We start from the raw sequence: 575,156 nt of genomic DNA on the forward strand, positions 1-575,156 counted from the left end.
AAGTGTGAGCTGCGCACGACATCTGACAGACTTTTCAGCGACTAAGGAATCGATATTGAGATTATAGCTCGTGTCTCCACGGTACTTACTGGAAAACAATGTCCTCGTAAAACTTGATTTTGTGGGAAACCCGAAGTCGTTTTCTAAGCCTCTATGTCTTGGCATTGTCTGGGACATTGCACGTCAAGGCAATATGCACATCCATATTGGCTACTTCTTCCTCCACCACCGAATGCTATTACCATCGCCGAAGCTGCGTTGAGCACAGAAGATACCTATTTTGAACGACTACATCAACATTTTTATACTGAATTCAACTTCAGCATAAGCTTTTAAAGATATAAAATCGTGTCGCGGGCCGCAAAATATGAGCTCATGGACCGCATTTGACCCGTGGGCCGCGTATTGGTGACACCTCGCTATTGGTGACTGCGCATATTTCAGCTAAAATTATGCTGCATATATATACAGAGGTGGTCAGTAACGAATTACTTCTACTTTTTGGAAGTACTCAAGTAGTTTTTCTCTACTTCTGGTACTTACTCAAGTAGATCTGATTTTCTCTACTTCTACTTCTACTTCGTAATATTTTAAGGTCTACTTACTTACTTTTTGCTATTTTCAGTTTGTCAAGAAGTAGTCTAATCCCCCAATACGAAAGATAGCCTGAGGAATTTTGGGGCTGTTTTCACGGAGTTAACAACATTTAATATTCATAAAAGTCAAGTAAAGCGCAGAAATTTTGTTGCTCTTCGCGCGCAGTAGTTATCGAGTGACGAATATATTTTCAGGAAAGTATCAGTGAATATAATTTAGGTACCGGATTGCATGGTTCCCCTCGCACCGCATTGTCACCCATATCAAATATTTCATCACAGTAAATATGGGCCACCATATCGTTTGAAACTACCGTTTCGTAATCTAGCAATTACCAATCATATCGTAACCTAGCAGCCCATTACGTGTCTCGCTAATCTGGAAAATCCAGCTTTTTTGAACGTTGCACCTGTTTTAGCAGATCACCTTTAAAGCTTTATGGACAAAAGACATGAAATATAGTTTCCGCTTTTAGAAGTGGTATTTGTACTTCACTTTCAATTGCGAGTATCTTACTTTCAGTTCTAATTACTTTCAGTTCTTTTGTCTGCAGAACATACATGCTGACGCATAAAAGCAAGTGTAGTAATGCCTATATTTTCCGAAAATAAAGCTACACTAAATATAGCTTTTACGATCCACAATATTTGTTATTAACGTATAATAATCGCGCAAAGTGATGAAACCGTATCCGATAAAACTTCTACGTATTGCTCTTCGCCTAAACGTGGGGCCTTATAATATGGGGTAGGGTACCATGCCATGATATTCCCTAAAACGGAGTCTTCTAGCAAACAAGGGTTAGTATCGCATTTTCATATCAATATTATAATTGGCGTCCCATGATACGAAAAAATGCTTATTCTGACGAAAATTGATACCTCATGGGATACATCAATACGAATCAAGCTCTCTGCACCTTTCGCATAGCTCATTTCGCAGCTTTCGACAGTCCATGGGAACGAACTAAGACTGTTTTCAAAACTACTTACTTACTTGAGTAGATTTAAAGTCAGTCAATTCTACTTCTACTTCAAGTAGTTTTAGGTGGCTTGTTGAAGAAGTACTTCTACTCGTACTTGAGTAGATTTTTCGTGGCTACTTCTACTTTTAGTTGAGTAGCTTTCTTGAATACTTTGACCACCTCTGTATATATATATTTATCGCCCTTCCAGCTATTTGTCATACGCGTTCGACGGAAAACAGTTGACATACTGGGGGGCGGGGTGCTGGACTGTTCGGCGACTGAAGATTCGCTCCCCATCTCGAGACATGCGAAGCGGTAAAGTGCACTGCCAAAGAAACGGGGCTGAAAAGGCCGACCTCGTAAAATCTTGGCTCAATAGTTCCATCCCATATATATCGAGACCTTCTTGAATCCTGCTTCATGCTTGATTCTTTCCAACAACGCGAAAGGAGTGTTACAAAATTCTTGCTCATGGGTTTGTAGCCTATATATGTGTAAATCAAACAGCTCTCACAGGAAACGACAGCGAGCCGTTCTGGTAAGAAAGGCTTTATTCACTGGGTTATTAAAAGTTCCATCCCTCGTCCGTTGAATTTGTTCTGCTGCTCATTTTGATTAACTACTATATAGCGCTTACCGTAAACATTTAATAGATTCTGTAGCAGGCCTAAATGAAAATGCATAGCGTTTTATGTCACTTTACGACACAGCATACTGTCGAACCGTACCCAGGGATATGTGGAAGTTCGGATCAGGGCCTCAATGTCGAGAAAAGGATCTGCTTGTTGCATAAGAATGAGGACGTGTCTTTTTATCACATTTATTAGAGAATAACGTGGTGGGACATAGTATAGAACAGATCAAATATATCCGTTTGTGATCAATCATACACCGTATTTGACATTTGAGTTTGCGTGTTGCGATGAATGACCTTGGTTTGCATTTTGAAATTAGGTCGTTTGGCCTCAAACAAGGGTAAACGTAGATTCGCGAGTAGACTTCAAAATAATTATATTGGGAGAAGATAAATTTAAAATAATCATCCCATTACTGGACGTGCTCGGCTTGCAAGGACATGACATGGTATGAAACAGAAGATACGTTCGGGATAGGCCTCGGATTTGGAGCTTCAGTCTGGAATAAGATTTCGATTTGACATGATCGAACACCATCATCTCTCCTTCACGCTGGAAAAACCATACCTTTTAGAGCAAATTTTCAACCCTATTCAAGGAATTTATCCTTCAATTTCCTCAGCCAGAGTATACGCGCTGTTCGGCGGATATCGGTCTGTGAGGCGACAAGTTCCTGGATATGCTCCACCCGATTTCACATCGGCAGATGTGCTCTCTCCTGTAGACACAGGAGTTGACGAATTGAAAATTACCAGGTGTAACACTATATCATAGAGCTCCTTCGAATATGAGATGTAGTTCGTGGTCGAAGTCGCAAACGTTGAGAAAATACTGCATACGCTATAGCAGTGGTGCCGGATTATTGGCCAGCCTAGTCGTTTTTATGCGGTCAGTTGAAGTCTTGATGGTTCGACAATAAATGGATCAAAAACATGATGGGATGAAAAGCTGCACTGTTCATTATATCAGCTTGTAAATCAGAGTTTGACAACTCCACAATTTTCAGTATTTCCAAATTAGATTGGAATTAGAATGCCTGAATTCGCAAAAAACTTGGAAATTGAATTCAATTCCTAATTGGAAATAAAGACAACAAAACTTTAGTTCAGTTCGTGTCAAATCAGTCAAATGTCAAATGTCTGTACACATCGCGTGGTTCGTTTCCCGCTTAGCAGTTGTCTGTAGAAATTTCATGAACATGTTAGATTATAATTATAATTAGAGAACTACAATGATCCAATTATCAAGTTATCTGTAAGAACGTACCAGAGCTGTAAGGACTTGAGTCACGACTCGACTCGAGTCGCGATTTTCTGAAGACTCGACTCGACTCGAGTCATTTTCTCGAAATACGGAAATGACTCGGCTCGAAACGTGTCAGTCTGTGTATTGACTCGACTCGGACTCGAGTCATTGTGCATGACTTGAGTCTCAGACGACCAAGACCGACATTTCATTGTAATTTCGAAGAATAGTAAAGTAACCACACTGTTGGTATTTCGCCTATTGATACAGGTACTTGAAAATGCCACCAGAAACTGTTAAACGTGAGGAAAATTAGTATATTTTGAATGCGAACCATTCGATATCACCAAACAGAGTTATAAAAAGTGGTTTTAACAAGACTTTAACTCAAAATGAGCAGTCAACGCAATGTCTTGGACTCGGACTCGAGTTATAATATTATGACTCGGACTCGACCCTCTGCTCGCTGACTTGGACTCCAACTTTACTCGGTGGTGAATTAGAAACTATAAAAATGAGATTGACGTGTGAATCGGAGCCTAGTAACAAGGTTACAACCCTGGTACGAAATCTCAAAGCAAAACAAAAATGTTGTGCGCATATGCGCATAGGCATCGCATCAATCGATCGTATCATAGGATCGGATGTTTCTAATCCGCGCCAATAGCGACAAAATAAAATTATCCCAAAGTGGTCACTTGGCATGATCAGAAACGAAGTTCCTTTACATTACTTTACCCCAGGTATGCTTTGCCTATATACTTGAACTACGTTCTGAAATGGTTATTTTGTTAGACTACTTTCACTGCTACTTAACAGTTTTTTTTTATCAAAACTACTTACTTTTCACACTTTTAATTTCGTAAGTAGAAAGCAGTTTTTGGGTATGCTTACGTCACATTTTTTAGTTAAATTGTCACGACAACCGGGTGATACTGTGAAAAACATTTTGTCAGCATCCATTCTAGCCACCTTAGTCGAACTGCAGCTAAATGTTTTCCAAGAAAAGTACTATTCCATTAGTATATAGCAGCAATCGATCTCTGCGATATTGAGGTTACGCGTCATCGCTTCTTAACTCTTTGCTATATTAGTGGCACTATGGGTTGCATTTAAAACAAATTGCCTTTTTCAAACGTTGTATAATCATGCCATAGTTGTGTAAATACTTTGGAAATACATGTAGTCTGAGCCTACGGACGATTTGCAGCCAATAGAGTCGGCGCGTACGATATGGAATGGCTGGAACCCTCGAAATCTCGTCGGTTCGACAGTTATACCAAGTAGATATAGATCAGGGGTGGGCAAACTGTGGCTCGCGAGCGGCATGCGGTTCTTTGACACTTTGATTGCGGCTCTTTAATGATGATCATTTTGCTAGAGAGGTTTAACCTGATTATAAAGTGATGCATTCTATCACTTATTAACGATATGCGTATTGTTTTCGTGTTGCTTCTTTCTTTATGGCTTACGTTTGTAAATTTAGGGGTGGTGGCACTATCATGGTTAGAGCTTGGCAATTGAACTCTCGATTCGAGTTCACATAAAACCATTCCACCCGCAACGGTGGTGCGTGGTCGCCAATCAATTAGAAATCATTGTGTTCGACAATTAGCTTGATAAATTGATCAAGGTAGCGCAGGTTACGATCATTTCCGGACTAACAATGGTGAATACGACTCTTCCATTTGTATAGTAGAAGCTATAACAATAGCTGCGTAGTTTGGTCAAGAAAATGTCATTGAGAGATAATTTGAAGAAAGGAAATTATGATCAGGAAAACAGAACGCTTAAAACAGAGTGGGGGGAGTTTACATTCAGTGATAAACGTCATTACGAAACCAAACACCAACATTTTGCCACGAGTTATACGTAACGAAGACAGATTTCCGGAGTAGTAAAGACTACCAAGCTTCCTTAAGTGCTCAGCAGCACTTGAGGGAACTGGTCCACATTGCTTTGACGTCATATCAGCCTGATTTCAAACACCTCGTAGCCCAGCTGGAGACGCACGTTTTCACATCGCAATAATAAACTTCATTCGATAGCCTATACATTTCGTTGTGACGTAATAAATTCGTTTTTTTTACTTTTGTGATGTGGCTCATTTACAACTAAGATTTTTGATATGTGGCTCGCGCATGAAGCAGACCTGCCCACCCCTGATATAGATCTTTGGTTAGGAATGACTGTGGTAAAAATGCTGCTCAACGATGTAGTCCTGGTTGAAGACATTTTGGTCGGTTTACGATAGTGGTCTTTTCGTCGAAGGAGCCATTTTTACCCTATATTTTCAATTGTCAGTACTAATCCACTGTGGCGTCACAATTAAATATTCGTGACGTCAGGGCTAAAAACAACAGAAAACAACAACAAAGACACGTTTTAAACATGTTTGTTTTAAATTGTTTATTTTTGTTTTACATGTAACCCTGTGGCCCCTATTTCTTCAATGTCGCACTTTCTCGACAAGATCAAGGCAGATAATTAATTTTATATAGTTTTAGACCTATATTATGGAGAAACTGTGTCTTGCGAACCACGGCGGTTTAGTTACTTCAAGTATATGCGCAGTGCTTCTTCAGGGAATTTACAAGAATATAATAACTTATTATCATCACCTTCGTTTACAATCTTGGCGGCCATCATCATTCCCCTGTCTTCGTGTTGGAGAATGTGACAGTGAATTATGACATCGCCAACGTAATCCCTAGGGATGAAGCGTACCTAAAATATAAAAATTCGGTAAACAAAATACCTATCCATTGGTGTGTATCTGTAAGGACCGTAAAGTTGTTCAAACTACGGATAAGGACCTGCTGTGCATTATGTATGTGTACTTTTAAACGTTCATCTCCCTCTGAAATGGGAAATAATATTCTCGTGACCCTGGCACATCGAACACCGTGGCTGGGGAGATAGCGTAGTGCCACGTTGCACCGCTGCAGCCTGCAACACCCACGGGTTGCGAGTACGAATTTGCTACATGTCGACCTTGTTTCCCACTTTCCCTCGCGGCGCCCCTTAGCAGTCTAATTGCCACACTTATGTGCATCGGCACACCGAATGAGAACCACTGTTGTGGATTAGCGTTTCTGCGATCTAAGAATGGTCAGCTAAATGATGACATATTTCCTCTGTTACATTCCAGGGATTGCTGAATATTGAGTCATCAATCTTCAGCATGGAAATGTATGAATTTAAATATAATGTCAATAATCCATACATTTATTTGTCTTCATTAATTATCTGGCACCTGTTTGACGATTTATAACCAGAGGTGGTCGGTATAACGAAGTACTTGCACTGCTTACCCAAGCGGTTACGTTTTTGGAGTATTTCCCCTTTTACTTTAGTTTTTTGGACAAGTTGTATCACTTTTTTGAGCGAAATTGTCATAAAAACTGCGTGAAATAGTTCCTGTATCACGGTAACGGAATATATTTTGTAATGGCATTAGCTATTGTGCGTTAGACCAGTGCTCCGGTGATCTCGAGCGCTGATTAGTATTTAGTATGAGCATTGTCTCTATAGTTTATATACCTTGCCACTTCACTTTTCCTTTTTCCGATCAGCATTACTGCGGATTCTGTGTATCATGTGAACTTTGAGGTACATGTTTTGATAAAACGTTAAATGGATGTAACATGTCGAAAAAGGTTGAAGAGCACTGCGTTAGACTATACTGATATATCTTATTTTAGTTTAGTATTACATTAAAACTATTTTTTTATACAATAATAATGGAAACAGTATAATAATAATATGCTATATGTAAAAATATACATAGTATCAGTGTACTGTATATACCGTGACGTTCGTTAATGGCGGTATAAGAAGCGTATCCCGATAGTCACCGATTTGGGAGAGCCCAAGCTCGCCATCGATGACGGGGGGATATCTTTCCTCGCGTTCGACATTTATTTCTGCAAAATAAGACATTGCGTAATTTTGTACACGTATGATATTACATCCCTGATACCACCCCTGATATACGCGAGTGAATATACACCCATGCCAGCTAAGCGTATAGTACAAGTATCACCTGGATCAAATCCCGCATGTTGGTAGTAGCACTTGTCCGTCTGATCTTTCATGTCAACTAAGTACCAATTGCTTTCGTCATCTGTGGACAAGCCTATTCCGCCCGTGTAGTTGTTGTAGCTTATTACCTGGTATTGGGGGGAAATGTGACTTTGCGTTGCTGTATAACTATAAGGGCTGGACAAAATCTACCTATGAGTGATTTCATTTCGAATCAGCTACGAGACTTGGTCTAGTATAATTCTAGTTGCGTAATGAGAGCGGAATGTCAGCAATCTAATTTGTGAGATGGTTTCTAATTTAATGACTCTTATTTATTTAATTATACTTATTGCCTATATATTAGTAAATCACCGAACGGGGGTGCTGTTGTATGTATTATTGTTTTCAATCCATCAAAAATCCCTGTTGAATATAGTCAATGGCCATTTACATAGGGCACACAAGATATTGTAGTTATATCGATTTATAGGCTACCCGCTAATAGCACGGCTCACGTTAGGATCTTGTAAGGCACTGCTTGCGAACCTACAGCATCCGACAGCGGATTATTGCTGTTCTTGGAGTATATAATATACAGTATAATACTTATAATATGCAACTCGAAAGAGACGGTGTTCACATGGAATTGAGCTTGTATAGAAATGTTATTATTAACGCGAATACGAACCTTGAATTCCAACCACACGGTGTAGATATCGATACCAAATACCCTTAAAACCAGTGGTACCCCGCGTGGACGATTTTAAGAAACAAGGGGGTGATATTACCAGAGGGGTGATCGGGGGGGGTACAGGGGCGAATATGACACAACGTCGAGTGAGATATATTTAAATATAATTAAAACGGCCACAAAATGCACGGGTATATGGCTTATTCTTCATATTACGCGAAAGTTGACCCTAAAACAGGCCAACTCAACGGAAAGTAGATGCGTAAACCGGCTTTTCGAGCATCTACCCGGAAAATGACCTTCTTTAGTCAATTCACCAGCGATCGGAGTGAATAAATTTCCCGTTTATTTGTCCTCTAGTCCGGATCCGTAAATATGGGGGGAGGGTAAAAATGTGTGTCGAGCTTGATATGGGGGGAGGGGGGGATAAGTTGAAAAGGGTTGGGATGGGAACAAATGCTTTAAACTCACCTGAAAATGATTGACGTGCATATGTAACGGATGCGACCTGTTATCCGAATTCAGGAAACTCCATTCCTGCAGTTCGTTGAGTCTCATTCCGTACCTGAATTCGTCAAATAACAAACACTTTATTCAAAGCTATTTCGGTATCACCAGGGTTGTAATGACTCGAGTCAGACTCGAGTCACGATTTTTTGATGACTCGACTTGACTCGAGTCATTTTCTCAAAATACGGAAATGACTCGACTCGTCTCGAGTCAATTTGTGTATTGACTCGACTTGGACTCGAGTCATTGCGCATGACTCGAACCAAGTCATATGACTCGAGATTCAGCCGGCCAAGACCGACATTTCATTGTAATTTCGAAGAACAGTAAAGTAACCAATCTATTTGGATTACGTCTTTTGGTGCTGGTACTTGAAAATGCGACCAGAAACTGTTAGAAGTGAGGAAAATTAGTATATTATAAATGCGAACCATTTGATATCACCAAACAGAGCTATAAGAGTGGCTTTAACAAGACTTTAACTGGAAACTGAGCAGTCAACACAATGACATGGACTCGGACTCGAGTTATAATACCATGACTCGGACTCGAACCTCTGCTCGATGACTTGGACTCGGACTTGACTCGGTGGCGAATAGAAAATGACTCGACTTGACTCGAGTCAAAACCGTAAAAGTGAGAATGACTTGTGACTCGGAGCTTTGTGACTTGGTTACAACCCTGGGTATCACTTTACTTTAAAATTGACAGCATTGATATTTGAAAGAATTTAACCACCGCCCAGACTTCTGGCGCATGAAACACGAGTTAAGACAATAGCTGTCATAGCTATAAGACAAACAAACAGGTAAAATAATACCAAAGTAAAATACCAATATTACAGCAATGGATAAAGCTGAACTTTGGGTATACGAAAGTACTATTTATCCGATTTGCAGTCCACAGTACGGTGGAAATCAGATCAAGGCATCAAGTTCATTAGTCTGCAAACAGGATTGGTATCTCCCAATATACAGGCAGCATTGTTACAGCCAATCGCATCGCTTGAGAAGCCTAGCTACGAGTCAAATTTGATAGTCGATGTGTCATCCATTGGGCATACCCTAATTCACTAATAACTGCTTCACGTTTCAAGTTTCGCAGTATATTTTGGGCACGAAAACATCAAATGTTGGTTTAATAACGTGGTATTTTGAACAAAATATATACGATATAGACCTGAGGCAATTATTTTCAGGTTGTCTCATACATTCAAACTTGGACGTCTGGATAATTAATGTAGTGTAATTGGGATAATTGGAGAAGTGGTTCCCAACGTGGCGATATCGCCTCACAGTAGACGATTTTGGCAAGCAAGGGGGTGAAAATACCAAAGGAGGCTATTGGAGGGCAACGGGGGGCGAAAATGTTGGAACGTCTAGTGGGATATAATTAATTAACGCGGCCAAATAATGCACGCGAAGACGGCCTATTCTGCATATGACAAGCAAATTGACTGAAAAAAGGGTCAACTGCCCCGGAAAGTAGACGCGGAAAATGGTTTTCCGAAAACCTACTCCGAAAAATGACCTTTCTTTTTTAGTCAATTCGCCAGTGATCAGAGTTTAGTGAATACATTTGCAGTTTACATGCCCCGCTTTTCGGATCCGTAAATATGGGAGGGGCGAAAATTTGCTGCGGGCGTGATAAGGAGGGCGATGAGTCGAAAAAGGTTGAGAACCACTGAATTACAGTGAAATGCTACTAATCTAATTCTAATCTAATTGGTGGAATGTTTCTCTGCTGTAGTTCTAATTCTAACAAAAGAACCGTATAGTGTGAGCCGCGGGAGACTTGCTGTACAGGCGTCTGCCGTTCTCACGCCTACGAGATTGAACTCCGATTTGCTATGAACTGAGCTTGTCCAAGTTTTCGCGAATTCAGTGATGCGAGTTGTGATATAATATGGATAAAATGTGTAGCTATAAGTCTAATTCTAGTCTAATTAAAACAATACTAACCGGTATTTCACGGGATGGCTCCACTTTTCCCTGTTCAGTGTCTGAGACGGACCGAGTTCGACTGTAAAGCGAGCTTTTACTTCGGTTTCGTCTGCATTTTGCAAGTCCCTAAGGTACGGCGCCAGGGACGGCAGACTGGACGGAAATTTCTTTACAGATTCGGCGCCCGAAACTACCAACGTAGCGAGAACGTCATCGTATCGCTTGATAAGTCCGATGGAGGCGGCATTCGACTTGCGCGGATAGGAAGCGAGCTAGACGCGATAGAAATGTTCATTAGTCGCGGCCAGACTTGGACAACTAGATAATTCTAGTTGCCCAATTTGACTAATCAGAGAGAAATGCCGATAACGTAATTCTAATTTAATTTGTGAAATGGTTCCATGCTTTAATTTTAATTCTAATCGCAGTTCCGGTTTTCCTAAAAATGCTGCAAGGGAACTGTATAGTGCGAAACGTGCCGAGTTTGCTGTAGAGACATTTTCTATTTTCTTGCTTATGAGAATGGACTCTGCTTCGATACGAACCGAACTTGATTCAATGTCCAAGTGTTCGCGAAATCAGTGGTTCTAATTATAGTCTAATTTGGAAAAAACTGTGAAGCTATAATCCCAATTCTAGTTCAATACGGAAAAGCTTTTTAGGGCAGCCTATCAAGCATAATTCGAAGTCCAAAAGAAGACAAAAATTGTTCCGTAAATCAACATAAAGTAGAGTCTTTCGAGATTCACTCAACTCCCTATTATTATTATTATCTTCTTTATTCACACTAATTATTATCTTCTTTTTTCACAGTAAAACCGGTAAATGCACACATAATCCGGGGAGCAACCTGCCCCCTAAGGAAAATGGCTAGATTGGAGTAATATTTTTAAATTTTAGTAATACAGTCAAATTGTTATTCCTATATGCAATACATGAAGAGGTCGGATCACAGAATTGCGGTAGATAAAGAATTGGCAATGGCTGCAGAACAGAGGTAGAAGAGATGGTTGAAAATAAACAATCGAAAGTGTAATTTTAGTCCAGTGGTGCATTCAAGGCCTTCCGAAGAATATGCACAGTATAAAAAGTTTTCAGCGGCACTTATCACCTGTTGAGGTCTTGTGTGCCACTTACAACAACGCAAACAAATTCAGGAAAATTCAAGAAAAAGGCACTCAAGTGAAGCTACTACTAGAGAGAACAAATTCAACTACAACAGGCGATAGGGCGGGGTTAGATAACACATCAAATAGCGTGAAATGAATGTTGAGCTCGTCGCTCAGAAATCTGTGATGAAATTGATATTCCGGACATATAACAATGAAATGATACACCGTTTCTCCCTACAGATTAGTGTGTCGTCGCGGTGGAGTCAGAGTAATTTATATCCATTTTACACATTTTTAGAGAATTATATGTTTGCACATTTTAATTTTCTTTCAGACATATTTTGGAGATGGTTAGGCTTGAAACAATGAGACAAATATAATCAAGGCGAAGATATGATCGAAAACAATGAAAATTGTATACAAAAACCAGATTTCATTAGAATTTGAGAAATGGAACTTAAGATTTGAAAAATGGACACATGGTACTATAATTCAGCAGCGATGATGCATGGACAATGGACATCGAAAAATTGTGGGCCTCACCTTGTACGTGCCCGGAGTGTCACATTTCACGAGCCAGTCGGCCTTTGCACCAGCCACCAATAAAGTTTGCCCGCCGCGCAATATACGAGGCTTGGGCAGGTAAATGCCGTCAAGCGCTATCTCTCGGATCTCACATTTAGAAGTTGGGTTGCCAGCTCCATCGGCAATGTAGAGCTCGAGAGTGTGTTGGCCGCCAGCGTTAACCATTCTGAAAATTAGCAGTAAGCCAAATCAATGAAATAATACGAATTGTTGTCACCTTAAGCGTTGAAACTTCATCGAAATATCATCAAGACATTTCAAGTCATCGATAAGTGTCAGATGTGGAATTGTATACCATACGTTAGTACAGGCTATGTAAGCAACTATTCGAGTTACAGCGAGACTCAAAAACGCAACATATGTTTGCAGTTCATTCTATGTTAGTATGTAACGCGGCGAGTTGATGATACATTACTTGAAGTCAAGTGAATAGGGCAGTGGCGATGCGTCCTGCCGGTCAGCGATTAAACAATAGCCTAAATTACAAAATGCTTATTAATAAAATTACTTTTTCCATCCCAGACGCTCACTATATCCATGACGATCGCGTATGATTCAAGTGTTGTTTGAAGCCTTACAATCCCACGCGGTCATCAAAGAGCTACTACTATTTTTTCAAAGCACAGTATATATAATCCACATGCCTTAGTTATTCAAGTGGTCCAGATTTGTGAATTCTTTTGACTACTATTTCAAGAGTTTTCGAAGCAAAACTGCTGAGAATTTAGACTTTAGATAACATCAGCCAAAACGTTGAATTTAGATAAATTTTAACGAATTTTAGAAATTAAAACTTTAAAACTACCAGACGATGTGGCTCCTTATTATCGGTAAAAAAATTTAATCGCAGCATATATTTGTGATACCTGACACCATTAGTCACTTTGCGTTACCCAGGAATATGTATCATGGAATTTTGAACGCGGCCACGAGTTAATGACTATAATGAAAGCCTCCGTCTCCACACTCTAAACTACTTCGCCAATCTATTTCTCTGGGTAATTATCGGATCGTCTGCTTCCTACTTCTACTGCTAGAAATTTTCACATATCACAAAAACAGCTTATTCTACTTGTTATGGATCTTCTTCCTGCTTATACTCGTCAAAAAGTATTTCTGTCAACCGAAGTACCATGCGTAGAGCTTCATTTTATGCGGTCATAGTTAATAGTGCTGATGCGCTAAATCGATAAATATATCTACAGTCATTAGAAATCGCAAACGTCCGACAAAACTTAGCAACACGTGCACCTTTCCCACAGACTATGCGTAAACTGTATTACCGGAATCTGTATATTTGCGAAGTTGTCATTCCCAAACTCGGTTGCAGCTGTCCGTTGGTGATGAAGTAGTTAACATTGCGTGAAAGCCAGTCCACTAATGTTGTGTTGCCTGATGAAATCTTCTCGAAATTCCTGAATATGGCATTTATGGGCTTGTTTAATCGAAATATGTAGACTCTTGATTATTCATATTGAAATAAACCCGAATATTGGAGTTAAGCCGGGTTTATATCAATGTGAATAATCAATATGTAGCCTATAGAGCAGTGGTCGGGAACCTTTTTGGGCCGAAGAGCCATATTGACCCAATATTTTCAAATTTAAATCCCAAAGAGCCATAAATGTCAATCAACTATTACGCCACAATTACGATGACGTGACGTAGGCTATTGGCAGCACTAATGCATGGAGCATAGAATTCGTAGTGTGTGCCATATTTTCTCTGCTCGCATGCGTATGGAGGCAAACATGGTCACTACAGCAGTACACACATTGAAACCTTCAATGATTATTGGTATTTTCTTTGATGTTCATGAATGACCAGATTTTAAACATTTTTACTCCCAACATCAAGCAAATTTCAAAATTTATTGTTCGAAAATAAAGCGCGAAAGGCGAAGTAATGCATAGGTGAGGCACAGACCAGCCAAGTCTCACCTGCGAAAGCGCAACTCATCTTAAATAGCTTCGAATTTATAATTACTGATATTAATCGAATGTAATTGTCGCACTGCTTCCGAATATCTGAATATTGATAAACTTCTCCAGTATTCGGCTAATAAAACTTCACATTTAAACGCTGTATACCAGAAAACTATTTACCAATCAAGAACATGGATAGCTACGGCGTTGTTCTTTATTTTAATTTCTAATTTTGAATGTCACTTCCAAGGCAGTTCAATTTCTCGGCGTAGATCACGAAATAAATTTAAATTTGAAAACCGCATTAGCATTCAAGCGTCGCCATGTCTGCTATTCTCTTTGATCAACCCAAAATTTCGAGGCGCGCGATGTCGGGTAAATCGAATGTGCGAGTGATGTTAGTCGTCGCCACGGCAGCAACTTGAAAATTTGAGGATTTTGAAAAGGGGGAAACGAGACGCTAACCCTGTCTACCCACCCCACTGTCTTGAGCTCTCAAAGACATGTTTAGGCTGCCACGAAAACAATTATTCTGGACGTATTGAAAATTTACTAACAAGTTGATAAATTTACTAACATATTGATAAATTTATTAAAAAATTTAAAATTTGTTGAAGAGCCATATCTTATACCCAAAAGAGCCATATATGGCTCGCGAGCCATGGGTTCCCGACCACTGCTATAGAGGCTTAGAATTGCGATGATAGTTGACACGCGACGAATTGGTTTCCGTGGCTTCAGAACCTTCAATGGTATATGCTGGCATGCGAACAAATGTTCCTGCATACCATTTCCATTTCAAGTCTTAATTCGACCATGCTCGATTAAACATTAATATTTAGTACGCCGTGACTCGATTAATTCTGATATTATATTTGACTTGACACGCACATTTTTCAAATTAAGTGTGTTCAGAACAGACTTGGAAAACTACATAATTCTGGTTGTAGGCATTAGGGATGGTGTGAACGTGAGGTTCAAGTTCGCGTTCTGTGTGTGAACCTCGGAAATTGAGAGGTTCACGTTCACAAACGAACCTTGGTAGGTTCTGTGAACCTTTTACACATTTCTTGAAATTTATTGCATTTCTACTGCGGGCCACTGTATGCATGGCGGTGACAGTATAAAAAAAATCAACACTAAACGAGCATGCACCTTGACAATCTCAAAAATATTACTTGCTTTGTTAGTTTGTTCGAAATATCCAGCTTTCCGTTTGTGAATATGTAGTGACTCTCTGCTGTGAGCTTGACCCGCAATCACACAACATCATGAGTGAAATACACTGCATGTAGGTAGTCAGCGAATGATGCTCATTCAACCAATCAATGAACTTGATATAGTTGCCTGATGTATAAAATCTAGCAGGCGTACGGGGTCAATATTGATTTTATATGTTTGTTGTATCATAAAAACAAAATCCGTGTGATAGGGGTGTCGGCTAATGCTGTAAAACTTGTTTAAGGGGTGATATGGGTAACAAGTACAGAAATCCGTTTTACACTCTGCTTGATATCAACGTATAGCAATTAGCAACACTCAGACGCCGAATCATTCTCCGGTCTGGCCTAGGCCGTTAAGGCGTAAGCTTATGTTCCCTTGCTTATATTCCCTTCCTCGTCGAAGTTGTTGGCAAAGCGACGACAGATAGTGATTTCGTGGGATTATTATATCATTTGATTGCCCCAGTTGATACATTTGGCGACGTTCAAAACGTCAATATGTACTTCAGCATTGTGGCATTATGTGGCCCGAGCTGTCGCCTGGTATCGTGTACATTATTATAGGTAGGGCTGGGCAAAATCGAGTACCTGAGTGATTCGATTCTGAATCACGTAATATGCTTCGAGTCGAGTCGAGTAATCGAGCATCTTTCCTTATGACGTCATAACAGAATGTAATACTTCAAAGATCAAATATGTACCGTTTATGCCACAACCAACAATATAATGCCTGTTAACCATCTCATAAATAAAAGATACTTTGCTATTTTTTCGACCATACCGAATTCATTCCACTTTGTAATAATGTTGAGGGATAATCATGACTTCGGAAATGTGCTACATCCAGTAACCTTCGTAATTTTGTAATAATGTTTCGTATGCTACGATACCGCCAATCAAGGTTTCAAGGCTTCAACAGTGAAAGTTAGTATCGAAACTATAATTCTCGTTGATAAATTAACTGTCAGTGGTGAGAAGCGTACAATTTCAGTACTCGTAAAAATCGGCTTATGCTACTACTCGACTCGAATCATTAAAATTAATACTCGATTCAGATTCGAGTACTCGAATCATTGTGCCCAGCCCTAATTATAGGCTATCCCTTCACTGAAATGTAGGGTTGGAATTAGCAATATGACGTCACGTGACGTCATGAGGTTCACGTTCGCGTTCACACAGAACCCTTCAAAAAGGTTCGCGTTCACACGAACCTGAACCTTTCAGAGGTTCACACCATCCTACTAGGCATATAATTAGTCTAGTTGGAGCGAAATGCCGGTAATCTAATTCCAATCGAATGCCTGTTTTCCCTGAAAATGCTACATTAGAACTCTATAGTTCGAAACGAGTCAAGGTTGGTGTACAGACATTTGGCATTCTCGTGAGAATGAACTCTCGTTTGATATGAACTTAACTTGATTTTTGTTGTAATTCTAATTTGGAATTTATTTCAATTTCCAAGTTTCTGCGAATTAAGGGATTGTAATTCTAATCTGTGTAGCTATATTTCTAATTCTAAACTAATTTGGAAAAACTTCAGAGTTGTCATTCACCAAACAATCATTTAATTACAGAATACAACCTACCTGAATCCCACGTAATCGTGCATGGTTCTTTGTAATTCCCAAAACGCCATTTCATCGTCGACGTACATTAATGAATCTTGGAAAAAGAGCTGAATATCATTCTCGCAGTGGCTTGGACAGGACGCAGCGTTCAGCTCGGGTGGCATGTCGCTTGGATCGTCCTCAACGATTATCATCCCTGCCAAGCCGCTTTGGACCTGAGGTGTTCAGAATATGGACTTAATAAACGGACGCCATCTTTGACCAGACTTGTACAAACTACCAATTTAGTTATAGTTGACTGTGAACCAACTGGTGTTTTTCTGAGTAGCTCTACTTCTAGTTCGGTAGATGCGCATTTTAAAATGAATGTAGTTGCCGAACTAGAAAACTGCTCTCGTCGTTTGGCGTGAATAGTCACAATGCCCCGGTAATCACATAATTCGGTCATTGACATTTTTGCATGCTTGGCTGGTGATATCGGCTGTGACGGCTTGCTAACTTATGGGGGATCAGTAATATTCCGTCGGTTAGTAATCTACCCGGAGATCATAAAGTTAGCTGATTTAGCAGAATGGTCATCATGTGATTACAAACTGCTAATCGCAACACATAAAGTTGCAAAAGGTTACGCGAGATGATTACTTTAGGTGTCCCGAGTTTTTAATCAAGTGGTGTTTTCTGTTGCATCACAATGCAAAAACGCGTTACTGGTTGTCAGTTGTTAATTTGTTGAATGAAACGGCAGCCTGCTGATAAAGATACTGCAACTGTAACGGGTAGAAATAATTATTATTATCATCATCGCGAAATGAAAGTGGTGTGTAATCAGTACGGTACAACGAAGAAACGGATTTTAGAATATTGATATCCCTCTGCAATGGTGGGTACATAATTCGTTGATTGCTTAGTGAAGCCATTACCTAGGCTAAGAGGCAATCGTCACGGTCGTTATCGGAAATATTTGCGCGTATGAACGGTACGCAGTGTGCGCAATTTATCTATAGTTTGTTCCGGTTTGTTAAATCATGAGATTAAAAATATATTTATGCGCTGCGATCAACAGGTTTCCTTAATCCTTGGTTGTTAAATTCTGATGAACACGATAATCGACTTCATTGATAATCCAACTTCAAGATCCCCGCCCTTGGAGTGGGTTTTGATCGGAGATAGTCTGGCTGGGAGCGTCACTGGAGATGGTCGTACATGAGAATGTCCAGCAGTTTGAGATGGAGTAGTACGTAGTAGTATGAACCAGAGCATAGTACAGTAGGGAGTGGTCAGGAAATGATAAGGCTACTGGGTTGTGTGCAATAGGTTAAATAATTTTATGTGGGTTACTGTTTGTGTAATTATGTTATATGACTATATCAATATACGCATAAAACCATACGGAATTGTGTTACTGATGTGGGCAATCACGAAAATACGGGATCTTGAACCCAGAAATAAAACGACGTTTCTGTTAGTTTTTGGTATCCCGCATCATGGATACCGGTCGTTGTTGTTGAATGATGTTCTGGGAGCCATTGCTAGCTCGGAGTCATCACAACTAATAGTGGCATACCCCTCACATTTCAAACTCGAAACCCAGTCATTTTATAATACGGATTCCATCTCCTATTTTCCTTTATAACTCATTTGCAATTCAGTAAACTAATGTAGCTATCGTGTTCGCACCTGTGGGTTTTTAAAGGTCGTTAGTTATAGCTGTAGTTGCGAATGTTGAACAGTGAGTCAAGCTCTAGAGCTGCGCATTTTGAAATCCAGTAGTTTGTACAAGTCTGCCGTTGGCGCATGAACTGATATAATGATAATGAAACGCACCTGAAATCCCGCGGCTTCATGGTGGTGGGCATGATAGTACAGAGTACCGGCCGCGTGATGCGGGTGAATCTGGTATACGTACTGATACTTCGAACCAGGCTCAACGGATACAAGGACGTTGTCTTGCGGGTCCTGCGTTTCGGAAATCGACAGAGGTGATTATTGGTTAAGGTGGTCGGCGTTGCTGCATACACACACATGCTACGTCCTGGTCTTCGTGTAGAGGCGATAAATCCGATAATAATTATCTACTCACAGGGTGGTATATTGATTAAACCAATGCAAACAAGAAATTAAAACTCAAAGAGCAAACCCAACCCTTATCTGAAGTAATTATGCCAACTTGGGCTTTATTTCCATGAATGTTTCACCTTTATTATTGATTCGAGAGTGGAAGAGGGTAAGGCTGTCATATTATTAGTAAAAAGTACCGATCCGACTCCGGCCATATCAGAAAAAGTACTGATCCAGGTCCGAACCGGCTCCGTCCAAAAATGAGAATATCCGGCCCGATATCCAATCCGGCTCCGCTCCATGCTCCGCCATATAAGACAGGCGATCACTATCCAGAGTGCAGTTAATCAAAGACCAGTGTATATGTAGATAATAGAACACGGGTAATATACCAATAAGATACAAACAGCACCAACGTAACTGCACGAACATAACACTCAAGTAGAAGTAGTGATTTCCAAGACATGTCAAATCTATTTCAAGGGGTAGTAAAAAAATGGAAGGTCGGAAGCTTTTAGATTTCCAAAAAAGTAGATTTGGTCAAGGGATCGCACACTTTTAGAGGGTAATCGGAGGGGGTTACCTCCGGAATTGAAATACTTGTCTTCGCGACAACCGCATACTGATTGACCACAGTATTAAATACAGGTACAATGTTCGAAAATATATTCAGTTACCCTGGCACGGTCCAAACTGAGGCTATTTAAGGATTTTTTTACGCCAGGGGTCACCAACGAGGTGCCCGCGGGCTTCCGGTAGCCCTCGAGAACCATGAGTCGCGGTCGCAGTAACAAATAGTTAAATGACAGATTTTTAAGTCGAAGCGGAGAAGGGTTTCATATGAGCAGCAATTGAACATGGGTTAGTCGACCCTAACGAATATATGAACGCAGTTTTCGATCGAGCCGTTGCTCGTCTTCGCTCACGCGGAGGCTTAACGCGAATTTAGTTAATATTCACGAGATTCGACGCGGAGATTGGCGCGCATTGCGGCAACGCTGCTGAGCCATGAGACGCTGGTGTGAGTCCCGGTGAGTGATACGTTTCTGTTCTTGGTAAGGGGCGAAAACCCAGCCCAGTGCTTTGAAGTGAAGAAATCCAACTGAGCCCGGATAAACGACGGGAGTAACTGGTAGCCCGTCGCATTAATCAGTACCCAAGAAGTAACTCTCGGTTTCAAAAAGGTTGGGGACCCCTGTTTACACAAACTGTAAAAATTATGTAGTTTTGGCTAAACCTGTTCGAGTAGTAGCGGAATTAGATTAAAAGTGAGTAAGTATATAGCGCATGCAGGCAAGACCTGATTGATCACAGATCTATCGGCAGCTCATAAACTATGATAATTTGGAGATTATTAGTATCGCGTCCTATAATCTATACTATATTATCTTGTGTAATTTCAATTTCGAATTATGTATACTGCACAGGATGTATTTATCTAATTGAACTGAATTGACATCAACGAATCAGCAGCATTCTCTGGATAACGAATAACTTGGCGTGTTTTTAATATATCCGAGTAAAATAATGATATGTTTGGTTTATAGCGATAGTCATTATACGACTAAGAATACATTGCTATACCTGTGCACTGATGTGAAGGCCGTGCGTGTGAATATTGGTCGTGTTCGGGTGGTTTCTTTGATTCAACCCCACCCCGAGTTCATTCCCAACCGGTGAGAGATTGTTTTTCTGAATTCAAATACCCATTTCACGTCGAGGAATTCCAGACAGATTCGTGAAAGCCAATACCAAGTTCAACGTTAACACATCTCCTCTCCTTACTGTGATTGTAGGACCAGGTATGCCACCGTTGTATAGTCGCCTCTTCAATTGAAGCCAGTCGAAGGTAATGGTGCCGATGTCAACAGTCAGATTCACTGTCCAGGGCCGGCCCGGGCTTGTCAGTTGCACAGGCTTCGCGTATGCCGCTCCCTCTGATGGACAATGATTTTATTTAACACATAAATACAATTACGGTTGCACTTAAAACAAAAATCAATTTAAAACAAACTTGTTCAAAACATTCTTTTGTAGGCCATGACGCCAGGAATATTCAATTGTGACGTCATAGTGGAGTGGCATTGACTATTGAAAATTTAGGGTAAATATAGCTCCTGTGATGAAATATCAACGTACTATAGCAGTTGAACCGACTATTTTAAGGTTTCCAACAATCCCATATCGTATACGTCGGCAATACCGGGTGATAATCGTCCGTAGGCTCATACAACATATCATGTTTTTGGAAAGTATTTACACCCGGGGTCACCAACCTTTTTGCCACCAAGACCTACTTCTTGGGTACTGATTGAAGAGAGGGCTACCATTTACTCCCGTCGTTTACCCGTACCAGACTGAATTTCCGCTTTGATATTGATAGCACTGGGCAGGAATCACATTGCGGTAAGACTTCTTCTAAGAGAGTCTTTTAAATCAAAACATCTCATTTTAACTATAGCTAGCCACTAAGATTTTTTAAAGAAATCATGAATTACTTCGCACCATGTTGATATTAATTATACAACAACAGTCAACTCAAATTTTAAAATAAATCATGTCAGACTTAAGACTGGACATCATGTTATTTGTTTCTATATCAGTCAGTGAGAAGTATAGGGTTGCATTTAAAACAAATTGTTGTTCAAAACACTGTTTAAAACATGTTTTTTTTCAAGTTGTATAATTGTGCTGCAATTGTGTTAATACTTTCCAAAAAAGATCTTGTATGAGCCTACGGACAATTGCCACATGATAAAGCCAACGTATACGATATGGGATGGTTGGAACCCTCAAAATAGTCCGTTCAACAGCTATAGTACGTAGATATTTCGTCGAAGGAGCTATAATTAGCCTATATTTTCAATTGTCCATGTCAATCCACAATGACTTCACAATTGAATATTCGTGACGTCATGCCTTTAAAAAATACAAAAAATAGAACATGTTTTAAACAAGGGCCTTGTTTTAAACATGTTTGTTTTAAATTGGTTTTTGTTTTAAATGCATAACCCTGGTGGGAAGCCTGGCATTGCAAGCAATCAACTAGTGCGCTGTACTCTGGTATGTAACTTGACGCTGCAACTCTGAGTGAGTGTTCCAGATGTGCATTAGTGAGGCGTGTTCTGTGTTTTGTTTTTGATGAAGTTCACAACGATTAGTTGAACCAAACACGCTAGCAACCTTCATAGCTGCTGCGCATTCACCAATGTATTTTTCCGTGTCAACAAGGCACCAAAAGTTTGCTGCAGCCTGTGGGGCTTCAAGGTGGAGGTCATTTTGCAGTGTTACAATTTCAATCACCAACTGTTCAGCACCCAGACATGACAGATTTCATTATACCGGACAGCAGCAACGGTTACAGAAAGTTATAAACATGGTACTAAACTGCGTTGAGTGTAAAATAAACAAGCTGTGTCAAAAGATGCAATACGTAATGGGCATACAGATTTTGAAAGTCTGCTAGTACTTCACGGTTTTCTGCTACCGAATAGTAATGTTGTTTAATACTTTGGCACTGTCCTGGACTTCGAGCTACCATAACGCAACCCCCTGCCATTTCAAGAAGACCGTGGATGGCATTCCGTCATGTCGCCTGTATATAGGCAGTGCTCAGTATCCTACGTCTTCGATATCTTGTGATTCTATTACCTGTTGATATATTATTAATTGTAATTGAGGTTATTTGATATCATCATTTTAAGAGTTTATAGATCTGTATTGTTATTTGTAAGTTACATGTTAGTGTGATTTAAGCAGGAATAGCTAAATCAATCAATCTATATATTTAAAATCTCACTGGTAATAATCTGACGAATATTGGTAAATGCTGCTATTCAATCTATTTTTAGAACAGGCTCGCGGATTACTCACCTGGTCCTCGCGGGCTATCTGGGGCCCACGGGCACCGCATTGGTGACCCCTGATTTACATAATTATGGCATAATTATACAACTACAAAAAACTTTTTTTTAAAGGCCTTTGTTCAAAACATCGCTTAAAACATGTTTTAACAAAGTGTTTTAAACAACAATTTGTTTTAAATGCAACCATAAATACAATGCGAAATGGAATAATTCTGTGATTTGCATAAATCTAGCTAATGACCGCCGAGCACAAATGGTTACAAAGGTCGAGTGAAGAGTGATTCTTGGTAACAAACCTGAATATACTACAAAATTGCGTTCATAATGAGGTCTACAGTGTGTTCATGCCGGCGCTATGCAAATTTTTCGTGACACTCGATAGGATGTGCTCTATCTAAGCTTAAGTTTCATCGAATTAGTGTAATACTAGCGCCAAAAAGTCACAGAGAAGGTCGTTAATCAACGCAGCAGCATGCAAATCGCTACGTTAGCTGAAATAAAACTAACACGACGCAATTGCAGTGACTTCGATGGGGCACTGTTTCTGCATATTGCGCTCGTGTGTACAAGAGAATTTCAAGAGATCGCATACAATGCTTTCACCGTATAAAGTTCTGTTACAGCACGCAACTGTTCGATTGCTCTGTACTTGTTCAATACACCCACTTCGGTCAAAATGAAAACGCCGATATTTTACCTATTTCATTTAACTGAGTTGCAATCAACGTAAATTCAATCAACGAATGTATTTATTCGCACTTGCAACGACTTGGGTGCTTGTCTTAGCGCACTGGGCTGCTAATTTGATGAGTCCTCAAATTACAGTTTATTTGAAAGCGTGGAACGCATTTTGACAGCATTCATTTCCTTCGGAAATCCATCTTATCAGAAAGCAGCCAAAAGATTCATACGAAAAGTACTAGTCCAATAATGGATCTCTGTGATAACGCAATGACGCGTCGTCGCTACTTAACCCTTAGCAAAATTTCTGACATTTTAGATCTTTATTAGCCGATATGATGAAGGTACGACGTCTTACGATGCCACCACGATTTAGTTACGGACGACGCAAAACCGACGACATAAAAGGGTTGATCCCGGTACCGATAATAAGCTTATTACGTTAAAAACTAAATTGTTATAATGATTGGTCATCATATACTTTCGAGAATGTGATGGTTGCGAATCGCTGCTTACTGGAGGCAAACACAATACAATCAAACAAAAACAAATCATCATCCAAGCCAATACTATGTATGTATAATTGTATATTGTATATTCCCGCCCTCTGTAGTTTGCAGGTTTGTGATGCGCCGCAGCGGGCAAAGCAAAATAGACCGGGGAAACATATTGTAACGCATTTGCCCGTCGGCTCTTGTATTTATACCGGCTGCGCTGGAGCATAGTCGGACAACCAGAAAAACTTCAGTATTTCCAAATTAGATCGGGAGTAGAATCATAGCTACACAGTTCATTTCAAATTATATTCGAATTAGAATTACTGAATTCGTACAAACTTTGGAATTGAAATTTATTCTGAATTAGTAGGAAATACAACAGTTTAGAATTAATATTAGAGCATGCAAACATTTCACATATTAGATTAGAATTAGATTACAGGCATTTCGCTATGGCCTAGTTCAGTGGTTCCCAACCGGGGGGGAATTCCCCACTTTGGGGGAATTTTGAAATTTTTAGGGGGGAGTCTGGCTTAATTTGATACACTGGGTTCAAAAGGTTTTTTAGATTTTTATGGTATAGAACTGTTAAGTAGAAATTAGTTCTTTACATTTGTCTGTTTCTTTGGCGGATTTCAAGCTAGGTTTATGTTTAAATGCTGTCCGTAGCCATTACACCCCCTGATAAAGTGAGGCTCACGAGACGATTTCGATGGGTCCGCGAGAGCCTCTCGACCAAATTGCTACTAAGCAGGAAAACGTCAAGCCGAATTCAGCACAAGGCCGCTAGTGAAATTGTTTAACTTTTTAAGCCAACGTATGAGCTAACGTGAAAAACACACCGCACCAAATTCATCGATTCAACTCAAGTCCATAGCAAGCGGACTGAGTGATTTATTTTTCGTCAGCGGCTACCCGATCGGTCAAAAACAGGTCATATTTGACTGTACTTTACCAAAGTTTAGTACGGTCCGCATTCGCATATCTGAATATGTTTAGCCATTAATTGCTCAGTCAACACATGGTTGCGCGTTAAAAAGCACATTTTTTTAGTCACAGGCAACTTTTTCATAGGGGGGGGGGGGTTAGCTCAAATGCCGGCCAAGGGGGGCACGAGACGAAGAAGGTTGGGAACCACTGGCCTAGTTAGACAATTAGAATTATCTAGTTGAATCACCAGTAGTAGAAGTGAATTGTCTTTGTCCAAAGCTGCAATGGAGTGTGTGCCGTAGGGTACTTCCTGGCCTAGACGGGAACCTGGATTCAATTCTGTACCAAAATGCTGTTGGCATAATTTGCAATGCCACAAATACCCAACACGAATTTGGATTATTGATTAGGTTGCATATTGTTGGGGGATATCGTGCGTAGTGAGCGCCGTTCCGCGATCACGAGAATATAACCAGAAGAGAGGGTCACTTTATCACTGTGACTTAAGCGGGAAATACCCTGAAGCCTGCATGCCAAGATCATCCTCTTTGCCATTTATCAACATTGATACAAGTTGTTCGGACTAATTTGATCCTATCGGTGCAGACCTATCCATATCCATGTAATAATCAACATCGGCAAAGCTACTCATACTCACGTCCAAGTTTGTCTGCGCAAGGATACGTCATGCTACATTCCGGGCTCATTTCAGCGTCCACAAATGTTAACATCAACATCACAACCCACAAACTATGCTTGCCAGTCTTCTTGTCGCACCTTGGCGCACTACTTGCTAAATTCATCCCGTCCTATATATTCCGAATTGGTCGCGACTCGGAAAGATTCGAGTATTTTAATCTGAATCGAGTACTAATAGTAATGATTCGAGTCGAACAGTGAGTGATGAAGTTTCCTAGAAATGGAATTGTTCACCAAGTGTTATATTAGCACAACGAGATTGGTAGTTTCGGATTCTTCCCAGCGTGGAAGCATTGAATCCACAATCCGACGTATTCCTGCACACAAAACATTTAGTACAAAGCTATGCATGCTGGCGGAATTTAATACCAATATCAAATTATAATTATCTGATGTAGAACTGGTAGCGTATGCACAGCCCTAGTCGCGATTCACCTACCAAAACGAACCATCATTTATATATACCGTTTTCCGAGGCTATTTGACACATCAATTGAAAGGAGTGAACGACCACAGTAATAAGAAATGAAATCCGTATATATGCTGTTTATGCAAAGTAACCCTGACCAGAATACATTTCTTGCGAACTGCCAGTGGCGGCTCGTCACATATGGTAACTATGGCACTACCCCACCTATCATTCTGTGCTGTGGCAACAGTGACAACAAGTTATAGACAATTTCGTGCAATGGATGTATAGCGAAATTGCGGCGGAAATCGCGGTATTTACTGTGTTTACGCTTATATCAGCCTAGCCGAGGCGTACATCTTCTATTCTTCTTGCCCCGATAGTTCTCATAAGTAGCTACGCTTATCTAATCTTCCAAAGCCGCTCACAATCAAGAAAGTACGCTTTAGTTTCTTTATTCATCTTACTCGGCGAAGCTGGTGGGAATTTAGTTCAACTCTCGTTTTTCTCTCGGAAATGATACATCAATTATGTCCGTCTCTGAACTCTAAATTGTCCAGACTTGGAAAACTAGATAATTCACGTTGCATAATTACACTAATTATAGTGGAAAAGCCGGTAATGTAATTCTAATCTAAATTGTGAAATGTGTCGTTGCTCTACTTCCAATTATAGCATAATTTGGAAATGATTCTACGTTCCAATTCTGATTCTAATCTAATTTCTGGTTTTCCGAAAACGCTAGTGCGAAACGATCCAAGATTGCTGTACAGACATTTGCTATTCTCATTTAATGCATTTAGTTGCATTAATTTAGTTGCATTTAAAACAAATGGTGTTTTAAAACACTTTGTTTAAAACATGTTTGAAACAGGGTTTTAATCGAAGGCCTTTGTAAAAAAATGTGTGTTTTTTTTAGTTGTAAAATTATGCCATAATTGTGCAAATACTTTCCAAAATACATGTTGTATGAGCGTACGGACAAATACCACCTGATTTAGCCGACGTATATCGATATGGGATGGTTGGAGCCCTCAAAATAGTCGGTTCAATAGTTATAGTGCAGATATTTCGTGAAAGGAGCTATATTTACCCTGTATTTTCAATTGTCAATGTCAATCCATTACGACGTCACAGTTGAATATTCGTGACGTCTTGACTTCAAAAATAGCAAACAAAAAAAACAATTTAAAAAAATGTTTTAAATTAGGGCCTTGTTTTAAACATGTTTGTTTTTATTTGATTTTTGTTTTAAATGCAACGCTAATTCTCATACTTGTGAGAATGAGCTACTGTTTGATATGAACTGAACTCGATTCAGTTTCCAATTGGACGCGAATTCAGTAATTCTAATTCTAATCTAATCCCGAAAAGAATTGTGTCTAATTCTAATACTAGTCTCATTTGGAAAATAAATGTGTAGCTCTACATAACTAACTATAAACTTCTGTACAGCAAGCTTTAATTGGCTTGTTTCGCACGACAGCCAACAGCTCTCCTGCAGCCTTTTCATAAAAACCAGAAATAAGATTAGAATTATATTATCGGCATTTGGCTATAATTATAGACGAATTAGATAACAAAAATTATCTATGTTGTCCAAGACTGCTTAATGGTGCGTTCCCCGGCTGCGACACCAATGGGTTGCGGGTTCGAGTCCGACGGAGGCCGACTCCGAAATTACTATACCTAAGCGTTGGGTCTGTACGCTCCTAGTCGTCGGTGATGTCTTACAGAGGCCTAGAACAGTGGTTCTCAAACTGGTGGCGCGAAGTCGCGTGAGAGAAATGAAGTTTCTTGGAGTCGCTTGTGAAGACAATTCCCAGTTTCAAAAACGGCAATAAAATCCTAATTATACTACGATTTTAAATGTCATAGTTGCGTCGTAGGCTACTATTCATACGCTGATACCAGATTGCGACTGATACCGGACCCTGCATCGATCAGATGATGTCTCTGAATTAGGAGTAACTATGGCGTCTGCGTGTAGGTGTTAGCTGGTGCTTTCATGGTCCGTCTGTAAAGCATCTGTGCACAAAGTGATGGGGAAATAGGATATTTCTTTATAAGGTCATGTCATATGCCATGTATCATATGCCTTTTGAGTCTAAGAAAAAAGGATTTAAATAGAAGAGAGAGTCTTTATTTTCATCGAACCAAAATACATAACAAACGGCAGTGATGGTGGTACAGAAAATATGCGTGCACAGTATTCGGTATTAGATAGGAATGATCGATAAGACCGTGAAGGTCATCTAGTCTGATCACATCAGCATCAAACATGTACACTTGACTCTGAACAGTCTGGCTGTAAAAAAATGTTTAGTTAAGAAAGGAAAATAGAAAAAAATCAAACAATGGTAGCAAATGATCAATGAAGCAATGTCTGGGCGAGGTATAGGGCAACAGTGTTAGTGTAACGACAAGAGGTGGTCAAGTAGGGCTTTTTTGAATCTATTGTAAGGCAATTCACGGATATGTGGTGGTAATGCATTCCAGATGATAGGTCCCGAGTAGTCGATAGATCTCTTAGTTACGATCTCTTACTTACGACGTCGAAGTCTAGCCACTCCGAGTATACTCAATAATTAGAACACATTTTGTAGAATGCCACTCTTAAGAAACGCATTTTATAACAGCACAAAATATTCAACTGAAAAATGTTTCGCGCTCTTGCACGACCTCAAGCTTATAACTATTGCTTTGTATATAGTCCTAATTTCATATTTGAGAGGTCTCACAATCACCAGAGTTGGATCAAATGTAATTTGTAATTGAGCTGAATGTATTTAATTACATTTTTTCATGTAATTGTAATTGTAATTGTAATTGAAGCGTTTCTATTTTGTGTAATTGTAATTGTAATTGTAATTTTATAAAAAAAAAATGACAATTACAATTTCAATTACATTGTTATGGAAACCTGGCAATCACAACATAAAATAATTAATCAATCAATCATTTATTCGTCACACCAGTGAAAATCCGGTACGGATCAGGATGACGACGAGGGGCCGCAAGGCCTTGGTACACAGTCGTCACCTGTAATAATTAGTATATTTACATCGGTGTTCTATGCGTGCAGCGTTATAATTAGATAATTCAGCCATGCTAAGCTGTTTCCCATACTTCAGTAGCATCAGAAAACTTTGTGAATTACAATATAGGCTAACTCAAACTGGGGGGCGATCACCCCTTGGGTGGCGTGAAAGCATCTGAAGGGAAGGCGAACCTCCGGTAAACTGAATTTTATTCGCGCTTGGCGCGATTCACCTCCATTTCATAGTTATTGCTCCGTGTATCGTCCGAATTTCATATTGGAGAATTCTCTCATCAACAGTCATAACCTTCCATACCATCAAACTATCTGTAAGGATTGCTAACATTCTGGTTTCATTGTGTGATATGACGACAAGGGGGGCACGAAATATTTCATTGTCATAAAGGGGGGCGTGTCTAAAAAAGTTAGAGAACCAGTGGGCTAAACTAAATCCTAATATTTCTAAAACGCAAGAACAGCAAATAAACTCCTCTGAAACCCGTGCTGAACCATTTCGTACACCACGGTCAGGGTTTCAATTTTAAATCTCTGACCAGTAACAAGGCTTTCTGCAACAATTGCAAAAAGAAAATTTCCAACCAAGGCTTCATCAAACTTGATCACACGTTTGTTGAGATGTTATCCCAATCTTACCTCTTATCTTGGCCAAATTTACTGGGGCCAGAAATTTTCGCACCAATGCGAACCAAAATGTTGTAATTCGTAGTTATCAGGAGGTTCTTTCCTTCTGCATTTATTTTAATTTTACACATCTTATCGGTATCATCCTTATCGCTGACGCCTTACCAATTATATTTCATTATCCTTACTCAGCTCGGAGTAGCCTAATAGCTTCATCTCATTTCATTGACTGTCCTATACCCTATTCGCTGTTAGTCGCTCAAACTTCTGGTTGTTAACAGTCGCTCGAAACATTTTTCTGTATTTGTAGTTTTCAGTACTCATGATTAGGAATGGTTCGAATACGTTCCAGTTTTTTTTAATTAAAGGGTATTCTACGTATCATAAATGAAACATGAATAGTTTGGGATTGGTGCAAATTACGTCGCTACGGTTGTCAAAGAACACCTCTTTACCGAATCAATTACGTGTTTAACAGTAATTGTAATTGTAATTGTATTTAGTTACATGTTCAACAGCAATTGTAATTGTAATTTGATATTTTTAGCATTGAGTAATTGTAATTGTGATGTAATTGAAACATGCTAGGGAGTAATTATAATTGAACTGAATTAATGTAATGGATCCAACTCTGCTCACAACTGTCGTAATCTTCCATGCCACCAAACTATGCGTTGGGATTACTAACATTTGATATGACGACAAGGGGATGAATATGCTAAGACTGTCAAAAATAAAATCTGAAAAATACCAAAAATAAACCTGCCTGAATATCTGCCAACTAGGTTTTGCCGACTTTACACATTCTGATTTCCTGTGCCCTGAAGTCTCATACGGAAATCTATGACTGATAGTTAGCAACTTTTCCAATCTTTACAGTGCAGTGCAACTATGGTTGTGCTTGGCATTTATATGTCTGCGTATGTCCACGTGGAACGCCAGGAATGTCTAGATATCTGCTAGATGTAATTCATACATTTCGTTACGTCTCTTTAAATGTTTAATGCCAGCAAACAAAATCAATTGCGAAGATGTAAAACTATGGGTATTGTTGAAAACGAACGAAATGTAAATGATTAGTACGCATGTGCACGAAACACGATTAGAGATATCAATGAGAGCGATACACGACACTAACGGAAGAGAGTATTTCGTTTAAATCGACCAGGGGCGGGACGATAGAGATTCGATGTAGCCTCATTGCATAACTTGCCTTCCTTCGTCAAGTGCCTTTCTTGTGGCACAGAGTAGTGTCGTTGTTGAAAGGGTACCTGTCGCACTCGCCACAGGTTCCTGGATAGGCTCCACCCGATTGCACGTCCGCAGCTGTGCTCTCGCCTGCGAAATTGTCGAATATTCATCCGTCACTAGGGATTTAGCCGCCTTAATCGTAGTCTGCGGTTCTAGTATTTTCATCCGATCTCAAGACACACATTGTGTGATTTGATGACCAGATAAGAGAAAATTTGGATGACTAGATAATTCTAGCTGTCTATAATTAAGGTAAGTAGAGCAAAATGACGATAATCTAAGTCTAATTTCTTGCTATCTTGACAAAAGTGAAAATGCTACAGGAGAACTGTATAGTGCGAAACGAGCCAGGTTTTTGTACAGACAGTTGCCATTCTCATGCTTATGAGAATGGATTCTGGTTTGATATGAACCGAACTTGACTTTTGTTGTATTTTTTTCTAATTAGGAATTTAATTCAGTTGACAAGTTTTCTAATTCTCATTCTACTCTAATTTGGAAAAGTTGAGAATTTTTCAGTTGCCCAAGTCTGGATAGGAAGATGTCGAAACGGCCAATGACGTTCACTCAATCAAACATGATCCTCAGCCTCCCGATGTTAGCCACGCACGAACTTATCATTGGTTTATCATGCCCCGGATGTAGAGATGCATTTTAAACAAAAATCGTCAATTTAAAACAAACATGTTCAAAACATGGCCCGTGTTTAAAACACAAATTTTAATGGCCTTTTTCAAAACACTGTTTATTTAAATTTTAAAACATGCTTTAGACAAAGTGGTTTAAAACACCTTTTGTTTTCAATGTAGCCACACCTGGATGATTTCCCGTGATCTGTGAGAGAATTTCACTATTTTTCGCTTCATAGTTTCCCGCATACTACGACGGGCGTGGGTCAGTAATTTCTGTCAGGCTTCAATTATTTTATCTTTGAATAGTAGGCTATATTCTAATATTCATACTGAAATGAAAACGAATATTTTCGGCTGACACTCGTCAGGGGTAATCGTCAGCAACTAATAGAGAATTGGAAAGAACATTGTACATCAACAATCGTATCCCAAAATATGACGTCACCGGTATGAAATTTCGGTTAATCGGGGTGAAGAGATGTAGCCTACTCTCCTTCGGTAGGCACAGATTTGGTTCGCGTAATTGGATAAATTCTCTACTAGTTGCTGGCGATTACCACTGACGAGTGTCAGCCGAAAATAATCGGGTTTATTTCAATATGAATATACTATTCAATGGTATATTGAAGTTCTGTACATCCAAGAAGCACTTGATAGCAGTAAATAACTTTTGTGTGGCTAGTTTATTACGTCCTTCTTTAGGAGGATCTGACCTCCTTTCTCGAGATATCGAAAATGTCCTGCTATATTTTTCAAACCGACCTCCTTTTTAGTTCTGACAGCCCAGTGACTGTACAGCACACGGACAACTAATAAATTCCATAAATATCGATCAGCGAATATTTGACATGATTTTACCCTCTTTAACAATTTTCAGGACCATCATCATTCCGGTGTCTTCGTGAGCGAGAATATGGCAATGCACGATGACATAGCAATCAAAATCGGCAGGAACGAAACGTATCTATAAAAAATATCATCAGCAATCATGTATTAGTCCAGTACGCAAGTCTATAGTCACACGCACAGTGATATTCGCCAAAGGAGGCACCAACAGTACATCCATCCAGTCTCCCAATCGCGCATAACCCAGTGTGCCGCCTTTGTCTTCGGCGAATCGGATGTTATGTCCCAAATAGTGTAATTCTGCGAAAATACATTGGTTCCGGAATCTATCTAAATTTGCCGATTTCTAAATTTTTCTCATCTCTACACCACATAGAGAACCACTGCATCAATAGTTTACATCGTATAGTGTCATACATAGTAGTTGAACATCGATTTGATAGCAACTAGAAATAAGGGCAAGCCGACTACATACAAGATTGAATAATGTATTATATATAATGATATCGATTTAGTTGATGTTTACTTGATGCAAAGAGTTGCGCCCTTGTCTCTCGGAAACCCGCATCAAATGCTTGGGGAGTGGGACCTGCAAAACGAGGATGACGCATTTAGACGCAAAATAAATAACGTGTATAGCGCTGTCGCGGTCGTTTGGATTCACGGAAAATACACCCAAGACAGTCGAATCATAAAATTACCATTCTTACCGCGAATCCACGAGACGGATGTTAGTGAGTTACCGGTTTCAGACAGGGAATTGCACTTTTAATGGGGGCCTACATCGGATTGAACTATCAGATTCCCCAACGTACAACAGATGCCCGAAGTGGTCAAAGTAGTGGTCGCTGGCATACCAATAGATGTAGCGTTGAAGCGTAGAAGTAGCGTTGAAAATGTTCACTCAAGCAGTACCATCGATTTCCAAGTAAGTATTCAAGAGCTAGTTCTTCCTAAAAACTGTTTAGTAGTAGTGGAAGTGGTATGAAATCATAACCACATGAGGAAGTAGTGAAGCTACGCAAAAAGACTCCAATATAGGGTTCTGGTCAAAATCATTTTGCCCTGGATTAAAATCGATTTTAATCAAATAAATAATTCAAATCGTGTTTTTTTTAATTTTTTTTTTTTATGCTCATAATAACAACAACACGGACAAAAGAAAATGAGATGAATGGCGTCCATGTCAATCATGTTGATGAAGGATAACGCATATACGTTAATAATGTGGAGTTGTGAATCAACATCCAGATAGCTGAAAACGTTTAACCTATGTGGCAATGATAGCTGGAAACGTTTAACCTATATGATAATGATGAGTCGTCGGGATCATTACTGATCTGACTGAATCATAGTAGCGAGGAAACATGTTGAGTCAAATCAGGACCATCCATAATAATTGCATCTTCGTCTTAATCGATGGAGTGGTTTCTGCCAGCAAACTGGATCAGAGATGAGGGGATCTTTCGAATTCGATAGAGACTCCGGATTCCGCTTCGTTTGCGGTATCCCACCAGTGCCTAGGAAATAGCAGCAGCATGTCGCAGACAACTAACTATAGTATCCACAGCAAAACGCTAACATATTGATTGACTATCGCTCTTTGCTCTTTTCCCGTCTGTCTGTCAAATGGATGAACTATACCAGTGCCGGTGACGAGATGCTATCTCCGGTTTATATAAAATGCACATGATTGTCCGGTAATAAACCACATTCACGCATCTCGTCCGAAAATTTGAAAAAACAAAAATAGTCAATAAAATCGAAATGGTAAAATTAAAATCAAAAATCAACGTAAAAAACCTGATTTAAACCAGAACCCTACTTGAGTACGTACAGACGTAGAACCATTTCGTTACTGACCACCTTTGACTAGCAATGGCAGCACCAGTACCACAAAACAAAAATCCGCGCAAGCCAGCTTTTAATCGGCCCCATATTGACCCACACCGGGTCTGTAACTAACATTGAATTCTCCAATGAAATGTCAACTCAGGCGAACATCCGAAAACTGATCCACGGTAATATCGATAGTATGACTGCCAGCGATGCTTATAATTCAAATGCAGCATTACCTAAATCGGATTTCTCGTACTGGAAATAGCATTTTCCGGCCATGTCGCTAACGCTGGCCAAGTACCAGTCTCCGCTGACATTCATCGCCACTGAACCGGTGTAGTTGTTGTAGCTAATCACCTGTATTGAGGCGAATAGCTAGCTAGTCACCAAATTTCGACACTTTGGGAGGTAACATTCATCACTATAATTGATTATTTCGACGAGTATGTCGTTATGATCTGTTATCCTTGACATGGTATACAAATACAACGCACCTGTATATTCAGCATCATCCATTCGCAGAAGTATAGACACATAGGCCTATACCATCGGGTCCGATGCATTAAATTTAGTTGCCATCAACTTATAAAGATATATACAGTGCAAGACGTCATCTGTTGTATAGTTATTTTTATATAGCCCCTAATGACCTATAATACCCACACACTGTTATTTCGAGCTATAGCAATGGGATTACATACGTACTTGGAAGTGGTTGACGTGTATGTGCAGAGTGTGCGAGAGCATGTTATCTGTATTCAGAATGTGCCACTCTTGTACTTTCCCGAGCGTCATTTTGTACCTGCGGTAGTTGTGAGATGAAGATCATAGGTTATTGTGATATGCAGGGCAGGACAAAATCAAGTAGGCTACCTGGGCGACTATTTGGCTTCGAAAATTCGCGTATTTTTCATTATGCTGTCGGAACAGTATGAATGACGCGGAAATTTAAACTTCTGTCGGTTACGCGACTACAAAGAATACAATACCAGCTCTATATCACAGTAATGATTATTTTGGTATTTTTTCGACCACACATATTTCGATGCGCATTTTGTGACAATGCTCTGGGCTGATCACGGATGAGTCAATTCCACTAACGTGCGTAGCTTTGTATTACATGTTTATTATTTTGTGATACGACCAACTGAGGTGTCAGGTAGGGTTTCATTTAAAACAAACCGTTGTTTAAACACATGTGTTTTCAACTAAGGCCTTTATAATTTTTTGAACCCTGTATAGTCGACGTATACGATATGGAATGGTTGGAACCCTCGAAATAGTCGGCTCAACAGCTATAGTAGATATAGATCATTGGTACGTAATGAATGTTTTGATGATGATGACCGCCGACCGTAAAAACGCTACATGACTATGTAGTCCTGGTTAAGAATATTTTAGGTCCGTATATGACAGGGGTTGGAAGCCTATTTCGTCAAAGGAGCTATATTTACCGTGTATTTTCTATTGTCAATGTCAATGGACTATGATGTCACAGTTGAATAATCGTGACGTCATAGCTTTAAAAATAAAACATGTTTTAAACGAGGGCCTTGTTTTAAAAATGTTTGTTTTATATGCAACCCTAGTTTCGGGGCTTCCGCAGTGGAAAATAGTATCGAAACTATAATTCTCGTTGATACATTAACTTTTAGTGGCAATGAGCTTATAATTTCAGCGCTCGAAAAAGTCAGCTCTCGCTACCCGCCTCAAATCACTAGAGCCGATTCAGATTGCCCAGACCTAGATGTCATTTTTCAAGCTCCTTCGAGACATGAATATCCATTTCGTAGTGACGCTGAGTGAGTAACACAAATATCTGATTATTACAAACCTATAGTTAGTAGGGCCCATCCAGAGCTGTCGGTTGATATAGGAATCGGGGTCGAATTCCACCACAAACCGGCCTTCAATGTCTGCTTCGGGCACGTTCCTCAGATCACGTAGATTCGAAGGGCGACTCGGGAGAGTGGTTGGAAACGCAGACTCTGCAGCGGGTCCAGAAACATCCAACGTCATCAGGTCCCCAGTATAGCGATAAATGACGCCCATGGAAAGATCATTGGATGCGTTGGCAAACGACCGTAGCTTCAAGGAAAAGTGACGATTAATTCAGCACAATGATTCCCAGCCGCGATCCGTGGTAAAGTTACAGGGGTCGTCGAGGACACTTGCAATTACTACGTTCAGTCAGACACTGGATGTGCTCTCGGGTCGCCTGGATGTTATGTTGGATGTCGTCATATTCGATTGAATAATATATTAATGATGTGATACGATTGTTGATATACAATATTCCTTGCAATTCTCTACCATGGTTGCTAGCGTTTACCCCTCACGAGTGACTGCCGAAAATATACGGGTTTACTTCAATATGAATATAGTATTTAATTGACCGACAAGATAGCTTAATGGTGAAGCGTCCAGCTTCTTGATCGGTAGGTCGTGGGTTCGATCCCCGGCCGGGTCAGACCAAAGACCTGATTAGTAACACTGGTATCCATAACTTCCGTGCTTGCCGCTCATGCATTACTGGGATAGCATACTGGGATAGGGGGTCCGCGAAGCCTCAAAATAGTCGATAACCTAATTTTTGTATTTTTTTATTTCAGAAAATCGCGAGTCAATTTCGCTTCATTACTAGTAAAACTACAGAATTCACATCAACCGAATAGCCGTCTGAGAGGAAATATCCTACTGTGCAGACTCATTTTAATTGTTAAATTGCCCACTTGATACATTTTGCTGTTTAGAGATGTTTTGCTGGGGATTGTGGGAAAGAAAAGTTGGATGAGTAAGGTCAATCACGTTGACTTCGCAATGTTTACAAAAATCCATCTTCTCCTGTGATACATAACCATTTTTCCATAATAACTTCAAGAAAAGCTGCTAGATAAAAATTACCAGGCTTGACGTTATATGTTTATTCAAAAAATGTTTGTCAATTTTGGTGCCATATTTGTTGCGATTATACCTAAATGTGTCGTCGAAAGCGTTCCGCGTTATTAATACATTCGTTACATCTATATTTGCGGAAATAGATTTTCGGCACTCGTTCATATCAAATGGAAGACGCGGATTTTCAAGACAGGACCACTTATTTCAAGAAGTGCAGTTGCAGAATTCGCTTTAAAATAATAAAAGTCAATCCAATTTCTACATGAATAGTATGATTTTATTTTCAAGAAATGTCACTTTGTTGGCGTTTATCACTAGGCTACTACTTAAGGCGACAGTTATCATTTGTACAAGACAGATGACGATTGCGCGATAACTGGGGTCCGTGGGGGTCCGTGACGGTCCGAAAGGGGTCCGCGAAGACAAAAAGGTTGAGAACCACTGCCGTAAAGGCTATATCTGCACTTCCTTGTCCACTGTCCAGCGGCATATGCACAGCATGCACTCATTGTATGCATAATGCATATGCATAGATCGTGTGTATGTGTATCATGAGTCGGAGTATATGCCGCAAAAACATCAAGGACAAAAATAAACAACGTCCTTTCCTTTCCATTCATTTCCTTCCCTTGTATTACAGGCCTACTGAAGTTCTATATATCCCAGAAACGCTTCATATTTGATTGTATGCAACGCTGTTGCACTCAAGTTTGAAAATCTCTCATTTGTTGACGATTCCCCTGTTCTAGAAACTCGGTTTTTAGTATATTATTTTGATTATGAATGTATTATTATAAATTTAGTCATTTTTAGGTTGATGTATGAGGGCCACGTTATGGTAAACCTCAATAACGCAGTGTAATCAATCCCACGTCCAAAGACATAGGCCTACACATAACACGGAGGTACGTATTTAAACCTAGGAAGTCATTCATTCAGCTATCACGCCATAATAAGTGATGCTCAAATACTCGACTTGAAGTTTATTTCTCGAAGAGGCAGATAATCACCGAGCTACTCGCTTCTGCCCGGCTCGAAATTTGTCAGTACATGCGACAGTAATCAGTCAACCAAATGTTTGTTTATTAGTTCATGATCGAAAACGTACACTTCATACTATAGATAGCTAACAAACGTACTGATGCGAAACACGTGACTGCATGGTTGGGACCGCAAACAATTTCTTGTAGCTTTGTAAACAAATACGGAAATCTTTATCGTGAGACCGTAGCGCAAAATCTACGAAAACTGATATTGTACAAAATATACTGAATTGCCCCAAAAAGTTGAAAATCGCAACTGTTCGGAACAATTGGAGCGCCGCAATGCAATGACCATAACAGCTGCGGTTGTATAGTACATAACAATGTCGATGTCTAGATAGATATGGTTGCCAGAGATGAGTGGATTTGGAATTTCTATGTCCTAATCCAATCCAAATCCGAACCTTCAAATCCAAATCCAAATCCTAATCCATAACTTTTTCATATTCAAGTCCATGTCCAATCCTAATCCGATTCCAACTGAAAATTCAGAAAAAATACTAATTTATGCAATGGAGGGATTCGAAAATTTTCTTTTACAACCAACGATTCACTTGATTCAAGATAACTTAGTATAGGGTTGCCATATTTTTGTTTTACAAATTCCGGACGCTTTTCAGCGCCCACTAGCGGATTTCAAAATGAGGTGTGAGAACATTGTCGATCAATATGACGTCACACCAGCAACGCTTTGTCTATCGACTAGAGGTGGTCACGATCCGGTTCAGGAGTATGTGGTTGTGTATTGTAAGTGGTAACCAGAGCCGAAGCCACATTTTTGAGCCCCCTCCCTGCCGAAATAAACACTGATCTTGGGCCCGCCGTAGGGTATTCGATACAACTTCTTGGGGCTTACTATATGCATCTGGTCGTTAAATGATTTGAATGAATCGTGTCAATATTATTGGTTCTTCCATATATAACTGTATAATTTTGATCCTCTCTCCGCCCACAGGATCAGAGTTAGCGGTAGAGCTGGTGGAGGATGATGCAAGGAGCGTAATTGTACATCGTTAAGTCATGTTCATGTCACGCCGATAAGATTATTTATCAGCCTAATGCTGGTGCGCACTGCACCACTGAGCTATATAGACACTGCACATCTGGTGGTTTCCAACCTTTTTTGGTCGCGACTCCATTTCCAATTTGAAAATGTGCCGTATGGCCCAGCTAAAAATTTGATGAGCTGATTACTAATTAAATGTTGGTACATTTGCCCAGACTTACTCACGGCCTATATTGGAAGCTAATTACGTTCAACATCTTCGCGATCCCCAGAAAAAAAGGCAAACTAGTAACTTCCCCCAGGACTAGAACCACCATCTTTGAATATATCATCCAAACGGCCTGTCCTAAACATATTCTATGAATATACCGTTATCTTGTAATTGCCAGTACATGATTACAATCACACTTATTTTTGTAAATGAATGGTATTTTTTATTTATTTTTGATCGCCGTTTTTGCGAGGATGATATAGTCCCCATATTAAAGCCAACATATATGATGCTAAATCGCGCGAAGCGCGGAGAAAAATTTCATGTAGCATATATCTGCTCAAAAATAATCTTGTTTATGTTGATTTATGAAAATATTATGAGCTTACTTCAAGCCTTCAAAATCCCGGACATTTAGGCATATTTTACAAATTCCTCCCGGACGCAGTTTTTACAGTGAAATTCCGGACATGTCCGGGAAATTCCGGACGTATGGCAACCCTAACTTAGTAACCATAAGCACATTAATCACTGATCTGAATAAAGTTTGTCGCCATTCGCCACACGACATTTCAATCTCCCAGAAAATAGGTAAATCCAATCCAAATCCTAATCCGTTCCGAAAAAAATGTCTAATCCAATTCCAATCCAAATCCGAAAAAATTTCACAAATCCTGTTTTTTCAAAACCTAATCCTAATCCATGCTCATCTCTGATGGTTGCCCGACAGTGCAGTCACGTGACACGCATCTACACTTAGGTTAGTTATCTATGGTCTTACATTCCTATAGTAGTATAGATAACTAAACTACCGCAGGTCAGTTATCTATAGTAATACCGGTAGTAGTCCACTAGTACAGTACCTTATATACTCCGGGAACGTTACATTTCACGAGCCAGTCGACTCTGCCAGCTGGATTTACCATGGTTTGTCCGTCGTGCATTTTATGCGGTTTGGAAAGATACACTCCGTCGATTGCGATTTCTCTCGTGTCGCAGTCCAGAGTTGGGTTACCCGCGGAGTCTGTTACGTATAACTCAAGTGGAGTCTCACCTCCTGCGTTGACCAGTCTACGAAAACACAAGGTGGAATTAAATATCTATTTTATGCTAGAGGAAATAACACTAGTAAATGGCAACCTCGTTTCGTTGGTTATTAGGGCTGGAGTACCTGATTGATTTCATTCCGACCCGAAAATTAGGCTTGAGCCAAGTTGAGTATTCGGGTATAGGCCTATCACTCGTTATGACGTAATAAGAGTATGAAGGATGCGGAATTGGAGTATCGATACTTTCTTTATGGCCTTGAGCCTTGAAACTTCAATTATTCGCATCTAAAACACAAATAAAGCAACGCACGCAAGTGACAATGACATTTCCGTGAAGTGGTAATCAACCCACAGCATTGCCCCAAAGTGAAATGAAATAGAAATTATCGAAAAATATACCAACTTCTGCTAAATGTAGGCTAATGAATCTAGAATTATTTCGTTTGTGGTCGCAAAAAAGTATGGTTACCCTATGTCCTCTTTTAGAGGATTTGTCCTCTTTTTTCAAGAAATTGAAGTGTCATTCAAGTCGAAACACGATTTCCACAGAGTGAATACTAGTTAGATTTCAAAATGACCACTTTTCGTGTTCGATACTACAGCTTTCATAATTTTTGAAAACTGTACTCTTTATCGGATCTCAAAATATGGTAACCCAACATTGAAGTTATTTTTCGAACTTTACAAGTCATCCATACTGTAATGTCATCATAACGAGTGACTAGAATATACTCGACTCTTCTCGAAGCCCAACATTCAATTTAGAATCGAATCACTCAGGTACACTAGCTTTTGACCTATGCCCAGCCCTATCAAGTCGACGTACTCGCGACAAACTATTGAGCCACTATATATTTACATATAATATGCATTACACTGCATTATATAGGCTATAGGCTACATTACATATACACGATGTATAATATCATAATACGCTATACATAAATATACACGATGTACTACAGACAGCACTGTACCTAAACCTGTACATTTCGCCGGTTGACATGACCAAGGTTGGTTGAAATAGCCCATTCGTCGTATAGTAGTTTACGTTATCGGACAGCCATTCTGTTAATGTTCCGCCGCCAGCTACTACGTAACCGTCAGTTCTGAAAGTGTAAGCAAGTTGTCATATAGGATAGGAATATATTGACACTTATTGATACAACTTCCGTATAATTACAGGTTTGGCCTACTGCATGGCACCATACTGACTAATGATTGTGTTTTTAGGACTACGTCCACTTCTAGCAGAGCAGTTTTCTACTCAAAGCGACTTAACGTTAAGACTTCGGTTTTTGTGATGCAAAGAGTAGCATATGCATAAGCTATAGGGTTGTTTAAAAATAACTTTTTTATCGTATTCCTAGGATTCACTGATTGAATTGTTAGGCTGCCTATAAAAACGCTGCACGCCAAATTTGGCTCGATTCCACCCGCTAGATGCGAACGCTAATTTGTGAAAGTTTTACTGTCAACACCATGGAATTGTTAAGTTGTCTAAAAGAACGTTGCCGAACAATTTTTGCTCACTTTCAACCTGTAGAAGCGAAGTTATTGCAGTTGAAGATTTTGGATTCGCAAAAATAGCCTGGACTGCGGGTGATCCCATAATTATTAATGAAAAACTCAAATAACTTCGATTCTACGGGTGGACTTGCGTAAAATTTGTTTTGCATCGTTTTTGTAAACAACTCGGCAATTTCATGGGGTTGACGGTAAAACCTTACCTGAAACCGCGATAATCATGAGTTTCTTCCTGTAATTTCCCGAACCCTCTACTGTTCTGATCGAACATCAGTATCGGCTGAAACAGCAGTTGGATGTCTTTGTCACAATTCTCCGGGCATGAAGCCACTGATAGCTCCGCCGGCATGTCAGATGCTTTGTCTTCCACGATAAGTATCCCGGACATGCCTCCTGCTACCTACGGATAGAGTGGTATATGCAGCCCACTCAGTTATAATCTTCCCAATAGAAACCACATTACTTGGAAGCAGCTAGATCCGTGCCAGTGTGCGTGGTACCAATAAGTTCCGGGCGAGTTGTCCTTGTGTATCTGATAGACGTATTGGTGTTGTTTCAATGGTTCGATCGGCGTCAGTACGTCGTCTTGAGGAGGCTGTGCATTAAATGAAGAATAGCTTATTATTATCAGCTAACTAATTTAGTAGGATTGTGATGTTTAATATTCATGGCGTTTCGACATCTCATATCGTCAGTTTAAGCAACTCGATATTCCTAATAGAGGTCAGTGTTGGGTTGACTCGAGTCACCATTTTCGTATGACTTGACTTGACTCGAGTCACTTTGCTAAAATGTCTTGACTTGACTTGACTCGGCGTGCCAGAAATATCGATTGACTCGTGACTCGGAGCAAAATTCACGAGTCAATTTCAAGTCATCAAGGAATTGGTGTCGATAAAAATCACTGTATCTTGCAGATGTTTGGATTAGTCGCGAAACGATGGTGTAACCCGTGAGAGCGACCAATTATTCAATGATCGTGCATTTTACTGAGCCGATATTGTTCTCTCACAATTAAATGAAGAATAGCCTATTATTATCAGCTAACTAATTTAGTAGGATAGTGATGTTTAATATTCATGGCGTTTCGAAATCTCCTATCGTCAGTTTAAGCAAGTCGATATTCCTAATCTAGGCACTACTCATCTTACTCATAGAACGGCCCGCATTCGTTCTATGCTCTTGTGCACTTACGTGGATTGTGGATATGGCTGAATCATAGAAGGCTTAAAATATATCACAACTACCATGTTGGTTTGATTAGAGACACAATGACTATATGTAGGCTACTAAGAATGTACAATAATTTGCGGCTTTGTCGGTGTACAGTCGTCTTTGCACCAATCAGCACAGAGATGTTTCAGCCTGTTTCCAGAAGGTAAAAATATGTTCAAGCTCTCTTGCTCGACCCCAATGATAATTGACTGATTGAACACCGGTGTGCCATTAGTTCGAAATATTGCTTCTAACCATCGTTGCTGTGATGAATATGTAATTGGTATTTTCAAATCAAAATACTGTGCCGGATTTGGGAAAATAGATTTTTGTCGCGGCGGAAAATCGCGCGACATCGAAGGCAACTCTTCTGGTCTGGTTGAAAATATCTGACAGAGAAGACTCTAACCAAGGTTGCGTAGTAAAAATGGGCTATCTCCTTGGCTCAAAATTGGAGGGCTTGGGCGAGGCAGGTAAATCCATCCCGATCTGCAACTTTACCGAATGACGCCCGCTGGTTAGCAATAAGTTACATGTTGCACCTTAGTGTATGAAGGTAGCCAAGCTTTTGGCGTGACGTAAGACGTTCCAAAGATAGCCTATGTCATGATATTATGATACGAAAGTTTGACATAGTCATGCAGATTTCGGTACAACATCTGACTTCTTTGGTCAGCATGCTTTACCAACCTTTGAACTGATGTGCAGGCCATGAGTATGAAAATTTGTCGTGTTCGGGTGATTAAGCATGTCCAACGGTCGACCAAGATCATTGCCGTCCGGACTAAGATTATTGATCTGAAAAAATATCAACGATTACAGTTTCATCCTAGCCTAAATGCATATACCGACATACAAGGAGGTGACCTGCGACTATACCTAACAGGTCAAGTTTTTGCCACTTTTTACACTTCTTTTACAATTTTACGGCCACTTTTGACCGGCTTGCTGAGCGCTAAATTTGATAAAACGGGTATCAATGGAAAGCTGCTGCTGTACTGATCACAAAAATATACATATTTTGCTCGTGGTGGCCCAGGAACCCCCAAAATCAGCCTCGAATTTTGCATTGTGATGGAGCGGGGCCTACGATACTTATCGTAGGCCCCGGATGGAGTTTGGCATTTTGACGCAAAAATACTGAGCTGCAGTCTCGTTTTGCCAGAAACCATTGTTACGTCACAATCCCAAACTCCATCACGATGTAAAATTCGAGGCTCATTTTTGGGGGGCTCCAGGGCTACGAGCGGAATAAAATTTATATTTACGGAAATTTAGCGCTCGGCAAGCGTGTAAAAATGGCCGTAAAATAGCCTTTGATCAAATGGAAAGTATAACGTATCCAAATGCAGTGAGCCGTTCAATCTCGCACCACACCATTTAGGACACTATGGTTCTATTCTATTTCATTTGCATAATAAAGAACTATGGGAAAAGCTTCTTGGAGTTGTATACAGAACTCCAATTAATTAGACAGTATAGTCGTATTTCACGTTCACGTTCACGCTTTCATTTGGGTGCCTCGAGGTCGACTTTTATCAAAATACGCCAACCAAGACTGTGCCTTCAGAAGGAGTTCGTGTACCATCTGAAACAGTACATTGAGCTCAAGCACTCTCTTCGCTCCGATTATTCGAAGTTTCATGCCGGTGACGTCATATGTGGCGATACGATTGTAGGTATGCAATGCTCTTTCCAATTCTCTACTATATGGTTGCCGACGATTACCCCGAAAATTTTCGGGTTCATTTCAATATAAATATACTATTCAACGAGCTAGGTGCTGAATTAGCTGCATCTCAATATTACTTGTGATGCAACAGTTGGCTTGCAACCTAGAAGCTCAACAACCCCATGTAGCCAAGAACGACTTTGCAGAACTAAATTAGAAGCGGACGTACCGTAAGACTTGGCTTTTGGTCAAGTCCGCAACAACGGATACAGGTTGTCTCTAGTCTCCGAGTTCCAGTTAAAATGAGTGTTTATAAATGTGGATTCGTTATTTTCAAGTCGAAGGTTGGGCTTACCATCATGAGACCCGTCTGAGATTCCTCGCGGGCCGCTAGTCATTTTCACTTCAAATATTATTTAGAACTTTGAATCTTCCCCTAATTAAAAGGTACCACTCAGCTTTTAGAGACGTAGTAATAGTATAGTATAGGTCTATAGTAGGGTTGTCATACGTCCGGAATTTCCTGGACATGTCCGGAATTTCATGGTTCAAGCTTGCGTCCGGGGGAAATTTCTAAAATGTGCCTGAATGTCCGGAATTTTGGAGGCTTGACGTAGGCTCATAATATTTGAGAATATTTATGCTACATTATATTTTTATTCGCGCCGCGCGCGATTTACTACCACATTTATTGATTTTGATATGGGAACTACCACCCTCGCAAAAATTGCCATGAAATATAAATATAAACAACCTTCATTTACTGAAATAAGACAAATTGTAATCGCAAATATAGCAGAACGGTGTATTCCTAAAGATTGTTGAGGCCGTTTAAATGCTTTATTCAAAGACAGTGTTGCAAGACGTGGATATCGTTTGCTTTTATTCTGGGGTTCGCGAAGATGATGAACGTAATCAGTCTCTAAAATAGCCGTGTGTAAGTCTGGGTAAAGATGCTGACTTCTTTTAGTTATCAGCTCGTCCAATTTTGATCTGGGCCGCGGAACATTTTCAAATTGGACATGGAGTCGCGACCATAACAGGTTGAAAACCACTGGATGTGGGGTGTTTATAAAGCTCCGTGGTGCGCACCGTCATAAGGCTGATAAACAATCTTATCGGTGTGGTGACATGAACATGACTTAACGATCTACAATTACGCTCCCTGTATTTTCGAAGTCGTCATCCTCCACCACTCCATCGCTAACTCTGATCACGTGCGCAGAGAGAGGATCAAACTATATAGTAATATATGAAAGAACCAATATTATTGACAGAATTCATTCAAAAGAATTAATGACCGGATGCATATAGCAAGCCCCCCCCCCCCCCCCCACACACACAAGTTGCATCGATTACCCTATTGTGGGCCCAAAATCATTGTTTATTTGGGCGGGAATAGGCTCACAAATGTAGTTTCGGTCCCGGTTACACAACGCACCACCACATACTCCTGAACCGGATCGTGACCACCTCTGGTCTATAAGCAAAGTTTTGCTAATGTGACGTCATATTGACAAACAATGTGCTCATAACTCATTTTGAAATCCACTAGTGGGCGCTAAAGAGTGTCCGGAATTTGGGTCACAGAAATATGGTAATCCTAGTCTATAGGAGCTGTTCGGTTATACATTGGAATATGTCGAGTATCTCATGTCCTCATAATTTAAAAAAAACTTGGACATAAATACAAGTTTTGTTAAAATTAACTGCAATTTACTCAGGATTTGGTGCAACAAAAACTTACCTTACTAATTAGTTAATTAGTCATAACTCATAAGGTGCCCGACATCAAGGCCAGACAGATCAACCTCGAGCCACCGGGGCGATTATGCACCTGATTGGTATAAAACCTGGCTGTATGCAGTAGGCTACCTACCAAATTCAGGGTGAGTTGATCTCCTCTTTTTACTGATATTGTCGGGCCGGCAACCGCTCCGTTATAAAGTCTTCTCTTCAATTCCAACCAGTTGTAACTGACAGTGCTGATATCTACATTCAGTGTCATTGACCACGAAGACTCTTTACTGCTCAGCTGTGTCGGCTCTTGGAACACCTTCGCTTCTGAGACAGATTGATGTCCGATTACGAAAGGAATGATTTTGGCACAGGCTCGTGTTATGATGTCTTGAATGATATGATACGGACCACCGATATTTCAAGACCCGCACTATATATGGAGATTCCGCGTGTGCGTAAGCTTACGCTGCTCAAAAACATCGGCTCATACTACTCCACTGGAATCACGACAACGCAGCTTTTCGCTGATTTAAATTAGTTTGTTGCAGTGTAAGGATGATGCGAGGCACTTGTTTCGAATAACTTGACTTCAAGATTGCCGGTTTATGATTTGACATGTTGATCTCGCCTACTGAAACATGCCACACCCATTTTCACAGTTAGTCCTTTTATCTTATCATTTATTTATTCTCATACAGTGGCCTTGCGTTTTATTTACGTGCTCCCGCCAGGCCAAGGTGGTTGTCTGATTTAAAGACAACTTCAAGTCGTTTCGACACCCACCTATGTTTCCATTATATCGCGATCTTGCAGTGTCGCAGACTGCAAAATGCATCATAATTGGCAGTCCTATTGCTGGCGACTCGAATGCTCAAATTTGACAATACCGGTCTTAATCGATAGCTAGTGTCGCACTGATTCCCGAAATACAAAATTAAATCTTCTTCAGTCCGATTTGCAGATTTTGACGGCTATGTCGGGTTGGTTTCATTGCTCTGATCAAATTTAAATCTGGTCAGAGCAATGAAACCAACCCGACATAGCCGTCAAAATCTGCAAATCGGACTCGCCCGACGCAATAGGCCATTGTGTTGCAGCGCTCCGATGGCTCGGAACAATCGGCTTTTACGGCTTTTTCGGAGTGGCTCCATTGTCCTGACTTGATTTTATATAGTGTTTCAGGGGTTGGGGAACCTTTTTGTCTGAAGAGCCATATTGGCCATATTTTTTCTATTTCAACTCCCAAAGAGCCATACATATCAATCAATTGTTACGTCACAATTGAAAATTCGTGACGTCGTGGTAGCACTCATTCGAGCTCACTACATGGGATTCATCGTATACGCCACATTTTCTCTGTAAAAACTCATACTAATCATGTGAAACTTGATTTATACGATAAGGTAGGTTCGTCGTAAAGCCCCTTTTAAATGAACCCATGATCACATGTGTAGGTGGAGCCAAAAGTACAGCAGGTACCCCCCCCCCCACTTTAAGCTGTGATATATCAGTGACGTCGGGTCAGGGTAGGAAAGTGAGGCGGTATAGCCTACCTCGCTTGTCGTCAGGATGAGTGACCAAAAAATTGAAACCTATTACTATTGGTATTTTCTATCGGGGTTCATGAATGACAAGATGTGGAACATTTTTCTCCCAAAATCACACAATTTGCATATTTATTGTCCGGAAATAAAGCGCGAAATGAGAAAAGAGACACAGGCGGGCAACGCCTGGCCATTGATAACGCAAATAGCATAGAATTTATAATAACTGATATTGAACGAATCGAGCTGTAAAATATCGAAATACTGATCGAGCCCGTAAACCTGAAGACGGCATTGTCTTTACCTTTCAAAGACACGTTTATACTGTCACGAGAATAACTATTCTGACCATGATGAAAATTTACTAGCATGTTGCTGCAATATTGATTAATTCAATACAAAAAATAAATAGTTGGCAAAGAGCCATATCTTATACCCAAAAGAGCCATATATTGCTCGCGAGCCATATAGGTTCCAAACCACTGTATACATGATGCCTTCGATTGCCGTCATGGGCTTGACCGGCAATATAATATAATTACACTTATACACATAAATAATAACTAAATTTTGTCATTTCTCAGCGATTTCGGATACCTCCCGCGCACTGACAAGTGAATATTTATTTGCAGAAATATGCGTTCGACGCTGGCTTTATGGAATCCATACAGAAAACTTCGCTTACTTTGCACTATCCATATTACTTTGAAAGTAGGGCAGGTTATCTTGTAGACAGCATTGTCATTAATTTTCATAATTATCACTTTAGTAGTGATGAATTAGGCGTGCAGCACTCTTAGTTAACCAAAATATGAATTCACACCTTTGCACTCCCTGGTACCAACCGCGATCTACGGGTGTGAATATACACCCGTGATACACGAAAGCAGATAATACATCGGACTTGCACGACGGTACAAATCAAACACTCCAAATGATGCTTGCACGTAGGGACATATTGCCGTGACTTGACCTGAGTCGAAATTCGCAGCGACTAGTAGGTTGCTGCGACTGACTTAATCCCAACACTGACTGAGAGAGGACGTTCAACCAGCGCACATTTCACTTACGGCCAAGTTGATCCGCACATGGATCCGTCATGCTGCATTCGCTAGAACCTTTTTGAACTGTAGCTGTCAGTAGTACCGCGACAATCCAAGTGTGATATCTTCTCATTGGTGACGCCATTCTATCTCGTAACTGGATATTCAGAGCGACTCAGTCAGAACTAGACCGCGCAATAGTCCTCTGTGATCGCCTTGGTCTGCCTGCAGTAGCGTATTCCTCGAATCCCCTTTTGCGAACATGGATAGTTTTGTTACAGTTATAAATGTCATCTGCCGTAATTTTCTTGGTCTTTATGCAATATAGCCTACATAACACTGGTTGCGGCTTTGCTTATTGGCAGAATACGCACATCAGTGAAATCATGCGACTGGCAAATGCCGCCAATTATGTACAAGCTGGTATAGGCTACTGACAATAACTTGACTAATATGCCAGTTAATTAACGTAGGTTTCGTAATACTCAGCATATACGCATGTTTTTCCGATAGAATTACGATATATAGTCGCGCCAATGACAACATCCTCAATTCTTTAAAGGAAATCGGTAGGATATATACTAGTTAAGGCGTCTAAATATCCAAGAGGGTGTTTCTACAGCTACACAATGTAATATATCGATCACTTACTAACACAAGTGAGGCATTATTTTCAACAGTCTACGATCATTTTTCATGACGTTACACTTGCAATCGCGCTATGTATCTATGTACTTGAGCACGCGAATATTTAAGTAGTTGTAAGACATTCCCTTCCATAATGCTAAAGGAGCTATGTCAATTTGGAAGGCCCTCCAGCATCGCCATACCAGGGATGCAATGTAAGGGCTGAAATAACAGCCGGTAGCGTGTGAATATATTCGTTTCTTGGGTGAATTTGATTAATTTCTCGGTGAGAATTTTCAAACATTTTCGATATCTGTATATTGATGTTCTGTAAGAAGCTCTTCAAATATTTGAAAGATCATATCATCAGATAGTATCCACTATCGTTCCTTGATATCTAGTCTCGCGATTGCAGATTCCCAGATATTACCCAACATAACCACGTTCCACGTACGATATAACTTGTAACAATTCGGGAGCACCACTCAGGCTACAGTATAATTAAGAAATTCGACTGCTGGATGTAAAAAGTTATCTTGGTGCCGAAATATCTTCAATGATCTTTCAGCTCTCTCACATGAATCAACACGATATTAGGAACTGAAGATAAGACGTGTGCTATACGCGTTATTGCATTGAAACATTGGATACATTCCACAGAATTCAATAGACATTATAGGTAATAGGTCCGCATCACAGCATAACGCATTAAAACGCCGTTTTCAGTACTCGGGTAACGGAATATTGCTAGATGGTCATGTCGGTGATTAATACTTCTACCTGAGCGCATGGGACAATCTTTACGTCAGTTTTCACACGAGGCATAATTTAAAGTCTCTCTTAAAGTGACAGTTTCCACAGCATTCACTAGATCGGGAGCTCGAACTCGAACAACGGAATCCCTGACGCGCGGTGACGGGTTGCAAAGTGGAATGTCTAATTAGTCGAATAATAGGCAGACGGAGCGTAGAAACCGGACGCGGCACGGAAATCATTGACAGTTATAGCAGTGGTCGTTGGAAATGAGGTCTCTACGACGTCCGGAATAGCACGCATTACGTATGCACGTCTATTCGCGCGTACTTATTCCTGTCTTGACACTCTGCCGAGACTGTGGTGATGAGCGACTACATTTTAACGAATCACTCCCCCTGCGTATTCCGACAGGGTTTCAGCATCCCATCATATACTATTAATACCGAACTTTTAAAAAGTTAGTCACTGGTAGCACATAAGAAGGCACGCATGTAAACAAAATAGTGATACGGCATTCACGAATACGACACGTAGAGAAGGGCGACAATATAGCTACAAATATCTACGAATGAACATTAAATGCTGATCAGTAGAGATGCGACTATATACTGATCCGAACAAGTGACCTGTACACATAAACGACTCTCAACCGCAAGTCGTGCAATATTACCATATATACGCATCAGCCGGTAACACATCCAATAACACAACCCCAAATATCGACATTTGACAAGGATGATTGTACAGAGGTTATTGCTTTTCACAGTTGAGGACGCATTCAAAATAACAGCGCACTGGGAGACACGTCAGGTACAAAATGAAAGAGTTGTAAGCATACATATTCCGGCTATAAAATAAAATACATGAATCTGTATTCCTCAGACATTAGCGAACATAAATGTAACTCAAGATTAGCGAAAACGACTCTATATGAAAAGTAGATTCCGATTTACAACGCAAACTGGTAAGAAAATAGGCAAATAAAACACGCAATAAATTATGCTGTACAGAGGCAACTTTCTTAAATTGTGTTACTTTGAGAGCGTATGATATAAGATTTATTTGAAACCGTCAAGCTTAAAACGATACGAAGCGCTTGAATAAAAACGTAAGCGATATGTAAAAGGTAACGTAATTTCGTCGATAATATATGAATACTAGCAACCGTATGGTGATGAAAACAAGGAGATAACTTGATAGCACCCATACAATTACAAGAATGTGATGTATATAAGTTCAGGGCTATTTCGTATTGGCGAATCAACAGAATAGCCAGACCAGTGTCGGTCTACCGTACGCAAGTACGTGGGTATCATACCGGACCTGATGCCATCCGTCCGCTGTCCACCAAAATCTTTATATCATCATGCAATCCGATGTGATATTTAAGCTTTTAGCAATCCGAGTTCAATAAGGTCCGCTTGAGGTCATTTCAGAATAGTATCTGTACCCGAAGTTCGACGTTGAGTGGATGGTGGTTTAACCGTTGTCAGAATCGGATGCATTATAGTCACTAGGTTTGGCGTGCCAACAGCGCTGGCGACAGTCAGATTTCACGCGAAATATCCCCGCTCATCCCTTGCATTGTCCTTATCCAAACGCCGGACCCTTATTAGGCGGCCCTTTGAAATTAGTCACAGCGTTAGGTATTGAGTTTACAGCTGCGTCCTGCGCCACTGCGTAACATTCCATGGTGTTACATAAGCCTTCGGCCCCCTTTTGACCGGCTGGTCCAGGAATACCGGCCGCCCCTCTTTCGCCAGGTCTGCCAGCCGGACCGGGTGGGCCGGTGTAGCTTCGGCCGGGTGCTCCGGGCGTACCTGAAGTCAATAGTATTTGTTTTCGGGAGGTAATTCAAGATATTTCAAGTTTATGTTCTTACAAACAGAACCGATAGTGGGGTTGTCTTGGGAAGAGCAGGATTGTAACCAAGTCACAAGTCAATTATACTTTTATCGTTATGACTCGAGTCAAGTCGAGTCATTTTAAATTCAAAACCGAGTCAAGCCCTAGTCTAAGTCAGGGTGCAAAGGGTCGAGTCCAAGTAATAGTGTTCAGACTCGACTCCGAGTACAAGTCATAGATTTCACTGTTCAGTTTCGAGTTCCAGTCAGGTTGAACGCACTTCTGTGAAACTCTTCGGTGATATCAATGGCCCAGTACTCATAAATATCGATTTTCCCACTCTTAACATGTTTATTCACACAGAAGAGGGTTTCTGGGCTTTCAAGTATCGGTCCTGATACACGAGACTTGAATCAAGTCATGTTGAATGTCTCGACTCATAGGACGTGGCGAGTACCATCCTGGACTACTTCGAACAACTCTATATATGTCCGAAAAAGACAGGCATGAGGAAGACAAATTTCCCATGGTACAGTATACAATACGTATTCTCATACCTGGATGACCACGGGGTCCTTCAGGGCCTGTTTTGCCAATCCCTTGTGGGCCACGCTCTCCCCGACTGCCTGGTTTACCTGAATTGATTTCACATTCAAAAGTAGGATGGCTATAGAGTCAATGAGCTTCTCTGAATTCTACCTGGCGGGCCTCTGTAACCTTGTGGTCCGGATTGGCCTGGAATGCCCGGGGCGCCGTCACGTCCTGGCCGTCCAGGTGGTCCGGCGCTGCCTTCAAGTCCGGCGGGTCCGGGCGGGCCGGGAGGTCCTGGTTCTGGACTTACCTGTTTCAAAATGTGAAAACAATAAAGTCAGATTTTGAGGGGGCAGAAACTTGCATTATTTACTCATGTGGTTATGCTGTTAGACTACTTCCAATGCTACTTAACAGATTTACTATTTGAATTGAAGTAAAAATTCATTTTTCTGAAGTTGGACCAGAGGTGGTCAGCAGGGTTGCTCAAAAATCCATTTTGTCATCTAATTTTACTGGCTATTTGACAAAATTTTAGGGTTGCCTAAAAGGTGCAACACGCCAAATTTGACTCAATTCCAGCCAGTAGAAGCGAAGCTATTGCAGTTAGAAAATTTTGAATTCATGAGAAAAAAATTAAGATTTATTTTTTAAATTTTACTGGCTAATCCACGAAATTGTTAAGTTGTGTAAAAATCGATTCGAAATCGAATTTTAGCCTAATTCCGACCAGTAGAAGTGAATTTGGTGTATAGAATTTTAGATTTGAAATAGTAGTGTGTACGGTGGGTAGTTCTATAGTAGATAATCAAAGAAATACTCTAAATCCATAATTTTGTACTCTAACAACTACACTTCTACGGAATAGAATTGCACCTCTGGTCCTGTTTTGAAACAATATTACCGAGCAGCTTACCAATTGTCCCGGCGTTGGAACTGGAATGTTTTGCACGACCCTGTCTATGATTTCGGGAAGTCTCTTCTCCAACTCTTTCCGCAGCAGGTCCTGAATGAGCTTTTTCAATTCGGCAGTATCTGGTGTTTTGCCGTCCGCACCCGGTTTACCCGGATTTCCGTCCGCACCGTCTTTGCCCGCAGCACCTCTGGCTCCCCTCGATCCCGGTGGTCCGTCGAGCCCACGCACGCCTTTTTGACAAAGATGGTAGATGGGTAAAACTGGGTGCAAACTAGTGGATTTTCAAAACGCAGGGCTAGAACTAGAGCTTCTGACTTTTCAAAATGTGCAACTAGAACTAGAATGACTAACTTTTCAAAATATGAAACTAAAACCAAACTAGAACCAAAAGTACAATTACTCACTTTTCCATATCCGTAACTAGATTAGAACAATAACTACTCAAGAAACGGTAACCAGATTGGTGGTGTGTATCAGGTTAAGTACAAGAACCTTCACCCTATATTCAAAAGATGATATAGCATCTAGCTTATGACGCATTTCCAAAACTTCATAGCATATATTTAAACATCTTTACATCTATTGCTACCTTGGACGTGAAATGAACCATGAAAGCTGCATCTGGACAGCTGCAGCATTAAAAATTATATCAATATTCCCAGTCCAGCAGTCGTAGCTTATAGTTCTCCGAACCCCTGTTACCTTGATGTGACATCATGGGGAAATAGCCGATATATTTCTACCTCTAATGGCCGATAGCAGTACTTCTTTCAAAGTGTGCTAACGAATCAAACCGACAATCGATCGGACTCTAGTTATGATACAATCTACAAGAAATATGTCAGATCCAAGTGATGCTACCTTGATAACCACGCGGTCCGGTTGGTCCCGGCGACCCCTTCGGCCCCATGTCGCCACTGACTCCTTGCGATCCTTTTGACCCAGCCGAGCCTTTCACGCCTTTCGCGCCGTCATCTCCGGGCAGCCCCGGCACACCCGGTAGACCACGTCGACCGTCAGAGCCCTGTTCGGATACACAGAAGTGGTCAAGACATTGAGGGTTGCTGCTCAATTACAGGTAGAAGTGACCCGGAAACTTATACTCGAGATCAAGTAGTAGTAGCAATTCTCAAGACAACTCAAAACCATTTCAAGTAGAAGTAGAAAATGCAGTCAAGTAAGTAGTTCACAAAAGTAGACGCGGTCTAGGCTTCGCATGCTTTTACGAGTTAATCGGGGACTGCTACTCTCAAAATTGTAATATTCATCTTCGTGACTAATGCAAAGCGACTAATGAGTAATGACACCGCTAATTTGTAGAATCTTCAATATATATTCAATATATATATTTAATATATATATTTAATATATATATTTTTCGGTGAATAGACTTGACTCAGATCATCTTCTTAAAATACGGAAAACGACTCGACTTGAGTCAATTGACTCGGTTTGCACTCGAGTCATTGCGCCTGACGCAAGACTCGAACGGCCAAGACAAGCATTTCATTTTAACTTCCAAGAACAGTAAAGTTACCAAATCACTGGTGTTTGGTCTGTCAGTATTTGAAAAATAGGGCCAGACGAGTGAGTAAAATTAGTATATTATGAATGCGCGGCATTCGATATGACCCAGGTGTAGTTGTGAAAAGCGGGCTGAACATGACTTGAGCTCGAAACTTAACAGTGAACACAATGACTTGGACTCGAGTCTCAGCACTACGGTTACCATACGTCCTCCTTTTTTAAAAAATGTCCTCCATTTTGGCAATTTTTTGTCATTTTAATTTAACGTACCGAAAAAGACCACAAATTACACAAAATGTTGGCCGAATTGACGGGAGATGGCTCTACTCGCCTCTCTCGCCTAATATAAGCTATAAACGGGTATTTTGGGAGTCGAGTCGGGAAAATGACCTTTTTTGATTTTAGTCAACCCAATGACATTTGGTTTTATTATTTTGAAAATAAGCAGTTTTCTCGTCCGCTATAGCAACTTTTGCAGCCTGTGAAAAGCGTCTTTCTTTTACGAATCTCAAAATATGGCAACCCTACTCGATCCTCTGCTCCCTGACTTATACTCCGACTTGACTCGGTAATGAATTGAAAATGACACGACTTGATTTGAGTGACAACTGTAAAAGTGGGATTGACTTGTGACTTGGTTACAACCCTGGAATGTAGCATAAGACGTAGTTGGTAGTGAAGGTAATACTTTGAAACAGGAAAAGTACTTCATAGTGTTTGTTCCAATTTGAATTTATCTGGATTTGAATAGACTTACGGGTGCTCCTGGCTTTCCGGTGACTCCGGTTGGACCTATGTCTCCGGTTTCGCCCTTTCCTCCTTTTCGACCATCGCGTCCGGTTCCGCCTTTTTCGCCATCAAGTCCAGGCTCTCCACGGTTGCCCTATAATCAGATATGGTCAAAGTACTCTACTACTCAGGTAGAAGCCGAAGAGAGCTTCAAGAAACCCAAAAACTACTTCAAGTAGAAGTAGAAAATGAATGGTCTGAGATGTAATCGAGTAAGAGAGAGAGAGAGAGAGAGTCTTTATTTTCATCCAACCAAAATACATAACAAACGGCAGTGATGGTGGTACAGAAAATATGCATGCACAGTATTCGGTATTAGATAGGAATGATCGATAAGACCGTGGAGGTCATCTAGTCTGATCACACCAGCATCAAACAGGTACACTTGACTCTAAACAGTCTGGCTGTAAAAAATGTTTAGTTGAGAAAGGAGAATAGAAGAAAAATTAAACGATGGTGGCAAATGATCAATGAAGCAACGTCTGGGCGAGGTAGGGCAACAGCTGCATAAAGTAGATTAGGTCGAGGGGTCGCATACCAGGGTTGTAATGACTCGAGGCACTATTTTTCTGAGACTTGTCTAGACTCGAGTCATTTTTCAAATGCCTAAAATGACTCGACTCGACTCAAGTCAATTTGTGTATTGACTCGACTAGTACTCGGGTCATATGGCTCAAGACTAGGAATGCCAAGACATACATTTCATTGTAATTTCGAAGAACAGTAAAGTCCCCACATGATTGTCATTTCGTCTATCGATCTCGATACTTGGAAAATAGGGCACGAAACTGTTAAGACTTGAGAAAATTGCGATATTATGAATGAGAGGCATTCTATATCACTCGAGCAGAGTTGAAAAAAGTGGGTTGCGCCGGATTGAACTCTATACTGACTCGGACTCGCCCCTCAACTCGCTGACTTGGACTCGGACTTGACTCGGAGGTGAATTGAAAATGATTCGACTTGACTCGAGGCAAAACTATAAAAATGAGATTGACGTGTGACTCGGAACAATGTGACTTGGTTACGACCCTGTCGCATACATTTTGCAAACTGATCACAAAACCACATTCTCTGTACAAGTATTTTTGCCTACAAAATGTAGGTGAACAGAACATAACCACATGGCAACTCCGAAAAAGTAGTACTTCGCTACTGACCTGTTACCATATCTGTCTATGCAAAACACGACATGTGTCACATTAGGAATTGCACCGCAAATGAAAATAAATCAGACACTCAATGCATAGGCAAGGCCAAGCTTATATATATAAAAAGGGAGAGTCTTTATTCTCATCCAACTGAAATATATAACTAACAGACAGCAAGAATGGTGGTTCAGAAAATACGTCCGGACAGTATTCGGCATCAGATAGGAATGATCGATACGACCTTGGAGGTCAACTAGTCTGATGACACCTGCATCAAACAGGTATACTTGTCACTACACAGTCTGGCTGTAACAAATAATAGATAAAAAAGGAAATGAAAAAAAAATAAAAAAATTAAAAGATGGTAGCCAATCAATGAAGCAATGTCTGGACGAGATAGGGCAACACAACAATGTTCGTATGACGTGACAAGAGGTAATTAGGTAGCTCTTTTTTAAATCTATTACAGGGCAATTCATGGATATATTGTGGTGTGGTGATGCATTCCAGACGATAGGTGCTGAGTAGCCTATGGATCTCTTAATTAGGTTGCTATTGGGTGGGGTAGGTAGATATTTCCCTTTGATATGGATCTCGTGTGATGGTTGTGGACATTTTCAGAAGTAATGAAAATGTCTTCAATCACATGAGGCAAACTATTGGAACAACATGAAATCTAAGTGCTACCTTTTCTCCTTGTGTTCCGGGCGGTCCAGTCGCGCCAAGAGAGCCTTTTGGGCCAGGGTACCCAGTCTCACCACGCGGGCCATATGGGCCAGGTGGACCAGTGGATCCCTGTACAAAATATCCAGTCATGAATTCATATAGATGTTCATATGGAAGCAGGGGTCAACATGAGCTCTAGGAGTTCGCTGGAGGTCAAGACACATACATGTGACTCTCACAGCGGAAGTCAAATTGATATGCAGCACATATTCATTGTGATCATTTGGTTTAGTTTGGGAAATATTTTTTAATGGTTTTGTTCTTTTAACACTGTTCCTGATGGGCAGTTCATTTTGTGTGCCAGTAGATGTGTTATGTGGTAGATCTTTTGTGGCTGGGCGAAAATCTGGGGTACACCAAAAGCCTTCAGATTAGCGTAAGGGCTCGTCAGGTTAGTAAAGGTCAAGAACCAATGTATTAAAGTCATCTTACCCTTGCACCCACAGATCCTTTGGCACCGGTAGCTCCTATCGGGCCCTTCAGCAAGAAAATGTAAGTCAAGGTAGCTAAAAATTTAATTACCCGATATTGATACATACCCTAGGTCCTGGCTGTCCTGTTAAACCGTCTACGCCTTGGTCGCCCATCAAACCCCGTTCTCCCTTATCCCCTTTTTCACCATCTGATCCGTCCAAACCATCTTTACCCTGGAGATACGGAGGCATGCGTTTTACCAACATTCCCAAGATAGTCTCGGCCTATATCTAGGGTTGCATTGTGTCGAGTCGCTATTTCCCGGTGTGTCGACATGGAAAATAACTCGACTCGTCTGGTACTCGAGTGATTTCGCTCGACCAAGTCATATGAATTGAGACAAATCGTAATAGAAACTGTCTTTTATCTGTTTGTAAGTAAAAAGTAAGTATTCTATAGGCATAGTGCCACATACAAAACCGCAAACTGTGACGTAAAGGTAGTGTCAAATCATAACTGCTTTAAGAAAATAGTACAATTAGGCAAAACCTACTTGAGTAAGTTGACAAATTATAAATGATTCCTTACTGACAAGCGAGTATATTAAGAATGCGAGACATTCGATATCATTAAAATTGAGTTGTAAAAATTAGTTGAACATGACCTAAACTCGAGACTGAACAGTACTAAACAGTGCGACTTGGACTCGGTTTCGAGTCTCAACACTACGACTCGGACTCGACCCTCGCACCACGAATTTGGACTCGAACTTGACTCGGTGGTAATTCAAAATGATCCGACGCGAAACATGACTGGTTACGACCCTGACGATATCGAATACACTACCGGAAGTCCATTGGCCCCTTTCGTCCCTTTCTGTCCATCGTCGCCTGCCGGACCTCTGGGCCCAGGCGACCCGGGCTTGCCAACAGCACCATCTTTACCAGAAGCACCCTGCAACAAGAACTCATCACTTTGATGTCCAAGCAGCGTTTTATCACCAACCAAACCTTATTTCCCTGACGGCCAGGCGACCCGTCGATACCAGCGAATCCACGAGGTCCCTAAAATGGTAAGTGTGTTTGATAACGTTTTTTGATGCGAAGAGTTTCTTGAAGGTACAATACAAGGTACAATATTAAAATGAATATACCATTCCAGTGATTTTTGATATGTGGTTACCATCTTACCTGATCGCCTGGTTGGCCTTTTGATCCCAATGATCCTTTGATACCGGGTTCACCCTTGGCACCGACGCGACCATCTTTGCCTGGGACACCGTCCTCACCCGAGTCACCCTGGAAATGGATACGAAATGATTGTCTTGTGAAACAACGAACTAATAAGCAAAGGTAATCAGTGATGAAGTATTTCTCCCTTTTATGAGTACTCAAGTAGGTTTCGCTTGTACTACTCACTAACTGGTACTATCGTACACAAACTACTTACAAAGTACCTCTACTTTCTGAGCACTCGTATGTGTATTATTTGCCATGCCAAAGTGGTACTAGTGGTTAGGCAAACGACCCCATTGTGGTTGCGACCCCTAGTTAGGGAACCTTTATTTAAACCGTTACTTCTACATCTATTTGATTAGCAACTTTGATCACCTCTGCTGGTAACAGCAAAGCTGACAGTTAACTTCATTGCTTATAGTTAACAGACGCCCGACTTTTGATTACGCGATCCCTACCTTTTCCCCTTGTATACCAGCTCTGCCCGTCGAGCCAGGCCTTCCGTCAATCCCCTGGAAACAGAGAAATTCGGGTTGCATTATCATTGAAAGGCCTTAATTTCAAGCAGTACTCACTGGTTTACCAGGACTGCCATCTGCCCCTGGTGGGCCGGCTGGACATTCCTCGCAAGTCCTCTGAAATGCATAACACAAGTTAAACGATGTACTGATTAACATGGTGCACTATCGACACCATACCTCATCTTCCTGTATGATAGTACGACCCTGTAAATAATGAAGATTGAGTAAAGCAGACTTTTAAACATTGAAAATGCTGATAGCAACAAGATAGCGTAATGGTGAAGCGCCCGGCTTCTTCATTGGTAGGTCGTAGGTTCAATTCCCAGCTGGGTCGGACCAAAGACCTGATTAGTAACACTGGTATCCATGGCTTCCCCGCCAGGTGCTCAGCATTACCAGGGTATCAAGGATGGGTGGTGAAGACTCAGAAATCCGTAGAAGGCTATTTCTGCACTCTCCTTGTCCAGTGGCATATGTACTGTACATCATGTACTCACGGTGTGCACAAAATATACCACGCCGTTTTACTTGAACAGTATTTGTCAGTCGAAAATATTCGGGTGTATTTCAATGTGAATATATTATTCAATTGTATACCAGGAGTACATTGATGAGTTCTTGTTATTATAGATTGCCTATACTTATTACATATTATTAAACATATTATATATAATATTGTATTGACGAGTTTTTGTTATTATATATCTACTTCTTATTACATGTTACACGATTACCCCTGACGAGCGTCAGTCAAAATATTCGGGTTCATTTCAATATGAACATACTATTCAATTGTATATTGAAGTTCTGTACCTCCAAGAAGCTCTTTACTAATTACATTATATGCTTTTTTACTATTTGAATTTAGAAAAGTATAAAGAAGTTTGGGATAAGTTTGTATCACTTATACGAGTTTAATAGTCGTAAGAACCGCATGAAATAGTCATGGCAACTGAACATATTTCCATAATTGCACCTCCTTGTAATATAATTGCAAAAGTGACCACCCCGAATAACTGCTTAAAGTATCCGAATCCTTGATTAATTCTATTTTTGAAACTACTTACTTTGCGCATATCAGCCCTTTTATTTGACAAGTGTACTGTAAGTATTTTTGACATGTTTTACAAATCGCTACTTCTATACTTGTAATTTAGTAGAAAGTCATGGCGTTACTTCTACGTCCACTCGAGCAGCGATGCTGACTACCCTGGTCAAATCTGTAATGGGTATAATGTTATCTATACATACACATTCCAACTTGACCGAATACATAATTACAGAGTGCACAGCATACGTACCGGTGGGCCTGGTGTACCAGGAGTCCCAGGAGTGCCGTCTTTTCCAGTAAGACCCTAATTGATAGAACACCGCTTAGTTTATCGCGAAATTTGTAAGTAACACTCTGCAAGTCATCCACATCCATGTGCGGATTAGAGAAATGAGATTATAGCAAAATTTTCCAACCATATTAATTATGTGCCTAAGCGGTAGACATGTAAAAATATGGTCCTACCCTTGGGCCAGGAATTCCTTGCGATCCGGGGCTGCCGGGAGGGCCAGGTACTCTCGACGGGAGTCCGTCTAGTCCCGGAGGGCCCTCGACACCTTGGATACCTTGCGGGCCTTGGCTTCCCTGTGATGTGGAATCAAATATTAAAACCACACATTACTAGGGCTCCACTGTGGAAGCCTCGAAGCATACGACATCTGTAGCGCAACATTACATATGTTAGTAGAAATGAAATTTCTGTGAATTCGTGATCAACCCATACCACGTCATTGTCACAAAGTGCAATGAAACAGGCTTGGTCGAAATGAAACCAAATCTTCAATGAGATGTAGAACTGGCATTCTTTGTGGTACCAAAGAGTTTACATATTTGAATTTGTTTATAAAATAATCCACACTGTTATGCGTCATAGTGAATGATGCTCGAAGACTAATACTCGATTCAGAACCGAACCACTTAGGTGCTCAGTTTCACCCATTTTACTGATTTTATGTTATGACGTCACAGTTTACTCACCGGTGGGCCAACAGGCCCCATAAGACCCCGGTCCCCTTCTCGACCTTGCAGACCGCGTGATCCTTTTAGACCCTGGGGTCCAGGCTGACCGATCGCACCCTATTCAATTCAGAAATGTGAATTTGTGGACCCCATGAGAAGGCTCATGATATTCTTACTGTCGTTCCTTTTGGTCCCACCAGCCCGGTGTCACCTTTTTGGCCGTTTTCACCTTTTGAACCTTGGTCACCTTCTGGCCCAGGGTTACCAGGCTCACCTTTAAGACCGGCCAGACCAGGTTTACCTACTTCTCCACGCTGGCCTTTCTCGCCCTATAAAATTTCAGATGTCCATATAGCAGCGTAACAATGAAAAGACATAATTCAGAACCAACCTATTTACTAAACCTATTGGATCAGACTGGGACCAGTAGATAATTCTAGATAATTCTAGATGTATAATTAGACCGGTGGTGGTTCTCAACCTTTTTGCCTTCGCGGACCCCTTTTGGACTGTCACGGACCCCCACAGACCCCCACAAGTTTTTGGTCAAAATTAGCCAAATCATCGTGGAACCGCCTTCTAACTTGTGCATATATTAACTGTAGGCTACTGTGAAACAAACCACAAAATGACTTGTCGTGAAAATAGCATCATACTATATGTAGAAATTGGGTATAGATTTATATTATCTCGAAGCGATTTTTGCAGCTGTATATTGTCTTGAGAATCCGCGTCTTCGATTAGATATGAACGATCATGAGTGCCGAAAATATTTCTACAAAAATAGGCGCTGAGGAATGTAATATTACCGCGTGACGCTTCCAAAGACACCTTTTGCTGTGATCGCAACATATATGGCACCATAATCGAGAAACAGGGTTTATATGAACATATAACGTCCAGCCTAGTCATTTCTATCATGCTTCTCATCTCGAAGTTATTCTGGAATAGTCGTTATGTATATCATAGTAGAAAATGGATTTTGTGGCGAGGTTTCAATCTCTTCATTGGGATAGATTGGGAAAAAATTCAGGAATTTCCATTTTAAACGTCCCCAACGAGTCACCGAAACATCTCTAAACAGCAAAATGTTTGTATCAAATAGGCTACTGGCAATTTGCCAATTAAAATGAGTTTGAACTATATGATATTTTATCTCCGACAACCTTTAATGATGCGAGTCCTGAAGTTTTAGCAATCATGAAACGAAACTGCATCATGCTTTCGCGAATTCAATTATATTACAAATTAGGTTATCAATCATTTTACGATAAGGTTTCGCGGACCCCTGAAAATGCTTCGCGGACCACCAGGGGTCCGCGTACCCCCCGTTGAGAACCAATGAATTGGACCAATTAGACCGAACTGCCGGTAGTGTAATGTATAATCTAATTTGTGAAATGTTTTTATTCTCCAATTGTAATTGTAATCCAATTTACGGTTTTCCTGCAAATGCTACAGGAAAACTGTATAGTGCGAAACAGACTTTGACATACCTAGACAATTTTAGTTGTCTAATTGGACTAATTGGAGCCAAATGCTGGTGATTTTGATTTTTTGAAATCTTTCTTTGCTCTAATTCTAATTCTAATCAAATTTGTGAAATGTTTCTGCGCTCTAATTTTAGTTCTAATCTAAATTTTGACTTTCCTGTAAATGCCACAGGGGAACTGTATAGCGCAAAACGAGCCAAGACAAATGTACACACATTTGCTCTCCTCATTCTTCATGCTCATAAGAATGTGCTATGACTTGATGTTAACGGAGCATGATTCAATGTCCAAGTCATTGGAAATCCAGTAATTCTAATTTTAATCTATTTAGAAAAAAGTGTGTTGCTATTATTCCAATGTTGATACAATTTGGAAATAACTGTGCAGTTATAATGCTAGTTCTACACTAATTTGGAAAAAAATGTAGCTGTAATTCCAATTCTAGTCCAATTTGTGACAGCTTAAAATTGTCTAGATGTCCAGGTCTGGTGCGAAACGAGCGAATTGCCATTGTCATGTTTTCAAGAACGAACCGATTTAACATGAACTGGGCTTACTTTTTGTTACATTTTTTTCCAATAGGGAATTTATTTCAATTTCCAAGTTTTTGCAAGTTCAGTAATTCCAATTTTATTCTAATTGGGGAAAGCTGAAAATTTTCCCAGTTGTCCAACTCTACATTCGGTAGCTGCAAAAATATTAAGTGGATTACCTCCTGTCCCCTTGGACCCCTGGGCCCTTCTGGTCCGATCGGCCCGATATCGCCCTAAATCACAAAACTCAAATCACAATTTGCGGCCAATTGCATCAAATTCACTTCATACTTGGTCGCCTTGTGGCCCGGTATCTCCAGGGGTACCCGGTTCTCCTTGCTCTCCCTTCAAGCCCCGTTCTCCTTCATCCCCGTCTTGACCGGGGTTGCCGTCATCACCCGGCTCACCCTTTTGACCAGGTATGGGGTCCTTTATTTAACGGAATCGCTCATGTGATGAAACTGTTTTTGTGTTGTAATATTACACCATCTCACCAAATATATTGTTTCTACTTTACCCGCCTTGCCTGGTTCTCCGACATCGCCCTTGAAAGTATTAAACAGTTAAAAAAGATACATACTAAAAGATACAGGTATTTTAATATTACTTTCTGGCCTTGATCACCCGATTCACCCTTAGCACCGTCTACTCCTGGTTCCCCCTGAAAAAAGGGAATATTAGTTTTAAAATTGATCATTCTCACAAAGTTAAGTTCTGAAACATCACACGAAATTCATACTTATCAAGTATTTTAAATACACAATTGAATGGTATCTTCATATTGAAATAAACCCGAATATTTCCGGCTGACACTAGGCAGGGGTAATCGAGGGTAATCAAGGATAATCCGAGAAATATCAACGAAAAACTCCAATAACTCCGCTTCTACTAGTTGGAATTGAGTCAAATTTGTTTTGCATCGTCTCTGAAGACAGCTCAACAATTTCATGGGGTTGACTGAAAAATTTGAATTTTTTTTTTTAATTTTCCTGTTTAAATTAGAAAATTTAATTGGATCTGCGGAGCCCTATACTTGTTAGAATTGAACCAAATTTGGTGTGCAGCGTTTTTTAGGGTAACCTGACAATTTGATAACTGAACGACTGGAATCCAGAATAATAAGTCATCTACAGTGTACAAGTACACTCATGCAGTAATTATCTCACTTACTTTGGTACCAGGCACCCCATCCACCCCCGCTTGACCCGGAATTCCATCTTCACCATTCAATCCTGGTTTTCCACGAGCCCCCTCATCCCCAGGCGGACCCTAAGTACAGTAGTAACAGTAGTATAGCAGTGAAGCAGTATCGGTAGAAGTATAGTAGTGTAGATAGCAGTATTGATAGCAGTATATCAATATAGAAGTAAAGTAGTAAATTATTGAATCTGAAGAGTGCAAATTGAAGGTGGCACAAGAAGAAACTTACCGGCGGGCCCGGGTCTCCATCATCACCCTGGGGTCCACGAACCCCAATCTGTCCAGGCGGGCCCACGGGGCCGACGGGACCGATATTCCCTGGGATACCACTTTCTCCCTGAAATATCAACATGCTGGCTTCTTTACAAGTTATTCAAACAGTCGACTTACCTTTGACCCATCGAGTCCAGGGGGTCCGATATCACCAAGTTCACCTTTTCCTCCCTACCAAAGTCAGCGTTGAAGATTAAGCATTATTCGTAAACGAAGCGTTATTCTTACTCCTAGGATCGACTGACCTTTTCTCCCTTAGGTCCGATGTCACCTGGGATACCGTCGACACCGGCCAGTCCATCGTTTCCTTTCATTCCAATCGGTCCTTTTTCGCCTTTATCACCCAAGTTCCCCTATAATATTATTCATATGTTGTAATTCTTGGACCTACTTTACAAGAAGTAGCAAAAATTAGGCTAAATGGTTTAGAATACAAAACTGATAGGTAGAAGTCTAAAAACATGGCCACTTGAGTGAGTAGTACAAATAAGGAAAAACAACATCAGCACTGTACTTCGTTACTGACCCCAGCCCTATGCAAGGTACTGTAATCATATTGAGAAATAGCTCACCTTCTGTCCAGTTTCACCTTTCATACCACGAGGCCCTTCGGGTCCTTCAAGACCCGCCACACCGGGCAGACCTACTGCACCTTTCGGGCCAGATTCACCAGATTCGCCTTTCTGTCCGGGCGGTCCAGGAACATCGGAATCCAAGCCAGGCGTGCCAGGCGTACCATCAATCCCAGGAGTGCCCTGAGTAATAATGTTACGGCTCAGAGACAGACTTGGGCAACTGTAATATTTTCCGCTTTTCTAGATTAGAATTACAATTATAGCTATAAAGTTTTTGTCCGAATTAAACTAGAATTATAAATACAACTATGCAGCCTTTTCCAAATTAGATCAGAATTAGATTATAGCTACACAGGTTTTTCCGAATTAGATTAGAATTAACATTACAGTTTTTTTTCGAATTCAACTAGAATTAGAATTAGGCCTACAGCTACACAGTATTTTCCAAATTAGATTGGAAGTAGAATTATTGCAACGCAAATTAGATTAGAATTATATCTAAACAGTTTTTCCAAATTATACCAGAATTAGAATTACAGCTACAGAGGGTTTTTTTCAAATTAGATTAGAATTAGATTATGGCTATACAGTTTTTTCTGAATTAAACTAGAACTAGAGTTACAGGTACATAGTATTTTTCCAAATTATGTTACAATTAGAATTATAGCTTTATAGCTTTTTCCAAATAAACTAGAAATTAGAATTACAGCTACAGTTTTTTTTCCAAATTAGATTAGAACAATAATTACAGCTATACCAGTATACATTTTTCCTCCAAATGGCACTAGCATTGGAAATACAGCTACCTCCTCTCCTTTGTCTCCAATCTCTCCCTTACTGCCGTTCTCTCCTTTCTCTCCTCTGGAACCTTCAGGTCCCGGTAGGCCGATGTCTCCTTGAGCGCCAGCAGCACCCTATAAAATATAGCTGGCATAGTTTCAGAGTAACTATATCTACTCATCTGTCCTTACCTTCTTGCCTCTTTTCCCCCGATCTCCGGTGTCTCCAGTAGCACCCTTAAAATGATCGGAAGGTTTAGTTTTATGCAGTGCGGAATGCCAGGATTCATTAGCCATGGTTGTAATGACTCGAGTCATGACTCGACTCGAGTCACAATTTTTTGGTGAATCGTCTCGACTCGAGTCATTTTTGCTAATGCGTAAAATGATTCGACTCGAGTCAATGTGTATTGTCCCGACTTGTACTCGAGTCATTGTGCACGACGCGAACCAAGTCATATGACACGAGATTGGACGGCCAAGACAGACATTTCATTGCAATTTTGAAGAATAGTAAAGTCACCACATGATTGGTATTTCGTCTATCAGTCCTGATACTTGGAAAATAGGGCCAGAAACCGTCAGGAATGAGAAAATTACGTTATTATGAATGCGATCCATTCTATATCACTCGAGCAGAGTTGAAAACAGAGGTAAGATTGAACACAAAACTGAACAGTGAACACAATGACTTGGACTCGGACTCAAGTCACAAGACCATGACTCGGACTCGACCCCCTCCTTACTGACTTGGACTTGACTCGGTGGTGAATTGAAAATGACTCGACTTGACTCGAGTCATAACTATAAACATGATATTGGCTTGCGACTCGGAACCTTGTGACTTGGTTACAACCCTGCCTGCCAGTAACTAGTACGAGCAGGCAAAACCTAGATGAGTACTCCGACAAAGTAGAAGTACTTCATTACTGACCACCTCTGATTAGTACACATGAACTCACCTTTAAACCAGGATTTCCAGAGTCTCCCTTTTCCCCAACTTCACCCCTGAGACCCTGTGCGCCATCAACACCTTGTTCGCCTTTCTGGCCTTCAGCTCCGGCATCGCCCTGTAAGAAACAAAGTGCAATAAACCCCATAATTAAGACGAGATTGTTCGTTTCATACCTTGGTTCCGTTGACACCATCGATACCGTCTGAACCAGGAAGTCCCTAGATTTCGTTGATAAATGTGAGGCTTCACGATAGAATTACACGCAAACGTTGCTCAACTTACCGGTTCACCGCGCTGGCCTGGAACACCCGGAGGTCCTATTGGGCCCTAGAATAGAATTAAATCAAGATTTTCATTAGGAATTATTAATTTAAAGTTATGACTGGATTATATAGGTAGAAAAAATAGCATAACTGTTCGCAAACTGCTTGAAAAAGTAGCGATGTTGGTTAACAATTCTAGGGACATAGCACACATTCAATCAGTTTCAAGAAGCTTGTAGGTACATAACAATTGAATAATATACTCATGTTGAGATGAACCCGAATATTTTCGGCTGACTCTCGTCAAGGATAATACGATAGCGATCCCTTCGTCTCGATTATTCGTAATTTCATGCAGGACATCATATTTTTGATGCTCTTGTTGATATAAAATGTTATTTACAATTCTCTACCGTGAACAAGCAAATTGATAATAGATTAGGATCACGAATTATAGCTACACAGGTTTTTTCCAAATTGGATTAGAAATACTGAATTCGCGAAAACTTGGAAATGGAATCCTGGTCAATTCATATCAAATCTCCGAGTTCTTTGTCATAACCATGAGAATGACAAATGTCTGTAAGGCAAACTTGCCTTGTTTTGCACAATACAATTCTCCTGTAGCATTTTCAGGAAAACCAGAAATTAGATTGGAATTAAAATGAGAGTGTAGAAACTTTTCACAAATTAGAATTAGAGCAGAGAAACATTGAACAAATTAGATTACAATTAGATTACCGGCATGTCGCTCTCATTAGACCAATTAGACTGCACTTCATTTAGGACCATATCATAATTCCCGTAACACAAACCTGAGACCCGACTAAGCCATCCGTGCCATTTCTTCCTGGTAATCCTGCTGTACCCGGCATGCCAATCTCTCCTTTCAGTCCGGGTTTTCCGTCTTTCCCGTCCATACCCTTCATTGAAAAAGTATGATGATATCATTTACAGAAATATCAAAATTCGTATGCGAGATTCTTCAAAATTCTTATTCATTCCAGTTGAGCCTTGCACACAACCGGTGTATCTGACAACATGCCACGAGTACTATTACATAATGTGAGCCCAGAGGAGGTTGCTAAGCTGAATACTTCGACCAGTTCTGTGAAAATGTTCAGGCTTGTGAGATCAAATATCATAATATAATGTGTTCTGTAGTTTTTATTCTGATTTTCACGTATATTTAAGATGCTTAAATATGTATGACCTGTTTTTGCGTGAAGCAAAGAAATAGGAATTGGACGTTATGTATTTTTGTCCTTGATGTTTTTGCGGCATATACATCGACCAGTGATACACATACACTTGATCTGTGCATATGCATAGTATGATGTGCATATGCTGCCGGACATGGAAGGTTCAGAAATAACCTGGTTTAGGTTTTCTAAGTCTTACACCACCCCTTCATGCTACCGCAGAAATGCTGAGCGCCAAGTGGGGGAAGACTCGGATACCAGTTATACTGCAGGTCTTTGGTCTGACCATGCTGGGGATCAAACCCACCACGGGCAGACTTAGGCTGAAATCCAATCCTTCTATGTGAGTATCTTAATTTATAAGGGGTACTTACTTTCTCGCCTGTATCCCCTTTTTCCCCACTCTTGCCTGGCAGTCCAATTTCACCCTGATCAATAAATGAATCGTAATCATATCAAAGACGAAAATATTTCATTTTCAAAGCATCAGTTCATACCTGAGGTCCCGTAGGACCAGCGGGGCAAACACATTCTTCCAACTTGGCGATTCCAGTCGGGCGGCCCTCGTTTATTGGTACGTCAAAGTCGTTGGATTTATTCGGCTTTGCCTCGTAGATCAGCTTCACAGTAGGAATTACTAGAAATTAGCGAACAATTATTTCCCGGAACGTGAATTTGCTTTATATCATAGGCAGTTAATCACTAATCTAAAACCGCATATGCAGGATTGCAAAGCAGTCACGTGATTCAACAATACTAGAAATTGTCAAGGTCCAACTAAACATCTTGCTAACATACTTAAGAATTGATTATGTGCAGTTGTGCATACTTAATAGCTTGCAAATTCATACCAGCAAAATTCGTCTTGATCATATTCAACCAGATATATAGAGAATTTGTCCAAAATATTCGCATTCAAACTACATAATACTGCGGAAATGTGGTTTTTGATGCCATTGAAACATGGCCAGCATAAAATCCACATTTGTATACAAATTTACACAGGAAACCAAGAGCACCAACACCAGTGATAGCACGAAAAAAGAAGAAATTTGATCATCTTACCGAAATCATCATCCAAATACTTGTCTGTGCATGCAAGAAGAAAAGACATATTTCAAATGTATGACATGCGACTATGATTACAGTATAGCAGTATATTCATATTATTTTTCAAGTCGTGCTAAATCAGCAATAATCAACTATTTTTTTTCTTATCCATGACACCAAAGAGAGGGCATTTGTGAAAGGTGATGGTGTAAGAATAATCTCGACCAGTGGTTGGCAACCTGCGACACTTTCAAGTTGGTGACTGTGGAGTGAGGATACTGTGTTTCATAAAGCAATAGTTCTTACATTATACATCAGGCTCAAGTTATTATGAATGCGATTGATAAAAAATTATGGCTTACTTTGTAGAGTTGATAGCCGTATAAAAGATTGACTAACCCTGTTCTGAAAAAAAAACTTAAAACACCTCTAAGAATGAGTGAGCAATGAGCATGCAGTGAAACTCTCATTCGGAATCCACCACACTGTGTTCCAGTACCAAATCAGACATATCCAACCATGCCTGGTACAACATGGGAACAAAATTCCAACTATACAAGCACGACAGCCCACGGTCCTCGCTAAAATTACACTAAAAATCAGGTTATCATAATGCCAGGGCATGAATTAGTTAATATGAGAAAATTCGCTATAGCACATATAAATAAACTATTTCTACTCCCATCATGTCCTGGTATGGTTGGATTGGAATTATCTCTGCACAATTTGAGAAGGCAGCCGATTCTTATAAGATATATAGCACATTAATAAAGTTGGGGTCAAGTGACACCTCAGTACACCAATTGAACTTGCATATTGATTCGCTGATACATCATTAATACCGGTATACTAACCAACTTCGGTTGATCTATTTCAACAGCATGCATATGATTTATAAGAAGTATACCATACCTGTTGCGTTTGCGTTTGTTTTATCTGTATCGTAGTCAAACTGAAATTAGATAGACACAAATTTAATATTTATGCAAGACGCCTAATTTAACATAGAGAACATACCGGCAAATCTTTAAACTCCCCGGGGCCGATTGGACGAGCTACAGAAGTCTGCGGGGCCTTAGTAGTGGCAGGTAAAGTTGGAGCTGTTGTCTCAGCGGCAGTTGTTGTCACAGTTGTAGGTACTGCTGTTGTCTCTGCTACAGTAGTTGTAATAGTTGTAGGTGCGGCTGTTGTCTCTGCTACAGTAGTTGTGACAGTTGTAGGTGCGGCTGTTGTCTCTGTTACAGTAGTTGTGACAGTTGTAGGTGCGGCTGTTGTCTCTTCCACAGTGGTTGTAATAGGTTCAGTCATAGCTGTTGTGAAGGGTGCCGTAGTGTTCACTGGCATAGTTGTAGCGGGCGTTGTTGTGCTATGGAAAATAAAAACGGACAGTTCGACAACAGATCCCATAGATGAGGGTGAACAAATGATTTTGGACAGTTGTTCTCAACCTTTTTACCCCCCGCGGACCGGTAAAACTCCAAAACCCAAAATTAACCTGGAATGTATAAATCTAATGTAATACTGGAAACTTCATTTTATGATTTCTTTTTGATATTAGATACTTATACATGGCTGTATTGAAGTTAACGCAAGGCGAAGCTAACGACGTTCTGTTAAAGACCACCAACTCTATTATGATTGTTCGGTGTCCTTCGAAAGAAATGCGACTTTGCTGTCTGTTATAGCCTTTATTATGCTGACATGTGTCGCTTAAGTGCGGAATTTCACGAATTTGTTTAAGAAGTCTCCGTATCCTTCCCAAATATCTTGTCCGCAACGGGTGTAGATTACTTTACGCAGTTTCATACGACACTTGCCAGAAAGTATAGACCATAAACTCTATTATACTACGACACAATGCAGAAAAATATGTTCCAAAGTTCTGAATCAATTTGAAATTTAAGGTTTTATTCCCCCCATTAATGGAAAAGCGTCCAACTTTTTGCATTTTGGAATTGACATATAAAATTATAATATATTTGAGGCAGGAAACTTGTTACGGACCGGCGGTTGAGAACCACTGATTTAGAACATTCAAGATTAAAGAACTTGTGAGCACAGAGCGGAGATAAGCGCCACCATTTGACCCGATCGTAATAATCAATAATCGTCAGATTATATTTTCATCTGATCAAGACACACACAATGCACAATGCGATAAGACAAAATGTGATGTAATGAACAGATAGAAGGATGCCGAACGACCAGTTGCAGTCTCTTAAACTGGCATCCACCTCGACCTACTGGACGATGTCACAGTTCTTTTTCAATGTTAATCTCTATTCCGCGGCTTTTTCTTGCTCTTTCCATTCCTTGTGAGTGCGTTCTTTCGTCGGGTCTTTTATAGCCGTGAGAACAGAGATGCGGGGGAAGAGGAGCACAAATAAACCTCTGTGGAATCGAACAATGGCCGACCGGGTAGCAGGCGCCCATCTTCACCACTATGCTTACTCCCTCACTACACAATGTATATGTTTCGGAGTAATGCCACGAGACTGCTAGTGACACTCCGGCAAAATGGATCAGTTTCACTTTAACGATTTGCAGATCATCTTCATCCATATGACGTTGTTGTATTCGGGGTTAATGGTGCTTAACTACAGTACTATTGCCTTGTACACCAGACCAGATCCAACTTAACTATCTGCTAAATTTGATAGGTAGGACGTTGGATTACTATTCATACGAGTGGACGGGAACGAATGTCAAGGAAAAGCAACTGTAACAGTGCCAAGAAAGTAGCTCAAGTTGTACATACTATCAGCTTTGCTGCCGACATTATTTCAAGGCATAGTTTCAGCACTTATATCAAATATTCAAGTAATCACTGAACAATAGCTTCCAGTCCTAGTCATAGGCCTATGCGATAACACGGGATATAGATATAGCTAAGCATCACAAAGAAAGACTCACGCGGTGGTGGCAGGGGTGGTGGTCTTGGTGAAGTCGATATCCAGTACTTCGAAAAACTCGCACTGAATAGAACAGAAGTTCATGAAAATATTGCAACTAAAATCGAACTATCCTGGAAGGTGGTAATGAGAAAACTAGAGTCACACCTTCACCAATCCGTTAGTCCTCCTGTTTACGGGTCAATTTGGCTGTAGTAGTTTTGTTATTATGCTTCTTCCACTTACCAGTATTTAAGCAAAGCTATATTCCCTTTTTACAGTTTTGAGATATGTTTGCATCACACATATTCATAGCAGCTGGGCAAAATAGCTCCTGCATCACCGTAGCTGAATATATTTTCCAAAATATAACCTATTCGTGGTGTTATTATTCATTTTTAATATAGATTTTCCAATTTCCAAAGTAACCAAATCCGATTAACTGCTAAAAGTGTGAGACTTAAACTAAAATCGAGCTCACTTCATCTGATTTGTAGTCTGGAATCTCGCAACATCCGCCTTCGGCAAGCTTCGCAGATTGAGTTTCGCAGTATATCCTCATCGATTGCAAGTCGAACTGAAACAACACAAAAAGTTGCCGACCTCGGCCAACACCATCAACCATAAATCAGTACACACAGTTTTTCAGGTAGTAAATGACATAAATATAACTGATTAGTGTGAAGAATGCACCACACACTGTAATTATATTAGGGAAAACAGGTGTTTGAACCAAATTACAACCAGAGCGTAATTTATGTTTCTTTCGCATCATTTTCAGCGGTATAATCCACAGCTAAAACACCAATAGGTTGTGGGTTCAAGTCCGACCGAGGTCGACTACAGAATTCCTACTCAAGTGTTAGAGGTTTATCTAGGCTCTTCCTTTCCATCTCATCCGCGTAAGCGGTGTCTTACAAAAAGCCAAGAAGGGGGCCGTGCTACAAGTCGGCAGATATGGAATAAAAAATATGGATTACGGGCCTGGTGTCAATGATCATAGTAGTCGACAAACACCATGTATACAACAACAACAACATCATTTTCGATAGTGTGATGAGATGTGCCGGGTAGAGTTGGAGAACTAAATTGTGCACAGGGTTGTAATAACTCGAGTCATGAATCGATTCGAGTCGCGATTTTTCGTTGACTCGACATGACTTGAGTCATTTTCTGAAAAATAGAAAATGACTCGACTCGAGACAATTTCCATATTGACTCGACTTGTATTTGAGCCATTCCGCATGACTCGACCCAGTCAGACAACTCGACACATTCTAAATGACTTGAAAAAAATAACTTGAATCAGGACCAATATTAATTGAAAAAATTCTTGTATCTGTTTGAATAAACATGTTTGGAGTGAGGAAAAATGAACATATTATGAATCCAAGGCCTTCGATATCACCCATAAGTTTCACAGTAATGAGTTGAACCTGACTTGAGCTCGATACTGAACAGTAAACACCATGACCAAGACTCGAACTCGAGTCATAATATTATGACTGAACTCAATCAACGGTCATTTACACCAGCCCAATTCTCTCCATTGCTATTCTGTAGCTGCCAACTTGTAGCACGGCTCACTTTTAGGCTCCTATAATACACCGCTTACACGGAGGAGTCTAGATAAACCTCCATAACACTTACTCGGAGCCTTGCGACTTGGTTACAACTCTGGTTGTATAATGTAGTTTGGTACCTCCAATAATCTCTGTATATATTAGAGGAAGATGAGCTAAGTTTCAAACCACAAATAGTACCGTATTTTGCTCTCGATTTTTCCTCGTTCTCCCGAGATATGTCTCGCCGCCAATTCCAATTTCGTTTTCCTTGGGTCTCATCAAAATAGTCCCGACTTTGTCGCAATCAACAGACAGAGAAACAGAAGCGCTAAAAATGTCAGCCACATATTATAGAGAGTGTGTGTTAATAACTATGCATTACGCTGGTTCAAAAATAACATTTTTTCCGGATTCAGGGGATTCATTGAATAAATTGTGAGCTTACGTTCACATCCACCAGTTGGAATCGAGCCAAATTGGGTGTGCTGCGTTTATTAGGCAACGTAACAATTGAATCAGTGCATCGCCGGAGTCCGGAAAGAAGTTATTTTCGAACAACCCTACTGTACACCAGGGTTCGAGTCATGACTCGACTCCAGTCCGACTCGAATCACGATTTTTTGGTGACGAGGCATGATCCAAGTCATTTTTTCAAATGCATAAAATGACTTTGTGTATTGACTCAAATTGTACTCGAGTCATTGCGCATAACTCGAACCAAGTCATATGACTCGAGACTAGGCCGGCCAAGACAAACATATCATTGCAACTTCGAAGAATAGCAAAGTCACCAAATTATTTGGTATTTCGTCATCAGTCCTGATACTTGGAAAACTGGGCCAGAAACTGTTTGGACTGAGGAAAATTTCGGTATTACGAGTCCGTATCATTCTATATCACTCGAGCAGAGTTGATAAAAGTGGGTTGAACCGGATTGAACTCAAAACTGAACAATGAACACAATGACCTGGACTCGGACTCGAGTCAACATACCATGACTCGGACTCGACCGTCTACTCACTGACTTGGACTTGGCTTGGTGGTGAACTGAAACTTACTCGACCTGACTCGAGTCAAAACTATAAAAATGAGATTTATTTGTGACTAGGAACCTTGTGACTTGGTTACAACCTTGCTGTACACCTAGATCGGTCGTAACGCAGCATATGAAACATGTACCGTAGTACAAATGACATAAGTGAAATTATCGTGATCACACACAGTATTGTCACAAAGTGCAATCAAATAGGTATGGTCGGAATAACACAAAACAATCTTTAATGTGATGCATTATATTCCTTAAAGTCACGTAAAAAATACATATTTCAATTTCTCATATCATCCATACACTCTTCTGACGCCAGAATTGAATCACTCAGGTACTCGATTTTTCATATCACACAGCCCTTGTGTTAATTAGTAGCTATTGGTAAGTGATGATTGCGATTCCATACCCAGCTATTGCCTCGACCATTAACAAGATCAATTGAATAACCGCACGAGACAGAGTTCAATGGAAGTGCTACCTTGTAATTTGCATGAATACTTTGTGAAATTTCCGATTGAACATTTTTGCGATCTGCCGATATTTGCGTCCTTTGAACACTCCAACAGATTGACTCCCGTCGGCGGCCAACGCGAGGAATTCGAGGGATCTCTAAAATCGCACAAAATCCGATGTTGTTCGTTTCAGGACTATTCATTAGAGCCAGACAATTAATTAGATAGCTCTAGTTACATAATTCGACTGATTAGAGTGAAATGCCGGTAACCTAATTCTAATCTAATTGGTGAAATGTTTCTAGCTAGACATTCAATTCTAATCTAATTTTTGGTGTTCGTGAAAATGCTACAGGAAAACCGTATAGTGCGAAACGAGTCAATGTTCGTATATAGACATTTGCCATTATCTATGAAGTGAACCTTGTTTTTGGTGTATTTCTTTCGGAATGCAATTCGGAATTTAATTCACAAGTTTTTTTCAAATCCAGTAATACTAACTTCAATCTTATTCGGAAAACACTGTGTAGCTTTAATTCAAAGTCCAATCTAAATATCAAAAGCTGAAAATTTACTGTAGTTATCCAATTCTGGTTACAGCCACGAATCCCAGCTTACCTTTCGGGGGTTTATTCTGATTCGTAACTGTGTTTTTCCCGATGCGTCCACGATATGTAGCAAACTCCAAGAGCGCTTCGACGAGTGCTTCGTTAAACGGAATGTGGACGCGAACACGTATTGGTTGGGCAAACCTTTCTCGAAGATTCTCCTAAAATAATCGACGGTATTTCATTAGAGTTGTCACGTTTGCGTAGGCCTTAGGTTTGGCGATAACTTCAAAATTGCTTTTACATCCAAATGGGATAACTTTAAAAGAAATGGCGAAGTTTCTAAATGCAAGAGTGACCTACTAAATTGCACCATATCACACGCTGAGGTATCAGGTTTGAAGAAGGCGAATCAGGTTAAATAAGCAAAAAACAATTTCCATGACCGATGCAGATACAAAGGTTGAGCCTGGGTTGTAACAACTCGAGTCATGACTCGACTATAGTGTCCGAATCGAGACTCAAATGGTCCAGACAGGCATTTCAATGTAACTTATAAGAAGAATAAAGCCATGTCAGTCAATGGATGCCGCATATATACATAGTCAATAATATTAATCATTATAATTATAACTAAAAGAGCTTCTCGGAGGTACATACCTTCAATATATCATTGAATAGCATATCGATATTGAAATGAACTCGAATCTTTGCGGCTGACACTCGTCAGGGGTAATCGTCACCAACTAGTAGATAATTGGAAAGAACATTGCGTATCAACAATCGCGTCACCAAATGTGACTAACCCTGATGAGTGTCACCAGAAATTATTTGGGGTCATTTCATATCAATATACTATTCCAATGTACACGTGATTTCTTGCACATATATGTAGGACGAATGCAGGGGTCGGTGATAAAACCTATAGTATTTTTCTAAACATGTATTACCTCGTCTCTATGACAGGGCTCTTCATAAGTCTGTAAGCGGTGTGGTTCCCCAACACGCCAGTACCGTGTATGACGTCAGGACTCGATTCGGAAAGGCCCAGCAGGTTGAAGCTTTTTATCAAATCAAAACCTACAGATCGATAGCGATTAGTCTTAAAGGGAGAAAAATAACGTGTATCGAGTCAATTCAGTCGCAGAATCATGCATATAGCAGCAGACTTTGGCAATTAGATAATTCTAATTAGAGCGGAATGCCGGAAATCTAATTCTAATCCAATTTGTTAGGGTTTCTTTACTAGAATTGTAATTCGAATCTGATTACTCGTGTTCTTTAAAATGCTACAGAAGAACAGTATAGTGCGAAACGAGCCAAGCTTGCTGTAGAGATATTTGCCATCATAGTCCTTAAGAGAATGAAATCTTATTTGATATGAACTGAAAAGATACAAAATCAAAGTTTTGGTGAATTCAAAAATTTAATTATAATCTAATGGGCAAAAAAAAACTACGTGGCTATAATTCTAATTGTAATATAATTTTATAAAACTGTAGTTATAATTCTAATTGTGGTCTCTTTTTTTTAAATTAACGCTATAATTGTAATTCCAATCTAATTCAGAAACCTGACAATTTTCTAGTTGCCCAAGTCTGTACATCAGTGCAAGTTAAGAATATCCATGCAATTTACCCTTCCATGCCCATTGCCCACGAATTTCCATCATTATGAATATTAGTCTAATATATAATCCTCTATTGCGATTATGATAGGAGAATGATAACGAGCATACCATACGATTGATGCCAATATTCGCATATAAACTACCGATAGCAAACAGATGCAAGGATAAAAAAGCTTTGAGAGAATAGACATCAGTCCTCGGAGGCTAAACATGCATTTTGTAGCTGATATCCTACAAGAGACGCATCAATGCAAGTGGAGAATGCATGCATTTTATATTATGCTCATTCCAAGTCCCATTTGCGGATGGCCCGGGATAATTGCTGTATTAGCGTGAGGATTAGTATTTGGATAAGTTTGCCGGTATTAGATTTGAATGTAAGCGACCCTCAAGTAAGATAGGAATTCATTGTCCTACTTGTTGGAGTCTGATTTCAATTTCCTTGTACCACTGGCTACTGCGTATTGACTCCTCAACCAGACTATAGAACTACAGTAAAAAAGGTCGATTGACCGTAGACACAGGGTGGTGCTGTTGCGTGTTGCAGAAAATGGATGTTACATACCAGTGTGTAAGTCTATATCTATATGTAATCACTAGGGCAAGTTTTTGCAATTGTTGCAACTTTTTTTTACGGCTTCCGGCAGCTTCCTAAATACTCGTAAGATATGTAGAATGCTGTTTTAAGCTGTTTGAAGGAATCTTATAGTGCAACTTTTGTCCATATTTTTCATGCAACTTTTTCGATTTTTCATGAAAGTATTTTCGATTTTGGTGAAATACACGGCGAAATTAGACTGAAACACCGTAAATCATCACCGAAGTAACGCTTTTACGGGTATTTCGGGAGCTGAGCCGGAAAATTGACGTTTTTTTTAGTCAACCGAGCAAAATGTGGTCAAAATGCAACTTCTGCAACTTTTTTCGAAAATAAATGAATAAATGCCACTTTCCACGGATTTAACTGCAACAAAAACTTGCCCTAGTAATCACGTAATGACTGAAGGTTCAGACCATATGCAATATGCATACATTGAGACTTTGTTAAAGAAAATATAATGGGTACTGATGCACAGTGTGCAAACCAACGGGTTGATATCGGTCTTAATAATACATATTATTGACAAAAGTTAGAAATATGCATCAGAATATCTGTTATAAGAGCCTCTGTATTGAATTGAGATAGATGATGCACCGTTGTTGCGTGATTTTGTCTTGCAAAATCTATCAGGTTTTGCATAAACGGTCTTCGATTGAAATTTTCCGAATGGAAATTCACACCATTTTAGGAAAAGTTACACATTTGAACCAGGAGAGATCGTCGTTTAATCAAGCAATTCGGCGCAATTCTGATGTGCTTGAGCAAAGTCACAAAAATTTCCGCTCTACAGAGATAAGCGACAATTGCATCATACGGATGTCAATATGAATGCAATGTGTAGTGTGTCATGATTATCCATCCCGAAAATCTGAGGAAATCTGAGGAAAATCCAAGTTACGAATCAAATTGATATTGATTTGCGCTATTTCGGTTTGAAATAGTGCGTGTACGCTTATCGCTTTACTGGCGATCCATACCGAAGAAGCTTGTCTGTGAGACCTCCCCTGAAAAGCGTACAAGTAAATTTTTGATATGTTTCAACAAATGCACATTGGTTCACATTTGCCTGGATGTAAGGTGGTGTATCCATTGGCACATGAAATACATCTCAGACTCAAAAGATTTGTTCAAAAATATTTTTTCAAGTTTTACTGGCTGTTTGATAATATTTCATCTGTTGGTCAAAATTACGCCGCACATCAAATTTGTCTCAATTCCAACCTGTAGAAGCGAAGCTATAGAGATAAAAATATTCCAATTTATTTAAAAAAAATGAATTTTCTTTATCAGATTATATTGGGTACGCCATAAAAGAGTATTTTAAGAAAAATCTTTAATTATCAATTTTAGAACTACCCGCTGTAAATTAAATACTATTATTTCAAATCCAAAATTTCCTACTCCGATAATATCGCTTCAGCCGGTTGGAATTGAGCGAAATTTGCTATGCACCGTTTTTTTTTACATAACTCGAAAATTTTACGGCACAATCAGTGAAATTTAAAAAAGAAATTCGACTTTATAATAAATTCATTTTTGTTACAACTGTAAGAACTTCGCTCAACAGGTTGGAATCGAGCCAAATTTGGTGTGCAGGTTTTTTTTTAAACTAACTTAACAATCTTATCAAATAGCCATTTAGATTTGAAGAAAAAAGTTAAGTTTAAACAACACTATCGTGCATAGATGTCATGTAAAATCATAGAGGTCGAGTCTACTAAATCGTATCGTACAAACACTATGATTTGGCACTAAGTGGTCGACTGTAGCTAATCTAGGATTCCAAGATGCCGTTAGTAGGTGTTAATGGCTTGCCTTGAGCTTCACGTAAGCTCGAAGATTGATCACCTTTCGCCGATGGCGAGCCGCTCCCAAGCTTGATATCGGGGCAAATCGCATCTGAAAAAGCATGGATTTAGTTTGGATTCACGGTGAGGTACGCTGCAGTTTCAAGCGTATCTATAGTGCGTAAGTGAAATCGCTATCCCCTATAATCCCGCATAGCATTAGGTGCGATATTCTCTTATACATTATTCTCCTATTTATATATATTCTCTCATATCTAGCACTACTGCATAATCTACATGTATAACCATAGGTATAGTCAGCAACGGAGTAGGTTTAGCCTAATTACATTACTTGGCTACTCTCGAGTGGATATGCTTTTTTACTACTTTTACGTCTATACTTCAGTTTTTATGCCAAAACTACTTACATTTTTAGACTTTGGATTTTACACATAATACGTAATATTGTGGAACGTATACGTTTCAAGAACTGATTCCATCACGTTTACGATTGGAATTTTCGTAAGGACTGCGGGAAATAGAACTTATATCACGGCAACTGAACATATTTTCGAAAATTGCGGTGGAATTACCCATTTTGCATTAGTCGATAAGATGCACCCACTCGTCATCGGTAATCGTCAGCAACTAGTAGAGAATTGAAAATAGCATTGTGAATCGAACGATTGCCCTTGACGAATGTCGGCCGAAAATATGTGTGTTTATTTCAATATGAATATTTTATTAGATTACACCGATGTTCCCGAGTCACATACCAACGCAAATGAGCTGCCTCAGCTCTTCGCGGATTCTCTCAATGGAGTGAAAATCGTTGACTTGAAACACATGCCTAACGTCCGGGTCAGACGCGATTTCGTTCAGCTCTTCAACCACTGCAAGAGATACCTGTATAGGACAAGAAGAAAATTGTGCTGTCATATAATAATCGCAGATTATTGGCTTGACCTAATGCGACATACATCAATGCCGATACTGCTACTCTCGAGATTAGACTGCACTTCGGGTGGGAGAGCGCATTGGGATAAGGTGTGTCCTGTTGTGAGCTTGTGATTGCACTTCAAAGCCGTGAATATGCCGAAATTAGGGTAAATGAATAAGAAATATTTACATATGTCACAGGGTTGTAATGACTCGAGACGATCTCGAAACGCATTTTGGTGGCTTGACTTGACTCAAGTCATCTTCTTAAAATACGGCAAATGACTCGACTCGACTTGTACTCGAGTCATACGACTCCACACTCGGACAGGGACTTCATTGTAATTTCGAAGAATATTTAGATTATCAGACTATTGGAATTTCAGCTATTAGTACAGGTACTTGAAAATGCGACCAGAAACTGTTAAGATTGAGGAAAAGTAGTATATTATGAATGTTAATAATTCGATATCTCCGGTAAACCCGATAGCACTTTACATAAACGAAGTTCTATCAATGACCTCCAAAGTATTATCAGTTTTCACATACGTATATAGCCTACAGTAGATGTTCAGAGAAAACGAGCTTCCACAATTCACCACTCACCCCAACCGCGTACAGCTTGATTCCGGCGTTTTGCGCCGCGTCCGACGGCCGATAAACGTTGTCCTGCGCTCTGCCGTCCGTCAGCACGATGGCCAGTCGGTTGTACCCTTGCTCAATCGGCCTGGCGCCGTGTGATTCGGAAAACGCGTGCGTTCGCATGAACGTGATCGCCTTTCCCGTTCTGGTGTTGCCTAAAACAATATGCAATGGAACCGAATATATACGGCTGAAACTCGTCAGTGGCAATCGTCAGCAACTAGTAGAGAATTGGAAGTAATGTTGTATATCAAAATTGTATCACCAAATATGACATCACCGGAAGGATATTTCGATTATAATCGAGGCGAAATGCTCAATGTACTATTTTATGTGGTAAACGAACTGTCCTGTTGCCACAAACTCCGTTGGATTATTTTGATAAAAGTCGACTCCAATGCATACAAATGAAAGTGTGAACTGTCTCTTCCGTCAACGCGAAATCTGTCGTCTCGATAATTATTCGCACAAACATCAATCAAACGTATACCAACGGCAGAATGCATGGCTCTTTCCCGTTCCGATTCAAGCTCAGGTAATCAATCAAGGGCGACGTTTATCCGAACGTGATGCACGTGTCCTAATTAATCTAGGGACGCTGTTTTATGTGTTCCTGTAAATGCTGTGTAGTTCTTCTCATACGTAGCCAAATTGGCACGTTATTTATAGACTACGTTATTTTTGTTGGAGTGCAGGAAGAACCTCGATTGCTCATATCGCAATTCGCAACTTGCGAGACAGATAGTGCAAAGCTACGCGATGGATTTTAGTCAAAACTCGCAACGTGTGATGAAATAGGTATAGTCGAAAAAGTCAGATTATAGGTAATGTGATGCAATGCAATGCAACCCTACCCACACCCTTTCGTTTCCGCATTGCATTTCAAAATTTGATGGACTTCATTTTCCGGCGATATCATTTTACCGATAACAAACAACAGAATTCGATTATCGCATTTACTGGAGTATAGACATATGCTACTAAGCGAGACCGTTATCCGTTTACCTGTGAGATATTCGATGCCTTGGATTGCCTCCAGTAAATCCTCTTTGGTGGAATGATCGTTCAGGGCTATCGCGAGCCGCGGTTGATCAGAGTATACCACGACACCGACCCTCGTCCTGTCCGCGCCGATGTCGAACGACGATATCAGATTAGACACCCATCTGAATGAGAATAGTATTTGATTGAACAGTGGGATCAAAACCAGCATAAACTGGATGGATCCCAATTCCTACAGCAAAACATCTGGTGTAGGATTGCATTTTAAACAAATGCTGTTAAACACTCCGTTTAAAACAGTGGTTCTCCAACCGGACACCCCACTTGAGGGGCGTGAAAGCATCTGAAGGGGGGCGCGAAGCTGAGGTCAATTGAAAATAATTTTCGCGCCCCGCGCGATTTTCCTCCAATCCATAGTTATTGCTCTTTGTATAGTCCGGATTTCACATTTGAGAATTATCTCATCAACAGTCATAACCTCCATGCTATCTAACTATCCGTTGGGATTGCTAGCATTCTGGCTGCATTTTGTCACATGGCGATTATGATAGTGAAAAAAGGGGGCGTGTCTAAAAAAGTTTGAGAACCACTCGCTTTAAACCATCGGGTTTTCACAATATGCCTTTTAAAAAATCGTGTTTTTTTATCAAACGTTGTGTAATTCATGCCATAATTGTGCAAATACTTTCGACAAAACATGTACTGTGAGCCTATCACGGACGATTTGCACTCGAAATTGTCGACTTACACGATAATGATTGGAACCTTCAAAATCGTCGCCGGTTCAACAGTTAGATATAGTTATAGATATCATTGGTATGGAAATGGGTATTCTGATTATGATGACCGCCGAACGTAAAAATGCTACATAACGGTGTAATCCGGGTTAAAGATCGTTTTGGTTCGTTTAATACAGGGGTCGGAAGCGATTTTCGTCAAACAAGTGATTTTACTCCATATTTCCAATTGACAATGTCAATCCACAGTGACGTTACAATCAAAGATTCGTGACGTCCTTACTAATAAAACACAAAAAAAGAAGAATGTTCTAAACAAGGGCCCTATGTTACACATGCTTGTTTTAATGTGATTTTTGTTTTAAATGCAACCCGAAGTCTGATGTATGTGAAATGTGCGGATGGAAAACGTATTGAAAACCTGGCAATTGGCAATTTCTGCCGTCGCGTGGTTATCAACGTCCAGCAACGTGCCTTTTGCGTTACTAGTGTATCAAATCACGAATTCATTTAATAGCAGTTATGTTATGCGATACTGTTTCTGTTATAACAAAAAACTGCGATATAATACATTGATCTCACGTTCTAATCCTCGTGAAATTTTCGCCTCCGACGCTGCTTGACGCGTCAAGAACAAAGACCAAGTCGTAATACACGGTCCTGCATCCTGAACAAACAATTATACAATTACGAGGCGTAATGGTAACATGATCTTCGGAAAGTAATTAATTTCCGAATGTGCTGGAAAGGGAAGTGAGGTGTTTTATAGCGAGCCGTGTGGAATCTGATTATATAATACAAATCTTAAACGCCTCTGATGTTGATCCGTACTCAAAATACAAAGTTGAACCGAACATTGTCTTTGATTACAGCATGATTGTGAATTGTGATGTAAGGTCTCTACTGAATGAGTCGGAAAATGCTACTAGCTTTTGGATTATCGTGAAGATGTTTCAAGGCGTGAAGTGAAGCCACGAAGTCGAAAAGCCATCACTCGTATATTCTTAATGATTGACACTATGCTTCAATATTGCGTGGAATTCGAGATGTAATAACGGTTGCGTACCAAGTAGCTTATTATGTATGACCAATGGCGCCACGGGTTGTTCAAAAATTACTTTTTCCGGATTCCGGGGATTCACTGATAAAATTTTCAGGGTACCAGAAAACGCTGCACACCAAATTTGGCCCGATTCCAACTGGTGGATTCGAACGCCCACAAGTTTGAAAATTTTACCTTTATTAAAAAAATTATTTACGAACTTTACTGTCAACCCCATGAAATTGTTGAGTTGTCTTCAAGAACGATATGCTTAACGATTTTTGTTCACTTCCAACCGGTAGAAGCCAAGTTACTGCAGTTGAAAATTCTGGATTCGCAAAAACAGCCTGGAAGGTGGGTAATCCTTGAATTATTGATGAAAAACTCATACAACTTCGCATCTACGAGTTGTAATTGCGTCAAATTTGTTTTCTAACGTATTTGTAGACAACTGTACAATATCATGGGGTTGACAGTGAAAATGTAAATTTTTTTATAATAATTTCAAAATTTTCAAAATCCTGTGCGTTCACATCTACTGGTTGAAATCGAGCCAAATCTGGTGTGCAGCGTTTCTTTAAGCAACGTAACAATTTAATCAGTGAATCCCCGTAATGCGGAAAAAAATCCGGAACAACCCTATCCCACGTTATACAATGTAAAATGTTACATACGATAATATTGTGCGCCTGTATTACCGCTACGGTGCGTTACGTACGCTACATGACACAGCTACGCACTACATTCTACCTACGACGCATGCAATGAACATTAAATGACCGTACGTTATCATAATAATGATGGAGGATGAATTACTCCCGAACTGAAATGCAAAACACCAATTGATGTCTTGTGACACCTCAAGGCTCATACTAGAAATGGAGGGCATCCATCTTTCCGAAATAAATTCATGCACTAAAGATTGGCTCGCTGTCTCTATAGACATGATAGTTTTTAAGATGTTTGAATCATGATTCTGTTCATTTTAGAATTTCCGAGTATTATTTGTCCATACATTGTACAGTATGGTAGTTCAAAAATAACTTTTTTTCCAGATTTTAATGCCTACCCCTCATGGAATAGTCAAGTTGCGCAATAAAACGTTGCACTTCAATTTTGGATCAATTCTAACGAGTAGAAGGAAGTGAAGGTTTTAGAGTTGGAAAATTTCGAATTCACCATGAAAAATTTTGAACATTTTTTCCAAATTTCACTGGCTAACCCATGAAATTGCCAAGTTGTCCACAAAAACAATGCCAAACAAATCTGACTCAATTCCAGCCCGCAGAAGTGAAGTTATTCGGGTTTTCCATAAATAATTCTTGGATTGCCCACACTCCACAGTAAATACTATTTTTTCAAACCCAAGATTTTGAACTCAAATAGCTTCGCTTCTACCGGCTGTAATTGGAAAAAAATTGCCGTGTATAGGTTTTATTGGATAACTTCACAATTCCATGGGGTAGATACTAATATTTTGAAGAAAAAATATTATAATAAATTAAAAATTTTCCGACTATATATAGTTTCACTTCTACTAAGCTGAAATTGAGCCAAATTTGCTGTGCAACGTTATTTTAGCCAACCTAACAATTTCAGCTCATAGCCGCTAAAATTTGATCAAAATGTTGTTTTTGAACAACGCTAATGTACAGTTGGATGAAAATAATGGTGTCCAAGGTAATTTGCTAAAACACACTGCTATGTTCACAAACACTGACCACATTTATCTAATTAAGTTAGTACTGTACTACGCGTGCAACACACACTGTATTTCAAGGCGTGTTAAGCGAAGAGACATTGTTTGCCCTTCTCCGTTTGATAACAAAGATTAATGGGTCATCGCAAATAATTCAACGATAACAAAACTCGAGTTGGTGCTGATGTGATTCATATGTAACGACGCTATCAATCGTAATTCTATTAACTTTTGCTGACACTCCTTGAAATTTAGGTCGAATACACGATATCTAAGGTATACTCTGGTCATATTTGCACAGATACAGACATGATTGCTGTTATTGCCAACTGCTAATGATTCATAATCTGATATTTCCGTGCGTACCCTGAAGACATACTAATAGCATCATCATATTATATTTATAGGTTCTCTACTAGTTGCTGACGATTACCCCTGACGAGTGTCAGCCGAAAACATTCGGGTTCATTCCAATATCAATATACTATTCAATTGTATATTGAAGTTCTGTACCTCCAAGAAGCTTTCCAAACATTCACAGGTTTACAAAATTTAGGTTGGATTTGCATTATGTAGGCCTACGTAGCGATCCAGCGAGTGGTATATAATTGAGAACCAACCGTTCTCAGAAACCAATAGTTGAACTTGGATCTGCGGCTCAAATACGGTAACGGAAGACGGAACCCACTCGTCTCCGGTTAAAAGGTCCGACAATATATCATCATCGACCTTACACTCTGAGCGAAAGGAGTGTGTAGGTCCTATCCACACCCAAAAGATGGCATACGAAAGTAGAACCTACCTCATAATTCAGAAACCCCATATTGCGGGGTGCCGGTCGAATGTTTCACCCGACTTGCTAGCGACTGAACATCATTTCCTTATTTGTGTGTCTCAATTTAATTATTCAAGGTTTGAGCCAACCGTCATTATCAATCGATATTTTTCTTTCTCTGTATATATTCAATCACGCTAGCTTATATCTTTTGGTTACTTTGAGGAAGAAGCGGTTCTCATTGATTCATCGTGTAAATTGTGAAGCAATGTCAAATGCTATGTGCCTACACGTGCATGCCCTCCCATGCCTTCATATGTGCCGACGTTCATTCGTATTCCATTTGTGCTTACTGCATATTCTAATTTGCTAAGCATCATATTATATGTGGTGTTTGATTTATACGCTGTGAAAGTCTGAGATAGGTTGTGTTTTCGCGTATCGCTCTGGTTACTAATTTTATGGGATAAATCCAAATTACAACGCACACATACTCGATTGCAACGTGATTAGAGACATTACTAGTTTCGCCATGCAAGTCATGAAAGGGTGCATGATTTCGATTGTTTAATACACAACCATCAATACCTTCATTAGAATATGATTTCTCCTTCATAACAATACATGACACACTACGAGTAATCGAGTCAGTCAAAAATCACAGGTATGAAAAAAATCACGAAGAACATAGACCCGATGCCGGGTCCGGGTCCGCGATGATCATTGATTTCGTTTAGACTTTAGAGCAAAACACACTCCATAAAACACTTCATGCACGTGGTCGGTGTCACGTGACAACTCACGCTCGTCACAATCATGCCACGTCACCTCCGTTCTCATCTTGTCCTATAAAATCCGTGGTGGTCAGGTCCAGGACATCTCCGCCGCGACGCCCTCGCATTCTTCTGCCTTCGGTACATCGAAAAGTGCGTTCGACAATCATTTTGGCGCCAAGAAATCAACCAAGCGTGGCGCGAGGTGAACTACCGGTACTCTTGATCAAGGTCAGTACAGTACCGGTAGGCTGTGTGATTAGATTGGCTTTCGCAAACCGCAGGCCAGTAGCGGTTTTCTGCTTCTTTGTAGCAGATTTAAAGAATGTACAGCTTCATTGCTGGGATTCAGTAATCGCGTGAGCATTCTGCATTGTAGCTGCGATCGTGTGACTGTGATGTGGACCGTGACAGTGGATTATAAAGAATGCATTACCTGCTCTGATGTCTTTGCTTTTCCCTCGCTGAGCGTGTGCTTGAGTTACCAAGATGAGCGGTAAAATTACAAGGAATAAAACGCATGTCTTGTTCATGCTTCCGGGGCGGTAGTGCTCCTGGAAGATGAAAATGAATTTGTTGTTGTAGAGCCTATAGCAGTGTTTTCTAAACATTTTTTACACAACGCCCCCTTGACCAATAATCCGGGTACCGAACGCCCCCTGAAACCTAGCATCGACAAAAGTTGCTTTGCTTATTGCTTACACAAATGACGTTGGCGCGTAAAAATCTCAGGAATAAAGGAATAAAATCATGCAAGCCCATTTCCATTAAAATGACTCTGTACTTCATTGTGGTGCAGCAAGTTCTTGACAATTCATCGTACCCGTTGAACAGGCATTTATAAATGTGTTAGCCTCGTTGGCTAGGGATTCTGGCGCCCACTTCCGGAACCGCTGTTCTAAAGCTTAACAGTACTATCGAACGACATAACCAAGCGGTGGCCCTTGTGCACCAACACTGTCAACGCGCTAGAACTCGATATCTGGGAGATCCTGACAATGGAAATCTGCGGTGAATCACAGTAAAAATGTCATTTTTGAACATACTATCGTTTCCGATCAGCATACTATTACAAAAGGCAAAAGTATCTTTCGCGCTAAGAGACGTGCACAATATCACCATGTTCAAGTTGAAATAATAAACTACCGTCAACGAAGTAGCTGATGGGCTGCAAACGGGCTGTATAAAGTGTATATTGACTGCATAGATCAGGCGTACCGCTGGCTAATCAGGTGATAGCATACACTAACACCAGGACTACGGACTGCCGAACGTAAATGAACATCAGATGTTTGGTGCTTCAAGGGTAACGTGAATGTTGTGATTTAATTGTTGATGTGTTATTATTGCTGATTCGAAGTAAGGCGTCCGTGTCGCAGAGGTCAATAAGTTACACAGCGTATCAATAAATGAGCTATTGTGAATGAGATTCAAACCTTTACATTTTGATATGAATCATCAATAAATTGAACCTAGCAGCTTGAACGATGCATATTATGATAAATTGTATTTGTACACAAAAAATACCAGAAATCCATTTCCGGTCGATCTGATTGTTTCTGAGTTTCTATCCCCAATATCTATACGCGCAATTTCAATTAAGCAATTGGTATCAGGCTGTTGCGAACAATGATGACACTTTCCAAGGTGAAGCCTCGCATTTTCGAAATGGTATCTAAACGCGAACGGCAGAATTCACACTTATTTACAATAAATATTAGGGTTACCATATTTTGGGAATCTGAAAAGAGGACACTTTTTCAAAATTTAAAATCCTGAAAATGGTAAATCTTTCCCGACTTCGTGGTCGAAAAAAAGGTTATTTTTCTGACTCAAGTCCCGCAAACCCAGTCGGACCGTTACTTGGCCGCTGATTTCCTATATCTTAGCCAAAAATTTTCAAGAAAGAGGACATTAAGGCGTCCTCCGAGGACACTTTCATAAAAGTCAAAAAAGATAGCAAATCCACTTAAAAAAGGACGTATGGTAACCCTAATAAAAATTGAATATTATGTTTTCGCTTTGTGTGAAATCATATTCAATGTTTGTTTTCTTTTTATACTCAGTTGGCACGCATTTTGTGCATCAGTAAACTACAATAATTAGGGCGATTTTTTGACATGTCAAAATAAGTCGAAATTTTGTCAATATTGTAGCGTTAGTTCAAAAAATTGTCAAGATTGTTTACAAAGTCAATTTATTTTGCACCTGCATTTGCACTGTTGGAGTGTCGGTGAACATATCATTTGACATTTTACAGCTTGTAGTCTACTTTATAGGCCTACGATTGTAGACGTCCCATTGTCTGCTCATTGTGAATCAAATAATCGGTCAAATAAAACAAATAGGTTGACATGGTGTTATGCTCAACGTACCGAAATATTCGTTGTGCTGCAACGAATTTGAATTATTTCTGCCATATTGCGTGATGTAGCCTAACTACTGGAATTCTTCATGGTTCAGATTTTGTTAAAATAAAGTTCATGTAAAATTTTGGCAGTATTCAAGTCCCAAAAGTTTTTTCAGGCCAGACTACTCGTAAGGACAGACGATTACAACCAGAAATGAAGATAATTAGTACAATTGTGACATTATGTGCGAGAACACCTAATTAACATACATGATTTTTTAGGTCAAATCTTACGATTTTATGTAAATCTCGTAACGTTAGTTCCGTCGACAGTTTACTCGCGGAAACAGCTCGAACCCTGCACAGGGTTACATCGACAGACATTGGACATATACCTTAAGCCAGATGTCTCAAACACGCGGTCTCAAACACATTGTCTATTCATGATGATCCGAAATCACATTACTCGTAGATGACTGAAAATTGTAACTAGGACTTGGATACACATTTTTGTAGAAATTCTCGCACTCACTGACTGACTCGGTGACAAATGAAAATGACTCGAGTTGGCTCGCGTCAAACTGTAAAATTAGAAAAGTTCTTGTGACTCGGAATGCCGTGAGTCGGTTACAGCTATGGACGCAACGAGCTATTCTACAATATTGTGCTATGGCACGTCACATGTCCGCTAGGTGCCAAATTATAACGCAGCAGCTTTTATGACGACATGGTGCATTTCTTCTCTCGTATGGTGTCTGTATCTACCAATGTTAATAATTTATTTATTAAATTATGCTGACTATAGTAAATATGTTTTATTCGTGTTAGGCATAAATTGCTACAATAGTAAATCACATTTTCACGAGGTGAGCGGAATGTCAGTCGACTCACTTTCAATCCGAAAATTTCATATCGTCAAATAAGGCCTACTTGGAAAGACATTGAATATCCGTATTGATACTGCGGTTCGCGGCGTCATCAAAAACTAGGAAACTGGACCGAGAGCACATTTGAGTTTGAGACCCCTATGCCTTAAGCTAAGCTACAACTATTCTAAATTTAGAATAGGACATCTCTCGATACATAACCGCGTGATAACATGTTTCAACCGCATTCGCGAAGACCGCGGAATTGAAATCGCGGCGGGAGCCTGTCAGTCCGTCACGTTGTACAAATCGATGTAATTATTCTATTTTTGTTTCGGCACTCGGCGACGTGCCACCTCATTGACTACGCCGGCCGCGATCAATCAATCTTCGGGTTTAAGCCGCTCGTTATGGAGATGTTGGAAAAGCTCTCGAGACGAGAACGAAAAATCAGCTGTCTTTCGATCCTGGTTGCCGAACAAGTCCCATTAGGTTGCGAGTGTTACTAATGGAGATAAGTCAAATATTTGAATCTCTAACTCAATCGCTATGAGCAATGATTCGTGAATTTCACGCGTTTCCTTTGCAAAATCACAGATACGGAGCCTTAGGAAGCCTTGGCGAGCTATGGGTAATTCATAGCAAATGAAATAATGTTTGCCGAATCGGATAAGCAGGTATGAAGTTTCGATAAATCATGATAAATGAGCACCGAACAATGAGCACTTGAGCAGTATGCCAGTTGGCTCTCGAGAATGCTCCACCTCCAGGTAGATGCAATCCGAACTGGAGAAATGAAAAATTTGTATCTTTTCCAAATTAGATCAGAATTAGAACTATTCAATTCGCAAAAAGTCCGAATTAGAAAGAAATACAACAAAATCAAGTCCATTTCATATCATATCAGAGTTCCTACTCATAAACATGAGAACAGCATATGTCTGCACACCAAGCTTGGCTCACTTTGCGCGATACAGTTTTTCCGTAGCATTTTCAGAAACAATGAAGAAAAAATGGAGTTTGGCGTATCGGATAAGCAGCTATTAAGTTCCGATAGATCATGATAAATAGGAGCTAAACAATTTTGCCAGTATAGAGTATAGGCTCCCCAAGGATGCTTCAGATCTAGGTAGTAACAATATCTCACTCAACACAACACTCGCTCGGTACGAATGTTAACTGAACTGCTGAACTAAAGTTCCTGATTATAATTTACCATAACCACGCTAAAACTTATTCCTCATAAAACCACCAGGAAACATACCGTCACACACGACATCTGCCGGCTTACATCTGTACAGCACGTAGGTCCACCGGAAGCCTGCTTCTAATCAGAGATAAGCTCAACTGCTGTACGGTCCCAACGCGATATAGCTCGGCCACAATTTAAACACCTTTATCTCACTGTATGTACAGTTTCTGAGTCACGTATTTTACAGAGTATTGAAATTCCATTGGAGCATAAATAGCATTGGATTAAGGCCTTTGAAGTTGGCGAACCAAATCACTCTGCTATGGCGATGCAAAAAGCACTGCCCGTTGTTGATACAGAAAACCACCGAGTAGACCCTTACCTATACGATTCTTGGTTTCCAATATTGTTCCTCAACGCTGTGGATGTAATCCCAGTAATCGTAGATCAACGGCGTCGTAATCTTTTTCATAGAAATTCCTGGACAGGCATAGTTTGTCTATATAGGTCTACAACATACAAAGACACCTCTATAACCTGTAAAACATAGATTACATAGATTCCTGAATGCTGTTACAATGAAGGAAGGGAAGCGCGTGTGGATCGCTTCCACGTGTTTTGTTTAGTGAGATATTTCAAAGGCTTGTCCGCAGTAAGGTAAAACAATGGCAATGGTATGTGATCTATGGGTTTTTATTCCGATAGGCGGGCGCATATGACCACAGTCTGCGTTAGATTACAAGCAAAACATAATTCAAGATTAAATGTCTTGTAAATTACGTAATAGGTATCATCGACTATGTGCATCGCTTGTCGATAACATTCGCCCGTAATGATTTAATATAATTCGGCGTTTGATGATAATTCCGTACGCATCTTCAAAGCAGGTGGAATTACAAACCCGCGTACGTTATGGTATTTTTAGCATTACCCTTAATTCGAATACGTGGCGAAAAAATGCTGATCAATGAACAATGAATATATATATGGCCTGTCGAATATCAAGAGTGATGCTAGGCCCGTAGACTTGCGCAAACTACCGGATTTTCAAAATGCTAGATCTAGAACTAGACCTAGAACTAATCACATTTAAAAACTCGCTTCTACAACTAGAACTAGACCTAGAACTACTGACCTTTCAGTCTGCAACTAGAACTAGAACTACTCACTCTTCAATATCAGCAACGTTGCACCTATAGAGTACATTTTGACTGGAGCAGGTCAAGTATAAGAACTGAAACTATGTAAACGCTCACATATCTGACACCTTGTCTTCTTTTAGCGAATAATAGCCAACTTGCAGCACATTAACTGAAGAGTTTTCACGTTGGACAAAACTAACCGTTAAGAGACCTACGGTCAGACAGGTAGAGTACGGACATTTGTTAAGGCCGGGTATCTGTTTGCAAGGCATTGTTGTTAATTCTAGTATGATGATAAATTAAGACTGTTTTGCGCGCTGGAGAAGTAGTGTTTTATCATTCTATTCACTGCCGACAAGGCCAGCTGCCCAGACATCACGTTTTACTATGTGACTCAGTTCAACCCGTGTCATTGATGGGGGCCGCTCGAATTCCGACCCCCTGACTAATACGATTCAGAGTCGAGAATTAGCCTTCCGAGACGAACAGTCGAGTACAGCCCATACATCACGTCATTATGCAGGGAAGAAGAAATTAAACCATCATTAGACCATTCCTAATTGGACATATGACTGATATTATTACAGATAACTGATAGACCACTATATACACAAACACATACATGAAAAATTGAACATCGAGAACATAGAAAAAATTAAATTCTATTACACTCAAATCAGACAATGACACTGGCTTATAATACCGTTCAGAATTTACGATCTCCGAGTATTTATAATAGCAATAGCTACACCACTGAAATTACACTATTGTCAGATTATGATTATCTAATCACGAGAACGCAGATACGATAAAGGAGATGCTAAAAGTCAAAAGTTAAGATGTATTTAAAGATGATCGTGAAACTGTTTTGAATACAATGAAAAATATCCAGATCATGCAGTAATATGTAGTTCACGATTGTAACTACATATATATAGATTGTAAAGCTACGTGACATAGATTTGAGTGTTCCGTAAGATCCCATGCGTATTTTGCGCAAGCAAGAGTGATGTGCCAGAGTAATCAGACAAGTGGACGGATGTTTAGCGTAAACAACACCCACCATCGCTCTGTGGGTGAATTGAAATTAATATTTCCACAGGGTTTCATTTCCATTGAAATTCAAACCGCGCCTGTTACGTCACCGATCGGATTTCCGGTTTCAAGTGCCACTTCCCATGGTCAGGAATCCTACTTCTACCTCGATTCATGCATCGTCGCGGGCTTACTTATTTCATCATTGCTAGTACACTAGATCTGTTTTTTGAGTCATTCGCGGAGCATGATTTATATACGCGGTCCCGCTACATTTTCAGCGGCTTAACTAGCATAAAAACGCTAATCGACTTACAGGGTATCGCGGTGGAATCTGTCATTGTCGTAACGGTTGACTTCCGCTGATAAATACCTAGTCGACTATACGTATAGGGGTAAATATTCGCGTTATTCAAAAACAGGAAGCATCTTCTTTACGAGATGTCAATCCTTTATCACGGGACTAAACTTGATAAATACACTTCTTGGCTTCAAGTGACACAGATGTATTCGTTAGTTATGGTTTGAACCTGACAAACTCGAGCACCTGAGCACCTGATAACCTGATAACCAAGTAACAAGGTTCCGAGTCGCAAGTCAATTTGACTTTTATTGTTATGACTCGAGTCAGGTCGGGTCATTTTCAATTCACCACCGAGTCAAGTAAAAGACGGGGAGCAATGGGTCGAGTCCGAGTCAGTGTTAAGGCAGTGTTAAGGCTGGAGTCCGAGTCCAACTCGTAGTGTTTACTGCTCAATATCTAGTCCAACTAACTAATGGGAAAATCTTGGGTGATATCGAAGGCCGCGGATTCATAATATATTCATTTTTTTCACTCCAAACATGTTCATGTTCATTCAAACACATAAAATCATTACTAACGGTCCAGATATACGAGACTTATTAAGTCATATAGAACGTGTCGACTCATATGAATTGGTCGGGTCATGAGCAATGACTCGAGTACAAGTCGAGTTAATAAACAAATGACTCGAGTCAAGTCATGACTCAAGTCATTACAGCCCTGCCTGATAACCGAACTATTCTCGAATGATATTCGTTACGTATTAATGCTATCATAAACACTTGAACTTTTATACTATATTACACTGTACTTTTACACGATCACGCGGCGGGTACAGTCAGACTCGAGTACCGCCATAATGTTCAATTCATGCCTCTTGGGTCTCATCATAAAGGCGCAAAGGGATCTTTGTATTGTCGCAATTGAGCGTGACTTATTTATTTCTCTTCAGCGGTTGATAAGCTAGATTTAAGCGGCGGCTTGAATTGATATACCGCTGCTAAAAGCGCCACGCACCGTGCCTCCGGTTTATTTTGTCTTCCAACGTGAGATACCGGGCGCCTCGTTTGTGTACATATACACCTATACACAAATAATTGCAGTAAAAAGACAATTTTACTTAGTAACCATATAAGGTAGCGAAGAGAGATACAACACAGAAAATCTCTAACTTCACAACATACACTTATTTGAAGAGCTTCTTGAGGGTACAAAGCGCGCTCAATGAACTAGTTTCAGATGATACATTATTATTGATCAATTAATTATAACATTCCCTGCCAACTCCACGAGAGCAGACTTGGACAACTAGTTAATTGAAAATTGAAAATGCTGGTAATCCAATTCTAACCAATTTTTTTTAAATGCTTCTACGCTCTCATTTTAATTTTAATCTAATTTCTGGTATTCATCAAAATGCTACACGAGAACTGTATAGTGGAGAAACGAGCCAAGTTTGCTGTACAGACATTTACCATTCTTGAACTTATGAGTGGGGCAATGTTTTTGCTACTTTTTACGGCTTTCGGCAGCTTTCTAGTTACTCAGAATCAGAATTTTATGTCGTATGATGACTTAAGCTGTTTGCAGTAATTCTATATTGCAACTTTGTGCAACTTTTTTATATTTTTCATGCAAATTTTTACTTAAACTTATATCAAATATTGCGCAAAATGCGAAGGAGTGATCTAAGAAAAATGTTACAAACAATTTCTAGTATAATTCTATTCTCTTTGATTTATATAACAAAGAGTTATATGGTGGATTGGCTGCCTCTCAATGTTATCTATGGCGCAATGGCTTGCAAGCTAGCAGTTCGACTACTCCATCCCAGCACGACCATGTCAGAACTCTATAAGTAAATAGTCGTATGATCAATAATTGTCTTAAGCTTCAATTTGAGGTAGTTTCTCATTTCACCGACGCATTTCACGGATGCAAATCTTGAACTGTGAGGTTATACAACGGAACCTTTCGAGTATACCCTACCCTATTAAGCAAAATTATAAATGCAACTTTCACCGCAACTTTTGTTGAAATTAAGTACTGGCTGCCTCTCAATGTTATCTATGGCGCAATGGCTTGCAAGCTAGCAGTTCGACTACTCCATCCCAGCACGACCATGTCAGAACTCTATAAGTAAATAGTCGTATGATCAATAATTGTCTTAAGCTTCAATTTGAGGTAGTTTCTCATTTCACCGACGCATTTCACGGATGCAAATCTTGAACTGTGAGGTTATACAACGGAACCTTTCGAGTATACCCTACCCTATTAAGCAAAATTATAAATGCAACTTTCACCGCAACTTTTGTTGAAATTAAGTACAACTTTCTCGTGATTCTAGTGCAACAAAAACTTGACCTACTTTGAGCGATCACGATCAGTTCTTCAATTTATATCTTCAATCCAACCAAGCTAATACATAAAATACGGATTATATACGTGTATCTAATGACATCTTAATGTTGTTACAACAATCGTATCAAAATAAATCAAGTAACCAATCTACCAATTTCGAGAGCTGAAGCGCGAATACGTAATCACGATGGAATTCGAAGCGCCAAATGGAGGATGAGCTTAAATGCAATAATATCCTACCGTTGAAGGCTACTTGTTGCGACAACACGTGCTTCAAAGACTGCTGCTAACCCCGCAAGCTAAATATTGCCAGGTATGTTTGATCAGTGCATGATGACAAAACTAAATGCCTGACCTTCTGACACCGTTGTACGACAACATCTTGACCATTAGTCGCTATTCCGGCCACACTCGGACATCTAGAAAATATTCGTTTTTTTCCAAATTAGATTAGAATTAGAATTATAGCTACTCAGTTTTTATTGTCAAATTAGACTGGAATTAGAATTGTAGACACACAGTTTTTTTTTCGAATAGACTAGAATTGGAATTATAGCTATATAGCTAGTTTTATTTTTTCAAATTAGATTAATATTAAAATTATAGCTACACATTTTTTTTCCAACTTAGATTTAAATTAGAATTATATCTATACACTTTTTTAAATAGAATAAAATCAGAATTACTGAATTCGCGGCAACTTGGATATGATTCTATGAGCATGAGAATAGCAAACGTGTGTACAACAGCAAGCCTGGTTCCTTTTGCACTGTACAGTTCTCCTGAAGCATTTACAAAAAAATACGAAATTATAATTAAAATTAGAGCATAAAAACATTTCAAAAATTACATTGCAATTAGTATTAGAGCAAACAAACATTTTACAAATTGGATTAGAATTAGATTACAAGTGTTTCACTCAAATTACTCTAATTAGACAATAACCTAGTCGGCGTATTGGACTCGTTTTCGCCCAATCGAATGGGTATGAAAGCAAGGTTTTCCATCTGGATATGTCAGTTGCCAGTTGTTTTTAGTCTACGGCTACGCTATGGTGGAAATCTGTGAAACGCACCATTTCATTTACAGTGTACTGCGCTCCCGCGACTGTGAAAGCACAAACAGACTAGGCCTACGGTTCATTCCCTAAATAAGGCAAGATCAGTATTTTATCCTGATTATTATCTTCCCAGGGAATCCACATTTCTCCTTACATACGACGTTTATGACACGCGAGCGCAGATCTCGTAGATGACTTCCGTACAAGGAGAGTTCAATTTAGAGTTAGACTTTCTGTTAGTTTCTCGGGAATATTTCAAATGCCTCGCATAGTAGACAAGCGCATTCATAACTCGGTATTTGTTAATTACAATGTCGCGACGTTTTCAAAATAAGTTTTTGCTACGGCTTAAGTGCCTCCACTGCAAACAACGCGAGTTTCCCGAGCAGTATTCTACCTTGCTTGCACTAAGATTAGTCCTTATACACTTTCAGTAGACTAGACAACTTAAATAATCCTATAATGTAGCTTCCGGCGGGAACATACGCAATAGATTGCGACATAGCTTGCAGTTTTCACTCGCCGTAAACCTACGAACGCCTTACTAACATACAGCCAAGTATAGTATTAACGTTATTAAAATCACCCTATCATTTTGTAAACGCAACCCCAACAAAGGCAGTTAAAAAGGATCGCTATGTATTCAGAGGTGGTCAATAGGGATGTTCAAAAATAACTTTTTTTAATTGTACTGGCTACTTGACAAAATTGTTAGGTTACGATGCACATGAATTTTGGCTGAATTCCAACCAATAGAAGCATTGCTATATAACAAATAAGTTTGGATTTATTTATTAAAAAAATATTATAAAATTTCTCAATTCCACTGACTACCACATGAAATTGTTATGTTTTTTAAAAAAACGACGCACGAAATATTTCGGTGAATTCCAACCTGTAAAAGCGAAGTTATTTAGAGTACAAAATTTTGGATTTAAATTAAATAGTATTTACGGCGGCAAATTCTTACATTATTTATTATGGATCCACCCACCGTAGATAGGCTACTATGGTTTCAAATCAAAATTTTAGACATGATTAACTTCGCTTCTACTGGTTGGAATTGAGCCAAATCTGTTGTGCATCGTTTTTTCCAGACAGCCTAACAATTTATGAAATAAATATAAACTTATTTCTTATATAGCAATGCTTCTATAGGTTGGAATTGAACCAAATTTGGTGTTCAGCGTTTAGGCATAACCTAATAATTTCATCAAGTTGCCAGTTTCTAATACAGTCGACGTGTCTTGTAAAGCAGCCACTGGATTCAATATTTCACACAATACTTCCCTAAAAAGAGTGGGGTTTGTGAAGAATATTTCCTGAAAATTCTACAGGAGAATTGTATGGTGCGAAACGGGTCAAGATCTGTGTACAAACATTTGCCACCCTCGTCTTTATAAGAATGAACTCAAATTTGATATGAACTGAATTTGACTCAATTTCAAAATTTTCGTTAATTCATTAATATTTATTTTTATCTAATTTAGCCCCGACTGTATCCATAAGCATAATTCTAGTGTTATTTGGAAACAATGTTCAGCTCTAATTATAATGTTTAGCTCTAATTCTAATTCTAATTTAATTTGGAAAAGTTGAAAACTTTCTAGTACTTCAAATCTGCCTTCAATCCCGTCACCATAATTGTACACGACTATGACAATGAAGCGCAGTCTTTCACAAACATGTCGGTTTTCACGGCGACAATGAATAGGCTAGTAACAGCTGTTACAATCGGATCTGTTCTTTGCCTCGGCCGCGGTGTTTTGCCACATAAGCAGCCCAAAATAACGGGATTACGTGACAACGTGCGGCCGAACGCTCGATTCTTACAATCACATTGCTGACCGGTCATCTAATGTTCTGTTACAACATACAAGCCAACCCTGACCAACATGAAGTCAACGACAACTCAATATACTACATTATTACGACGGAAAGGGATTAACAAATACAGAATAGCCTGCAACAAAAGTTATCCAACCTCGAGTAGTGGTATGATTCACAGCTGCCGCACCAATGGGTTGCTGGTTCACGTCCGACCGAGGTCGACAGAAATCCTACACGAGTGTTTCAGGCTTTTCTAGGCTCCTCGTCATTTGATCCGCGTAAGCGGTGTCTTAAAAGCCTATCAGTGCTACAATTCGGAAGTTACGGAATCATAATCAAGAATGTCATCCTGGTGTAAATGACCATTGAAATCGAAAAACACCATGAATACCTCAAACAAACAACAACCCTCGCTACTCATCACTAGGGCAATTTTTTTTTACCTAAACAACGGAAGATTTTGACCTAAAAAATCTAAATTTTGACCTTTTTTGACCTAAAAAAACTGAAATTTGACCAAATTTTGACCTCACGTATGCAAATTAGGTGTTTTCGCATATAATGTTAAAATTGTACTACTTATCTTCATTTCTGGTTGGAACTGTCTGTCCTTGCAAAGTAGATTGGCCTGAAAAAACGTTTTTGGCTCAAAAACTGACAGATTTTTACATGAAAAACTAGTATTTTAACGAAATCTGGCCCTATGAAGAATTCCAGTAGTTACATTACGTATTCTGGTGGAAATAATTAAAATTTGTTGTAGTACAACGAAAGATCCTTTCCTACATTCTCGGGTAGAAAGTGTCTGTCCTTACTACGTAGCTTGCCAAGAACGGAGAAAGAACGTTCAACAGCAGCATTTGTTGGCTGACAACACTGAAGTTGTGTGCACACTGCTGGTGACAAACCGTGTTGCTTCATTCTGACAATGTTGTCTATATCACAATTTTTCAGCTTGCGCTTCTTGATATAAGAACCATGCAATGTCCAAGCAGTCTTGCTTCAGCTAGGATATTGCGGTACGCTGACCATAAAACCATGTCACTATTTGTTTCATTTGACCATTTATGATTCACAATGAGCAGACGATGGTCCGTTTACAACGGTAGACCTATAAAGTAGGCTACAAGCTGTAAAATATCAAATGATAAGTTCACCGACAGCGCAAAATCTACGATACAAACGAAATGCAGAGGTCAAAAAATGTTTGACTTTGTAAACAATTTTGACAAATTTTGACCTAATGCTACAATTTTGACCTAATTTTGACTTTTTTTGACATGTCAAAAAAAAATTGCCCTACTCATCACATTTCACCAGCAAGAGCTAAAGGTCATTGAACGAGCTTCTCACACAAGCTGTACCCCGTGCTGACGTCAAATCGAAAATTCAGGTATCACACTTTCAAATCAATCGAAGTCTCGCGTATTCCCGTTCCGTTCAAACGATGTCGCTATAACTGTCTCATAAGCAGCAAGCCGCGACCATTGCCCGCGATTCCTGGTGAAATTGCCAATGACAATCTCGCTGCGAATTTTCCTTGTACCGGTAATGGAATTTCCTTCTTGCAACGGAAGCGGCGTCAAATTTGTTTCAAATATATGGCAACCTCACTTGATTCCAAGCAATTACGAAGATCAAGACATGAAAATAAGCATTACTTCTCGTTCACAAAATATTGGAAAACAATTTTGTCGGTGTACCGTAGCTAAATGACAGAATTTCCCACCGTAAATACTATTTATTTCACATCCAAAATATCCATAGCTACAGTTCTACAGGTCGGAATTGAGCCCGATTTGGTGTGCATCGTTTTTTATTGGCAATCTAACAATTTCTTGGAGTACCCAGTTCGAAAACGCAAGTTATTTTTGAACTAATCCGTGACCAGTCATTCTATCTTTTCAGTGACGCTGGGTCGAAAACCCACACATATCTATCCGCTCTGGAGGAACAGAATTTCAATATGCAATTGAATGGTTGATTAATTGGTATTGTTGATATCCAATGTTCTTTCCAATTCTCTACTAGTTGCTGACGATTACCGCTGACGAATGTCAGTCGGAAATATTCGATTTATTTCAATACGAATATACTATTCAACGTTAGCTCTCCTTCATTCGATTCCTAAAATAACAGCGACCTTGTCGTTATCAGTTCCGCGAGACACAAAGCTCAAATTACCCCGCAGATGTTCCTCTAATCCGGTACTACAGTTCGTGTCCTCGCGGCTCGGTCACAAATCAACGGCGATTAATTCCTTGCGGATAGCCGTTTTCCCATGAAGTACATCCCGGGTAATCCACGGTAATGCCTGGTGTCTGACCTCGCCAATGCTCGAGTGTCTCTTGAGAAAGCTTAACTTTCTGTTGCTAATCAACAATACCAAAAGCGAAGCGGATGCTGTTGCCACTTGATCCATCAGTGTTAGGCCAAAGTTACGTAGGCCTACATATTATAGAAGGAAAATCTTGGACCAGATGTGCTTGTTGTGGAAAACCGCATTCAACCGTCTCAATCAACTATCACTAAATAATTCAATAGTTCTCTAATTCGACTAATTATAACGAAATGCCGGTAATCTAATTCTAGATTAATTTGTGAAATGCGTCTTTGCTCTAATTCTAAATCTAGTCTTGATTTGTGAAATGTTTCGATGATATAATTTTAATTCTAGTCTAATTTCTCGTTCTCCTGGAAATCCTACATGAGAGCTGTATAGTGCGAAATCAACCAATCGCGATGTACAGACATCTGCTATTCTCATGCTTATAATGATGAACTCTGATTTGATACGAACTGATCTTCATTCAATGTACAGATTCTCGCGAATTCAGTAATTTTAATTCTAATCTAATTTTAGAATTATAGCCCAACCGATTTTTTCCAAATTAGAATAAAGACTTGGACAACTAGAAAATTTTCGGATTTCAGATTTTCGAAATTAGATTAGAATTAGAATACTAGCTACACCGTTTTTCCCCAAGTGTAATCTAATTTGGAAAAAAAGAACTGCCTAGTTCTTATTTTAATTCTAGTCTAATTTGGAAAAAATGCATAGCTATAATTCCAATTCTAATCTGATTTGGATCTAATCTGTTCTCAAGCTTGCCCAACACGACTCGAATATCTGAAGAAACGTTCGCACTATATCTAGCAAAGCAACATATATATACCTCAGACACAAAGTATACAATTTTAGTAAAACGAAACACTCAAGAATACAAAGCGGTTGTTTTAGACTGGTATACGTTGCGCCCGATCACTTCGAAGCATTGTCAACAGACCACCACTTGTCTTTCGAAACAATTCGATGCCGGAACGCACTCGCAAATCTCGACTTTGTCTGAACCCGTGAATAAAAAACAGCTACGGAATGCCATATCCCGATATATGCACCAATGCTGTATTTTAAACGAGGGTGTGATATTTCGATATGTGTATCGTGGTGTAACGCGACCAAAATATCATCATTCCGTTCTTTTTCTATTGCTTATCAGTTCTGATAAGGATTATCGAAACATGATGATTCACGAGTCAAAGAAACCATAATATGGGAAAAACATATCCCAGACAATTGAGTAGTATATTCATTATTCATATTGAAACGAACCCGAATATTTTCGGTTGACACTCGCCAGGGGTAATCGTCAGCAACCACAGTATAGAATTAGATCAACATTGTATATCAACATAATACTATCACAAAATATAAACCCAGACAATTTATCGCGGATATCAAATAGAAGTCGTCCTCTCTCAAACGATACCACGATGTCTGCGTCACTAAGAATATCGAGTGAAGCAACGCCGCTACCTCTATCCGTGATTGATAAACATGTACGGTGTTTGAGGAAATAAACGCATTGTTTCGCAACAGTAAAAAATCTTACTAATAAAAAGTTTACTTTATCAAGTACAAGATGAGATTTCGCTAATTCTGTATTTGTTACGCACTTTTAGGTCTCCTGACAAGATTAAAAACTTGCTAGCAGAGGTGTGTTGACTAATCACGGTGTATTTTGGTACATACAATCGACGTAATTTCCTCCGTTGTCATGGCGACGAATGGCTACACAGACATCGCGGTTCGCCACTGTTTCGAGTCTAGTCTACAAAGCAAAGATATTAGACCACCATATATAGCCGAAAGTTATTATGTGATAACTTATGCATTACCAATATTTCGAGGTACAAAGTTACAGAGGACGGTTTCGCAATGACGATTTATAAATCCTGCTTTGAAGAAATCTACCCACGATAATATCGAGCTAGGTGGATCGACTGTGTGCGTTTACCGGCATGGAGATGCGATGGTACCTCACGTTTCATCCCTATATAGAAGTATGTACCGAACTTAAAATACTAACGAATCGACTAGTTCACAGCAGTGACGCAGCTGCGCATTGAGCCGAAAATCACTTGCACATTACACTTTGTACGGCGTCTAAAACATTACAAATTTCTCGCACCTGTTCAAATACATAATGAAACGAGATTTTCTGGATTCCAACGCGATGATAGTCGCTATTTAAGAGGGCAGTAACGGACACAGTTTGCACTAGGGATGGAGTGAACCTCTGAAAGGTTCAGGTTCGTGTGAACGCGAACCTTTTTGAAAGGTTCTGTGTGAACGCGAACGTGAACCTCGTGACGTCACGTGACGTCATATTGCTAATTCCAACACTATCTTTCAATCAAGTGATAGCCTGTATTAATGTACACGATACCTAGCGACGACTCGGGCCACATAATGCCACAATGCTGAAGTACATTTTGGCGTTTTAAACGTCGCTAAATGTATCAAATGAGGCAATCAAATGATATAATACTCCCATAAAATCAATATCATCCGTCGCTTTGCCAATAATTTCGACGAGGAGTTGCCAGGGAATATAAGCTTACGCCTAAACGGTCTTGACCAGACCGGGCATGCAATGTATTCGGTGTATGAGTATTGCTACATTGATATTGGGCAGAGTGTAAAACAGGTTTTCACACTTGCTACCGATATTAGGCTATACCCCAAAAGTTATACAGCTGTAGCCAACACCTTAATCACACGGGTTTGGTTTTAATGATACAGTAAACATATGAAGTGAAGATTGACCCCGTACGCTAGCTAGATTTGTTACATCAAAAAACGATATCAATCTCATTGATTGGTTGAATAAGCATCAGCCGCTCTCCACATGTTATGTATGTCGCTCGTGATGTTGTGTGATTGCGGGTCAAGCTCACAGCAGAGAGTCACTAAATTTTCACAAATGGAAAGTTGGATATTTCGAGCAAACTTTTGTAGCAAAGCAAGTAAAATCTTTGAGATTGTCAAAGTGCATGCTCGTTTTGAGTTGGTTTTTTATGCTGCCGGCGTCATTCATAGAGTGGCCCGCAGTTGAAATGCAATAAATTCGAACCAAGGATGTCATTATGAAGTGAAAATTGTAATATATGAAAGAGGTTCACAGTGTAGAACCTACCAAGGTTCTGTTGTGAACGCGAACCGCTAAATTCCCGAGGTTCACACACAGAACGCGAACGTGAACCTCGCGTTCACACCATCCCTAGTTTGCACCGAACACAAGTTTTCAGGTACATGCGAAGAAACAAATCAAAACTGTTTGTTTATAGAATTCCCATTTCAAAACAGACCTATACCATGTAACGTTAAGTATTAGTTATACTTAAGTCTCGGACTAGTAATACAAGCAAGAGTTCTTAACTCAATGCGTCTTGTCGCATTAGCATATAGTTAAATTGATACCTGACTATCAAAGCTAACACCTTTATCAAGTCAGGAGGTTCTCATTTCCAGTTTGCTGACTAATCAAAGTACAAAACGACTGTACAATATCATAAACATAAAATATATACACCCATTAGGGGCAGCTTGAAACGCAAAAACTCAGCACTCACACTCCGCAAGTCAAACCCACGTTAGACCAATGAGTTTGGAAAATGTCGCATTGACAGACGCCCGACTTTTGACCAGTTATAGGCACGACGCCGCGTATCATGTACTGTGTAGTTTAATTTGCCATAGCACGCGATACATTACCGGGGTCATCAACGTGGGATCTGTGATGAAAGCAGGCGGTTCCGATTACCTGCCTAGCAGCGCATTATGACGAATTAAAATAACCATTTACAAACTACCGTATCGAGAACGCGAGTAAACTATGTTGACAAAGTTGATAAGATCAAAGCCGCTGATAAAAAGAACTATACTTGTTCCGTGGCAGTTCATTGGATTCCAAGTTTCGGAAGAGGCAATTCATGATGAGATTGGAACCTTGAAAGTTCTTATAGTACCATAAGTCTCGTTGGCATAACACCGTACCCCTCTAATATATCTCCATATCAATAAGTGTATCAGACTCGTTTTCAGTGACTGTAATTGGTGGAGAAGCTGACGATTGTACAGGAAAATGTAGTTTACCTGATCTGTATTTTAGTCTATCGTGGACATCGGTAAGATGCAAGCTTTCCGTTTACAGTGTAGGTAACGTATTCAGTTTTATTGAGAAAGTGGCTGTGTATTTTGGTCGTGTTAATAAGGTCCGAACCCGAAAACTGCTAATCGTCAACAAGTCAAGTGACCAACGAAACACCCATCTGCGGCACACTAGAACGGACAATCGTATTTTCAAAGATGGGGTCAGCTGTAGCCAGACATGGGGTAATCGTGATTAGTAATCGTAATCGATTACGACGATTACAGCATTTCCAAGTAATCGTAATCGCAATCGATTACATTCGAAAAAAATCTGAAGTAATCGTAATCGTAATCGACTACTTCACATATCTAATCGATTTCTTTGTTAAAGAACGATTACTTTTCATTTGTGCAATGCCCATGACATAAACTGAACTATGAACATTCATGTGCAACGAAGAGTGTGATTTAAATCAGGATTTGGATAGCAGAAATGTCGGGTTTTCGAACGCCTCTATACTCATTATTGCGTCACAAGTATTAGCTTGGTTCTTGATTGCGTAACGAATTATCCGCACGTAGTAAATAGATATTCGATGTAAATAATGTAGTACTGCAGTGGTTCCCAACCAGGGAGGAATTCCCCCCTTGGGGGGAATTTTGCTATTTTTAGGGGGGAATTCGACTTTGGAATTGTAACGGATTTCACAAATTTTTCCATATTCGAACAGTCACTTAGTCAACCAGCTATATCCGAACGTATACTCCTTATGGCTGTTTTTTGTTTGCCGAAAGTATGTTCAAATGATATTTGAAATTTCTTTTTCACATACAAATCCCCCCACCCCTTTTTCAATTAGTTCAGATGTGCTGCAGTTCGCAAGACAATTTTGTAGGCCAGCGACGGCCTCTCAATCAAATATATCCTACGCGTGCCGAATCCATCACAACAAGGCCCCTAGTGAAAGTATTTATCTTATATTTTCAAGTCAACATTTTCAGACTGTGACTAAATATTCCAACGTCATCGATTCAAGTCAGAGAGATCGCTAGCCTTGCTTTATTTTTAGTGAACAGCTACCCGATCGAAAAAAGACATGGTATAAACTTGATGCCGAAACGTAATGGGTGTCCTAAATTTCAATGAGCCCCAGCAGGGAATCTGATCACGTGTATGTTATATATCAGGGCTGTAACCCAGTCAAGAGGCTCCGAGTCACAAGTCAATCTCACTTTCATAGTTCTGACTCGAGTCAAGTCGAGTCATTTTCAATTCACCATTGAGTCAAGTCCAAGTTCAAGTCACCGAGCAGACGGTCGAGTCCGAGTCATGGTATTATGACTCGAGTACGAGTCCAAGTCACACTCAAGTCAACACTGTTTGGTGATATTTAATGATTTGGATTTATGATATACTAATTTTCTTCACTTTGAGCAGTTTCTTGTCGCATTGTTAAGTACCAGGATCAATAGACGAACTTCCAACAGGGTGGTCACTTTACTGTTCTTCGAAATTACGATGACCAGTCGGTCTTGGCCGTTTTATAGTCTTGAGTCATATGACTTGGTTTGAGTCATGCACAATGACTAGAGTCCAAGTCGAGTCAATACCCAGATTGTCTCGAGTCGAGTCGAGTCGTTTCGTTTCCGTATTTTGAGAAAATGGTGACCCGAGTCAAACTCGACTCTGGTCAACCCTGCTATATATCAACGTACCACTATTGTTGGCCGAATGCATGCGCAAACTTGAGAAAAAAAATCGCGAGACCAGTAAATTTATGGACACTGATTTTTCACAGCAGTTATATTAGCGATTGGTGCATGGTAAGCCGAAAACACAAATGGAAGTGTGGGGATCTGTTGAGTCAAGCCTTCCAGAATTAGTGTGATTGGGACCAAGACCATGGTTTTTGGAGGTCTACAAAGTGTTATTACAGCACTGCTAGAAACAAACACTCGGTACCGCCCGTCTTATTCTCTTAGTCAACAGGTGTTTGCGCGGTAAAAATGACCATTTTTAATCATCGCGCAGATTTATCCTAAGGGGGGAATTTTGGCTAAAATTTCGGCCAAGGGAGGCACGAGATGAAAAAGGTTGGGAACCACTGTAGTACTGTGATTGTAAGAACACCCGCTGTGGATTATGTCACTGCACCGATCATTACACTGCACACACCACTACCTCGCAGCAGGATAATAATCACCACACGGCCTAGTTTCGAATAGTAACATATATGTACAAATTGTACATTGTACAATGTACAGTATAGATGTTTTGTTATGCTTAGGTAAACGCAATCTGACCGTAGCTGATTGGCGAGCAGTAGGCCTATTTGCGTATACAATGGACAACGATTTGAAATTTTGTACCGTCAAATTAAACATGACAATTTCTACATCGAACCATTAAAAACCAGGCTGCTGATAAAAAAATCATAACCGAGCCGTTATTTTCCGTTACTCGTATAACGGCAGATCGAAATATATGTATTAAGTGGATTGCAGTCAGAAGTTGATGTTTACCTTATCATATTCTCATACGGTCCTACTTAAACGGGCAACAATTGTTCTTTCGCAATTTCGGTTCGCCACTAGCCATCTGCTTACACACCATGTTAGCGTGGATTTCAGCTAGAATCAGTACCGAAACAGCACTTCGCCACCGCCATTCTCACAAATGGTGATCTTGTGCTCCCCATAAGGAGATCAATAAAGCTTGTGGCGGGCGAAGTCCCCCAGAACCCCCTTAAAGGCCGGGCTTTTCACAAGAACTGGAAAACACGATTTGATGCAATGGATCCGCTGTGAATTTGCTGTCAAGTCGTGTCAGGCGCGAATATTTAGGCACATAATTTAGGACTATAACTTTATTGTATGTTGTTAACTCGTGACCTCCTGTCTGCTATATAGTCAGCAGATATTGGAGTCGCCCAAACGTAGCGGACGAAAAGAAAACTAAACAAAAAACTTTTGTGAGACGCACCAAAAATTGTCATTTATGCACATGGTTCATCATTTTCCTCGGTGTGTGCCCCCGGTGGCATTTGTATTGTGGGGCTGAGATTGAGAAGACTATTATTCGCGACCATCCAGCGCGGCTATGGACAATGGACAAATACACAATGTTTCGGCCAATGTAGCATGTCTTGTTGTGTTGCGGCGCGGTATTATGGCTGGCACCGAAATGCCTATTTCTGTGTGAATCATACCATGGTATATTATATCATACACAGGAAATGACGTCATTATATCTCATTTAAAAATAAAGACCTTCTCTCATGAGGCCTTTTCATCGCATTGTTGTCTCCCAAAGATAACTTCTGAGAAGCAAAATGAATGTAATCGTGAGTAATCGTGATTACTTTTCCAAAGTAATCGTAATCGTAATCGACTACTCGCGGATTTTGCTGTAATCGTAATCGTAATCGTAATCGCGTGATTCATATGTAATCGTAATCGCAATCGATTACATTCATAAAGTAATCACCCCATGTCTGGCTGTAGCTGTAAATCGAACAGAACAGACGGCAGCGAACTGAAACTGTCAAAACTAGATTTCAGATAATACGTCAATTTCCAGTATACAGAACTTTTAAAATCCTGTCAATCATCAAAGGCAAATGGGCTAATGGACAGAAACATCATCTTTGGAATGCATAGCCCATATATGGTATTCCAGTAACGGTTGTTGTTTTTCATAATGATACTGTGCTACTGCGTACCGGCACAAAATTTGACCCATCTCAGACCTCAGCCCATTAATTTCATAAATCTACACTTCGGAAGTGGCGATGCATTCTTTTGTAGTACAACCAGCGCGCTAAGAATGCATCTGCAACCACTAATCCCGTTACGATTCGCAGCCTGTTTCGAGTCCGAATAGCTGAGCGGTGCGTTTTCGGTAAGTAGTGTGGTGGCCGGCGTCGGAAACCAGAGCGCGCCGCGCAAATGCCTTCAAGTCGCTAGAAACTGTCCGTTTCCGGATCGAAATGTCGTCCGTGTGCTCTCGCATGGTAAAATAACTTGTATCATATATTGAGCAGGATTTTCTAACTAAAAATGACTTCTATATGCGGTTGGTGATTGCCGTCACAAATTCTAAACGTTGACCTTAATCTAACCTTTTAGCATTGTCAACACGCATGCGAATTGCGACTATCCAAACTATACGTGCACGCACAGTGCACACCTTGCATTGACGCTCTTCTCGCCATGTCCCTACTTCTGCTCACTCGCAAGCATATTGCTAGGCCTCTAAATTAACTTAGATCTTAAGGTTTTGGCCACTTATAGTTATTTCAACAGTTAACGAGCATTCGTGGGAATGGTCACTTAGCGGAGGTGCAACCACAATAAGTTGGAATAATATTCCGTACGTGTTTCATGATACGCCACACATTCGTCCGAGAAGCTTTAACTTGGAGCTGGCTACATAAATCGAAGAAAAATCGAGCGCAAAGCACCTAGCAATTGAATACAGTAGGGATTCCCGCGGTCCTTAATGTAAAACTAATCTATAACCATACACAGAGTTCACATATAACCAAAATTCCAGTTTGCCCAGAATGCCCACTGCACACTGAACAGTGCACACTGCACACTGCACAAAGTGGACACACCATCTATCGGAGCAACGGCTCTGGACACAGCATAACGCTCTTACTATAAAAAGCGACTGACTAGTTAGCGATGAAAGATCTGCGAATACCACAGCTTGTATCTAGCAATAACTGGTAACAATATGATGGTTGATAACATATCAGGCGCGTTTGAACCAGCAATATCACGGCCTTGGCCTCAGACTAAGCCTGCGTCCACGAACTTGAACATGAACATTGAACACTGAACAGTTGAACACTTCACCCTGGCCGACTTCTCTAACCTCGAGAGTTGTAATATACCTTCAAGAACAAGAACCCACCACAACCCACGGTCGTATTTCAGATAGAACACATGGAATATTCTGGTTTAAATTGGTGTGCGAAGCTTCGAATATAAACGTGAAGTTATGATTAGATTAAACTCGATTTAGGCCCCGAAGGAAATAGTTTGTCGCGGTCTTGAAATAACTCCGCAGCAGATCAGCTGAGCCAGACTGAGCTTCCGGCAAAGTGAATAAGTCTAGCGGCGGAGGAATGTCAATCAACCGAAAAGCTATCAATGTTTGAGATAATCAAATCCACTTGTAAACATTGGACGAAACGCAGGGAACACAGTGTACAAAATAGCATTGTTAGCGCCGCTAATGGCTTGTAAATAAATCATATCAATCGTCGTATAAACTGACATGGGCTTATGGTTTCAACACGAGCGCTGAGGCTATTTTCTCCTTCGCAACGCGCGGGAAACATAATTCACGAAAATTTGAATGGTGTTGACAAGATTAACAATTGCTATAACGAAATAGTCGACGTGTGCGGTCAAGACCGGTAAAAATGAATAATGTTAGATCACAGTTCACAGGAATAGCAATCAGCTAGTTGTGAAATAAAAAATGACCAATTTCTACATAAACTGTTAACACAAATTGTGTATTCCAACGATTTCAATTATACGGTAGGATGCAAGCAAGATAAATGGCACTTATATGGTACGAAATACCAGCTCACGCCATCAGAGATCGTCAAAGTCCTCGTGTACCATGGGTGGTGAATGGTGATTGGTGATACTCACTTTTTAACGCTACAGTGAACGGCAATTATACTGGCCGAAATGTTGTATCCAATGCGCCGAGAATGACATATTATCACAATACAAAGATATAATACTTTGAAATTTAACACTCCGCGATCCGTGTGGCTGGACAATGTAGTACGTGAAGCACGTAGGCCTTCTAGAATGCAAGTGCACGTGCAATGTGCGTATCAGGATCGTACGCAATGCAAAACCAATGCGATAAGTTCATTTCGCGGCTCAGCGAATTCCTCTACCGCAGAATATTCAATTAGTATCGACAAATTCCAAATTTTCATCTCGTAGTATACCTTCATTTGATTTAAACTTGATGGAAATTGCACATAATATACGTATTGGTTATCCATGCAACTCGACCAACATAAATCAATAAGTCATGTACAATGCTATGTAAAGTTCTTGACTGCCCCATTTATTCCATGTCGATCACTTGATTCCCACACTGAATTTCGCAAAACACGCCCTATCGCACGAAACTCATATTTCATCCTCATTAGAGGCCACGGTGTAGTCGCTGTAGTATGTATCATATGACAGGTCACGGGGTCGTCGATAATTTTTCAACATCGCGACCGGCATGTCCAAACTCTTCAAGCTCACGGCAACCGGTGTCAGTCAAGCAGCAAACGCTGTTTCTAATATGAATCAAGTGTTGGATATGCTGTAGTGTTTGCCTTGTTGCACTCATGAGCAAATTGAGCATTCATGACCTCAGTGCGTTTCGGTATACAGACTTTAGTACATCTTTGCAGGAATTTAGTCCTCCCATCTAATCAAGACTGCTGAAAAATTGTATATAGGCCGACTGAGCACTGAGCAGTTGGAGCTTTACCATACCGCTTGATTTGATTACGTAAATGCACCAGTTAGGAGTGAAGCCGTTTCGTATTTCTCTATGCACTGAAACAAATAGTCCGGGGTCTCGCATAACGCTCAGCGCCGAGGATATATTGAATATCGGGAACAAAACGCGTAGCCTGCCACGCCGAAATGGCGATCCTAGCGAATTTAGCTCTGCAATAGGTTCATTTCGTGTTAGTACTGTTGAAGTGTTCAATGATGCCGCGTTTCTGTCGAAACGAATCTTCCTCGACGGTACTAATCCCGCCTTTCTTAGCACAATAGTGCAATTGAGATCCCACCTATCATTACTCATATAAACCGTAATAACCCGGCACCTCGCGTGTGATGATAATGGTGTTTGAATTGGTTTAATAGGTGGTTTGGAAATTGCTTGAATAAGTGTGCGTTTGTCAATGCGGAAAGCCACCCGACAGCTGACTATACCGGGACTTGTGACATTGTCCACTACACCTGTTGTAGCGAAATTGAGCAGTGTCATGAAACAGCTACCGGGAAAACTTGTCTTCGACTGTGGAAGCCGTCTCCGGTACAATAAATATACGCTTTGTTCGCAAATCTGATAGCTCCTCGCTAATAACGTTGCTGGCGTGCTTGCGAAGTATAATTTTCCGTGCGGTCGCGCGTTAAGCTGTCACGATGTCAGCTGATCACGAACCCAATGTAATAGGAACGGGTGCCGATATATTTCCTGGTCGTTGCACTTGAAATATGCGGCCTCTGAGGAAATAAACATTGAGATACACGTGGGAATATCAGCCTTGGTTATTTCGGCGTCGCGAGCCGATCCTGCCAACCTGACGAGCCCAAAATAGTTTTCTGACATCGTGCGAGCTACAATGCTACGTCATACACGTACGCATGTCGCGCTGGTCTCTATTATTTGACAAATCCCTGGCATGTTTATTATAGGTCTGTTGTAGTATTGCTTTCTGTACGATTTTGTGCGCGTGGTAGTTAGTAACATCTCGCAATGTTATACAATTGATTGAATTCTTTCTTATCATCGCTATTTTGGATCCTACGGATCTACATATTGTTGAAATATCTCGGAGAGTTGTTCTACTAGGAAATTGTCAGTTTTTCCGAATTATATTAGAAATAGGATTACTGAATTCTTTAAAAAAATTGAAATTGAACTAATTCCGAATTGGAAGGAAGTACAACAAAATTGAAGTTCGATTCATATCAAATCAGGGTTCTTTATCATAATAAGATAATGTCAACTGTCCGTACACCAAGCTTGGTTCGTTTCGCACTATACAGTTCTCATGAAAGGTAGGAATTAGATTAGAATTAACATCAGTGCACAGAAACATTTCACAAATTACATTAGAACTAGATTACAGACATTCCGCTCTAATTATTCTAATTGGACAACTGGATAATTCTCGCAAAATTCAATTCTATTCGACAAGAAACGCTTTGTTTTGGGAGTTCAAAGAAGATTTGAGACATGGGACCACCTGAGGATTTTTCTTCGTAATATGGCTTCAAATAGAGCTTTATTTAACGGGGCTAGTTGAATTGACATCACGTTTCAGTGTTGTTGTTGTGAAGTTACACTGGTTCAATACGGCTAAGAAACTCCATTTTTCGTCGCTGTTATCATCTTAGCGGCGGGACGCCAATATCGCGTTTCAACACACCAAAATTACAGCCACCGTAACTGCAATGGGTAGCTTTAGGAGCTATAATTCAAGTATGAATTTGAAGCGAAGGCGACAGGGTTCAAAGTCATTATTGAACTTTAGACCAACTCGAAGTAGCTGTTACAGACACACCTTTCCGCCAAATTTATCATTTTTGACATCTGATACTCAGCGCAACCCCGAAGAACTTATCCACAGGTCGTCATTCGTATATATCCAATCGCAATTGCATTGAGCAGTCATTAAATCAATAGATTAAAATTTGATCGTTTATATATATAATCACCGGGGTTGGGCTTGAGGGTAGCGTAAACTTTTCTATTTCCGCTTAGGATTTAATCTCTTTTAATTCGTGAGGTGCTCAATCCCGATAATACTGGCCCGACTGAGTCATCAAATTATGCCGTACTTCACTTCATAAAAATGACTTGCCAAATCCTACCCAATAACCCAAGTGTAATTTATACTAAGCAACAGGCTTGGCCTCCGGTTCTGATTAATGACGCTGGGCTATGCGTCATTAATGGCGCATATACTTAATTTTGTGAGCAGTGACAGACCAATGACCATATTAATTATCTATTAAGCTGTACAATACACGGATACGTCGCGAATATCAGCGATAAAAGCTGTCTGGACTCCACAGTAACATGAAACTGACTAGGTATGCCTCAATCCCCGTCGACAACATGTACCGATACCCTCACACTACGACTATCTAGAAAACGACCAAGATATACGACCAATTATTATCACCAATTATTATATATCACTATTGTTACATGTTTAATAGAACATATTAGATTCAATAAACAGATTGCTACAAACCAGACCTGGACAAAGTGCGGCCCGCGACGCATGTCTGACTGGCCCGCGAGAAGTATCCTGTATTTTAGAACATAGAACCTACTTTTGAATACTCATGTGTGAAGTGAACTAAGCTAGTCAAACGCTCTACGGCTAGGTTGCTAGAACCATACGACCGTGACCAGAAGCTGTTCTCAAATCAAATCGCAGCAATAAATTCCATTCCGAATCAGACATATGCAAAAGCAGCTTAAAATTTGCTTAATAGGAATAATTTAATTAATAGGATAATCGCTATCTTCAGCACTAGAATTATCACACCAGCGACACTCCACAAGTATTTCCAGTATTACCAGCTGTGGTGTGACACGAGAGCCACCCGAATTGTTTCGACAAGCGGCACTGAAGATTTTCGCCCAGGAAATGAAGATGAAATATTTGTCTCAAGCACCGGCTCATCCAATCTACTTACGGTCGCACACAATGGATTCGAAAGCGAACTGGTACGAAAGATAATATTTCACGCTTTCCCGCTGTCACAGAACGACTTCATCTGGATTTTGAGACACAACCGACAATCCCTTGGTCGAAAAAAATGTAGCTATCTAATTTGGAAACATGTGTAGCTATAATTCTAATCTGACTTGAAAAAAAAAGTTTTGCTATAGTTCCAATTCTTGTCTTTCTGGTCAGTTCTGGTATAATGCGGAACGAGCCAACACCGCCATTATCATGCTCATTGCTCATGAACTCTAGTTTGAGATGAATTCATCTTGATTATTGTTGTAATTCTTTCAAAATAGGCCTTTAATTCACATTTTCAAGTTTCTGTAATTCCAAATCTAACCGGAGTCTGATCCGAAAAAACTGTAGCTATAATTCTAATATAATTTGCCACTCCTACTTCAAGGCGGGGACCCGCTACTGATGGAGATGTGCAAGACAGAAATATATGATATCATTCGATTTTCAGCAGCAACGTTATCATATCTTATGCACGCTACAGTGTCATCAGGCATCGCCGATCTCCATTCAGGCATCGATAGGAGCGTCAACACTTTCCTGGTCAGTGGAAGGAAGTTGGCCATAGCTTTTCCAGGCACAGAAATGTACGTTCGCCAAACTCGTCAAGGCTAATTCACCCTCTACACAATACGAAGGATCACAATCATGCTCGTCCACCTCTGTAGGAAGCCTGCTTGGATAACGTCGTCCTGTGGCAGAACACATACATATTACGTATCGAGTAAATTCGAAGAATCTGAGATAGAGGCATAATCGATATCCATTCGGGCGGCGGTTATAGTCGGTACCGTGCATCAATTATAGATTATTTGAGCGCCAGGTGATGGGACGACTAACTTCGTATAATTTTGAACTACCAGATTATCGCGGCTGGGAAATAGAAATATAGCCATCGTCGAAGTTCGTGAAATTCGGGGTCGTAGGTTCAATATACGAATCTTCTATTCCTTTCTCCCTCTATCGTTAATTTGAAGAGATACATACGAGGTAAATCGCTAAATCATAATCATCTTTACTAGCTTATAGATCGAATACGGTTTTTAAGCTAGTTTTGACTGATGACAAAGGCGGTTAAACGCACTATGTTAACACAATTCATAATTGATCAATCATATAGCCTCATTTCGATACATGTCACAAGACGAACTATTTCAGATTACCCACGCCAGAAACATTTATCTTCCCTTATTTACAACGTAAGCCTACCAGGCTGCAGTAGATTTGCGAAGCGTGGCTCGTGAGATATGACAAAACGATCAGATGGATAACGACGGATTGTACATAACGCGGTGTTGGTGCGGCAAGAACATACCGCACTTATCTGTAACGGATAGTTTCTCCATCGGAATGTCGATATTGTCTTTACCAGATTCCACGCACGACCTATACCACATTTAAGCCCATATGACGTATCTAATGCGCTGATAGGCAGTGCTAAATAGCTTGCAGAAAGCGTCTTCAGTACAGTGTATAGATTAGTATCGCACGCGCTTAGCGGTAATCTCCGAAGATTAGTCGGGGATTCATCCTTCACGTTTGCCACTCATAACGCAAACAAAACAAATGGAAAGTGATTCCTTCGACGTTGTGATTCACATTTAATGACCCAAACAAGAAAGCTATCACAACTAACGTTTTTGAACCCGCGTAAACCGCAAACGATGCTGCAAATATACTACCATTGCTATTTGTATTAAAACTGTCTGTTGACATGTAAGAAATCTTGAAGTAATGATTTCAATTACAACCTTCCGACCTGCAGACTTCACTTCAATTCTGCTAATGAGAAGCGCGTATACTCAACGGACTCTTCCCCGGATAACACTTCATCTGTTGAAATGCTCTCAAATCTTACGCCGAAGACACGACCTGCTAACGAAACGCATCATAGGCCTACGCCGACGACTAGGCCGACGACTAGAACCCGATCCCGCGATGAGATCGCGTAGAAATTCAGGCGAAGCCAACTCTAAATTCCCGACGACATACGACTTTATCCTAAACTGATCAGTGCCGGCTTAGCAAATAACAGTCGCCGCATAAACTGATTGAGACGACGCGTTACATTCCGCTATTCCGATGAGAGAAATCATTAGAAAAAATTGATCGCATAGAACAGTGGTTCCCAACCGGGGAGGAATTCCCCCCTAGGGGGAATTTTGCAATTTTTAGGGAGGAATTCCACTTTAGAATTGGATTTCCTAAATTGTTCATGTCCGAACTGTCATGTAGTCAACCAGTTATATCCGAACGTATGCTCCTTATGATTTGTTTTGTTTGCTGAAAGTATGTTCAAATGCTATTTCAAATCTCTTTTCACATACAAATCTCCCCACCCATTTTTTTATAAATTAGATCAGATGTGCTGCAGTTCGCAAGACAATTTTGTAGGCCAGCGACGGCCTCTCAATCAAATATATCCTAAGCGAGCAGATGTCGTGCCGTGTCTATCACAAGGCCTCTAGTGAAAGTATTTATCTTATATTTTCAAGTCAACATTTTCAGACAGTGACAAAATATTCCAACGTCATCGATTCAAGTGAAAGAGATCGTTAGCCTTGCTTTATTTTCAGTGAACAGCTACTCGATCGAAAAAGACATGGTGCAATGTTGCCAAAACGTAATGGGTGTCCTAAATTTCAATGAGCTCCAGCAGGGAATCTGATCACTTGTATGTTATATATCAAGGCTGTAACCAAATCACGAGGCTTTCATAGTTTTGACCCGAGTCAAGTCGAGTCATTTTCAAGTCATCATTGAATCAAGTCCGAGTCCAAGTCATCGAGCAGAGGGTCGAGTCCGAGTCATGGTACTATGTCTCGAGTCCGAGTTCAAGTCACACTCCAATCAACACTGTTTGCTGATATTGAATGATTTGGATTCATGATATACTAATTTTCCTCACTTTTAGCAGTTTCTTGTCGCATTGTCAAATACCAGGATCAATAGACGAAATTCCAATAGGGTGGTCACTTTACTGTTCTTCGAAATTACAATGAAATGTCGGTCTTGGCCGTCTTATAGTCTCGAATCATATGCCTTGGTTCGAGTCATGCGCAATGACTCGAGTACAAGTCGAGTCAATACTCAGATTGTCTCGAGTCGAGTCGAGTCGCTTCCGTATTTTGAGAAAATGACTTGAGTCAAGTCTAGTCATCAGAAAATGGTGACTCGAGTCAGGCTCTAGTCTGGTCAACCATCCTATACGTGAAAGTACCAATATTGTTGGTAAATGCATACGCAAACTTCAGAAACAAATCGCGAGACCAGTAAATGTATGCATGCATAGTGATTTTTCACAACAGTTATATTAGCCATTGGTGCATGGTAAGCCGAAAACATAAATGGAAGTGTGGGGGTCTATTGAGTCAAGCCTTCAAGAATTTGTTTGATTGGGACAAATACCATTGTTTTTGGAGGTTTACAAAGTGTTATTACAGCACTGCTCGAAACACTCGGTACCGCTCGTCTTATTCTCTCAGTCAACAGGTGTTTGCGCGGTAAAAATGACCTTTTTTTATCATTGGGCAGATTCATTGTAAGGGGGGAATTTTGGCTTAAATTTCGTCCAAGGGAGGCACGAGATGAAAAAGGTTGGGAACCACTGGCATAGAAGATGTAGAATTCGTATCAATTAAACTACTCCTGTGCTTCTTAACTTTAACCTGGCGAAACCATACGTTAATATTTAAGTCTAAGCCTTCGGTGGACCCCAACTTTTCGCCTAGTCCCGAAATCAGACACCTACCATATTGAACATCTAATACGGTGGTTCTCAACGGGGGTCCACGAATCCCCCAAATTCGAAAAATGGTTGATAACCTAATTTGTATTATTTTAATTAGAGAAATCACGAGACAGTTTCTCTTCATACCTGCTAATACTTCATAACTCACAGAAACAGAATCAGCGTCTGAGATCAAGGATTCTACTGTGTAATCTCATTTCAACTGCCAAATTGCCAATTGCCAACTGATACAAACATATTGCTGTTCAAAGATGTTTTGTTGGGGTTATGGAAAAAATTTGGTTATAAAAATCCATTTTCTCTTGTGGTATACATAACCGCAATTCCAGAATAACTTCAAGGTGAGCTCGGGGCCTACGATACGGGCCCCAATGAGCTGCTGGATAGAAAGGACTATACTGAACGTTGCATGTCACTAAAAATCTGTTCTCAAGTTTGACGTCATATATGATGCGATCATGCCCGAAGGTGGCGTCAGAATCGTTGCGCATATCTTTGTGGAAATGGATTTTCAGCACTCGGACATATCAAATAGACGCCGTGGATTTTCAAGACACGGCCGCGTATTTGAAGAAATTTAGCTACAGGATTCGCTTTGAAAAAGTCTTCCCAATTTCTACGAAATAGTAGGTTATGATGTTATTTTCGAGAATGGTCGTTTTGTTGCTGTTTATCACTAGCCTATACAGTTAATATTTGCACGGGACAGATGATGGGTGCACGCACGATAATATAGCTAAATTTGAAGTAACGCTTTGGGGGTCCCGGGGGTCCGTGGCCGTCCAAAAGGGGCAGCGAAGACAAAAGGTTGAGAACAACTGCTCTGCATCCATTGCTATGGAATGTTGACGCATAAAATGAACTGTGATCAACAACAGTGTTAAAAAAACAAAGCCATTAAAACACGGTTTTCAAACAAAACAAAAAGATTATAATTAATATTTACTGTAAATCAGGGTGAATACTGCTATATGCGTGGCGGTCTGTCTTGAACTCCGACAGACCCGTGAGACTGGCTCAGCGAACCCCGGTTAAGAACCGCTGATATGCACTAATATTAATTTAGATAATTGGGTAATGGTTAGTTTCTTACGATTATCTTCAAATCCAGTCTGCGGACGAGAGAAAATAGCTTTTTGAATACATCACATCAATATGTGTGATAGACAAAACGTTCATAATTTTATCGATTCATATATCATATTCATCACTCATCGAGTCATCGGATACCAGCATTTCAGTTTACGTAATGTGATTTGTGGTTAGGCCGATCGCCATAGTGACGCGACAAACTATTCGCATGTAGTTCCGTATTTCGCTGTAGAATCAATTCGCTCCCGATCATTCAAATTATGAGGCCCCCTTGAAGTCATGTATTTTGTCCATTTTTTCGAGCTTTCAAGCGTAGAGAGAGTGCCATCAGTAAGCCTTAAAATCTAAAATCCAATTAAGTTTTCAGTAATACAGAATAGTCGACACGTCGATGGTCCGGCATCGCCTCTGCAAACACAATGTATTGTCAGAATTACACGACATCACTGCTGATAAGGCGTCTTGGCCAATTACGGGGCCGCGGACACCCATATTTAAACGATGTATTTGTGAAGCACCAACTCAGATTTGTAGCACAGGTATGCCTACAAAGAAAACCACTTTTCTCGCAATCCTCACTGTTACATTAAGTTCACTAGGCTAATTCCTCATTTACAACACTTACGAATACTTTTTACAATTGGCTACTCAGGTCGAGATCCACTGAGCTAGATTGTGGACTATGGGTTACTCCCCGCAGTGTCGGTTGGATTCGATACTATGATACGCTCGGCGTATTGTGGCTAAATCATCATCTCTGCAATGTGGCGGCTTATCTCGACAGTCAAATCTAAACTATGAGCCTATATACCGTATTTAACTTCATAACAATCCGCACTTACCGACTAGCGATTTCACTGTTAGGATTATGGGATCTGTCCTACGTAACTAATGGAATAAGCTCTACAAGGAACCAGCTGTTTACAGCTATTCGTAGTGTTGTCAGGCGTGCATGATATCCCAATTCAATCTCTACTTTTCTTGCAAAGTTTATAGGCTAATTCAGACTGACAGCGTATTGCCAAACGATATTTCATCGACGTAACTCCCTTCATACTTCGTAATAATTGAAGACGGGGCTGTTCAATTGAACAGTGAACAATTGACCGCACGTTGTTGTTGTTTGTTTAGTGTTCCTTGTGATGCGACACCTATCGTCAATTTTAGTCATTCTACAACAGGCCGATATTTCTTATTGCAATTACAGAGGAGCTCGTTTCATGCTTTTATAAGACACCACTTATGTGTATTGGATGGCGAGGAGGACCTCAGCTCTTACGAAGAAATTCTGCAGTTGGCTTCGGTGTTCTCCGCCGGAGAAGGGGTGTGCTGTTTCTATGACCATATGCAAATAGGCCGGATAGATGGCTGAACCATTCATTCATAAACCATCATTCAAAGCCGTTATATTCGCTTGTGTTATGATGCGTAGGACTGTTTCTCAGTCGGCACTTAGCAGTTACCACGGTCAAAGACAAATACCGGTACTTTATGAAGGTTAGGCGAAGACAGATATTCAACCCCGGGGGAGTTTGTACGATCTACACGAGGTAAATTGTGACAGCACGCCTCTGAACTTATGCGGGCAACCTTGTCTAAGCTCGAACGGATGCCAGCCCTCCCGAGGGCATCATTGGTGGTTGGTATGCAGCACCACAACGTAAAACTGCTTGTACTTCGTATTTTATAGTGGTTTGAGACACTTGCTTGGCTTATGCATGGTTTATATTCACACCTGATGATGGACACAGGCACGAATGGTGGTCAATATGAAAAATGCGTTCCATGACTTTCGCGGATCCCCACAAAGTACTGACGTCACTGTCACTACAATTTTCGGAATTCAGAAGCGCCGGTAGGGAGTCCAAGTTATGGTGAACAAAAAGATTCAGACATAACTTTCCCAGCTGACATTTGTACCAAATTTTCAAGGTCAATTTGCCCACGCTCTAAGTATCTGAACCATGCAATAAAGTGTAATTTCAGTGTCCTGTAAAGTACAAGCACAATGACAATGACCCAGAATGAATTTTCGTACGGAATGCATAGGCCTACTCTCCGATGCCCTGCAGCTGCATTCGATAATTGGAATATTCTAATTCAAAAGTAAGATTCAACAATTAATATATATCTCGACCGATTCTGCCTTTTGACAGCCATGGAAGCAACATCGCATCGTTGAAGTATAGTATTAATTTTCAAATCAAACTCTCTGATTAAACAGTTAACACAAATGCGTGGGTAACACGATATTCTCCTATCGTTTCCAGGCTTCGCATCTAAAGTCATACGGCTTTTCCCCGTGTATTCACTACGCAATTTCATTACGGGTGGTCAAATTTTCACATAATGTCGCAGCCTTTGAAAAAGGTTGATACTGTAATCGTGCTCTATTTACACAGCAACACTCATCGAAGTATCCAAGTCATGTTTACGCCTCTCTAACTACTAATTATTTGGTGTGACGTTGACGACAGTACAACATAGTCGACGCGACTTCGGAATTGAAGCAACAAAAACGCATTGTAATTAGAGCCCGACCGATTATCGACCGATTATCGTTATCGGCCATTGGAGCTGAAAAAATATCGGCTATTTTCGTGACGTCACAGCATGATGGTAGGAAGTTAGTGAACTGTAATTCTTAACCGCTAGACTAGGAATATTGCAATTTTTCATAATAGCTTACATTTTTAAGGTGCCCAGATGCAGCCTTTCTAGTCTATTTCATGTTCAAGTATGACAATGGCTGTAAAGCTGTTGGAATAAATGCTCTGAAGTTTTTAAAATGCGCTTTCTGCGGTAGATTCCCCCTTATTTGAATATCGGCTGAATATATCGGTGTTATCGGTGAAGATGTTAGATATCGGTTTTATCAGTATCGGCCCAAAAATCCAATATCGGTCCGGCTCTAATTGTAATAATTCAGTATCGAGTAATCGATGGTCTCATGCCTCGCCTATCCTCCTGGCTTTGTATCGGGAACCTGACATTTGATTACTAGGTTAGGCCTCTCAGACACATTTAGAAATGTTCAATATTATACATGCATCTGCAACTGCGTGAAACTAATCGAATGCTTTCTGATTGATATCACCAGAAACCAAATCAACATACCAATAGTCAGACATGGGATATTTTGAATGTTATCCCACGAATGCCGCACAGGCGTACGCCGTACATACATGTCTGACCGCGAATAATTTAGAGCTACTTCAGTTGAGGCTAAGGCGTGCATTTGAAAGGAGCGAGGTTCAGTTCAGTTTATCATTAAAATGTCATCATTTCAAAACACCACAAGAATGCGATACAGTGAAAAGTAGGGTTGTAACCAAGTCACATGGTTCCGAGTCACGAGTCAATCATACTTTTGTGGTTTTGACTCGAGTCGAGTCGAGTCATTTTCAATTCATCAAAGACTCGAGTCCGAGTCCAAGTCACCGTTTAAAGGGTCAAGTCCGAGTCATGGTGTTATGACTCGAGTCGAGTCCAAGTCACAGTATTGAAGTCATGTTCAACTCATGTTTTCAATCCTGCTTGGGTAATCTCGACTTCCTTGTTTGCGAAACATGCTCATTTTGTCCCTATCAGAGTCTTGGCACGTGTTTATTTAGGCAGATAACGGACAGGTCCTGGCCCCATTTACCGATGCTAAAGATAACTTTACTAATCTTAGAACTTAAAATCAAATATCTCTCTTGTCAGTCTGATACATCACCAATACAAGCATTCAGTTTTTATTATGAACATATCGACGATAGCTCACGAATAGCTGACAGAGAACCAACGAATTCACGTCTACATACTATCTGATAGAGAACCAACAAATTCACGTCAAGATACTAGTTGATAGAGAATGAATAGATGCATGTTTATGTAGAGGTATTTACAACAGGCCAGCATGCTGTTAAAGCGTGCATGCAACTATGTGCATTGTGCAGTGACAACAGAACAGATACCTTTTGATTATACTTAAGGTTTTCCCAATTGCATTACAGACTACATCGCAGTTACAGCATTGGAGAAATAAATGTACGATGGGGCTGTTCAAAAACATTTTTTTTAATTTTCCGGCTACTTCTTAAAATTGCTAGATTGCCTAAAAAATCAAATTTGGCTCAATTCCAACCAGTAGAAAGCAATGCTATGAAAGAAAAATTTAGACTAATTACAAATAGAGATTTTCGAATTTTACCGGCTATCTCATGATATTGTTACATTGTGTAAAAATATGATTCATAGCAAATTTGACTCAATTCCAACTAGAAAAAGTGAAGTTATTAGAGTAGAATGTTTTGGATATGAAAAAATAGTCGGCTTACTACTATGTAATTATATTATATGAAAGAATTTCTCACTAAAATACTCCATTTATTTTCAAATCCAAAATATTCTCCTCTCACATCATTGATTCCACTTTTTTTTCAAATTAAGCCAGATTCCTTTTGTGCAACATAACAATTTTATCAAGTAACCACCCAGTAAAATAAAAAAGTTATTTTAGAACAGCCATATTGTACAAACATCACACAACATTAGCCATTCATTATTACTCACGTGCACAATGCACATACCTAACAAAACGTCAAATGGACGAGGGGCATTGTGTGTTTTCACAAACAGCAGATCAAATCAATGAGTTACACCTCAACAATACCAATGTGGAAAGGAGATCCTCAAATATGTTAAAGCGGCATGGCCGTAGAATGAATTCACATCTACTGAATACACGTTCCACTAGTGCACTAGATGCAGGAATTGACAAGCATTTTGGAACCACACTGAAGAGCATTGAATACTCATTCTTTCTAGTCGCCCAAAAATGCAAAGAATCATCGCCTTCCAAATCTACACATGAGGTTATCAGTCTCTTCACCATCTTGTTTGTTTGTTTTTGGGGTATTCATGGTGTTTGTCGACTACTATGGTCATTTACACCAGGCCGATATTCTTTTTATTTTCCGTAACTGCCGACTTATAGCACGGCCCACCTCTAGGCTTTTGTAAGACACCGCATACACGGATAAGGTGACGAGGAGGAGCCTAGGTAAACCTCCAACACTTAGGTATCGGAATTCGGAAGTCGACCTCGGTCGGACTCGAACCCGCACCCATTGGTGTTGCAGCCGCGGATTATACCACTGCGCTATCTCGCCACTCTCTCTTCACCATCTGAGTTGGCTCTAATTGAACTTTGATTCAATTGTTTTCTTGTATAATTGAAAAGTCTTGAGTACTGTAATTGCGGAGGATTTATTACCTCTTCATCACTGGACGATTATGTACAATGCATTGCTACTATGTATCATTTTCTGTTGTTTTTACGGCGGCATATCTGATATCAGACAAGTGCAACGAAAGCAGTGGTGACAAATATCATTGCCGGCAGAATTCGTCGGATGCGTTGATCTAGCCATTATGATTCGCGAATTTCTTCATCTTCAAGTCATATAAAATAAGCCGAGTCAATGACTTGGGTCGAGTCATGCGTAATGACTCGAGTACGAGTCGAGTCAATCCAAATATTGACTCGAGTCGAGTCGAGTCATTTTCCCATTTCAAGAAAATGACTCGAGTCAAGTCGAGTCATAAAAAAATCGTGACTCGAGTCTGACTCGAGTCGAGTCATGACTCGAGTCATTACAACCCTGGTGAAAAGATAGAAAGGTGTCGAAACGGTCTTGGAGTAGTCGTTGAGATCAGACACCCACCTGGGGCCTAGGCGACGCAAAGAGGAGGCATGCACTTACACACTGAATGAAAAGCAAAATAAGTTAATATAAAAGGACAAGCGACAAAATGAGGTGACATGTGACGGTAGGCGAGATCGATATATGTCAGGTCGTGGTCCGGTGAAGTAGAGGGCTGACCAAGTATTCATTCAGTAGAAATTGCTTGTATTTCGACTTGAATGTGGACACTGGACAACGGACATGCTCGACGACTGACGGATAGCCGGCGAGATATAACGTAATTATAATCCAAAAGAGAGTTGTTTAGTGATTGAGTCTCTTAGATGATACGCAATTTGCCTAAGAACGCGAATTTATGTGTGGTTGATTTATTGTATAATGCAGGGGTGGGCAAACTACGGCCCGCGGGCCGCATGCGGCCCGCAACACCGTTCTGTGCGGCCCGCGAGAGTTGAACGAAACTTAATAAAAATATTGATAAAAAGCGTAGGCCTACTAAAATTCGAATTAATGCTGGGACGTGACTAAACTTTTACTTAGCATATTTCACCATGATAATTCTAACGCAGTGGTTCTCAAACTGGGGCGCGCGTTCCCATCTGAAAAGCAGCTGAAATTTTTTTTCGCGCTTCGCGCGATTTAAAGCCAATTCTTTATTATTGCTCTGCATTTAGTGTTAATTTCATATTTAAAAATCTCTCATCCGCAGTAGTAACCTTCCATGCCATCAAACTATCCCGTTATGTTTGCCAGCATCCTGGTATCGTTTTGTGATATGACGATAAGGGGGGGTGCGAAATCTTTCACCGTCATAAGGGGGGGGGGGAGTGTCTTGAACAGAACCACTGTTCTAGAGTAATCTTACTATATTTTTTATATGTAATTTCTGGCGCGACAGCCCGATCTCAAGGCCCACGCAGTTCGCAAGGTTTCAACTGCTAAACATCACAGAAATCCTGAACGAGATTGACATCATTCTGATCACGAATGTGATTTCAGATTGGCCACTCCAGTTTTAATTATTTCAGTGATGTGCTAATAAAAAACGACTCGCGCGTGTCTTAGGTAGATTATTCGATATGTATGCGTAGAATTGGGGTATTCATATTTTATCTGCACATAGTAGAAGCGTGTTGGAAGCTAAAATGGCTATGATGCTGTCAGCATTGTGTGTCCTGGAACTGAACCAATAGCGGAATTAGTAAATCTATGAACAGATCGCTCTTCACAGATTTAAATTACAATCCTGTTTTAAGAATCGAGGCAGCCGACTTTCATCTCTATAGTTTTGACAAATTGGTTATTGAGGTCGACCAGCCTATGAAATCTCGCCACTGTTTCTGACGTGTGTACGATATCATCAAAGCAATCATTGGTTTGTTTTAAATAAGCATATACATTATCTCCATGTCCTCACTATATAATCAAACACCAACATTGCGTTTTGGTTTATAATCTCAATTTTATGTAGTGCGGCCCGCGAATGGATTCAGACGTTGAATGCGGCCCGCGAGCTCAAAAGTTTGCCCACCTCTGGTATAATGTATACCGTCTATCCAGTGTTCAGTATCCAGGGCCGATGTAACACTAATCTAAACGTAGCCCTACAACCAATGAAAGTTTAGACTAGACTGTAAAAATGTCCAAACCTACCTCATCCCGATAATGTCGGTAGACCACAGTGTTGGGATCAAGTCACTACCTTCGACTCACGAGTCATTTCGAGTCATTGCACATTTTGACTCGAGTCAAGTCAAGTCAAGTCAATCGGTTTTCGAAGGTGACTCGAGTCAAGTCAAGTCACTCGATTTTTGGAGGTGACTCGAGTCAAGTCGAGTCAAGTCAAGTCACGATTCAAGTCCAAATTCAAGTCAAGTTGCCTTTTCGTAGTATGAGGCATGCTTACTAGCTGTCTGAAATACAGATTGAGTGGTCATTGATTCTGAACCGATGAACGAATATAGAGTTGAATATGCACAGAAGGCGCTCACATATACGTAGCCTCAGTTTATAGTTACCAGCAGAAATAGAGAATAGAGAAACAAATTGATAAGATGCAATACATCACCCTTTACCTATTTACATATTGATCTGATGCAATTCGAGCCTGTGCCAATGGTTGAGGAGTAGCCTATATAAACTATATTTGAATTCAAAATTAATAAAACAAGAGGTTTGGTTAAGGTAAGAACAGAAATAGATAATTTTCTATTATAATACTTCACTACTAGTTTACAACAACGTAAGCTGTAAGCTTCGCTCACTTCGTTTGTGGCCAATTTATCTGTGAGAGAGCAATTGAGGCTGAGTAAAATGCACGATCATTGAATGATTGGTTGCTCTTACGGGTTACACCACCGTTTCGCGAACAATCCGAACATATGCAACATACAGAGATTTTTATCGACACCGATTAATTGATGACTTGATATTGACTCGTTAATTTTGCTTCGAGTCACGAATCAATCCATATTTCTGATACGCCGAGTCAATTCAAGTCAAGTCATACGAAAAAGGTGACCTGAGTCATCCAAACACTGGTAGACCAATAATAGCGTGAGCACCTATTTTAGAATAGAGACGTATTACGCGGTATTCGGATGCATATATCGGATACCAATGTCACCAGAGATTGATTGCTCATGTTGACCGCATTTGTGCCATTCGATGCGACGTTTCGTTGAACTGCTATGGTCAATGGACATGTGTAGCTGTGCTCACTGCTCACACATAGCAATGGCCTGAAATATGTGAGTAAGCGCATGCGAATTTTCACCGGCTATGTACCGGAGTAAACTTCCAACATCAGTACAACAAGCGCTGTCAGTGATTCAAAAATATCATATGGTTGAAACTTAGTTCAGAAAATATTCAAATGCTAGTAATTAAAACGATATAAATAAGGTTTGTTTGGTATGTTTGACACGCGTGGGTCTGTCCATGTCAACCTAACCACTAACGAGATTCCAAGTACCTTATCGCTATTGTGAGTAATGAAAGTTGTTGCAAGAGATGATCTGATATCCGAAATCTTATCGTATAGTGACAATGCTCGATCTGTGTCGTACTATAGTACTCATCGATACATTGGTATGTGATAAGATCAACTAGAAGCAAAGGATTGCTTCGTAGACGTAGCGTCGTAGGTATAGGTGGGTGTCAAACCAGTTTACCCAAACGCTATCGATGCACTATCGCTAATATGAGCAATAAAATATGTTATTAACTGATGACATATATATCAGTGAGAATGACATGAAATTATAGTTTTGTGATAAGGGGGTGTTAAAAGAACAACAACACGGTCTGACATTGAATCCTATACCATTACACCAGGGTAACAATATTAGATGTATCCTTAGTTTTGCTTTAATACCGTGGCAGCTACTTCAGTAGCTCCTTGTTGCGATATGCGAATTGACGACACGATAACTGCTGTGTTTTGAAATTTTAAGTGTACCGTACTTGAACATCAGCCACTTGCGGAAGGCGTTCGGATAAACAATGTTTCTTGCGGTAGGAAAACCATATTTGGACACTGGCTTAACTTATATTTAGAAACCAAATAAGATAAAATGACATGCCACGACACATTCAACAGTTAATTTTCTCATTAGAAAACCTAGAATATTGAAAAGTGTGAAGCTGTAAACTATAAAGTCTTCCATTCACCAGGTTCAACAATTCAGAAAACTACACGGTGATATCTTTAGTCAGTCACGCGTTGAGGTATATTGTTGTACACTGTACAGTATATGCTTCTGTAACTATGTCGATCAATTTTCCTTGATTACCGCGGAGATTTACCATTTCCAAAAAATACTTCTTGCATCAATCTCATGCTATGAGTGAAGATAGATTGCGTATACCAAATGGATTTTTAGACTCAATTACTTATGAGGCGTGTAAAAATATATCGGATAGCCGGAACTGACGCGATACATGGGGAATGGGGGTGGGTGATGAAAGATGATCCGTATTCACAGTGGAAGATGTGCACTGTGGAGTTGTGTTGATCCAGCCCTCCGCGATAGTCCTACTTCTCACCTGGCCACACTAATGAAACAATGGTCCACCCCTGGCCTAACTATACTATAAACTGCATCATAAAGATTCCTGTATCGATATTACCATTCCCCCTTACAACTATGTTGTCAAAAAACGTTTGCCATTCAACGTTTACCGGCTGCGAATTTGCTAATTCAAAGCTTACGTTGAAAAATATACACTTGACGCGTTACCGATATGGTTATTAATTCCACCCGAGATCTATAATTGCATGGTGCATCTTTCATCTCTCGGCGTTTACAATTATCAAACTACACATTATATGACATTTGGTTTTCGTTTGACAAAATCCGATTGAATCTCCTGCATTTTACGCCTACATTCAAATCCGGTTTCAAGTAATAAGATAAATGTAACTAATGTATTTGCAAATAGTCAAACACAAGATTACAATTGAAAGGCAAGAATCGAAATGGTATTAGTATGCCTCGTTAATTCGGTGTAAGGGAACGTTTCGTAATTTTACTCGGTATTAGGTATTAATAGATTGGCTTATCGTATTTCTGCCCAACAGAGCAGACGGGCTTCTCGGATGTTCAAGTGAAACACGACAAGGAACCTTCATACTTTACTAAGCCTGTCTCATAGGGTTCGAATGGACACTGGACAGTTTCATTTTCTGGGCCGCAACCATATAGGCTACTTCCTCGGAATGTAAAGGAATCAAAACTATAACTTGGTCATACTGGTGATGGTAATTTGTATGCAGGGTTTTATTGATTCGAGTCATGACTCGACTTGAGTCGCGATTTTTTGATGAATCGACTTGACTCGCGTTGTTTTCTCAAAATACGGAAATGACTCGACTCTAGTCTCAAACTGCCAAGACCAACATTTCATTGTAATTTCGAACAATAGTAAAATAACCACAATATTGGGATTTCGTCTATTGGTACTGGTACTTGAAAATGCGACCAGAAAGTGTTAAAAGAGCGGAAAAGTATATATAAAAGTATATCATAAATGCGAACCATTCGATATCACCGCAGAGAGTTATAAAAAGTGGTTTTAACAAGACTTTAACTGGAAACTGAGTAGTCAACACAATGACTTTGACCTCTGCTCGCTGACTTGGACTCGGATTTGATTCGGCATTGAATTAAAAAGGACTCGATTCGACTCGAGTCAAAACTATAAAAGTGAGATTGACTTGTGACGCGGAGCCTTGTGACTTGGTTACAACCCTGTACTTCAGATCACAGATAAGTTGCCCACATTCCATTGAAATAGCAGCTAACTGTAATCGTAATTTGTTGAACGTTAATGAATGATAATGCCACAGCTGGGTGAGTACATGCAAAAGGTATAACGTATTGGATGTAGTTAGGCGCTGTGTTGCTAATCCATATTCTACACGTATCGTTCCTGTTCCTACATCCGATGAGATAATAACGATTTATAGGAGGATTATTCAGCAGGCAAATGTTGTTTTTGGCCATGCCACCTACGAAGTTAATGACATCTGTTCTTTGATCAAATTTCAAGCCATCTTTTGTGCACACTTCTTGTGGTCTGATTGTCAGTATCGACACAGTTGTTTCGAAAGCAGTCATCTTCAGAGAGACAGGGAACACGTGATACCCGTCCGCATGACATCTGACCGTAACTCAAGTCAGAACAGTCGCCGAGTGCCAATTCTCAACGGCGGCAACTCTGTACTGTGTACCTTACTGTAGCCGCGTGCTTTGTGCATTCCTAAAGACGTGAGTCGTGACATTTGGACTTGGCAACTGTGATGTCCTTAGACGGGGGTAATAGGCCTGCATCCGCATTCCGAAGGGTTGTATGTTTGCAAATAGGCATGTGGAAAATGCACCATTATTCCTGTTGGAGCCAAAGCAAGCTCAAAAAGACAACATTACTTCGAAAGACGTGTACTGGTATGGTCATGACGTCAATTATTCAGATGTCACTGTAGCAATGGATTTATCAATAGGATTGTACACACACTGGAATCAGAGACGGAAGTAGTTCCCTCGACTAAATATCTAAAACCAGTAACTTCACTCTCCATTTACTGATTTTCACAATATGTCTCTTTGGTTTGTCTTTCCGTAACAAAAAGCAGCCTGTTCGTGTTTAGACAGTGCTGGGCATTTAATATCTCAGTCGAGTTCAACAAGAACAATGTGCTATTGTAGATTCTTCAGCTGTCTGCGGTAAAATTTTACCGACATTTATGCGCCAGCATCAAATAAACTGAATATTGAAAGATTGGTGGCTTGTATTGAGTGGAACCAGTCTGCTCGGAATGGATTTAAACAAACGGCTCCTTCATTCATAACGATAGGTTTGCTGCAGTTGTTCGATGTTGTAGCTTGCAAGGCTCTTTCCTAATTAATATCGAAAAGTGGATTTACTCAACCGGAACAAAACACGATACCAAATTGCAGTATTGATAATATTAATGACGGCAAAAAAGCGCATAGTCTCGTCAAGAAATAAATGCTTGTGCGGTAGTTTACGTACGCTAAATAACGGGAGTTCTTTCTTCAAGACCACCCATGTATACCTGCATACCGCAGCAGGTTTCTCCATTCTCCCCGAATATACAATGTCAAGTTAGAGTGTTGCGAAGCATTCCAGCAGGAATTTGACGTTGTGTGGTTGAGTGGCTCGGTAAATACAAAAGCCACCGACTACTCGACCCTGGAATATTTCCATGACAATAAAACATTCTTTTGGGCAGAGACGGCGACGTCTTTGATGCAGAACTACCGCGTAACCGTAAGGCCATGTTGCGATATTACCGTTACTGACATCGTATTGTGTCTTGTTTATCGCATTGTACAATTGTGTCTTGGGACGTGGGAGGATGAAAATGCTATAACCGCTGCAGGTAGGACATTGTATATTTTGCTCCCTGATGTTTTTCGGCATATACACCGACTCATGTCATGATTTCCATACACACGATCTGTGCATGATTGCATATGCATAGCACCATGTAACAAAAATTTACTTGAGCCGATTTTTTGATATTTCCTATACCATATTCCTTTATAAAACATGTTTCCGGCATTTTTTTGCCCCAAGTGTCGTTTAAAAATGTCATTTTAAGCTTTTAAACTTTCCGCATCATGTTTTTCAAGCTCCTTTATTGAAGTTCCTATTAACTGTGACGTCACATTCATCCATCATTCAATTCATAATAGTTGGTTGTTAGTAACAATCATCTTCTCAGTCTCAGTTAGTCAGTATTGGCACTCTAAAATTCCTTTTTGTTTTGTTCTGTTATTGCACTGATTGTGGATCTAGTGAGTAAAATCTCATCATTAATGTCAACATCACATATGTAATCTGTCTGCTGGCTGTTTTTGCTATATCTGTGGTCTGTATATCAGTTTCAAACAGGTTAAGTATAAAATATAGATAGAAGTAAGGTTTTTATACTTATTAACTTTACTCTGGCATGAAAATTGGAGAAAAAGATGAAAACTGGGCATTTCATGTAATCTCTAAAAGATGTCGATGAAATATGGAGGGATGGCTGACGGGAGATCGGCATTTAATGTCATTTGCTATTAAAGAATCCGAAGGGAAATTCGAAACCTTATAGATGACTGTTATTTCTTTATGGGTGACATTCCAGGGTTCAGAATAACTAAAAAATGACTTGATATTGCATATCCTTCTATGCCATCTCCTCTCTTAAGCACCTCTACCGTATTGCGGTAAGTTGTCACTACCCAAACTATCAGGCAAGCAAAAGAGCTCCACAAGACTAGAGAGGGCTTAAAGATACAGAAAATTACTCCGATGACGGCTTCAGCATCTCTCACATACATATAAGTCCAGTACCACACATTACGAACCAACACGAACTTGATGATTAAGTTGGGACTCACTAAATCAAGTGCAGAAATTATGACTCCAAAGTTGAAACTAGGGAACTTGTTGCATTTATGGTGTCGATGTCCTTTGTCGAGTAAAGGATCGTCGAGAAAAGGTCCATAATACCAGCAGATTTCTCAATTCATGGACCCAAATCATGCAAACAAAACCACTTCGGAAATTTTATGAAGCGTTTCCACCTTTATATAATCTATGGTAGCCAACATTTGTGCATATTCCTTCTTTTTGTTAGTGTGTTTGTAAGTCCAATAAGGAATTATGTGGATTATTACAGGGCAATTTTGCGTAAAACAAGAAATTAGAAAAAGTGACATTTCTCAAAGACTAGGGACACTTCAGAAGAAATTTTTGTATTTTAGTGATTGGTTTGGAATAGCAAAACACAATACATAAAAAATTTTACTCAACTGAAATTTGCAGAATTTTTTTACATGGTGTTATTTTTAGATTAGATTTTAGATTTCTCATTTCACAGATGCAAGTCAAGCAAACAAAACCACTTCTGACGATTTTTAAAGTGTTGCATTGTTGTATGATGCATGGGTAAGCTATATTTGTTCATATTATCCTTTTCATTGGCGTTTTCTTACGTCCAATAAAGAATTATTGTGACTAATACGGAGAAATTATGAGTAAAATCAAACATTAGAGAAATTGTCATTTCTTCAAAATTTGGGACACTCCAAGAAAAATTTTGGTATTTTGGTAATTAGTTTGGAATACTAAAACACAATACATAAAAATTTTTAGCCAACTAGAACTTTTGCAAAATTTTGTTACATGGTTTAGTCTACCTTGGAATAACTGACTTCTCTCAAGCTAGCACCAAATGTTTGTTTGTGATAGAGATTAGTGACGAACTCTATTTTAAGTTCATCTGCTGTATACCAATTACTTTCGATTGTATATTTCGGATATAGAGGAAACCTATGCCGATAATATTCACCCAGCGAAACCACAACCTTAGCATGAGTGATAGTTTAGGGTTACCATATTTCTGTGACCCAAATTCCGGACACTCTTTAGCGCCCACTAGTGGATTTCAAAATGATTTATCACCACATTGTCTGTCACACTAGCAAAGCTTTGCTTATAGCCCTGAAATGGTCACGACCCGGTTCAGGAGTATGTGGATGTGTGTTATGTAACCGGGACCGAAGTCACATTTTTTCAGACCCTTCCCGCACAAATAAACAATGATTTTGTGGACCCACCATAGGGTAATCGATGCAACTTCTGGGGGACTAGCTATATGCATCTGGTTGCTGTATGCATCTGGTCGTTAAATTTTTTGAATGAATTCTGTCAATAATATTGGTTCTTCCATAGATTAATATATAGTTTGATCCTCTCTCCGCCCACATGATCAGAGTTAGCGGTAGAGCTGGTGGAGGATGATGACTTCGAAAATACAGGGAGCGTAATTGTACATCGTCAAGTCATATTCATGTTACACCTCAAAGATTGTTTATCAGCCCTATGCCGGTGCGCTCCACCGAGCTTTATAAACACCCCAGATCCAACCTCTTATGGTCGTGACTTCATCTCCAATTTGAAAATTTTCCGTAGCGCAGATCATAATTTGACGAGCTGATTACTAAAAGAAATCAGCACCTTTTCCCAGACTTACAGGTTATTTTGGGTTACGCACAACATCTTCGCGAACGCCAGAATAAAGGCAAACGACCCCAACGCTTGCAACCACTATCTTTGAATAAATCATTTTAACGGCCCTAACAGTGTCTAGGAATATACTGATCTCCTATAATTGCGGTTACAATTCGGCTTACTTCAGTAAATGAAGGTTATTTTTATTTACATTTTATTGCAGTTTTTGCGAGGGTGGTATTCTCCATATTAAAATCAATAAATGTGATAGTTAATAGCGCGCAGCTCGGGGAAAAACATCGTGGAGCATAAATATCCCCAAAATTAATGTTGTTATGTTGATTTACGAAAAAATTATAAGCCTACGTCAAGCCTTCAAAATTCCGGACATTTAGGCACATTTTAGAAATTCCTCCCGGACGGTAGTTTGAACAGTAAAATTCCGGAAATTTCCGGACGTATGGCAACCCTAGGATAGTTGCAACTTCTGCTTCGGATATTATTGAATAGTTATGACCAGACGTGACTTCATGCCAAAAGAAAAACTCGTCAACTTGACAACCAAACACCAACAGTAAACACGTTCTGATAAGACAGGTGACACTCTAAAGTTGTTCTGTCAGAAGTTCAAACAAATATATATCAGCTAACCCTAACCTAAAAACTACTCTCAGCTGAGCAGAATCCTTCAGAAAAGTTATTCGATTCGGATTTTTCGGACACTGGACGGCATTATTCGGATTCGCATGGATTTTTTATTGAGATTGTTAGGATTCGGACGGATGGTTCCTCAGACTCGAGCTGTCGGACGGATTCGGATTCTCAGAAAGTAATATCTACTCATCACAGCTCAGTAGTCAGTACCGTGGTTCTCTGAATTTTGCTGCTAAATTTAACCCGTACGTACGTACAGTCGTACATCAGCCGCTCACTTCTGGCGTACTCACAAGTTTAAGGAACATACACAAACTCTATTTATTCCTACTATATGAATTTGCATCATTAATCATATCGCGTAATAATCGACAGTTAGGTCTACCTGTGTTATGTTCGTGCATTAACGTTTGGTGTCGATCAGCTCTTGATTTCTGTCGGACTGGTAATTATACAGCCAATCATTATTTCCTCGTGTGCCGTGCTTGTGTTACCCAGGGATATATAGAACTCTATATATCCCTGGTGTTACCCTTGTGTTCTGTTCTCTATCGTCTTCCGTTCAACTGCACTCTGTACCGTGTCGCCTGTCTCCAGTTATTCTGCTGATAATATACTGATTTAATAATTGAAACCTCGTCGTATGAGTTGTTGTTCGATTAAGATCAAGAACATAACAATGTTTTGTAAGCAATGCCGACGCCGCGCTGTGAGAAATGCGAGGTCTGTCGAGTCGCTTTAATATTATATTTAGTAGTAGCCTACATCTTACAGTTCAGTTGAATAACAATTTTATCAGAATTTCATCAATGTACGCAGCATAGAATAAAATGCTAATAGCTGCAGTAAACTATGTGATCATCCGATCACGTCGCGGCAGCTTTTTTTTCTTGTGCCACGCGCATACATCGCCTTACTAATATTTATATTATATTTCAGTCCTTTGTTTCCCGCACCCTATCAAACGTTTCTGTTCCGTAATTGATTTGCGATGAAATAATAGGCTATATTGCCTCGCTACAACCGCAGAATCAAAGTCGGTGCTCACGCAGAAATTTCAAGTTATCTAGGTCATGTTTTATTTTAAAAAAACGGCCAAGTAGTAGTCTACAATCATAACCACTTGAGGGTGTCTGATTTCGAAGACTACTCCAAGTCATTTTGACACCTCCCTGTCTTCCGTTGTATCGCAGTTTTTTAGTGTATTGAAATGATGAGATTTGTAGCAATAACTTGAAAGGAGACAGGCAAATTATACGTGAAGTAGGCCTATTTCATTACTGACAACCTCCTGGTAGAATTGCCTCACAACTGGCCGTAAATTCGAAACGCCTTCATCAGTCAAGACTACTTCATATACGTACCGGAACGAAAAAACGACCAGATTAGAGCTGCAAAAACTACTTTTTCTTCAATCCAACACGAATAGTATCACGTTATAGCGGGCCATCCACGAGTCGAACAAGTATTTCCTGTATGATTTACTAATTATAAACATTGTGAGTTGTAAAAATATAACCCAAACGTTTCCAGGAATAAATTTCATTAACTGCAGCTTCGTGAGCGGCCACATCCACTCTCCTACCAAGATCCTCACTGGGAATTACTACTATCACAGCACTGCTTTTCCTATCGATATAAGCATTTGGTGTCGATGATATAATCCTTCATCCTGTTCATAAAAACACGCCCCTATCCCCTCACCTGACTCAATATAACCCAAACGTTTCCAGGAATAAATTTAATTAACTGCAGCTTCGTGAGCGGCCACATCCACTCTCCTACCAAGATCCTCACTGGGAATTACTACTATCACAGCACTGCTTTTCCTATCGATATAAGCATTTGGTGTCGATGATATAATCCTTCATCCTGTTCATAAAAACACGCCCCTATCCCCTCACCTGACTCTATCTACAAGATAGTTTGACCACTAATCCCCAAACACACACAGTAAATTTGAAAACGCCGTGGAAACCGGCATTTATTTCAGCAAGGCAAAAACGATTCTGGCCACGAATACCTGCAACACAAAATACAAGAATGTCGGCCAATCTCGACCAGCACATAGAAGTCAGGGCTCGTGAACGCAGAAAAGAAATCACGCTTGTTGCCTCAGACCAGTTGAGCTTTAATATTCATATCATCATCATTTAATATGATGGGGAAAGAAGATTTTCATCACTGGCAAGCATGATAAAGAAGGCGCACTATACAGCAGAACTTGAGTGTGGGGCATGACCTACACTAATTTCCAGGATTGTTTCGGGAGTCGGAACCATCGATCAGAGGAAACGACTCTGGCCTTCTCTCAGTTGTGCATAAAGCGACAAGTTCATACCTGATGATAAATGCAGCTCCCGTCATTCAAAACCCCTGTAAAACAATCAGATCTGTCTCATACGTGGGATTAACCACAATATTACACCGCAAATGTAAGTGCTGCCTCAGATCTGTTGAGCTTTAATATTCCTATCATCATCATTTAATATGACGGGGAAAGAAGATTTATCATCACTGGCAAGCATGTTAGAGATGGTGCACTCTTGAGCAGTTTCGTGTTCAATCTTCCTAGTCTACAAACACGGAAAATTGAAAAATTAATTTTGCAGACCTGCGAACCGTACATCAAAATGACCCCAGTATGTAATTAGAACGAATGAATTCAACTGAAACGAAAATATCAACACTGCACTTTTGTAGGCAGAATTAATTACTATCATCACTTTGGATCTAGCACGTAGAAAATAGTTTTGGCTGTTCGCATCACTTTACGAGTGAAATTGTCAAAACAATTGGGCAAAATAGCCCCTGTAACGCGATTTTCGAAAATTACACAAATATGTAGTAATATCGGCCATTTTCCAGTAGCCGGCGCGTAGGTTGAAAAAACTGCTCAAATGTACAATCAAGTGTAACAAATATCACAGCTTGTTCCATATGCACAAGTCAGGACCGGTTTATCAGAGAAATGACACCATACCTGATGATTCTAGCAGCTCCCGTCGTTCAAAACTCCCCTGCAAAACAAACAGATTGTGTGAGTTCTATGCTGGGTCAAACACAATATTGCATCGTCAATGTTAAGAGTGCTGCCTCAGATCTGTTGAGCTTTAATATTCGTATCATCATCATTTAATATGACGGGGAAAGAAGATTTTTCATCAAAGGCAAGCATGTATATGGCGCCACGCTCGGAGACAAGACATAAAACTGAACACTCACTTGGTAGCAACACCGTCACGACTGCACAACCGGTTCAAGCATTCATCGGACTCTCCCTGAAATAATGTGCAGAAAAAAGGAGTCAAATACAAATTTGAATAAGTGTTTCACATTAGCTTGATCCAGTCTTCTCAGTCGTAAGCAAACGAGGACTAAGTAATCATCGTTGATACTCAAGTAAAAGTAGCAACTTTCAAATAACTTAAAACTGAGTATTCTAGGAATAGTTTTCCAAGTAGAAGCAGTAATGTAAAACAACCACTTCAGGAAGCAGTGCTAAAATTCAAAACGTACTATAACTACCCCCTGCTTCTGCGGAGTTTCACACACACAGTCAGACGAGAGCGAATAATGAACACATCGGCTCTGTTCATGTCATAGAAGATTCGACAACCGATATTGAAGCTAGGCAAGTACGGAATCTGCTGTCACCTCAGACTTGTTGAGCTTTTATAATGGATCATCATCATGAATATGACGGGGAAAGAAGTTTTATCATCACCGGTGACAACCTGTAACCGTATCTCATCCACCATGTCACTACCATGAACAAGACAAGACTAACACAGAACTCCGCACACGAAAAATCCAATTCCAATTTTAGCATTTATTGGTAAACACCGACTTCAGAAGTCTCGTCATATAAACACACTATGACTGGAAGTGCAACAACCAGTAGTTTGGACACTTCCACATGTGCATTAGAGACAGACTTGGCTTACTAAACCATTATCTGCTTTTCTAAATCCGATCAGAATTAGAGCTATACATTTAACCCTCGCTACGCGGTAGACTCATGCATGAGCCCGGATTGTATTTTCACGAACACGCTTCACTTACTCCCAAATATCTTGCGTTGTACTGGTCGTAGAAAGTTACATCTAATCCAGATAGATAGCTAGTATCAATACGCATACGTCGAGCCATAAATAACCTATTAGACTATCAAATAACCTCATCAAAATGCCGATTGAATACACAAAAACGTTTTGCGCAAAATACAACTTGCGGCGGCGCTCGAGTGAATGTGCGCGCGCAAGATAAACCAGCGCCCGTGACCAGCGCATCTCCGTTACAGACGTCATATTCAGATGCAACTCTTTTCTCCAGACAGCTGTTGGCTATGTCATCGCCCATCTATTGGAATGCTTATATCTAACATTGGGCGCAGGACAGATTATTCGAATTGGAAGTAAACATATTTTACGAAATACCATGCGTGGGTTTTAGCAAAATATTCGATGTTGTGATTAGCGCGGATTTTCTGTTGCAGATTACGCATATGGATTATTCGTGCTTTTCATACCAATACACCAACACTACCATCTTCAGTGAGCTACATGATCTTCGCTATTGATATGACAGCAAATTTACGACATTTTCTGGTGAAAATGCTGCGCATCTTTCCCCTGGTAGCGTACGAAACGCACCGCTCCATAATATGTGATAAATTGATTTGAAACGCCCATAAAATATCAGTGAAGCACTGTATTCATATTGCAGGATTGACTCTGTCAATTCAACCAATTTAGTCCTAGTTGTTTTACAACGGCAAAGCTCGTTTCATCACATAACACTATCTCGTACAAAGAATGGACAAAAGCTAGTACATATACCGACGTTGTGAATCATTTCAACGTCAGGGATCCTATGTTATTACCCAAACAATAACACGCCGCTGTTGTGATTAGCGCAGATTTCCTGTTGCATATTACGCATAACAAGGTATATCTTTATAATAAGTTGAGTCGCCAATGCTATATAGGCTACTACCGTACTACGTCATCTGCATTGTTTCATACCAAGCCATCATTGTACCCGTGAAATGGTTTTCCATTTGTTGGAGTTAGATGTGGTTTGTCACTATTTCAATTTGCTGTTGCATTACACGCGTGATGCATTATTTCATATGTTGTATCATGCAATATACTATATTCTTTTACCAAAATATGGCTGAATGTCGATTGTCAAGTTAGCGTATAGATGTATTGTATAGATATGTAGAGTCTGATTGCTGCGATGCGCGTGTGGCGTGTCGTACAGAAACCATTATTCTTCTGCGGTAGCTGAGGTGGTTGTGGATGCCTATTATCTGTTCAATAGATAGGCCTTGTCTCAAAGCGTTTGTCTACACCCCCAACGTCGATGGCTAGCATAATATTTGATAAACTGATTTGAAATGCCAACTAAAATATCAGTGAGACAGTATATTCATATTGCAGGTATGACTACCTGTCAATTCAACCAATTCAGTTATAGTTGTTTTACAATGACAAAGTTCGTTTCAACACATAACACTATCTCGTGCAAAGAATTGATAAGCGATTACCATATAACGGCGTTGTGAAATGAATAATTTCAACGTCCGCGATACTACGTCATTTTCGAACGATAACACGCGCCGCGTGTATGTGCGCTGAATGCGAGACGCCTGGCGTCAAACACACTGTAGCCATCGGTATATCAGCACTAGTTACAATCGATTGTATTATCGTAGGAACCTCACTCAGGTCGTTTTGGAATCCAGATATTGCTGTGAAATCAGTCAGGCGATGACTCTATCCCGAGCAGCTCCGTGTATGACGTAGCAGCAAATTCAAAAACCAAATTCTCTATTATTTTCAGAAAGTTGAGAACACTTCCCGGCATAGGGGCAACACTTGTTACTCCCTCGCTTTTAGAGTAGCTCAGTTGGTTAGGCGCCTGTTTCCTGATTACAGCGATATATTGGGTGTCGGTTCAAGTCCCGTTGTTCGGATTTTATGAATCTTTTTCTAAATGCATTAAAATTCGGCCCTGAGGCCGACCGCGGGAGGTGGGTTAAAAAAAAAATTATATCAGAATTAGTGAATTCGCAAAACCTTGGAAATTGAATCAGGTCCAGTTCATATTAACGAAGAAGGTCCTGTTCATATCAACCAAGAAAGAGTTGATTCTTATAACTACGAGTGGCAAATACGTCTGTGCGACAAGCTTGGCTCGTTTCGCACTATGCAGTTTTCCTGTAGCATTTTCAGAAAAATAGAAATTTCATCAGAATAAGAACCATATAACAAATTAGATTACAAGCATTTTTCTCAAATTAGGTCACTAGAATCATTCAGTTGCTAAGTGAGGAGAGAGACAAAACACATCCCAGGCCGCTCACCATGTTTCTCAGCCAGCCGCTGATGGCGTAGATCTTGGATGTGCCGGTGTAACGACCGTTTTCGTCTACGTCGCCGAAATTGATCTGAATCGAGCTATGATCTTTAGCCGAGATGATACGGTTCGAAAAGGAGCATTTGCGGGGGATGTACAAATCCACGATTTCACCTGCGATAACAGATACCATGAACATAATGCAGCTAATATGTATTTTTCACATTCTGGAAATCAAGTTTTTTTCTTTGGGTCTTATCTTGTTGATGGGTATGTTTCAGACAATGTGACAAACATAACTATGGCCGAAAAGAAATTATGGACTCAAGCTACTTGGATTCTGAAGTAAACGTTTCAAGCGATAATTAACTGTGTTCTGTTAAAATCAATTTATACACGTTCATGGGTACATTTGGGTGTAGATAGGGTATCTTAAGATTTGTCAAGGCCAAGTTGGGGAATCTCAAGTTCATGGTTGGGATACGGGTAATAACTGCTGATACCAATTACAAAACCATGGATTTACAACGTATATACATAGACTTTCGGTGAACAGTTGATGTTAAAGCCACGAATTATGACATGTTAACAGTTAATGATTGGCGACGGTCATCGTGTGGTGGATGAGAACAACGTAGCGTAGACCCCATGATAGTATTATCGACAGTCACCCCCATGTGAAATGAACTAACATTGTTTGATAATAGCAAACATTCGAATACAGGCCATACAGCATTTTCGTCACCTCAGATCTGTTGAGCTTGAATCTTTTTCTCATCATGTATGAATATGACGGGGAAAGAAGTTTTATCATCACCGGTGACATTATCAGACCAGACACATTGACGGTCCAGACCCCATTGATAGCGTTAGCGGGTCGTTATCCCACCTAAACCAGTGTGGAGTGTGTATTCACAACGGATATCCTAATTGGAAAACTTTTGCCAAGGCTTTATGTTAATATCAGCAGATACTCTTTTAACTGCTAATTGTCTGTACTTACCGTTGTCGTTTTGCATCTTTCTGTTGAAAATTGATCACGTTACGGAATTCACTGCAAAAAACAGACATTTACAATCCACATGTTAACATAAACATCAGGGTATCAGAATACAGCTCCTAATCTGACGGAAATGTCAGACTGATGAAAAGGCATCAGGGTTGATCAGAAACCAAGTTCAGAGGCGACATGACCATATATGTTAAATGGCATACAAATATCAGATTAGTAGTACATCAAGTGTGGGATGGCATATTCTGGAGTCAAATCCTTCATTGCCCGACTCAACATCTTTAGCATAATAATGCAAGGCTATAATTATTTTCATTGATTGAGTGATAATCAGCTACCCTATCCGAATCTCGATACGTTTTGCCTATTATAACAGGTGAGCAGCGATGATTTTCCTTTTCCAGGTTAGTAATTCAATACCGGTAAAGAATGAAAAAACAAAACATATTGTGAGCACAGGACACAGATTCCATACAGGATCATCTCACAAAATCATGGCATTTGTCACCCAACATTCACGACCGACATCTAGTATGACCCAAGATAATATTTCAGCACTAATGTACGAGTTGATTCTCGAATCGCACAATTTTCAAGTAATACTCGCATCTTCAGAGACATTGCCATGAAGTCAAGTTTCTCTCAGCGGTGACGCACCCCATGAAGCTGCAACATTACTATCCCAGTTGGCAGTTGGAGAATTTATTTTATGTAAATAGAAATAACAATCATTTTGATCGATACTGGTAACGGTAGGATATGTAATTGCACCATGTTTTCACAATTGACAGCAGAAATTAATAGCACTCACCAGAAACACGTCCACACGACAATCCTTGCGGTGAGTAAAAGGTGGCGCACGAGTCGGCTGGCGTGTTGTGGCCGTTCAAGCGTGTCGAGTTCGTTTGTATCCGGGAAATAGATGAGGGGTTCAGCGTTTAAATCTATTCTTCTATGGCTAACGCGATTTTGAATTCGAGTCTGAACGATCGATCCCAGCAAAAATTGTAAGTTCTGCTGCGACAGAAATTTAGAAATCCGGATCCGAATTCAGTTTATTTGATATCTCGCTCAGGGGGCAACAATCGCATCTATTATAAACTTTTTTGTCTAATCGCCACCACAAGATTGCGAAGATGGACTATAATTTAGCAGTCGGCAGAATCCCTATAAAGCAGTCGCCAACTCAAAACGGGTCGCGGGCCACTTTTCAAATTTCGTAGCGGCCGCGGGCCGCATATATCCCATTCAATATTCAATATCCCATTCAATATATTCAATAACCCTAGCAAACACGTTAAAAACTTCATGTCAGTACAACGCTGTGCTAAATAACATAGGCAATGGGCATAGTTGTGACAAAAGAAGTAATATTTGATCAAAGGAATACAAATGCAACAAAAATCATGATAATCAATTTCATTTTATTCTGGACTCAGAGTTGTGCACGATACCTGGCAACGCTTTTCAGCGGAATCGATACATGGGATCTCATCGGAATCGATATTGGGACGAGCGAGAGGCGTAACTAGCTGAAAGACCACCTCCACGTAAAGCTTGATTTTATGGCGTAGCCATAAGCCGTTTTCTAAGCGTCTATCGGTCTTGGCAGTGTTTGGGCCAATGCCCGTCAAGGCAATATGCCCTTTGCCCATTCATATCAGCTGATTTTCCCTCGATGGAATGCTGTTGCCATCGCCAAAGCCGTTTTAGTTAGTGAGGAATCTTCCTGTCTTTTCATTGTATCGCATTTTTTGTGGTGTATTGAACTGATAAAATTGCTAATAAACCAATGATGATGATGATGATGAAAACTGTAATCAATTTCAGCATTTCAAAATGCTTTTCTTAGCATTCTTCCGAAATCTGACATCAAGTCGTGGGCCGCAAAATATGACGTCGCGGGCCGCATGCGGCCCGCGAAACGCGTGTTGGTGACCCCTTCTATAAAGCGTGGTTCATTGTGTGCTGTGAGAACTACAAAAGTATTTGAGCTGTTATTGCTCACGACAAGGTGTGATGGTTTTTGAGAGAAAATGCCTTGTGTGATTTTAATCTCTGCTTAAAACGATTGTGGATTACCCACAGTGCTGCGATCGAGGCCTTCGACACGACGTTCTGTTTGCGAGAAGCGATATCCCTTCTAGGCCTACTTGACTCTAGGCCTATTCTCCAACGATTATGAGTAGAATATTTCCGTTCTTAGTATGAAACCTGAGAAAGACGAAAACGGCACTGTCTGGATTCAGTGATAATAAGCCCGTGATATTTCACCGAAATTTTGCGAGACGTGAACTGTTCCAATTATTATCAAGCTTGCATGAGCTACCGGCCGAGCTCGAACACCCGATTTTGACGGGGAAGCATAATTAATCAATCATCTAGGAAAACTGCACAAGGATATGGTGCTTTGATTCCGAGATATATTCCAATTAGAAATTCCTTACTGGATTATTAATGCATTCTGTAAAGTCTCCGAGCATGAAATGATTGAGGAGCTGATTACATTGTAGTGTAGGTAGAACAATTTTAGAGTTCAAATTGAAGTTCAATATCTCGGATCAATCGTCCTGGATACACAATTAAATCAAGTAAAAATACTCTCACTACAGTCGGGTTGACTTTTTTGTCGTTGCCCTTCCCCGCTCATATTTGCTAGAACGAGTCTTCAGTACCGCGACATGGTTTCTGACTCACAGCAGAAACGTTGACAGTACGGGACGTGGAGACTGGAGATTGCAGAATGAGATTGCTCTTATCAAAACTCAAACCCAATATGACGAGGATGATGATTATAATAATAATAATACACCAGCTTAATTCGTCTCTTTATTAGCTGTATTAAATGCAAAACAACATTTATTTGTTTGAGGCGTGGTGAGGGAGTTGGGGGCGCTGGCACCTTATTCGTTGTCCAGGGCGGCGTTAACTCAAAAATGTCTGGGAGACACTGAGACACTGAGACACGAACACGATTACAAATTGACATTTGTTCACGGGGTGCGTCATGTTCCTCGGCTGGTGCCCGGGTGACATTTGTACTATGGGGCTCACATTGCAAGCATATATGACGATCCGCGGGGGTCATTTCCGGCCGAGGTTTTATTTGGTAACACACTTCGCGAAGTCGCATGTTGGCCGAAACTTCGTACGTTTTGATGTGTCATGGAGGGGTAATTGGGATTAGCATACATCCTCCTTTAGGAGGATTTGTCCTCCTCTGTCAGGAAATCGAAAATGCCCTCTGATGACGCCCAAATGTCCGCCTTTTTGGGAATTCGTCCTCCTGTAGTGCTTTGACGGCCAGGTTAATGGGCAACTAAAAAACTGCATAAATGACGTAAAATCTGTAATATGGACGCTCGAGCGGGTCATTCGGGAGTAGGGCTGGAAAGGTGATCCTTTTTTTAGTCAACACCAAGCACTACACTACAGTATAATGTTGGTAATTCGGGAGTCGAGCCGGAAAGTTCCCCTTTTTTAGTCAACACAACGAGATTTTCCATTAAAATTAGAATCAGCAGTTTTCTAGTCCAGTAATCAACTTTTTTTGACTTTTAGACAGTGTCCTCCTTTCCGCATCCCAAAAGCCTAGCGGTACTGGAAGGCACCGAAATGCATATTTTTAGGGCCCAGCTGCTACTAGCCTATCCTGCTCATGCACAGCTCATTGATTCAAGCTCGTTCTCGCTTATAATCGTATCTACAACTATTTAGTAGGCTACATCGTAACTATAATAAAGGCCCAACCTATATGCATTGGTATAACTATGACCCTCAATTTTGAACGGGTTCGATTGAGAGCAACCCTACATCCATATTAAGATAATCAACTTCACCGTAATACAGGCTGTTCAGTGCTCAGGTTACAAATGACGTCGACGAATAAATACATAGGATTGTAAACCAAAATGAAAATTGGCATATTTTTCATATCCAATGCATAGTCAAGTTTGGGTGGCATAAACTACCGCAATATTCTGGAAAAATAGCATAATACCCATTTCATAACACAAGACACATTTCGTCTTCATTCAGTTTTCTTATTGTAAGCAACAGATTCTTCATTAGCCGTGACAAAGGCCATCACACAAGCAAGAATAATTTGCATATTAATAATTACGTGATGAAATCGAGCTTGATTCGTCATGTGAAAGGTTCCCAAAGATGTAGCAACGACAGAACCCTCCAAAAAAGTCAAAACAATAGTCAATAATGCCAGCATCAAAGCGGCAAGCTTTCTTCTCATCGGAGCTCCAATCCACAAAGTCAATCCCCCGAAAAAATATACAAAACCGACTACCCAAACATGCAGGGTTGGATTTCCACCGAGTAGTTTAATTTGAGTAGTACGCAATTGGTTTTGGTAAAGACGAAAATATGCGCTTTCCATTGCGAATTGAATTCCAACCGTGGCCTGCAAGATAGAAGTAGACTTGAATCTTTGAAGAGGCCCGAAAATATGATTCAAACTTACTCTCGACAGAACTAGGGCGTATGATTGTGTTCCTTCCATTATTCTGCCTCGTGCTTTGAAGTCGCTGTATCCGGCCAATGCGAAGACTGCCCCTATGACTCCGCAATATTTGAGGATGCTCAGTAGGTTGACTTCGCGGTTAATGTTTCGAGGATATTCACCTATTCGATTAATGATCACATGAGAAACGAATATGCTGTATGATATTTTAAAAGAGAACTGGTAATTTACGGCGTCTAATGTCCACACACATCGGCAAAGGTAATATAAGTAGTCATAATTGCAATTTTAGTAATGGTGCAACAGTCTTCAAAGTATATACATTATGAGCAAGAAATAGCGTCTAAAACGGACCGACGAAGAAAGATAAACATCGAACAAGAATGTGACATCGGGTACTTGGGCCGAGGATAGATACCTGATTACATCGCATTGCATCTTTGTGTATATCGAATTGCACATTGCGTGTGTGACTGTGTGTGTGTCTTGGGATGATGAAAATATAATCAGACGATATTATTATCACAACGTTCAAGATTAAAAAGTGATAGTAGTATGATGAGCTGTTGGATATTCTCGTTGAAACCACTATATTCAATTGCACGAAATGTCAAAAATTTGACTGTATGTTCAGTTTTTCACTTATATGTAGAGATGGTCGGAGTAGTCATTGTTGATAGTAGTCCGTGATACTGTGTCTTATTTTTCCTATCGTTCGTTGGTTTATTTTAATTTAATTTTATTTTATATTTTTTTCATTAGTTATCGACTGTGAAAATTGCTCCTGTCCCGGGTGGCTCGGCTCTGAAGACTATGTCATATCGAGCCTCCCGTCTACCTTGCATGTTGCATTTCACTGTTACATTTTTGTAGTGTTATGTTGATATGTAATGTATACGAATAAAGATTCTATCTCTCTCTCTCTCTCTCTCTGATACTTGAGTGGGCTACAGGTAGGTCTACGACCACAAATTTCTACACAATTGAAACTAGAATACGTGATTTTCAAATCACGCCAAAATTACTTCAATTAGAAGCAGAAAATGCAAGGTGCATCTTAACGACTAACACTTAACTACTAATCACAATATCAATAGGGGGTCTGTGACATGGTCTGTATCAGTATCGTCCAGTTTTATGGAAATTTCACTCATACACGGGCTAAGAATCCATCCCTGTGCCAGTAAAAAGAATATATGACCGACTTTAAAAACCATTTTAAAGTAGAAGTGAAAGTGGTCTAAAACGTAACTACTTGATAATTCAGTGAATGTAGACTGAATCCATCTGAATACTTCCAAAAAATTATGTATTTATTTAAATTACTTATGTAGAGACGGCCTTTACTTATATGAAATGCGGAATTTATTTCTATCGAAATTTAGTAACGGATCGGCAATCATGTGCGATATGTGTTATGTAGTATATCCTTACCTATTCCTCCTTCGCCAACAGGGTGATGAATCACAAGCATGACGATTCCGTAAGCAATTATCATGGCCGTTGTAGACATCTTCATATTGTAATTGAATAGCATCCTTTGCGTATATAAAATATTTCACATTTTCAGGTATTTAAAGTCGTTACATTTGGCATGTCAAGCTGCTGTGCGTTCCACACACAGTATTGACTGACAGGTAATACCTGCTAAAAGTCTTCGTGGTTTGGCCCAGGTGTGCAGTGCAACTAATTGCTCATGGACAGACTTACAAATACCACCGATCTGGTTATAGTTAACTGCCAACTGACTACTGTTTTTTATCGCAAGTTTTGCAAAGTGAGTATAGTTCTAGCTCTAGTTCTAGTCGCGTGTTTTTAAAATAAGTAGTCACAGTCCTAGCCTTCTGGCTGTGAGTTTTGAAAATTGAGCATACTTCTAGTTCCAGTTACGAGTTTTGAAAAGTGAGTATAGTTGTAGTTGCGGGTTTTGAAAATACAGTGCTTTGTACAGGGCCTAGGCGTCGCTCGACTTGGGATCACGGATAAAAGTTATGCGGTCCGCGAATTTTGAATGGCGTGCGGCCCGCAAGACCGATTTCTAATTTAGTCTGCTACATTTAATCCAATCTCCGGTGTGTTGAAGAAAGGGCCCAAAACGATAAATGTATATTGTATAGTATATGCTGACTTTGCACATGAATATGTTCAACAAGATCTATTCAATATCCCGGGAAAAGTTTCCGCTCTTTGCGCAGTTTTTCATGCTTGTTACGCGCAATCCAATTTTGAACTTTTGTGATAGGCCTATACCTGTCCAAGTGTCCATCGATCGTAGTTTCCACTTACCAGCCGCTGAACAGAAAGGTTGCACACCACTGATTAAGCTCGTCGACCTACCTTGTCCCGAAATATACGTAAACAACCAAAATTAGGTAAGTAATTTGAGTCGGTAAACCAAGTTCCTTCATGTAGGCTTTTCGCGTTTCGTGAGTCCAGAGCCACCACCAACCATCGGCGATGATACAAGCGGCGGTAGCCAACCTGTAGACGTGAAAGACCATCGTTATTAAGCAATATGCCGAAGCAGAATTAGTGTAAGATCGTCACATATTATCTGAGAAAGAATCCGACTGGAGACTATAGAGAGGTGATTTAAAGCTGTGCAATGCTACAGACAAATCGACATCCTGTTACGTACCTGCACAGTTCCATCACTATCTTTTGACCTTTTGTTAGGGTCATTGCTACAATTCTTCGGAAGGAAGTTGGGTGAATAGGCTAGCGCTAGAAATGTGTAGGCGTTGTCAGTACGCTGTAGATAAGCATGGGGGATGGGCACAATGAATCGAGAAGTATAGTGAGATATGATTTTTGCGAGTCCTGAAACTTTACGCTTATTGCCACTGAGAGCAAATTTATCTACAAGAATTATAGTTTCGATACTGTTTTGAAGTTGTAATGATTGATACTCGAATGCCCGATTCGATTTGAAGCGTAATACTTGATTCAGAATCAAATCGCTAGGATAATAGAGTTTGCTCAGCCCCAATTAGAATATGTTTCTTTAGTTTAGATCAGTGGTTCCCAACGTGGGCGATATCGCCCCCAGTGGGCGATTTTGAGAAACAAGGGGGCGAAGATACCAAAGGGCGACTGGGGGCGAAAATGTTAGAACGTCCAGTGAGATATATTTACTTTAGTTAAGACGGTAAAAAAAATGCACGCGAAGACGGCTTATTCTGGATATGAGACGACAAATGTTAACTCAAACGAAAAGTAGACGGAAAGTAGACCCAAAAATGGGGTTTCCTTGCCCCTACCACCTCAGAAAATGGCCATTTTTTAAAGTAAATTCACCAGCGATTAGAGTTAGGTAAAAAAAATTCCAGATTATTTGTCCTGTTTTTTTTTTTCGGATCCGTAAATATGGGGGGGGGGATGGGCCGAATTTTTTTGTCGGGTTGTCAAGGGGGAGATGAGTCGAAAAAGGTTGTTACCCACTGGTTCAGATAAAAGATTGACTGTATGCTGACAATCGAATCCCGCACATCCAGCGATTTTGGAGTTTCAAAATAAAATGCTACGATTAGTTTCATTAATTGCTTTTACTTACTAATCACATCGCTGGTGAGGCATACATACTGCTTGTGGGGCGCGTTGTAGTACAGTAGTCAGGGCAGAGATGATAAAGTTGGATGAACAACAAAGGCGATTATCGCGTTCATCAGGATTTAACAAACCCGATTAAGCAAACCGGTTGATTGCGACGCATAAAGTTAGTTTTATTCCCAGGATTAAACAAACCGGAACAAATTATAGATAACTAGTTATCTATCAAAACTTCGTGGACTGCGTAGTGAGTACCATTCCTACGTGCAAATATTTCCGATAATGACCCTGACGATTGTCTCCTAGGTCAACGAATTATTTACCCACCATTGGAGAGCGATATCGACATTCTATAACCTGTTTCTTCGCAGTACCGTACTGATTACATGCGACTTTCATTTCGCGATGATAATTCTACCTATTACCGTCGCAGTATCTTTATCAGCAGGCTGCCATTTCAATCAACCGATTGACAACTGACAGCCGATAACCAATTTTCGCATTATGATACAACAGATAACTCCACTTGATTGAAACCTCGAGTACTATAGTCATCGCGCGTAACCTTTTCCGACGTTATGTGTCACGCTAGGCAGTTTTACTCACACGATTAGCATTCTTCCGAATCAGCTAACTTTATGATTTACCCCTAAAATGCGACCCGATTAGCAGTATTTAATCACATGATTGGCATTCTCCAGGATCAGCGAACTTTATGATCTCCGACCACAGTCACATAGTGTTGCTAACTTGGGTGATGGGCGGTCTATCTACACGCATTTTGCGTGAATCGTAAAGCCCCGGTACCCACTGCTAACTGTGTAACTAATCTCGAAGTCACCCGATAACTAGATTCCTCACAAATGTCATATTAGTCCAAAAAGCCTTGCCCGCTCCGCCACTCTCTGCTACTATATTCCGCAAATTCGATATCTAACTTTATTGGTGTATCTCAGATACATTCTACACCAGATAGCTTCCTAGTAACTGATTTAACATCAGCTGATTCTATGACCGATATCCCGCTAGGCATCTCTTATAACGGAACTAATCACAGGAAAACTTGTGGCTATAGCGTAACACAATCGCAAATACAGTGCGAACTACTTTATCATGAACTACTTCATAAGTGATTACTGATTATACTTTAGTCGTAATATATTCCAAAAGTTACATGATTATACTGCTTGCTATTAGCATTGTGTGCGAAGATATTGCGTGCGGACGAGCAATGCCTCAGCATTACAGGCGTATGCCATATCTATCTAATCAAGTCGTATACTTAATCATTTGTCACGCATTCTCACTGCACAATAGTATCAACACTGGCTACTATTTTAAATAAACGACATACGTTATAAACGTCTAGATGCCTTGATAGATCGGTTTGAACTCGTGCACCATATCCGTAATGTTTAGCATAAGTGACTGGGGTCTTAACGCTTGAGTAACTTCTCGCAAATATTTGACGATGCAGCCTGTGGAGAAGTTTCAGTATTTGAACGACAGACCATGTAATGCAAACAGACACTGTCGGCCTGTGTGACCGAAAGATACGATGCAAATGACCATGACCAAGCAGAAAGTTACGAAATAGCACATCGCCAATGAATAGATAAAGTCATTACACTAGTTCTTCTAACCAAGAGATCTATTGCTAGTCCAAGTCACTAGGCCTGCCAAGCGTGGTCAGAAACGAAGTAGTTATATTTTTATCGGTGTACTCAAGTAGGGTTTTCCCACTGATACTATACTTACTCAAGAGGTTAGCTTTTCAGATAACTTCCAATTCTACACAGCGGTTTTCCTTTATTAGGCAAATGCAACACTGTTTTATTTACTTGGAAATCAATATAAGACTGATTGAAATGTTTGATTCTTTGGATGTTGCTCATCGTGGTTTAGTAGGCATATATTTCTGCTATAACGTATAATAGCCTATATATCGATATATCGGTATAATCTCTAACACAACAGCATCTTGTAAATTTTGTCCAGGTTTTGTATTGCCGCTCTTGTATCACCACTGTCAATGCATTTAACTGCCCTTTTTCGTGTTGGTAAATACCGGAAATATAACAGAATGTACATCACGGAATACACAAGAATTTATGTTGAAGATGCTTCATTGCAACTGCATCCCGTCAATAGATGTGTAATCGGTGCCAAACATGAGATAAATCTCAGGCGTTCCAGAGGCGTTAGCAATAGGGTAATTTCGAGCTCAGTTAGATATATGTTGAATATATTGCCATATAGCATGCCTGTGCTGTGAACTTTTACTTCGTCCACAGAAACTAGAATGCATATAATTTGGGACTGCTTGAGTGTGCTATTTATTTATCTGACAGATATTTCTTACGGGTATGCTATTGGGTATAATGAAGCGTCTCAAACAAATCATTAATCCTGAATTGCTAATGCTGGTATTGAATTTTCTGACTGCCGGTCATGGCGCAGAGAATGTCGATGAGATAAATCATTCACAGCCCGGATGTACGTCTACGATTCCAGAATCGGAAAGGATCGATTGTGCAGCGGACGCGTCTCCGGCAACCGAAGGACTTTGCAGGTACTGGTACATATTTATATGATGAATGATATAATATATGCAACGTGTTTAATTAAATTCTAAAACACTTTCGTTTATTGGAGACTCCGTGTGCAAAATATATTCATGTTTTCAACATGTTTCAAAGGTCATCGCTTGCATATTTCTTGTTCAGTAATGGAAATTGCGTTGTGTGGTTTTGCAGATCTCGAAATTGCAGTTGGTGCCCGTCGACTACGCCGACCATACCATTTTGTTTTTATGACAATTCAACCGCAGCTGCACATATAGGTGGGGTTATTTTACAAAGAGAATATTTTCCGCAAACTGAAATAGAAACGTGGTTGGGGCAGGATGAAAATACTATCATAGAGAAAGACATAAATTTCAGACCAAGAGCGCGTTTTGCGCCTCACGATATAAGCCTGTGCACTCGTTCTGTATACGCAAGGTAGACCGTGATGGTATGTGTGGTCATATAGGCTTGAAGTTGATCCCCACGCAGAAAGAAAGTTCATACTGAAAGTAATCATAAATGTGCCGGAGAGTACTGTCTAGCTATCAATCCCAATTTATCCGTCAGTGAATGTTTCAATTGATTTACGATGCATAGTAAACACGCAGACTGCACACTGCACAGTTATTCAAAGAAATCATCGTTTGTACAAAGTACAAAGACGTACATTTCTACTCAAATACAAGTATACGTAATGATTCCCGAGTAGCTAAAGAAGTAGGTATTCTATATAGGCCTAGTTTTGCATTAAAAATGAAAACTGGGAAGTACATAAGCAGGCTACAAATCACAACCATTTGGAAATGTAGTGCAAGTGGTCAAAATATAGATGTAACTGATGCTCCTTACTTGAGGACATTTATTGATCCCACTCTTTAAATTGAACTCAATTTCACGATTAATCCACTGATCCGTCGATGAGTGTTGTAATTATCTCTATTCAATGGAGAGGTCACCGAGGAATGTCCAAATTAGGGGAAATTAAAAAGTCATGCAATAAGAATGTGCCTGTGATTACGGAGAAAAGCCTTATATAGAAGGAACATAAATTAACATCTAGCAACAACACATAACACAATGCCACTAATGACGTATACGAGCAAATGAACTGAAGTAAGGAAACGACGCCCAATCTACGTTTATAAGAGAACAATCATTGCGGCGCCTAATCAATTGATAACACTGGTCAGCACATATTTTTAGGAAGACAACTAAAAAGTGGTTTTGGGGGTATCAATTTACAAGTAAAAAGAAATGAGACGCATATGATTATTGTAGATGAGCTTTCCAAGGACAAATTTCATGGCTTTATACTTCTCTTTAATCTTGGTAGAATGACTAATTGATACAGGAGAACATGTGTTTCTGTTGTGCAGAAGTACAATTGTAATAGGCTTGACAAACTGCTTTTTTCACAAACAAATATTTCGCATCAGGTCATGTTAGTATTGATAGAATGTCTGAGAACGACATTAGGATTTTTCATAGTCAATTATCTATTTATGCGCAGTATAGTATAAAATTAGAAAAAAAATACAATTTTGTTCCTACCAAGTGAAATATTCAAGGGTAAATACAGTAATTTTGGTTTTTTCAGGGTTATAAGATCATCTGAACAATAAGAGCCAATCTGGCAAAACTAATGTGATATTTGTAATCAACAACCTCAAAAAACCCCAAAACGGCTCTCAGGTGTTCTGCCAAATTTTTCTTCTTCATTTTGTTGACCAGTGTAATGATCACTATATACTGCAGATTACTACAGTAGGCTACCAATAATATAACTAAGTACTTCGAAAACTTAGAAGCACATCTTTACCGGCCATCCTCTATAATAAGTGGTCGAATTCAATTCTTTGTCAGCCGGTACTGCCGATGTAACATTTGCAGCAGTTCTGTTTGACAGTTAACAGGCACTGATCTCACGAAATTCAGTGAGACTCTTGTATAGAACCGGTGCAATTCATCGAATAATGTGAAATAGTCTCTGATGACTACCCCTAACTAGTGTCAGTCGAAAATATTCGGGATATTTCAATATGAATAATGAATATAATATTCAATTGCATACCGAAGTTCTGTACCTTCGAGAGTCTCTCTAAATAGTGTTGTGAATATATTAGTGATACTGTATCGATCAATTACGGGAAACGATTATATTTCGCAGACTTTCTGCAGCGCCAATGTCCATCCTGCAGTTACTGTCCGTACGCAAAAGACTGTCACCCGGAGCCAGGAGCAAACGCATCGGCATGCGCAGCGCGTGGATGTCTATGGTGCCAGTCATCATGCGGTCCAAGTTGTGTCTTCAGCAAGTCGGCACATCGTAAGTCCATTCTTAGCGAAATATGTGTGTATTGACACCCTTGTACCACCCGTAAGCTACGGGTGTGAATAAACACCCCACACCCGTAGTAAACGAAACCAGAGCCTGTCTCGAAAATTACACCACGGTATAAATCAAACACAACATTTTAATCGAAATGGTGCTTGCACGTAGGACCGTAGGAACATATGCACGTGCGCACGTAGGATTTACAACCTAGATAGAATTCTATCTTCGCTAATACAACATATTGGTCATCTTGGAGCATACGAAACATATAAAACAAAGCTATAAAGCACGTTACTGGAATAACACTTCTATCGAGTCGTGATTAACACGCTGCATTATCACAAGAATGCTATGAAATAGTTATTGGCGAAAGACTTCATACTATCTTTAATGTGACGTAGAACTGGCTTCTTATTCTTTGTGATCGCATAAAAGGTAGAAATTTGAACTTTCCACATCTTTATGCTGCTATGAAGTCAAAATAAGTGATTCCAAAAGCTCGATTTTTTCCCCATAATTGTAAGTGTTAGTATCTGACCGATTATAGGAGTAAGGTAAAATTCCTTGTTTCATTTCAGTGACGATGACCCGTTTAAGATGTCTCAGTTGCACTAACTGTACGCAGCGCGTGGATTGTCACCCGCAAACGGGGGTCGATCGGGGGAAATGTCTGTCCCGAGGTTGTATGTGGTGCCCGGTGATTGGGAAGCCGGCTGAGCCGCCATGCATATTTGGAAATGTCAAGAATCGTGAGTTGGCCGACTGCTATATTTGTACAGTTTTTGAGACATCGTCACTTCTCAAAATAGGCTAGGACGAATTATATAGTCGAGAGTTAAAAGGAATTACTGAGACACTGAATCGTGAAATTTCGGAACGCCGCGCTATATCGAGGCTTACCTCGCATCAGTATGTTATTAAGGCATTGTTAAAATTGAGATACCTTATCTGTTTTTGACTCGAAGGATCTACGTTGACGTGATCGATTTATTATTTCATTTCAGTTGTCGCAGAAGCTAGGTCAAAGTGCAATTCATGCAACAATTGTCAAGTCCGAGTGGACTGTCATCCGGAGCCAGGACCGACTAGCGACAAATGTTTGAGTCGCAATTGTATATGGTGTCCAACAACTGTGCCGGGTCAACCGTACTGTCTGTATGGTGGAATTACATCTTGTACGTATGTAATAAAGATTCAGATGTGAAACAACAAGTTGAGAAATGCTCTCACCAAACTCAGAGTTAATGTAATGCATGGCAACTCCCTTTCAATCTGTAATGATTTATCAACTGTGGAAAGTATTTTGCTATGGCTACTCTTCATTAGTTAAAACCTATATAGAAGGCATATTAATTTTGTGGTCACTGAAGGGGGTTATAGTGTACTCGATTATGTGACTGAGCTGGAGCTTACAATCAATCTAATGTCGGTTCGACCACCTCAGAGAATATATGTATCAAATGATGAAGTTGTATTTACAGTGACACAGAATTATTGCCGGAGCTGCAGTTCATGCAATACCAAGATCCAATGCATGCACGACGTCAAAAATCCGTCCCAGCTGCAATGCGAAGTCTATGGGTGCATGTGGTGTCCGTTGAAGAGTTTCGGAAAGACAAGATGTGTACAATATGTACGTACGACACACTATATTTGACCACGGCCTCCCTGAATCAGGACCTAGAAAAGTCTATATTGGGATTTTGACGCATTTAACTTTGGATTTACCTAATCCAGATACCAATTTATATGTTTCAGCTATTGTAAAGTTTGGCCAACATTGGGCCGCGGAGACAGGATTCTTGGATCCTGGAGAATTGGTGACGGAGCTTTGAGTTTTCATTCAAAATATACGGGCCGGATACAACAATATCGCAATCAGCTGAATGGCCGCAGCAGTAGCGGCATGTGTTATGAAGTGCATATTAAAACAACACAGCCCGATTTCTTCAACTATTGCGTCACCAATTGATCACGAGAGAATTCATGCTTGATTGCTTGTATTATGCTCCTTTGCAAACAATATATCGCTACCAATAAGCTGGAATTCACTTCGTTCGTTTCCGTATTCATGAACTGAATAAGCAAATACGCAATGCATACTTGTCGACAGGGTCATCATTAGCTTTAGTAGGTGTTAAGAGATATTACTACTTGCAATTCTCTGGTAGTTTAATTCAAGGGAATAATCTTAAGTGTAACACTTAACGGTTGGTGACTATGAATAGCAATCAACCAGCGAAGCATGGAGTACATAGTTTTGTAGATATAAGCTGGTAGGAAGTCGTGTAGATCGGAGGCCGGCCGAATAGGAGTTGCATTCAGCCTATTGTTGGCCACGTAAGGGCGTGGGATATGGACGATTCTTCGCAACCTCACACTCCAGCGCAGAAGGAGAGGAGCTTCTCGAAAGCTTACGTTTTGGAAGACGCGACGCAGAATGCAGACAACTTGTACGAACCGACCGATACCTCAGCTGGGACGTACCAGAATTCTCCAGTTATAGCCGCGTCCAACCACGAACCGGTCGCTACGTACTTAAGCAGCCAAGTCGATCGTACCTTGCATCACGAGTTAACTGTATTTCTCAGTAAGTAATCCTACTCTGGTGTTAATAGTCGTAGCGTGTTCAAAAGTGTGGTCGTACCTCACTACCAGTTTTGGACAACTAGAAAATTGTCAGCTTTTGCAAATCGAATTAAAATTAGAATTATACCTACCCAGTTCTTCCCAAATTGATTAGAACTAGAATGAATTTGCAATATCTGAAAATTGAATTAAATTCAGAATTAGCAAGAAATACTACAAAAATCGTGTTCAGTTCGTATCAAATCACAGCTCATCCTCATGAGAATCTAGTTTACCGGACCACGACCTGACATATCGATCTCGCCTCCCACACATGCCACTTTTTATCACCTGTCCTTTTGTATTATCTTCTTTTGCTTTACATTTAGTGTGCATAAGCCTCCTTTTTTACATCGCCTAGGCCAGGTGGGTGTCTGGTTTTGAAGACTACTCCAAGTCGTTTCGACACCTTCCTGACTTTCATTGTATCGCAGTCTTGTGATGCATTGAAATGATGAAATTGTTAGCTATAAATTGAATTGAATAGAATGGAAAATATATGTGCAACAAGCGTTTTACAATTTACATTACTGTGCCATTTTAAAGACAACCAGAAATTAAACTACAATTAAAATAATAGCATGGAACATATCACTAATTAGATTATAAATCGATTGGGCAAATTACGTGTAACTTGTGTAATTGAACAATTAGAATTATATGGTTAGGTTATCCTCACGACTACGCGTAAAAGTCATAGTTATGACTGGAAATTAATTTCAGCAAAGCAATAACGCTTTCTCTATCAACATGTTGTAACGTGCTTTGCCAATACCTTGAATTGAAACTTATATTATGTCGTTTTCTATTTTAATTCCTCTATCGAATTGCAGTATTTATGATTCCACTACTGAATCAATTAACACATAATTTCTCTTACAGGGCGACAACTCAAGTTCCAAGCAATTCTACTTGTTGTTTTATTAGTCTCAATTATAGTCAACATCATACTCACCGCCATCGTTATAAGTAAGGGAAGTACGTCTTCATAACGAAAGGCCCCACACCCTTCAACGCAGGCATTATTCGGATATGGAATGTCGGATAGGGAGTTTCCAATGAATTAATTCAGACGGAACGCTGGTTCGTTTAGCGCACGCACCAATATTGCGTCTCAGAGTATGGCCTACGAACAGATATGTTGCAGTTACGGCGATATCCGATAGTCCGTGTGTGCACTTAACCTTCAGATGAGTACAACTGATTGTTTGCACGTCACTCGTATAACGACCAGAGTTTCAATAGATCGAATATGAAAATAAGGTTCTCTAACTTTCTCTAATGTAACATACAAAGCCTGTATGTGTGTTTCGAAATGGCGACACTGCTAATTGTATTTATTACTGTTTAATTATGCGATGGAATATGCAAATAAATTCATTTGTACAGTATGATTATATTGTGGTAAGCAATCGTGAAAAAGTGTGTAAGTAATTGGGGCAGTTTTAGGAAACGGATGCCAGATTTTTCGGACTAGTCGTCTGGGACATCAGCGACGCTGGCTCTAGATCTATTTTGCTGAGTAGAGTCAATATATTATAGACACAGAGAGCGATTTGCCGCATCGTGCCTGATCGGTGTTCTGGGATGCTGAAACTGGAGCGCCATGAGAAAATCTTTCACGGTGAACTAATTCATTGTGTTATTTGTTTGTTATGCGTATCCCCATTTACCACAGTTCTCCTCACTCTGAAAATCGATTGGTTACTCCGATATCATGAGTATGTATAGTTCTGTTGTCTCCTCTGATATTGGTACTCACTTTGCGTTCCTCCTTTTTCGCACGATGTATACCGATATAAGTGAAGCGCAGTGATAACATTGCGAACTCAGCAATAAGTGCATGTGTGATTGTATGTATATAGTGCAATGATAACAATTGTATCTGCAGCATGAACTCGCTCTCACAATCTTTCTCTGTCCGTCGTACATTAGTAACCGTCACCAATCCACCATATATTTGCGCACACCGTGACACGAAGCAGCTGCGTCGTTACTGATTACGAAACATAAGATGAATTGCTCAACTGAGCAACTGCCGCACATGCTGATCTACACAGAGATTCTTTGGTATGAGTCGCTACAACTGCCAATAATTACTGAAAAGATTTCGAGACCCGACCTGAAAGAATGCCGCATTGCCGCCTCCACCAACAATATAGCGATGTCGGAATTTCACATTTGTTTAATTGATATTCGAACGTCGATTGCCACACCCAATATGCATATATGCATTAGTCTAGAAATATATTTGACAGATATATATCTTCCTCGTGAAACTAGACTCGATCCACAAATCAAATTATAGCAGAGTTAGCAGCAGCACGGTAGAGTCGCTACTCAAAACCAACTTCGATTGCCACACTTCGGTGGGGCTATTTTCTTCCCGAGCTGATTGGCCAGAACCATGTAGGTGCTTTTCATATCATCGAGGTTGATATAGTTTCCCTGAAACGCGATTTACCGTATTAGATGTCTGATTAATAGCCATATGTAGTCTACCCTACATGAGATGAAATACACCATGGGTTACCTACCTTATTTACTGGTTATACAGTAACCCAGGGGTGGGCAATTATTTGTCTCCGCGGGCCAAATGAAGAACTGAAAATACGTTGGTGGGCCGAAACAAATGTTTAGAAATATTATCCAGCGTATTAATTATAAATTATTTCTAAATTGAACGCAGTGAACTGCACTGTTAATAAACGCTGCTCAGAGGATGCGCTGATATTTTAGATAATGAGAAAATGACGGTTAATTAATAAAAAAAAAACAATGATCTCTTTATTTTTCGTCATAATTCGACACAATGTTTAACATGATAAATTTTGAATTCTCTTCGCCCCACCTTTTTATAATAAGTCATTAAAAGGTATTTGGGACACCACAAAGCTTATCGTCTCGATTGCTGCCTTCCGAACAGTTGCGTTAATCGAAAAGTCATTGTCAACGTCTTGGTGTGTCGTGACGCGACAACGGCCGACGTCGAAATGATGATCACAATAAATTTGAAAGCATTTTTTCGGAGAGAGGGGTACCGTACCCATAATAATATCAATACTTCTACCCACGATAAATCGCGCAAAGCGCGAAAAAAATTCGAATAAAGTTTTAGAAATATCTGAAAAATACTCAATGAGTTACGTTAATTTACGAAATAATTTTGGGACCCCCTTCAATTGAGGGGTTTGGGATGAGGCAGTGATGGTCCTGTGTTTAGTGCTCCATACCGTCTTTGAATTTCAGCTTTCGGCTTCCGTTTTTAGACATGCCCGTTTATCCTTTATATGATGTCTCACAGTACAAACGAGCACTGATTGACTTGTTTTACGAAATAAGTATTTCAAAACGGAGCCTATAGCCTATCGCGAAACAATTTGCAGCTCAGACCGTGTAGCGCGTAATGTGACAATGGCAAAAAAGGTTTGAACTAAACCAGGGGTGGCCAACCTGCGGTCGCCGGAGAGAATTTGTGCTGTCGTGAACACGTAGTTCAATAAGTATGTGATGGCGGCCGACGACATGCAAATTGAATATACGAATTGACCCCCAAATTCAACGTGACTTCATTTGTTGATTTCAATAAAATGGCGGCCTTTGTAATCTCAGCCCCCCCAGTAGAAATGTTAATGGCAGAGGAAAATGATGCGCCCTATATATAGAAATATCAACTTCGAGTCGTGTGTTTCTCACGAAAGAAAGTTGTTTCTGGTGATTTCAATATCTTTCCACTATATACTGACAATCTTTATGGGATGTCAAGAATTAACAGCATGCAACAAAGTGAGTAACAACAATTGGCCACCCGAAAATCCATCATAATTTATAACTTGCCCTAAATTTTCGAAAACACCCCCTCCATCAACTCTACCCGTGAGCTGATCACATGGGTTGAGAAAAAAAATAAATGCTTGGTAGGAATATGTACAGAGTACAGTACAACTACTTATATTAATGACGAAATTCATCCGACCATAACAAATTCCAGAAATTATTCATAATATCCCTCGCGATTTGGGTGCGTATAGTAAGCCGATCTGAATGAATAAATAAATCAGTCCAAAGCTCATGAAACGGACACTGGGCAGTTTAGCATATGCATTTGGCCTCCAGTTAGTTCATTACGACTATGCCCTGGAATGCGGCTGTAGGCTACATGATAGTAATCCAAATGCGGCCGTGAATAGCAAAAAGGTTGGCCACCCCTTAACTGAACTCTATGGAAAGAGTGACTTCTTGTGACTTTATCTGTTTCGGCATACATTGCTGCATTGGCTTTATTTTGAATCTGGATTACGCACGCGAGCCTCCGGGGGACGTAATATGCTGCGCAATCGCGGCATATTAATGAACATGAACAGAACAGGCATATTAGTAAACCAATTTCTGTCCCGGTTCAGTTTATGCAGCCTATGGTTTTGTTTCACGCAGCAATATTCAAAAGTAGGTTTTATGTTTTGAATTCCATGCAAAGTGCCCGCGGGCCGCACTTTGCCCAGGTCTGCAGTAACCGGTAGTCGGAATGATAAAAGGATAAATAAAACACAACATGTTAGTATATATAATAACTAGTTGAACTTGTTTCTGCTTTGACAATGTCTCAGTTGTCTCCGGTGGCGGAAAGAACCAGTCGCATGTCATATTGAATATCTGAGTTACTGCGCTACATTATCTTCAAGAGTAACAGTGATGAAACTCACACTCACAATGATATATTGATGGGAAAGTCACCAGCCAATGCATATCAATTTCGTTTTGCTTAGTTTGAACATAATGAACACACAGGGAAGTCATGTATACCAGTGTTACTAATCAGGTCTTTGGTCTGACCCGGCCGGGGATCGAATGCACGCGACCTACCGATCAAGAAAGCCGGGCGCTTCACCATTACGCTTTCTTCTCGGCGAAGACATAAAGCGCGGGAAATCATCGAGTCGCGACAAAGCTTTAATACTTCAGTGACCAGATCACCGCTCATTCAGTTTGATTGAATTGAGAATTGAGTATTGAGTATTCATGAAGACATGGATCTGTTATTGTCAGCAAAACGACATTTTGTCTGCTTGATACTACTTCACTATGTACAAGCCAGCACTGCAGCCTGCTGCTCATTGTACAAAGCATTACAGATTGCAATAGCATGTACCGAGAACGAGCAACAGCAACAGTGCTGACTAAGCAGCATTTTTCGGATTTTATGCCTTCTTTTTTATGGTGGTGAAGACTTTTTTCAAATTTCTCCATACCCCCTACTGACAAAATCTCATGGCCCCGAGGTCGGGAGCCCCTGACATATCAAAACATAGTTACGTCATCAAATAAGCATGAATACCACATATCCCTGAATATCTCAAGGCGGAATCAATATAAGTTACTTGGAGATGTCTGACACCGCTTGATTGCGTGAATCCTTTTCTTGCGTGTGACATGCGCCTGTTGTTGAAAATAATCAAGTCCCCGGGCTTCAAGCGGAATAAATACTGTAAATGAAGAAGAACGGGGTTTCCTAAGTGCAAGGAGCGATATAGACTGTGACATCGAGTCCTCAGTTTACCTCAAGCTCTGTCCTTTTCACAATCTTCATAAAATTGACATACGCCTTGTAATAGGCTCCTTCATCCTCCGGTCGTATACGCAGCTGCCCCTCCAGGCCGGGATGCCACAGGATCGACACCACCTAATGTATGAAGTTATATTCGAAGACATTATGATGATTAAACGTATAGAAGCTTATCATTGTTAAAATCCATTTTAATGCTTGCGGTGCAGTCATATTTCAAGACAAATTCGATGAGATATCTCTAGGCTATCGACGGTTGTGATGTCAAACTCACATAAATTCCTTGAGAGTGGTGATAAGTATAATTATGGGCAAATCCGAGTACCTGACCTGGGCAATTGGATTGCAAGTCGAGTGTTACGCTTGAGTCTTTCAGTATCACTAAATAGGAGGATGTCATGCACATCGGGAAAATTTGAAAAGCTGAAATATTCACCTTCCAATGCTTCCCAACCGGTGGGTCGCGAAAGGATTTCTAAATATTACAGTTTCCTGTTCAATATGCCAAGTACCGCATCTTCTCCGGATCAGACAAGCAAATACGCGTTCTCATCCTCTAAAATAATTTGTTTTTGCGCCCATAAGCGCCACGTTCTCGTGCTCACAAAAATTCGTAAGCCAGTTTTCCTTCACAGTCATTTTGATTGGAGCCCGAAATTGGACAGTGTGTTATAGTTATAGTGTATGCCTAAGAATTGGAATTCCTTCCTCCAAAGGCTTTGCTTACGTTGATCGAGAAATGCAGCTATCCAGCCAGATTTGAAGGTTTGAAGGTGTTGTAATTATAATAAGCAAATTGCCGCAACGCAAGCTACTCAGAACTCCATTGTGTTCAACGTAAAAGATACGCGATTTCTCGTTTGTAATTATTAACCATATGTTACTGTTATGTGTACTAATTCTCGTCTGCTTCGTACACCCGTATTTCTGAATTATCGCGCAACTTGTCGGCAATCAGTTTAACTCGTCGCTCATATGACGCATCGTGCGACGTGCGTGGCGAGACAGCGATATGATTCACAGATGCAACACCAATAGGTTGCGGCTTTGAGTCCGACCCAGATCGACTCCATAATCATATTACAAGTTTTGGAGGCATATCTATACAAAGGCTCCTACTCTTCATCGCGTAAGTGGTGTCTTAAAATGGCTAAGAAGACGGTCACGCTGCAAGTCGGCAGCTACGGAATCATACTAAAGAATTCCGGCCCTGCGTAAATGACCATCGCAGTCGAAAATTACCATGAATACAGAAAAACAACAACAACTTCGTATTGTGCGCGAGTCACGCTTTCAATCGTTTTGTCATATCTCATTGTGGGTCGCACAATGAACTTTGGATGAAAAGTGGGTCGTGAACAAAAAACAGGTTGGGAAGCACTGCGACCGCAAATTAAGTATTGTAAGTAGTATCAGAAATAATTTCTCATGTGTATCAGTGTATTCCATATATGTGAGATAATACATTATGACTAGGGCGATTTTTTTACCTAAAACAGAAGATTTCGACCTAAAAAATCAAAATTTTGTGACATTTTTTTACCTTAAAAATCTTAATTTTGACCAAATTTAATCTATCGTATGCAAGTTAGGTGTTTTCCCACATAATGTTAAAATTGTACTACTCATTTTCATTTATGGTTGGAACTGTCTGTCGTTACGAAGTAGTTTGGCCTGAAAAAACTTTTTCGCCTCAAAATCTGACAAATTTTTACATGAAAAAACTTAATTTTAACGAAATCCGGCCCTGAAGAATTTCAGTAGTGACATTACGCATTATGGTAGAAATACCTGAAATTTCTTGTAATACAACGAAAGATACTTTTCAGCATTTTCGGGTAGAAAGTGTCTGTCCTTACTAAGTAGGTTGCCAAGAATGGAGAAAGAACGTTCAACAGCAGCAGTTGCCGGCTGACAACACTGAAGTTGTGCGTACACTGCTGGTGAAAAACCGTTTTGCTTCATTCTGGCAATGGTGTCTACATGAAAAATTTTTCGCTATGTTCTTCTTGATATAAGAACCATGCAATGCACACGCAGTCTTGCTTCAATTAGGAAATTGCGGTACGTTGAGCATAACACCATGTCAACCTATTTGTTTCATTGGAATGTTTATGATTCACAATCAGCAGACGATGGGCCGTATACAACGGTAGGCCTCTAAAGTAGTCTACAAGCTGTAAAATGCCAGATGATAAGTTCACCGACAGTGCAAAATCTACGATACAGACGAATTGCAGGTTGCAAAAAAAAATTGACTTCGTAAACAATTTTAACATTTTTTGACCTAACGCTCTAATTCTGACAAAATTTTGACAAATGACAACACCTCGGGTTTACACTACTTCAAAAGAATTGTCGTAAATTTCGTTTTTATGAATGTCACACGCATTGCGTGCTTTGGTGGAAAAATAGTATCGAAGCGATATCTCCCCTTAAAAATTATTCTTTGTCGTCAGAGGCAAAAATATTGAGTATTCAAAAGACGTGACTCTATAGCTATTCTACTTGAATATTTGTGCCTGTGTAGCCATTGTGGCAACTGGCAATGACATGATCTGATGAAATACACATCTGGGTTTAGTAGCAGAGCAGTGCCACGGCATGAGGTATGCTACGATACTCGCGATTAAATGCCAAATGTATTTGTGAATATAATATATATTAGCAAGTATACTATTATAGACTATAGTCTACTTACATTTCCAAAATAGTCGACCTCAATATGAGTTTTGGCGGACTCATACCAGCAGGGTTCCGGCCTGATCAGGTCAATGGTTTGGAAGGTAACAGGAACTCTGCACAAGACCTTGAAATCTTCAGGAGACTCCCTACGCAGGATATCAGCAGCGTGATACAAATCCACCAGCTGTGACTCTCCGCCCTGGACGGAGCTGTCGAATCTACAGAGTAAAACAGTCATCAGAGCGATGTCAGGAGATTTAAGTTTACCTTGCCTATTATCTCCAAACATTCTTATATGATTGTAGCAGGCTATAGCCTATTTTTTCAGAATGGGGATAATCGGGGTAATCGCAATTGATCGTAACTGCGCGCCAAACCTCTCGATAATAGCACGAATGCACTTATGTCGGTGGCCTTCGGAAATGTAGTAGGGCTATACAGACAGCCACAGTGTAGCCATGGGGCGACAAAAAGTTGTGTTGGTAATTTAGCTTATACGCAGAGGTGGTCACTAACGAGATGATTCTACTTTTCCCGTGTATTCAACAAGTAGATTTCGCCTACTTGAACTACTTGTATACTGTTGCTATTGTGTATTTAGACTACTTCTACCTCTACTTAACATACTTTTAGGCAAAACGATTACCTCGCTGTTGATCGCTTGTATGAGTGAAATTGTCATGACTACTGGGTGAAATGACCTTTGTACAACACCAACTGAATACGCATACTTGAACTAGTTTTGAATTGTCTTGCAATCGCTACTTCTACTTTTGCTCCAGTACCGACGTTAGCTGCTTCATCACCTCCGCTTATGGGTGACATCAGGTTTCTTTCGTTTATGACCAGGATAGACACGCGCGCGAAAATTATGAAATCTTACTCCATGGCATGAAGAAGTTGCACTCCTGGCATGGCTTCATAGAACGGCAGGTCCATGTGAAATGGCAGACCGAACACGGTGTATGCAGCGTTGCGAGGATCGACTTCGTTCTTGACATCCCAGACCTATAAAATACATCGTGGTTTCAAATCGCATGAAATGCTTGCACCCGGTCTTGGGCAACTATACATATCTTTCAACTTTTGCACATTAGATTAGAATTAGAATTTCAGCTATACAGTGCTTTCCAAATTTGACTACAGACTTAGAATTTTACTACACAGTTTTTTTTTTAAATCAGATTAAAATTAGAATTCTAGCTACATGGTTTCTTTCAAATTAGATCAGAATTAGATTCATAGCTGTACAGTGTTTTCCAAATTTCACCAGAATTATAATTATACTACACAGTAGGGATGGTGTGAACGTGAGGTTCACGTTCGCGTTCGGTGTGTGAACCTCGGAAATTTAGAGGTTCGCGTTCACAACAGAACCTTGGTAGGTTCTGCACTGTGAACCTTTTTCATGTATTACAATTTTTATTTCATTATAACATCTTTGGTTCATATTAATTGCATTTCAACTGCGGGCCACTCTATGCATGGCGCTGGCAGCATTAAAAATTAACACTATAAACGAGCATGCACCTTGACAATCTCAAAAGTTTTACTTGCTTTGTAACAAATGTTTACTCGAAATATTCAGCTTTCCGTTTGTGAATATTTAGTGTCTCTCTGCAGTGAGTTTGACCTGCGATCACACAACATCACGAGCGAGATACGTAGTCAGCGAATGATGCTCATATTCAACCAATCAATGAGATTGATATCGTTTTCTGATGCAAAAAAGCTAGCAGGGGTACGGGGCAATCTTGACTTCATATCTTAACTGCGTCACGAGAACCAAATCCTTGTGATTGAGGTGTTGTCTACTGCTGTAAAACTAGTTAATGGGGTAATATCGGTAGCAAGTATAGAAACCACTTTTACACTCAGCTCAATATCAATGTAGCGATATGCTACTCAGACGCCAAATACATTGTCCGGTCTGGCCTAGACCGTTAAGGCGTAAGCTTATATTCCCTGGTAAGTCCTCGTCGAAATTGTTGGCAAAGCGACGGAAGATATTGATTTTATAGGAGTATTATATTCTTTGATTGCCTCAGTTGAAACATTTAGTGACGTTTAAAACGCCAACATGTACTTCTGCATTGTGACATGATGTGGCCCGAGTCGTCGCTAGGTATCGTGTACGCTAATATAGGCTATCACTTCATTGAAAGATAGGGTTGGAATTAGCAATATGACGTCACGTGACGTCATGAGGTTCACGTTCGTGTTCACACAGAACCTTTCAAAAAGGTTCGCGTTCACACGAACCTGAACCTTTCAGAGGTTCACACCATCCCTACTACACAGGTATTTCCTAATTAGGTTAACATTCGAATTAAAGCTTCATGGTTTCTGACTAATTAGATCAAAATTAGTATTATTGAATTCGCGAAAACTTGGACATTGAATTAAGTTCAGTTCATATCCAATCATAGTTCATTCTGATAAGCATGAGAATAGAAAAAAGCCAGTAGCCTACAGCAAAGTTGGCTCATTTCTTACTGGACAGTTCTCCCGTATAGCAGTTACAGGAAAACCAGAAATTAGACATAAAATGAGAGCATATAAACATTTCACAATTTATATTAGAATTATAGTTTGATCAAAGCGACATTTCACAAATTATATTAATTGGATTACCGCCATTTCGCTCTAATTATTCTAGACTTATTGCTCGCACCACAAAAGCAAGATGCTCATTACTCACCTCGCCGTACAATGTCGACCTTATACATCCAAACATCCTGCTGACCTGTAGAATTGAACGTGTAACACAATGTATGAAGTTGGTGCAGCTGGTATAGGTCCTGGCAGTGTTGCGCCGTCGAGACGGGCTATAATGTACTGCGTGGAAGCTAAATTTTACAGAGATTTTTCTATTTGTAGATATCAGAAGTGGTCAAACTAGCAGGCAATGCAGCTCTGTATAGTGAAGTAGAATTAAAGCTGCAATTTCATGCATAATTACAAGCAGAAGTAGCAAATTCAAAGACATATTTAACTACTGGCGGTGAAAATACAAATTAAAGATTGATTCGGTTCACGGGTTGGATGCAATTAGCAGGTAATCGGAGACAGCTATTTTCGAAAATTGCAAGGTGCAACTTCGCTATCAACACGACATGACCAATGACACTAAAAATAGCTGCGAGTTTAGAAAATACGTTCAATATGTTCAGTTACCGCACCGTGACGCATGGCCTATTCCACCTGGTCGCCATTGATATTTCTCCTACAAAACTGATGCATGCATTGCATATTCACAAACTACCTTTTACTGTACAAAATCTGCAGCGTAAAAAGTGTGTAGCTTTTCCTAAAACTGTCGAGTAGAATTGAAAGTAGGCCTATCTAAAATCATAGTCACTTGCGTAAGCAGTGAAAGTTGTACGTAACTATACTTGATTACTCTGAAATAGTAGAAGTACTACGTTAAAGACCACCTCTGTCAGACAGTGTTGGGATCAAGTCACTGCTTTCGAGTCACAATTCAATTTGATTCATTGCACATTTTGACTCGAGTCAAGTCTGCACATTTTGACTCGATTCAAGTCAAGTCAAGTTGTTCTAGTTCTAGTTCGAGTTGCAGATTATGAAAAAGTGAGTTGCGAGTTTTAAAATTCGAGTAGTTCTTGTTCTAGTTTTAGATGCTATTCTTGAAATCCAGTAGTTTGTACAAGTCTGACAGGCACAGCGACTTAGTTGACAGCGATTACTTGATGACGTGAAATTGACTCGACAATTTTACTTCGAGTCACTCCACATTTTTGAGACTCCGAGTCCAGTCAAGTCTAGTAATTTTTGCAACGTAACTCGTGTGAAGTCAAATCATCTGAAAAAGTTGACTCGAGTCGTCCCGACACTGCTGTCAAGTATGATGTAAGCTCTCACTGACCTTCGCAGCCGCACGGTGCTCTTTCGGTACGTTTTCTACGATGCAAAATCCATCGTCGAAAAACTTTCTCAAGAACCTAAAATCGACCTATTTTTTAAGCTCGGTTCGATATATTTCCTAATATCCGAACCAACTCACTCGAACTTTCCTTGCTTCGATTCCAGAGATTCGTTCGAAACTCGGGGGATTTCCTTCGGATTACCGAATTTGATATCGCTCTGCGTGATAGCGGTCGTCATACATGTTTCACAATGACAGTTATCTCGTAACCAGCCCATCGGAATCGTGGTGACGTGATTCTCCATCGCTTCTTGATTGATTTCCATGTGTAGGATTTCGTCTGCGGCAAGCAGAAAATAGAAACCCAAGAATCTTTGGTAATCGTCATTTAATCATATTAATAGTTTTTGAATAATCATTTTTTTCAATCTTAATTAATATACAGTACTCGATAACAGGGTGGTAACCGAGGCACTACGTTCCGAGTCACAAGTCAATCACACTTTTATAGTTTTGACTCGAGTCAAGTCGCGTCATTTTCAATTCACCACCGAGTCAAGTCCGGGTCCAAGTCAGTGAGTAGAGGATCGAGTCCGAGTTCAAGTAACTGTATTCACTGTTCACTTTTGAGTTTAATCCGGTTCAACACAGTTATTTCAACTCTGCCCGAATTCCTAGTTTCGCAATTTTCCTCAGCCCTAACAGTTGCCGGCCCTATTTTCCAAGTATCAGGATTGATAGACAAAATACCAATCATGTGGTAACTTTACTATTCTTCGAAGTTACAATAATATGTCTGTCTTGGCCGTCCTTATAGTCTCGAGTCATATGACTTGGTCCGAGCCATTCTCAATAAATCGAGTACAAGTCGAGTCAATACACAAATTGACTGGGGTCGAGTCGAGTCATTGTACGCAGCTGAAAAAATGACTCTCGAGTCAAGTCCAGTCACCAAAATATCGTGACTCGAGTCGGATTCGAGTCAATACAACTCTGCTGGATAACTAAACTCCGATTCACACCTCGTAGGATTTATAACCGCGATATAATTCTGAGTTATGTTCTGCTGTCGTGTAACACCTTTTGTGTGTGAGTACACAGTCTTTTTTGCTCATAGTGTACATCATATTTAGAGCGCAATGCAGCAATAATGGATGACACTCTTCACACACAGAGAACTTTAATTCGCCATACTTACCGACAACGACGTCATTGTGGTTGAAATTGAACGCGTGTTAGAGGCTCAATTTACCCAAAAGATGTACCAAACATCCCCACACAACAGGAATCTCACTGCGTAGGCCTACGGGTATGCCACTGAATAGTGATTACCCTCGATGAAGGCTTTCACGATGATCATATCTTCTGGAAATGCGTCTCTATCCACGGGCATCATCCCGGAGAAGGATGGAAGGCATCTTTCACAGCGGCAGTGGAACCTTAATCTTTTCACGTGAGATCTTGAAACAATGCGAGATCTTATATTTCAGTAGGCATCTGGCTTTACATACAATAGGATTCTTACTGCACTAAGGTGTATAATATACATCGGTATATTTCATCTAAGATGGGTAGTCTGTTCATTCGAAATATTGATAAACAAATCGATATCGCACATTAGAAAGCTATAAGAGGATGGAACAAAATGCAAGTTTTGATTTGCAAATAGGGATTCCCGCGCTGCTTTCTGGTAACACCTATGCATACTTTACTATATATCTTTCTGTATCAAGGGTTTCGCTTCATTTCGAATAGGAAGATATGTGCCTACATTGAGTTGAAGATATATAACGCATTATTCCGGCACGCCCGTCTGTTGAAAACTGTCCTATATTCTTAGGAAAAATGGTGTGGATTTCCACCCGTACACCACCCCTGACACACGCGTGTGAATATACACCCATAACACACGAAACCAGCACTTACGTCAGACCTATGCCGCGGTATAAATCGAGCACAGCATTTTAATCCAAATTATACAATATACAATATACATGCACGTTGTAACGTATGCAGCTATGCACGTATGCACGTAGGATTTATGACCGCGATATAATTCTGAGTTAGGTTCTGTTTCGAGTATACCACCTTTATTGGCCCTTTGGGTGTGAATACACACTCTTTTCGCTAAGTGTGTACCAAAATTGAATGGTTGGCGATTCCTTGCACCATCGCCCGGAACCAATATACTATAGGTGCATGCTAATATATGCTCAAAGGATATGATCTACTCACTGCGTTACATGGCCGTCTTCCCAGCATATGAAAAGGTTACACTTATCATCACTCACTCGGAGTTGCGCTTTTGGAGCCATCCGTGCGGACCGCTTTACTTGGTTTGAATGGCTTTGGCCAATGCACGATCAGGTCTGGAGTATCATCGGTTGTTACACGTAGATGTGCACATTGCAGTTTCACATGGTATTGACTCGACTAAAAGCCAATCGATAAGCAGACTATTTTTATTATCTTAGAGAAGGAGTGCTGTATGATGAGAAAATGATGTCAAATTGAAAGATATCATCAGATTATAATAATTCGGACTGTTCTCATGCATGACATCAAACAAATCCCTCAACCCCTCCTCATATATTGGTCGTCGTAGCGGTACATAATAGGTGTCAAAGTATAGGATTCAACGACGGGGGTTCAATTGATTAATTACAAAACAGAATGAGATGTTAAGTGGGGTTAGGCTAATCGCATGCACCCCGATATGCCATCCGTTACCATGGATTCGTCTCATGTGAATCTGAAATGATACAAAGTCAGTGGAACGGAGCTAATCAAGAATTAAAACACAGGAAAGGACTGACTCGTACAGTCACCAGTGTGTTGTCCACACACTTACACCTACTATATTGAGGTTATCTCTGGAAATTTAATCATCGGAAGTGGACTTGAGCAATACAAATATCTTAGAAAGACGTTCGAGTAAATTGCGTCCGAGCGGGGCCTACGATACTTACGCAAATTTTCAAGGGCATCGCCGGATTTCGGAAGTGACAATAATTACGCAAGGTTATATAAAAGAAAGCTGTGATCGGTCACTTGCGGCCATCAATTGTCCATTACGCGACAATTGAATTATGCACTTTTGACCATTATAAAACAATGAATACCATTTCGTACGACGTTTTATTATAGCCTTTACAAAGGCTAAGCTTTCATCAACGCGATTGCTCAATAAAGCAATTGACTCGTTGAGTAGCTAAGCCTTCGTAGCATTAAATTTCAAGTTGTGATAGAGGGGGTTGTTGTAGTCTATATGCCAAAATCTTACCGAAAATGAATTGACTTCGCAGTGTTCGCACACAAAGTTATCGTTCGTATTTGAATCAAGGCAATTAATGAGGCAGGCGTGACCCAATTCGCCGCTTATCTTGTGTCAATATCAATTCTCATGTATATAGCAAGTTTAACGAGATTGAGGACCCCGGCCACAAGTAGAGATTGATAGAGATATTTACACATATAAGCAATATGCATGCACAGGTCGAGCTTTATTGGTATGTTGCAATAGGAAAATCGTGAGGAATTACATATTTACTGCTATGTACATTTCGTTATGATAGACGTGTGAAATAATGTGATACTCAGTAGAGAGAGCGAGAGAGAGTCTTTATTTTCATTCAACCAAAATAAAATACATAACAAACAGACGGCAACAATGATGACACAGAGAATAATCGCATAAGCACTATTCGGTATCGGATGGGAGAGAGATAGAGAGAGAGAGAGAGAGAGAGAGAGAGAGGGAAAGAGAGAGAAAGAGGGGGATTTTATTGCTTAGTCAACCGTAACGTTAACAACAAACAAATTGAGTATGTGAAAAATACCCCTCCACACAACACATACACAACAATATTTGTGTGTATACTGCGTAGCTATCTGTAGGTATAATCGATGTCAATGTCAGCGGACAATTAGACACGCGATTACATCTCAAGTATACACGCACATTTTACTGTACTGTAGAGGCAATACTTTCTTATAGGAGTTGTGTTGTTGTGTGGCAATGAGATCGTTACGCAAGATCACTGTGATTACAAACAATGAAGAACTTCACCTATTGCATACCAATTTCAATTTCAGCTCTGCAGCCGCGAACCTTGCCCGAGATCAAAATCCATACGTTTTGTATCGACCTTGCGCATGGTTGGCTAGATGAAATACCGTATGCTGGTAGTGGTGCCTGTTTTTCCACAAATGAAGTGACGTATCAGGTTGATATTCCAGCAAACAGCAAGCCAATATCGGCATTCGCTGCACAAATACGGCGTGCATTCGTCAGAACAAGTGATAGGTGATAGGTCACGTACTCGGCAGACAGCTATATGTTTGTGTGCTACGAATAGCTTGCAACTCGGCAGACTGATAGCACTGTCGCGCTATCTGCGACCACATAACAAGAGTAAATAGGCTGTGAAAGCGAAATGTGCTCCTTCACGAATCGCTCATTTTATTTCTCCGCCTTCATTCATTCTAAGAACTATCTATTCCTACTGGGGTGGCGTTAGCAAGACCCGTTGCAAAATGGCACCAAACGCCGAACTTGAGCTGAACAACGAAAGATCAGCGGTCATTATTAATTGGGATGACGGCCACGTTTCGAAGTGAGTAACTATATAGTCTCCGTTTATTGCTTTCATATATTATTGTCCTGAAAGCAGAGTTAGACCACTAGAAAATTGTCTGCTTTTCCGAATTAGATTAGAATTATAGCTACACGTTTTTTGCTTAATTGGATTAGAATTAGAATTTCTGAATTCTCAAAAAGTTGGAGATTGAATTAACTTCCTAATTAGAAAAAATAATACAATATTCAAGTACAGTTGATATCAAATCAGTGTGCATTCTGATGACCACGAGAATGGAAAATGGCTGTACACTAGGGCTCTTCAAAAATGACTTTTTTGTCAAATCGTACTGGCTACTTGGTAAAATTGTTAAATTGCCTAATTTAAGCCTACACACCAAATTTGGTTCAATTCCAGCCAGTAACCGCTTTGCTACAGGAGCAGAAAGTTTCTATTTATCACATAAAAAGAAATAATAAAAAAATTGAAAATTTTCTGTTCATCCCATGAAAGTGCTAGGCTGTCTATAGAAACGATGCTCACCAAATTTGGTTCAATTCCAACCTCTGGAGGCGGAGTTAATGCCGTCGAAATTTTTGGATTTGAATAAAATAGTGTTTACGGTGACCGATTCTTTGTTTATATATTATAGTTGTGCTCACCGTAAATACTATTTTATTCAAATCCAAAATTCTCGACGGCAATACCACCTTTCACTGGTTGGAATTCCAAATTTGGTGAGGATCGTTTCTATAGACAGCCTAACACTTTCATGAGGTGAACAGAAAATTTTCAATTTTTTTATTGTTTATTTTATATAATAAATAGAAACTTACTTCTCCTGTAGCAAAGCGGTTACTGGCTGGAATTGAGCCAAATTTTGTGTGTAGGCTTAAATTAGGTAACCTAACAATTTTATCAAGTAGCCAGTACGATTCGAGAAAAAAAGTCATTTTTGAAGAGCCCTACTATACACCAATCTTGGCTCGTATCGCGTTATACAGTCGTCCTATAGCATTTTCAGGAAAACCAGAAGTTAAGTAGATTTAAAATAAAACCATAAAAACAGTACACAATCAGATCAGAATTAGATTACCGGCATTACACTCTTTGTAGTCCAAGTTACAAAACTATCATTACCCAGTTGTCCACGTCTGCCTCAAACCGAGATAAGTGCGCTACCTACCAGGACGTTCAATGCTATTTTCAGATCGCACGTGACGCGATTAAGGTTCCACTGCCGGTGCAAGACATGCGTGCCATCCTTCTCCGGAATGATGCCGGTAGACAAGGACGCTTTCTCCGATGACATGAAGATCACCAAAGCTGAGATTATCGGTATTCTCTCTGGCCTATGGCGTTTTCATAAATATTGGCGAAATACATCGGGGTTATCCGCGAAGGAGCTAGTGGCCGGTATCGGCTGAAAAACATGATATCGGTCACGTTATAGTTACAACACAGTTACAACAGTTTAAAATGTGCTACGCCCGTTGAAACTCTCATGAAATGATTTACAGTCATACAATTATAATACGGTATAACTACTGTATCTACAAAATCCCGTCATGAATTTTTAGCAAAGGCAATGAGCGAAATATGCAATTGAATAGTATATTCATATTGAAATGAACCTGAACATTTTCGGCTGATACTCGTCAGGGGTAATCGTCTTCAGCTAGTAGAGAATTGGAAAGAAAATTGTATGTCAACATCTGTATCCCAAAGTCTGACGCCACCGGCATGAAATTTTTAATAATCGATTGATAATCCGATTGTTGATATACTATATTGTTTCTTGGGGAAGCGAGTGGCGTAGTTGTTTAAACCCTGCAGTCACGACACCAATGGTTGGTTTATCTGCGGGCTCCTCATCGCCGATCTCGCTGTGTACACAGCTCCTTGAAAAGCCCAGAAGAAGAGAGAGCCGAACTCTGGAAATATGGCCAGAAAAAGACCGCAAAGACAGTGATCTTAATGCAATGTCCGTGCTGGGTGCAAATGACCTGAGTTGTTAAAAGCGCCCAATTACGTGCGAATCAAACAAACAAACAATACTATGTTGTTTCTAATTCTCTACTAGTTGCTGGAGATTATCCCCGACGAGTGTCAGCGGAAGATATTCGGATTCATTTCAATATGAAAATACTATTCAATTGTATACCGAAGTTCTGTACCTCCAACAAGCTCGTCAAATCAGCGGAGTGTATTTATTGTTCTGTTGGTCAAATCAACGATATAATAGATTTTGTTTTGTCAAGAAAATAAGTAGATATTTAGACAGATGAAGTCCGGATTCAACACTGAACATCTCCCCATGTATATATGTTTACTGTTTGGCCGTCCGCATTCAGACGGAATCTTCAACATGGAGATCAGTGGCGAAGCAATGGATGGCCACGTGACAACCATTCCGATGACTTGGTTACGAGAAAATTGCCGCTGTAACACGTGCATTGACTCGGCAATCGGAAGGAGCAATGTAAAGTTTGGGAACCCTAAAAATCTTCCAAGTGCCTCTTACGAATCGCTGACAACGAAGGAGGGAAAATTCGAGTACGCTAATTGAAATACACAGTATATGAACTTGACAAAATTGGCAGCGAGTTAACATATACTTGGGCATAGGCAGACTTGGAGTAGATATAATTCTATAGTTGTCCGAATAGACTGATTAGAGAAAATACCGGTAGTATAATTCTAATTTAAAATATGAAATGTTTCTATGCTCTGATTTCAATTCGACTATAATTTCCCGTTTTCCTGAAAATGCCGGTATGGTTGACGTAGTTTGGAACTCACACGGTGGTGGCGGGTACATATAGATATATCCCTTTACAGCAGGGCCGGCCAACCTTTTCAGCCAAAGGGCCACATTCGATTGACGAAATATTGCGCGGGCCACTTACCGCGCGAAGCGCGAAAATTTTTTGAAGTTCATAGGTCAATAATATTGTCTCTTGACTATATTGCGAGCCTGCCGTATATCGCTGGGCTAAGTTTGCGAGTAATGGACTATTCGGCGCATGGACATATCGATATCGAAAGCTGCGACCAGCATGCGTCAATCTTTCCGTGCCTAGGTTTCATAGTCAACGGTCTTACTGCGAGTGCAAACGCAAGGTCGCATATGTTGAACGACACTCTGTCCCGTAATCGCGAATATAGTTAGACTCAATCTGATACATCGGGCGTTCTTCCATTTTCACGAAAAGGGCAACAATATTAAAAACAAGGAATCGAGTGACAACATGTTACGCTAAGCATGCAGAAAATTTTTACTTTTGATAAATCCATCGCAAATTATTCTGCTTTATTGTAGTGTACGAAGATATACCAATATGCGACTGGCTGATGGATCTGTCAATGCGTCGGAACTGATATTTTAGTCATCACATCTCAAGTGTTGCGGCCAAACTAATCAAATTTTTGGTTGGCCTTGCAAGTTCACAATCTGTGCAATCCATTTTTGATATTAGAAATTTCGGAAATTACCTCGCGGGCCACTCAAAACCTTCTCGCGGGCAACATGTGGCCCGCGGGCCACGGGTTGGCCGGCCCTGCTTTACAGTATATTTTGATAGACGCCTTTCTCTTTAGATGCCTGAAAAAAGTATTTGACGATGGCTTTTGTGTCATTAAAAATGTACCGAGAGAACATCTCAATGTGATCGAGGTGAGTAATGTCTTCGTCAGGCCTCTTAAACAGGCAGTCTCAAACGCGATACTGAATTACTCAAGGAAAACATAGAACTATGCTTAATGACCCGCGGGTGAAGAGCAGACTATTTAGCGGTTTATAACTCTATTCAATCGGTCAATCATTGTATTTTTAACAACACATTTGTTTGCGAATAATGGTGTCGATAGAATAGAGCCCTAATAATCAGTAATATTATATATCATGTATACATTCTATAATCTTTAGGCTTGATAATAGAGTAGCTCACCGAAAAACAAAGGTATTGAATTGGAGGTAACAATTTGTAATCGATTCTCTTGTCTGGCCCGTCAGAGATCAAAATAAATGAATCCAACCTGCGACCCGATTTGAGTTCACATGCCTGAAAAAGCGTTTGAGCAAATATCTTCTATTATACCGCATGAATGAAGATAGTATAGCCTCGAATGTTGCATTTTAACGAAGTTTAGTATTGTGACCCAACCATGCTGTCTGAGCAGCTCAGGAGCAAGTACTCAAGAGAGTGAGAACATAGTGTTCACACTACGGTATGATACGAATGCTCAATCGGTTGCGCAACGATGGCCAATGTGCTTGCCGTTTGCGCTGCTCCTCGCCTGCTCCCAAACGGCATGTTTGCGTCACAATACCCAACTACGTTAAAATGCAACATTCGAGGCAGATTTTTTTTTTTTGGGGGGGGGGGGGGGTCCAGGACCACGAGCAGAATAAAATTTATATTTTCGCAATCAGTACCACGGTAGCTTTCGATTGATACCCGGTCAAAAATTACCGCCAAATTGCCTTTGATCAAATGGAAAGTGTGACGTGGAACAATCTTATACTGCGCCGTGAGATTTGCTTGCGTCCAAACCATATAGGACATTATGCTCTCACTCACTCAAAATCGCATTAGATATATGGCGAGTGCGAATTCTCATAGTTCCGGACATCAAGTTTTACCCTTTACCGATGCGCACACTTTCTGCGATCAAATATTTATCACGTTTGCTTGGCGGACTATATCTTGCCAAATCTCTATCGACAAATAGTTTACAAGCTGTACATTAGAAATGCTTTCCGACATATTAATATTACTATAATGGGTCGTGATTTGAATACTTGATAACTCCGACTTATCTTTAGGTCGGAAAGATGTTTGGATATATCCGGTCAACCCTATATGATACGGTGAGTAATTTAGGGTTCATAAGTTTTCGGAATTCAAAATTGAACGCTATTGTCAGCACTTTGATGTCAAATACGAGCCGGATCCTTACAACTCCGCTTACACTTCGTTAGGACTTCCGTACCATCAGGATTTGCCATATTATGAAGCGATGCCGGGGGTGCAACTTCTACACGCCATGGCGTAAGATTTCGCTATTGACTACTGGGGATTCTAACAATCCTCGACTGCGCCTCACGCTTGGTGGGTTCAGCTGGGTACAGCCAACCGCGGTATACCAATATTCAAGAGCGATATTGATGTGTAATCATACTGAGTTCTAGTGCCAGTACAAGCATAAGCATCTCTGCATGGATATCAGAATCAAATACCATGTGAATCACCATCGCAATCAAGTGGGATCGAACCACTTTTGTTGCACACATATGCATAATGATTCCATTCTTGCAATCCGACGACCGCAGGTTGTAAATCGCATAGCTCAGTAAACTCAAGATAATGTAGTAAATTACATACTTAATATTGCACTAATATTATTATTATTAAATTTCAACTTATTTTTGTGTGTGGTGTGTTAGACCATAGTGTCCTATATGGTGTCGACGCAGGCAAATCTCACGCCTCAATGAAATTGTATCACGTCACAATTTCCATTTGGCTACAGGCAATTTGACGGTCATTTTTGACCGGCTTGCCGAGCATTAAATTTGGTAAAACGGGTATCAATCGAAAGCTGACTCTGCACTGATTACGAAAATATAAATTTTATCCAGCTTGCGGCCCTGGAACTCCCACAATCAGCCTCGAATTTTTCATTGTTATGGGGATTGGCATTGGGACGCAACAATGGTGTCTGGGTCTTTTTCTCTTGAGCTACTCTCTCGCTTCGCCAGACAGCATTGTTACGTCCTGAGCTACTCTCTCGTTTCGCCAGACAGCATTGTTGCGTCTCAATGCCAATCTCCATAACAATGAACAATTCGAGACTGATTATGGGAGTTCCAGGGCCATGAGCGGAATAAAATTTATATTTTCGTAATCAGTGCAGAGTCAGCTTTCGATTGATACCCGTTTTACCAAATTTAATGCTCGGCAAGCCGGTCAAAAATGACCGTCAAATTGCCTGTAGCCAAATGGAAATTGTGACGTGATACACTCTCATTGAGGCGTGAGATTTGCCTGTGTCGACACCATATAGGACACTATGGTTAGACTTAGAGGTGATAAGTATTACTTTTTTCATGCCTCTTGAAAAAGGCTCATGGCCCCCAGGTTGGGAACCTATGTTGTACAGTATGCAGGCGTCGTTGAAATCAAATCCGCCACTACAATAATGCTCTGTCGCAATTCAATTATGACTTTCCACTGTGCAGTTTCGACGAATCCATCCAAGGAGGGGAGTCCCAGTTAGTCGATTTGTTCCGCGTCGCGGATATACTCCGCAAGGAATCCCCGGAAAATTTCGAGGCGCTATGCAGGATTCCAGGCACTTTCCAAACCAAAGACCTCGCCAGACCTCAGCCCGCCTGGTATCAGAACTCCAAAACGCACATCGAAGTGGACTATTTCGGAAATGTGGGTATACTGACATACATCGAGATGTGGTCAAAGTAGTCATTGTTGGTACACCACCAGTAGTAGTAGATATAACTTCGGTAATTTTTACTACAGTACAAGTTAAAGTAGACATTTACAATAAAAGTAAGTATTCTAGGCCTACCGTTACCGTAGAGATCGAAAACTGTCAAGTAGAAGTGGAAGTTGTCAAAAATCAAATCACTCAAGTAGTTGTGAAAGTAACGCCGTGAATGTCTACTCAAATACAAGTAAAAGAAGCGACTTCCAGGCTTGGCAAAACCGGAAAGTAGTTTTACCGCCTCTGCATACATATCTCCGCAGACAACTACCTACGCTGTCCGACGAGCGTACTGTTACATCATAGTGACAGTGAGTCTAGTCAGTGGTCACGAATATGTTTTCCGTAACTATGAATTCTAAGAGCTCTGCCAGATTATTTTATTGAAACTTAAGGCGTTACTCAACTCCTCCGATTCGCATGTTTATATCGCGAAATGCATGTAGGTGGTATCCATACATTGGAATCCTGGAGTGGAAGGTGCCCTATGCGTGCGACAGGAAGATGAAGCAGCCTATTATATGGCATATGTGCATTTTCTGAGGATTTTGAAACGCCCAGAGTTGGAGGTGAGCATGAGCAACCGCTATTGATCTATCAACGGTTGTTTGTTGTTTGTGGTAGGCCTATTCATGGTGTTTTTCGATAGCAACGGTCTTTTACGCCTATATGGAATCTCTGTCCATTTTTTGAAATAAATCCTGCGTGATGAGAGATTTTCTATATAGAATAATTAAGGAATTAAACAGAAAATCCTGCGTGACGTTGCCACAAATTCCACTCCGGCTTTTACGCGGGCCGATAGTCTTTACCACGATTATACCCTTGCTGCTGATACTGCTGCTACTGATACTGATGCGAGCGAGATAGTGTAATGGTTATGCGTCCGGCTTCTCGAGCGGCAGGTCGTGGGTTCGATCCCCGGCCGGGTCATACCAAAGACTCGAAAATTGGTATCCGCAGCTATCCTGCTAGGCGCTCAGCAATCACGGATAGCATGGAGGAGAAAAAAAACGGGGGCGCAGCGGGGCCTACGATATTCACGGCCTTATCTGGCACATTACACCGGCAAGAGCTAACAGGCCGACGCTCACATAACAGAAATTTGCTATTATGCCCGGGGTAACAATGGGCGATCATTTTGATTCGACGATACCTCTTGACGTAACAATCGGCGATTGTTTTGATTTCGCTTCTTACACCAGCGGTACTGGCGTTATGAAGAGAGTTTTCGAGTTGAAGGTAGGTTGAGATGTTTTAAGCTGTCGTTTTCACCATCTTATAGTATTAGGCAGGCTATAGTAATGCGATTGAACTACTCTTTAGCAGACCTCTCACGTTTGAGGTGAAGTTTTTGAGCTAGTCACCGCGTTGGAAATGTTGTAGAATGATTCCGTAGTTGGCTAGTGCTACAGGGACGATATTTTTATTGTAGTGAAAATCTGTTCAGCTGTCACTTCCACCTGCTTATAGCATGAGGTAGGATACCGTTATGCTGTGGTTAAATGATTCATGTGGCCATTCTTACAGTGAATTTTGACTGATTGTATACTTGGTGACACAGGTTGGACTTGATGAAAAATAATCAATAATGGTCAATAAATGCTGTGTTTATGGTTGTAAGTCTGGATATTTGACAACAAACAATAAAGTTTCGTCGTTTCAATTTCCTTCGGATGATTTGGAGTTACAAGAAAATGGATATCATTGGTCAATAGACGTGATCGGAAGCCGACGAAGAATTCTGTCATTTGTGCCTTGCACTTCGAATCCAAGTACATCAAAGACTGTGGCTTGCGAAAAAAACTGCTTTTGGATAAAAAACCAGTTCCGTCCATCCGATCTGAGCAGGAGCTGCAACGGCCTTCAATGATCCCGACTGTGAGTCCGTGCAGAAAGCCACCAAAGACCAGGATATTTCAGAAGGATCAGCTGAATGATTTTGAGCTAGCTGATAGAATAAGCAGCTTATCCGATCTGACTGAGTCCCATGCTCCAGAAGGCTATACCACGTACAAAAGAGACAATGAATATGTAATATATTATCGTATGGAATTCCATGATTTCCCCAAGGTGTCAGAATGCATAAGGATTGATGACAAGTTGCATGTCAAACTGCAGTGTGGTGGGAAAAAAATGTACAACCCCCAGAATTATTGCCTGTCAAAGCAAACATTCAAAGCTCTGATTGAAACCCTCCAGTCACAGTCGCTGCGTATGGCAGACTTGTTCGCAGAGGGGTATGAATACATTATTTTAAGAAAATTACAAAGTGATCCGATTGAACGAAGATTCTCACGGTATAGGCAAATGAGTGGGGGGAGGTTTCTGGTTGGATTAACAGAAGTTACCAATTCTGAAAAGATAATACTGCTCCGTTCCATCCTAAAAATTGACTTAAATTTCTGGGAGCATGATATTTTTGTTTCCAGATCCACTCATTTTGACGATTTCAAACAAGTCATTGAAGATGTGGCCATTGAAATTACTGGATCAGCTTTATCTCCTGACACTGAGGATGTGTCGTATGTTGTTGCGGGGTGCATTGGTAAAAAAGTCCTCGATAAATTGGCTTGTCAGACTTGTTCCAAGATATTTTTTGATGAGTCCTGTGGCGCAAGTTCACGTTATTTCGACTTACTTGATCGCGGGGGACTGCTTGCTCCTTCAGAACCACTCGCCAAGTTTGTTTCATCCAGTTTTTCAGTCCTAGATGGTTGTGATAAAATCATCTGCTGTCACCCCCCAAGTCGCAGTCAGGGAAGCTGGTGAATATGTTTTGCATCGTTTTGGGGGGCCTTTACGCTTCGCATGTTATGATCATCAAGATCGAGCTTTGAAATTTGCGAGCAAAATCATAGTGAATATATTTTACAATAATAAGCAGAAGCTGGTAAATGCCTCTGTCAGAAAAGATGCTGTGAAGGACTTTAAAAAACGACAGTTGAACAAGATGCAGTTTGCATATTTCAGTGATGCATTTCCTTTCTCATCACTTGTAGTCGAAGCTTGTATACTACAAGTTTGTTTTTGTAATTAGTTTCTAATATGTCATGTGTACATGTACTGTACAGTGTAGGCCTACTAGTTCTTTTTCACATGCTTCAATTGATTTATCATGCAATAAAATACTTCAAATGAGCAGGTCGGTGTTTCACTATAGCTGTATACTATACAGTGTATAGTGTTATACAGCCTACCCTACCTCAGCGATTGGTTGATATCTGCGACGCTGTCTCTTGTCACTTTCTCAAGGTAAGGTACTGATTCGAATACATCAGCTTATCTCAGGCGAGGCGTCAGGTAGCAAGAAGCGAAATCGTCCATTATCTCGTATTTCTGCTTTGGGAGCGTCGGCCTGTTAGCTCTTGCCAGTGTAATGTGCCAGATAAGGCCGTGAATATCGTAGGCCCCGGGCGCAGACTAGATGACCTCATGGGGCCGTATCGCAACTCCGTCGTCAAAGCATCTCGACGGTGCAGGCGAAAAACAATACCATATCTCTCTCTCTCTCTCTTGCTCGTCACAACCCCCTTTTAGGATTATTTAAGACACCGTTACGCGGATCAACGGTGGAAGCAGGCACGAACTGGTTGGTGGATCCGAATTTGTCCGCGGAATATTAGTCATTTCACACCTACTCATGGATATATCACCTTTCCATTCTATTCTGGTTGAATATCGACATTCGTACCGGGGGGCTGCTGACAGAATTTCAGCATCCTCACACCCTAAAATGTGCTATCACGCCATGGATATTGCGACAGTAAGCGACCATGAGCAGTGGACCCCTTTCCGACCAGTCTTTGACTGCGACTTCGAATATCGCTTTCCAGAAATCCACTCATTATGGGACCGTGGCACAATCTCCAAACGACTGCGTCCCAGTATCGCCATAATTAAATGAAAGTAGTTATCGTATTTTACCAGAGGTGGTCAGTAACGAAGTACTTCTACTTTTTCGAAGTACTCAAGTGGTTTTCCTCTACTTCTGCTACTTACTCAAGTAGATCTGTTTTTCGCTACTTCTACTTCTACTTAGTAATATTTTGTGAACTACTTACTTACTTACGCTATTTTCAGTTTGTCAAGTAGAAGTAGTTTATTCCCCAATAGGAAAGATAGCCCAAGGAATTTTGGGGCTGCTGTTCTCAAGTGTACCAACATTTAATTATCATAAAAGTCATGTAATACCCAGAATTTTCGTTGCGCTTCGTGCACAGTAGATATGGTGTGACACATATATGTGTTAACGAAAGCATCGCTGAATATAATTTAGATAGCGGTTTGCGTGGTTCCTTTCACACCGCATTGTCACCTAGACCAAATATTTCATCACAGTAAGTATTGCTTCCCATAATATTTGAAACTATCGTTTCGCAATCTAGCATTAACCTATTATACCTAGCAGCCTATGACGCGTCCAAATCTGGAAAAGTGGACTTTGACTTTTTGCAACGTTAGACCTGTTTTAGCAGACCACCGTTTTTAAACTTTCTGGACAATAGACATGAATTATACTTTCCGCTTTTTTTTTTTAAATTACGAGTATTATACGTTGAGTTCTAATCACAGTTTCAGTTCTTTTGTATGCAAAACATACATGTTGAAATATAAAAGCAAGTGTACCTATGCCTCATATTTTCCGAAAGTAAAGCTACACGCTATATCTATATGGCATTTTTTCGATCTGCCATATTTTTCATTACCGTTTACTAATCGCGCAAAATGTTACAGCCGTATCCGACACAACTAGTCAGTATTGCTCTGCGACTTAACTAGGGGCCCTATAATGTGGGGGAGGGCGCCTTGCCATGATATTCTCTAAAACGGGGTGTTCGAGTAAACAAAGAATTAGTATCGCATTCCATATCTACACCATCATTTACATCCCATGATATGGAAGACTGCTTATTCTGTCAAAAATTAACACCTCCTGGGATGCATCAATATGAATCAAGCTCTCTACACCTTCCTCATAGCTCAATTTGCAGCTTTTGACAGTCCATGCGAACGAATTACGATTGTTTTCACAATTACTTACTTACTCGAGTAGATGATTTAAAGTCAGTCAATTCTTCTTCTACTTCAAATAGTTTTAGATTGCTTATGAAATAAGTACTTCTACTCGTACTTGAGTAGATTTTTCCGTCATTACTTCTACTTGAGTAGCTTTCTTGACTACTTTGACCACCTTTGTATTTTACACCAGAGTAGGCCTACATGGTAATGTGCCAAACTATAATCATCATTGGTTTATTAGCAATTTATTAGCAATTATAAGGATACATTCTGTCGCAGTACCTGTTTCGCATGCAACCGGGAGATCTGATTCTCTTCAACAACAGACGCATGGCCCATGCCAGGATGGAATACAAAACATCGGAAGGGCGAAGACACTTGCAAGTTAGTTTTAGTTTATTCGAAAGTTAAAGTGATCGTATTCTGGTCTGGTTTTCTATCTTAATCGATGTCATACACTCACAACCGCTTTATTACACGGATTAACGACTTTCAAGCATATCGACTCGAGGATAAATCAATGTAGATCCACAGGCATGGTTATGACCTGTAGTCATTGACGCTGCAGACATGCCCGAGCAGCAGCACACGTATAGGCCAGCCCTATATAATACTTTCCAAGACTCTTCAAACTGATGCAAAACTTTTCAGGGATGCTACATCAACCTGGACGATATGAAGAGCACGTATATGGTGCTCGCGCATCAACTGGGGAAAGATGTGGTCTCGCCGAAGTGTGGTAATCGCAGCTGGTACTGAATCGCATACGGACGCGGAGATGGATACAATTCGATGCCTCGACAATTTAATTTTGTCTAATGTCGCCAACGATTGGAAGTGAATATTACCTCATTCTATGTTTATCAGGTATATCAATTGCCGTAATAATATTACCAATGATTAATAATAAAATTTATATCAGAGAATTTCTGGCTGGCAGTTTGGATTCCATCATATGGATACATTGGATAGTGCATGCGAGTGTTCTGTTAGGTAGGATTCTGGTTGAAATCATTTTGCCCTTGATTAAAATCGATTTTAATCAATTAAATAATTCAACCTGTGATGATAGCTGAACAGTGAACACGTTTAATCTATATGATAATGATGGGTCGCCAGAATCATAACTGATCTGTTCTAGTATAACGAGGATACATGTTCAGTCAAATCGGGACCATCCATAATAGTTACATCTTCATCTTGATCGATGGAGTGGTTCCTGCCAGCAAACTGGATCACAGATGAGGGAACCTTTCAAATTCCATAGAGAGTCCGGATTGCGCTTGGTTTGCGGTATCCCACCAGTGCCTCGGAAATAGCAGCAGCACGTCGCAGACAACTAACTAGCATCCACAGCAAAACGCTAACATATTGATTGACCATCGCTCTTTGCTCGTTTCCCGTCTGTCTGCCAAATAGCTAAACTATGCCGGTGACGAGATGCTATCTCCGGTTCATATGAAATACACATGATTGTCCGACAATGAGCCACATTCACGCATCTCGTCCGAAAATTTGAAAAAATCAACATAATAATCAATAAAATCAAAATGGTAAAATTAAAAACAAAAAGAAAACCTGATTCAAACCAGAATCCTACTGTAAGGCATGTAAACCTAGATATTAGACTACTTGTTGACAAGCTGGCCAGATGTAAATAATATGGTAAACCGCGGGTTGCATATAGGCTTCTACTAGTTGGCGATGGTAAGATGAATCTAAACAATACGACATCCAACTAGACATCTTCAAGTCTTGAGGCAAATCGAAAATATTCCTACGCGAAGTCTGCATACGCATATTTTTGTGTTTTTATACTTGAGAACTTTTCTCTAAGGACCAGATTAAGGCAAATATGAAGCTCATTTGGCCGGCTGCACGCTATTAAGACGCGGCAGTTTTGCTGGCCGCAGGTTGCGCACCTCAGCATTAATGAATAGACGTAACAGAAATACGCAATACCTCAAAAGCGATGAAACCTTATTTCCTCCGTGACAAAAGCAGTCCAATTCTGAGTGATAGAAAATTCTATTCCATCTTGCGATATACCGGAATAAAGCCGCACAAATCACGATAGAGGCGTAGATATTGCCCAGAGCCAGCATAAAAGCAAGTCAGCAGTAACAAAGCGGCTGTAAAATACAGCAGTGGTGGCGAGTAACGAAGTACTTCTATTCCGAATAGATCGTGACTTTGCACTATGAAAGTGGTTATGATCAGACTACTTCTTGACTGTCTCTAGATTTTAGTCAAGAGTTGGCCTAGAATATATATATTTTACACATCAATCGACAAGTCTATATGTAGCCAGCTACCTGAACAGAAATTTAATGATGACTATTGGAATACAGCTCAGGTTTGGATTACCGAAGCAGGTCTTCATTGATTATAGACTGCATCGGATTTTAGTTAGGACAAGGCCTAGAATACTTGACGGTTTATTTACTTTGAAATCAGTACTGCCACTTTTACTCAAGTATAAGGTTACATTACCTTCCTTCACCTTGAGTATCAACAACAACCTTGACCACCTATGAAATACCGTAGCACTGGCAATTCGACACAGAAGAATCGCGTTTCCACCAATAATCGCAAGGGCCTTGTATATCACACACCACGCCATTATCAGCATACTACGTGAACACGGTGGCTCGCAATGTTTCCGCTTTGAATTTCTCATACTCTCCACTCGCGACCGCCAGCCTGACACGCTCAAAAAACGCTAGATAGTGTTGTAAGTTATGAAGAGTCAGCAGAATCGGTGCCAGCAACTCGTTAACCGCTATCAAATGATACAAGTACGCCCTCGTGTGGTTCTGACACGCGTAGCAAGTGCATCCAGCCAGCAGAGGCTCAAACGCCAACCGGTTAGCGTCGTCGCTTAAATCCAGCACGTCAGGACCGGGATTACCCGAGTTTGAAGTGCCTGGAATGGGGAAGACTATTGCTTTGTTGTTCTGTGCGAGAATTATCGGGTACGAAGTGTCGAAGATGTCGATACCAGCTTCCAAGAGTTCGAATACTCTCCTTGGGCTTTGAGGTCCGGGAACAAACCTGGCGACAGAATTTCGATTGTAGCAGCCACCATTGGACAACTGGAAAATTTTCAACTTTTCCTAATTTGACTATAGAGTTAGAATGATAGGTGCTAGCTACACAGTTTCTTCCCAAATTTGTTAAGAATTAGAAACTGAATTGCCATCAACTCGGAAATTGGATTGAGCTGTTCTTCTGCAAAACGATTGCTTGGTTTACGGCTTCCAAATGGATCGACTACCCGCCTATATTTGTTTACTGCAAATCTTGAGAGGTATCGTTGAAGTGTACGGTAAGTTATATTATAGACAATGTGCTAATGATTACTAGTTCATGAGTTGATGTTGATTTGAAACGAATGAACAAATTTCATCTTGACATAACCGCCAAGTTATGATGTGGACATTACCCTATTCATCGTCAATCCTCAATGCCATGATTGGTTTCATGGACAATTGGACATGGTCAGTTGTGCCTATGCTCATCAGCCTGCTGAAGCAGTTGGACAGATTTTTAGTCTGCATACCTTATGTTCAATACCATACAACGTTTTTCCAGAACCCCAGAGAGACTCGCGGCAGACCTGAGAATCACAGCTTGTGAATCACTGATTACTGATCACTGTCGAGTTTTCAGAAACACCGCAGATCAAATTAGAATTCAAATTACACCATAGAAACGTGTCAGAAACTAGAGTAGAATTATATTACTGGCATTTCTCTTCAACTCGACAAAAGAGTCTAGTTTTTCAAGTTTACTTAGTAGCTAGCCTCGTGTATGGGTGTTGATCATTTGTACCTTTGACTGAATCGGTTCTACATCACAGCACATCCGTAATCACCAAATCCTACCTCAATTTATTCTTCGGTAAATCGGCAACCGACGCTTTTACAAGGTCGATATAATCGCTGTGTTCACAGTCGATGCCTTCCACCGAGAATCCAATGGTTTTATCCACTGAAGCAACATAGGAAGGGGTTAAACTGGGGAATGTTTCAAACTTGTACAAATACTGACGATGGTCTCCCAGCAGTTTCAGCGCCGACGTCGTATACCGTTTTCGCAGCTCCGTGCTGTTGCCGCCTTGCAGAGGTGGAATTAGGAGAGAGTCTTTCAATCTAGAAATGCGACACAAGGTTGATACGGTGATACGCTACACGGAATTAGGCGAGTTCTCTATAGAACTTCGATGCATACAAAATGAATAGTAGGCTATATTCATATTGAAATAATTTTTTTCCAAATTACACTAGAATTAGAATTACAGCTACACATTTTACAAATCAGAATGGAATTAGAACCAGGCCTATGGCTACACGTTTTTCCAAATTACACTAGAATTAGAATAATAGCTACAAAATATTATAGCTACACATTTTTCCAAATCCCACTAGAATTATAGCTACAAATTCTTTCCAAATTGCACTAGAATTAAAATTATAGCTACACGTTTCACAAATCAGAATAGAATAGAATTAGAACTATAACTACACATTTTTTAAAATTACACTAGAATTAAAATTATAGCTACACATTTCACAAATCAGAATAGAATTAGATCTATAGCTACACATTTTTCAAAATTACACTAGAATTAGAATAATAGCTCCAAATTTTTCCAAATCACACTAGAATTAGAATTATAGCTCCAAATTTTTACCAAATTACACTAGAATTAGAGTTATAGCTACACATTTCACAAATCAGTATAGAATTAGAACTATAGCTACACATTTTTTAAATTACACTTGAATTAGAATTATAGCTATAAAATTTTTCCAAATTACACTAGTATTAGAATAATTGCTACAAAATATTTCAAAATTACACTAGAATTGGCATAATAGCTACTAACCATCTTCAAATTACACTAGAATTGAATTATAGCTTCACATTTCTCCAAATCACAGTAGAATTATAGCTACAAATTCTTTCCAAATTACACTAGAGTTAGAATTATAGCTACACATTTCACAAATCAGAATAGAATTAGAACTATAGCTACACATTTTTCAAAATTACACTAGAATTAGAGCTATAGCTAAACAGTTCTTGAAAATTAGATTAGAATTATTGAATTCATCCAAACTTGGACAAAAATCAAGTTCAGGTCATATCAAATCATAGCTCATCCTCATAAGCATGCGAATGGCAAATGTCTGTACACCGTGGTAGGCTCGTTTCGCACTATACAGTTTTCCCCTTGTAGAATTTCTTTCTTTGGATAATCAGAAATTATATTAGAATTAGAGCATGCAGCAACATTTGACAAATCACTTGAGAATTAGATTGCCGGCATTTCATTCTAATTAGACAACTAGAACGATGTAATTGTCCAAGTCGGAATCGGAGGTGGCCAATGATACCACAAATAGCTATAATGTTCAGAAATACACACGGTAGCTATTTCACGTGGTTAGTCCGCCCACTTTGCCCGAAAAGCGACGCAAACTCATCCTAACACAAATTCTACTTTTCAGAATCTAAATCGACAAAAGTAGTTCTGCCGAAAAAACGGTAGGCTACATGTAGAAGCGGAAGTTGTCTAAAACACAACCACTTGAGTAAGTAGTGTAGGTAGGCAAAACCTACTTGAGTACGTACTCTGAAAAGTACAAATACTTCATTACTGACCGACTCTGCTACATACACGCCCACTCACTCCGAACGCTTTTTCAATATCGACAAGCTGTCCTCCAAAAATTTAACGGAATTGGCGAAAGATTTTGAAATCCTCTTTTTCGACGCGTTTTCCATCGCCGTGTCGCTGTCGCCGAGAATTTCGAACACGTCAGGCTCCAGTTTCGACATCAGTTCTATATGCCGCGCGGGGTCGACCATGATACGACCGCTATTTCCCCAGACTGAAACCGCCTGCAATCGTAAAAAAGCGACAAGTTGTTAATGCATGTTTAATGTATGTACTGTAGCAGTGGTTCTCAAACTTTTTTAGACACGCCCTCTTTATGATAGTGAAAAATTTCGCGACCCTGTTATCGTCATATCAAAAAATGCAACCGATATGCTAGCGAGCCCAACGCATGGTTTGATGGCATGGAAGGGTATGACTGTTGATGGGAGGATTCTTAAATATGAAATTTGGACTATACACAGAGTAATAACTAGAGCCATGTAAAGTCATTAATTAAAGTCATATTTTTTCCTATGCATCAGTAAGTCGTGAAATGAATTTTAACACAAAACGCATCCCCACGAGGTATATTAGGGAAGTTATGAAGTCACATCTTGTCAACCTATATCAGTGTCTGTGGAGCGCTCATTTTCCTTAAACTTAAGTCATTTTACGACCAAATTGTAACTTCAAAGACTCTAACATTCCACACTACATGAAACTGTACTACAACAATGGTTTAAAATAAAAAATGGATGTGTATTACTGTTATGTTGTGTCTGTTTTACTCTTTAGTTCCGTGAGTGACGTTGTTCGCATGTAACAATTAACGAACACATATTTTCCCAAAAATAAAGTCGTATTATTGCTTATTAAGGTCGTGTAAAAATAGCCATAGTAATAACAATGAATTGTAGGTAAATTTTCAGTTGATCGCAGCTTCGCGCCCCCCTTGAAATGCTTTCACACGCCCCAATTTGAGAACCACTGTACTATAGGGTTGTTTAAATATGTGTTTTTTTCCCCCGGATTCCGGCGATTCACTGATTATATCGTTAGGTTGCTTAAAAAACACGCTGTGCACCAAATCTGGCTAGATTCCAACTGGTAGACGTAAACGCGCAGAAGGTTGAAAATTTTATGGTTAACCGGCCATTAAATTATTGAGTGGTCTACAAAAACCATATAGAACAAATTTGACGCAACTCGAGCCCGTAGGTGCGGAGTTATTTGAGCTTTTCATAAATAATTTTGGGATTACCCACCATACAGGTTACTTTTGCGAACCCAAAATTTCCAACTGCAATAACTTCGCTTCTGCAGGTTGAAAGTGAGCAAAAATTGTAAAGCATCTTTCTTTTAGACAACTCAACAATTTCATGAGGTTGACACTAAAATTCGAATCTTTTTCAAATTTTTGTTAATTCAAAATTTTCAAACTCCTGTGCTTAACCGTTCACATCTACCAGTTGGATTCGAGCCAAATGGTGTGGTCCGAAAAAAAGAAGATATTTTTAAACAACCCTAACATGCCTGCACCTACATAGTAATGTGTCATCTGTATTAGAGGTATAGGCCTACCTACAGTCCTACACGGGCAGTATAAGTTTGCAAAGGCATTGATAGTGTCAATCAGGATAAGTTTCAACCACCATTTCACAGTATCAAGATGAATCTACGGAACTTACCTTAATTGTGTTCAATGTGGGACATGGCTTTCCCCTGGTTCTCGGCAACGAATCTTTTGTTGTCACCATTGTTACAGACGGGGAACCGAGATTGAAAAGCTCAGACATAGAACCGGGATATTCCGATATCGTCTCTTCATGATCGATAACGGACAGCAGTGGAATCTGCGATGAACATTCACACTCGAGCAGATTTTAATAAATGGGAAAATTTCCACCTTTTTCAAATTTGTTGCAAATTAGAATTGCTGATTTCACAAAAACTTGGAAATTTAGTTAAATTACGCATTGTACAAAGATACAACAATATTCGACTTTAGTTAATATCAAATCATTAGTGATTCCGTACCGCATTAGAAACCTACCTTGGCTACATTTGGGCGAAATTGTTTCGGAATGTATGAATAGGTCTCCGTAGTTAGATGTGGCACGCTTCCGGCATTCGTCGACAATATACATCCCGGAAAACAGATTTCTTTCTTCAACTGCAAACAGACGTCACATGCTTGAAAGTTGAAATTGATGAAGATGCGACAGTAAATCAACAGTAAATTTTTGCGTGTGTGCGACATAATGCATGGTGAGAGAGAGTCTTTTATTCACCGATCAATGACACATTACAAAAATGCAGCTGAAGGAATTGTTTTTAAAACATGGTAGCCTGTTACTAGCATAAGCTGTTACAGTATCAGTATCAGTCTATTATTATTTTCATCATTTCAAAACACGACAAAACTGTGATACAATGAAAAGATGGTCTCTCGAAGTCGTAACGACTTGGAGAGAGTCTTTGACACCTTCCTATCTTTTCATTGTATCGCAGTCTTGTGATATTTTGAAACGATGAAAATACTAATAAACCTGATTGATTGATTGGCAAGTGACAAAATTAATAACCGACAAAATGGATATAATTCAGGTAATCTTACAGAGACAGTAGTAATCAACACCCAATTCCATAATATGACATGGCCGGGTTCCTTCAAGTGAAAGGTATAAACCCCTCCTTACTGGAAAAACATAGAGACCTAGTCCACCATTACAATAATTCAGACACCGGTACCCTTGGTGCGATATTTGAATTGGTAGCCTATAACTGAGATTCAGCCTACTGTGAGACTGATTCAGAGAGTGTAAATTTTATAATTTTTCACCGCACTACTGTGAATCATTAGCAATAATTCCATCCAGCTGTATCATACCTATGCATATACTGTATCCTATATTTTGTTCGATTTTCAGCCCAGGCTACACTACTGCGCGATGTAATCGACGAAATCTGAATGATTGGTGTTGAATTTTCAAATTACCTCCCCTTTAGACCAGACAGTTCTTCCGAATCGCAAAGCTCCAACATCTCGCACTTCGAAATCCATAACGAGTCGCGGTTGGATCCGGGTCCAACTCTCGTTCTCTTGTCACTAGTACCAGCACGCCCAACCTTATCACTAACGGCACAAACGCCCAAATAATAACAATTTTGCTTATTGAATATTTTTATGTCCTTACTCCTTACGTTCACGTGTGCCGATTGTAGTGGCAGTAAGTAGACCGTAAAGGTAAACACGGCAGTCGGTCGTCGGTATAGTTCATACAGCGGTTATACTTTCAACTTTACATAGGTCGGATGATGGCAGTGTGCAATTAATTTTTCTTTCTTAAATTATCATCATCATTGCGTTTATAAGACACCGCTTACCGCTGACATTTATGTCGGGTGTCGGTTCAGAAATAATATGAGCAACAAAACGTTGATCGATTTTACATTTTGTACAGATATAAAATCCAACATATATTAAATTATCTGATGTGCAACACAGCGGGAAATAGATAAACTTCGCTCCACGCTATACGCAATCCGAATCAAGTCACGGCGCCACGGTTACTACTTATTGTGATGCGGAGAAGAAGCGCACTTTATAATCAACGACAGAAGCAGCAGTAATGAGAATCGGGCGGACTCAGATAGGGCCAGGACAGGATTTTGCACAATTTTGAGACAGTCGGATCGAATTCGGACTCTATCACAGATTTTGTTTCGGATGTTTTCGGATAGTTGTAACTTTTGCTTAGGATAATCTTGGATAATTCTGACCAGACGTGACTTTTGCTTTCAAGTCAAAAGAAGAAATCGTCCGTCCGACAGCCAAAAACGGATAAGCCGATAAAGATATTTTTTTCAATTTTATTTTAAATTATTTCTTCAAATTTGTCAAATTTAACAACTTTTTGTCTGGGTTTCCCACAAGAGTTGAACTTCAACATTTTAACAGATGTTATAAGAGGCCTTGACATATGGGTGAAGAAATTGTTTGGTAACAATATAGTTCACAGATTTGCGAAATATTTCATAAAATGCCCTTACTAATTCTAGTTGTCTAATTTCACTAAATTAGACCAAAATGCCAGTAATCTAATTCTAATCCCGTTTGTGGAATGTTTCTATGCTCTAATTCTAATTCTAATCTAATCTGTGAAATGTTTTTATCCTCTAATTCTAATTCTAATCTAAATTGTTAAATGTTTCTAAACTCTAATTTTAATTCTAATCTAATTTATAGTTTTCCGGGAAATGCCTTTTTTTCCGCGGCATTTTGCAACGAGGCATCAAGAATATCCCCCACGCGCAGGAAAATCCAGTCTCAAGTCGCCATCGCAATACTTATACCCAAGGTTCCCTCTTATTTCTGACGAGTCTGCGCACTGCGCTCACCAACTCACTGCGCAGACCCTTGGACAACGGTGCGTAACGACTAAAAAAAAGTTCATCACTTCGGATTTTTTGTGCGCAACTTTAATTTTCTGTGCGCAGAAACCATGTCAGCACTGCGCATTTGCGCACGTGCGCAGCTTAGAGGAAGCATTGCTTATACCGTTTATTCATAGTAGTTATTGTGACGAACATGCTAGCATAGTAAATTGTAGTCTGCGAACAACCTTCTAGTCTCGATCACAAACAGAACAGAAGTAAGGAAATAGATAGTTAGCAGAGGCTTGTTCACTTTCATGCCCACAACTACATCAAGAAAAAAGACGATATTTGCTTCAGATCCAACAAAAGAAAATATATCAGACCATTAAGTGGAAAAATAATTCGCTGCGGAGAGTCAGAGGATAAACTGTGATGTTTCGAGTTACTGGAAAAGAGAAAATAGTTTTCCTCGTCTCAAGGCTGCTGTTTGAGATCTCGTAAGCATGAATGCAACATCGGCTCCACTGGAAGGGGTTTTCAGCCATGACGGAGAACCGTATATAGTGCAGGGATCGCCAACTCAAAACGCGTCGCGGACCACTTTTCAAATTTCGTAGAGGCCGCGGGCCGCAAGAATGCAATATCGAGACAAAATAGGCCACACGCAGTTGAGCAACCACGTTTTAAAAACTTTACGTTAGTACAACATCATGCTCACTGATATGGGCGATGGGCATAGTTACCACAAAAGAAGAAGTATTTTATTAAATAAGTACAAATACAACAACAAATATCATGATCATAAACGGGCCGCGTGTCGGTGACCCCGGTATAGTGCAAAACGAGTCAAGCTTGGTGTACAGACGTTGACCATTCTAATGCTCATCGGAAAGCACTGTGATTTGATATAAGCCGTACTTGATTTTGCTGTATTTCTTTCAAATTCACAATTTCATTTAATTCCCACGTTTTTGCTAATTCAGTAATTCTAATTCGAATCTAATTTGGAAAAACTTGTGCAGCTTCAATTCTAATTCTAATCTAATTTAGAAAAACTTGTGTAGCTCTAATTCTAATTCTAATCTAATTTGGAGAAATGTGTAGCTCTAATTCTAATTCTAATCTAATTTGGAAAAATCTGCGTTGCTCTAATTCTAATTCTAATCTAATTTAGCATAGCTGAAAATTTTCTAGTTGTCCAAGTCTGACTATGAACGTATAACTCTTGTACGCTGCATGCAACCAGCGCAGTGCCAATTACTGCAAGTATGGCCCAGCTGCAATTCATTTAATACGCGACAGTGGAGGATTTTTACAGCATTGCCAGCCTTTATTTTTGACCAAAATTGACCATGAAACGAACAATTGATTTGCACATAATTCGGCCAACAGCGAGCGGAATTACAGTGTCGCTTAGGTGGATCGGATGCAGATGAGGAGCCTAGATCAGTGGTTCCTAACCTTTTTCCTCTCGTGGACCCCTTGGCCGATGTTTGAGATAAAATTCCCCCTATGAAAAAGTTGCCTGTGACTAAGAAAAGGTGCTTTTTAACGCACAACCATTTGTTGACTGAGCAATATATGGCCAAACATATTCAGATATGTTCGAACTATGTCGAATGCGGATCGCACTGCACTTCGGTAAGGTGCAGCTAAATTTGACCCGTTTTTTTACCGGTCGGGTATAGCCGCTGACGAAAAATAAATCACCGAGTTCGCTTGCTATGGCCTTGAGTTGAATCGATTGATTTGGTATGTTTTTCACGTTAGCTCATATGTTGACTTAAAAAGCTAAATATTTTAATCAGGGGCCTTGTGCTGAATTCGGCTTGGCTTTTTCCTGCTTAATAGCAATTTGGTCGAGAGGCTGTCACGGGCCCTTGTCGCTTGCTTTTTTCTATAATATCTTCTACATTTCATTCAGTGTGCATGCCTCCTCTTTACATCGCCTAGGCCAAGGTGAGTGTCTGATTCCGGAGACTACTCCAAGTCGAGTCGACACCTTCCTATTTCATTGAGTCGCACTTTTGTGGTATATTGAACTGATAAAAATTGCCAATAAACCAATGATGAGGATGATGACGAAATCGTCTCGCGAGCCTCACTTTATCAGGGGGTGTAATATCTACAGAAGGAATTTAAACATACATACCTAGCTTAAAATCCGCCAAAGAAACGTATACAATTGTAAAGAACGAGCTTCATACGCAACACTTCTACCATAAAAATCTAAAAACCTTGCGAACCCAGTGTATCTTCGGATACAACCCTAAAACCAGATTCCCCCTGAAAACTTCAAAATTCCCCCCTGGTTGGGAACCACTGATAGACCTCCACCTCGATCACTTGGAGGTATTTTGGAGTCGCCCTTGATCGGGCTTGAACGTGCAACCTATTGGTGTTCTATCATGGAAATGTGCCACTACAATAGCCGACACCTCCGTCATAGCAGCGACAACACATCTATTATATTATATTAAAACCTTGGACAAGTCCTGCCCAGTACCTCAATACTTACTAACATAAACAATATGAAAATGCACGTTGATACATTTCATGTCCAAATTCTGATATGACTCGTGCATAATTCTTGGCTACAATTGCAAAGTGTAAGAAATTATTTTTCTACGTGGGATTTATATTATGTTCTTATTGAGTAACCAATTGAATATATTTATCCCTCAAAAATGGTTATGAGTGGTTATTATATTGTGCGACGGGGACGCTGTGTACTGTCATAAAATACAACGTGCCGGCAGTGCAAGTTTGACACAAATCGGAGACTGTGTTGGATCCAGTAAATGCATATAAGATGCTTGTTGCAAGCAGAGGTCTTCAAAGTATCCAGTGTTAGTAAAGTAGACGTAATCATGCAGTTGATTCAGGTCTGAACCCACAACCAGTTCAAGTTTATTCGTAAAATTTCATCACTTCAAAACATCACAAGACTGCAATACAATGAATGATAGGAAGATCCCGAAACGACTAGGAATAGTCTTGAGATCAGACACCCACCAGGGCCTAAGCGATGTTAAGAGGAGGCATGCACACTGAATGAAAGTAAAAGAAGCTGTAATTTCAAGTGGCAAATGCAGGAAGGCGAGATCGACATGTCAGGTCGTGGTCCGGTAAATGGTGAGGGCTGACTAGTGTTCACTCAACACTCACACAACAATAAGTATAGGCCTATTGCTATTTTCAAGGCGTGCCACCAATACTTCAAGGGAACGTAGCAATGATGGTAGTTTCGAATTAAATTTGTTTGTGAGATAACACGCTTTGACTAGTAACTATACAGCTAAAATCAAGGTTGATTCCTTTTGGAATTGACAGAAGCATCTTCAGCCTCCTACCAAAGAATAAAGGACCCTAGAAATAGCTAATAGCTATCATTGTCGAAGATGAATTCTGTTCCCGTGGTGATACAGAGAAGCTTCGAGCATTCGTCAACCAGTTCTCCGAATTTTCATAAGGTACCAATCAACAGCAAAAGACAAGGGTTGCCGATACTTTCATGACGTATATCACAAATGAGAATTAGCCCAGCACCGGCTGTTCAATTTCTTATTTTCAGTGATATCCGTACTGCAAATCCTGTTTTCGATTCTTGACAGCGCTATGGGCGTTAAGAGGAAGGGAACCCCCAAAATATATTGAAACTATTTTTCTACTATGCATACTGCGGCATGTACAAAAATGAGTCCAACAGTATTAGCAATTATGAAAGAACGCCAACCTAGTATCGCATGAAATCGTTTGGCTACTTTAATCTAGGAGTGTGCTCTGTGCAACCTGCGAGAGCGCGACTATTATGTGAACGGACATTTCGACGCTGGACATTTTCAAGCTAGGGTCGCGACCTAGATATTATATTTCGGGCCACATACGATTCCGCACGGTATGTGCGCTGCCAAAATGGCTGGCGGCGATAAAACCTTGAAATTAAATAACTGCCGCATGTTGGCCAGAGCGTTGAACACTGTCCAGTCGCCGAAATGACCAGCGCTGGCCGCTTGAGGAATGAGACCCGCCGGGGAAAATACTGAGCACTGTGTCAAAATGCGAATTTGAAATTATGTTTAGCTCTTTTAGTTCGTCTGGCAGCCTACGTGTAAGCGATTTCAATATATCTGGAGCAACGACCACCTTTGCCGCTTTACCACGAGCTTTGCAGCTTTCTAGTCAAATCTAGTGACAGACGAACCTTAATGTGACATCAAACCGACTTGTATGATACAGGGGTGGCCTCATTATTTCATCAACAGGCCATGTCATCGTACCAACATTGATGGTCCTGTCACTTATTGGCTATGGCTCCGACTGGAAAGGACCTAAAGACCAGAAGATAGATAATAGCGCGACTAAATGATGCAAATATGACCAGAGGTGGTCAGTAACGAAGTACTTCTACTTTTTCGAAGTACTCAAGTAGTTTTCCGCTACTTGCGGTACTTACTCAAGTAAATCAAATTTCGGGTACTTCTACTTCTACTTCGTAATATTTTGTGATCTAGTTACTTAATTTTCGCTCTTTTAAGTTTGTCACGTAGAAATAGTTTAATCCTCCAATCAGAAAGATAGCCTAAGGAATTTCGGGGCTGTTTATGACGTAGTACCAACATTTAATTTTCATAAAACTTAAGTAACGCCCAGAATTTTAGCCGGTCTTCGCGCAAAGTAGCTATGGAGTGACAATTATGTTTTCACGAAAGTATCGGTGAATGTAATTTAGGTATATCGGGTTGTGTGGTTCCTTTCACACCGCATTGTCGCCCATATGAAATCACTCTAAATATGTCCCATCATAACGTTTGAAGCTACCGTTTCGCAATCTAGCAATAACCTATCATATCGTAATCTAGCAGCCCATGGCGTGTCCTAATCTGGAGGAGTGGACTCTGACTTTTTTGAGCATTAGACCTGTTTTTAGCAGACCAACGCTGAAAATTTCTGGACAAAAGACATGAAATATATTTTCCGTTTTTTACCATCAAACAATCCATTGGGATTGCCAGCATTCTGGCTGCATTTTGTGATATGACGATAGGGGGACATGAATTTTTTCATCATCATGAAAGGGGTGGGGGTGGGCATGAGAACCACTGATCTGCTTTGACCATCTTCGTATATATACTGTTGATCCTATGCGTTGTCATACATATAGAGCATTACTTCTGTTAAATTCATAGCATGTTAAAACATAGGTGTATCCTGGTACGGATGTATTCCTAGCGCACAGCGCTGGATCCACACCACACACGCAAATGTGAATCCGTTTGAGTATTGTCGGTATAGTTCACGTCAGTAATCCACAATTTTTAGTTCCCTCCTTTCATAGCTCCCTTCTTGGGATGCGTTTTCCGTAATTTTGCGGTAAAGTATTAGAATGTAAACTTTCCGAGATAGCCTATGCTGCAGTGATTATCCTATGTCTGTAGTTTTTAGGCGTTAATGATATCCACTTCGCAGTCAAAACTGATTTATTGATTTTTCAGTAATAAAAAAATCCATACCTGTGTATCTTAACCTTTTCTTGTCGCGATCTCAGATTGCACCAGCGCGGGCGTGGAGACCTCACATCCCGGCTACTCAACTATTTGTAGCAAAGGTGCATTTACGAAAGTTTTCTTAGGTCCGTTATATCTGTCATGAAATAATTTACGGTCATACAAATGTCATATACGGTATAACAATATGCAAAATCCGATGTAGCGTTGTTAGCAAAAACAATAAGTGAAATGCATGTATTATATTGTTAGTCACCGCTAGTGGGAGTTCAATATAGGCAGTTCAACCATAGTGTCCCACAATGGTGAGAACACCAACGAAATCAAACGGCTCACTGCATTTGGTTTATATCATTCTCCCCATTCTGTCAAAGGCAATTTCGGCAATATTTCTACTGACTTTCTGAAGTCGAAATTTGCGATAAAACGGATGCCAATTGAAAGCTGCCTGGCCTGGTAGCAGATTACGGACATTTTATTCTGCACATGGACCTGAAACACCCTAAAAACAGTCTCGAATTGTGCATTGTGACGGAGTTTGGCATTGTAAAGCAATAGTGCCGCCTGGAAGAGCGATACCGCAGGTCAGGAGCAAGAGAGCAGGAACGCACACCACAAAAGTAATGCCCATTGTTCGCGAAACTCGCAAATTATATTACAGATTACGCTGGTCAACTCGTTGCGATCGCATAAATTGCTATGCCGAATTGTCATGCTATGTATTTTGAATCATAAAATGCAATGCTAATTTCCAAAACGAATGTGATCCCGGTGGCAGATATAGCAGCCCAGCTGAAAATGTTATGTAAGCTAAAATATTTGGTGCAGTCAGTAAATTTTATGTCTGGAGGCGAAGCGATGAACACACGATAAGGTCGAATGAAAACCATGAAAACTTAGGGTCGATCTGATACTTTTGTGTAAGTATAAACGTGCTATATATACGAGGATAAGTTGCGATAAGTAATTATCATTTTTGAAGCAGTGACATGCTTAGAGTGTGCGTGGTAGTACGAATAGAACTATTCTCAGGAGATTTTATAAGCGACCTTGCTGCATATATATACACAGTAGCCTACCAGACTGCTGCTATCGCCTCCTATACCTATAGACCTCGTTTTCGCCACTGCAGTAATTCTAATTCTAATCGATTTTTGAAAAAACTGCACCTATAATTCTAATTCTAATCTAATTTGAAAAAATATAACTATTACTATACTTTAAATTCTAGTCTAATTCGGAAAAGCTGAAAATTTTCAATTTGTTTGTCCAAGTCTGGTATACAGTGTACATGAATGTGTAATATAGGGAGGAGGAATGGTAAGAAAATACGTATTGCACATATTCGACTTGGCGTATAACCTAATCCCCCCAAAAGTATTTCTGGTTAAAAGATCAGGTCAGCGCGAGTGCTCACGTTTACGAACATTAAACTATACCGTCAGTAAGCGCAAAACATCTCATCCATGTAGGTTGTTGCACAAACTCCACATTAGGGTTGCATTTAAAACAAATGGTTGTTTAAACCGCTTTGTTCAAAACAAAGATCTTTTTGAAAAAAAAAACGAGATTGGTTTTTTTTAAAAGTTGTATAATTATGCCATAATTGTGTAAATACTTTCCAAAGAACATGTAGTATGAGCCTACGGACGATTTACACCCAACATAGCCGACGTATACGATACGGAATGGTTAATACCCTTGAAATAGTCTGCTCAACGGTTTTCGTACGGAGATATAGATGATTGGTACGGAATGAATGTTCAGATGATGATGACCGCCGACCGTGAAAATGCTGCAAGACGATGTAGTCTCAGTTGAAGATATTTTGGTCCGTATATGACAGGGGTTTATGGGCCTATTTCGTCAAAGGAGCTATATATCTTCAATTGTCAATACCAATGCATTATGACGTCATAATTGAATATTTGTGACGTCATGGCTTAAAAAACATGTTTATACAAGGATCTTGTTTTGAACATGTTTGCTTTAAATATATTTTTGTTATAAATGCCATCCTACTTCACATATACCAATGAAACTTGTTCATCCGACGATTCACGCATAACTACTGTCAAGCCTAGGTGCTGAAATAATCCCAAGTGTTGCTCAAATGAACCCTACGATATGGAAAACAAGCCTTGTAACTCATCTGCTGTCTGTGACTCTGGGAACAAGCCCCATTGCTGCAGTTCAACTGCAAGGCTCTGTAGTGTACAAGCAATGATTACTAATCGGAGCACTGCTATCCTGATTTGGATTGTAAAGCAACGGAAAGCCCATGGTGCTGCACATCGAGTCGAAAATGCTGCCCACCTGCATCTGAGAGGATACAATTCGACGGAACTAAAGCAAAGTATTTTCACTCGAGTGAATATACAGTATACACCAGTGGTACAAAAAACCACAACCTACGTCAGACTTGCACCACATTATAAATTATACGAAACATTTTGATCCAAATAACGCTTGCACGTAGGGATGCAGGATTTATAACCGCGATACAATTATGAGTTAAGTTCTATTCTCGTGTACACTCAAGGGACCGAAAAGGGTGCTACGCGAAAACGGAACCTAGCTCATAATCATATCGTGGTCATAAATCCTATGTGTCTACCTACCTACAATGCATACATTCCTACGTTCCTATTCGCATGCATAATTTGTGTTTAAATGTTGTACTCCATTTATACCGCGATGTATATCTGAGATAGGTTCTGGCTTCATGTGCCACGGGCGTATATTCACATTCGTATATCAGGGGTGGTACACGGGTGGAAATACACATTCTATTCGCTATGAGTGTATGACGTATCACGTCTGAGAATTAGCAGAGCACCAACTCTTCAATTTGTCATATTCAGTGATATCTGTATGCAAATCCTGTTTTTGATTCTTGACAGCGCTGGGCGTTAAGAGGAAATTCGCTAGAAATAGAATCATGAACGCAGTTCATCGCCAGGAACATAAACCTACCATGCCATCAGCCACCAACCAACCAACCTCCACCCACGTCACGTTTCCTATTCTGGCGACTCGTATATAGTACATGATATGACTGTGCGATTCATTTCCTCGGGTAGCTCTGTCTCGTTGAAGCGTTCAGGGAAGCTGGTGGCGCTGGAACCGCTATAATGTATGTGCGTGATCAGCGCCACAGAATAAGTGCGAACTTACAATCGAAGTACATACTGCAGTCTATATTAGTTCAGATCATTTAATGACTATTTTGTTATCGAACTAATAGTCTAGCTTACAATGTCGCCGGATGCTACCTCCCAGGACAGTAGCGAAGCACTGGTAACGGTTTTGTTAGCATATCGAAGGGAATCGTTGCGAGTTTCTAGTAGGGATGGTGTGAACGCGAGGTTCACGTTCGCGTTCTGTGTGTGAACCTCAGAAATTTAGAGGTTCACCTTCAAAAACGAACCTTGGTAGGTTCTGCTCTGTAAACCCTTTTCATCTATTAACATTTGCCACGTCAATATAACATCTTTCGTTGAAATTCTTTGCATTTCAAATGTGGACCAGTCTATGCATGGCGCTGACAGCATAAAAAAATCAACACTAAACGAGCATGCACCTTGCCAATCTCAAAAATTTTACTTGCTTTGTTACAGAAGTTTGCTCGAAATGTCCAGCATTCCGTTTGTGAATATTTAGTGACTCTCAGCTATGAACTTGACCCCCACACAACATCAAGAGCGAAATATGCTACATGTAGGTCAGTGGTTCTTAACCTTTTTTCGTCTAGCGCCCCCTTTCAAAAATTACCGTGCCCCAGCGCCCCCCCCACCTCATATTGTAAGGACTGTAATAAAGACAATGGGTAAATGGGAGGGCTGTAACAGCACTTCGTCAGCCCCCCCCCCAAAAAGGATTGTCTTGCGCAGTGCGCACCCATAGCGTGATAAACCAAACTTCTGAGGGCTTCGCCGCCAAGAACCCCGTTGCGTGATTTCGATGATCAGCAAAGTTTGTATGGCCTGGTCACCCTAGGCGCCAAAATTTGCTATAATGCATGAATGAATAGGTGATAATTCCATACATATGTCGCTATACACTTTTTATCCTCTCAGCCCAAGTAATCAGATTGACCAGTAGCGCTGAGTGAGCATTTGTATTGGAAAATAAAGGCCACGTAATTAATAATTGAACATATTCGGGGGTGGCCGTTGGTACAATTAATTCGTTACATGTTGTTATTTTGTTACCTCTTGTCCGCTACATCGTCAAAATATCATGAACGCATAAACGTATTAAACTGAAGTAAGTACACCATTCAAAATTGGTATTTCTTCTCTGGAAATAAATTTTCTCTGATGGATGTTATTTGTCCTGTGGGGTTGGCAATACGGAGAAATTAATGGTATTGGATATTGGGTTTTGTTTTAGTGCTTTGTGTGACTATAAGCAAGTCAACTGAGAATGGGATGCATATATCTGCTCACATTGAATTTCGCACTGCACCCAGTTATTAATTCCAACATGAATGTATTCCAAACAAAGAAACTCATATTATATAACGTTCATGTGAGGTTGTGAACTACAACACTAAATAGTATCATCTTTTATGATACGACGACGATGAAGAAATATTCTGACGATTTCATTTTGTAGATCTCAAATACAAATATATTTAGTTATTCATTTCGTGAACAAAGCTTCAAAGCTTGTTTCATGTACAAGGGGCTCTCACGCTCAAAAGTAATATACAGTGCCTCCTTCTTCGATTTTCACGCGCTGTGTGCTGCGGGATATAATACCTAATTCGAAACATGTTGTTGAAAATAACCCTATAGGGTTACTTACCTTACTATAGTAAGCGTGACGGCAGTGTTTTGTCGAGAAATTGGCGATCTAAAAGTACGCGCAATTCGTTTTACATGAATCATAATAACCCACTACATTTATGAAAACATAGCAAACATCATCGCGTAGCGCGACCAAAAATTTCGGGATTTGAAATGTTTTGTGGAATGTTAATTTGCTCTGAATACTCAATTAAGGATATGTCCTACTGCTACATCATCTACTGCAGTGGTTCTCAACCGGGGGTCCGCGGACCCCTAGGGGTCCGCCAAGCAATTTCAGGGGGTCCGCGAGACCTCAAAAATTTTAAAATGGTTGATAACGTAATTTTTATTAATTTTTTTAATTTGAAAAAGCATGAGGCAGTTTCGCACCACAACTGCTAAAACCTCATGACTCATCATCATAATAATCGTCTGACATAAACTGTCGTAGTGTGGAAATTCATTTTCATTGCCAATTTTCCAATAACCTGCTGATACAAACATATTGCTGTTTAGAGAAGTTTTGTTGGGGTTTGTTGACAAAATAGAAATATGGAGATAGTAACGTCAACCAGGGTGGCTTCGTAATGTCTTCTTGACTTGAAGTTGTCAGTCTCATCAAATTAGTGAACAGTCGTTTGAAATAAAAAGTTCCGAAGTATTTCCCTAATTTGTCACAATGCAGGGATTGAAACCTCGCCATGAAATCCATTTTATCCTGTGACATACATAACCACTCATTGAACAGCTTCTTGGAGGTACAGAACTTCGATATACAATTGAATAGTATATTCATATTGAAATGAACCCGAATATTTTCGGCTGACACTCGTCATAAATCGGACGATGGTATACCTGCTCTTAAATCTCGGCTATCAGATTTAGCGCATTCCTATTGTAGATGCCCTATCGACAATGCTGATTTTTTGATGAACAATGATTGTTTCGTTGCTATCAAAGCGTTACGCTCCAGCCCTGAAATTGATATCACCAGTTATATTGGTATGCAGCCTTGTCTTGTTATTGTTCAATTGTTCATGGTCGAAAATGTTTGCTCGTCAATATATATGTGAACCCGAACAGAACAAGACGTTTCATGACAGTCTTTCTCAGGTTGGAAAACTTGGTTCCATTATTTGGCGCATAAAATTTGTCTATAGGCTACTATTAGAATAGGGTTCCACTTTGACGGTAGAAACTCTCTGCGGGCCGAATGCGGCCCGTGGTCCGTATGTTGCCCGTCCCTGCGCTAGATGCTGGACGTGATATGTTTATAAAATATATGTTTCTTCATTTTGGTGCCATAAATGTTGCGATCACACCAAAAGTATCGTCGGAAGCGTTATGCGTTATTACTGCCTTAGCCTCCATCTATCTTTGCGGAAATGGTTTCCGTCACTCCTCGTTCATATCAAAACGAAGACGCGGATTTCCAAGTCACGACCACGTAGGCTACTTCAAGAAATACAGCAGCAAAATTAGCTTTGAAATAATAAAAGTCTACAAATTTCTACATGAATAGTATGATTTTATTTTCAAGACAAATCATGATTTTGCTGTTTATCACGAGCCTACAGCTCATATTTGCACAAGACAGACGAAGGTTGCACCACAATAGAGCTAAAATTGAACTAAAACTTGAGGGGGTCCGCGAGGGTCCGTGACGGTAAAAAGGGGTCCGCGAAGCCAAAAAGGTTGAGAACCACTGATCTACTGCGAAGTCATTTTTCTTCAGCGCCCTCCATATCGCCCCCTGAGCGTTTCCGCCCCCTTCAAAATCGCCGGCGCCCCATGGGGGGCGCTGGAGGCAAGGTTAGGAACCACTGATGTAGGTACTAGGTAGTCAGTTATAGGTAGATGCTTATTCAACCAATCGATGAAAATGATGTAGAGAATACATCGTTGTCTGATGTAAAGGATCTATCTAGCAGGCTTAGCCTACGGAATCCATCTTGATCTGATATGTTAATTGTGTCATAAAAACGAAATCCCTGCGATTGGGGTGTAGGCTACTGTTAATGGGGTAGTAGAGTATATAGAAAGTATAGAAACCGTTTTACACTCTGCTCAATATCAATGCAGCAACAATAAATATTCAGACGCCGAATACATTGTCTGGTCTCGCCTAGACCGTTAAGACGTAATCTTATATTCCCCTGCAAGTCAGCATTTACTTCAGCATTGTGGCATATAATGTGGCCCGAGTCGTCGCTAGCGTGTACCTGTACATTAATATAGGCATATCACTTCACTGAAATGTAGGGTTGGAATTAGCAATATGACGTCACCGGACGTCATAAGTTGACGTTCGCGTTCACACAGAACCTTTCAAAAAGGTTCGCGTTCCCACGAACCTGAACGTTTCAGACGTTCACACCATAGTGTCCTATATGGTGTCAAGCAAATCACACGGCTCAATGAAATTGGTTCACGTCATACTTTACATTTAATCAAAGGCAAATTGACAGTGAATTTTGACCGGCTTGCCGAGCATTGAATTTGATGAACCGGGTATCAATCGAAAGATGACGATGTACTGCTTGCGAAAATATAAATTTTATTTCGCCCATAATCAGCCCCAAATTATTCATTGTTGAGGAGATTGGCAGTGTGACGCAACAATGCTGTCTGGCTAAATGAGAGAGTAGCTCAAGAGCAAGGAGCCCAGAAATTTGGTTGCGCTTCGCGAACAGTATAGTTATATGGAGTGGGAAATATGTTTTCACGAAAGTATCAAAAAATATTATTTAGGTACCGGATTGGTTGATTCCGCTCACACCGCTGTCGCCCATATCAAATATTTCACCACGACAGTAAATATGGCCCAACATAAAATTTGAAACTACCCTTTCGCAATCTAGCAATTACCTATCACATCGGAATCTAGCAGCCCATGACGTGTCCTGCTAATCTGGAAATGCGGCTTTTTCTTAACGTTATACCTGTTTTAGCAGATCACTTTTGAAGCTTTATGGACAAAAGACATGGAATATATTTTCCGCTTTTTAGAAGTGGTATTTATATTTCACTTTCTATTCGGAGTATCATACTTGAGTTCTAATTACTTTCAGTTCTTTTGTCTGCAGAACATACATGTTGAAACATAAAAGCAAGTGTTAGTGCCTCTATTTTACGAAAATAAGGCTGTACTAAATATAAATTTTACGATCCACAATATTTGTAATTAATGTATACTAATCGCGCAAAGTGTTGAAACCGCATCCGATACAACATCTCCGTATTGCTCTTCGCCTAAACTTGAGACCTTATAATATGGGGTAGGGCGCCATATCATGATATTCTCTAAGACGGGGTTTTCTAGTAAACAAGGGTTAGTTTCGCATTTTCATATCAATACTATAATTTGCATCCCATGATGCGAATATATTGATACCTCCTGGGATATGCATCAATACGAATCAAGCTCTCTGCATTTTCCGCATAGCTCAATTTGCAGCTTTTGACAGTCCGTGCGAACGAATTAAGACTATTTTCAAAACTACTTACTTACTTCAGTAGATTTAAAGTCAGTCAATTCTACTTCTACTTCGAGTAGTTTTAGGTGGCTTACGGGAGAAGTACTTCTACTCGTACTTGAGTAGATTTTTTCGCCGCTACTTCTACTTCTACTTGAGTAGCTTTCTTGACTACTTTAACCACCTCTGGTAAAGACACAGTCGGGCTTTGACTGCTCCCTTAATAGCAAATACATGTGAGACTGCGTGGTGGCATCCCAGCCTCCTGGGGCTTGATTATTCCTTGAACTATGAAGTGTACAAGGGTACATACAAGATATGCTTGGCGTACGACGTAACGAGGTGTGCGGGCGGTGACGTGCGCAAAATCGATAAAATGGCAAAATAACATCCATGCTCTTCATAAATGTATGGCGGGTACCGGGTAGCCGTCAGTGGGCCGGGGAGTTTCGCTAACGACGCCCAATCGGTTGATCATGAATACTGTTGCGGAATGCCCAAGCGGGCGACGTCTCCATGAGAAAGGAGAAGAGGCAAGTCCTGCATTGACTGTGGCCTCAGTAGCAAATATATCCTACCATGTGAGCAATGGCCTCCGAGCCTCTTCTGAGGATGGGTCTAAAGGAAAATCCGAGAGGAGAAGCAATTGGGGGGGGGGGCATGGGGTGCGACAGTTACGGTGCTGCCTATTCCATCAAAAAGGCCGATAGTTCATTACAATTCTGCTATTTCTGAATCTCTTCCACGGGGTGGTTATCGTGAAAACGCGAACAGATGAATTATGACCAAGGTTATCATAATAGCACCACCCGGGCTACCTCTAGGTGTTATATAGGCCTACATAATCGATTCCAGACACCTTTGTTTATGTTTCAGTTGTAAATAAATTTAGTACCACCTTCCTCCGGGCTAGAAGAATAGGTTATCAAATGATGGCAACTTCGGCAGCTTTTCAACAACCAACATTTGTTCAAATGGCACCTCAGCCTACGACTGGCTGTAATAACTGTCAACCAGCGACCAGCATGATAGTGTCAGCAACGCCGGCTCCACAAGGACAAGGATTGGTAACAGCCCCACGCCCGCGGAGCGATCCCCACCAAACAAACAAGACCGCCATATTTGGATTTGGCATCGCGGAGATAGTGATGGGTGGATTGTCGATTCTATTGTCCATAATACCTCTAGCTACCAGCTCGCAGGCAGCTACAACGTATCGGAATCAATATAGTTACAACCACTATGGTTACTGGTATTATGGACCATACATCTTCACAGGTTATACGGACTCATCACCAGGGATATGGGGAGGCATATTCATTGTTGTAACGGGAATTTTGGCAGTACGCATCAAATCCAATCCTTCCAGATGCATGTACATCGCAAATATGATCATGCACTGTAAAAAATAAAGGTGGGTTTTTGGCTAAAATTGAGGTGGAAACGATAATTCCTCCTTTCACGAGTGGTAGGAACATGCTATACACCTCTGAAGAAGGTGAAGTACGTTTCCCACCTCCGACAATAGATCTTCCACCTCCCAAAACCCTCCTATAAAGTGATATACGATAGATCACTTTATAAGGAGGGTTTTGGGAGGTGGAAGATGTATTTTCGCGCGAGATCATATACTGCGTCGTCATCAACAAATATAGAAAAGCTGTCGTAACGTTGTGTTTGGTAAACCCGTGATATATTACAAATGCTGCGGAACGAGCCCCCTATGACTTGGAACGGCAGTCCGAACACATGGCGTCAGATGACGTACGCGTAAGTTGATGAGTTCTGCTTGACTGATTGGTCATGCAACGGAAATTTATTAATGTTTGGGTTGCTACATACGTCCGTAAATGTCCGGAATTTCAGTGTAATTAAATTCAATTTCCAGGTTTTTCGAAATCAGTAATTTTTTATAATTTATGAATATCTGCACAGCTCCGACAATCATCAAACATGTCCACATTCAAATCAATATACACAAAATTTATACTGAATCAATACCATAGTCAGATCAAGATTACAGGACTACAGCCTGACCAATGATATATATACAATGATTGGAAACTCCAGTGAGCTCTGCGTTTGAGCGCGTCGCGAGTCATGCTTCACTACAGGAATGAAATCGATGTAAACAAACGGTTCGCCAGCAATCTTTCTTCTGGAACTGGCGTTAATGTAGTGAAAAGTTTTTTAACGAGACCTATTTTGCACGTGAAATGTGTGCATACTGTACAGGTTTTGGCCAATACCAGTAGCATGACTTAATATTCAGACGAAACTGATGTACCAGTGTGCCTACGTGATGAACACTATGATCGGAGGTGGTCTCGCAGTATCAAATAAAGGTGGATACTTCATAGTACGAGCTAGAGTTGGGATCAGGTCACTATCTTCAAGTCAAATTTTTAATCAAGTCACGAAGTCATTTCTAATTTTTTCAAGTCAATTCAGGCAGGTTCTAAAACTGACTCTGAAGTCAGGCCTTCTGAAGTTGTGAAAGTAGGCAAAACCTACTTGAGGATATCGCAAAAAGCAACACGTTTTTGAAGTAATAATAGTCATTATTCCTTTGTTACGGAGATTCATCTTGTGATCCGAATGCTCATATATACAATTGAATAAAAATAAAAATATTTTTGTTTGATACATATCAGGAGTAATCGTCAGCAGCTTGTAGATACAGTATACAATTGACTAACAGATGTATACAAAGTAAAGTCTAACTCATTTCTTCATACTACTCGAGTACTTTTCAGACCGTTCATTTTCTGCTTCAACAAATAGATTTCAATATCCAATTGACTAAGAAACGTCTGCAAAACCTGGTCTTAACCTACTTTTTCAAACTACGGTACAATTTACCATGATATGATGGTATATCTTATAAGTGTATGTGTGCGCAAGAGCGACCCACAATAGGTAGAAAGCAGTGTTGGGATGACTCGAGTCATGACTTGACTCGAGTCTGACTCGAGTCAACTTTTTCGCATGACTTGACTTGACTCGAGTCACTTTAGAAAAATGACTTGACTTGACTTGACTCGGAGCTTCAAAAATGTGCATTGACTTGTGACTCGGAGCAAAATTTACGAGTCAATTTCAAGTCATTAAGTAAGTGGTGTCAAATAAATCACTGTATCTTGTGTCTGTTCGGATTGTTCGAGATACGCCGGTCTCACTTGTGAGAACAACCAGTCATTCACTGATTGTACATTACAAGGTTCCTCCATCCTTAGATCTCAAATAAATTGACCGCAAAGTAGAAAATTATTCTAAATAGCAATGTGTCTCTGTTTCTTAGACGGCTCAATGCTTACGTTGCCCATTGCTCAGATTTACCAATCCTCTTGTGTGATTTAAATCGAACGAATGTATTGGGTGCGTTTATATTCTCACGGATGTGTAGATGGGTAGTGCAGGCTATTGTACCATATCAATTTGTTTCAACTTCTCGAAGATTCGTATTAGGTCCTATATTTTGGCTGATAAGAACTGACTGTAATATGTAGCTGTACAGTTACTCACATACTTTGCTAGCAGTTCTACGTGTGCGTGACGGATACACCGTCTTTTGCATGTATATTTAACTGATATTCGTTATTTGATCAGGATAAATGATTAATTAATCTGTCTTTCACCAAAATGTAATGACTTTGAATCATCACTCATACTTCGAAAATTCAATTTGACTTGAATTATGACTTGACTCGTGACTTGACTTGACTTGACTCGACTTGACTCGAGTCACCTCCAAAAAATGAGTGACTTGACTTGACTCGAGTCACCGTTGAAAATCGATTGACTTGACTTGACTCGAGTCAAAATATGCAATGACTCGAGATGACTCGTGACTCGAAGGTAGTGACTTGATCCCAACACTGGTAGAAAGTTCCTGCCACTGTCCATGTCAGGTTTGATAGACTTGTGCACAGCCAATGATCTATAAATGATTGTTCACAGCATATACTTTGTATAGTCATTAAATTGTGATGTTGTCCATGTCCAGTCCAGTTTGTCAACTCTTACAGTCATAGTTGACTTGCAAGATGGTGACTTCGAAGAATGGGACGGGATAGAGACTATCCAACAATCCCCTTCACTCAACAAATCTCCATCTCCACATCACCATCTATGCCCTCAACGGTCGAGGTGATCATGGAAGAAGTTGATCGAATCCGAGCATCATAACAATGTGTCATCGCATGGGTATTACAGAAGCAGGATTTTGAACAGCTTAAATACCTCACCTCTTCATGGACTCCTAAATGCTCTGATACTAGTCGTGTCTAAATTTCAATGAGGATACCAACACCATAATATCATTGAAAATTTTATACAGGGTATGGATATTTCATTTACTATAACACTTAAAAACTGCATAAACAACTTTTGTTATCATGTCAGACTTGTTGTCATCTAAATTCAGAATAACAAGAACCAAAATCCTAGTCAACGGAAAGCATTTAAGTCAAGTGAATATGTAGCAAAAAGGGATTTTCTTGTTTATGCAAATTACAATATCAGATATACCTATGTTTAAGCCAGGGCCGGCCAACCCGTGGCCCGCGGGCCACATGTGGCCCGCGAGAAGGTTTTGAGTGGCCCGCGAGGTAATTTCCGAAATTTCTAATATAATGGATTGCACAGATTTTAAGCTTGCAAGGCCAACCAAAATTTGATTAGTCTGGCCGCAATACTTGAGATGTGATGACTAGAATATCAGTTCCGACGCATTGACAGATTCATCAGTCATTCACATATTGGTATATCTTCGTACACTACAATAAAGCAGAATAATTTGCGATAGATTTATCAAAGGTAAAAATTTCTACAAGCTTAGCGCAATATGTTGCCACTCGATTTCTTGTTTTCAATATTGTTGCCCTTCTGTGAAAATGGAAGAACACCTAATGTATCAGCTTGAGTCTAACTATATTCGCGATTACGAGACAAAGTGTCGTTCAACATATGCGACCTTGCGTTTGCGCTCGCAGTAAGACCGTCGACCATGTAACCTAGGCAGGACATGATTGGCGCATGTTGGTCACAGCTTTCGATATCGATATGTCCATGCGCCGAATAGCCCAGTCCTTGCAAACTTAGCCCAGCGATATACAGCAGGCCCGCAATACAGTCAAGTGAAAATATTATTGATCTACGAACTTCAAAAAATTTTCGCGCTTGGCGCGGTTAGTGGCCTGCACAAAAGTTCGTCAATCAAATGTGGCCCTTAGGCCAAAAAGGTTGGCCAGCACTGGTTTAAGCCATTCGATAAATGTACTGTCTGCATCTATTTTTGTTGTAATTTGTGAAACTGTGCTGTGCTATTATGAACAATCGAATAACTGTGCCTAGTAGTTGATAACGTCAATGTTTCTTGTCACGTAACAAAAATATATATTCTCAAATGTTATTTTTTCGAGCTTTCTTATCCTCTCTTAATGACAATAACAGGACAGCAGTTGGATGGTAGAGCAGCGATCTCACATGACGTTGAACATCGGAGGGCATTCAAGCATCAAGTACCATGGCATTTGAACACTAGTATGTTTCAAGCCTCTTTAGAAATCAATTATTCTTTGAAAATTACCATATCGCAGGTGCGGCCAGATTTCCTGATCAGGATAAAAATGATTCCAATAACGGATCAAGACTCAATCTCTTGGTGATAATGAGGTAGTCTGCTCGATGGTTGTCAAAAATGTCCGTATCAAATTTATCATTGTTGTTGTTTTCTTGTCTCTTTGATAAGCTTCCCTGCTCACGAATTTCGTTGCTGTTTCTGCGGCATAAGAATATCTTCAGTTTTGCAGTAGCGGCATATCTTTTTCCAGCTAGTACAAGTGAAGCAATATTATCTGGAATGCAATATGGCTTTAAATGGCAGTTGTAGCTGAACTTGGTTGTCATATTCACAAGGCACACGAAATTATCCACAGGTTGCATTGTAGTGTCCATCTCTTCACCTCTCGTACTCGAATAATATGTATTTTCTTTCAGCAAGACTATTTTTCTCTGCATCAATCGATCCAATGAGTATCAATCCAATCCGGCACCATTCGTCAAAGTATTATTCATTTTGACTACAATCTTTGGAAATATCTCAATGTCTGAAGCAAAGTGGAACATGACATGGTTGCTTCTCATGGACGGCCTGGCGTGCCGAAATCCCACAAGATAATGATTTGCACTTTTATTAAGATCCCTGAATCCTTTTCAATTTCCTCGCGGCGTTGGGTTGCTTTGCGGCTGTTTCAATACACGAACAATCTTTTCTTGAAAGTTAGAATGGACTATAATTTATAAAAAAATGTTAACGATCCTGTAAAAAATTTATGCATTAGACATTTACAGAATGGGAATTTGTTATGTCACAGTTTTGCCAGTCAACTACAATTGAAATCAAGTTATTTATTCAATCCGTCAAGTATTTTCCGTACTGCCGCATATGCAATATATATGAGCAATGTGCATATTCAAGAGAGATTTTGCATTGGATGATTGTGGAGTTACATTGCTGGAAAAATAACCTGGGTAGCAGCACATACAATGCAAGTTGATGCTCATGCTCAGGTCATAAAGCGTGATGCAAATGGCGAAAAGATATGAAGGTTATACATAAAAAACCATAGACGTACACACTATACAATGACGAAGGTTACAAAATCATTTCCTAACCTTTCAATGAATAAGACACCATAGAATGTTGCTCGCAAATGCATAAATCATCTATTTTGTACAATCCTTCCAGCTATCAATCTTAACGAGTACTCCATGTTAATTTTCAAGGTTTACAGGCAATTCATGGGGAACACCTCACAACAGGTAGTTCATATCAAAGAAGTGCCAAAACGTTTACCAGGTATATTTTGAATAAATGGGCATTGGTAGATGTTTTCGGACACCCCGGTGTGAAAGATTCAACTATTGAGAGAAGTACGACATATCACGCCAGGTCGATGTGAACAATACTAACTATGGAGTGATTATCCTAAATGTCATTCTAGTGCAGTGGTTCCCAACCTTTTTCGACTCATCGCCCACTTTTCAAGCTCAACGCCGATCATCGCCCCCCAAATTTTGTGAACCGAAAAACCGGTATACAAACAGTAATCACCGGCGGGTTGACTAAAAAAAAAAAAAGGTCAACTTTTCCGTTCCATGTCGAATTTTCCACTTTTGCAACTGAATTTTCGTGGGATGACTAAAAATAAAAAAAAAAGGTTATTTCTCTGACTTGACTCCAACATAGCCGTCTTAACTCGTCATTGCCCCCCTATCGCCCCCTTCGCTATTTTCGCCCCCCCCCCCATCGCCTCCTTTGTCCATTTTCCCCCCTTCGCCATTTTCGCCCCCCCTAGACCGCCAAATCGCCCACGTTGGGAACCACTGTTCTAGTGCATTGTTTTGCCGATGGTATATTCTTTGGAACAATGCCGATTCTCATCATTGATGTGGATTCAACGGCCTGATCAAGTAAAAAGTTATATATGTTAGCATTTTAGCAATCAGTACAATGATAGTTTTCGGTTAGTTCCGATTTTATATTATGAAGGTACAATCGCTATATTGGTACAATAGTTGCCAGTTAACTCGGCCCTTGGTGAATTCGGCCTCACAATATTACAATATATACTATCTAAAACAACTTAGTTGCTCACACAATTATCGTAATCAACCCTTCTCTTTTAAAAAATCAGGTGACGTAAATGCTGCCAGAAAAATTTCAAATCCTCTTTCAACAATCCTTCCAGGTTCTGCACATCTATATTGACGCTCACCCACAGTATCTATAAATTCTTTAGGCTGTGTCGTACATGCATGGTTGCAACTGATGCTAAAATGCCTCGCAGCTAGTCTGTACTTTGATAAATGTGCATTGTTAAAAGTTGTACTACATCCTATTATGCAGCACTGCCTCACTATGCTCAAGAAACCAACAAAAACTAAACCGATTGGGGAAAATCAGTGAATTAGTATGCCAGCAAGGCCGATCGCAGCACCCCACCACAGTCGACATACGCAATCCCGTTTCTGTACTCAAGCATATCCCGCGACGGACTGATTTCGCCGGGAAACTATCTTATAGCGTTAAGGGGCGTGGCAGTTTCCAATCATTGTATATATATCATTGGCCTGACTTATCGATCTCGCCTTCAACCACATTTTTTATCACCTGATAATGAATCTGAATGCGAATGCATAATTGTAAAAGACCTCCATCTGTAGTTTATCATGATCACGCACGATTCAACAATGCTGAAGAGACTTTATTACACGTCCGTCCGCCGAGGCGGTCAGTAGCAAAAGCGGAAGTGAAAGCACGATGCGATGATACTACAACTGACGTAAGGTTGGCAGTATAAGAATCAATGTCTGACGAACAACTGAATTCGAAAACCAACAATTCCGCAGCTCACTTGCAGGAACCTGCCGTCGTCATCGTTCAGCATTCATATCATAATCACGCGCTGGACTGCACACAGTGCACAGAAACTTCAATATGTTGCTTACGCATTTCAAAGACGTGACTGGTATCAGCGGTTTCAACGTTGTCATATATTCCCGGAACCAGCCTGGGCTTGATTCATAGCAATGAATGCATTTAACTACGAAAATAATATCAAATAATATATACTAAGTTAATGCAACGCATCAGTTACTTGCGCGGCGATTCCGTGAAGTCAGCTGAGTTTCCGCGGGAACCACGTTCTCAAGGGAAACCCCGTTCAACCATCGAGTTTCACAAACACCGATTTGCTTATGGTTCGACTTACATCTTACTATCCTATTCAGTCAATTTCTAGTCTGTACTTGATAATGATAGTTATAATATTTATTTAGTGTACTAAGTAGTAAGTCGAACACAAAAAGCGAAGATTCTAATATCTCATGCTGACTGATCATGATCAGCCATGTCGGTTACGCTTTAATTAATCCGCGGTCGAACCTCGAAGCAGACAGATCGAAGAGACCGCGTTGGCGGCGGATGTCTTCTCCTCTTGAAGTTCATTATGAAGCGAATTCTTATGAGTTGTGCTTATTCTTACTACACAGGCAATAGTTGTACGTTTTTAAATATGAACCGCTTCCTCCTGTTGAGGAATGCCGTATGAACGCATTCTTTTCTCGCTAGCATAAACCCGTATATAGTTGCTCAACTGTTCCTGTCGTTGTCGACTGTCTGACGATCGGCCGCCATATTGGAGAATGGAGATTACATTACGCCACGTGAAGAAATGGAAGGTGAGACGATAATGGACCAATGAATGAATTTTCATGCTTCAAACTTGCCTTTTCAAATTTACATGCTTAAGTCAGAGTGAGCTTTGTTTCAGTTCAGTTGAAATAATTGTTTGAAAATTTTAAAAGTAACTGCAATTTATGGTCATTTTCTAATATGAAACCATGCTATATAGTAGATCCAGTAGGGAATTGGTGTACGCAGCACAATTAGGCGACTGGCAGGGTGACTATCACTTGTAGCTGGGGCTGGGCACAATGATTCGAGTACCCAAACCTCTGAATCTAGTATATTAATTCTTATGATTCGAGTCGAGTAGTAAAATACGATATTTTCGAGTACCGGTAGTGATATTACGCTTCTCTCCACTGAAAGTTGATTTATACCCGAGAATTATAGTTTCGATACTAATTTTCACAGTTGAAGCCTTAAACCTTGATTGGCGGTATCGTAGCATACGAAACCTATAGTACCAAAGCTACCAAGGTTACTGGACGTAGCATATTTCCGAAGTCATGATCATCCAACAGCATTGTCACCAAGTCGAATGAAATTGGTGAAGTCGAAAAATACCAAAGCATTTTATATGTGATGGGTAAAAGGCATTAAATTCTTGGTGGTGGCATGAACGGTACATATTTTAACTTTGACATCTCACATTCTGATATGACGCCATAATGAGTGATACTTGATTACTTGACCCGACTCGAAGCATATTACGTGATTCAGAATTGAATCACTCAGGTGCTCGATTTTGCCCAGCCCTACTAGTAGCATGAAAAGTTCGACTGGCTCACCAAGGCAAAGTAAAGCCTATAAATTTAAATCTGCTCATTTTTGCTGCTTCACCTGTTGAAAAAATGATTTGAGGTTCGGTTTCACAAATTTATTCTCCTAATGAAATTTTATTCTGTTTCACTGCATATTTCAAATTTCAACTGCTTTGCAGAAAACGGTTTCGTCTTCTGTCCCTGAAGACGAGATGAGCATGATTTCCCCTCAACGCAGAATTGGTTTAAAATATGATTGATAGGATGACGCGCAGTAGCTGACATCGATGTCACGAAGACAAAATGATGGATTGTGATTGGTATGTTTTTCTCTTTCTGCTATTATGTCTATTACCTTTGGTGTAATAAAGCTGTTGATTTTGACATAAGCATTGATCTCTTCAAATATTTGTATTGAGTAGGTAATTTCCATCTATTAATTGCCTCACATGATATAGGCCTATAAAGCGTTCTTCAGTCATGTTGCAATTGCACGGCATCAATTTTCGCACTGTTTTTAATCTATACTAATCCGTCATTACGACGTGACGCGTTGACGCACTCCACTCTGCTGTATTGTAATGAGTTGATGTTGACCTGTATGTATTCAGTGGTCAACTTGGACTTAAAATATATTTTGTTTTACAGCATGTCAAAATCTAGACCGGATTGTTTCTATACCTACAATTTTTCATGAAGGATGTGGCAATTTCTTCCAGGTTCAACAGGTACGGATTTGTATAAATATTATAAGTACCTGTTTGCTTAACATTTGGGATGGGAAAAACTATTCCACTACTGGCACAAAATTGAGCTTCAACTGTAGTCGAGTCGTGGAGATTCGGAGACGATTTTAAATACTGAAAATTACGTTTTATAATATCAATTATTGAATTATAGTATCAATACATTTTTGTCAATGTGGTGTATTCAACCTTTTTTAGTGAGGAAAAAACCTAAAACCAGTGTTACAAGATCATGCTCCCTTTTCAGCTCGGTCCCACAACCCGCAGTTCTAACTCTGTGTCCGTGAAGCACATCTTTATGGTGTTTGCAGACCTCTTAAATTTTTAACCTGAATGGTAATATAATCTGTGATTTTCTTAGCTCGGGTAAAGCATCACTTCTGATATTTCAAGGTTAGTACAGTGTAAAAGTAGTGATTTCAAATCCACGTCAAAGCTACTTCAAGTGGAAGTAGGAAATGAAGGGCTGCAAAGTACTCGAGTAGTTTCAAAAAGTAGATGTCAGCAGTTATCCGAGGTAGCTACTTCAAACTCGCCAAGATGTACCTTTGCAACTTGCAAAAAAAGGACTATTGACAAAAGGTGGATGGCGGTTGCACTATTATTGAGCATGATTTGAACTAAAACTTTAGGGGTGTCTGCACGGTTGCCTTGCCTTGATGGTTAAGAAGAGGAGTCCGCACCGACAAAAAATTGAGAGCCACTCTACTGAAGGTTACTGTTCACACTAGCTGATGACTCAAAATGGTCATCACGTCCACCTGGTCAAGTCCGCATATACCTTGGCCTATTTGCTATTTGATATCATATGTTGACTGAAAATGGGATCCGCAGTGCCCTGCTGCCGGTATATTTCATAAGCTGATTACTGAAATAACATCAATGTGTGTTAGTGTGTGTGTGTGTAGTGTGTGTGTGTGTTAAGTGTATGTTTGACCTGATGCTTCTTTCACATAATAATATATTTCTTCAAGACACCCACATCCGCGTGTCCTACAATTTGCTACGATACAATGCAGAAAGAGTGGACCGTCTGGTTTGATGTTGAAAAGGTGAAGAATATCGAGAGCTTCCATGAGGCATTTGCAGTGATGCTAGAAATTCATTGGATCTATGAAATGCAGTTTCTGACTGTCATGTCAGTTTTTCTGGCGCGTTTGCCAGGTGTAAAAGACATCAGTACTGGAGCTTATGCCAAATGGGATCACATTCGTGACTAATTTGCAAATAAAGACATTGGAATGAAGGTGATTTAGTGTTTTGTGGAGGCCTAAAGTGTGGATATATGCTGTACCTCGAGGATATCCGGGTAGGATGAAGCGGAATCCGGATAGGGCAAGGCGGAAAGTTGCCCACCTTGTGATGAGGTGGGAAAGTTGCCCACCTTGTGATGAGGTGGGAAAGAAACCACCAGGTGGAATAAGGTGGGAAAATTTACCTCCTCTTTTGAAGGTTTTTTTTTGAAACACCTTAAAAGGTGGGCCCAGTTTTTAGAGTGTGGCGATTGTCACCGCTTGTGTCACATTTTCGTCCATCATCGTATCTGGCTTTGCAGCCGGACTGTCTTATTATTCGTCTGCATTAATCGCCATACATGTTCTCATAACGCTGCTGAATTTCGTCTCATGGATCATAACAATCATTCACGCCGCGTTCTGTTGCCGAGGAGTTTGCTGCAAGAAAGATTCAAGATCGACACATTCGGTTATGTACGTTCCCACTCAACCCAACACAGTGTACCCACAACAGCCGCAGTATGTGCAAGCTCCGAACAGTCAAGTCATGCTGGCGTACATGCAACAGGTACCAGCACAGGGATATCCGCAAAGCAACAATCCGCTTCTTACGGAGAATTCGCCACAGCAGGTCAACAGTTCGCCTCCACAAACGATGCAACCACCGTCATATTCGAATGCGAATACCGAAGGAATGGAGGCAAAATCGCCTGGTCCACCTAATGTTTAGAACCGAATAAGGTTTACATACTCTCACGTATAGTCAATAACGAATTACTACCAAGTTTTCGGAGTGCTCAATAACGTTCTGCCCACTTGCGCTTAATACTCAAGTGGTTATGATTTTATATTAATCATACTTTCACTTTTCAGCTGTTAATGTAAAAGTGCTGACTTTGTAAGCTTCAAGTTTCGTCAAGTAGAAATTAGCTTGATAATAGATGCTGGCATCACTTCTATCCCTGAAATTATCATGACACCCGGGTGCAATATCCCTCATCACTAACTGAATATATTGTCGAACAATACAGGCACAATGAACATCGGTCGGTACATATAGCTACATTTGTTATTTTGCATCAGCTGCGAAGATGCACCCAGAAATTTCGACACTACCCACCTTCAATTAACTTGTGACGATTCGACCAGCCTATTTTGAAAGGATCATTTGATGTCGGGTGGACCCTTGAGTTCTACTTCCACTGGAAGAACTTTTGATGCCTTTGAAATTACTTTATCGACTTGGGTCACTTCCTCATCTACTTGAACCATCTCTGTATATATCCTCATGAACCTCTACGAGGTGATGAAAGAGAGCATCATTTTCGGTACATTTCTACCATATCCCGACAAAACATTGGTCTTCTCATACGGATATATTCCTTGTGCACAGCGCAGGATCTATACGGGCAAATGCGTATACGTTGGATATCATGACGTTTGAGTATTGTCGGCAGTTCAGGACATTAATCTACAATTTTCAGTTCCCACCTTTCATTGCTCCCTTCTTGGGATGCATTTTACGGTGAAGCATTTGAATAATAACTTTCCGCGATATGCAGCGCTGATCATCCTATTTTTGTAATTTTCAGGAGTCATTATTATCCGCTACCCAGTCACGACTGATTTATTGATTTTTCAGTAATAAAAAATCCATACCAGTGTTTCTTAACATTTTGTTTGCGGCGACCTGAAATCTAACCAGCGCGGTTGGCTAGACCCTGCATCTCAACTATATGAAGCGAAGGTTCAATTGCGAAACTTTAAAATTTTCTACGTTTCCGTTATAACTCTCATGAAATAATTCAAGCATGCACCTAAATTCAATAATTTAAACTTAGATTTATAATGAGACATCTTTTCGACATTACTCCTGTTACGAGTGGTTCCATTGAATTTTCTGCAACGTAATCTGCTGTTAAAACCGTCATGTCAATTTTGACAGTTATGGTTGTTCTGAAAGGAATGCGACTTCGCTATATGTTAGATATGTGGTTCTCAAACTTTTTGTCTTCGCGGACCCCTTTTGGACCGTCACGGACCCATCGCCATCTGTCTCGTGCAAATATCAAATGTAGACTAGTGATGAAGAAGCATCAAAATGACTTTTCTTGAAAATAACATCATATACTGTTTACGTTGAAATTGGGTGGACTTTAAAAGTGACCTCTGAAACTGCATTTTTTTTAAAACGTTGTGTCTTGAAAATTCGCGCCTTCGATTTTGATATGAACGAGTGAGCGCCTTCAATCCATTTCCACAACGAAATTGGTGGTGGTGAATGTGATAATAACGCGTAATGCTTCCGACGACACATTTGGGTATAATAGCCACAAATATGGCACCAAAATTGAGAAACAGATTTTTTAATGAGCACATAACGTCCAGTTGGGTCATTTTTATCTAGCAGCCCATCTTGAATAGGCTATATTATGGAATAGCGGTTTATCATAGGATTTCTGCAAACATTTTCAAGTCATCGGGATTGACCTTACTACTACAACGTTTTGTTTTTCTCTAATCCCCAACAAAACTGTAGTAACGTGACTGACGGTCTGTCTAATATACAAGACGTGAGTTCTCAAGCAGCCATGTATTCAGTGACGACCAAGCACCGAAGCACCTGCGATGTCGTCACACCCTAGTGGCGCCATAGAGCTACCACTACATCTCCCTTCTTGGGACAAGCACAAATGCTTATATGCAGCACAAACATATACAACGCAAGCACAGGATGAAGACAATAAACAATCCGAATTGAGGCAGTTAGCGGTACAAAGGTATGAAGCAATTGGCAGGCAAGAGGTGAATGAAGAACACAACATATTTACACACACTACTCCTATAACTACATCAGTACTCCTCGATGTATCTGCGAGGTGCGGTTCTGTTCCGATGCGACCGTCGGACTATCGCCGCCTCATGATGGTCATCACGATCGACACTAGTAGCGCTCGAACTGCTATCTCCTCCCTGACGGTCTGTCTAATATACGAGACGTGAGTTCTCAAGCAGCCATGTATTCAGTGACGACCAAGCACCGAAGCACCTGCGATGTCGTCACACCCTAGTGGCGCCATAGAGCTACCACTACAAAAACATTTCTCAATGGCAATATGTTTGTATCAGGATGCTATTGGCAATTTAGCAATTAAAATGATATTGCACAGTAGGATATTTCATCTCAGACGGACATTCTGTTGATGTGAGTCCTGCGGTTTTACCAGTACTGAAGCAAAACTGCGTCGTGATTTCCCTAATTTACAAAAAAAAAATACAAATTAGACTATCAATCATTCTGTAAAATTTAGAGGTTTCGCGGACCCCCTGAAAATGCTTCGTTGACCCTCAGGGGGGGGGTCTGCGGAACCCCGGATGAGAACCGATGTGCTAGATTCTACTAATATGTTAAATATCGCTTAATTGTACTGTCGACCTTGAATTCTCCTCGTCTACAAATAGTAAATGATTGTCATCGCACAGAACGACAAGCGGGACAATGTTCCAGTTTCCTGGTGGGACGAGCCGCCACTGCGATATCTTGGTGTTATAGATTTATGCCGTATACATACAATACACACACCTCTCTTATAACGGGTTGATGTAAGCTGCAAATTAAAGCACTTAGAGCACTAGTCAAATATATTACAACATTTGAACAAGGTAAAAGATTGATACCATCTTCGAGCTTCAAAGCTCGAACGTGTGTTCTGAAAGCTTTGCGCCTCGAGTTAAAGCGAAACCGTACTCTCAATTATGTCTCAATAATAAAATGGATGTATTCGTATTCAAGGCGTGCGTTATAACTTGGAACGGAGGCAGACAATGATCGTATGATCGTATCGATATCGTCCCTCGCAGCAGAAGGACTCGGACGCGGCGTGAACATTATTAGACGTTGGTTTATGAGGGTTGGTAGTATTTGTGTAGTATTTGGATCACGTTAAATCGATACTATCAACAAGTCTATATAGTCGCTGTGTATAAAGGTACGTTTCAAAAGATATCGTGTCACGGCGACCGAATGTAACGATCGTTCGCTAAGCCCATACCTGTCTAAGTGTCTATAAGTCGTAAGTCAGTCACAGGGGTTCGCCGAAGGTCAAGACACACACCGGACACAAAAAGCTTTGTGATGAAATGTCCGTCTTGGCCATCATTGACTGCAGGGAATTCGGTGAAATGACTTTGAATTGTCACTGTTTTGGTAGTACGTCGGCGCACGTAGTCTCGCAGCGCACGTCTTGTATCTGATGCTTTCCGAAGAAGATATATTGCATACAAATTTATACAGCGGCGCCAATGCCGCCTCCATTATTTCGATTTTGACACTGGGAAGTCATTCGTTTTTTTGCTACGTCACAACATGTATTCGTTACGTCGCATCGTTGTCAAAATATCGCACTGACAAATCTTCACCCTGGCCGTATACACCTAAAAGAGTCTCTGGTGGTGGAGAATGTTAGGTTCGCATTCCTATTACTGATCCTAACGATAAATCAGTGGTTCTTAAACTCTTTTAAACACGCCTGCCTGGATGATAGTGAAAAAGTTCGAACCCCTCTTATCGTCATGTCAAAAAATAAATACTAAAAAGAACAACCATGTCATCAATCCCGGCCCATAGTTTGCTGACATGAATGGTTATGGCCAGGTTATGGCTTCTCAAATATGAAATTCGTACTACACACAGAGCAATATAGGTATGAACAGTTGGAGGTAAATCGAAAAATAAATTCAGTTAAATATATTGTCAAAAATAATCATATGCGGTGGTATAGGTATTCTAGCGATTTTGGTGTCTAATCCCTTCTATTATTCCAGCACTTGAGCTTAGCTCAAACGCACCAAGGTCGCATGTGCGAGCACTCGAGATTAGTTCTATTCGTTATACTATGCGAACATTTAGCTTCGAGAATGTTAATAACACTGATAACCCGCGTTAAGAGCCCTTCTCTGCTCGGATCGACCACATCAGCTATCGTGCTTGTTATTCGATCTTATCACTTTGCCCTGGGTCATAAAATAGACTAAATATACTGTACCAAATTCCAGCTTACATAACTTACGAAGGTCGTATATAGTACAAAACGTTGCGTGGCTATGCTGCAGTGCAATTATAATACAATATTTTTGCGTCGCCTCTTCTATAACTTCTACGTGAGTAGTTTTCCTAGCCGCTTCGACCACCTCTGCTTATATAAGGCCCTACCAGCTTCATATAGCCCAGTGTTTTTCAAACTTTTTTGGGCACGCCCCCTTTATGACGGTGAGAAATTTCGCGCCCCCCTTATCGTCGTATCGAAAAATGCTACCAGAATGTTAGCAATCCCGGCGGATAGTTAGATGGCGTGGAATGTTATGTCTGTTGATTATTTAATTCTCAAATATGAAATTCGGACTATACGCAGAGTAATAACAAAAATTTCCAGTTGACCGCAGCTCCGCGCCACAGAGCATCGACTTTTCAATTTATCACTTTCAGAGATATCCGTACTGCAAATCCTTTTTTGATTCTAGACTGATCTGGGCGTTAAAAGGTGGGTCGCTAGAAATATTATCATGTACGCAGTACATTGACAGGAACCACCAATCAACAAACCTCTACTCACGTCACATTTCATATTCTGGCAACTCGTATATAGTACATGATACGACTGTGCGATTCATTTCCTCAGGCAGTTCTCTATTGTTGAAGCATGCAGAGAAGCTGGTGGCTCAGGAACCGCTATATAATGTATGTGCGTGATCAACGGCAGAGAATAAGTGCGAACTTACAAGCCAAGTACATACATACATACTGTAGTCTATATTAGTACAGATCATTTAATGAATATTTTGTAATTGAACTAAGAGTATTGCCGGGAGCAACCTCCCATGGCAGGAGCGAAGCACTGATAATGGTTTTGTCAGCATATCGAATGGAATCGTTGCGAGTTGCTAGTAGGGATGGTGTGAACGTGAGGTTCACGTTCGCGTTCTGTGTGTGAACCTCAAAAATATAGAGGCTCACGTTCACAAACGAACCTTGGTAGGTTCTGTACTGTGAATATTTTTCATCTATTACAATTTGACACGTCATTATAGCATCTTTGGTTGAAATTCTTTGCATTTCAACTTTGGACCAGTCTATGCATGGCGCAGGCAGCACAAAAAATGAACACTAAACGAGTATGCAGCTTGACAGTCTCAAAAATATTACTTGCTTTGTTACAAAAGTTTGCTCTAAATGTCCAGTATTCCGTTTGTGAATATTTAGTGACTCTCTGCTGTTAGCTTGACCCGCAATCACACAACATCAAGAGCGAAATAGGCCTATACGCTACATGCAGGTAATCAAATGATGCTTATTCAACCAATCGATGAAATTGATGTTAAGAATACATCGTCGTCTAACGTAAAAGATCTAACTGGCTCAGCCAGCCTACGGGATCAATCTTGATTTGATATGTTTATTATATCCTAAAAATGTAATCCCTTCGATTGGGGTGTTGGCTACTGTATAACTTGTTAATGGGGTAATAGAGTATATAGGAAGTATGGAAACCCGTTTTACACTCTGCTCAATATCAATGTAGTAATATTAGTCGAACGCCTAATACATTGCCTGGTCTGGCCTAGGCCGTTAAGACGTAAGCTTACCCTCCCATGCAAGTCAACCTGTACTTCAGCATTGTGGCATATAACTGGCCTGAGTCGTCGCTAGCGTGTAGTGTACCTGTACATTAATTAATCACTGCACTGAAATGTAGGGTTGGAATTAGCAATATCACGTCACGTGTTGACGCCGTAATGCAGCGAGGGATGTGAAGGAAGTTCAATGAATTTTATTCAACGTCTAGGACAAAAACATACAACGCTCTACTCCATCAAAAAGGTCAAGAGCTCTATACAAGTTCTGATATTTCACAATCACGTTCACAGGATGGTTGCCCTGTGATCGAGAATATATGAATTATCATCAATGTTAACATAACAGCGCCATCCGGGTTACCTCTAGCTGTTATATGCATAATGATCGATACGAGGCATCTTTGCCATGTTTCAGCTGTAAATTCATTTAGTAACACCTTCCTCCGGCCTCTAAGAATAGGCTCTCAAATGATGGCGACTTCGGCAACTTTTCAACAACCAAAATTCGTTCAAATTGCCCCTCAGCCTACGACTGGCGGTCACAACTGTCAACCAGCGACCAGCATGATAGTGTCGACAATGCCGGCTCCACATGGACAAGGATTGATAGCAGCCCCACGCCCGCGGAGCGTTCCTCACCAAACTAACAAGGCCGCCATATTTGGATTTGGCATCGCGGAGATAGTGATGGGTGGATTGTCGATTCCATTGACCATAATACCTCTAGCTACCAGCTGGACGTATCGGAATCAATATCGTCGCTTTGCTTATTACAGGAATTATGTACCATATATCAATACAGGTTATACGGACTCATCACCGGGGATATGGGGAGGCATATTCATAATTATAACAGGGATTTTGGCAGTGCGCATCAAATCCAATCCTTCCAGATGCATGTACATCGCAAATATGATGATGGCGTTTGTCACCGCTTGCGTCACATTTTCGTCGACCATCGTATCTGGCTTTGCAGCCAGTGCGTCTTTTTATTCGTCTGCAATAATCACCGTACATGTCGTCATAACGCTGCTGAATTTCGTCTCATGGATCACAACAAACATTCACGCCGCGTTCTGTTGCCGAGGAGTTTGCTGCAAGAAAGATTCAAGATCTACACAGTCGGTTATATACGTGCCTACTCAACCCATCGTAGTGTACCCACCACAACCTCAGTATGTGCTAGCTGCGAACGGTCAAGTCATGCTGGTATACGTGCAACATGTACCAGTGCAGGGATATCCGCAAAGCAACACTCCGGTTCAGGCGGTGAATTCGCAACAGCGGGCCAACAGTTCACCTCCACAAATGATGGAACCACCGTCTTATTCGAATGCGAATTCGGAGGGAATGGAAGCAAAATCGCATGGTCAACCTAATGTTTAGAACCGAAGAAGGTTTACATACTCGCAGGGGGTCACTATCGAGAAGTACTAGGCCACTGGGTTTTCGGAGTGCTCACTGCTCACCCACTTATTACTCGAGTGGTTTGTATATTAATCCTACTTTCAATTAACATCTGTGTAAGTAAAAGTGCTGACTTTGTAAACTTCGAGTTTCGTCAAGTACAAATTTGCTCGTTGTCATATGTTGGCATCACTTCTATCACGCCCGGGTGTATAATAGCATCTAATCACAAACTGGATATATTGTCGAACATTAAAATTACAATGTACACCCTCAAAAATGTATCCACGTTTGTGAATTTGCATCAGCAGCTCCTCCGATTAACTTGTGACCCCTTGACAAGCCTACAGTTTTTGTAATAATTATTTGATGTCGGACGAACCCTTGAGTTTTACTCACGCTTGAAGAACTTTTGAAGCCTTTCAAATGACTATTTCGACTTGAGTCACTTCCCCATAGCTACTTTGACCGTCTCTGTATGTATTCTGATGATCCTCTGCGAGGTGATGCATAGAGAGCATTATTTGCAATAAATTTCCATCATAACATGTTGTAGTACACATCAACGCTTGATCCATACGCGTAAATGTGTAATGTGTATACTGTATATATACGTTGAATATATCCTGACGTTTGAGTAGCGCAGGTATAGTATACGTCATTAATCTACAATTTTCAGTTCCCTTTCATTACTCACTTCTTGGGATAGATTTCAGTAATTTTACAATAAAGTGTCATAATGTTCAGTTTCCGTGATGTGTAGCACTGAATATCGTAATTTTGCAATATTTTATGAGTTAAGGTTTCCGCTAAGCAGTCACAACTGTTTTATTGATTTTCAGTAATAAAATATCCATACCAGTGTTTCTTGACCTTTTGTTGCTGCGATCTGAAATCGCACCAGCGCGGCTGGGGTGAGATCTAACATCAGGGCTACTCAAGTATCTGCAGCAAAGGCCCAATTGCAAAAGTTAAGAATTATCTTAGGTCCGTTATAACTGTCATGAAATAATTTACACTCATACAAATGTAATATACGATATAACAATATACAAAATCCGGTGAAGCGTTGTTAGCAAAAGCAATAAGCGAAATGCATTTATTGTTTTGTCATGGTCACCGCATGTGGGAGTTCAATACAAGCATTTCAAACGTAGTGCCTATACAATGCTGTGGCACGCGACGCGATTCTCACTGGACCGTGACAAGTAGCCTGGAATTTAGAACATAAAACCTACTTTTGAACACTAATGTGTGAACTAAAACCACAGGCTGTATGAGCCGAACCGGAAATGCGTTTACTCTGAAGCCTGTTTCTTGTTAATCTGGGTACACTGTAAAGTGTACATTTATTATGATCTGGATTCCAAATAATGCAGACGGAGCAAAGTATGCCGTAACAATTAAGGTCAAAATTACCGGTTTCAAGGCAGATAGTTCAAAACTTGTTTGTTAGCATTGTTACAATGCTAATTAATCGGTTTGTGTGCTTCAAGTTGTCATGTCACGCGTTTCCAATCCATAATCCGTAAATCAAGTCAATCGGTGCACGTGAGTAGTGGTCACTCAAAAACGATGAACATGCATATGTTAAAGACAGAGGCGGAGGCTGAAGGCAAACATATAAAGTAGATTTGGAGCACTGAATATTCGTTTAATTGGGTCAGTGGGAAAACGTAATTTTAGTTTGTGGTGAGCAGGTTGCCGTGTTTCGATAGATTTTGAACCCAAGTGCGATACAGACACCCGTCGGCACGCACCCTCGGCTGATGCCGAGAACTTGCGAATTTCAGGGTTTCTGTCAGCGAAGCTTTGGAAACACCGAGTCTAAACAGCAAACTAGACACAGGTTGGGAACAAGACCAGTTTTGTGATATCCTGAATACATTTTAATGTCTCTATAGAAAAGGGCCTGGGGTCTATGTGATTTAAATGAGTTATGAATGTCTCATGTTTGTTTTTGCAAATTTACCCTCATTTTCTCATAGCTTAATTTTATTACTTCCACTTAGTAGATTGTGATAACGATTTAATTCACTGCTGTATATTTAGAAATAAAATACGCCATGGAATAATGTTTTTTGCTTAACATTTGGCCCACCTGGAAAAATAATTGCCCGCTCCTGTACTACGCCGTCAGTTTGCGAAGTCGATGCTGCATTGTTTCACTGCTCTGCGATTGTCGGATTATTAGCTAACAGTGAGTGAGGCAAATCCATCAGTGTCTCACCTGATTATTGTACGTAACAAAGCCGAAAATCGGATGAATTGGCGATTTTACGGGTTCTGGGCTGTGGCGCTATTAATGTGTAGACTTTCGGAATAAGTGCAGCTATAGCATTCGATGAATACCAGTTATTATAAATTCTGTTTTCGGGGTATGACTATGCTACAGTAATATTGAGCAGAGTGTAAAACTCGTTTCTATGCTTGCTACCGACGTTATCCCATTTAACAAGTTGCACACTGTATACAGTATAGCCAACATTCCAATCGCACGGAGTTGGTTTTTATGATACAATAGCAAGAAGGATCCGTTAGGGCAACTAGATTTTTAACGTTGGACAGCGATGTCTTTATATCAATTTCATTGATTGGTTGAATACACATCATTCGTGACTACCAATCAAGTAATGTATATCGTTCTTGATGTTGTATGATTGCAAGTCAAGCTCACGTCAGAAAGTCACTTAATATTCACAAGCGAAAAGCTGAATATTTCGAGCAAACGTCTGTAACAACGCATGTTAAGAGATCGGCAAGGTGCATTCTCGTCTAGTGTGGATTTTTATGCTGCCAGCTCCATTCATAGAGTAGTCGGAAGTTGAAATGCAAAGAATTTCAACCAAAGATGTTATGATGACGTTATATTTATAATATATGAAAAAGGTTCACATTGCAGAACCTATTACCAAGGTTCGTTTGTGAACGCGAATCTATAAGTTTATGAGGTTCACACCAGAGTTGGATCAATTGTAATTTGTAATTGAGCTGAATGTAATAATTACATATTTTCATGTAATTGTAGTTGCAATTGTAATTGAAGCATTTCTATTTTGTGTAATTGTAATTGTAATTTGATAAAAATCTTGCTCAATTACAATTTCAATTACATTGTTATGGAAACCTGACAATCACAACATAAAATAATCAATCAATCATTTATTCGCCACACCATAGTGAAAATCCGGTACGGACTAGGATGACGACGAGGGGCCGCAAGGCCCTAGGCCTTAGTCGTTAGTACACAGTCGCCACCTATAATAATTAGCCTATTCACATCGGTGTTATATGCGTGCCGCGTTATAACTAGATAATTCAGCCATGTTAAACTGTTTCCCATACTTTAGTAGTAACGCCGAAAACGTTGTGAATTACAGTATAGGCTAAACCAGTGGCGGTCAAAATGGCGGGCGTGCCTCCTTGGGCGGCGTGAAAGCATCTGAAGGGGACGCGAAGCTCCGATAAACTGAAATTTTTCCGCTCTTGGCGCGATTCACCTCCATTTTATAGTTATTGCTCTGTGTATAGTCGAAATTTCATATTGGAGAATTCTCTCATCAACATTAATAACATTCCATACCATCAGACGATGATTGCTAACATTCTTGTTGCATTGTGTGATATGACGATAAGGGGGACACGAAATATTTCACTGTCATAAAGGGAGGCGTGTCTAAAAAAGTTAGAGAACCAGTGGGCTAAACTAAATCGTGATATTTCAAAAATGGATCAACAGCAAATAAACTCTTCTGAAACCTGTGCTGAACCATTTCCTACACCACGGTCATCGTTTTATTTTTAAATCTCTGACCAGTACCGCGGCTTGCTGCAACAATTGCAAAAAGAAACTCACGTTTCCAACCAAGGCTTCATCAAACTTGATCACGCAGTTGGTGAGATGGCATCCTAATCTTACCTCCAATCTTGGCCAAATTTACTGGAGCCAGAAATTTTTGCACTCTAATGTTCATCAAATGCAATCTAATAGTTTCCGAGCAAGTGAAAATGTAAATGCGAACCAAAATGTTTTAATTCGTAGTTAGCAAGAGGTTCTTTCCTTTTGCATTTATTGTAATTTTACACATCTTATCGGTATCATCCTTATCGCTGACGCCTTACCAATTACATTTCATTATCCTCACTCAACTCAGAATAGCCTAATCGTTTGATTACATTTCATTGACTGTCCTGTAGCCTATTCGCTGGTAGTCGCTCAAACTTTTGGTTGCTAACAGTAGCTTGAAACATTTTTCTGTGTTTGTAGTTTTCAGTACTCATGATTAGGAATAGTTCGAATACGTTGGAGTTTTTTCAATTAAAGGGTATTCTACGTATCATGAATGAAACATGAATACTGAATAGCTTGAGATTGTTGCTAATTACGTCGCTACGGCTGTCAAAGAACACCTCTTTACCGAATCAAGTACATGTTAAACACTGCAGTCACGACACCAATGGTTACTGGTTCGAGTCTCGGCTCTGCAATGTTTCTATGTGCCCGTCAGAACTCTCATGAAATAATTATAGTATATACCCCTAAAACCAATAATTTAAACTATGATTTATAATGAGACATTTTCTGATATCTTCTTGACATTACTCCTGTTACGCGTTGTTCTATTGAATTTTCTGCAACGCAATCTGCTGTTAAAACTGGCATGTCGATTTTGACAGATGTGGTTGTTTCGAAAGGAATGCGTTGCGCAATATGCTAAATCAGTGGTTCTCAACCTTTTCGTCTGCGCGGGCCCCTTTTGGACCGTCACGGACGCCCGCGGACCCCTTCACCGTTCAGTTCAAATTTATCTCAATTATCGTGCAATCGCCATCTGTTTTGTGCAAATATTAACTGTAGGCTAGTGATGAATAGCAACAAAATGACTTTACTTGAAACTAACAGCATATACTATTTAAATAGAAATTGGGTGAACTTTGAAAGTGACTTCTGAAACTGCATTTTTTTAAATACGTGGTTTCTTGAAAATTCACGCCTTCGATTTTGATATGAACGACTGAGTTACTTAAATCCATTTCCATAAAGAAACGTGGTGGTGCATGTGAAGATAACGCGCAATGCGTCCGACGACACATCTGGGTATGATCGCAACAAATATGGCACCAAAATTGAGAAACAGATTTTTTAATTAACATATAACTTCCATTTAGGTCATATTTATCGAAGAGCCGAACTTGAATATATTATGGAATAGCGGTTATGTATATCACAGGAGAAAATGGATTTCTGCAAATATTTTGAAGTCATCGTGATTGACGTTACTACTAAAACTTTTTTTTTCCTTAATCCCTAACATAACATCTCTCAACAGCAACGTGTTTGTATCAGGATGCTGTTGCCAATTTAGCTACCAGACGGACATTCTGTCGATGTGAGTCCTGGAGTTTTACCAGTAATGAGCCGAAATTGCGTCGTGATTTCCCTTATTCAAAAATAAAATACAATTTAGAATTAGATTATCAATCATCTTGTAAATTTAGGGGTTTCGCGGTCCCCTAGAGGTCTACGGAACCCCGATTGAGAGCCGCTGCGCTAGATGCTACTAATATGTGAAATATCACCTAATGGTACTGCCGACTGCGATATGTTGGTATCATAGATTTATTACATATTTATATACAATACACACACCCCTCTCTATACTACAAATACGGGTTGATGGTTGGTAATATATTACTAAATGTTTACAAGTTAAAAGATTGATACCATCTTCGAGCTTCAAAGCCCGAACGTGTGTTTTGAAAGCTTTGCGCCTCGAGGTAAAGCGAAACCTTATTGTCGATTATGTCTTAATAACAAAATTGATGTATTCGTATTCGAGGCGGGCGTTAACTTGGAACGGAGGCAGACAAAGATCGCAATACCGTTCCTCGCAGCAGTACGACGCGTTAGCATCAATCACATAGCAAGAACATAAACATACCAATTATTAGACGTTGATTTTTGAGGTGTGATAGTATTTGTGTAGTATTTGTAGCACGTCAAATCGGCACTATCAACAGGTCTATATAGTCGCTGCGTATAAAGCGACGTTTTAAAAGATATATATCGATCTTGCACTACGCCCATACCTGTGTATAAGTCTCAAGTCAGTTACAGGGATTAGCCGGAGGACAAGGCACACACCGGACACAAAAAGATTTGTGATGACATGCCAATCTTGGCTATCATTGGCTGCGGAGAAATCGGTGCAATCACTTTAAACTGTGACTGCTTTGGTGGTACTTCGGCGTACGCAGTCTCACAGCACACGTCTTGCATTGTATGCTTCCTGAAGAAGATATACCTAAAATAGTCGCTTGTGGTGGCGAATGTAGGATTCGCAGTCCTATTACCGATCCTTATTATAAATAAGAGGTTCTCAAACGATTTTAGGCACGGCTGCCTTGATGACAGTGAAACATTTCGAGCCCCCTTTATCGTCATATCAATAAAAGATATTAAAAAGAAAGGCCAGAATATTTTCAATCCCAGCCCATAGTTTGCTGGCATGGGTGGTAATGATTGTTGAGAAGCTTCTCAAATATGAAACTTGTACTATACACAGACCAACGATTATGAGCTAGAGGTAAATCAAAACAAATAAAAATCAGTTTTTTTATATTGCCAAAAATAATAATGTGTAATGATAGGCAGTTAAGCGATTTTGGGGTCTAATCCCTTCAATGAGCTTATCTCAAACGCGCCAAGGTCGCATTTACGAGCACTCGAGATTAGTTCTATTCGTATTACTTATATGTGAACATTTCGCTTCGAGAATGGTAATAATTAATCCTAACCCTAGTTAATAGCCCGTCTCTGATGCCTATACACAAGACTCGGATCGGCCACATCCTCTATCATGCATTTCATTCGACGTTATCTTGTGTTAATTTCTTTGCCTCCGGTTATAAAATACACTAAACACTGCACCGAATAATTACGCCCACATAACTTAAGAATGCCATGTATAATACAAAACGTTGCGTGTCGATGATGCACTGTAAGTATAAGACAATGCATGTCAGATTTGTCTAATTTTATTCGTACTTGAGTATATTTATGCGTCGCTACTTCTACTACTTCTTCTTGAGTAGCTTTCTTGACTGCATTGGCCATCTTATCTAACATAAGGCCTTGTCAGCTTCATATAATCGCTTTCAATTCAGCACAATTGGATACATGAGCATGTAGAACCGAGTAGTACAGAAAGGCAGATTTTTGGCTACTGCTGTTGAAACAAATCTGGCATAAAAAGTGGGTTTAACTAGACTTTAACTGGAAACTGAGCAGTCAACACAATATCATCTGTTCTTGCTTTCAATGTAGCCGGGTACCATCTCCCATGACAGTGACGAAGCACTAGTAATGGTTTTGTAAGCATTTGTCGAAGGGACTCGTTGCGAGCTGCTAGTATACTTTCAACCAACATTGTCGAGTTGAATGTAGATGAGAGAATTAATCATATACTCACTCAGAGTCTCTTGTGGAATTATAAATTCTGTCAGCGCGCAATTGCATTTTCCGGATACGCTTTCTATGTTGATGTATTAGGAATGAAGCTATCGTTGAGCTTTATTTAGTATTTACAAAAGGCGGGGAAAAATTGAGTATAACATTTTAATCAAAATTATGCAAAAATTAGCGAGACATCGCTGCTTCGCGTCGGAAGGCGTGCATCGAGCTATGGAATAACCGCTATTTACAATCGGATAAGTCACAACAATATAAGGAATGTTTTCCAACCGTATACCACAGAGCAGACGTGAATGGCCTACCGAAAAGGTATCAAGCGATTATGTTCCGACTACAAACCGGACATTGTGGACTTAAAGCACATCTATTCAAATTGGGAATAGCAGATTCAGCCAATTGCTCGACGTGCCGCCAAGAAGAGAGTGTCGCCCATTATTTATTGACGTGTAGAAATTATAGACACCAGAGAAGAGTTCTCGAGGACACGTGTCGGAGGAGGAATATCGCTCCCACCGTAACAAACTTTTTGACTGACACGCATATTTTTCCATACGTTGTGGAGTTCGTTCTCGCAACGAAGCCATATATTTGAGTTTATATTTTGTAATGCAATACCCACCCCTAGATGATAAATGACTTTTTGGATATGGCGAACAAAACCACTTGCGTTATAATTAGGCTTACCATACGTCCCGTTTTAGGCGGGACAGTCCCGCTTTTTAACGTCTTGTCCCGGCGTCCCGACCAGTCAGCCAAACGTCCCGCTTTTTAAGGCTGGCGGGTATTTCGGTGTGAAAAACGGTGATTTTAGCTCTGAGCGGAAAGATAACCTTTTTTTTAGTCATCCACCTAGCAATGCGGAGAAAAAAACGGTATTTTGAGCTCTGCAGCGGAAAGAAGACCGTTTTTTTTAGTCAACCGATCACAAAGTGGGATAAATTCACCGATTTTTAAGAATTCTTGTCCGGTTTTGCAAGCCTCAGATTTCTGAAAAAGTGTCCCCCTTTTAGATTTCCAAAATATGGTAAGACTAGTTATAATCGCCAATCAAATAATAATCAACAACAATATACTCACTCAGAGTCTCTTGTGGAATTGTGTAATACTGTCAGCGCGCAACTGCATTTTCCGGATACGCTTTCTATATTAATGTACTAGGAATGAAGCTATCGTGAAGTTAGTATTTACGAAAGGCAGGGAAAAATCGAGTACAACATTTTAATCAAAATTATGCATGAGCACGTTAGCCCTCTAGTTTACCGGACCATGACCTGACATATCGATCTCGCCTTCCGACACATGCCACCTGTCCTTTTGTTTTCTTCTTTTATTTTTTATTCAGTGTGCTTGCCTCCTTTTTTACATCGCCTAGGACACGTGGAGGTCTGATTTCGAAGAATCCGCCCAAGTCGTTTCGAAACCTTCCTATCTTTCATTGTATCCAAGTTTTGTGGTGTTTTGAAGTACATGATGGAATTTTTAGCAATACATTGAATTGAAAAACAAAATACACACTCTTTTAGCTAAGGGTGTGGTTTTCGACGGGTAAGCGGATCTAATTTGCGCTCAGTTTTGTTGGACCGTTCGAAAATGTTCGTAGCCCAGGGGCGATTGCGCAAAACATTTGCGGTTGCACCAAAATAGAACCAGATTTCTCGATGTTTCTTGAAAAAGCATCGAGAATCAGAATGATATTGGCGATGCACAGTCTAACTTCTTTGCTGTTAAATTTCCTACGAGGGATAGGAAGGAAATTCAAGGAATTTTAATCAAAATCTATTGATGTCCTATAGAACAAAAATATACAACGTCCTATTCCCAGGACCGTAACAGCACTTCGTCAGCTCCCCGAAAAACGTTGGTCTCCCCCCCCATAGGGTGATGAACCAAACTTCTGGGGTTAGTCGTGTTTGATGCGACTTATATATACGATACTTATTGTGCCGTTTAGTGTGGTGCATTACTTCCCCTAAACGCGAAAAGTTTCATCATTACATGGTTGAACGGTCAATGTGATCGGGAGTTGCATATATGTTGCTATCAATTTTTCATCTTCACTGCTCAGTGCTCACGTAATCAGATTTCCCGTTACAGCTGAATGAGGTGTCTTGTAATCTGTAGGGCCAGTAAATAATAATTCAAGATATTCGGGCAGTATAGTGACGTCAATACATGGTGTTGTTTCGTGACCTCCTGTCTGATATGTCAAAGTTATTGAAATCACCCAAACGTACAAAACTATGAGACGCACACAATTTCAAATTGATATTTCTTCACTGACAATGTAATTTTCCTTGCGTGTAGACATTTGTCTTGTGTGGTTCAGATTGCCAGGACAGGAACATTCGGCGCCAGCCATTTAGGCACCTATGGACAATTAAACATATAGGCTTATGTACATATTTAGAAGTTTTCGGTCAGCATAAGGGCAGTCCTTTTCGGCCCCGGTTTTCTCGCCGCCTATCGTTCTGGCACACTTCTTTGAGTCGCAAGGCACATGGCCTGAAACTGTATGTCTTGGTGAGTCGTGGCGCGATAATGACCGACGTCGAAATGTCCATTTGAATAAATCATGCGTGGTTTCTCTTTGTGGGAGGGGTAGAGTACCCAATAACCCGGATAATTGGTAAGATTAAATTGCGTTGCCCAATTTTCTATAAAAAAAACTCTATTATTTATGCTAATTTAGGAAAAAAACTTTGGGCCCACTTCAAGCTCGCCCCACCCCCTACCCCCACCCACCCAATTGGTTTTTTTGGGTGCGGCAATTACGGTGCTGCCTATTCCATCAAAAAGGTCGAGAGTTCTGTACAATTCTGATATTTCTAAATCTCGTCCACAGGGTGGTTATCCTGTGAACACGGACAGATGAATTATGAGCAAGGTTAACATAACAGCGCCACCCGGGTTACCTCTAAGTATACATAGTCGATTTCAGACACCTTTTCTTCTGTTTCAGTTGTAAATACATTAAGTAACACCTACGTCGGGACTAGAAGAATGGATTCTCAAATGATGGCAACTTCGGCAACTTTCCAACAACCAGCATTTGTTCAAATGTCCCCTCAGCCTACGACTAGCGGTAGCAACTGTCAACCAGCGACCAGCATGATAGTGTCAACAATGCCGGTTCTACAAGGATTGGTAACAGCACCACGCCCGCGGAGCGATCCGCGCCAAACAAACAAGGCTGCCATATTTGGATTTGGCATCGGGGAGATAGTGATGGGTGGATTGTCCGTTCTATTGACCATAATACCACTAGCTACCAGCTCGCAGGCAGCTTTTGCGTACCGGAATCAATATCGTTTCAACCTCTATGGTTACGGGTATAGCGGACGATATACCTATACAGGTTTCACGGACTCATCACCTGGGATATGGGGAGGCATATTCATTATTGTAACAGGGATTCTGGCAGTGCGCATCAAATCCAATCCTTCCAGATGCATGTACATCGCTAATATGATCATGGCGATTGTTACCGCTTGTGTCACATTTTCGTCGACCATCGTATCTGGCTTTGCAGCAAGTGCATCTTTTTATTCGTCTGAATTAATCGCCGTACATATCCTCATAACGCTGCTGAATTTCGTCTCATGGATCATAACAATCATTCACGCCGCGTTCTGTTGCCGAGGAGTTTGCTGCAAGAAAGATTCAAGATCTACACAGTCGGTTATGTACGTACCTACTCAACCCAACGTAGTGTACCCACCACAACCTCAGTATGTGCAAGCTGCGAACGGTCAAGTCATGCTGGCATACGTGCAACAGGTACCAGCGCAGGGATATCCGCAAAGCAACACTCCGGTTCAGGCGGTGAATTCGCAACAGCAGGCCAGCAGTCCACCGCCACAAATGATGGAACCACCGTCTTATTCGAACGCGAATTCGGAGGGAATGGAAGTAAAATCGCATTGTCAACCCAATGTTTAGAACCGAATAAGGTTTACATACTCGTATAGGCTGTTACTAACGAGGTACAACTAGGTTTCGGAGCGCTCACCCACTTATTACTCAAGTGGTTAAGTTTTATAATAATTCTACTTTCACTTTACATCTGTCTATGTAAAAGTGCTGACTTTGTAAACTTCGAGTTCCGTCAAGTAGAAATTTGCTTGTTGACATATGTTGGCATCACTTCTATCACGCCCGGGTGTAATAGCCTCTAATCACTAACTGGATATATTGTCGAACATTAAAATTACAATGTTCACGCTCACAAATGTATCCACGTTAGTCAATTTGCATCAGCAGCTCTTCCAATTAACTTGTGACCCCTTGACAAGCCTAAACTTTTTGTAATAAATATTTGATGTCGGACGAACCCTTGCGTTTTACTTCCTCTTGAAAAACTTTTGAAGCCTTTCAAATGACTATTTCGACTTGAGTCACTTCCTCATACCTACTTTGACCGTCTTTGTATATATCCTGATGATCCCCTGCGGGGTCATGCAGAGAGCCTTATTTTCTCTAAATTTCTATCATAACATGTTAAAACTTGGCTCTACCCTCATGCGGATCTATACCTAGTACGCAGCAGCGCTCCGTCCCTACGCGTAAATGTGTATACTGTATATACGTTGGATAGATCGATACGTTTGAGTAGCGTAAGTATAGTACATCATTAATCTACAATTTTCAGTTCCCTGATGCTGTCATTACTCCCTTCTTGGGATGCATTTCTGTAATTTTATGGTAAAGTGTCATAATGTTCACTTTCCGTGATGTGTAGCACTGAATATCGTAATTTTGCAACATTTTATGAGTTAAGGTTGCCGCTAAGCAGTCACAACTGTTTTATTGATTTTCAGTAATAAAACATCCATACCAGTGTTTCTTGACCTTTTGTTGCTGCGATCTGAAATCGCACCAGCGCGGCTGGGGTGAGATCTAACATCAGGGCTACTCAATTATCTGCAGCAAAGGCCCAATTGCAAAAGTTAAAAATTATCTTAGGTCCGTTTTAACTCTCATAAAATAATTTAAACTCATACAAATGTGATATACGATATAACAATATACACCATCCGGTGAAGCGTTGTTTGCAAAAGCAATAAGCGAAATGTATTTATGATTTTTTCATGGTCACCGCTTGTGGGAGTTCAATAAAAGCATTTCAAACATAGTGCCTCTGCAATGCTGCGGCATGCGACGCGATTCTCACTGGACCGTGACAAGTAGCCTGGAATTTAGAACATAAAACCTACTTTTGAACACTAACGTGTGAACTAAAACCACAGGCTGTATGAGCCCAACCGGAAATGAGTTCACACTTAAGCCTATTTCTTGTTCATCTGTGTGCACTGCAAATTTTACATTGATTATTATGATCTGGTTTCCAAATAATGCAGATGATGCAAAGTATGCCGTAACAATTAGGGTCAAAATTAACTGTTTCCAGCCAGATAGTTCAAAACTTGTTTGTTGGCATTGTTACAATACTAATTAATCGGTTTGTGTGCTTTTAATTGTCATGTCATGCGTTTCCAATCCATAATCCGTAAATCAAGTCAATCGGTGCACGTGAGTAGTGGTCACTCAAAAATGGTGAACATGCATATGTTAAAAACAGAGGCGGAGGCTGAAGGCAAACATATAAAGTAAATTTGGAGCACTAAATATTTGTTTAATTGGGTCAGTGGGAAACCGTAATTTTAGTCTGTGGTGATCAGGTTGCCGGGTTAGGGTTAGCCGTGCCGTGTCGGAACGCACCCTCGGCTGATGCCGAGAACGTGCGGATTTCAGGGTTTCTGTCAGCGATGCTTTGGAAACACCGAGTCTAAACAGCAAACTAGACACAGGTTGGGAACAAGACCAGTTTTGTGATATCCTGAATACATTGTAATGTCTCCATGGAAAAAGGCCTGTGGTCTATGTGATTTAAATGAGTTAAGAATGTTTCATGTTTCGCATTGTTTTAAATATTGACATTGAATGATGAAATAGCTCTTTTTGCAAATATCCCTCATTTTCTCATAACCCAGTTTTCACATATCCCCTTATCAGATTGTGTTAACAATGTAATTCACTGTTGTCTATTTATAAATAAAATACGCCACGGAATATTGTTTTTTGCTTCACATTTTGCCCGCCTGGAAAAATAATTGCCCTCTCCTGTACCACACCGTCAGTTTGCGAAGTCGATACTGCATTGTTTCACTGCTCTGCGATTGTCGGATTGTTAGCTAACAGTGAGTGAGGCAAATCCATCAGTGTTTCACCTGATCATTGTACGTGACAAAGCCGAATCTCGCATTAATTTTAGGGGTTCTGAAGCTGTGGCGTTATTAATGTTTAGACTTTAGGAATCAGTGCAGCAATAGCATTCTATGAATACCAGTTATTGTAAATGCTGTTTATGATGAATTGCGAAATCACAGGTGAGGATTGGCCCGTGTGTAGCGTACCTTTGCCTCACCTCTCCTTTCGCGCTATATTTTCGAACAATAAATCGCCAAATTTAATTATTTTTGAAGTTAAAATTTTTAATATTTATTGATCCATGAATATCGATAAAAGTATTTTCAACTGCAGTGGAAATTGCTTATTAATAATCGTCAGATTACATATTTTCATCCGATCAAGACACACACAACTTACAATGCGATACACAAGACATAATGCGATGTAATGAATGGATAGGATAAGTATCAGTTTATTAATAATCATTGCAATAATCATTCTTGACTGTTTAGTGGTTGGCATTTGACACGTGTGGGTTCCAGAATGGTCGTGCCGTGTTACCTGCCAGCGCGTAGCATTGTAAGGAAGTGTTTGAGCGTATTGTCCTATCGGTCCTATATGGTGTGGACAGAAGCAAATTTCACGACTCACTGCGATTGTTCTACGTCACACATTCCACTTGACTATAGGAAATTTGACGATAATTCTTGACCGAGCATTAAATTTGATAAAACGAGTATCAATTGCAAGCTGCCGATGTACTGATTAAGAAGATAGAAATTATATTCCACTCATGGCCCTGGAACCCCCACAATTAGCCTCGAATTTTTCATCGTTATGTAGATTGGTATTGTGACGGAACAATGTTGTCTGGCTAAACGAGACCGCAACTCAGGAGATGAACGACCGCGCGGCGAGAGTGAGAGTGTTCAGATAGCGTCGCGGCAATTGGCATTGAGCTTGTGTTTCGAAGTGAAATCGAGTCGCAGAGAAACGTTGCGCTGTTGATACTTTCTATAGGCTCTTCGGTAGAAGCGAGCACGCAGTCACCAGCCTTTCCTTGACTGGTAAGGGTAGAACTGGGTCCACAGAATGCATTAGATCCCTACAAATTTTCGCGCATTCTCCTTCAAATTACATCTTTCTTTCCGTTTAGGTAGCTCTATACTTTAGATATATCAGATTATTATTATGTCGATTGGCTGAGCCCGCTTGTTGTATAGGGCTCCAGAGACACGTTGCGCTGCTGATGACGGGAGTCTGACTGTCGGTACCTTCCATAGTCGGTTTTGTTAAGTGTGAGCACATAAGTCAAGGAAGGCTGGTAATGTGTGCTCTTGATTTTTGCTCTAAAGAAATATAAAATATCTAACCCAATCAGAAAGTATGACATCTCTAACGACAAATGGATTATCGTGAAACCAAAAGTACATCGAGATTTCATAATATACAAATTCACATTTGTGAAGATCTCTTTGCTACCGTGTCTCGTATAGCAACGTTTTGTACTAAACTACATATATGTTATGTAAGTTTAAATATTTGGTGCAGTTTATTTCATGTCTGGAGGCGACGAGATGAACGCACGACAAGGTCGAATCAAAAACACGATAACTTATGTGGTCGATCTGGTACTTGAGTGTAGGCAGAGAAGGGCCATTAATGAGGGTTAAGGTATTATCATACTTTAAGCAGTAAGATGCTCAAACTTCGTGTAGTAGTACAAATATAACTATTCTCAGGAGCTGGTATGCGACCTTGGTGCTCTACGGACACCAACGAAGTGTTGAACAGATCTCAGTAGAATACTGGTATATAGCCTCCTACCTGGAAAACACCACGTTACCAAGCACGGTGACTAAAGGCAGTTTTGGGATCAAGTCCACCTTCGAGTCACGAGTCATCTCGAGTCATTGCAGATTTTGACTCGAGTCAAGTCAAGTCACTCGATTTTCAAAGATGACTCGAGTCATGTCAAGTCACCCGATTTTCGGAGGTGACTCGAGTCAAGACGAGTCAAGTCAATTCAAGTCACGAGTCAAGTCACCAGTCGACTCAAGTTGAAATTTCAAAGTACGATACATGATTCAAGGTCATTGCATTTTGCTAATTGTTTTAAATACAGATGGAGTACCCATTTATTCTGAATCAAGGAACGAATAAAGAGTTGATTTTGCACGCAAGGAGGCACGTAGAACTCTCAAACTACGCAAGTATAGCGGTATAGCCTCAGCCTATAACAGGGGTGAGAAAACTGCGACTTGCGAGCCTCATGCTTCTCTTTGAGTCTTTGATTGCGGCTCTACAATGAGTATGCATTGTGCATTCGGTGATAATGAACGTAAGCCACTGTGCCTTTTCCGTCAAGATTCGCCCAATAATCACAAAGCTAGACTTGAAACGTCATTACGAAACCAAACACCAAAACCTTTATAACCAAGAATTACCCAAAATATACATATTTACGAAGTATTATGATCACCGAGCTCCGCGCTGTTGACGTCATATCAGTCGGATTTCAAACACCCTGCAGCCTAGGGGGAGACGCATCGTCTTATACCACACAAGAATAACCTTCATTCGATACCCTACATTTCCTTCTGGCGAAATAAATTAGTATATGTAAATTTTTGTCTTGTGACTCTTCTAAATGCAACGAATTTTGATATGCGGCATATGAAGCATATGAAGCATATGAAGCATCAGAAAATTCAATAAAATGATATGGAGCAATACGCTACCCACATGTAAATCCATGATATACAATTCCAAACGTATGGACGATATTCGTTCGATTTAAAAGCACGCAAGAGGGCTGATTGAGGTGAGCAAGTTGACGACAACGTAAGCTATAAGCTCAGATCACTGTGTTAACGATCAATTCATTAGTGATGTAACAATGGAGGCTCGGTAAAACTCGAAATCATTGAGTGATCGGTTAACAATCCGAACTTATACAAGATACGGCGATTAAGTCGACATCGATTACTTGTTGACTTGAAATTGACTCGTAAATTTTGCATCGAGTCACGAGTCAATCTGCATTTTTGAAGCGTCGAGTCAAGTCAAGTCAAGTCATTTTTACAAAGTGACTCGAGTCAAGTCGAGTCATACGACAAAGGTGACTCGAGTCTGACTCAAGTCAAGTCATGACTCGAGTCATCCCAACACTGACTAAAGGTACAGACCAGCATCTGTCCGGTGTCCATGTATTTTATTTACAACAGTCGATGATCACGCCAGGAAATTATTATTACATACCTGCGCATCAGTTGACTGTTAATAATTAGATCAGTAGTAGGACTACAAATTACAATCCTATCCTTTGCCATCACTCACGATTATACAATATATATACACAGGCGTGTACGTACAGCCAGGATGAAGGTTTGGAATAATAACTACGTCATCATGAATGCACGCTATGACGCAGTGTCAATGTCAAAATCGAAACATTAGAGGGGGGTATTGGGCTTCCCTTAGTTTGGTCACTGTATTTCTAGTTTCAATACATATTTAGTCATGAGTCATTGTCATATACACCAGGTATTCACTACAGAAGGAATATTATGATTTTTCTCAAAATTTAACCCATTTGTTTGTATTGTAGATAGGCTTGCATCGCACCAACTTCAACTCTCGACCCACTTTGAATGCTGGTTTCATTGTGCGACCCACCACGACATATGACTGAACGAATGGGGACGTAATTCGTCGTACAATGAGTCGTTTGAGTAACAAGTTCAACCAGACAAGTGGAATTGCGTGAAAATTCGAGAATGTATCATATAGACGAGATTGCATGTGCTAGTCAGAGGTCTCACATGTGCTCGCGGGCTAATTTCCAAGTTTTTGATGGCGTCACGGGCCGTATCACCAATAATAGGGGTATTCAATGTATTTTCAAGTAGGCCTTATTTTACGGTAACGTGCAGACTGGCATTCCAAACACATCTTGAAAATGTGATTACGATTGTGAATTCACGCTTGGGACGAAAAGAATTGTTGTTCGAGGCATAGTTCGTCAAAATAATTAGTTATAGACACCATGCGAGAGTGCTAATGCATCATAGCAGTCAAAATAATTAGTTATAGACACCATGCGAGAGTGCTAATGCATCATAGCATCTTATAAACTGCCGCGTTATAATTCTGCAGCTGGGGGATATTTGACGTGCCATAATATTAGGTAGAATATTTTAGAATTTAACAAAGATTGATCTCATATCTGAGCATTGGAGCAGGACAGCCTAATCCTGATATCTATGATATCAATCATGTCATTACCAAATTCAAATTAAATCAGCGATAGATTTACCTTCGAACATTGGAATAGATCAATAACAACTTGAATATAATGATTAATGTGCCATAGCAATATGCCAAATCGCCGAAGAATCCATTGGTGATACATCTGGGAAGCGTACCACACTGCCACTACTTTACTCGCCACCTTTGATTATAGCGATGGATAAAGAGAACCAAGATTACGCGAGATACAATCATCTATACAGAATACCGCCCTGCTTAGATATCTAAATACGATACGCAACGCAAGCTATGACCTTGTGATATATTACTATTTCCCGTAACAGTCTGATAGTTTGTTGCGTCTCTGGTTGTGCTAAGTCACGGCATTTCGAGTCACAAGTCCTTCTCTGATTGTAACGTTTGACCCGACTTAATTCGAGTAATTTTCATTTTATCACTCCTTCAGTCCGAGTTCGAGTAATTCTGCAAAAGTTCGCATACAAGTCAAAATCACAATTTTCAGTCACGAATCATCAATGGGTCAAGATTTACTATCATAAACAGGTAATGTGACGTAAGACTGATCTTTCACCGCATGGTAATTTTTGAAAATGAAGTTTGATGAGCATAGTTTCAGATTTTTGGAGTAGTTTTAAAACGATTTTTCAGTTTTCAAATCTAAAAAAAGATATGTAGCAGTTGAATATTGTCGAAAATTTCAAAATCCAAAATGCCCAGCACGCGGGCCGCACAAAATGATCTCGCGAGCCGCGTGTTTGAGACCTCAGTGCTAGATGGTTGCAAACGTGAAAGTGCGTACTCCAGTATAGCTTAAACATCGTGGCAATTGTTTGCAAATTATAATCGAGCTGGAGTGCATTTTCCAATCAACGTTCGTAAAGTCATTGGAGAAAAGAATGATTTCCAATTCAAATAAAATTTTCATAAAACGACATGTTTTAAATAGGCGTGCTTTAAACTGAATTTTGGTTCAAATGCAAACCTGATCGTAAAAACATATTTAGTACGACTGTACATTATAGGGTTGTTCAAAAAATACTTTTTTTACCAAATCTCACTCGCCTAGTGACTAAATCGTCAGGTTGTCCAAGAAAACGATGCACACCAAATTTGACTCAATTCCAACCTGTAAAGGCCGTGCAATCTTGAATTGAAATTTTTAATTTATTATTAAAAATTAAAAAAAAAAAATTCTCAAATTTTTCTGTCAACCCCATGAAATTGTTGAGCTGTTTTCAAAGACGATGCAAAACCAATTTGAGTCAATTCCGACTAGTAGAAGCGGAACTATTTGAGTTTTTCGTTGATAATCCCCGGATCAAGAATAATCCGAGAATTATCAACAAAAAACTCGAATAACTCCGCTTCTACAAGTCGGAATTGACTCAAATTTGTTTTGCATCGTCTTTGAAGACAGCTCAACAATTTCATGGAGTTGACAGAAAAATTTGAGAATTTTTTTAAAATTTTTATTAATAAATTAAAAATTTCAATTCAAGATTGCACGGCCTTTACTGGTTGGAATTGAGTCAAATTTGGTGTGCATCGTTTTCTTGGAAAACCTGACGATTTAGTCACTAGGCGAGTGAGATTTGGAAAAAAAAGTTTTTTTTGAACAACCCTACTGTACAATACTTGCGCTGTGAGACTGCGATTTCGGGACGTCCGCAGATGAATGGTCCGATGCCGTGCTATCTTACCAATGAACATAACTCGGCGGACCGGATACTCGCCCTATACTTCGAAGTTGCGATCGGCCTGCTTTTCTTACTGGATGCAGTAAAAGGTCAGTCATGGATCTAATGAGTCTTGCGTTATCCTATATTGACGCAATCAGTTTGTGATATCATGCACAGTCCAGATTATTCGCCAATGATATAACCGTCTCCGATCAAAACAACTAGAAGTAGAATCTATCTTACGTTGACAGTTTTCTCTTATCCACGTTTCCTAGTAAGTAGTGTCACTATAGTTCCCTCACGGTAAAATATGCAAAAGATTCTCAAGGTTAGTGAAAGAAGGTCAACAGCAAGTACTTCTACTTTTTACGAGTACTCAAGTAGGTTTTACCTATTGGTAGCCTACTACTTACTCACGTGCCTATGTTTTTGACTCCATCCAATCTGCTTATACGGTTATACTTTATACAGTTTTTAGTTTTTATGCGAAACTATTGCTTCTTTACACTTTAGATTTTAGAGTTCGTAAAGTATACAGTGAAGTATATTCTGGCATCACTGTATGACTGAAATCGCCATGACAACTGTGCGAACCATGTATCACAGTAACCGAATATATACGTTCAGGAAATAGCACCTGTTTGTAGTGTTATTGGTCATTTTGCGTTAGTTGCATCTTACTATATCGAAAGTCGATACCTCCGATTAAACAATAAAGTATGTGACCCATCGATGAGATACTCTTTGTGCAATCACACATTGCAGTTCGGGTTGCATTTAAAACAAATTGTTGTTTAAAATATCTTGTTTAAAACATGTTTTAAACAGTGTTTCAAACAAAAGCCTTTAAATTTTTTTTCAAGTTATAAAAGTATGCCATAATTGTGTAAATACTTTCCAAAAAACATGTTGTATAAGCCTGTTGACAATTACCACCCGATATAGCATATGTATACGGTATGGGATGGTTGTAATCCTCAAAATAATCGCTTCAACAGCTATACTACTATGACATTTCAATTGAATATTCGTGACGTCATGGCTTTTAAACAAGGGCGTTGTTCTAAACAGGTTTGTTTTAAATTGATTTTTGTTTTAAATGCAACCCAAATTGCAGTTAGGGTTGCATTTAACACAAACGGTGTTTTAAAACACTTTTTTAAAAACATGTTTTAAACAGTGTTTTACTCAAAGGTCTTTTAAAAAAAAGTTGTGTTTTTTTAAGTTGTAAAATTATGTCGGTTCAACATTAATAATACAGATACTTCGTCAAAGTAGCTATATTTACCCTATATTTTCAATTCTCAATGTGAATCCACTATGACGTCACAATTGAATGCCCGTGACGTCATGGCTTTAACAAAACAAAATAAAGAACCAAAAAAACATGTTTTAAATTAGGACCTTGTCTTAAACATGTTGGTTTTAAATTGATTTTTCTTTTAAATGCAGCCCTAATTGCAGTACTTCTCGAAACGTCATGTTCGCCTTCTACTTGAGCAGCAAGGCAGACTATAATGTGACCACGTCTGGTTAGTGATTAGCATAATCGAGTCGTATTTATCGATCTCTCTGCTTCACTACGATGTCTATAACTGGCCCGCTTTTCATGGAGGTTCTCACGGTGCGTTTCAAGACACTCCCATGAACAAGGATGTATTTGCTGCGTAGTGCACATATGTTTACAAAAAAGATACCGCCTGTTATACTCTCATAATGATTTCATATACAGGATCTTACTACAACGGATCGCGAGACGATTGTCACTGCAATACGCAATTATATAGGAATAAGTGCTGCCGATCGCCGCCTTATTCCAGCTATTGTTGCACCCGAATCGAAGAGAAATATCGAGGCTCGTACTGTCGGAGTTCTATTGACTGTGGCAGCTCAGCTAACCCCGTATGCTGTAGCTTGAGTAAAAAATGCTGCACGGCGCAAGAATACGATATTGAAACGCCGCCATGTAGGGGAGATGTGGTACCGATGGATCAAAAATTGGAAAATGATCGCTGGCCCCAAAATGTTCAGCCGAAAACAGCAGGTCTTTTGCTGGCTCAGCACTTTGATACAAGCTCTACCTATCGCGCACATATACATGAGTATCCGTCTTTTCAAAAAATATTTATGGACGTTCAAAATTTCTTGCTCGAACGTGTCATCGGTCCCCACCCGGTGGGTCCAATGGCACACGACCTTGGGACCTATGACACATATACCCTAAATACCTCAGATGAGACAACTTTTCTTGCTCAGTATTATAATCTAAGCTACAGTAAGCCAAAGAAGAATGTTTGATCGCAACCGTCAAGAAATAGAATAAATATTAACTCAAATGTTGTCATAAAATCACGTTTCGATTTAGGCTCGGACTTATAAATTTGAGGGTACATACATATTGCCCGAAAATCGACAGTGTGACTTCCAAGCACCTCGTTTTAGCGATAAAACATCATATGCAATTATTACATAAAGATTTTCTGTACGTAGGCATGTTTCATTTGTTTTATGATTAGTATGCTTGATTATTTTGCTTGATTTGGCTGTTGTATCTTCGGTCCCCACCCTACGAATTTTATACATGAATCGAAAAAAATTCCACTCAAGGAAAGTACTGAAAAAAATAATAGGTGCCATTATATAGCCTGATACAAGCCCTGCACTTCACAATAAAAATGATTGCTGGTTTGTTCGTGTTGAAGGTTACAGCAAAAAATGTATATGTCGATATAAATTTACTTTACACCCCCAAAAACAAAAAACATCTGTGAGAGACCCCATAGCTCGCGCACGTCGATTTTTTTTGTATGTGAGGAAAGATTTTGCCAGCAAGCAATTGTGGACAAATTCACGGAGTGTAATCATGGAATTATCATAGAGAATTTTCAAAGTATTTTCGGTCCCATTGATCCATCGGTACCACATCTCCCCTAACTCTAACACTGACTGCGCGAAAATTACGGGGGCGCCGTATTACTGTGACGCTAAACCCAGAATCTTCACGTCTTCAGCGCAATACTGCCGGTCCCACGCACATTGTCGGACTACTACCAAGCCACTCTGCTGCGATAATTTCAAGTGTTGTTCCAGCCAGGAATACTATTTCGATGATATGTCTTGAAGATCATCTGCGTTGTGCCACTCCGAGTACAAGCCCCGTTGTTGCAGTTCAACTGGGCGATGCTGCACAATCCGAAATCACAATTCTGAGTACTGCTATTCTGACTTTGACTGCGAAGCAACGGCCAACTCATCGTGCTGTAGGACGAGACATAGATGCTGTCCACACCTGCATCCGAGACCTTGTGGCACCACAGTGCTGCAGTTAGGTATGTATGTGGTCAAATTTCGATAATTTCCACGGGGTTCGAAGTACCTGATAGATTTACGACTTCATTTCTGTACGTGTTGGCCTCAAAGGAGCCCCTCAGGCTGGATGAGGGAGCCCCCGGGGGTCCCGGGAACACCGGTTACTAAACAATAGGTTTTTGTGCCGGGTTGTAATCAAGTCACAAGGTTCCCAGTCAGTAAATTTTACTCTTTCTCGCTGGACTGTTCTCTCTGTCGGTAATATGCCTGGGGTGTGTCTACGCGTGTGGAGCCAAACCGGAGCAGGGTCGTGAAACGGCCCAGAGCGTCGCCCGTTCCACGCAGCCACCAGCAACATCCATTTCAATGATGAGGCTATCTTCAAGCCAACAGCTAGCTACACTACCGGGAAACAGGCCACTGGGCAACGCATGGCACCAAGACAGATCCATACCGTATCAAGTGCTAAACGTCGCTAACAATCCAACATATACTGATCTACCTCCGGAATATGACGATATACCTCTACCGTCATACGAGCAAGCAACTACATGCGAAATTTTCAAAGCTGCTACATTGCCCAGAGAAGGAAGCTGAAGTGCTTAACGCATAGACACGATATTCCTACAGATATACATGATGCGGGTGAGCGACCAGACAGAGCGGGTATATCATTGGGCTGGGCAATTGTTACACTCGTCAACACATATTTTTAGGCAGACAAAGTAAGAGTGGTTTGGGGGTTCTGAAGGGGACTGATTCAGAATATGACCTTAGTTTTTTGAAATTGGCTCAGGTTTTGGAGATAACCGATAGGGCTATTTTTGACTACAATCTCATATTTCGCTGTATGGGCTGATGAAAAAAGAGCTCAATCGTATTATAAAGTTCAGAAATGCAGCCTCTTTGTTATTTTTATACACTGACGACAGTATTGAAACAAAATACAACAACATCATTATTATATTTTTGGTTATTAGATTTATCCGAGTTGAAGACTTTCACGGATATCATGTACATAAATAAAGTTCAATTATATATGTACGACTGTACGTATCTACCTGAATAATCAATTAAAATTGCAGAAATTCAATCAGTTTTATGTCAACCACCTATTGCAAATTCAAAATAATGAGTTGCAATATAATATTATTAATTTATCTAAAAATAAAATTGTTTATTGAATTACTGCATGTATACTGAGCTCTTATCTTAGTATGAAATTAGAATCTTTCATTCGTATTCGAATATCTGAGGTCCATTAAAGATACCAGCTTTACGATTCCCGTTTGATAGGTTTACCAGGTAGGCTATGCCCACTTTGTCGGCTCAGCAGGAATTTGTCCACTTACAAGTCAAAAGAGATGGGACGCATATGAGTATTGTAGCTAATCTCTCTAACTACAAATTTGATTGCGTTATACTCTTTCATCTTGGTGGAATGAACAACTGGTACAGCTAAAATACATTTCTGTTGTGCAAAAGTACAATTTTAAGGCTTGACAAACTGCGTTTTAGACAAACAAAGATCTCGAGTCAGGCCATGTTCACATTGATTGAATAACGGAGGATGACATGAGGGTTATTTATATAGTCAATTACACCATGTAACAAGATTTTGGAAAAGTTTTTGTTGGCCAAAATTTTTTATGTATTGTGTTTTAGTATTCCAAACTAATCACCAAACTACCAAAATTTTTCCTGAAGTGTCCCAAATTTTAAAGAAATGTCAAATTCTCTAATTTCTTATTTTACGCATAAATGCTCAGTATTAATCACAATAATTCGTTACTGGACGTAAGAAAACGAATGGAAAGGATAATATGAACAAATATAGCTAACTCATGCATCAAGTAATAATGCAACACTTTGAAAAATCGTCAGAAGTGGTTTTGTTTGCGTGACTTGCTTCTGTGAAATGAGAAATCTTTTCCGACTATGGACTACAAATGACACCTTGTAACAAAATTTTGCAAAATTTTAGTTGAGTAAAATTTTTGTGTATCGTGTTTTGCTATTCCAAACCAATCACTAAAATACAAAAATTTCTTCCAAAGTGTCCCTAGTCTTTTGGAAATGTCACTTTTCCTTACTTAAAATTGCCCTGTAATAATCCGCATAGTTCCTTATTGGACCTACAAACACACTAAAAAATAGAAGGAATATGCACAAATGTTGGATTATAAAAGGATGAAAACACTTCGAAAATTTTCGAAGTGGTTTTGTTTGCATGATTTTGGTCAATAAACTGAGAAATCTGCTGGTATTATGGACCGCAAATAATCCCCAATCATGATGCAACCCTTGGTATCTCCTTTCCAAATCATACATATCCTGCTGAAACACGTCACTATGTTCCTCGCTTACATCACCCATATTTGAACTAATAAGATCAAGGTGAAAGTGCAGATAATGCGGTTTTAAGGACATGCCCCACTATATTTTTTTCATTTATCTTGATCATATTGCTTACCAGTGGTTTATATTTATGGCTTCGTTTACTTCCAAGAAATTTTTTAAATACATCTCGTAATGCTATGAATGCTCTTGCTTCTCTCGCAGTCATTTTATTGTCAAGTGCTTTACAAAAGATTGCCAATATTCCCGCATAAGCAAAGAGAACCTGCCACAGACAAATACAGTGACAATCGCTCATGCCTCTGTAACAGTCATCTATAAGGTTTCGAACTTCCCTTCAGATTCTTTAATAGCAACTGACATTAAATGCCGATCTCCCCATAGCCATCCGTCCATATTTCATCGGCAAGGTACACAGATTGCAAGAAATGCCCAGTTTTAATCTTTGTCTCCAATTTTCATGCCAAAGTAAAGTTAACAAGTATAAAAAACCTTACTGCTATCTATATTTTGTACTTCGTACTACTATGCAGTATAATAGGTAAAATTCTCTTCATATACTACAACTTCGATGAGTCTACATCTGTCTTTTCAAGTGTTTACATCAAGTATTCTTCTATTTCTGATGTGATATCGGTAAAGACGCAATCGTTAACAAAGAGAGCCTTCTATAGGGAATCCTGTTTCATGTGGAAATCAAGCAAAAATTTTAAAAGTTAGGCGATATTAGCAGTAGAAAACAGATTTTGCAATGTAAAAACAGGTGACGTCAAAGCACAAACACTACTTTTAGTAACGCTCAAAGTTCACTTTCACAAATTATTTCATTAAACCAAGTTTTATGTGCGGTGGTGGAATGATGATTTTCTACCCAGCAATCAAAGGCTCATTTATGATGTTAGCTTCATCTACTCTCCTGGAATCTCTAGGTGTCCAGCCTTTCTTCACCCAGTGATCAGTGCACGCTCAGCTATTCCACAAGCAGATGAAACATGGCTATTTTGTATAGTCACTGTGCTGGTCAGGCAACACATTTACCATTTTCAAGTCTACATAGATTAACCATTGGTAGGGTTGCATTTAAAACAAACGGTGTTTTGAAACACTTAGTTTAAAACATGTTTTAAACAGTGTTTTATATAAAGACCTTGTGTGAAATTGTGTTTTCTTTAAGTTGTAAAATTATGCCAGAATTGTGTAAATACTTTACAAATTACATGTTGTATGAGCCTACGGACAATTAGCACCAGGCATAGCTGACGTATATCGATATGGGATGGTTGAAACTCTCAAAATGGTCGGTTCAACTGCAATAGTACATATATTTCGTCAAAGGAGCTATTTTTACCCTATATATTTACAATTGTCAATGTCAATCCACTATGACGTCACAATTGAATATTCGTGACGTCATGACTTTAAAAAAACATAAAAAAAAACATAACAAACATGTTTTGAATCAGGGCCTTGTTTTAAACATGTTTGTTTTAAATTGATTTTTGTTTTAAATGCAACCCTAACCATTGGTGAGAGTCATAATCCAGTTTCTGTAACACTGTTTTGACGTAATCGTACCCTACTTCTGGTTTTGTTGCGTGCCCAATTGGGAGATATGCATATCCGTGTTCGTTTTCAAACTGTCTGTCAATAAGCGCCACTCTTGTGGTCTATATTGTGGCATTCCCATTTTCAGCAGAAGCTCTTCGATGCCTGGGCAGTAAAAAAGTTCATATTGTTAGCTAAAATATGGAAGTAATTATTTTTCTCTTGTAAGGTAGAATATTATTCCTGCACCGGTTCCAACGCAGTTTGGCCTTTGAGTCGAGTATTCTTCTTCAGAGTGAGGCACAAATCGCCGAGCCGATTCAAAATCTGCATAATTCGACGTATTCTGCTTACGACGATTGAATAAAATAAATATTACTTAAATTAAATAAAAAATATCGATATCTCAAAAACTAGAGCCAATTCAAAGAAACGGATGTCATTTTCGGACTCAGCTGCCAAAAGATACCTAGAAACCAATTTTTGGCACTAAAAAAAGTTGTTTTTTGTTGGCCAGTGTAATCAGCGGCTCTATTATCTTATCCGTCCAAGACTGCAGACATACAATTTACGTTGTGGAGTACTTCAGCTTATAGCATGGTGTGCCAATTGTGATTTGCTGTTATCGTTATATTCCAGCTTTTTCGCGGCTGCATTACGTAAGAATAATGCACTACCAGTATTTATAGCCTTACCGACAATTGATTCCATCTATTTGCTGGCGAAATCCGGTTTCAATATCATCCTGGATCACGGGTCCCGCGAGGTAGTATTTTGCGGTCGGCGATCAGATTTGAGATTTCTGAAGAAGGCTTGATAAAGCATTTTGAAATGCTGGAATTGATTTCAGTTTCAAAATATTTCTGCTGTTGTTGTTGCTGCTCAAAATCAACTATTCTCCTGTGCCCAACATCACTATTTCTCACTTGCTGAAACGAATTCAGCGATGGTAATAGAACAGCATTCCATCGAGGGAGAATCAGCTGATATGAATGTGTATATAGACTCGAGGTGCAATGACCCAGACACTGCCAATACCGAGACCTGGTGTCCTAAATGGTGTGGACTGTGGACACAGCGAGACTGAACGACTCACTTCATTTGGGTTACGTCATACTCACCACTTCACCAAAGGCAACTTCACGACCATTCTGATCGGTTTGCCGAACGCTAAATTCGATAAAACGACTATCAATGGAAAGCTGCTGCTGTACTGATTACGAAAATATAAATTTCATTCTGCTCATAGTCATGCAACGTCCCAAAAATCAGCCTCGAATTTTAAATTGTGATCGAGTTTGGCCTTGTGACGCAACAATGCTGTCTCGCTTTGTCTTCTTAGCCTCGCTCTCGATTTGCCCAGCGTTGAACCTCAGAAATTTAGAAGTTCACATTCACAAAACAAACGAACCTTGGCAGGTCCTACACTATGAACCTATTCGATATATTACAATTTTCACGTCAATATAATATCTTTGGTTGAAATTCTTTGCATTTAAAATTTGGGCCACTCTTTGCATGTCGCTGACAGCATAAAGAAAATCAACACTAAACGAGCATGCACATTGCCAATCTCAAAATTTTTACTTGCTTTGTTGCAATAGCTTGATCAAAATATCCAGTTTTCCATTTGTGAACATGTAGTGACTCTCTGCTGTGAGATTGACCACAATCAAACAACATCAAGCGCTAAATACGCTACATGTATGTAGTCAGTAAATGTTGCCTATTCAACTAATCAATGAAATTGATATAAAGAATAAATCGTTGTCTAATGTAAACAGAAAATCTATCAGGCCTACGGAATCCCTCTTGATTTGATATGATTATTGTATCATGAAAACCGAATCCGCGCAATTAGGGTTTTAGCTACTGTATAACTTGTTATTAGGGCAATATCGGTAGCAAGTACAGAAACCCGTTTTACACTATGTTCAATATCAATGTAGCAATAGTCAGACGCCTAAGACATTGTCCGGTCTGGCATAGACCGTTGAGACGTCGCTAGGTATCGTGTACAATCATATATGACTTCGCTGAAACGTGGAGTTGAAATTAGTAATATGACGCCACGTGACGTCAAAGGGTCACGTTCGCACGAGCCTGGACCTTTCAGAGGTTCACACCATCCATACTTGCAATACTAAATAAACAGCTGGCCACATGGAACTGCCCTGAAGCTGCTCTTGGATTTCAACAATTGTTGAAATTTTATTTCATTTTAAAAAATTTTGTCAAGTAAATTCATTTTCTCAAGTAATGTTATTCTCCAACGTTTAGTTCCGATTCAATTTTAATTTTCGATCCTATCTTATTGAACTATATATATATATTTTGCAATTGTATTAGGTAAACTTTAAACCAGTGGTTCTTAACGGGTGTTCCATGGAACACTAAGGCTTACCTGATTCAGTCGTTGGGGTTCCCTGGAGGTCATACACATGATGTGAGATGACATGTCAAAAAAAGTCAAAATTAGGTCAAAATTGTAGCGTTAGGTAAAAAATATCAAAATTGTAATCAAAGTCAAATTATTTTACAACCTGCATTTCGTTTGTATCGTCGATTTGGCACCTTATAGGGGAATTTATCATTTGACATTTTACAGCTTGTAGCCTACTTTAAACTTTAAAGGCCTACCGTCGTAGACGGCCCATTTTCTGATCACTGTGAATCATAAACATTCAAATAAAACAAATAGGCTTACATGGTGTTATGCTTATCGTACCGCAAAACCCCAACTGCGTGGGCATTGCATGGTTCTTATATCAAGAAGCGCATGATGAAAAATTGTAATGTAGACACCATTGCCAGAATGAAGCAATACGGTGTGTCACCAGCAGTGTACGCACGCACAACTTCAGAGTTGTCAGCCAACAACTGCTACAGTTGAACGTTCTTCCTCCATTCTTGGCAAGCTACTTAATAAGGACAGACGCTTTCTACCCGATAATGTAGGAAAGTATCTTTCGCTGTACTACAACAGATTTCAAATATTTCTACCATATTACATGCTGTAACTACTGGAATTCCTCATAGGGCCAGATTTCGTTAAAATCTAGTTTTTTTTTCATGAGAAAAATCGTCAGGCTTTGAGTCAAAAAAGTTTTTTTCAGGCCGAACTACTTCGTAAGGGCAGACAGTTCGAACCAGAAATAAAGATGAGTAGGCTAGTACAATTCTAACATTATGATGCAAAACACCTAATTTGCATACGGTAGGTCAAACTTTAGGCGAAATTAAGTTTTCTAAGGTCAAAAAATGTCAACATATTAATTTTTGAGGTCAAAATCTTCCATTTTTTTCGGGAAAAAAAAAGCCTTAGTGATGATACGCCCGTCTTGGCCGTCATTGGTTGCAGGTATAATTGAGCCGGTCAGTAGTCGAATTTATTGTTATAATATAACTTATATAACGCATCATTACATATTATAGCGTTGCGACGAATGCAGTAACGTACACAGGCGGCGTCAACACCCTCCAAGTAACTTTTCATAAGCAAACCCATCGAAGCCGAAGAGAAAATTCGATCTTGACCCGATTGTACACCGGTCATTGCAGGCTAAACAAACACCTGCACAAACTCGGCTTACACGAAAGTGGACTCTGTGCGGAATGTGGTGTGCCGGAAACGGTGGACCATTTCGTGCTATTCTGTAATAAATATTCCGTCGAACGGACCCAACTGAGCAGAGACGCACAAAAGTATCGAACACCTTACACAGTATTTTCTCTGATAGTTAATCAGAGAACGATTCAACCGTTAATCGACTGTGTTATATTGACCGGAAGAGACATATAACAAGGGATTTGAGGAATAAGCAGTAAACGCGGTTCTGGTGCACAAAGCCTTAGTAGCTAAGCACCACTCATCACAAATACCCACCCACCCAGTCACCCACCCTTTCTTACTGAAATGTCAATTCTGTCTCCAATATCTATAAGTTCGTTTGCAATGAAGCATCTGGTATTACGCTGTTGCGTTTCGATCGGACAATACGATGACACTTTCCAAGCTGAAACCTCGCATTTCTGAGCTGTTATCTGAAAGGGAACAGCAGTTGTCACACTAAGGGTGAAGCCCAATTCTTCTCCTCAACTAAGTACTGCTTAAATGCGAATCTCCACTCAACTAAAAATCGATTGGTAGGCTACTCAGCGTTGAGTGCGCGCCAATTCTCTCTGCTCAGTTAACTATCGATTTCCAGACGTCGTTTTCCGAGATAGCGTTGCCAGATTTTTTTTCGCCTTCGACTGGACACGCGTGAACGATTTTGTCATGACAACACGACGCTGTCGTCCCTATTTCGTCACTGACCTACAGAGTAGACGCAGTTCTCACTGATTTATCTAAACGCAATGAATACCCTCAGCTGATCCACACTCTTTGAAGATGACCCAATAGAAATATATAACTCCTTGAAGATACCCGAAACGTTCCTATGCCCCACAGAAGTATATTTGCCAGACGCTACAAACCCATTCGAAATTTATGAAGTTTCACAGCAGGCGAACACGTAAGTGCAGGCCTGAAAGAACAAAATAAATGCATCTATATCGTGAAAAAAAATGAAAAATCAACAGATTTTCAGGATTTCTTTCCAATTCTCTTTGAACCATTCACTTTGCCCCTCTACCATTCAAATTCCCGAAGTACCCAGACCCAACCGACATTTTCTCCCTTAAGTATTCGAGTATTTCTTGTTTCCAATAGCTTATTTCTGCTTTCGTCTAAATTGGCTTGAAGGCATAGCGACTCCATCCCAACACTGATATTACCATGCAGGAACTCTATCAGCTGATCGAGGTTCATGCTACGGGTCTGTTCAAGATGGTTCGTCTATTTAATTGTGGGAAGAGCATGGGTAATATTAATAATAATAGCTAAGTCATATTTTTCATCTGTACAAGTCACACACAATGTACAATGCGATAACACACAATGCGATGTAATGAACAGATATGAGGATATCGAACGACACGCAGTTGCGATCTTTTTTTTATACTGACATCCACCTCGGCGGCTCGGCCTAGAGTGCCCGATGTCACAGTTCTTTTCGATGTTGATCTTTCTGAAGCCACGGCCCTTTCTAGTTCTTTCCATTCCTTGTGAGTGCTTTCTTTCGTCGGGTCTTTTTCTGGGCTTTTTGTCGCCGTAAGAACGGCGACGGCGGGGGATGCTAGCGCAGTAAGACTGCAGAAGTTACCATTCCGGTATACCGAGATGCCGTACGACAAGAAGTCGAAAGGGTACAGAAGATAATTACAAATGCAATTATAAACACAACATCCGTCCAAGCGCCACTGATGTCATTCGATCAGCAGAACCTCAGATCTAGAACTAGCAGCGTTGCCACTCTAGGTTCCAGGAAAAACACAAGATTATGTCGTGAAAAAACACTAGATTGGCGAAAAAAACACTAGATTAGTAAATTGCAGGAAAAAGTTGCCGTTGCCAAGTAGTCATGATGACCAAGGTACAAATCCATAGATAAGAAGTGTTCCACACATGAATTCGATACATATGCATGATATACTGCATGATAATTCGACGATAATTAATGAAACGAATTGATAATACTGCATAATTATTCAACGAAAATTAATGAAACGAATTGATAATACTGCATAATTATTCAACAAAAATTAATGAAATGAATTCAATAGCGCAAAAAAATCAAATATTGTCGCTTTCGAATTGTACGGGGTCATAAAAATTTATCATTCGATTGTACACTATCCATCAAACATGCGTATCTTTTGTGTGGCATCTTGCTCACTACTGTGCATCTTCAACCAAACAATGGGGGTGTTCATGTCCATGTGCATGTGCAGCATACTTCATATCCACGAATGCAATGGAATGTGGCAATGCTAAGAGATTCGTCATGAGCTTCCCCAGTAAAAAGGGAATTTTTATTTACCGAACGCATTGTGCAGATTTCAATTTTTGCAAAAATTCTGTTGGAGGGCATTTTGCAGGGTTGTAATGACTCGAGTCATGACTCGACTCGAGTCAGACTCGAGTCACGATTTTTTTGTGACTCGACTTGACTCGAGTCATTTTCTTGAAATGGGAAAATGACTCGACTCGACTCGAGTCAATATTTGGATTGACTCGACTTGTACTCGAGTCATTACGCATGACTCGACCCAAGTCATTGACTCGGCTTATTTTATATGACTTGAAGATGAAGAAATTTGCGAATCATATTGGCTAGATCAACGCATCCGACGAATTCTGCCGACATCGCTATTTGTCACCCCTGCTTTCGTTGCACTTGTCTGATATCAGATATGCCGCCGTAAAAACAACAGAAAATGATACATAGTAGCAATGCATTGTACAAAATCGTCCAGTGATGAAGAGGTAATAGATCCTCCGCAATTAAAGTACTCAAGACTTTTCAATTATACAAGCAAACAATTGAATCAAAGTTTAATTAGAGCCAATGAAATGACTCAGATGGTGAAGAGACTGATAAGCTCATGTGTAGATTTGAAGGCGATGATTCTTTGCATTTTTGGGCGACTAGAAAGAATGAGTGTTCAATGCTCTTCAGTGTGGTTCCAAAATGCCTGTCAATTCCTGCATCTAGTGCACTAGTGGAACGTGTATTCATGCAGTAGATGTGGATTCATTCTACGGCCATGCCGCTTTAACATATTTGAGGATCTCCTTTCCACATTAGTATTTTTGAGGTGTCACTCATTGATTTGATCTGCTGTCTGTGAAAACACACAATGCCCCTCGTCCATTTGACGTTTTGTTAGGTATGTGCATTGTGCACGTGAGTAATAATGAATGGCTAATGTTGTGTGATGTTTGTACAATATGGCTGTTCTAAAATAACTTCTTTTTTATTTTACTGGGTGGTTACATGATAAAATTGTTATGTTGCATAAAAGGAACACTGAATCTGGCTTAATTTGAAAAAAGTGGAATCAATGATCTGAGAGGAGAATATTTTGGATTTGAAAATAAATGGAGTATTTTAGTGAGAAATTCTTTCATATAATATAATTACATAGTAGTAAGCCGACTATTTTTTCATATCCAAAACATTCTACTCTAATAACTTCACTTTTTCTAGTTGGAATTGAGTCAAATTTGCTATGAATCATATTTTTACACAATGTAACAATATCATGAGATAGCCGGTAAAATTCGAAAATCTCTATTTGTAATTAGTCTAAAATTTTCTTTCATAGCATTGCTTTCTACTGGTTGGAATTGAGCCAAATTTGATTTTTAGGCAATCTAGCAATTTTAAGAAGTAGCCGGAAAATTTGAAAAAAATGTTTTTGAACAGCCCCATTGTACAATTATTTCTCCAATGCTGTAACTGCGATGTAGTCGGTAATGCAATTGGGAAAACCTTTAGTATAATCAAAAGGTATCTGTTCTGTTGTCACTGCACAATGCACATAGTTGCATGCACGCTTTTACAGCATGCTGGCCTGTTGTAAATACCTCTACATAAACATGCATCTATTGATTCTCTATCAACTTGACGTGAATTTGTTGGTTCTCTATCAGATAGTATGTAGACGTGAATTCGTTGGTTCTCTAACAGCTATTCGTGAGCTATCGTCGATGTGTTCATAATAAAAACTGAATGCTTGTATTGGTGATGTATCAGACTGACAAGAGAGATATTTGATTTCAAGTTCTTAGATTAGTAAAGTTATCTTTAGCATCGGTAAATGAGGCCAGGACCTGTCCGTTATCTGCCTAAATAAACACGTGCCAAGACTCTGATAGGGACAAAATGAGCATTGAGCATGTTTCGCAAACAGGGAATTCGATATCACCCAAGCAGGATTGAAAACATGAGTTGAACATGACTTCAATACTGTGACTTGGACTCGACTCGAGTCATAACACCATGACTCGGACTTGACCCTTTAAACGGTGACTTGGACTCGGACTCGAGTCTGTGATGAATTGAAAATGACTCGACTCGACTCGAGTCAAAACCACAAAAGTATGATTGACTCGTGACTCGGAACCATGTGACGTGGTTACAACCCTGGCATTTTGACTGATAACCTGCAACTCATTTTGCGATCTTGCCAAAGCAGCCCATTCTTCCGACAAATCATCAAGCTCATCAAATAATATCACAGAGGGAAATTGCACAGCTAGAGGAATGATTGATTTTACTATTCTTTGTGTTGATTAGGCTGTTAACGGATTCTATACACTCGCTCTTCATTTTTTCAGATACTTTCGCTGATAAGTACGGATTCACAGCGCACCCTGTTACGTAATAATTGCTTGTTACTGCACCACCACATAGAATTATTGAAAACAAACACAGCCAGAGACACTAAATCGCCTTATCAGCGATAAATTTAGCGTATTATTTAGTAGTCTAACCTTGGAATATTCATTGTTCGCACAAATGCAGAAAAACACTAGATTGGCAAAATTTTGCGAAAAAAAACACTAGAACACTAGGACGACCGAAAAAACACTAGATCTAGTGTTAAAACACTAGGAGTGGCACCACTGAGAACTAGTGTACCTATGTCCTATATACCTATATAGGACAATACCGGCACTCCGGTATTTGGCGGGTGTTGCCTGCAGTTGGCTGCTCGACCGTGAAAATTGACACTTAAAGGGGCACTGCACTGACTGCACTCAAAAAATGATGTGGTCTCAAATTGATGGGCAAAACGAAATAAATTTTTTGGTCGCAGCCATTTTCTTCAGAACGCCACCGTAATGGAGCTGCAATTTATTGAAATTTCCAGAAACACATCCGGCTGCAGTTGTCGCGGCTCCGGGTCATTTCTTAACCCTTTACATGGCACCATAGTGTCCTATATGGTGTCGACACAAGCAAAGCCCACGGTTCAATGAAATTGTATCACGTCACAATTTCCATTTGGCTACAGGCAATTTGACGGTTATCTTTGACCGGCTTGCCGAGCAATAAATTTGATGAATCAGGTATCAATCGAAAGCTAACTCTGCACTGATTACGAAAATATAAATTTTATTCCACTCATGGCCCTGGAACCCCCACAATCAGCCCCAAATTATTCATTGTTGAGTAGATTGGCAGTGTGACGCAACAATGCTGTCTGGCGAAACGAGAGAGAAACTCAAGAGCAAGGATGCGGCCGAGCGGCGAGAGTGGGATCAGCTGACGTCGCGGCAATAGCTATGTGCAATCGCGTCGCAGAGAAACGCTGCGCTGTTGATACTTTTTCTATTTGCTTCGGTACAAGCAGGCACGCCTTATCAGCCTTTCCTTGACATTTAAGGGTAGAACTGGGTCCACAGAATGTATTAGGGCCCTACCAATTTTCGCGCATTATCCTTGAACTGATAGAGATATTTAGGCTACGTCTAAATTGTCTACATTGGATATGTCACATTATTATGATATCGATTACCTCAGCCCGCTTGTTGCGTAGGGCTCCAGAGATGCGTGGCGCTGTTGATACTTTCTATAGGCGCTTCGCTAAAAGCGAGCACACATTACCAGCCTTTCCTTGATTCGTAAAGTTAGAACTGGGTCCACAGAATGCATTTGGTCCCTACCAATTTTCGCGCAATATCCTTCAGCTGATAGAGATATGTAGGCTACGTCCAAGTAGTCTACATTGGATATGTCAGATTATTATGATATCGATTACCTTCGCCCGCTTGTTGCGGAGGGCTCCAGAGACGCGTGGCGCTGTTGATACTTTCTATAGGCGCTTCGCTAAAAGCGAGCACCAGCCTTTCCTTGATTTGTAAAGGTAGAACTGGGTCCACAGAATGTATTTGGGACCTACGAATTTTCCTGCAATATCCTTCAACTTATAGAGATCCTTCCGTCTAAGTATAGCTAGGTTAGTTATCTATAATTGCACATAGCTATTGCCGCGACGTCAGCTGATCCCACTCTCGCCGCTCGGCCGCATCCTTGCTCTTGAGTCTCTCACTCGTTTCGCCAGACAGCATTGTTGCGTCACATTGCCAATCTACTCGAAAATGAATAATTTGGGGCTGATTGTGGGGGTTCCAGGGCCATGAGTGGAATAAAATTTATATTTTCGTAATCAGTGCAGAGTTAGCTTTCGATTGATACCCGATTCATCAAATTTATTGCCCGGCAAGCCGGTCAAAAATAACCGTCAAATTGCCTGTAGCCAAATGGAAATTGTGACGTGATACAATTTCATTGAACCGTGAGATTTGCTTGTGTCGACACCATATAGGACACTATGATGGCACGATGACTTCATGGTCGCACTTGCTCGACGAGATTAGGCAGTCACGCAGAGGACGAACTTAGATAGTTGTGAAATTTCATGAAGAGCATTCCCTTTGACTTCACACGATGTAACGGCACAACTTCTCGATGTCATTGCAGCTTGCAATAATGTCAATGTATATTCTCAATACTATTATGGAGACTCTGGGTATAGAGCAAGACAATACCGTAGACCAGTGCTTTTCAACCTTTGTGAGCTCCATTCACACTTTTTTTGAAAAACAATTTAATTCGCACCAGTCAGCTGGAATTTATTACACAAAAAGAAAAGCTTATCACTTTTGTATTTGTGGAGCTTCCTGTAGGTACAGAGCTTCATTATTTCACATTCAGCGTATCGTATTGTTGATTAATCAAATACTAAAATCACTCCTGTAGAAGAATCACAGATATCGCACTTCCGCTGTTCTCAAGGTGTTCGTTGCCTTTTCTGGGGGTATCGCGCAGTGATTTCTTTCGAAGCTCAAAGGGCGAACCCACGAACAATAGGGTTGTTCAGATTTGGGCATTTTTTGGAAACTTGTTATGCGTAGTTCCAAATGATAGTTTAGTACATAAAACACTTCTATAAGCGATTTTGGTAATTTTCATCACGATCTTCCTTGCCCGCAAAGCCCCCATAGATCCATCGGCCAATCCTCCTTACTACTAAAGATTCACCCCCGCCGGTTTGCAGCTTTTGTGAAGTTTGCGGTAAAAAACGGCTGAGCAGAGGTGGGAAATAGGAGGTTGAAATATCTATTTGACGATTGAACATACCTCAGCCCTATACATGCCAAAGGTATCCCACCTTCAGGTATTTGGTACAGGTAGCCAGGTCATATGTACGAACGAATACCGTCATTTTCATCTGGTTTTTACTTCGTAAATGTTAATGAAAGACATATGGTATATGAATGTAATGTCACCTTTAAAGCAGCTCCAATTCACCTACTCCCGCCTCCCTCCCCCGACCACAAAAACTCATGGCTGTCCTGTTCAAGACATTGTCATAGCGAATACGGCCGGAATACCTAGCTACAAGCTCACGATACTTAGCTTCTTCTTAAAAGATCATGACAATTAAGTCATGGCGCCAAAATGAGGGACCTGATCCTCAACTACCAATGTCATTCTGTCAAAAAATGTCCATGGTCTTCCTACAGAAACAATAATCTCAATACATATTAGTCATTTTCGTCACCCAATATGGTATGTTCTTACGACTGAGTTCACATAAAAAGCAAATACCCGGCACAGACTATGTTTATGAAACTTGATGAATTTATTGTACGGAAATTTGCATTATCAGACTTGAAAAGCAGGATAAGCCAAAACACAAATCCGCACATAGTACGCCGACCATTTACGTGACTTGAGACAATTGTGAAAGATGAAACGGAAGTTAATATGATTGAAGAACATGTTGAGAATTAGGTAAGCATAAAAACAAAAAGTGGATAACGACAGGCTCTAGTCTCAGGCGGGCTTATAAGGATTTCAGTGTGGATTTATTGAAGTTGTGATACTTCTGACGGTGTCGCTCAACAACTTGCAACAGACTTTCCTCTTGGAGTTTATCGTCTGTGATGATCGAAGCAAAGTCGGCGTGAGTTAAACTCCTCGTTCAGCAGCGTCATTGACGACTTTGACATTACTTACAAAATGGCTCATTTCATTGTATGATTCATACTGAGGTCATTGTTCCACAGGCTGATTCAACCATTCTCCAGAATACTCAAATTAGTTGAACAAATGCCATGACTGAGGGCCCACTAAATCAGCCAAAGTCCTTTCTGATGAGAGAATGGGTGGCCTGTGTCGATAAGATTGCGGTTTTTCAACTTTCAGTTGGCGGCTTGCAATGCTTTTTCTGGTATCGTAACTTTATTTTTCTGAGGATAGGGCATAAAGCACAGTTTCGTCCACAATGTACCATAGATGCTTCTTCGACTCATTACGAGCAGATTCAGCAACATCTTTATCCGTAGTAGAGTAACCGCCTATCTCCTGAATGAACCGCAAGTCGTTTCCCGGCGCGTCACCCCAATGCTGCAGTCCAGCCAAGCAGGAACATAGAATAAGCTTAGAAACAAGTTCATGCGCTCCAGTTGAGTAACGCAACTTGACGAGTATTGCATCTGATCAGCCCACATGAACATATTCTGAGAATATTGAATAGTCCCCATCCACCTGATGTGTGATGCATTTGCTTGATAGGTATTCTTGCCATATTCCATATTTGACTACCTCCTCAGCGGTTTGAAGAAGACAATCCTGAGTTTTCGTAGTTTTAGGACATTCCTCTTTCAGATACAGCAAATACTGCAGAACCTGGCGTAGAGTAGGTAACTTGGAGAGAATAATACACTCAGACGAATATCCGACCAAATAATGACCAGACTTGGATATTGTTATTGGTGGGTCCAGCACAATCTTTTCCAACGTTTCAGACATTCTTCTTCAACCAAATTCTAGTCTACCATCAAATTAGATAACTCGGTATCTTACAGTAACACTAAAATTGAGGCAAAGATTACTGACACAACATAATTACATACCTTTCAGTAACATTTACTAGCTTAACACAAGCTGAAAATATCCGCGCATCTGTTCTCGACTCAAAACACAGTTGTGCTTCTTCGGTATACAATGCATAACAAACATGCAACCAATACATGTTTCCCATGAACGCGATAGATTGGATGTACATGGTAAAACGAAGATACATCTGGCATTTATAGGACTGTATTTCAGTACAGTTATGAAAACAGATATATTTCCCATCCCTACATAGCCGTCTTGAACTGATAACTTCACAAAAGCTCCAAACCAGTTACACGGTCAACACTACAGATAAAGATATGACGTAAACACCATGGTGAATCGTCAGTAGTAAGGAGAATTTACCCGAGGGGCTTTGCGGGCAAGGAAGATCGCGATGAAGATGACCAAAATCGCTTGTAAAAGTGTTTTTATGTACTAAACCAGTGGTTCTCAACCTTTTTTCAGACACGCCCCCTTTTTGATGGTGAAAAATTTCACGCCCCCCTTATCGTCATATCACAAAATCCCACTGGGATGCTAGCAACCTCAACAGATTGTTTGGTGGTATGGAAGGTTATGGATGTTTATGAAAGAATAAAAAATATGAAATTTGGTCTATATAGAGAGAAACAAGCGTGCAATAGAGGTAAATCGCGCGGAGCGCGAAATATTTTTTCAGGTGACCGCTTCTTCGCGCCCCCCTTTAGATGTTTCACGCCCCCCAGGTTGAGAACCCCTGTACTAAACCATCATTTTGAACTTTGCAAAACAAGTTTCCAAAAAAATGTCAAAATCTGAACAACCCTAATGAACAATATTCACTCGAAACAATATCACTTTACCACTAAATCGACGTGTTATGTCATCGCTATATGAATGTGTGCCGAAATTCCAATACTTTGCATTCAAATCAACTCTGGCATCGCCCACTATTACTTACAAGGTAGGGTTATCATATTTTGGATTCGGGAAAGGAGGACACTTATTGAAAATTTTCAGAAAGAGAATAGTGGATCAAGTAGAATCCTGAAAAAATGGTAAATTTTTCAGACTTCATGGTCGGTTGACTAAATAAAGGCCAACTTTCCAGCTCAACTCCGAAAATACAGTTTTTCTTTCACACTCAACATTGGTTGACTATTTGGTTGAAATTCTTCTCATTCGCACAAGTACGAACCGTCACACAGGTTGAACAGCACTTTATGCTGTAGTCGTTTTCCGGGATAACAGTAATTTCTTATCCACAACACGAATACCACCAGTCAGGGTTCCCCATGAACATGACAAAATTCATGACATTCAAAATTGGTGTAAGGTTCGGGTACCGTAGGAAAATTCATCATCCCTAACCAAAATCCAACGGTACGCAAACCTAACCTGAACCCACAACTCCGCAGCTGACCCTAAAACATATATATTCATTATATTGTAATTTTACTAATCCCAAAACCATAATTTTACGATACCCTCAAACCCTCATCTTATGATTCTCCAACCTGAATGCGAAACCAATTATGACAGCTCTGAATTTCGAAATGTTCAGAGGGCACACTGATTGGTGATGGTAATGTTTTATACATAACATAATAGGACATGATCTCCAATCTTTGGTTTCCAGATCAGTGCTACGAACCATCTACTTCTCTCTTTTCCACTCTCATCTGCAATATGGAATCGTAGTATGGGGAAATGCATGCACCACATTTTTGTGCAGAATTCGAACCCTGCAAAACCGTGCGATACGGCTGATCTCATCTGTACCTTTACGTACCAATTTATCGCCTTACTACCGTAAGCATCGAATTTTGCGAGTTGATGAACTATATCGCCTCGAAGTATCAAAAGTTGTTCACAAATATTTTTCCAATAGTCTGCCTCCTGTGTTTGATGACTTTTTCATACCTGCTAAACATGTCCATTCCCATTACACGAGATCCTCGTCTAAAGGAAACATCTACCTACCCCCACCCAATAGCAACCTAACTAAGAGATCTATCGACTACTCGGGACCTATCATCTGGAATGCACTACCACCACATATCCGTGAATTGCCCTATAATAGATTCAAAAAAGCCCTACTTGATCACCTCTTGTCGTTACACTAACACTGTTGCCCTACCTCGCCCAGACATTGCTTCATTGATCATTTGCCACCATTGTTTAATTTTTTTTCTATTTTCCTGGGTAACCCTAAAAGGAGGGACTGCGGAAACTGCGGAAAACGCGGAACTCGCGGAAACGGCCCCTAAAACGCGGAAAATGCGGAAAATGCGGGAAACCTCGATTCCTAAAGCGCTGAAACAAGAGGAAAACGCGGAACGCGGAACAGTCGGTCATTGACCTCTATAGATCACTAAGTAGCCACTAAAACGAGGAAACAGAGGAAAAGGCGGAACGCGGGACAGTCGGTCATTGACATTTGTAGCTCTCATAGAGGAACTCTAAAGTCTAAAACGACGAAACTGCGGGACACCAATGTTAGAGTGAGGCGAAGTAGAACTCATAAATGGCAGAGAACTGTTGATGGCGCTTCTTCGTTTTACAATACAAAAATTTATAAACGTCAAAATAAATTGTTTTTTCCTTGGGAGAGACGGATTAGGGTTGGCGGATGGGGTATATTAGGGTTACGTGAGGGGGATATTAGGGTTGAGGAGAGGGGAGATATTAGGGTTGGGGGAGAGGGGGATGTTAGGGTTAGGTTAGGATTAGGGTTAGGTTAGGTTAGGGTTAGGGGTTGTGGGATATTAGGGTTAGGGGAGGTGGAATATTAGGGTTAGGGGAGGTGGGATATTAGGGTTAGGATTAGGATTAGGGGAGGTGGGATATTAGGGTTAGGGGAGGTGGGATATTAGGGTTAGCTTAGGGTTAGGTTAGGGTTATGATTAGGGTTAGGGGAGGTGGGATATCATGTCCCTAACCCTCTTCTCCAACCCTAATATCACCCCTCTCCCCAATCCTAACATCCCCCTCTCTCCAACCCTATATCCCGCCTCCCCTAACAGCACCCTCTCCCTCAACCCTAATATTCACGTCCCCTAACCCTAATATCCCACCTCCCCTAACCCTAATCATAACCCTAACCTAACCCCTAACCCTAATATCCCACCTCCCCCAACCCTAATATCCCACCTCCCCCAACCCTAATATCCCACCTCCCCTAACCCTAATATCCCACCTCCCCCAACCCTAATATTCCACCTCCCCTAACCCTAATATCCCACCTCCCCCAACCCTAATATCCCACCTCCCCTAACCCTAACCTAACCCTAATCATAACCCTAACCCCTAACCCTAATATCCCACCTCCCCTAACCCTAATATTCCACCTCCCCCAACCCTAATATCCCACCTCCCCCAACCCTAATATCTCACCTCCCCCAGCCCTAATATCCCACCTCCCCAACCCTAATATCCCACCTCGATGACCGACTGTCCCGCGTTCCGCTGTTTCCTCGTTTTAGTGCCTACTGTGTGATATATAAAGGTCAATGACCGACTGTTCCGCGTTCCGCGTTTCCCTCTATTTCAGCGCTTTAGGAATCGAGGTTTCCCGCTTTTTCCGCAGTTTCCGCGTTTTAGGGGCCGTTTCCGCGAGTTCCGCGTTTTCCGCAGTTTCCGCGTTCCCTCCTTTTAGGGTTACCCTATTTTCCTTTAACTAAACATTTCTTTACAGCCAGACTGTTCAGAGTCATGTGTACCTGTTTGATGCTGGTGTGATCAGACTAGATGACCTTCACGGTCTTATCGATCATTCCTATCTAATACCGAATACTGTGCACGCATATTTTCTGTACCACCATCACTGCCGTTTGTTATGTATTTTGGTTCGATGAAAATAAAGACTCTCTCTCTCTCTCTCTATTCCTGCCCTCAAGAAATAGAATACACTAGGCCCGATTAAGAATAAAATCTCCTGACTGAACATCGTCCGTGGAACGCGGTATCTACACCACCTTGGCGTGTAAGACATATTTCCTTAATAACATCGTCTGACAACTATCCGAAGTTCGTCTTCTGCGTGACTGCCTAATCGCGTCGAGCAAGTGCGACGATGAAGTCATCGTGCTATGTAACGGGTTAAGCAATGACCCGGAGCCGCGACAGCTGCAGCCGGACGTGTTTCTGGAAATTTCAATAAATTGCAGCTCCTTTACGGTGGCGTTCTGAAGAAAACGACCGCGGCCAAAATTTTTTTTTCATTTTGCCCTTCAATTTGAGACCACATCATTTTTTGAGTGCAGTGCCCCTTTAAGTCTGGTGGTGCGCTGACTTAGATTTCAGTGCCGATCTGGACGCATTTGAGTGTGAGTATACTTTTTGGCGTGAGTTGAGTAACGAAATCGTTGCTGAGTAGAGAATCGCCACTCAGCAGAGAAATTGGGCTCCACCCTTATTTGCAATATATATATTCATTATCATATTTTCGTATTTGTGTGAGAAATTATATTTGAACGGTCTTGTTCTTTTAACAGTATGTTGATGCGTGGTTAATTTTTTGCACCAGTAATCTGGAGTAATTTGTTAGATGTGTAGTTAGAGGCGTATCGTATTATATTTTTGTTTTTATGATTCAGGGGAAATTTGGGGTTCCGCAGAGGCTTGCAGATTAGTGTAAGTGTCCCGCAGGTAAGTAAAGGTTCGGAACCACTGGTTTAGAGGGTCAGGTTAAAGTTAGGATCAGGGTATAGAGTAGGTATAGGTTAGTGTTAGGATTAGATCCGCTGAGTGCTGAATTCACTAAGTGCAGAATTCAATCCATGGTAACCAATTAATGAATTTACGTTCTATTTGTATTTGACCAGGCGTCCGTCCGCAACTGAAGCACATAAATAGAAGTGCCCAATCAATCAATCGTATCACAATGCCGGCCCTTTCGATCAATTCACGCGTGGAAGCGACAAAACGAATGTGTAATGTATAAGGTTAAGCAGTACCAATGAATGGTAGCTTGTAGCTTCGGTCTTTATACTAACATCGGCTGTTTTTCAGCCAGTTACCGCTGAGGCGCGTTGCATTGTTCAATGCGTCTTTGGTGTGCATGGTTACACGCGTCATGAATTCATTCGTGGTATTATTTATCAGGGCACGCTATTTTATGTATGCTATCCTATATATAGTATACTCAACTTGATATTGCGCTATTAAATCACAAAAGAACCTTTGAGCAATTGAACAATGGAGCTCACGAGTATTTGTGTTGGATATTTAATCATGACTGAAAAACTCTCGAGGTGAAAAGAAAACGGGAAGTAACTGTAACTACTCAAATGCCAGTGCGAGGCGCGGATCGTCGCAGTATCGATTAGGATGGACTCGAAGGAAAAGATTTGCTTTTATCACGATCGCTTCCGCGAGTGCAAGTATGCTGAAACAGAATGCTATTACTCTCACGATGTGGAACGTCATGTCAATGAAATTGCGTTCGGTATTATAGATTCCAAAACTACAGACGTTTCTACCGGTTTCCAGTTCGTTCCTGCCGAGGGAGGACCTCCGAAAACATATCATATCGATAAACAACGGCCGAGTACTTGCTCGGGTAAATCTGGGCAATTAGTCGGACTTTCGGTGTTTGGAAAGAATCGGCACGACTCGAATGAATATGTCAGAATTGATGGAATTATGCAAGAAGCCAAATGCCATCACCTCCGCATTGAAGATAACGATTGCCTCACCTTCGCAACCTACAGTTCCTGCGACTTGAAGGGTCGATGCAAAATGAAGCACGACCCCAAGTTTGCAGCCGAGCAGTCTTTCCATATTGCCACTGTCAACACAATAACTCCTCATCCGAAGTGTAAGTCGGGACCCTGCAAATTAAAAGTCAATCTCATTGAAAATGCTGAGACCAAGTCCTATTACGTTCCACAGTTTGATTCATGGCATATGAGCGATGCCGAGGAAGGAGACCTTGTCATCACTCAACAATCGCAAAGAGTGAGCTTGGCTTACTCAACGGGCTTACACTACGGAAGAATCGTAGCTGTAATTGGTAAAGGACAACCAATGAGTGACCCAAAACCGACCATTGAACATAAATTACGAAGAGGATTTGTACCTCTTGAAAAAAATGGAACGAAGCATCAAGTAATAGCATACTCGATTGAAAATTGCGAAGTTGATGGTTGCACGAGGATCGGGATTCACGCCGCATTGTCGTCGCAAGGTACTTATCTGAAGAAGCTCGATAACTCATTTATACCACTTCACTTGCGAACTGGTGAAATTCGTCCTTTGAGGTATTTTGAGAGCGATTCGATTCAAGTCGCCTTGACTGTATACGCCCATTCGGAATGCGATGAAAAGGACCATTCGCCTATTTTTACTCCGGTATTAGTAGAGCATAGCAATTGCTTTCCCATTCAAGAGCATATTGAAAACGGATACTCCGATGACATACGTTATATGTGGAAAGCGATGGAGCAAGCGATATCCAAACAAGGTGGTCTCATGAATGACATTTCCCAAACCTTACAAGCAGGTTTGGTGGCTGACTTCCCGAATACATGGAAGGAACGAGTCATAATTCGGAAAATGAAGAAGCTATATAACAAGCACATCACTCAATTTATGAGGGGACAACATGCAAAATTCGTTTTCACGGAAATGGCGGCGTATGAGGTAGATATACGCGCTGATGAAGATATTGTCATACCGTGGGATTACGTTCAGAAACTTAAAGAACAGTCTGAAGCGGTCAAACCTGGGGAGCTTGCTTTTACCACCCTGTGTGCTGCGAAGCGTGCAACAAAAGGCTTTTTGGGGGATAAAGCAGACAGATACACGACGGATGTTGTCCAGTGCGAAACGTTAGTCGATAACAAAGTCGTACCAATGGCGTCACCGGCAGGGCAGACTACGAACCTCGTTAATCAGCAAGTTGCAATCTCGATGATGATACCGACAGAGAAAAGTTTGTTCTACTCGAAGGATGACTTGTTGGGGATTCTTGTCTCCAGGCGAGTTACCCCGACCCTTTTCAAAACCGTCGTTCGAAATCTCACTAAAACTACAGTCTTTCTTCAGTTCTGCGGGATTTACGGATTGGAGCGAGGGAATAGAGAAGTCAAGTTACGTTACATATTCCCTTCACATTCCTGTCAAGATAGCGTTGCAATCACATATGTAGATCAGGCATCTCATGAATCTGTTAAAAGCCTGTCATTGCATATAAAATCACTGACAAGCAGTCACTATTGTAACTCAGATTTGGTACACCTGACTAACGTAGAAGTAGCCGCGATCGCTGCAGCCAGACATCCGCAGGAACTTCAAATGGCCATATCTGACTTACAGGATGTCCACGATTCGTCTTCGCCTTATACAGAAGAGGGTAATGGAACGAGTGTAACTTTGAGTCGCGGAGTGGAGTTGCATCTACAGGCTGCAGAAAGCGAAACACTAAATTTACGTTTGCTGAAAGTCGGTACCAATTGTCATCTGTGCCTGTCTCATATGCGGTCACCGAGCAATGCATTCAGGTGTGACAGGCACGACACCAAAGAATTCATTACAGCTGATGATATGACGAAAATGAAAGAAATGATCCGAGATGACTGTTTGAAAACCCACGTTCTGCAGGATGTCACTATTCAATGGATGGGATCCTACTACTCTGGAGGTACATTTAAATGCCCTGCAGGTAAAATCGACACCAGATATCTCCTTTGTATTCGTAAAGAAATCCAAGGCAGGAGATCAGAGGTCTCTTTCGTGTGGACATGTCACGGCGTGGTTTGTCAAGTCACTGATGAGGATGTGACGTTCATGACAACCAGCTTAATGCAATGCCAAAGCCTGACAGATGAAGATTGTGCGGATGACGGAAGTGACGATTCGAATCGAGGTTTCATAGTTGAAATCATTGATATCAACTCATAGATGCAGCTGCAACTGCGCAATATTAAAGTAAATAAATTATACACTCACATAACATCATTATATAATAATAACAGTGATATTAGCCCGATAGCATCATTGTTTCACTTTGGCAGAATGAACAAATGAAATGCCGACTGAAAGTTGCAGTGTCCTCAATATTATTGTAGAAGACTCTTCATCTATAAGTACTTCGTCATGATTTCATAAGATTGGCTCTTAATACAAATAAGCAATTATAGCCAACTACCCCTACCGATGGAGAGCAGACAATATTATAAGCCTAACAATCGAATTCGTTCTAGGATGTAGCGAATAAATCTTTTTGAAAGATCGCAAAGCACCCAACTACAAATAGTTGGTCCCAAAATTGGTATCTGCATATGAAAAACTTGGAGCAAACATGAGCATTAAAGTCCACTTCCTGTTCAGTCATCTTGATATATTTCCTGATCATCATGGTGATTAGAGTGAAGACCAAGGAGAAAGGCTCCACCAAGACATCAAAACACCTAAAGAATGATATCAGGGTAGTTGAGATGAGCATATTATGGCAGACCATTGCTGGAACCTTTCGAGAGCCTATGCATTTAGATTGCTTACTGGCGAAAATCATATAAAAACAATTTTGTTTGAAGATGTATTATTAATATTGTATTCCAACTGCTTATTCAGAATTTACCATAGGTGGTTGTCATAAAACTGATTGAATGAATGCAACGTTATTTGAGTATTTAGGTAGATACTTAGATATATGATTGAAGTTTATTCATGTAGGCTACATGATATCCGTGAAAGTTTCCAACTATTATATATCGAATACCCCTAAATATAATGATGATGCTGTATTTTGATTTCAAACAGTCTTCAGTGTGTATATATAACAAGTAGATTGAATTTCTGAACTTTACATTGCGACTGAGTCGTTTGTATCTAGCCCATACAGCGGAAATATGAGATTTTTTTCAATATAGCCCATGGATTTTCTCCAAAACACGTGCCAATTTGAATAAAGTAAGGTCATATGCGGAGTCAGTGCCCTTCAGAACCCCCAAAACTAGCCTTACTTGGTTTGCCGAAAAATATGTGTTGACCAACGTAATGGGTATAGCAGGGGTCACCAACCCGGTGCCCGCGGGCACCAGGTAGCCCGCGAGGACTAGATGAGTGGCCCGCGAGTCCATTCTGAAAATAGGTGGAATAGCACCATTTACTAATATTCGTCAGATTATTACCTGCGAGCTTTTATATATATAGATTGATTGATTCAGCTATTCTTGTTTAAAACACACTAACATGTAACTTACATATATAAACACTTATCTTCTATAACAATTAGTAATAGACCTAAATAGATATGTGATAGAATCACCATAAATTCAAGATACGGCGCATTGCCTACAGGCGACATGACGGAATGCCGTTCACGGTCTTCTTGAAATGGTGGAGGGTTCCGTTACGATAGCTCGACGACCAGGACAATGCCGAAGTAGTAAACAATATTACTATTCGGAGTCAGATAGCCGTGATGTACTAGCAGATTTTCAATATCTGTATACCCATTACGTATTGCATCTTTTGGCACATCTTGTTTCTATTACACTCAACGCAGTTTAATATACAATGTTTCTACCTTTCTGTAATCGTTGCTTCTGTCCGGTATAATGAAATCTTGTCATTTCTGGATGCTGAACAGTTGGATATTGAAATTGTAACACTGCAAAATGACCCCCACCCCAGTCTGCAGCAAACGTTTGGTGCATTGTTGATAGGGAAAAGTACAGTGGTGTATGCGCAGCAGCTATGAAGGTTGCAAGCGTCTATGGTTCAACTTATCGTTGTGAATCAGCCTTTTCGGGTATGAACTTCATCAAAAACAAACACAAAACACGGTTAATTAATGCACATCTGGAACACTAGCTCAAAATTGCAGTGTCAAGTTAAATACTAGAGTACAGCGCACTATTTGATATCATACAATGCCAGGATTCCCACTGACTGCTATAGAAACAGATAATATGATGTCCACCGTCCAGTCATGCCCAGTGCTATGAATATCAAAGCGGAAATTCAGTGTGGTACTGGTAAACGGCAGGAGTAAACAGTAGCCCACCGCTTCAATCATTACGCAGAACTAGCCCTCGGATAGAAAAAGGTTGGTGACCCCTGGGGTATAGGGTTTGTCCACCGTATCACAAATCTCATAATGAAGTCATTTGAGACTCAGGACAGTAAATTACTTACAATACTAGCATTCATCCGAAACTGGACCTCAGAAGTCAAGTTTACAATCCATACCCGTTGAAAGATATAGGGGAGATGTGGTTCCGACGAGACGGCGAGGGGAAAATACTTGGATAGTACTATACGATAATCATATCGTTCCAACTTGTGAAGCAGTTTATCAGAACATGTTGGTAGAAGATTTCCTTACACGCAGTTACAACCGACTTGCACCATTAGGGCAGTGTTGGGATGACTCGAGTCAACTTTTTCGTATGACTTGACTTGACTCAAGTCACTTTGCAAAAATGACTGACTTGATTTGTCTCGGGGCTTCAAAAATGCGGATTGACTCGTGACTTGGAGCAAAATGTAATGTAGTTATTCTATGACTAACACGTACGAATTTTGCTATATTTGAGAAATCTAGAAACGATAATATGCAAATAGGTGTATTCACAGATAAAATCTGTGTACGCAAGTAAAAACCACATCCCATCAATACAACACAGAAATCAAAATCAAAATCAGTCACTAAAGTTAGCCAACAAATTTTCTCTTCAATGATTTTCTTTTGCGGAGACTTTGTAGTATCTCTTTTTAAACTCCAGCAATAGTTTTCAAAATTAATCGCGGGATTCAGCCGCAATAATAATCATAATCCGTGGCTCTATCACTTTTATCCGTCCAAGACTGATGATACAATCTACATTTTGCAATGCTCCGGCTAGCAGGGGGTGCAGAGTGTGCTTTGCTGTTAACGATGTATTCCACCTCTGTCGCGGCTGGATTTCGAAAGAATGCGATGCCAGTATTTATAGCCTTACTTACGATTGATTCCATCCATTTGCTGGCGAAATCAGGTCTCCACATCATCCTAGACTAGACTATTACATTCAGATGCTTATCGCCTAATTTCTCCGCTGTGATCGCAAAGTTGTGCAAGAGTTATACTATATTGTTTCTGAACAGGTAATGAAAAGAATTTTATATAGATAGTAACACATGGAAGGTGGGCGCGCTTTCGATGGCAATGTTTGGTTACAAAGTCGGAATATCATTTGATACGTTTGTGCTTGGAAGGAAGTCCGCCCTCAAGATTACCAAACCACGACCTGACCCATCGGACTCGCCTTCCGTGACATGCCATACCACATTTTGTCGCTCGTTTTTCTATACTATCTTCTTTTACTTTTCATCAAGTATGCACGCCTACTCTTTACATCGCCTGGCCAAGGTGAGTGTCTGACTCCAACGACTACTCCAAGACGTTTCGACACCTTCCTATCTTTTCATTGTATCGCAATTTTCGTGGTGTATTGTGTGCCGGTTGTGTTCGCTGAAATAATCCATCGGTGGCGATGTATAGAACACAATATCCCAGCACCTTATAGCCCAAAAGTTTATATCGCTTATTTCGCTTAACTCTCGTTTGAAATGTCATGGAGAAATTGTTATAGCTCACGAATACCTCAAGTTTGAAAACAAATATTACGAATCTATAATAATCTATAAAAGGATGATGCTCTCAGCGATTAAGTGTATATTTTGTTACATTTTATGTCATCTCAAACAACGGACGACGTATTCAGAAACACACTACCTAAAGAAATGATGGGAGTAGAATATGGAGGTTGCGTTGAGAAACCGGGTCGAGCAAGTGCAGGTGAAGACATCGTGCCATCAATTTCGCAACCGGTTAAGCAGCAGAGACGCGCCACCAAGGTTCCGAGTCACAAGTCAATCTCACTTTTATGGTTTTGACTCGAGTCAAGTCGAGTCAAGGCCGAGTCCAAGTCACGGAGTAGAGTGTCGAGTCCGAATCATAGTGTTTTGAATCGAGTCCACGTCCAAGTCCTTGCGTTGACGGTTCAGTTCTGAGCTAATGTCAGGTGAAACCCGCGTTTTTCAACTCTGCTCGCTAATATCGAAGGCTTCACCTCCATCATATACATATTTTCCTCACTTTTAACAGTTTTTAATAGCATTTTCAAGTACCGGTATACTGATAAAAGAAATAATAATCGTATCATAACTTTACTATTCTTCGAAGTTACAATGAAATGCCTGTCTTGGTTGGACCAAGTCTCGAGTCATGTGACTAGGTCGGAGTCAGTGCAAATAAGAAAATTACTTGAGTCAAGTCGAGTCACTAGAAATTCCCGATTGGAGTCTGACTCGAGACGCAGTGTCATTTATTGCGTGTTTAGTTGTCCATGTACAATTGCCTGGTTTTTAAAGCAATAAAGGAGGACGAATTGCCATAGAGGACGACATTTGGGCGTCCTCGGTGGATATTTTCGATTTCGCGATGACGTATGGTAACCCGAAATAATACCTGGATGATCTCGTGTTCACAGCGAGGAAGCCAGATATGATCAGCAAATCCATAGAAGATTGGAGAGAATAACTGTGAAACGGAAAATCCATCGGTATACAATATACATGCATTCGCCGAGCGAAACAGTCGGTGGTAGGCCTATATACCGGCGCCGCATCTATATATCTCGGCAGATGAATGCGATGAGGTAAAATTGTATTCCGCAGTATTGGAAGTATATGTTGCATCAATTTAATTCACGAACAATTCAACGTGAGAGTTTTTGGAAGTCTCTTTCGAACAGAAGCTAATCCCAATTTAGAAAAACAGATATTTTCTAAGCCTCCAATAACGCGAACACATGGCGAGATAGCGCAGTGGTATAATCCGGGGCTGCAACACCAATGGGTGCGGGTTCGAGTCCTACCGAGGTCGAGCTCCTAATTCCGATACCTAAGTGTTGGAGGTTTACCTATAGGCTCCTCTTCGCCACCGCATCCGCGTCAGCGGTGTCTTACAAAAAGCCTAGAGGTGGGCCGTACTATAAGTCGGCAGTTACGGATAATAAGAAGAATATCGGCCTGCTGTAAATGACCATAGAGGGCGACAAACACCATGAATACCCCAAAACAAACAATCAAACAAACGCTAACACATCAACGAAAAGCCCCACTAGATTGATTGTCTGTTGCACCAAAAATTACCGCAGTAATCGCATCATTCTTGAGGCGGAGATGGGTCACTTTTTGTATATCAAAGCTATTCGCTATCACGCAGCTAAGTAAGTGCGGTATACATAATTAACGCATGCCAAGGTGTTCGAGAGCTAAAACAGGCGAAAAAAACACAAACTGCCTTCGTCAGTCCTGCGGTTGCATCTCGGTTGAAATTAGATCTGTATAGAAATCACTGAAATGTCAAAAATATCTGGCGAATTAGTACCACAATTTCTTCATTAACTTCGGGGATAAATAGAAATTTATTAACACACGACACGATCGATAAATTGCAATAAAACGAGTTGCTTCAATCTTATAATGTGATGAGAATGTATTCGAAGGTTAAAGAAAAACAGCGCCGTAATCATGCAGACCACCGCATTAAACCAAAACTCTAACGTACCAAGATATGGAATTGAGCACTACATATAGGGTTGCATTTAAAACAAAGATCAATTTAAAACAAACATGTTTAAGACATAGCCCTTGTTTACATTTTTTTGATTTTAATTTTTTCAAGCCATGACGTCACCAATATTCAATTGTGAGGTCATGGTGGATTGACATTGACAATTGAAAATAGAGCTATATAGCTACCAACTATTTCGAGGGTGCCAACCATCCCATATCGCATACGTCGACTATGGTAATCGTCCGTATTAACCCAATCATGGCATAATTATACAACATGAAAAAAAAAATATTTTAAAAGGTCTTTGCTTAAAACACTATTTAAAACATGTTTTAAACAAAGTGTTTTTAACAACCATTTGTCTTAGATGCAACCCTAACTACATACCATACTTTCAAAATGATACATTGGACACCTATACTACAACACCACTATCGTACAAATAAATCAAACGGACTACAAGTAGCCACCTCGGACATTGAGGAAAACCGTTCTTCCAAACATTCATCATTGTTATAATAATCGTCCCCATCATACGACTCATAGGACAAGGAAGTCTCCCGTCCATTCGTGCGCATATTCCGTTCGTACTCATACACGGCATCCGCAACTGCAGCGTCCACGTATTCACATGACATTCCGATCCTACATATTAGCTTACACTCGCGCAAAATTGCGTCAAGCTCCTCGGTCATACTTTTCGCGGTTACATTGGCTCGACATTCAGAAAAGTCACACCTTCTGCGAAGGATGACAATATCTCGCAATTGCGTGCAACGGCGCAGGTGCTTCAAAGTTTCAAGGATTGGTAATTGCGAAGCATTGAGATGGATGGAAGTAAGATTTTGCATAAAATGTAAATACTTGGTGAGGTTCGCACATTCCCAGACTTCCTTGTTGCCAGCACACAACATGAATGATCTCATATCGTGAAGATTACGACACATTTCCTCAAAATGAAAAGTGTTTATCAGTTCAAATTCATTGATAATCAAGTGCTCCAGTTTGGCCAATGTGGAAATGGGTATCAAATCCTTGGTGTCTACAGGAGCGTCAAAATCTTTGGAACGGTGGAGCTCCAACTTTCTCAGATGAGGAAAAGTGGTTACTAGTTCACTGAAAAATACTGTGGTAACACCTGCCACTCCTTGTCCATGGCAGGAAGACTCGCAGTCCGGTCTCGCCTGATTTAGTATGGATTCATTCAACGAAAAGGCCAGACCCCGTAGACGATTCAAATCTTTTATGGCGTCCATGAGTGCGAACAAGTCTAAACGGAGGCTCGCTAGATTAAGTTCCATCATATTCATGAATGAGCTAAGCCTTTGGTAAATTTTGTCAGGTACCTGTGCATGCTGTTTAAGGAAAAAACAGAAGTATAAATGGGTCAATTCCGGCATTTCACATTCGAATAGTATCCCAGCTATAGTGGTAGCAAAGCACTGGAAACTATTACATTCGAACAACGGAGCGATAGACAGATACTGTAGTGCGGGGAGCGACGTGGGAAATGATTCCCCCTCACAGACGCAAGGCCTCACTGCATTATCACAGTCGTGACGAATAGGAAGAGACAAATATCGAATACCATCCCGTGTACGCCTCTTATCCACATCTAATTGAATGCAGTGCAGCGCATTATTCTTTAGAATATTCCTGATGATGGTCACACGCGCATCATTCTTCTGCGTGGGAGCATCAATATATATCGTACAATTTCTCCCAGGAAATATTTGCTCACCTGCGATTTCCATATCGGAGTCGAAAAATGGATCCCAACTATTGATGATTGAAACCGAGAAGGTATCGTTGTGACGGTCGGACTTGATAAACTTATCCAAATACTGCACTTGAAATTCCAGATGTCGAACTGACATGTAGCAGGGAGAACATATATTATCTAGAACGTTGGCATGGAAAATTTTCAATTGTAGCATTCGATCCTCCATGCGAGAGATGAGCTCGAAGAGAGCTGTCCGGGATATTGTCAAACTAAGATTTTGAAGAACCGGAGTTCTTTGAATAAGAGGAATCAGATGTTTGGCGACGAAGAATTGGACACCAGTCAGATCTAGTGTCATCAGATTATTCAACGAAGGAAATTTCGAGTACACAGTATGGGAAAACCAAGTGCAATCTCGAAAGGACATATAACGGACGAAATTATGATTTTTCGTTACTGTCCTCACGCATAATTCATCCGGCATGTAGATGCAATCCTTGAAATCTAGTTCGGTCAATTCCGGACATATGTCAGCAAACATCTGACACACAAATTGCACGCCGTCTAGACGTTGCTTCAGCGGCACATAGTCCAATATCTTTACCCATATTTCTCGTGGTAGTAACTGATCCAAAGTGGAATGACCGTAACGCAATGTATCGATACCATCCATTTTCACTACAATCACAGTTCTGTAAATATAAGCAAATATTGTGGAGGTAATTGATTTGAATATATTGCTACATTTATTAGCTGGCCAGGGTACTCATTGCCTTACTCGTAAATGGTGCAATGTGCCAAGGACCGAAACAGCACTTCGTCAGGCCCCAAAAACGTTTGTCTTTTTGGTCTTGGGGAAAGGGTACCCAATAATCAAGATATTTGGCAACACTAAATCGCGGCCCGTGCGAAAGAATTTTGAGGAAGTTGCATCAATTAAAAAAAACATCAATGATTTATACTAATTCACTAAACAATTTTGGTCCTCCTTGAAGCTCGCCCCTCCCCCAATAGGGGGGATTAGGCTGCGGCAGTTACGGTCCTGCTACTGACCGTGCCTCATAATGCGATATACGGCGTGGGAAACGGTAGCCTACATCGCGTATACGATTCTACAAGAGACATCTGACTCTTCCAACGCCCATCATCATCTATCGCAACAGAATAATAGAGTTGCGTTTTCGAATGTATTCGGTAACTATACAGTATATGACCGTATATCAGCTTTATATATCTAGGCTCCTTCGCGCCATGTGATCTGCGTAAGCGGTGTCTTACAAAATACTAGAACGAAATTGAACGATACTGCTAGTCCGCAGACAATGAATATCAACCTGATGTAAATGATCATACTTGTTGAAACACCATGAATACCAAAACAAAAATATACAACAACGATAATGCAGTGCAAGCTCGACTAAAATTCGCTAGAACTCCCGAATCAAGCTGTAGCCTTATGCTTCCCCACAGTTGACTGATCTCGTATGGCGTCTGCGACTAGGGATGGTGTGAACGTGAGGTTCACGTTCGCGTTCTGTGTGTGAACCTCGGAAATTTTGAGGTTCGCGTTCACAACAGAACCTTGGTAGGTTCTGCACTGTGAACCTTTTTCATATATATTACAATTTTCACTTCATTATAACTTATTTGGTTCACATTTATTGCATTTCATCTGCGAACCGCTCTATGCATGGCACTGGTAGCATAAACGACCGACAGCTTGACAATTTCAAAAATTTACTTACTTTCTAACAAAAGTTTGCTCGAAATATCCAGCTTTCCGTTTGTGAATATTTAGTGACTCTCTGCTGTGAGCTTGACCGGAAATCACACAATATCAAGAGCGAAATACACTACATGTAGATAGCGAATGATGCTTATTCAATCGATATCGTTTTCTGATGTAAAAATCTAGTATCGTACGGCGTCAATCTTGACTTCACATGTTTACTGTATCATAAAAACCAAATCCGTGGGATTGGGGTGCTTGCTATTGTTGTATAACTTGTTAATGGAGTAATAGCGGTAGCAAGTATAGAAACCCGTTTTACATTCTGCGCAATATCCATGTAGCAATATTCAGACGCCAAATACATTTTCGGGTCTGGCCTGGACCGTTAAGGCGTACGCTTGTATTGTCTGACAAGTCCTCGTCGAAATTGTTGGCGAAGCGACGGAAGATATTGATTCATGGGATTATTATATCATTTGATTGCCTCAGTTGATACATTTAGCGACATTTAATACGTCAATATGTACTTCAGCATTGTGCCATTATGTGGCCCGTGTCGTCGCTGGGTATCGTGTACATTAACATAGGCTATCACTTAATTGAAATATAGGGTTGGAATTAGCAATATGACGTCACGTGACGTCATGAGGTTCACGTTCGCGTTCACACAGAACCTTTCAAAAAGGTTCGCGTTCACACGAACCTGAACCTTTCAGAGGTTCACACCATCCCTATCTGCGACGACCGCAGAGCATTCCGCGTTCGATATGATTGACGATATAGATCCAGGCCGCGGAAAACGACGGAGATCAATAAATAGTTGCGTTGCGATAGAAAATGAAAAGCGAGAATTGACGACCCATCTGTTCTATTCATTCGTGCTATTCTCAGTGGACTCATTGAACATCATCGATCATCTTCGAATGTTGCCTAATAATCTATGTCATGCATCTCTCTACCGAGTCAAGATCAATAGCATTGATAGGCTAGTCCGCTACACGAAAGTCTCTGGTGAAAGGCGAATAGCTCAACTCATCGATGACTTTGTGAATTTTGCCAGACTATGAACAAATGAAGCGGGTTTCATATCCAGGCCAACCCTTTAGTCTTCGTTTGCTAGAATTCTTCCCAAGATATTGCTGATCAATAGGGCGATTTTTTTCGACATGTCAAAATATGCCAATATACAATATGTCAATATTTTGACAAAATGATAGCCTTAGGTCAAAAAATTGTCAAAATTCTTGACAAAGTCAAATATCTTTCGCAACCTGCATTTCGTTTGTATCGTAGATGTTTGCAGTGTCGGTGAACTTATCATTCGACATTTTACAGCTTGTAGCCGACTTGTAGCCTACCGTGTAGACGGCCCATTGTCTGCTAATTGTGAATCATAGACGATCAAATTAAACAAATAGGTTGGCATGGCGTTTTGCTCCTCAAAGTACCGCAATATCCTAACTGACGCAAGACTGCGTTCTTATATTCATCATCATTGGTTTATTAGCAATTTTATCAGTTCAATACACCACAAAATGCGATACAATGAAAAGACAGGAAGATGTCGAAGCGACAAGCAGTAGTCTATGGAATCTGACACCCACCTTGGCCTAGGCCAGTGGTTCCCAACCGGGGAGGAATTCCCCCCTTGGGGGGAATTTTGCAATTTTTAGGGAGGAATTTCACTTTAGAATTGTAACGGATTTCGCAAATTGTTCATGTCCGAACTGTCATGTAGTCAACCAGTTATATCCGAACGTATGCTCGTTATGGCTGTTTTTTGTTTGCTGAAAGTATGTGCAAATGCTATTTGAAATCTCTTTTTCACATACAAATCCCACACCCACCCCACCCCTTTTTACAACTAGTTCAGATGTGCTGCAGTTCGCAAGAAAATTTTGTAGGCCAGCGACGGCCTCTCAATCAAATATATCCTAAGCAAGCAAATTTCGTGCCGAATCTATCACAAGGCCTCTAGTGAGAGTATTTATCTTATATTTTCAAGTCAAAATTTTCAGACAGTGACAAAATATTCCAACGTCATCAATTCAAGTCAAAGAGATCGCTAGCCTTGCTTTATTTTTAGTGAACAGCCAGCCGATCGAAAGAAGGCATGGTTAACTTGGTGCAATGTTGCCGAAACGTAACGGGTGTCCTAAATTTCAATGAGCTCCAGCAGGGAATCTGATCACGTGTATGTTATATATCAGGGCTGTAACCCAGTCACGAGGCTCCAATAGTCACAAGTCAATCTCACTTTCATAGTTATGACTCGAGTCATTTTCAATTCACCATTGAGTCAAGTCCGAGTCCAAGTCACCGAGCAGTTGGTCGAGTCCGAGTCATTGTCAAGTCACACTCAAGTCATCACTGTTTGGTGATATTGAATGATTTGGATTTATGATATACTAATTTTTCTCACTTTGAGCAGTTTCTTGTCGCATTGTCAAGTACCAGGATCAATAGACGAAATTCCAACAGGGTGGTCACTTTACTGCTCTTCGAAATTACAGTGAAATGTCGGTTTTGGCCGTTTTATAGTCTTGAGTCATATGGATTGTTTCGAGTCATGCACAATGACTCGAGTCCAAGTCGAGTCAATACCCAGATTGTCTCGAGTCGAGTCGTTTCCGTATTTTGAGAAAATGACTCGAGTCAAGTCGAGTCATCAGAAATGGTGACTCGAGTCAGACTCGAGTCTTGTCAACCCGGCTATATATGAAAGTACCAATATTCTTGGCCAAATGCATACGCAAACTTAAGAAAAAAATCGCGAGACCAGTAAATTTATGGATACTGATTTTTCACAGCAGTTATATTAGCGATTGGGGCATGGTAAGCCGAAAACACAAAAGGAAGTGTGGGGGTCCGTTGAGTCAAGCCTTCCAGAATTTGTCTGATTGGGACCAAGACCACTGTTTTTGGAGGTCTACAAAGTGTTATTACAGCACTGCTAGAAACAAACACTCGGTACCGCACGTCTTATTCTATCAGTCAACAGGTGTTTGCGCGGTAAAATGACCATTTCTAATCATCGGCAGATTTATCATAAGGGGGGAATTTTGGCTAAAATTTCGGCCAAGGGAGGCACGAGATGAAAAAGGTTGGGAACCACTGGCCTAGGCGATGTAAAGAGGAGGCATGCACACTGAATGAAAGTAAAGAAGATAGTATAGAAAAAGAATGCGACAAGAAATAGGGCGGCATGTCATGGGAAGCGAGATCGATAGGTCAGTCGTGGTCCGGTAATCTTGAGGATGGACTGTATTTATTTAGTAGTAATTGCTTGTATTTCGACTTGAATGTGGATGGATATTAGGAAACGCCGGGTGAAAAATTGTGATGTAGACAACATTGGCAGAATGAAGCAACACGATGTGTCACCAGCAGTGTAGGCCTACGCACAACTTCAGTGTTGCCAGCCAATAACTGCTGCTGTTGAACGTTCTTTGTCCATTCTTAGCAAGCTAAAAAGACAGACACTCTCTACGCGAGAATGTAGAAAAGTATCTTGCGTTGTACTACAGAAAATCATTAATTACACGGCTATTCCATATATTATCGTATGAACGGTACTGAAATTTGAAGGCATTTTCGCGCCAGGTAACGTTGTAAAGCGAATTAAGTATCGGTTTGAAATAATTGCAAATTTAAAAACGTAGGGATAAGCGAGTAAATATAGATCCTGAACAATGTTCCCTCTAATTTTTCACGAGTCTGCGCAAACACGTTAACTCACTGCGCAGGCCCTTGGACAATAGTGCGCAACCAGGCCCCCCTCGGGCTCTGCACTTTTTGCCGATACTTATCATCTACATAGGGGGCTGGTTGGGTGGTTGTGTCGTCTGGACGCGCGAAGCGCGAAAATTTTATATGATTCATGATTGAATCGGTCAATATGATCGGGAATTGCATATATCTATTGCTATCCATTTTTATCCTCTCTCTGCTCACATAATCAGATTTACCGGTAAGGCTGATCGAGTGAGGTGTGTTAGAAAAGGTAGGTCCTCTAAATATTAATTAAACATCTTCGGGCGCACCCGTTGGTATAATGACTTCGTTACATGATGCTATTTCGTGAACTCCTATCTGCTATGTCAAAAGACATTGAAATCGCTCAAGCGTACTAAACTAAAAGACGAACACGATTTCAAATTGGTATTCCTCTACTGGCAAATAATGTTCCCTCGACATGGCATTTGTCGCCAGCACATGAACATTCAGCGCCAGCCATTCAAGCGCCTATGGACAATCAAACTTATATGTATATATATATATCTAGGCTTACCATATTTCGGAAATGAAAAAAGAGGACACTTTTTCAGAAATTTCAGTCAAGCATAACTGTAGAAGAATTCTCAAAAACAGGTAAATTTCACCCGCTTCATGATCGGTTGACTAAAAAAAAAAAAAAAAAAAAAAAAAAAAAAGGTCATCACTTCCACTCAGAGCTCAAAAACACGTTTTTCACTCCACATTACCAGGTGGATGACTAAAAAAAAAAAAAGGTCTTCTTTTCGCTCAGAGCTGAAATCACCACTTTTCCCTCCGAAATACCCGCCGGAGCTTCACTTCTGCGCTAATTTGCGGCATATCACTCGCAATTTCCTCTAAATCTGACCTAAATTTTCAAAAAAGAGGACAAAATCTCAAAAAAGAGGACAAAAGGGCGTCCTCCGAGGACACTTTCAAAAAAGTCAAAAAAGAGGACAAATCCTCTTAAAAGAGGACGTATGGTAAGCCTATATATATCGAAGTTTTCGGTCAGCATAAGGGCAGTCCTTTCGGCCAAGGTTTTCTCACTGCTGATCGTTTTGGCGCACTTCTCGGAGTCGCATGTCACATAGCCTATAACTTCATATGTCTTGGTGCGTCGTGGCAAGGTAATGGCCGACGCCCAAGTACCCATTTCTCTAAATCACGCATATTTTTTTGTTTTTGGAAGGGTACCCAATAATCAAGATATTTGACAAAATTAAATCGCGCGAAAAATATTTTGAAAAATTCCAAAATAATACACCATGATTTATGTTAATTCAAGAAATAATTTTGGGCCCCCTTCGAGCTCAGCCCCCTAATTGGGGGTTTGGGGTGCGACAGTTACGGTCCCGAGGAAATCAATGCTGAGCAATGAGGACTATTCGCTAGTTTCTCGCAAATTAACTTCGAGCTAGCCCATTGTTATTTGTAACTTTGTTAAACCATGTTATTTCGCCATTCCTAGAAAATAATCCGCTATTGAAATGATATCATTATCGCTCACGCGTATGAGACCATACTAAAAGAAAAGGTTTTTCGTTGAGCGCACGTGATTGCTAAGTCTCATTTCTTCACGGAGCGCAATATCTACCTTTGCGGCCGCACTTGTACCTCGGTGTCAGACTTCAGCGATCACACTATTTGCCCCTGGCAATGTATACCCTCTCATTTTTCACGAGTCTGCGTGCCTGCGTGGTCCCTTGGACAACAGTGCGCAACGACTTAAAAAACATCATTTCGGATTTTTTGTGCGCAGATTGGATTTTCTGTGCGCAGAGACCGCTTCAGCGCTGCTCATTTGCGCACGTGCGCAGCTTAGAGGGAACATTGATCCTGAATATTCATTTTAATAATTAAAAGGTCAGCCCCTTTATTTACTGTATAACTATACTTGACTGAACCCTGACTTGAAACGACATGTCGCTGAAGATAGTAGCAATTGCGATATTCTAAATTTGCATCACGCTGATCCATGCCGTAACCAGTAAGCAGATATAGCAATTGGCCTATTGCGGATTTTTAATATGTTCATGATATCAATACGATAGTCAAATTATTGATATGACGTTATATGCACAATCCCCCGCTATCATCGGTATGTACAGCATGTCCGATGCATGATGATTGCGGTTATGAAGAGAATTGGCGAGACTGATCTATGCGACATTGCGCTGTACCTGAAACAGTCGAGCATTTTTGCTGCACTGCCAACGATGTGACTTTCATAAAAACTTTTAATTCGACATGTTTCGTGAGCTTAAAATAGCCGCAACACGCGAAAATTTACTGCGATCGTCCCAGAAATGTTACCCCACGTTGCAGAGTTCGTTCTAGCCAATCTAGCGTGTGGTGAATATTTGTATATCGGTACCTACCCACATAATGTCCCAATAGTTGCATTCTTCGAATGATAAATGCTCGAAACTACATTTGTAAAAAGTTTGATATACCGTCTGCACATCCTAGTCCGTGACGCACCTGGCCTTACAGGCGAAGAGCTTCACACCCCTTGTCATCAACAACAACAATCCACACTTTCCAGGATCACAGATCTGCTCAAAGCATATACTGGAGTGTGGCGATTGAGAATGTGCGTTGTTCAATGTTCATTATTCTAATGTGTATATTTTAGAGATCGCAGCAAGTTGGAGGAATCAAGATCAAAAAACAGGATTTAACCGTGATAAATGCTGGAATAAATACTATTTACGCAGCATGCAATGTTTTGTGGCGATCGCCAGGTCGTTTTAGCTATCGGTTAACCCGATTTCATGATCAACAGTTGTTCAGGTAATCGTTTTCAGGCAGCATGGTGATGCTATTATGCTATACAGCAGGGGTGGGCAAAATTTTGAGCTCGCGGGTTGCATTCAAAATCTGAATCCATTCGCGGGCCGCACTATATAAAATTGGGACTATAAACCAAAACGCAATATTGGTATTTGATTATATAGTGAAAACATAATATATGTGCTTATTTAAAACAATTCAAACATTGCTTTGATGATATCGTACACGCGTCAGAAATAGTGGCGAGATTTCATAGGCTGGTCGACCTCAATAGCCAATTTGTCAAAACTATAGAGATGAAAGTCGATAGTCCCGATTCTTAGAACAGGATTGAAATTTAAATCTTTGAGCAGCGATCTGCTCATAGATTTACTAATTCCACTTTTGGTTCAGTTCCAGGACGCACAATGCTGACAGCATCATAACCATGTTAGCTTCAAACACGCTTCTACTATGTGTAGATAATACATAAACACCCTAATTCTACGCATACAGAAAACGAATCTACCTATATGACACGCGCGAATCATTCTTATATAGGCACATCACTGAAATCATTAAAACTGGAGTGGCCAATCTGAAATCTCACTCGTGATCCGAATTATATGTCAATCTCGTTTAGGATTACTGTATTGTTTAGCAGTTGAAACCTTTCAGACTGCGTGGGTCTTGAGATCGGGCTTTCGCACCAGAAATTAAATATAAAATATAATACAGTAAGTATCTACCTTCGAACACTGGTTCTCAAACTTTTTAAGACACGCCCCCCCCCCCTAATGATTAATGTTCCCTCTAATTTTTGACGATTTTGCGCACACTCACCAACTTACTGTGATGCAGACCCTTGTACAACAGTGCGTAACGACTAAAAAAAAGGTCACCACTTCGGATTTTTTGTGCGCAACTTAGATTTTCTGTGCGCAGAGACCGTGTCAGTAGTGCGCATTTGCGCACGTGCGCAGTTTTGAGGGTAGGCCTACATTGCATATGATGGTAAAAAATTTCGCGCCCCCCTTATCGTCATACCACAAAACGCAACCAGGATGCTAGCGAACCTAACGTTTAGTTTGATGACATGGAAGGTTACGACTGTGGATGAAAGATTTTTAAATATGAAATTCAGACTAAATACACAACAATAATTATGAAAGGGATGGAAATCGCGACCTGTGCGAAATTTTTTTCAGTTGAGCGAAGCTTCACGCCTCTCATCAGATGCTTTCACGCCACCAAGGGGGTGCGCCCCCAGTTTAAGAACCACTGACTTAGAATTATCATGGTGAAATATACACAGAAAATGTTTTATCAAGTCCCTGCATTAATTCAATTTTTAGTACACATTTTATCAGTATTTTAATAAGTTTATTTAGACTCTCGCGGGCCGCACAGAACAGTGTGAAAGGCCGCATTCGGCCCACGGGCCGTAGTTTGCCCACCCCTGCTATACAGTATTAGCACCAGCGCCATAATCGAGAGCTAATATTAGGGGCGGTGTGAACGTGAGAATCACGTTCGCGTTATGTGTGTGGACCTCAGAAATTTAGACTGTCACGTTCACAAACGAACCATGGTAGGTTCTGAACTGTGAACCTTTTTCATATATTACAATTTTTCCACGTCGTTATAACATCTTTGGTTGAAATTATTTGCGTTTCAATTTCGGACCACTCTATGTAGGGCGCTGGCAACATATAAAATCAACACCGAAAAACGAGCATACACCTTGCCAATCTCAAAAATTTTACTTGATATGGTACAAAGGTTTGCTCGAAATATTCAGCTTTCCGTTTTTGAATATTTAGTGGCTCTCTGCTGTGAGCTTGACCCGCAATCACACAAAATCAAGAACGAAATACAGTACATATTAGGTAGTGATCGAATCATATGCATTCAACCAATCAATGATATTGATATATAGAATACATCGTTGTCTAATGTAAAATATCTAGCAGGCGTACGGGATCTATCTTGATTTGATATGTTTATTGTATCAGGAAAACCAAATCCGTGCGATTGGTCTGTTGGCAACTTTATAACTTGGTAATGAGGTAACATCGGTAGCAAGTATACAAACCCGCACTCTGATTAATATCAATGTAGCAATAGTCAGACGCCGAATACATTGTCCGGTCTGGTCTGAAACGTGGGGGCGTAAGACTATATTTCCTTCGAAGCCCTCGTCGAAATTGTTGGCAATGCGACGGAAGGTATTGATTTTATGTGATTATTATAGCATATGATTGCCCCAGTTGATACATTCAGTGACATTTAAAAAGTCAGCATTTACTTCAGCATTGTGGCATAATGTCGCTAGGTATCGTGTACGTTAATATATCACTCCACTGAAATGCAGGGTTGGAATTAGCAATATGACGTCACCTGACGTCATTATTTCACGTTCGCGTTCACACAGAACCGTTCAGTGGTTCGCACCATCCCTAACTAATATACTTGGTGTACCACTATATATAATATATACATTAGGGCTGTTCAAAAAAACTTTTTTACCCGAATCTTGCTGACTCCGTGATTAAATTGTTAGGTTGCCTTGAAAAACGACGCACACCAAATTTGAATTCATTCCAACCAATAATCGCGGACTTCGTAGAGTTTGAAAATTTTGAGTTTACCAAATATGCAAAAAAAAAATTTTTTCGAATTTTTCTGTCAACCCCATGAAAGAGTTGCGTTGTCTTTAAAAACCATGCAAAACAAATCTGACTCAATTCCTACCCGTAGAAGCTGAGTTATTTGAGTTTTTCTCTGATAATTCGGGGATTATCCTTGATCGGTGGATAATCGAAGAATTATCACAAAAAAAACTCAAATAACTCAGCTTCTACGGGTTGGAATTGAGTCAGATTTGTTTAGAATGGTTTTTGAAGACAGCGCAACAATTTCATGGGGTTGACAGAAAAATTCGAAAAAAAAATATTTTTGCATTTTTGGGTAAGCTCAAAATTCTCGAACTCTACGAATTCCGCGATTATTGGTTGGAATGAATTCAAATTTAGTGTGCGTCGTGTTTTAAGAAAACCTAACGATTTAATCACGGAGCCAGCAAGATTCCGTAAAAAAGGTTTTTTTTTAACAGCACTAATATACATTCCTGAACTATGGGATTGTGAAATGATCGAATGCTGTCGCATTGAGTTGCGGCTCGATCGAGATGGAGGACTATGTAATGAAATGGACAAAGTGATTCTCCCTGGTCTAGGCGACACGTCAATTGAAATCAATACACTACAGACACTATATGCCACCCTAACGATATTGAGTATTGGCGCTTTGATTTATGGGGAAAATTCTCTATTGTGCGCAGCCATAACACATGTGTTAACTATGCAGGCGACACTTTAATTCTGCCGCAAGTACACATATATTTAATGCAAATCGCAAAATTAATGTCAGAGATTGCCAGTCGCCGTTGATCAGTGAACACTAGGACAAGTCATTGCTGCCCTGAAATCGTGAGAAAGTGGTACTTAATTTTAATAAAAGTTGAAGTAATGTTGAATATATGCACACTCAACACTGCGCTATAAAAATACACGCCCTAACTGACACTTAAAACTCTAGCCTCATTCAGTCGGTTTTGGAAGCAAGATTGCGCATCAGGAAAAATAAAATAAGCAAAGGCACAAAGGGCAACAACTCCTTATGCTGTTACTACGTCCCTAAAAAGCTGACCGGTAGATGCTAACTGGGCAAAGATTTATAGTTCAAAATACTATTCGGAATGAAAATGACTAGCGGACCGCACAAAAAACTCAGACGGCGTCCGGTTGGACTTCCCTACTTTAGAATGTCATCTTAACATATATATCAAGTATATGGATAATAGTGTAAACGTGTGGTTCACGTTCGCGTCCTGTCTGTGAACCTCCGAAATGTAGAGGTTCATGTTCGCGTTCTGTGTGTCAACCTCAGAAATTTAGAGGTTCACGTTCACAAACGAACCTTGGTCGGTTCTGCACTGTGAACCTTTTTCAGATATTACAATTTTCACTTCATTATAAGTCGGTTGAAATTTATTGCATTTCAACTGCGGGTCACTCTATTCATGGCACTGGCAGCGTAAAAATGTCAACACTAAACGAGCATGCACATTTACAATCTCAAACATTTTACTTGCTTTGTTGTAAAAGTTTGCTCGAAATATCCAGCTTTCCGATTGGGAAGTGACTCTCTGCTGTGAGCTTGACCTGCAATCAGACAACATCAAAAGCGAAATACACTACCTGTCAGCGAATGATGCTTATTCAGCCAATCAGTGAAATTCATGTCGTTGTCTGATGTAAAAAATCTAGCAGGCGTACGGGTCCATCTCGATTTCATGTTTATTGTATCATAAAAACCAAATCCGTGCGGTTAGGGTATTGACTAATGCTGTATAACTTGTTAATGAAGTAATATCGGTAGCAAGTACAGAAACCAGTTTTACACACTGCTCAATATCAACGTATAGCAATACTCAGACGCCGATTACAGTGTCCGGTCTGGCCTAGACCGTTAAGGCGTAAGCTTATATTCCTTTTCGCGTCGTCGTCAAAATTGTTGGCAAAGCGACGGAAGATATTGATTTTATGGGATTATTTATTGTATCAGTTGATTGCCCCAGTTGATACATTTGGCGGCATTTAAAACGTCAATATGTACTTCAGTATATTGTGGCGCTATGTGGCCCGAGTCGTCGCTATAGGTATCGTGTACATCAGAGGTCTCAAACACGCGGCCCGCGGGCCGCATGCGGCCCGCCAGAGCATTTCGTGCGGCCCGCGACGACATTTCAAATTTTGAATAATTTAACAATATCCAAGTGTCACATATATATTTTCAGGTTATAAAGTCAAAATTCCCTCTTAAATTGCTCCGAAAGCCTGAAACTATTCATCAAACTTCACTACCACTTCTATTGCAAACGCTACCATGCAGGGGAAGATTCACTATTTCGCCACATTTCCAATTCATGATGACAAAACCTTACCCTTAGACGATTCGTGACTGAAATTTGTGAGTTGGAATTGGACGCGACCTTTCTTAGAATTACTCAGACTCGGGCTAACTAACTCGATGGCAAAATCAAAATGATTCAAGTTGACTCGGAGTGACTCGGAATGCCGTGAATTTGTTAGAACCATGGACGCAACAAACTAATAGCGTATCAGGGGAGTAGTAATAGACCAGAAGGTCGCAGCTTGGTATTCACTAACTAAGCGAGTAGTTATGGCAACCATGGACAATCAGTTAGTTACATCTTTGGTCGCTAAACCATGTTATTAATGCCACTTCAAGGTACCGAGTACCGTAGTGGTATGCTCCAACGATGTAACAACAATGGGCTGTTCGGCGTTCCGACATTTCAGTCACTAAGACATTCAATAATATTTTTATATTATATTTATATTTTCTTCTGCTCCTGTATTAGAAGATATTTGGCAATGAGATTAATATCATACATATCAGAAGTACACCCGAATCCTGGATTGGAAATACAATGCTCAACCTAAAAATGTTTTGATATCAAATCATTCTCTATTATCAATCTGTTAAATTCAAAATATTCACAGTAGCTGCAAAATTATAACCCGATAGCTTTTATGATGGCATCATACATTTGTCCGCCCAATGGTGTCTATATCTTATAATTAATATATATCAAGTACAACAACAGTTCTATTCATATAGTTATAAATGTGATGATTTTCTTCGTGCCAGGCTTAAATTGATACGGGAGTAAATCACATTTTGACGATGTGTGTTTACTGTCAGTCTGCTGGATCGGCTCACTTTCAATAGGACAATTCGTTCCCGCCAAATAAGGCCTACTTGGGAAGACATAGAATACCCCTATAAGTGCTGCGGCCCGCGGCGTCGTCAAAACGGGAAAACTGGCCCGCGAGCACATTTGAGTTTGAGACCTCTGGTGTACATTATTATAGGTTATCACTTCACTGAAATGCAGGAAGTAGCAATATGACGTCACCTTCGCGTTCACACAGAACCTTTCGAAAAGATTCGCGTTCACACGAACCTGAACATTTCAGAGGTTCACACCATCTCTATTATAGTGTTCTGAGACCCGTTGCGTCTGTTGTTGTTTTTATTAACTCATATAATTGGCGCTTGCAACTCGTGGTTATTTGCGCCCACACAGTAAATTTCATACATTTCATAATGGCATGTCTTCTTGAACTTGAGTCTTTTTTCGGCTCATTTGATGCCTCCTTTCTAGAGTTCGGCTCTCTCTTCTTCTGAGCTTTTCAACGCGCTGTATTTACAGCGGGTTCGGCGATGAGGAGCCCAGATAAACCTCCGACACATAGAAACACGGCAGAGCCGAGACTCGAACCACCATCCATTGGTGTCGTGGCTGCAGTGTTTAACCAACTGCGCCACTCGCTTCCCCGTTGCGTCTGTTGGTAAAATGTGACCCGTTATGCATGGAATGTTGAGAACCCCTGCCCTATTGATACGATATATTGTTGCTGGTTTTGTGATGGTCGTGAAACAAGCGATGTCGCAAAATTCCTAGTCTGTTCGAAAGTAAGAGTTTCCTTGTCTGCGTCAAAACATAACATTTGACGTTTCATGGAGTGAGCTTCCTGGCAAACGCGATTCGACGTATTTCATAAACGATATCGATTAGCGGACATCCTCGAAATCACAGTCAGTGGATTACAGCAGATCGTCATTGCACACGTATTGCAGGTGATAGGAATTTGATGGTGCATGGGAAAATGTAATTCATAATAAATTGGTGCACACGGAACTGAGAGACATTTGCGTGTGTGGCTCACTGGAAGTTGGTCGCATGATCTTCTGGACCGTCCCGAAGTTCTGAAAATGTCGCTAAAGAATTGTATTCTATTTATTTTCGGAATCGCGATCTGCTCGCGTTCGTCAGGTATGAAGAATTTGTGTTTAATATAGAATCGGAATAAAACTTATCTTTTGTAGCCAAATTTTGCATGAGAAGGTACGTCGACGGCAAATGGGTCTCAAAGGGAAATTGTGGGGTTGGTATGCGAGCAGTTTTACATCCCCGACGAACGTTCCACTGTGTGTATGTTTCATGTAGGGTCCGGAAGTAATGTCGGAAGTAATGAGGGAACTTGAGAAGGAGAAGCGGATTGCAAACAAGGAATGGATTGTGAGTCATTTTTGCAATCCTTCAAAGATGCGTCACATCGTTAGTAACGTAATGAGGATGCTTGATGCAAGATGAACAAAATCGTAATATAAAGAAGAAGAGTAAAATTTTACACATTCGACCCTCGAACTTGGCGAATTAATGAGATTTGTGATATGTTATTGTATAGTTGAATTCCGTTGCAGGTTTTCCAGCGAAGACAATATGGAGACGTGGATTTCAACCGAGGCTGGGTTGATTACGTGAACGGATTCGGGAATCGTGAAGGAGATTTCTGGCTAGGTAGGAAGATTTTGAATTTCATCTAATTCCTTCAGGTTGAATTTGTCGATCGTCACTTGGTCTTTTTAAAGTATTAAAGAATAATATTTTATAGGTCACGGGAGGTTAAATAGTGAAGTTTGTCAACTTTTTTCGGATTGGTGCATCGTGTTAACGTTTGTCAAAAGCTATACACGCAATCCACCGAAGTAAACATAATCGGAATAACGATGAGCAATAAGGCTGCTAGGCATCGGAAATTCGTATCCTATGTTTACAAATTTCATCAGTCAATGTGAGCGTTGCTGTCGAATTTCTTAAGCCAGTTGTGCGAAACGAGGCAGTAACATATAATTTCTTCTTTTATTCAATTATATAACAGGAGTGGAACACAAATTATATCGCTTAGGCCCAGGTGGGTGTCTATGATTTTAACGACTACTCCAAATTGCACCGACACCTTCCTATAAATTGTTACTGTATCGCAATCTTGTGGTAAATTGATTAGATGAATTTTTTAGGAGGCTTATACTGATATCGAAGACAAAATCGTATAGGCATGTGAACATTGAACATGGATCCGATTTAAATAATCGTCCACTAAATGTCTGCTAGAAAATAAGCTCTACAGTTTTACTGTAGGTAGAACATCACAAGGCTTGTATATGGTCGATTTTGTTTTATTTAAACCTATCGGTTTCGGATTATCAAATACTGTGCTTGATAGAGTTCTTGAACATTGAAAATCTGTAAATCACATTTTGACACATTACTCTCTCCAAGCTTCAACTAGGACTCCATTTAAAAGCATGAACCTTAATGACAACTGCTATTGCTAATGTACCATTGCTTAACGCCAGACAGGAGATGGACTATACCGACTGTTCCTCGCCAATCATCAAAGACATGAATCTCAAGCTAAGCACATGACTCCAACGTGTCATGTAAAAATGAAAACAAACAAGATTCGAGCTTGAATATGGTAACGGTGACTTGTAACTTTGATTGTTACATCATACTTTGCTATACTGGTTATAGTTTGAACCATCCTTCTGTCACAAGAAAAGGAACTAAAACCAACGATTGAATCATCACGAGAAAATATTTCATTATCATATCAGAAATAGAATGTACAAAGGGCTGTTCAAAAATAACCTTTTTTCCTGAATCTTGCTGGCTACGTGATTAAATCGTTAGGTTGCCTTGAAAAACGACGCACACCAAATTTGAATTCATTCCAACCAATATTCGCGGATTTCGTACGGTTTGAAAATTTTGAATTTTCCCCAAAATGCAAAAAACAATTTTTTTCCAATTTTTCTGCCAACCCCATGAAATTGTTGCGCTGTCTTCAAAAACGATGCAAAATAAATTTGACTCAATTCCAAGCCTTAGAAGTGGAGTTATTTCAGTTTTTCTTTGATAATTATGTGGATCATCCCAGAATTATCATCGAAAAACTTGAATAACTCCGCTTCTACATTTTTGGGCAAATTCAAAATTTTCAAACTGTACGAAATCTGCGAATATTGGTTGGAATGAATTCAAATTTGGTGTGCGTGGTTTTTTAAGGCAACCTATCGATTTAATCACGTAGCCAGCAAGATTCAGGAAAAAAAGGTTATTTTTGAACAGCCATGTGTACAATTGAACATTACAAGCTACTTACACTCGCGATAAACCTCGTATCATATATTCTACTTCCAGTCAACCTGGTTATGAAAATTGAAAAAGTACCCAAGTAGTTTCAAAATGTAGACTTGGCGGAAGATCCACCTACTTTTAGATGCATATCGAAGGTGGCTTATTTCGAGATTGCGAGATGCATCATCTCGACAAACGCAAACTGACTGACTGCACTGCAAATTGGTGCAATTGCTGAAAATTCAGGGGCTGTTTCACTTCCTAAAATAGCCTACTTTAGATTAGAAAATTCAAAGTGTAAAGAGCAACTGGTTTTGGCGAAAACTTTTAAGTACAAGTGAAAGTATAGATAAAAGCATAACGACTCGAGTACGCAGTGGACGTAGCTACAACCTATTTTAGTGCTCGGAAAAAGTAAAGCAGGCCTATATACTTTGTTAATGACCATATCTGATATTGTGTTGCGGTAACTGGTGCGCCGCATCAAAGTGCTACACCTTTGCAAAATTATGGTATACCATGGGGTGTACGAGAAACCAAGCAGAAATATACTGAGGTTTCGAGTGTTAAACTAGCTCGATTCAAAACCAACGCCTCCTATCATTTCACATCGTTTTTCTACAGGTCTGGAGGAATTGTATGGATGGATGAAGGAAGGAAATATGGAACTGGAAATCAACGCGGTCACGAAAGTTGGAGGAGCTCGCTGGGTGACTAAATGCAGGCAAGCTTTATTTCAATGCATCATACCATACACAAATTGGAAAATATCAATTGAATAGTATAGCCTATTCATGTTGAAATTAACCGGAATATTTTCGGCTGACACTCGTCACCGGTAATCTTCAGAACCTGGTAGAGAATTGGAAAGAACATTGTATACAAAAAAACGTATCACAAAATATGTCTATGATTTTTAACAAGTCTGATCTGGTTATTCGAAATTTCGTGCTGGTGAAGTCATATTTTGTGATACGGTTGTTGATATACAACGTTCTTTCCTATTATCAACTATAGTTACTGACGGTTAACCCTGATGAGTGTCAGCCGAAAATAACCGGGTTCATTTCAATATCACAACATACTTTCGAATTATATATTGAAGTTCTGTACCTCCAAAAAGCTCTTGAAATGTCAATAGGCGGAATAAAATGAAGAACAAAATTAACGAAAGTAGCCAAAGGTTAAACACCAGAGGTCGGAATGAATACGAAAGTCTCCCGTTTTGACGGTCTGACGGGGACCGAACACTCCTGAATGCGACGATCCTCTCTCGTTGAGACACAATCGAATGAATCCGATCAGTGCTTAGAACATATACTTGACTTTGACCCGATATTTACCTTCTGAAACCCGATATCCATCCCAAATTGCTCTCTTTAATATTCGCGCCGTTATTCAGCGATTTCCGCGTTGGGTCGAGTAAGGACAACTACAGACTGCAAGTATCCGGTTGCTCCGGGTATAATCCCGGATATGGTATTCTCCCACGTAGCAACAATCAACAATTCTCGACGAACGACGCGGATCACGCTCCACTGTCTGGGAAGAATTGTGCTTCAGAGGTGCACAAAGGAGGCTGGTGGCATGGTCCCTATTGCGCCTTCAGTAACTTGAATGGAAATTTCCACATAACAGGCGTGCAGGGATTTTGGTGGTGGGATGGGACTTACAGACAACTGAGCTTCTCGGAGATGAAGTTTCGTGCAAGATCATGAAAGACTTCAGAATCGATAAAAATAAAGATATCAAAATACGCTTTATATTTCACCTCTGTGGCCTCTAGCTTACCAAATAACACGCCATAAGTAATTATAGGCTCGGTGATGAATGATTCCATTAATTTGTTGACAAAATACTATATTATAGACCGTCGACTGCTCTCTGAGATTGCGCCTATCAAATACCTTCCTGCGATCGCACAGTTATTTAATGAATCGGGAAAGTTAATGAATCGGGAATGAACATGATTTGATATGGATATAGTAACGCATGGACGGTGGACGCGCTTTCAATGCCAATGGTTGTTTCTTGAAATCGCAATATTAGTTAAAATCTTTATGTTTTAAATCCAAGTATGAGAATGACTGTTTTATCAAATCATCCATAATGACTGCCGTGATGTAACACATCAACACACAATGTAATCAATGTTCCGAACCTTCTCGCTTTGTGCTCGAGCGACATTAACCGCTCTCATAAAACCAGCGAAAGGCTTTTAAGTCTATTTGGTTTAGTTCTCGTTTAAAATATGGAGGAATTGTTTTGCATGGCATGAATACCACGATTTTGATAACGAACAAGACGCATCTAATCTATAAATAGGACGATGATGTTTTTCACCAATGCGGGGAGACTTCGTGAAAGTTCATGTCATATTATACCACATAACATGATAAAATATTCTGGAATTTTGATGTGCGTCTGTGAAGACTGAGAGTTAAATTAGGGATGGAGAGTTCAATTAAAGATGCATTTAAAACAACTGATGTTTTAAAACGCTCTGTTTAAATAATGTTTTAAGCAGTCTGCGGTCTGCCTGCCATAGTTCAAATGTAGTCGACTTTTGGCGGTCGCGCTAGAGGTGGTGGTGTCCAAGTCGGCGAAAAAATTATTTAGGGTTTTGTCGTGCGACGAGCGACTGCAAGTCGTCGTCCGTGACTTGTTTATAAGCGAGCTCACATGTCGGAACATCACCGTGGTCTTGTATTACGGTTCCGTTGGTGATTAATGTTCGTTCTGATAAGTCATAGCTCGATGTAATATAACTTGAACGCCTTTGCGTATGGACGGGGCAAACATGCTTCTTTCCCCAAGTACATCTGGCTCGTCAATTGGTCCTTTCTCTAGGAATGAGCATATACGTGGTTTTCTCACTCACATATGTGTCGCAATCCTCCTTGAGCGCATATTAACTCTCATTCTTTTCCACAGACCTCGTATTGATTATCAGCAGTATCAATATTCTTCAAAGATTAAGATTATGACCATTCCCGGTGAATTCTCTCCTACATCTATCACATGTATTTTATTGTGTCCTTTGGTGTCCCCTTTATTCTGGAACGCCAAACGGGGAACACATGCGCCTTTGCCCTGTATGCACGCCCATATTGCGTGTGGCGAGTTCGCGTAGCGGTATATCATTCACAGCTGCAACACCGATGGGTTGCTAGTTCGAGTCCGTATTCCTACCTAGTATTCAGTATTCCAGTATCCCTACCTAAGCGTTGGAGGTTAATCTACGTGCCTCCTCGCCATCTCATCCGTGTTAGTGGTGCTTTATAAAAAGCCTAGAAGTTGGGCCGTATACTACTAGTCGCAGCTTCGAAATAAAAATGAAAAAATTGGCCTGGTGTAAATGACCATAGTAGTCGACAAAGACCATGAGCATCACAAATACACAAACGCCCACCTGGCTCTTAAATTGGTCATTTCTCAAGAACTTGGAGTAACATGTGCAATGTGCATTACATCAGGGTTGTACAAAAATATATTTTTTCTTCAACTTTACTAACTTTTCGATAAAATTGTTAGGTTGGCTCAAAAACACTGCACATTAAATTTGCTCCAATTCTAACCTGTAGCAGGAACAAAAGCCTTCAAATTTTACTTGTCAACCACATGAAATTGTTAGGCTGCCCGAAATACGATGCATATCGAATTTACCTCAATTCTACTCGGTAGAAGCGGAGTATATTCACAGTTTTCGATTTTGAATAATAGTATTTACGGTGGGCCTACTCGTATTTATTAGATAGTGGAGTGTCAGTTAAGTTTACTGTACGTTCTCCTTCAGGAGGATTTGTCATCATTATCCAGGGAAACGGATATGTCCTCTGACGACTCCCCAATGCCCTCCTGTGTTTGGCAATTCGTCCACCTTCATAGCTTTGACAGCGAGGCAATTGTACAAGCAGAACTAAAAATTGACATTAATGAATCGACATCTGGATTGTGACGTCAGTGACGGCAAGGATGACCAAACAATACCAAGAGCGGGTTTTCCTGAAGTCGATATAGAAAACTGAACTTTTTATTAAGTCAAAACGGCAGCAATATGATAGAGCAAGTAAAATGACTTTTTTTAGTGAACTCAACAGTATTTCCAGTCAGAATTTTCAAATTCCCCGTTTTCACGTCTGATTTTATAATTTTTGCGATTTGTAAACAGCGTCTTCATTTCCGTATCTCAAAATATGATAACTCTATGTAACAACACCATAACACCAATTATTTTCAAATATTTACTGGAAATCTTGTTGTGTTGACTAAAAAAAAAATTAAACTAAAGGTCATCACTCTGACTCGACTCCCGAATGACCCGCTCGAGAACGTCCGTATTACCTATTTCACGTCAGTTATGCCGATTTTCAGTTCACTCTGTCCATTATTTAAGCCGTAAAAGCTGTAGATGAGGACGAATTGCTAAAAAGAAGGACATTTCGGAGTCCTCTGAGGACATTTTCAATTTCCTAAAAAAGTAGGACAAATCCTCATAAAAGAGGACGTTAGAGGGAACATTGATTGTTACATCTTGCACTTTCCAATGGCTGCGCTATCGATCACAATATCACGCTGATAACTAAATTTAAGCACGTTGAAAGATTGCAGCAGTGCCTGAAATTCTGATCTTGAAATTTTATGCTTCGAGGTATAAAGCGAAACCAAAGTCTCGATTATGTTGACACGAAATTGTAAGTATTCGAGCCGTGCCATCAGTAAGCCACAGGCAGACAAGCATCGCGATTATCATTACAATCCCTCGCAGTAATGCTGTATATGATTGTCAGGTTGTAGCATGAACAGATATATTGATAGGCGATGGTTTACGCAGCGTCTATGATATTTCACATTTGGTCGTGAAGCATGTCAAGCGGGCATTCTGATAGGCTATTGGCTTCTATATAACGCCACGTTTCAATGATATATATAGCCTTACGAAGACAAGAGTAATGATCGCCTTCGATGTCCATTCCTGAGTTTGAGATTAGAGGATCAATATAACTATGCCAGCTGCCAACTTGCAGTCAGCCCGCAAGCACATTTTAATGCAATATACCTTTAGAATTCATTACCGCTGATTGACTGGATTTCCGTAGTAGCAAATACAGGAAGAATGAGGTTGAATCTAACATTTAATCACATTTCGATTCGTTCGGATACTTAACTTTTAGAACCCAGCCACTAGACTACAATTGGTAGGCATTTCAGAAAAGGGCGGCCTGAGATCGACTACCTCTCCCTCAATCATCATAAAAAAGGAGGATAGAATGCTCGTGCGATACTTCGAAGTTGCGTTGTGCCTGCTGTTCATGATCGATGGAGTTCATCTCGAATGGAATTCAGATCCATATTATGGATTGGGTGGATATGATAGTAAGTCTTATGATTATATTGACTCCTCTGTTATCCAATGTTTACATAATCAGTTCGTACATTTGTTGTCATGCACAGTCGGCATTATTCGCGAAGAATGTGAACGTCGCTGATTCTAGCTATTGACGGTATTAATCTTATCAACATCAACTAGTGACGTGATATTTTCCTCGCTATGAAACAGTGGCTCTAACCTTTTTTTCCTCGAGCGCCCTTTTCAAAAATTGCCTGGGTCAGGCAGCCCTCATATTTTAAAGACTGCAGTAAAAACAATGGGTAAGAGGTCGAAGTCCGGTCGGTCTTTTCAGGTTGGGATTTTACTATTGGTTATATTTCGCGATTGGATCGCGCATGAGGACCACTCGACTGATCAACGATATAATAATTGTATGTGCTGGATTCGGGATCGAATCAAGGTCGCTATAACAACCATCTAGTACGGGCTCATACCATCTGGTTCAAGACCGATGTATACATCCCGAGTTCACCTCTGCGATTGGCAATATGGGAAGGTTAATTGTATTGGGTATCCTGCAGGATACATTACCTAGTTCGGAAAATTGTGTGGACAATTACCGAGATGGCATGACGGGAGTGTATTAATGAAGAATTGACGATTTAAACGTACGCGCAATTCATTTTAACATGAATTATAACAAACCTGTGCGTTCTTGGAAACATGTTGTAAACATCGACGGTATAAATTTCGCGCCCAGCGTGACGAAAAGTTCCGATGTATATATAGAGATCCATTGAACTATTGTTTGACTATATAGTCATATGTCACTATAACACCATCTACTGCGACGCCATTTTTGTTCAGCGCCCCCTACCGCCCCCTGAGTGTTACCCCCTTTCCAAATGCACATCTCCCCCTGAGGTGTGATGGAGCCAAGGATAAGAACCACTGCTATCAAATGTGCAATAATGGAATGAATAAATCTCGAATTATTTGTAATCGCATGTGGTTTGTGTAAGCGAGCTTAATGGGCGATTATTACAACTGTCTGAATACAAGGGAATAGGGCCGAACATAGGTGCCGAGTTACAGGGTGGCGGGGTGGCGCAGCCTTATACCATCGAATACGCTATGTCGTAGACGTAGTACCAACAAGATAAGTGGCATCAAAGTCTCAGAGTCGTATCAAGCAGCACCCCATCTTATTTCTACATAGCTCTCGGCTGAAGCTCTATATCAGTGGTCGGGAACCTATGGCTCGCGAGCCATATATGGCTCTTTTGCAGTGGTGGCCTTACGAACGGGGGGGCCCTGGGCGAGACTTACCGCAGAGGCCCCTATAAGTATCTAACCGTAACTTCGGGGGGGTTCCGCCCCCCAGACCCCCCTTTCACGCAGTAAGGTTTGGCTGCTGGATTCGGCTATGTCTGTTATTGCATGTGTCTAAGGATAGGCTACATCAAGACTAAGTAATTCTACCACATGCAGAGACGTGATGATCATCGGGATACGGGACTTTTCTAACAAATGCAGAGATTTTATGATGATTGACACATCCGTACGGAATCATATTCTTGCTTGGTACACGGATTTCCATGTTTATTCGTTATTATCCTTTAAAAAAGCGCATAATCCGAATAGGGGGCCCCTTCGACCAGGGGGGGCCCGGGCGACCGCCCACCTCGCCCACCCCAAAAGCCACCACTGCTCTTTTTGGTATAAGATATGGCTCTTTGCCAACTATTTATTTTTGTAATGAATTGATCAATATTGCAGCGACTTGTTGGTTGATTTTTATCACGGCCAGAATAATTATTTTCGTGGCAGTATAAACATGTCTTTGAGAGGTAGAGACAATGCCGTCTTCAGGTTTAGGATCTCGGACCTCTTCGTTTCAAAATCATCAAATTTAAGTTACTGTCACGCCGGCGGCCAATATCACTCGCAAATTTTATGTACCCAACTCAAAAGCTTGAATTGTGCGATACGTTGATTAATCGAAGAACATAGCAGACATGGTGACGCCCATTTTAAAACGCAGTTTTCAAATACGCATTAGTCTTCCTGATCTACGGCGCGAAATGAACTGTTGTGGATGTGACAATTACAAACTCGAATTACAAACAACCTCATAACTATCCACGTTCTTGATTGGTACGTATAGTTTTGTGAATAGTACCGGCGAAAAAATGTAGGTGTGTAGCGCAACGTTCATTACCGCCGAATACTTTTAGAAGTCGATAAGTATTTAGATTTTCGGAATCAATGGAACACTGTTACAGTCAAATTCGATTAATATCAGTTATAATAAATTCTAAGCTAATTTCGATGAATGGCGTTATCAGTGGTGAGGCTTGGCCTGTCACTGCCTTACCACTCGTTTCGAGCTTTATTTTCGAACAATAAATACCAGTTTTTACAGAGAGAATATGGCGCACACGAGGAATCCCATGTAGTGATGTTGAATTAGTGCTACGATGACGTCACGAACTTCCAATTGTGACGTAACAGTTGATTTTCATGTATGGCTCTTTGGGAGTTAAGATGGAAAAAATAGGGCCAACATGGCTCTTCGGACAAAAAAGGTTCCCGACCACTGCTCTATATAAAACCCACCCATCCCCCATTTCGCGGCCCGTGCAAATTGTGTGTACATAGCTGACTAGTAAAACTATTTCCAATTAAGATTTACTGCAGCGAATGATGTGCGGGTTTCCAATTTATCCTAGTGCGTTATGTTCGGGATGAGATAATAACCAAAAACCCGAAAACGTACATTTGCTACCTTGCGCATAATTTTTCCAACTACAATTATTTAATACTCTGAAAGTTTCTAGCGCTTCGCTCGAATTCCCTATTGCAAATCACAACTAGCATGCATTTAGCGAGAGTGTTCAAAATGGTATACTTCAAGATTTTGAAATAAGTTTACTTCAAACTGAGTGTCTCTTTTGTATGCACTGTATTAAATGACTAGGTTTGGAACTTCCCCCATAACGAAGTGTCAAGTTCGATACTTAACGTTAGATATTTTGTGCTGCGTTTCGACTACCACAGAAAAATAATGGTCTGCCTGGACATTACCGTGCAGTATAAACCCGTGTTTATGTACGCGATTACCGTCTGCAACCAGTAACCACACTATGTTTCAATATACGCAGGCTGTGACATTGCCACTTACACGGGAGACCACTGCTGCTGCTATATCGGATCGAGTCAAGATAGGTGCTGTCGGTCGTTGCCTTCCAACTACTGCTGCACCCAAACCGAAGAGACGTATGGAGGATCATACTGCGAAAGTTCTATTGATTGTGGCAGCTCAGCTAAGCCCATATGCTGTAGCGTGAGTAAAAAATGCTGTACCGAGCAAGAACACGATATCGAATCACCACGATGTAACTCAATCGCTGAATGTGCAACTGTTACGGGAGCACCGTATTGTTGTGACAGAGAAGCCAGGTGCTGCACACACGCCACATATACAGAGGAGACTTGTTCTGAAGACTATGATTGTCAGACCACTACCAAGCCTCACTGCTGCGATAATTCCAAGTGCTGCACGCCAAAACAGTACGCAATCGAAAACCCACCTCCGTCCGAAATGTTACGACGGAACGGCGCTGCATTATGGTATGTATAGGCATTCCGTCCACTTTGGATACTTTCAAAGAGTTCGCGAGCCCCTGATTTGCTTCACAACTGTATTTCCGCATTAATGAAGGTGCTCTAACGCAGAATTATATCGCATTACCGTTGTAGTGACTGTAATATTGAATTCCAATTATGGCTTACAGTTACTGATACTATGTCCTCTTTTAGGATTGTTGTCTAGGGTTACCATACGTACTCTTTTAAGAGGATTTATCCTCTCTTTTGACCTTTTTGAAAGTGTCTTCGGAAGACGGCCTTTTGTCCTATTTTTTGAGATTTTGTCCTCTTTTTTGAGAATTTTGGTCAAATTTTCAGCCAAAATCGACTGAGATGCCGTAAATCAGCACCGAATTGGTGCTCCGGCGGGTATTTCGGGAGCTGAGCCAGAAAGTTTACCTTTTTCTTTAGTCAACCGATCACGAAGTGGGAAAAATTTACCATTTTTTCAGGATTTTTCACCGGTTTTACAAGTTTGAAAATTTAGAAAAAGTGTCATCTTTTCAGATTTCCAAAATATGGCTCTAGCATCGTACAGTTCGAATTTTAATGTAGGATGGGGACTATATATAACTGGTGCGAACGGTGATTAAAGGTATCTCACCAAATTTCCAAATGTTGATTATTTTGATGTTAACTTTACAGGTTCATTTGGAATTAATTGTGACGTGATGAATCGTTGAACACAAAGTTATGCCCCCCTTATGTCAACCTATTCTCATGTAATTGTCGGCAGATAGCTTGCTGAATTAACCATATATGAAGTCGTTTCGAAGTACAAATCGTCCGTCTCCGAGCGCTTTCAACCACAGACGCAAAACGGATTTGGCCTTTCCCTCATTTTCCTCGAGTAACACGCTTACCAGTCATTTACGAAAACTTTCATTTTGGAATACAGCGCCGTCGCTCTCTTACTTCTGGTTGGAATGATCTCTCTATCGATACTATCTGTGGGATGTGTCTACACGTTTGGAGCCAAACCTACGAAACGCCTGGAAAGAGCTCTTTCAACTCAATCTCTGATATCAACAGTCACTTCAACGATTGACCTACCCGCTCCCCAACAGCACGCAACACCACCTCTGACCCAGCCACGAGGCCACGGGTCCAACGAAGACGGATCTATACCATATCAAGCTCCAGCCGTAGCCACTAATCCGATTGCCGAGTTACCCGCGTATAATGATTTACCCCCGACGTACGAGCTCGCAACTACGAGTAATGTTTTCACAACTGCTACATTACCCAGCGGAGGAAGCTGAAGTTGATAATACACATACTATAGACGCGCCTACACTAAATTTACGTGATGTGGAGCGCCATGGAAATCGTGCGTATGTCTGTAGATAACTGGGCAATACTCCGTGCTTTTATCGCGTCTGTGCTTCTGTTTCATTTCTTGCCTTATGCCTGTATTACCAAATGTCGCACTTCATGCAATAAGTATAGTCTATTTATGAATGATTCCAATTTCTGATAAAGGAACATTATTTTATCAGGATAGTAACGCACGGACGGTGACCGTACTTTCGATTCTAATGGTTGTTTGCAAAGTCGCAATGTTATATAATCTTTTTATGTTTATAGTCAAGTGTGAGAATGACTGTTATTATCTAATCATTCAGGATCACTGCTATGGGGATGTAGAATACACACATACAAATTATTCAATGTCCTGAACCTACTCGCCATGTGCTTGAACGACAAATAACCGCTCTCATGATGAATAAAACCAGCGAGTGGCTTTCATTGTATTTCGTTTGGTTTTCCTTGAAAATGTCATTTACGAATCGTTATAGTGCATGAATACCATGGCTTTGATTACGGACATCATTCATCTATTATATTCTATAAAAATAACGACGGTTTTCGACAATACGGCCATATTTCGTGAGAATTCATCGCATATTATACAACATAGGACAAAATATTCACGAGTTTCGGAGTGCATCTGTGAACAGTGAGATTATATAGGTAAAACGTTGCATTAGTAATATTTATAAGATAATTTGTATCGAATTCCCAGTCCCTAATAACGCAGCAATCTTTTCTATGTATTATCTTCAAGACCACAGTCTCGTAAATATTTGCCCCGGGGCACTAGCGATACAGAAGTCTTGCTGATGATGAAAAGGTCGTTTTTATCATCATTGCCTATATCAACAGTTTATCTCGATACGGTTTTGTTGGTTCCTTTGAGATTATGCGATATTGCCCAGTATAAAAAACAATCGATGGAGGGAATTGTCTGGTGTCTTGCGGGCAAAATTTAGTCTCTATGTGCAATGCGCATCCTTGCACAATACACTATATATATATGTGTGTGTTAGGATATATGCATCTACTTTTCTGGAGTATTCCTGGGTTGTAATGACTCGAGTCACGATATTCTGATGACTCGACTTGACTCGAGTCATTTTCTCAAAACACGGAAACGACTGGACTCGACTCGAGTCAATTTGTGTATTGACTCGACTTGAACTCGAGTCATTGCGCATGACTCGAACCAAGTCATATGACTCTAGACTCAGACGACCATGACCGACATTTCATTGTAATTTCGAACAATAGTAAAGTAACCACGCTGTTGGAATTTCGTCTATTGGTACTGGAACTTGAAAAGGCGACCAGAAAGTGAGGAAAATTTTATATTATAAATGCGAACCATTCGATATAACGAAACAAAGTTACAAAAAGTGGGTGTAACCAGACTTTCACTGGAAACTGAGCAGTTACCGCAATGACTTGGACTCGGACTCGAGTCATAATACCATGACTCGGACTCGACCCTCTGCCCGCGGACTTGGACTCGGACTTAAATCGGTGGTGAATTGAAAATGACTCGACTTGACTCGAGTCAAAACTATAAAAGTGAGATTGACTTGTGACTCGGAGCCTTGTGACTTGGTTACAACCCTGGAGTATTCTAATGCGTTTTTGCCACTTGCACTCGAGCGGTTATGATTTTACATGACTAGTCCGCTTCCACATCCACCAAACTATCTTCAGTTTTTGGGCAAAACCGGGGCTTGAACACTAAGCGTTTAGTGGCCTACTTAATGGTAAATCGGTGCTTCTGCATGTAATTGAGTCGAAATCTACTATACTATAGTTGAGTACATGGAGTGGCCTGGAGTGAGAATCCAAGAATTGTATTTGTGGCGATTGAACTGACATGGTCATTAGACAAACCGATCAATATATCCGAGTATACACGCATGTTTTGTGACGACATCCACGATTCAAACATCCGTTTTGCAGCAAATACGTTCAAATTGCCAAATTTAATCCACTCGAAGCTTTCAACTGACTCTCATCAGGAGCGAACGTCGGTAAATGAGGTTAACCAAACTCGAATATAGAAAGAATTTTGTCGTTATGACGTATCAACGACAAGTACACGGAGTCGCGAACGGCAGTAAACAACGCACGGTCACGATACAACAAAAACAAAATCAAATGTAAAACAGCCGAATGACAAACCAAAGTGGCGAGATAACGCAATGGTATAATCCGCGACTGCAACACCAATGAGTGCGCTTCGAGTCCGACCGAGGTCAACTTCAAAAATCGTAAGTAGGTTTCGGAAGTTTATCTAGGCTCCTCCTCGCCACCTCATCCGCGTGAGCGGTGTCGCACAAAAAGCCTAGACGTGAGCCGTGCTACAAGTCGGTAGTTACGTAAAAAAATGAAGAATATCGGCCTGGTGTAAATGACCATAGTAGTCGACAAACACCATGAATACCACAAAACAAAAGCAAGAATGACAAAACAGCACTAATGAAGGAAATGTTACTTCTGGCGACCGAACTAATCTAATTTTTCATGTCGCCATACTATACGCTAGCGATCATGTAAGGATGTAACGAAGAGTTACTGGGTGTAGCTACGGTCGAGCGAAGCGCGAAAATTTTTCCGATTTGCACGAATAAATTTCTTCATTAAAATTACTAGTTTCAAAATACTGTCAAGTATTTATCATTTCTCAGCCCATGTGATCAGATCCACCAGTAGAGTTGATGGAAGGAGTGTTTTCGAAAATTTAGGGCAAATTATAAATGATGATGGATATTCGGGTGGGCCCAATGTTATTAGTCACTTTGTTGCATGCAGTTATTTCTTGACTTCCCATCAGGATTGTCGGTATAGGGGTAAAGATATTGGAATCTCCAAAATGCACCACAAAAATTGCCTTCGTTAGGAGCACACGATTCCAAGTTCGTATTTCCATATGGGGTGCATCATTTTCCTCCGCTTGGAGGCGAGTGGCGCATTTTGTTAAGCGCCAGCGTCACGACACCAATTGCAGAGCGGGCTCGAATCCCGGTTCGGACTAACTTCTACGTGTCGGAGGATATATGAGCTACTCATCGCCGACGTCACTACAGTTGCAGGTGCCTAATAAGAATAATAATTTTCCTCTTCTGTTGGTATCTGTTCTCTGGGGCTGAGATTACAAACAGATTACAAATTTCAGGAACAATTAGATCTTTCAAAGATTAATTAATCTCTCAAAATTTCGGGAGTCAATTCGTAAATTCAATTTGCATATGGATGGCCGACAACACATACTATAGTTAAATTACGTGTCAACTGCCGCACAAGTTGCTCATCCCCTGTTCTACTACAACTTGAGTAGTTCTGCCAGCGTGACTATATACGTTGGCCCCCTAGTTTGAATGTGGTGAAAATCCAGGAATAGTATCGTTTATCGGTTGAACTGACATGGCCATTAGACAAGCAGATCAATATATCTAATTATATGCGCATGTTCTATGTCGACCTTCACGATTCGAACATCCGTTTGTGACAACATGCGCCGCCAGCGATGCACAACGACTCGGTTGAAGGCGCGAGATTGATTCGTCCGCGAATTGATCCTGGTCTGCCTTCCAGATTTCGAATATAGTCGACTTTTGGCGATCGCGTCAGTGTCGCCGGAGGTAGTGGTGTCCACAAATCGGCAAAAGTGATTTAGGTTACTGTGATGTATAGCGAGCAACTGCGAGTTTTGGACGGTGACTTGTGCACAAGCGAGTTCACATGTCGAAACATAACCGTGGTCTTGATTTGCCTTGCTGATGCGAGTGTAAGGATCCGTCATTATTTGGATGTACTTTATTGCAGTTCTCTTCAACCTTTTTCGTCATGGTTCACCCTTCTAACGTTCGCCCAAAACTCGCACACCCCTGACCATACAACACACCGATTCCCTAGTAAGCCTTATCCGGAGGGGTTCAACCTTATTACTATACGGCCGAATTCCAGTGGAGAGTCGTCATGGACCATCTGGACGACAAATACCCATGTTAAATCAACTAATAAGAACATCGCACCGAGGAAAGACCTTGTGGGGTCCTGTGCCATCAATTTTTTTCTTGAGAGATACTTTCCGTATTAAAGTTCCTAATTGTAGAAGTAGAACACTGCTACAGGCTTACTCTGCACCCAAATCGCGAGTAATATTGTTAGGAAAAGTATCTGGAATTGGTCTGAAATTTTTCCATCCTCATGAATGAATTTCGTCGATAATATTGGCCCACGTGATCAAATTTACCAGTAAAACTGGTGGAGGCTGGCTTCAAAAAATTTGGTCACAAAATTTATGATGATGCATCTTCCGATTCTGTTAATCACTTTGTTGCATCTTGTAATTTCTTGACGTCCATTCAGGATTGTCGGTATAGCCAAAATATATTGGAATCTCTCAAACGTACTAGAAAACCCGTCATTCGTGAGACGAACACGGTTCCAATTTTGTACTCTTTATGGAGCGCATCACTTTCCTATATGTTTCGCATTAGTACGGTGGGGCTCAGATTGCAAGGACAACACTATATTAAAAACGAGAAATCCAAGTCCCCGGAATCGTGCTGAGCATGAAGAAAATTTTATAGTCGAATCAAAATCTCTCAAGAGATTTGAGAACCAATTTAAATTGCATATTAACGGCCCATACGCTAATATCAATATGCGGACATGACCCTATAATTATAATTTCGGTTTACGGCTGCATGCGGCCGTATTACCACAGGATGGCCAACCCTTGGCTAATTGAAATAAGAATGAGCAAGGCTACAACGCATAGGAAATGCTAAATACTAATCATGACTCGAGGTTCCCAGTTGTTCTCAAACTCGAGCCCGAGAAGCCCCTGGATACGCCCCTACAACTATCTACACTACACTTTTATAACCTTATGACAGGAAATACGAATTCAAAAGCAACATAGACAGATATCGCAAGCTACTCTGAAAGGAACCAATAAGCCCATTACCAACGTCTAAATGACGAGAAACATTTGCTAGTGACATCACAAAAGGAATGTAATTTAAAAGCATACAGTTGATATGAACGTAGTACGATATTGCACTTCCGGTCAACCTGTTGTGAATCATAAACTTGCTTATTTATGGTGATAGCTAGTCATTCGTCTTTTGTAATGCGGTATCTGGTGAACCCTTTACGCCTCATGGTACACTCTGGGGTATACGATACACCTGGTTGAAGAGCCGTGCTTTGCTGTGTCTTTTGAGGTCGCCTGTCCTCTTGAACGATCTTGCGCAGACGGGACGCACATGCGCTCTTTCCCTTTTATGCACGTCCATCCGATTACTAAATTGAGCCTTTCTCAATAACTTGGAGCCACATTCAATGTGCATACATGGTTCTGCGCTCTCACATGTGTGTGTATCAATGTCGCTTGAGCGCACGTAGATTCTCATTCTTTTCCGCACATCTCGCATTGATTGTTATCAGAAGTATTCATCTTCTTCAACGATTAAGATTACCCTTCCCGGTGAATCCTCTCCTACATCTGTCATGTGTATTTTAACACTGCATACCAAATTTGGCTTAATTCCAACGTGTAGCAGCGAAGCTGCTGGAGTTTAAAACAAAACTTTTATTTCAACATAGAAAATATTACTTTTTTTACTGTCAATTGTATTAAATTGTTAGGTCAATCAGACATCTGTGGTCGGTCAAAGTTATCAGCAACTTCTTTGAACTCTGGCTGCATGTCACGTGTAGAAACCCTAGGTAAAGACTGCACGTGAACATCAGATATATTGGAACGAAGCCTATTCGCGTCAATGTTCATGGTCAAAAATATATGTCCACCCGAACAGAGAAAGTAGTTTCATGTCCATATTTCTCATGCTGGCAAACTTAGACTCATTCTGTGACGCATAAAATTTGACAATACTTTCATAATATAATTTCTGCGGGCCGGTCAAAATTCCTTCGCTGGTCGTATGTTGCCGATCCCTGCCATAAAACCAATGCATAGCTAGAACACACTATTAGATTTGTTACATCTTCCGGTTTCCTGTAGCTGTAGCCCTATCGATCACAAGATATATCGAGAACTATTGATCTTCGATATAAAGCGAAACCAAATTCTCGATTATGTTCACATGAAAATGTAAGTATTCTATCCAAGTCGTTAGTAAGCCACAGGAAAAGGATCGTGGTTAGGATTACCATATCTCGAAGTAATGCTGTGCATGGATGTCAGGTTGTAGCATGAACAAATCTATTATCAGGCGATGGTTTACGCAGCGTCGTGGTATTTGTAATATGGTCGTGAAGCATGTCAGCGGGCACAATAACGCCACATTTCAATGATATATATAGTCTTACGAAGACGAGGGTGATGATCGCCTTCGATGTCCATTCCTGAGCTTGAGATTAGATGATGAATAGAACTGTACCAGCTGCCAACTTGCAGTCAGCGAGCAAGCACATTTATGCCATATACTATCTTTAGAATTCATTACCGCTAATTGAATGCATTTCCGTGTTCGAAATGAAAGAAAGAATCATCTTGGATCCAAAATTTAGTGACATTTCTATTAGTTCAGATATCTAAGTTCAAGAACCCAGCCACTAGACTGCAATTGGTAGGCATATCGGAAAAGCGCGGCCTGAGATCGACCACCACCATACCTCAATCATTGTGAAAAAGGACGATAGAATGCTCGTGCGATACTTCGAAGTTACGCTGTGCCTTCTGTTCATGCTCGATGGGATTCAGCTGGTTCAGCTTCCCACACTCGATGATTTGATTTATGGATACAATGGATTTGGAGGACGTGAGAGTAAGTCTTGGATCTACTCATTATAACAGTGGTCGGGAACCTATGGCTCGCGAGCCATATATGGCTCTTTTGGGTATAAAATATGGCTCTTTGCCATATATTTATTTCGTACTAAATTGATCAATATTGCAGCGACTTGTTGGTATATTTTCATCACGGCCAAAATAATTATTCTCGTGGCAGTATAAACATGTCTTTGAGAGGTAAAGACAATCTCTATCCTGGCGTGGTGGCAGCGATGGGATTCGAACCCACGCCCTCGAAGTGACTGGTGACTGGTGACAGTGGTGAGTCAAACCTCCTGGCGAGGGGCTGTGTATCCGAATTCAAATCTTGAATTGTGCGATACTTTGATTCAAAGAGCATAGCAGACATGGCATCGCCCATTTTAAAACGCAGTTTCCAAATACACATTGTCTTCCTGATCTACGGCGCGAAACGAACTGTTGTGGATGTGACATTCACAATTACTAACTCGAGTTACAAACGCCATAGCTATCCACGTTTCACGTTCTGTGTAGTACCGGCAATAAAATGTATGCGTGTAGCGCAACGTTATGTTACCGCCTAATACTTTGAGAGTTAAGAAGTCGATAAGTATTTAGATGTTCGGAATCAATGTGACAGTCACATTCGATTTATAACAGTTATAATAAATTATACGCTACTTACGATGAATTGCGTTTCATTGTTCTGTTTGTTTGGAGTATTCATGGTGTTTGTCGACTACTATGGTCATTTACACCAGGCCGATATTCTTCATTTTTATTCTGTAACTGCCGACTTATAGCACGGCCCACTTCTGGGCTTTTTGTAAAACACCGCTTATGCGGATGAGGTGGCGAGGAGGAGCCCAGATAAACCTCCAACACTTGTTTATAGGAATTCTGAAGTCGACCTCGGTTGGACTTCAACCACTACGCTATCTCGTCACCTTGCGTAATCATTGGTGACGCTTGGCCCGTCTGTGTCTTACCTTTCGTTCCGAGTTTTTACAGAGAAAATGTGACGCAAACGAGGAATCCCATGTAGTGAGTTTGAATTAGTGCTACCATGACACCACGAATTTCCAATTGTGACGTAACACTTGATTGGCATGTATAGCTCTTTGGGAGTTGAGATGGAAAAAATAGAGCCGACATGGCTTTTCCGACAAAAAAGGTTCCCGACCACTGCATTATAATATCTCATGCGTTATCCGTTGTTTACCTAATCCGTCCGTACATTTGTTGTCGTGGACGGTCCACATCATTCGAATAGAATAATTTCGTCACTAATCGAAATAACTAGAAGAAGACTTTGTCCAAATATAATGACAGTTTCACATCATCTAACTATGGTATTAATCTTATCAACATCAACTACAGTGGCATGACATTTTATTCGCTATAAAATATGCAATATTGGAATAATGTATCTTGAATTGTTTGTAATCACATGTGGTCTGTGTAAGCGAGCTAAATGGTCGGATATTACAATTGTCTGAATACAAGGGAGCAGGGGCGAAGCTCTATATAAGACCCCGTAATTTCGCAACCCGTGAATATTGTGTGCAGACCATGGAAGACTAATAAGACTATTTCTGATGAGGATTTACTGCAACGAGTGATGTACGAGTTTCCAATTCAGCCCCGTCCGGTATGTTCGGGCTATCGTCGATCGGGCTAAGTTAAAAACCGAAATTACGAAAACATACATTTGCTGACTTATTTGCGCATATTTTTCAACCACATTCATTTAACATCCACAAGTTTTTAGCGCTTCGCGGGATTTCCCTTCCGCATTCACGATTAGTGATGTTTAATCCACTATTCAGCTGGAGATGGGTGTGCAGGTGTGCACTGTGCGGTAGCGTTTGGATAAACACAATTGCTTATCAATGTTTACGACAGCGATTAGCTTAAAATTATAGTCTACTTCCAAAACAATTGCGCGCTCCTCTCAGTTTCGACAATTTCACGATATGCCCCTTTTGTTTGCGCGATATATGACGAGCTGATGATCGCCACCCATGACGATGTCTCAGAGTTCAAGAATTACCGTTAGATATTTTGTGATGAGTTTCCACCACCATAGAAAAATGATGGTTTGTTTGCGCATGTGCTTTGTGGTGTAAATCCATGTTTACGTACGGGATTACCGTCTGCAACCAGTAACCACACTATCTTCAAATATACGCAGGTTGTGACATTGCCACTTACACGGGAGAACACTGCTGCTGTCCTATCAATACGAATAAAGATAAATGCTGCTCGTCGTTGCCTTCCAATTACTGCTGTACCCGAACTGAGCAGCTGTATCGAGGTCTATACTGCAAGAGCTCTGAAGATTGTAGCAGCTCAACTAAGCCCATATGCTGTAGCTTGAGTAAACAATGTTGCACCAGGCGAGAATACAATATCGAAACACCACGATGTAACTCTATCGCTGACTGTGCGAATGCTGCGGGAGCACGGTATTGTTGTGACAGTAAAGCCAGGTGCTGCACAAACGCCACATATACAAAGGAATCTTGTTTTGCCGACAGTAGTTGTCGGACTACTACCAAGCCCATATGCTGTAGCTTGAGTAAAAAATGTTGCACCTGGCGAGAATACAATATCGAAACACCACGATGTAACTCTATCGCTGACTGTGCGAATGCTGCGGGAGCACGGAATTGTTGTGACAGTAAAGCCAGGTGCTGCACAAACGCCGCATATACAAAGGAATCTTGTTTTTCCGACCTTCGTTGTCGGACTACTACCAAGCCACACTGCTGCAAAAATTCCAAGTGCTGCACGCCAAAACAGTACGAAATCGAAAATCCCCCTCCTTCCGGGATGCTACGACGCAACGGCGCTGTTTTATGGTATGTATGCTATATGTCTTCCACTTTCGATACTTTCCACGGGCTCACGAGCACTGATTTGCTTCACGACTTCATTTCTGTGTAAATATTTCGAACCTATCGCACTAATGAAGGTGCTCGAACGCAGAATTTAATCTCAGTCCGTGGTTGCGCATGTAATATTGAATTCCAATTATGACCTACAGGTAGGGGTGCAATATGCCCTTATTTAGGATAATTTGTCCTCTTTTTTCAATAAAAGTAAAATGTCCTCCGGGGACGCCCAAATTCCCTATTTTTCGCACGCCGTCCTCTATATCTGCTCTGAGTTTTAGGCGATTAGACAGCTAACACTAAAACAGGTCAACCCGAGTTCTAGCACATGTCAAAACGTTTTTTTAACTATCGTGGCGGTCGACTAGAAAAGGTCAACTCTCACAGAATCACAATTATCTGTGTACATTCCCAGTTTATATGTCTTGAACAAATTGTCCTGTTTGTTCGGATCTGAATATATGATAATCCAGGTATACGGTCCTCGATGTAAGATTGGGAAGTGGTGGCAGTGCGTTCGTTGTCTAGTATCGTACAGTTCGAATTTAAATGTAGGATGGGGACTAACTGGAGCGATCGGTTCTCAAGGACAGCTTACACGATTTACAAATGTCTATTTCTTATCGTATCGTAGGCCCCGGTCTATTCAGAATTTGGAAGTTGGCCCGACAAGTTCATTAGGAATTACTCTTGATTGCATTGATCGTTGAGCTCCAGGTTATGCAGCCCTTACTTAAACCTATTCACGTATGATTTTTCGGCAGATATCTTGCTGAATTACCTATTTGAAGTCGTTTCGAAGTGCAATTCAACCACCTTCCATCGCTTTAGACCGTAGACACACACGGATTTGGTCTTTCCCTAATTTTCTTTACTACCCGGATAACACACTTATAAGGTCATTTACGAACATTTTCATTTTGGAATACAGCGCTCTCTTACTTCTCGCCGGAATGCTCTCTCTATCGACAATATGTCTTGGTTGTGTTTATGCGTGTGGAGCCAAACCTACGAAGCGCCGAGAAACAGCCCGCCCAACTGAATATTTCGCAACAGTCACTTCAACGATTGACCTACCCTCTGCCCAACATCACGCAACACCACCGCAGAACCCACCACGAGGTAACGCGTTCAACGTAGAAGGATCTATACCGTGTCAAACCCCAGCCGTAGCTACTGATCCAGTTACCGAGTTGCCTACCTATAATGATTTACCCCCGACATACGAACTCGCAACTACAAACAAAGTTTTCAGAACTGCTACATTGCCCAGTGGAGGAAGCTGAAGTTCTTAATACACATACTAGACGCACCAATACTAAATTTACATGATGTGAGTGCCACAGCAATGCCAGACGTTGCTATGTTTATAGATAACTGACCTGCGTATGTTAGTTATCTATAATATTGTCAATGGGCGATTCTCCGTGCTTTATCGCACCTAGTGTGTGCTTCTGTTTATTTCTTGACCTGTCTTTATTGCCAAATGTCAGCTTCAGGTAATAAGAATAGTCCACTTATGAATGATTCCGTCTTCTGATGAATGAACATGAACATGATTTCACCTGGATAATATCGTATGGACGGTGCACGTGCTCCAATTCCAATGGTTGTTTTGTAAAGTCGCTTTTTTATGTTATAAAACCAAGTGTGAGAATGACCGTTTTTTCAAATCATTCAGGAGCACCGCTATGGTGATGTTTTTAATGTCCTGAATCTGCTCGCTATGCTTGAACGATATTACCCGCTCTCATGATGAATAAAACCAGCGAGTGGCTTTTATTCCGTTTAGTTTTCGTTGAAAATGTCATTTACCATTTGATGCAGGAATATCACAACTTTGAACACGGAAATGATGCATCTAACATATTCTATAAAAGGAACAATGGTTTTCGACAATACGGCCATATTTCGTGACAATTCATTGCATATTATACAACATAGGACAAGATATTCTGAAGTTTTGACGTGCATCTGTGAAGAGTGAAATTAGAATAGATTGTTATATACCACGTTGCAGTCGCAAATTTTGAGATCCTGTAAAACTTTGCATTAAAGATATAATTTGTGTCGAATTCCTTTTCCGTAATAATGCAGCACTCTTTTCTATGTAACATCTTCAAGATCACCGCATCTACAGAAATATGTGTTCCGGGGCACTAACGATGCTGAAGTCCCGCTGAAAATGAAAATGTCGTATTTAAAATTATTGCCTATTATCAGTCAATCGCGACACCAATTATTCCATTTTTGTTCGTGCATTTATATGCAGTTTTGTTGGTTCTTTTGAGATTATGCGATTATGCCAAGTATAAAATGAAATCAATGAAGGAAATTGTTTGGTGTCCTGCTGACGAAAGTTGGCCTCTCTGCGCATCTTTGCACTATACACTTTATATATATGGGCATCATATCGTCAGTAACGAAGTATAGCCTACTTCTACTTTTCCGGAGTACTGGAGTACTTTAACAGGTTTTGCTTATACTTGCACTACTTATACTCGAGCTGTTATGATATATTTACGACTTCCACATTCATTTAACTGTTTGGACACTGGGACACTTAGCATTTTACTTACTAGTGAGTCGCTGCATCTGTGGAAGACCTCCTAATATAGTCGATGTAAAGAGATTCACGATAGTTTTTAGACAGCTTTATTTCCGCGTCCTCACGGCAGCAAGTTCAGATCAGAGAAACGCATGCATTGTCGTGGGTCCACCAAGTGTCCATTTCACCTAGTCGGAGCTAGACACTTGGCGGCCCTAGAAATAACAGTACCATCACAATAGTAACTATAACAATCATCACATACACCCCTAATGGGTGGGCTGTCACACTGCTCCCCCCAAAAGTAGAGGGAATTACATAATAAAAAATTCACTCTCACATCTAACCAAAAACTAACAACAATAATCAAAATAAACAATAATCATGACTCATAATCCAACAAATACCTAGGACGCCTGACAAAACGTTTTGACCTTGTAGTATATACAGTTTCAGGCACGTCCTGGTCATTCACAATATCAAAAATCTCATCACCATGATCAGAAACATCAGCTATTACCGGTTCAAAAACATCACTACTTTCCCCATCGTCACGATCATAAGGCATCAGGTAATCAACATGAGACTTGCGAAAACTCTGAGTTCCAACTTTCTGTATGCGGTAAACACACTCTGAAATTTGCTCAACAATTACATAGGGTCCTGACCATCCAGAGGACAATTTTCTCTTTCTAGGAGGATAGAAATACCAACAATAGTCACCCACGGCAAAAGCCAGCGGTCTCACCGCACCATCAAAATCACGTTTCTGCCTCACTGCAGACTTAGATAGACGTTCCCGAGCAAAAGTAAAAGCATCTGAACAAGCATCACGAAACCAATTCACATAATCCACATAGCATTTCGCACTGTCATTACTGGGGGGCCGACCATACATGATATCACTAGGAAGTGATATTTCACGACCCAGAAACAGGCGATTCGGGGTATAACCAGTGGAATGATGAACTGTTGAGCGATAAGCCATCAAAATATACGGCAAATGGTCAGCCCAATCAGACCGAGAATCATCAACAAAACTAGTGAGCATTTGCTGCAGCGTTCTGTTCATACGCTCACAGAGTCCATCCGAACGGGGATGATAGGGGGTGGTACGAGTCTTCCTAATATCAAAGAGCAAACACATGTGTTGAAAAAGTTCCCCTTCGAATTGTCCCCCTTGGTCAGTATGAATTATTTGTGGGCACCCATATTTTGTGAAAAATTGCGACACCAGAATTTCTGCAGTATTTTGAGCAGATTTAACACGCATCGGATACACTTCAACCCATTTCGAAAAATAATCAGTAAGCACCAACATGTGCAAATACCCCTCGTCAGTCTCAGGCAATGGCCCAACAAAATCAAGCGACACTCTATCTAAAGGTTCAGCACAAAGCATCTTGCACAAAGCAGCTTGGTGAATACCATGAGGTGACTTTGTAGCCGTACAAGTCTTGCAAAATTTCACCCAGTGCTCCACCATGCGTTTCATACCGGGCCAGTAGTAGCGTTCTCTCATCTTCCAGTAAGTCTTGTCACGTCCAAGGTGACCTGCAGTCCGAAGAGTATGAAGGTGATTGAAGAGTTCCCTGCGCCATGATCTTGGCACTACCAGTTGATACGTTATGGGACATCCAGGCTTTGTCTTCGAATACTTCCTATACAGCACTCCATTACACAGCGACAACACAGACCACTGCATACACAGCTGACGCACTACATGCGGCTGAAACAACAATTCTTCCGATGTGGGACGGTCCGTACGATTCTCTTTATACTGTATGACCGCATTAAGTTCCGGGTCTTCTGCTTGCCCTTGACGGATGTCAGATAACGTATAAGATCCCAACCAATTGGTAGTGCTATCGTCAGAAATACCGGCAACAATTGCAGATACAATTTTCCCACCTTCAGAAGGCAAAAACGGGGCACATGAGCCACACTCTTCACGATTGCAACGTCGCCGAGGTCTGCGACTTAAGCCGTCCGCATTGCCATGAAGCTTCCCAGGCCTATGTTCGACTGTGAAATCATACGTATTCAAGTAAGATATCCAACGGGCTACCAAGCCTTCCGGTTCGCGAAAATTCATCAGCCATTTAAGCGCCGCATGATCAACCCTCAGAATGAATTTTCGACCCCAAAGATAAGTCTTGAAATGTTCAACTGCCCATCTACAAGCATACAGCTCTCGGAAAGTAGCGCACCAATTGGACTGTTCCTTTGAAAGAGATTTACTTGCATATGCAATCACCTTTTCTTCGCCATCTTGAAGCTGTGACAACACTGCTCCTGCACCAAAACCAGAACAATCAGAATCCAATATAAAAGCACCACCGTCCTCCAAAGGAAACGCCAATATAGGAGCCGAGGTCAGTTTCGTTTTCAATTGTTCAAATGCCATCTGACACTGTTCATCCCATATGAAGTTCACACCTTTCCTAGTGAGCCGCAGCAAAGGCTTGGCCACCGATGCAAAGAATGGCACAAACTGTCGGTAATAATTTGCAGTGCCCAAGAATGCCTGCAAATCCTTCAATTTACAAGGCACAGGCCACTCCTTGATCGCATTCACTTTCTCTTCACAGCACAAAACCCCGTTTGACGTGATAACATGACCCAAATACTCCACCGACTTTCTGAACAATTTGCACTTGGACGGTTTAAACTTCAATCCTGCAGAACGAATCCTGAGGAAAACATCCCTCAAATTTGCAATTTCCTCTTCGAAACTCCTGGCATATACCATGACATCATCAATGAACACCAGAGCTTTCTTGTATAAAATACCGGCAAGAACTTTTTCCATCAATCTTTGAAACAGAGGTGGCGAGTTGGCCAATCCAAAAGCCATGACCTTGAACTGGTAATGGTCTCTCCCAGGAAGGCTGAAAGCAGTTTTGTGGCGATCCTTCTCATCAATCTCCACCTGCCAGAAACCACTGGCTAAATCAAAAACAGAAAACCAAGTGGAATTACCGAGCGAGTCTAAAATGTCATCAATCCTTGGCAGACTATACGCGTCTTTCACTGTAACTTCGTTCAGTTTTCGAAAATCCAAAACAACACGAGATGACCCATCTTTCTTAGGTACCAACAACAACGGTGTATTATACGGGGAGTCCGATTGCTCAATAACATCTTGATCCAGCATCTTATCAATCTCAGCATCCAATATCTTTCGCTTGGCCCAGCCCAATCGTCGCGGAGGCACTTTGATTGGTTTAGACGAGGAAGTCACAATTTTGTGCTTGATCACAGAAGTACGACCCAAGCGACCATCTGGGCCACAGAAAACATCCTGAAATTCAATCAGGAGGTTCCGCAATGATTCGAGGTGGAAATCAGAGAGACCTTCCACACCGTCTACCAGACACTCCAGATGCTCAGGTAAGGATCCAGGATGAGGGACATCCTGAACAAGCGTGGGACAGCAAAATTCCACAGGCTGACACTCTTGCGGACACAAAACTCCCAGTAACAAGGCAGCTGGCAAAATAATGTCCTCGCCGCCAGAATTAACCAACAGCAAGGGTATCCTATCCAATTCTGGGTCTACCAATCCAGGGACCAAATACAGACCACTCGACTCATATTCACTCACGAAATTGCCTGAAGGTTCGAAAATAACTGCAATTCCATCCAACTGGGGCCAAGTCTCATGAAGTTTACCAAATATTATCGTCTCACTGTACCCAGATATAGATACACCACTATCCAAAAAGATTCTACAGCAGGGCACTGATGGAGTGGACGGTTTAAGATTGACCCTTTGGCCCAACACTTCCATGCATTCGTCTTTTGCATACAACACACAATCATACTCTTTAAAATAATCATAACCCAAAATCCCAACAGCGGCGCCGAGCTCCGCAACAACCACTTCCTTGACAACACACACAGATTCAATGCACATTTGCACCTTACTCCTACCTAACACGTTCAGCCATCCACCATTGGCAACTTTATATGACTTCTCATACGGAAACAGCTCGCCTTTGTTAGGCATATCACCCCACACAGAAATATCGATAACTGTAATCGCACTGCCCGTGTCAATAAGAAACTTGATCGCAAAACCATTCACACTCACCATCGCAAACCAATTAGTTGATAAAGCTAACGAAAAAACCAAAGAATCATGTTCTAACATCCTATCCAATGATTGGTCCATAGCACTGGTCTCATTCGCGGTATCACTGGACCAATGATCCGCTACTATTGGTTTAAAGCTTGATGGGTCGGTTGAGCAGGCACATTTTGATTAAACACAGGGCCATACATCTGGTTCGGAGAAGGATACTGGAATTGACATTGCTCAGCGACGTGACCAGCTCCACGGCACCTCGCGCAAACAGGAACCGGGCAATTACGTATCAAATGGGACGGATCACCGCACCGATAGCATTTCGGCATTACACGACGTTCTGGTTTTGAATACCTAACTGGGGCAGATTCCATCGATTTCACCAGTTTCCTAACCTCCAAAGACAAAGTTTCCAAGTCTTTGCGAAGATCAGAAACACCAGAACACACTCCACTACTAGAAGTACAATTTCCATCAGAGTCATAACCATCACCAGTTTTAATCAAAGACTTGGCCACCTTGCCCTGGTCTACTTTACTCGAAAAAGCGCCTTCGTAAACCTCTGCGACTTTAATCAGGTCGTCCAAATTGCTCGAATCCTGCAAGCTAAGTAAAGCACACACATGGGGGTCTGAGAAACCATGGCAAAACTGCTGAATTACCATCTGCTCACAAACTTGGTCAGACATTTGAGGATATGCCTTATGGGCTAGACTTCGCAGGGCCGCAGCAAAAGCTGTGGGTGACTCCCCTGGCAAGTTCTTCCTAGTGGTGAAGGAATTACGATAAACCAGTGAGCCATGAGAACTAGCTTTACACCTCTTTCTCAAATGTTCAACGAGGCGCCCATACTGCACACGAACCTCAGCAGATAACTCACACGCAACAGACAAAGCTCGGCCACGCAAACTAGCACCCAAATAGCAACCTTTACGTTCATTGTTCCACTGGTTACACGAAGCAGTAAATTCAAAATGACAGAGGTATTCCTCCAGAGAAGTACCGCTAGCGCCATCAAATGTGTCAGGGGCCATTTTAACATAATCAGACGCACCGTAAGGAAACGGTCCAACATTCATCATTTTAGGACTACTTTGAGCACCATTACAAGGAGGGACAAATGATGTCCCATCTCCACAAGAATCTATCACAAATCCAACCTTGGGCCTACTCACAGGATCACAATCTAATTCCCCATTGCTGTTGGCGTCAACCTTGAGCGAGTTCACCACAGTAGCCAACATACCTTTCATGTCACCCATGCTACTGCTCATCAACTGAAACTTATCGTCAAATCCTCTGTTCATCAGCTGAAACTTATCTTCAAATCCGCTGTTCATCAGCTGAAACTTCTCTTCAAACCCACTGTTCATCAGCTTAAACTTCTCTTCAATTCCTCTAACTTGCGAGTGGAGAGCAGCTACATCCCCAGTCACCGAAGTCATCAATTCCACAGCCTGACGCTTCGCTTCGTATGCCATATTCTGCGGAATACCTTCAATAATTGTGTTCAATCTCGCCAAGCTTTCTTTGACTTTTCCGTCCATACCGGTACTGGTAACAGCAGAGTCATCATCCGAATCCGAAATCGTGTCAAGCACTAGAAATCTGTTGCGTGCCTCCAGATAACTCTCCTTTGACGAGGATATAGTATCGTCTTTGTTTTTCGGCGTGCTCGCCATTGTGGAAGACCTCCTAATATAGTCGATGTAAAGAGATTCACGATAGTTTTTAGACAGCTTTATTTCCGCGTCCTCACGGCAGCAAGTTCAGATCAGAGAAACGCATGCATTGTCGTGGGTCCACCAAGTGTCCATTTCACCTAGTCGGAGCTAGACACTTGGCGGCCCTAGAAATAACAGTACCATCACAATAGTAACTATAACAATCATCACATACACCCCTAATGGGTGGGCTGTCACACATCTACTGCTATTTCAGTAGAAATTTAGGACGTTTCTTCTACTACTAGACGTACTAGTTGAGTACCAACGCTGACTATACCCTGACCACCTAGTCGGCATGTGGTGTGAATCCAAGAATGGTCTCTTTGGCGATTGAGCTGACGTGCACATTATAGACAAACAGATCAATATATGTAATTATATACGCATACGCATGGTTTGTGACGACCTTCACGATTCAAACATCCGTTTGAGACAACAGCAAGCGTCGGCCATGTATAACGACGCGATTGAAGGCGCGAGATTGATTCGCCTACTCGGTGCTTCTGAAGGTAAGTGAGTAGAAATCTACTATAGTATAGTTGAGCACATGAAGTGGCATGGAGTGAGAATCCAAGAATTGTATTTGTGGCGATTGAACTAACGTGGTCATTAGACTAACAGATCAATATATCCGATTATACACGCATAAGCATGTTTTGTGACGACATCCACGATTCGAACATCCGTTTTGCAGCAACATTACGTTCAATTTGCCAAATTTAATCCACTCGAAGCTTTCGACTGACTCTTATCAGGAGCGAACGTCGGTAAATGAGGTTAACCAAACTCGAAATACAGAAAGAATGTTGTCGTTATGACGTAATAATCACAAGTACACAGAGTCACGAACGGCAGTAAACAACGCACGGTCGCGATACAACAGAAACAACAACATCTGTAAAACAGCCGAATGACAAACCAAATTGGCGAGATAGCGCAGTGGAATAATCCGCGGCTGCAACACTAATGGGTGCGGTTCGGGTTCGACCGAGGTCAACTTCAGAATTCCTAAGTAGGTTTCGGAGGTTTATCTAGGTTCCTCCTCGTCACCTCATACGCGTGAGCGGTGTTGTACAAAAAGCCTAGACGTGAGCCGTGCTACAAATCGGCAGTTACGTACAAAATGAAGAATATCGACCAGGTGTAAATGACCAGACCATAGTAGTCGACAAACACCATATCACAAAAAGCAAGAATGACAAAACAACACTAATGAAAGGGATGTTCCTTCTGGCGACCGAACTAATCTATTTTTTCATGTCGTCATACTATACGCTATATAGTGATCATGTAACGAAGAGGTCCTGGGAGTTGCTATGATCGAGCGAAACGCGAAATATTTTTCAGATTTGCACGAATAACTCTCGTCATTAATATTAGTAGTTTAAGAATACTGTCATAAGTGTTTATCCTTTCTCAGCCCATGTGATCAGATTCAATAGTGGAGTTGATGGAAGGAGTGTTTTCGAAAATTTAAGGCAAATTATAAATGATGATGCATATTCGGGCGGGCCTAATGTTATTAGTCACTCTGTTTCATGCTGTTATTTCTTTGACTTCCCATCAAGATTGTCGGTATAGTGGTAAAGATAATAATATTTCCCAAACGCACCATCAACAAATTTCTTTCGTGAGCAGCACGCAATTCCAAGTTGGTATTTCCATATGGGGTGCATCATTTTCCTCCGCTTGGAAGCGAGAGGCGCAGTTTGTTAAGCGCCAGCGTCACGACACCAATTGCAGTGCGGGCTCGAATCCCGACGTCACTGCAGTTGCAGGTACTTAAGGAGACCCAATAAGAATAATAATTTTCCTCCGCTGTTCGTATCTGTACTCTGGGGCTGAGATTACAAACATCGCTACTTTATTAAAATTGAATAATGACGTCGCATCGAATCGCGTGCAGCGCGAAGAAAATTTCAGGAACAATTAAATCTCTCATAGATTAATTAACCTATCAAAAATTCGGGAGTCAATTCGTAAATTCAATTTTCATGTGGCCGGATGGCTGACAACACATACTAGTTAAATTACGTGTCCACGGCCGCAAAAGTTGCTAAACCCTGTTCTACTACAACTTGAGTAGGTCAGCCAACGTGACTATATACGTTGGCCCCCTAGTTTGAATGTGGTGAAAATCCAGCAATAGTATCATTTATCGGTTTAACTGACACGGCCATTAGACAAGCAGATCAATATAGCTAATTATATGCGCATGTTTTATGACGACCTTCGCGATTCGAACATCCGTTTGTGACAACATGTGCCGCCAGCAATGCACAACGACTCGGTTGAAGGCGCGAGATTGATTCGTCCTCGAATTGATCCCGGTCTGCCTTCCCGATTTCGAATATAGTCGACTTTTGGCGATCGCGTCAGTGTCGCCAGAGGTGGTGGTGTCCACAAATCGGCAACAATGATTTAGGTTACTGTGGTGTATAGCGAGCAACTGCGAGTCGTCAACGGTGACTTGTGCACAAGCGAGTTCAAATGTCGAAACATAACCGTGGCTTTGATTTACGTTGCTGATGCGAGTGCACGGATCCGTTGGTGATTCATGTTCGTTCTGGTAAGTTATTATTTGGATGTACTTTACTGTGTCTTTTGAGGTCGCCTTTCCTCTTGAACGACCTTGCGATGACGGGACACACATACGCTCACGTCCATCCGCCTCTTCAATTGGTCCTTTCTCGAGAATTTGGAGCTTCAACGTCGTATATAGATCATTCCTATCTAATACCGAACAGGGTTGCCAGTCATCTTTTGAGAAAAAAATGCTGGAAAAGGGGCCAAAAAGGGCCAGATTGTTCAATAACGTTAGTAACGTTAATAACGTTGCAACATTACCCACAGACCTCTTGTCAATAACCTGAAATTCCAGTTTTATATTGTTGATTCTATTCTAGGACACCAAATCCACTATATAGAACTACATTGGATCCAACAACAATAACTTCTATTTATTTCAAGCCTTTTCCAACTGAATATAAACCCGTAAAATAAAACTTTTTGTGTTATAGTATGAGATTGATTAAATTTTATAAATTTTAATTAAAAATTGAGAGAATAGCTTCTTTGTATTTGAAACTTATCCAACTCATATACTTAATTTTTAGGTTTTTCCCCGGTTATGTTGAAGTTTTTTTCTTCGAATTTTTTGTCAATCATTAAGTAGGCCTACTATAAGGGTATCTTCATCATACGTTTTCTGCTACTTAGCTTCCAGCCATGTTCGATGCTTTTTCGTCCACCTGTTCAAAAATCTGTATTTACAATACCAACACAGTCTACGCTCTACAAAAACAATTCCAAATCTTAATCTTCTACAGTGTATTCGCTCGAATATTTGACATTGGCATAAACATTGCCAGCTCAATTTGCGAGATACATTTATTTGAATAGCTAGTTTGATGGTATGCCTCAACTACTTCAAAAAAGAGCCTAATATTGAAAATAAAGGGCCAAGGGGCCAAATCAATTTTGGGGGGCCGACTGCCTCTAAAAAGGTGTAACCGCAGAAATTTCAGGCCTAATCTGGGTACACGACGTAGCACTGTCAGCTGTCTTCGCTCCGGTTGAAACTTAAACACGCGTCTTCTTGGATGAAGTACGGTTTTTAATGATCCAAATTCCCAGCGATTATACAACTGACCAAATAATTTATAGCACAATCCAAATTCTTAATACAAACAGATACTACGAATTAAATAACATGAAAGCCAAATAGAACCCAAAATACGATAATACGCCCCTAAACTAAACGATTTAAGCCAAACAATAATATGCAACCAATACCATGAAGTGCGCCACGTGAAGTGATAGATTCGAGGCGCCAATAACATCATTTATGCATCACAGAAAGAATCATTGGTCCATAGCGAAGGGGGAATTCTGCGACAACACCCTCACCCCCAAAAATGGGAAATTTATTACAGTAAATTTATACACATTTTTTCACAGGTGAACCAACAACTTCCCAAAAAACATGCGAAAAAACAAATACAACGAAGCGCCGAATCAATTAAATTGTATTGAGCCAAAGTGTCACTCATGACATCAATAACGAAAACACATACTGCAGTAAACAACGAGTACGAGTGTCATAGTAAACAGTAGTAAATAAAAAACACCGAGTATAGAAACAAGCAGTGTTCTAGTGAATAAATTCCGATCATGTTGACGAGCTCTGAAGTAGCACCAACTTAGTAATGGGCCTCTCAAGCTCAGAATTTTTTATTTTGATACGAACAGGCCTTACCAGGCCGTCTTTGCCAGGAAATACCTGCGTGACACAGCCCAGAAGCCATGCATTTCGGCGCAGGTTATCGTCCATGATTAGGACAATATCATCGATTTTTAGGTTACATTTATGATCAATCCATTTGGGCCGTTTTTGGAGCCTTGGCAAATACTCTAGGCGCCACCTCCTCCAGAAAACATCAGCCAAATGTTGAGCCTGTCTCCAGCGTCTACGAGAATAATTATCTTTTTTATTAAATGTGCCTGGGGGTAAGACAGGACCTTGTTTCAAGAGAAGCAGAGAGTTTGGAGTTAAGGGTTCAAGATATCAAGGATCATCAGATACCGTTGTGATTGGACGGTTGTTCACGACCGACTCACACTCACTCATCAGGGTTGCTAGGCACTCATCCGAGAACACTTGACCATTGCAAATTGCCCGCATGATTTTCCTCACCGTCCGAATTTGACGTTAAAAAATGCCACCATGGTGAGATGCCCTGGCAGTTTGAAATATCCATTTGATATTTTTCATAAGCAAGCATTCATTAATTTGCACTTGATTCCATTTGTTGACAGATTGTCTAATTTCTCGCTCCGCCCCAACAATGTTTGAGCCATTTTCTGATCGAATTTCAAGAGCTTGACCCCGACGGTTAGTGAATCTTTCCAACGCCATTATAAATGAATCGGTCGTTTACGACATATCACGCAATCATATATTATTTTTCTCAATTTGGGCTGACGACGCACAATCCAATATTTTTTACGGACCATTCCCAGGACATGCTCACGACCCGAATGTCCTGATAATCTGTGATGCCATTCAAAAATGGCGGAAGCAATCCTGCTATCTCTTGGCACTATAATTTGGTGTTGATTTTCATAAGCAATGAGGGCTTCCATTATTCTGCCACCAACCCGCAGTAACCCACTTTTTATAAAAGGCTTCAACCTGTACAAAGTACTTGTAGGTCTGAGATTTTGACCATTTGCAATCGCATGCATTTCTGTAGCATAAAATTTTGCTTGCTCATGTTTGATAATTTCTCTTTCCGAACGCAACAGTTCATCTGTTGTTAATAGCCCTACAGGGAGCGATTCATTACCGCCAAATGTTCCTCTAACCTTATAGAGCAACCTATCTTTGTATCGTAACACCCAAGCAATCACTTTCTTGAGTTTGAACCAATTACAACGTTTTTTTTATTGCCTCATCCATGAATTCAATACCAGGTGTAGGAACATCGCTCACTACAGTTGCAAGACATGTCTTTTTAGTTTTTACTGAATCAATTACGTCTGAACACATTTCACAGACACTGTCTGTGCTGACCTTTGTAAAGTTGCAACTGACGGGCAATTTTCAATTGACCTTCATTTCACTTCTCTCACACGCCACCGCCCAACCAATCAATGTGCGAACGGCATAGAAATCTGCCGGCCCATCAACCACTTCTCTTGGTCGATGAATAGGCCTACTTCTATCATCACAGCCGATTAACAATTCAACATCACAGTCCATATCAGGAATTTCAACTCCATCGAACTCAGGAAAATCTTGGATATCTTCCGGGAGTGGCATTTCATATTGGCCCAAAGGTATCTCTTCGGTAGATACTAGGGATGGTGTGAACCTCTGAAAGGTTCAGGTTCGTGTGAACGCGAACCTTTTTGAAAGGTTCTGTGTGAACACGAACGTGAACCTCGTGACGTCACGTGACGTCATATTGCTAATTCCAACCCTATCTTTCAATGAAGTGATAGCCTATATTAATGTACATTGTACATGTACAGTACACGATACCTAGAGACGACTCGGGCCACATAATGCCATAATGCTGAAGTACATTTTGGCGATTTAAACGTCGCTAAATGTGTCAACTGTGGCAATCATATGATATAATACTCCCATAGAATCAATATCATCCGTCGCTTTGCCAATCATTTCGAAGAGGTGTTGCCAGCTTACGCCTTAACGGCCTGGACCAGAACGGGCAATGTATTCGGTGTATGAGTATTGCTACATTGGTATTGGGCAGAGTGTAATGCAGGCTTTTATACTTGCTACCGATATTAGGCTACCCCAAAAGTTATAGAGCTGTAGCCAACACCTCAATCGCACGGATTTGGTTTTAATGATACAGTAAACATATGAAGTGAAGATAGACCCCGTACGCTAGCTAGATTTGTTACATCAAAAAACTATATCAATCTCATTGATTGGTTGAATTGCTCTTTACATGTTTTGTATGTCGCTCGTGATGTTATGTGATTGCGGGTCAGCTCACAGCAGAAAGGCACTATATATTCACAAACGGAAAGTTGGATATTTAGAGCCAAATTTTTGTAACAAAGCAAGTAAAATGTTTGAGATTGTCAAAGTGCATGCTCGTTTTGAGTTTTTTTTATGCTGCCGGCGTCATTCATAGAGTGGCTTCAGTTGAAATGCAATAAATTCGAACCAAAGATGTCATTATGAAGTGAAAATTGTAATATATGAAAAAGGTTCACAGTGCAGAACCTACCAAGGTTCTGTTGTGAACGCGAACCTCCAAATTCCCGAGGTTCACACACGGAACGCGAACGTGAACCTCGCGTTCACACCATCCCTAGTAGATACCAGCAGCGTTGACAGGGACACCCAATCATTACCATTATATGCCGATACTTATACATTGACAATCAAAGTTTCTGTTTTGTGGGAACCAACGCCATTGAGAGTTTTTACAGCCACACTGACATCCCTACCTTTAGCACCAATTCTTTCCAGCAATGAATGAGTAATGAATGAATTTCTACTTGCTCCATCAAGCAACACTTTGGTGGTAAAAATATTTCCACCACTGCCGAAACGCACTTTGACCGGCAACCCAGGCAATAATGCACCTGCTTCCCTTTGAATGCTACTTGCGAAAGTAGGCTACTCGTCATTTTGTCAGATTCAGAGTTTTGTTCCGATTTGGTGAATTCAATTGGCTTATGACTTTGGGAAATATTGTTATCAGGTGGATGAAGTAATGTAGTGTGCTTACCGAAACAATTTGCCCGAGAGCACGGCTTTTTACGAGAACATTCTTTACTGAAATGCCCTACTTGAAGACACGAAAAACACAGCTTGTTTTGCTGCACAAAATCTTGCCTTTGTTTAAAACTCATTGCTCGAAAGATATTGTATTGGTTGAGAAAATGAGTTTGCTTACACTGCAGACATGATGCAGTGGAACTCTCCATCTGTGTAACAAAACTAGTTTTGTTTCCTGTAGGATTAACAATCTTTTCGTTACTCAAGGACCAATTTATTTTAGGCTTTGTTTCCAACTCTCGAGATTTCTTTCGAATGTAATTCGACAAGTCAAGCATGGTCAATTTTTCCCTTTTCACATTCACAATATTATCCACAATGGATCTCAATCCACTTCTCCATACTTCCGGCAATCTATCCTCAACTTTGTCAATTACCATAATGTTGTCAATTTCATGCAAACTATTTGTGCCCATCAAAGTTTCTCTACATGAATCCAGTTTCGCCCAAAACATTGCCAAACCATCTCTATCTTTTTCAGAAAAACGAGGACCTCCAAGTATGGACTCCAGGCAACAGCGACTGATTTGATGTTCTTGCCCTTAATTTTCATTCAATATTTTCCATGCCTTATCATCAAAGCATGAGTGTGAATCAGCATGCAAACAACCTTGACCAATACATGCGGGACACCCTTTGTATACTTCATTAGATATTGAAGCCTATGTTGTTGTGTTAACGCATATGGCTCTACTAAGGAATTGAAAGTCATTTTAAAATCATAAAAATCACTGGTGTTTCCTGTAAAGATGGGAGGTTCCGTGAGGGGCAATAAAGAAGGTTGGGGAACTTGGGCATACATAACCTTGGGTTCCGAATTACTGATATTGTTTTAGGAGCAAGGAAACAGGCTTCAGCATTGGCTGGTGTCGAAATAAGAGCAGCGGGTTTAGGTCCCCGTTCATATTTTGGTAACATATTAGGTTCACTACGGCCCTGCAAACAAGGGCTATCAAAATCAATCAGATCTAGCACCGAGTTAACAGTATTTGAACCCAAACGTTGCGAACTACCTGGAATGGATGGACAATTAGCCTGAGGAACGAATTCGATGGCAGTTTCCTGCTTGACTACCGGACTCACTCAGTCTAGGGCTATAAATTGATTGTCGGGTTTCTAGGGACTGAGGAACAAAAGGAATTTGAACATCGGTGCGATTCATACCTGAAGCATTAACAGTAGGAAGCTCAATACCAAGCACCTTTCTCTCTGCGCGAGTTTCCTCAAGCGCAGATGCGATTTCGAATTGGTCCCTCTGATGCCTCATACTGAGTTCATCGATCTCTCGTTGTCTAATGCGTCTCAAGGTTTCAACCTCGGACTTGTTTTCCCGTTCGAGTTCTTCTGCTTCGAGCTTTTGCTGTCAAGCAATTTCTTCCCGTCTTGATTTAATCTTTTTAAGCATTTCTTCTTCTTCACGATGATGCCGCAACATGAGTTGCTGTTTTTCCAGAATATGACGTTGTGAGGATGAAGCAGATCTGGCCTCCAGAACCGCTTCTTGTTGCAACAATGTCATACCCACATCTGAGGTAGACCTTGTTGAGCCTGAGCCATGTGATTGAGTAACATGACTTTTTGATTAAATAGACGATCGACTGCCAACCTTTGCCTTTGATATGGTAGTCATCATATGTAGATTGTCTTTGGTAAGCAATGCACTTTTGGTGCTTCTTTTCACATGACGCGAAACCATGCCAGCAGACACACAACCCGAACTTGTTTTAGTCTTTGTTTTGTTCAAGTTGTTTGCTGGCTGTGCTGCAGCTCCGATCGCGCCATAAGCGTTGGCGTGCGTTGCTAATTGTTGAATCGGGCCTTCCATATTATCTTCGGATAACACCAAGGCGTCAATTCCACGTTGATTAGATGCTAGTTGATTGGAGACCGCAACATCTTTCAATAGCTCCATTATGAAATATCCTCTGTCGTTTAGTGCAACGTTTCGTTTGATGCGATGTGAGTGTGACCATTAAAAACTTGTGTAACCGCAGAATTTCAGGCCTAATCTGGGTACACGACGTAGCACTGTCAGCTGTCTTCGCTCCGGTTGAAACTTAACACGCGTCTTCTTGGGTGAAGTACGGTTTTTAATGATCCAAATTCCCAGCGATTATACAACTGACCAAATAATTTATAACACAATCCAAATTCTTAATACAAACAGATACTACGAATTAAATAACATGAAAGCCAAATAGAACACTAAATACGATAATACGCCCCTAAACTAAACGATTTAAGCCAAACAATAATATGCGACCAATACCATGCAGCAGAGATGAGCATGGATTAGGATTCGGTTTTGAAAAAACAGGATTTGTGAAATTTTGTCAAATTTGGATTGGATTTGGATTAGACATTTTTTTCGGGACGGATTAGGATTTGGATTGGATTGACCGATTTTCTGGGAGATTGAAATGTCGTGTGGCGAATGGCGACAAACTTTATTCAGATCAGTTATTAATGTACTTATGGTTACTAAGTTATCTTGAATCAAGTGAATCATTGGTTGTGAAAGAAAATTTTCGAATCCCTCCATTGCATAAATTAGTATTTTTTCTGAATTTTCAGTTGGAATCGGATTAGGATTGGACATGGACTTGAATATGAAAAAGTTATGGATTAGGATTTGGATTTGGATTTGAAGGACTATCCACCAATCAAAGATAATCGGGTAATTATTAACGAAAAACTCACATAACTCCGCTTCTACTGGTTGGAATTGACTCAAATTTGTTTTGCATCGTCTTTGAAGACAGCTCAACAATTTCATGGGGTTGGCAGAAAAATTTGAAAAATTTTATTTTTTAATTTTCCCTTATAAATTAAAAATTTTAATTGGATCTGCGAAGTCCTAGACTTGTTGGAATTGAACCAAATTTGGTGCGCAGCGTTATTTACGATAACCTGACAAGTTAATTAGTGAACGGCTGGAATCTGGAAAAAAAAGTTATTTTTTAACAGCCCTAAATTAATATGCATACATGGTTCTGCTCTCTCACATGTGTGTCCCAATGCCGCTCGAGAGCACACTTATTCTCATTCTTTTCCACAGATCTCGCATGGATTATTATCAGCAGTATCTATATTCTTCATCGATTAAGATGACCTTTCCCGGTGAATCATCTCCTAAATCTAGCACATGTGTTTTATTGTGTCCTTTGAATTCGCCTTTCGTATTGATCGACCCTGTGCAAACGGGGAACGCATGCGCCTTTTTTCCTTAGGCACGTCCATCTGGCTCTCAAATGGTCATTTCTAGGGATGGTGTGAAGGTTCGTGTGAACGCGAACCTTTTTGAAAGGTTCTGTGTGAGCGCGAACGTGAACCTCGTGACGTCATATTGTTAATTTCAACCCTACAATTCGGTGAAGTAATAGTGTATATACCTAGCGACGACTCGGGCCACATAATGCCACAATGCTGAGGTACATATTGACGTTTTATGACGTCGCCAAATGTATCAACTGGGGCCATCAAATAATATCATAATCCCATAAAATCACTATCTTCCGTCGCTTTGCCAACAATTTCGACGAGGACTTGCAAAGAAATATAAGCTTACGCCTCAACGGTATAGGCCAGACCGGACAATGTATTCGGCGTTTCAGTATTGCTACGTTGATATTGAGCAGAGTGTATGACGGGTTTCTATACTTGCTACCGATATTACCCCATTAACAAGCTATACAGCAGTAGCCAACACCCCAATCACACGGATTTGATTTTTATGATACAATAAACATATGAAGTCAAGATTGACCTCGTACGCCTGATAGACTTTTTACATCAGAAAACAGTGTTGGGATCAGGTCACTGCCTTCGAGTCACGAGTCATTTCGAGTCATTGCACATTTTGACTCGAGTCAAGTCAAGTCAATCGGTTTTCGATGGTGACTCGAGTCAAGTCAAGTCACTCGATTTTTGGAGGTGACTCGAGTCAAGTCGAGTCAAGTCAAGCCAAGTCACGAGTCAAGTCAAAATTCAAGTCAAGTAGCCTTTTCGTAGTATGAGGCATGAATACGGTACCATTTTGCTAGCTGTCTGAAATACAGATTGAGTGGTCATTGATTCTGAACCGATGAACGGATATATAGAGTTGAATATGCACCCAAGAAGGCGCTGTATCGTTCGCATATGATAAGATGCAATACATTACCCGTTACCCATTTACATATTGATACGATACAATTCGAGCCTGCGCCAATGGTTGAGGAGTATATAAACTATATTCGAATCAAAATCAGTAAAACAAGAGGTTTTGTTAAGGTAAGAACAGAGAACAGAACTAGATAATTTTCTATTATATTACTTTACTACTAGTTTACGACGATGTAAGCTGTAAGCTTCGATCACTTCGTTTGTGGTCAACTTATTTGTGAGAGAACAATGGAGGCTCAGTAAAACGCACGATCATTGAATGATTGGTCGCTCTCACGGGTTACAGCAGCGTTTCGCGAACAATCCGAACATATGCAAGATACAGTAATTTTTAGCGACACCGATTATTGATGACTTGAAATTGACTCGTGAATTTTGCTCCGAGTCACGAGTCAATCCACATTTCTGATACGCCGAGTCAAGTCAAGTCATTTTAGCAAAGTGACTCGAGTCAAGTCAATTCATGCGAAAAAGGTGACTCGAGTCATCCCAACACTGTCAGAAAACGATATCAATTTCATTGATTGGTTGAATAAGCATCATTCGCTGACTACATGTATAGTGTATTTCGCTTTCGATGTTGTGTGATTGCGGGACAAGCTCACAGCAGAGAGTCACTAAACATTCACAAACGGAAAACTGGATATTTAGAGCAAACATTTGTAACAAAGCACGTAAAATGTTTGAGATTGTCAAAGTGCATGCTCGTTTAGTGTCGATTTTTAATGCTGCCAGCGTCATGCATAAAGTAGCCCGCAGTTGAAATGCAATAAATTTCAACCAAAGATGTTGTAATGATGTGCAAATTGTAATATATGAAAAAGGTTCAGAGTGCAGAACCTACCAAGGTTCGTTTGTGAACGTGAACCTCTAAATTTCTGATGTTCACGCGAACGTGAACCTCACGTTCACACCATCCCTGGTCATTTCTCAAAAACGTCAAGTCAGACGCGCATAGGGTTGTTCACGCGAAATTTGGCTCAATACCAATAAGTAGCAGCGAAGCTACTGCAGTTAAAAATCTTATATTTCAATATAAAATAATTGAAGTTTTACATTCAACCACATCAAATTGCTACGTTGCCTACAAATGCGATACATACCAAATTTGACCTAATTCCACTCAGTAGAAGCGAAGTTACTGATGTTCAGAATGTTGGATTTCAAATACTAGTATTTACGGTGCGCGTACTAGTACTCATTAGATGCGATGGGATAGATGCGATGGGATGCGTTTAAAACAAATGGTTGTTTAAAGCACATTTTTTAAAACATGTTTTAAATAGTGTTTTAAACAAAGGCCTTTTATTAAAAAAAAATCAAGTTGTATAATTATGCCATAATTGTGTAAATACTTTCCTAAAACATGTTGTATGAGCATACGGGCGACGATTACCACCCGATAGAGCCGACATATACGATATGGGATGGTTACAACCCTCGAAATAGTCGGTTCAACAGTTAAAGTGCGTAGATATAGATCATCGGCACCAAATAAATGTTCGGATGATGATGACGCCGTCCGTAAAAATGCTGCAAGACTATGTGGTCCTGGTTAAGGATATCTTTAGTCCGTATATGACAGGGGTGGCAGCCTATTTCGTCAAAGGAGCTATATTTGTTCTATAATTTCAATTGTGAATAACGAACCACTATAAAGTCACAATTGAATAGGCGTTACGTCATAGCTTAGAAAACAAAATAAAAAATAAAAATAAAAAAAACATGTTTTGAACAAGGCATTGTTTTAAAGATGTTTGTTTTAAATAGATTTTTTGTTTTAAACACAACCCTAAGTCCATAACACAAATGAATAGCAAGAAGACACTAATTAGTCTGTTACATCTTCCTGTTTCCTATAGCTCTAGCGCTATCGATCGCAATATATATCGTGAACTAAATGTAAGTACGTTGAAAGATTATTGCGTCAGTGCCCGAAGCTCTGATCTGGAAATTTTTTGCTTCGGGCAAAACCAAACTCTCGATTATGTTGACATGAAAATGCAAGTATTCGAGCCAGGCCGTGGGTAAGCCACTGGGAGGCAAGGATCGCGATTAGGATTACCAGTACTCGCAGTAATGCTGTGCATGGATGTCAGGTTGTAACATGAACGGATCTATTTTAGGGGATGGTTTAGGCAGGGCCTATGATATTTGTTATATGGTCGCGAAGCATGCGGGCACAATAACGCCACGTTTCAAATGTTTCAATGATATATATAGTCTCACGAAGACGAGAGTAATGATCGCCTTCGATGTTCATTCTGAGCTTGAGATTGATGATCAATAGAACTATGCTAGCTGCCAACTTGCGGTCAGCGCGCAAGCACATTTATGCCATATACCATCTTTAGAATTCAATACCGCTGATTGAATGCATTTCCGTATTCGCAATGAAAGAAAGAATCATATTGGATCTAACAATTAATTACATTTCGATTAGCTCAGATACTAAGTTCAAGAACCCAGCCACTAGACTGCAATTGGCAGGCATTTCAGAAAAGGGCGACCTGAGATCGACTACCACTCCCTCAATCATTGTAAAAAAAGGAGGATAGAATGCTCGTGCGATACTTCGAAGTTGCGCTGTGCCTTCTGTTCATGCTCGATGGAGTTCAGCTTTCCATACACCAAGGATTTTACGGATTTAATGGATTTAATGGATTTGGGAGTAAGTACTGCAAGCAGTGTAGCTAAGGACTTTTGGTGCGCACCAATCAAATTACGCCACGTCGCCCTTAATTGCCACGCCCATTTTCATACCCTAAGGCTACATTTTGTAAAAGTGATTCAATTCCGATTCTTGATAATAACTTGCTTTCGAGAGAAAAATAACATTCAGATTATACATAAATTTCGAAAGATATTCTATTAAGTGTATTTCGACTTTGTATTTTCGCGGATAATATGAGCTCTCAGATAGCACTCATCAACGTTAAACTAGGTGCGGTTTATATGATGATATATTAAAATTCTACGCACATTTCGCACGATTTACTTTGCATGATTGTATGTGTATTTAAGACTATCTATGTTCACGAGAACACTAGAGCAATGATACTCATCCACGTTGAACTATATGTGTGGTTTTATGGGAATATATTTAAATTCTAAATACATTCCGCGTGATCAACTAGGCATGATTTTAAGCGTATTTTAGACTATCTATGTTCACGTGAGCTCTGATAGTGATTGGGCAGCAACATCATCACAAATTAATTAATATAAAATGCGATTTTGAGTGCAGACAGATCGCGGTTTCGATTTCCGAGGTCTGCATATTTTAAGACTTATTATCAGCAACCATTACAACTGAATAGGGCTTCATCCTAATACCTGCATAAATTTTGCATGTCGAGTATAAGGGTAAATAAATCAAAAAACGCCAACGGAAAAGCCGCAGGAGCGCGATTCTCAGCGCTATAATTAAACGAACACTTTCGCTGCAGGTACGCGAGTCTAATAAATATAACGACAGACACAACTTAGTTGAAAAGTAAAACTAATCGAAAAATTCACGAAGTTCCGATACACTATATTTTAATTATTCAAAATTATTCATCCACATGAGCTGAGATGTAGTTCAGTAAATCATTTTAGGTATTAATCATTACCTCGCTTCCGTAAACCAGCAAAATCCAATGAGGTCCTATTGCATTAATCCATGCAGCACAATGTAGGCGACCGGCCTGGTTTGAACACTAATTTTTCCGAAGTAAACTTATTGCCCATCGCGGACACTGATACTTATACATCGAATTTTGTAAAGTAGATAGAAAACTACCTGTTCACGACAATGTTTATATTATTGGACCGCTTCAACTTCATGATAGTTTCAGTATTAAACAGAAATAGACTCAGATATTAACGTTTTACTTGGTCGGAAATAGCTACTTCTACTTTAATCAAAGGATTTATCGCTAGGAGCGAAATTTTACGGAGTTTTGGATAATATCCAACGTGTCGGCTCACTTCGAACGGTATTTTGTAAAACTCAATTATCGCATAGTGAGACTTCGCAAATTCTCGATGTAGATTTGCTATTTTTCATTGCGATAAGTCATTCCGGAGCGCGAAAGTGCACTATAGGATATGGATGAAACTGCCACCGCTCATCAAGCTCAATGAAAAAGTACATTTCAACATTTTGTTAGCAGTAAATTTCTTCTAAAGTACAAGAAGTGCTGATTTCCGAACGAGTAAAAAAGTAAGTATTGAAAGTATTATTTGCCTGATAACTGAAAACTCTGAAATAGAAGTAGATGAAGTCTAAATAGATAACCACTTGATTAAGTATAGTGCAAGCAGTCAAAACTTATACTTGACTACTCCAAATGTACAATTATTTCGCTATCGATTCCCTCTTCATAAAAGCGACTACGGTTTTAGATTACTTTTACTACTACTTAACAGTTTCAGTATAAGATAAAATTCGGTATAAAAATGTCGCATCGTGAGAAAAGTATATAGAAAAGTTTGAGTTTAAAATTTATTCTTCCTCATGAGTCGAGATGTTGTTAATTAGCTCATGTTTCGGACATGAGGTAAGCGCGAAGTACGCAAATTTCGATGGCGTACAAATACCACAAACTGTAGTAGCCTTCAAAGTTGGCAAGTAAAGAAGTACTCGTACTCCTTCATAATACTAAAGTAGGTTTTCGAGCATATGTACCTAATAATCAAGTGTTTATGATTTTAGACTGCTTCAACTTGATGAATACTTACAGATAACTGTTTTCGGAAATAGCTACTTCTACCTTAATGCAATGGATTTCTCCGAGATCACAACTTTACTTAACCTCTCCAAAATGTACATTATACAAGTACGTCGCCATCGAAACCCTCTGGCTTGAGTATCTGGCAGTATACTTGCGGCAAATACTCGGGTAGTAATTTCAAAGTAGTTTAGGCTAGGTATCGCAATGAGCTCTGATCCGCGGTAGGAGTGGAGATATAATCTACAAACATAACCAGGTACCTACTTACTTACTTTGAAATCCGTACTTGTACTTGTATTCGAGCATAATTGCGCAATGTTGAGTACTAGCTGATGGCGTCTATCATACTGCTGGAAAATTAAGGTTCAGTATTCGAGTATCAAATTAGATTTACTTGAGTAAACGTGAGGAGTTATAAGTGATTCTACTAAAGTTGCTATGAGGCGAGGTGCTGGTAAAAACTACCAACTTGATTATTTCGGAATATAGAATAGAAGACCAGCTTCTTTCGTCAAGCAACATAAGACCCATCATTCATACATACATACTAACATTGTTTGCTTGGAGCTGTCTATCCTTATGAAGATGCTTGGTAAGAACGCGGTAAAGGCATTGAACAGCAGCAGTTGCGGGATTACTCGCACCAATTACTAGGTACATAATGACGCAAGTTAACACACGTTGGTTCAATCCCGAGCTTACGTGCACCAATTACTAGCTACATAACACAACAAGTTAACACTTGTAGAACACGATATTTGCTCTTGGAGAACTGACGAAATTTGGTGTGGTAAGGTAGGTTATTTTACACTGTCGTAACTCTCTGTCGCTATACTGTTCGTAATCGAATCAAATTTGACCTGCAGCATTTTCTAGGTAACCCTAACAATTCCTTTACGTAGCTGAAGAAATTTGAAAAATGTAAAGGATAAAGGTTTTCTTATAGGCAATCTTTCAAGTATTCTCCGAAGAAACTGTATCCATCGTACAGTAAAGTGGATGTGCTGTTTAAACGATGAACAATTGTATTAAAAAAATATTACATGAGGCAAAACAAGCGAGTTTCCATTATCTTAATAATGCTATTGCAATAGGTGTCAGTCCAATTCCAACAACGATGAGTCCCTTCCAAACTTTATTGGGGCCGAAAGCGGTATCATCAAAGAATCCTACGAAGCTGTCCTGCAACAAAAATGTAAGCCTTAATGATCATACAGAGGAAAGTTATCGGCGCGGCAGAATATAAATTGAGAGGTAAAAGCTGAGTTTATTCATCGAGAGATGATATAAGCTCTGGAGAGCAGATACACTATATATTTCATGGTAAATGATAATTCGTAAATATACTAAGCAAAACATGTAAATCACCTACCCATCCTCCATTTTTCTCTATCCACTGATGGCTTCTATTCGCAATGCAATTGCTGACTGACTGTATAATACCTTCTATATGCTCCCCGTGATGCTCATCCTCATTATTGCGAGCAAGAACGCTACCGAGCAAAAAAAGACAGACAATCCTACCCCAATTGCTTCGGGTATCTTTCAAAATATCATTTGATATCATCAAGAACCTTCGCTCATCAGGTGAATATTCTTCATATTTTTCGCTGATTTCAATGTCACTATTACGGAGACAGTTAGAGATTGCGTTTACAACAGTTCGATTTCGCTTCATCATTTCATCCCCAACTCGTCGTAAAGTTGTCTCCGCTTTCGTATTTGCCTTAACGCTTGAGCCGTAGAGTTTGTACATGATAAAATTTCTAGCCAAGGAATATGTTCCGGATATAATTTCATCTTTTTCTTCAGTGAGCGAAGGTAATATCGACGTTAATTCCATGGTGCGATGCGAGATAACAGCGGATCAGAGCTCATTTAGATTAGGGTTACCATAGTTCTGTGACCCAAATTCCGGACACTCTCTAGCGCCCACTAGTGGATTTCAAAATGAGTTGTGAGCACATTGTCCGTCAATATGACGTCACAATAGCAAAGCTTTGCTTATAGACCGGAGATGGTCACGAACCAGATTCAGGAGAATGTGGCTGTGTGTTGTTTAACCGGCACCGAAATCACATTTTTTCAGCCCCTTCCCGCCCAAATAAACAATAATTTTGGGCCCACCATAGGGTAATCGATACAACTTCTGGGGAGGTTTGCTGTATGGATCTGGGCGTTAAATTTTTTGAATCACTTCTGTCAATAATATTGGTTCTTCCATATTATTATATGGTTTGATCCTCTCTTCAGCCATACATGATCAGAGTTAGCGGTAGAGCTTGTGGAGGATAGTGACTTGGAAAATACGGGGAGCGTAATTGTACATTGTTAAGTCATGTTCATGTCACACCGATGAGATTGTTGATCAGCCCAACGCCTGTGCGCACCACGGGGCTTTGTAAGCACTCCACATCCAGTGGTTTCCGACCTTTTATGATCGCGACTTCATCTCCAATTTGAAAATGTTCCGTGGTCCAGATCAAAATTTGATGAGTTGATTACTAATAAAAGACGGCACCTTTGCCCAGACTTACTCACAGGCTATTTTGGAAGCTGATTACGATCAACATCTTCCCGAATTCCAGAATAAAGGCAAACGACCCCCACGTTTGGAACCACTATCTTTGAATAAAGCATTTAAACGGCCTTAACCATATCTAGGATTGTACCGTTCTCCTATAATTGCGATCACAATTAGGCTATTTCAGTAAATGAAGGTTTTTTTTATTTATATTTTATTGCAGTTTTTGCGAGGGTGGCAGTTCCTATATTGAAAACAATAAATGTGATAGTAAGAAAATTATCATGTAGCATATATATTCCCAAAAATAATGTTATTATGTTGATTTACGAAAATATTATGAACCTATACGCCAAACCTTCAAAATTCCGGACATTTACACATATTTTAGAAATTCCTCCCGGACACTAGTCTGAACAGTGAAATTCCGGACATGTCCGGGAAAATCCGAACGTATGGAAACTCTAATTTAGATACCGAGCGAGATCGTGTAATGGTTATGCGTCCGGCTTCTCGATCGGTAGGTCGTGGGTTCGATCCCCGACCGGGTCATACCGAAGACTCGAAAATTGGTATCCTGCTAGGCGCTCAGCAATCACTGATAGCATGGAGGAGGAAAAAACGGGGGCGCAGACTAGATGACCTCACGGCCGTCGTCAAAGCATCTCGATGGTGCAGGCGAAAAAGAATATCATATCTCTCTCTCCTAAGTTACTTTGAAATCAGTACCCGAGTATTTGCCGCAATTGTACTGCCAGATCCTTATAGCCAGGGGTTTCGATGGCGACGTACTTGTATAATGTACATTTGGGAGAGGTAAAGTAAAGTTGTGATCTCGGAGAAATCCATTGCATTAAGGGAGAAGTAGCTATTTCCGAAAACAGTTAGGTCTATTTCTGTTTAATAAGTTTTCATCAAGTTGAAGCAGTCTAAAATCATAAACACTTGAGTATTAGGTACATATGCGCGAAAACCTGCTTTAGTATTCTGAAGGAGTACGAGTACTTCTTTACTTGCCAACTTTGAAGGCTACTACAGTTTGTGGTATTTGCACGCCATCGAAATTTGCGTACTTCGCGCTTACCTTATGTCCAAAACATGAGTTAATCAACAACATCTCGACTCATGAGGATGAATAAATTTTAAACTCAAACTTTTCTATCTACTTTTGTCACGATGCGACATTTATAAACCGAATTTTATCTTGGACTGAAACTGTTAAGTACTAGTAAAAGTAATCTAAAACCGTAGTCGCTTTTATGGGGAGGGAATCGATAGCGAAATAATTGTACATTTGGAGTAGTCAAGTATAAGTTTTGACTGCTTGAACTATATTTAATCAAGCGGTTATCTATTTAGACTTCATCTACTTCTATTTCAGAGTTTTCAGTTATCAGGCAAATAATACCTTCAATACTTACTTTTTTACTCGCTCGGAAATCAGCACTTCTTGTACTTTAGAAGAAATTTACTGCTAACAGAATGTTGAAATGTACTTTTTCATTCGGCTTGATGAGCGGGGGCAGTGTCATCTATATCCTACAATGCATTTTCGCACTCCAGAATGACTTATCGCAATGAAAAATAGCACAAATATATCAAGAATTTGCAAAGTCTCACTTTGTGATAACTGAGTTTTACAAATTACCCTTCGAAATGAGCCTACATGTTGGATATTATCCAAAACCTCTTAAAATTTCGCTCCGAGCGAGAAATCCTTTGAATTAAGGAAGAAGTAGCTATTTCCGACTAAGTAAAACGTTAGCATTCTAGGTTTATTTCTGCTTAATTCTGAAACTGTAGTGGATTTGAAGCAATAAAATATCATAAAAACTTGAGAGTATTTAATGTATGAAGGGAAAAAACCTACTTGAGTACTCTGAAGTAGTCAATACCTACTTGTTTAGTCACTCGTTGCGAAGTCTCACTATGCGATAATTGAGTTTTACAAAATTCCGTTCGAAGTGAGCCGACACGTTGGATATTATCCAAAACCTCGTAAAATTTCGCTCCGAGCGTTAAATCCTTTGAATTAAGGTAGAAGTAGCTATTTCCGATTAAGTAAAACGTTAGTACCTAGGTCTATTTCTGTTTAATACTGAAACTATCACGAAGTTAAAGCTGTCCAGTATTATAAACACTCTCGTGAATAAGTAGTTTTCTATCTACTTTACAAAATTCGATGTAAAAGTATCCGCGGTGGGCAATACGTTTACTTCGGAAAAATTAGAGTGTTCAAATCAGGCCGGTCGCCTACATAGTGTTGCATGGAATAATGCAATAGGACCTCATTGGATTTTGCTGGTTTACGGAAGCGAGGTAATGATTAATACCTATAATGTTTTACTTAACTAGGCTACATCTCAACTCATGTGGATGAATAATTTTTAATAATTAAAATATAGTGTATCGGAACTTCGTGAATTTTTCGATTAGTTTTACTTTTCAACTAACTTGTGTCTGTCGTTATATTCACTAGACTCGCGTTCATTCGGCTAATTTGTCCCTATCGTTATAACGTCGGGAATCGCGTACCTGCAGCGAAAGAGTTTGTTTAATTATAGCGCCGAGAATCGCGCGCCTGCGGCTAGTCCGTTCTCTTTTTTTGATTTAATTACCCTTATACTAGGGTTACCATATTTAATAGACAGGAAATCCGGACACTCTTTAGCGCCCACTAGAGGATTTCAAAATGAGTTATGACGTCACATTAGCAAAGCTTTGCTCATAGAGCAGAGAGGGTCACGATCCGGTTCAGGAGTATGTGGCTGCGTAACCTGGACCGAAACCACATCTTCAGTCCCTTCCCACCCAACTAAACAATGATTTTGAGCCCACCATAGGGTAATCGATGTAACTTCTGGGGGGGCTTGCTATATGAATCTAGTTTTTGTATCCATCTGGTCGTTAAATTTTTTGAATGAATTCTGTCAATTATATTGATTGTTCCATATATTACTATATAGTTACTACTCTCCGCCCACATGATCGGAGTTAGCGGTAGAGCTGGTGGAGGATGATGAGTTCGACAATACAGGGAGCGTAATCGTAATCGTAATGGACATGTTCATGTCCAACCGATAAGATTGTTTATCAGCCTTATGCTGGTGTGCACCACGGAACGTTATAAACACCCTGCATCCAGTGGTTTCCAACCTTTCATGGTCACGACTCCATCTCCAATCTGAAAATGTTCCGCGGCCCGGATCAAAATTGGACGAGCTGATTACCGAAAGAAGTCAACACCTTTGCCCAAACTCACTCACGGGGTATTTTGGAAGTTGATTACGTTCAACATATTCGCGAACCCCAGAATGAAGGCAAACGACCGTTAAGTTTGGAACCGCTATATATCATTAAATAAAACATTTGAACGGCCTTAACGATCTCTGTGAATATACCGTTATCCTATAATTTCGATTACAATTAGGCTTATTCCAGTAAATGAAGGTTGTTTTTATTTCTATTTTGTTGCACGTTTTGTGAGGGTGGTGGTCCCCATATAAAATCAATAGATGTGATACTATATCGCGCGCAGCGAGAATAAAAATATCATGCATCAACATAAATATTCCCAAAAATAATGTGTTCATGCTGATTTACGAAAAAATTATGAGCCTACGTCAAGTCTTCAAAATTCCGGACATTTGGCATATTTTAGAAATTCCTCCCGGGCGCTAGTTTGCACAGTGAAATTCCGAACATGTCCGGGAAATTCCGGACGTATGGCAACCCTACCTTATACTCGACATGCAAAAATTATGCAGGTATTAGAATGAAGAACTATTCAGTTGTACTGGTTGCTGATAAATAAGTCTTGAAATGTGGAGACCTCGGAAATGGAAACCGCGATCTGTCTGCACTCAAAATCGCATTTTATATTAATTAATTAGTGATGATGCTGCTGCCCAATCACTATCATAGCCCATGTGAACATAGATAGTCTAAAATACGCTTAAAATCATGCCTTGTTGATCGCGCGGAATGTATGTGGAATTTTAATATATTCCCATAAAACCGCACATAGTTCAACGTGGATGAGTGTCATTGCTCTAGTGTTCTCGTGAACATTGATAGTCTTAAATACGCATACAATCATGCGAAGTTGATCGTGCGAAATGTGCGTAGAATTTTAATATATCATCATAAAAACCGCGGCTAATTCAACGTTGATGAGTGCTATCTGAGAGCTCATATTATCCGCCAAAATACAAAGTCCTAAATACACATAATAGAATATCTTTCGAAATTGATGTATAATCTGAATGTTATTTTTCTCTCGAAAGCAAGTTATTATCAAGTATCGAAATTTAATCACTTTTACAAAATGTAGCCTTAGGGCAAGGGTCGGCAACCTACGGCCTGCGGGCCGGATCCGGCCTGCCAAGCGAAATCGTCCGGCCTGCGGCATAATAATTAGTTATCACAAGAATACGGCCCGCCGTTTCACAATGAGTTTCAATCAGCAGTAAAGCACTGTTTGGAAAGAATGTGACATCGCTACCAGAGATGAGCATGGATTAGGATTAGGTTTTGAAAAAACAAGATTTGTGAAATTTTGTTGGATTTGGATTGGATTTGGATTAGACATTTTTTCCAGAACGGATTAGGATTTGGATTTGATTTACCTATTTTCTGGGAGATAGGGAGAGAGAGAGAGTGAGAGATTGAAATGTCGTGTGACGAATGGCGACAAACTTTATTCAGATCAGTTATTAATGTACTTATGGTTACTAAGTTATCTTGAATTAAGTGAATCGTTGGTTGTGAAAGAAAATTTTCGAATCCCTCCATTGCATAAATAAGTATTTTTTCTGAATCCCCAGTTGGAATCGGATTAGGATTGGACATGGACTTGAATATGAGAAAGTTATGGATTAGGATTTCGATTTGGATTTGGAGGTTCGGATTTGGATTGGATTAGGACATAGAAATTTCAAATCCGTTCATCTCAGATCGCTACGATATAAGTTGCCTACATCGTATTAGTCTATTATGACGCCATAAAACGAAAGCGGTTGAAGTAGGAAATGGAGATTGTCTACAGTAGACTATATCAGTGCTTATCAATCGGGTGTATCTCGCAACCGAAGGTGTACCATACTTTTTAAAGAGTTTACCAATCGGGTGTGACAATAAAGGTGTCCTTCCTCTGCTTCAAAAACGCTTGGAATATCTCAGACGCAATGACAAAATCTCAAACTTACACTGTTAATTACAGATAGCCTAACCATAGCATCCGTAGGTTAGGTATTCATAGTTTAATTCACCAGAAGGCATTGTGCGCAAAGAAAACAAACCTGAAGAGTTTTGGCCACAATGATTAAAACTGTAAATATGATTTTGTCTCACAAACTGAATCACCAACATTGTTACGCCAGATATTACTATAAGCATAGAATCAATATGGCGATGTAATGTATATCTGCCATGTTCGCACATTAAGTCGAGCGGCTATGCTTACACGAGCCTATGAACTGAGAAATTAATAGCAACTTTCCTCGAAAATACAAGTATCGCTGACTCATAATCTTGTAATCGAAAATGAGTATCTAATCTCGCTCTCCTGGTACATTTAACGACACATCTGCACAAATTGAATTTGCATTTTCGGGGGGGGGGGGCAACTGAATACATGAGATGTTGAGGCGCATTCGAAACAAATCTGCGACTCGGGGAATGTCAACAGTACTGAAAAAATTATGCTCACTTTCCTATACTGGAGGAGAGAAAACCTAGAACCAACACTATATTTGTAACTGTGATACGAATTTTAATGACTGAATATTCAACCGCTTTGCCGACATTCCTTCTATACGAAACAAATTCTGACTATTCAGTACTTCATTTAATGTGGACGCCAATACCATTGCCTGAAAATTTCAACTGGGCCTTTTTGAAATGCGATGCAATTGGATTGACTGACAAATTTCATACAAAGAGCATATCGCAGCATGACTTTGACAAGGAATACGTTCTTGAAATTGATCTTTATCCCAGCTTGTCCGACGATGCAAAAGTCATTGCAACGATTTTTGGTAGCACGTAGGCTATGCATGTGAGTATTAGTTTTGAACAATGAAATTCACGAAGAGCAAGCCAAGATTACGTATTTCGGACGCCCATTTAGAAAATGGTCTGATTCTTGCTTCATCTGACTTGTTACCAGAAGTTGCGTCAATTGTCACATTTATTCTGCGTTGTTGAAGTGTAAATACATGTGTTTTATCATTGGTATGATTGAGATTGCAGCAATGTAGGATAATGTACCGAAGTGAGCGTAAAATATAGTATTAAGAAAAATTCCGGCCCGCCAAAAAGTTGTACACTCGAAATTTAACCCGTGACTAGCAAAAGGTTGCCGACCCCTGCCTTAGAGTATGAAAATGGGCGTGGCAATTAAGGGCGAAGTGGCGTAATTTGATTGGTGCGCGCTAAAAGTCCTTAGCTACACTACTACTGGTCCACCTCATTATAATGACTCCTGTGTTATCCGATACTTACATAATCAATTCGCACATTTGATGTCATGCACAGTCCACATTATTCGCGAAAAATATTTCGTCTCTGATTACACTGTTCTACAAATTTCGAAAAAAATTTGCGCCAAAAATTTTATTGATTGATTTAGGCTAATTTAAGGTTGCTGAATCCGAATCTGTGCTCAGGATTTCTCCATCACGTCAGATTTTTTTCTGTATGAAAATTTCTCATTTTCATAAATTAATCAAATTTTGGCTGTCGTTAGGGACATCAAGGTAAGCATACAACAGCAGAAGATCAAATATTGTTATTTAAATCATCTATAATGAAACCTGGGTTGTTGTAGTACAGAATGAGTGAGTTTTCGGTGAACTTGAATCCAGTAATTCTCTATCTTCGTTCAATCAGAAGCCCTTTTCGACCCATAAAATGACACTGGTCTTTGCCCCAAAAATTTTAATGATTGATCTAGGCCAGTGGTTCCCAACCTTTTTCGACTTATCGCCCCCTTTTCAAGCTCAATGCCGATCATCGCCCCCCCTGATTTTGTGAACCGAAAAATCGGTATACAATCTGTAGTCATCGGCGGGTTGACTAAAACAAAACAAAAAAAGTCAACTTCTCGGATCGTTGTCGAATTTTACACTTTTGCAACCAAATTTCCGTAGGTTGACCAAAAAAAAAGGTCATTTCTCCGAATTGACTCCAATATAGCCGTTTCAACGCGTCATCGCCCCCCCTATCGCCAACTTCGCTACTTTCACCCCCTGTCGCCCCCTTCGTCATTTTCGTCCCCCTAGGCAGCCCAATCGCCCACGTTGGGAACCACTGATCTAAGCTAATTTTAGGTTGCTAATTCCAATTATGTCGTCAGAATTTCTCAATCACGTCAGATTTTTTCGGTATGTATTTTTCCCATTTTCATAAATTAATCAAATTCCGGCTTTCGTTAGCGACATTACGGTCAGCGTACAACAGCAACAGATCAAATAGTGTTATTGAAATCATCTATAATAATGAAACCTGGGTTGTTGTAGAACAGAATAACTGAGTTTTCCGTGAGCTTGGATCCAGTGGCTCCCTATCTCCTTTCGAACAGGACCCCTGTTCGACCCATCAATTTATAATTGGATGCAACTAGTTTTAGTCGGTAGCAGTTATAATCAGAGGTGGTCAGTAACGAAGTACTTCTACTTTTTGGAAGTACTCAAGTAGTTTTCCTCTACTTGTGGTACTTACTCAAGTAGATCTGAATTTCTCTACTTCTACTTCTACTTCGTAATATTTTGTGATCTACTTACTTACTTTTTGCTATTTTCAGTTTGTCAAGTAGAAGTAGTTTATTCCCCCAATACGAGAGATAGCCTGAAGAATTTTGGGGCTGTTTTCACGGAGTACCAGCATTTAATATTCATGTAAGTCAAGTAAAGCCCAGAAATTTTGTTGCGCTTCGCGCACAGTAGCTATGGAGTGACAAATATGTTTTCACGACAGTATCAGTGAATATAATTTAGGTACCGGTGGGGCCTGCGATAAATTATCGTTATCGTTATCGTAGGCCCCGGCACCGGATTGCTTGGTTCCACTCACACCGCATTGTCGCCCATATCAAATATTTCATCACAGTAAATATGGGCCACCATAACGTTTGAAACTACCGTTTTACGATCTAGCAATTAGCTATCATATCGTAATCTAGCAGCCCATTACGTGTCTTGCTAATCTGAAAAACCCAGCCTTTTTGAACGTTACACCTGTTTTAGCAGATCACCTTTGAAGCTTTATGGACAAAAGACATATTCGATTCGATACAATATTATCCGCTTCTTAGAAGTGGTATTTGTATTTCACTTTTAATTGCGAGTATCACACTTTGATTTCTAATTACTTTTAATTCTTTCGTCTGCAGAACATTCCTGTTGAAGCATGAAAGAAAGTGTAGTAATGCATCTATTTCCCGAAAACAAAGCTGCACTAAATATAACTTTTACGATCCATCCACAATATTTGTTATTTACGTATACTAATCGCGCAAAGTGATGGAACCGTATCCGATACAATTTATACGTAGGCTATACCTCTTCGCCTAAACTTGGGGCCTTATAATATGGGATGGGGCGTCATGCCATGATATTCTCTAAATCGGGGTCTTCTAGTAAACAAAGGGTTAGTATCGCATTTTCATATCAATACTATAATTTGCATCCCATGATGCGAAAGAATGCTTATGCTGTCGACAATTGATACCTCCTGGGATGCATCAATACGAATCAGGCTCTTTGACAGTCCATGGTCGAATTAAGACTGTTTTCAAAACTACTTACTTACTTGAGTAGATTTAAAGTCAGTCAATTCTACGTCTACTTCAAGTAGTTTTAGGTGGCTTGTTGAAGAAGTACTTCTACTCGTACTTGAGTAGATTTTTTCTTCGTTACTTCTACTTCTACTTGAGTAGCTTTCTTGACTACTTTGACCGCCTCTGGTTATAATCTTTATATACCACTCTTCGTTTAAAGATTGTGATTAGTAGCTCCGTACCTAATTTAGTTCCATACGTTATCTATCTTTATACCTCCGTCCTGCAGCCTAAATCGGTCAATGCAATTTGTGACAGCACACTGCTGTTTCGTAAAACGTAAAAGTTTGCTAACAATAAATATCGTATTGTTGGTATATTATGTAGAAGAGAATTGTTCACTCTGGTTCATGACTAGACTATGTGGCCATTTAAGCTTGTTTTGAAACGTTAAAAGAAACAGGATGTTCGCTTTTCCAAAGCAAAACGTGCTTATCATGATAACTTGAAAGAATTCATCATCCTCCACCTGTACTTATTATGCTAATTTTTCTTCTCCAGTTTCCATATCTTGTCACATTTTATCGGAATCAAGGAAAGCTGCTTCTGAACTGTTTTTCTTTTGGTTTATTGCCATGATATAAAGGGCTTCTTCCGCATTGTGTATTATAGACAACCGGATGAATGGAGACTGCTTACTAACAGCTCAACATGATACCTGAAGTGCGTGCTACTTCATAATATAAATAAATATGCATCGGTTCTAGGACAGTCGATCCCTCTAGACATAGGTCATTCTGTGGCCTACACCAAATACCACGTGTTCTTTGCTCGAGCAGAGCCAGAGATTAGCATCGGTTAATTTCGAGACTTTTTGTTACATCTTTGCATGATTAAACGCTCGTTCTAAATACAAAAAGCTTCACATTTTTGGTGGATTCTGATTTGCCGTATTATTTTGCTATGAACTAGAGTCGGTCGAAGTGATCAGCGTTGCTACTTGAGTAGAACAATTAACGCTTTATATTTCTACTCAAATACAAGTAGAAGTAGTCATTCCTAAGACATGTCAAAACTACTTCAAGTGGAAGACGAAATGAAAGGTCTGAGAATTAGTAAAAGTCAGTAAATATCCAAGTATATTTGGTCAGGGGGTGGTCACATACTTTGAACAGTTAGTCGGAGGTGTCTACATACGAAAGCGCAAGATGTGTCGCCGCATATAACGCAAAATGACTATAATGACACCACCCATGGGTAAAATCTTGGAAAAAATATACTCATTGGCTATTTTACGCGTTTCTTATGACAATTTAACTCATGGTAGTGGTGCAATATTATCCCTGAACTACTTTCTACTTTACAAAAACCAAATTGCAAAAGTAATTAGTTCATCCAGAATACTGTTCAGGTAGATGTTGAAGTAGTTGTAAAATGTTACCACTTCAGTAAGTACTGCAACTAGCCAAAATCTACTTACCTCGGAAAAGTAGAAATATTCAACATATATAATATCTCAAAAACGTGACGTGATGAAGCAAAAATAACGTCATATTCGTATTCAGCGCCCCCAAATTAGGTATAATTGGCCCATAGAAGTCCTGGCCCAAAAATCGTGTAGACCAGTGTTATTATTATTATATTCTTTATTCACAGTAAAACTGGTAAATACACACATAATCCGGGGGGCAACCTACCCCCAATGGAAAATGGCGAGATTGGAGTAAATTTTCAGTAATACGGTCAAATTACTATTCCCATGCCATACATGAAGAGGTCAGATTACAGAATTGCGGTAGATGAATAATTAGCAAGGGTTGCAGATAGTGGCGATAATGGAATGAATGTATCGTTTTATTAACACAATTGGCACTTATAAACACATGGGTCATTTGCGCCCGTACAGTAATTTTCGTGAGGTCTTTTCCGGTCATATTTCTAGAGTTCGGCTCCCTATTCCTCTGGGCTTTTTTAAGGCGCTGCATTTACAGCGGGATCGGCGATGAGGAGCCCAGACAAACCTCCGACACATAGAAACATGTCAGGGCCGAGACTCGAACCAGCAACCATTGGTGTCGTGACTGCATTGTTTTACCAACTACGCCACTCACCCTTGAATTGTTTGTAATCGCATGTGGTTTGTGTGAACGAGCTAAAAGGGCGGTCAGCACAACTGTCTGAATACTCGGGGAAAAGATCCCGCCATTTTGCAACCTGAGCATATTGTGTGCAGACCAAAGTTGACTAGTAAAACTACTTCTGATGAAGATTTACTGCAACGAGTGATGTGCGGGCTTCCAATGTAGCCTCGACCGGTAAATTCGGGCCATGGTCGATTGGGCTTATAGATAAAAACCAAAACACGAAACCGTACATTTGCTGACTCATTTGCACATATTTTTCCGCCTCGTTTATTTAATAGCCTGAAAGTTTTTAGTGCTTCGCGTGATTTCCCTTTCGCATTCACGATTAGTATGCGTGGTAGGGGTGTTCAAAATTGTTTTGTTTTTTCAGATTTTATTAAATGCCCCCAAATAGTGTGTAACAAAATGATGCACACCAAATGTTTCTCAATTCCAACCAGTAGAAGCGAAGTCAAATATTTGGAAATTTCAACCATTTTCTAAAATAATAGCATATCCGGAGGCAAGTGACGGCACTACGCCATGACCAAATAGCGCGTTTCAAGCATGTCTGGTGAGGCAGTGATGCTTATTTCACGACTTTTCATCTGAAGATGGGTAAGCAATAACGTTTGAATAAACACTGATTAGCTTGAAATTAGTCTACTTCAAAACAATTGCGCGCTCTCCTCTTAGTTTTAATAAAGTCACGATATGCCTCCTTAGTTTGCCCTATATTAGATGACGAGCTTTGGAACGCCACCCATAACGATGTGTCAGGGTTCAATATTAATTACTTTTAGATATTTTGTGCTGCGTTTCGACCACCACAGAAAAATGAAGGTCTGCGTGGCATTGCGATGTGCAATGTAACCCAGTCTTTACGTACGGAATTACCGTCTGCAACCAGTAACCACACTCTCTTTAAATATACGCAGGTTGTAACAGTGCCACTTACACAGGAAAACACTGCTGCTGCACTTTCGGATCGAGTAAAACTAGGTGCTGCTCATCGTTTGGTTCCAAGTACTGTTGCACCCGAACTGAGGAGCGGTATCGAGGTTCATACTGCATAAGTTCTGTCGATTGTAGCAGCTCAACTAAGCCCAAGTGCTGTAGCTTGAGTAGCAAATGTTGCACCAGCCGAAAATACGATATCGAAACACCACGATGTAACTCTATCACTGACTGTGCGAAAGATGCGAGAGCACCATATTGTTGTGACAGTGAAGCCAGATGCTGCACAAATGCCGCATATGCAAAGGAATATTGTTCTTCCGACGATAATTGCCGGACTACTACCAAGCCACACTGCTGCGATGATTCCAAGTGCTGCACGCTAAAACAGTACGAAATCGAAAATCCACCTCCTTCCGAGATGCTACGACGCAACAGCGCTGCATTATGGTATGCAGGCTATATGTCTTCCACTTTCGATACTTTCCAAAAGGCTCGCGAGCACTGATTTGCTTCACGACTTCATTTGTGTTTTAATATTTTGAACCTATCGCACTAATGAAGGTGCTCAAACGCAGAATTTGGTCTCAGTCCGTGGTTGCGCATATAATATTGAATTCCAATCATGACCTACAGGTAGGGGTAGGCCTACTATATGTCCTCATTTAGGATGATTTGTCCTCTTTTTTCAATAAAAGTAAAATGGCCTCCAGGGACGCCCAAATGCGCTATATTTCGCACGCCGTCCTCAATTTATGCATTCAGTTTTAGGCTATTAGGCAGCTAACACTAAAACAGGTAAACCCGACACATAGTAGCCTACATGTTAAAACGTTTTTTAACTAGCGTGGCGGTCGACTAAAAAAGGTCAACTCCCCCAGAATCACAGTTATCTGATAAATTCCCCGTTTATATGTTTATTTTAGAAACTTGAAAAATTTGTCCTGTTTGTTCGGATCCGAATATGTGATAATCCAGGTATACAGTCCTTGATGTAAGATTTAGAAGTGGTGGCAGTGCGTACGTTGTCTAGTATCGTGCAGTTCGAACTTAAATGTAGGATGGAAACTAACTGATGCGATCGGTGCTCAAAGACAGCTTACCAAACTTCCAAATGTCTGTTCAGAATTTGGAAGTTGGCCCGACAGGAATTAATCGTGACGTCATTGATCGTTGAGCCCCAAGTTGTGCATCCCTTATACTTCAACCTATTCACGTGTGATTTTCCGGCAGATATCTTGCTGAATTAGCTATTTGAAGTTTTTTCGAAGTGCCATTCGACCACATTCCATCGCTTTAGACCGTCGACGCACACGGATTTGGCCTTTCCCTAATTTTCCTTACTACCCGGATAACATACTTAGCAGGTCATTTACGAAAACCTTCGTTTTGGAATACAGCGCCGTCGCTCTCTTACTTCTCGCTGGAATGCTCTCTCTATCGTTAATATGTCTTGGATGTGTTTATGCGTGTGGAGCCAAACCTACGAAGCGCCGAGAAACAGCCCGTTCAACTGAATCTTTCGCAACAGTCACTTCAATGATTGACCTACCCTCTGCCCAACAGCACGCAACACCACCGCAGAACCCGCCACGAGGCAACGCGTGCAACGAAGACGGATCCATACCGTGTCAAGCCGTAGCTACTGATCCAGTTACCGAGTTGCCTCCCTATAATGATTTACCTCCGACATACGAGCTCGCAACTACAAGCAAAGTTTTCAGAACCGCTACATTGCCCAGTGGAGGAAGCTGAAGTTGTTAATACACATACTAGACGCACCAATACTAAATTTACATGATGTGAGTGCCATACAGAGGTGGTCAGTAACGAAGTACTTCTACTTTTTCGAAGTACTTAAGTATTTTTCCTCTATTTCTGGTTCTTACTCAAGTAGATCTGATTTTCGCTACTTCTACTTCTACTTGGTAATATTTTGTGATCTACTTACTTACTTTTCGCTATTTTCATTTTGTCAAGTAGAGGTAGTTCAATCCTTCAGGAAGATAACCTGAGGATTTTCGGGGCTGTTTTCACGGAGTATAAACATTAAATTTTCATAAAAGTTGGGTAAAGCTCAGAATTTTCGTCGCGCTTCGCGCGCAGTGGTTATGGAGATATATACCAGTATGATTACACGAAAGTATCGTTGAATATAATTTAGGTAGCGGGTTGGCGTGGCTCCGTTCGCACCACATTGTCACTCTTCGCCCATATGAAATATTTCATCACAGTATATAGGGCTCATCACAACGTTTGAAACTGATGTTTCGCAAACTAGCATTTACTTATCATATCGTAATCCAGCATGTCCATTGGGTGTCCTAAACTCCTAATCTGGAAAAGTGGACTCTGACTTTTTTTAGTTTTAGAGCAGTTTTACCATACCACATTACCACCTTTGAAACTTTCAGGACTAAAGACGTGAAATACATGTTCCGCTTTTAGAAGTAGTATTTATAATTCACTTTCCATTCCCAGTATCATATACTTTGAGTTCTAATTATTATCAGTTCTTTTGATTGGATAACATACATGTTGAAGTATAAAAGCAAGTGTAGTAATGCCGTTAATTTCTGGAAATAAAGCTACACAATATGGCATTTTTCCGGTTCACCATATTTTTTATTAACGTTTACTACTCGGGCAAAGTATTTACACAGTACAACTTCTCCGTATTGCTCTACGACTAAACTACGGGCCTTATAATATGGGGGAGGGCGCCATACCATGATATTTACTAAAACGTGCTGTTCGAGAAAACAGCATTTCCATATCAATACTCTCATTTCGAAAATTTGATACCTCCTGGTATGCATCAACATGGATCGAGCTCGACACCTTTCGCATAGTTCAATTTGCACCTTTTGACAATCCATGTGAACGAATTATAGGATTGTTTTCACAACTACTTGCTTACTTGAGTAGATTTAAAGTCGGTCAATTCTACTTCTACTTCAACTAGTTTTAGGTTGCTTGTGGATGAAGTACTTCTACTCGTACTTGAGTAGATTTTTTCGTTGCTACTTCTACTTCTACTTGAGAAGCTTCCTAGACTACTTTAACCACCTCTGGTGCCACAGCAATGTCAGACATCACTATGTTTACAGATAACTAATCTGTGTCTGTTTAGTTATCTATAATATTGTCAATGGGCGATTCTCCCTGCTTTATCGCGCCTAGTATGCGCTTCTGTTTATTTCTTGACCTGCCTTTATTACCAAATGTCAGCTTCAGGTAATAAGAATAGTCCACTTATGAATGATTCCGTCTTCTGATGAATGAACAATTGAACATGATTTCATCTGACTAGTATCGTATGGACGGTGCACGTGCTTCCAATTCCAATGGTAGTTTTGTAAAGTCGCATTATACAACATTTTTATGTTTTAAAACCATGTGTGAGAATGACTGTTTTATCAAATCATTCAGGAGCACCGCTATGGTGATGTAGAACACACAGATAGAAATTTTTATTGTCCTGAATCTGCTCGCCATGTGCCTGAACGATATTAACCGCTCTCACGATGAATAAAACCAGCGAGTGGCTTGTATTCCGTTTATTTTTCGTTGAAAATGTCATTTACCATTTGATGCAGGAATATCACAACTTTGAATACGGAAATGATGCATCCAACATATTCTATAAAAAGAACAATGGTTTTCGACAATACGGCCATATTTCGTGACAATTCATTGCATATTATACAACATAGGACAAGATATTCTGGAGTTTTGACGTGCATCTGTGAAGAGTGGGATTAGAATAGATTGTTATATACCACGATGTAGTCGCAAATTTTGAGATCCTGTAAAACTTTACATTAAAAATATTATTTGTGTCGAATTCCTTTTCCGTAATAATGCAGCACTCTTTTCTATGTAACATCTTCAAGATCACCGCAGCTACGGAAATATTTGTCCCGGGGCATTAACGATGCTGAAGTCTTGCTGAAAATGAAAAGTTCGTGTTTAAAATTATTGCCTATCATCAGTCAAAGGCGACACCAATTATTCCATTTTTGTTCGTGCATTTATATGCAGTTTTGTTGGCTCTTTTGAGATTATGCGATTATGCCAAGTATAAAATGAAATCAATGAAGGAAATTGTTTGGTGTCTTGCTGGCGAAAGTTAGTTTCTGTGCGCATCTTTGCACTATACACTATATATATGGGCATATGGTCAGTAACGAAGTAGCCTACTTCTACTTTTCCGGAGTACTGGAGTACTCTAACAGGTTTTGCCTATACTTGCACTACTTATACTCGAGCTGTTATGATTTTACAAGACTTCCACATTCACTTAACTGTTTGAACACTTGGACACTTAGCATTTTTACTTACTAGTGAGCAGACATGGGGTGATTACTTCATGAATGTAATCGATTGCGATTACGATTACTTCCGAATGACGCGATTACGATTACGATTACGATTACAGCAAAATCAGGAAGTAGTCGATTACGATTACGATTACATTGGAAAAGTAATCACGATTACTCACGATTACATTTATTTTGCATTTCAGAAGTTATATTGGAAGACAATATATGGATTGCGCTGAAAAGGCCTAATGAGATAACAAACTTTCTTTAAAAAAGATGCGTCATTTGCTTGCTACGTCATAATGTACCCATTGCCCATATTTATAGAGGACGATTTATCGCACCCAACCAATTGCATTCTTGCCAGGTCGATGACTGCCGCACCACAAATTTCCCAATAGGGTGGGGAGCGAGCTCGGAGGGGACTCAAGAGTATTTCGTAAACCAACATAAATTATAGAGTATTCTCGAAAGATTTAATTAAATTGAAAATCCTCTCCAGATAAGCTGGATTTTGGAATGCATACGTCTCCCCCTCAACAAAAAAGCATACATAATTTATAGTAGGCATGCATTTAAAACAAATGGTTGTTGAAAACACATTGTTTTAAAAAAAGACTTTAAAAAAAACTAAATTGTGTTTTTTTTTAAGTTGTAAAATTATGCCATAATTGTGTAAATGCTTTCCACAATTTCCACCCGATTTGGCCGACGTACATCGATATGAGATGGTTGGAAATCCTCAAAATAGTCGGTTCAACAGTTATAGTACAGATATTTCATCAAAGGAGCTATATTTACCCTATATTTTCAATTGTCAATGTCAATCCACATCGGTGACGTCAAGGCTTGAAAAAAAATAAAAATAATAAAAAATATGTTTTAAACAAGGGCATGTTGTAAACATGTTCGCTTTAAATTAATTTTTGTTTTAAATGCAACCCTAATTTATAGCAACAGGCATTTAGGTTCAGTCAATACCGTGCCACGACACACCAAAAGACAAATGCAACTTCGACCAACACGCGTCTTCACGGAGAGTGCTACTAAAGACAGACCTTGGCCGAAACTTAGGGTATGTGTCCATTGTCAATAACCGCGCTACGTGGGCGTGACTAATAGTCCAGTGCTTCCAATCCGAGCCCACAATGCAAATGCCACCCGGGCACCTACAGAGCAATAAAGACATGACAATTTGTGTGTGCTTTTCACGAAAGTTTTTCTTTTAGTCTGCTACGTTAGGGATACAACAATATATTTTGATTATATAACATACCGGAAATCACGAATTAACAACATACACTAAAGTAATTATAACAAGATAACAGACGTTATAATTATGAATCACGTGCCCCCAGCTCTACAGGTAAATCTGACCATCGAGGGCAGAGAGAGAGAGAGAGATGAATAAAAATTAATAATAATGTAATGCGATTACCAATGTTACTGACGAAATTCATTCTTCAACTTGAAATTATCACCCTGTGGGGGACAAAGACTAACGTTTGGACTGGGGGACGAATAGCTGTTTTGGTCCTGATTCTAGCTACAACCCACGCTAACATGATATATAAGCCCATGGCTATGGCGGCAGGTCCCAATGTTGAGTAAAGAATTATGAAATAACGATTAGCGCATGTTTCAAGTAGAGTCATATGAGAATAAGATAAAGAATATAAAATTCTGCCTTCAACTTAATACAGATAATGTACTGCAAGCTGCCGCTACGAGAAACGGCAAAAACGGCTCGGTTGTGATATATATCAGCAACTGTTGATTTTGATTGCTTCGTTTTGGAAACCGTAATGTTATATTTGACGAATACAAAATTTCAAATCTCTGTCCGGTGTACGTACGTACTAAATAGGCCTACTGCTCGCAAAGCAGCAACGGTCAAACTGCGTTTGCATAACCAAACATCAATACACAAGTTACTTGGTAGAGTGGTGATTAAATATCCTGCTCCGGGGTATTGGCGTGTGGAACGGGTTGATAACCTGATATACAGCACGGCGGGTGTTCGTACAATCACACGAATGTACGTGACGTATACATCGAATATCTATTTACTGTGGATACTTCTTACGCAATGACTAACAAAGCTAATAGGCTACTTCTGACGTCATAATGAACAATGGCGTTTAAAAATCAGACGTTTGTGTTATCATGAACCAGGTATAATACATCTTCCTTGTTCATGATCATCATCATCATTGGTTTATTAGCAATTTTATCAGTTCAATACACCACAAAAATGCGATACAATGAAAAGACAGGAAGATGTCGAAGCGACAAGGAGTAGTCTATGGAATCTGACACCCACCTTGGCCTAGGCGATGTAAAGAGGAGGCATGCACACTGAATGAAAGTAAAGAAGATAGTATAGAAGAAGAATGCGACAAGAAATAGGGCGGCATGTCATGAATATTCAGTTTATGTCATAGTCCTTGTACAAATAAAAAGTAATCGTTCTTTCACAAAGAAATCGATTAAATATGGGAAGTAGTCGAATACGATTACGATTACTTCGGATTTTTTTCGAATGTAATCGATTGCGATTACGATTACTTGAAAATGCTGTAATCGTCGTAATCGATTACGATTACTAATCGCGATTACCCCATGTCTGCTAGTGAGTCGCTGCTTGTACTGCTATTTCAGTAGAAATTTAGGACGTTTCTTCTACTACTAGACTTACTAATTCAGTACCAAGGCGGACTTTACCCTGACCACCTAGTCGGTTTGTGGTGAGAATCCAAGAATGGTCTCTGTGGCGATTGGGCTGACAATCATTAGACAAACAGATGAATATATGTAATTATATACGCATACGCATGGTTTGTGACGACCTTCACGATTCAAACATTCGTTTGTGACAACAGCCACCGTCGGCCATGTATAACGACGCGATTGAAAGCGCGAGATTGATTCGTCCTCCAATTGATCGCGGTCTGTTTGCCAAATTTCGAATATGGACTATATGTGTTGTAAACGCGGAAATATATCTACGCTAAATTGCGCAGGAACTGACTTCGAGAACGTACTGGTCCTACTGAGATCCCGATCGACTTGAGTCGCCTGAAGCAAGAGAACCGTAACTACGATTTCTAGACACGAGAGTATTGACTTAAAACTTACAGGTCAAAAAGATGCAGCCTTTCTAGTTTATTTCATGTCAAAGCATAGCGATAGCTAGGAATCTTCAAATATATGCTCGGCAGTTATGGAAACACGCTATATCCTTTTGAATATCAGCAGAATATATCGGGGTTATCGGTGAAGACGGTAGGTATCGTTATTTTTTCGGTATCGGCTCAGTCACAAATTAGTTCGGCGCGTTTAACAAAGATGACATCGTGGATCATTTATTCAAAATCTCGGTAAGGGCAAATCGAACTGATGCATGAAGTTGTCACAGTTAAGGCTATAGGAAAACTCGAGTACCCGATAAGACCAATCCGCATCGAGTAGGCTTCGGCCTATAGGGTCGACTGTTGGAGTCACACGTCATCAGACTTGAACAACTAGATAATTCTATAATTGCCCAGCGGGGCCTACGATGTGGAATATCGTAGGCCCTCCCCAGTTAAACTAATTGCAGCGAAATGCCGATAATCTAATTTGTGAAATGTTTCGATAATCTAATCCTACTTGTAATCTAATAGCTGGTTTTCCTGAAATTTCTACAAGATAACGGTAAATAGTGCGAAACGAGGCGAGCTTGCTGTACAGACGTTTGTCATTCTTATGATCGCAGGAATAAAATCGGATTTCATATGAACTGAATTTGCTTCAATTTCCACGCTTTAGCGAATTCAGTAATTATAATCATAACCTAAATTGTACACACATGGTGTAGCTATAATTCTAATTCTAATCAAATTTGAAAACAAATGTGTGGCTATATTCCTAATCCTAGAATTGATTCCAATCTAATATGGAAAATTCTAATTTGCTCTTTGTTGCCCTTTTTAAAAACATGTTTTTTTAAGTCATGAAGTCACGAATATTCGATTGTGGCGTCATAATGACTTGACATTGACAATTGAAAATATAGGGTACATATTAGGCATGGTGTGAGCATCTGAAAGGTTTAGGTTCGTGTGAACGCGAACCTTTTAGAAAGGTCCTTTGTGAACGTGAACGTGAACGTCATGACGTCACGGGACGTCATAGTGCTAATTCGAAACCTACATTTCGGTGAAGTGATAGCCTATATTAATGTACACGATACCTAGCGACGACTCGGGGTCACATAATGCCACTATGCTGAAGTACATGTTGACGTTTTAAACGTCGCCAAATGTATTAACTGCGGGGTAGTCAATGATATAACAAACAATCCCCTAAAATCAGTATGTTCTGTCGCTTTGCCTACAATTTCGACAAGGTTGCAAGACAATATAAGCTTACGCCTTAACGGTCTAGGCCAGACCGGACAGTGTAGGCCTATTTGGCGTCTGAGTACAGCGACGTTGATATTGAGCAGAGTGTAAAACGGGTTTCTATGCTTGCTACCGATACTACACCTTTGTCAAGTTATACAGCAATAGCCAACATCCCAATCGCACGGATTTGGTTTTTATGATAAAATAAACATACGAAGTCAAGATTAAGCCCGTACGCCTGCTAGATTTTTTACATCAGACAACGATATCAATTCCATTCATTAGTTGAATAAACATCATTCGCTGACCACACGTAGTGTATTTCGCTTTTGGTGTTGTGTCATTGCGGGTCAAGTTCATAGCAGAGAGTCACTAAATATTCACAAACGGAAAGCTGGATATTTCGAGCAAACTTTTGTAACAGAGCAAGCAAAATTTTCGAGATTGTGAAGGTGCATCCTAGCTTAGTGTTGATTGAGTGGTCCGCAGTTGAAATGCAATAAATTTCAATCAAAGACGTTGTAATGAAGAGAAAATTGTAATATATGAGAAAGGTTTAAAGAGCCGAACCTTTCAGGGTTCGTTTGTGAACGTGAACCTCTAAATTTCTGACGTTCACGTTCACTCCCAGAACGCGAACATGAATCTCACGCTCACGCCATCCCTAATACATTAGCTCCTTTGACGGAATATATGTACTATAGCTGTTGAATCGACTATTCTGAGGGCTCCAACCATCCCATATTGATATACGTCGGCTATATCGGGTGGCAATTGTCCGTAAGCTCAATCAATACGTTTTTCGGAAAGTATTTACACAATTATGGCATAATTTAACAACTTGAAAAAAAAAATTTTAAATGCCTTTGTTTAAAACACAGTTTAAAACATGTTTTAAACAAAGTGATTCAATCAACCAAACAATCAATCAATCAACTAAACAATCAACCTCAACCCTAGTCAGGTCAATGTGCTAATTTCACTCGGCTTATATCACGCCAAAACTAAAATATGCAAATGTGACTGGTTATGGAAAAGGCTCGAAATGATTGTTAACAGCAAAAACTGTTAAAGGGCGCAAGTAATAGAGATAAGGGATGAAGGAGGCTGGATTTAGTTTTGAAGCTACTAATATCAATGACCACGACATTGTTCAGTGCTTGCAGCCTAACCAAGCGAATACATCGTATCGTGTATGTACTACGAATAAGATAACTTGCATCAAAGTCTCGGAATCGTATCAAGCAGCACTCTATCTTATCTCTATATTTATATATTTAAAATCACGAACCAGGCATATTGTAGATTCTGTATACAATTATACATGTATGAATTTGTCCTCCGGCATGACCGATACCGTGCTCTCACTAAAAACGTAATGTTTGTCAGACGTGCCGACAATGTAATGCCGCAATGTAAGCCTTGTGCCAAACAGTTTAAAAGTAGCCTACCGTAGCCTACGACCAGTTGTATTCGTTAATTTTCATCAGTAGGATTCATCAATGTTTCAACGTATATTATAGAGTTATACACCCTATAGCGAGCATTAAAAAAAGTCAGAACAATCAAAATCAGTTCGTGGTTTTTAACGGGATTTCACCTTGCAAAAACTTGAACGGAACCACGCAATGCAAAAGTAATATAAAAATGGCGTCAGCAAATTTCTCGTGAAATTTGAAGTTTCCATTACTTGCGTTCGACTTGCAGACATATACCTAGAATCAACGCACAGCGAAAAAGAATCCCATTCAACTTGGACAACTTATTGACGGACACCAGTATATTACAACACGTAATCGACTTTGTAGCATCATCAGGACGACGTATATAATTATTGACATTTGACTTCCCATTTACTGAATTTGCAATGTCGCTTGTGTTATTGATGGCATTTATTGTCATGTGGTGCAAAATACCACGCTGTTATAAGCACCATAACATGATTTTTCTAATAAATAATATTAATAAGTGCATGCATTTTAGTGTATGGTAGCTTCATTTTTGAAGGTTCCTAAATTAGTCACCGTTTGCGTTCTCAGTTCAATCACTTGATAGATACAGCTGCTGTACAGTATAACATGAAGAGTAAAGATCAGACCGTTTCGTTATTTTGTTCAGTTCTGCTCGTAGTTCTTACAGCAAAAGAAGCGGCAGGTAAGGAATTTATTATTTATCAAACGTTGTTAAAGGGGTTACGATTCTAATTCTGGTCTAAATTGTAAAAGAAGAACTGTGTAGCTATAATTCTAATTCTAGTCTAATTTCTAAAATAAAACTGTGTAGTTCTAATTGTGACTCTAATTTGGAAAAGCTGGAAATTTTTTAGTTGTCAAACTCTGCTGCTAATGATCCATCGTATAATCGCAAGTAACCAATTTCAGGATCGTGCTATTGCAATATTTTTTCGACTAAAGACAAATGCTGCGCTTCGCTCAGCGGCGGGGTGGACTACTGTTGTACCGCAACCGAAGCCAAGTACTCTGGATATTGGTGCGACTCAAATGCAGATTGTGGCGATAGTGAGAAGAAAATTTGTTGCCAGAGGCGATCGGTTTGTTGTTCCAACGCCGAATATGAGGAAGAGAACCCACGGTGCTCTTCTGACGGGGATTGTAATTCGGAAGACCTGCCTTACTGTTGTCACGACGGCCGTTGCTGCACGTTTCACGAGCACGAAGGCGAAAAAGCAAATTGCTACTCCGACTCCGACTGTCGAACCTCCTCGAAGCCGCACTGCTGCTCAGACGCTACGTGTTGTCGGAGGATTGAGGACACCCCTGACGACACCTTTGACGACACCATTTCCAACTACCACTATACAGAGTATAATGGATACAGCTACACCGGATCTTCTGCTCCTTCGGCGTGAGTGGCATACCCGACGCATATTATCATGCGTATAGTCTAATTATTTAGATCATTTTCGAGAGCGAAATGACGATAATCTAATTTTAATCCAATTTATGAAATGCTTCTATGTTCTAATTTTAATTCTAATCTGATTTACGATTTCCCTGAAATTGCTACAGGAGAGAACTGTATAGTGCAAAACGAGCCAAGTTTGCTGTATAGTCAAATTGTACAAAATTTGGAAAATCTCAAAAATGCGCCGTTGTAATGACTCATTCTATAGAATATTGTTTAAAAAAACAATGCGCCTGCAAGAAGCTCACAGGAAGGTCGGTAGGATTACGGGCAAAGCGTTTGAACCTAGGCGCCGAAGAGTGGGCGGGTCGCCCACCATAGACCGGCGAGAAGACTAGTAATCACGAAACCACGGCTCTTGATTGGCTAAACGGCTATGCTTCAACAATCACGACAGCAGCAGCTTGCTGATTAGGTGTTTAGTACATGTTCAAGTATACATACATTTTCCATTCTTATGCTTAGGAGAACGAAGTCTGCTTTGATAAAAACTGAACTACGTTTTTGTTGAATATGATGGCAGAGGTTGCAGTCGGGTTTATAATTACATAGTTAAACAACAGTTCCATATGTTTCTGAGCTCTCATTGCAAATTAACATTCAACAAAATCTGTCAAATCCCGAAATTTTTCGTCGCTCTCGGCGCGAAATATTTGCCGACGATGTTTGCAAACATCATTACATGAACTCAGTGGTTTATTACAATTCATGTAAAATTAATTGCGAGTACTTTTAGATCGCCAATTTCCCGTTAAAATACTCCCGTCACGCTATCTCGTGTTATTTCCCACAAAATGTTTCGAACTGTAAGCAATAGTTATCCCACAGCGCACAGCGTGTCGAAATCGAAGTAAGTGTCACTGTACCACTTCTAAGAGTGAGATTATTAGTGAGAATTTATTTGTATTTGAGAGCTACAAAATTAAATGTTCAGAATATTTCTTCCTCGTATCATTAGGAATGATATTGTTTAGAGTTGTGACCCACAACCCCACATGAATGTTATATATATATATAATATGGATTGCTTTGTTTGAAATGCATTCATGTTAAAGTTAATAACTGCGGGTGCAGTACTAAAATCAATGTGAGCGAGTAAAGATCTCTACCACATTCTCAGTTGATTTACTATAGTCACACAAAGCAATAATATAAAACTCAATAGAGTTAACTCTCCCGTATTGCCTATCGCAGATGGGAATTCGGGATGTATACTTCGGGCTCGGACCATATGGATGAGCCCATACCAGATGGTTGTGTAAATAACTTTGGTTGGATCCCGAACATAGCACATATAATTATTATATCGTTAATTAATCGGGTGGTCCTCGCACGCGATTTAAGCGCGAAAGCGTAATGGTGAAGCGTTCGGCTTGCTGATGGTAGGTCGTGGGTACGATCCCCGCCCGGGTCAGACCAAAGACGTGATTAGTAACACTGGTATCCATGACTTCCCCGCTTGGCGCTCATGCATTACTGGCATGGCATGAAGGAGTGGTGCAAGACTTCGTAAGCCGTCCAAGGCTATATCTGCACATTTCTTGTACAGCGGCATATGCACATCATACACTCATGGTATGCATATGCACAGATCGTGTATAAGTGTATCATGACTCGGTGTACATGCCGCAAAAACATCAAGGACAAAATAAACTACGTCCTATCCTTTGTCCTTTCCGAAATACTTCCAATAGTAAAGTCCCAACCTGAAAAGACCGACCGGACTTAGACATCTTACCCATTGTTTTTTACTACAATCCTTAAAATATATGGGGAGGGCGCCAGACCTATAGGAAAGTTTTGAAAAGGAGCGCTGGAGGAAAGAAGGTTAAGAACTACAGTCTTAAACGGACCACAAAATATCTTTGACCCGGTCTGCATTGTACTGCGGTATTTTTACGGTCGGGGGTCATCATCATAAGAACATCGATTCCGTACCAATGATCTATATTCTATAACTACGTGCCATAACTGTTTAACCGACAACAATTTCGAGGGTTCCAACCATTCCATATCGCACACGTCAAATATATCGGGTGCAAATCTTCCGTATGGTCATATTACATGTATTTCAATTATGGCATAATTATACAACTTTTGAAAAAAGTTGTTCTTTTTGAAATAGCGTTTTTTTAAACACTATGTGACGCAAAGTGTTTTCAAACACTATTAACAACCCTACCTAGATTGCGGCGTGGATGTTGCGGCGTATATAGGATGTTCAATGTTCGATACGGCATCTCACGTCTATACTGCATATTGAGATATTGCCTTTGGAAATTCTGTTGTTTAGAGGCTGATGCCTCGGATACACTCGGTGTTATCAGCGCAGTATAACGTAATTTTTTTTTTTTCAGCAACACTATTATTGGCATAGGAATCGGCGTATCATCCATCATATTCATTATCAGCATAGTGGTATACAGGGCATGCAGAAGACCTACAACCATTCGAAGAAAGATATTAATCGAAAGTTAACCTATACTCGTAACATGCAGTATATATTGTATATATATTTATAGGCGTATACCTTCCCATTCCTGTTTCGGACATCTGAGGCGGTCGATGTAGTCAGCGTTGCTTCTCAAGAAGAAGAAAACTTATCCTAGAACTACTTGTAAAAAGTAGCTAGTCTTGCTTAAAACATGTTCAAATAAAAATGGAAGTATAGTCTAAAACAGGGGTCACCAACCTTTTGAAAACAAGAGCTACTTCATGGGTACCGATTAACGCGACGGGCTACCAGTTACTGCCGCCGTTTTCCCATGCTCAGTTGGATTTCTTCACTTAGATTAGTTAGACATTTAGATCACTGGGCAGGGTTTCCGTCCCTTACCAAGCACAGAAAACTCTCACTCATTGGGACGCACAACAGCGTCTCCGGGCTCAGTTGCGTTGACGCTAGGGTTGCGTTTATAACAAAAATCAATTCAAAACAAACATGTTTAGAACAAGGCCCTTGTTTAAAACATGCTTTTATTTGAACCATGAATATTTCATTGTGACGTCACATTGGATTGACATTCACAATTGGAAATGTAGGGTAAATATGGCTCCTTCGACGAAGAGGGTTTCCGATCACTGTCATGAACAGACCAAAAATATCTTTGACCATGCAGGACTACATCGTTTAGCAGCATTTTTACGGTCGGCGGTCATCATCATCAGAACACCCATTCCATACCAATAATCTATATATCTACGTGCAAACACTGTTGAACCGACGACGATTTCGAAAGTTCCAGCCACCCCACATCGTATACGTCGACTATTTTGGGTCCGTATGTTCATACTACATGGTTTTCTGACGTATTTACGCAATTATGACGTAATTAGACAACGTTTGAAAAAAACATTTTGTTTTTTCAAAAAGGCATTCGTCTAAAACACCGTTTATTTTAAATGCAACCCTAGTTGCCCCACTGCGCGCCGAAGCGCCAATCGTGGCGTTGAGACTCGGGAATATTAACTGGATTTTCGTAAAGCCTCCGCGTGGGTGAACACGAGCAACGCCATGATCGAAAACTGCGTTCGTATGTTTCTTAGGCTCGACTGACCCATGTTTAACTGCTTCTCATATGAAACCCTTCTCTGCTTCGACTTTCAAATCTCTCATTTGAATATTTTCTACTGCAACCGCGGGTGACTCATTTGGTTCTCGCGGGCTACCGGTGACCCCTGGCTTAAAATATAACCACTTGACCAAGTAGAGAGAGCAGGTAAAATCTAATTATAAGTCCTCCGAAAAAAGTATATTGACCACCTCTGCTATATCATAATGTGGCACCGCGACAAATCATGGTGTATTTGTATTGATTGATGGTAATTCTACCGAGTGTCTCTTTATTTGTGCGATCAATGAGCGCGTGGTGGACACGAACTGAACTGTGCTGTCATCGAAAGTATAGTTTCACTAGCGGTAAAGTACAAGTTTCAATACCGTTAAAACTAATTGCAGTAAGTCTATGTTGACACGTCTCCCACCGCATGTAAATCACATCGCTCATATTGAGGTTGTCAGAAGTAGAAGTAACGTAATAAATGTCTACTGAAGTACAAGTATAACTAGCTATTTCCAAGTAAGTAAAAGTGAGTATTCCAGGCATACTTTTCCTAAAAACTGTCATGTAGAAGTGGAAGTAATCTAAACACACAACCAATGTTCCCTCTAATTTTTGACGAGTCTGCGCACACTCACCAACTCACTGCGCAGACCCTTGGACAACACTGCGTAACGACTCAAAAAGGTCATCAATTCAGATTTTTTGTGCGCAAGTTAGATTTTCTGTGCGCAGAGACCATGTCAGCACTGCGCATTTGCGCACATGCGCAGCTTAGAGGGAACATTGCTTGAGTACTTCGTAAAAGTTGAAGTACTTCGTCACTTACCACTTATATCATCTGCGCAGATATCTACACACTTACATTATTTGAAGAGCTTCTTGGACGTACAGAACTGCAATATACTTACATTATTGTATATGTATTATTGCTGCTTTTTACATATTCATCTTGTTTGTTGTATATTTCCCGCATGACGAAGAAATAAAAATCTCAGTATTTCTTTCCTCTGTGACTCGTTCACGCATTAAGCGCATCTCTCAATCATTATGAGATTATAGTAGTGAAGAGTTATTATACCAACTCCTGAATGAAGCAAAGCAGTTCCACCCGTCTTTGGTCAATCAATTTACTTAAAGGGACACTGCGCTCTAAAAATGATGTGGTCTCAAATTGAAGGTAAAAACGAACAAAAATTTTTGGCCGCAGCCATTTCCTTCAGAACGCCACCGTAATGGAGCTGCAATTTGTTGAAATTTCTACAAGACCAGGTGCCGCGGCTGCTTAACCCGTTACATGGCACGATGTCTTCATCGTCGCACTTGCTCGACGCGATAAGGCAGTCACGCAGAGAACGAAACTAAGACACATTTCCTTCATAACATCGGCTGACAACTATCTAAAATTCATTCTCTGCGTGACTGCTTAATCGCGTCGAGCAAGTGCGACGGTGAAGATATCATGCCATGTAACGGGTTAAGCAGCCGCGGCAGCTGGTCTTGTAGAAATGTCAATAAATTGCAGCTCCATTACGGTGGCGTTCTGCAGGAAATGGCCGCGGCCAAAAATTTTTGTTCGTTTTTACCTTCAATTTGAGACCACATCAGTGCAGTGCCCCTTTAAGGGAGATTTCGAACGGGCTCTTGTGGAAAGGTAGGCATATCCATGCTAGGTGTGATAGCTAGGGCGATTTTTTTTGACATGTCAAAAAAAGTCAAAATTAGGTCAAAATTGTAGCGTTAGGTCAAAATTTGTCAAAATTGTTTACAAAGTCAAACATTTTTTGACCTCTGCATTTCGTCTGTATCGTAGATTTTGCGCTGTCGGTGAACTTATGATTTGATATTTTACAGCTTGTAGCATACTTTATAGGCCTACCGTTGTAACCGGCCCATCGTCTGCTCATTGTGAATCATAAACGGTCAAATGAAACAAATAGTGACATGGTTTTATGGTCAACGTACCGCAATATCCTAACTGAAGCAAGACTGCTTGGACATTGCATGGTTCTTATATCAAGAAGAGCAAGCTGAAAAATTGTGATATAGACAACATTGTTAGAATGAAGCAACAAGGTGTGTCACCAGCAGTGCGCACACAACTTCAGTGTTGTCAGCCAACAAATGCTGCTGTTGAATGTTCTTTCTCCATTCTTGGCAAGCTACTTAGTGAGGACAGACACTTTCTACCCGATAATGTAGGAAAGTATCGTTCGTTATAGCCTACTACAACAAATTTTAATTATTTCCACCATAATACGTAATGTAACTACTGGAATTCTTCATAGGGCCATATTTCGTTGATATACTAGTTTTTCATGTAAAAATTTGACAGTTTTTGAGCCAAAAACGTTTTTTCAGGCCAATCTACTTTGTAAGGACAGACAGTTCCAACCAGAAATGAAGATAAGTAGTACAATTTTAACATTATATGCGAAAACACCTAATTTGTATACGTGAGGTCAAAATTTGGTCAAATTTCAGTTTTTTTAGGTCAAAATCTTCCGTTTTTTAGGTCAAAAAAAATCGCGCTAGTGATAGCCAATGTCTTGAGAATAAAATACATCGTGTATGATCGTAATCTCTAGGAGACACAGAGGTGGTAAAAGTTAGCAGTGTTGCTAATCAATTAGAAGCGCAACCGCAAATTTCTACTGATTTACAAGTGGAAATTGCAATGTCAGGACATGTCGAAGTACTACAAGTGAACCCGCAGAAAACGAAAGGTATGAAAAGTACTCTGGTAAGGCCATCGGCGAAGCCGTATCAGCTATAGCAGGGGTTCTCAACCCGCGGCCCGCGGGCCGCATGCGGCCCGTAGACGTATATTTTGTGGCCCGCGACATCTTTCATTACAAACGCAATTACTAATGACACGGTATTGTTACAAATTAATTTAGATACTTAGCTCTTTTATCGCACCGTCTCTGTTTCGTTTGATTACTCATTCTTGAAGACAGTGGTTCTCAAACTGAGGGCACGCGCCCTCTTTGGTGCGTGAAGCATCTGAAGGGGGCGCGAAGGTGCGGTCAACTGAAAAAAATTTCGCGCTGCGCGCAATTTATCCCTAATTCACTGTTATTTCTCTGTGTATAGTCCGAATTTCAAATTTGAGAATTCTCTGATCAACGGCTATAACCTTCTATGCCATCAAACTAGCCGTTTGTATTGCTAGCATTCTGGTTGCATTTTGTTATATGACGATAGGGGGGGGGCACGAATTTTTTCCCTATCAAAAAGGGGGGGGGCGTGACTAAAAAATGTTTGAGAAGCACTGCTTCAATGTGCTCTCGTTTCTTGATATATGCTCGACTTCAGATTGTTGTTGTTTTGAATCATTATTCGGCTGGACTCTGGTTCAAGAGAATCCCGCTTCTTAGTAGGGCCTAGACTTTTAAAGAGTGTTTGACTCACTGCGAACGGTTGTTGAGATTGCCGACGACGTTACAGACGCATCGTTTAAAATTGCTTCGAATATCGCTAAACCCAAGAAATCTGATATAGAAGGTGTGCTTTCAATAAAATCGTAACATACTTTGCGAATATTTGCTGTTTCCGGAACTTAGCAGCAAGGACAACATCACCAGACAAATTTCGAAGATGCAATCGTCTGATTCAATCCTGACCAGACGAGTAACATTAATATCAGTCAATCTTTTATTGCCTGTTCTGAAACACGTTGCCGCGTAGACTACTTTTACGCAGCCTTGGATGAATCCACCGACATTGTATAACTATTTATCTGGTTGAATTTCATCAGAGTGGACATATATGCAGAGAAATACTGGCTGGGCAAACGTGGGGAGGGGACCAGCAAAAAATATCAACTTGACAAAGCTGACTTCTGTAACTATATTGATACAGTGCCCTAGGCATGAACGGAAAGGAGAAATGTTGATTGTTTTGCTCAGAAATGCCCCCAAAAACCAGATTTCTTCTCATATCACTCAGAGCTCAATGTGATAATGGTCTCTGTAACGCAAAAGTTATAGTAATTTTATACTTGCTCGCCCACGCATTGGAACAAAGAGTTCGGCTCTCTGGTGGAAGGATTTGAAGTTGCATATACCGACTTGACAACGAATGTAATGCACGCTCCATGAAGGGATTTACATGCGCCGCTAGAAGATACACATTCTCACAAGCAGCAGCTGCAAACTTACGAACGCTGTTCATTATTACTTTATAATGCATAGAAATGTACTAAATGCCGGTATACGACTGGTAAGTCGGCTACAATAGCCTAAATTTAATAGTAGCCCATGAATGCAAGGTAACATAGTTCTGCGGCCCGCAGCGTCTTTTGCTGTTAAAATGCGGCCCGTTATACAAGGAAAGTTGAGAACCCCTGAGCTATAGTGAGGAATAGTGGTTTTGGACACAGGAGAAATTCGAACAACAGCAACAACAATATTTTGGAAGTCAAAGCAATTTCACCATTTCAAAATGCGTTCTTCCGAAATCTGAAATCAGGTCGCGGGCCGCCGCAATATATGACCTCGCGGGCCGCGTGTTGGTGAACCCTGAATTAGAGCGAACTGCCGATAATCCGATTTAATTTGTGAAATGTTCCTATAATCTAGTTCTAATTGAAATCTAAATTCTGGTTTTCCCTAAATTCTAATCTAATTTGGAAAACACTGTCTAACTATAATTCTAATTCTAATCAAATTTGAAAAATAATGTGTGGCTATAATTCTACTCCTGGTCTAATTTGGAGAAAATTGCGTTGCTAGAACTGTAATTCTAATCTAATTTCAAAATTCTGGAAATTTTACAGTTGCCCAACTGCGCCCGACATATTCGCCCAGTTAAGGATAATTTGACGTTTTTAGACAATGTCAATTTAATTGCATCATCACATCTCGTGAATATCGTTTCTACTCACGTATTATCGTGCTACGTTTTGTTGATGCTGTGACACGAGAGATCGAGGTTTCAAGGCTTTCACGGGGGAAGAAAGCACCAAATCTATAATTTCAGAACTCGAAAAATTCGTCTCAATATAATAAGATGATATCACTCAGCACCAATGCCTTATGTATTAATACGAAGCTGTCAGAATGATATTCACTGTGTCAGGTCAGTGTGACACTATCATTTGGCTTATATCACGCAAAAATCTAAGTATGCAAACGCGACCGGTTATGGAGGAGGCTCGAAATAATTATTGAGAGCAAAGGCTACTGATCTGACGCAAGTAAGAGAGAGAGAGAGGGAGTGAAGGAGACTGGATAAACTTTTCGAAGCTACCAACATCAATAACCACAACATTGCTTCTCATGTTGTTCAGTGCTTGTAGCCTTATACCATCGAATACGTTGTGTCGTAGACGTAGTACGAACTGGATAAGTGGCATCAAAGTCTCTGAGTCGTATCAAGCAGCACCCTATCTTATTTCTACATAGCCCTATGTATATATATATCTTCAAAATCACCTAACTAGTCGAATCACTATGAGGCATAGTATACATTCTGTATACAATAATACATGTATGAAATTGTCCTGTGGCATGACCGATACCGTGGTCTCACTGAAAACGGACTGTTTATCAGACGGGCTGAAGTAAAACCGGAACTCGCTTCTCAGCATCATTATCAGTATCAGTTTATTAGCAATTTCATCCGATCAGAACATCACAAGATTGGGATACAATGAAACAATAGGAAGGTGTCGAAACGACTTGGAACAGTCTTTGACATAATCAGACACCCAGCACCTGTACCTAGACGATGTAAAGCAGAGGCATGCAGACTGAAAAGTAGGCTATAGGAAGACAACTTAAAAAAGACAAGCGATAGAAAATGAGGTAGCATGTGTCGGAACCGGAAGGCGAGTTCGATAACACTGGAATATATGTTACAATGATAGATTTAACGCATGTCTGTAAAATGAATTTCTGAAATTAATGCACGATTGAAAGCCCCATCAATTCTTCCTGCGGGTTGGTTACTAAACTAATCACAGTCAACGTTTTCAGTTCGATCCCTCGATAGATACAGCTGCTGTCTAATATAACATGAAGAGTGAAGTTCACACCGTTTCTTTATTTTGTTCTGTTCTGCTAATAGTTCTTACTGCAAAAGAAACGAAAGGTAAGGTATTTAATATCTATTAAATGTTGTGACATGTTTGACTCAGTCAGTACATAGCATGGGGTGGGCAGACCTATTTCATGCGCGAGCCGCATATCAAAAATCTTAACTTTAAAGGAGCCACGACATAAACATACGAATTTATTGCGTCGCAATGAAATGTAGATAAATGAAGTTTATTATTGTGGATACCGTGCGTCTCCACCTGGGCTGCAAGGTGATTAAAGTCGGGCTGATATGACGTCAAATCACTGTGGAGAAGTTCCATCGATGGCTGATGAGAATTTAAGAAAGATTTCAGCTCTGTAATCTTATTACTCCGTAAATCTGTCTTTGTTGGGTAACTCATGTCAAAGTTTTGGTATTTGGTTTCGTAATGATGTTTAAAGTTACTGGTATATTTTCCGGTTCATACTTAGGGCTGGGCAAAATCGAGTACCTGAGTTATTCGAATCTGAATCACGTAATATGCTTCGAGTGGAGTCGAGTAATCGAGTATCACTCATTTTGACGCCATAACAAACGTGATGTGTGAAAGTTTAAACATGTACCTTTTATGCCACCACAAAGAATATAATGCCTGTTATCCATCACATTGAAGATATTTTGGTATTTGGTCGACTATACCGATTTTATTGCACTTGGTGACAATGTTGCGGGACGACCTGACTTCAGAAATCTGCTAGTTTCAGCAACTTCGTATAGCTTTGTACTATATGTTCCGTATGCTACGATACGGCCAATCAAGGTTTCAAGGCTTCAACAGTGAAAATGACCATCGATTACTGTCATCACAATTAATACTCGATTCAGATTCGAGTACTCGAATCATTATGCCCAGACCTATTCATACTTTCTTTTCTTGCAATTATCAGTCGACGGCATATTCTTGGTCAAACTTAGTTATTGCTAGCCTTCACAATACAAATAGAAGAGCCTAATTCACTATTGCTAGCCGGGAAATAATTGTGACCTGCGCTGGCGTGATTATAATTACCAAGTTCATTGTTGAACGCAATGATTTATCATTGATTGAAGACAATACACCACTGTTGCGGGTGAAACATTTATGTGAACTCGATTCGGGAGTTAAATTGCAAAGTTTTAACTCTGTAGTGCCACATTCCCAAAAAATTTACAAGTCATGCATAAACCATAACGAAAGACACAACACGAAAGCAATACGTATATTGGTAATACGCCATAGAATGCATCAATTTATAATCAGGTTAAACCTCTCTAGCAAAATGGCGAAACGCATGTGCATGTGCATTGTGCAATAGGGCTGTTCAAAAATAACTTTATTTCCTGAATCTTGCTGGTTACTTGATTAAATCGTTAGGTTGCCTTAAAAAACGACGCACACCAAATTTGAATTCATTCCGACAAATATTCGCGGTTTACGTAGAGTTTGAAAATTTTGGATTTGCCCAAAAACGCAAAAAAAAATTTTTCTCAAATTTTTCTGCCAACCCCATGAAATTGTTGGGCTGACTTCAAAAACAATGCAAAACAAATTTGACTCAATTCCAAGCCGTAGAAGCGGAGTTATTCCAGTTTTTCGGTGATAATTCTTGGATTATCCACCAATCAAGGATAATCCCAGAATTATCGAATAAAAACTGAAATAACTCCGCTTCTACGGCTTGGAATTGAGTCAGTTTTCAGTGAGAGCGTGGTATCGGTCATGTCGCGGGACAAATCGATTCATGTATTATCGAATACATAATCTACAATGCGCCTGATTCGAACCGGTGATTCCGAATATATAGACATAAGACAAGGTAAAGCTTGATACTAATCAGAGACTTTGATGCGAATTATAAAATTCGTAATACTTATCTTAGACCCATTCATAGTCTTTGCTGACAATAATCCAATATTCATTTCGAGCCCCTCCATAACCCGCCACGTTAGCATACTTGGGTTAATGCATATTCACGAGAAGAATCGCTGGCTTGATATGAAATGAGCTTCATTCAATGTCGAAGTTTTCAAGGATTCTGTAATTCTAATTTTTATCTAATTTGGGGAAAATTTGTAGCTATAATTCTAATTTTAATCCTAATTTGGAAAGGAAAATACTGTGTAGCTATAATTTCAATTCTAATCTAATTTGAAAAAACTGTGTAGTTATAATTCTAATTCTATAGTATAGTTTGTAAAAGACTGTGTAGCTATAATTCGAATCTAATTTGAAAAAAACTATGCATATATAATTATAATTATAATTCTAGTCTAATTTGGAAAAACGACTGTGTAGCAGAGGTGGTCAAAGTAGCCAAGAAAGCTACTCAGGTAGAAGTAGAAGTAGCGAATTAAAAATCTACTCAAGTACGAGTAGAAGTACTTCTTCCATAAGCCACCTAAAACTACTTGAAGTAAAAGTAGAATTGACTGACCGTAAATCTACTCATGTAAGTAAGTAGTTTTGAAAACAGTCCTAATTCGTTCGCATGGACTGTTTAAATCTACAAATTGAGCTATGGGAAAATGCATGCAGAGAGCTTGATTCGTATTGATGCATCCCAAGAGGTATCAATTTTCAACATAATAAGCATTCTTTCGCATCATGGTATGCAAATTATAGTATTGATGTGAAAATGCGATACTAACCCTTTGTTTACTAGAAAACCCCGTTTTAGAGAACATCATGGCATGGCGCCCCACCCCATATTATAAGGCCCCAAGTTTAGGCGAATGGTAATACCGAGAAGTTGTATCGGATTCAATTTCAACACTTTGCGCGATTAGTATACGGTAATAACAAACATTGTGGATCGTAAAATTTATATTTAGTGTAGCTTTATTTTCGGAAAACGAAGGCATTACTACACTTGCTTTTATGCTTCATCATGTATGTTCTGCAGAAAAAAGAACTGAAAGTAATTAGAACTCAAAGCATGATACTCGGAATTGAAAGTGTAATACAAATATCACTTTTAAAAAGCGGAAAGTATATGTCATGTCTTTTGTCCACGAAGCTTCAAAGGTGACGTGCAAAAAAGCCAGGTGTAACGTTAAAAAAAGCCTGATTTTCCAGATTAGCGGGACACGTCATTGCCGCTACTAGATTACGATATGATAGGTAATTGCAAGATTGCGGAACGGTAGTTTCAAACATTATGGCGGGCGATATTTACTGTGATGAAATATTTGATATGGCTGACAATGCGGTGTGAGCGGAACCAAGCAATGCTTAATTATATTCACTGATACTTTCGTGAAAATATAGTTGTCACTCCATAACTACTGTGCGGGAAGCGCAACAAAATTTCTGGGCTTTACTTGACTTTTATGAATATTAAATGTTGGTACTCCGTGAAAACAGCCCCGAAATCCCTCAGGCTATCTTTCGTATTGAGGTTAAACTACTTCTACTTGACAAACTGAAAATACCGAAAAGTAAGTAAGTAGATCACAAAATATTACGAAGTAGAAGTAGAAGTAGAGAAAGTCAGATCTTCTTGAGTATGTACCAGAAGTAGAGGAAAACTATTTGAGTACTTCTAAAAAGTACTACAAGTACTTCGTTACTGACCACCTCTGCTGTGTAGCTTAGCTATAATTCTAATTCTGATCTAATTGGGAAATAAATATGAAGGTATAATTCTAATTCTAGTCTAATTCGAAAAAAACTGTGCAGCTATAGTTCTAATCTATTTTTTTTAAACTGTGCAGCTATAATTATGATTCTAGTCTAATTTGGAAAACCTGAAAATTTTCTAGTTGTCAAACTCTGCTGGTATTCATCCATCATATAATCGGAAGTAACCAATTTCAGGATCGTGCTATTGCTACCTCTATTCGAGTAAGAGCAAATGCTGCCCTTCACTCAGCGGCGGGCCGGACTTCTGTTGCACCGCAACGCAAGCCAAGTACTCTGGATATTGGTGTGACTCAGATGCGGACTGCGGCGATGGCGAGAAGACAATTTGTTGCCAGAGGCGATCGGTATGTTGCTCCAACGCCGAATATGCGGAGGAGAACCCACTGTGCGCTTCTGACACGAATTGCACTTCGGAAGACCTGCCGTACTGTTGTGACGAAGGACGTTGCTGTACGTTTCACGAGCACGAAGCCGAAAAAACAAATTGCTACTCAGACTCGGACTGTGGAGATCCCTCCAGGCCGCACTGCTGCTCAGACGCTAAGTGTTGCCGGAGGATTGACGACACCTCTGACGACACCGTTTCTAGCTACCACTATACAGAAGATAATGGATACAGCAACGCGGATACATCGTGAGTGTCATACCCGACGTATATTGATATGCGTATGGTATAATCTTTAGATAATTTTCGAGTTACGCGAATCTATAGATCTACGTCCAACTTTATGCATTATGTCTGAATGCATGTCCAGACTTGGAAAACTAGATAATTCTAGTTGTCTAGTTATCTTAATGAGACCAGTGGTTCGCAACCCTTTTGCCTCTGTGGACCCCTTTTATACCATCACGGACCCGGCGGACGCCCGCAAGTTTCCGTTCAAAACTAGCTCAATTATCGTGCCGCCGGCATCTGTCATGTGCAAATATTATTATCATTAGGCTTGTGATAAACAGCCACAAATGACTTTTCCTGAAAATACTGTCATACTAATCATACTATAAGTAGAAATTGGGTAGACTTTCATTATTTCGAAGCGAATTTTGTGGATTTATTCTATTGTCTTGAAAATCCGCGTTTTCGATTTGATATGAACGAGTGCCGAAAATCCATTTCTACAAATATGTAATATGTAATATTAAAACGCATAACTCTCCCGACGTTACATTGTGGCGTGCTCGTAACATATAGGACACCAAAATTGAGAAACAGAGTTTAAATGAGAATATCACGTCCATTCATATCTTGCATTTCATTTTGAAGTTATTCTGAAATGGTGGTTATGAATATTACAGAAGAAAAGGGATTTCAGGTCAAGGTTTCAATCCCTATACATTGGGACAAATTACGAAAAAAAAATCAGGAATTTCTGCTTCAGACGACTGTCCACTAATTCACGGAGACTATGACAACTTCATATTGAAAATGTTTTGCAAAGATTTCGAAGTTACCCTGTTTGAGCTTCTCCAGCTTCTCGCGTTTCCACAAACCCCAGCAAAACGCTTCTGAAGGGCAATATCTTTGCATAGGCTATTAGCAATTTTGCAATCAAAATACGTTTGCACAGTAGGATATTTCCTTTCATGCGATCATTCTAATGACATGAGTCCTGAAGTTTCAGCTCTCGTTTCAATCCTAATCTATCACACGATTCACCTGTAATTGTTGCTGAAGAACTATATGCTATAGCGCAAAACGAGTAGGTTGCGGTTGTCTAAAATTTGGAAAATCTCAATAATGCCCCCTTGTAATGTATCATTCCACACAATCTACAGACTATTGATGAAAACAAAACAATGAACCTGGGGGATAAGCGTTTGAAAGTAGGCCCCGACGAATGGGCACTGGGCGATGGGGATGCAACCGACCATAGAACACAGCGAGAAGTCTGGTAATCACGAAACCACGGCTTTTGATTAGCTAGTCGGCTATGCTTCGATGATTACAGAAGCATTATAGATAACGGTAGGTTAATTATATATTGTGCAGGCATAGTGTCCTATATGGCGTGGACACAAGCAAATCTCGCGGCTCAGTGAAATTGGTCTACGTCACACTTTTCTTTTGGTTCAAGGCAACTTTACGGCCAGTTTTGACCGGCTTGCCGAGCCTCAAATTCGATCAAACGGGTATCGATGGAAATCTGCTGCTGAACTGATTACGAAAATATAAATTTTATTCTGCTCATGGTCCTGGAGCCCCCAAAACCAGCCTCGAATTTGGCATTGTGATCGAGTTTTGACATTGTGACGCGACTATTCTGTCTGCTAAAACGAGAGTGAAGCTACGAAGAAAGAGACAGACAGCCCTGTTGCCGTGCTGCGTCACAATTTTGAAGAAAAAAATTGGAAAAATTGCATGAATTTCCAAAAAAACTCAATCATTTATGTTAATTCCTGAAAACACGACAGATCGGCATGCGACAGTTTAGCACAGTGGTTCTCAACCTTTTTTAGACACGCCCCCCTTTATGATAGTGAAAAATTTCACGCTCCCTTTATCGTCATGTCACAAAATCCAACCGGGATGCTAGCAACCCCAACAGATTGTTTGATGGCATGGAAGATTATTACTGTTGATGACTGAATTCAAAAATATGAAATTCGGTCTATATATAGAGCAACACGCTTGAATTGGAGGTAAATTGCGCAGATTTTTTTCAGTTTACCACTTCTTCGCGCCCGCCTTCAGATGCTTTCACGCCCCTCCAGGGGGCGCGCCCCCAGGTTGACAACCACTGGTTTAGCATGTGCCACTTTGACAAGTGACTTTACAACCCCTCAACTTACCCTAACAACGAAATCACTACTTAAACTTATATAACCTAACCCAATCCTAAATCTACTAAACCATACCCGACCCTAACCCCGAATTGTACCCACATGACGCGGGGCACATTATCGTGTAAGACTGGAAACTGTATATGCGAGCTACTCACAACCGCGTCGCCGGCCGGACTCGGCCCGCGAGCCGTATGTTGCCCGCGCCTGATTTATAAGTACAAGCTGTAACTGTAATCGTATGTAACCGTAACCGTATGTAACTGTAACCGACAACGACTTCTAGGGCTCGAACCATCCCATATCGCGCACGTCGACTATACGCCCATACTACATTTTTTCTCGGAAGTAGGCCTATTCACACAATTATGGCATAACTATACACCATTTGAAAATAATGTTCCTTTTAAAATGGCATTTTTATAGTGTTTTAAAACACTATGGACGACCCTGTCTACATTGCGACGTAGCAACAATTATATTCAATGTTTGATACGGCATGTCATGTCCCCGTCTATACTGCATATTGAGATATAGCCGTAAGAAATTCCGTTGTTTGGAGGTGTATGCGTCGAATACACCCGGTGTTATCAGTATAACGTAAAATAAGTATTTTTGTTTACAGCGGTACTATTGTGGGCGTAGCAATCGGCGTACCTCTCATTTTACTCGTTGTCGGCTTGAAGATGTGCAGGCTATACAGAAGACCTGCGACCATCCGAAGACAGATATTAGTGGAAAGTTAAATTATATTCGTATCATATGTTATTGTATATAGGAGTATACCTTCCAATTCCTCTTTCGAACTTATCTTAAAACTAGTTGCAAAAAGTAGCTAGTTTTGCTTAGAACACGTTCAAGTAAATGTGAACGTATAGTCTAAAACAGGTGTCACCAACCTTTTTGAAATCAAGAGCTTCTTATTGGGTACTGATTAATGCGACGGCTACTAGTTACTCCCGCCGTTTACGCCCGGGCATGGTTTCCACCGCTTACCAAGAACAGAAAACTCTCACTCATCGGGACTCACACCGTCAGCGTCTCCCTGCTCAGTTGCATTACCGCGCAGCGCGACGTTGCGCCAATCTCTGCGTGTTGAGACTCGGGAATATTAACTATATTCTCGTAAAGCCTCCGCGCTGGCGAAAACGAGCAACACCCCTGCTCATATGAAACCCCTCTCCGCTTTGACTTTCAAGTCTATCATTTGAATATTTGCTACTGCGACCATGGCTCATACTGAGGCAGTCAGAAGTATAAGTAACGTAATAAATGTCTACTCAAGTACAAGTAGAACTAGCTATTTACAAGTAAGTAAAAGTGAGTATTCCAGGCATACTTTTGCCTAAAAACTATCATGTAGAAGTGGAAGTGGTCTAATCAAATAAGCCCTGAGTAAGAAACGCATCAAAGCTAACCTGTTCGAGTACTTCGTGAACGTTGAAGTACTTCGTCAGTGGCCACTGATATCTGCACAGATATTTACACACTTACATTATTGTGTATGCATTATTGTTGCTTTTTACATAATCATCTTGTTTGTTGTTTATTTTCCGCATGACGAAGCAATAAAAATTTCATTATTTGATTCGTTCACAGATGAGCCGCATCTCTCAATCATTGCGAAATTATGGTAGTCAAGAGTTATACCCACTCCAGAATGAAGCAAAGCAGTTCCACCCGTCTTTGGCTGATCCATTTACCTAAGCGCGATTTAGAACGGGCTCTTGTGGAAAGGTTGGCAAAGCCATGTTAGGTGTGATAGTCAATGACTTGAGAATAAAATACATTGTCTATGATCGGAGTCTGTAGAAGAAACGGAGGTGGCAAGAGTTATCAGTGCTGCTAATCAAGTAGAAGTGTAGCCGCAAATTTCTACTCATGTACAAGTGGAAATTGCAATGCCAGGACATTTTAAAATACTGCAAGTGAACCTGTATAAAACAAAAGGCTTGAAAAGTTCTCTAGTACAGTGGTTATCAACATTCGGTCCGTGGCAAGTTTCTTGTCGGTTCGCCAAATATATTAGGATGTTTTATCTCAATTAGCCTACATAATGCAAGAAGTTGAACTCTTGTCTATTATTGCAGAAATGAAACATCGTATTCTAATTAGATACGGAGTTCATGGTCTACGTCGGGCGTACGTCGGAAAAAGCATAAGTGCAATTGTTTTGTGAAACTGTATAAAAGTGGACTGCTTTTCGGACAAGTTATACGTGAAAGCTACGGAGATATTAAACGAACTTCGTTGAATTCAGGCAAAGCAAGCAACGCTTGGCAGTATAACAGAGGCTATAGCAAATAGCAACGTTGCAGTTCCTTCGCAGGATACCGCACAATCACAATCAAATTTGGGTCTTTGGCAGGACTTCTCGAACTTCGCCTTGTAGAATCTTCAATAGAAGCACGCCTAAATATATACTATCAAAAGGCAGCGTTAAATGACGTTTCAAATCTATTAAATTTGAACTGCATACACTTATCATAATTAGATTTCTTTCAAGTTTCCCCGGTACGCTTGGTCAAGGTGGGCAACCACTGTTCTAGTAAGTAGTTTAACAGAGTAGATTTGATCTCGGACTCGCATCCTTTCAGTAGTTAATCGGAAATGACTACTATAGTTATTGCACGATGTGTTTTCGCGACTAACGCAAGGTGACAAATGCCACTACAATAATAGGCCTACGTACGGATTTTCCTCGACATGTCCGGAATTTCACTGTTAAAATTACGTCTTGGAGAAATTCTAAAATATACCTAAATGTTCGGAATTTTGAATGCTTGAAGTAGGCTCAAATTTTATTCGTGAATAAACATAAACAATATTATTTTGCAATCAAAAATAAATAAAAATGACCATCGTTTACTGAAATAAGTCTAATTGTCATCGCAATTATAAGATCATGGTATATTGCCAGATATGTTTAAGGCCATTTGGAAGCTTTATTCAAATACAGTGAATCTAAACCTGGTGGTCGTTTGCCTTTATTCTGGGGACCGCGAAGATGTTGAAAGTATTCAGCTTTTTAAATTATCAGGTTATCAATTTTTGAGCTGGGTCACGAAACATTATCAAATTGGAAATGAGGGTACGAGCTCAAGACCATAAAAGGTTAGAAACCCCCGGATGTGAAACCTGCTGCTGCATAAGAGTAATACATGGAAGAGCCAATAATATTGATTGAGCGCACAGACAAAATTTAACAACCAGATGCATATAGTAAGCCCCCAAGAAGTTTCATTGATTACCCTATGGTGGACCCAAGATCAGTGTTTTTTGGGGTGGAAGGGGGCTGAAAAAAATGTTGTTTCGGACCTACTGGTTACAACACACAGCCAGAAAACTGAACCGACCTAACAGTATTTCAGGGCTGTCAAATACACGAATGACCGGCGGGCAGGATGCAGCCCACCAGACGATTTCATCCGGCCCGCAAAGAAATCGGTTGCAAACCATAGCAATCATCAAAGATTACATTAGAGATTGCCCGATTCAAAACCCATGTTCCACTCCACTACCGTATACAGTCGATAGGCAAAACTTTGCTTGTGTGACGTCATATTGAAAGACAATGTGATCAGACCTCGTTCTTAATCCCGCTAGTAGGCGTTAAAGATTGTCCTGAATTTGAGCTACAAAATATGGTAATCCTGACTACAAATATAGCTGTAATCTTTGAGAATTAATTGTGTATATAATGATACAGGGGATTTCAGCCGGTTCATACGACAGTTCCACTCACAAAATTGAAGAAGCAAACCTACCCCAAACTACTTCTACTTTCCAGAGTCCAAATTGTAAAAAGTAAGTACTCAAATTTACCTGCTAGGAGATTTCAACATAGACCTTCTTAAAACATCAAATAAATACTCTAGGGAATTAGCTGATCTTATAACTAACTATTCTTGTCAATCACTGATAAATGATCCTACTAGAATAACTCAAAAGACTCAGTCGCTGATTGATCATATCTTTACGAACAGCTACTCTCAGCACGACTCTGGTATATTGATCAGTGACATATCTGATCACCTGCCAATATTCTGTAAGATTGCTAATACCTCTCCAGGAGTTAAACCAAAAATATCTTTTATTCGCGACTATAGAAGACTCTCACTTGATTTGTTTTCATCCGAACTTACTGAAGCATTAACTGACCTACAACCCGTCTGCAGTTCCGAACCCAATAACATTAACCAATGCTTTACCTCATTCATTAGTTGTATTAATTCACTTTTGGACAAATACGCACCTCTTCGCAAACTAACGCGCAAAGAACGCCGGTTCTCGACCAAACCTTGGTTCACTCATGCAATCCGTAAATCTATAGCAACTCGACGTAAACTATATAAAAGTCACTTTTTATCAGGCAATGCTGATAAAATAATTTTATACAAAAAGTACACTAATATTCTTACAAAATTGAAGAAAAAATCTAAAAGCAATTATTACCGGGACCAATTCCAGAAGATTCAAGGGAATCAACAAGAAACCTGGAATCTCTGTAATCGATTATTCAAAACCTCCAAACCAAAAAAATTTCCATCGAAAATCAGTAATGAAAATGTCATTATTACTGCTGAGAAAGACGTATGCAATGAGTTTAATCAATACTTTGCGAACATTGGAAAAAATCTTGCAGATAAACATGTGTTATCTAGAACCTACAAGAACTGCCTAGGTAGGCCCCAACCTAACTCAATTTTTATTGAACCAACAACAGAGAATGAGATCATCACAATTGTGCACAATCTAAAAAAAAACTCGGCAACAGGGCCTGATGGTGTTCCTGTTAATATTTTGAAGGAAACCATATCCATAACAGCGCCAACCCTCACTGTATTGATTAACAAATGTTTCGAACTTGGGATCTTTCCTGATTGTCTCAAAGTAGCACGAGTGACTCCAGTTTTCAAAAAAGGAGATACACTCAAGTTATCCAACTATAGACCAATATCAATATTACCTGTTTTTTCTAAAATTTTAGAAAAATTAATGCTAATTAGATTAACCAACTTCACAGATGAATTTAATATATTATCTAAAAAACAGTTTGGGTTTAGAGAAAACCACTCAACCTTGCATGCAGTAATTGACAGTGTTGATAACATCTATCAGAGCTTGTTTAAGAATCTATCAACCATTTGTGTTTATCTAGATCTGCAAAAGGCATTTGACACTGTCGATAGAACTATACTACTAGGCAAATTACATCAATATGGATTTAGAGGAGTGATGTATAAACTATTGGAGTCTTACTTGAGCACTAGAAGTCAATTTGTCAAAAGTAACGAATTTTCATCTGATAAATCAATAGTTGAAATGGGTGTACCACAAGGATCCGTTTTAGGTCCCTTCTTGTTTTTGATCTATATAAATGACTTAAATAATGCCTCTGACTTTACTATCCAGTTATTTGCAGATGACACATCTCTGATGCTGTCGTCAAACAATATAACTGATTTGGAGTCCTCTTGCAACTCAAACCTGCAAAAAATATTGGATTGGATGAATAATAATAGATTAACCATAAATACCTCAAAAACTCACTGTATGCTCTTTGGAAGGAATTCGAATAGTAAGATTGATATAAGGCTGAATAGGGAAAGCCTGATTCTACAGAAAAGCATACATTATTTAGGTATAGTTATTGATAACAATCTGACATGGGGTGAACATATAACCTCTATTTGCATCAAGCTATCTAGAACCATAGGTATCATTCGAAAGTCACGTTTTATTTTACCTCAGTCCACACGGACAATGATTTATGATACTCTATTTCACTCTCATCTAACTTATGGTATCATTCTCTGGGGATCCATATGGGAGAAACATTTGAATCGAGTTAGGAGCCTGCAAAATAAAGCCATCAAGCTAATATGCCTTGCCAACCGTAGAGATCGCGTTAACCCTTTATATTATAATTTAAAAATTTTGAAAATCGATGATATTTATAGATTTGAAGTCGGCATTTTGATGCATAAGTTCTACAATAACACCCTACCTGACATTTTCTCTGACTATTTTACACCTATCAGTGAACATCATTCCCATTTCACAAGAGGTTCTGTTATGAATCTGTATTTACCTAAGGCTCATCACAAAACCATTGCCTATCAAGGTCCTCTAATATGGAACTCCATTCCTTCGCATATTAGGAGCAATACTTTATATGTATTTAAAACCATGTATCGTGCCTTCCTTATTGAATCATACAAAAGCTAAAATGTATTTTTAGTGCGAATTAGTACCGGTCAACATATCTTGTTTGTTTCAGACCAGTACAATTTCTGTTCTTTTCCTCCATTTATCCTAACATGTGCTCTTACATTTACCCTGTCAGTCTTATAATTCACCGTTGCAGTACGATGTATGCAATTTATAGCCAATCTACTTCAATCAGCTGCAGTAGACTCGATGATCAACAGATCACTTCGCTGCAGCTTCATCTTGCAATCGTAAAACATATTGGCCAATTCAATGAACTGTATATCATATTCGTACACATCTTATTTTCTTTGAAATTGACACTGTCACCATTTTTTTTGTATGTGTCCGTGATTCTGAAGTTTATGCTATTTTTTACTGTTTTGTTATTTTGCAATGATGACTAAAAAATTCTCTCTCTCTCTCTTTCTCTCTCAAAACATGTTTTTATTGTTTTATTTTTTTAAGCCGTGACGTCACGAATGTTCAATTGTGACGTCTTAGTGGATTGACATTAACAATTGAAAGTACAGGGTAAATATAGCTCCTCTGAAGAAATAGGCTTCCAACCCCTGACCAAAAGTGTCTTCAACCAGGAGTAAATAGTCATGCAGCATTGTTACGGTCAGCGGTCATCATCATCATAACATTTATTTCGTACCAACGATCTATATCTACACGTACTATAGCTGTTGAACCGACTATTTCGCGGGCTCCAACCATCCCATATCGTATAGCCTACGTCGGCATTATCGGGTGGGATGGAAACCGTCCTTACGCTCAAGCAACAGGTTTTTTGGAAAGTATTTACACAATTATGGCAATATTATACAACTTGAAAAAATACCTTTGTTTAAAACACTGTGTTTTAAACAACCATTTGTTTTAAATGCAATCCTACGTATACCACCAATTTGTTTTTCACTACGTGGCGTTCCACCTGAATTATTATGTTACTTGAAAATATCGGTGGTTATTGGTTAGTCCTGCGTGTGCTACACCGCAACACCAATGGATAGCAAGAGACGCCATTTAATGAGATATTTTCTACTGTTTCTTATGCAGAAGCGTGTCGATTTGAAGTATGACATTATACTCACAGCACTCTTCGCGTACCACCTAAAAAGTCCGGTAATGACTGGTTGACTTCGAAGCTGACCCAAACGACCGTACGACCGTACCAAAGGTAGCTGGGCTTAATGACACCACAAATATGCGCAACCCTCCAAAATATCTTCCGCTACCTTGATACAGGGGGTCTTTGACCATGTTGTGACAATCTATGATTCGTAAAAGTGATGCGAGCATACACCAAAACTACTTTGTATTTCAGAAAATCCTAAGGGTATTCGGTACATTTTATGATATATAAAAGCAATATCACGACTATCATCAGTAATCAGTAATCAGTAATAGCAAAAGTGAATATTGCACAGAGGTCATTAATCAGCACCAATTACTATACGCCCGCGCTTAGACTTATACAAGTAGCAATCTGTTGCGACTTTCACTCGTGTGCTGCGTATCTAATAAGCCTTTGTCTTGCTAATGCATATACGAGAGACACAGAAATCAAGCAGCGTCATAAGCGGAATGACACAGCGTGAGTCATCATTGTATTGCAATATTTAAACAAACTCCGCTCAGCTTCTTCAATATACCGTGCTATATACGCCAACGAAGTATCTACAGGATCATGATGTTGATAACAGCAACTTTAATTTTTCTTTACGGTCCATCCATGGGGCGAGGTAAGTTACGACGGTGAACCTACACGAACCGGTTGTAATGTAATCGAATATTTCTGATGAATTAGGCGAAATGACATCGGAAATGATATGATTTGGATTTTAGATCAGGTTATTACTATACTGCGGTTGCCTGTATGGCGTCCTGTCGTTATAACGTTCGGTTTTTCTCACTTCGTCCCATTTGGATAGTAAAAATAATTAATTACTATAGAACATTACGCTTAAAATGAATAAGGTGTGTACGCATAAGTATTAGAAACCGTTATAACTCAAACCTTCAAAAAAAACGCGATCGCTATTGTAGTAAACCTATATGCATATCGACGCTACACATTTGGCAAGATTCCGCAGTATATCACCATTTGACTATCGACTGCACAAAGAACAAATAATAAATATTCTTTAATTTTTCAGGTCAGGTCATTGAAGATGAAGAGATTCTTGAAGATCGCAGGTACGTGGAAAGTTGACATCTAGGCCTACCTCGAATGTTTGATTGTTGTATGCAATCTTGTATCTGAAACAGTTAGTTTGGTGATATAAACTGCTGAATAACTGGATGATATAGCCAAAAATACGTTCCATCTAACCACACGATGAAGTGACCACAGAGATAAGTCTCGCTGTTTACAAATATCCGCTTTAACATGACTCGTATATTCTGATGTAATTTCATCGTAACTCCAATACTGCAAATAGTAAACACGAAAACTCACGATCTATAGATCAATAGGCTATGCCTTCAACAGTATTACAGTATTCCTAAGAGCAGGGCATGCATGGTGTGGCAAAACAGGTAATTCATTTTCTATTTGTTCTACAGCGCGGGAATGCTGATGTTGAAGATTTTATTTACATCGCTGGTGATATTGACAGTTATTGTCATCGTCTGGTGTTGTTGTACAGCGAGGGGCTCTTCTTCAGATGATGATCTTGAGAACGGAATCGATCGGTGCCAGGACAATCCCCCTACATACGGTAAGACAGACGCGCGCCCCTGTTTATGGCTTCGATGCTTCGGAAGCGAGTTGTCAACTAATATGGGCAAATATTTAGTTCCGAAGATAAATGTGTAACAATATTGCCGGGTTGTTAGTTTCCCACTTTCATGTATTAAGGATGTCCAAGATTTCCGTTAATTTCATTAAATCTAGTATTTAAACTCTTTATGACTCGTAGGGTTAGAAAAAATGAACCATCGATATAATTGTATGATTTTCACTGATCTAGGACTTGATACCACAGGATAAGAAACTATTCACAGCAGACGATACGTCATATAGTTAACTTATCCATTATGGGCCAGGTCACTCAGTTGAGTAGGGGAACGTCGAGGCTATGAGTAATATGTCATAATAGTTATCATATCCTCATCAAATGAACGGAAATTCGCTATGACTACGTGTCAGAATGATAATGGTCCGTTTTCAATGCATTGTTGAAAATTATATATAAATATAGCGATTACTCATACTAAGATTCCACTAGGAGTTGGGACATTCATAAAAAATGATATCGCAAAAAGTCCCGAATGGATATAGATAATAATTAATGTCTGTATAACATTTTGAACCGGCAGATGACGTTGTGCGAATATGTCCTCCCGAGCATCTTAAAAAAGGAAAGGCGGATTTCAATTTGGTGACAACTGGAACACAAAAGGAAGAGCGGATATTTGTCATAGAGCTCGAATCCCCACCAATCTATCCCGAGGCAAAATTTTGCTTTTCCTTGCCACCATACTATTCCGATGTCATGCAACAAAGGGAAATGGATCATAGCTAGCGAATCGTTACAAAACGAAGAATAGTTGACATTCGGTGACACCAGCTGTGAGCAACTATACAACCTCGTGTCTCGGTGTCATATTGAATCGCTGTCAAGATGATGCGTTGGGTGGCCTGTGTATGTTCCACTGTTCCAGCCAAGTGATGCTGCAAGCACGAGCCAAAACCTAGCCACCGATCATAAATCCGACTAACCACCGTTTGTTAAAGACATGTAAGGACTGTGAAACGGGCATCCAGAACTCGACTGTTTCACTTTCAGCAGCATTCAGCATAGAGGAGATAGCTGAACCTTTTGCATGAACTATTCGATGCGGTGAAAGTCGAGAGATCCTGGATTTCGGCCAAAATTTTCTTTATACTTCAGCAATCAATTTTTATATAAAGATATTAAAAGTTACCTTTGTGAAAAGGAGAATTGCCGAGATCTCCTAGTGTATTGTTCATGTGCATGTGCATGTTTTGTGTATTGTGCATTCAAATGCGTTGACGTCATTGATATTTGGCTGAACTCATTCATGCACGATTCGCTTTGTTGCGTCATCAATAGGATTTCTAGCTGTGTCGTCTGATGAGAAGTTGAACGAAACCAGAAGTCGTGCGCGGCGTTGCTTGGTTTTCGGAAATAAACTATAGAGAGTCGGTAACGTCAACAGAAACCCAGAAATTCACAATGGTGCCTATCTCCCGCACATCGTCATGGTTACTTGTTTCGCTTACAAATTACGACTAACGACATGACTCTCTACCATCGGTCATTCTATCACTGTGGTTATTACCCTTTACTAAGCTGTGGAACACTTACGCTAGTCTGCAAGCCTTCGCGTAACCCCAAATTTTCGATGAGTCGTGCAACAAAAATACATCACAACTTGCATCCAGCTACACACCTAAAAATTAACCGTGAATCGGCTCGAGTCATTGCGCATGAATCGAACCAAGTCAAGTCATATGGCCCGATACTAGGACGGCCAAGACCGGCATTTTTCATTGTAAAATCGAAGAATAGTATAGTATCCACACTATTGGAATTTCGTCTATTGGTACTGGTACTTGAAAATGCGACAAAAACTGATAAAAGTGAGCAAACTCAGTATATTATAAATCCGAACCATTCGATATCACCAAACAGAGTTATAAAATGTGGGTTTAACAAGACTTTTTACCTGGAAACTTAGCAGTCAACACAATGAATCGGACGCGAGTCATAATACCATGACTCAGACTTGGCCCTCTGCTCCCGGACTTGGACTAGTACTTGACTCCAGGGTTGGAATGACTGGCGTCGCGATCTTTTGGTGACTCGACTTGACTCGAGTCACTTTCATAAAAATGAAAAATGACTCGACTCGACTCGAGTCAATTTGTGGATTGGCTCGAATTGTGCAATTGCCGAATTGCCGCAATTCCAAGTAGCATACGCATTCCCCAAGCTAAGATATTGTTTATTTTGATTTACGAGCCTTCAAAATTGCGGACATGTAGGCATTCCCTGCATCTGGTTTCTATGTGTATATGGTTGCTAAATTTTGTGAATGAATTCGGTCAATAAAGTTGGTTCTTCCATGTATAGGCTATCACTAAAAATAATCATCCTCTCTCAACCCACGTGATCAAAGTTAGCGGTAGAGCCGGTGGAGTTGATGACTTTGAAAATGCAGGGAACGTAATTGTACATCGTTCAGTCGTGTTCATATCACATGGATAAGACTATTTATGGGCCGAAATGCCGATCCGCACGAGCAGGTTGCACATCCGGTGGTTTCCGAATTTTCATGGTCGCGACTCCATTTCCAACTTGAAAATGTTCCGTGGCCCACCTCATAATTTAGGTAGCTGATTACTTAAAAATTGGCCAGCACCTTTGCCCAGACTTACTCATGGTCTATACGTTAGACGCTTATTAAGTTCAACATCTTCGCGATCCAAGCTTGAGAACCATTCACTATCTCTTACGGCTCTGTTAAAATTGCAATTACAATTAGTCTTATTACTGCAAATGATGGTTATTCTAATTAATTTTTATTTTAGCTTTTGTGAGGACGTATGGGTATCCTACGCAGTCCAAAATTTACATATGCGACACTACATCGCGCAGCAAAATAAGATATTGTTTATTTTGATTTACGAGGATTCAAAAGCCTTCAAAATTGCGTACATTTAGGTATATTTCAGTATTTCCTCCAGGACGCAGTTTAAACAGTGAAATTCCATATATGTCCGGGAAATTCCGGACGTATGACAACCGTACCTGTCAAAGCTATATAGGAGGACGAATTCTCAAAATGGAGGACAAATTATCCAAAAGGAGGACATATGGTAACCTTACAATTTGAAGACTGACCGGGCCTAATTACCTGGCACCAATAATGACCAAGACGGGCGTATCATCACAGAGAATATGTATCATGTATGGACCGGGTGTGTGTATTTGACGTCCATGGAACCTGACCAAGACGGGCGTGTTATCCAGACATGGGGTAATCGCGATTAGTAATCGTAATCGATTACGACGATTACAGCATTTTCAAATAATCGTAATCGCAATCGATTACATTCGAAAAAATTCCGAAGTAATCGTAATCGTAATCGACTACTTCCCATATCTAATCGATTTCTCTGTGAAAGAACGATTACTTTTTCTTTGTACAAGGACTATGACATAAACTGAACATTCGTGAACAAGGGAGAGATATACCAGGTTAATGATAGCACCAACATCTGATTTCCAAACGCCACTGCTAATTATTACGTCATTGCGTAAGAAGTATCCTTACATAGTGAATAGCCGTGCAGTAGGCTATATCAAGTTATCGATACACTCCAGACGCCTTTACCTCGCAGCAGGATAATAATCACCACTATGCCTAGTTTCAAACAGCAACGTATGTATTGATGTTTGGTTATGCCCAGGTACACGCAGTTCGACCGTTGCTGCTTGGCGAGCAGAAGGCTAATGTAGGCCTAATACGTACTACGTACACCAGAGTTGAAATTTCGTAGTCGTCAAACAAAACATTACGGTTTCTAAATACCTTCTTGGAGGTACAGAACTCCAATTTACAATTTAATAGTATATTCATATTGAAAATGAACCCGAATATTTTCGGCTGACACTCGTCAAGAGTGATCGTCAACAGCTAGTAGCGAGTGGAAAAGAACATCGTATATCAACAATCGTATTACGGTTTCTACAACGAAACATTAAAAATCAACAGCCGCTGGTATATATCATAACCGAGCGGTTCTTTGCCGTTTCTCGTACCGGCACCTTACAACATCTGTATTAAGTTGAAGCCAGAATTTTATGATATATTTATCTGCTCTGTACTTGAAACAGGCGCCGATCTTTATTCACAATTCTTTACCCAACATAGCCATCCTCTTATATACTATGGCGAAAAGCACCACTCATATTTGTAATAATAATAAGAAGAAGAATATACTATGCTAGCGAGGGTTGTAGCTATAGAATCAGGACCGAAACAGCAATTCGTCCCCCACTCTAAATGCTTGTCTTGGGCCCATAGGGTAGTCAATTTTCAAGTTGAAGAGTGAATTTCGTCAATATTATTGGTATTTTCATTATATTACTATTCCATCTGTAATCCTCTCTCAGCCCCCGATGGTCAGATTTACCTGTATGCTGGGGACACAGAATTCATGATGTTGTAGTCGCTCAAATGTAGCAGACTAAAAACAACTTTCGTGGGTAACACACACACAAATTGTCATGCCTCATGTTTTCGGTGGGTGCCCTGGGTGGTATTTGCATTGTGGGCTCAAATTGGAAGGACATGATTATTATTCAAGCCCACCCAGCGCGGCTATTGACAGTGGACACACATGTCCCAAGTTTCGCCAAAGGTCTACCTTCAGTAGCACACTCCGTGGAGTCGCATGTTGGCCGACACTGGAAAAGTCATTTTGGTGTGTAGTGGCGCGGTAATGACCGCCACCGAACTGCATATTCCTATAAATTTTCCATACTTTTTTTGAGAGGCAGAGGTATGCATTTCAAAATCACGCTATCTTCGAGACATTTAAATCGCGAAGCTCGAAGAAAACTTTTAAGCTAGTTGAATCTCTCTGAAATTCATAGTGGTTTTCGAAATACTTTTGAGACCCCTTCGAGCTCGCTCGCCACTCTATCGTTTTGGGGTGCGGCAGTTACGGACCTGGCAAGAATGCAAATCGTTGGTTGCATTAAATCGTCCCCTATAAAGTTGGGAAATGTGTACATTATGACGTAACAAGCAAACGACGCATCATTTATAAAGAAAGTTGTTATCACATTACGCCAAGCATCACAATCCTTATATTGGCGTCCAATGTATCATTTAAGATTATTTCTGAGAAGCAAAACAAATGTAATCGTGAGTAATCGTGATAACTTTTCCAATGTAATCGTAATCGTAATCGACTACTTCCTGATTTTGCTGTAATCGTAATCGTAATCGTAATCGCGGGATTCAGAAGTAATCGTAATCGCAATCGATTACATTCATTAACTAATCACCCCATGTCTGGTATTATCACAGCCCATATGAATCATGTGTGGACTGGGTGTGTGTATTTGACGTCCATGGAACCCTTGGGACAGGCTCATGGAAAACCGGTAACGAACCATTGGCTTATCGGTGTCTTATAAAAGCTTAGAAGTGGGCCGTGCTACAAGTCGGCAGCGACGGAATAAAATGATTAAAGTTGACCTGTTGTCGCCAAACACCATGAATACCACACACAACACCACAACAACCATTGGCCTAGGTAATTGTGAAGTTCTTGATACAAACCTCGTATGTGCAGGGGCCCATCCTTGCACTTCGTCAGCTATCAGGAGCGTAACTGCCGCACCCCAAACCTCTGAAGGGGCCCAAAATTATTTCGTGAATTTAAGTAAATTATATAGTCTTTTTGGGAAATTTGATGCAACTTCTTCAAAATTTGTTCGCGCGCTGCGCGATTTTGTGTTGCCAAATACCTTGATTATTGGGTACCCTTTCCCAAAAAAAACACACGCGTGATTTATTGAAGTGGGCATTTCGGCGTCGGCCATTACCGCGCCGCGACGCACAAAGACATATGTAACGAAGTCATTATACCAACGGGCCAGCCCGAATATGTTTAATATTATCTACGGATCCTTCATTTTCCAAGACACCTCACTCAGCTCTACAGGTAAATCTGATTACGTGAGCAGAGAGCGGTTAAAAATTTATAGCAATATATATGCAATTCCCGATCATTTTCGATTCAACCATGAGTTATAGAAAGTTTTCGCGCTCTGCGCGGTTATGTGTTAAAAGCAGACTCACTGATGAAGACAACGTATCTTGGTGATCAGTAGCGGCAAAAACGTATAGCCTGATGGGGGTTTGGTCTATCACCCTATGGTGGGACCAAGACCAACGTTTTTCGGGGGGCTGACGAACAGAGGGGGTTAGTAACGAAGTACTACTTTTTGAAGAACTTGAAGTCGATTGTGCCTACTCACACTACTTTTTAAGTAGTTGTGATTTTAGACCACTTCTACTTCTACTTGACAGTTTTCAGTTTTGTAGGCAAAAATAAGCGTAGAATACTTACTACTTACTTGTGAACCACCACTCCTACTTCTACTCGAGTAGAAATTCCGGCGCTACTTCTACTTCTACTTGAGTAGCGACGGTTACTCTGACTACTTTGACCACCTCTTCTGACGAAATGATTTTTCGGTCCTATCGGCAATATTGCACAACCTCGAATAACCTAATACAGTTCTTTGCCAGTGACCAGTGGTTCTCAACCTTTTTCACCTCGCGGACCGGTAAAATTTCAAAAAATATTTCGCAGACCGGTTGACTTTCAGAAATTGAAATCAACCCAAAATGTTGAGTATGAAGCCGTTTTTTGCAAGTATATGGTGCTAGATAGTGACATTTTGGGGACAAATTGTGAAATTTTGTTTTTAAAAGTTGGATGCAGTTTCAACTAAAATAATCTTCAGTTTATGTTCATTCACAATAACTTTTGGCTCCTTCAAGCTCGGCCGCTATCAATTGGAGGTTGTAGTGTGGCAGTTACTATAGTTACTATACTGCACAAAATGAATGAATGGAAAACGAATCATCGTGCAAACTGCGCATTTTAGCAAATCAGCTTGTACTATGGTCGCTCACATGTTGTCAAATGACACGGCTTGAACTTCAAGTCCAATGTTTCCAGACCTAATGCTACCTCACGAAGTTCTCAATCAGTTGAAATTTTGATGCTTTATTGATTTTATCAATGTACAAGCCTTCAATATATTGCACCTTGAAATTAACGTATAAAATTGTAAAATGCCTGGCGGACCGGCAGGAAAGTTGTCGCGGACCGGCGGTTGAGAACCACTGATGTCGACGACATTCACCAAGCATACGCAGACGCGAAGTTAGATCAATTTCATAATATATTAATCACAACCCAATTCGTTTCCACGAGACCGCATGAGATTGCGCGACGCGCATTTTCAGCGTTCCCGTCGGTTTCGCTGGGATACCGCAATCACGTTATAGCAGTTGTTTAATCGAATTACAATTTGTTGTAGTGTCATCCTCGTCACGGTATCTTAGCACAATAAAATCTCCCGGAGAGTTACCATAGTTTGTATCCGAGAAATGTACAGAATTCTAAACTGTTGGAGATCTGAACGGAGGAAGTAATAATTGTGTTTGGTATATATGCCAAACACTGGCTTCAACTTAGGTCTCAAAGCTCACTGTATTTTACCGCTCATGCGTGAACCAATCACTTGAACCGAACTACAGAGTACCGTCCGTACTGCCGTCGCGTTTTAAGCTACATATTCTCAGGCATCAAAATATATCCATGCAGTAAATATATATATAGGCCATGATCACATTTCGGATAAGATAGACCTACACGGAAACAACGTATCTCGTACAACGAAAAAAACAGCAAATAGAATTTTTCGTTGAAGAGACACAGAGAAGGATCGTGAATTTCATGGTTCATAAACTGGTTGTGAGGAGAATGCCAGCATTCAAATTGGGATATGTTCATTATAGTGTTTGGTCTTTCTTATAGCTGAATGTGTTATCAGTGGCACACAATACGAGTTTTAGGCTACATAAGTGAAGTAGAATCACACAATCTAAGATATGCGTCCAGGTCAGATATCGATATCCGATTTAACAATGTCTAAAAACTTACAATGTCCGGAAAATAAATTTGACGAAGTAAATTTGTCCCCGACAAACCACGCTCATTTTTGACATATTAAATATTATTGATCGCCATCAATCGATCGGAACTAATATATACAGTATCTCGATGTTGTGACAAGTGTTGAGGCTTGTTTGTGATTCGCAGGCGTATTCATATTCAAGCGTACAGGGAATAATTTATATATGTGTGTTACTATGTGCTAATTTAGGGCGGAGATAATAAAGTTGGATTAGCAATAAAGTCGATTATCGCGTTCGTCAGGATCTATCAACCCAGGTTTAAGGAAACCCGTTGATCGCATCGCATAAAGTTAGTGTAAATCTCGTGATTTAACAAACCGGAACAAACTATAGATAACTAGTTATATATAAAAACTGATTACAATGCGCAGTGGTGGCTTTTGGGGTGGGCGAGGTGGGCGGTCACCCGGAGCCCTCCCTGGTCGAAGGGGCCCCCCTATTTGGATTTTGCGATTTTTTTCAAGGAGAATGACGAATAAACATGGAAATCCGTGCACCAAGCAAGAACATGATTCCGTACAGATGTGTCAATCATCATCAAATCACTGCATTTGTTAGAAAAGTCCCGTATCCCGATAATCATCACGTCTCTGCATGCGGTAGAATTACTTAGTTTTGATGTAGTCTATCCTTGCACACATGCAAAATAGACATGGCCGAATCCAGCACCTGGGCAAACCTTTGTGGTGGTGAAAGATAGATAATAATAACCGAAGCGAAAGGGGGGTCTGGGGGGCTCCGCCCCCTAGAAGTTACGGATAGATACTGATAGGGGCCCCCCGGTAAGTCTCATTCAGCCCCCCCCCCCCCCCCCCCCGTTCGTAGGGCCACCACTGACAATGCGTATTATTCCTACGCACAAATATTTCCGATAATGACTGTGCCGTTTGTCTCCTAGGTAATGGCTTCACTAAACAATCAACGAATTATGTACCCACCATTGCAGAGCGACATCAACATTCTATAATGCGTTTCTTAGCTGTACAGTACAAATTGGACACGACTTTTATTTTCGTTATCAGCAGGCTGCTGTTTCATTCAACAAATTGACAACTGACAAACAGCCTATAACGCGTTTAGGCATTATGAAGCAACAGATACCGCCGCTTGATTGAAAACTCGTGACACCTGGACTAAACATCGCCGGTCACCTTTTCCAACTTGATAAGTCGCGAATAGCAGTATTTAATCACACGATTAGCATTCTTCCGTATCAGCTAACTTTGTTATATCCGCCCTCAATTTGGATTTTATAATAGTCACTGATCAGGTATAGGTGGATAACCAGATTGGTTTACAATCTTCGTCCATCCATCCTCAAGCGATCAGACTTTTTGATTGGGAAGATCGAACGTAAGCAGTACACTTCTACCACAAATACATGTAGGAGCTACTTTACATGGTATGTATAATAGCCCCGCTACAAGATTCAAACTCCAACGAACGAACAATTTAGCGAGATGCGCACTACTTTTGATCGTTATTAATTTCCTCACAATATCGGAATGTAAATACCAAAATATCTCAGCAACATAAGTAGTATCACTTCAATTTAGATCTAAGAGCCTGAATGAGCTAATGCAAATAAAGAAAAGATTCAACGAGTGATATAAATACAACATACCAGCGACCATGTTCGGACATACTTAGTTCCCAGGATAATCAACTCTTGGTATTAACGCCATCTTTACATAATGGGGCGTGGAAACGATATGAAACCAGTCAATGAGGAGAAATTTCAGTTGATATCCAGTTTGAATTATCCAACGCCTTGGCTAACGTACAGTAAATCAACTTGTGTAAGAGCGACTGAGATGTAGCAAGACGAATTAGAAGAGCGAGGGTATGCGTCGTGCTTTCAAATTTTACATCTTGCCAAAGATCACATCAAGAATTATTACTATTCAGAAGTGGACTTAGGACTTGGCTTATAAAAATGGTGGTTAACGCACTGTTTTCAGATGGCAAGGCAATTGGATTCATTCAACGTCTCAGCAATATACAAGATGTTGATATTGCACAGTCGAAGCTTTTTGATTGACCATCGTCAGAACGAACGTTAATAAATGCGGTCAATTAAACTCGAAATATAGAGATAATTTAATTGTTGTGGCGTAATTCTTTGTATGTTTCGAATTTGGTGGACCGCATTTAGTAACGTTTGCTACTGATGAGATTCAGCCGATATTATATTACTTGTTGCAATATTCAAGTGTTGTGCCTCCAGAAGTATTGGCTATATATGTATGGAATGTTGGCATAATCGGATACGGGGTTGTGTTTAATTCTTCCTGACTCGAAAACGCATCTGAGTTGAGTAGCCTATGTATGTGATAGCACGTAGGACAACACAACATTTATCATCGAATAGAATTTATATAGAATATATGTATTACTGTGATTGTCAGCTGTATGTACAACGAGTCCCAGAAATTTCCCTGTTTAACGTTCAGGGGTTTCTGCTACTTGTTATAGCTACGCTGTACCTGTTTCTTCCATGGGCTTACTTCATCGAGTGTTTCTCAAATTTGAATTGCTTAGCTGAAATCTCCATAATAGCATTTTTCATTCTGGGATTTTATCGGATTTATCGAATGATACCTTTACATACTCGTCAATTTGGCCTTGATTTGACATTTACTTTGAAACATACTGCTGTACCAGTATATATTCTAGATCCCCTTGTTTCCTTTCTACGATATTCCTTACCTCGTCGCCTGTAAGTCAGCAGTACAGTTATGTAGCCTAATATTTCTGCCAGATCAATCATGGCATCGTACTTCGATAGCCAGGCGACCAGCACCAGCGTCTTGTATTTGTGATTTAGGCGAACAACATGCAGTCATGCTGGTAGTCCGTCAACGATACATTTACGTCGCGAATGATATCAATACATAGTCGTCTCCACAACATATTTGATATATGGACAATCTTTTCATTGCACGAAGAGTCAATTTCGCGCTGACGAATCACGATATTTTTCAGGGTTAACACGACGGCGGGTCGCAGCCAATGACTAGAAGGTGGCCGAATTCTTGCACTTCGACACTCCAGGTATTAGTACTAATTCGACCTTATCCTAGGGTTACCATATTTTTCTGACTCAAAGTTAGGACACTCTTTAGCTCCTACTAGCGGGTTTTAAAATGAGGTGAGAACACATAGTCTGTCAATATGACGTCACACCAGCAAAGCGTTGCGTATCGGCTGCATAAAAGAGTGGTGAGGACTGAGCACTGAGCAGTCGTGTGTTTGACAGCCCTGCTATACTGTTAGGTCGGTGCAGTTATGTGTTGTAACCCGGACCGAAACCACATTTTTTCATTACCTCACACCCAAAACACTAATTTTGAGCCGACCATAGGATATGGTAATCGATGTAACTTCGAGGGGACTTACTATATGCAACTAGTTATCAGCTTTTGTGAATAAATTCTGTCAATTATATTGGTTCTTCCACATATTATTTTTATTCTCTCATCGCCCAAGTTTTCAGAATTAGCGGTAGAGTTTGCGGAGGATGGTGACTTGGGAAATGCAGGGAGCGTAATTGTATATCGCTAAGCCATGTTCAATGTTCATGTCACACGGGAAAGGTTATTCATGATCCGCACCAGCAGGTTGTACACTAGGTGGTTTCCAACGGTTTATGGTCGCGACTCAATTCCTAATTTGAAAATGTCCCGTAGGCTCAGCTCAAAATTTGATAAGTTGATTACTAGATAAAGGTCAGCACCTTTGCCCAGATCTACACACGGCCTATTTTGGAAACTAATTACGTTCAACATTTTTGCGATCCTCAGAATAAAGACAAACGACCCCCAGGTTTAGACACACTACACTGTCTTTGACTAACCCATCCAAACTATGCCTTTACCGGCTCTTGAAAAATACCGTTCTCTAATAATTGCGATTCGAATTCGACTTATTTCTGTAATTGATAGCTCTTTTTATTTATTTTTGATTGCAGTTTTTGCGAGGGCGGTGGTCCCCATAAAAGGATCATAGTGTTGAGCCTACTTCAAGCGATGAAAATTCCGGACATTGAAGCATTTTTTAGAATTTCCTCCCGGACGCAGTTTGAACATTGAAATTCCGGACATGTCCGGGTAATTCCGGACGTGCGGCAACCCTACCCTATCCAAGTGTTGGGGGCTTATCTAGGCTGCTCCTCGCCACACGATCCGCGAAAGTGGTGTCTTACAAAACCCGTGATAGGACGAACGTGGGACGTGCTAAAATTCAGCAGCTCAGAAATCATAATGAAGTGCATCCGCCTGGTGTAGCAATTACCAAAGTATAGTCGAAGCACCATTAAAACAACATTACAAATTCAACTTGACGACCCTACACAATTATAATCCGACCCTTCCGTCAAATCTCGGTACCAGCCCCGACAAGGACAAGCAAGACTCTCTGCGAGACTAAATTTGTAATAAGCAGAAATACGAAAATCGCGGCGTCGCAGCAAAAAAAAAGAAGCAAAATTGATATACCTCACACGTTGTCGGCATATTCAATAGCTAACAAGTGTCTCAGCAGCGTTGCAAAAGCCGCGGGAAAAACAACTATGGGCGCGCAACACTCAGGTTCCGCTGCAGTGCTGTATTCAAATATATCGCAGTCTCCAAATTATAGATAACTAAGGTAAACCCTTCATTATCTATACTCGAGACGACACGTGTCGTATAATGACTGTACGTACGGACGCTACGGTACTCGCGTCTTCAGCGAGGCGTACATACATTGTGACGTAAGAATCTTGACATATAAAATGAGACAAACGACTTCCGCAGCTTCGGACACAGCTGTATCGTAGCGTAGCGACTTAGCGGAAGGATCGACATTTCCCGAAGAATTCTGAAACTAAATCCCTTCAATTGGGGCTTGGCCCAATGATTCGGGTAATCGAATCCGAATCGAGTATTAATTGCAACGATTCGAGCCAAGCAGTGAGAGACGTATTTCTGGTAATTGAAAGGATACGCCTGTCTCCACTGCGAGATATTCTATGAACAGGAATGATAGTTTCGATACTTTCTTCTGGCCGTGGAGGCAGTATGACTGGCATTATTTTATTTTTGGTCGCATCAAAGTTACACATTTAAACTTTCCAAGTCATTCATAGTGTTACGAGATCACAATGAGTTGGACTCGAATATCATCTGGAGATGTGGTTGATTCTTTCATTTGCGTGCCCTGGATTCGACTTTATTCTAAACGTACCAAACTAGTTTGTGCCAACAGCAGGAGTTCATGTATAGTCTAAAAATAGTACATTGAGCTTAGGACATCTGTTTGCCTCGACTATTTGATATGTCATGCCGGTCACGTCATATTTAGTAACACGATTGTTGTTATACAATACAATTCCCTGCTAGTCGCTGAAGATTACCTCGACGAGGGTCAGCCGGAAATATTCGGGTTTATTCAATACGAATATACTATTCAATTGTATATTGCAGTTCTTTACCTCCAATATTCGACTCGCCTCGAAGCCCAATACTCGATTCGGATCCGAACCGCTCGGGTACTCGATGTTGCCCAGCCCAGCATACATACAGACAAATAGTGCAAAAGTATAGCGGTAAAAAAGACCAACAAGGCGAAATAACCCGAGATCAATCACGGCGATACCGTTATCGGCCGCGGGCTAACCCCGTTCATTTTAGGCACGACCTCTCCGCCCTCTAATCTTGGCGACGGCATCGGCGCCATCGGCGAGTAATTCGGATGTTCCGCCGACAGTCCGTTGTGCTGTTTCGACATGGCCCGACTCGCCAGCGTAGCCGCACCCTCAGATGGCACCTTGAAGTCATTGTTTAGTGTAAATTCAGGTTTTTTGAACGGAGTAAATCCCTGTGTGCTGATGGGACTTTGTTCTTTCAGGTTCTGTTCACTTTTGACCGGTCTGGACAAGTAGCCATTGAGCACTGACCGGTGGGCCACGCGTCTTTGGTTGGATTGGTTTTGGGCGCTCCATTTGTGTCCCACGGGTGTTTGGTTGGTGGGGTTGGTCCCGTTGTGGGCTTCATGCCCCAGCGCGTCGAAGCTGTCGTTTAGGGCGCCGTTCCCGGGGAAATTTCGGGGTTTTCGGGAGGCGTTGGGGTGAGGCGTCATCTGTCTTTGACTCCTGTGAATCGGAGATGTTAGTCACACGAAATTAACAGCTGTGTTCAGTGGCGAGGTACTTCTACTTGGTTGGAGTGCTCAGGATACCTACATGCACTACTAACTATGGTGGTCATGATTTTCCCCTAATTTTACACTACTTCTACTTGAAATTTTCAGTTTTTCATGGAAAAGTAGAATACTTACTTTTTTACTTATTCTAAACTTCCACTTCTCCTCGACATTTCCAAGTATTCTAGGCAACGCTAGACCCAGAATACTGTACTTAGTTGCAAATCGCTACTTCAAATTTTATTCAAGTATATGGGCTGTTCAAAAATAACTTTTTTTCAACTTTTACTGGCCACTTGATAAAATTTTTAGGTTGCCTAAAAAAATGCTGCACGCCATTTTTAAATAAAAATAAAAATGTTTCAAATTTTACTGGTTACCCCAACAGGTTATTGGATTATCTGGAAAATCGATGCACAACAAATTTGGCTCAATTCCAACCAGCAAAAGTTATTGGAGTACAGTATATTGGATTTCAAAAAATTGTATTCACGGTGGTAAATTCTTTAATTTATTTATTTTAGATCTACCCAAAGTAAATGCTATGATGTGAAATCCCAAATTTTGAGTATCAATAATTTTGCTTCTACGGGTTGGAATTGAGCCAAAATTACTTGGTGTTGCCTAAAAAACTGAAAAAATTTTGAGTAGAAGTAGTCAAAAATCATAACTGATTGAGTTCGTAGCGCTTGCAAGTTTGAAAAACCTATTCGAGAACTCCGAAAAAGTAAAAGCATTTCATTACTCACCACCAGGTCTGTTCAAAAATAACCCTCTTATTCAAATTTTACTGGCTACTTTACAACATTGTTAGCTACACAACACATTTGGGTCAATTCCAATTTTAAACTTTTAAAATTACAAAACAAATACATCTTTTCAAATTTTACCGGCTCCGTGACCCCCTTTGAAAATTTAAAAAACTTAATGCCCTCCCCCCCCCCCCCATATTACTTTCAAACTTTCAAAATATTTAGAAAACTACATTTAATTAGAAATCAGGTGTATAAAATTATAGTGAAGTGGACATAAAGATGATAAATTGAAAAAATTATGTTTTAAAAACATTTTTATAGCCTCTGAAATAGGCTCCCTAGTGGGCACCAGGGTTGTAATGACTCGACTCGAGTCCGACTCGAGTCATGATTTTCTGTTGACTCGACTTGACTCGAGTCATTTTCTCAAAATACGGAAATGACTTGACTCGACTTGAGTCGGTCTGTGTCTTGACTTGAGTCATTGCGTATGACTCGAACCAAGTCATATGACTCGAGACTCAGACGGCCAAGACCGACATTTCATTGTAATTTCGAAGCAGAGTGAATCAGCCACACTATTGGCATTTCGTCTATTGCTACTGGTACTTGAAAATGCGACCAGAAACTACTAAAAGTTAGGAAAATTCGATATCACCAAACAGAGTTATAAAAAGTGGGTTTAACAAACTTTAACTGGTAACGGAGCACCGAGCAGTCAACAAAATGACTTGGACTCAGACTAAAGTCATAATACCATGACTCGGACTCGAGGCTCTGCTCACTGACTTGGACTCGGACTTGACTCGATGGTGAATTGAAAATGACTCGACTTGACTCGATTCAAAACTGTAAAAGTGAGATTGACTTGTGACTGGGAGTATTGTGACTTGGTTACAACCCTGGTGGGAACCCAAGGGGCGATGACCCACAGGTTGGGAACCCCTGGGATAAGCCATGAAATTTTTAAGTTGTCTATGAAAGGACGTATACAAATTTGGCGCAATTCCAACCGGTAGCCTAAGTGAAGTTATTGAAGTAGAAAATTTTGGATTTGAAAAGTAGTATTTAAGTTGGGAAATTCTTTCATTGTTAATTGTTAACTATGTCGACTACGCTTACTTGAGATTCGTCATGTCGCTTGCACTCTTATTGCCGAGGGTCGGCGCAAAACCGTTTTGCATGGCCACTGCTGACGAATACGCCTTGTGGTGCAGCTCCTGGCCCTTCTGTGGCATCGCGGACGCCGGCAAGCTTCTGGATTTTGCCAGTATCGCTTCGAATCGTTTACGAGCGCCGGGCAAGCCGCCTACGGTGTAATGCGGTGGAGGGGCTGGCGGATGCATTTTCCCGTTCAGCGGAGGTAGATTCCTGGCGCCTGTGCGTTGAAATCGCAAGGTTAAACAGCTATAGAGATATAGTTGTGACTAGAGCCCGACCAATATTATAGTTTTGAGCCGACACGATTAGGAACTGTTAGGAATTTGGAGAAGGCAAAAAGCGCACTCAGTTGAAAGTTTTCTGGGAAAACAGAAAAAGAATAGCTATCCGCAGAGGCGAGTCCCTACGATTTGCAATAAGGACTATTATGTATCATGAAGATAAATTAATGATAATGAAGCAGCCCAATGAAAACAAATGTATTTGGAGGTAACAATTTAGAATTATTCGATAGGTCCGGCCCGCGAGCGATCAAATGGTTTGAATCCGGCCCGCGACCCAAGTTGAGTTTGACATCCCTGGTATAGATTGTGTGTGAATGATGTCATAATAATGAAAAAAAATTCTGCAATGGTAGAAACGGCTTGTATGTATTCTGATGACATCCTCACAAGGTGGGCGTTTGATTTCGAAGACTACTCCAAGTCGTTTCGACACCTTCCTATCTTTCAATGTATGGAAATATGTGTATTGAAATGATGTAATTGTTCTCGGTTCGGTTTATTAGCAATTTTTATCAGTTCAATACACCACAAAATAAACTAGTATTGTTAGCAATAGAATATATAGAAATTGATGTTCCAACATCAAAAATTTGGAAGCGGTACCTATGATGATACCTATATACCAATGATACCAATACCTATGAAGGCTTGTGTCAGATTAAAGCGATTACGGAGTAAGTTTTAAATTAATTGTTTTCTTTTGCCACGGTCGGATGACAAATGAAAGGCTGATTGAATTCCGAATATGAGTCACAAAAGAAAATCGGAGATCACTGACCCATCAAGCGGCTCTCAAGTTTCATTCGCCGTCTCGCCTCCTTGGACGCTTTCCAACTCATCAAAAATTTCCTTTCCAAATGGTTGATCTGTTTGCCGTCAAGAAGTTCTGTAAAAACCAGCACATTCAAGTCGCCATGTTGACCAATTACGACCGGGACTGAGTGCAATGATTCGAGTACTGGAAATATAGGTTCCTTGCCATTAAGAGCAAATTTATCAACGAGAATTATAGTTTCGATACTATTTCCCACTGGGTAAGGCTGTGAACCTTGATTGATCCTACCACAGAATACGAAACATCTCTGCGCATGACTCAAACCAAGTCATGACTCGAGACTCAGACGGCAAAGGCCAATATTTCATAGTAATTTCGGAGAATAGTAAAGTAACCACACTATTGGGATTCGTCTATTGGTACCGGTACTTGAAAATGCGACCAGAAACTGCTAAAAGTGAGAAAAATTAGTATATTATATAGGCGAACCACTCGATATCACCAAACTGAGTTATAAAAAGTGGGTTTAACAAGACTTTAACTGGAAACTGAACAGTCAACACAATGACTTGGACTCAGACTCGAGTCATATTACCATGACTCGGACTCGACCCTCTGCCTACTGACTTGACTCGGTGATGAATTGAAAATGACTCGACTTGACTGGAGTCAAAACTATAAAAGTGAGATTGACTTGTGACTCGGAGCCTTTTGACTTGGTTACAACCCTGATAAAAGGTACATATTTGAATTTTCCATATCATTCACACTGTTCTACATGCTACTCGGCTCTAGTTTATTAAGAATCACTCAGGTACGATTTAGCCCAGACCTATCTATGACATGTCAGATGCTCAGTACCTAGCGAATGCGACGCCACAACGACATTATCTCTGTACTTTGACTTGTGACAAATCGGATTTCCAGTCAGTTCCAGTTTCTGAAGCTGTCTCCAAGCAGCTAGTGATTGATTGATGTCGTCAAAATCGTTCAGCAGATTGTCATTTGCGAACAAGCATACGAGTTCGGCGAGAGGCGATAATTCGCAGACGCTGTCCATATGATTCCCGGATACGTTCAGTACAGTGAGACATTTCTGCGGTATAAAAGATTTTTATGATTGGATGAAAAATGGAACCCTCACAGCCACTTTGAATACCAAATGTCACTAAAAGTGCAGCTTTAGTGCAACTAACAACGGCCGCAGCACTGATTGCGTCTCAACTGTGCAACTTTACAGGGCACTACACAAAACACAAACCGACAGCATTCAGTTTGAAACAAATAATATGCAGCACAAACATTGAATGCAATTACTAAAATTATGTCCATAGGTAGATTATAAAATATTGATTCGTTTGTTACCATCATATCGAATCCACGCAAATATATTTACTGGAAAATGAGAATCGACTCAATTCGAAATATATAATATATCACAAGTATGAAAGATAATGAAAATTGTATGTGTGCACTCTGGGCATGTGGTACTTGGATCTTTTCAGCTTCGTCTATTCTATATTACTGTCATGGCCCAAGGTTCATAGGATCAAAGTTCTGAAAAGCATTTGGGAAGCTGATGACTAAAAAAAGTCTTCACCAACAATGAAGATTTTTTCCTAAATCTTGCACCCACGACACGCGAAGTGCTAGAGTATGATGGAAAACTATTATTCCCTTACAGAAGGTAAGATTAAAAAGGTGGAGAACCACTGCCTCAACTTAATGTAACCGGTAACTCTAACCAAATAATTCAAGTACGTTCCATTTGAGTAACAAATAATTGAAGTTCAGGTACTAGATTAATTTCATTTGAATTACGATGACGTACATCTTACGCTATGCGGTAAATCTTGAGTGAAATTGTTATGCTTAAGTTGAGTGCATAGCACAAATATGATGTTGAAAATTACCATCACTAGTGATCCATCACGGTGATGATTTCTACATATATCAAACTCACAGATAATCCCGCCAGGGTCCTCGGTTCAAATAGCAGCTTCTCCCCGACTGGTATTCGCTGATGCTCAATATGGAGTTCACACAGTAGCGATAGATTTTGCAGCCCTTCGACAACTGATATATTATTATATCCGATATACCTAAAATTTAAAATCATGACTGCCACGAAACAAGACTTGAAATTAACGACAACGAAAAATAGTACAAACTTACAATTTGGTCAGTTTAAACAGATGTCCGATTCCTTCTATTTTGGTGATGTTGTTATTTTGAAGATAGAGATGCGTCAAGGTTTGCGCGGTTCCCAGATTGAGCGTGCGATTCAGTTTATTGTCATAAAGATACAGCACCGCAAGGTTGCGACAAGCTGATAAATTGTCCTGAACGATATTATCATCAATATTATATCAATCACCACCAATTAGATTCATTTAAAATAACTCACTATGGCCTCTATGTTCCTTTCCGCCATGTATAAATGGGTCAGTCTCTTCAGATATCTGTTTGTTGGCTCATCTCTTTGACGTTTTGTATGGCCATTGCATTTGACGATGTAATCCGCTGTCAAACGAACCATCGCATGCAGCAGTATATATTTATTGCGGTTGAATTGTTAAAATCGTCGCTTTAACTGAAACTAGTCAAAGTAAATGTAAGGTTACTATGATTTTCTGCACAAGACATCATTTATCAACAAGATGCACTGTTCAAGTCGCTTCCTCCAAGTTTCAGATGCCGGGTAGCCTGGCAACAACAAATCAGTGATGCATGACTCATAAAAGTGGCTCGTGGATGTTCCAGCAGTAAAAAAAAAACTTTGCAAACAAGATTGGTATTATCTTAGATGAATCTAAGATATTGATGAATTGAAATTAATTTCTACTATATAGCAGATATGTATTTATCAGGAGTGAAATTTAAGTGTCGTTTAAAGGTCAACTGCATCTTCATGACAACTTTGCGGAATCATGTTCAGAATTTTTTTTCATAACGAAATTACCGACTTTCCGTGTTTCAACTCGATCGGAAATTGCCGTAATTTTGACTGAAAGTTCCAATATTGGCATGTTTACAGAAAAAGCAGAATGTGCATTGTGACGTCAAGTGAGTGACACATATTATCAACACCGGTCACAGCGGCTGTTTGTGTTCTCGCAGTTTTTATTCTAGTCAGTTATGCCCGAGGTTTCCATTGTAACGGATTTGCCAAGTGATATTGAGACTGAGTCCGAGTACTCGGATGTCGAATGTAAGTATCATTTTTGCACGTACTTACAAAACTACCGTTTAAATGCCGGATTGGTTCAGGTGTTGATGCGCTCGATCCCACGTCAGTGGAACCCCTTGCAGCTTCATATGATGGGTCATGATCAGCCCAGCTTGCTCAGCGCAAGCCACTCGTCGAGACTACATGAAATACAGTTGTATATATAGTGTGTAGTGTAATAGCTCGTTTCAGTCATGTATCTTGTCTATCTTGATAAGTTTTTGCTGTAAGGAGGTTCCGAGAGTTACTGACAGAATTAAAGTGTATCACAGAATTGCCAGGATGCAATTCAGTGTGTCTGGACGTTGACGTATTGCAGAGAGAGAGAGAGAGTCTTTTATTTTCATCGAACCAAAATACATAACAAACGGCAGTGATGGTGGTACAGAAAATATGCGTGCACAGTATTCGGTATTAGATAAGAATGATCGATAAGACCGTGAAGGTCATCTAGTCTGATCCTCTGATCTAGTCAGATGTCCTACTATGGATATCAACAGGAATATTGCCGCAGAATAATAACATCGAGTTCAATGCATGAATAGGATGAGTCTCTGATTCGGTCGCCAAATACTTTTCTCGCACTAATACACTTGTTTTCACTTTTCAGGAAGTTGAAACATACTGCCTACAGAAATTGTGTTCGCTGGGTATGGGGATTCTGTGGCAAAAAGCAGCGGAAAATCCTGCCTGCATGCGTTGTTACTGCTGTCCGAACAAAATTTACGTCAAATTCTTATAAAGGATTCCAGTTCAGTAACGCCACATTGTGAATGTACAGTTGTATTCCAAATAATAAACGCATATATCTCATCGACCAAAATAACTACTGTGTCAGGCAGAAAAGCATATCGAGTTTTATGTCGGTCGGGCAATAGCTTCCTCTCTGTTAATTTTGATTATGCTGCTAGTCAGAGGAGGTGGAACGGTCTCAGCACAATCGCTCAACTCAACATCAGTTTCTGGTCCAGTTCTGATGAGTGCTTGAACTTCTTTGACAAGCTCATTGCAGTAATCTAGAACAGGCATAACAATATGACGAAATCTTATGATGCAGTCAGATCGACGGCAGTTACCAAATGTTGAATTTTCAAGTATCTCGTGGACCGTACATTCCCCATTTTTGTACTTCGGGTATTTGACCGCGGTGCTCTTTCTTTCGGCATTTTCCGAGTTTTCGAGCAATTTTCATTGAAATGCAGGATTGCCAACTGCATCCTACAAAAATGCATAATTGATGAGGCTAGTAATCATACCAAAATCTGATATAGGTTGTTCTGAATAGCCGAGACACTGCAAGGTACCTACCTGGCTTTTTGACTGAAATATGGTTGTAGTGATATAACTTTGGCAGAAATGATTGAGGAGGGCATTGAATGATTCACTTCCAGCAGTGCTTCCATTCGGCGATAGATGGCGTATGTCATTTTTCATTCGCGTGGAGTAGAGAACATCGCAAATCCTTTCATATGCCAATGAATCTGAAAATGGATTGTCATAATGGTAAACAACAGAATCAAAGATGCTATTTATTGTAACTTAAATTTAGGCCTATATGTATCATGTATATATGCTGAATGGAGCAGTTTGTTTCTTTTTGATACAGTCAAGTAGGCTATTTCATCTTTAAAGGATGTAACGGCATCTACACTACCCATAAATCAAAATCTAGAGTATGAGCAGTTTGTGCAGTCTTGCTTGATTCTCAGTGTGCTACCTAAACCAGACTCTTGCACGTCCGACTCTGATTGACACATTGGACAATGTTGAAAAATGCTCACCAGCTTATTTCTGTCCACAATCACAAACTGGGTCTTCTTGCTATTCCTCTGAATCTGAATGCCTGCAAATCAATATCTTGGTGAAGACTTGGTACAAATATGATTACACTGTTCAAGTACTCACTCTGACTCGCCATCTAACTCTGTTGGGTGGAAGCTATCATCAGTTGACAGGGATTGGATATCACTTTCACAGTCTTCATAATCCTCTCCAGCAATAGGGTTTGGACAGCGATGAAAAGACACTTTGGGTACCGAATATCGCGTATTCGAGCAACCATACCCGACACCAGATGTACCTCCGTGCCTCATCTTCTTCATACCTTCCATATTCACAATCACATCCAGTATCAAAATCAATCCCAACACTAATAACTATCTGTTTACCGTACTGAGCTATACCAGGACTTTAGCCGTGTCACTCACATGACGTCATTTCATAGCTGAATGATTTCATATCCGTTTTTCAGCTTTTCGATTTATAATTTAAATTACTTGAAAACTATCATGTAATTTCAATTTTTATTATTTTATTCATATTCCTGACCACATAACGTACGATATAAGGCAAAGTCATTTTTAAGATGCAGTTGACCTTTAAAAGTAAAACATTCAGCTCAAATTGTTTAGTCACGTGATGCGTGCGTCGATCAAGGACCAGCTGCCAAATAAAATCGAAGCGCGCAGCTGAAACTCACGCATTCGTACTTTATCACTGCGGAAGAGTTCTGCCGAGTCATGTTGCGATATTTGAGTTTAGTCGTGATACTTCACTATGCACTTTCACAAGAAGCAGTTGTGGTGATGAGCAAATATGATATCAATGGTATGTATTACTTTGAAGCAGCCTGTCATCGTTAATTTAGTATTATCACTCAGACACTCACTGTCATGCGTATTGCGTAGGTATGAAGTATATTACTTTTGCATGAAAATCGTTATTCGCGTGCATGCCTCTATCCTAGTGTATTATTGTACATCGTCAACATTATTGACAATTTGATAAATTTTTTGTGTAATGTATATAAAGCGTAATGTGTAGTGTAAATCTTACTAGAATTAAGTGATTTATTGCAACTTCTTGGACTGAATTGGCTGTACGACTTCGGTCAAAATCTGTCTGTTACTGACGTAACTCATTTGCGTATCAAAGGTCTTCAAGTATAGCGTTATCGAACATGTTGGCGTAGTACAAAGGGATGCTTTCGTGCTTATCACAAGTTCGATTTCATTGTATACTATTTTACCGTACTAGGTCAGGAAACTTTTTCAGGGCGAGTGATGAATGATGTAGGCTACAACTCCACAGGAAACGCGATTGAAACTTCCTTGACCTATACAGTAACTAATGCATTCCGGCTAACGCCAATTAGTTTACAACAGAGCAACCGCCTGCACTAAATTTGTTCTTCGTGGTGACGTTCACTTACGAGGGATACATACAGTTCTGTGATTTCATGTATTCTACTAATTTTCGCTCTTAGATCGTGTCTTATTTACTTTTTAGATGTGTCATTATTCAAGGAATGGATGGTCGAGCACACGCGCTCCTACGACACAGTCGACGAACACGAACATCGCCTCGAGGTATTTTTGAAAAACCTCATCACCATTCGTAACCACAATTTGGAAGGGCATACCTGGCAAAGTATAGTTAATCCGAAATCATCATGTTGGTATTTATGATATAACTCAACACATTGACTATACACACAGTGGGGTTGAACGAATATTCTGATTTAACGCACGAAGAGTTTTCAATCCGTTTGGGTGCCCCGCAACATTGCAGCGCCACTAACCGCGAATCGTTCGTTCCTTACGAGCTACCTCCCCGCAAGGACTGGCGCGAAGAGGGGAATTACGTAACGCATGTCAAAAACCAGGTGAAACTCTCGGGTTTACTCAGCTGTTTTCGGGTGATTCATAAATCTGCGTGGTACGCATAGGGGAGCTGCGGAAGTTGTTGGACGTTTTCCACGACCGGATGTTTGGAGTCAGCCACTGCGATTCACGGAGAGGGTCATCATCTTTATACCTTGTCGGAACAACAACTGGTTGATTGCGCGCTGAAATTCGACAATTTCGGATGCAACGGGTAACTGACATGAAAAACTATATCTAGTTGTCTTATTTTAGCGAAATCCCGGTAATCTAATGGTAATCAAATTTTGTGAAATGATTCTATGCTATAAATTTAGTTATAATCTAATTCCTTTTTGGTATATAAATGCTACAGGCAAACTGTATACGTGTATAGTGTGAAACGAACCAAGCTTGTTGTACAGACATTTGCAATTTCCATGCTTATATTCCGATTCAATATGACTTGAAGTTGATTTGTTTTGTTTATTTCTGATTCGGAATTTTATGCATTTCCTAGTTTTTGCGAATTCAGCAATTTCAATTCCAGTCTTATTTGAAATATAATGTGGCTACGATTCTAATTCCTATCTAATTCGGAAAAGCTTACAATTTTCTACCTGTCCAACGTATACCACGAACGTGACGAGCATTACAGCTAAAACGATCTTGCTCTTCTTGCAGAGGACTACCCAGCCACGCGTTCGAATATATCAAGTACAACCACGGGCTGGAGTCGGAATCAGATTATCCTTACGACGCTAAAGTAAATATATATAACATCCAAGTTGATTTCATTCATTCACTTTTATTGATATGTTCATCCGCTCAAAACACCACGTTCTGTCTATGTACTATAGGTAACGGCTTCTTAAGGAGGTACAGAGCTTCAATATACCTTTGAATAATATATTCACATTGAAATAAACCGGGATATTTTCGGCTGGCACCAGCGGTAATCGTCATTAACTAATAGACAATTGGTAAGAACATTGTATATCAACAACCGTATCACCAAATATGACGTCACCGGCATGAAATTTCGTATAATCGAGGCGACTAGATCGCTTAAGCTCACTGTGACACTGTACTATATGTAGATGGCACAAACTAGGTTGGCGTATTTTGATGAAAGTCGACTCCAAGGCACGCAAACAAACGACGCGCGAGATCTGTCATCTGAGTATTTGCGCTGACGAGTGTCAGACGAAAATGTTATGGATTACGTCCCGAGAAATTCATTAAAATTTTTCTTGAACGAACGCTGGTGTCGCACTGAGTCTGAAAATATAAATTACGATCTAGTCAGGGCGCTGCACCAACCCTGAAATTGATCTTAAAAGTAGAAATATTATCATTTTTTTGAAAATCAGACCGCCATACAGTGACTATAACGATGACCTATTACGGCGCTCCGACTGTTCGCAACAATGCCGATTTCCAAGTTTTCTCTAGATGCCAACCGTGTATAGTCACGGGATAGTTTTCTTTATTTGTACAGTGTACAAATTTATACAGTCTGACAATCACACCCTACATTCGCCTAATTCATTTTCGATTATATGTAGGGCGCATCCTTTCCTAGTTGTCATATATTGTGTCGTGTTTCCGTGGCCGGAGAATCCGTCGTAGTTATCGTAGTATGATCAGTTCAGTTTAGGTTCAGCTTATGAAGTAATTTCATCAATTTAAAACACCGTAGGATTTAGTATCTCATTTACCGTACCTATACTACGATCACTCGCACGCATTCTCACACTTTACAAATCGTTTTCCCTCGAAACAGAACGGAACTTGCGAATTTGACCCAAAGAAAGCGAAAGCGTTTGTTCGAGGTGTCGTGAATATCACCCAGAACGACGAGGATTCGATTGTGGCCTCCGTAGCCCACATGAACCCTGTAAGCGTCGCTTTTCAAGTCACCCCGGATTTCCAGCATTACAAGTCGGGCGTCTATTCCAAGTAAGCTGATTGTGAAGACATTTTGTGTGTATAGGCCTATCCTATCAATCTTGCTGTACGGACATTTGTCGTTCTCGCTAGAATGAACTCTGATAGTCTGATTTGATACGAATTGGACTTAATTCAATCCCAGGTTTTTGCGAATACAGTAATTGTAATTCTAATCTAATTTTGAAAACACGATGTAGCTATAATTATAATTATAATGTAGTTTGGAAATACTGAAAATATTCTAGTTGTCCAACGCGGTTAGCGCGTGACCAGTGCGTAATAGCTATGCGCTAATAAATTTGTAATTCTGTCGTGTTTTCACATACAAGGATATTTTGAATACGTCGCCTGTACCGCTTTGCGATACCTTGATCGATCTTGTGAATTAAACAGGTCTGGAAGTTATTCACGTTCATGTAATCGGGTCGTTTCTCGCTGCATTAGACATCGCATTGCATTACGTAATGGTGTCACTAAGATTATCCATTCTTAATGTAATAAAACAAGACGAGACGGAAGTTAGGATAGCACCGCCACCATTGTATCACATCCGTCTCTATTACGATGCTAGGGATCAGTGATATCACCCAGGATAACTATAGCGTGGAAAACACCTTGAGTTTGAAGTTGACAGAAGTTGCTTTAAATTGTCGATGTCATGCGATATGTATGTACAGATAATTGAGGGTTTTGAAGGAGAATGAGGCGGTAATCACTCAACTGTGCAATTTGTCTAGGTCATCGTTTGTTTGTACGACTCAGTGACATACATTTCATTAAATATCACACAATAAGAGAGAGAAGATTAACCCACATAACCGTAGGGCATCTGCATTCAACTAAAGCACATCCACAATACATTTCGCTATAAAAGCGCATACCCATACCGAATGGCCTACAGCAGTGTTGCCAAAGGGAAAGAGCGTCTTTGCTTTGCCCACTCTACTATTCCGACTTGAACATTGGGGCGTAATCTGTGTTTACTACGACACAATACATACACGGTCACGTAATCGCTTCAAATATTTCACCTTCCCCAAATCTTTAAACGAACTTTTCATCCTGATTGTGTTTAATTGCCGATGCTACGCTATCACTTCATATTACTGTATTAGAAAGAATTTTATCGCATACTATACATTAAATAATCTAACAAACACCGTTTTGTGAGATATGTTATGAATAACTAATTAGAACGGAAGTTATGAGGCGTTTCCAATGCTTCCGAAAGGAACCAATTGTTTGGGTACAATTGTGAAAATATATGAAATCTCTCCTAAATCGTATAAATGATTTGACACCGTAAAAGCGTTTTCAAACCCTATCTGCAAACATTTACCCAATATCACATGATGTTCCGTAAAAGCAACTTTACTGCAACTGCACCTGCATTCGCTGACATTTTAAGAGCGGCTTTTATTTGTTCACAGCCCGACGTGCGGCAACAAGCCGACCGATGTGAACCATGCCGTTTTAGCGGTCGGGTATGACACCGATGCCGACACCGGGAAGGACTATTGGATCATAAAGAATTCCTGGGGACCTTCGTTCGGGATTGACGGGTGCGTAATACGTCGTATCCGACTCGAATCAGATTTAACTATACGCAGTATCAATCTGTAAAAACATAGTCGAAAACTTGATTGAATCTTATAGGTTATATTATATCAATCGCTAAATGATTTTATATATGATAATACTATTAATGGTAACTCGTGTACCGCACAGAGGTGGTCAAAATAGCCAGTTTTGTAATATACAAATGGTATATTCATATTTCAAGAGCTTCTTGGGAGTACAAAACTTCAATATACAATCGAATAGTATATTCATATTGAAATGAACCCGAATATTTTCGGCTGACACTCGTCAGGGGTAATCGTCAGCAACTAGTAGAGAATTGAACAGAATCGGGCTTATTTCAATATGAATATACTATTCGATTGTATATTGAAGTTATGTACCTTCAAGAAGTTCTTCAAATATAGTCAATGGTACTCAAATAGATGTAACGTCGTAAATTTCTGCACAAAAACAAGTGGAAGTAGCCATTTCAAAGACGCGAAAACTGCGTCACAGGAAAGAAGAAAGCACAGGTCAGAAAATCCGGGAGATTCAAAGAGTAGACGGGTCGCATACTCAATTACAGGCAGCAGAAGTATGGGGATTTCCGAGATATGTCAACACCATTTCAAATGTAGGTAGAAAACGAAGGTTCTAGAATGTACTCAAGTAGATGCAAACATGGATTTGGTCAAGGGGTCGCATATTCTCTTATCAGTAATCGGAGGTAGTAATTCTCAAGATCGTTGAGTGCATCTTCCCGATTAACGCTTAATGACTGATGGACTTGGATTTCAATTACCTTGATAGGGGAACTTCTTTGCCTAGTTCTTATGAAAATTTCACTCACAATAGCGATGCGAACGTATTCAAATGTAGATAGAGTTGCCTAAAACACTGTGATGTAGAAGTGGGAGTAGTTTAGAGATTTAAGAACTTGAGTATGTAGTAAAAGTTCTCCAAAATATAATTACATCGTTGCTGACCACCTCTGGTGGCGCATGGGTCAGGCGATTGCATTTTACGTCATCTGCTCCAAATATTTGTACATAGCATATACAATACATTATACATACCTTATAGCAGTATAGGCTCATATGTTTTTTAATCATGTCAGCGATACATCAATATTAGTTTGTAAAGCAGAAAATGTGGACGTCAATACCATTTCCTATGCATAAAGCTGATAGACCTATTGTGCTTATTCCGTCATAAAAGCACGATTGAATGGAGCATTTAACTAAATGATTCGCTGTTGCAGCGTTACAAGCCACTTTAATGTCTACAATATTTGACAGTGTTACTTGTGTGTTTCAGGTACTTTCACATGGAAAGGGGATCGAATATGTGTGGCGTTGCAACTTGCGCATCGTACCCGTTGGTACCGTAAAGCGTTACCACGCAGTATTTCGTTATAAAATATGCAATCGCGAATTCATATTAGTGAATTCTTGCAGTGATGTTTTATGTTGGCGCATATGCCGTGCTATTGAAAGAGATTTCATCTGACTTGTAACGTGTTGTATTTGTATATTTGATCGGTGACTCTGCATTTGGGGGAGGGTGTGCTTTAGAATTATAGCAATATAATCGTAATAATCGTAAGATTATATATTTCCATCGGCTCAAGACACATGCACTAGACACAATGCAATGTCGAAATGACCAGTTATGTTCTCTTGATCTAACATCCACCTATTGCCCGAAGTAGCGGTGTTCCATCCTGGCTTTTATCCAGTTGTATTAAAGCGAGAATCCATTAAAATTCTTTCTCTGATCTGTGCCAAATTGCTACGCATTGCGCGGAATCGTTTCGGTCTCTGTTATCCCCGTTATTCCTGGATCTTCGCACTGTACGCCAGGACGAAAATGTCACACCCATCGCTAACTCCACGTTCTTATCGCGCATGACAGTTAATAAAGAGGTAAAGTGGTGTCATGCATGACCTGTATCAGTGTCTCAAACATGTGGGCCGCATGCGGCCCGCGTCGTAATTTTGGATTTTCAAAAATCCGACAATATTTAATACATAGGCCTATCCATTTTAGAATTGAGAACTTGGAATTCACTCTAAAAATGCTCCAAAAACCTGAAACTAGAGCCTAATCAAACTTCGCTATCACTGCACTTTCAAAAACTACCTCGCGGCGGAAGATCTGCTATTACTTATCATCTCTCTCTCTCTCTCTCTCTCTCTCTCTGCTAATGATGATGAAACATGACCCGTTGATGATTCGTGACTGAAAATTGTGATTTGGACTTGGGCGCGATCTTTTGTAGAATTACTCGAAATCGGACTGACTGCTGGGTGATAAGATGAAAATAACTGGAATTGAGTAGGGTCAAACGATAAAATTATAAAAGGACTTTCTACTTGAAGTGCTGCGGCTACCATAAGGTCGTAGCGAGAGTAGCGTCTATCACTATCTAAGCAGGTCAGAGGGAAGCACTGACATGATTTCTGCCTCGTTTCAGTTTATTTAACTAACAATTTTCACAGCCAGACTGTTTAGAGTCAAGTGTAGCTACTAGCTACCTGTTCGATGCGGGTGTGATCAGACTAGTTGACCCTCAAGGTCGTATCGATCATTCCTATCTGATATCGAATACTGTGCATGCATATTTTTATGTATTTTGGTTGGATGAAAATGAAGACTCTCTCTCTTTCTCTCTCTTAGCAATTTTTATTTTTATCAGTTCAATAAACCACAAAACCATATAATGAAAAGATATGATATTGGTCTTTGAAATCAGGCACCCTCCTTGAGTCTCTTTATTCATGTTATTAACACCAATTAAATGTGGTGATTAACGTGGTGATACGCTCCCTCGCTGCAACACAAATGGATTGTTCGACGATTTTATCTATTACTATGAAACATCAGGGAAGGTGGGACACAACAGGCCAAAAAATACATTTTTAACCAGAAATATATTTCGACTCCAGAAATACCCATGAACTTTATCGAACCGATTGATGGACATAAAACTCATGTTTCCATATGAAAATGATTTGAAAATAAGAATACGTCCTTTTTCTTGGTCGTAAAAAACGGGTAGTAGTGCAGGAGTCGAATCTAAGTGATGATTCATTACAATTTAGTCAACCCAACAAGATTTACAGTAAATATCCGTTGCTTTCAATTTCCTAAAACTAGGCTTACCATACGTCCTCCTTTAGGAATATTTGTCCTCCTTTGTCAGGTTTTTTAAAATGTCCTCCGTCGACGCCTAAATGTCATCCTTTTGAGATTTTGCCCCCCTTTTTGAGAATTTTGGTTTAATGCAGGGCCAAATTCGACTGAGATACAGTAAATCAGCACTGCAGTTATGACGCTCCGGTTGCTATTTCGGGAGCTGAGCTGGAAAGTTGACCTTTTTTCTTTTCTTTTTTTTTGGGGGGGGGGGGGGATTTACCATTATTTCAAGATTTTCCTCTGGTGTACTAAGTTTAAAAATTTCGAAAAAGTGTCCTCCTTACCGGATTCCCAAATATGGTAACCCCAGAAACTAGATCAGAGGTCTCAACTCTTATGTGCTCGCGTGCCAATTTCCTAGCTTCTGATGACGCCGCGTGACGTAGCATCAGTAATATGGATATTCAATGCACAATTTCCAAGTAGGCTAAGCCTTATTTGACGGGACCTTGCAGACAGACATTTCACAAACATCGTGTAAATGTAATCTACTATTGTGTATTCACGCTTGACAGTGAAAAAATCACATTTTCAAATATTTGAATAAAATTGTTTTTGTGCCGGCCATAATTTGTTTAGACGTCATGCGAGAGGATTCATGATGCCATCGCAAAACTGTTGGGTTATAATATTGCAGCCTTTAACGTGCCACAATTTTATGTAGCCCTAGAATATTTTAAAATCTACTGAATATTGATCTGATATCAGAGCATTTGAGCGGTGTAGCCTGATCCTAGTTTTGATATAGTCGTGATAGGTAGGCTATATTGTTACTGTCATTGCCCAAGTCCAATTAAATCAGCGTTAGATTTCGCATTCGATTATCATTGGAATATATCAATAACAACTTAAATATAATCATTATTAAGCCATAGTAATAGCATTGCACAGCCTTTTTAGCGATCGTGGGATCGTACCCCTTGTGCTTCCAATAAGATTTCTCGTGGCCACTATGTCCTGTCCATTTTCAACACAAGCCCATTCACATAAAATCGCGCGTAGCGTGAAGACTATTTTCCATTTGAATAAATAGGTCAAGAAAAATATTCCTCAGCATATAGGCCTACCTCCACAATGCATCTCGTACCCCCTGCTGTGGTGCTTCGTACCCCGATGGGGTCTTCGGACCATTGTCAAGAAACCTTGGAATAGAAATGTCCGATCGCCGAAGAATTCATTGGTGTTACAGCTGTGGAGCGTAACAGAATGCCACTGGTTGCCATACTGCCTAATTTTGCTTGTTCTTTTATGTTACCATATTTTGCTTATCGCTCAATGTGCAATGTGAATGTGTAATGTGCATGACACTCCTCTTCACTTCACCTAGGACCAAGTGGATGTCTGCTTCCAAAGACTAATCCAGGTCGTTTCGACTACTTCCGATCTTTTCATTCTTTCTCATTCTTGTTTTAGGGGCAAGAGAATATTGTGATGATAACACCATAGCCTTTATAAGACTATGATAACACTACGGTGACAATATCCGAAAACCGGATTTTAATCCGGCATTGCACCGGATCGTGGTCATCGGAGTTCCGCTCACACCGTCGATATTTGTAGTCCCCTTGATAATCTTAATAAGCTCGATTTCGAGTAGGTGTGACATCATTTTCTCGCCTGTGCGACAATAACGTGCCGCGGTTTTGTTTTCTGCTTGGAGTAATGATAGTAGCAAGCTAAGATGGTAGAAAAAGACCAAAATGAGTCGAAAAAACTGACGGTCAGAATAGAATCTGCAGGTATTCGGACGAGGAAGTGCATGGTGCATTTGTTGAACGGACAGGAATTCCAATGTAATGTACAGGTGAGACAAACGTCTGTGTTTATCAATATTAATGCATATGCGTGCATATTGTATGTTACGCAAATTATTGTTGCTACTGAGCGGTAGTGTGTTGCTCGAATGTTGTTGTTGTGCTATATGCAAGGAATTCATATGCAGGCACGCAAGGCAATTACATTTTTGCATTCAGCAATAAGAGAAAAACGACTGATATTCTAGTATTGTTGTAGTGAATAATTGTACTTAGGCGAGCTTCTTGGAGCCGTTGGAGGTGCAGAACTTCGATATACATTGAATAATATATTCATATTTAAATAAACCAGATTATTTTCGGCTGTCTTCATTAACTTAATATTACTATATTAACTAAAATGCTGTATGTTCCTGTGTTATTGTAATACCACAATTGTTACTGTGGGACATTTGAAAGGTTGATTACAGTCAAGACTAGCATATCACTTGCAAAAGTCCATTATTACGCAGAACACTGGTTAAAAAAATTGCTCCGCTTTGAAATCGCTTCATTTGTGTTCGAAATGTAGGCTATTACAGCCTATTAGTATTTATAAGTTATTGTTTCCAATTTCCATTTATATGGATTCTCGGTATAGAATCGCCGCTGTGTATTAATGCCCTCTTTTTGACAGAAAAATGCCAATGGATCGCAGTTACTACGACAAATTCGGGAATTACTTGATATCATCGAGTTCGATTACTTTGGATTATATTTCGAAGATTCGATGCGCATGAAGTATTGGTTAGAGCCGGATAAATCAATAAAAAAGCAACTGAAAAGTAAGTCAGTTTCTTCCGGTTTGTAATAATGCAAATAATATTTCCTTATCATATACTTATTGAAGTTCAAAACTTTGACAGATTGTGGCACTAGTTCTGTGTGTTTTGCAGCAACTCTCGCGTGTTCATTGTATTATGCAGATAAGGGCTTCGGATGAATGTTGATATCAAATTAAGCCTAATTTAGCAATAGCGAAGTCTCTGGTTGGGTCATACAAGTTTTCAAGCTTAGATTGTTATACCTTGTAGCCTAACCCGTGTATGGTGGTCAAGCTGACATTTTTAGATGCTACATAAATGTGTAGCAATATATGCTTTGCCTTCCTAGATCTGAAAGGTAGCATAGCTATGATCGTAAACCTTGCCTTTATATGCTTTGGTTATTATCAAGATAATTGCTCATCATAGTAAATAATTACGGCTGTGGCACCAATGGGTCTTATAATTTACGGGAATTCATAATCTGAATTTCTGATCGAACGATATCAATTTTGTCCGTTATTACTACATTGGCAGAGCATTTTATTACAGTTTTGGAGTCATTGGTGTTTTTGGGTATGAAATCGCGTCACTTTCAAGGAAACTTCTCAAGCTTCAGATTTTTTCATGGATATTGATGAAAGATAGCACCATCAATGAATAAGAATTAACAATAATTGCCCTATGTGATGCGTCTGTAGGCTTATCGTGTAGTGTAATTCTTTGCGCTGACACGTTTGTTGAATTTGCGGTAAGTTTTATAATTGTCATTTTTCAGACAGCCCTTGGGATTTCAGTATGGCTGTGAAATTCTATCCGTCAGACCCGTCTCAGCTTTCTGAAGACATGGCGCGGTATTATATGGTTCTACAATTACGAGACAACATCGTTTCCGGAAGGTTAGTTATTGCGCAATGCGATTTGAACTTTACACATTGAAAGTAGCTGAGACAAACACTATTTTTGCCGTGGTGTGTGTATTTGTTTTTTTGTTGAGTCATTTTTATTTTCTAGGTTGCCTTGTTCTTTTGTGACACATGCACTTCTCGGGTCTTTCGTGGTTCAGTCTGAAATCGGAGATTTTGATCCAGTGTCGATGAAAGGCAATTACGTAAAAGGCTTTGAATTCGCACCCAACCAAACTACGGAATTGGAAGATCGAGTGATCGAACTTCATAAGACTCATACGTAAGTGTACTTGTAGATATGTGCACATGTGGTTTAGGGAATGTATTTGATTCATCTTATGTAACACGCCTTAAATTATACCTTAATATGATTAAACGAATAGCTAAAAAATGCACTTTTAGTAGCTCAAAAATAGTTAAAAATGCAATGTTGCTGATATATGTATTTGAAGAGCTTCTTGGAGGTACAGAACTTCAATATACAATTGAATAGTATATTCGTATTGAAATGAGCCCGAATATTTTCGACAGATACTCGTAATAGTCAGCAACTAGTAGATAATTGGAAAGAACATTGTATATCAACAATCCTATCACAAAGTATGACGTCCCAGCACGAAATTTCGAATTTAAGAAAGAGTTCAACGTGCTGTTTTGAGATATATCTTCGCAATGTAACTGTTAGCATTGGATCAGGGCTAGCACTAGCAATGCTACGAAAATATTCGGGTTCATTTCGATATGAATATGCTATTAAACTATATTATATATATTCGAGAAACTTTTTAATGCCAAAAGTCAACGTTGTGACTTCAAACACCTGTGCTTTAGAAATAGCACTGCACTATACAATTATTCTTGACCAGTGGTTATCTACTTTATAGTGATAGTGTTTGCGCAATTATTGAAAAAAAGATTTCTGCTGATAATCTGGCATTTTATTACCTGGATTTTACACTGGTGGATTCGTACCAGATCTTCGAAGTTTAAATGCGAGGAATTTCGATCTTTTCAATGCGGATCGAGCCATGATTAGAGGTTGCGAACTCTCATTGACTTCTATGCGCTATCTGTCGGGCTTGCGAAGTCAGCCACTTGCTGACAGATGAGTTCCAAGTATTATGATACTGTTGAAATTTCTGTAAGTCGGAAAGTTTGATATCTCAGAGCATTTTACAATTCTTCTTTGTGATAACATTATGATTGCATTGCATTGGCATTTACAAATGACTATAATGAGGATGTCTCTTTTTCAGAGGTCTGACTCCTGAGGAAGCTGAAATTGCGTTTTTGGAGAACGCCAAAAAACTACCCTTATACGGGGTTGATCAACACCTTGTAAAGGCAAGGCGTCTGTGTTTTTCGTTGAATTGTGCTCGTGATTGAAATTTGGTTTATGAAATGAAAATTGCCTTTGGAAATTATCTTTATGCTTCTACGTTTAGGATTCTGACAACGTCGAGCTTGTCCTTGGTGTGAGCTGGAACGGATTACGAGTCTACAAGGACCAGACACCAATCAACCGCTTCGCCTGGCCGAGAATAGTAAAGATTTCATATACGAGAAATAAATATTTCATAAAAATCCGACCCGTGGAGGTAGCGTGAATGTTTTTTGGGTCGTTTTTGAGGTTTCTGTGTATGACGTTTTTTCTGAATCTTGTCAGGAAAACGCCGAGGAAAGCATCGTTGGATTTAAACTGCCGAATCATAAATCTGCGAAAAGACTGTGGAAGTCCAGCGTGGAACATCACACATTTTTCAGGTGATTGATATTGCTAGAATATATTTTTGTATTATCGGTCTCACTATGGGTCTGCGTTTCTTTATAAGTAGAATTACAGTTTTCATAAATTGTTAAAGTGATTTTTGCTAACATATGAAATTTCGTCACCGAATACTATCTTAATACATCATATGACTCAGTTGCACCCCGCCTAGATCAATTGCAGCAGTCACATTAAGTTTTGACTTGCTCGTAGCCTATGTGTTAATATTATCAGAGGCTGATTAGATTGTGGGCCTGGTTTTTTATGAAATTTCCATGCAAACAGATTTGCTAATCGGCCCATGTTAATAATCCTATAATCATTTAGAGTAAAGTTGAGTTTTTCGTTGATCCCTAATTAAAAGAAATTTTTAAAAGGTTGCGAGTCACTGCTGTAACGGGTTGAAGCAGGTGAATTTTAACATTTCAATATTTCCTTGTTAATTCACCTATTTCGAATTATTCAATGTAATTCTCGAGTCTTTGGACATACCAATCCATCAAAACATTGGCAATTAAGCACTAATTTCGACTCTATCTTCTCATAGACAGGGATTTGCGTTGCTTATTTGAAGCAGCCTGTGAGATGCTAATTAGCAGTGATCGAAAAATCAGACTTAGCAAAAATAGCTATTCCGCTGATGGGACTGGCCGACGTGGTAGCCTATGCATGTTTGCATGATTTGCATTTGGTGAATCATTTTTCTAACATAAACCGACATTACAATCTTGTTTGTGATGGGTTCACTCATTTATGCTTTGAAAAACCTCATCAAGTTTTTGCTTAATGTACACAAATCTTGTCGAAAAGACGCAGGTAATGACATGTCTTTTTCGCATAACCTATATGGTTTTATGTGGTAATCTGCAGGAAGTCATCGGTAGTAGATTTATGATCAGTTTTGCCTGTACTATGACTTTCAATGTGCCTGAGTCCCAAGCTTCAATATTGTATGCTATAACAGTTTGTATCTGGCATGTTTGGGATGTGGACGCAGATTTAATTTTCTGACTGAATAAGACTGGTTGGAGAGGTATGTGGGTCATTTGATAAAATTCACAGTCAGCACTGTGACCAGTTGGGTCTGCTATTTGGTATGTTGACTGCGGATTGCGTATAGCTGCGGGAAGACAAATAACAATCTGATGCAACAATGCTAAATGTTTCAACATCCAGTGGTTTCATATCCCAGTGCTTGATAAACTGTCGATGTAGCATCAGGCCTACTTTTTGTAATGCGATGCATCGTGTTCAAATCAATTTATAAACCAAGCGCTGTTACCAAGTATTTAATTTATGTCTCAGTCACAGATACTTTCAAGTTTCATTCTTACCCAACGTTAGTTAATATCTTGATGGCATCGTGCCATCGGTTTTTGATTAAGCTTATGGTCCGGTACGTTTGAGCTAATCTGAAGTGGGGTAATAGAGGGGATTAGGCACCGCAATTGCTAAAATATCTTTTTGCTATACATGCTAACAGTGAGCATGATCATGTTTAGTGAAATACCAAATTGGAAATGCTTTCCCTCTCCACCCGCTCATAATTATTGCTCTGTGTTTTGTTGGAATTCCATATTTTAGAGGTATCTTAACAGCGATGTCACCTTCCATGCCACCAAGCAATGAGTATGGAATACAAACATTCTGGTAGCTTTTTGAATATTTTTTACGTGACGATAAGGGAGGCTCGAAATTAGTCATTCTCATCAAGGGGGTATGTTGTAAAAAGTTTGAGAACTGCACTGCTCTAGTCAAAACACTGTTTGGGTTTCATTCATTTCCGGTACCGCCCTTACCGGTATCGTTATCGCGAAGATGGCGGCAAGACTTAGACATTAAACTGGGATCGATTTCATCAGGTTGACCAAGCCGGAGGCGACCAAACCGAAACTGGTCCGGACCGGTTCGCAGTTTCGGTACACCGGGAAAACGCAATACGAAACACGGCAGATCGTCGCCAACTCTACCCACAAAAATGTCCCGAAAATTCAACGCACTCCCAGCCGGAGATCTCACAGAGGTAAGACGCTTTTCCTGGTACTATTTCCTGTCCGGTATTGCGCCTTCGGCTAGGCACAATGTTTCAAACAGGGTTGTAACCAAGTCACAAGGTTCCGATACACAAGTCAATCTCGCTTCAATAGTTTTGACTCGAGTCAAGTCATGTTCGATACGCCACCGAGTCAAGTCTGAGTCATAGCGTTGTGACTTGAGTCCAGGTCACTGTGTTCAGTTTTCAGTTCAGTGTTCAGTTTCAACCCACTTTTTCCAACTCTGCTCGAGTGATTTAGAATGGCTCGCATTCATAATATAGTAATTTTCCTTAGACTTGATAGCTTCTGGCGCTATTTCCCAAGTATCAGGACTGACAGACGAAATACCAATAATGTGGTGACTTTGCTAACCTTCGAAGTCACAATGAAATGTCTGTCTCCGCCGTCCTAGTCTCGAGTCATGTGACTTGGTTCGAGGCATGCACAATGGCTTGAGTAAGAGTCAAGTCAATACGAAAATTTGCTCGAGTCGAGTCATGTTACGCATTTTAAAAAATGACTCAAGTCAAGTGAAGTCATGTTATATCATACAGTAGTTTTTAATATGTTTCCTTCACGTTCAAATTGTCGAAACGACAGGCAGAAATGGCCCACGCACGATGTAAGTAATATATTTTCGAAAAGTTGAGATAATTTGCAGCGTCTTCGCGTTAGTCGCAAACTATCAAAATTGGCCACTTTGGATCAATTAGATACCGTAAATCTGAATCAAATCTACCTTTTTCTACTACCGTACTTGAGTAGTTTTTTGACGTGGAGTGCTTTTTGTAATCTCTCGAACATTGCTACCTACCTTCACTTGTAATTGAGCAAAAATTGACAACGCCACTTCTACTTCTACTTTTGCCGGCTCTGGCCCTAGCTCCGACGATCGTGCTTATATATATGTATGTTATTTGCAGGAAAGTCTGAGAGCGATACGCAGTCACCCCCGCAGGTAAGGTGTTGCCCTCGATTTTTCGAGATTGCGATCGTGCATGTTGTTGCGTTCAGCTTCCAAAGAAGGAAAGGGAGACGACCCAGGTCATCACCACCATCACGGAAGAGGTCACCGAAGAGATCACGGTTCGTTGTGTGATGTTTTTTTTAAAAATATTATATTCATATTGAAATGAACCCGATTATTTTCGGCTGACACTCGTCGGAGGTAGGCATTATCGTCAGCAACTAGTAGAGAGTTGGAAAGAACATCGTACATCAACAATCGTATCTCAAAATATGACGTCACCATTAAATTTCGAATAAGAGTGCGTTCAATGTACTATGTTTAGGTGATACACGAACTCCTTTTGTCGACGCAGCCTTGGCTGGTGTATTTTGAGAGAAGTCGACTCCAAGGCACACAAACGTCATATTCTGAGATACGATTGCTGATGCGCGATGTTCTTTTCAATTCTCTACTAGTTGCTGACTAGTACCCCTGACGAGTGTCAGCCGAAAATATCCGGGTTCATTTGAATACGAATATACTATTCAATTGTATATTGAAGTTCTGTACCTCAAAGAAACTCTTCGAATATTCTTTTTTGCATTTTTTTATTTTTGAAACTTTTTCATTATAATTTTACCTCCACGCTCTTATCTGTCAATTTCTGCATAGAATTGTAGGTGGAGGCTTGTCCGCCCCTAGTCCTATCGCGCCATCTGGGCAGTGATTTTTAATCTTTTTACTAACCCGCCGAACCCATACAATAATCTGCTAGTATTTAGAGAACCCCAGATTTTCGCAAGAAGTCACAAAATCGAGAAATCTATGATATGACGAAAATTTCATCGATGTTTGCTTGCAGGTCGCAAATGCAAGTCGACCAGAAGCTATCGGTACAGCTGCTGTTTGGCAACCCGCAGAGCAACAGGTATTAGCTTTGTCCGACTTTGTGACTTACTTTTTTGACACTAGTACTGTACCTTCAATGAATTTTGTACCTCGGTGTGTTAAGTATCCCAATACGACCCTCCAACACCGAGTATTTCTCTGTGTTTTTGTCTAAATTTGTACCGATTACTTGCGGAGTGGATACATCCAACATAGTCAAGTCTTGAGTTATTTCGGCCACAATATTTTGATGCATTTGCAACCCTAAATCTAAGATAATTGAGTATGGTTATGATTACTTTAGATTTGTGTCCAACATAATCCATTACAAATCAAGGCTGCCCCTTTTCTGTTACACACACAGTGGCACAGTTGAATTAAAATACCGTATCAAGTGTGAAATCTCTTGGTTTCTGGTCAAGTATCGATTAAGATCGAGAGGACGCGTTAGATAACCATGCTTAGCCTTTTATGTGGTTAATATGTTTAATAAATCGCGGTAAAGGTAGACATTAGTTTATGACCGGACCTTAATACAACCAATCACCTCACTAACTTTCGAGATAATATTGTTTTCTGGTCATTGATTTTTCCTAACACGAGTTGATGTTATTTGTTACGCAAAGGCGCCGGAAAATGCGGCCGATCAACGTCAATCATCTTCAAGCTCGTCTTCTTCAAGTTCTGACGAGGAAGGCGTGGACGCTCTCACGAAGCATCAGAGGAAAGTCTACAAAATGAAAAGTAAGATATGTCGATTGCCGAGAGTCCTTTGCGTTCTAAGTCCGAGGGTTTTCCAAGCATGGTTGCATCACGAATATTGTCCTCATTTGTGTGCGTGTACGGATGCGCCCCAAGGGTTTGAATCAAGAGTCGGAGTCGCGTATTGATTTTAATGATTCGAGTCAAGTGATAAGATTAAAATTTTTGTGTTGTGCCAGTTTTGACAAAGAACTATTATCGACACTAGCTTTTCACCATTTTGACCAAGTTTCAAGTAAAATTCTTAGAGTACCGAAATTATAAGCATATTTCGACAACAAATTATCTTCACATCATCGTAGCCTTGAAACTTTGTTTATCTCTATCGTACATCCAAAACATATAGCATGAGACTTTGCATTTCTGTCGAGACACAACATTTTTGAGTAGGGTCATTGCCACATGTTTACGGTGAAGAACGGCTCGCGCCTGACACATCCCCTGAAACTTGATTCAAAGCAGGCCAAGGCCATGAATTCTGACATTAGCAAACATTTGTTGGGTAATCTTGCTTGCACGAAAGATTATCGACACTACAAATTTCGTGTTGTCGGGAGAGGCCGTTCACACTTTCATTTGGGTGCTTTGGAGTAGGCAATTATCAAAATATGCAAACCAAGTCTGTGCCAAAGGGAGTTCGTGTACCATCTAATAATAACATTGAGCTTAAGCACTCTCTTTGCCCCGAGTAATCGAAATTTCATGAAGGTGATGTCATATTTGGTAACACGATTGTTGATATACAATGTTCATTCCAATTCTCTAGTAGTTGCTGACGATCACCCCTGACGAGTGTCAGCCGAAAATATTTGGGTTCACTTCAATAAGAATATACCAGGGTATTCAATTGTATATTGAAGTTCTGTACCTCCTAGAAGCTCTTCAAATAAGAAAGCATTTATCTAGATTTGTGCAATCGGCATTGTTTTCTTATCTATCACATGAAAGACAGATATTTGAACTTTTGCAATGTATGATAGTCATAGCGAGTAGGAGTCGAATACTCGACTCGAATGGAAGCTTAATACTTGACTTGGAATCGAATCAGTCTCATACTCGAGCTTACCATGCCTTAGTAATGGCTGAGTACTTGCCATGTTAATATATGATTTTGCTATTGCTAGCCACCAACATTGGTCGTGATTTGTGATGCTCCTGCTTTTTGTCACTCGTAGACACTCGATCTCTACTTTTTGTAGATCTGAACCTGTTTCTTTCGTTAAGTTTTACATTTTGCTTCGTTGAACATGAATTGCTTGGTAGTCTGCTCGAAATGTTTTGTGGCTTTGACATTGTTAGGAATGTGCTTTTACGCCTGGATTTTGAAAAGATCTTCTTTCTTTTCTTTCTGCACTCGGCGGATCGGTGAAGTGGAGTGTTTTATGTGGTTAGTGTTAGCGATTCACAAATTCATTTGATAGTCAGTAAGCAATAGTGTAGTTTTGTTCACCCTCTAAAACACTGCTTATACCCGAGTCATAACATTGACACACAACACCTCCCATTGTGTGAACACGCCCAAACTACCAGCGAAAAACTGTTCATTGTTTAATTTAATATCCCGCCAAAATTGTCCTATTGACGCGCAAATGTGTGCACTGTATAGGCGTGGCTACAAGCCTTGTAACACTTGTAGTGATACAAGCTAGTTTAAACACAGACACTTGTAAACATATGTATCGGTCTGCGTTGAATGGGATTTGCCACTTCTCGTCTGTTCTAAAGTGTAGCGTAACAATAACAATTGGAAGTTTTGTAATTTTAGTACATTGTTAACGAGAATTGCCCTTATTGTGGATATTGTCTTTGTGTTCGATATCAACTCTGAAGCAATGCTGAAATATTTGGTTCTGGTTACTTATTACACCAGAAAGCGTTGTATAGCCTACATGAAATGTTACCCTATGTAGATAATTCAACTAGTTGATTATATGCTAAATGCTTGATTCAAGGTATGGCTACCGAGAGTTTTTATTGCCCCTCCTGACATCTTTCTTGACCCAAATAACTGTTATTAGTGTGTAACCTACATAGCTGAAGCTTTGTACAATGTGTAGGCTACAGGCTTCATGTCTGATGCAAATTGATCTAAATCTTTGTAAGGAGGATAGCCTATGTCTTGTGTTACAATGGTGTGAAATTTTTATGGCTCCGTGTGGTATTGTGTTACAACTGTGACCTGAAGGTGTGAATATGAAATTCGAGGAAGTGGTATTACTTTTGCAACAAACGCTATTTTTAATTGGAATGTGTTGCTCCGTTTCCATGGAAACAACCTGACATCCACAAGCTAGATTCACGAATAAATATCATCTTACAACTTTCTGTTTTAACCCCATTAGACGCTCTTCTCTTCAGAAAATCTTTGTAATGTTTCATGCTCGAAATTTCATGTTCAGTGCAACTTTTCCGATCTAACGTAACCACTCCAATAAAAATAAAATCTGTAATCTGTAATGTTGATAAATGATGCCGCAATTTTCTCTCACTCGAAATTCTATCGCGACAACAGCATGTACTCAATTTTGTAATGCTTCACCTGGTATTTAGCAGCTTTCGTGATGTACTAGTCGATTGGATCTGTTTTGTATGTCAATAGACAATGCCCGTGTCACAGCAGAGTTTCTCAACCTGGAAGTAGCTCTAGTTGAACTCCCACTGTTTACAATGCCAAGTGAACTACCTATCGCGACAACAGCATGTACTCAATTTTGTAATGCTTCACCTGGTATTTAGCAGCTTTCGTGATGTACTAGTCGATTGGATCTGTTTTGTATGTCAATAGACAATGCCCGTGTCACAGCAGAGTTTCTCAACCTGGAAGTAGCTCTAGTTGAACTCCCACTGTTTACAATGCCAAGTGAACTACCTACGTCAATTACAAAAGACACCAATAATCTCAAGTGGATTGACAAGTACTGCATCGTCATTTGTATTTAAGGGGTGTTCGATCCTTGCGTTTTACATTTTTGGCATCCCTTGTTGTCGAAACCGGTTGGTTGAACATCAAATATGTTCAGTAAAGGCTTTAAAATTTCGTGTGCCACAATTTCATTACTTTGATAAGTGGGGTTCCGACCTTTTTTACGCCGTGGCCGCCTTGGAAAAATCAATGCATCCTGTATCGTAACTAACTTCATGGAAAAATGAAGAAACTTTATTGTAATTAAAAAAACTGGTTTATTCAGTAACCCGTAGTTGGAATGATAAATAATATAAATCCAACACGTAATAAACATGATAGTTGGGAATACCTGCCGTAAGACAATTCACATTTCACCTTGAAAATCTATGATGATGGGACTTGGATGTGTGCCTACTTTCTTAAAAGTGATTGAAAACCGTCCCTGAAGCATTGTCCGATTTTGGCTTAGCAATACCGTCGATACGGGTTGAGAAACACTGCCCGGCATAGTAGAATGAAATGCCAAACGTTACTTGATCCAATACAGCACAAAATGACATTGACGAGAAGAACGATGACGACGGTAAGTCTGTTCTTTGTGGCGAAATGCTCGAATATGATTCGGGAATGTCTGCATGCTGCATCGTCTTCTACACATCACCCTTGTCTAGTTGCATGATTTTAGTTGATTTGTATATATGTCTTGATGCTTGTATGTAGAGAGTAGTTTGCAGGCGATGGGATGATAGCTGCATGTACGATTGGTAAATAGCACGTTGTCAGGCCATTCTAATTCAAATTACATCACAATGCTAGAGGTCACTAATTGTGACGTTTTGACCCCTTGCGGTGCCGCTTCCTATGCGTCTGGGAATTCGGCACGGCAAATATAATAATTCAACTGGACTATCAGGTAGTTGATTAGAGTATGTATTTTTGTAATTGTTAGCTAGCTTTACAATCCTGTTTGCTGATGGCTGCGCATTGTGGACCGGGTTGGGCGTAATGTCTCGAATACTCCACTCTGAATCGAGTATTAATTCTAAGTGGTCCGAGTCTAGTAGTAAGAGCTCATTTTTACGAGCACTGATTTATCTACGATTCCTTGGCGAAAAAATACCAAATGAGGTTTAGAACTGGCTTTGTATTCTTTGTGGGCGCATAAAAGTTACATACCTAATTGAACTTACCGCATCATTCATACTCCCGTGATGTCATAATTAAGGATACAGAGATATATTATTAATAAAATTTTTAATGAATATTTTTAATAAATTTTGAATACTTCAATCACTCGCATGACGGAGACCCTTTATCTGCACTTCCGCGAAGAAAGGTGTATGATGTGTCGAAATCATGATATTTTAGATATCATTGAGGGTAGGCCTGCATACAAATACCATGTTGAGTCGCCGACTTATGTGGTGTGATGATAAAATGGACTTGGTGTCAGAATTTTGATGTTAATTTATCGTTCAATACGTTAATTGTACTTATCTGCTCAGCAGCGGAAACATCGCTCTGTTATTTTGTTATTTCTGTGAGAATGTCTCAAACATCGATGTTATTTATGTGATGAAACAATTTGTGTGAACTAACTCTGGTGCACTCTTCAGCGAAATATCACTGAGCTTTGATAGACTTTTTCATTGGCATTGGTGCCATCGTATTGTTTTTATCGTGGTACCGTGAAACTCTTTGTTGGTTTGTACGTCTGATACATCAGTGAAAGTGTATCGTAGTTGCATAACTATTTTTTTCTTTCTGATTTAGAGAAATTTCTTCAGGAAACGCCTCCAAAGAATGGCGGTTCATCGGAATGGGATGCAAAATTACAGGCATCGCCCCATGTTAAAGTGAGTTGAGAGTGTTCTGTCTTTAGCATTCAAAATTTTGCGATTCGCCAGTGATGGTTGTTGTCTGAATTTCAGTCGTGTTGGTAAAATGCATGTGTGTCAGTATGTCTTAGCGTCGCATATTTCTAACTTAACATACCAATTTATGAATAAAAGTCAAGTGGAGGTAGGAAATAAAAGTCTAGAAATATCTCAAGTAAATAGTTTGAAAACGTAGATTTGGTCGAGAGAGGTCACATGCTTTTAGCGGTTAATCAGAGGCTGCTACTGTCGGGATTGAAAGCTGTATTTTCATGACTAGCGCAAAATGACTAAAGATGGTTCAAATACGCGAAATCTGTGACAAAATATCCAGTTACCGTGAGACATTGTCTATGTCATGTGCAGTTCTCATTACCATTTCGCTCGTGATAGCGGTACAGACTCGTCCCAAAACTTCTCTCTACTTTTCGTGATCGTAATTGTAAAAAGTATTTGAAGAGCTTCTTGGAGGTACAGAACTTCAGTATACAATTGAATAGTATATTCATATTGAAATGAACCCGAATATTTTCGGCTGACACTCGTCAGGGGTAATCGTCAGCAACTAGTAGAGAATTGGAAAGAACATTGTATATCAACAATCGTATCACAAAATATGACGTCACCAGCATAAAAGAGAGAGCGTTTAATGTACTATTTTTAGGTGGTACACGAACTCCTTTTGTAAAAGTATTTAGTTTTTGCCTAAAAATAACTCTTGAATAGATGCGGAAGTCTTCTAAAAAACATAAATGTCTCGGTGAGTAGTGCAGGTATGCAAAACCAGCTTGACTACTCTGTTAAATTACTTCATGTCCACGGCTGCATATTGCACACTAACGAATCGGAAAATAATAGTGGATATTCACAAAGCTTTGACCACCACCACTCTTCTAACACTGCAAACGTTGTGTAAATCTGAGAATGGTTTCAACTTATAATTCCTGTCACCGTCATTCATATTGATATAAACCCAGATACTTTCGGCTGACACTCGTCAGGGGTAATCGTCAGCAACTAGTAGAGAAGAGTTTATTTTCAATATGAATGTATTTTTGAAGTGCTGTGCCGGCAAGAAGCTCTTCGAATGTTTAAATTATTATAATTCGATGTCGTAATCTAAGTGGGTTTCGTCTCGCAGAGAAGCGAAGCGTCTTCGGATAAGGTGGAAGAAGTCGCAGTTGTTACGGAGACTGTCATCACGGAAATAGTCGAAGAAGTCGCGGAACAGGAGGAGGCGTCGGAACCCAAACCTGTCAACGACGAAGCGCCAGAGGTTAGTATTAGTTGTCAGCTAGGGCTAGGCACAATGATTTGAGTACCTGAATAATTCTCAATCGAGTGGTAAGAGATCATTTTCTCAGGGTACTGAAACTAAACGCTCCTTAATTTATCAAAGGGAATTATGGTTTCGGTACTATTTTCCATTGTGGGAGGCTGTAAACTATGATTAGTCATATCGTATTATATGAAACATGCTGAAATGACACATCTGCGAAGTCGTGATCAACCCATAGCATTGTCACAAAGTGTAATGAAATAAAAATTACCAAGCTTTAATGTGATATAGAACTGCCAATATGGTCTTTGTGGTAAAAGGTACATATTTCAACTTTCCGAATCGTAATGTAATGACGTGATAACGAGTGAAAATTGACTCGAGTCTATAAACAGGCTACGTGATTCAGAATTGAGTTGCCCGTGTACTCTATATTTCCCGGCCGTATTTGGTCCCGTGGCTTGGTAAAATTTATCTTGTGCTCTAGACACTGCCTGAAATTGTCGATTGGGAAGTGCTGTCTGTGCCGAGCGCATCGTCCGAAAGCATAACTGACGACGATTCTCCCCGAGAAGGGGAGACCGAGGCTGTCGTGCATGCGGAGAAAACGGAGGTATGTGTGACGCAGGTTTGTAATGGACTCGACTCTACACGATTCGTGTATTGACTCGACTTGTACTCGAGTCATTGCGCACGGCTCAACACATTCTGTATGACTTGTTCGAGTCTCTAATATCACGACCAATAATTGAAAAATAGGATCAAAAACTGTCTTTTATCTGTTTGAATAAACATGTTTAGAGCGAGAAAACTGAGTATATTATGAATCCGTATCCTTCATTATCAACAAAGAGTTTCACAGAAGTGAGTTGAACGCGATACTGAACAGTAACCATCAGGGTTGTAATGACTCGAGTCACGATTTTCTGATGACTCGACTTGACTCGAGTCTATTTCTCAAAATTCGGAAATGACTCGACTCGAGTCAATCTGTGTACTGACTCGACTTGGACTCGAGTCATTGCGCATGACTCGAACCAAGTCATATGACTCGAGACGCAGACGGTCAAGACCGACATTTCAATGTAATTTCGACGAATAGTAAAGTAACAACCCTATTGGGATTTCATCTTTTGGTACTAGTACTTGAAAATGCGACCAGAAACTGCTTAAAGTGAGGAAAATTAGTATATTATAAATGTGAACCATTCAATATCACCAGAGTTATAAAAAGTGAGTTTAACAAGATTTTAACTGGAAACTTAGCAGTCAACACATTGACTTGGACATGACTCGGACTCGACCCTCTGCCTGATGACTTGGACTTGGACTTGACTCGATGGTGAGTTGAAAATGACCCGACTTGACTCGAGTCAAAACTATAAAAGTGAGATTGACTTGTGACTTGGTTACAGCCCTGGTAACCAATATGACTTGGACTCTGACTCAATCTGTTGCTCTCTGCCTTGGACTTGACTCGGTAGTGAATTGCGAACGACTCGATGTGACTCGAGTCAATATACAGGAAGTTGATTGTTTCTTACTTGACAGGATACTGAAACGGTGCTGCAGAATCCTCACGCTCTGGACCAAACGGAGGATACGGAGGAAGTAGCAAACGACCTTCAACCCCCTCAAAATACGACGTCGTCTGATTCCTCGTCTGATTCGTCTACTTCCGATTCTTCCTCTTCCGACGAGGTATTTCGGTTTTCCGATCGGCGGCGTTTTTGATTTTTACAGCCCGATTTTTGTGTCGCAGAAAAGCGAATACGTTCCTGCCTCGGAAGAACTTCCCGCTAATGAGAACAACAACAATAACGAAGATGCTCCGCAGGAAGCGGTGGTACGGAACGTTATTACCACTGTCGAGACCAAGTCGGTCCGCGTAGAGGTGAGTGGCGGAGTGTGGGAATTGTTGTTTCTATGGGTTGGGATCGGGATCAACATATTTAAAACATATTACCACTCGAGTCGTGACTCGTTTTGAGTCCGACTCGAGTCGCGATTTTTTGGTGACACTAAGAATTAAATTATGAAAGAAAACTATAGTTTCAATACTATTTTCCGCTATGGAAGTCTGTAAACATGGACCGGTCTTATCGCAGCAGGGTTGTAACCAAGTCATGAGATTCCGAATCGCAAGTTAATCTCACTTTTATAGTTTTGACTCGAGTCAAGTCGAGTCATTTTCAATTCACCACCGAGTCATAATGTTTTGACTCAAGTCACTGTTCAATTCTCAGTTTAATCCGGTGCAAACCCCTTTTTTACTCTGCTCGAGTGATATAGAATGGCTTGCATACGTAATATCGTAATTTTCCTCAGTTTTAACACTTTCTGAGCCGATTTTCCAAGTATCTGGACTAATAGACGATATACCAATCATGTGGTGAATTTACTATTCTTCAAAGTTACAATGAAATGTAGCCTATGTCTCGGTCGTCCTAGTCTCGAGTACGAGTACGAGTCGATGCAAAAATTGATTCGAGTCGTGTCGATTTACGCATTTAAAACGATGACTCAAGTCACCAAAAGATCACGACTCAAATCCAGTCGTGACTCGAGTCATTACACGTTTACAACCGTGTATCGCAGTATACGAAACGGGTCGGAAAAGCTACCCACGTTAGTGGAAATGAAGTTTCTTTGGTCGCATGGAAGGTAGCCTGCATATTTGAAATTTCTATATATTTCATACTGTTATGAAGGCGTAATGAGTGTTAGTCAAACACTGTACATGACTTGAAGGAACACTGCACTCTAAAAATGGTGTGGTCTCAAATTGAAGGGCAAAACGAAGTGAAAAATTTGGCTGCAGCCGTTTTCTTCAGAACGCCACCGTAATGGAGCTGCAATGTATTGAAGTTTCGATACCAACTTCACGCTCCAGCAGTCATGCAGAGATCGAACTTTATATAGTTGTCAGCCGATGCTATGAAGGAAATATGTCGTACACGCCCTATGTCCTAAAGAAATAGAATACACTAGGCCCGATTTAGACATAAATCTGACTGAACATCTTCCGTTGATCGCGGTATCTAAACCACCTTGGCGTGTACGACATATTTCCTTCATAACATCGGCTGTCAACGATATAAAGTTATATCTCTGCGTGACTGCTGGAGCGTGAAGTTGGCATAGAAATTTCAATAAATTACAGCTCCATTACGGTGGCATTCTGAAGAGAACGGCTGCGGCCAAAATTTTGATGTTGTTTTGCCCTTCAATTTGAGACCACATCCTTTTTAGAGTGCAGTGCCCCTTTAATACTCGATTCAGGACGGAGTCACTCAGGTACTCGATATCAGCCAGCCCTAATAATAACCCCTGACCGGTATGCGTCTCTTTAGGACGTGGTCATACCGAAGGACGACAACGAAGTCCGTAAAGTATCTCTGACGGCGGACCAGGATAATAACGTCACGGTGGCCGATGTAGAAGCCTCCTCCTCATCATCCAGCTCATCTTCTTCAAGCAGTTCCGAGTCCGAGGATGGAGAAACGGCAGTACACGAATTCAAAAATCCGCCCGTGGTGGACACCAAGGCCATTTATGTCGAACCACCGGCCGACGAGGAGCCCGAGTCCACTCTGCAGGTGGCGTGAAATTAATTTTATCATGGAATGATATGCATGTGTTGAAATCAGCCCGAATATGTTTGGCTGGTATCCGTCAGCAATTAGTAGAGAACTGGATAGAACATTGTATATCAACAATCGTATCACCAATCAGGGTGAAGATATTCAAATTTTCATGCGGGTGACGTCATATTTTGTGACGCAATTGTTGATATATAATGTTCTTTCCAATTCTTTACTAGTTGCTGACGATTACACCTGACGAGTGTCAGCCGAAAATACACGGGCTCATTTCAATATGAATTTATTATTCATTTCTGTATTGAAGTTCTGTGCCGCCAAGAAGCTATTAATTTTATTGTAATTGTAGTTTTCGAGACTGTCAGTGTCAGTATCGCAGTACTTCTACTTTTTTGGGGGAATCTGTGCTCACTAGGGTTTTAAAAAAAATTCGAATTTCACCGGGGACTACCGTTAGAGCGTTACTTCAGTACTGATTTAAGGTATTTCTATCGAATTTGGCTGTGTATTTCACCAAAATTCTCGAAAAACAGTGACATAATCAAGCGATCTATTTACATATACTGCCGAATATTTCCAGTAAAAAGTTGGTTGCATGAAAAATCGAAAAAACTTTCATGAAAAATCAAAAAAGTTGCATGAAAAAAATGGACAAAAGTTTCAAAAAGTTGCACTATAAGATTCCTTCGAACAGATTAAAACAGAATTCTACATAACTTCCGAGTATTTAGGAGGCTGCCGGAAGCTGTAATAAAAAGTTGCAAAAGTTGCAAAAACTTGCCCTACTTATGACTGAATATCAGGTGGTGCTCGAATACTAGACTAGACTCGGTGCTAGATACTTGACTCTGTCGAATCAAGGGCAATCGATTTCACCTGGCCCTAAATTTATGGGACAGCAACACTGGTTATGTGTTACATCGGCCAAGCGTATCAGTGTTAATGTATTTTTAAAAACTTGTCTACCTCTATTTTAGCCACCCGTTGTACAGACAGAGACCAAGACCATCACATACGAATCTGATCTGCCCCCGGAAGGATCGAGTCCCGCCAGAGACGTTCGGCTTTTGAGCAGCCAGACCATCACGGCCGAGACGCTGTCCACCGTCACGACGACGCATATCACCAAGGTAAGTCCCGGGACTTGCGGTACAAAAATTGATCCATCGCGGCAGCTTGTGAAGAATTTTGTTACGTTATCGTCGCCATAACAACGTATTGTGGTTGGCACACTGTCTGTCCAGGAATTATTCATAATTTTTGATGAAAATACATAAAAAGTTTTGGCAACTGCGTAAAAACAAATAAACTCTGGTTGATGAAGAGCTTTGGGGTTGAAGAAAAGAATCTTCATTGCAAATTTATTTGTCTCCACTCTTTTCGAGCGCCGATTTAGGTAAAAGTAGCGAATGAAAATATGGTATTGGCCAGGGTTGTAATGACTCGAGTCGCGATTTTATGGTGACTCGACTTGACTCGAATCGTTTGCTCAAAATATGGGAAGTGACTCGACTTCAAACAATCTGTAAATTGACTCGACTTGTATTCGAGACATTTCGCATGACTCGCACTATTAGGATTTCATCTGGTACTTGAAAATGCGACCTGAAATTGTAAAAATTGAGGAAAAGTAGGATATTATGAATGCGAAGCATTCGATATCACCAGTCAGAGTTGTAAGATGTGGGTTTAAAAAGACAGACTCGAAACTGAACAGTCAACGCGATGACTTGGACTCGGACTCGAGTCGTAACACTATGACTCGGACTGGATCCTCTGCTCATCAACTTGGACTCGGTGGTGAATCGATAATGACTCGACTTGACTCGAGTCAAACTATAAAAGTGAGATTGACTTGCAGGGTTGTAACCAGTCACATGGCTCCGAGTCACAAGTCAATCTCACTTTTATTGTTTTGACTCGAGTCAAGTCGAGCAATTTTCACTTCATCACCGAGTCAAGTCTAAGTCTTCGAGCAGAGGTTCGAGTCCGAGTCATGGTATTATGACTCGAGTCCGAGTCCAAGTCATTGTGTTGACTGCTCAGTTTCCAGTAAAAGTCTTGTTAAACCCACTTCTTATAACTCTGTTTGGTGATATCGAATACTTCGCATTTATAATATGCTAATTTTCCTCACTTTAAGCAGTTTTTGGTTGCATTTTCAAGTATCAGTACCAATAGACGATGTCCCAGGAGTGTGGTTACTTTACTTCTCTTCGAAATTACAATGAAATGTCGGTCTTAGCCGTCTGAGTCTCGAGTCATATGACTTGGTTCGAGTCATGCGCAATGACTCGGGTCCAAGTGCATTGACTCGAGTCGAGTCATTTCCGTATTTTGAGAAAATGACTCGAGTCAAGTTGAGTCATCAGAAAATCGCGGCTCGAGTTGAGTCATGACTCGAGTCATTACAACCCTGTTGACTTGACTCGGAACCTTGTGATTTGGTTACAACCCTGGTATTGACTAACAGATGAGACGTTGTTTAGCATGTAATTTAACACCATATTTTGCAGACTGTTACCGGGAGCGTCAGTGAAACCAGAGTCGAGAAAAGCATTGTCGTTACGGCTGACGGTGATTCGGATTTACATCAGGTACGGGTACAGCACATAAGTTTTCCTTTCTTTCTTGTTTTTGTTATCTTAAATTGCTATCGCTGGAGCTAAGGCGAGAAAAAGCAATTACACCGCAAATGGAAGCGTAAAGCTCTAGTTCTTCTCAGAAGTGGTAAAGCTTCTTGGAGGTACAGAACTTCAATATACAATTAAATAGTATATTCATATTGAAATGAACCCGAATATTTTCGGCTGACACTCGTCAGGGGTAATCGTCAGCAACTAGTAGAGAATTGGAAAGAACATTGTATATCAACAATCGTATCACAAAATCAAAGGCCATTAATTCTGCCATCGGCAAACATCTGTTGGATAATTCGATTTGTGCGAATAATTATCGAGACGACCGATTTCGAATCGTAGGGCGAGGTCGTTCACCATTGCATTTGTGTGCCTTGGAATCAACTTTTATCAAAATACACCAAGCAAAACTCTGTCAACAAAAGGAGTTCGTGTACCACCTAAAAATAGTACATTGAACGCTCTCTCATTCGAAATTTCATGCTGGTGACGTCATATTTTGTGATACGATTGTTGATATACAATGTTCTTTCCAATTCTCTACTAGTTGCTGACGATTACCCCTGACGAGTGTCAGCCGAAAATATTCGGGTTCATTTCAATATGAATATACTATCTAATTGTATATAGAAGTGGTAAAATAATTCAATTTTGGTACTCAGTAGAGGTAATGCTGTAAATTTTTACGCGATTACATGTAACAGAAGTGATTTTCAAGACACTTGAAAACTACTAAGTCTATCAAGTTTCAGAAAGTAGCTTTGCTCATGTCATATACTTTTAGCACTGCGCTCTAAAAATGATGTGGTCTCGAATTGAAGCACGGACCGAAACTTTTTTTTATCCATCTCGCATTCATAATATAGTAATTTCGTCAGTCTTCACAGTTTATGGCCCTATTTTCCAAGTATCAGGACTGTATTTGAAATACCAATCATATGGTAAGTTCACTATTCTTCGAAGTTACAATGAAATGTCTGTCATGGCCGTCCTAGTCTTGAGTCATATGACTTGGTACGAGCCATGTACAATGACTAGAGTCCAAGTTTAGTCAATAGAGAAATTGTGTCGTGCTGAGTCATTACAACCCTGTTTTTTACTGACCTCTGATTTCAGGTCATGGCGGACGCGATCAAAGACACCCAAGAGTCAAACCCCGACGTTAGCATCACAAAGGTCGTAGTGCACGAAGAAAACGAGTTCGAACATCCAGAGTGACGGCGCGATATTATGACGTCACCAAGAAAACAAACAAAGGCCGTCTCTTTTTTTAACGAAAAACTCACATTTTGTCGATTAGCTTCCCACGTTTCGCGTAGTTTCACTCTGATTTTTAGCGACGCTGTCTCGTAATTTAGTGTAATTATCAATTAGTTTCTTGCTGCGAATGCTTTCTGATCCTTTTTCTGTCGTGTGTCGCGTTTTTTCTGTCGCTGTAGTCACTGTTTGATGTAGTGCGTCCGAATTTTTCCTCTTCTAGTGTGTTCGTTGTGTGGCGATATGCAGTCGGGACGCGCGTGTGTTGCGGAGGGGGACCTCGTAGTCGTAGTTACGTAGCCATCGGTGGTAGCCTACTAGAGTACAATGAAATTTTCAAGTGGTCCAAGTCAGTAAAAAGTGATTTCTCAAAGCCTAGTTTCGCCTAAAAACTGTTATGAAGTATTCCTAAGTTTGAAAATTCAGTAGCTTTTCCTAGAAAAATGTTTGTAAAAGTAGTTTTAAATCACAACCGCGCAGGTACAGTGTGGGGCGAAAACTACATCAGTACTTTAAAAATGTACAAGTACATCGTTACTGACCACAGTGTATAATTGTATACCTTTCGAGCTAACTGGATATGTTGAATTTGTTTCTCTTGACCGCCATATTGTTTCAATATAAAAATAAACGCTTCCTAACTAATTCAAACGCGAATTGAAAACTTATCTCAACTCGAAACTAATTCGATCGGTGTTGCAACATTTATCGCTGCATCGTTTCCGTCTCGATACTGTCCGAAGTGTCGCGAGGCGCGGTTTTTTCGATTAGTATGCGCTGGAAAGTGCGCAGATACTTTGCTTTGTGCAATTGCAGCGCCCGTTTCTACCGTTCGTCGCAGAGAGATATGTCGGGCTTGGTACAGAACAATCCGCGTTGTCAACCAGCCTGCATCACGGCTTATTATGTCACTGTAGAATACCTTACTAATTCCCAAATCTTGTGCATGAATTTAATACGAATAAGCGCTCGCTGGCTTGTAGAGTCGCCAGATTACAGTAGAGAGGTCCGATATAGCAATCATTATTTTCTCATAATAGAAGAGGCGACTGCTTTGTGTCGTGTTAACAATGGCAGTTTCCCTCACGGTACCATCATCTTTCCTAATGAAACGGTGAATATTTTGAACTTCCAGTAATGAATTACGCTTGCCGTAGCAAATGCGTGGTGTACTCGCTTTGCCAGTTATCGGACGGACCAACTCATGCCTTTGCCTTGTTTATACTTTCGTGTGGCTATCTGCTGTATTCACATTATTAATGATAATAAAGTGCCGAATAGACTATTTCGGTTGCGTATTGTGGAGTGGGAATCGTGGATATGGACATAGAAATATAGATGCTCCATAAATTCACCTTTTATGTGGATCTAACGACTATAGGCTGTCGCAAAAAGATCAAGTAAGCTACTACGTTTGCCTGATTTTGCGATTGCTATCATTCTTCAGTAGTAAGCAGTCTTGTGTTCAGTGCTGGTCAAGTTCTCGGAGTCATAATTTCGAACATTTGGATAACGAAAAGTACTTCTGCGGTAGTCTTGCTATCAAATTTTTATCCTCTCGCTGCCCACGCAATTAGATTTACCGGAGGTATCTCGGAAAATGTAGGACCCGTAAACAAAAATTAATCATATTCGGCTGGACCCATTGGTAAGCTATAATGACATGGTTACAAGATGTTATTTCGTGACCTCAAATCCAAGTTCAACTTTATTCATAAAATTTCATCTTTTCAAAACATCGCAAGACTGCAATACAACGAATGGTATGATGATGCCGGAACGACTAGGAGTAGTCTTGGAGATCAGATCTCCTGTCTGCTATGTCAAAAGACATTGAAATCGCCCAAACGTACTAAACTAAAAGACCACACAATTTCAAAATGATATTTCTGCACGGGCAAATAATTTTGCTCTGCTGAATGGTATTTGTCTCGTGGGGTTCAGATTGCCAGAACAAGAACATTCGGCGGCAGCCATTTAGGCGGTTCCATACCAATCCAGAATGGACATTACCGAGGATGCAATTTCCAAGAATAGACATTACCGAGAATGAACACCACCGAGAATGGCCAATGACAAGAATCAAACTTAGGCCTACTGCCTTACTGGAACGGACGATGTCGAAATCGACACCGAATGTGGCAACGCCGTGATGCACATACACACGACCTGTGCATATGCATAACATGACTGCATTGCATATATTGCATTCTCGGTAATGTTCATTCTCGGTGGTGTCCATTCTCGGTAATGTCCGTTCTCTGTGGTGTCCATTCTCGGTGATGGCATTCTCAGTAATGTTTTTTTCGGTATTGATCGGACACCCATTTAAGCGCCCATGGACAATTAAAGATATATGTATACTATACATATATCGAGTTTTCGGTCAACATGAGAAGGGCAGTCCTTATGCCAAGATTTTCTCGCTGCCGATCGTTCTGGCACAGTTTTCCGAGTGTCAGGATACATGACCTAAAGCTTTATATGTTTTGGTGCGTCGTGGCGCGGTAATGGCCGACACCGAAATGCTAATTTCTAGAAATCATGTGTATTTTTTCTCGACGAAGGGCACCCAATAATCAAGATAATAGACACTATTAAATCGCGCCCAGCGCAAAAAATGTTCAGAAAAATTGCATAAATTTTCAAAAAATACTCTATAATTCATGTTAATTCACGAAATAATTTTGGACCCCCTTTCGAGCTCGCCCCCCCTAATTGGGGGGTTTCGGGTGCGGCAGTTACTGTCCTGAGTAAACATATCAAGTCAAGATTGACCCCGCACGCTTTCTAGATTTTTTTACATCAGATAACGACATAAATCTCATTGATTTGTTGAATATAAGCATCATTCGCTCACTACATGTAGTGTATTTCGCTCTTGATGTTGTGTGATTGCGGGTCCAGCTCACAGCAGAGAGTCACTAAATATTCGAAAACGGAAAGCTGGATATTTCGAGCAAACTTTTGTAACAAAGCAAGTAAAATGTTTAAGATTGTCAAGGTGCATGCTCGTTTAGTGTTGATTTTTATGTTGCCATCGCCGTGCATAGAGTGCATAGTGTTATAATAAAGTAAAATTTGTAATATATGAAAAAGGTTCACAGTGCGGAACCTCCCGAGGTTCGTTTGTGAACGTGAACCTCTAAAATTCCGTGGTTCAGACACAGAACGCGAACGTGAACCTCACGTTCACACCATCCCTGCTATTTAGGCCTGGTTATAGCCGTGTTATTGTGTCATTTAGGCTACACACCGTGTAACGTATTTAAAAGTTGATAACAATAGCTGCGGAAGGCGATCTGGGGGCGGAGCTACCCAGAAGCTGCGATTACACCCTTATAAGGGGTGTGGCGAGATGGCGCAGTGGTATAATCCGCGGCTGCAACACCAATGGGTGCGGGTTCGAGTCCGACCGAGGTCGACTTCCGAATTCCGATACCCAAGTGTTGGCGGTTTACCTAGGCTCCTCCTCGCCACCTCATCCGCGTCAGCGGTGTCTTACAAAAGCGTAGAGGTGGGCCGTGCTATAAGTCGGCAGTTACGGAAAATAAGAATAATATCGGCCTGGTGTAAATGACCATAGTAGTCGACAAACACCATGAATACCCCAAAACAAACAAACAAACCCTTATAGGGGGCCCTGGAGCAGCAACACTGCAACAGTAGTAGGCCTATTCGGTATAGATAGGGCTTCCATGCGCATCCTCCTTTTTCAGGTTTTTGATGTGTCCGATGTCCGATGTTTGAAATGTCCTCCGAGGCCTCACGCATACTGGATTCGATCGAATTTACGCAGAATTTGAAAGTTAGAACGTCCTTATTTCTCGGAAGCGTATGGATTAATATTATCAAGTCGCATTCGGGTAATTAATTAAAGTGATGATGCAATTGTCCATGCGCTACCACAGCCTTCGCGAACATACATAGTGTGAAATACACAAAAAATCATACATATTTGATCGAGCGATCGAGCGCTAAATACACATAAAATCGTGCATAGTTGATAGTCTAATGCAGTGCTTTTCAACCTGTGTGACGGTTCGCACCTGTGCGAATGAAAAAGATTGCAGTGCGAATGACGAGCATGGTGCGAACGGTGCGAATGAAAATCTCGGATGAGTGCGAACGACGAAGGTGGTGCGAACAGTGCGAATTGAAATCCCGTATGAGTGCGAATGAAAATTGCGAATAATATAAATTGTCAATTTTTCTGATCTGGAATAATTCAAATAAACCTTATAGGAAATTCAAGGGCAGTGTAACTTTTGTTGTTGCGACGCAATAGGCCTTTTGCAGGACTTCGATCACGTGACTAGATACGCATAGCAACAACAAATTGGTTAGCAAGCTACTTTCTCGCGCACCTGCTTCAATGCTAAATATCGCATAGTGTACTCTTGATTTCTGGTTGTAAACGTTTCGGAAATTTGTTGTAGAAGTCATCAGAGATTCACCTATGCTAGATGTCAATCCTGTACAAAGCACATAGAATGATATCGTCAGAATTACGCAGAAATCCGTCGTTAACGTAGCCATATTTCGGATACAGTATATTATCGTTTTCAGGCTGTAAACGTTCGCAAGTGTCATGGAGATGCGCAAGGATTCAAATATGTTGGATGTCTTTGATTCATGAACTATGTAAACTCCTTGCGTCAAAATGATCGACATTGTAGCCGTTATTTGGTAGTCAACTATGATTTTATGACATAAAATTCGACATTGCAAGATATTGACTGCGTGATATTTATTGCAGCATTAAGTTAGGTGTGGATAGTATACTATAGTTGTACTGTAGCGGTAGTTGGTAATCATTGCAGAATTTTGATGATTGATATCGATTGCAATATATATAGGATACTGCTATTTTTAAGCCTAAGAGACAATGACTGCCAGTGCCAGTACGTTGATGTGTTATGAATTCATGCAACGTGCTACATACCACATATATATTAAATATCCTAAGCTATTGTATGACTTCTCAGTTGAACAATTCAAAATATTTAGACCTCTACACCTATATTACAAGTTATTGATCATTCTGTCATGCTGCCAAGTGCCACTACCCGAAGGAAAATGATCATGAGCTCCAATTGAGGGTGAAGCAAACTGTCCCGGGGCCTGGATTACTTGATTGATTGCCTGGATTGGATTACTTCACTCTATGGCACAGTGCAAATATCTTGAGTTTCAAGACATGTGGCTATACCACATGCATACGGATTAATGATCTGATGGATTATCCCAAGAGAGCCGAACATAGGCAACTAAGAAATTGATGATGCCTTCGTCAAGAATTCAGCCTGGATCCAATTATTATCACCACATAAAATTTGGTCATGCGGTGGAAGGCAGTGTGGTTTCATGCCAACAGAAAATGTCAGCAGATGATCTGACCACTGACTAACTGTCCTGAACTTCTTTCCCGATGTTGATGTCTGCTTTGAAAATGATATTTCATTTGTGTACAGCAAGACAAGCGCTCTTCCGTGGATGCTATGAATATGTCTAGACAAGTGGCTATGGAGGTAGAGGAAAATACATAGGCATAACAGTCTCGGCAGTTATTGAACTTGATAAGGTTAACATCCATTTTTCTTCAACTATTTCTTATGCTCTGGGTATCGAATGCACAAAAATTAATAAATCGATCTTCTTTGCAAGTTTATTTGTAAATTCAATGAATCAAAGAATATCATAAGTTCAGAATATTACGGAGTCAATGCGAAAGAAACAATGTTAGTCGTCTTGAGAGGATGTTTCTGAGTAGGTTGAGCCAATACACAGAGGGGGTCAGCAACGAAATACTATTTTACCTGAGTACTAGCGTCATTATGAGTTTAGGCTACTTCCACTTCTACTTGACACTTTTTAGGTAGTACTTTTTAGTCAGGTTTGGGATTTTGTCAACTAGAAAGTAGCTTTGGCGCATGATTGCATCCCCTTCAAGCGCGAGGTTGTCATAACAACTGGGCAAAATAGCCCCAGTACCACGGTAACTAAATTAATTTTTGAAAATTGCACTTATTTGTGGTGTCATCACCCTTTTGCGTTGATCAAGAAGATGCAACATGCAATGTTTACAGTTGTCACATGGCATCAATTTCTACAACTAAGTGACCCTCAACCAAATCTACTTCATGTAACGAATTTCTTGACCGCTTTTCAGAAATTCATTTCTACTTCCACTTGAAGTACTTTGGACATGTCCTGGAAGTAATTAGTGCTACTTGTACTGGGGTATAAATTAAGGCATTACTTCTACTCGGTTCCCAACAATGAACACGTTGACCACGTCTGGGTATAGGATGACCGATCTTGTCACTGCGTTTGAGCTGCTCTAAGAGTTATATGATAGTTACTTCCCTTAGTTCGCTAAATATCGCACATATGTGACATCAACTATTTATCAAAATCGAGTGTGATTTGCCAAATCCACTTCAATCGCAGTTGCGAAGTAGTGGTAATAAAATTGGCATTGTATAAGGCAACAATAAAGTGCTCTGATTTGCTTAGTCTTGACGGCAGGTTCTCCCAAAAGATACTTCCGATGTGTTCATTTGTTTTATAGCAGCACGACAGCACCCAAACCAGCAGACAGTATATCCTGATCCTTGCGGGCCCCGGCTGCTTCAGCCATATCTTCCATCCAAAATCAGGCTCCACAACAGACAAATAGTACTGCTTGAGCTAACAAATACTCTTACCAGAATATAAGCCAATTGCTTTACTTCAAATGCATAAATTTAAGTACAAATGATCAGAGTTGAGTACCGTAATACGACTACGTTACCGATGGATTTCTGCGTAATTCTGACGATATCATTCTAAATGCTTTGCACAGGATTGACATCTAGCATAGGTGAATCTCTGATGACTTCTACAACAAATTTCCGAAACGTTTACAACCAGAAATCAACAGTACACTATGCGATATTTAGCACTGAAGCAGGTGCGCGAGAAAGTAGCTTGCTAACCAATTTGTTGTTGCTATGCGTATCTAGTCACGTGATCGAAGTCCTGCAAAAGGCCTATTGTAAAAACTTGTTTAATTTACGACGCACCACTAGCCGTACTTCTCACAAGCCGTAGCCGTAGTGAATTAATATTTGCGAACTATAATTATTACCAGGGTTGTAACCAAGTCACATGGTTCCGAGTCACGAGTCAATCATACTTTTGTGGTTTTGACTCGAGTCGAGTCGAGTCATTTTCAATTCATCACAGACTCGAGTCCGAGTCCAAGTCACCGTTTAAAGGGTCAAGTCCGAGTCATGGTGTTATGACTCGAGTCGAGTCCAAGTCACAGTATTGAAGTCATGTTCAACTCATGTTTTCAATCCTGCTTGGGTGATATCGAATTCCCTGTTTGCGAAACATGCTCATTTTGTCCCTATCAGAGTCTTGGCACGTGTTTATTTAGGCAGATAACGGACAGGTCCTGGCCTCATTTACCGATGCTAAAGATAACTTTACTAATCTTAGAACTTAAAATCAAATATCTCTCTTGTCAGTCTGATACATCACCAATACAAGCATTCAGTTTTTATTATGAACACATCGACGATAGCTCACGAATAGCTGATAGAGAACCAACGAATTCACGTCTACATACTATCTGATAGAGAACCAACAAATTCACGTCAAGATACTAGTTGATAGAGAATCAATAGATGCATGTTTATGTAGAGGTATTTACAACAGGCCAGCATGCTGTAAAAGCGTGCATGCAACTATGTGCATTGTGCAGTGACAACAGAACAGATACCTTTTGATTATACTAAAGGTTTTCCCAATTACATTACCGACTACATCGCAGTTACAGCATTGGAGAAATAATTGTACAATGGGGCTGTTCAAAAACATTTTTTCAAATTTTCTGGCTACTTCTTAAAATTGCTAGATTGCCTAAAAATCAAATTTGGCTCAATTCCAACCAGTAGAAAGCAATACTATGAAAGAAAATTTTAGACTAATTACAAATAGAGATTTTCGAATTTTACCGGCTATCTCATGATATTGTTACATTGTGTAAAAATATGATTCATAGCAAATTTTACTCAATTCCAACTAGAAAAAGTGAAGTTATTAGAGTAGAATGTTTTGGATATGAAAAAATAGTCGGCTTACTACTATGTAATTATATTATATGGAAGAATTTCTCACTAAAATACTCCATTTATTTTCAAATCCAGAATATTCTCCTCTCAGATCATTGATTCCACTTTTTTCAAATTAAGCCAGATTCAGTGTTCCTTTTATGCAACATAACAATTTTATCATGTAACCACCCAGTAAAATAAAAAAGAATTTATTTTAGAACAGCCATATTGTACAAACATCACACAACATTAGCCATTCATTATTACTCACGTGCACAATGCACATACCTAACAAAACGTCAAATGGACGAAGGGCATTGTGGGTTTTCACAGACAGCAGATCAAATCAATGAGTTACACCTCAAAAATACTAATGTGGAAAGGAGATCCTCAAATATGTTAAAGCGGCATGGCCGTAGAATGAATCCACATCTACTGAATACACGTTCCACTAGTGCACTAGATGCAGGAATTGACAAGCATTTTTGAACCACACTGAAGAGCATTGAATACTCATTCTTTCTAGTCGCCCAAAAATGCAAAGAATCATCGCCTTCAAATCTACACATGAGCTTATCAGTCTCTTCACCATCTGAGTCATTTCATTGGCTCTAATTGAACTTTGATTCAATTGTTTGCTTGTATAATTGAAAAGTCTTGAGTACTTTAATTGCGGAGTATCTATTACCTCTTCATCACTGGACGATTTTGTACAATGCATTGCTACTATGTATCATTTTCTGTTGTTTTTACGGCGGCATATCTGATATATCAGACAAGTGCAGCGAAAGCAGTGGTGACAAATAGCGATGTCGGCAGAATTCGTCGGATGCGTTGATCTAGCCATTATGATTCGCAAATTTCTTCATCTTCAAGTCATATAAAATAAGCCGAGTCAATGACTTGGGTCGAGTCATTCGTAATGACTCGAGTACAAGTCGAGTCAATCCAAATATTGACTCGAGTCGAGTCGAGTCATTTTCCCATTTCAAGAAAATGACTCGAGTCAAGTCGAGTCATAAAAAAATCGTGACTCGAGTCTGACTCGAGTCGAGTCATGACTCGAGTCATTACAACCCTGATTATTACGTAGCCAAAAGCTTGGTTTGGAAGCTGTGTAGTGGCAGACTTACAGTATATCAGCCCGTCTGAGCCTGCTACAGGCTGGGAAAATGACGTTAAATTGACTTTCTGCTTACTTTCGCTAAACAATCATCATACCTCCGTACTACCTGTTCGATTAGTGCGAGGCACGAGGTTAGTAGTAAATACTATCATCACAGACTCCCATTTGCAGGTCACTGTAACGCAAATCTTACCTCTTCAAGGGTTATTAAAGTATGGACTGCAAAAGATATAATTTTGGGTCGACACGGTGCCAGAGCTATCTGTTAATATGTATGTAATATTTGTAGAATTTATTGCAAAAATCCTGCGATATCTTTTACAAATCTAGGGTCACGGTGTTGGGTACTGGAGCTAATAAGCTTTATCATCATGACTAGTTTCTCTGGAAAACATGGTCGAATACCGTTCGGATGAACTACTGTAGGGACTAGGGATGTGCAACGAGCGAGTTCACGTCCATGCGACTCATTCATTTCGAGGCCAACCCCTTCTGCGTCGGGTCACATGAAGACGGAAAGTTTTGGTCAACGGACGGCTGATAAAATGCGGTGCCAAAACATAAGCGTCGACAAAATCGTGGCCAAAAATGACCTATACTGGATGGCCAATTCATTCGATATGAATATGCTCCATTGTCAGCACGGAATAGTCCCGTTCTTGCAACCTGAGTAGGTAGACAGTAGTACAACTGCCACACGCAAAGGAATTTAATTCACCATAATTTGAAATCGCGTGCGTCAGACATATTTTGTAGAGCTGTGTTGGATAGAATTGTTGCGTGCGCGTTCTGTATGTCATGCATGTCCGTCACATCATAGCATACTACTGTAATATTAAATATGAATTCCTTTTTATGGGTGAGGCTCGGGTCGCGAGATGTCATAAAACTCAGATTTTCGTGGTAGTCTAAAAAAACTGCTTCAACGTTATTAAACTGTCATGAACTCTCAAGTTAGATTGAGCTAGAGAGCAGAACACACAGTATCGTGAGTTTATTTGCTCTTACCACATACTCTCGAGACGGAAAATGGGAAATCGAAAAAATTGGAGCAACGTATAATAAGGTAGCGAGCTCTAATGTGCCTACTTTCCTTAATCTTTTGGACCTTATATTCCAAGACATAAGGCAAAAGCCTCAACACAAACAGGTGAGTTATTCACACTTCCGACAAACTGGAGCCTCCTAGACCTTTTTGTCAGCTCTCAAAATTTTGTCCAGCAACTATTTTTCACTCGTGAAAAATAAGCTGTATGTTGGATAGGAGTGCAGAAAAGACTTCAAGACCTGGTTACCCAAGCACTAGTAGAAGGGTTTTAGTGAAATGGTTGAAATCAAAACGACCGAAAATAGTAGCCTATTTAATGAGACACTTAACAGCTTAAGATAGATAGTAGCCAATTTGTTGAACATCTGAGCAAATAAATTTTGTATTTTCATCTTCTTTTGTATAACAATATTCGGTTAGTTTGTGCGAATGAAATTTATTTTACAAAAAAAGTGCGAATGAAGCTCAAAAAGGTTGAAAAGCACTGGTCTAATGCATTTATCCATGCGCTACCACTAGTACCACCATCTTCGTGAACATACATAGTAGGCTTACCATATTTTGGAAATCTAAAAAGAGGACACTTTTCAGAAATTTGAGGCTTGCAAAACCGGAGAAGAATTCTCAAAAACCGGTGAATTTTTCCCACTTCGTGATCGGTTGACTGAAAAAAAAGGTCATCTTTTCCGCTCAGGGCTCAAAATACCGTTTTTCTTTCCGCATTGCTAGGTGGATGACTAAAAAAAAAAGGTCATCTTTCCGCCCAGAGCTAAAATCACCGTTTTTCACTCCGAAATACCCGCCGAAGCGTCACTTCTGTCCTAATTTACGGCATATCACTCGCAATTTGCTCTAAATCTGACCTAAATTTTCAAAAAAGAGGACAAAATCTCAAACAAGAGGACAAAAGGGCGTCCTCCGAGGACACTTTCAAAAAAGTCAAAAAAGAGGACGTATGGTAACCCTAATATATAGTCTGCAAGAGACCAAAAAAATCATACATTGTTGATCGCGTGAAATTAGGTCACTTTTAGAATATGTAACCTTGGGGTATGAAAATGGGTTTGGCAATTGAGGGTATGAAAATGAGCGTGGCAATTAGGATGACGTGGCGATCTTCGATTGGCCGGCAACAAAATCAGGTACCCTCACCCACGGGCCGGGACGCCTAAATGTCCTCTTTTTTGGCAATTCGTCCTCCTTTACAGCTTGATGGACAGATTCGAGTGAAAGTGGGCAGAAATGACGCTAAACAGTTCATGGTTCGAACGTGAGCGACGACTTTTTTATTATTTTTAGTCAATCAACGGAAAATGTGAAAGAAAAACTGTATTTCGGGAGTTGAGCCGGAAAGTTGACCTTTTTTTAGTCAACCGACCAAAATTGCGCCGGAAATTTATAATTTTCTCCGAATTTTACTCCAGTATTGTAAATCTGAAAATTTTGAAAAAGTATCCTCATTTCTAGGGATGGTGTGAACCTCTGAAAGGTTCAGGTTCGTGTGAACGCGAACCTTTTCGAAAGGTTCTGTGTGAACACGAACGTGAACTTCATGACGTCACGTGACGTCATATTGCTAATTCCAACCCTACATTAGCCTATCTATACCATACTATACCTAGCGACGACTTGGGCCACATAATGCCACAATCCTGAAGTATAATCAATATCTTCCGTTACTTTGCCAACAATTTCGACGAGGACTTGCAAGGGAATATAAGCTTACGGTATAGGCCAGACCGGACAATGTATTCTGCGTCTGAGTATTGCTACGTTGATATTGAGCAGAGTGTTTAACCGATACCGATATTATTACATTAACAAGTTAATCAGAAGTAGCCGACACCCCCATCGCACAGATTTGGTTTTTATGATACAATAACATATGAAATCAAGATTGACCCCGTACGCCTGCTAGATTTTTTTACATCAGACAACGATAGCAATTTCTTTGATTGGTGCAGTAAGAATTATTCGCTGACTACCTACATGTAGTGTATTTCGCTCTTCATGTTGTGTGAGTGCGGGTCAAGCTCACAACGAAATATTCACAAACGGAAAGCTGGATATTTCGAGCAAATTTTTGAGATTGTTTAGTGTTGATTTTTAATGCTACCGGCGCCATGCATAGAGTGGCCCGCAGTTGAAATGCAATAAATTTGAACCAAAGATTTTATAATATTATAATTGTAATATATGAAGAAGGTTCACAGTGCAGAACCTACCAAGGTTCTGTTGTGAACGTGAACCTCTAAATTTCCGAGGTTCACACACAGAACGCGAACGTGAACCTCACGTTCACACCATCCCTAGTCATTTCCCAATTCCAAAAGATGGCAACCCTAGGTATAGGATAGAAACGATAGAGGTCACTCAGCTCAACTAGTCTATGATTACACTCCGTCCACGTTTTGGAGGCAGGCGTCAGCATGCTATATTGTTGATTCAGTGTTATTTACTGACGTACGTCCTTTCTAATGTTCATTGCAGTGTGATAATATAATTCTTCACCCCAAGTAAAGCCTACCTGATGATCTAATTCTAAGTACGTCACGGTGCTTGACCGCCGTAAAGTTAGTGAGAATATTCCTGTTGAACGCGCCAGATATCCCTCGTAAACTAGGGGATTTCTGATCAGTTTGTTTTGATGATTCCTCACCGCACGAGAAAGCGACACTGCCGTTGACCTCAGCGACAACTCACAAGTAGGTCATTATGATGCACCCCGCTGTGACTTCGGGCGGGGATTTCGCATAGTCGCGCACTTGTCAGCGTGTGTCTGATTCAGCTTCGTCTCTAAATGGTATTATGGCAAACAGATTTGCCGACAATTCCGACATTCGAAGTGAAACAGGTGATCTCCGGTTCTTGGACTTACGTGAGTGAAAATTGAAGATGCGAGCCTCTCTTTTCTCGTTGTGACTGTTGGCCGGTAAAAATATTTCCGACCATCTACTCTCTTACGTTATATTCTAACGGGCGTGGAGATAGGTAGTGTATTGTACCATATCAATATGTTTCAACTTCTCGCGGCTTCGTATTCGATCGTCTACGTCTGCGTGAGAAATATAGCGTCTTTTTACATGCATATTTAACTTTATATTCGTTGTTTAATTCAAGATAAATGGCCTATTAATCTGTTTTTCACACATCCAGCAAAAAGGAATGACTTTGAATCATCACTCATACTTCGAAAATTCAATTTGACTTGAATTGTGACTTGACTCGTGACTTGACTTGACTTGACTCGAGTCACCTCCAAAAAACGAGTGACTTGACTTGATTCGAGTCACCTTCGAAAATCGATTGACTTGACTTGACTCGAGTCAAAATGTGCCATGACTCGAGATGATTCGTGACTCGAAGGCAGTGACTTGATCCCAACACTGTCGTTTTCCAAAATCTACAAATAAAAAGCTCGATGCAGTCTGCAGCACGGACCCATTCTGTATATATCAACTTCATCTCTAGTTAAGATTCCGAAGATTCTTGATGAACTTGAGCAACGTAGGGTACTGCATCGACCACTAATAAATTCTTAGAAACCAAACAGGTCTGATACTACGATCCAGCACGGCACATTGGCAATTGTGTTGGTGATGGTGAGCTCGTGGGGGGACCGTCGATAGGCTATGGCGTAACTGCACATGCACAGTGCACAAGTGTGCATCCGTTCGTGTCAAGTGACAAAACCCTAACCCTATAACTTGGGCTGCGCAAAATCGAGTACCTGAGTGATTCGATTCTGAATCAGGTAATATGCTGAGAGTCGAGTAATCGAGTATCACTCATTATGACGACATAACAGAATGAAATAAGTCCATGTTCAAATATGTACCGTTTATGCCTCCACAAAGAATAAAATGTTTGTTATCCATCACATAAAAGATAATTCGGTATTTTTTTCGACCGTGCCGATTTCATTCAACGTCGTGACAATGTTGTGGGATAATCATGACTTCGGAAATGTGCTACGTCCAGTAACCTTCGTAGCTTTGAACTGTATGTTTCGTATGCTACAATACCGCAAATCAAGGTTTGAAAGATTCAACAGTGAAAATAGTATCAAAACTATAATTCTCGTGGATAAATTAACTTTCAGTGGCGAGGAGCGCATAATTTCAGTACTCGAAAAAATCGTATTTTACTACTCGACTCAAATTATTAAAATTAATACTCGATTCAGATTCGAGTACTCGAATTATTGTGCCCAGCCCTACCTATAACCAATTGGCAAGCCTTCAAAATAGATAGCGCTTAAGTACTGATTTCTGCGTTTATCTCTATAGTTATCGGGTTTGCAGTCACTTACGGGTACTTATCATTTACTACTGCCATGCACACTAAACAATAACAGTGTATTAACGCTAATAATTTGAGAAGCCACTTTGTATAAATATATACAATACATTTTGGAGTATGAGATAAGACGGAGGATTTAACCAACTGTAATTAACCTCACTGAAGACAAATTTTCTCCGTACGCAGTTATGTGGGGTTACGTCTTGTGATAGGTCGTGCTCGCTGACCAAAATTGACAACACATCGTGCGTCACGCCGTAGTCAGAAAATCCGTAATAAACAGCGTGACATGACCTTGTTATTTATTGTACTCGAATTTAGATATATACTGCGGAGAGAGAAATATTGTGTTCTTATGCATGGATAAAAGAGCATACCCCGTTAGAATACATACTATCATCGGCGATTGCGCAGAAATCGCGTTGGTGAATGAAATACTTGCTATTGTCAAGGATTTGTAACAGGAAATAGTCAATGTATTACGTTGGTGTGCTGATAACCCGTTTTATCATGCGCGGAAGACTATATAAACAAAATGTCGAGAAAGCACAATGCCTATATTGGCGAATATTGTCCAGTATCTGTTTTAACTAGGAAATATCTTTGTTTCGTTGATAGCATGTTCCAAAGTGATGTTTGTTGATCATGCTAGAGACCATCGGGCGAGCCTATTATGTGAAAAAGTTCAAACGGGAGACTGTGTTGAAATAGGAAAATTGTTTCAGATATAAACAGTATGATAGGAAATTCACAAATAGACTTATTCCTCTGAATACCTTGATTACATGTCGTTTTATTTGCAGGTTCGATTGAATATGAAACTTGATAGAATTAACTAAAATATTTTAAGGCAAAGACCACATTCTTTAAAAGTTGACTCGTCAAAGGGTTTCGGTGATATCCAGTAGTGTTGTAGTACGAATGTATATGATCACGGAAATACATCGGAAAAGAGGGTCTACTAATATTGCTCCATATTAAGAATAGAATATTTACAGTTTTCATGCCCCGGTTTGAGCCATCTGCGTATCCCCGAAGTTCTCTACTGCTCTGTTACCTACTTCTACCTTTTATGAGCCTTCGTGAGGTACTGACGTGCTCACATCGATCAAAAGGCTTCTATTTCTTCATGTTGCTTGCATCAGAATGGTACTTGTCTCTCACAGCAAACATACTGACAATGGATGTGTCAGTGGCGTTCGAATATATGAACTTTTGTTCCCAAAGCCGCATATTTGCAGTGGCCATAGCTAGCTCACAAGCAAATAAAACGGTTGTATATAAATATAAAGAGATGGATTCTGAATAGTGAACCAGGCTTTATGGTTCTACTGCGTGTGATGACCCGAAGTTCTGTTGCATCACTTTGATTCTCTCGCACTTTGCACCAAGCCTCAGCAGAATCGGTTATTGCTCCTCAGAACCACAGGAAGCAATGTCGGTCTTCTAACTACCGACAGATGCAATCAACCTAATGTTATTCGATGTCTCGGGGCCTGGCGATCGGGTTGTATGGTTATACTCAAGACTCAATGCTGTACAGTGTACACGTTAGTTTTCAGCGACCAGTTTCATGTAGGCTTAATTCATCGCAGGTTAATTCTCAAAGACTTAAACATAAATATTGTACGAAGGCGAAGTCTGGCTGATGTTTCAACGTTAGCTATTAGCTTTCAGGTATACTTCCAGATAATATATATATCCCCGGAAATTGCTGGATTGTTTGGCGTGAAATTTCGTCGGGAATATTTATCGTGGAGAGAATTATGCCGGAAAAGGCAGACGATGAAAGACCGCAGTGGGACAACAAGGCCCAGTTCTTGCTAACGTGTGTTGGGTTCGCCGTCGGCCTTGGCAACATATGGAGATTTCCATACATCCTTCAGAAGAATGGCGGAGGTATGATTAATTTCTTCAGCGTGTATTATGGCCGACATTGTCTAATGTTCACACATATGTGTCCTCTGTCCTGACCATCAGGCCTATCAAGATATTACCAGGAGGTAATTACAGACCGTGGTGCACCAGACCCTTAAGAGAGATAAGCGCCACTACCACTTTTAACCATATTAATAATAATAATCAAGATATAAATACGGATATTATGTATAAATGCTCACACCAATGATCCTCTGTCTTAGTCGTATTGGCTTTGAACATCACAATAATGACAATTGGCAAACAAACTTCAATGAAAGAATTATTTTCCCCATCGATAGCTAAGAGATTTTCAGCTTTTCCGAATGTAGATTATAATTAGAATAATAGCTCACATTTATTTCCAAAATAAACTAGAATTAGAATTCTGAATTCGCGGAAACTTGGAAATTAAATCAAGTTCAGTTCGTAACAAATCGTTCATTCCCATGAGCAAGAGAATGACAAATGTCTGCACAGCAAGCCTGGCTCGTTTCACACAATGCAGTTCCCCGGAAGTGTTATCAGGGAAACCAAAAATTACATAAGAATTAAAATTAGAGCATAGGCGCATTTCACAGACCAGATTACAATAAGAAATATAGCTAAAAATCATTACAAATTGGAATTCTTAAACGTGATCAGAATTCGAGTTAGATTACCGGCATTTCACTCTAATTAGTCTAGTCTGCCCATCGACTGACACTTGTTTGTTTTTGATATTTATGGTGTTTGTCGACTGCTAAGGTCATTTACACCAGCCCAATTTTCGTCATTTTTATTCCGTAGCTGCTGACTTGTGGCACGGCCCACTTCTAGTCTTTTATATGACACCGCTTACACGGATGATATGGTGAGGAGGAGCTTAGATAAACCTCAAACACTTGGGTAGGAATTCTGAAGTCGACCTGCAACCTATTGTTGTTGGAGCTGTGGATTACACCACTATACCAGTGGTTCCCAACCTGCGGTACGCGTACCATTAGCGGTACGCGAAAGTCTTCCAGGTGGTACGCGAGTAGATTCTGTTTTTTCTTTCGACCGAAGGGAGTTATTAATTCATTTTGGGTTGATATTGAGTTTTTTGAAGCCGTCGTGGGCAATCCCACTAATGACGGTCTCTGGGGAAGAGATCTAGTTGTAAAGCATTGGGATTCTTACCTAACCAAATTCCTTTTCAATATATTTGGCTACAAGAATTCCAAATGGATCCACTATACAGAAATCGTATACTGCGCCTTAAATGGGCAGTTTATTTTCTGTTTCGATGCCTTTGGCAGCTACACGGTGGAAACATTTTTGGCCGCCTTCGGCACGCGTAACTGATGTAGGTGGTACGCGAGCATTGCATAAAACCTCGAAATCGTGCGTGGGTGTAAAAAGGTTGGGAACCGCTGCACTAAACGCTATCTCGCCAGTCAAGTCGAGTCATTTTTAGTTCACGACCGAGTCAAGTCCTAGTCCTGGTCAGTGAGTAACGGGTCGAGTCAGAGTCATAGTGTTAAGACTCAAGTCTGAGTCCATGTCATGGTGTTTACTGTCTACCTTCGCTGCATGGCAGCAGCTCTAATCGTTTCAACAACCTACCGTCCCGGTCAAGGGGTAGCCAATATGTGCTTTGTTCACTTTAAAATCGTGCAGACTCACTTACGACTAGGGCTGGGAAAAATCGAGTACCTGAGTGATTCGATTCTGAATCACGTAAAATGCTTCGAGTCGAGTCGAGTAATCGAGTATCACTCATTATGACGTCATAACAGAATGTAGTATGTCAAAGTTATGCGACCACAAAGAATATGATGCCTGTTATACATCACATTAAAGATACTTTGGTATTTTTTCGACCATACCGATTTGATTGCGCTAGGTGACAATGTTGTGGGATTATCATGACTTCCAGAAATGTGCTATTTCCTGTAACGTTCGTAGCTCTGTACTACGTGTTTCGTACGCTACGATACGGCCAATCAAGATCTCAAGGCCTAAACAGTGAAAATTAGTATCGAAACTATAATTATCGTTGATAAATTAACTTTCAGTGGCGATAAGCCTATAATTTCAGTACTCGAAAAAATCATATTTTGCTACTCGACTCGAATCATTAAAATTAATACTCGATTCAGATTCGAGTACTCGAATCATTGTGCCCAGCCCTACTTACGACCCATTTCTAGTTAAACGCAAATATATTGTGTACAATGAAATGTCAATCTTAAGCCTCGCAAATGTCACAACACGGCGATGGCAAAAGCAAAATTCAAATGTATATTATTGTGTGCAAAGACAGTGGACTTAAATATATCGTCCTGCACGAGAGAGTCAGTTCATCACACACATCCACATGAACTCAGCGTCGTCTTATAAAGTCAATGAGAGAGAGAGCCCGAATCCAGCAATTAATATGAAAATTTGTGTTGATATTTGTCTTTCATATATCTGTCAAGCAATTCATCCGGCGACTATATGTAATTGTAGCCGTGAATTATCGGATCTTGTCATTATTATTCAAATCATTTGTTAAGTTTTTATTTACAAACAATCGAAGAAAGTGGTACTTAACGATATGGTAAGCATCGCGCCTTCTGCTCAAATATTTTTCGGTTTGTTAGCTGCGTGGACAGCATCCATCCTTACGTTACGGCGATTGTTGTGCGGTGCGAAAATATCGCGCGTGTCAAGTGACGTTGGTCAACAAATGTTGAGATATTTACTTTCGTCGCGAGGTAATATGGCCTCGTATCTACCATGTAAATTTTTGTCCTGGGCTACAGCGTGTAACCAAATTATGAACCTGGGTCTCAACGCCTTCTCTGTTTACGTCGTTGGGGTTGCGTCCAAAGTCCGTTGCAAACATTTCCTTGAATATATATCAATATCAAACGATTCAACAGATATTGTACATCAATGTGCCTATCATCTACCTGAAGGCTAAATCCACAAAACAACGCTTCGGTTGACCGTATACGTTTGCGCTTCTGCAGGGATCATCATTGTTTTACCATAATCACTCATTTTGTGTTAAAACGAACGGAGTACTGTTTATTATGTGATATATTGCGGATCTGTGCACGAATTGAGCGGATAATTGTTCGAATTGACGCTTTTTACGAGCAGTTTCACTGTCCGGGTTATCATGTGCCCAAATTAATGGGATTCAACTGTATTTCATGACCAAGACATCGACGAAGAATAGTGTCCGGTAGATTTAATTTAGTATTCCAGATATCATGGTTGTACCTAATGTACTCCTTTATCTTACCACCAATCGACCAAAGCTTTTACACGCCGCGGAGTCGCCTCGTGTTTACGTTTGCTGATTCAGCGTTTCTTGTTGCGTTAATCAGACGTTGTGACGATCTATACCTCGTTTTGGAGTGACTAACGCCATAAACGAGGATTTAGCTGATCAGCCCGACCTGTTTTACGTAATTAGACTTCGCATCACGGTAATACGTTTCTTCAATGGTAATGTCCAGGCGCCTTCCTGATTCCATACTTCATCATGCTGATCATCGAAGGAATACCGTTATTGTACGTGGAACTTACCGCCGGACAACTGCTTCGGGCTGGTAGCATCGGGGTTTGGCGTAAAATTAACAAATATGTCGGAGGTTAGCAAATATGATCCGTTATCATGGTTGTCATAGCCTCATTTCTTTGCTCCACGGTTGATGACAGGTATCGGAATATGCAGCATGTCGGTTTCGTTCTTGATCGGGGTTTACTACAACACCATAATAGCATGGTGCATATGGTACATCTGCAACTCGTTTCAGGTAAATTTACATCGCCATAAAGCCGTAACTAACAGCTAATAACATCAGCTCACGCATAACACCAGCCTTGAAACGCATTGACGGTTGAGTGACGTGATAGTGATGAAATCACGATGACTCCTCCCTATCTTACTCAATCTGTAGATTACGCCCGCTTATACATACCACAATAATAAAATTGTGTTAGTGTTTCTTCCTGAAAGTTTCCGCTACCCCAGGGTGACTGTACTACACAAGCACAGAACTATAGTCCAGGTAGTTTGATAAGAAGGTGCAGCAAAGTAAGTTTTCTCTATGCCCGCCCATAGGAATACCTGTAAGACTACTACTCACTCACGTAGCTTCGTTTTAATATATATTCACAACAGTTATTAGCAACCGAATTACGCATCATACGGTCTAAATTTTATCAAGTATAGTAGTTTATGAAGATACTCTTGGAGGTACAGAGCTTCAATAGACAATTGAATAATATATTCATTTTTGTATTCATCGTTTTATATCAATGCGATTGTTGATATACAATGTTTTTTTCTTCCAATTCACTACCAGCCAGTTGCTTACGATTCGGCTAACCCTGACGAGTGTCTGCCGCAAATATTGGGGTTTATTTCAATATGAATATACGTATTATTCAATAGACTTACTTTTTAAAGTTACCTTTCCTGGGGCCTTTCCAAGCTTTCCTACACTACTCAACCTAGGTAGCGCCGGTTGTTTTATACAGCGAGTCAATTTCTGGGCTATTCGCAGGAACCGCTGCCATGGAAGAACTGTCCTCTGGACGAAAACATGACAGGTTACACTCCGGAATGCGGCTTGAGCTCCCCGTCGCAATACTTCTGGTACCGTGAGACACTCGATGTGAGTTCTGCAATCGACATTGGAGGCGGTATCAAACCGCATCTGCTGGGGTGCCTGATTCTGGCTTGGATCATAGTGCTGTTTGCAATAAGCAAGGGAATTGCTTCATCTGGAAAGGTGGGGATTTATTCGGACACAAAAATACTATTTATCTGCCTATATTCAATGATGTTGAATCACTGGATCATAATCATTCATATTATCCTTATGTCCCTGTCCTGTAAGAAATATAGCTCTTGATGGTTCAGTCGGAACATGGAGCTATCTATAGTGCCACAACATTGTAGCATTGCTTGTACGCAAGTAGAAATACCATAAATACACGGAATCGCCCCCCAAATGAAATAAAATTTCGCATGGTTCACCAACCATCAAACCCGAATATATCCCATTCCACTACTTGACTACTTTTCAGGTTTCTAATTTTCAAAATTCAAATTGTAAAAAAGTAAATAGTTTTCCCAAATACTGTTCAAGTAGAAGTGGAAGTAGGATTACACGGAGTTTTGTTTCCCAATTAGGTAAAAAAGTTCAGTATTGTAGACCAAGTTTTGCCTGAAAAACTGAAGACCGTTAAGTAGTAGTAGAAGTAGTACAAAGTGCAAGTGTGCAAAACCTACTTGAGTACTCCAAAAAGTTCTCATTACTGACCACCTTTAGTTGCAGAGGTGTTTATTCAAAATACAGCATGACAGTTGGTGATTGAGTTCGGGCATAGTGTTCCTATATGTACATAATATAGCCACTTTCATTGCGTCCTGCACATAAGAAGAAGCTACCATGTTGCAAGATCTTAAAAGCAATGCAAGCAATAGACACCCGAGATCGGAACCACTTCTGTGGCATATCATTTGTGCATCTCTTTTCCGCAGGTCGTGTATTTCACCGCCACCTTCCCGTACATCGTGTTGGTGATCTTTCTCGGCAGGGGACTTTCTTTGGAGGGCGCCGGGGTCGGAGTCAATTACCTCTTCTCCGCTGACGTGAGTATGCAAGGCCACTGACTGTCAGATTGCCAGTAACCAGATGTGGTCAAGAACGATGTCCTGATACTTTTTCGTAGTTCTCAATTAGATTATGCCTATGCTTTCACTACCTACTCTTAAAGTATTTATGACTTTTGACCTGCGGTTCTTAACCGGTGTTCCATAGAACACCAGGGGTTCCATGTACCAGTCTCAGGGGTTCCTTGGATGTCAAGACATGCACTCAACTCATGCACTTGATTTGTAACGACACGACATTATTGGTTGCAAGCAATTTGGCGCAATCAATTGTGAATGCCGTGGGGGCACTTTGTGTGTAGTTATAAATACTAACCCACAGATAGATGCGCATTGCGTAACTCAGTTGTCTCACTTGAATAGCATAGAGGTCTACAGCTGAGCCAGCCAAAAGCAGCATAATTGGTAGTCCTATAGCTGGCGACCCTCGTCGAAAGCCAGTGTCGCACTGATTCCGGAGATACAAATTCAATATCTGGTCAGGGCCATGGAACCACTCAGAAATAGCCGTCAAAGTCTGAAAATCGGCATTGCTCCGAACAATCGGTGCCGCAATTGGTCATTGTTAGGGTCATTGTGTTGCGCTGTTCCGATTGTTAGGAACAATCGGCGTTGGCGTCTATTTCAGAGTGGTTTCATTGCCCTGACCAGACGTTAACTGATATTTCGAATCAGTGCGGCTTTAGCGTTCGATTAACACCAGTTTTTATTAAATTTGAGTGCTAGGGTTGCCAGTTATAGAGGACTAACAATTTGCTGCTTTTAGCCGACTCAGCTGTAAACTTCTCTGGGTATTGAAGTGTGACGACTTGAGTTGCGCACCTATTCGTAGGTTAGTAATCTACGGTGCGGTCCCGTACGCAGGGGTTGTGATTCAAAATCGAAACCCCGTCCTTTTGAAATGCCAATTCCGTCTCACATATTTATTCGCTACAATCTCTTCGTTTTCTCTGACTATCACGTTTTAATGGTATCATCCTTTCACAATGTTGTTGATGCAGAGTTCAATTTGCGCACGACTATTCAATAGCAATGTGGTAGAGGTGTTATGTGATCGATTTTTGTTTTTGTGACTCAGAAAAAAAAATTGGGGTTCCGCGAAGGCTTGTAGGTTAACGTAAGTGTTACGCTGGTTAGTAAACGTGAGTAACCACTGCTTCAGACTAATCTCGCTTTTTGCGTAACAGTGATTCAGGCAACACTACTTACGTTTACGACTGCGTCACTGTTTCGAGTTAAATTATTATAAGAACCGCGTGAAATAGCCCCTGTGTCTCGATAACTGGGTTTATCTCAGAATATTTTACCCATTAGCATTGTCATTAGTCATATATGTATGTATGTATGTATGTATTCATTCTGCAATTATGGAAGTAAACATCCTTCGATTGACTGCTAACTTAAGACACAATTTACTTGAGTACTTTTCAAACCTTTCATTGTTGGACTACTTTTAATTCTGCTAGACAGTTTTCACCCGAATTGTTTACTTTTTACCTGTTCGACTTTGTGTAAAGTAGAACGTAGGTTCACGCTACCTTTATGAGTATAATTATGGGCGAAAACTTAAATATTTTCTTAAGTTAACCTATAGTCGTAGTGTCAACAACATTTTGCATTGATCGCGAAGATGCAAACTGCAATTTAGAAAGTAGCCACCTTCAATATCCTACGAACCTACACGACACTCCGACCAAAACTACTATTTGGAATACTTAATTGAGTAGCTTTCAGAACTCTCATTTCTACTTCCACTTGGCGTACTTTGGACACACGCTGACAATCGTCACTGCTACTTGTCATTGAGTACAATGACACTTCTACTTGAGTACAAACGATGACGGATCGCCTCTCTCAGTAAACGTCACCCTTTTTGCAGTTTTCACAATTGGCGAATCCAAGTATCTGGCTGACGGCCGCCACGCAAATCTTTTTCTCCCTGAGCATCGCGTTCGGAGGCATGATCGCGTTCTCCAGCTACAATCCCCGGGACAACAATTGCGAGCGCGACACCCTGATCGTCTCACTCGTAAACTCTTTTACGAGCATTCTGGCGAGCGTGGTTGTGTTCTCGGTACTGGGGTTCAAAGCGACTGTTGAGTACAAGGAATGCGTCAGCAAGTGAGTTAATGATTAGACTGTCGACGTAGCCTATCTCCTCACCGGCGTAGCGCGGTCATTCTCTGACCGCAAAGTAAGCATGAGATATGGGTATTTGCATTTATCCGCATTAATCTGATTAACGGTTATCAAATACCCCGAATGTCGCAAAAGTAACATAATAGATTGAGTTCAACAAGCATATTCTACATCTGGTTCGTGATTGGATTTTGAGAGGCCCGCATAGGCCTACCTACAGTTTCCAGCCTTGCGTGTCACTGATAATGTGACCCGCGACCACAGTCTGTCGCAATCCCCCACAACTTGCTTACTACGTAAAAAAATTACATTTACAAATGATATCCCTCACTGAATGAATCCAAGTTTGCCAATTTGAGAACCATGGCCATGAAACTACTTGTCCTGTTTGGATCTACATCCTACATACATTTGCGAGCAACCATTTTCGACCATGAACATTACCAAGTCAAAGCTGCGTTCCAGTCTGATGTTCACGTGCAGTCTTTACTGAGGATTTCTACGGCTGGCGTGCAGGGAGTCCAAAGAACTTGTTGACAGCTTTGATCTACCACAGATGTGTGATTGACATCAACAGCTATTGTTATTAAAGTCATTGAATACTGTTTTGGTCTGTGCTTTAAACATAAAGTGTACATGAAATATGATTTGTTCCTTGTATAGGTTGGTAAATACGTGATTGTTTAATCTATTCAGGAATCCGGTCCGCCGAGTACTTAATTTTCCCATATCAGGCCCGCCAACTGGAGGAGTTGCCGGCCTTCGTTAGTGTTATACACTGTAAATCCACGGGTGGCAAATAGGTGTATTTATCAGATTTTCACAAAAGCGCGTGGGTTAAATCTGATAAATGGCGCTTTCAGAATCAGACTGTGCTTTGTAATGCATTCCAATGGGTGAATATGGCTCAAATACGACAATCTTTATATAAAGTATCACAATTCCTGTCTCAATCTATGAGATATATATCCATAAGAATTGGCGCATTTGACTGATTTTCATTTACAATTCAATATGCATGACTCCGGTCCATAAAAGTATGCGGAAAATTTTGATTGTCCACTATAAAGAGTTGCCGAAGCAAAAATAAAATCATGTAAGAATAAAAATAGATGCTTTTCACGTAGGCATGGACGGAGTAAATATTTATCTGCGTCGTAAAATTCGTAGCATTGGTAATAACCAATAATTTATTTGTTCTGTTTTATCGAACTATAAAAGCAACTAAAACGACAGCAAAACATGTCCGCTTCGTTTTCAACCCACGTTATAGTCAAACACTCAAACCCAACATATAGTTACTATGCGTAGTAGTCAGGCAATACTATATATAACGCTAACTTTGAATGGAACGAGAGCTTGCGTAAACATGGTGTGAGATAATCCGTGGACTTGTGTTAAAAAAACTGTAATGATCATTTACAACAGGCCGATATTCTTTATGGTGATTCCCTAGCTGCTGACTTTTCAGCACGGCCCACTATGCTGGCTTGTTTGGGCTCAATGCGTAATACTTCTGGTGCTATAATCTGTTGTAGGAAGTAGAGTGGGACTAGTAGGGAATAGTAATCATTTTCAAATTAGTGGAATTAGAATTATAGCTACAGTTTTTTTTTCTAATTTGATTAGAATAAGAATTACTGAATACGCAAATGACAACTTACAAGCGCTTGCAGACGATACGCGAGTCCCGTGTTTAATTCCGTTTCAACATGATGGCGAGACAGAGTAAGGCGCTATTAGTTCGTTAGCTTTTCTGGAATGTCTGGTCAATGTTTTCTGCGGGCGTCAGAGATCATATTTCATCACTCGTGTAACGGAAATCCCTCGCCCGAACGCTGAGATGTTTGCGGCAATCTCGGGTTACCTTATCGCTCATAATTGTATGCAAATATTAGGGTATATACCGGTGTTAACTAACAAGTTGAAGGCTCTGGTCTGCAGGGGTTGCAGGTTCAAGTCCGGTAGAAGTTTATTTATTTTGTATGGATTTTCTGACCAAGTTCCTTCCGCCAAGCGGGGGTACAGATACATTCAATCTAAACAGCTCTGCGCCCCGGTCGGATGGCGTAGCGTACCAATGCTTGCGGCGCGACATCTTGGGTTGCAGGCTCAATTCTCGGCGGTAGCACCATGCACACTGCACAGTGTATAGGTATGCTCATTCCAGGTAGCAATGTGTAAATATACCGGAAGGTTCTGTTGTATGCGATGTCACGATCGGATAAAAATAACAGGGTTTACTGTTTTGCATATTATAATTTCCGCCCCAACAACGTTACCGATCGCCGGAAAAGTGTAGACGGGTCGGAACTAAAGCACTAACCCGACAGCGGTGAATAGAGCGATGAACGAGGTTACGGAAAGCTTCTTCGGGCCTGCGATGCCTTCTCCCGTAGTGGGCGTCAGTGAGAGAGAGTGAGAGTTCTCGCGTGCCTGCCGAAAATGATCGATTTTATCGAGTTGATATCACGCTTTTAAAGAAATATCGGTATCATCCATCAGAGGGAAAATATTTGTAAGTCCGACTCGAATCTGCTAACCATTGCTGTTGAACCGGTAGAACATTCTACTACGCTTAATAAACTGATAACAACTCCCCGCCACAACGTATTTCACGCCTGGAATTGTAACGAGCACAGTTGTGTAATGTGTATGCATCCCAGACACCTTACGTCTATGATTAGCTCATCAACAAACGTTTTTCTGTTTCTAAATCGTCAGAAACATCGAAGTGATTCTCGACGCGAAGGATTTGCCGCAAGGAAGCATAACAATCGAAAGCTACGACCAGTTCTTGGCGGATAACGACGTCGCAGATCTGAATTTGACAAGATGCGTCGTGGAGGAATTTTTAGATACGGTAAGGCCTATTTTTGACATGACGCTACTCGTTTAAATGCTTCACCACGGTGACTATATACTATGCTGATTACGTTTTTGAATTTCATGAAATTAGTCGTACTGTTTTACGCGCGAGAAACACTATGTGCTCATACTGATTATATAATGTATTTCCATCGACTCCGCGTGATATAATGGTAAGGTAGGAAGGCGTCGTGATCACTGCCAATTAATGTAGAACAACCACCTTAATTCCATATCATTATGCGAAACGATACCTGTAATTAGTCATACTGAGAGACTGCGCTGGCGCTCAACTATGCTCGTGCATTCTAATGAAGTCGCAGGCAATGAATCTCTGCTTCAGACCAACGCATGCTGAAATTCTAGGCCTTGGCTATAAAGCGAGCATTCAAACATTGAACAAATACTTATCATTCGTGGCCATATGTTACGATTCGACTGTTATGCTCAGCGGTAGAAAGTGCCGAAAGGATGACTCTCCGTATAATATGCTTATTTCCTTACTGCACTCGAGCCATAACGATCTGTACTCGATTTGCACGGGAGTATACTCGAATTGATACGTTACGGTCGTTACGCCTACTGCACGGTGTCTATTAGGGGGAATATCAATTCAGAATTTCTGAACGTGGACGCATCGATCAATTCAGACAATGAACACGTATTGTAGGCTTTTTATGCAGACTTGTACAAAACACCCCACTTTCCAAATTTGGAACCGGAACTAGAACTACTCACGTTTCAACAACCGCAACTTGAACTCCAGAACTACTCACTTTTCAAAAGTCGCAACTAGACCTAGAACTAGTCACTTTTCGAATCCGCAAGTAGATCTAGAGCTAAAACTATCCACTTATCAAAATGCGCGACTAGAACTAAAACTAGAGCTACTCACTTTTAAAAATACGCAATTACAACTAGGACTCCTCACTTTTCAAAATACCAACTAAAACCAGAACTACTGACTTTCCAAAATCCGTGACTAGAACTAGCACTATACTCGATTACTCACTTTTCAAAAAACGCAACTTCAACTAGAACTACTCGCTTTTAAAAATACGTAACTAGAAGTAGATCTACTCACTTTTAAAATCTACAACTAGAATTGGTATTACTAAAAAACGGTAGTTATAGTTGACCGCCAACTAACTAGATTGGTAGTGTGTACAGTTGTCTGTGGCCGATGACCTTGGGATGTTTACATTATGACAATCGATTAAAAACTACATCGTTTTATATTGCATATGTTTATGTAACTGTTATCCATTTATGAATGTTCAGAATAAATTTCATGGATTGGACTACGGGTAGTCTAGCAATTGCTACCTAAAACCTAAACTTTAATTTCACCGAGACAAGTGTTTTGTCAATGCAATGATAATCATTTTCCTGAACTTAGTTTGAATTCAATCTCATATGTAGATATCAGAGACGAATTAGAGCCGCACAGACTGATAATAATCTTGCTCACTGTTATCCAGAGCGCATCCGGTGCCGGTTTGGCTTTCATCGTAATCGCAGACGCCATACTCAGTATGCCGGGACCGCAATTTTGGTCCTTGCTTTGGTTTCTGATGCTCTTCTGCCTCGGCATTGATTCCATGTTCGGGACGATAGAAGGTCTGATCACTCCCATCTACGACCTGGGCGCTTCGAAGAAAATCAAACAGTTTTACATGATCTGTAAGTATATTCTGTAGGCATATCGTTTACCGGTGGTTCTTAACTCTCAACACCCGTGAATTCCATGACTCGGACTCGGGCTCGAGTCTCAGCACTATGACTCGGACTCGACCCGTCGCTACCTGACTTGGACTCGGTTTCGACTCGATAGTGAATTTAAAATGACTCGACTTGTCTAGAGTCAAAACTATACAAGTAAAATTGACTTGTGGCTCGGAAACCTGTGACTTAGTTATAACCCTGAAAACTACACAAAGTAAGTAGTTTTGCCCGAAGACTCCAAGTAGAAGTGAAAGCAGTCTAAAAACACAGCAACTACAACAAGTATTGCAAGTATAGGCCAAGTCTACTTCGGTATTCCGAAAAAGTAGAGGTGCTTCGTTGCAGACACCCTCTGGATTTTACTGATCGACATTATTAACAAATTGTCTTCTTTTATATCTAGGCATCGTCATCGTAATTTCGTTTTTGATATCGCTTACGTTCGTGCAAGGATCCGGCACGTACTGGCTCGACGTTTTCGACACGTACGCCGGAGGATTACCGTTGCTGGTGATCGCGTTTTTCGAGCTCATATCCGTGGGCTGGATATTCAGATACGACCGGTTGGTGACTTTTAATTCTGAAGACTTGAACGTAAAGTTGACTAGAAAGCTAGAAATTTTTCAGCTTTTACAAATTAGATTATAATTAGAATTAGAGCTACACAGTTTCGTTTTCAAATTAGATAATAGACAAAAATCAATTTCACTTCAATCTCAGTTTCCCAATCAGAGTCCAACTGCCTATAAATAACAGGCGGTCAAAGTAATCGCCATCGGTGCGCAATAGAAGTAGGAGTAACGCCGCTAATTTACACTCAAGTACAAGTATTACAAGTAGCGATTTCTAAGTAATAAAGTAAGTATTCTAGGCCTGGTTTCCACTAAACCTGGAAACTATGAAATAGACTTCAAGTAGTCTGAAATTAAACCCACGATGGTAAGCAGTGCAGGTAGGCAAAATCTATACTTGGAGTAGTACTTCGAAAAGTTGAAGTACTTCGTGATTGACCGCATCTTAGAATTACTGAATTCGCCAAAACCTGGAAATTGAATTACAATCCGAATCGGAATAGTCCAACAATGATCAAGCTCTGTTCATGACAAATCAGAGTTAATCGAGCATGTGAATTAAGATATCTATATAGCAAGCTTGGCTTGTTTCGCATTATACATTTCTCCTGTCGCATTTTTGAAGGAAGACAAGAGATTAGATTAGAATAAAAAGAGAGCTTATAGACCTTTCACAAATTAGATTAGATTTACATTACCGAGACCACCAGAATTATCTAGTTGACCAATTCTGAGTATGACGTATGCCTTGTCTTGAATGCAGATACGAAAAGGAAGTCGCGGAAATGATAGGACAGCGTGATAACTGGTTCAAGAAAGCGCTGGGATATTACTGGTGGGCCACGATACCTATCATCAGCCCGCTTGCGCTGCTGGCTGTGTTCATCGGGTATCTCTACGAAAAGTTTTCCTCGGAAAATACCTACGACGCGTGGCAAGCTGATACGGTGAGTAGCCGGTGCAGATGGTAGGTTTAATCCTAGGGGTGATGTCAGTTTGCCACCGTAAATACTAGGTTTCAAATACAAAATTTTGTACTCAATAATTTCGCTTCTACTGGTTGGAATTGAGCCAAGTTTGTTGAGCATCGTTTTTCCAGACAACCTAACAATTCAATGGGGTAGCCAGTATAATTTTATTTTATTTTATTAAATAAATTCAAAACTTTTTTCTCTTGTATCAATGCTTCTATAGGTTGGAATTGAGCCAAAATTAGCATGCAGTGTTTTTTTTCGCAACGTAACAATTTTATGAAGTAGCAAATATAATTTGAAAGAAAAGTTATTTTTGAGCAACCTTCTGGTAATATTACGTTGACTTTAAGCCCAAGTCCAGCCAGTAAATATATAAGGTCCTGATTAGGACTGGGCAAAATCGAGTACCTGGGTGATTCGATTCTGAGCCACGTTTTACGCTTCGAGTCGAGTCGGGTATTCGAGTATCACTCATAATGACGTCACAGCAGAATGTACTATGTCCAAGTTCAAATATGTACCTTTTATGCGACCACAAAGAACATAATGCCTGTTTTCCGTCACATTAAATATACTTTGGTATGTTTTGACCATACCGATTTCATCACACTTCTTGACAATGTTTGGGATGACCATGACTTCGGAAATGTGTTATTTCCAGTAACGTTCGTATCTTTGTACTATGTATTGTATGCTGCGACTAAGCCAATCAAGGTTTCAAGGCTTCCTCAGTGGAAAATAGTATCAAAACTATAATTTTCGTCAGTAAATTAACTTTCCGTTGCGAGGAGCGCATATTTTGAGTGCTCGAAAAAAATCGTATTTTACTACTTGACTCGAATCATTACAAGTAATACTCGATTCAGATTCGAGTACTCGAATCATTGTGCCCAGCCCCAGTCCTGATGAGGCGCAGCACGATTTTGTAAAGTGTTCCTAATGTATTTCAGGGTTCGAATGAGACACTGGAATACCCCCCAGTTGCTGTAGCAGTGAGTGCGATACTAGCCGTGTGTTGTACGATGTGGATCCCGGTCGTGGCCGCGTACAAGGCCATCAGGACGTATCTCTTCCCGCGTAATATTGTCGATAACACAACCGAAGAGCAATACGACATGCCGTATTACGTCAACACCGTGTCCCAAGACAACCAGGCATTTGACGTAAGTCTTAACCAATGCATAAATCGGTGGGATGAAAAAAAATTGAAATTAACTATATTTCCTTTGAAATGTAGGAAGGCACTTCACACCGTGTACTATGTATCGAATTACATCGCCAATCAACATAAAATAGGGTGATTTTAAGCGGATTCATTCAACTAGACAAGTTTTCAACGCGCGGTTTATTGTCGCGATATTTTTAAATCTGTCTATATGGGTTCGTTGATGGTACATTATCTTGAATCTGCGAGTTCCATGCGGCAGTGCATAACGATCAGCGGTTGTATTAATTTCATCCGCCCAAGACACCCATAATGTACAGTACATTGTAGAATGTGGTACACAAGGCACAATGCGATGTAATGAACAGATGGTGTTTCAGCCTAATGCCCGAAGCAACAGTGTTCTATCTGGATTCTTGATCTTTTGGTGGTGCCTATTCAACGAAAATGGTACGTGCGATGATGCCACTCTGCGCCAAGACCCACCAGCCATATTGTCATTGGCTCACCTGTCACCTCGAGATTAGCTTCGGCTTTCGTATTGGTGACTTTTCTACTCGCAATAATGCTTGCATCGGCCTTTACCTGGGCGGGGCGACAATACGTCACTGAATGCTGCGACACAACGATCGCAGATCTCGTCATCAGAAGTAAGCCTCAACCTGTCAAACGCGAATAAGATCTGCGACTTGTAATCAAACAAGGTAAATTACGCATCATGGCTTAATCAAACGCTGACCTTGAGTCGAAATAGTAATGCGGTTGTCTGTCAGTTGCCTCTCCTCGCACTGAAAAGAACCAGTTTGTATCTATCACCTTGGTGATGATGCCCCTTGTCTTTATAGATAGGGCTAGACTTATCTATATATGTCAATTGTCAAATAGCGCAACTCTGAAATAAGTTTCCATCAATCGTTTTGTGACCTCAACGCAAGGCAATAAAAAGCCTGGGTCACCACATTAAAAACTGTATTTTTCTGCAAAGTTATTAAGTTAGATTGAAATCCTAACTGAAACGACATTTACAGGGGATGTCTGAAGCGGACCAAAACAGAAAGACTAATCTTGCATAGAGTGGGCTGCCAGAAGAGGAGCCCTGCATCTTGCACAATCTTTTATGAACTCATTTTTCATCAGTACGTGTAGGCCAGAGCTGAATAACCGGTACGGGACAAGAACAAAAGTATCTCTCCAATGCCGTGGAATTACGATGACATCACAAGCACGATTGTGTTTCTGCAATAAAGTATTTGGTTGAGAAGGCCACATCTGCATCAATTGATCATTCTCGTTTTCGATTTTCTAGTTTACTCCAGAAAGTATTTGATTTGATGTATCAATGTGTCTAAAAAACAACTTCACCAAATATATAATGCTTCTCTGGAGTGGGGATTGAGTAGACATTTTTGTGCGTTGTTGCCATGAAGCAGCCATGATGTTTGAAAGTTCAAAGACAGAATCGATATATTGTAGCCTACTTTCAAACCGAGTGCAATTATCTCGATTAGCACTGATATAGGGCGCGAGGCTTTCTTTGATTTGTCAAGGACTCTGCTGACCAGGCCACGAAGCCTTTCGCCGTGTATGGTGTGTTATTTGCAGCGTGATTCAAAACTACGAGTAACATTGGCAATATTCAAGTGTAAAGATAACCGTAGAGCCGTGAAAGAGTGAAATCCCAATATAATCACAGGGACGAATTCTCTGTTTATCGCAACCAAGCGGAAAGTCTTTTGAGGTTTCGTCTGCTCTTCGCTGAAAAATACCTAAAACCGTTGTAATGCACATGCAAAAAGTATGATGATCATCACTTTTATTTGGAACTATGAGCAGCGTATGATACCAGACAACGCTAGGGTTAGCCTACCATACGTCCCCCTTTAGGAGGATTTGTCCTACTTTTTCAGGTTTTTTAAAATGTCCTCCGAGGACGCCTAAATGTCCTCCTTTTTGAGATTTTGTCCTCTTTTCTGAGAAAGGTAGGGCAAATTCGACTGATATACAGTAAATCAGCATTGAAGTAACGCTCCGGCGGCTATTTCACCTGATAAATGTGAATGAAAAACTGTAATTTGGGCACTGAGCGAGAAAGTTGACCTTTTTTATAGTCAACCGATCACGAAGTGGGAAAAATTTACCATGTTTTTCAAGATTTTCCTCCGGTATTCTAAGTTTAAATTTTTTTGAAAAAGTGTCCTCCTTTCCCTGATTTCAAAATATTGTAACCTATAGACAACGCCCTTCAGCGACTAAGGAATCGATATTGGGACCAGCTGAATGACTATCAATCAACTCGCAATGGTTGAATTTGTGGGAAAGTCTCAAGCTGAAAGCTTGGAAGTGTCTGGGCCGTTCCACGCCAAGGCAACATGCCCCCCATTCATGTCTGTTGATTCTCCCTCGATAGAATGCTGTTGACACCGCCAAAACCGTTTCAGCTAGTGAGGAATAGTGATGTTGGGCAAAGAAGAATAGCGAACTTTGAACAACAACAACAATGTTTTGAACCTGAAATCAATTTAAGCTTTTCAAAATCTTTTACTAATCCTTTTTACGAAATGCCAAATCAGACCGCGGGTTTAGCTCACACCGCTCAGGTATATAGGCTATAAAACTGCGGGGTTGTAGCCCAAATACAGTCCATCCTCAAGATTACCGGACCACGACTGACCTATCGATCTCGCTTCCCATGACATGCCGCCCTATTTCTTGTCGCTTTCTTTTTCTATACTGTATTCTTTACTTTCATTCAGTGTGCATGCCTCCTCTTTACTACGCCTAGGCCAAGGTGGGTGTCCGATTCCATTGACAAATCCAAGTCGCTTCGACATCTTCCTGTCTATTCATTGTATCGCATTTTTTGTGGTGTATTGAACTGATAAAATTGCTAATAAACCAATGATGATGATGATGATGACACGATGAGTTATTTCCTTAAAATGGAAAATGAAACGACTTGACTTAAGTCACTTCGCGTATTGACTCGACTTCTACTCAAGTCATTGTGTTCGACTCGATCATGTCATGACTCCGAGGCATTCTGCATTACTTGATTCAATTTTCGTACGCTATGTCAGGACCGATACTTGAAGTAGAGTAGCAAACACCCTATCTGTTGGAAAAACCATGTTGGTAGTGGGAAAATGAGTATATTATGATTGTGAGGACTTCGTTAGCCAAGAGTTTCACAGAAGGGGGTTGAATTCATCGTGATCTCAATAATGAACAGGGAACTCTCTGACTTGGCGATCAGCGTCACTCTCCTTCGCACACAATCGAGAAGCTGTGCAGTGTCCTTCGTCGTGTAGTCTTTCTTTAGTGAAGAAATAATGACCGACTGACTGCCTTTCGGAAGCGCCACCGCGCTCAACGCCTGTTCCATTTTGTAGCATATCTATTCGATTCAGATACCGCCAGTAATATTTACAGAATTGGCAGTGAATCGTTTAAGGATTCCGACGGTTGGCCGACTCTTGAGCACACGACACACGCGCGTGCGACTCCATAACCGTGATGTCGTTTGCCAAAGGACCCATTACAATACCCGTGAATAATGTTCAGTGAATAGTGTTCACAGACCTGGACAACGATATAGTCTAGTTGTCAAATTAGATTACTTGGAGCAAAATGCTGGTAATCTAATCCTAATAAGGCACAATGTTTCTATGTTTTAATCCTAATCTAATTTCTGGATTCCCTAAAAATTCTACAGCACTACTTAGTGCAAACCAAGCCAAGCTGACTGCACACTGTACAGACACAGACATTTGGCATTCTTTCGGGAATGCTCTGATTTGACATGAACTTGCTTTCGCTGTATTTCTTCCTAATCCTGAATTTAATTTTATATCCAAGTTTCTGTGTTCAAAGTCAGTAATTCAAATTGCAATCTAATTTGGAATATATGGTGTCACGATAATTCTGATCCTAATCTAATCCGAGATAGCTGGAAATTTCAATTTCCGAAACCCTTTATACATAACAGACATGCAAAATGAAGGAGACATTAATCGAATAACACATTCTCGTGTATTATCATTATGATACAAAAACAAACAGCGTAAGTGGCCGGATTCCAATATGACATATGACAAGTAAAATCAATTTCCTAGTAGATGGAACTAATACCATACTGATCTGAGTATATAGATACCATGGATGACATGATAAGTATTCGAGTAAGATCTTGCAGAAAGAGCTGCTAGTGAATGCTTGGTAATACTCACAATACTAAGACGCTTACAATATAGGAATGCGCGTTTGAAGCATTTTTTTCAAACTATAGTTCCACGAACATTCAAACGATTACATAACGTCCTATAAGAAGTGAATACTTTGGTCCGATTACTAGTGCTCAGACCAAATGAAACAATTCATAGTTAACGCAAATATACCACACGGCAGGTTTGAATCTTGCTATAAAGCAACTGTTTCCTGTGGGCTACGGTGAAAAGTCACATCATCTTGTTTCTTTATTGAGTGAAGCAATGAGTCATGATAGCACTAGTCAAGTCAGGAAGCGCACGAGACCGTTATTCGAATCTAAGGTCTAAAAGTAACACGTATCAGTGAATTCATCAGAAATAGCGCACTGATTACAAGCATGATTTGGTTATGCGGCTGCATGTACACATTATGATAAGCACGTAATGTCAATTCAAAAACGGAGAGTAAAATAGCCTTGTGATACCTTGTCAGCAGTGCAACAAATATTGTCTCGGTCTGAACATACCTGAGGGGAACAGTTTTTAAGGTTAACACAGTATGGTTGGTCCATGAAGAATTCAATCTCAATGATTAAAATAACGAGATCCCAGTGTAAATTGACCGTTTTCACCGACTATCATGTTAATAATGCTTAATATACAAATCAAATTTTGTTTCAAGAGATTTATACACACACAGTTTGATAAAACAAAACCAAATACTCATGAATTTTACTAGCTGATAACATAGGCCTACACAAAGGCTTTCTATGAATAGATTTTGGTCTTACAAAAATTTGACATACATCCTACAGACGATTGGTTTGTAAAAAAGCGATAATTCAAATCCGCTGATACTAATCAATCATTTACAAAGCCGCAAACAATTTCTGGCAAGGCATCCTGTTTTGGCACCAGGAATTAAACAATTACTTCAGTTCTAGCTTCTAGATTAGTATTAGCCCGTTCGATTGATGCATGTGGTATATCACATTAATCCCAATCTTTCTTGATATCAAAAGACCAACTCCATTCCAGATGCTTCGTTTTATCATCATCAACAAACATACTCTTCGCAGTGTAGTGGCCGCGAGCTATCATTCCCTTTGGTGCGTCTTCTGGTGATGCTGTGAATTCATGAAACGGCTTATCTTCAGTGTTAGGGCCGTAGCTACCGACCATATAAGTCAACTTGTCGACTTTGAGGCCCTTTCTGCTAATCTGCGTGAAAAAACGAAGGCCAGGGACGATCTCGCCGGGAATCTTAAACTGGAGTTTCAAACGATATTCGATCCCTTCTTTCATTACAACGGGAGTATCCTTTAGCTTTGATAAGTCACCAGTCAAGTCCATCGATATGTCATCGCGACCATCAATGACAACACTCAGCTTCTCGACTATCACCTTTTTACCTCCAGCGGCGGTCACTTTGGAAATATCCCCAACACCCAAAAGGGCTTCCTTGTATCGACGCAAGCTCTCGTCTTCCGCGTCTTGGTTGGCGATTTCTGCTAAAGATTTCTGCGCTGGTGCTTTGTATCCTTCAGTCAGAGCCAGGTCATCTTCTTCTGGTTGAGACTCAGCCATTCTATCCCGCGTTATTAGATCTCTGATGATGCAGCAATGTAGCATTAAATTACACACTGCAGATTTCCAGAAGCACACACCCAACATTCGACCACTAGATTGAGGGAAAGAGCTAAACTATGGCTCATACACGGGCAGATTTATATTCGTTCCAAGAAACTTTGCAATAATACATAAACACAGACTATCACAGCGATATGGTCATATTGTATTGTGTGAAGATCAAGTCGATTGTTGTCATGGTGGAGTATCCTGGTACCAATCCAGTGTTAAGTGAAAGTATGAGATTCAGCGGATAAGGCCTGCTATCCGACAGTCGCTGAGCATGTCCATGTCCAATTGTACATGTCCACATTTAGGTCCAAATATAAGCAATTTCTTCTGAATCAGGGGTGTCAAACATACGACCAGCGGGCCGCATCCGGTCCGCCAGACGATCTCATCCGGCCCGCGAAGCCATTCTGAGTAGATTGAAAAAATATTATATTATCCAGCACATTTGTAACAAATGTTGAGATTAGCAAGAAATACTATCCTTCAAATAATCCCTCAAGACCGCAAATGTCGAGAATGTTTAATAGGTCACATTAAAACCACGCGACTACGGCGTTGTGGTTTCACTCTAGTAACTACTGGGAACCAGTCGGTGACATTGACACCCAATTTCGAAAAGGCAAAAATGCGCACTGAGTTCAGAGTTTTATGGATAAAAGGATTTAATAATAATAAACCAAATTACAAAGTCCGCGTTTACAGTCAAATATCTTGTATTCATCACAACGCATACGCACGGCTGGCGCCAAATTATGACTAAAGCAAAGGGAACATAGAAATATGCCTAATACTTGTATCGTCGGTAATATCACTGTTTCAGCGGATGACTGTATTCAACCGGACGATCGTCGTATTTTCGCCAATTTCATTGTTCCCAAATAATGGTATTACTACTTGCTAGAATAAAACCCCTATGATCCGTGTATTAATTATCTCTATATTCTCGATGATGAAGTATTCAAGCGAGAAGCAAAGCAATATGACACGAGGTAACATTTTGGAATCAGTTGACTCGTCCGGCCCGCGAGCGATTTGAAGGCTTGAATCCGGCCTGCGATGCAATTTGAGTTTGACACACCTATTCTAAATGAATACTGATCAGCCATCAAGATTACCTGACCAAGACCTAGCATATCGATCTCATCTCCCGTCACATGTCACCTCATTTTGCCGTTGCCTTTTATATTCTCTGCTTAATTTTTCATTCAGTGTACATGCCTATTTTTTACATCGCTTAGGCCCAGGTGGGTGTCTGATTTCAAAGACTACTCCAAGTCGTTTCCGAACCGTCCCAACTTTTCATTTTATTGCAGTTTTGTGGTGTTTTGAAATGATGAAAATATTACTAAACGGATACTGATACCGATACTGCAAATTCGTCCGCGTGTTTATTTTTCATCCAACCGAAATACGTATCGAATGTTTACATTCGATAAAAATACGTAATAAACAGACATGTAGCAATAATGCTGGCACGGAAAATACGCCTGATGCCCGTAGTCAAAGTTTTGTCGATGTTAATCCTTATTCGGCGGCCATTTTCTTGCTCTTTCCATTCGCTTTCTTTATAAGTACGTACGTCTGCATCGGGTATTATTTTGGGCGACAGAGGGGGAAAGAAGAGCCCAGAACCACCTGTGGCGGGAATCGAACCCAGGCCATCGCTGTAAATGACGTTGAAGCTCACCACTACACTATAGTAATGCACGGGAGTTAGCAGGATTTAGCAGTATGGTGGTTGCGAAATTGTATTCGAATTCGAATCCTGAAAAGACTGAAGTCATTCTGACTGAAATTTATAGGCTACTTCCCGTTAAATGATACAACTTCTTCATTTCAATATCATCCGCACATACGCAGCCGAGTGGTCAGCCCAAGTTGGGATTTGGGAATACAGGTACAGCCTATCCCACAGGATATCAAAGTGTCCCCGTGTATTTGCCAACTTCATGGATCTGCAAAATCAAATTTAGCCAGCGCCCATATATTTACGAGGCCTTTCTGAGCATGAGGTTCGAGAGGGCTGACAATTTGGGTAAGTGTGAGAATTGAAATCTCTCACTTTAAGCCACTATAAATAATACCATGCACATACTGTGCAATAACTACCAATATTTATGAGCTTATGATGAGTTACTCTGATAGGTTCCTCCTTGGTTTTTTACAATATTTGCAGTCATTCATTTTGTTTGTGACTCAGGAATGTATACAATTTCTGACACAATACTTACATAAATAACGCCAAATAGCTAATACGGACGTTCGAGCGGGTCATTGGGGAGTCGATTGAAAGTGATGACCTTATTTTTTTTTAATCAACACCACCAAATTTATGTAAAAAGTGGGTAAATCAGGAGTTGAACGAGAGTGGTGACCTGTTATTTTAGTCAACTCCACAAATTCTCAAGCAAAAATAAGCAAAATCGGCTGTTTCCAGTCTTGATCAACTAAAACTTTTCTGATTTGGTAAAAGTGCCCTCATTTCCCGATTCCAAAATATGGTCACCCTAATGTTGCACTACACAGCACCACGTTTCCAAATGAAAATTGACAACAAACCAAGCCCAATGAGTATTACATGGAAGGCCATGGCGTTAGGACTTTTTAGTTGGAAGATTATCCAGTCGGGTCGCGCTTCGTCGCTGTATTACTGTCTTTCGCATCTATACTTATCTATGCGAAACAGAATTTCCGTGTCTGCTTCGCAAAATAAAACAATGGTTATTTAGCCTATATATACTACGTTCAGTATTAACCGATTTTCAAAAAGTCTGGGTTTTCAGTCAGTTTCCCATGCCTGCCGTTTCCCACATGAGTGCAGCACTCTCTGAACGTCGGGGGCGCGTTTAAATGGGGTTCAACCAGGGAAAAAGCTGTGTATTTCTCATGTATTGCATATGTCTGGTTTACTATTATCTTTCCGGGCCCTAGGTCTTGATTACTGACGTCCCCTGATAAGATTCTCAAAAATCTTTCTTTTTTTCGGACACAAGTAATAGTGATTCGTAATTATTTGTTTGTCTTGTGTCCTACGTGCCGCCAGAGTTCAAAGAACCTGTTCACAACTTTGATCGACCACAGATCAGTGTTGGGATCAAGTCACTACCGTCGAGACACGAGTCATATCGAGTCATTGCAGATTTTGACTCGAGTCAAGTCAAGTCACTCGTTTTTTGGAGGTGACTCGAGTCAAGCCAAGTCAAGTCACAATTCAAGTCAAATTGAATTTTCGAAGTATGAGTGATGATTCAAATTCATTACATTTTGCTAGCTGTGTGAAAGACAGATTAAATATTAATTTATCTTAATCAAATAACGAATATCTAGTTAAATATACATGCAAAAAGACGGTGTGTCCTCAAGCACACGTAAAACTGCTAATAAAGTACGTGAATAACTGTACAGCTAGTCAGGGGTCGCCAACTCAAAACGGGTCGCGGGCCACTTTTCAAAGTTCGTAGCGGCCGCGGGCCGCATGAATTCAATATCGATATAAAGTAGGCAACCACGTTTTAAAACTCTATGTCAGTACAACGCAGTGCTACATAGGCGATGGGCATAGTGATCACAAAAGAAGTAACATTTTATTAAAGGAAAAAAAATAGAACAGAATATCACCGTCATCAATTTCATTTTATTTTGAACCTTGGAGCTGTGCACGATACCTTGAAACGCTTTTTGGGGCTAGCGAGATACGTTACTAGATGGAAGACCATCTCCACGTAAAGCTTGATCTTGTGAAGAAGCCCTAAGCCAGTGGTTTTCAAACCTTTATTGACATGCCCCGCTTTATGATACTGAAAATTGTCGTCCCCCCTTATTGTCACATTACAAAATGCATCCATAAAGCTAGCAATCCGAACGGATAGTTTAATGGCATGGATGGTTATGAATGTTGATGAGAGAATTCTATAATATGAATTCGGGACCGTACACAGAGCCATAACTATAAGAATGAACTCGAGGTAAATCGCGCGTAGCGCGAAAAAATTTTCAGTTGACTGCAGCTCCGCGCCCCCTTCAGATGCTTTCACGCCTCCACAAGGGGACGCGCCCCACAGTTTCAGAACCACTGCCCTAAGCCGTTTTCTAAACGTCTCGGTCTTGGCAGTATTTCGGCCATTGCAGGTCAATTTCAGCATTTGCAAAATGTTTTCTTAGCTTTCTTCCGAAATCTCAAATCAAGTCGCGGGCCGCAAAATATGACCTCGTGGGCCGCATGCGGCCCGCGTGTTGGTGACCCCTGAGCTAGATACTAGTCAGTTCTTATCAGCCAAAATATAGGACCTAACACACGAAGCTTCGAGAAGTTACACTACCCAGTACCCATCTACACATCCGCGAGAATATAAACGCATACAATATATTCGTTCGATTTAAATCATACAAGAGGATTGGTTAATGTGAGCACTGGGCAACGTAAGCATTGAGCCGTCTAAGAAACAGAGACATATTGCTATTTAGGTTAATTACAAATTGTAAAACGTAAGTATAATTTCGTCTGAAAATGCTCAAGTAGAAGCAGACCTGGACAACTAGATAATTCTAGTTGTCTAAATTAGAGCGAAATGACGGTAATCTAATTTGTAAAATATTTCTGTGCTCTTATTTCTGGCTTTGCAGTAAATGCCACAGGAGAACTGCACAATGCGAAAACGAGCCAAGCTTGCTCATAAGAATGAACCACCATTTGATATTAACGGAACTTGATTCAATGTCCAAGTCAGGGGTGTCCTGTAGTAGGGTTACCATACGTCCTCCTTTTTCAGGTTTTTAAAAATGTCCTCCGAGGACGGCTAAATGTCCTCCTTTCTGAGATTTTGTCGTCTTTTTTGATCATTTTGGTTAAATCTAGTGCCAAATTCGACTGAGATACAGTAAATCAGCACTGAAGTAACGCTTCGGCGGCTATTTCGGTAGCTGAACCTGCAAGTTGACTTTTTTAAAAAGCCACCTATAAATTTGAAACAAAAACTGTATTGTATTCCAAGTTGGAAAATTTTGAAAAATTGTCCTCCTTTCCCGATTCCAAAATATGGTAACCCTATCATATAGGCCTACTAAAGTTGCATTGCGGGCCGGATTCAAACCTTCAAATCGCTCGCGGGCCGGACCCGTCAAGTTATTCCACAATGTTACCTCAAAATCCATGACCGTGTTGTCCACTTGAATACTCAATTATTCAGTCTACGGATCATAGGGATACATTCTATTGAATCTTTATTCGCGAACAATGGAATTGGCAAAATGTCGATGATTGGGAGGTTGAATACAGTTATCTAAATTGCTAAAACAGTGACTTTAACGATGATAAGTTGGCATGTTGCTAGGATTGCTTTGTTTTAGTCGTAATCTGGCTAGAGTTCTGGGCATGCGTTGCGACGTTGAGATTTGGTTCATTATTCTTATATCGCAGGGTCTTTCTGGAAGTCGAGGAGCTGTTAAGTCATAAGCGAGAACGAAGTGCGACCACAGATATATTAAATATATTTTTGTGTAACAATTATGTTCCCCATACACCGGTTTCTATCTGCCGTTTTCACTTCTGTAAACAGCTACTTTTTAGTCCATTTTCCCACAAATCTCTTGAGCTCGGTCTGCTGCCCTACGGCCGTGCGTTTGACACCCTTGGTCTAAGTTCTTGCGGATTCGGTGATTCCTATTCTGATCTAACGCGAAAAAAATTGGTGTACCTATAATTCAAATTTTATTCTGATTTCGAAAAAAAACTTTGTAGCTGTAATTCTAATTTGAAAAAGTTGACAATTTTCTAGTTGTAAATCTGAGTAGAAGCGGAAGCGGTCCAACACATAAGTAGCGCAACCAACACATAAGTAGCGCAAGTACACAAAGCCTACAGTGAGTCTGTGACGAACTCTGGGCATGTCCATTATACTCTCACGTAAGAATATCGCTCTGGCGACGCCCTTCGTGAAAAAAGTCTGATAGTCACGAACATCGGTCACATGCAGAGTGCAAACAAGTTTATTCTCAAGTTCTCGAAAACGCCGATACATTTCGTTCGAGGGACTAATACAGAAGGATTTTTCTCTGCACCGGCTTCCGACATATAGGACACAAGTTGACGCGATCCCCGCACAGCTGACACGTACCATGTCCGCAGAGGAACACGACATTCTTAATCCGGTCCAGGCAAACGGGGCAATTCACCTTAAAAGGAACATACACCCAACAAATCAGCACAGTCAGTACAGCTAGATGCATGGGTGGTCAAAGTTAACGGCGTTGCAACCAGGGCTGCGGAGTCGGTTCCTTTAACCACCGACTCCAACTCCGATTCCATACGTTTCAAGATACCGACTCCAGCTCCGAACAAACATCTTCCCTGTACACATGTAATACATCACGGTAGAGTATCGGTGCACAAAATTAATTGTGCATCAACAATATAATGATTGTCACACAAAACAAGAAGATTACAATGAATATTTACTGCAAATTAGCGTGGCTTTTGTTGTATGAGACGGGTGTGCGTGTCTTTGAGCTCTGGCGAACGCCGACAGGCAGACTTGTACAAACTATTGGAAATCCAAAATCGCAACTAGAACTGCAACTATTCACTATTCAAAATACGCAAATAGAACTATAGAACAGGGCAAATGAGCCTCCATTCAGCTAACCCAAAGCGCACCTGTTCTTTTAAATCCTGCAGCTTCTGCTGCAGCTTCCTTATCTCCGCGTCGCTGTTCCTGCTGTCTTTAGACAGATCGTTGGCCACGTTCTGCTTACGCTGCGGCGCGCAAGCTGTCGCCAGCGAGTAGCCGTGCGGCGCGTTGCATCCGGGAGTTTGCAGATTAGAAAAGGACGGCGGCGATTGGTTGGCGGCGGCGTTGTTCGAATGCGCGAAAGTGTTCTGCGTGATAGTCTGCGAAGACTGAAAGGAAAGAATATCCAGTCTGATCGGAGCGAACTGCCGGTGATCTAATTTGTGCAACGCTTCTATGATCTAATTTTAATTCTGATCAAATTTATTATTTTCCTGGAAACGCTGCAGGAGAACTGTATAGTGCTAAACCAGCAAAGCTTGGTGTTCAGACATTTGCCATTCTCGTGCTTATGGGAATGAGCATGAGCATTGATCTGACATCGATTGAAATTGATATTGTGGTGTTTCTTTCGAAGTCAGAATAGGATTCGATGTCCTAGTTTAGCGGATTCAGTAATTCTAGTCCCAATCTGATTTTGAAGAAACGGCCCGGCTATAATTCTAATTCTAATCTAATTTGTTGAACGTTTCTATTCTCTAATTTTAATTCTAATCTAATTTCCGGTTTTCTTGGAAATGCTGCGGGAGAACTGTATAGTGCGAAACGAAACGAGCCTAGCTCGGTATACAGACATTCGCCATTCTCACGCTTATGTGAACGAACTCTGGTTTAATACGGATTGAACGTGATATTGTAGTATTTGTTTCTAATTCGAAATTTGATTTCAAAGTTTTTGCAAATTCGGTAATTCCAATTCTAGTCTAACATGGAAAAGCTGTGCAGCTATCATTCTAATTCTAGTACACTTGAAATTTGTACTAATCTATTTGAAGAAACTGAAAATGTTGAAGTTATCCATCTCTGATTGTGATCGCAATGTAGTTGCCAATTCAACTTTGTATTCACAGGGAGTTCTCTCAAATTACAATTATCTGGCTGTGCAATTCTTGCTCTCGCCCATACGTTGAAAACCACAAGCTCTACCTGCAGCTGATTGTGTCTTGCTTTGATCGCGGGGTTATGTCGTAGCAGCATGATTCTATTCTCAATCACCGTCCTGCACTGGATGCATTTTTTCATCAGGTCCGCGCAGCCTTCAAAATAGGCCGTTAGCAGATACCTTTACGGCCAAACGCGGTTTATATTTACCTGAACAGACGCAGGTGTGCCCGCATGGCTGGAACGTGACGGATGACAGCCTGTCGCAGCAGACCGCGCATTCTTCGACCTGAGATGGTAATGGATGGTCAGGATCGGAGCTCTTAAAAAGCCTTACAAGGCTGTTTCCGCACCGCACCTTCCTTGTCCAGCGGCCTATGCATATCATGGGTCGGTGTATATGCCGCAAAAACATCAAGGACGAAAATATACAACGTCCTATCCCTATAAGATATGTCCGTCTGTGCACTCTTAGCGAAAATAATGTGTATTCACACCCACAATTTGACACACGATTACAGAACCTGCCTCAAAGTTATAACGCTGCATTAACGAAATGCAATAATGAAAATGACGCTTGACGAATAAGAATTAGCACAAAAGGCGTCGCCGTGAAACCAAAGTAGCTTACGTCCATTTTTTCAAATTTTGTGATGCATTTTTCAAATTGATAGAAAATCTAAGATAAGGCCAAAAGGAAATAAAAGCTTTACACAAAGTTAAAATGGGCATAAGTTACTTTGATTCTACAGCGATGATAGATCTGTTCCTATGTCCCTATAACCAGATACTCAAGTAGAAGAAGAAATGGAGATTTACAAGGAAGTAAAAAAAGTATTGAGTATATACAGAGGGAGAGAAACGTCGATTGGTAATGATGATAGGCTGAAATTGGCTCTGAATTAAAACACACAAATAATGAAATGCTGTAGAGATAAGGTCGTTCAAAATTACTTTTTTTCCGGATTCCGGGGATTCACCGATGAAATTGGTATTTGTTAGGATGCCCATAAAAACGCTGCACACCAAATTCGGCTCGAGTCCGACCGGTAGATGTGAACTCACCGTCTGGCCTAGACCGTTAAGGCGTATGCTTAAGCTTATATTCCCTTGCAACTCCTAGTTTAAATTGTTGACAAAGCGACGGAAGATACTGATTTTATGGGATTACTATATCATTTGATTGCCCCAGTTGATACATTTGGCGACGTTTAAAACGTTAATATGTACTGCAGCATTGTGCCATTATGTGGCCCGAGTCGTCGCTAGGTATCGTGTACACTGTACAATAATATAGGCTATCATTTCGCTGAAATGTACGGTTTGAATAAGCAACATATCGTCACGTGACGTCATGAGGTTCACGTTTGCGCGAACACAGAACCTTTCAAAAAGGTTCGCGTTCACACGAGCCTGAACCTTTCAGGGGTTCACACCATACCTAGTTCACAGCCAGTACAGTGGAAATTAGCACCGAAACTACAATTCTGGTCGACAAACAACCTGTTATTGGCAAGGGGCGTATATCATTTCAGTGCTCGAAAACATCGTCCCTCACTACCCGAATCAGTGTGCTCAGCCCTATTTGTCTTAATATTCTTGGGTTATAGCGGAACGGTTACCAAATCCCACCGCAATCTGCTGGCGATTCTGCCGCAGACTTGACTTCTGAGGTAATAACGCGTAAGCCTTGGGCGGTAAAGTGAAAATTTGCTTGCGCCGCCTAATGCGACAAGATTGTATCTCGAGGATCATCTTGCAATATGATGCTGAAGCAATTCGTCTTGCGATTTGCGATACATACTGTATATATGTATACTCAGTCCATATAAACAGTCCAAAGATGTGCAAGGCACGCATTGATCACGATTGTGAATCTTTTGTTCAGAAACGAATACGCGTAGAAGGCATCAGAACGCAAATGCCGTCGTCGCATTGTCAGTGGGTGATGGGTATGCTGCGGTGCTTCACGTCATATAAATACCAAATATTCTTTACTGCGAAGTAGAATTGGCATTATATTCTTTGTAGTCGACTAAAATGTACATATCTGAACTTTCCGCATGATTCATACCGTATTGACTTCGTAATGACTGATACCCGAGCGGTCGTCTCGACGCCTAACGCTCGATTCAGTTTCGAATCTCTCAGGCACTCGATTTTTCGCAGCCCGTTCATGACCGGAAACGTTCCAAGTAACTAACTGCGTTGCAACTCGAGTAGAAGTGGATGAAAAGCCGTAAATTTCTGCCCCGTAACAAGTGCGAGTAGAAATTTCTAACACGTCTCGAAACCGCTTCGAGTGGAAGTCGGAAATGCCTGGTCTGAAAGGAACCAAAGTTGGTAGTTTCAAAATGTGGATGTGGTCGAGGGGTGGCGTACTTTTTGCGGATAATCGGGGCCGGCTACTTCATAAATTGCAAGATCCCGTATGCAGAGTGACTAATGACACTGCAAATAGGTATAATTTCCGAAGACATGTTCAGTTATCCTGATACATAGGCTATTTCACGCGGTTCCTCGCCTTCATGTCACTGATAATTATAAACTTATCCCAAAACTGTGTTCTATTTTTAAAAATACAAAACGTAACGAAGTACGTAGTTTTGCGTACGAATCGCAGACGTAGTCAAAAAACATAGCGAAAGAAAGAAGGTCTAAGCCTAATTGGGTACCCTCAAAAATATGATTTTGTATGTTTTTGACCATACCTATTTCATTCCACTTTGGGACAATGCTGTGGGTCGAACACGACTTCACAGATACGTCATTACCACTAACGTGGGTAGCTTCGTATTGCCCGTTTCGTATGCTGCGACACGATCAATCGTGGAGTCAAGGTTTCCAGTGGAAAATAGCATCGAAATAATGATGATTTTCGTTGATAAATCAACTCTTAGTGGCGAAGGAGCGCATGGTTTCTGTACTCGAGTCATTGCGCGCAGTCCTAGTCGCGCGTTGCACATCTATTCGTGGTTGCTTGCACATAGTCTCAGCCAGAGAGCAACTAAAACGGGCGATTCTTCATCAAATCTCAAGTGATTATACCTATATCAATGAATGGTATGGTATGTAGGGCTGGGCACAATGATTCGAGTACTCGAATCTGAATCGAGTATCAATTGTGATGATTCGAGTCGAGAAGTAAAAGACGATTTTTTCGAATACTGAAAATATACGATCCTCGCCACTGGGAGTTAATTTACCAACGAGAATAATGGTTTCGACAGTAATTTTCACTGTGGAAGCCTTGAAACCTTGATTGGGCGTATCATGGCATACGAAACATATGGTACAAAGCTACGAAAGGTACTGGAACTAGTACATTTCCGAAGTCATTGTGGGATTGATCGTCCCACAACATTGTCACCAAGTGCAATCAATTCGGTATGTTCGAAAAATTAACAAAGCGTCTTCAATGTGATGAATAACTGACCTTATATTCTTTGTGAAGGCATAATAAAAGGTACATATTTGAACTTCCACATATGACGTTCTGTTATGACGTCATAATGAGTGATACTCGATTACTCGACTCGACTCGAAGCATATTACGTGATTCAGAATCGAATCACTCAGGTACTCGATTTTGCCCAGCTCTAATGGTATGGTATCGTAAACTTAGAACGCGCTACAGGACAATGAGAAACGACTATGCAACTGGCTTTTAACGGACTTACTAACCTCAAATCTGCAAGCCTTCGCGGAACCCCAAATTTTCGATTGGTCATAACAATAAAAATCCACCAAAATCCACATCTAACTGTGCGTCCAATACATTAGTATAGATAACTGCTGCACAAAATCAATTGTGCACCGACAACAAAGTGTAGAAAGAACAAACCATCAAAATATAATAATCAAAGACAACGAAAACATTGTAATAAATATTTATTGAAAATCAGTGTGGCTTTTGGTGTTGTCTTTCAGATACTAGTTCACCGATGCGAGGATTAGCCTTGAAAAGTGACATCGTATTTTTCGATCGAAACGCAACGGCATGATACCGATTGCCTGATTACAAATGAGTTTATAAATATTGGAGATGGAATTGGCATTTCGGAAGGATGGGGTTGCGAGTTCCAGTCCTAACCTCCCCTGCGTACGCCACCGCGCACGACGTACCGTCATTACAGTCGCAATTCGACAACTGATCGGGTTCAATTGCCAGCAATCTACGATTGTCATCACAAATGATAGCTGTGTTTCGAGTGTGTGTCATAACCATCCCGTAACCCCCAAGATTGGCTCATGGAACCCCAAGAACCACCGGACTATACTGTCGGACTGTAGCTCCCACGCTTAAAGCAAGAGACGCTGGAGAACGAGATATTTCAGATGTCTGTCAATTGCCGAGAAGTCACGAGTCAGACTACGAAGAATGTTATCGGAAAGGATAATCGCATAAGCACTCAATTCATTACCGACGCGTTATTGCGTACGTCCGCTAAGAGATGGGCGTCACGAAAAAAAGGAATGATGATTCCCAGGTTTTGTTAAAAGCAATTCGTCAAGTGAAAGCAGAGTTGACATTTAAGGCGTTGTTCGCCGAAATTTTCACGATAATGTTACTGAAAATGGCGAGTTCGCCGAAAGTTTACGGTTGATTAAAAATTATCATCCAGGAAAAACGCTATACGCTTTTCGTACGGTACGGAACAGTGAATTGTGATCAACATGATTATATCGACTCATCTGATACTAGAATCGGACAACTCATTAGTTCTAGTTGTCTAATTTAGACTATTTGGTGCAGTGTTTCCCAAACCTTTTCGAGCTACCGCCCCCCTGGACAACGAATAAGTTGTCAGCGCCCCCGACCCCCCTCATCACGCCTAAATAATAAAATAAAAGTTGCTCTATATTTATCAGTAATAATGTATTGTCATGTAATAGTGTATTGTCATCATTCTCATATATCGGGTTTGAGTTTTGATACGAACAAAATCTCCAAGTCAAGTCGGTCTCTGCTCTGAGTCAGAAGCTTTGTCACGGCACTAAAAGTATGTTCTATCAAATATAAGCGGGAAAGGGCAATGACGAAATAAACCCGACTTCAGGGAGGTTTTTATTTTATTTTATTGTGTATCCAAAACCATTGATAGCTATAGTAGATATTGAACCTTGATGCGACTTAAAAATTTGTAATACAATGTATCAGTTCCGCGCTCATTCCATGCTCGGAAACCGCACAAAATGGATTGATTAATCCAGATGGGAATTTCTATTCGGTATATATCCCGAATTCAAATTATCACATCCTTGTTCGGTATTTTGAGAGGATTGCTGTATACATTAAAATCTGATAGGCGCGTGGGACCAGTATCAAGCTCAGGCAAGCTTGAGAACTGGTAAAGTGCGCGTCTTGGTAAATTTCGCCATTTTCACCTTGATCAGATATCATCATCAACAAGTTCGGATAGATTAGACTCGTAAAATGTGAAGTATATATGTCGTCTCGCAGTGAGTGAAAAGTTCACGATGGTTTGAGACGGAGAGTAAAATCGCGCGAGCCGGTTTCCCAAAGCCACGCTGTGCGGCAATAAGTGTTCAAATACTTCGCAGTCCTCACAACACACAATGAACCACGCTTTCTAGTGATTATGTAGACAGCGGAACCAGTCCATCGATGGGCAGGATCAAACTTGTCGAGTAACAATGAGCTTTTCCGGAGCAGCTGATTGAATCGAGGCCTGGATCGACCATACATTGCCTTGACTGAGTCGACTTTGCATTTGTTGGTACATATTTTGCTGCTTTATTCATCAATCGTTTTAAAAACTACGTAGTAGTTTCCTTATAAACCTACACCGCCCCATTTTATCTCAGCGCCTCCTACCGCGCAATTTATAGTCAGCGCCCCCCCAAATCTCCCATTTCATTGCGAGCGTCCCCCTCATGCTCGCCAACGCCCCGCACTGATTCAGGACGAAATGAAAGCAATCAAATTCTAATCTAATTTTAGATTTTCCTGTATGCTCTAGTTTTAATTTAATTTGTGAAACGTTTCCACGCTTTTATTATAGTTCGAATCTGATTTCTGCTTTCCTAAACGTGCTACAGGAGAACTGTATAGTGGAAAACGGGCCAAGCTTGCTGTATAGACATTTGCCATTCACGAGCTTATGAGAATGAGCTCTTATTCGATATGAACGGAACTTCGTTCAACGTCCAGGTCTTGGCGAATGCAGTAATTCTAATTCTATGCTTATTTGTAAAATAAACTGTGTATATACCTGTAATTCTAATCTAATTGAAAAGAAATGTGGAGTTATAATTCTAATTTTAGTCTAATTTGAAAAACAAACAAACTCTGCAGCTATAATTCTAATTATAATCTATTTCGGAAAAGTTAATAATCTTCTAGATGCCCAAGTCTGCCCGTTGCCACTCAAACGTAAAAGTTTTCAACGTAAGAAACTCTTTCAAACAGAGCATACGTGTCAAACCCAATTGAGGGCGCGAGCCGGATTCCGATCTTTTGATCGCATGCGATCCCAAAACCCTTACATCTGCTGTTCAATGGGAAGCTTACACTAAACATTGGATGTTTACTCTCAATTAAGCTTGTGTTTTACATCTCCGAAATGGAAGCTACATTGCAAACCGAGACGCTCGTAATTCCAGTAGAAGGCACGAATGTTATAATAGAAGTAAAATTGAGGTCTGAATATTCAATATATAGTATAGAGGGGGTTTTGAGGGTCGAAACCCCTCCCTTTTGAAACTAGAAACCCCGTCCTTTTGAAATTCTCATTATACTCCCAACATCCAGTTGCAAATCAGTAATTCGTACTAGCAGTGTTACGTGCTGCCAATCAGCGATAGATCGCGTGCCGTTGAGCGGAGTCGATTCCCGCTAGGTCATTGATTGCTCTGCGCGCGTGCTCGAAAGGAGATATTCTTTTAGTTTCGCCTGATACGTGTACAAACGATTCCAATATATCTTTACCGCGACCTTTGGAGCTTTGCGTGCAAATCTAATGCCAGACCAACCCTAATATGATATCAAACTGACTTGTGTATGATACACAAGTGGGCACATTTTTCATCATCAGGGCATATCATCGTAACAACATCGATGTGCTTGTCACTTATTGGCTATGGCGCCGAATACAGTGAACTTGGAAACGACCAAAGCAATCACAGGATCATAGCGCGACCAAAAATAAATGATGCAGATATTACGTACATTAAGAGATGGGTCTAGTGTGGTAGCGACCAAAATTTATACCCTTCGTGACCAATACTTTAAGATTCACTGGCGTAACCAATGTTTAGCACGCCACTTGGTAATATTTTGACATTTTGGCACACTGCATGCGCAATATTGCAGACCCTGGACTAGAGACAATGTCGTTAGTTGTTGTATACTGATTACTAGGGCGGTTTTCTTTTGACATGTCAAAATTTTGTCAAAATTGTAGCGTTAGGTCAACATTTGTCAAAATTCTTCATAAAGTCAAAAAAATTTCGACGTCTGCATTTTGTTAGTATTGTAGATTTTGCACTGTTGGTGAACTTATAATTTGATATTTTACCGCTTTTAGTCTATTTTATAGGCCTACCGTTGCAAACGGCTAATCGTCTGCCCATTGTGAATCATAAACGGTCAAGTAAAACAAATATTAGGTAGACATGGTGTTATGGTCAACGTAACGCAATATCCTAAATGAAGAAAGACTTCTTGTGCATTGCATCATTCTTACATTAAGAAGCGCATGATGAAAAATTGTGATGTAGACAACATTGTCAGAATGAAGCAACACGGCGCGTCACTAGCACCAGCAGTGTACGCACAACTTGAGTGTTGTCAGCCAACAACTCCCTCTGTTGAACGTCCTTGGCAAACTTCTTAATAAGAACGTGCACTTTCTACCCAATAATGTAGGAAAGTATCTCTCGTTGTACTACAAAATATTTTAATTATTTCTACCATAATACATATTGTAACCACTGGAATTCTTCATAGGGCCAGATTTCGTTAAAATATTGTTTTTTTTCATGTAAAAAGTTGCCTGTTTCTAAGCCAAAAACGTTTTTGCAGGCCAAACTACTTCGTCAGGACAGTCAGTTCCAACCAGAATTGAAGATAAATGGTACAATTTTAACATTATGTGGGAAAACACCTAATTTGCATACGTTAGGTCAAAATTTGGTCAAAATTCATTTTTTTTAGGTCAAAAAAAGTCAAAATTTTGACTTTGTAGGTCAAAATTTCCTTTTTTTAGGTAAAAAAAAACCCGCCCTACTGATTAGTGATTGTTATGTCGTACTGGTCAAGAGTGACATGTGACATCGAATCTCTGCAAATAAACTTGAACGTGCGTAATTGATTTCCGCTAACACCAAAACATGAGGATCAAAAGATGCGAGTCAAGGCTCGAGTTATCAAAGATGAGCAAGGCTTGAATCACCTGAAATCAGCACCATTACAGAACAGATTCCACAACAGACTTGGACATCGTGATTAGCGAAAATCGTCGCCGAGGTTGCGTTTTACGCAATGCGTATTTGATTGCTCACGAGAGATCGGGGACTCGCTAATTGACGGTACTGCCCGATTCGTCGGCAAACTCATCGTACACGTAAGTTCGTTAACACGAGAAGCTTGTATAATCGTCGTTCCCGCGTGTACTTAACCCCAATGAATTGATGCTATCGTAGTACATTTGAAAAAAATCCAAACCCCTCCCTTTTTTTCAAACCCCTTCCTTCTCGGCTGGCTACGCGACGGTGGCTATACTTTAGAAATTGCAAGATGCATCTTCGCGACAAACGAAAAGTGACAAATGACTACTGTGATTATTATTTGACCTAGGAACGAGAATTGATTACCTAAATGTTTAAACGTTTGGCAATTTTTGACTGTAAAAAAAACATGACTGATAAAACATGATATTATAACATGATTTTGATGCATGGAGAACTCGCACGGAGGCGAGTATGGAAGCAACACTCACGACCACGTCATAACGGTATGAAAGATGTTGAAAGTTCAGATATGTAAGTTTTAAACGACCACAACGAATAAAAATGCCTGTACTACATTGCATAAAAGATAATTTTGGTATTTTTTCGATCGTGTCTATTTCATTGCACTTTGTGACAATGCTGCGAGTTGATCACGACTTTATGGGCATACCATTTACGCTAACGTGAGTAGCTTTGTACGACACGTTCGTATGCTGCGACACGACCAATTCAATGCTTCCACAGTGGAAAATGCTATCGAAACTATAATTCCCGTTGATGAATTACCTATCAGTGGAGAGGAGCGTATAGTTGCAGCACCCGAAAGAATCAGCTCACACTGTACGACTCGAATCACTACAATTATCACTCGATTCAGATCCGAGCGCTAGAATCATTGCGCCCAGCCCGGTGGTCGACAGTAAAGGAGCCTTTGAAAATTTCAAAACGCAGTCTGCACTCGTTCGACATTAAGCCACGAGCGGTTTTGACCGCGAAAATATGGTGAGGTGTCGATCGTTCGAACTGCCCCGCGGCCACCTGTTACTGCCAAAGTCTGCAACGTGCAGGCCAGAGATGAGCATGGATTAGGATTAGGTTTTGAAAAAACAGGATTTGTGAAATTTTGTCGGATTTGGATTGGATTTGGATTAGACATTTTTTTCAGAACGGATTAGGAGTTGGATTGGATTTACCTATTTTCTGGGAGATTGAAATGTCGTGTGACGAATGGCGACAAACTTTATTCAGATCAGTTATTAATGTACTTATGGTAACTAAGTTATCTTGGATCAAGTGAATCGTTGGTTGTGAAAGAAAAGTTTCGAATCCCTCCATTGCATAAATTAGTATTTTTTCTGAATTTCCAGTTGGAATCGGATTAGGATTGGACATGGACTTGAATAGGAAAAAGTTATGGATTAGAAATAGGATTTGGATTTGAAGGTTCGGATTTGGATTGGATTAGGACATAGAAATTTCAAATCCGCTCATCTCTGCTGTATAGTGCGAAACTCGCAAATCTTCCTGTACAGACATTTGCTACTATCATGCTTATCAGAACGAATCCGATCCGATACGAATTGAACTTGTACCAATTTCCATCTTTTCGCGGATTAAGTAATTCTAATTCTAGTCTAATTTGAAATAAAACTGTGTCGTCATAATTCTAAATGTTGGGTAAGCTATATTTTGTGTTCAATTGTATATTGAAGTTCTGAGTTCTGTAACTCCAAGAAGAAGTAGGACAAACAAGGAAAACCTACCCTGGGTACTACGAAATAGCAATAGTACTTCATTACCGACCACATTTGCAACGTACTTACTTTGAGTCTGCGCTCCACCGCTTCCTTGCAGATCAGACATTTCTTGAGCCGCCGGCTGCAGCTGTGGCACGACAGGCAATGCCCGCAAGGCTGCAACACAGTGTCGCACGCTGTGTCTGAGCAAATCTGAAGAGCGAATTCGCTTTTTTACTCAACGAAAGAACTGGCTGCAGGGCTCACACGTGGACAGCTAGATAATTCTAATTAGACTTATTAGACGAGAAAGCCGTTAATCTAATTGCAATTTAATTTGTGAAATGTCTCAATGCGCTAGTTTCAATTCTAATCTAATCCAGTTCTCCCGAAAATGCTACTGATGAACTGTACAGTGCGAAACGAGCCCGGCTTGGTGTACAGATATTTGCCGTCCTCACACTTGTGGAAATGAACTATTATTTGTTATGAGGTGAAATTGATTTTTGCAGTATTTCTTTTTAACTAGGGAATATATTTCAATTTCCAAGCTTTTGCGTATTCAGTATTTCCAATTCTAATCTAATTCGGAAAAAAAAAACTGTGTAGCTATAACTCTCTGGGGGCTCCTCTTCCCCCGCGTCGCTGTTCTTACGGCGACAAAAAAGCCCAGAAAAAGACCCGATGAAAGAGCGCACCCACAAAGAATGAAAAGAGCAAAAACGGGCCGCGGATCAGAGACTAACATCGAATAAGGTGGATGCCAGTTTAATAGACCGCACACTGGTCGTTCGGCACCCTCCTATCTGTTCATTACACCGCACTGTGTCTCTCCGCATTGTACATTGTGTGTGTCTTGTTCGGATGAAAATATAATCTGACGCTTATTATTATTATTACTACGAGCTCACCATGCACTCGTCGTGAGCTTTGTCCGGAGTGCCGTTATTTCGTTCATTGCTATCCTTGGTGTGTTGGTGGCTTGCGTTAAATAACGTATCAGAACCGAGTCGAATGGTATTGTTCATAAGGCGCCGGCTGTTGTTTGACCTGTGTACACAGAGGCGTCGTGAACTTTTGGAACCGCATATATCCAGGCTATTATCGCAAGTTTGCCGATTATGTGCCCTCGGGCAGACATCCACCTGAAAAGGACGAACTAGGTAAAAGTCGAAATTGAACCATCACGCAACAATTCAAAAATCGAGCACCTGAGCGCCTGTGAAAGACGCGGAAAGTTGAAGCGTATGCTTCTTATTCGGCCACTGAGAATAAGACGCACGTTCTGTATCGCATTCAAGATGATTTGGTATTCTGTCGAGCATACCTATCTCACTGCACTTTGTGAAAATGCGGTGGTTTGACCACGACTTCACTGATACGTCACCTCACGCGTGGCTTTGCGCTACATGTTTCGTGTACTGCGACACGACCAATCGAGGTTTGCAGAATAATCGGTGCGGCAGCGTTTATAGATTACGCGAGCTGAACGGGAAAAATTCATAGCACATTCCGGACATAACGATTCGAGTGTTCGGATCTGAATCGAGTAACAGTTCTGATGATTCGAGTAGAGTAGAGTAGACGCTCCTTGGCACTGAGAGCAGATTTCTCAACGGGAATTAAAGTGTCGCCACTATTAATCACTGTGGAAGGCTCGGGATTGAACTCGATTGGTCGTATTGCAGGTGGTATACATACAAACCCTTCTGAGAACGCCTGGTTATCGGTTTCATTATCATCGGCATCCCGTTCTGAGATATCCTGACCGATTGATGTAGATTGCGTCTCGACTCCGGGTGAGAGCCCAGCGCCACCACGACAAGCGGGCGCGGAGGTGTCGTTGCGTACCCCGCCGACGGCGCCTATTGTTTCGTCACATTCCCCGGGGGCTTCCGCATCCGGGGTTCCCGGACGGCTGTCAATTCAGAGATTGAGGTAGTCAAGATCTTTCAATTCCAACCATCGGTGTTTACTGCTTATGTTGTCGTAAACTAGTAGCTGCTCACATTAACGAGCCTGATGTTTAATTTCAATCGGACTGATAGTTTATACGTTTATATTTCTCGCCGACAATTGGTGCAGGCTTGAATTCTATCGCATGGATCTGTGATAGCTGGATTGTGCATTATATCCTACCAACTTGTTTAAAGTTTCGTAGGTTTAATATTCAGTCCCTATTCGGTTAATGACTGGTGAGACCATCAGTTGATGACGCAGTTTAGCAGTTCTACATATATATGAGCGATATAACGCCCCGTCGAATGCATAATAATCAACAGGATATTCGCTGCTCTATTGGTAACAGAGACTGTATCTGTAGCCTACTTCAATCATCTTTCAAAATGCAATGACTTGAATCATTCCTCGTACCACGACAATTTGACTTGACTTGGCTCGAGTCACTTGCAAAAACCAAGTGACTTGATTTGACTCGAAACTTAGGTTTCATCGAGACTTGATCGCGCAAATCCAATTCTATGACGATGGCTACAGCAAAAATGATCAGACGTACACGAACTAAATCGCGCGATAGTATTTTCTCTTCATATTCAACAGACCATCATGGCAACTCACACATCCTTGTTGGCTTTGATCAAAGTCTTGCAGAAATTCGGATCTGGACACATGTCCAGCGGAGTGTGGCCTTCCTTGTTGTGCGCGTTCAGATCGGCGTTGTTGGCCGCCAAGAACTGAGCAATCGACGCAGTGCAGTGACGGTCCGACCCTTGCAGGCCGATCAGCGTCTGCGATATACGCTTTATCAGTGATGCGACTATATATGGCAGAGCTACTCAATTATTTTTTATCAAAGGTCCAGTTACAAATGTTTAAAATTTGCCAAGGTCGGTCCAGGGTTGTAATGACTCGGGCCACTTTCTTAAAAATGGAAAATGACTGGACTAGACTTGAGACGATTTATGTATTGCGCATAACTCGGGACATTCTATGTTATTCGATTTTCAATTCTCGTGTATCATTGCCGATACTTGAAGAATAGGTGCACAAACCCTATTTTATGAGTCTATTATGAAAGTGAGTCTATTACGAATCCGAGGCCTTCGATATCACCCAAGAGTTTCAAAGAAGCGAGTTGAACCTGGTTTGATCCCAATGCTGAACAATGGACTCCGTGACTTGAACTCGGACTCGAGTCTCAACAGAATGACTCGGACTCGGCCCGTTACTCCATGACTTGGACTCGGACTTGATTCGGCGGCGAAGCTGAAATGACTCGACTGGACTCGATTCAAAACTTGCGACTCGGAACCTTGTGACTTGGTTACAACCCTGGGCACGCCGTAACGCTCATGAAATAATTCAAGGTCATGAAAATGTGATAGGTAAAACAAAGCTATCTACAAAATCCGGTAAAAGCAACACGCGACATGATTTATTGTACAGCTTGTCAGAGCTGCTGGGAGAACTGTCATTTTTTACTTCTTGCTAGTTCATTACCTTCATCATCATCATCATTGGTTTATTAGCAATTTTATCAGTTCAATACACCACAAAAATGCGATACAATGAAAAGAAAGGAAGATGTCGAAGCGACTAGGAGTTGTCTATGGAATCGGACACCCACCTTGGCCTAGGCGATGTAAAGAGGAGGCATGCACACTGAATGAAAGTAAAGAAGGTAGTATAGAAAAAGGAAGCGACAAGAAATAGGGCGGCATGTCATGGGAAGCGAGATCGATAGGTCAGTCGTGGTCCGGTAATCTTGAATCTAATGCGGTTATTGACTAGCTTATAATATTTGGTATGTTTCGGCCATCCATATCATTGCACTTTGACACCATGCAGTGGGTTGGTCACGACTTCACAGATACGTCATTTTACTAACGCTTTGTAATGCATGTTTCGTATGCTGCGCTACGGCCAATCGAAGCTTAGTACCGAAACTATAACAATTCTCGTTTATAATTCAACTCTTTGCGGCAAAGAGCGTAATATTTCAGTAATCGAAAAATCGTCTCACACTATACCCGACTCGAATCAATGGAATGAATGCTATCGATTCGACTTTCAGCTACTTTGGCATGCCTGAAACGTGAAGGTAATCTACTGGCGTGAAACTCACGCGCGAAATCTTACCCGATAGCTAACGCGGTCAACGTAGTTCATGGTCATCGTAACCAGTCGCACGTAATTCCACAAAGTCCCCAAGTCAGATTGAAACGAATTCATAGCCAATATAATTCAACTGGCCTATCTAGCTCGGGAGTCAGCAACTATACTGAGTGGCATTTCCCATCATATAATGCAAACCGAGCGTAGCAAACGTCGATAAATCCATCTCTTAAATCACGATAACACTACTCAGAGTTTCATTGCACTTCTGCTGAAGATTATATCAAATCACTATGGCTGAACCTGTAATCCTCAACATCTCGTAGCGGTCCGATATCATATGTGTGGGAACGCTGGCAGCTCAACTCATTAAAATCACTGAAGAAAACCAATATTTCACGAGACTCATACCTTCATGCACATTGAAATCCATTTACCCAGCGATCTAGCTAAAAATCGACGGAGTACAAGGACACGTAATGTAGGCTCCGATCAATACACTGCACTAAAGCTTAAAAGTCGATGGACGTTTCGCAGTGGAGCAACCCGCTCATATATTTTGCATGAGGTGACATGGCGGAATCGGGCATTATCATACACCTGGAATGGCTGCTTACATCACCGTATGCATACTAATAAACCAGAATCAATTTAAGTGCCACCTCATCGATAGAGGTTGGAAATGTCGTGGGTTAAATATTCGGAGTTGGTAGTCCCAACGACACTGCTAAGTGACTATCATAAGCGAAAAACTGTGATGGAGCCTGCGCAGTGCCCGACGAAATCGCGAGAGATCAGACAAGTAAAACTGGATAGAGCTACTAGTCGTAGATCACCAAATGATAAGAAACTGCAGGTAACGTATATAGACACATTGCAAGCTCATCCGTTAACTGTGTAGATCAGAGCTACTCAAGTGGCGGACATTTGCAGTGTTGGATAGGCCTACGGGCCTTATATGTCTAAATATTTCCCTTTTTTTAACAAAAAAAAATCCATTGCAGTTGATTTTACAACAGAACAATAATTCATTTTGCTTATTGCATCTGCTAATACCACTGTGCAGTGTTTTGTGTATAGATATACCGTATAAAATTTATATGTAAAATTATTTCATAACAGTTACAGCGGACCTTAGCGAATTTCAAACTTTTGTATGCGCGAACTTTTGCTGAAAATGTTGAGTATCCCTGATTTGAAATTGTGCAATGTACAATACTCGTGGTTTGTTCAATCAAAAGTGCGTATACCTTCCCGGCAGAAGTGTTGCGCTCGTCCTGTAGCGTGCTGATTTGCCACAGCGTGTGCCGTCGTATCGCCTCGTGCATGGCAGTGTCGCCCGCTACGTCCGGAATATTCACGGACGCCCCTTCCCGAACCAACAGCTGAAGAAATGGTACTTTTCACGGGGTATTTAGAGCAAAAATAATAATCGGAGACCAGCAACTATCATCATCAATTTATGAGAGACATTTATCGAGCTGATAACTCACCCTCACAATCTGCGAATGTTGCTTCTCCACAGCGATGTGAAGCGGGGTTTGGAGAATGTCGTTTTGGATATCTAAATTCGCATGACCCTGCGAACAAAAGGCACGGTAAAGCGCCTCATCCTTCAATAACGTTCATGCGTGTCACTACAATATGTCACTCACCCAAAACTAACATTGAATTTGGTTGTAATAAGGCATAAGATATGAATCAGTATCGAGATTTTCGAGAACGACACCGCGGCTACTAACGCGTGTACAGACTCTTTACATCGGCAGAAAATAACAACATTATTCAGCGTTGTATGGAATGGAGGAATAGGGTGGAGTGAAAAATGGAAAATTTTGAATTTCAAAACGGACACTTGATATGTGGTGCCAAATTTAAAAAAAATAATTTCTATAATAATTTTGGGCTCGTGCACCCTCTAGTGGTCGTGCAATTGCACCGAATGAGCCAAAAATAGCAAATTTTGCTATATATTGATTACCGCTTATGCTAAAAAGCTGGTTTTGGGCTTAAAAGATGCGGAAGCAACAAGTTTCTATCTCACTTCCACAGAACTTTGTCTTAAAAATGAACATAAAAAAAGTTACAAGCAAATTATTGATTTTTAGGCTGTTTTCAGGTAAAATTAGGCACTGAAGCAGGCGCTATTATGCCACAAGCTTCTAGTGATTGATCTTATGACTGACAACTCTATATTAAAAGCACATAAATTGCAAATCCATATTGAAAACACAAAAACATCAATTCTATATTGAAAAAAGATATATTTCGCATATGGTTTCACTACCAGAGCATTAGTATGCACAAACTTTAAAATCTTGTTTCGTAATAAAGGATTTCATCTGCTTTCGATATTTAAGTTTTTGTGTGATGAGGCCATCTCTACGTTCAAATCCCGACACATGGACAATCGGCATATGCTTCGGTCACCACTTCAACGTCTCTTTCCACTGCCTGGTTGTGCCAAGGATGATTGATCCTTAATGGTGATGACCTTCGATTTTCCAGCTCGAGATATGAAAAGTTTTTGATTGCTGGTGGCTGTTCCGCATCTTTTAGATGCAAGTTGACAATTTGGTGGTATGATTTGGCCTTGATGTTTATAATTGGTATTTTTAACAATCTCATTCTAGTGTCAACGTTGTTTTTAGGTTTCGGTTCATTAACATATCCTCCTTCTAAGTCGTCAATTGGAATCTGATATTCTGTTTGATCTGCCCATAGTTGTAGTCTTGCAAGTCTTCTGAGGCCTTCATCATCATCATCACCGAGCATTCCCAGATGTGCAAAACATGCCTTTTGTTGTAGCAAAGATAGTGCAAGGTTACGAATTGTGTATTAGAAAGCTTATGTAACATGGGAAACTATGTTGCAGAAGTTTTTTGCACCATCAACAATGGAATTGTGCCTTTTTATTTCAAACCATGACAGAAAATAAACCTCAATGCAGAATTGAGCAAGATAGTTCAGATTACCTGATGGATGACTCTGTCCCACATAGAACATGTCAAATTTTGAGGTTCTATACATAGCATACATGTGCGACAGAGTCATCCATCAAGCAATCTGAACTATCTTGCTTAAGTCTGCATGGAGTTTTATTTTCCGTCATGGTTTGAAATAAAAAGTCACAATTGTTGATGGTGCTAAAACTTGTGCAACATAGTTTCCCATATTACAAAGCTTTCTGATACACGAATTCGCAACCTTGCACTACCTTTGCTACAACGAAAAGCATATTTTGCACATCCGGATAATGTTTTTTGGGAATGCTCGGTGATGATGATGAAGGCCTCGGAAGACTTGCAAGATTACAACTATGAGCAGATCAAACAGAATACCAGATTCCAATTAGCGACTTTGAAGGAGGATATGTTAATGAAACGAAACCTAAAAACAACGTTGACACTAGAATCAGATTGTTTAAAATACCAATTATAAACATCAAGGCCAAATCATACCACTAAATTATCAACTTGCATCTAAAAGATATGGAACAGCCACCAGCAATCAAAAACTCGTCATGTCTTGAGATGGAAAATCTAAGGTCATCTCCTCAAACATCCCTGGCACAACCAGGCAGTGGAAAGAGGCGTTAAAGTGGTGACTGAAGCATCTGCCCATTGCACATATGTCGGAATTTAACCGTAGAGATGGCCTAATCAGCGAAAAACTGAAGTCTCAAAAACAGATGAAATCCTTTAATACGAAACAAGATTTCAAAGTTTGTGCAGACTAGTACTCTGGTAGTGAAACCATCTACGAAATATAGCTTTTTTCAACATAGAATTGATGGTTTTGTGTTTTCAATATGAATTAGCAATTAATGTGTTTCCAATATGGAGTTGTCAGTCATAAGATCGATCACTACACGCTTTTGGCCTCGTACCCTGCTACAGTGCGTAATTTTACCGAAAAATGGTCTAAAAATCAATAATTTGCTCGTAACTTTTTTTCTGTTCATTTTTAAGACTAAGTTCTGTGGAAGTGAGATAGAAACTTGTTGCTTCCGCATCTTTTGAGCCCAAAATCAGCATTCTAGCGGAAGCGGTCATCAATATATAGCGAAATTAGCTATTTTTGGCTCGCTCGGTGTAATTGCACGACCACTAGAGGGTGCACGAGCCCAAAATTATTATAGAAAATATTTTTTTTTAATTTGGCACCACATAGCAAGTGTCCGTTTTGAAATTCAAAATTTTCCATTTTTCACTCCACCCTAATGGAGGAATAGCGCGATTTGTTCCAATAACTAAAGACTAACCAGTTGTACAAGGAGTTCCGCAACCTCCAGCCGGTTGTTACAAGCGGCGATGTGTAGAGGAGTGTAGCCGTCGTCTTTCTTTTCGTCGACAACCCAAGAACGCTTCAATTTTGACAGTAGTATTCTCATTGCGCTGAAAAGCAAAATATTGGTATGTCTGCTCCAGTAGTATCCAACCGGGATTCGATAAGCCAGTGGAATTCAAGATACATACCCGACTCGTACAGCAGCGAAGTCACACTGATTTGCACTCGATATGATACGTTTCGTTTTGTGTAAAATCGTGTTTTACTGGTTGTGCACCAACAACAGTTTTGAACGAACACAAGTATAATGTATTGCATGTGTGATGTGGAATATTTTTTTGTCGGAAAATTTGTGGTTCGCCGACGGCTTGCAGATTTGCGTGACATTTCATCAGGTTATAGTAACCAGGGATGGTGTGAAAGTGAGGTTCACGTTCGCGTTCTGTATTTGAACCTCAGAAATTTAGAGGTTCAGGTTCACAAAAGAACCTTGGTAGGTAGAACCTTGCACTGTGAACCTTTTACATATATTACAATTTTCACTTCATCCCCCTTTCCGTTTGTGAATATTTAGTGACTCTCTGCTGTGAGATGGACCCGCAATCACACAACATCAAGAGCGAAATACACTTCATGTAGTCAGCGAATGATGCTTATTCAATCAATCAATGAAACGGATATCAAAAATCTAGCACGCGTACGGGGTCAATCTTGACTTCATACGTTTATTGTATCATGAAAACCTAATCCGTGCGATTGGGGTGTTGGCAACTGCTCTATAACTTGTTAATGGGGTAATATCGGTAGCAAGTATAATTAAAGCTCTGCTAAGTATCAACGTAGCAATACTCAGACGCCGAATACAATATTGTCCGGTCTGACCTTGTCCGGTCTGACCTAGGCCGTTAAGGCGTAAGATTATATTCCCTTGCAAGTCCTCGTCGAAATTGTTGGCAAAGCGACGGAAGATATTGATTTTATGGGATTATTATATCATTTGATTGCCCCAGTTGATACATTTGGCGATGTTTAAAACGTCAATATGTACTTCAGCATTGTGGCATTATGTGGCCGAGTCGTCGCTAGGTATATCGTGTTCAACTGTACCTTGATATTGGTTATCACTTCACTGAACTGTAGGGTTGGAATTAGCAATATGACGTTCGCGTTCACACAGAACCTTTCAGAGGTTCACACCATCCCTAATAGTAACCACTGGCCCGGTCGGAAGCAAAATTGGCACGCATCAGCAACACTCTCTTGGCTTGTGCTATATATTGTCATCGTCAATCTCTTCCCGTCCTCTATTCCATCGAGCATCGGACGAGCATAGGCACTGTTGCAAATCTTGCGTGAGAATGAGCACGTCGGTATTTGTAACAACCAAATCCAAGTCTATTAATGTTCGATTTGGTTTGTTTAGTTGCATTCAGTTGCATACAAGACCGACACGCAACGTTTGCCGAGTCCAAAGGCAGATTTTAGTTGTGCAGAAAGGTTTCGACGTCTGAGAAATCGGCGCTCATTCGCACTGAAGTGTCCCGCGGAAACAACATATTTAAACTTGCCCTTCAACTTACAATCATTAATTAACCTGAGCGTTTTAGAAAGCGACGACTTCGCAAGTATAGCTGCATGATATTTCCGCTACCATACAAGTACAAGCACATCAGTCGTGTTCCGACGAAACCACTATCAAATTGTTCTGGAAATAAAAGCGAATATAAGTGTAAACTATATAGACATGGCAACTTAAAACCATCGGTTGCCCGAAAATTTGAGCGCGGGACACAATGAAAAACTAAACTTGAGCACGGGACACTTGAACATTTGACTTTACAGCCCTCGAACTAACTGCCCCTGTATTTAAACCCGCAACGTGTCCACCATCATCATTTCGTTACGCTGTCCTCAATAGATCTGTCGTCAACAACCTGAAATATTGATTCCAAATTCTAGTCGACACCGAACACAGCACTCCCATACCACGCCAGTGTATATAGTTCGAGTGCCGGTCGTGCGTCACACGTAATCCGATTCGATTTGATTCGAAGCGAACTCGAAGAGTTCAATTCGTCGAATACTTTCTGTTGACAATTCGCGAACGAAACCACGATCAGATTACGAACACGACCTGATTACACGATAGGAAATATAATTTGAATAGAACAACATCTCGCGATCAAGTGCTTCCTTATCTTTGCGTCGGCCGATCTGATCGGAGATTACGCACCGCAAACGACGTCAGAATCATGTCTTCTAACGAGCTGAACGCGCCCGCAGGTGAAACGCACCCGACCAAGTGACGACATGTGTCACGTTCGTACGCACGTGCCGACGCTGTTACGTAAGTCACGCGTTAATCCTACACCGACAAAGGACAATGTTTAGGCTACCGAGGATACGCGCGGCGCTCGACGCTTTTTTGGTGATATCCCGGTATTGCGTGAGTCATGTCGGAGATCAAATATTGATGTTATCTAACGCGCGCACGCAGAGATAAGATATCCGATAGCTATCTTATCAAGATGTAGATTTCACAGATAAACCCACTAAACAAGGACCACGACGTGGGCCAGTTCGATGGGTAACGACGTAATTGTGAGAATGCGCATGACCTGCTTATTCCAGAACCAAGTACGTTGACGTAACGGGCCGGGCAAAAACTTCCACGGCCACGTACAATAACATGTTTGCCAACGGACGGCATTGAGTCCAAAATAACAATTGCAAAGTAGAATACAACTTTCCAATTGAATATAGTGTATTAGTTCGGTGATAAAAACGTTCATATACAATGTTTTTTTCCAATTCTCTATGTCTATACTATAGTTGCTGACGATTAACCCTAATGAGTGTCAGCCGCAAATATTCGGGTTCATGCGTGTCAATATAAATATATTATTCAATTGTATATTGAAGTTCTGTACCTCCAAGAAACTCTTTTGGTGAGTGAACAGGAGCTGCAAATTATCGTATGGCGATCAGAACATGCCCTATCGCTTGGCAAGATGGACAAATCAAATTCGAATGATCAGTCGCAAGCCGACCGAACCGAATTTTAACCAAATACATTGAATGAATTACCAGAATGGGAAAAGTAAGGCCGGTGAAGTATAGTATTCATCATACCCACCAACTCATTGTGTGTACTCAGTTGATAGAGTAAGTCGAATACAACATCTCACCGTTTGAAATAAGATATCGAATGATTCGAATTAGCCCGTTAGGAATCTAGTGGCTAATTAGAGTCATGATTTTATCACGGAAACGATTCACATACCCTCGTCCACACAGTACTCATTGGGAGAAGTTTCAATGCCCACCGTACATCTCCATCACACGGTATCGGTATCGACAAGACTGTTATTTATACATTGCAATGCATCGAGAAGGTTCGCCTCCGTTGTCGGAATTTGCCATATAATTGCAGTATAATATCAAGTGTGCGATACGTGCAACGCCGCCGAGATTAATGGCGCCTCGGACAGTTCGAGAATGAACATATACATGCAGTTTGCTCGCTAATTTAAAACCAGGAGAAACACTTCACGTCTACGATACGCTGCAACGCAAAGACGTAACGAGACGGCTAAAAATAACGTAGGACGTTCGCTGCCGCACCGCCAGATTGAGAAGAACGAAACGAAGCAGTTCGAGGGTCTTTAATTGAATAGATCGGTCGTGAAGTTTCAATTTCTGAATTTTCAGCTGCAATTTGTTTGCCGAAACCACTGTTTTAAAACTTTCGCGATAATTACCGCGATAAAAAAATGAGTCACGGCGGTTGCAGAATTTTGATGGGATAAAAAACTAGGAGCATGATTTCATCAATTAAATGTTATTTCGGTTTCATTAAGAGAAGATTAGAATCAAAAGTTTACAGTTTCTTATTGCTTTTTGTCATAGAAGTGGCTAAGATTGAAGAATAGGAATGAAACATTAAGGAGTTCCACTTCCCATATTGCCATGAAAATACATAATCAAGTCTTATATGGTACCACACAAAAGTCATCTATTGTAGTTATAAATCGAAAGTTACTTCTTTGACATTTTAGCTACCATGAACGTGACGGGACATCTTTCAATCATACATACAATCTGCATTATTCACCGTCTTGGTAGGCGTGTGTACTTTTAACAACGGCTTGTGCAGTTGTAGGCATCGGCAATAGAGATCAAATGCTTTGTCATACCATCTACGGGTAACATGTTGACGTTGATACATTCACGATATAGATAGAGCCCTGATCGCTCCCCATGCCGCGCACTGCGTATCTTTAAAAAGCTTGGAATCTGGGATTATGTCTATGGTGGCAGATGTTCATCGGCCGTGATACGCTGGTCAGGTGTGACAACGCGCGCCATCTTAACCAGCAGGTCTGGATATTTCAGACCTGATCGTCTATCCGTGTAAGTGTCCCACGAAGATGATCACCTCCCATCAGTTCCTTTGGGCTGGACGCATATCAGAGACCTTTTCACTCAACCGAAGTCGGACCCTATCAAGAATACAGAGCTCTCCCTCAATCTACAACTAACCTTTATATCTTAGTCCAATCCTCACCAGTCTATATAACTTTCACACTCAGAGCTGGGAGCCAACATCATGCTTCAGGCTCGCATTGCAAACATCGTCGACCAAGAATAATAATATCAAATATCTAACACGACCTTGTCTTCAACAGTGCACCATATGCCATATAACAAATGGAATCGTTATATTCCTCGTAATTCCCATCTGAAATATAGCATCTGGAGTCGAAAATATCCATTGTATGTGAATGTGAGTTAGACGTGTGTTTATCATATGGTTTGGGACTCAAACATATTCCAATTGTGACCCTAAATGGTATAGCTCACGGTGCATGATGATTAGATTGGCCGCATCACGAAGTTAGGCACACCCAACGCTGCAAGCAAATGCAATCGGCTTCCGAGTAAGATTTTGGCTGCAAAATGTTTCCGAGATTAGCCTCGATCGAAAACGAGATACGACGCATATAGATGCGAGCCGACGCCGTTTCGCGATGCTACATAAGATTATTTCTTTAGCCCGCGGGCCGGGAGACGTTATAAAAAACGCCGAGCGTACCAATGCCGCGCATCAAATCTGCAGAGATGCCGTCAGCGTACAGGTCGACGTACTGTAAACGGCAGTTACGCAAATACGGCGCAAAGCCACGCATAGCAAAGGCGTTTCGACCGAGACCGGCTTCGGTACCTGCCTAGAGGAGTTCGATTGACGGTAAGTTCAAAAACTAGGTATCGTGTCAAGAAGTGCTTTGTCACCGTTATTTTGCGGTATAATTTCACTACTACGAACAACATGAATCTTATATCTACATGAAACGTTGCTCGCATATGGAGCAATGATGTAGGTGAGTAAACTGAGTATGCATTTCATATGTCGCTGGCACTCCGTACTAGGAAAAAAGGCATTTAAAAAAAAAGTCATAGGATAAGGAATGCCTACCGCGATAGTGTTACATCAGAGCAGCCTAATGAAATTTGGTTCTTTATACGATTCCGACTAAAAATTTAGAACTAGCTCAACATAATTTTACAATGCCGTAAGGATATGAACGCACATTGCGACGTCGCCAACACAAATACTCAAGTTTCAAGATCAAGCTTTTGTCAAGTCGATTACTAGAGTATCGCTAACTATGACGCCAATGGAGTATGGACAATGTGAAAAGATTAAATATGCGATTAAAAAGAAATGCCAGTTCTCAACCACATTAAAGATAATTTGGTATTTTCCGACCATAGCTATTTATCCACTAATGTGCGTAGCTTTGTACCGCATGTTACTGATGCTGCGATAGGATCAATCCAAGTTTCAAGGATTCCAGGATGGGAAAAAAGTATAGAAACTATGTATCGCGTTGATTTAGCGCGTTGGTTCTCAACCGGGGTGCCGCGATAAAGGGGATTGCCGTCGACGGATAACAGAAATTAAAGGCATTCAAATTACGAGTAGCATCTGGGAATTTAATGGCTGAATAAAATCACCAACAATGAGGCAGTGGCCGCGATATGGTGACTTTTTCGTCGCCAACATCAGAATTTGGGACTCGGTGATATTACGTAGGTTGATGACTTTTATTTTTAGTCATCAGCACTCCAAATCATACCAGTGAGATAATCCAGCATGAACCTTGAAAAGTCGTGGCAAAATGTATTATAAGTCGATAACATGCGCCAAAACTAGCCGACCCGCGACGGGATTTTATCCGGTCCGCGGACAGTTTCCCGTCTTACATAATAATGTGGCCCGCGGCCCCAGTCTGCCGAGATTCCCCACTACTTTCTTAAACGTCAAATTTGAGTGAATGTATGTCATTATATACGTGTGTGCGCAGCGTGCGAGTGCAGAGCTTACGCGTAAGTTCGTCGAAGCGAGAATACTGGCATTACCATGTACTCAACCCTAATGTATTTATATCTTGGTAAATTTGAGGTACCGGGCTTATCGAACGCCTTGAAATCTTAACGAAGGATTGCACCATAGTGTCCTATATGGTGTGGACACAAGCAAATCTCACGGCTCTACGTCACACTTTCCATTTGGCTAAAGGCAATTTGACGGTAATGTTTGACCGGCTTGCCGAGCATTAAATTTGATAAAACTGGTATCAATCGAAAGCTACCGCGGTACTGATTGGGGAAATATAATTTTTGTTCTGCTCGTGGCCCTGGAGCCCCCCAAACCCGCCTCGAATGTTGCATTGTAACGGAATGTGGCATTGTGACGCAGCGATGCCGTCTGAGCAGCTCAGGAGCAAGTGCGCACGAGAGTGAGAGTGTGACTGCTCAATCGGTTGAGCAACAATGACCAATACGCTTGCGGTTTGCGCTGCTCTCACTTGCTCCCACACGGCATCGTTGCGTCACAATACCAAACTCCGTTACAGTGCAACATTCGAGGCTGATTTTGGGGGTTCCAGGGTTACGAGCAGTAAAAAAATTATATTTGCGCGGAAGCTTTCGATTGATACCCATTTTATCAAATTTCGCGCTCGGCAAGCCGGTCACTATAGGACACTTTGATTGCACCGTGTGTGATCAGAGAGAAGCAGACATGGCGGCGCCTGTGTGACAATGCTTTTCTCAAATGCGCATTGTCTTCCTCATTATCGCCGAGGACGGGCTTTCAAGTGACATTGCTGTTGTTAAAATACATTCATTAAATACGATTTATTCCTTGTATATGTGGATAAATGGGCAAATAATGTTTCGATTCAGCGATCCGGCCCTCCAAGTACTTAATTTTCCTATATCCGGCCTGCCGACTGGAGAATTTGCCGCCCCTGGCCTAGAGTGACCGAGACGCTGAACAACAACTAACCCCAAACAGAAAATTGGTTAAACCGAGTCGATGAGAACGAACGGGAGAAATTTATCGAATTCTCATCTGATATGAAATGCACAGTCATACGAAACACGCGATAGAGAGATATCCCAAGGCGCTTGTTGTATTCCCGAAATAGCATAAGAAGCTACTAGATTTGCACCGACACATTCGTGGTGCACGCACAAGACACGCCCCTCCATTCAAGGCAATATGATTTTGCGTTCCCCTTGGCTCAGTCACGCGAGGCATAGCACATATAAAGATTTCTAGCTGTATATCGCAAACCTATAACCTGAGGCCAGAAAATATTCTTTCTGGTTTTACGAGTGCAATGTCCTTGAATACTTTTCCTGGTACGGAAGATTATGCAAATCTGCGCGTTTTCACGACTCAAATATCCGAGTGATACAATAGACGAATTTGAAGAGATTCTTGAAGGAACAGAGCTTGCGACAGTAGACAATTGAATAATATATTAATGTAGAAATAAACCCGAATATTTGCGGATGACAGGGGTAATCGTCAGCGACTATAGCAGAGAATTCAAAAGAACTACTATATCAACAGTGGTTACAAAGCAAAACTGTTGATATACAATGTTCTTTTGTCTGATAGTTGCTGATGAGTACCCCTGAAAAGTGTCAGCCGAAAATATTCGGGTGCATTTCAATATGAATATATTCTTGAGTTTACGAAAGCAGGGAGAGTCTATGTTCGGATTGGCCTGCCAAATAAGTCCATAATGTACATACTAATCTTACGATACTGACGACAACCAAGCTGGGACGATTGTTTTATAGCGACTTTTTTAAATAATGTAGACAACAGATTAATCGTGAAAGCCGACTTTCAATCCAGTCATCTCGTAACCACACCGGCGCAGCCATGTTCCCACGCTCAAAATTACGAAAATCACGCGTGGCGGCCGAGCTGAGCCTCACAATATAGTGATTCACGAGAGTACCACAACGCTTTTCCGCGTTCTCGCACCGCGTCGCGTTATTTTAAGCCGATCTCTTACTTGTCGCCATTTTGAAAATGGACAAGCGTTTTCTCGGCCGGATCAAGCGCGAATACGTATTGCGCGTGTGGTTTAGTAGTTTCGAGACCCACAGGTGACTGGAACGACGGTTCTTAACCCCAGGAGTTCGCTGGATCAGTCCCTAGGGTTGGCCGTCGGTCATAATTAAAACCCGACTCATACAGTAAAAGCCATACTGATTTGCCGTAATTTTTCTTCATATCCTTTTAATTTGTGAAAATCATGTTTCAATGTTTTTAGCGCTGTTGTTGATGCACAGTTCATTTGTGTGCAACAGTATTTTTTATTTATGTATTTTTTGTTTATTTGATTAGGTGAAAATTTGGGGTCCGCCGAAGGCTTGCAGATAAGAGTAAGTGTTCGGCAGTTTTGTGAAGGTTAAGAATCACAGGACTGGGAAATAGGTATAGTTGCGCATCGAAGCATTATTCACCATGAATGTGTCCCAGCATTTGTTATGACACTTTTTTTAAATATCATATGAATATCAGTCTCGAAAACGCACGGAATTTTCCACGGTTATATTGATTTTTCATCCTTTTATTTTCCAAACAGAATGAATGCATTATGAACTGAGCTAATCGAATAGCGATGACCAAATACATCTGCAACGCGGTAACACTGAATGGTTGAAATACAACGGATCCCATATGTCATCTCTTTATCGATGGGGACAAGTCCCAGCGATTATGGATGCGTTGGCGACTTTGAATGCATGATTCCCACTACAAAACCCCAAGTGCCGTCGAAAACCCGCTGTCAAGGGCTGTAACCAAGTGGTATCTTCCAAAGAGTCGGGATATAAATTTTGTGGCAGATCGCCCGCGCGAAACGACAGCAGGGACTTGATCATCATGGAATGTGGATGTATAACACACATTTTTGCACGTACGATACCGCGCTTCAGCAGGATTATGCCAGAGATTCGTCGATGAGCAAGATTCCTCAAAGTGTTCGCTACATTCTGGGACAGACTATGCTGTGAACGGGTTCCGATCAGCGCCTAGAAGATAGCGAAAATGTACCAAGTCCACAACTGCAGGTACGACTCAAATTTTACTAGGCAATTACACTTGAATACGACCAGTGTGATCAACTGTTATTGACGATGCTTTAGGCAAGATGATATTGCGACATTCTTGTTACTAACGGCCAGAACGTCTCTCAGGTCTTACTTCCACCGTACCAAATACTATAGGCTGGGGTGATATCATATTTTTAAAGCGTTATAGATTAGAAATGTTGCTAGTAAAATGATGAGACTTGGCTCATAAAAATACCAAGTATAGTCTTGTTCGAGACGATTTCGCGTCACTACAAAAATTTAATTTTACCAAGTTCCGCAGCTCAGCAGACCTACTTCGATCATGCAGAATCTAATCTATAGGTATAGGATACGAAAAGCTTGTATTTACCAAAAATATGATTCGTAATGTATGTACTAGTAACTAGTATATACTACACACATACATGTTACCAAACCCCTTCCGCAGTGTGAAGTGAATGTTGAGGCTATTAGGAGACCAGTAGTAATACAATGCCTGATTATTAAATTACTGCCGAAAAATGGTCGTGTGTTTTGTGTCGATTCAGCAGTTTCATGGTTAAACTCGTATCAGTGATCATCATGATTGTCCAGGTCACAATTTCAGTTTCGCAAACGTTGCAGGATGTTTTCAGACAAAACTTACAGTGTTGTAGGATTAGCGCAAATATAGGTACGATTCGATCACCGAGTCGTTGACGAAATCTTGTTGTTTTCACATTTAGTACTACGAGTCTAGGTGTTCATAGTCGCCGTAATTCTCATAAATCGAACGGAATTAGTTTACGCGTTCATTCGACAGTAGAATTTATATGCAAATCACCAACGCAATACTCAGGTCATTTTATATCATGAAGATTAGCCAACAACTTTGATAGTAATCGTGAAAATATTATTTTGTGATACGTTTGGCATTTTTATGCTATAGGCTGCAGAACACAATGACACTGTTTCGAATTGTATATTACATAGATCTTGCTTTGTGGGAAGCCGATGTCATAATCCCAAAATGAAAATACTATTCGCGTTAAGTTAATAGAGGAAATTTAATCCGCAAGTAATCAGGATATCACACAACGTTTATAACCAGCTATGAAATATTTGTAAAAATTACGGTTTGCTTGGTGACATTGTACCAGGGATATATAGAACTATATATCCCTGCATTGTACGCATAAAAGCTTGCCATCACATTCAAATGCCCATTCTGCAGCAAGTATGAATGCCATCCGTAACAAGTTACTAACAAGTCGTTGCGGATTTATTGGCAGCCAACAATTACACTGTGTGTACAGTAATTGAATTGGGATCACCGCAATGCAGTAAGCCGTGTTACGAGCAAAATACTACTAAAAAGTATCGCAGAACTGGTGAAAATGATACCACGAAGCTGCAGCAAAATGGCGGCAAATTTTTGCCTTCAGGCAACGCTTTATCTGCTCGTCGTATGGTCGCGCCCAGTATCTCGCACTTACTCAGATGAAACCCAGTACAGATTTAGCAGTGTAACGTAATGCCATGGAATGGCGTGCAGAGCGAGATCCCGGCATAATATTTGACAGTGCAGCATGCCCCACTGACGATTACAAAATGCTGCAATTCGATAGCTATGTAAGTGAAGAAATGTCGAGCGGTTTACGTTACAGTTTCATCAGTCGAGCGGCATACACCGGTTGATCTCCAGGTCAGATTCGAAGGTCACAAGAAATCTGTGCAGGCATATTTGCTGCACTTTAAAACGGATCCGAAGTAAATTTCATTTTTTCATGACCGCCGGTTAAATTGGTTATTTTAAGTGGCATATTTGAAACGTATGATTGTGACATTCTTTTTTTCCCACAGAAATCTCTAAATCCGAATGTAATCATACGGTATCAGTTGAAACTAAGGTTTAGTGTTCTTGGCTAACCCACAGAAAAGCGGAAACCCGTTTTCACCGAGTGAACGCGTAGCGAGGTAGGGGTAGAAGTTTTATATTTATTCTGATGTACTGTATTTAATATATTTCCGCATCAGGCGATTCGAAATGAGTTTGAAGTACAATTCAATTTTTCGTGAAGGCCACTTGGATTAGTAGCATTAATTTGGTTAGGTGTCTGAGCGATTGAAATACTACTGTAAGTCATAGAGACTCCTTCCTATATTTTCATAGTATCGTAATCTCGTGGTGTTTTGAATCGACAAAACCAATAACAAAGGAATAGTTATGTATGTAGCACACTCAACAAGTATGAGTGTCATATTTTACTCGCAGAAACCTTTACCTTTCAATGTAGTCTGATGGTGTCAATTGAAATGAGGGAGTCATGTCATGACATCTCATAGACAGGGTTCATTATTTGTGTTTATATAGATTTACTTTTGTTTATTGTATTTCGACAGTTTATTGAGCAATTTGTCAATGGACATTTACTTTCTCAGTCGATGTCTCTTGATTGGTAACATCGCAAACTCCGTTATTTTGGTGTAACACAGTAGCCATATCATGCGTAGCTGCTACAATTTTCGACATGCGAGCAAAAGTCCAAGAATTTTCCATCTATACTCTATAATGTCACCGGATGCGGCGTACTCACCCATTACATAAGTAGGCAAAACGGGCGAAAAACCGTGCGTACCCGGGCAGAGATAATCCTAAGATAACGCAGACTGTATATAAATTGTCAGAAAGCGACCTAGAAGTTGTTACATTAATTAATACGGAAAGAATATCAGCAGAGGGAGAGGGAGATAAGTGAAATTATACATACATACACAGCAAATTAACCGATTCACCACTAACATTGTCAATAATGGTTGTCGAACTTGGTAACACAGCGTGAAATTAAATCATGAATATATACAACAACCGGGGTAGAACAGTTTTCTTTGTCGTTAGACGAGCATCAAGATATACAGAGAGTTGAAGAGACTGATTTGCAGTGGACACTGACATTGTGAAGCATTCTACTAAATTTCATGACCATAAGACACAATTTGTACCGTGTCGATGAATGGTCGCCACGCTTAATTAAAAGCGAACAAAATTGCAGGTTTGAGAGCAAGGGAAGCGGAATTTGGGCAGATATTTAAACGCAACAAGTAATGGTCGCAAAATTTCGCAGTTGATGAACTCAGAAAACACCACGATGAGTTAGATGCCCTGCGGGATTAAGCAATGTTCACTACAATCAAATTCTGATCACGGTAACAGAAGATAGAAAACTACGATACGTCAGGGAGAAGTGGTTAATGACGTAAATGCGTAACCCATGTTGAGAACAAAATCAGAAGATATCTCTGGGCTGGACGATATGTAATGATTGCTATGGAAAGGGGTTGTTGTGCGAGGTTGTTGTGTAAGTCGCGTTGCGTAACGCGTGATGGAAGCATTTCAGACGGTTCTATACCACGCTAAACATCAACACATCCACGTGATAATCACTACGAAGCTCATCATCACTGCATGAGGTGTGAAATGAAGAATTCCATAAAGGAACCGGACATGAATGAGAAACAGCATTCCAAACACAAATCTCAGACGCTGTACAGCAGAGTAACAAGTAAGAAAACAAAATGGCGCCGAAGAAGGGTGGGAAAAAGGGAGCGAAGAAGGAGCAGAAGGCAAATTCCAATGTGTTCTCTATGTTCGATCAAAATCAGATACAAGAATTTAAAGAAGCATTTTCTATGATCGACGCAAACAGAGATGGGTTTATCGACAAAATCGACCTCAAAGACACTTACTCCGCCCTCGGGGTGCGCGATATCAAAATGGAGAAGCTTGAGGCCATGATTCTGGAAGCGCCGAGCGCGATCAACTTCACAGTCTTTTTAAACATGCTCGCCGACAAGCTGCAAGGCACGGATCCCGAGGACACTCTGGTGCAGGCGTTCAAGATTTTGGACCCAGAAAACACGGGAGTGTTACACAAGGATTTCGTGACGGAAATGCTCACGACTCAAGGCAACAGGTTTAGCCCGGAGGAAGTTGAACAAGTCATGGAGATCGCGCCGGTCGACGTGGCGGGAAACCTTGATTATAAGGCGCTGTGCTACGTGATCACGCACGGCCAAGAAGAGGAGTGAGAACAGGCCCGGTACGCTGTCTCCAGTGTCAGACAATGAATATTTGATTAGTAAATAAACATTCAGACTTCAGACAAATACGTCGTGTGTGTATTGGAACAGAATCGTTATACTCAGCAGAGTTGGACAAATAGAACATTCTCAACTTTTACAGATTTGATTAGATTCAGAATGATAACTAAACATTTATTTCCAAATATGATTAGAATTAGAATTACGGAATTCGCAAAAAACTTGGAAATTCAATTTAATTCAGCCTAACAACAAAAACCAATTTCAGCTCGTATCAAATCAGGTTTCAATAAGTACGAAAATGAAAAATGTCTGTACCCCAATACCGGCTCGTTTCGCAATATGGCTCTAATTAGTTTCAATCACACAACTAGAATTATAAATAGTTGTATACTATGATACTCAGCAACCACGCACTTCTAGCAAGGGCATGTATACACGTGTACTGTGTATGGTTTATCCTTCGCCAACTCCGAGAAAACATTTCGGCGGCCAACGAGATTCAGACACACGATTTGCGATGTAGTGTTTATTGGTAGAGAGTTGCCATAGTCACTAAATACATGATATACAATGACGTTAGCAGTGTATGATTTTTTCATGCCGTGAACGCATTTTTGCGGCCAATGCAGTCCAGAAAAACAACTTGCTGATATCTTAAATAGAGAGTACGAACGTATGAAATATCAACACGTGTATTCCGCCGGTTTGCGGTTATGGGTTTAGGACATACCAGATTTACTGGCTTCATAACGGCAAATGTGTATAACAATGTTGGCTCGTGTCACACTATGCAGTAAGAGTTCTTGGGGTTCGACAGGAGATCTATATATCCTTGATAAAAACATTTCAACAATTGAATTAGAGTTCAATCTCGGTCTACGGGTCATCTTTCAATGCATTACTACGATTTGGAACTGAGATTTGACATACCCTGTCAAAAAGTCAGCAGGAATATTACGTCTGGTCGACAACACTAACAGCAAACAATCGCTTTGCGGTCGCCGGTAACACCGCAAATAGCCGAAAGGAACATCTCCACACTCTTCTGACATGTCACCAGTGTTTTGTGTTGTATTCAGTTTTATAATCCCCGAACCCGTGCTTGCTATCGCCCACAATGTAGGCCTACTGTGATGCATTTATATTGTAACATGAACGAAGACACATATAGATTTCCTTCCTGTATTAGCGACGTTCGCTAATGATGAGAGTTGGGCGAAGAAGTGAATAAATCAAATCAAGTTACTGCTTGCTGCAATCCATGTCCTGTAGCCCGAAAAACCGTCGAAAACTAGCTACAAAACGATTTTGGAAACCCCAGAGACACAAACTACGAAATTACAATGGTTCTAAATTATAGACTAATTCCTCAATTTAAGGCACCGTCTAAATCAGTGGTTCGACGTTTTGACCTCGCGGACCGGTAAAATAAACGCTGTGGACCGGTGAATCTTCAATATCAAAATTTACCTTGAATTTAATTATTACGACAAATGTATGTAACTAGACCAGATGTAATATTGGAAACATCATTTAATGTTGACTTTTTGATATTAGATATGTGGTTCCATTGACGTTTCTGCAAGGCGAAGCTCGCGAAGTCATGTTAAAGACCGCCAACCTGATTTTAATTGTTCGGTTTCCTCTGAAAGGAATACGACTCTGCTGTTGGATATAGCCTTTCTACTATCAACTGTCGCTTAATTGTGGAATTTAACTATGTTTATTTGAAAGACGCTGTTTCTTTCACAAACTTGTCCGAAACAAGCTGTAGGCTACTTTTAGACAATATCGTACAACACTTGCATCGTTGTAATAGACTATATGAAGTCCTTAATGCGATAGCATATTTCTCAAATTAACGGACAAGCGTGCAAATGTTTGCAAGTTGGAATTGCGATATAAAATTCGAAAATATTTGGCGGACCGGCAGGAAACTTGCCTCGGACCGGCGGATCATAACCACTGGTCTGAACGAAACCGTGAAATAATGTAATCATAATCAGGATGATACAGCTACCGATGTGGTCGGCATCGAAGCACTTGTACTTTTTCTGGGAATAAGAGTAGACTTTTCGTACTTACACTACTTACTCAAGCGGCAATGATTTTAGAGTGCTCATACTGTACAATGGTCAGTTATCTAATAAACACCAGGCCTACAATATTGACTTTCTACTTAACGTGTAAATCGCAACTTGAGATTAAACTTAGATAGAAATTCACGTTTCCTTTACTTCTACTTGAGTTAACGCCTATGAATAACTATCCTGTAACGGCTCCGGTATATTAACTATCGTAGATGTGTAGCGGGGTCTTGGATACGTGTCTTACCACGAGGTAATTACCCGGACCTAACATCACGAAGTTGAAGTGTCAATTCGACTGCTTTGCGGTCCTCATCTGAAAGGGGATCACGGTTCGTATCCTGAATAATGAAAAGTTCTGGCATTTGAGCTCATTTCAGATATGAACTTGGGTTTGGGTATGAGCCCGGCGGACATTTAACAATGTTTGTGTGTGTCCAGTCTGGTAAACATTGTTTTAGCTGTTGTACAGTGCACAATGTACTATGTTCTCATCTTTACCGCCCTGCCCATGTCCCGTACACGCGTCGATGATATATACGAAGAAGAGGCAGAAAACCGATATTCAATATGCAGTATGCGCTGTCACTGTCACCATTTATCATTGAAGACCATAAAGATCCTTTTGGCTGATATGGATAGAATATTTTAGGCGGCTAGAGAGCCGTTTCATATTATTTCATCACGGCGAAATCGGCGCTTATATGCCCTTGAGCACAACTTCGCGTGGAGTATTCAAATTCATTATAACTAATGCTCGTGCCTTGGGTTGTGTCAAGACCCGAGACCACGTAAACTATCGTCGCTACATCGTGGGCAAGACGCTCCTGCAATCATGCGCGTAAGCGTAGTTAAATCAGTATATGCGATTCTTTAGAAAAATTTCCAATTCCATGATTTTATAATAAATAATTAAAGAATTAGCCACTGTAAATCCTATTTTATTCTAATCCAAATTTTTCTACTGCAATAACTTCGCTTCTAGTGGTTTGAATTGAGCCAAATTTGGTGTGCATCATTTCTACTGACAGCCCAACAATTTTGGAGGCCGAGAGAAAAATTTTAAAAATTTAATTTTTTGTTTTTTAATGATAAATTCAAAACTTTCTACTGCAAGAAAATCGCTTCTACTGGTTGGAATTGAGCTAAAGTTGGTGTGCAGCAGTTTTCTTTTTGAACAGCCCTAATGTCCATGACCTGACCACCTTTGGAGATAGTGGGTAGAGTACAACCAGTCTGGAAGCCAATTGTCAAGGCTTCTACACTATCTTATTTATATATTCGAAATTTCTTGAATTTACTGAACCGATAGACAGGCGAGTGCCTGTATTGTCCAGCGGGTTCGGTATCAAGCGGCCAGATCGTTAAGTCTAAAAGTCAAAACCTTCCGAATTTCACCGATTCCGAAATCCCATCGCGCCGCACTTCAAACACGAGCTATCGATTTCCACTTTTCTGTATTTCGAACAGCTGATGGCACGCGTGCGTCACTGGAATCCAACGGCATCCGACACAAGGGACGCAACGCGAAAGCCGCGGAAATCGCCCAACAAACTAAGCCCAGCGGTATCTTGAAGGTACGGAACTCGAGTATACAAATGGAGTAGATTCATAACATTGAAATAAACCCGACTATTATCGGCTGACACTCGCCAGGGGTAATCGTCAGCAACTAGTACAATATTGACTACTAGACAATTACCCCTGGCGATTGCCAGCCGAAAACATTCGGATTTGTTTTTCAATATGAATATATTATTCAAAATCAGCAACAGAAACGGATTAAGCGGGTCAAGAACAGTGCGGTTCCCAAAGTGGGCGATATTGAGAGAGAGCGTTAAGGAAAAACAAAGGGAGCGATCGGGGGCAGAAATATTAGAACGCTCAGTCAAGTATGTTCCATTAAATGTCAGGTTTCTTGCTAAGTTCAATTTATAATGGATTAATGTTGATTGTTGATAGAAAATAGGCTGAATGGTCGATTCATCCCATCCTAGGAGAAGTGAAAATGAACAAATCGGGGAGATCTTTTTCACATTCTACCAATTGAACTTGCTTATGAGCTCTCTCAACTTGGCAGCAACGATTCGTTTTGTACTGCGTAATATATGATGATTACTGTTCACTTGACGATATAAGTTCAGATAGGACGGTAGATTCGTATTGAAATAAAGGCGAATGTTTTCGGGTTTACTTCAATATGAATATCCCCAATGGATTGCGGGTTCGAGTCGGAACGAGGTCGACTCCAGAATATCTACCAGAGTTTTAGAGGTCTCTCTGGGCTCTACCTCGACATGTGATCCGCGGAAGCGGTGTCGTACAAAAGCCTAGAAGTGGGCCGTGCTACAACAGTATCGGTCTGGTGTAAATGATCATTGCAGTAAAAAAACCATGGCTACAACTAAACATTACAAGCATTATGAATATATCATTCAATTGTTTATCGTGGTTCTCTTATTTCAGCATCAAAAATCTGTTGAACTAGTAGAACACTAACAAAAATACTTGAGTGAAAGTGAAAACGGTAGATAAAATCCTACTTGTGTAGTACGGAAAAGTAGAAGCGATTCGTTACTGATTACGAGGCGATAAAGGTATGTTCAGCTTGATAAAGGGGTGGTGAGTCAAAAAAGTTTGGCAACCATCGCTAGGCGGTAGCATGACGAATCCCAGCGTTCAATAAACCCTATTTAGGGTCGTAATATCTCAGTTCAAGTGTCGCGATTATCGCCGCGATAAACAGCGCGAGACCTGCCACGGGTGACTTTCATGAACAGCATCCGCGCGGCGCTAATCGGCCGCGATGCCTGCGAATTCCATTAGACCGTATTTCGCACGTTGCGACGCTCGCTCGATGATAAGCGACGCGGACGAGTATGAACAGATGACGGGGTGACTCACATACGCGGTGCTAGCGCAATTAGCGATATGCAGTTGTCACCACGGAATGGACGTTGTATAAAAATCAAACGCGCGACTCCCGAGCAAGCCATTCCGCTATCAGCATAAGATGATTGTACATATGGATCGATGTATGATACCCAGCTCTTCCATACTCGCAGTGCGGCGTAGTCATATAACTTGAATGACTGAAGATCATTTTTAGCCACACAGGGTAGTTTGCCAGTAGTAGATGTTAGATTGAGAGACCACACTTGGTCGTTTCGACATCCACCTATCTGTTTATTACATTGCATCGTGTCTGATATATCGTATTGTACATTTTGTCTGGAAAGGGTTAAAATATAAAAGCCTATGACTGATAGATTTTGGCGTATTCCATTGTTTCTACAGTGCTCGGTTATTTCAACTTGAATTTATTCATGCAGATATACGATAGTTCTATTCCTAGCACCTTGAAGCACTAAGAGTATGTCTGGTACTATATCAACGGCGCAGCATCGCTTTCTAGAGGTATGTGTGAATAATAGTGAACAAAGCTACTTTATATTCGCACGAGATTCAATGATGTTCTTCTTAACAGGTAATATCCACACAAGAGAAAAGGAAAGACATAGGGCTTTGGCGGTGAACGTGCTTCCTTACATCCTGTATCAAGTCGACTTGAAAATATGGAATGTAAAGAAGTATGTCTTCCGTCATTGCATTAACGCCACGCAACATTCAAGAAGAAAGGATCGGCAATCGCAATCCTAACAGCGAAATACCAAAGCAGCTGATCCGGATACATTCTTTTTTCACGCCCTACAGGCGTTATGTCGGCGTCGCGTACTGCGCTAGCGACCCGACATTGATACCTCAATTCTATACTAATTGCATGCCACTGGTGTAACTAATCTCCCTAACCCTGCATGATGCTTGACGAAAGCTGGCCATCGGGTATCAAAGCATGACCAATGACAGGGTGTTTTGGTCCCCTTCAACCAGCTGTTGCCTTGCACCGCTTACGACTAACAGCTCGCGGCGATTGATCAGAATTAGAGGTACTGGTGCCGATTGTTAGCATGTCTAAGGTTTAAGTGCGATGCTTATTTTGGATCCTGTGTAAAATAATCAAATTTCTAGTAAGTGTGTAAGGAAATTTATGACTCTTGGCCTTGTTGGCATTAACACTTGTTTCAAAAACTGTTTGCGTTTGTCTTATCGTTGTTCCACGGACGTTTCGGATTGAGTAAGTATACTGTTCACGCGACTACAGTGATTTATACGGATTACCCTCGACGAGTGTCAGCCGAAAACATTCGGGAGCATTACGATCTGAATATACTATTATATACTACTATATACTTATATTAGAGCAGTGTTTCTTAACCTTTTTTCCTCCAGCGCCCCCTTTCAGAAATTATCGTGCTCCAGCGCCCCCCCAACCTCATATTGTAAGGAATGTAATAAAGACAATGAGTAAGAGGGAGGGCCGTAACAGCACTTCGTCAATCCCCCTAAACGATTGCCTTGCGCACCCATAGCGTGATAAACCAAGCTTCTGAGGGCTTCGCCCCCAAGAACCCCGTAGCGTGATTTCGATGGTCAGCAAAGTTTGTGTGGCCTGGTCGCCCTAGGTGCCAAAATTTTATATAATGCAAGAATGAATAGGTTGTAATTACTTATATAAGTCGTTATAAAATATAGAATCGCCCAACAGGGATATTGCCCAACAGGGATATCTAGTTCTATACATCCCTGTCGCCCAATCGTACTAAACTAAAAGACGCACACGATTTCAAATTGGTATATCTCCACTGGCATATAATTTTTCCCTGCCAGATGGAATTCGTCTTCTGAGGTTCAGATTGCCAAGACAGGAACATTCGGTGCCAGTCATTTAGGCGCCTATGGACAATCAAAACTATGTCTTTTGTAGACTACATATAACGAAGTTTTCGGTTTTAATTGCTCTGAATACTCATTAAGGATATGTCCTACCACCACATCATCTACTGCGGAGCCATTTTTCCCCAGCGCCCCCTGAACCCAGCTCCCCCCATATCGCCCCTGAGCGTTTCCACCCCCTTCAAAATCGCAAGCGCCCCTCGGGGGGCGCTGGAGGCAAGGTTAAGAACCACTGTATTAGAGTATTAATGTACGTGAATGCGACACATCTAACACCTCGTTGGCCGGGCAGAAATTAGCAGTCCCACTTGAAAACTAGGTAAGTGCTTTACTAAACTCCACCCTAGCTTATAATATGGGACCATCGGGGGCACTGTTAACTATGGCGACGGAACATTCTTCTTGGTTCTTGTACGTGAAACTGCCGATCGCTTCACCGTATCGTGAGAATTGTCCAAGTTGGGATAATAACCTTGCATTGTACGTAATAAGTAAATATCTTTGTTTTAGCTCTTGTTATCAATTCATTCACCGACAGCTGTTTTATTATCTCTACTCCAAAATAATGCCAGCTATAAATTGAAAGTCGAAAGTTATTTTCCGTCGGCGTATACGTTAATCAGCCTGTGATATTTAGCAATCACTGTCTGCGAGCTTCGAATTCGGAATAATTTCGATTTATTCAATCGGGCTACCAGAAACAGAGTGACGTATTCCAATAGTATAATTTTGTTTCGCGAGTAAATCGCGACTGAAATCGTATTTTCGGTGGCTGTTGCTTTGTATTTTTAGAATTAATTCGGGTGTAGAACAGATTTGGTATAGTTTAATCTGTCAACATGTTTAGTTTGAAATCTCTGTCTGATAGATTTAAATTCGGATTAATTCTATTTGACCGGACCTCCGCCAGTGTAATGTGTCGAAAAGTAGAATTTCGTCTTCCGAATAAATTGCGACTGAAATAGTACTTTCGATCGCTGGTCTTTTTGTATTTTTAGAAGGAATTGAGGTGTAGGAGACATTTTGTTTGCCATTATACCGTTGTGTAGCGCAAGGGCAGTGTTGATACGCAGGGTGAAGTGAACAGCCATGTCGTACGCCCGGGAATGCTAGACATTCCAACGCGCAGCTGACAGGCCTCGCTGGTGTGACAGCAACTACAAGTATTTATAGATAACAGATGCCAAACCTCCATGATGCTATTAGTACGGTTACGTCAACGAGGGTGATATTACCGAATTCTAATAGAGTAGAGAAGTTACCTTGGGTTACCGCGGCGTGTGGCGTGATGTAACACGTTCAAGCCGTCGTTGTTCGTGACAGTGACATCAGCGTGGGCTTCCAACAGTAAAGTCATAACGTCGTCTCTAGTTTTGGTCACGGCGTCGTGCAGTGGGGTGTTACCTTCGGCGTCCTGAAATATCGTGCTTTGGACATCAGAATTTAAGTGTGTAAGGAAGTTGCTTTTTGGAGAATTCCATGGAGTTCCCGGAGTTAAAAGACACACATTCAACTCATACATACAGTTGGCCCTCATTGGTTGTAGGTAGTCCGGCCCAATCTGTACTCGAATTGCGCCTGTATTGGTGATTACGTCGTTTGCAGTGGCCTACAGGGGGTGGCTGAGGTTCGAATTCGAAACTACGACCTTCCGAAATGCCCATTCTATCTCCGATATATAAAAGGTCATTTGTATTTCGGCAATTGGTACCGCGCTGTTGCATTAGGAGCGAACAATACGATGACGCTATTCAAGGTTAATCCTCGCATTTCTGAATTAGAAGCCGAAAGGGAACAGCAGAAGCCACACTAATTTGCAATAGATATCAATTATAATGTTTTCGTATTGTGTGAAAATTATATTCTAATGATTTTGTCCTTTTAACACTCTGTTGATGCAGTTCATTTATGGGCCAGTAATCAATATCGCAATGTATTAGATGTGTAGCTAGACGTGTATATTTTTGTGACTGAGTCAAAATTTGCTGCTCCGCAACGGCTTCCATAGATTCACGCAGGTCTTCCGCAGGTTTAAGAACCACTGACGTAGAATCAAAATAATATGCCGGGATCGCCTGGTGACTTATGTGTTTAGACTCCCACTTCCGCATCATTCGTTCAAATTTAGCTATTGCAAACATATCTTATTCGGGTAACGAGAATGTATCACGATATCATATAGTATATGCGATCGCTGGTTTGGTTCAAACGTTACCATAATATCACCACTGCGTACTTGGGTCAATTTGATTTTTTCGGAACACAAGATCACACTGTCAACAACGGACGACGTTTTCCTACATTGTGTTGCTTTCGTATTCGTTTTTTGGTCATTTTATTTTCCTATTCAAAAAATTGACGAAATTAATTAGTTATTAATATTAGTACTTCCGAATACGTACGGGTGGCTCCGGCCTTGAAGACTTCAGCCAATGTCATCTAACGTCAGTTCGGCAATTATGAAAATTTCTTATTACCTTCTTTATTTAATGGTTGACAAAATAAATGAACTTTCTCTAGGTATACTTCTTAATTGGCCATCTTGATCATCACAACAAGCAGTGCGCCCATATAGTCCTAATTATAACAATTCAAACATTAGAATTCAGCTATAATGTCGCATTAAAACAAGTTGCATATTGCACGCACAGCCTTAAAAGAATCAGGGACCCGAGAATGGCGTAACAACAGATACTATTTATTGGAAAAATGAGGAAAATAGCCAGAATGAAAAAGTTTATTGAGGTCGCGTTCAAAATTATGGTTCGACTCACAACACTTTTTTCATAAAAAACGATGATTGTTCCCTCCTTCCAAATCTCATGATAAGTGTACCGTACACTTGGGAAAGTACCCTGATACGTCCAGTTTGTCCACTCTTGTAAAGCGGAAATGGCAAAACCTAGCGCCCGATTCGATCCCGGTGTTAGAGTATCACTGATTATGACGTCGTAACAGCATGAAAGCCGTGGAAAGCTGAAATATGACCTTTTCCACTACCACAAAAAATGTAATGCCAGTCCAAAGTCATAACACGCCGATGTTGAGATGACTGAATTGCTCATTATAGCTTGGCACAACGATACAGTTACCAGAGGCAGACTACTAGACTACTTGAAGACATAGTCAGCGAAAATGACCTGGTCGACTCCTTCAGAAGTAAGCGCAAACGCGCGGAAGAATTTACGCACATAACGCACCGAAATAGCAGAAGAATTGATAGGCTCTATGTCACGAACGAGCTGATGAAATATGTAACATATGCAGGCCACGAGAACAACTACGTGGCCGACCATATTAGTCCTCTCATACAACTCAAAATAGAGCCAGAAACAAAATGGCAAAAGAAAAAATGGAAATGCAACTATCAACTACTAGATGATAACGTGTACAAGGACATTATAGATAACCTCGTCAAAACGGAAGAGGCCGAAATCGCCAAGAGTCACACCCTACAAGAATGGTGGGACGGGCTAAAATCAAAAATCGCAAACGTTAGCAAAAGGTATGGCATAAATAAGAACAAAAACGTAGACAATAACATACGATATCAGAAATCCAACGGAATACTGAAAATGCTAACGCGATGCGATGTTTTTGAAGGGGAAAAGCCAAACCAACGACAATTCTGGCAACAGTTCAAGGAGAGGAAAGAAACAACAGACCTCAACCAAATACAACTGCAAGACGGCTCAACCACTAAAGACCGAGATAAGATTGCTAATCAAATACGATCTTTTTATGCAGACCTCTGGACAAGACGGCCGACCAACAGCCACGCTGCACAAAACGCCTACCTCTCGACATACAACAGCCCAGACACACAGCACCAAGAAGAACGAGAGATAACACCAATAAGGGGAGAAGAAGTACTGCAAGTACTCAAGGGAATGAATAGAGAGAAATCGCCAGGCCCAGACGGTATCACGGTCGAGTTCTACCTCGCACTATAGAAAACAATCGGTAGGAGGCTAATACAAATTGTCAATAACGCAATTATGTTCGCGAAAATACCCGAAAGCTGGAACCAGGCCAGAATTATACTAATCCATAAAGGAAAGAACAAAACTGAACTGAAAAATTGGCGACCTATTTCTCTATTAAATATCGACTATAAAATCACGGCAACTATTCTCAATAACAGACTGACAAATGAGATTGAAACCTCGATACACAAATCACAGAAAGCTGGGATACCGGGTAGAAAAATGGACACAATCCACAACAACGTGACCGCGACCCTGAGATACCAAGCAGAGAAGAAAACTGAGGGATACATCATGACAATAGATGCAAGCAAGGCATTTGACAAGGTAGACCATCGCATGCTATTTGGGATCCTAGACAAGCTACCGCTCTCGAAACAAGTATCGAACGCTATCAAAGCGATATACCAAGATCCAAAAGCCATGATTGAAATCAATGGCTATGAAGTAGCTAATATAGACTATACAAGAGGCATCAGACAAGGATGTCCCCTTAGTATGACCCTCTATGCTATAAGTGCGGACCCACTAGCAAGGCGACTAGAGAAGAACCATAACATCAAAAGCCTGCGAATTGGAGGCATAGATCACAAAATTGATCAATTTGCCGACGACATAACTCTGTATTTAAGTAACATACCATCAATTACCGAAGCCTTTAATGAATTTTCGAGTATGTACCGAGTTACCGGCCAAGATATAAATGCCGACAAAACAGAAATCCTGCCAACTAACGAACGATCAAAGCAGCTCCTCCAAGGATCCAGACACGCCCAGTATGCTAAAACAACTGTCAAAATACTCGGGATATTCCATGGAGAGAACGCTCGAGATACAAACTTCGACAAGCTGATAGGAAGCGTGAAGAAAAGCGCCAACAACATCAAGAGGCAGAGGCTGACCTGGATTGGAAAAACGAAGGCGATCAATGCATATATAGTAAGCAAAATTACTTATATATACTTTCCATACCAGATCAACAAACAACAGCAACAGCAACTCGAAAGAATAGTATTCGACATACTATGGAGCCCCGAATCTCTCGAACAAAAGAGCAGAAACACACTGATCCGCCCGAAGGAGATGGGAGGCATTGGGATGCCAGACATAGAGACGGCAATACGAACAAGGACAGCAAAACGACTACAAGAAATTGCCAGAATTGACCGACCTACAGAAATATGGCATGCGGAAGCAATCTATAGTCTGGGGACCAAGGTCAGAACTATTAATAGTGCTCTATATAACAACACTTATCCCCACAGGCCAACACCGACCCACAATTGGATATGCGAAAAGGCAACTTACGACATCCTGCAAAAAGAATTCGAGGATGCGTACGACACCCCCTCACGAGCGATATACGAAACACTAATTAAAGAAAAAACCGATCATAAGGATGAGGAACTGAAAAACTGGAAGAGAGTATGGCTATATCAACCTTGCATCGAACAATATGCCACCAATAGAGACCGTGAAATATCATACAGAATCATAACTGAAGGCTATTTCACAGGATCGCGAAAGAAACAAGCTGGGTGGACTACAAATCGACAGCACGCCACTCTAAAAAACAACTGCAAACTGTGCAAATCTCCTATAGAGACTCTATACCACATATACACCGACTGTCCGATATACAGAAAAATTTTCTATCTCGTTTTAGATATCGTCGAAAACATGCAAAGAGCGGACATCTTCACGAATCCGAAGGAAATATACCAAAACCTCTATGACGGGCCTCACGAAGCAGTCGTAACAAAAGCGTTCATCATCCTGAAGAGCGAAATTTGGAATTGGAAAAGGACACTGGACATATTAAACCAATATGCCAGCGACGCAGATATCGAAAATCGGATAACACAAATCCGAACAAAAATAAGAACCGAAGCACCACGAATACCGCAAAGACGAATACAAAGAACCCGAACTCTGCGAAACGGATGGCAATAAGCCGCAACGCGTGCGAAATATTACAAATGATACATACGCGAAGAAGAAATGGACTACAAAGAACCGCGAGCTCTGCAAAACGGGCGACAGATACGTCGCAATCCGCGCGAATTCCGAATATTGAATATAGAAATTATCGTCAATATTAACGAGCATATATTAAATATGACTCGTACGCTTACTGCCTATAGATCACCTTCTCTTTCGTTATACGTTGAAATGAGTGCAATTATTTCGCCTTAACATTATCACGAATAAAACAAACCCACGCCACCCCACCTCACCTAATGGACCATACCAGTCACCAACCACCCAAACCAACCAACACACCCACCCACTCACCTACCTACCCATCCCCAATAACCACACCCAGTATAAAAACCCCATGAGATGCCTGAGCAGATACAGTCACCACAAATGATAAGAATTCCATAAAAAGGTATGAATATACCCAAAAATTGAATAAGAGTAAATATGACTAGAAGATTATAGATAGAAGACCTGGATAAAGTTCCGGCACAAATAGACTCTACTGAGTCACAAAAATATGACTTTTTTGACCCAAAATCTAAAATAAAAAGAAAAGCCCGTCACGCACCAATAGATACAAACCCGATCACCGAAAACCTTAGAAATCCCTCTGGAAAGAATACCCACCCATCCAATGCAAGATGACCGCCATCTTAAAATTATCCTTTCCTATGTTGAGCACAGTATTATATACTTTTGAATAAAATCACTAAAACACCAGAGGCAGGTTATAGGATACGATCAACTTGAGAACTTGACACCTAACGGGGGATAATCTGGTGTCCATTGTCCAACCTGAAGTTGAAGACGATGGAAGGACTTACGATTCCATAATTGTTGCGGTAGAGGGATAATATTAAAATCGGAAGAAATAGATAAGCCACAGTTCGAAACCTATCACAATATCATTGCAAATCCGTCAATCAACAGCGGTCAGCATGAGAGGTAATAAACCATCACGCAATAGGTTAACATTTAACTTTAATTGTAAGGAGTAGTTTCCATAAGTCGAGTTCCAATAAACATAAATACCGCGGGCCTGGGTACGTAAAACAAATCAAAGTACCTTCCGCGAAGGCCCAATCTATAACGTTATTAATTTTCATTAAAACGGATTGCATATGCCAATAACAATGGGATTACTGATGATACGTAATTATGCGGTGTTTTGCGATTATAAAATTTATAACCCACTGTGCGAGAGATCGGATAAAGCTCAATGCAGGCAACATGGTCTGAAATTTCACGATGTGAGTTACAGCGGAACTTTTCCAATACCTCAACGTCAGTGCTGGAGAAGAATTATGCCCGTTATCAATCACGAAAAGGCAGATTGCGCGTTGTCGTTTTAAAAGTAAATCATAGTCACGCCATTCACCGTCGAAACGATGTAGCGAATTGCCAATTGCTAAGAAGTTGGCTCTCGTCGAGCAGCCACGGATTCAATTAAAATCTGCTTCAACGTTGCTTAAGCCAGCGGCAATCATCTGGCGCGGTATCCTACTCGAAATAATAACCTTCTATAGCCGGAGACTACTTTGTAGACTAATTGTAACTATGTTCGCGTTGCGGCCTGGCGTCTTCGGTCTGACCCGACCGCGGATTAAATACGTGGTAACTAAAGAATAATTTCTAAACAAATTTCGATGGTACAATTTAGCGACATTTGCCACTGTAGTAGTAAAACCGAACAATCAAAATCATAGTAGTAATATTCAACAGGACAGGCTTGTAAATGTAATGTTAAAAAAGCGCAAATTTCTCATCGGATTGAAGTTTCCAATAGCGTCCTTGTAACTACATATACATTAAAATTTCGGGTTAATTCTGAATTTCTACTAAAACCGAACAAGCGAAATCACAGTTGTAATATTCAACAGGACAGGCTTGTAAATCTTAAAAAAAGCGCACCAAATTTCTCATCATCATCTCCAACAGTGCCCTTTAAGCTACGTACATTTGACGTAATGGTAATTTCGGCTTAATTCTGAATTTCTACAAAAATTGACTTGAAATTTGACTGGTCCCCGCGCTAAAGAACAGTGCTGGTTCCCAAAATTCACTAAGCCGCGGGACTAGGGTTGCAGTTAAAACAAATAGTCGTTTTAAACAAGAAACAAAGGCTTTTAAAAACAATGGTACTTTTTTCAAGTTGTAAAATTATGACTTAATTGTATAAATACTTCCCGAGAAACATGTTGCATGACTGCATGAGCCTATACCGACAAGTACCACCCGATACAGCCGGCGTACACGATAGGGGATGGTTGGAACCCTCAAAAGCCTTCAATTGTCAATGTCAATCCACTATGACGTCACAACTTAATATTCGTGACGTCAAGGGTTAAAAAACCATCTTTTAAACTAGGGCCTTGTTTTAAACGTGTTCGTTTCAAATTCATTTTTGTTTTAAATGCAACCCTGCGCGGGGCGTTACGCAAATCTGCAAGCCTTCGCTGAACCCTACATTTTTGTCATTAAAAAAACTACCTAAAAACACATCACTATAGATCACTTTCGCACAATATGAGCTGTGCATCAGCAGGGCGTTAAAAGAACATCGCCATTATAATATACTTTTCACGCAAAACGAAAACAATATAAAATGAATGTTTTTTGAAACCCATCAGTGCGACTACTACAATTCTCATTCAGAGACCAGTTCAGAAATGCGAGGCTTGCCCTTGGAAAGTGTCAACGTGTTGTTCGGTCGAAGCTTAAAAGCGTGATACAAATTGCTTTATTACATGAGCTTATAGAGATAGAGTTGGCATACAAGAAGAACGTGGCTTAGATTTCGTACTCCAACCAAGGCAGTCATAATTCGACTACTGGTCGGGCCTAATCGCCTGCAACCGATGATGGCCAAGACGGGAATATCACCACAAATCATATGTATGAGTTGAGTGCGCGTCTTGACCGTCACAGAACCCCTGGGACTCATAAAACCACCGGCTTAGAATCATGCACTGATGTCTAGCATGGTAACGGAAACTCAACCTGTAAGCTGGCGTGGCAGCCTAGTTCCAGCAGCTTCGAGATGAAGCAGACGTGCTCCTTACTGACCGCTATGTGCAGAGCCGTCCGTCTCAGTTTGTTGCGTGCGTTCAAGTCGCACCCTGAACGGAGGAGAAAAATCAAGGGCGCGATATTATTACGTATCATACAATGCTGTTTTCGCACGACAAATACCGTTGTGTGGTATATTAGAGAGAGGGGAAAGACAGTGCTTATCTAGTAGGTCACCGAAACGGATGTCAATTGTACTTATGTACGCGGAATAACCTATGACAGTCGACACCTGACCATCGGAGTAGGCGCTTTTATGGCCAGCACACACACACACACACAGACACACACAATCATTTATCACCATCCTTTGTGACGATATTGTTAAGTTCAAAACACCCAAATGATTGCAGTACAGTGAAAAGGTAGGAGTCGAAGCGGCTTGACCGTCTTTTATCAAACAGCGACCTTGATGTACAGATATTCATAACAGAACACGTAAAAAAAGGACCGAGTATGAAAAAGTGAACGAAATCTAACAGAAGGCAACATAAAATGGAAAAGCAACGACAATAAATGACCAATGTCGGTAGCCGAAAAGGTAATGTCATATCGCGGTCCGGCGATATCCAACGCGGAGTAGTATCCATGCAATCGGTTGCGTCACTATGTCCTGCGGTAATTGTGTTTTCAACAACCTCAAGTGACATTTGATCACAGGCGAGTGAAGTAGTAAGGTCGCAGTAATAGATGCGCAAGTGAGAAGGCGGGTCTTGTCAGCGAACAGGTGTGGTACTCGAAGTTATCATTGACATGCAAAGTGAAAAGGACCGACCAAACATACCTGCCCCGCAAAGCAAATCGAGAATTCTGGATTCGTCGGCAAACGAGGCGTGATGAACGGCCCTGTCTCCTTCTTTGTCCTTCGAAAATGCAATAGGTCGAAGAAAGGCCGACATGAAACGCGGAATTGCAATAACGAAACAAGCTAGGAGATCGCAATAAGTTAACAGTTTCAATGCGTCCTATCCAATATTTTATTACTATGGAAGATTGTGCCTGGTCCTAGTGTCATTATTCACTTAGTAATTACATGCAATTTCGAAATATATTTCAAGTATACGGTAGCTCAACCAAATCCACTTTCGAAACCCCTTGAGTACTTTTAAGACCTTCAATGTTTAACACCCACTCGGAAATAAATTGGAAATGGATATTGCTACTTTGACTTGTAATGGAGTAGAAATTCACGGCCATAATTCTACTCTTACTCGAGAAGCAATAATGACTTATTTAGCCACCTATACCCGTATGTCCTCTACCATTTCCGTTCGAGGGTGGGGGTATCTTGTTGTTCTCTCGCTCCTCTGTTGTCTAACCCCCCCCCCCCCCCTTACCAGAATTGGGGATATCAAACCAGACGGAATCATAGAGAAATTGCCGCGAAAGTCCTACCTCGATTTCAAGATCGACGTCGTGCTTTATTAAGCACTCCACCACGTCAGCTTGTCCGTTGAGGCAAGCAGCATGCAGGGGAGTGTGTCCTGAAAACAGGCCGTTCACCTGAAAATAATTTTAAGAGAATTTCGAAGCGTGAACGATCATGATTTAAGAAGTGTAGTAAGTCGATTGAACCGGAGAAATGAGGAAAAGACGTTATGTATTTAATACTTGATTTTGCGGCATATACACCGACTCATGATATACATATACACGATATGTGCATATGCATACAATGAGTGCACGATGTGCATATGCCAGTGGACAAGGAATGGGCATATATACCCTTGTAAGGATTTCTATGTCTTGCACCACCCCTGGTGCTATCCCAGTGATGCTGATCGCCAAGCGGGGAAGTCACGGATACCAGTGCCAATGTTCAGGTCTTTGGTCTGGTCCTGTCTGGGATCGAGCCCACGACCTACCGATCAAGAAGCCAGACGCTCCACCATTACGCTAGGAATAAATTTATTTTTAATATAGATAGTAGTACAGCATTAAGCTGCATCTTGATCTTGTCACATTTCATTGTTTTACTTTTGGATTTATTACTATAAATGCTTTAAAATATGTGTACTGGCTTTCCCTATTTAGAAAGGAAGAATGAAGAAAGTGATGCTTGACATTACATATCTACATGACAAAGGAGTGTGAAAGCCACAATGTGTTTTAAGTCCAACAGTGCTGACTACCAGTCACTGTATCGAATATTTATTCAAGTAAAACAACGCTTCTTAACGTTTTCAAAAGGTCGAAGCAATAGAAGGCCATTGATTTGTTCAGAGTGGGCCACACGGTGTCAAGAAAAGTAAACACATACGTTCGCATCGGGTCGTTGGAGGATTTCCTCACACTTCGCAACATCTCCATAAGCAGCAGTACGTACAAGCTCCTCATTGACGTCACCGGACACGTGACTTTCAAACAGATTCTTCATCAATTTCGAAAGATGTACTAAAACGAGAGTCACGTATTTTTAAGAGAGCCAGAAAAGAGAAAACTCATCCAATATCACACATACGACTCCTCTATTACACTGGGATATACTGTGAGACTAGAGTCATGCACATGGGTTTACAACTTACTGTCTGAAGTGGCTTGACTCTGATCAACTTTTGTCAACAGCAAGGGATTGTAGGTCCAAGCGGATCCTGATACAACAAGATAAAACACCGTAATCAAAGTCTAGCATCGAAAGGTACAAAAGAACTTAATAATATTCATATGGGTCAAGTTTTATTGTCACTTATCGCATTTTATATTCAAAGAATAATGCTTATGAGAAGACAGGAAAGGAAAGGAACGGACGTAGTTTATTTTTGTCCTTGATATTTTTTGCGGTATATACACCGACTCATGTTACACATACACACGATCTGTGCATATGCATACCACGAGTGCATGATGTGCCGGATAAGGAAGTGCAGATGTAGCCTTCGCGTCTTTCTAAGTCATGCACCACCCCTCCATGCTATCCCAGTAATGCATGAGCGCCAAGCAGGGAAGTCATGGATACCAGTGTTGCTAATTAGGTCTTTGGTCAGACCCGGCCGGGGATCGAACCCACGGCCTGCCGATCAAGAAGCCGGACGCTTCACATAATTATCACGCTATCTTGTCGGTAAGACGAAAACAAGCAGAGAAGGGTTGTAATGACTAGAGTCCGGACTCCACTCCAGTCGCACCTTTCAGTTGGCAAGACTCAATTCATTTTCTTTAAAATGGAAGATGACTCGCCTCAACTTGAGTCAGTCTGTGTATTGACTCGACTTGTCACAGTTGACGACTCGACCAAATCATAGGCTAGGACTGGAGACATCTCGATAATGAACAGTGATCACTATGACTTGAAATCGAGTCTCAGCTTTATGACTCGGTAGAGTATTGAAAATGACTCGATTTGACTCAAGTCATACCAATAAAAGTAAGATTGACTTGAGACCAGGAACCTTGTGACTTGGTTACAACCCTGTAACTTCGCAAAAACACATTCAAGACTCGCCTCCGAGCTGCACTTTCACGTCACCGTCAGGATATAACTGCTGCACTCTACCGATGTTTCCTAGAGTCTTGAAAACGGGACACCATATTATTACCAGCTTTAAAGACAATCTTATTAACACACTCACCGATATCATAGCGTCAGTCCATTCTCCGTGACCGCGTTGCAGGGTCTTGACTTGTGTGAAGTTGGAGCACACTTGCACGAAATCGCCCACCTGATTTGATAAATTTAAGTCTTTTACCGTAATAATTTGAGACGGTCTTTGAGAGTTTAAGACAATTGTTGATGAAATATATTTGATTGATGGTGGTCAGCTGACACATAAGGAAGCGACACTCGAGCATGTTTCAGTTAAATATAAGGTTTCAGGGTTACGGCGGTGTCAGGGTCAGTATTTGGGATTAGATCTTGTCTGGGGGATATAAAGCCATATGCTAAAACATAACATGATCCACTGTCGTTTTTCAGTGTGTCGTATGCTCAAATGTCACACAAGAACTTCTTACAATGAAAAACATTACCAGGGCTGGGCAAATTAGAGTACCTAAATGATTAGGTTCTGGATAGAGTACTAGGATTCCAGTCGAGTATTGGAGTATCACTGAGTATAATGAAGGGTTGTAATGACTTGAGTCATGACTCGACACGAGTCAGACTCGAGTCACGATTTTCTGATGGCTCTACTTGACTCGAGTCGTTTTCTCAAAATACGGAAATGACTCGACTCGGACCAAGTCATATGACTCGAGACTCAGACGGACATTTTCAAGAACAGTAAAGTAACCAGCCTATTGGGATTTCGTATATTGGTACTTATGCTTGAAAATGCGACCAGAAACTGAGGTGAGTGAGGAAAGTGAGGAAAATATTATAAATGCGAACCATTCGATATCATCAAACAGAGTTATATAAGTGGGTTTAACAGGGCTTTAACAGGAAACTGAGCAGTCAACACGTCAACACAATGACTTGGACTCGAGTCATAATACCATGACTCGGACTCGAACCTCTGTTCGATGACTTGGACTTGACTCGGTGGTGAATTGAACGTGACTCAACATGACTCGAGCCAAAACTATAAAAGTGAGATTGAATTGTCACTTGGAACCCTGATACATAGCTTTGTACTGCATATCTCATACACTACGATACGCTCAATCCAGGCTTGAAGGCTACCTTAGCGGAAAAAAATATCAAAAACATAATTTCCGTTGATAAATTAACTATTAGTGACATTAAGCGCATAACTTTAATACTCGGAAGAATCATGGCTCAATACTCGACTGAAAGCATTAGAATTAATACTCGATTCAGATTAGACTACTCAAATCATTGTGCCCAGCCAAAGACGCTACGCATGTTAAGTTTATCAATTCAACATGGAACATACAGAATGTAAGAAAAGTAATTCAGATCAAGCCTCAAACAGCCCTTCGATAAAAAGCCGACTCGTTGCACAATGTACATAGCAGACGCGAGCAAGATCATCGAATTTGCACCTGAAAATTCTGATACAGGTTTCCTGGTGTTGTGCCAGAGTTGGATGCTGAAGTATTCGGAGCTGCTTTCGTCAGAACTGCTGGGTTGAATGTCCATCTAAAATATGTCCAGCGTGGTCTGGCATGACTGTTAAGTGAACATCTAGACCAGGGGTCGGCAACCTTTTGCTAGTCGCGGGCCAAATTTCAAGTGTGCAACTGTTTGGCGGGCCAGAATTTTTCTCAATACTATATTTTACGCTTACTTCGGTATATTATCCTACATTGCTGCAATCTCTATCATACCAATCATAAAACACATGTATTTACACTTCAACAAATACAGTCCATCCTCAAGATTACCGGACCACTACTGACCTCTCGATCTCGCTTCCCATGACATGACGCCCTATTTCTTGTCGCTTCCTTTTTCTATACTATCTTCTTTACTTTCATTTAGTGTGCATGCCTCCTCCTTACATCGCCTAGGCCAAGGTGGGTGTCCGATTCCATAGACAACTCCTAGTCGCTTCGACATCTTCCTTTCTTTTCATTGTATCGCATTTTTGTGGTGTATTGAACTGATAAAATTGCTAATAAACCAATGACGATGAACAACGCAGAATAAATGTGACAATTGACGTAGCTTGCTTTGTGAAAGGTTTTCAACTTCTGATAACAAGTCAGATGAAGCAAGAATCAGACCATATTCGAAATGGGCGTCCGAAATACGTGATCTTAGCTTGCTCTTCGTGAATTTTATTGTTCAAAACTATTGCTCACATGCGTACGTGCTGCCGGAAATCGATGCAATGTCTTCTGCATTGTTGGACAAGCTGGGATAAAGATAAATTTCAATAACGTACTCTTTATCAAAGTCATGCAGCGATATGCTCTTTGTATTAAATTTGTCATTCAATCCAACTGCATCGCATTTCAAAAAGGCCCATTTGAAATTTTCAGGCAATGCTATTGGCGTCCACATTAAATGGAATTTATTTTGTATAGAAGGAAAGTCGGTAAAGCGGGTGAATATTCAGTAATTAAATTTCGTATCACAGTCGCAAATATAGCGTTGGTACTAGGTTTTCTCTCCTCCAGTATAGGAAAATGAGCATAATTTTCTTCGTAGGCTACTGTTGAAATTCCCCGAGACGCAGATTTGTTTAAAATGCGCCTCAACTTCTCATGTATTCAGTAGTTTTCCCGTAGAAGTTGCAAATTCAATTTGTTCAGATGTGACGTTAAATGTACCAGGAGAGCAAGATTAGATATCCATTTTCGATTATAAGATTATGAGTCGGCGAAATTTGTATTTTCGACGAAAGGTGCTATTTCATTTCTCAGTTCATAGACTCGTGCAAGCATGTCTGCTCGACTTAATGCGCGAACATGGCAGATATACATTACATCGTTATATTGATTCTATGCTCCTAGTAATATTTGGCGTAACAATGTTGGTGATTCAGTTTGTGAGACAAAATCATATTAACAGTTTTCATCATTGTGGCCAAAACACTTCAGGTTTTTTGTCTTGGCGCACAATGCCTTTTGGGAATTAAACTATGGATAACTAACCTACGGAGGCTAGTTATCTGTAATTAAACAGTGTAAGTTTGAGATTTTGTCATTGCGTCTGAGATGTTCCAAGCGTTTTTGAAGCAGAGAAAGGACACCATTATTGTCTCACCCCATCGGTAAACCCGTTAAAAAGTTTGGTACACTTCCGGTTGCGAGATACACCCGATTGATAAGCACTGATCTATTCTACTCTAAACAAACAACCTTCATCTCCTATTTTAACCGCCTTCGTCTTATGGCGTCAAAATAGACTAATACGATGTAGGAAACTTATATCGTAGCAATACCGCATTCTTTCCAAGCAATGCGGGACTGCAGATTGAAAAGCATTGTGAAACGACGGGCCGTATTCTTGTGGTAACTATTTATTATCTCGCGGGCCGGACGATTTCGCTTGGCGGGCCGGATCCGGCCCGCGGGCCGTAGGTTGCCGACCCTTGATCTAGACCGTATCATGCAAGGATCCAATTACTGAACATATCTGGTTACTTTGATCAATGAAGCAGTACGTAGCTAGTAATGCCAGTTTATCATTGGAATAGGACGCTATATATTATTGTTAGGGCTGGGCACAATGATTCGAGTACTCGAATCTGAATCGAGTAATCATTTTAATGATTCGAGTCGAGTAGCAAAATACGATTTTTTCGAGTAATGAAATTATACTCTCCTCGCAACTGAAAGTTATTTGATCAACAAGAGAGATTGTTTGTATGCTATTTTCCACTGTGGGAGCCTTGAAACCTTGATTGGGCGTATCGCAGCCTATGAAACATATCATACAAAGCTACGACCGTTACTGGAAAAACATTTCTGAAGTCATGACCCTCCTACAACATTGTCACAAAGTGCAGTGAAATCGGTAGGGTCGAAGGAATACCAAAAGTATCTTCAAATTGCTAGATAACAGGCATTGTATCCTTTGTGGTGGCACGAAAGGCACATATTGGAACTTTGACATATTACATGTTGCTGTGACGTCATAATGAGTGATACTCGATTACTCGACTCGACTCGAAGCATATTACGTGATTCAGAATCGAATCACTCAGGTACTCGATTTTGCCCAGCCCTAATTATTGTCCTCCATGTTTTGCGGCATATACACCGACTCATGATATACATAAACACGATCTGTGCATATGCACACCATGAGTGCATGATGCGCATGTGCCGCTGGACAAGGAAGTTGCAGACATAGCCTTGTAAAGCTTTCCAAGTCTCGCACCACTCCTCCATGCTATTCCGTAAATGCTGAGCGCCAAACGGGGAATCCACAGATATCAGTTTTACTGATCAGGCCTTAGGTTTGACCCGACCCATAGACAAGTTATTTCCAATACAATAATTGTGTCTGTGGTAGGGACATTCGAATGATGAAAAAAGAGATTGGACTGCACTTATTAGGCATATATAGGCCTACCTGTTACCACTTGAATAGGAAACTACGATATCGTGATCTTCGTCAATGCCACATACAATTCCAGCAGTGCCGAGCGTCTGAAACGTAGAGAAATCATGTCAGATGGGAGGAATTCTTGGGAGATTCTCAAAATCTCACAAAGCGTCAACATAGGAAGGAATCAATTATTGATATCCGCACAACAGAGGCTGTCACAGCATTCTTGGAAGCTGTACGCAGCCACACTGAAACTTGCAGGACGCAATCAGTGCGCAATGAATGTGGCTCGCGAGAACCATTCTGCCTTCTTTACATATACGTGAAGTCTCGGTTTGGAAATGAGATGTTACAAAATAACAAAAAATAGCAATATAGATTCAATTTTCATTATCCTTCCCAGTAGCCGAGTTGGAAAACGAGAATATTTTCTGCTTTTCCAAGTTATGCATAATTAGAATAAAATCTACAGTTTTTCCGGAATTAGACTAAAAATGGAATTAAAGCTACACAGTTTTTTCCATATCAGATTAGAATTAGAACTGCTGAATCGGCGAAAACTTGGAAATGGAATTAGTCCAGTTCGTACCAAATCAGAGATCGCGAGAATCGCAAACGTCTGTGCAGCAAGCTCGGCTCGTTTCGCACTACACGGTTCGCCTGTGGCATTTTTAGGTCAACCAGAAATTATATTAGAACTGGATTACCGGCATCTCATTGTAATTAGTTCAATTAGACAATTAGAATTATCCATTAGTTCAAGTTTGCCCAGTAGCAAAACAACATATGAAACATTTTGTGGCAGTTGTGCTGTAATCTTGTTCCCAACTCGAGTTTCAAGACCAAATTATAATCAATGTCTACTACTTCCTACGTAGAACAAAATAGATAATGTAAAAAATCAGGTATATAGGATATAGATATATACAATATCCCTGATGAACAGTGTCTAGTTTGGCTACAAAAACTGTTACCTTGAAGTATTCTTAACTGCTTTAGTGATATGGGCAAGAACAGCAAAGTACACGAGTACTGCATATAAAAGAGAAGTCCTCAGTTGCTGACCACCTCGAGCGCATTAATATGGACCAACGACAAAAAAGCTTGCCCGGTCCCGAGTTAGAGAGATTATGTACTGCCCTACCTCAAACATTCCTTCCGTCCAACCCCCGTGACCCTGCTGCAGGTTCTGAACGATCTCCAATTCCAGTTTGATATTGACATAATCGCCGACATGAAATCCAGTTACGGGTTGAGGAGGAGCTCCGTTTTGCTGACCTGAACCATGATCAGTTTGAGTACGAGTGTGACCCGCTGAAGTGCATTACACAACATAATCTATGCGTCGAGAGGAAAACTTAAAAAATTACAGTTGGCCTCCATAAGATAACACAATATATAGACATACAATTACAGGTTCAAGCGAAAAAAATGAGATTATCTAGTTTGAAAACAGGTTATGTCAAGTAAGGTCAGGCTAACGTAAATCGTCGCAGAGGAATCAAAGTAGTTGATATCCTGTTTTTAAATTCTGATATCCAGCTCTCAAATTGATGGTGAATTTGCATTTTCTAAAATTTTTGTCAATATTTATCACCCTGTTTCAAAGTCAATAATGGCCAAGATATGGCGGAAAGAAAATGAAAACTTATTACTAGGGCATTTTTTTTGACATGCCAAAAAAAGTCGAAATTAGGTCAAAATTATAGCGTTGAATTCAAAATCTCTTTTTACAACCTGCATTTTGTGTACCGGTATATCGTAGATTTTGCACTGTCGGGGAACTTATCATTCGACATTATACAGCTTTCCGATTTATTGGAACCTGATGTCTTGATTATAATGTGGGAACCCCAATAAATAAATATATATGTATGTACAATTGTACATAGCACATGTTTTTAAAAACTATGCGTAGTGTACAGAAATGACTCAATCGTATTAGCAGTTATGAAAGAACGTCAACCGAATATCGTATAAACCCGTTCGGATGCTTTAGTCTAGGAGTGTTCTCTGTGCACGTGTGCAGCCTTCGAGAGCGCAACTTATGAACCATCATTCCAGCGCCGGGCATATACATGAAGTTTCGGACAACATGCGACTCCCGTGCGCTGTATTCGTAGCCAAAATGATTGGCGTCGATAAAACCTAGAAACAAAGTAACCGCCGTATGCTGGCTAAAACGTTCGACATTTGATATCTCCACTGTCAAGTGGCCACCGCCGAATAGACCAGCGCCCGCAGCTTGAGCCGCACGTATCAAATAAGACCTGCCGGGGGAAATAATGAGCCCCTTTTCGAAGTGCGAATTTGGAATTGTGTACTGATCGTCCCTCGGAAGGAAATATTATTTTAGTTTCGTCTGGTGTGCACGCGATTCCAATATATCTGGAGCAATGACAATATTTACTGCTTTACCACAACCTTTGCAAAAAAATCTAGTGTCAGACCAACCTGTGACACCAAACCGACTTGAATGATACAGGGGTGGGCATTAAGGCTCTTCAAAAATGACCTTTTTTCTCAAATCGCACTGGCTATTTGATAAATTTGTTAGGTTACCTAATTTAAGCCTACACACAAAATTTGGTTCAATTCCAATCAGTAGCCGCATTGCTACAGGAGAAGAAAGTTTCTATTTATTATATAAAAATAAATAACAAAAAATTTGAAAATAATCTGTTCACCCTATGAAAGTGTTAGGCTGTCTATAGAAACGATGCTCACCAAATTTGGTTCAATTCCAACCAGTGGAAGCAGAGTTATTGCAGTCGAAAAATTTGGATTTGAATGAAATAGTATTTACGGTGACTGCACAGTCGGACTCGCTAGCAATCTTACGGCAGCGTGACGTGCAAGGATGCTGATCCGATCGATGGATTATCGGCATTATTGCATGTACTTAACAATAATAAACTGATGCTACCTTGGTAAATTTGAAATGAATTCAATCAATTCAGCAAGCGGCCGGCTGGCTACCATATACAAGTGACAGGTGATATTGAATGCTTGCGGGTCAGTAACGTTGTCAATTCTAACGCACTGTGACGTCAGGCCTTCGTGACGTCATCGATCCCGAATACCCAGGGAAAATTAGAGTTCAGCGCTTATGGCTGTCGATATATGAGAAAATTAGAATTTATAATAATTTAAAGATGAAATAGACAATGTGCGTCTAGAATGGCATAAAAACAACAACAAACAAAAGAAATGACACAGGCATGTAGTGAAAAGCACAGTTTCCTCACCCAAAAACGGCAAATGGTCTCGGTAAAACATCGGACCCTTGCCGTCAGTCACCACTTTCAAATCCATCATCCCTTCATACCCAATACGGTACATATTTTTGGCCCCGACGTCCCACATCACATACGCGGCGCTCCTCACATTATTCGAAGTCCAGTTCTGAATCTTGGTCACCTGAGTGTTACGCAATAGATTGCATTAGGTGCAGAGAAAATAGTTGGTGAAGTCGGCGGGTAAAACTGATTCTCGATTCCTTGAGATAGACTGAAGGCCTAAAGTTTGAATGTAGATAAAATAGCATTCTACCCACTTTGCATAAGAGAAATTTAATTACTGTAATCTAATGTAATCTAATTTGGAAAAACTGCAAATTTTTAGCCGTCCAACTCTGCTACTAAAACCATGACACCAGCAGAAGATAAAAACTCACCTTTCCCTTTTTACCATCACCACCGTCTTGATCATCCCACTGCCAGTCATACCCACGCATCACCCGTGCACCAGGATAGATACCGCGGGCTGCTATTTTCTTGCTTTTCTTCCGCGAATCGAGCAAAATTCTGTAAAATCGACGGGACCTCGTCAAAGACACTCACGTTGTCATCATGGAATAATATAATGTTATTGAAATAAACAGGAACATTTTCGGCTGACACTCGTCAGGGGTAATCGTCAGCAACTAGTAGAGAATTGGGAACAGCATTGTATATCAACTATCGTATCACAAAATATGCTCTCACTGGCATGGAGTTTCGAATACTAATCGAGGCGAAGAGATAGCTTTAAAAGCTAAATGTACAATTTCTAGATGGTGCACAAATTCCTTCCGTTGGCAAAAACCATAGGTTGGCGTGTCTAGGACAAAAGTAGTTATATTTGGTACTCAAGTAGCAGTAAAAGTAACAAACTAAATTTATACTCAATTACAAGTAAAAGCAGGGTTTCTGAGACTATGTCAAAAGTACTTCGTGCAGTAACAGAAAATGAAGGTTTTAAAAGTACTCAAGTAGATATTACGGTCAAGACCTCACTTGCTTTAAGTAGCCGATCCAAGCTGGCTGCTTTCAAATTTGAAGGGTTGGTGCATGAATAATGCAAAATGGCTAATGCCACTGCAAATTGGTTCAATTTTCAAAAATATATACAATTACCATGATACAGGGGCTATTTCAGCAAGTCGACAAAATTTCACTAGTATTTCACTCGAAGATTAGGCAAAATTACTTCCTATTTAAAAAAAAATAGTACCTAAAAAGTAAGCTGTAATGCCTGAAAAACTGTTACGGTTACAAGCAAAAGTGGAATTAAGTCAAAGTCGGTAAGTGTAAGCAGGTAAAAGCGGAAGCCTTTTGAATGGCTTGAAATTAAACCAGCACTGCGGGAATGAGCCGTTTTTATATTTTTGAACTTGAATCTTTAAATAGCACACCGACTCATGATATACTTTCACACGGTCTGTGCATATGCATACCGAATGCGTGATGTGGATATGCCGCTGGACAAGGTGCAGATATAGCATTGTGAGGTTTTCTCAGTCTTGCAACACCGCTTCATGCTATCCCGGAAATGTCGATCACCAACGTGGGCAGCCGCAGATACCAGTTTTACTGATCAGGACTTTGGTCTGACCCGTCCGGGGATTGAACCCACAACCTACCGATCAAGAAGCCGTACGCTCCATCATTACGCCATCTTGTCGGTTGCATGCGATGAAGCAGCTAAGCTACGATTCACAAAATGTCTGTACCTTAAACCGGGGTAACTTTGGACTTAGGGTAACTTTGGACCCCAAGCAGCGAAACATTCATATGGTTATTGATGGAAAAGGGTTGGTGCTCAAGTCCAAATTCTTTTTCATAAGGCAACAGTACTACAAGTAAAAGGTGGATTCATTTCACTACCAGATAAACTTGGCCCAACCTTGATAATTTAATGGCGGTGGTCAATTTCATCAAAATTGATGGCCATTGAAATTCTTACAACGAAACATAGATAGCATACGAGTCATAGATTCAAAACTTGGCAGCAGATATCTGGAAGTAGTCTTACATCTATAGCAAAAATCTCAACGGTCTCCCCCTTATATCAATATAAGAAAATGTGATGTCCAAAGTTACCCCACCATATCCTACAGAAACGGGGGACAGTGAAATATGTGATATTTAGAGCTCAACTATATTTGTTATGACATGCCTGATGGCTTTTTTGAATGGAATGAGAAGGTTAATAACTAAAGAGTTTGCCGAAATATTTAAAAAAATAAGTAGGCTATCAGCCGAGAGATTGTAAGCGGGTGGAAGCTACTTTAAAAACGTATCACATGCTCTTGAAGATGCGTCCGCTGAATATGACATAAATTACGACAAAATATATCCATCAGAGGACATAGGAAACTGCATATTTTAAACATCAGTAAAATATTTGAAATCAGCGATCAATCACGGTAACAAGCTTAATGTTTGCTGATGCCACCGTCATAAGCCTTCATAAACGACCTAATTTTTTCTTTCATTTTTTTAGGGGGGGGATTAGGTAAAGATCATGCAATAGGCGAGACGTAGACTATTTCGACTCATTTTTACCCACTGCTCTCATCAACTCTTACCGAACAAGCCTCATTTAAGAGGTTTGATAAACAATGTGGAGTAAAGACATACAAAAAACTACCTTGTCCAAAATTACCCTACATGCCGGGGTAACTTTGGACACGGATAATTTACAGAAATACGGTACTCATTTATGACCATGAAGATTTCAGATTAGTTAATTCTAATATTTGCTCCATACCCCAAGAAAAACACAAAACTTGCCACCCCTGCACTCTAGCATTTCCAAGATATAAAGCGTAATTGTGAAAAATAATATCGGACTTGCCTTTCATCATCAGGATAAACTATCCTGTAGAAGCGATGTCGCAGATGATGCTTATCGCCATGGTAACAGGCAGAGCACAAATCGTAGTTCGGGCACTCGGCACATCTCCACCTGATGCCGTAGATTGGCTGTAGTCGGCAAGTGTCACACATCGCGCCGTTGTGCTTGATACCTTAACGCACAAGAAAAGATGATATATGCGAACCCAAGTCAGTCAAGGGAAATGGAACCAGACTTGTACTTGTACAAACTACTGGAAATTCAAAATGTGCTACTAGAGCTATAACTAATGACTCTTCAAAACTAGCAACTACAACTGGAACTAACGATCTGTAGAAATCCGCCACTAATTGAAACACAACTAACTACCACAAGATTCAATTCCCCGTCCCAAAATGTTCTAAGAAACATTGGAGATAGCGATTTCAAAAGGACGGTATTTTCAATTTGAAATAGGCGAGGTTTCGACCCCTTGGCTGCGGCACTGTTAGTAGTGATGACTCTGAGCTAGCAATGGCTGAAAGAACATCACACAACACAACACGATTCACACCAATCGACAATACGTGCTTTGTAGTTGGTCGGCAACAAATTTTTCTTAATTGCGCAACTTCAACCAGAATTATTCACTTTTCAAATCTACAACTAGAGCTAGAATCACTCAAAAACCAGTAGTTAGCCTACTTGACCGCCAACGAACTAGATTGGGAGTTTGTATAGTATAAGTCTGAATGGACACATACAGCGAATATATGTAAACAGCAGTGTTGGGATCAAGTCACTACCTTTGAGTCATGAGTCATTTTGAGTCATTGCAAATTTTGACTCGAGTCAAGTCACTCGAATTTTGGAGGTGACTCGAGTCAAGTCAAGTCACGAGTCTAGTCACAATACAAGTATAGTTGTCTTTTCGAAGTGTACGTGGTACGATTAAGTCAGTGCGTTCACCCTAATTGAAGACTGAATATTGTATAGAATTAAATGCACATGCAAAAAAGCGTTGTGTAGCTCACGCATGCGTAGAATTGCTAAACTACATTAGTCTACGTCTATAATAGAGAATAGAATACGTAACCTCAGACAGTTGAAACGAATTGATATCATGCACGACACAATTACATAGGATACAGATGGGATACAATTTAAGCCTGTCACAATGGTTGACGAGTAATATAAACTATGTTCGAATTCAATTTACATCATACAAGAAGTTTGGTTAAAGTGAGCACCGGGCAGTAATAACCTCTGACCAGTCTATAGAACAGAGATGGATACTTTTCTATTATGTTGCTTTCCTACCAGTTACCGACAATGTACGCGGAAAGCTCCAATCACTTCGATTGTCACACCAGCGTATCGAGAACAATCAGAACATATGAAAGATATGGCAATTTTTATCGTCACCGACTTCTTGATGACTTGAAATTGACTCGTAAATTTTTATTGAATAGTAGATTCATATTGAAATGAAACCCGAATATTTTCGGCTGACACTCGTCAGGGGTAATCGTCAGCAACTAGTAGAGAATAAGAAAGAACATTGTATATCAACAATCGTATCACAAAATAGTTGCTGACGATTACCCCTGACGAGTGTCAGCCGAAAATATTTGGGTTTCATTTCAATATGAATATACTATTCAATTGTATACTGAAGTTCTGTACCTCCAAGAAATTCTTTACATTTTTATCCGAGTCACGAGTCAATCCGCATTTTTGAAAAGTCGAGTCAACTCAAGTCCAGTCAAGTAATACGTAAAAGGTGACTCGAGTCATCCCAACACTGGTAAACAGTAGCATTAATATTAACAGTAAATATTTACCTGCGGAAGCACTGTCTAAAATCCTCAAGTCATACTGATTCTTGCACCGATAATTGGCCGCCATTCCATTATCCCACACAATGATCACCTCGTCATCACCGTCAAAGCTCCTTACAGTTCCAGTATGGCCTTCACCCCCATCCTAGAGGAAGGAAAGAAGGATGAAGTTTATTTTTGCCCTATATGTTTTTTGCGACATATACACCGACTCATGATATACATGCACACAATCTGTGCATATGCATACCATGAGTGGATATGCCGCTGGACAAGGAAGGTGCAAATATAGCCTTGTAAGGCTTTCTAAAACTTGCACCAACCCTCCATTCTACCCTGGTAATGGATGAGCGCCAAGCGGGGAAGTCATGGATACCAGTGTTATTTATCAGGCCTTTGGTCTGACCTGGCCGGTGATCGAACCCACGACCTAGCGATCAAGAAGCCGTACACTTCACCATTACGCTATCTCCTCGATAGTAGAGGGATTTGCAATACCAAGGATTTAAGTCAAAGATTTAAAAGTGGTATGTTATTCTATTGAATACGATAGAACTTGTATTTAGCAGTGCTGCTATGCTCAAAGTACAGGTAGCACCATAGCTCTAAAATTTGATTTGCACAATTGATGCCACACATACACAAATGTATAGATTTGAAAGGTATCTTTGGCTGAGAAGGTAACAGTCCAAGTCCAATATATGGCTGATTTTGCAGACCCTTCAGACCAGACTACTGAATTTCCAAAAGCTATAAATGTATGAATGTATCTTACTTGGCGACCCCATTTCCAATCAGGTCCTCTGACAACTCTTGAGCCAATAGCTTCATACAGGTTTGACCCAGGACGCGTCGCATTATCGGTGAGAGAATTCATCGTTAAAGTAAGGTTATGCTAAGGGTAGCTTACTGCTTCATAACCGCCTAATATAAGCTACGATTCGGCGGTACCACCAAAGTACATTTGTTGACATCCGACAGAGAAAAATAACATATTGGATCAATATGCGCTATGCATCATTGATTTTGAATCAGCTGTGATTACAACCCCTGCACTCTGGTCTCCGCTCCGCAAAGAATCAGCACATACTGGCTTTATCAGTCACATACGATAGTTTTATCAACATACGTAGGGAAACGAGAAAAATATGAAGGATCGAGATTTTTCATTATAAAAGGACAGCAATCAGACAAGTTTTTACAGAAATAGAATCGGATCCGGACTTTCCAAAAAGTGATGCAGCGAATCGGATCACGAGTTTGGATTCTAACCGAACAAGAATCCAGCAAGCTTTACTCAAGAGGATCGAATCCTTAATCACATCTATGCCGGATTCGGATCAGGACAGGATTCTAAAGTTCTAGTGCATGAAAGTACTGATAGCTAACCTCCGCAGGTGATCTATAGTGTAACTGAGAGAGATGATATATTTTCCGCCTGCACCATCGCGATGCTTTCACGACAGAGTTGCGATACGGCCGTGACGTCATCTAGTCTGCGCCCCCGTTTTTGTTTTCCTGTCCATGATTGCTGAGCGCCTGGATACCAAGTCGGTGGTATGACCCGGCCGGGGATCGAACCTACGACCTACCGATCGAGAAGCTGGATGCATAACCATTACACTATCTCGCTCGTTGACTTTCCGTATGTTCACATCGATGTTTTGTATGAACTTGGACTCAGCTGGCTTCAGCATTTTGCACCACTATTTCGAAAATTATTTTAAGGATTCATAATTTTTAAAAAGTGTCCTCCTTTCCGGATTCCTAAATACGGAACCCTAAATAATAATGATCGACTGTCAGATTATATTTTCATTCGAACAAGACACACACAATGTTAACAATGCGATTTAATGAACAGGCGGGAATGCCGAACGACCATCGTTGCGGTTTCGTAAACTGGTATCCACCTTGACCTTAATTGTGCCCGATATAAAAGTTCTTTTTCGATGCAAAACTGTATTCCGCAGCTCTTTTTGCTCTTTTCATTCCTTGTGAGTGCGTTCTTGCTTCGGGTCTTTTTCTGGACTTTTTTGTCGCCGTAAGAACAGTAATGCGCAGGAATTGGAGCCAAGAATACAACACCTACGTCGCGGAATCGAACCCAGGTCGCTTCGGTACCAGGCGCGTAATCGTCACCACTACGCTAACTCCCCTCATTATTTCGACACGCCACAAGATTGTGACACAGTGAAATGATATAGGTGTTGAAACACTTCGAATAATCTTTAATCAGACGCGTCACTTTACCATCCACCTGTCTCGGTGTACCCGATAGCACGACCTGGCCATCGTTAGTGCTGTTATTACCAAATGAAAATAACACATTCCAATGTCATATCACTATGTAAATAGGCTATATATTAGGACAATGATCTCAAAACTTTTGGCATAGAAGTCGCGGGGGCTATAGTTTTTCTGTTGTTCATAAACAATTTCCAAAAGAATGTCGGCGAAACTGAAAAATCTGTTGCCGGACTACAGTGGGCTAAATCTTTACGAGATGCGAGAGGCGCGTTGAGGTTTGACCTGTAACAATATGCTTAGGTTACAGGCCTAGTATAACTAGCTAGGTTTCGTTGATTGATTGTATTCAACATAACCTAATGGTGATGTGGCGAGACAGTGTAGTGGTATAATACACATCTGCATGCAACACCTAATGGATTGCGGGTTCGAGTCCGACTCCAGAATTCCTACCCAAGTGTCGGAGGTTTATCTGGACTCCTCCTCGCCACCCCATCTGTGTAGGCGGCATCTTATAAATGCATCGAAGTGGGCCGTGCTACAAGTCAGCAGCAACGGAATGAAATGATGAAAACTGCTGATGACCATAGTAGTCGACAAACACCTTGAATACCTCAAACAGACAGTCTAATAGTGGTCCAAATCGGTAACATTTTATAACCAGGCTCGATCAAGACTCAAATACGAAAATCCATTACGACGACATAGCCTACAATGCTATCTAGTTCTTACCATTTCACTAATATTACCCTAAACGTGCGTATTTACCTAATATTTGTTTAGACTCGGAATTTTAGAGAGTGAAAATTTTATTTGTGGACATCCAATTTCCGGCCAATTTACAAATTGGCTAACAGCAATAAATATCCCAATATGAAATGAAATGAATTTATCTCCGTGTCCGCGGCACCTAGGTTCACTCCATTACCCCAGTAATTGTTACTGAAAGAATCCAATAGAATGCACGAGCACCTATAGCATTTTATCTGTCATTAATAGTATAACAACACATTGAAATTAACAAGGTTTATCCGGGTGTATAAACAGTTAACAATTTAAACTTTCATCCTTAAATATATTGACGAACTCTATCATTGCGTTTGTCAGTTTATCGTATTTTACTGCTCCGAATAAATTGGCAATGCCGTGCGCTGCAAACTCCATATTCCGGTACGTGACGTGAAGGCCAAGAGACTTCATGCGCTGGTAGAGAATCAGCTGCAGGTGAACAAATTATGTAAAATTCATGTACAATGCGGTATAGATTGATGCAAGACACGTTCGTGGCATAAGTATACTCAACTACGTAGCCTAGTAAGTAAATATGGACTACCACCATTGAAATCCGGGTCTGATCCGTACGTGCATGTATATTAGCTCAAGATAATTATGTGTTGGAAAAGCATGGCCGAAATTTATAGGAATCTTCAGAGACTGTTTTGATATAAAATATGTGTGAGGATTATCTTTATGTGAGAATTGCACATGAGTGAGTTAGCGACCAATTCAGCATAGATACCCACCCCGTCGTCACGTAGAACATCAAATTCGCTGGTCAATATATGAGTATCTGGAAGTAAACGAAGTAAGTCATCGGTCGCTGCCAGTGGAGAGAAGAAAGGATCCGCCGCGTTCTTTTGCAGAGCCTTTTTATAGAGTTCTAGCATTCTCTCGTCGGTCATAGTAGGATGGTAAGGCTCGAGTGCAGGCAAATTTCGTTTGTACCTAAAATTGGCAGAATTGCAAAGTGAGTTGGTCCTAGACTGGCACTTAGCACGGGAGTATAAGCAATACGCCCTGAGCAGGTGGGTTTGTGCTCGCTGAAATGCAAATAAATGGATCCTATAAGAACAGGTTATGGTAGGAAATAACCAGAGATGGCTGCGACGAAGTACTTTTACGGTGTACTCAAGTATGTTTTGCTTACTTGAACTACTGACTCAAGGGGGTTTGATTTTAGTCTACTTTAACTTCCACACTTTGGTTTTTAAAAACACTTCTGTGAAGTGTTTGCATTACTTTTTATGAAGAGCTTCTTGGAGGTACAGAGCTTCAATATACAATTGAATAGTATATTCATATTGAAATGAGCCCGAATATTTTCGGCTGACACTCGTCAGGGGTAATCGTCAGCAACTAGTAGAGAATTGGAAAGAACATTGTATATCAACAATCGTATCACAAAATATGACGTCACCAGCATGAAATTTCGTGAATGAGAGAGCGTTCAATGTACTATTTTTAGGTGGTACACGAACTCCTTTTGCTGACAGAGTTATGGTTGGTGTATTTTGATAAAAGTCGACTCCAAGGCACACAAATGGAATTGTGAACGGCCTCGCTCAACGATTCGAAATCGGTCGTCTCGATAATTATTCGCACAAATCGGATTATCTAACAGATGTTTGCCGATGGCAGAATTAATGGCCTTTGATCGGTCAGCATCAATCTTAAGCGGATGAGTTAAGGCTTAAGGGTGAGCTTTTCACTGAGCGTGATATTCGGGTTCATTTCAATATGAATATATTATTCAATTGTATACTTTTTATGAGTGAAATAAAAAGATCGGGAAACGTCCCCCGTATCGTTGTACCCGCGAAGAAAAAATTCAAGTTGAATAAATCCGCCGCCAAATATTATAATTGCGGCTGGTCCCTGGCTATGCCTACGCGTCGGAATGGATATTCTATTCATAAACATCTCGAATTTCGCGATCATGCTAATAAAATTTTTGGTTGGCCTTGTAAGTTCACAATAAATCATCTGGAAAATTCATTTTTCGTGATAATATAACTAATATCGACAGTTACCTCGCGGGCCACGGGTTGCCGACCTCTGTTTTAGACGTTCATCGTCGACTTACTACATTTAAGCCAGTTTGACACGTATTGGAAATCACTAATTCCGTTTGCAATTTAGTAGAATTTGTCGACGTTGTCACTGATCGCCATAGATAACATCGTTATAGTTAATTGTAGTGCTATGCGGTATATACGTAAAGAATAATGTAAAATCAATCACTCACTTATCAGGAATGATTTCCGAATTAATTTGGCCTGCATACCCATCCGATTGGAAACCTTGCATGTGCAGATTGTGAACCATTGGCGGAATCAGATCAGTGAAATTTTGTATTCTTGAACGCAAACGAAATATTCGTTACATTGTACGCATTCAGGCGGAACGTTTGTCGAGCTTACCCCATGTACAGCGCGACAACTCGTGCCACAATCTCCGGATTGAGAAGTGGTGCATCCGCGTTCTTGCGATAACTTGGCAACATGAAATTGCTAATTTGTAACAAGGGATAGATAAGCCCCATGTGGCAAGGTTCGATGGGAGCATCTGCATCTGTCGCCAGCACGAAACTCACTGCCACAGCCAAATTTCCTCCTACGGAAGATATACAACACAAAGAGTACCACATGTAGGCATAACAAACATACACGTGACTTAATGCAGAGGTGGACAACAAGACGATTCTCAGCTTTTCCAAATTAGACTAGAATTAGAATTACTTAATTCGCAAAGTCTTTAAAAATTCAAAAGAAATCCGACAAAAAGCAAGTTCAGTTACCATCAAACCATAGTTCAGTCTCACAAGCACAGAATGGCAAATGTTTGCACCAAGCTTGACTCGTTACGCACTCCATACATTTCCACCCCAGCATTTTCAGGAAAACCAGAAATTAGATTGGAATTAAAATTAGAGCATAGAAACATTCCACAAATTAGATTAAAATTACATTACCGGTATTCCCTCCAATTTGTCAAATATTTACAGGCAACTATAATTTTCTAGTTCTCCAAGTCTGCGTGAAAGTCATGTAAAGTAAGGTGATGTAATCTAATTGACACTTTTGCTATCCTTGAAATCCCAGTCCACTTATTTATTCAAAATTATCCACGGAGTTTACCCTTTCCAATATAGCGAAAAATGCAACTAGGCTTACCAGCGCTATCACCGACGAACAGAAGTTTGTCTTTGCTTACGCCAAATTTAGACGCTTTTTGAGCGAACGCCACTGTTGCGGCCACACAATCCTTTAACCCGGCAGGGTAGGGATGCTCTGGAGCCAAGCGATATCTAAATCAAGTTGCTATATTGTAATCTTCCTTACGATCAACTGCAGCGCTGTAGGGAACGGGTGTGCCTGTACATTGTACATTGTACAACCTGCGACACGTAGATAACAAATTAGCGACCATATGCTCGTAGGCTTGCAAATTTTGAATGGTGTGCTGGTCCGCAATATATAAGATCGAGAAAAGATCAAGTTGACTAAGATCAGGCCAAAAGACTTCAACATCGCTACAATAAGCATATGCTGACTTTGTTCATGAATAGTTTGAGCAAAATTAAATCACCAACCTTAACTAATTTCGCGATCCCCCGATTTTCCTTCAACAATTCAGGATTTGTATGTATCATCCTACATCGAATTTTATTGATAAATATGGTAATACCAATTCTTTATGATCTGGTGGTCCTTGCAAATGCCTTAAATACGGCCCGAAATATTTATATCTGACCTGTTTTCCAAAACTGATTGCACACCGCTGCTCTAGGATGCTAAGAGATGACGTGTTATTCTATCTCGATTACTGCTCATGAGTTATGAGCTATGCTGGCAGATCAATGAATACCACGAAGCATAACGTTTCATAAAGTGACTTATTCACGTAAAAGATGAGGTGATTGCTTAAGACACTTCGCGTTGATTACGATAATTAGTTTACTTAGTTATGTGGATTCTATTCGTTCTTCAGTTGCTCTTGTCTGTGCTTGGTAGTGCATGTCATATTCCCTTGTAGTTGATGGTAGTCAGGCAGATACGTCTATGCTTTCATCGAAATCTCATTATAATAAAAGAACATGGAAAAATACTTACTGAGGAAATATCACTTTCATGCCGGTGTACTTTGCCAGTGATCTTGCCAGAATCGAGTATAGTTCTGTTGAATACATTTTCCAAGGAATTACCTTCTTCATTATTCTGCATACACATGAAGTCAATGGGACTGATATTCGAGTTACCTACACTTCCAACCGTCCAGCCTCCACCATGGAAGTACATGATTGCGGGCGCGTTTTCCTCACTCTCAGATTCTGCTAAACTGCGATGATTGTAATTTGCAAATATAGCAAGAAATATTACGATTAAACCAGCCCCAACCTCTTGTCGGACTGAATATGGTTGTTGGAACTTCTCCAAATGTATGCCGTGAGACACTCACTCCTTCGTCACGAATTCCCATCGTGACATCCGTCTCCATTAGTCTCATGAAGCCCACGTAACTTCCTCCAAGACAATGACATATGTAGCTCTGAAAACGTGGAAAAACTCAGACAGAGCCGTTCAAGACCAAGAGAGTGCGCAATGTGCAGAGCAGAGTGCAGGCAGAAATAGAACCCGGCCGATATTGCATTTTTGAGCCGAGACCAATAATTAGCACCTTCACCGATAATCCCGATGTATTCAGCCGATGGCATTTAGCTTCAGGCGCATTCCCGAAACTTTGGAGCATTTATTCAAACAGCTTTACATACATTGCTATGCTCGGATATGAAATAAACTAGAAAGGCTGCAGCTGGATACTTGTAAGCAGATCGAGGTGGTCAGTAACAAAGTACTTCTACTACGAGTACTCCGAGTAGATTTTGCCTACTTGCAATATAATTGCTCAGGTGGTTATGATTTTAGACTACTTCAACATCTACTTGACAGTTTTCATTTTTAGGCAAAACTATAGGCCTAGAATACTAACTTTTTTACTTGGAAACTGGTATTTCTACTTGTACTGAGTATTACGAAATTATTGCTCTTTTACTCCAGTACCAACGACGACTACTCTGACCACTTCTGCCTGTAAGCTATAAGAAATAGATCGGTATTCCCAGCCCAGCAGTCGCAGATTATAGCTCTCTGACTACCTCCTACCATGTTGTGACCTCACGAAAATGTTCGATATGTTTTACCTCTCGTGGCTGATACCGATATTTCTTACAAAGTGTGACAACTGTGACATCGACCATACATTTTCGGCGAACAGATATAATCGGTCAGGCTCTAGCTAGTCAGTATGACTTACCACGTTTGTCACAAGTCTAAGAAGGATATAATATAGCTTCATATGGAATGGATAATCGCAAGCCTCCGGAAATTTTACGTAGCTGAGATAGCCAACCACCAATGTCAGGACGCCGAGGATAATTAGGCCTTTTGAAGCCATTGCGTTTGAGAGCGTCCCTGCGGAGTGATATCTATTGAAATTTGTTCGTTGAGTTAAACGTTATTTGTTCGCGTTTGGTAATAATATATGCTGAATGCGTGCTATTGAATTCGCACAGGATACACGTCTCGATTTTCGATAGTAACAACGGTATTTCGGGCTTAGCTGCACACACAGAACACACATAGCACAATTCACATTAGCGTTGTTGATTAAACGTTGTCCGACGAATAAGGTTAGTCTGATTAATCCAAGTACCAATTTTTGCACCAAAGTTTTAGCCACTATCAGTTTACTCAATTCGTTTTGGTTTTAGACACTAGTCATCCATCATAATAAATTTCTTTCCCTTTATATAGCCTACTCATCGTGAAATATGGCGTAGTGGTGTAAGTTCCAAGCATACATCACAGAGCCAATAGGTTTGAAGCTCGAGTTCGACTCCTGAATTGTTACTTAAGAGATCAACTGAATACAGTTGCAATAGCAAAATGTCTCGAAGTATGCGTTATCTCACACAAGTGATGCAATAACATAATCTATTCTGGTATACAACAGCAAACACCGACCAGCACGATTGTTGTACCTAACGCATTCACGACGAATCAGATATAGTACCAGCTGCCCACGGAGCTTATATTCCCAATATATCACTGTCATCACTGCATTCTATATGAAGCTGTAGAAAATTTTAGAACTTACCAAACTCAAACGAACCGCATTTGACCTGGCAGTCAAGCCGGCCTTTGCTGGAGAATCAATATTCCGTTAATAAGTGACGAATGATCAAATTGCTGATGAACGTCAAGAAATGCAAGTGCAACGGACCATTCCAGCTTGTAATATTTCATACGGTAGTCGCCATCATGCTCACGTCATTAGTTGATGGCTTCCATAACGCAACCAGCTCGTCCTGACATCCGCAGCAAAAATTATGGCATATCTAAAGCAAGGTCGAATGCGAAAAGATAGAAAATTTCGTTTAGCTTTAGAATTGACTCTTTCGCATCTACGCTTTTGTCACAGAAAGGAATAGGTCGTAGATACAGATACACGGTCGGTTTGTATTCGTCATTATAGAACGCTACCGATGCCGACCGATTCGATCTAAAAACGATGGCATCTTTGTCAAATTTGAGCAGACAGAAAAACAGGAAATGAGGCGTGACGACGTGTGACAACACGAGATGAACCGTACCGGGCTGCTAGCGTTACTGATGCGACCAGTATGCTACAGCAGTGGTTATCAATCTTTTTAACCTCGCGGATCGGCGAAACTTCAAAACAAATGTTTCGGACCGGTGAACCTACAGAAATAAAAATTACCCCTAAATTTAAGTACGAAAAATCTATGTGACTCAGATGTAATACTGAATATTTCATTTAATGATGCATTTTCATATGAGATATTTATACGTGGGACTATCGAAGTTTCTGCACGGCGAAGATCGCCAAGTCCTCTTCAAACCATACACTTGATTGTGATTGTTTGGTGTCCTTTAAAAAATGCGACTTTAATGGTTGCTATAGCCCTATTATACTGCCAAGTATCGCTTAACTGCACTGTTGGAATTTAACGAAGTCTGCTTAAAAGTATCCGTAGCATTCACATATAACTTGCCCGAAACGACTTTTTGGCTACTTTTAAACAGTCTCTTATAGCACTTGCACCATTGTGAAACACGCACAAAGTAGATTACGAACTCTCTATATACAAAAAATACGTTACCCACTTCTAAATTAATTTAAAATTTGATGCTCCGTTTTCTAAATAATGGAAAGCATCCAACTTCACGCATTTTGGAACTGGCAATTAATACAGTTGTTCTGGTCCTCTGACTTGAGCATAATTTAACTGCAGGCTTATGATAAACTGCAACGAAATGATATTGAAAATAACATCTTACATTATGTAGAAATTGGATATATTTTATATTATTTCTAACCGAATTCTGCAGGTGCATTTAAAGAAATAAGTGGACGTGTCTTGAAAATACGAGCCTTCGATTCTATATGAATGAGTGCTGAAAATCCATTTCCACAAAGATAGGTGGCAGTGTTGGGATGACTCGAGTCACCTTTTTCGTATGACTTGACTTGACTCGAGTCACTTGGCTAAAATGACTTGACTTGACTTGACTTGACTCGGCGTATCAGAAATGTGGATTGACTCGTGACTCGAGAAGCAAAATTCACGAGTCAATTTCAAGTCATCAAGAATCGGTGTCGATAGAATTCAGTGTATCTTGCATATGGTCGGATTGTTTGCGAAATGCTGGTGTAACCCGTGAGAGCGACCAATCATTCAATGATCGTGCGTTTTACTTAGCCTCCATCGTTCTCTCACACATAAATTGACCGCAAACGAAGTGATCCAAACTTACAGCTTACGTTATCGTGAACTCGTATGGTAAAATAATTGAATAACATAATGTCTATTTCTATTCTCTGTTCTTACCTTAACCAAACCTCTTGTTTTATTGAAATCGAATTCGAATATAGTTTATATAGTCCTCAACCATTGGCGCCCCTCGAATTGTATCATATCAATTTGTAAATGGGTAATGTAGTGCATCTTATCAATTCGTTTCTCTATTCTCTATTTTGGCCGGTAACTATAAACTGAGGCTGTGCAATTAGGCTACTTCCGTAGTTCAGCAGTGCTACGTATATGTGAGCGATACAGCGCTTTCTTGCGTGTATATTTAACTATATATTCGTTCTTTGGTTCAGAATCAATGACCACTAAATCTGTAATTCAGACAGCTAGCAAAATGCAATGACGTAATCATGCCTCATACTTCAAAAAGGCAACTTGACTTGAATTGTGACTTGACTCGTGACTTGACTTGACTCGACTTGACTCGAGTCACCTCCAAAAATCGAGTGACTTGACTTGACTCGAGTCACCTTCGAAAATCGAATGACTTGACTTGACTCGAGTCAAAATGTGCA

The 575,156-nt window shown here is 40.3% G+C and overlaps 25 protein-coding genes, 2 long non-coding RNA genes, 1 other non-coding gene and 1 pseudogene across 51 annotated transcripts; 16 read left to right on the forward strand and 13 right to left on the reverse strand.

Moving 5' to 3' along the window:
- Positions 1 to 2,354: 2,354 nt before the first annotated feature.
- LOC145447871 (multicopper oxidase mco-like) lies at positions 2,355 to 26,000 on the reverse strand. The gene is made up of 14 exons (XM_080326136.1): positions 25,718 to 26,000; positions 20,838 to 21,022; positions 20,670 to 20,777; positions 18,852 to 18,983; positions 17,046 to 17,242; positions 13,595 to 13,726; positions 12,270 to 12,477; positions 10,633 to 10,886; positions 8,633 to 8,726; positions 7,490 to 7,616; positions 7,255 to 7,370; positions 6,066 to 6,171; positions 2,767 to 2,917; positions 2,355 to 2,698 (listed from the first exon to the last, which is right to left on the reverse strand). The coding sequence occupies exons 1-13, from the start codon at positions 25,860 to 25,862 to the stop codon at positions 2,802 to 2,804; spliced, it is 1,920 nt and encodes a 639-aa protein (XP_080182262.1). The 5' UTR covers positions 25,863 to 26,000; the 3' UTR covers positions 2,355 to 2,698; positions 2,767 to 2,801.
- A 4,794-nt stretch (positions 26,001 to 30,794) lies between these two features.
- Positions 30,795 to 50,994, reverse strand: LOC145447977 (multicopper oxidase CueO-like). Its single transcript, XM_080326282.1, has 15 exons — positions 50,773 to 50,994; positions 49,393 to 49,616; positions 46,918 to 47,102; positions 44,057 to 44,164; positions 42,615 to 42,746; positions 42,355 to 42,551; positions 41,602 to 41,733; positions 40,439 to 40,646; positions 36,252 to 36,505; positions 35,123 to 35,219; positions 34,654 to 34,774; positions 33,105 to 33,167; positions 32,760 to 32,878; positions 32,591 to 32,696; positions 30,795 to 31,187 (listed from the first exon to the last, which is right to left on the reverse strand). The coding sequence occupies exons 2-15, from the start codon at positions 49,508 to 49,510 to the stop codon at positions 31,072 to 31,074; spliced, it is 1,956 nt and encodes a 651-aa protein (XP_080182408.1). The 5' UTR covers positions 49,511 to 49,616; positions 50,773 to 50,994; the 3' UTR covers positions 30,795 to 31,071.
- Positions 50,995 to 51,150: 156 nt separating this feature from the next.
- On the reverse strand, positions 51,151 to 440,974 carry LOC145447973 (uncharacterized). 8 transcript variants are annotated; one of them, XM_080326272.1, is made up of 54 exons: positions 440,961 to 440,974; positions 93,659 to 93,813; positions 89,305 to 89,422; positions 88,924 to 89,004; positions 85,162 to 85,246; positions 83,846 to 84,006; positions 82,805 to 82,995; positions 82,036 to 82,165; positions 81,288 to 81,371; positions 78,192 to 78,321; positions 77,312 to 77,462; positions 76,720 to 76,850; positions 75,392 to 75,521; positions 74,110 to 74,205; positions 73,651 to 73,712; positions 71,755 to 72,103; positions 71,650 to 71,689; positions 70,753 to 70,776; positions 70,185 to 70,324; positions 70,062 to 70,115; positions 69,301 to 69,408; positions 68,505 to 68,549; positions 68,396 to 68,440; positions 68,230 to 68,337; positions 67,460 to 67,504; positions 67,295 to 67,402; positions 66,486 to 66,668; positions 66,159 to 66,266; positions 66,031 to 66,084; positions 65,870 to 65,977; positions 65,611 to 65,709; positions 65,048 to 65,101; positions 64,935 to 64,985; positions 64,732 to 64,869; positions 64,620 to 64,673; positions 62,591 to 62,743; positions 62,433 to 62,531; positions 61,920 to 62,039; positions 61,705 to 61,758; positions 60,581 to 60,607; positions 60,458 to 60,517; positions 60,341 to 60,394; positions 59,838 to 59,945; positions 59,658 to 59,711; positions 59,494 to 59,601; positions 58,773 to 58,880; positions 58,666 to 58,710; positions 58,195 to 58,302; positions 56,325 to 56,450; positions 54,902 to 55,064; positions 54,041 to 54,270; positions 53,293 to 53,434; positions 53,151 to 53,228; positions 51,151 to 52,568 (listed from the first exon to the last, which is right to left on the reverse strand). In XM_080326272.1, the coding sequence occupies exons 3-54, from the start codon at positions 89,399 to 89,401 to the stop codon at positions 52,339 to 52,341; spliced, it is 5,511 nt and encodes a 1,836-aa protein (XP_080182398.1). In that variant the 5' UTR covers positions 89,402 to 89,422; positions 93,659 to 93,813; positions 440,961 to 440,974; the 3' UTR covers positions 51,151 to 52,338. The 8 variants fall into 8 exon arrangements, with proteins under 8 accessions (XP_080182398.1, XP_080182400.1, XP_080182395.1 ...); XM_080326274.1 differs by lacking the exon at positions 88,924 to 89,004; XM_080326269.1 differs by lacking the exons at positions 93,659 to 93,813; positions 440,961 to 440,974 and adding an exon at positions 93,349 to 93,591.
- Positions 139,660 to 146,002, reverse strand: LOC145447984 (small ribosomal subunit protein eS21-like). 2 transcript variants are annotated; one of them, XM_080326295.1, is made up of 7 exons: positions 145,891 to 145,997; positions 145,071 to 145,121; positions 144,075 to 144,241; positions 140,927 to 140,982; positions 140,685 to 140,721; positions 140,043 to 140,077; positions 139,660 to 139,724 (listed from the first exon to the last, which is right to left on the reverse strand). In XM_080326295.1, the coding sequence occupies exons 2-5, from the start codon at positions 145,084 to 145,086 to the stop codon at positions 140,694 to 140,696; spliced, it is 267 nt and encodes an 88-aa protein (XP_080182421.1). In that variant the 5' UTR covers positions 145,087 to 145,121; positions 145,891 to 145,997; the 3' UTR covers positions 139,660 to 139,724; positions 140,043 to 140,077; positions 140,685 to 140,693. The 2 variants fall into 2 exon arrangements, with proteins under 2 accessions (XP_080182421.1, XP_080182422.1); XM_080326296.1 differs by lacking the exon at positions 140,043 to 140,077 and having other exon boundaries at positions 145,891 to 146,002.
- LOC145449292 (small nucleolar SNORD12/SNORD106) lies at positions 141,351 to 141,438 on the reverse strand. Its single transcript, XR_013918235.1, has one exon. It is a non-coding gene; the product is annotated as a small nucleolar SNORD12/SNORD106 (small nucleolar RNA).
- On the reverse strand, positions 149,102 to 152,851 carry LOC145447604 (uncharacterized). The gene is made up of 5 exons (XM_080325848.1): positions 152,195 to 152,851; positions 151,894 to 152,037; positions 150,991 to 151,094; positions 149,557 to 149,717; positions 149,102 to 149,496 (listed from the first exon to the last, which is right to left on the reverse strand). The coding sequence occupies exons 1-5, from the start codon at positions 152,236 to 152,238 to the stop codon at positions 149,110 to 149,112; spliced, it is 840 nt and encodes a 279-aa protein (XP_080181974.1). The 5' UTR covers positions 152,239 to 152,851; the 3' UTR covers positions 149,102 to 149,109.
- On the forward strand, positions 155,428 to 160,054 carry LOC145447627 (uncharacterized). The gene is made up of 7 exons (XM_080325872.1): positions 155,428 to 155,677; positions 155,862 to 155,947; positions 157,840 to 157,998; positions 158,586 to 158,756; positions 159,012 to 159,182; positions 159,489 to 159,640; positions 159,766 to 160,054. Exons 1-7 carry the CDS (start codon positions 155,472 to 155,474, stop codon positions 159,772 to 159,774), a joined length of 954 nt encoding a protein of 317 aa, XP_080181998.1. The 5' UTR covers positions 155,428 to 155,471; the 3' UTR covers positions 159,775 to 160,054.
- LOC145447628 (uncharacterized) lies at positions 160,151 to 162,026 on the forward strand. The gene is made up of 2 exons (XM_080325873.1): positions 160,151 to 160,597; positions 161,518 to 162,026. Exons 1-2 carry the CDS (start codon positions 160,363 to 160,365, stop codon positions 161,625 to 161,627), a joined length of 345 nt encoding a protein of 114 aa, XP_080181999.1. The 5' UTR covers positions 160,151 to 160,362; the 3' UTR covers positions 161,628 to 162,026.
- LOC145447626 (2-(trimethylamino)ethylphosphonate dioxygenase-like) lies at positions 162,803 to 175,398 on the reverse strand. 2 transcript variants are annotated; one of them, XM_080325871.1, is made up of 10 exons: positions 175,008 to 175,398; positions 174,105 to 174,232; positions 172,911 to 173,112; positions 172,773 to 172,848; positions 171,585 to 171,629; positions 169,767 to 169,891; positions 169,008 to 169,101; positions 166,193 to 166,315; positions 166,014 to 166,118; positions 162,803 to 163,083 (listed from the first exon to the last, which is right to left on the reverse strand). In XM_080325871.1, the coding sequence occupies exons 1-10, from the start codon at positions 175,085 to 175,087 to the stop codon at positions 162,976 to 162,978; spliced, it is 1,086 nt and encodes a 361-aa protein (XP_080181997.1). In that variant the 5' UTR covers positions 175,088 to 175,398; the 3' UTR covers positions 162,803 to 162,975. The 2 variants fall into 2 exon arrangements, with proteins under 2 accessions (XP_080181997.1, XP_080181996.1); XM_080325870.1 differs by having other exon boundaries at positions 168,900 to 169,101.
- On the forward strand, positions 177,002 to 189,807 carry LOC145447625 (2-(trimethylamino)ethylphosphonate dioxygenase-like). Its single transcript, XM_080325869.1, has 10 exons — positions 177,002 to 177,388; positions 178,563 to 178,690; positions 179,707 to 179,908; positions 180,953 to 181,028; positions 182,181 to 182,225; positions 182,282 to 182,406; positions 183,597 to 183,798; positions 184,306 to 184,428; positions 189,161 to 189,265; positions 189,533 to 189,807. Exons 1-10 carry the CDS (start codon positions 177,309 to 177,311, stop codon positions 189,638 to 189,640), a joined length of 1,194 nt encoding a protein of 397 aa, XP_080181995.1. The 5' UTR covers positions 177,002 to 177,308; the 3' UTR covers positions 189,641 to 189,807.
- Positions 190,891 to 197,802, reverse strand: LOC145447624 (queuine tRNA-ribosyltransferase accessory subunit 2-like). Of its 2 annotated transcripts, XM_080325867.1 has the most exons (7): positions 197,548 to 197,801; positions 196,603 to 196,722; positions 196,238 to 196,402; positions 194,580 to 194,791; positions 192,935 to 193,035; positions 192,769 to 192,874; positions 190,891 to 191,935 (listed from the first exon to the last, which is right to left on the reverse strand). In XM_080325867.1, exons 1-7 carry the CDS (start codon positions 197,611 to 197,613, stop codon positions 191,515 to 191,517), a joined length of 1,191 nt encoding a protein of 396 aa, XP_080181993.1. In that variant the 5' UTR covers positions 197,614 to 197,801; the 3' UTR covers positions 190,891 to 191,514. The 2 variants fall into 2 exon arrangements, with proteins under 2 accessions (XP_080181993.1, XP_080181992.1); XM_080325866.1 differs by having other exon boundaries at positions 192,769 to 193,035; positions 197,548 to 197,802.
- On the forward strand, positions 213,545 to 219,206 carry LOC145447605 (uncharacterized). 6 transcript variants are annotated; one of them, XR_013917659.1, is made up of 4 exons: positions 213,545 to 214,122; positions 218,163 to 218,252; positions 218,309 to 218,384; positions 218,709 to 219,206. XR_013917659.1 is itself a non-coding variant. In XM_080325849.1 (4 exons), the coding sequence occupies exons 1-4, from the start codon at positions 214,990 to 214,992 to the stop codon at positions 218,887 to 218,889; spliced, it is 411 nt and encodes a 136-aa protein (XP_080181975.1). In that variant the 5' UTR covers positions 214,320 to 214,989; the 3' UTR covers positions 218,890 to 219,206. The 6 variants fall into 6 exon arrangements, 1 of the variants encoding a protein (XP_080181975.1); XM_080325849.1 differs by lacking the exon at positions 213,545 to 214,122 and adding an exon at positions 214,320 to 215,053; XR_013917658.1 differs by lacking the exon at positions 213,545 to 214,122 and adding an exon at positions 215,102 to 217,048.
- LOC145447608 (uncharacterized) lies at positions 221,631 to 227,091 on the forward strand. Its single transcript, XR_013917660.1, has 4 exons — positions 221,631 to 221,954; positions 222,902 to 223,042; positions 223,371 to 223,450; positions 224,443 to 227,091. It is a non-coding gene; the product is annotated as an uncharacterized LOC145447608 (long non-coding RNA).
- On the forward strand, positions 302,552 to 306,710 carry LOC145448844 (ficolin-1-like). The gene is made up of 6 exons (XM_080327296.1): positions 302,552 to 302,841; positions 302,895 to 302,953; positions 303,016 to 303,087; positions 303,273 to 303,369; positions 305,617 to 305,773; positions 306,395 to 306,710. Exons 1-6 carry the CDS (start codon positions 302,781 to 302,783, stop codon positions 306,708 to 306,710), a joined length of 762 nt encoding a protein of 253 aa, XP_080183422.1. The 5' UTR covers positions 302,552 to 302,780.
- Positions 309,721 to 316,219, forward strand: LOC145447709 (uncharacterized). The gene is made up of 3 exons (XM_080325960.1): positions 309,721 to 310,368; positions 313,489 to 313,957; positions 314,874 to 316,219. Exons 1-3 carry the CDS (start codon positions 310,263 to 310,265, stop codon positions 315,235 to 315,237), a joined length of 939 nt encoding a protein of 312 aa, XP_080182086.1. The 5' UTR covers positions 309,721 to 310,262; the 3' UTR covers positions 315,238 to 316,219.
- On the forward strand, positions 321,347 to 327,296 carry LOC145447708 (uncharacterized). Its single transcript, XM_080325959.1, has 3 exons — positions 321,347 to 322,077; positions 324,259 to 324,928; positions 325,893 to 327,296. Exons 1-3 carry the CDS (start codon positions 321,954 to 321,956, stop codon positions 326,245 to 326,247), a joined length of 1,149 nt encoding a protein of 382 aa, XP_080182085.1. The 5' UTR covers positions 321,347 to 321,953; the 3' UTR covers positions 326,248 to 327,296.
- LOC145447982 (uncharacterized) lies at positions 347,220 to 366,293 on the forward strand. The gene is made up of 3 exons (XM_080326294.1): positions 347,220 to 347,485; positions 363,897 to 364,365; positions 365,316 to 366,293. Exons 1-3 carry the CDS (start codon positions 347,374 to 347,376, stop codon positions 365,668 to 365,670), a joined length of 936 nt encoding a protein of 311 aa, XP_080182420.1. The 5' UTR covers positions 347,220 to 347,373; the 3' UTR covers positions 365,671 to 366,293.
- Positions 374,641 to 393,217, forward strand: LOC145448415 (uncharacterized). Of its 3 annotated transcripts, none has more exons than XM_080326795.1 (3): positions 374,641 to 374,782; positions 375,010 to 375,493; positions 377,911 to 378,071. In XM_080326795.1, exons 1-3 carry the CDS (start codon positions 374,707 to 374,709, stop codon positions 378,029 to 378,031), a joined length of 681 nt encoding a protein of 226 aa, XP_080182921.1. In that variant the 5' UTR covers positions 374,641 to 374,706; the 3' UTR covers positions 378,032 to 378,071. The 3 variants fall into 3 exon arrangements, with proteins under 3 accessions (XP_080182921.1, XP_080182924.1, XP_080182923.1); XM_080326798.1 differs by lacking the exons at positions 375,010 to 375,493; positions 377,911 to 378,071 and adding exons at positions 388,994 to 389,453; positions 392,226 to 393,217 and having other exon boundaries at positions 374,642 to 374,782; XM_080326797.1 differs by lacking the exons at positions 374,641 to 374,782; positions 375,010 to 375,493; positions 377,911 to 378,071 and adding exons at positions 385,029 to 385,209; positions 388,994 to 389,453; positions 392,226 to 393,217.
- LOC145449163 (uncharacterized) lies at positions 399,314 to 402,259 on the forward strand. Its single transcript, XM_080327634.1, has 4 exons — positions 399,314 to 399,564; positions 399,979 to 400,018; positions 400,388 to 400,542; positions 401,144 to 402,259. The coding sequence occupies exons 1-4, from the start codon at positions 399,510 to 399,512 to the stop codon at positions 401,347 to 401,349; spliced, it is 456 nt and encodes a 151-aa protein (XP_080183760.1). The 5' UTR covers positions 399,314 to 399,509; the 3' UTR covers positions 401,350 to 402,259.
- LOC145447964 (protein phosphatase 1 regulatory subunit 42-like) lies at positions 412,997 to 420,409 on the reverse strand. Its single transcript, XM_080326262.1, has 7 exons — positions 420,149 to 420,409; positions 419,917 to 420,083; positions 419,705 to 419,843; positions 418,603 to 418,837; positions 417,745 to 417,852; positions 416,644 to 416,899; positions 412,997 to 414,716 (listed from the first exon to the last, which is right to left on the reverse strand). Exons 1-7 carry the CDS (start codon positions 420,278 to 420,280, stop codon positions 414,209 to 414,211), a joined length of 1,545 nt encoding a protein of 514 aa, XP_080182388.1. The 5' UTR covers positions 420,281 to 420,409; the 3' UTR covers positions 412,997 to 414,208.
- Positions 420,823 to 421,796, forward strand: LOC145447968 (uncharacterized). The gene is made up of 2 exons (XR_013917762.1): positions 420,823 to 420,952; positions 421,012 to 421,796. It is a non-coding gene; the product is annotated as an uncharacterized LOC145447968 (long non-coding RNA).
- On the reverse strand, positions 421,288 to 423,343 carry LOC145447967 (uncharacterized). Its single transcript, XM_080326264.1, has 4 exons — positions 422,752 to 423,343; positions 422,279 to 422,451; positions 422,047 to 422,188; positions 421,288 to 421,986 (listed from the first exon to the last, which is right to left on the reverse strand). The coding sequence occupies exons 2-4, from the start codon at positions 422,395 to 422,397 to the stop codon at positions 421,915 to 421,917; spliced, it is 333 nt and encodes a 110-aa protein (XP_080182390.1). The 5' UTR covers positions 422,398 to 422,451; positions 422,752 to 423,343; the 3' UTR covers positions 421,288 to 421,914.
- On the forward strand, positions 423,424 to 429,643 carry LOC145447965 (pro-cathepsin H-like). The gene is made up of 8 exons (XM_080326263.1): positions 423,424 to 423,577; positions 424,259 to 424,399; positions 424,468 to 424,634; positions 424,698 to 424,846; positions 425,296 to 425,377; positions 426,398 to 426,573; positions 427,995 to 428,126; positions 429,445 to 429,643. The coding sequence occupies exons 1-8, from the start codon at positions 423,490 to 423,492 to the stop codon at positions 429,515 to 429,517; spliced, it is 1,008 nt and encodes a 335-aa protein (XP_080182389.1). The 5' UTR covers positions 423,424 to 423,489; the 3' UTR covers positions 429,518 to 429,643.
- LOC145447976 (band 4.1-like protein 3) lies at positions 432,922 to 456,037 on the forward strand. 2 transcript variants are annotated; one of them, XM_080326280.1, is made up of 22 exons: positions 432,922 to 433,129; positions 433,756 to 433,903; positions 434,661 to 434,781; positions 434,897 to 435,070; positions 436,047 to 436,134; positions 436,236 to 436,388; positions 436,457 to 436,554; positions 438,421 to 438,581; positions 439,518 to 439,552; positions 439,609 to 439,680; positions 440,406 to 440,471; positions 441,058 to 441,175; positions 444,646 to 444,681; positions 445,872 to 445,954; positions 447,117 to 447,251; positions 447,742 to 447,867; positions 448,806 to 448,955; positions 449,017 to 449,148; positions 450,608 to 450,853; positions 451,834 to 451,986; positions 453,373 to 453,453; positions 454,612 to 456,037. In XM_080326280.1, exons 1-22 carry the CDS (start codon positions 433,007 to 433,009, stop codon positions 454,711 to 454,713), a joined length of 2,601 nt encoding a protein of 866 aa, XP_080182406.1. In that variant the 5' UTR covers positions 432,922 to 433,006; the 3' UTR covers positions 454,714 to 456,037. The 2 variants fall into 2 exon arrangements, with proteins under 2 accessions (XP_080182406.1, XP_080182407.1); XM_080326281.1 differs by lacking the exon at positions 444,646 to 444,681.
- A 14,928-nt stretch (positions 456,038 to 470,965) lies between these two features.
- Positions 470,966 to 487,738, forward strand: LOC145448201 (sodium-dependent neutral amino acid transporter B(0)AT3-like). Its single transcript, XM_080326553.1, has 12 exons — positions 470,966 to 471,232; positions 474,727 to 474,861; positions 474,929 to 475,026; positions 475,780 to 476,007; positions 476,763 to 476,873; positions 478,774 to 479,015; positions 481,758 to 481,896; positions 483,383 to 483,584; positions 484,030 to 484,189; positions 484,962 to 485,145; positions 486,123 to 486,335; positions 487,366 to 487,738. Exons 1-12 carry the CDS (start codon positions 471,100 to 471,102, stop codon positions 487,408 to 487,410), a joined length of 1,890 nt encoding a protein of 629 aa, XP_080182679.1. The 5' UTR covers positions 470,966 to 471,099; the 3' UTR covers positions 487,411 to 487,738.
- Positions 487,739 to 490,347: 2,609 nt separating this feature from the next.
- On the reverse strand, positions 490,348 to 492,208 carry LOC145448624 (rho GDP-dissociation inhibitor 1-like). The gene has a single exon (XM_080327066.1). The coding sequence runs from the start codon at positions 492,172 to 492,174 to the stop codon at positions 491,536 to 491,538; it is 639 nt and encodes a 212-aa protein (XP_080183192.1). The 5' UTR covers positions 492,175 to 492,208; the 3' UTR covers positions 490,348 to 491,535.
- Positions 492,209 to 498,152: 5,944 nt separating this feature from the next.
- Positions 498,153 to 564,719, reverse strand: LOC145447975 (E3 ubiquitin-protein ligase MIB1-like). 2 transcript variants are annotated; one of them, XM_080326278.1, is made up of 27 exons: positions 564,493 to 564,719; positions 563,721 to 563,862; positions 561,898 to 562,069; positions 559,454 to 559,583; positions 559,026 to 559,197; positions 556,922 to 557,055; positions 555,802 to 555,878; positions 552,819 to 552,915; positions 551,444 to 551,533; positions 551,317 to 551,383; positions 550,400 to 550,465; positions 550,135 to 550,268; positions 549,270 to 549,377; positions 548,659 to 548,737; positions 547,806 to 547,924; positions 540,099 to 540,250; positions 518,400 to 518,532; positions 515,629 to 515,715; positions 515,386 to 515,520; positions 512,639 to 512,808; positions 511,767 to 511,979; positions 510,973 to 511,111; positions 510,149 to 510,274; positions 500,061 to 500,139; positions 499,896 to 500,005; positions 498,836 to 499,069; positions 498,153 to 498,354 (listed from the first exon to the last, which is right to left on the reverse strand). In XM_080326278.1, exons 1-27 carry the CDS (start codon positions 564,592 to 564,594, stop codon positions 498,214 to 498,216), a joined length of 3,408 nt encoding a protein of 1,135 aa, XP_080182404.1. In that variant the 5' UTR covers positions 564,595 to 564,719; the 3' UTR covers positions 498,153 to 498,213. The 2 variants fall into 2 exon arrangements, with proteins under 2 accessions (XP_080182404.1, XP_080182403.1); XM_080326277.1 differs by having other exon boundaries at positions 498,836 to 499,078.
- Positions 531,019 to 532,018, forward strand: LOC145447983 (myosin regulatory light chain, smooth muscle pseudogene; annotated as a pseudogene).
- Positions 564,720 to 566,758: 2,039 nt separating the features above from the next.
- On the reverse strand, positions 566,759 to 573,295 carry LOC145447978 (arylacetamide deacetylase-like). 5 transcript variants are annotated; one of them, XM_080326286.1, is made up of 10 exons: positions 572,904 to 573,295; positions 572,061 to 572,218; positions 571,145 to 571,295; positions 571,006 to 571,080; positions 570,860 to 570,923; positions 569,921 to 570,054; positions 569,168 to 569,360; positions 568,993 to 569,103; positions 567,491 to 567,692; positions 566,759 to 567,185 (listed from the first exon to the last, which is right to left on the reverse strand). In XM_080326286.1, exons 2-10 carry the CDS (start codon positions 572,199 to 572,201, stop codon positions 567,015 to 567,017), a joined length of 1,242 nt encoding a protein of 413 aa, XP_080182412.1. In that variant the 5' UTR covers positions 572,202 to 572,218; positions 572,904 to 573,295; the 3' UTR covers positions 566,759 to 567,014. The 5 variants fall into 5 exon arrangements, with proteins under 5 accessions (XP_080182412.1, XP_080182411.1, XP_080182410.1 ...); XM_080326285.1 differs by having other exon boundaries at positions 572,061 to 572,232; XM_080326284.1 differs by lacking the exon at positions 572,904 to 573,295 and adding an exon at positions 572,788 to 572,903 and having other exon boundaries at positions 571,006 to 571,077; positions 572,061 to 572,232.
- Positions 573,296 to 575,156: the final 1,861 nt, after the last annotated feature.

This window comes from Botryllus schlosseri, chromosome 10 (assembly GCF_051294905.1).
Source record: "Botryllus schlosseri isolate E-star chromosome 10, Bs_hap1, whole genome shotgun sequence".
In the NCBI taxonomy this organism is placed as follows: domain Eukaryota; kingdom Metazoa; phylum Chordata; class Ascidiacea; order Stolidobranchia; family Styelidae; genus Botryllus; species Botryllus schlosseri.

Coding starts and splice junctions, on each gene's coding strand:
- LOC145447871 (XM_080326136.1), bottom strand. CDS start 25,862: ATGAATTTAGCAAGTAGTGCGCCAAGGTGCGACAAGAAGACTGGCAAG. Junction 21,023..25,717: donor TTGCGCAGACAAACTTGGAC/GTGAGTATGAGT, acceptor ATTGTCCATCAG/AGGGAGCGGCATACGCGAAG. Junction 2,918..6,065: donor CGCCAAGATTGTAAACGAAG/GTGATGATAATA, acceptor CTGTGTCTACAG/GAGAGAGCACATCTGCCGAT.
- LOC145447977 (XM_080326282.1), bottom strand. CDS start 49,510: ATGGCGTCACCAATGAGAAGATATCACACTTGGATTGTCGCGGTACTA. Junction 42,747..44,056: donor GCCTGCACATCAGTTCAAAG/GTTGGTAAAGCA, acceptor TTTAATGCACAG/CCTCCTCAAGACGACGTACT. Junction 42,552..42,614: donor ACGGATCTAGCTGCTTCCAA/GTAATGTGGTTT, acceptor CTCTATCCGTAG/GTAGCAGGAGGCATGTCCGG.
- LOC145447973 (XM_080326269.1), bottom strand. Junction 84,007..85,161: donor AATTTCACGAGGATTAGAAC/GTGAGATCAATG, acceptor ATTCTCATTCAG/ATGGGTGTCTAATCTGATAT. Junction 76,851..77,311: donor TCAGAATAAACCCCCGAAAG/GTAAGCTGGGAT, acceptor GTGCGATTTTAG/AGATCCCTCGAATTCCTCGC.
- LOC145447984 (XM_080326296.1), bottom strand. Junction 140,983..144,074: donor GCGGCTGGCTGAGAAACATG/GTGAGCGGCCTG, acceptor ACATTATTTCAG/GGAGAGTCCGATGAATGCTT. Junction 140,722..140,926: donor CGTGACGGTGTTGCTACCAA/GTGAGTGTTCAG, acceptor TTTGTTTTGCAG/GGGAGTTTTGAACGACGGGA.
- LOC145447604 (XM_080325848.1), bottom strand. CDS start 152,238: ATGACCCTAACAAAAGGTCAAAAGATAGTGATGGAACTGTGCAG. Junction 151,095..151,893: donor TACGTATATTTCGGGACAAG/GTAGGTCGACGA, acceptor ATATACGCAAAG/GATGCTATTCAATTACAATA. Junction 149,718..150,990: donor TGTTGGCGAAGGAGGAATAG/GTAAGGATATAC, acceptor TTAATCGAATAG/GTGAATATCCTCGAAACATT.
- LOC145447627 (XM_080325872.1), top strand. CDS start 155,472: ATGCTATTGGGTATAATGAAGCGTCTCAAACAAATCATTAATCCTGAA. Junction 155,678..155,861: donor GCAACCGAAGGACTTTGCAG/GTACTGGTACAT, acceptor GTGGTTTTGCAG/ATCTCGAAATTGCAGTTGGT. Junction 159,183..159,488: donor GTATGGTGGAATTACATCTT/GTACGTATGTAA, acceptor TTGTATTTACAG/TGACACAGAATTATTGCCGG.
- LOC145447628 (XM_080325873.1), top strand. CDS start 160,363: ATGGACGATTCTTCGCAACCTCACACTCCAGCGCAGAAGGAGAGGAGC. Junction 160,598..161,517: donor CGAGTTAACTGTATTTCTCA/GTAAGTAATCCT, acceptor TTTCTCTTACAG/GGCGACAACTCAAGTTCCAA.
- LOC145447626 (XM_080325870.1), bottom strand. CDS start 175,087: ATGGCTCCAAAAGCGCAACTCCGAGTGAGTGATGATAAGTGTAACCTT. Junction 166,316..168,899: donor AGGTCGACTATTTTGGAAAT/GTAAGTAGACTA, acceptor TTCATACATTAG/GTGGTGTCGATCCTGTGGCA. Junction 166,119..166,192: donor TGAAAAGGACAGAGCTTGAG/GTAAACTGAGGA, acceptor CTTCATTTACAG/TATTTATTCCGCTTGAAGCC.
- LOC145447625 (XM_080325869.1), top strand. CDS start 177,309: ATGGCACCAAACGCCGAACTTGAGCTGAACAACGAAAGATCAGCGGTC. Junction 181,029..182,180: donor AACATCTCAATGTGATCGAG/GTGAGTAATGTC, acceptor ACTTATCTTTAG/GTCGGAAAGATGTTTGGATA. Junction 184,429..189,160: donor TGAAACGCCCAGAGTTGGAG/GTGAGCATGAGC, acceptor ATTCTGTCGCAG/TACCTGTTTCGCATGCAACC.
- LOC145447624 (XM_080325866.1), bottom strand. CDS start 197,613: ATGGATTTCGAAGTGCGAGATGTTGGAGCTTTGCGATTCGGAAGAACT. Junction 196,403..196,602: donor TTCGCCCAAATGTAGCCAAG/GTAGGTTTCTAA, acceptor TGTTCATCGCAG/ATTCCACTGCTGTCCGTTAT. Junction 191,936..192,768: donor TTACCGAAGAATAAATTGAG/GTAGGATTTGGT, acceptor TTCTGTCGCCAG/GTTTGTTCCCGGACCTCAAA.
- LOC145447605 (XM_080325849.1), top strand. CDS start 214,990: ATGTACCAGTGTGCCTACGTGATGAACACTATGATCGGAGGTGGTCTC. Junction 215,054..218,162: donor TCTCGCAGTATCAAATAAAG/GTGGATACTTCA, acceptor TGACAATAACAG/GACAGCAGTTGGATGGTAGA. Junction 218,385..218,708: donor AATCTCTTGGTGATAATGAG/GTAGTCTGCTCG, acceptor ATTTTCTTTCAG/CAAGACTATTTTTCTCTGCA.
- LOC145448844 (XM_080327296.1), top strand. CDS start 302,781: ATGTCGCTAAAGAATTGTATTCTATTTATTTTCGGAATCGCGATCTGC. Junction 302,954..303,015: donor TCTCAAAGGGAAATTGTGGG/GTTGGTATGCGA, acceptor TGTTTCATGTAG/GGTCCGGAAGTAATGTCGGA. Junction 303,370..305,616: donor TGAAGGAGATTTCTGGCTAG/GTAGGAAGATTT, acceptor GTTTTTCTACAG/GTCTGGAGGAATTGTATGGA.
- LOC145447709 (XM_080325960.1), top strand. CDS start 310,263: ATGCTCGTGCGATACTTCGAAGTTGCGTTGTGCCTGCTGTTCATGATC. Junction 310,369..313,488: donor TGGATTGGGTGGATATGATA/GTAAGTCTTATG, acceptor CAATATACGCAG/GCTGTGACATTGCCACTTAC. Junction 313,958..314,873: donor CGGAACGGCGCTGCATTATG/GTATGTATAGGC, acceptor TTTGGAATACAG/CGCCGTCGCTCTCTTACTTC.
- LOC145447708 (XM_080325959.1), top strand. CDS start 321,954: ATGCTCGTGCGATACTTCGAAGTTACGCTGTGCCTTCTGTTCATGCTC. Junction 322,078..324,258: donor TGGATTTGGAGGACGTGAGA/GTAAGTCTTGGA, acceptor AAATATACGCAG/GTTGTGACATTGCCACTTAC. Junction 324,929..325,892: donor CGCAACGGCGCTGTTTTATG/GTATGTATGCTA, acceptor TTTGGAATACAG/CGCTCTCTTACTTCTCGCCG.
- LOC145447982 (XM_080326294.1), top strand. CDS start 347,374: ATGCTCGTGCGATACTTCGAAGTTGCGCTGTGCCTTCTGTTCATGCTC. Junction 347,486..363,896: donor TGGATTTAATGGATTTGGGA/GTAAGTACTGCA, acceptor AAATATACGCAG/GTTGTAACAGTGCCACTTAC. Junction 364,366..365,315: donor CGCAACAGCGCTGCATTATG/GTATGCAGGCTA, acceptor TTTGGAATACAG/CGCCGTCGCTCTCTTACTTC.
- LOC145448415 (XM_080326795.1), top strand. CDS start 374,707: ATGAAGAGTAAAGATCAGACCGTTTCGTTATTTTGTTCAGTTCTGCTC. Junction 374,783..375,009: donor TACAGCAAAAGAAGCGGCAG/GTAAGGAATTTA, acceptor AACCAATTTCAG/GATCGTGCTATTGCAATATT. Junction 375,494..377,910: donor GGATCTTCTGCTCCTTCGGC/GTGAGTGGCATA, acceptor TTTTTTTTTCAG/CAACACTATTATTGGCATAG.
- LOC145449163 (XM_080327634.1), top strand. CDS start 399,510: ATGATGTTGATAACAGCAACTTTAATTTTTCTTTACGGTCCATCCATG. Junction 399,565..399,978: donor CGGTCCATCCATGGGGCGAG/GTAAGTTACGAC, acceptor TTAATTTTTCAG/GTCAGGTCATTGAAGATGAA. Junction 400,019..400,387: donor GAGATTCTTGAAGATCGCAG/GTACGTGGAAAG, acceptor TTTGTTCTACAG/CGCGGGAATGCTGATGTTGA.
- LOC145447964 (XM_080326262.1), bottom strand. CDS start 420,280: ATGGTTCGTTTGACAGCGGATTACATCGTCAAATGCAATGGCCATACA. Junction 420,084..420,148: donor AAAGGAACATAGAGGCCATA/GTGAGTTATTTT, acceptor AATATCGTTCAG/GACAATTTATCAGCTTGTCG. Junction 418,838..419,704: donor GGACCCTGGCGGGATTATCT/GTGAGTTTGATA, acceptor TTTATACCGCAG/AAATGTCTCACTGTACTGAA.
- LOC145447967 (XM_080326264.1), bottom strand. CDS start 422,397: ATGACATACGCCATCTATCGCCGAATGGAAGCACTGCTGGAAGTGAAT. Junction 422,189..422,278: donor TATTTCAGTCAAAAAGCCAG/GTAGGTACCTTG, acceptor GCATTTTTGTAG/GATGCAGTTGGCAATCCTGC. Junction 421,987..422,046: donor ACTTGAAAATTCAACATTTG/GTAACTGCCGTC, acceptor TGCCTGTTCTAG/ATTACTGCAATGAGCTTGTC.
- LOC145447965 (XM_080326263.1), top strand. CDS start 423,490: ATGTTGCGATATTTGAGTTTAGTCGTGATACTTCACTATGCACTTTCA. Junction 424,400..424,467: donor GGAAGGGCATACCTGGCAAA/GTATAGTTAATC, acceptor CTATACACACAG/TGGGGTTGAACGAATATTCT. Junction 428,127..429,444: donor CCTTCGTTCGGGATTGACGG/GTGCGTAATACG, acceptor TGTGTGTTTCAG/GTACTTTCACATGGAAAGGG.
- LOC145447976 (XM_080326280.1), top strand. CDS start 433,007: ATGGTAGAAAAAGACCAAAATGAGTCGAAAAAACTGACGGTCAGAATA. Junction 436,135..436,235: donor TTGATCAACACCTTGTAAAG/GCAAGGCGTCTG, acceptor TTCTACGTTTAG/GATTCTGACAACGTCGAGCT. Junction 440,472..441,057: donor GGCAACCCGCAGAGCAACAG/GTATTAGCTTTG, acceptor TGTTACGCAAAG/GCGCCGGAAAATGCGGCCGA.
- LOC145448201 (XM_080326553.1), top strand. CDS start 471,100: ATGCCGGAAAAGGCAGACGATGAAAGACCGCAGTGGGACAACAAGGCC. Junction 476,008..476,762: donor GAATTGCTTCATCTGGAAAG/GTGGGGATTTAT, acceptor TCTTTTCCGCAG/GTCGTGTATTTCACCGCCAC. Junction 483,585..484,029: donor CAAACAGTTTTACATGATCT/GTAAGTATATTC, acceptor TTTTATATCTAG/GCATCGTCATCGTAATTTCG.
- LOC145448624 (XM_080327066.1), bottom strand. CDS start 492,174: ATGCTACATTGCTGCATCATCAGAGATCTAATAACGCGGGATAGAATG.
- LOC145447975 (XM_080326277.1), bottom strand. CDS start 564,594: ATGAATTCTCTCACCGATAATGCGACGCGTCCTGGGTCAAACCTGTAT. Junction 518,533..540,098: donor ACACGCCGCGGTAACCCAAG/GTAACTTCTCTA, acceptor TTTGCTTTTCAG/CGCAATGAGAATACTACTGT. Junction 515,716..518,399: donor CGGAACTCCTTGTACAACTG/GTTAGTCTTTAG, acceptor TTTTGTTCGCAG/GGTCATGCGAATTTAGATAT.
- LOC145447978 (XM_080326283.1), bottom strand. CDS start 572,861: ATGACAGTGATATATTGGGAATATAAGCTCCGTGGGCAGCTGGTACTA. Junction 569,361..569,920: donor GTTCGTCGGTGATAGCGCTG/GTAAGCCTAGTT, acceptor TATCTTCCGTAG/GAGGAAATTTGGCTGTGGCA. Junction 567,186..567,490: donor ATGTTCTACGTGACGACGGG/GTGGGTATCTAT, acceptor GTTCACCTGCAG/CTGATTCTCTACCAGCGCAT.